General features: G+C 36.5%; 7 protein-coding genes and 2 long non-coding RNA genes across 16 annotated transcripts; 5 read left to right on the top strand and 4 right to left on the bottom strand.

Moving 5' to 3' along the window:
• Window positions 1–3,217: 3,217 nt before the first annotated feature.
• On the bottom strand, window positions 3,218–338,936 carry Dpr1 (defective proboscis extension response 1). Of its 4 annotated transcripts, none has more exons than XM_071726741.1 (6): window positions 337,945–338,936; window positions 272,616–272,782; window positions 169,101–169,311; window positions 68,477–68,696; window positions 62,442–62,539; window positions 3,218–5,606 (listed from the first exon to the last, which is right to left on the bottom strand). In XM_071726741.1, exons 1-6 carry the CDS (start codon window positions 338,018–338,020, stop codon window positions 5,503–5,505), a joined length of 876 nt encoding a protein of 291 aa, XP_071582842.1. In that variant the 5' UTR covers window positions 338,021–338,936; the 3' UTR covers window positions 3,218–5,502. The 4 variants fall into 4 exon arrangements, with proteins under 4 accessions (XP_071582842.1, XP_071582841.1, XP_071582840.1 ...); XM_071726737.1 differs by lacking the exon at window positions 3,218–5,606 and adding an exon at window positions 34,235–35,069; XM_071726740.1 differs by lacking the exons at window positions 3,218–5,606; window positions 272,616–272,782 and adding an exon at window positions 34,228–35,069.
• LOC139787557 (uncharacterized) lies at window positions 9,526–12,800 on the top strand. Its single transcript, XM_071726734.1, has 4 exons — window positions 9,526–9,615; window positions 9,872–10,014; window positions 11,061–11,134; window positions 11,590–12,800. Coding segments are annotated over exons 2-4 (1,164 nt in total). The 5' UTR covers window positions 9,526–9,615; window positions 9,872–10,012; the 3' UTR covers window positions 12,678–12,800.
• LOC139787491 (uncharacterized) lies at window positions 14,049–17,240 on the top strand. The gene is made up of 3 exons (XR_011722651.1): window positions 14,049–14,218; window positions 15,665–15,747; window positions 16,227–17,240. It is a non-coding gene; the product is annotated as an uncharacterized lncRNA (long non-coding RNA).
• On the top strand, window positions 17,721–22,160 carry LOC139787559 (uncharacterized). Its single transcript, XM_071726735.1, has 4 exons — window positions 17,721–17,855; window positions 18,112–18,260; window positions 18,966–19,059; window positions 19,523–22,160. Coding segments are annotated over exons 3-4 (1,089 nt in total). The 5' UTR covers window positions 17,721–17,855; window positions 18,112–18,260; window positions 18,966–19,058; the 3' UTR covers window positions 20,611–22,160.
• LOC139787560 (uncharacterized) lies at window positions 38,033–41,483 on the bottom strand. Its single transcript, XM_071726736.1, has 4 exons — window positions 41,382–41,483; window positions 40,978–41,125; window positions 40,171–40,244; window positions 38,033–39,708 (listed from the first exon to the last, which is right to left on the bottom strand). Coding segments are annotated over exons 3-4 (1,068 nt in total). The 5' UTR covers window positions 40,172–40,244; window positions 40,978–41,125; window positions 41,382–41,483; the 3' UTR covers window positions 38,033–38,641.
• LOC139787492 (uncharacterized) lies at window positions 50,730–53,993 on the bottom strand. Its single transcript, XM_071726588.1, has 4 exons — window positions 53,935–53,993; window positions 53,573–53,714; window positions 52,422–52,495; window positions 50,730–51,958 (listed from the first exon to the last, which is right to left on the bottom strand). Coding segments are annotated over exons 3-4 (1,104 nt in total). The 5' UTR covers window positions 52,423–52,495; window positions 53,573–53,714; window positions 53,935–53,993; the 3' UTR covers window positions 50,730–50,855.
• LOC139787563 (uncharacterized) lies at window positions 196,708–410,856 on the top strand. The gene is made up of 3 exons (XR_011722657.1): window positions 196,708–197,515; window positions 272,997–273,032; window positions 410,755–410,856. It is a non-coding gene; the product is annotated as an uncharacterized lncRNA (long non-coding RNA).
• On the top strand, window positions 211,795–222,197 carry LOC139787473 (E3 ubiquitin-protein ligase MARCHF3-like). Its single transcript, XM_071726575.1, has 5 exons — window positions 211,795–211,988; window positions 216,891–217,016; window positions 217,695–217,816; window positions 218,504–218,631; window positions 222,030–222,197. The coding sequence occupies exons 1-5, from the start codon at window positions 211,795–211,797 to the stop codon at window positions 222,195–222,197; spliced, it is 738 nt and encodes a 245-aa protein (XP_071582676.1).
• LOC139787562 (lachesin) lies at window positions 389,460–485,484 on the bottom strand. 5 transcript variants are annotated; one of them, XM_071726746.1, is made up of 11 exons: window positions 485,220–485,484; window positions 470,825–471,029; window positions 431,287–431,378; window positions 421,124–421,230; window positions 418,755–418,940; window positions 410,192–410,275; window positions 405,735–405,858; window positions 402,933–403,070; window positions 402,682–402,816; window positions 400,177–400,347; window positions 389,460–397,788 (listed from the first exon to the last, which is right to left on the bottom strand). In XM_071726746.1, the coding sequence occupies exons 3-11, from the start codon at window positions 431,354–431,356 to the stop codon at window positions 397,508–397,510; spliced, it is 1,296 nt and encodes a 431-aa protein (XP_071582847.1). In that variant the 5' UTR covers window positions 431,357–431,378; window positions 470,825–471,029; window positions 485,220–485,484; the 3' UTR covers window positions 389,460–397,507. The 5 variants fall into 5 exon arrangements, with proteins under 5 accessions (XP_071582847.1, XP_071582846.1, XP_071582844.1 ...); XM_071726745.1 differs by having other exon boundaries at window positions 470,825–471,106; XM_071726743.1 differs by lacking the exon at window positions 470,825–471,029 and having other exon boundaries at window positions 402,694–402,816.
• Between the last annotated feature and the right edge of the window lie 65,791 nt (window positions 485,485–551,275).

Consider the following 551,275-nt stretch of genomic DNA (forward strand, 5'->3'; position numbering starts at 1 on the left):
TGGAGTCGCGCTAGTGTGCCACGCAATTCTACTAACTTCTACTTATTTCAGTTTGTAATTCAAATTTATTTGCAATAAAATTATTCATATCTGCGAATGCACATCGAGTTGCTTTACGAGGAGGCTTTCTAAACTTTACAAATAAACATAAAGCGTGAACTAAAAATCGTGATGTATAATGACGCAGTTCGGTGATTTTTATCTTTATTTTTCCATTGTGCTTACGCTTGACCGCTTTTGATCCAGGAAAAAGATCCATGTAATATTTTATTATTTATGAGAAATATTGAAATACAAGAAAGGTAACGGAAAGCTAAGCATCTGCGATCGCGCTTTAAATTCGAGATTTCCGCGAAGTTTCAGGAACTAGGAACCATTAACGGTTGATTAACGCTGCAACTCCCGATCGACTGTACGATAATTCATGTTGACGTAAACCGCGCGCGTACACAGCGTGTTAGCGTAGGCCACGATACGCTACCGGGGGGGAGAATGAATTATTCTAAGGACGAACTTCCCCGTATTATGTGATAAATATAGAAATTATCTGTGCGAAACGCGCGCGCTCGACTGAGTGTCATCATCAGACCGCGCCGCATATCTAGGTTGAGAACGTTACTAGTTGCCGTTACAGCAGTTAGTTTAATCCCCTAATCTGCGCGCATTAATTACGATGCGTACACACGGCTGCGACATGTAAGAGCAATTTCGCATTCTAGCGTAGCGAATACGCGTTAATACTCTTGTTTCACGTACTTCACAGCTAAGCGCGTAACAGCTTTCCATGCACAACATAATCTGCGACCGGCTGAAGTTTTTTTGAAATCCTTCTTTGTCAAAGAGAGCATCACTGCACCTTTCTGTAAGATTAAACATATTGGGCGAAACATGCCTCATTATTAACGGACTTAATTTTGGTAATGGATTCTTTGTTATAATCTTGGAATTAATTCTTTCACTCTCTTTTTTTTTGCACTGTATAAAGTTGAGCAAGATTTTAAATTTATTATTTATTTCAAGTTACGCAGAAGTCTGATTGATTCTAAAAATGATTAAAATATGTTAATATTTTAATTTATTCGTAAAAAAATATACTACAAATAATAAATCAAGTAAGTAGCAGCATATTTTAAAAATATCTTTTTATCCAACTAATTTTTATTATTTTACTGCAGTTTTATTATTATATTATATTACATTAATTTAAGACATAAAAAAAATTATTGGTTTTTGAAGAAATATAAGCAATATAGTTTTTATCACTATTATTTCTCTACGTGACGCTTTCAAAATATTTAAAATTTATAAAGCGAATTGAATTTATGTAACATTTGCTTCGACAAAAATGTCGGATATTCTCGCCCATTTCGTATTTTCAGATTTGTTTGTACTGTTTCAAGTAGTCACGCTCATTCCGAATCAAAGTTTCGCACATAGTTATAGCAGTTGGGTCTTTAGTATGCGAGAGACCGGAAACATCAACTATGTAGTTTATATATTTACACGTGGTTATTTTGTTAGGGAAAAGTCAAACGTATGTGGCTGAGCGACTCTAATTAAGTCCGACGGCACAGCGCAAAACTCAATTTAATTAGGGTACAAAACAGCCAATTCACACTAAATCAGAAAAAGAAAAAAGGGGAAAAAAATAAAGAACGTTTCAAGAAGTCACGTGAGTAATTGCCAAGTGACCTATTAATTTGTCACTGCAAAAGCTGTCGCTCGTGTCGTTGAAATAATAATAATGCCGTAAAATTGTACGGGTTTTAAAAAAATACAGCTACATGCACATTCGTAACACATATAAAAAACAGCATTTACAAAGCACTCGGAGAGCGTTTTAAAATCGAGAAATACCGTTCACATTATAAATAATTGAAAGCTATCAGCAAGTAAAGAGCTAGTAAACTAATTCAATAGAATTACGATAATAATAGATGATAGAACCGAGCAAGAGAATCTCTCTCGGTAATTTTTTTCACGAAGAATGTTACGTCGATTCGTATTGGAGTTATAGCGGAGTTTGAATCGTACCAGTCGCGACGCACTCATTTTTCCTTCAACAGCGGAAGTACGCGCGCTTTTCATCCAAAAAGCGCCTCTAATTTTCCCTTCCCTTTGCGCCCCGTGTCATCTGTGTTCCATTTACGCTTTCGTGAATGCAACGGCGGTCGCAGGTCGCCCGGGATTCGGGCGGCTCGTAACGCGATGTCTCTTAAAAAATTCACCGCATATATCATCGGGCGGATTGTCGCGGCTTTGCAAGGTGCAGGGTGGATGCGCATAAATATTCATCGGATTCCTCCGGGTGCCTGATTGCCGCGTAACCCGCTGTCGATGACCATGCCGACTGCGTGCCGATTCTACGCGCGCGGGCACCCGATGATCTTACGGTGCCCGTTCATTCGAGGAACTTCGAACTTATGGGGTAAGTTCCGAGCCATTACACCGGGAAGTTTTGTTTTTAACGACGTTCGAAGTACTTTATTTTCGATATCTAGATGTGGATAAACCGGTAGATATCGTGGAAATAAATTTCAAATTTATGCAGCAATCCCCCGTTAAAATTGAAATGCAAGCCTCCGGCTTAGACAAAAAAGTTCCTGCTTTTTATTAATAATTAAAAGCGTTAATAAAGCTACCGGCTAATTCCGAATTATTTTCACTCGTGGAGTTATATAAAACAATATTCACTTACCTTATTTTCGGAATAAACGACTCGGCTAATGGGGTCAAATGGAGCCCGTCGCTCGACGTCGTTTCGGAGATATTGAGCAGCTAAAGGAAATTAATCGGGCGCCATCGTTATTTTGCCGAGAATGGTCTGCAAGTGAGAGACTTCATGAGCCGAAGCCGGGGATTCTTAAATATCCCCGACGGGAAAAGTTCGGGAAGCGCATCGGGGTCATGGCTATCGATCTTCAAAGAGGGGGGGCCATCTTCTCGCAGCCGTTGCTATTACCTCCGAATTACCAACCATCCGCAAGATAGACAAAGACTTACGTCGTTCATTTAATCTAAACTTTCGTACTATATCGGTTATACCCTACGATTCAGCTAATAATAGAATAATAAAGAAATAAAATCAGCCTTCTGTTTGCGTGGAAATAAAATGGTCTCTTCCTGCTTTCTCCATCATGGACGTTTCTCGCGATACATCTGATCGGCGACGTGATCGCTGATGCGGACAGGCGGCGCGAGAATAAATCGACGAGCGTTGTGTGGGTAATTTATTTACAAGAGTAAAACATTATGTACAAGAATTGCGTTTTCGCGCAAGAGAACCGTGTGAAAACAAGACAGTGAGAAAGGTGTGAGCGGGTGGGAAACACAGTTGTTTTTTTTTTCTTTCATCTCTCGGGCTAGTCGTGGGTGTAAATCATACGAGCCGTAAAGTCGCGTGGTTTACATACATTTCTCTACTATTATCTGTACGTGTGTGTATGTGTGTTTACGCGTGTCATCCGTGTCTTCCTTTAAGTTTTTTTTTTTTCATTTAACACTTATGCAATAAGTAGAAAGTACTTCGCCGCCGGTGGAGGTCGATCCACCCCACCCCCCGTTTTTTTTTATTACATCGCTCTCTTCGGTTAAACTTGCTCGTGACACATTTATTTTACACTTAACACTTTCCTCACTATGGTCGGGAAAGGGCGCGCGGGGCGTAGTCCTGTTTTATCTGCTTTCGCTATCCCTCTTCTTTCTAGCGACACTCGCGCTCAACTACGTCTCTCTGCGTCAACACTCACTGGCGCGTTATCATTAATTCCTTAACGTTTGCATCGCGCTTAGACATCACGGCGCAATTATTCTAAAAATTCCAGCGGCGACAATGCGACTCTCAATCCTTCTCCGTGCGAAGCGTTCTTAATTAAAAACCGTAAGATCTCGATCTCTCGCCGCCGCTGGAAATTCTTTAATAATATTGACGTCTTCGCGTCGTTCCTGGATATGATAAGAATTCTCTCGACCGCTCTGCCATGGTCATACGAATGTCGTTGCTCAACGCGTGCCGTATTATTTCAACAATAAACCGTACCCGATGCTAAGTCACGAAGCATAAACTAATTTCTGAGCTAAATCAAATGAATTTCTGGCTCAAGTATTTGCGAATAGGAAACTATTATCGTTATTTTACCTTTGCTTACCTATGGAGATATAGAGTGCAAAAGAAGCTTAGCATGCGAAAATAATTATGCTGGATTACGTCAACGGTTTTACCTATAAGATTATTAGGTTCGTTATAAATAAATCGGAATTAAATCTAGTAATACTCTGTTGCGATTGCGTATCATTCCCATTAATATGAGTGTTATAGATCGTGAACAAACAATTGAAAATATTAAAGTAAAAAATATCTAAAAAGATGATGTCGTTAAAATGCGATATTTGTCGAAACGCACATGTCGCGTCAATTAAAATAAAATAAACGAGACCTGCTTGTTATTTAAGAGAACGGTCATTAAACGATGTTACATCATTGTTAATTTTGGACGCAAGTTGATGGTGAAAATATCGTTTGTGCAACATGCCAATTTATTGGAGAACACGTTTTCGAGATAGAGATAGGTACCCCAATTATCGCCGATTATGCAGCTATTTGCCCGTTTTACACGTTACACAGCTCAAATGTAAATATTGTCGCTGCATTACAACAAATGTGTGTATGAAACGTCCATTCTTTCTGGATTCATGCTTTCGCGGCTGGGAAAAGTCGGCTCAGAAATTCGTCGTGAAATTCATACTTCTAAGACACCGTGTAATACGACTGCCTCACACTCCGCTTAACCCTTAGGCACAAAGCTTCCCTTTTATTACGTAAGAAGAGCTGTCTCTCGGCGATTATCTTGGTATTTCTCACCCCAGCGGCCAAACCCACAGTTAAGTTTAAGATAAACGGGATGAGGATTTTCGCGTTGGATTAAAAGACGTGAGATAACCGCTTCAACGAGAATATTTTAAGTGCGAGGCGCAATTAAAGTAACATAATGAACCTTATACTTTCTAATAAAAATTTTCGCCTCGAGATAAGTAATTGAAATGGAGCTGAAAAAAATTATGATTCACAATCGTTACATTTCTATCACTTCGTACGCGATTTCGACGATTTTGAAAAACCAATTCCAATAAAATAAAATTATAAACGCTGCGAAAAACAATAATACGTCAATGATTGCGAATGATATGATACCGCACTGATTATCTTGAAGTATTATTCTTCAAAATCAATTAATCCGAAAAATATAAAAATCGCGCAGTTGGAATTAATCAACAATTCTCATAAACGATTTCATTAACTTAAATTTCACTGCATCGCTATGACCATTATGTAATTCCGCAAATTATTTGTTTTTTTTTTCGGCCGCTACGATGAATTCAAACTGTGAGACCTAATCCAGGATGGTCTATGCGGAAGGGTTAACGTTTAAGTTGTGCGGGCGATCATGTTGGGATACGTCCATCGATTTTACGAGTCTCGAGCGACCTTCGTGTACACGCACATTATCTCAGCTGGCCCAGAAGGAAGGCGAGCATCACCAGGACTGTCTTGGAGTTGGGCGAGCCGGCTGCCGTGTTTCCGTGCTGCATCGCGGCCGGATGCTCACCTGAAACAGAAAAACAAGCGCGCTCGTAGAATACTTTTCCTTTATTTTTAGCGATCTGGCGATCTCAATGGAATAAAGCGGAATGTAGTGGAAATGCAGTGAGCTAGAAGGATGTACAGACGTAGGTCGAGAGGTAGGAATTTAATTTTTCGCTGTTGTAATAATAACTGCGAACAGTGCGATTCATATCCTAAAAATGAACCATTATCATGCAGGAATTTGCACCGGAAATTGTTGTAAATTGTGAAATTACATAACATATATATTTTATTCGACTTTTTTGAATATTTATTTTACGGTCTAATATATTGTATTGTATTGTATTATACCTGTTTCGACATTTATACATATATTTTAAAGAGTTTTAACATTTTGCAAGAATTTTTAGATTTTATTAAATTCTGTTAGACCACGATTCCATTTCATGGCAAATTAAAAAATGTTGACTTTTGGCTACTATAATATATTGAATATTGTAATTGTAAACTTTTACAGCACAATAAATTATACTATAAACAATTTTATTTTTCAGCTTCCTACATTTGCATACATGTACCTCCCTGTGCCTTTCAAAATACAAAATATATATTATTTCGAGGCTTCGTCCCGATATTAATTCACGATTCTATATATTCGTGACAAACCATAAATGTTTCTAGCTTTTATCTACGTGAAAGGCTGTATATAAAATCGTAAATTTCACATCGCGGCAGCAAATGGTGTCATAATGTGCTTCTAGGCCGTTTGTATGGCTAGATACGGGATCTCCGGGCATAAATTGTTAAAGAACTCTCGCCGTGAAGCGGGACGGGTATTTCGAGCTGAAACAGTCTCAAGTTTGACGTAATTCTACGTCGGCCTCAGAAGCCTCGGCGGATTTGTAGAATTGGGGTCAGTGTAATACCAGCAACACAGCACAAGGGGAAGTGGCAGCGTGTTTCTCGTGCGTCGGGGCATTCGCACCCTCGATTGATTTCTTGGCGAACGGTACTGGAATTGGAACGAGCGTCGCGAGGGCGGTTTGCGCCGCCTCTCCTCTTTTCTTGGATCGACGAACGGCGAACGTGAGTACTTTTTATTATCCCTCCAGTAATGCCACTTTTGGGACAAAAGACTCAATCTTGAGTCTGGCGTACTCTGGCAGTAATAAAATATATATAGGTTGCCGAAAAAATTGACTCCAAGTAGAGAAAATTGATTCCGCATTTTGTAAATATTTTCACCCATTGTCTAAGCGATTTCTTTATTGCATATAATTTTATATCTTTATTTCGCAGTTTCTTATCTTTTCAGCTCTTCGAAGCTGGACTTGGAATTAGCTTAATCTAAACCTAATTGTTTGACAAATCGCGTAAACAGTCACTTGCAACAGTTGCAAATCTGTATAAAAGTGCATAAGTGATGTATCATGCGCGGAAAAATCAAATCAAGCAGTATTATAGCCTTCCTCATTCGCGTCACCCGGCACCCCGCGCGATTACCGTCGATTAATATGCGTCGTGCGAATTCACGAGCTGTTACGTGCATTTTTTAAATAATCGTCCCGCAGTGTACGTTTCTATTAACCACGTTCATTTGTCTCTCGCCGCACGATCGGATTCGTTTTTTGGTTTTATGCGAACGTTTCAAATGGTGATCGTATTTGCATATATTCCATCCATAACGCGCATACTATACTGCCGAAGATGCTTTGACATTGATAATCGAATGATTGTCTCGAGATTTAGTTTGTCACAATTTTATCGATATAATTTTTAACGCTATTTTAGCTCCAGCTTGTTATTTGATACAAAAATTTACGATGAAACACACGGATCGCTTGTCATGTAAAACTAATTTATAAAAAGATTTGATTCTTCTCTTATAAAAATTGTAGGTGAAAACTTATTGATATAAAAAAATTAAATCGTTAGTTAATTACGTCACAAATGTAAAAACTTTTGAAGGGGATTTATTCTAAATGTACTTTTTTAAATGGAATAATCTTTCATAATGACATTCTAAAAAGCTGCATGTGAAACATTTTTAAAATGCGAAAAAAAGCTACAATGCGTTAAATCCTTAAAACGATTTCAGGCTTTGTTGGTAATAAAAATAAAGTGCGAAATTTTCAGCTTTGTCAAATAATTTTTGCATTTTACAGTCTCTTTGTGCGTCGGATCGAATGAGAGAATGCATCGTGCCGTCTCGCAACGAGAGTGAACTCGGAGGACTCGTCGGAAATGTTCCGCGAGCGACATGGGACTGTGTAATTAACTGTGTAATTAATCGGGAATTGAAATTCAACGGAATTCGTCAGCGATTTCACGCCGCGGCGGAACAATGGAGAGTTATTAATACATCCGCGTAACGCGCATGACACGGCAAAGGCACACATATCCGGCCCATCTCGTGGCGGCGGCAGAGAACGGAACAAAGTATAATTAGCCGAATATGCGAGCTAAATGAATTTTGCATCGCCGTTTAGCGTGCGCTCGAAAGCGGAGAAAGCGAGTGTCGTGATTACTACAGACAGACACAGGATATAGATGTAGATGGGTGTAGGTGAGATTGTCGAATCCGATGAATAATTCAGCATAAATTTCGACAAAAGGGCTCGGTCAAACCGAGGAAATTTTTGTTTAAGCCCTGCGCATCGCAAAGGATGCACGAAAGTGGAAATTTTCCCTTTTAACGGAGATGTAACGCTCACAAGGAGGAGAACATTTAATAAATAACTCTCGCGTATTAAATTTTCTGTCCGGTGTGCGTTATAGACTCGATCTTTGAAGAACAAACGGACGTTACGTTCTGTCTCTTAAAACGCACGCTCGTATAATTACATCCCCGCAAACGCGACCCCGGCGCATTTGGCACCGGAGGACGGACCGTGATACTTGGTGGAAATTAATGTTCTTCTAACGGGCGACGGGCGACGGGCGCTGAGTCCCAGACGAAAGAAATAAGTCGGCGGGTCGGACAAATCGCGTCCGCTGCGCGCACTCGCCTTGCCGTCTTCCTGTTATGCATATCTGAATATTTATCTTTCCGGAGTAGCCGGCGCGCGCGCATTCATCGAGCATGGAGGAGAGATGAATTCATGCACTTCGCCCGAGATAATTGCACTTCGGCCGAGGTTCGCAGCTCATTTGCACTGCCGGAAGGAATGCGCTCTTTTTTTTTTCGACGATGAAAGACGGCGCTTCATTCGTTATTTGTATCAGTTTCCGCTCACCCGTCCGCCGTTTCCGCCTACCGAAAGCCTCGGCAACAAGCTGTCCAGTCTCCTAAAACCATCGCGAATGGAAAAAGCGAGCAGGATAACACGAGATACGTAAGACGGCATTGAAAACTCCTATTAGGTAAGCTACCAAAAAATACTTAAATGGCGGATACTTCGGTGAATTTGAAATAAATGTTTCTTTATCAAGATTTTTCATGAAAAATTTAATCGCGGGGAGATATCTCTCTCGATATAATAAGTAAAATTACTCGGCGTGTTTAAATTATGATAGATTAATTCTAACTTTAAATTTTAAGATTCGTCTTTCTCTTGTAATTGGAAAGTGAAAATTATATATTTGTTATAATTGTTATCATTTTTCTCTTTCAAATTTTTACATCTGGAGAGGAGTAAAATTGCATAATTTCAATAAATCACAGGAACATAATATGAGTCCTTTCATTTTTCGCGGCGGTTTAATTCCATTTTCTTGATTTATTAAAATCACAAGGAAAACATTCTTGATTTATTAAAATTGCATAATTTGATTCCTTTCGAAACGTAAAAATTTTGCAGAAAGTAATGTAGAAGCTGAATATATGCGTGTATGTACGTGTGTGTGTGTGGGGGGGGGGGGGGGACCGATAAACGTGTATATCGCGAGCGGCGGTTGCAAGAGTGAAGAGAAGGTACGCCGGTCTTTTGTTCGATCGTGTTATGTTTATGTTTTTGAGAGAGCGAAGCGTCTGCCCGACCAGCCCGACTGCGAGACCACAGTCAGTCGATGACAGAGGATTGCCGGAAAAGGTATTATACCCCTTGACTAAAATAAATTAAGTATATTACAATTATTCCTGCGAGAGTGTATTTTTCTTTTACAGTAATAATAATAATAAATTAATGTACATAGATACTTTCACGATTAAAGCAAATTTTATTCTTTAAATTGTATTCATCAAATAAACATTTGATTTCAATGTGCGCAGATAGCCGAGTTATCGCAATCAATTTTTAGGAGTGTTCCACATTTATTTTACTGTATGTTGAACTGTATGTTTTGTAGCGAATCAAGAAATCGGTGCTACATCACACGGCCGCGGCCATTGCATATTTGTTTTTCCTGCGTACTGTTGCGCGCACTCGGTCGACGTCGACGCCCTATCACTCGCTCACTTGAGACTGTGACTCGAGCGGGCAGGTAGCTATGTGAGTATTATTTCTCGAAACGCAATCGCGACAAGTATCGTACGATTTCAAATGCTATTATTAACCTGTGCGATTAACTAATTTCCACGATTATCGAGATAACCTCATCGTGAGCACATCGAGGTTACGACTTTAAAGCTACTAAATAAACAGAGACAGAGTCGCAAAGCAACCATTCTGTCTTTTTCTTCTCGTGGCCCGGGCGCTAGCATGGGAGTTCACATTCCAGTATAGTATATAGTTCACTGATTATTTCACATATTTTTCAATTCGAAAACAGCGGACAGATGAATAAATTGAGTAAAATATATGCTTCAAGATGCAATGTTATGGCCCGTCTACAATGGCAGCAGGAGTATGCAGTAAGACATAAACAGTAAGCTATATTGACCAACCACAGTCGGCACAGTCGACACATTATTCTGAATTGTAAAAATCCCATTAGTTAATAACTTACTGCTTACGTCTTACTGCATACTCTTGCGGCTATTGTAGACGGGCCATAACATTGCATCTTGGAGCATATATTTTACTCAATTTATTAATCTGTCCGCTGTTTTCGAATTGAAAAATATGTGAAATAATCAGTGAACTATATATACTATAAGTATATATACTATAAGTATATATACTATACTGGATTGTGAACTCCCATGCTAGCGCCCGGGCCACGAGAAGAAAAAGACAGAATGGTTGCTTTGCGACTCTGTCTCTCTCTCTCTCTCTCTCTCTCTCTCTCTCTCTCTCTCTCTCTCTCTCTCTCTCTCTCTCTCTCTCTCTCTCTCTCTCTCTCTCTCTCTCTCTGTTTATTTAGTATATGTATAGTTCACTAGGAATAATACATCCGAATTGTCGATTTAAGTGGCTTAAATGACCGAAAGCGATGCGAGATATCAATATATCAATTCACTAATAATAAATAATCGCGTGCTGTTAATTGAAAGTACCGTTCAAAGTGCGATTGTTTTATATTTCAATGATTAATGCGCTTGCAATTGTAATTAAAAGAAAAATTTATTTTGCAAATACTGTTTGCTACAACAAAGGAGTCTGAGAAAAGGAGAAGGAGGAAATATTAGAAGAATCGGACGACGCAACCACAGGGACAATCAAGAAATAAGTAATTTATTTATTATTTTATTTATCACGTACGAATTAAATAATCGCTAATAATTATTTTATACACGCAATATTATTTATTGAAATATTCATTATGTTTAATTATGCACGTGTATTACAATTTGAATATGTTTATGTCAATGTAATTCATATTTGAACTTCGTATATGAGTCAAATTTTTTTATTTTAATTTAAAGAGTAATGGATCTGTGAAACTAATAAATAGATGTATTACTTTAAAATGTGAGCTAAAGGACACCAGTATTAATATATATTTAATCCTAGATTAAGCGTAATAGCTTATTGTGCACTCGCATTCTCATATGAAGCTAAAATGAAATTCATTATATTGACGCATTGTTTATTACGATCCCCGAAAGCAAATGATTAATCCTTATCAATAATAGTTTAATTAGGGAGGTCTCTATACTTTTCGTGTCTTTACATTCTTTTAAGTGTCCGATCATCTGGAATCTTCCAACATAGAGGGCATGAAGTATGAGGAAATTTATCGCGAGGTCCGCTTGCCCATAGCACGTGCAGCCGTAGCATACATCGAACCTCCGCACGCTATACTCTGTTCTGACAATGGTTTTGACCCTGAAAAGATAATAGTGACGGCCATTTGTTGGACACTAGGAAAACGGCCAACAAGCATACCCCAGTACCCATGCATGTTGTACAACAAATCTGTGCTATCCGAAGCAATAGAAATCAGGTATATGGTCCACTCTGATCAGATCCTAGTCTTTCTTGGCATGGCAGGACTGATGACTATCGCCAAAAAGCTCGGATCCGACATGGATGCAAATGGTGAATACCTCATCAATAGATGGCAAGATGTTTGTAGCGCAACCGAAATAGAAAACATCTTCGTATCGAGCGTTGTTTCGCGGGAACGATACATGACCTTTATTAGAACATTAGAGATTTGGCAGATTTGGATTGAATCGAGACTTGCACTCTGCAGAAGCCTCCTTGTTGCCGCCCTGGACTTGCCGGAAGGATCTCCTATGCTTGTGAAAACTGCGATGGCTAAAGTAAAAATAGAGATTCAATATTTCGGCATGGAGATGATACTAAAGATGGATGCCTTTGTGTCTTTACAAAATATAAATGTAAATAAAGCCATCTTTCTCCCGGATATCGCACAACAAGCTGCGGATCTCAAAAGAGCTATGGACGAGTTACGTACAAGATATGGAGATCGTTTCCCATATTTGGAAATTTACAGGCTCAAAGGAAGAGATCGCCTCAATTGTAGGAAATACCCAGACCTTTTCTATGCGGTTGTTGCGACCGAAGTTGCCAACAAAAAGACAATCCCTGATAGCGTAAGGCATATTTTAATGGATTTGCAGACTCGTACCGCTAGACATATCATAGATGCTGAAGTAAAGAAAACGCTGAAATTCGAGATCCTTGATGAGGTAACTACCGCCAATCTCCGTTTCCTTAATATTGAGCCGCGTTTCTTCTGTAAGCGTCAAGAAGAAAATGATGATGACAACGAGATACTATTGAAGGGCCGAAAGATTAAATAAATGCAGAAACTTATTAACGTCTTATTATACGATAAAATATCAACTAATTGCGAGATATATCAGTTGCTTGAAATTTATAGGATAATCTCATAAGTATGAATAATAAAAATAACAGAAAATGTATCAGCCAGACCGATTATTTATTTTTGCATAAGTTCGATGGAAAGTAATAAGTGATAAGATGATTTTCGCGAAAGAGATATTATGTCTCCAAATTTATAGTAAGAATATTATCTTTTACACTTTTTACCAAGCATGATCTTTTACATATAGATAAGATTTTCAGGAAATTTGAAATGCCATGAAGATATGATATATTAATAACATTATTTGGACAATTTTAGTATGAAATGCATTATAGTAGATTAAATTTTACTGTGCATTTTAATTAACGAGCCCGTTGCTTAGATAAATATTTAAAAAAGAAAAAATAAGTAAAATAGAACCATAACAAGTAAAGTAGTAATATTTTTAATACATGATACTTTTATCTAAACTTTTTCATGGCGTTTTTATTTCATGGACGATGAAAATCGGAATAAGATATTTATGCATTCTATATATGTTTATGTCAAATGAGAAAATAAATTAGTACCTATCGTTTTACATTAAACGCTTCATTAAGAAAAAATGATTAATATTTAAATATATTACTCTAGTTTTTTTTTATATTTTTTAAATATTATTTTGTAGGATTAGATATCTACATTTGGCCTCGTTTTATATCTTTCCGGATTAAAGATTTTATTTTCGAATAGGGAGCAATGTTGGAAGATTTAAATCAAAGTTTTAAATCAGTATCTGACAATAATTATGTGTATATGATATGAAACATGTGTATATCAGTAATAAATTTTTTTGTCCCGCATCCTTTTTCTAGCTGCTTTGCAAACACGAGCCAGACTTTGTTTATTAATAAATTGTATACTATGCAATAAGCTTTATAGACTATAAAGGTTTATATTTTTAAATTGATCCCAAAACTTGTTTTGCACACTTTTGCTGAAATTTAGCATTAGCTTTACTGGTGAAAAACATAACGTTGATCCCTTCGATCCAAATTGAAAATAATCGATTCAATGAGATGAATCGATATTTTGGGAATTGGTAAAGAATCAACTTTTTATTATAAAAAAGAATTGATTCTCGATGAATCGGTTAAGAATCAGGCATCACTAATGGGAAGAAACGCAAGACTGACAAATTTTGGATCAAAGTAACAAATTATCGAGATGTTAGTGGACAAAATCTTTTCGATTAATCGATTTACCCTTTAAAGTTCTGTCTTAAAAAAAAATAGAGATTTTTAGATTTTCTGGTGAATAATTGGAAATTTCTAGAGGTTTTTGAATTCTGATTTTGAGTTCAGAGATTTATTCTATAAGCGAGTTGGCAACACTGCACTAAAATGGTGCGATTTCGAGCCCGAGCACACCGGCTTAAGACTTGACTGCACTGGATATCATTCGTGCAACGTGACTCGAGCGAGTGGGTAGCCCTGTATTGTCATCGTATTATTTCTCAAAACACAATTGCAACAAGTAAGATTCCAAATGCTATCATTAATTTTGATTAATATTACATCATCCGAATTTTTATTATTAGTATATTCGCTTTTAGGGGATCCTATATATAGTGGCGGTAATTACGACATTTTTTTATTAGAAGAAATCTTTGAATTGGCTTTACAAAATTAAAGTACGCACAAAAATCTAGTGCCACACGAGTTTATATCAAAAATGGAAAAAAAATTAAAAATTTTACTTAATTTGGGCACATACAGCTATCACCTGATGACAATATTTGCTTAATACAAAATAGTGCAGTTTATATATACAAAATGAAATAGATCGGCATTAGGGACAACATGTAGGAATAATATCGTGCAAATGGAATTTAAGATTCAAAGCCTAGAAAAGTCTAGAAATGCTGGCAGCGCATCCCCTCCACATGCTGCCAATGCACGCCAAAGCGAATGCATATCCGTGTCACAGTATACTATGGCCACGTGCTGTCGAGCGTTCGAATGTTCTCGAGTCTAACCGAAGTTTGTCGAGTTGCAGCCGTTATTTCCCCTTGCCGCGCTATTACCTAGGACCTAGGCTTACGCCCCGTCTATCTCTTTCTAAGTCTATGTTTGCTATAGGATCCTCTTAACTAAGGAGAAATTTTCAAATAGTCAAAATTATTGACTTTTCATACAATATGACGTTAAGAATTTAATAGATATAGTATATTAATTAACAACTAACTTTCCTTTACATTACGTATATATGAAAAATTTAGTTATTAATTAATAATAAATTCTTATCCATCAAACTTATACTGTATAAAAAGTCAATAATTTTGACTATTCAAAAATTTATTTACATTTTAATGTTTCTTTGCTCACAAAATAATAAGAAACGACTTATTATTTTATAAAAAAATTTGAAAGAAAGACAATTGCGTGTGGAATTGAACCCGGACGCTGCGGAATTCGGTCTTACAACAATCATATGCACACGAGGCTGAAATCTTTTTTTGTTCGTAGCTCTTAAATGGCTGGCCAATAGTCAATAATATTTTAGTTTTAGGTATACACTCACGGAATTCCCCTCTACAAACTTAATGTATAGTTCATATCCGCGTTCCGCAGCCTCCAAGTTCTTTTTGTAAGAAGAAGAAGAATTAATTCGCGTGATTAATTAATTCCCATGATTACCGACTCGTGAGCATATCGAGACGGCGACTTTAACATTACATCTTGAGACTGGTCAATTTCACTCAATTTATTCATCAGTCTGTTGTTTTTTAATTGAAAAGATGTGGAATAATACATCCGAATTGTCGATTTAAGTGATTTAAATGACCGAAAGCGGTGCGAGATATCAATTTACTAATGATAAATAATTGCGTGTTGTTAACATCGAAAGTCGTTCAAGGTGCAATTGTCATATTCCGATGATTAATGCGTATGCAATCGTAATTAAAATTTTTTTTACAAGTATTGTTTGCTATAACGAAGGGGCCTGGAAGGAGGAGGAAATATTAGAATCATTGGGCGTAATTAGAGGCAATCAAGAAATGTGTGAGTAATTTGTTGATTATTTTATTTATTACGTATAAATTAAGTAATCGCTACTAATTATTTTATACACGTAATATTATTTATTGAAATATTAATTATGTTCAATTATGTACGCTTTATTACAATTTGAATATGTTTATGTATTATGTCAATGTAATGTATATTTGAACTCCGTATCGGTGATGCAAATTTTTTTATATTTTAATTTAATGGATCTTAGTTTAATTTAATGGATCTGCGAAACTTGTATTAAGTAGATGTATTACTTTAAAAAGTGCTAAAAAAGAGACCAGTATTAATATTTAATCCTGGATAGTATAATAATCTATTGCACTCGCATGCACATATGAAGCTAAAATGTAATTCATTATATTGACGCATTGTTTATTATGATCCCCGAAAGCAAATGATTAATCCTTATCAATAATAGTTTAATTAGGGAAGTCTCTATAGTTTTCGTGTCTTCACATTCTTTTAAGTGTCCGAGGATCTGGATCTTCCGTTGATATCTTCAGACATCACCCTACAGGACATAGGGTATGAGCCAATTCATCGCCAGGTCCGTTTGCCCGTAGCAGATACAGCCGCATACATCGAACCTCCGCACGCTATACTTTGTCCTGACAATCGTTTTGACCCTGAAGAGATAATAGTGACGGCCATTTGTTGGACACTAGGAAAACGACCAACAAGCATGCCCGTGTGCCAGGTGCACATGACACCTGAGCTAGCAAAAGCAGTAGCAAAGGAATTTAATACAATCTATTGTGACCAGATTTTGGTATTTCTTGGCATGGCAGGACTGATGACTATCATTAAAAAGCTCGGATCCGACACAGATGCAAATCGTGAATACCTCACCAACACATGGCAAACTGTTTGTAACATAGTCGGAATGGGAATGACAAACATCTTCACGTCGGGTTTTGTTTCACAAAAGCGATACACGTTCTTCGTTAAAATTTTGGAGATTTGGCAGGACTGGATTGAACCAAGAGATGCACTCCGCAAAAGCCTCCTTGATGCCGCCCTACTAGAACATCCGGAAGAATCTTCTTTGTTTGTGAGAGTTGCGATAAATCAAGTAAAAAAAGTTTCTAATACATTGCGGCCTGGATCATGTATTAGTTTTGGAAGCCCTCATCTCTTAAAATAAAACCATCTTTCGCCAGGCTATCGCAAAGAAGATTTCAGAAGAGCTATAGACGAGTTACGCACAAGATTTTGAAGATATGACATATTAACGATGATAGTAATTTTTGCGAAATAAATATTACGTCTCCAAATCTAGTAAAAATATTATTATCTTTTACATTTTTTGCCAAGTATGATCTTCTACACATAGATGAGGTTTTCAGGATTCAATTTGGAATACCATGAAGATACGATAGATTAATAACATTATTTAGACAATTTTAATATCAAGTGTATTACAGCGGATTAAATTTTACCATGCATTTTAGTGGATTAATATTTATCTAAGCAACGAGCCCGTTGATTAAGTAAATATTATTTAAAAAAGAGAAAAATAAGTAAAATAGAACCATAAAACAAGTAAAGTAGTAATATTTTTTAATACATGATACTTTTATCTAAACTTTTTTATGGCGTTTTTATTTCATGGATGATGAAAATCGGAATAAGATATTTATGTATTCTATATATGTTTATGTCAAATGACAAAATAAATTAGTATCTATAATTATGCATAAAATGTTTAATTAAGGAAAAACTATTAATCTTTAATATATTCTTTAATATATTGTGTAGATGTAGAAGCTGAATATATGCGTGTGTGTGTGTGTGTGTGTGTGTGTGCGCGTGTGTGTGTGTGTGTGTGTGTGTGTGTGTGTGTGTGTGCGCGCGCGCGCGCGTGTGTGCGTGTGGGTGGGGGGGGGGGGGGGGGAACCGATAAACATGTATATCGCGAGCGGCGGTTGCAAGAGTGAAGAGAAGGTACGCCGGTCTTTTGTTCGATCGTGTTATGTTTATGTTTTTGAGAGAGTGAAGCGTCTGCCGTCTGCCCGACCAGCCCGACTGCGAGTAGTGCGAGGCGAAGTGCGAGTCACAGACCACAGTCAGTCGATGACAGAGGATTGCCGGAAAAGGTATTATACCCCTTGACTAAAATAAATTAACTATATTACAATTATTCCTGCGAGAGTGTATTTTTCTTTTACAGTAATAATAATAATAAATTAATGTACATAGATACTTTCACGATTAAAGCAAATTTTATTCTTCAAATTGTATTCATCAAATAAACATTTGATTTCAATGTGCGCAGATAGCCGAGTTATCGCAATCAATTTTTAGGAGTGTTCCACATTTATTTTACTGTATGTTGAACTGTATGTTTTGTAGCGAATCAAGAAATCGGTGCTACATCACACGGCCGCGGCCGTTGCAAATTTGTTTTTCCTGCGTACTGTTGCGCGCACTAGGTCGACGTCGACGCCCTATCACTCTCTCACTGAGACTGTGACTCGAGCCTCGAGCGGGCAGGTAGCTCTGTGAGTATTATTTCTCGAAACGCAATACCGACAAATATCGTACGATTTCAAATGCTATTATTAACCTGCGCGATTAACTAATTTCCACGATTATCGAGATAACCTCATCGTGAGCACATCGAGGTTACGACTTTAGCGTCGTCTACAATGGCAGCAGGAGTATGCAGTAAGACATAAGCAGTAAGCTATATTGACCAACCACAGTCGGCACAGTCGACACATTATTCTTGAATTGTAAAAATCCTATTAGTTAATAACTTACTGCTTACGTCTTACTGCATACTCTTGCGGCTATTGTAGACGAGCCATACATTGCATCTTGAAACAGATATTTTACTCAATTTATTCATCTGTCCGCTGTTCTTGAATTGAAAAATATATAAATAAATAATCAGTGAACTATATACTATACTGGAATGTGAACTCCCATGCTAGCGCCCGGGCCACGAGAAGAAAAAGACAGAATGGTTTGCGACTCTGTCTCTGTTTATTTAGTATATGTATAGTTCACTAGGAATAATACATCCGAATTGTCGATTTAAGTGGTTTAAATGACCGAAAGCGGTGCGAGATATCAATATATCAATTCACTAATAATAAATAATCGCGTGCTGTTAATTGAAAGTATCGTTCAAAGTGCGATTGTTATATTCCAATGATTAATGCGCGTGCAATCGTAATTAAAAGAAAAATTTATTTTTCAAGTACTGTTTGCTACAACAAAGGAGCCTGGGAAAAGGAGAAGGAGGAAATATTAGAAGAATTGGACGACGCAACCACAGAGACAATCACGAAATAAGTAATTTATTTATTATTTTATTATCACGTACGAATTAAATAATCGCTAATAATTATTTTATACACGCAATATTATTTATTGAAATATTCATTATGTTTATATATGCACGCGTATTACAATTTGAACATGTTTATGTAATATGTCAATGTAATTCATATTTGAACTTTGTATATGAGTCAAATTTTTTTATTTTAATTTAAAGAGTAATGGATCTGTGAAACTAATAAATAGATGTATTACTTTAAAATGTGAGCTAAAGAGGACACCAGTATTAATATATATTTAATCCTAGATTAAGCGTAATAGCTTATTGTGCACTCGCATTCTCATATGAAGCTAAAATGAAATTCATTATATTGACGCATTGTTTATTACGATCCTCGAAAGCAAATAATTAATCCTTATCAATAATAGTTTAATTAGGGAGGTCTCTATACTTTTCGTGTCTTTACATTCTTTTAAGTGTCCGATTATCTGGAATCTTCCAACATCAGCATAGAGGGCATAAAGTATGTGCCAATTCATCGCCAGTTCCGCTTGCCTATACAACATACAGCCCAATACATCGAACCTCCGCACGCTGTACTCTGTCCTGACAATCGTTTTGACCCTGAAGAGATAATATTGACGGCCATTTATTGGACACTAGGAAAACGACCAACACGCATGCTCGTGCACCAGGTGTTTGAGACATCTGAGCTACACGCAGCAATGGACATGGCTAATACGATCCACTCTAATCAGATCCTAGTCTTTCTTGGCATGGCAGGACTGATGACTATCGGCAAAAAGCTCGGATCCGACATGGATGCAAATGGTGAATACCTCATCAATAGATGGCAAGATGTTTGTAACGCAACCGAAATAGAAAACATCTTTACATCGGATGTTGTCTCACAAAAACGATACCTAACCTTTATTAGAACATTAAAGACTTGGCAGCTTTGGATTGAAGTGAGACCTGCAGTCTGCAAAAGCCTCCTTGTTGCCGCCCTGGACTTTCCGGAAGGATCTCCTAATATGCTTGTGAACACTGCGATGGCTAAAGTAAAAATAGAGATTAAATATTTCGGCATGGAGATGATACTAAAGATGGATGCCTTTGTGTCTTTACAAAATATAAATGTAAATAAAGCCATCTTCCTTCCGGATATCGCACAACAAGCTGCGGATCTTAGAAGAGCTATGGACGAGTTACGCACAAGATATAAAGATCGTTTCCCATATTTGAAAATTTACTGGCTCGAAGGAACAGATCGCCTCACTTGTAGGAAATACCCAGACCTTTTCTATGCGGTTGTTGCGACCGAAGTTGCCAACAAAAAGACAATCCCTGATAGCGTAAGGCATATTTTAATGGATTTGCAGACTCGTACCGCCAGACATATCATAGATGCTGAAGTAAAGAAAACGCTGAAATCCGAGAGGCTTGATAAGGTAACTACCGCCAATCTCCGTTTCCTTAAAATTGAGCCGCGTTTCTTCGGTAAGCGTCAAGAAGAAAATGATGATAACAACGAGATACTATTGAAGGGCCGAAAGATTAAATAAATGCAGAAACTTATTAACGTCTTATTCTACGATAAAATATCAACTAATTGCGAGATATATCAGTTGCTTGAAATTTATAGGATAATCTCATAAGTATGAATAAGAAAAATAACAGAAAATGTATCAGCCAGAGCGATTATTTATTTTTGCATAAGTTCGATGGAAAGTAATAAGTGATGATAGGATTTTGGCGAAAGAGATGTTATGTCTCCAAATTTATAGTAAGAATATTATCTTTTACACTTTTTGCCAAGCATGATCTTTTACATATAGGTAAGATTTTCAGGAAATTTGAAATGCCATGAAGATATGATATATTAATAACATTATTTGGACAATTTTAGTATCAAATGCATTATAGTAGATTAAATTTTACTGTGCATTTTAATTAACGAGCCCGTTGCATAAATATTTAAAAAATAGAAAAATAAGTAAAATAGACCCATAACAAGTAAAGTAGTAATATTTTTAATACATGATACTTTTATCTAAACTTTTTCATGGCGTTTCTATTTCATGGACGATGAAAATCGGAATAAGATATGTATTCTATATATGTTTATGTCAAATGAGAAAATAAATTAGTATCTATAATTAATTATGCATAAAATGTTTAATTAAGGATAAACTATTAATCTTTAATATATTCTTTAATATATTAAATATATTCTATTTTTTCTTCTTTTAATTATTTTTCAAATATTTTTTTATAGGATTAAATATCTACATTTCGCCTCATTTCATCTCTTTCCAGGATAACAAATTTTATTTTCGAATAGGGAGCATAATGTTCGAATATATTTTCAACATACATTAAATAAACACAAAGAAATAAGATATATATTTTATAGACACATCATAACTAATATTTTTGAAAAAATGTACAACGGTTAACGTAATACAGTTAAAGTTAAATTTTCTCATTAGACACGCGCGACACGCAAGTATGAAATAAATAGTCTTTTCTAATATTTGATTAAATAGAATAAATATGTACTTTAATTTACATTCAATATTATTCAAATGTTTACGAAGTAACTTTGCACAAGTTTTACATCGCAAACGCAAAATATATTAAAATTTTATAGATAAATGCAAGCTAATATAGAGAGTTTAAAGTTTATTGCAACTTGAAATTAAAAGATTTTTAATAAATTGAAAAAAGTTGTGCAATCCTAGATTATATTGCGATTCAAGATTTCGTAAGAATATCTTTAAGACTCCTAGATAGGTTAGATAAATAAGTTTGCGTTCCTAGCACGAAGATACGGTCATAAAAATTAGATTTGACCACGATACCGCGAATATGCTTCTGAAGGCGATCTTATTCCCGATGAGATTGCTAGACGGATTCACGAGAAGGGATTTTCTTTTTGTCGCGTTTTCTAGTTTCCCACGGATTTCAAAAATTGGATCGCATAGTGCTTTCCTTTGTTCTTAATAGAATGAAAAAAAGTATTTCCACATTGTCGATCAAACAGAATAATAGAATTATATATATTGTATATTAATAATAATTTGTAATAAAATACACATAAAATCATTAAAAACTGTGTTTTCAAATATGTTGTAATAAATCTAATTAAACACGCTATTAGTTTACGCTAATAAAAAGTGCAATTATAATATCTCTATTGAAGTGATCGTATTATAGAGTATTATAAAGTAATGCAAACTGAAAGTATTTTATTTATACTTCAAATAATTTAATTGTAGAGCAAATATAATAAGTCTTTGAGTACGATTCTTTTTAATATACACGTTGCTGAATAAAGCATTTGGTCTACAACGGTATAGGAGCTACTTCAACTCGCGCTTAATGCCGTATTCTGATTGTCCAAAGACGGTACATTACGCTTTGCATTCCGGATGTTGCAACTTAATGATGACAGCTTCCGTAAGAATCTTAATAACGACAATATTTCTCCTTGAAGCTGCTTTAAAATACTGGTGGATATTATGTTATATTTCTCTCGTTAGTATTATGGGAAAATGTTATATAAAACTATGCACCCGTATCTATATTGGCAAAGTTCAACCCAATTTAAATTGCTTCGTTATTTTTACCAATAAGAATAGCATACTAACGCTTTGTACAATGAAAAGAATTGTCTGCGTTACTAAATGTAAAAGCAAATTTGTTAAAATATAATTAAACTGCAAGTAAATGCGCGCATATATAAGAAAAAGTTAATAAGTTTTATTTAAAAAATTCTTTAAGAAAGAGAACTATATATCATCTTTGCATTGTTGTGTGCATTTCTCATTGTAAGCTGTATGATCATTTGCAAAGATTAAGACCGAATTATAACAATAATTGACTCATTCTTTTAAATTGTAATCTTGTTTCATAAGCAGAAAATAGAAAAATTCTAATTGTATGAAGTTTTTGGGTTGCATTATTTGGAGTTTTAATTTATTAATAATCTTCTCTAATATTCTCTCGATGTCTCTTGCCGATTTTTGTTTAAAATATTCTCCGATTGCACGATTCCGAGCTAAAAAGTTACAATTTTAAATATTCTAGGAAATCTGTCATTTTAAAGATATCTCAGAAATTAGAATTACAATCTTTGGAATGTCTGCCACTTCTTGCCAATTACTACCTCACCGCTCGATCGCGATGTAATTGAATGAACGGCTTTCGCGGCCGGCCATCGAATCAGATGGAATCGACCCTCTGAAATCTCCGAAGCTGCCGATTTCTGATTCGTCGGGGGGTCGTTGCAAACGGCGAGATAACCGCGGAAGGGTAATGCGGTGTTGAAATTGGTTGCACCGAGGCGGTCGGCCGCGCTACGGAAAATTACGGTGGTAACGGCACCCGGGCGGTTGCTGCTGAAACAACCGGAAAGATCCCCGGCTGTCGAAACACCGCGAAATTTCCACCGTTCGGTCCCCGCCGCCGCTCGAAAACCTCTGTAATCTTTCGCGCACGGAGCGCCGCGTAATTAACGCGCGTGGCTCGATCGACCGAAAAATTTCCGGGGTTGTGTCAGGTACTGGCACGTTTGCGATTCAGAACGCGTAGGGAGCAACCCGCCATTGCGAGCACATCGACCGGGCCCCCCTTTTAGTTACATTATTCACACGTATGTTTTTTTGCCTCTTTTTCGCTTTAAAAAACGAGGGGGATTGATGATAAGACGTGTCGAGAAAATAAGATTTCTCCTAAAAGGATATATTTTCCCAGCTTTTATATGTATAATATAAATAGCTGGTGTCGCGCGTGCGCGCACGTATAATTCTTTAAAATGTATGGCTCTTCAACTTTTTATAATTTTTTATTTAAGATAATCCTATAAACAAGATCGTAAAATTTTTGTTGCTTTATATTAATGCGCTTTCATCGAAAATTTAAAAAAATATTTTCAAGGCTTATCTAATAGACAATAAGTGTGAAATTGCGTGTCGAAGTAAATTGTAAAATATGATGAGCTAAATCGGGCTTTAACGAAGCTCTGCAACACATTAAAGAAAACTCGTGAAATAAAATTCGAAAAAAACTTCTTCGCGATCTTATTTCTTTTATCTTCTTAACGGTGCAGTGCTCTTTCTTTTTACTTTTCTAACGGAATTAGATTTTTAATTCTGAGAAATACCGTAAAGGAAAACGGAATGCTTTGTCCGTGAGCAGGAACGGAAAACCGAGAGAAACTTTACGATTCCAGCAATTTCTTTCGTCCGCGCGCTCCGCGAGGAAACGTATAAGCCTCCCCCCCTCGCATTTTTTACACGCATTTCCGGAGGGAGAAACAGCCTAATTCTTCACGGCACGCGTTATTACTTCGCTCGAAAGGAGGATTCCGAGCGCCCTCGTAAAAGATGCACGATCGCGATTGTAAAAGCGAGAAGGAATAAGCGAGGAATAAGCGTGGCTTGCGGGTAACAAAGGGTTTAAAGGAATCCCGTCTCGAAGGAAATCATCCCGCGTTGTCGCGACTGTCGGGATCCGTATTTGAATGTACGCCTCTACATTTTTCATGATCCGCCGGACGAAGATACCTTTGCGTCGACGATGAATAGGACATGGCCTCGAGAATGTCGGGAATTACGCGCGGGGAATATAATAGAACGTATCAATCTATGCATCGGTAGAGGAATAGGAAAACTTTCGTATTTTCACCGAAGAGATGGTATATAATATAACAGAGATATCGACTAACGCGTAAGCAGCAAATGATAACAAAATTACATAGAAATATAACGTAGGCGTTGTTTATCTCGCGGCATGTTCTCGCAGAAATTTCATTCGAGAGAAAGAATCACTCGTAAGACGATCCACTTTCATGTAATCGCTAATGAATTCCGGTAAACTGGGACGACGTGGGATAAGTGAGATGACGATGTTTAAGTAGAACTCTGGAATATCCCACTGCGAAAGTTACGACCGCACGGCCAAAACGGCAACTAGACACTTAAGCAACTCGGCGTAGCGCGCCTGAAACTGGGTTACATGACTTACATCCGTCATAGGAGTTTGCGCTAACGTTACGAGTGCACGTTTGCAGTGGCAACGACTGACAGACAGTAGTGCGGTCCTTAAACGTATCAGTCCGCCGCGCCGGCACGTTGAGTCGCTCACCGGTGAACCCATTCCTTCGGCGACACCGTCTCTCTATACTCAAAACGTAAATCGGACAGCGTTCGCAACGGCGCGATCAAATATTGTGCGACGATGCGCGTTTAATCGCGGGCATCGCGCGCGACGCACTTCTCGCAAATATTGGCCGAACGTGCGCGCCTCATTCGCGCGGCCCTTCCGATGCCCGCGAGCAAATAATGCTCGCGCTTTATGAAAATCAATTAATTCGAAAAAATAAATAAACTCGATTGGAGAGGCGGAGGGGGCGAGCGGTTGCGCACGCCCGCACGCGCGAAACTTTTACAATTCCCGAGGGAATGATGACGGATATTTTGCCTGGCTCAACGGCTCGCGGCTCGTTCAGATTTTTTCTCGCCGTACCGTGGCATATTTTGTTGAAACTGCTAGCTCGCTGGAATTTGACGTTCCGGTCGAGGAGATATTTTTTCAGCGTAAAATATTCACAGTTCTATTTTGTCTAAATTTTATCAATTCGGTCGGAACACGACAGCAAGCGTCACCAGAGAACGACGACTTATTGAGACTTTATTAATGGAATAATATACTTTCTACAGTGTCTTTCGTATAATAATATCCATTGCCAAGTTTTTAAGTAATCAGCATAATAATAATTGCGTTGGAAACAACATTATTCGTCATAATCGACGTTCTCCGGGAGAACTGCTCTAACCGCAATATTTCGCGATGTCATGTAATAAATCATTTCGTCGATTATATTTTGTTTCGCCGAATGTAATACGGAGTGGAATTTTATTTCCAGTCGATGATAGATTTGCACGCCCGCGCCGCGCCGCTCCGCGCGATTTATCGCCGACAATAATTACACCGCGGAATTACGGCGCATTACGCCTGAGTGCGGCAAACAAAACGACACAACGCGACGCAGGCGTCGAAAACGCATTCGGATTCATCTGCAGAAAATTCGTGCGCTAGGTGCGTGATAAGAGAAACGTGAATTAAACGCGCGATACGACAATCGCGGCTTAAGCGGGGCTTGGCACAATTACTTTAGATAATTGTGTATCTCGGCGTTGCAACGAGTCGTTTAGATACCGGGTATCGTTGCTGGACGAAGGAAGAATGATAAATTCGTGATAATGTTCGTGCACACGCGAATAAAGGCTTGCGACGGTGTAAAGAACGAGTTACGCGAAGTTACGATATTGGGTACTTTATACTGTCGCCGAGAATACCCGCTTTTAAGCATTTTTAAGAATTACACTGAGATACTAAAAAATTAAAATTTAATTTTCGTAATGTAATGTATTTCAATTTCATTTTTAATTTCAATTTTAATTTCAATTTTTTATTTAATTTTATTTGGGCAAACTAAAATCTGACACAAAAAATTATAATAATACTTAATAAAGATAATTATACAAAAATTAGATAGAAACGTAAAATTAAAATTAATTTTGCTTCCATTCTGTATGTTCTATTTCACTCGAAAATCTGTTCATTATTGAGTTCGAAAATGACTGGCTAACACTGATTTTGAGCTTGATCGGAAACCAGCTCTGTTAATTCTGCTTTTAATTTTGGGGGAAACCGCGTGACTCCGCAACATGTTACATCAATGTTGTCGTTAATTTAATTTTATGTTACAGGTCGGCGTGTAAAGCGGTTTTAAACGATTGGATACACTGGTTGCAGTGTGTATGCTTCAGTTGAAACAATTCATCGCGCGGAATTGTTCTCGAAACATCACCAGCTCTTCAAACTGGACCCGTGTTCTTTTTTTTTTGGCGCTAAAAGCGAGATTCTTGCGAGAGAATCCCGACGCTTTGTACGAATCGACGGCTACATCGCGGCATCGGGTTCCTTTTACCGCTTACCACACGCGCGGGGGATCTTTATCTATGATTAATGGAAACTGCTGAAATAAATATCGGAAAAGCAATCAGGTACCCTCTCCCCATTCCCTCCTCTCCTTCATCTCGAAAATGGAATAAATAGAAGACGATTTTCCCTCGCCGAATCGCGTTCGAACGGGATATATCAGTTCCCGGTCGAATTATGGTTTTGGTACCGCGAGTACGTTCGAGAGCAATGCGGAGCCTACTTGAGAGAGCGAGAGAGCGAGACAGAGAGGGAGAGAGGGAGAGGAAGAACGGACGGTAATAGACTATGCTAATGACCAACTAGACGAGCGCTTCTCCGATTCATCTCCAGCCGCGAACGCGATCGCGGTTTGGCAGTTTGCCGCTCTGCAAGTGCACTTGACCCGATTCAAGTACCTCGATCGTCACGGCGCCGATACGAAAAAAAAGGAGGGTTTCCGACAGGAAATCGATCGGCGAAACCTTCTTCGTCTCATGAGCCGATAGCTCGGCTTTTTAATGGATTCACCCGAATGAAGAGAATATTGACAAGAATTAGCCTCTCCACCGCGCCGTCACGGTTGAATGCTTGATATTACGGAATTAACCAGCTAGCTCTCGAAGCCGTCGTTTTTCGGAGACGAGAGACCCGAGATTGAATCTTAGAGACTTCCGTCGTAGTGGAAAATAATAATTGAAGTTGTCGCAAAACAATAATGATTTAATTGAATTGCCGTTAATTGAAACACGAGATCTTACAAACACATTTTGAAGTTGCAGTCTTAATTTTGAATTCATAAAGTTCTAATTATGTTATTTCTTAACGTGATATTAATAAAATATATATACATATAAATCTTATTATTTTCTAAATTTAATCTAAATATAATATTTTATACTGTTATTCTAATCAATGTAATTAATCATTGTAATTTTGTTAATGCAATCCATCTTTTTAGTGTTACAATATCTAACGTGTTTAAAGTTAGGGAGAAGAATTTCTTTATATCAGCTAAAATCCTTGTAGGTTACATAAACTTTTTACTACACTAAATCATAAATCTTAATCTTGGGGCTTCTGGAGTTAATAGACTCTGAAATTTCATCTTACTGGAGAATTAATAGAAAATAGTGCCGCGCGGAATATTACATGAGAGAATTTAATTCTGCAGTATTGACAAGTCGGGGAGGAGTAAATATTTGCGATGCGAGTACCTCTGGATGAATTATTTTGATGTGAACTCAACCAAATGAATTAAATGTGACAAATTAGTTACGTCATGTACGCGCAGAGAGAATTGATGAAAAGAAAATATTGTATGCGCAAAATATAATATACACGTATTTGTGTTAATTTCACGAAAATTCAGAGAGAATTAATTATTCATAATACATATATTTGCATGAGTTATGAGTCTTATGTATATATAAATTGATAAACACTTTATCAATTTTGAAGGGAATTTTGTGCATTTGCACGACGTAATTTAACAGTTCGAACATTTATCACTTTGAATTTAGGTTTGCAGAGCTCGCGATTTTTGTATCGCTTTAATATTTAAAGGACAATTTTAAAGCAATAATCCTATCTTTCAGACTTCTAATCGCATTCGAAATCACCGCGTGAATTTTCGCTGTAATTCGTTACGACGAAGCTAAATCGTAGAAACGAAAGTACGAAACCGAGGGTATTACTTTAGATTTCTAGGGGAATATACATTCGCGGGGAAGTGAGATGAACGTTACACAATAACGCGCGTGCAGGCGTTGTAAGATCCCATTAAAGATCGTGACGTCTATTTTCCCCATTTATCCATTGTAACGATATCTCGTTTGTTTCATGACGGGCCGCATCCTCATGTCGCCTCTATATCGTGGTTAGCAACGGGTAAAATATAATTCGATCTATCGCAACGTCCCAGTTACGGCGCATATGGTATATCCAGCGTCTCGCTTTTCCGCAGCAATTTTCTCTTTGTTTCTGACTGATGATGTTCACAAAAGATAGAAATAGAAACGTCGATATCATTTGCCAGTCTCGTTGCAGATTTTTTTCACGATGCTCCAGCAAAAACTCTCGGTCCGAGTTATTCTCAATAAATGTAAAATAGATTGATTGCATTCATATTTCGATTTTTAATATTAATTCCCGATTATATAAAAGTAAGTTGAAAATTTATCTAATGTCACGTTATAAGTTTTATCAGTTATTTAAATTTTAATTTTCTAAAATCTTTTAATTGCTCTCTTCCCCTTAAAAATTATTTACGGTTAAATTTTAAAGCAATTTCCACGTTTCTCAGTTTGGATTTCGATCTTAATTAAAAAATATATGCGAAACCGCGCAGCGAGGATAATAAAATTCGAGTACGTTGCATTAACAAGTAATGTTATAATAAAGCAAATTTTCATTTATTTTTCATCTTCATGTATGATAAAATGGTGCGGTATGTCTGGTATTCGTGCATAAATTAAAAATACGCCAGCGCAAAACGCGATTACGTTGTGCATTTCATTAAAATTAAAAAACGCAATCTCTTGTTCTGTCACGTGCACCTTCGTATATTTCAATATGATTGTATATAAATCATTATCTTATTGACACGCGACACTGTATTGCGTATAGTGTATTGTGAAACAAAAAGTGTTATAAATTTTGGTATTAGAACGCCATGGAATGCAGCGTTTGCCACTAGAAAAAAAATAAAACGTTGAATTAAAAAATATCTATTTAAATCTGTGGTACAAAAATCGCAGAGTGCACGTTTTCCGCGTTTCTTAGCCTGCGTTCGCTTTGGGCGCTTTCGTGCTGAAAGCGTCAGTCTATCTTTATTGCTCATTACATGTTGAAAAAAGATGGAGTGATGCTTTCAGCATGAAAGCGTCCAAAGCAAACGCAGCCTTAAAGAAAGATATTTATATTATATTGTGCGTTTCGAGAATGGACGTATCCGCGGCAAAACAGTGGGTGTACGGTATTGATTATTTCGTCGGCCGACACTCACGTTCTCTCCACCACAATTTAGATCGGCTCAGCATTTTTACAAGTGCTATAAATGAAAAGTCCATAAATTGCCGACGACCGATCTCGCCGGCGCGGCGGCGGTTGCCCCGCGCCGCGATTTTATATAAACGTAACCCGTTCCGCCCGTATTTATGAGGCCACATTTATGCCGCCGCACTTGGTATTTCCGCGGGTTAATTCGGTCATAAATATACGTAGACGCTTCTACAGCGATAATCGGTATCCTTTACGTTCATATATGTGTTTGTTGGGTATGTTGCACATGTGCCGAGCACATGTGCACGGGATATTCCAATGCCGATGAACGTGAATAGCAAACTGAAATTGCGTTCTACCAATATAAAACCGGTATAGAATAAACGTAAAAATGTTTATTTTCTCAGAGTTAGGCTCTATATTTTTCTGTAATCTCTATAATTACGCTTTTATAGCGAATTTTTCAAGAAAAATAAAACAGAGCGGCAAAAATACATTTCAAAAAATATAATACGAGGACACACGGATTCTTTATTAAAATTTAAATAAAAGGAAGAGAGAAAAATAATCTCGATAAATTTAATTTGAATATTGTCGGAATTCCATCAAATATTATTCTCTAAAAAATTATCCAGAAGAAGGAAATAATAGATGGTTAAAGAGGCCCTGAAAATATTATAAAGAAAATAAATACTGCAATATTTCTAATGCCCTCTTTATGTATCCAAAGTTACTTAGATACACGATTAGAATTAAAAAGAATATATGTTAAATAATAAAATCGTAAGAATTGTCGAACCCTGCAAGCTACGCGTGTAATGCTCGTAATAGTGCGTTACCGAGCTTACACGGCAAACATAAATGGTAAGCGTGGGATTACGATATGCAGGTCTGTATTTACGCTGATATTAACACTAGCCCCCATTCATCCCAATAAGCGCCGTTAATGCACTTTGAGACTTGCGAAAATCTGTGCTGTATAATAGATGGATACGTCGACTCGCACGTTATAACGTTTGTACGTCAAATAACCCCGGTGATTTAATCGTGAATTTGCATTCGCCTGCTTAATAGATGTTTTGCAATTGTTGATTTATGATAATAGAAACAAGCGCCAGTAATATAATTCGCGTAAGTAATCTAATTCCTGAAGTAAGCGTCGAATTCGTTTAAGAACGGTATCCCATGAGATTTCGCCGGAGTGACTGGATGTCTTGAAATTATTATATATTTTATAAATAAATTATATACAAGAATTTTATTATATAAATGAAATTTTGATTACGATAAAATTCAAATAATTAATTAATTAAAAATTCTCGATATTAAAATTAACGAGTAAAACAAAGAAAAGTGAGCTTTGAGAGTCAAATGCGATTAATTGCATGAGTTAACGTGAGTTATGTAAAATTTAATTAGTAATTTAATATAAATTAGAAATCGTACGTTTCGACTCTGTTTTGAGCCATATCTTCGGTGCAACGCGGTGATAGATAAATTAAATAACCCCAAGCTCTCCGATACTCAAGCATTATTATACGATCTCAAGCTCCAAATTATCTTTTTTAAATTTTATTCAAATATAAATTGCGTATATATTTCTTTATCATATTCTAAGTCATTTTATATCATTTTGTGAAGATGTTTCTGAGCCGTTATATTCTTTCTTTCTCTCTCTCTAAAGCGCTTTTGATTATTATATTGAAAGTTGAAGCAACATGAGATCGATAATTGCACAGCTCTCTAATCCGGCACTAATTTCAACAGCGATAATCTTCGTGAGGAATCTCGCGGTATTGGCGGGAGGATTTTCGTTCCGCGGCAGTAAGATCGTGGAAATTAAGTCGCTCAGAGAGAATTATGCAAATTGCGGATCATCGGGAAGCTTGCCGATGTGATATTATCGTTTCACATTCGAACAGGCCGGCTAGCGTTGGCCGATCCGCGATATTTGAAATTGAAATAGAACGTTCCCCGCCTTTAATCGATGCGACTGGAACGGCCCAGCCTTTCTTGCTGCCGCTCGTCTGTTAATGTTGGATGATCGAAAACGAATCAATCCGCATTTGGGAGTTTATTGGCGTCTTTCAAATCTCTCCCTAAGTCATCCATAGTGATCGGACAATAAAGGTATTTAAGAAATGTGACGAACGGTCTAAAAGATACGAAAGTCTGTTTTCATTATTAACGAATAGCCTTTTTTTTCATTGGCATTCCTATTTATGATAATTTCTTATCTGTTATTTAAAGAATACGTACCCAAAGTATATTTGCATATTTCTCTTGAGATAAACACATGACGTTAGCTGTACGATACAAGGATTTAACGTGGTACCCTATACACTTTCGATCTGCATTATGTTGCAAACTAGTGAAATCAGGCTGAACTTTGTCTGTATTTGTTCTCGACTGCTGCCAGCGGTCGATGGTTAGCGACAAAACGGCGGAAGTATGCTCCTTACAGAGGTGCTCCCCAAGTAATTACTGAAACATTACGTGCCAGCCGCAGTTGTTATAATTGTTGGCTTTGTTCCGTGCATACAGACGCGTGCAGTTGCGGTTTTGCGCCCCCTGGATATTTTTGTAATATTCAAACTATTCGCGTGATTTTGAAACATTTTTCATACAGATTTTTATTTAACTATTGTACAATTATTAAACAAGCACGTGGGAAAGTATTTTGTTGGAAAATTGTGACACGATATTACATCCTGCCAAAATTTTGTAATATTTAAACTATTCGCACGGTTTTGCAATATAACGGGACCTTTTCAGTGGTCTCCGTTATTATTTTAGAACGCACAGATTTTTCATTTCATATCAGATACGAGAGAGATTAAAAACTTTTCGTTATACCGCACGGTACTATAAATTATTTAATAATCATTTATCTTCCATTCATGGGCATCTGCACAAAAATGAAATTCTAATCCTAATGTTCTTCTACGAGGCTTTAATCCTCGACATCATTCAACCTTCTTGCCGCACGTACAAATATGACTTTCGAATGCACCGTATTCGATCAACAGAGGAATAATAACATCGATTTTATTCGCGTTTCGCGGTGCTATTTTGTGAAATTTCACGACTGAGACGTGTTTTATTACTCGATAACCGACTTTGGGTTCGAGACGTGTGTAAACGTCGACGGTGTTACGCGCGGGGTACGTGCGGCCGCTGTTGAAACGTTCCATAAATCAAGACGATCTTGAGAGAGAGAGAGAGAGAGAGAGAGAGAGACTCGCTGCAAGTATTCCATAAATCAAAAGGATCTTGGCTTGGCCGCGAGTAACAGCGAGCACGGTGGCGGCACGTATTCTTGTTGCGTATCAGTGTTCGCGCTCTATTTTGTTTAGCGACCATGTCTCGCGCCAGTAAAACTCTATGGGAAATCGATAACCCGTCCGAATTTTCTTCGGCACCGAAGTAGTGTTAGACGATTTTCGAACGAATGCTCGATCGATGATTATAGATGTTGAGACGGATGGATGAACTATGAAAGATCAAAACGAGAAATCGGTACATTAAGAATAAACTCTAATGCAATCAGTAACCGTTGTACATTTTTTCAAAAAAATTAGTTATGATGTGTCTATAAAATATATATCTTATTTCTTTGTGTTTATTTAATGTATGCATGTTGAAAATATCTTCGAACATTATGCTCCCTATTCAAAAATAAAATTTTTTATCCTGGAAAGAGATGAAATGAGGCCAAATGTAGATATCTAATCCTATAAAGAAATATTTGAAAAATACTTAAAAGAAGAAAAAAATATAATATATTTAAAGATTAATCGTTTTTCTTTAATTAAGAATTTTATGCATAATTATAGATACTAATTTATTTTGTCATTTGACATAAACATATATAGAATACATAAATATCTTATTCCGATCTTCATCGTCCATGAAATAAAAACGTAATGAAGAAATTTAGATAAAAGTATCATGTATTAAAAATATTACTACTTTACTTGTTTTATGGTTCTATTTTACTTATTTTTCTCTTTTTTAAATATTTACTTAAGTAACGGGCTCGTTGCTTAGATAAATATTAATTCACTAAAATGCATGGTAAAATTTAATCCGCTGTAATACACTTGATATTAAAATTGTCTAAATAATGTTATTAATCTATCGTATCTTCATGGTATTCCAAATTAAATCCTGAAAATCTCATCTATGTGTAGTAGATCATACTTGGCAAAAAAAAAAAATGTAAAAGATAATAATATTTTTACTAGATTTGGAGACGTAATATTTATTTCGCAAAAATTACTATAATCGTTAATATGTCATATCTTCAAAATCTTGTGCGTAACTCGTCTATAGCTCTTCTGAAATCCGCTTGCGATAGCCGGGCGAAAGATGGCTTTATTTTAAGAGATGAGGGCATCCATCTTTAGTATCATCTCCATGCCGAAATATTGAATCTCTATTTTTACTTTAGCCATCGCAGTGTTCACAAGCATAGGAGAGCCTTCCGGAAAGTCCAGGGCGGCAACAAGGAGGCTTCTGCAGAGAGCAGGTCTCGATTCAATCCAAATCTGCCAACTCTCTAATGTTCTAATAAAGGTCATGTATCGTTCCCGCGAAACAACACTCGATACGAAGATGTTTTCTATTTCGATTGCGCTACAAACATCTTGCCATCTATTGATGAGGTATTCACCATTTGCATCCACGTCGGATCCGAGCTTTTTGCCGATAGTCATCAGTCCTGCCATGCCAAGAAAGACCAAAATCTGATCACAGTAGATTGTATTAAATTCCTTTTCTACTGCTTTTGCTAGCTCAGGTGTCATGTGCACCTGGCACACGGGCATGCTTGTTGGTCGTTTTCCTAGTGTCCAACAAATGGCCGTCACTATTATTTCTTCAGGCTCAAAACGATTGTCAGGACAGAGTATAGCGTGCGGAGGTTCGATGTATGCGGCTGTATCTGCTACGGGCAAGCGGACCTGGCGATGAATTGGCTCATACTCTATGCCCTCTATGGTGATGTTGGAAGATTCCAGATGATCGGACACTTAAAAGAATGTAAAGACACGAAAAGTATAGAGACCTCCCTAATTAAACTATTATTGATAAGGATTAATCATTTGCTTTCGGGGATCGTAATAAACAATGCGTCAATATAATGAATTACATTTTAGCTTCATATATGTGCATGCGAGTGCAATAGATTATTATACTATCCAGGATTAAATATTAATATTGGTCTCTTTTAGCCCTTTTTAAAGTAATACATCTACTTAATACAAGTTTCGCAGATCCATTAAATTAAACTAAGATCCATTAAATTAAAATATAAAAAAATATGCATCACCGATACGGAGTTCAAATATACATTACATTGACATAATACATAAACATATTCAAATTGTAATAAAGCGTACATAATTGAACATAATTAATATTTCAATAAATAATATTACGTGTATAAAATAATTAGTAACGATTACTTAATTTATACGTCATAAATAAAATAATAAACAAATTACTCATTTCTGGATTGCACCTAGTTGCACCCAATGATTCTAATATTTCCTCCTCCTTTCAGGCCCCTTCGTTATAGCAAACAATACTTGCAAAAAATTCTAATTACGATTGCACGCGCATTAATCATCGGAATATGACAATTGCACCTTGAACGACTTTCGATGTTAACAACTTTATTTATCATTATTTATCATTAGTAAATAGAGATATATTGATATTTCGTACCGCTTTCGGTCATTTAAATCACTTAAATCGACAATTCGGATGTATTATTCCACATCTTTTCAATTAAAAAACAACAGACTAATAAATAAATTGAGTGAAATTAACCAGCCTCAAAATGCAATGTTAAAGTCGCCGTCTCGATATGCTCACGAGTCGGTAATCATGGAAATTAATTAATCACGCGAATTAATTCTTCGTCTTCTTCTTACAAGGAGAACTTGGAGGTTGCGGAATGCGGATATGAACTATACATTAAGTTTGTAGAGGGGAATTCCGTGAGTGTATACCTAAAACTAAAATATTATTGACTATTGGCCAGCCATTTAAGAGCTACGAACAAAAAAAGATTTCAGCCTCGTGTGCATACGATTGTTGTAAGACCGAATTCCGCAGCGTCCGGGTTCAGTTCTACACGCAATTATCTTTTTTTCTTTCAAATTTTTTATAAAATAATAAGTCTTTTCTTATTTTGTGAGCAAAGAAGCATTAAAATGTAAATAAATTTTTAAATAGTCAAAATTATTGACTTTTTACACAATATAAGTTTGATAGATAAGAAGGTATATTAAATAATAAATTTTTCATATATACGTAATATAAGGGAAAGTTAGTTGTTAACTATATTTATCTATCAAATTCTTAACATCATATTGTATAAAAAGTCAATAATTTTGACTATTTAAAAATTTCTCCTTCTTAGTTAAGAGGATCCTAGAGCAAACATAGACTTAGAAAGAGATAGACGGGGCGTAAGCCTAGGTGATAGCACGGCAAGGGGAAATAACGGCTGCAACTCGACAAACTTCGGTTAGACTCGAGAACATTCGAACGCTCGACAGCACATGGCCATAGTATACCGTGACACGGATATGCATTCGCTTTGGTGTGCATTGGCAGCATGTGGAGGGGATGCGCTGCCAGCATTTCTAGACTTTTCTAGGCTTTGAATCTTAATTCCATTTGCACGATATTGTTCCTACATGTTGTCCCTAATGCCGATCTATTTCATTTTGTATATATAAACTGCAGTATTTTCTATTAAGCAATTATTGTCATCAGGTGATAGCTGTGTGTTCAAATTAAGTAAAATTTTTAATTTTTTTTCCATTTTTGATATGAACTCGTGTGGCACTAGATTTTTGTGCGTATACTTTAATTCTGTAAAGCCCCAATTCAAAGATTTCTTCTAATAAAAAAATGTCGTAATTATTGCCACTATAGGATCCCCTTAATAGTACTCATGCACTTCGATTTGACCAATGTTAAAAGCGAATGTACTAATAATAAAAATTCGGATGATGTAATACTAATCAAAATTAATGATAGCATTTGGAATCTTACTTGTTGCAATTGTGTTTTGAGAAATATACGATGACAATACAGAGCTACCCACTCGCTCGAGTCACGTTGCACGAATGATATCCAGTGCAGTCAAGTCAAAAGCCGGTGTGCTCGGGCTCGAAATCGCACCATTTTAGTGCAGTGTTGCCAACTCGCTTATAGAATAAATCTCTGAATTCAAAAACCTCGGGAAATTTCCAATTATTCACCAGAAAATCTAAAAATCTCTATTTTTTTCAAGACAGAACTTTATCGATTAATCGAAAAGATTTTGTCCACTAGCATCTCGATAATTTGTTACTTTGATCTAAAATTTGTCCGTGTCTTGCGTTTCTTTCCATTAGTGATGCTTGATTCTGAATCGATTCATCGAGAATAAATTCTTTTTTATAATAAAAAGTCGATTCTTTACCGATTCTTAAAATATCGATTCATCTCGTTGAATAGATTATTTTCAGTTTGGATCGAGGGGATCAACGTTCTTATGTTTTTCACCAGTAAAGCTAATGCTAAATTTCAGCAAAAGTGTGCACAAAGCAAATTTGGGATCAATTTAAAAATATAATAAACCTTTATAGCCTATAGAGCCTATATTGCATAATATAAAATTGATTAATAAACAAAGTCTGGCTCGTGTTCGCAAAGCAGTTAGAAAGGACGCGGGACAAAAAAATTTATTACTGATATAGACATGTTTCATATCATATACACATAATTATTGTCAGATACTGATTTAAAACTTTGATTTAAATCTTCGAACATTGCTCCCTATTCGAAAATAAAATCTTTAATCCGGAAAGATATAAAACGAGGCCAAATGTAGATATCTAATCCTATAAAATAATATTTAACAAATATTAAAAAAAAAAAACTAGAGTAATATATTTAAATATTAATCGTTTTTTCTTAATGAAGCGTTTAATGTAAAATGATAGGTACTAATTTATTTTCTCATTTGACATAAACATATATAGAATACATAAATATCTTATTCCGATTTTCATCGTCCATGAAATAAAAACGCCATGAAAAGTTTAGATAAAAGTATCATGTATTAAAAATATTACTACTTTACTTGTTATGGGTCTATTTTACTTATTTTTCTCTTTTTTAAATATTTATGCAACGGGCTCGTTAATTAAAATGCACAGTAAAATTTAATCTACTATAATGCATTTGATACTAAAATTGTCCAAATAATGTTATTAATATATCATATCTTCATGGCATTTCAAATTTCCTGAAAATCTTATCTATATGTAAAAGATCATGCTTGGTAAAAAGTGTAAAAGATAATATTCTTACTATAAATTTGGAGACATAACATCTCTTTCGCGAAAATCATCCTATCATCACTTATTACTTTCCATCAAACTTGTGCAAAAATATATAATCGCTCTGGCTGATACATTTTCTGTTATTTTTATTATTCATACTTATGAGATTGTCCTATAAATTTCAAGCAACTGATATATCTCGCAATTAGTTGATATTTTATCGTACAATAAGACGTTAATAAGTTTCTGCATTTATTTAATCTTTTGGCCCTACAATAGTAAGCATCTCGTTGTCATCATTTTCTTCTCGACGCTGACAGAAGAGACACGGCTCAATATTAAGGAAACGGAGATTGGCGGTAGTTACCTCATCAAGCATATCGGATTTCAGCGTTTTCTTTACTTCAGCATCTATGATATGTTTGGCGGTACGAGTCTGCAAATCCATTAAAATATCCCTTACGCTAGCAGGGATTGTCTTTTTGTTGGCAACTTCGGTCGCAACAACCGCATACAAAAGGTCTGGGTATTTCCTACAATTGAGGCGATCTGTTCCTTCGAGCCTGTAAATTTTCAAATATGGGAAACGATCTCCATATCTTGTACGTAACTCGTCCATAGCTCTTCTGAGATCCGCAGCTTGTTGTGCGATATCCGGGAGAAAGATGGCTTTATTTACATTTATATTTTGTAAAGACACAAAGGCATCCATCTTTAGTATCATCTCCATGCCGAAATATTGAATCTCTATTTTTACTTTAGCCATCGCAGTGCTCACAAGCATAGGAGATCCTTCCGGAAAGTCCAGGGCGGCAACAAGGAGACTTCTGCAGAGTGCAGGTCTCGATTCAATCCAAATCTGCCAAATCTCTAATGTTCTAATAAAGGCCATGTATTGTTCCCGCAAAACAACACTCGATATGATGTTTTCTATTTCGATTGCGCTACAAACATCTTGCCATCTATTGATGAGGTATTCACCATTTGCATCCATGTCGGATCCGAGTTTTTTACCGATAGTCATCAGTCCTGCCATTCCAAGAAAGACTAGGATCTGATCAGAGTGGATCATACTAGCCATTACTACTTGTAGCACAGATGTTGTGTGCACCACGGGAATGGTTGTTGGTCGTTTTCCTAGTGTCCAACAAATGGCCGTCACTATTATCTTTTCAGGATCAAAACCATTGTCAGGACAGAATATAGCGTGCGGAGGTTTGATGTATGCGGCTGTATGTGCTATGGGCAAGCGGACCTGGCGATGAATTGGCTCATACTCTATGCCCTCTATGGTGATGTTGGAAGATTCCAAATGATCGGACACTTAAAAGAATGTAAAGACACGAAAAGTATAGAGACCTCCCTAATTAAACTATCATTGATAAGGATTAATCATTTGCTTTCGGGGATCGTAATAAACAATGCGTCAATATAATGAATTTCATTTTAGCTTTATATGAGAATGCGAGTGCACAATAAGCTATTACGCTTAATCTAGGATTAAATATATATTAATACTGGTATGCTTTTGCTCACATTTTAAAGTAATACATCTATTTATTAGTTTCACAGATCCATTACTCTTTAAATTAAAATAAAAAAAATTGACTCATATACGGAGTTCAAATATAAATTACATTGACATATTACATAAACATATTTAAATTGTAATACGCGTGCATAATTAAACATAATTAATATTTCAATAAATAATGTTGCGTGTATAAAATAATTATTAGCGATTATTTATTTCGTACGTGATAAATAAAATAATAAATAAATTACTTATTTCTTGATTGTCTCTGTGGTTGCGTCGTCCGATTCTTCTAATATTTCCTTCTTCTCCTTTTCCCAGACTCCTTTGTTGTAGCAAACAGTAATTGCAAAATAAATTTTTCTTTTAATTACGATTGTACGCGCATTGATCATTGGAATATAACAATCGCACTTTGAACGGTACTTTAAATTAACAGCACGTGATTATTTATTATTAGTGAATTGATATATTGATATCTCGCACCGCTTTCGGTCATTTAAGCCACTTAAATCGACAATTCGGATGTATTATTCCTAGTGAACTATCCATATAGTAAATAAACAAAGAGAGAGAGAGACAGAGTCGCAAAGCAACCATTCTGTCTTTTTCTTCTCGTGGCCCGGGCGCTAGCATGGGTGTTCACATTCCAGTATAGTATATAGTTCACTGATTATTTCACATATTTTTCAATTCGAAAACAGCGGACAGATGAATAAATTGAGTAAAATATATGCTTCAAGATGCAATGTTATGGCCCGTCTACAATAGCCGCAAGAGTATGCATAAGACGTAAGCAGTAAGTTATTAACTAATGGGATTTTTACAATTCAGAATAATGTGTCGACTGTGCCGACTGTGGTTGGTCAATATAGCTTACTGTTTATGTCTTACTGCATACTCCTGCTGCCATTGTAGACGACGCTTTAAAGTCGTAACCTCGATGTGCTCACGATGTATCTCGATAATCGTGGAAATTAGTTAATCGCGCAGGTTAATAATAGCATTTGAAATCGTACGATATTTGTCGGTATTGCGTTTCGAGAAATAATACTCACAGAGCTACCTGCCCGCTCGAGTCACAGTCTCAGTCACAGTGAGCGAGTGATAGGGCTTTGACGTCGACCGAGTGTGCGCAACAGTACGCAGAAAAAACAAATATGCAACGGCCGCGGCCGTGTGATGTAGCACCGATTTCTTGATTCACTACAAAACATACAGTTCAACATACAGTAAAATAAATGTGGAACACTCCTAAAAATTGATTGCGATAACTCGGCTATCTGCGCACATTGAGATCAAATGTTTATTTAATGAATACAATTTGAAGAATAAAATTTGCTTTAATCGTGAAAGTATCTATGTACATTAATTTATTATTATTATTACTGTAAAAGAAAAATACACTCTCGCAGGAATAATTGTAATATACTTAATTTATTTTAGTCAAGGGGTATAATACCTTTTCCGGCAATCCTCTGTCATCGACTGACTGTGGCCTGTGACTCGCACTTCGCACTGACCTCGCACTACTCGCAGTCGGCTTCGCAGAACGAAACAACAACACAAAACGCGCTTCGCTCTCTCAAAAACATAACACGATCGAACGAAAGACCGGCGTATACATATATACCTTCTCTTCACTCTTGCAAACGCCGATTTACCGATTAACCGCCGCTCGCGATATACATGTTTATCGGTTTCCCACACACACACACACATACCACACACGTACATACACGCATACATTCAGCTCCTACATTACTTTCTGCAAAATTTTTGCGTTTCGAAAGGAATCAAATTATGCAATTTTAATAAATCAAGAATTTTTTCCTTGTGATTTTAATAAATCAAGAAAATGGAATTAAACCGCCGCGAAAAATGAAAGGACTCATTATGTTCCTGCGATTTATTAAAATTATGCAATTTTACTCCTCTCCAGATGTAAAAATTTGAAAGAGAAAAATGATAACAATTATAACAAATATATAATTTTCACTTTCCAATTACAAGAGAAAGACGAATCTTAAAATTTAAAGTTAGAATTAATCTGTCATAATTTAAACACGCCGAGTAATTTTACTTATTATATCAAGAGAGATATCTCCTCGCGATTAAATTTTTCATGAAAAATCTTGATAAAGAAACATTTATTTCAAATTCACCGAAGTATCCGCCATTAAAGTATTTTTTGGTAGCGACGAGTCTCCCTGTAATCAGCTTACCTAGGAGTTTTCAATGCCGTCTGCATAAGAGGGGATCTACGATTCGTTGGGAAAGTTTTCGATCCGTTCTTTTCACGCGCGGTGGTTTTTAGAGAGCGGATGCTCCTGGGAAATCGGGCAGGATATCGAATGCAAGACCGAGTAAACAAGCTACTATTGAATGACGGTCGGGAGAAATTAGCGAAGTTGCGCCAAGATTTAAATAAAGCATCCGCGAAGAAAATGAAGAGACACGAACTTTCTTCCCTGCTAACCCCGTCGATTTCTTTCCGCCGGAAAGATCCTCCTTTTTTTATTTTTTTAGCGAAGAAATAAATCTTGGAACTTTCTTAATGGAAAAGTGAAAAAAGATTAGAAGGGTCATGATAACGTTAAAAAGATCCAAGTACGCACAAGGCGTTCACTGCGGTCTGAGAAGCTTATCCTCTGCGTAGTTCGTAGAAACTTTTTTTAAACTTTAGGTAGGTGCGAAATATCGCTTGTTTCTATTTATTTTCTTCCTTGGAAGAAAAATGCATAAGTTCTGTAGAATATAAATAATTTTTACATTTTCTCCATGTCAGTCTAAATAATTAATCAATGCTTTGCTTTTTTAAAATAAAAACTATATATAGTTTTTATTTTAAAAAATATACGTTAAAAACTACACTTTTTAAAAACTACGTTTCTGTGTATATCTATAGATATACACAGAAACGTAGAAAAAGAGAATCTTTATCTATCTTTAATTAATGTTAAGAATATTACAATAACTGCGGTGTGATTTCATTAATCAAGGCTAAAGAAAAACAGATAAGTAGTTTATGGCTCTTTCTTTGTGAGTCTCTCAATTTCTCTTTAGCATTTTTATGAAACAAAAACGAAGCTAAGTGAAATAAAAATAATTACTTTAAATATAATCAATAAAATAAATAGATAGAAATAGATAAATAGATAAGTACAATTGTATCGAATCATTAATAGCCTAAGACACTTTAATGTCGGAGGTGTCACGATCGAAACAAATAGAAATATTAGATTATACATATATCGAAGAGGTCGGCGTAATTTCATTTCTAATCTACGGGACGGGACACAAAGGGTGCAGCGATTCCGCCGTCATTTCTTTTCCTTTCATAGGAAACGAACACCTGGAAGCGACTACGCGGGCGAATCCCCTGCGGGGATGAACAGCGGGATATCGAAATCAAATCAGCGCCGAGTAGACAAGACGCGAAGCGAGGTAAGCACGTAGAGACGTAGGGAGAGCGATGCCTCGAAGAGAGCACGGAGGAGATCCGCACACTGCAGCACTGGTCCTGTCGCACACATCCGCGGGGGTAACTTCGTGACGAGGGGAGGTCCGTGCCGTGCCATGCCGTCTCGAATCTCGAATCGTATTATGAAAACCCGCTCGTTCCCATCCGCCGTCGCCCGCTTGCCCTTCTAATGGCAGCTGCCCCGCGCGGAATTTCGCCCTTTATCCCTCCTACCCTCCACCTCGTCTCGTCTGCTCCGCATCTGGACCAATTACGCGGACGGCGGTGTACGTGGGGATTTCGATTCACCGCGATAGCTCGCGCGCGCTCCGATATGAGCGATTTTACCTGGGCAACCCGGGAATTGGAGAAATTAACGCGACCCGATCTCTCGCTGAATGCTAACTCTTCAAGCGGAAACTTTGGCTACCGTTCGTAATTGAAATCTCCGGTAGCAATTTCTTTCGTGTTTACGATCTCATACATCTAAATTTATGATTATATTAAATTTTCCGAGGGATGCTTACCGTTCCTACTTCTTCATTCTTTGGAATTGCAACGTCACGCGATATAATTTAACGCGCTTACCGCGCGATCTCGACCGACAATGCGTCTCCCGAGTCAGAAAATTTCGCATTCCCTTCGGTTCGATTAATGGAAGCTGCGAGATCGTCTTTTCGGTAGAAAAAGTTTCCGCGTCGGGTTCAGCTTCAGCAGGATCATCGGAGAAATTAGCGGAGATTGAAGTTTTCGAATTAAGTGGGGATCTTCTCCGCCGCGCCGCGCCCGTTCACCATAACCACCGTTCGCAATTTTTCGCTAAATTTGTCTCGACTATTTCGGCTAGTCACCGAATTCTTTCTCCCTATCCGCCGAAATTTCTAACACAAATCTCGAAATTACTTTCTTGGCACGAATCAACGCCTTTTGTTAGGCAAACGGTCTTTCTATTCGAGCTCGACTGAACGAGCGAGCTCACAAGTACAATGACAGTAATAAAATTATAACCCTCTGAGATGCGCTCTTGGGACTTCAGATAACCCTATATATATACTCCGCGTAACTTTCTTGTTGCTTAGAGAAAATGTCATACCGTACATCAGATTGTGCAAAGAACAAAGAGATTCACTTATTATTCTAAATTACATCACGTGCAATTTTTAGATAAAAAAAGCTTTATATAATTCTCTGAGATGTATTTTAGGACTTAAATTAACTCTATACAGTTCGCGTAATTTTTTTGCTGCTTAAAAGATATTATACGTCAGATTGTTGTATAAGTAACAGACAGATTTACTTATTATCTTAAATTACATCGTGTACTATTTTGAGATAAGAAAGCTTTTTAATTTAATTTTCAAATAGAGGGAAAATAGGACGCGTCGCGTCGGTGGAGCTAGATTTCTCGATATCGCAAAAATTAATGTCACAACGAGAGCGTCGAATTTTTGGAGCAATCCACTGTCCGCGTAAAGGGGCCAGTTTCGATCGGTAACTTTGTAAAGGTAATCTACTGGGTTTTAGTGCCGTGTAATAAAATCGTCGCGGATCGTTCCGTTTCTCGTGCGCAACGGCGCAATTTCGCGCGTCGAATGAATCCCTCGGAGGAGAGAGATACTGCGGCGGCGAGCTCTCCGGTTCGGTAATGCAGCTCGCGTTGCGTCGCAATCGAACGTAAAGCCCGTCCGAAGTACGGTCGTCCCGTACATAGCGATTGCGAAACTATCGAACGTCGAATATGTTTGCAAGCGATTACGTGCGAGCTTTTTTCCTTTTTTTTTTTTCGGATCGCATTCGGACGCAGCCGTATATAGCACGCGTGAGCGACACGGATGACAGAGTTAAAAAAAAAAAAATCTGTGAGATTGTCTTCAAACTGGACATTTATGGGTTTTATTCAACTGACGTTACAAATACGTATTTCGCGGCTAAACTGATGTACACCACATTCTTTGTCGCATCGCGGATCTGATTCAATTCAATTTGATCTTATTTGATTCGTAATAATATTCGATATCGTATTACAATATTACGTCATAGAAATATCAGAGAAGATATTTCTATGACATAATATTCTTTTCAATAATCGGATAATCCAGGAATAAGTTCATCACAAGTCGTTAATACTTCGCTCAATGTATTCTTAATTGAGATACTGGCAAGTATCTCTGATATAGATAAAAATGTATACATTCACCCAATATTCATACTTATTTTATAATAAATTGTTTGTACTTGTTTTATATTATTTTTGTAATAAAATATGTAAGTAAAAATGCATTGCGTAATGAGATTTTCCTCATTTGTTAACAGTACATGATCCAGTTTACAGCTAGAATAAATAAAAAGCAATTATGATAACGCAACATTTGCGAGTCCTCTCGAGACAAATGTCTCGTGTGCAGTGTGTGTATATATGTGTATATGTGCGTCTTTGAGAAGCGAGCGTCGAGAGACCCGGTGCGAAAGAGTCGTTACGGAATAGTTAGCGAGTCGTTAATAAGCCTTGTGCTGTGTAGGTACCGTGAATATATATAAATAAATAAGTTCGCACACAAGTTCGGTCAACTATTTTATTCCTTTGTCCGATTTTATTCCATCTTATTGTTAATTAACTAGTATTTAAATAGAGACACATACTGATTATAATCTGGCGCACAAATAATAATGTTATCGTAACTAAAAATTACTTTAATATAAAATTTAAATAAATAATAGTTAGTTATATTGCACTTTAAATATGCTCAAGAATAAGTATACTAAGAATGACGATTCAATTATAACAAACGTAATATCTGAGATAACGTGACATTGGTTCATCTCAATGTAAAATTAGCGCCGTACAAAGAATTAAATAGTATCAACGAATCTAGGTTAAATTCTTTTCTCGCGTAAAAAGGAAGCTGAACTGACGGAAGCTAAGTTGATACCAGAGAATATTCCATGCCGCAATCTAGTCGCATTACACGTTGGAAGTATAATTAATTTTGCGTGAGAATTATTTTACGAGATCTCTGAAAAATGTTATTATGCCAGCCTGGGCTGTGGTAGCTTCTTGGAGATCGCACGAAAACATCTCGCTCCAAGCGGAGTATGTAGAGCACGATGTGCCCGGTGGTGACGTTATACTTTATAACGCGGATAAGACTTTAATTAAACGAAAGGTAATTTGCTTAAGTGAGTGCTGTGCTTTTCAAGGCGCGGCACATACATCCCGGGACAAATACTGTCGCGCGGTTTTTCTTTGCATCCTTACGATAGCGCGAGCAAAACTCGACGCCCGGTAATAAAATGAAAATTTTATTCCATTTACACGCTCCTCTTCACCTCTCGCGCCGCGTTTTCCTTACTACTATTATTCCATTTCTGCGTAAGAATATTCATGAAGGTCTTCACTTCGCGGCTTCGCGTTCGATTTCCCGCGATTAAAGGATAATGTTTAACGCACTAGAACGCTTAACTGATTCATTCCAGTAAAGAAATATCTTCTAATTGTTATACATTACTTATACATTTTCCCCTACAAGTAAAACCCTACCAACTTTTAAAATATCGCCGATTTTACTGTGTTATACGTATATATATATATGTATATATGTATATATGTATATATATATATATACATATGTATATATATATATATATGTATATTAAGTTGGTTAAAATTAATTTAAATTGCATCTTTGGTTGTAAGAGCCGCCTGATAAAAAAAAATGCGAAAAAGTACGAGGTAATATCTTTATTGAATTTAAAAAATTCGGTCTTCCTCCATTATTACCGTAAATCTTTCCCGTTACCGCTGCTGAAATATCCGACTTTCCGCCAGCCCCGTCAGCAACGGCCCGGGAGAAAGTAAGCAATATTTTGCATGTAACGGCAGGGGGCGGAGGAAAGTAAGCAATATATCCCGCATGAATATATTTTGTTGACTGACCGCAACGATACGTCAGGCTGGAGTTTCAACCGATGCGAAAGCCTCGAGGCGCTTCTGATATCGGAAGTATTTCGAGTACTTGGAGGATATTGGATACCCAAAAGGTAGGATGTATACAACGCCTCGAATTACAAGTAGCTGCGGGATTTCGAGACGCATCCCGATGCTTTCCGTATGCATTACTTGCATTGAAATACCACGGAAAATGTGTGTCCATCGTATATGCGCGTTTCACCTTTAAATTCGCTCACCTTTATCGCGTAATTGATCCGCGTAAAATTACGCGATAATTAAGCAGTTCATTAACGGGTGGAATACGGTCATAAAATTGCACGCTAGATTTTACGCATCGGTGAAAAATATCAGACATCGTATTGAGATAAGTTGGCTATCACTTACATTTAGCGGAAAATTAAAAATGGATTGTTTATACATAATAGTTAATATACATGCTTGATATTCTTTCTCGCACAAGTTCTCTCCATTTTTAATACATAATTTTAATACTTCTCTGCTCCTGCGACAATCTTGTGAAAAAAACAGAGAAGTGAGAAATTCCCTCCCATATTTATCGTAAGTCAAACGAGGTGAGAATTGTTGAAAGAGATAACTCGAGCGTAACGCCCTTGCAATACTTAGAGGGTTAAACGTTGCTTGTGACAATCGAGACGCGCGGTGCATCGGCGAGATGCAATATGCGGAATCAGCAGGAAGGCCAGGAAGTGCTTGGCGAAGTGCCTCGTGGATATGAGTGAGGGAGACAGAGAGAGAGAGAGAGAGAGAGAATTAGAAATGTTGTCATGTCCGGGGGTGAAAGTCGATGTCGGTGACGATGACGACGGCTGTGGTGACAATTGAGATGCTGCGGTAGCAGCTACAATTCAATCCGTCGTCGGATTGTACATATATTTCACTGATCGGATATGTCGATTTAAAAATAAGAAGAAAAACGCTTCTTCTGTTCTGTCAAAAATCAATATTCGACTCTGCAACGAAGATACGCGTGACGGTTGGAAGAAAATACATTTGCAAGTTATATCCAGAGCAACTTTTCTTCAAAATCGAATGTGCAATGCATGCACGAGCGTTTCGACGTGTCATTGTCGTTGACCCGACCTTTCCGACGATTCAAAGAGAATGTCGTCGAGGTTGGACTCTTGCACACGGGGAAATGTTCGAACGACACTATCCGTTTTAGGCGCCATTGAAAAACTTTGTAGTCACGGCGGGTCCTTCTCCGCGACGCATAACGGCATAACGCGGAAGAGCGCGACGACACACGCGGGACAAAGGCAACGACAGTTGGATAAAATCGGAACACGGTAAACTGGATCGACGACTACGTCATTTGGCTGTCTCCATAGATACGCTTTGCGAGATACGTCCTTTAAAAGAAAGCGATGGAAAAAGAAGCGGAAGTTCGAATATAAAGGATACTACGCTCCGCGCTGTTCGACTTTTATATATCCATTTTCATTCCATTACGCGCGCGGACTGTCTCTTACTTACGATATTAGCAATTTCATCCGGAAATTCGTTAATGCTTCACTCGCCGTTTCGTTGCGGTCGATATACCTAACACACGCTGGCGTTATTCCGCGATTATCCTGCGCGATCTCGCGCACGCCTCCGCGGTTAATCCCTCCGCGGAGTAACGCGAGCAACGCCGCCGCGCTTTTTATATCCCGCAGTAAGCCGACTCGTCTACGCGGTATACGATTAATCTGCTTTAAAGTAGAAAGATAAATCAAGAAGGCGAGATAAATGGGTGTCGCTAGCCGAGGGAAGTAATAAAAATTACGCGCGCGGGAGAGGCGGCCCAGTGTGGAGGAAAGAAGATGCGGATTCGCGCGGCGATTCCGGCCAACTCTCGATTAAAACTTTTTCCGCCGGAGAACAACGCCGAATAAATACCGCTCCTGCCTCGTATATCTACCCCGGCGGGATAGTCGTGCGGCGGGATGTATGCGGTCGCTACAGTTTGAAATAATTAAAATAATTCGCTTTTCCGTAGAAGCTGATTTTTCTCTCCGTCTCAATTGTCTCGCTGCCGCTGCAAGCGCGACTTCCTGTCCCTCTCCTTTCCCGTTGTTCACTCATTAAACGCGTCATTATAATAATAGCTGCAATTTCCGTTCATAATGGCTGAAAATCTCGTGTCCCTTGGAAATAGAAATTTCATGGATTGGCATACGGGCTGTCAGAATGAAGCTATCGGACCTTGAATGAGTTCGCGTAGATTGAAAACGGGTAGGGGAAGGGTTATAATACTATTAAATGGAGTGGGAAATAATTACTGCGCTTAAGGCACTGCTATTACCTCGTTGCGTCGCATAATAACTGCACTTTCAATTTCGAAAATTAATTTCCTGGTTGGAACATATTCCCCTGTTTCGATTTTTAAACAGGGAAGGGGTTTCTGAAATGCTTTCTAAAGAGCTTCCTAAAATGGAAGGGTGAGAGAAGAATAATACACTGTGACAGACATAAAATGGGAAAATAATAATCATAATAATAATTATTAGACTCTTTGTCTAGACGCGTGGATGCACCAATACAGATTTCCGTAAATTAACTTTCGATTGATATATTTTTGTGTCACGTATGTCGAAAAATAAATATAAAATTATTAGAACATGGATATAACGAGAAAAGATGATAAACATCTCATATGTGTTATAATTGTGTTCGCTTTCGAGAGCCGCAGCCACGCTTACAGCAGCGCACGTTTATTACGCGATCTAATTATTGTAGCTTGTTTGCGATCTCGTTAACAAAGATGGGCAAATGTTAAACAGCCGGGGAAAGAAAAGTGGAAAAGTAATATTTGCCGGAAGATCACTATGAATCATCAAGCAACCGCTTTCTCACGTAACGCAAAATCCCATTAGCCGTGTGTGGTCTGATCCCCGTGCGTTCTGTGGTGTTAACTCTCGCATTTACATATGCGGTGCAGGAAGCGTGGCGAACGAAAGACGTCCAGCGAAACGGACGTGCAGTAAATTACGACGAAACCTAAAGCAAGGAGGTCGGGTGATAAATTAATTAGCCGAAAGAAATCAGCGAACGTACTCTCGTACCCGACTTGTTTGACGAATCGCTCATTTAACTGAGATTTTGAAAAAGTTATTAAGAAAATATCTTTTTTTTTAATATCCCGATCAAACGTGAGTGTCTATTCGCAGACGCGAGATTGCAGGGTATTGCTGTGAAATTTTTTATATCATATCTTCATGGCATTTCAAATTTCCTGAAAATCTTATTTATATGTAAAAGATCATGCTTGGAAACAGTGTAAAAGATAATATTTTTACTAGATTTGGAGACATAATATCTCTTTCGCGAAAATCATTCTATCATCACTTATTACTTTTCATCGAACTTATGCAAAAATAAATAATCGCTCTGGCTGATACATTTTCTGTTATTTTTATTATTCATACTTATGAGATTGTCTTATAAATTTCAAGCAACTGATATATCTCGCAATTAGTTGATATTTTATCGCACAATAAACGTTAATAAGTTTCTGCATTTATTTAATCTTTTGGCCCTACAATAGTAAGCATCTCGTTGTCATCATTTTCTTCTCGACGCTGACAGAAGAGACACGGCTCAATATTAAGGAAACGGAGATTGGCGGTAGTTACCTCATCAAGCATATCGGATTTCAGCGTTTTCTTTACTTCAGCATCTATGATATGTTTGGCGGTACGAGTCTGCAAATCCATTAAAATATCCCTTACGCTATCAGGGATTGTCTTTTTGTTGGCAACTTCGGTCGCAACAACCGCATAGAAAAGGTCTGGGTATTTCCTACAATTGAGGCGATCTGTTCCTTCGAGCCTGTAAATTTTCAAATATGGGAAACGATCTCCATATCTTGTACGTAACTCGTCCATAGCTCTTCTGAGATCCGCAGCTTGTTGTGCGATATCCGGGAGAAAGATGGCTTTATTTACATTTATATTTTGTAAAGACACGAAGGCATCCATCTTTAGTATCATCGCCATGCCGAAATATTGAAACTCTATTTTTACTTTAGCCATCGCAGTTTTCACAAGTATAGGAGATCCTTCCGGAAGGTCCAGGGCGGCAACAAGGAGGCTTCTGCAGAGTGCAGGTCTCGATTTAATCCAAACCTGCCAAATCTCTAACGTTTTAATAAAGGCCATGTATCGGTCCTGCAAAACAACACCCGATGTAAAGATGTTTTCTATTTCGGTTGTGTTACAAACATCTTGCCATCTATTGATGAGATATTCATGATTTGAATTGAAGTAGGATCGGACCATCCTTTTGATAGTCATCAGTCCTGCCATGCCAAGAAATACCAAAATCTGATCACAGTAGATTGTATTAAATTCCTTTGCTACTGCTTTTGCTAGCTCAGGTGTCATGTGCAGCTGGCGCACGGGCACCTTCGTTGGTCGTGTTCCTAGTGTCCAACAAATGGCCGTCATTATCATCTCTTCAGAGGTAATTTTAGGGAGAACAGAGTAGTTAACAGAACAGAGAACAGAACAGAATGTAACGTGCGGAGGTTCGATGTATGAGACTGTCTCTGTTGTGGGCAAGCGGATCTCGCGCTGAATCGGCGCATACTTCATAGTGATGTTGGAAGATTCCGGATGATCGGACACTTAAAAAAATGTAAAGACACGAAAAGTATAGAGATCTCCCCAATTAAACTATTAATCGATAAGGATTAATTGTTCGGTTTTGAGAATCGTAATAAACAATGCGTTAATATAATGAATTTCATTTTAGCTTCATATGAGAATGCGAGTGCACAATAAGCTATTACGCTTAATCTAGGATTAAATATTAATACTGGTCTCCTTTAGCTCACATTTTAAAGTAATATACATCTATTTATTAGTTTCACAGATCCATTACTCTTTAAATTAAAATAAAAAAATTTGACTCATATCCGGAGTTCAAATATAAATTACATTGACATATTACATAAACATATTCAAATTGTAATACGCGTGCATAATTAAACATAATGAATATTTCAATAAATAATATTGCGTGTATAAAATAATTATTAGCCATTATTTAATTCGCGTACGTGATAAATAAAATAATAAATAAATTACTTATTTCGTGATTGTCTCTGTGGTTGCGTCGTCCGATTCTTCTAATATTTCCTCCTTCTCCTTTTCCCAGGCTCCTTTGTTGTAGCAAACAGTATTTGCAAAATAAATTTTTCTTTTAATTACGATTGCACGCGCATTAATCATCGGAATATGACAATTGCACCTTGAACGACTTTCGATGTTAACAGCACGCGATTATTTATCATTAGTAAATAGAGATATATTGATATCTCGTACCGCTTTCGGTCATTTAAACCAATTAAATCGACAATTCGGATGTATTATTCCTAGTGAACTATACATATACTAAATAAACAGAGAGAGAGACAGAGTCGCAAAGCAACCATTCTGTCTTTTTCTTCTCGTGGCCCGGGTGCTAGCATGGGAGTTTACATTCCAGTATAGTATATAGTTCACTGATTATTTATTCATATATTTTTCAATTCAAAAACAGCGGACAAATGAATAAATTGAGTAAAATATCTGTTTCAAGATGCAATGTATGGCTCGTCTACAATAGCCATAAGAGTAAGCAGTAAGACGTAAGCAGTAAGTTATTAACTAATAGGATTTTTACAATTCAAGAATAATATGTCGACTGTGGTTGGTCAATATAGCTTACTGCTTATGTCTTACTGCATACTCCTACTGCTATTGGCCTAGTTTACACCGTGCGACCTGACCTATGCCCTGACCTAAAATAGGCTTCTAAACAAAACGTTTACACCATGTAGACCTATGATACTTTTGGTCGAATATAGATAAAAATCCAGTATCCAGTATTTATTGGTACACTCTCTGCACTTTAGGCGATCTTTAGGTCACCTGCGTTTACACGCGTTACGTCCTACTTTAGGTCTACGCCTAATTTATGTCAGGGCACGCGAAAAAGAGACCTGACCCAAGCGAGGTCGCAACTGTTTACATCGTCGCGACCTATCGTGTTTGGGTTGAATATAAGGTATAGGTCGCGGCCTAAACGCACGGTGTAAACTAGGCCATTGTAGACGACGCTTTAAAGTCGTAACCTCGATGTGTTCACGATGAGGTTATCTCGATAATCGCGGAAATTAGTTAATCGCGCAGGTTAATAATAGCATTTGAAATCGTACGATACTTGTCGCGATTGCGTTTCGAGAAATAATACTCACAGAGCTACCTGCCCGCTCGAGTCACAGTCTCAGTGAGCGAGTGATAGGGCGTCGACGTCGACCGAGTGCGCGCAACAGTACGCAGAAAAAACAAATATGCAACGGCCGCGGTCGTGTGATGTAGCACCGATTTCTTGATTCACTACAAAACATACAGTTCAACATACAGTAAAATAAATGTGGAACACTCCTAAAAATTGATTGCGATAACTCGGCTATCTGCACATTGAAATCAAATTTGCTTTAATCGTGAAAGTATCTATGTACATTAATTTATTATTATTATTACTGTAACAAAAAAATACACTTTCGCAGGAATAATTGTAATATACCTAATTTATTTTAGTCAAGGGGTATGATACCTTTTCCGGAAATCCTCTGTCATCAACTGACTGCGGTCTGTGACGTGACTCGCACTACTAGCGCGCAGTCCGCAGTCGGGCTTCGCAGAAATCGCAGACGCTTCGCTCTCTCGAAGACATAACACGATCGAACAAAAGACCGGCGTATCTTCTCTTCAAGCCCCGGACACACGAATCGACGGAAGACGTAAGGCTGGGGCTACACTATGCGCGTTTTCGCGAATCGGATTCGCGAATCGTGCATTTGTATTATACCATGTGTGCTTAGCACGAATGGCATACAAATGCACGATTCGCGAATCCGATTCGCGATAACGCGCATAGTGTAGCCCAAGCATAAGACGTATATCGTAAGGAAATCCACCAATCAGAGTCGACTATTCCCCTAGGGGAATCGACTCTGATTGGTGGATTTCCTTACGATTTACGTCTTACGTCTTCCGTCGATTCGTGTGTGAAGGCCTTCACTCTTGCAACCGCCGATTAACCGCCGCTCGCGATATACATGTCTATCGGTTTCCCACCCACACACATACCACACACGTACATGCACGCATACATTCAGCTCCTACATTACTTTCTGCAAAATTTTTGCGTTTCGAAAGGAATCAAATTATGCAATTTTAATAAATCAAGACCGTCGCGGTAGAAATAAGAACTCTCTCCCAATCATCTGTGCTCTCTCCAACCAATGGAGAATAAGCGAGAAATGTTGAGAATTGACACGTTGAGAATTCTTGCGTAGTATTTCCAAATAAAAAGATGTTTGCTTAAAATAACACTTATACAGATCACTTCAGCACACTTCGAAAATACTTCGAGTTCTTCAGATTAGCAAGGAATGTACTACGTTCAAGGAGTCTTTACCACTCTTTCCGAGTTGGCAGATCGCGTGTGTCCCCCCCCCCCATGTGTCCCCCCATGATTGGGATCGTACAGGCTTCGTATTACGTTCGTTTTACGGTTATTTAATAATTGTCAAGGGGAAGGGATACCAGCCGAAGTATTTTTGAAGTGTCCTGAAGTGATCTCAAGTGTTATTTTGTGCAAATATCTTTTTATTTGGAAGTACCACGCTAGAATTTTCAACGTGTCGTTTTCTCGCTTCTGACGTCACGATTCAACATGGCCGCGGCAGGTACCCAGGAGCCTTAAGAAATGTAATATCCTTTTAGTCGATTGTACGATAATTATCGATATTACAATCGACGGCAGTGCCATTAATTGTATTATTTTGCACGAAAAATAATTGCACGCGTCTTGAGACAATTTTTAAATTTATTAATTTAAAGATTTCAAAATGAATATCTTTTGAATAAAATTTTGTACAGAAAAAGTATTTTTGTCATATTTCATTATTATTGTCATTTCGATAATTTTACTAATCTCAATTATTTCGAAATTTTGCACGCAGAAATCACGAGAGGTCGTCGTGAGAATACGCTTATTGCATTAATATAGCCTAGTCGACCGCGTCATGTGCGAAGAGCTGGAAACGATTGTGCCAATGACTTCATACAATAGTATTAATACCGTATGAACACCGCGGTTTCACACATATCGCAACTATCTGGCGTCACCGCACAACTTTGACAATCGTTTGTGGCTTGGACTTCAGTTTATCGAGTATATAATGCACGACAGATTGTAGTACTGTCGCTCGAACATTACGGTAGATCCAAATGCGGATCCGCAACGCGTCAGCACTGATACGCAATAAAGCTGATTCGCTAAACCGCGCGTTAACAGGCATCGCGTACACGAAATTGTCGCAGTTAATCTCCTAAATGAAAACGCCTTAAGCAATTCTTCTTGTTAATAAAAATGTAAGAGGATATTATGCAATAGCTTTCTTCTATATATACTTTTTCATTACCAGTATACAATTATATTCAATTCTATGAAAAGGAATCACACAGCAGACACTAAAATTATAATATCATGATTTTAAATTGAGATTCTGCTTCCGGAGCTTAAAATTCGTGAGAGAAAAAAATATCAGTGATTCGAGTTATCTTGCATAGAACCCGTATTCTTTTCTGTGATCGTAATTGTTATGTGAAAAATTTCTCTTCGATTAGATTCAAATTTCATTTCCCTGCATTTCGAAGAAATTCGCGAACAGATCTGAATTGAACGATTGAATTTATCTGTTCGGTAATGTAAAAATTAAAGTTCCAATTACAAAAGGCATTACTATTCAAGATGCGGTTGTGCTCGATGGGATTGGCGATACGGGATCTGTAGTGGCATTTGTTATACGAACTACGAAGCGCAGGCGAATTGTGGAAAACCTATTATGGTTTCGACCCGATGTTGTACATACATACTTGGTGGTTGTGAATCAAGAGTTCTCAAACAGCAGGAGCAAGAGCAATAGTGCTTACAATTAGCGGAGTCATTTGCCTATTATGTGATTTTAATAGACTATAATGCTTCCTCATCCTCTCTCGCGCGCTACATAAATTATTCCAACTGGAATATCTGTAGAAAGAAATAAGGCGCTTTCTTCTTAGCTCAAGGTATACAAATTACGTAACGTTTTACGTTACACAACGTTACACGTTGTGATAAAAATATATCAATCTATTCTTATAAAAGTCTCGCATTTCTATCACAGCTCGTGCTCGCTTTATTTCCTTCCATAATTTGCTTTTAAATTTATCAGATATTCAATCTATTAAATAAATAAATTCTCCAATAACGTTATTCAATCGGTAACATTTCCGTCTTGTGAAATATTTTCAATTAATGCCAATTAGCCGGCTATTATTTCGCCGGGTTAAAAACAATCAATCGTACACGACACTCATAATGCAATCGCAATAAGTTCATCGACCGGAGAGCACAGCCGAGAGAGGTACCGAGAGCGCGCGAGTCCATATAATCCGGATTAATCCAAATTTACGGGAGTTAATGCGGGGGTTACGGTTTACCCGACGTCGCGCCCGAAATTCAGTTTAATTATATCATGTATTCTGTAAGAAATTACGCGTGTGTTATAATCGTTTTATTAAAGGCTCGAGATATTGCGCAATAGCATTATCCCGGTGAGCTCTTTCATTTATTCGCTGTTTATCACGAATAATGCCATGAATAAATACGTAAATGTGAATCACTTTGTTACCAATGAGCGCAGGAACTCGAGTTATTCATAAACGCATAAGTAATTTCTTTAGAGACATGCAGTACAATCAGATCGAGTTTTCGCTCTGGTTAACGACCTACCGTTATATATTTCTTGTAATATGATAATGACTTTTTTTAACGACCCAGCGTCGCGTCGCATTGTTTCTGCAAATTATTAGCAAGACTCAGCTACATCGACGAGAGCAAAAATCGGACCGATAATGCATCAATCCTTCATCCTGGCGCGAATCAAATTTATTTGCATTTCCTATCTACGCGCGTATCGTAAAAATTCTTTTTGGCGCAGCCGAGATGATCGATATTGAAATCATACGAAACGGAACGAGCGATGCATTAAATAGCCGTTCGACGGTTTGGCGTGCAACCGGTGCAACGTTCAAACGGACCTATCGATGGATCAATAGCGATCTTCGATCGACGATCGTGTTTGCAGGAAACTTTTTTGCGCGAACAGGTACAAGCGTAAATCTGTCGACTCGCTGATCTGTCGACATCGAGTAATGAAAGAATTTTGTAAAAACGTGATCCGTTTTAATCGGTTTTGCGTAAAGTAATTAACTTTCACGCGATGATAAAAATTATCAACTGCATCAAAAGTTGATCGAAACGTTGATGCAATTCCATTGGGGATGGATATCGTCGTTATTTATCATGTGCGTCAAAAAATTCAATTACGTGTGCATAAAACAAAGCAGTTTAATATAATGATCAACAACAAAACAATAATGATCGAATTGCAATTTAAAAAATTTATGTATCACATTTCCTTGAAACTATAGGAAATGAAAAATTTACGTGATAGAAAAGTGGATTCTCTATCGTTAGAGAAAAAAGTCTGTTGAATTCTAATTTATTTATATTTATATTTTTAACAATTACCTATTACCTCTAATGAATATGCACACTACATGCAGTGACAAAAAATAGAATTTAAACGCGACGGCAATGACTGCAACATCGTTTCTATCGAAAATCGATCATGTTCGATGGAGGAAAAATCGTCGCTGCGATAATAACAACCGCGCGCGATTTCCCTATCATCCTACACGTCTGCCGCATCTAATTACTTGACATGTGCGCGAACTGTCAGCGAACTGTTTGCATTCAGAGCGCACCTTATAACCGTTCGAACAAATTCGCGAATTATTCAGCGCGGCACAGGTTCTCTCTCCCTCCTCAATTTCCATGTAATTGACATTTCATGCTGATTCCCTTGAGCAGCAGTTGGGGGCTTTTACGCAAAAATCATTAAACGCGCATTACATGGGTTCGGCGCAAATCTGCGCGATGTAATGAATAACGGAGGGAGGAAAGCAATTTTCGATACCGATGCAAAATGATATAAAACTTACGTTTATGTTTTACCAAATTCCAATCGCAAACATTCTAAATAACGAATCGAATGGATATCTTATCTGTGATGGTTTTTAACTGCAAATTGAAGATTTTCACTAGCATTTGAAATAACGTTTGAATAAGTTAGATTTTGCGATAAGTGTGAAGTGAACTGAAACATAGATAACCATGTTACATGTTACAAAGACGAATACCATTTTTTTTGTACATCTATAGATTTTTAGATTTATTCGAAATCGGAGATGGATTGCGTGTAAGCCAATTTTTTTCAATATAACTTTGATCAAACTAATATACGCAAAGTAATGTAAAACGTATCAAAATGATAAAAGAATAAACATTATTTTAATTAATTGCAGTTATAAGCCCTTTTAAATGCATGTAAGTTCCACTTGCAGCTACGATAAAAAGAAGCGAATATAATTTTATTATGATTTTAGTACGAATCGATTGACGAGGTCGAACGCCATCATGATCGCATAAAACATTCGATGTGCGATATAAGTCGTGCAATAAAAATTTTCATGCGATTGACGACGTACCTAAATATGAGAGCATTAATACGAGTGCACATAATTTCCACCCAACTACAGACAAGTCAAACGTAAAAACGGACCAACTTCTTTTTATAAATAGTCGGATTCTGATCGAATGCGCACGTGCATCTAAGAACGCTGTGCAGAATTTCTGGAAAATTGCTTGTACGCTATATCATATACGGTATATATAAACCAGCGATTCAATCAGAAGCTCGTAAAAATATGCCAGTGTACACACAGAAAAATATCATTCTACGGCCAGGGAAAGCAATTACTTATTTTATTTTATTTTATTTTAAGTAATATAGTTTCCTTCAACAAAGAATATTTTCTTAATAATAGTTTTAAGATATACTTGGCACAAGTATATCTTAGAAAAGCTTATAATTTTGTGCTGAAAACAAGAATTTTTATTCTTCTTTCAAGAATATTATATATTTAAATATATGTTTTTCTTCCGTAGACTCTATTCTATATGTAGTAAGTAAACCGGAATTCTTGTATTAATTAAATATTCTTGTTTAAAGTACTAGACTTGCTAAGACATGTTTTAAGAATATATGTTTTAAGTAAATGTAACGCTTGTGATGACTTTATGGTAGATTTGCGGATATATAAACTTATCAAATATTTAGACCAAGTAATATTTACTTGCAGGTAGTATGTACTTTTCTGTGTGTATAGCGACACAAAAAATTCCACAAATGTGTCTGTTTTAATTAACCTAATCAAGCAACATAAATACCTTTTTTTTTTACGGAACGAATTTTAAGGTCTCTCTACATTGGCCTCTATAAAAAAATATTGCTTTTCGAGGCAAAACTGGTTGTGAACTGTTGAAGCAGAGAATGGTCATTGTAGTTGAATTACAAGTTGCAAACAGGTTTAACCAAATAGCAGCTACGCTTAGGCAGTAAAACGGTTTATTATTGTATCTCGGGCATCGCGTACAACAAAGACGTCGGCACATTAGTTACGCTTGCATTAATGTAAAACACGCGCATTGCATTGTTTTGGTCAATCCCGAGCGCGCCCGTTGAAATACGCTTGTTGAACGATTCGGTGATACCGTAAATTTCTAATTGCCATGCATAGCCGCGCGAATACATTCGAAACAGAACGTATCAAAAATTCCCGTATAATATCTCTACAATCTCGTTATGTAATTAAATTGCTCCAATTACGTAATCCGTAAAAAAATTCTTAAAAATGGGAAATGTATTCCGCAATGTCATATCTATCTCTCATATGGCCTATCGTTCAATCAGTATTTTAAAAATATATTTTTTAATTGCTCCAATTTCGTAATCAGTAAAAAATTCTTAAAAAGGGGAAATGCATTCCCAAAATGTAGTCCGCAATGTCATATCTATCTCTCATATATATAGCCTATCTCTCGTTTAATCGATATTTTAAAAATATATTTTAAAAATATATTCTACTATATTTCATTTATCTCTCTAATATTTAATCATTATTTGTGCTCTCGTTGTATATTATCATCAATCTCGATATGTTAATCGACAAGATTGCCTTGACGATTGTTATTTAATATCATCCACTTTAAACGCTGGCGAAGCAGTATTTTATGAAGCAGTATTTTAGCGTTCGAAATTTCGCCGGTAAAGGATTTCCGTTCGTCTTCCGATTTACAATAAGAGCCACGAAATAATCACGAGCAGGTAAGGCTTGTTACAGAAAAATATCCGTTACGCATACAGTACGTGCTCCGGGATGCAACTCGGGAACGGTATCCTTCGGGAATTCAGTTGGATGAAAAGGCCACCGCTGAAAAGGTGGGTGGACGCCGAATGGGTCGAACCTCGGCGAGGAATTGAATTACGTTTCGCTAGAGCCGGCATAACAAAAGGAAAATAATGGTCGGTGGTAAAATGGTACATCAAGCGTAGCTGATACCAACGATGCTTTGCCTGTAAATTACAGGCGTATCTTCCCGTTCGTCTATTACGCCTATTTCTATTTACAATACTTCACCTCGATCAGCTCGACAAGAGTTGCCTATTCTAAAAAAAAGTAATTATTTTTCATGAAATCTTTTTTTTACTACTTTTATTCTATATTTCTCTTTCCTCTATATAACAAAACTAGCAAAGCAAAAAACCTTGAAATTGCAGTAGTATGAAAAATATAACGTGCTGTTAAATAAAATACGAAAGTTTTCTTTATTTAATTTGACACTAAAACGCAATGTTTAGCAGCGACTAACCGCGATATTATTTTAAGCTGAAAAAAAAGTTTAATTATATAAATTTAATTATATAAATCCTGTGATAATTATGTTAAGATATACAAATGAATTAATTATAAAAATATGAAAAATCATTGAAAAATAGAGTAACACGATAAAAATATTTTTTTATTTGTAATTTAATTGATTATCACTTTTCCAGCCACGAAACAGTTAACGAGAATCGAGAATGGTTGAGGTTTTCTCACAATCGACTGTAATTCGAGTTCAATCGCCTATGAGGCCACCAGAAAACGCCTTTTAAACGTTCTGCCTTTCATCTTCGCGAGTCTTTCTCCCGCTGGATATTACGCTTTTTTGTAGACCCGGCCAGAAAACACGATGCTGTCGGCGATATCGGGCTATTTTTATACGTCGCCAGACGATCATAAGACGAACGGAAAAACGTTCGCGAAAAACAACAGTTATGTGGATAATAAGCCGATATGTGCTTCGTGTGTACGATTTATGCATAATTCATTAAATCGCCCATTTTTTCAGAGCAAAATGAAATTTTCGGTGATTTTGATAACTGCGCATATTTATAATTAAAAATATGCAATAAAATATACGATAAAATATTTGTTACAATAATTAAGATTCATGTTACATTGCAATCAAATTTGATAGAAAAGTAAACGTTCAATTTTATAAACAATATAAACTCTTTTTAGTCTTCTATTTCGATATTTTTTATTCATAATTTTTTTAGCTTCTATTCAGAACAAAAGTAAAAGTAGAACAGAAATAAAATAAAATAAAATAAAACATACCTTTGTATGTACATGTGTGTGTGTGTGTGTGTGTGTGTGTGTGTGTGTGTGTGTGTGTGTGTGTGTGTGTGTGTGTGTGTGTGTGTGTGTACGGGCGCGAGCCCGTAAAATAGAACACAATCGATTATTGGCATCAAAATTGTATTCGATGTGAGAGGACAACGGGCCACTTGAATTTAATTTACTTAAGAGATCGAGAATTGAGATTTATTTCGAGCTAGATCCGGCTAGAAGTATCGCTTTAATATTTTAATTTCCTGCACGCACGCGTGCGAGAAGATTAAATCGTCAGTAAAAGGATATACCATGCGTGAAAGGGTTAATGCACTGTGATAAACAAAGACGCGGGTGTATCGCAGCAACCCTGGGGATAAGTGATCGACGCATGTACAGGGATTATCTTGTCGCGTGGATCAGTTATGGCATTTCTGACGGACTTACCATTGATCACGTGCACGTTGACACTCGCTCTCTCCGCCACGGTAGGAACGCAACTGTAGTTTCCGGAGTCACTGGGCTTCGCATGCGTGATCCTCAATCTGCCGCACAAAAGGTAATATAGTTTATCGCTACGTCGTACGTGGAACGTGTACATTACAATAATGCATATCTGATTTATGTAACCGTCATTAAATTGGTCACGGTAAATGCAATATAAATGTTAATATTTGAAAATTTCTAGGTAACAATAAGGATCGCGTTGTTTCTACAATACAAGAATGCCGTTTTTTGAAGAAAACAACATTTAGTGTCATAAGAGAAATGCTACTTTTCACATTGTACATAAACAAATTTGCATTCTATTGTATTAGTAATGAATGTTGAGCCTTTAGGTAACTATAAGATAAAGGTTCATTTTTCATTTCGTTTCCTTTCTGCTAAACAGCCTATCTGTAGCGTATCTGTAGCTTAATTAAAAATGTGACTTAAATTAAAATCGGGGAGTATTAATCTTAATCAAAGGAGAAAGAATACAATGAAAGGAGGAGTGACGTGTACGAAGTCAGAAAATTACTACTCGGTCGTTAGGGATGCCATATATGGAAGTAGCTCTTTGAAGCTTACTCTGTGAAGGATTTTCCTTCGTCTCGCGTATATTATAAAAGAAGCCATTTTTCCGAGATATAAAGGTATGAAATTTTTTAGAAAATGACAAGTGTAAAGTAACAAATACAAAGTAATAACTAATTTGTTATTTTACACATGTAAAGTACAAAATATACAATTAACTGCAAATATAAATGTTTTCATATATAAATCCGAAAATGCATTAGTACGCTGTTTTTAATGGAACTGAATGTATTTCCGAAGAGATAATATGCATAATGCCCTAAAACTATCACGCTTTTCTCATATCATAATCTACCTATATCACGAAATAATTTAGTGTTATCATGGATTATTTAAAAGCCTTCATAAAATTTGCAACAGGATCGTTATCGCGCTGTGTATGCATTCTACGTAATCGTTTTGATGTCGCATACGTTAGCAGCGTACAGTTTCGTCAGAGTGGTATAATAAAGTACAGGATCATATAAAATGACTAAAGACACAACTAATAATAAAGTATCGTTAATTTAGTGATAATTATCCACGACATTATTAGCTGCAGCGGGTCCAATTACCCATTCTCCTCTCTGCATAGTATTGTACATATTTTTGCCGAAGATCTCTGATATGCATGACGCAAATTTTATCACGTTTCACTATCTCTAAATGCGTTCTAGAGATATTTCCGTATTATTAATTAAACCGTACAATATACATACAAATATAATGCAAGTATTATGCAATAAATGCATAAAAATTGCGTATTTCACAAGAACACACTCATTATACAAAATATAAGATACCAAACGATAACCGAATTATAGAATTAAGCAAAATAATATTTTAATAATATAATAAAATAATAATATATTATTGTCTTAAAAAGATCATGAAATTTGTAACTGCTTTGCTGAAATTTCTAACTTATAATAAGAAAAGATACTAACTATATATACTTGAAATTGATATAAACTGATAATTATTTGAAATATTTAATAAGCGCTGTAGAATCATTATAATTTCTATCATTTTATCATGTCGCAGGTGTCTGCATAGATATCAATTTTGAATAGCTACACATCGTACATCATAACAGTCGTTCTCTCACTCGGAATTTACATTGCATCCGACCAAGCTTTAATCAACTCATTCAGCGGTAATAATCGAGGAAGATGGAAAGAGCAAGTTTTGGTCTTCATTCTTATTTCCATTTTGTTTGTTAGACGCTCGTTACTGTTACGCAGTAAATAGAATTGATCGGACCGATAGAAATCGGAACGGGTTCGAATTTTCATAGCGTATCGTGTGTCGGAAGGCTTTTGCAAGTGCGATGAGAATTTATTCCTCAAATATGAATATTGAATGGGTCTGAGCGCGTGGAACGCAATACAGAGAGAAAATTGCAGCCGGACTCGATGCGGAGATGCATTAATAAACCTGCACGGTCGCGTTGCGCTAATCCCGAGAGGGATAAACACGTAATTACGCGCGCGAGAGATAAAGTCATGGACACGTAAAAGTTAATCGGCAATCGCCCAATTTAACGGCAAACTAGTTAGAAAAGCGAATATGCTTCCGAATGATTCCATCGCGCGTCAAGAAGAAATTCTCTCCCGCGACTGTTTGTTAATTGAATAGAAAGCTGCTCGACATTTTTATCGTTTCAAGTTCAATAATTATCTTTGTTAAACTTTCAATTTGAACCAAGGAAGAAAGAGTTGCGAAGATTTAATTTAACGCGTCTTTCTCAACGACCACGAGAGAAGATACAGACATAAAAGTTTTAGAAAAGTTTTAATTATGTCATCAATATAGATTATTATAGATTGCCGATTATATAAATATTAATAGTTATCGTCTTTCGTTATAATTATCCTCATTGGCGTACCTCTAATACTCGCGTGCCGTAAATTATCGTTTTTAGATAAGAAGCGATACATAGTTTTGTCGGATACGTATAGAATATACGTGGACACAACAGGGATATCCGTTACACGATATATAACGTTACATGAAGAAGGTTGCGCCGCTTCCAACAGATTATCGATTACTCATTTACTTCCCGCATTTCAGTAGTTAGCTTCATCGCGCAACGTCGTAATGCATCGCACTCGTGGGACCAATAACCGCCGCTTAAGGCCACCGCTACGGTAACGCTGTCCCCTGTATGCGGTTACCACAGTTCCGTGAACTGAATGCGCCCGCGAAATAATTATTGCGATGCCGGTGCGACGACGACGAGCCATAACAGCAGACTTGATGGAGTCCGAGGATAATGAAAACGTATAGCGACGCCGGACTAAGCTCCTCGACAGCGAACCACCACTTTCGAGCGGTTGGAAGGTAAGGTAAGGTAATCTCGATGCGACGAAATGAAACGATATCCGGTTACACGCTAATGTTATCGAGGAGCACGGAAGATTTATGCGCGCGGAAGTTCCAGGATTGAAAATCAGGTTCGTAGATTAGCTCCTCGCTTTAACGTGAAATTTGAATATCTCTTTATGAATGTGAATAATGTATGTACTATTCTGGAAATATGTGGGAATGCTATTGTCGGATAATATACAGTTCATACAAACTCTTCGTTTTATTCTATCTATAAATTTAAACTTGACTGATCTGAAAAAAGAACGTGAACTTTATTCATTTCGAAGAATTTAAAAGAAGGCAGACTTTTCTTTTTACGTTTAAATATATATAACATTAACAAATATATAGGCGCGCATAAAAATGTACCATCGACATGTATCACATTCCCGACACCATCGCTGGGAACGTCTCACTTATATGGTGACAGACTCTCAGACAGTTCCGAATTTGAAACTGAAAGCATGACGGAAGTCGCGGGCCGACAGCTGCGCGACAATTAATTCGCTTCTTGGGCCGCGGTCCCGTAAATTTGCCGACGCGGTGTGTAACGGCATATCGTCGTGACAATCGTCAATCACGTCCAAAAACGGACGCGCGACATCGCGCGGCGGACACAACGGCGACGGCGAACGCAATATTCGGACCGACACAAGCGACCTGGCTGAACAGCCAGGTCGTCCGAAATGCGGAGCATGTCCGATGCGTCTTCACGGTGCGCGGGCCACGTGACAAAGGACCCTGTTGTCTCGGATCTGCCCGAGACAATTAGAATAATCAGACGTCATGCGACGCGACGCCACGGCGTCTCGATGTCTACCATCTCGAATCCCTGCAGTCTCTATCGAACAATTCCAACCGGGTGAACCGGGTAACTTTTATCCCGAACTCTGAATAGAAAAATGGGACATAAACAATAACAGTAAACCACAGTGACTGCTTTTTTCGCACTTACATATATATATATATATATATATATTTAATATTTATATACTTGTCTCTCAAAGTGCATCTTTTTATATGTATAAGTTTAAAAATTTTAAATTGTTCTTTTCATGTTTTAAAAATAGAACGTACGCATACAGTAAGGAGATGATTTTTCGTGTGTTGCAATATGTGCGTTGTCTTATTTTAAATATTAAATTTCTTTAAACATCTTGCTATATAAATAATCATACGGCATTAATGTGACAAAAAATATAATGTGATAAAAAAATCTTAAAAATTATATAAAAATAGATTTATATTTAATCAGAACTTGAAGCATCTAAGTATTGAGAATGAATTAACATTCATATACTGAGCGTGAATTGTAAATTTTATGGGTAGAAAAAAAATAAATTTTTCATGTCACCATTGTCGCTAGCAAATGCTTTGGCGGTATGCATATCGCGCGTTTTTAAGGCGGTCCCATAGAGCCCGCGGTATCTCGAAATAAATTAATTTGAGCGTGGGATCAGTTTTTCAAAGAACCGCGACGACGTGTAGGACCGGCGGGACAACCACCCAACCCAGCACGCCATTATTTCTCATTATTTCCCCTGGGCGCGGGAGGGGATAAGCGGAGGACCATTTATTTATTTCGCCGGCAGCTCGAAAAAGATATGGTTACACCGTGTGCGATGAAATATTGTACACGCGACGGACGGTTCGATGAAAGAATCGTCGAGAAAAAAAAAGTATTTCGGTGAAAGACGACTGAAACCAATCGCGCTTGACGAATATTTACCACGCTTGATGAAGTCGCAAGAAAAAGAGTATCTGAACACGATTGATATTACATTTTAATTAAAGTAAAATAAGGACCCTCGAGATTAAAATAGGAAAAGACGGGGCTATCCAGGTCAGACGCAGATCCTCGTGCGTAAAATCAATAAACTGATTTATTCATCCTCTTGATACATTAATCCGATACGTTTCGGCTCAGTTTTGAGCCATCTTCAGCCGTTACAAAGTTAGTTAAAACGTTCTCAATTCCATATATGGTGAACTTCCCGATTCAACAATCAGAAGCGTGGACCAAAGGATCTATATCAAATGGTCCGAGAGCCGTGGAATAAAGAACAGTGTACAAAAATGAATAATAAGCGACGAGACTTAAACGCCTCATCGTCACGTCGCACAACAATGATGTGCGTGTAATGATGTGCGGTACCACATTTAACGATGTTGAATCGGGAAGTTCACCATATGGAATTGAGAACGTTTTAACTAACTTTGTAACGGCTGAAGATGGCTCAAAACTGAGCCGAAACGTATCGGATTAATGTATCAAGAGGATGAATAAATCAGTTTATTGATTTTTTTTACGCACGAAGATCTGCGTCTGACCTGGATAGCCCCGTCTTTTCCTATTTACATTTTAATACTTCATGACGTTTTTCAGCTATTGTAATTGTAGACTCGTCGGTCGAGCTGATTTCAGCGCGGCGTAAGCGTGTTACCGCGTCGCGAGCCCTTCGCCAAACAATTTTACAAAATTGCATTGGCGTGCATATCGTTCAGGGTGAATCCAGCTTTTAAAACGCGTCGCAGCGACGCCGTGACAAAAATTGAAATATTTAAACCGCGTTAAAATGTGACGGCCGCAAATATATGGCGCGCGTGATCCTTATTTTTTATTTATTCGACGTATTCGCCCGACTGGAGCCGGTGTAAAAAATTAAACAGCACTTCGTATAACAATATCACGCGGGTGCGCACGTTTATGAGAGTTTTCTCCCGTGCGGAAACGATGACTCTGAATGTGCGACAAGCATGACAAGCTTTTTTTCCATTTTGTCCATCGTGCGTAAACGAGTTTCACGTTAACCAAGTTTTTGATATTTAAAGTATAAATCGTAATACACGCTGCCGCGAGAGAGACGCGCTGTCGCGAGTGAACGAGATTTATTTAACGTTTACGAAAACGATTAATCACATCGGCAAGTCTTTGTCCGTTTTCTCTCACGTTATATATTAAAAAAGCAATTTTATTATAATCATTATTGAAAATATTTTTAATCCAAGCTTAATTACATTTAAAAAGTAGGTAAGGCTTAATTATTCATTCGTACCTCGACGTGAGGGCATCGCTCCATTCCGTCTCGACGGTTATGCGGGGCTCCGCTTCGATGTCATTTTCTGATCGCGGCGATGTCACCACCGCCTGACTTCCTCGGTACCAAGCTACCGTTCCCAGATCGTGAGGACCTTGCGACATGAGACACGTCAACGTCAGAAGACTTCCGGTCTTCACGTAGATATCCCCCGTGCCGATTATTCTAGCTCGCGCTTCTGCAACAGAAAAGCGATTTTGGGGTTAAAGAGCAGCATAGTAATTCTAAGAGCGTCCGTTAACTTAAATATTCGATTAAAGATTCTCTCAAGAGAAGACCCGCAAAGTTTAGAAACATCTTGCGCATGTCTCTGTTTACACGCCCGATTGAACATTATTGCACTTGCTTCTCTTCACGCGCGATTGTATATCGCGGGAGATTTTGCATCACAAAGTGCGAATGTAATTTTACAGGACACGGCGAAACGCAAACACATGAAACTGCGGCATACGGGAAAAATAAATCGGCAGAGAGACAGTTTTAATCATCGGGCGTTCGTTTACGCGAGTTTACACGTGTTGCGTCGAGCTGCTCGATAAAGCTATCGCGATGTAATAAAAGGTGCGTGATTAAGTTGAAAAAAATTGATGGCGAGCCACAGATACGGTGTGTTATTGCTGGTGCAGCGGTGCCAGATTAAAAGCATCGATAATTGATAAAACGCGATCAGTTACTTACGAGCGGTTTTATAATAGTTGCATCTGTGACGAGAGAACATTCTATATTCATTTAGGAATATTTATATAAATATACAATATACTTTATATTTATAGTCGCAAAATAAATTTCTTCTTCTTATGAGCAAGCTTTTAATATCTTAGCAATATCTTATGTTAGTAATGTCTTTGTATAATCTTTGTAGTATATCTCTTATGATATTTTAATATCGTAAAGTCGCACAGTATTTAATTCTCTTTCTTTTTACACATATTTATAATAAACTCTACTCTTTAACAGTGAATATCAGTGATCGATTTGCAAGGCGCATCGATGCATCATCTGTATAAAGAGACGCTCTAAAAAATGACGACAGTGCAGCACCCTGACGATGTTCGATCGATAAGTCACACAGCACGACTGCCCACCTTTCATCCGATGGATTGTCCTCGTCACGGTTGGCCGTTCGGATTTTATATCACATTGCGATGACCGGGCGCATTCTTGCCGAACTGTCATCCCGAGTCATAGAAGCGCGTCTCGATTCTATCGCAAGGAGGCAAAATGGATGTGTCGAATGTGAAGAAGACGCGTAACCCGACCTTGCGAAGCGATAAAGCGGGCATTCAAAGGCAAACCATCATCTCCACGAGAAACGACCAACTTTCGTACCAACGTCACAACATTACTAACTCTGAAATGTCGAACATCGAATAAACGATCGACACAAATAATTTTGTACTGTTCATAAATCATAAGTACAGCCACTATGGCACAATTAATATAATACATATAATCAATTTATCAACATTTCAATAAGGCTCGACTTGTCTATAATATAATATTTATTGGAATTATTTATCTGAAAGCAAATTTTTACTATACTAAACGAAATTTTACTATGTGCTATTTCATTAAATATTATTTTACTGAAATAAAAATTTCACTAAACTTTCATTAAAAATGATTTTGCTACTTAAAGAAAAAATTATGTAATCGCCAATTTGACACGAGCGAGAGAAAAATTTGCCAGCTATCAGAAATTTCTCTGAACGTTCACCGTCAAGGAAGTTCTTGCAGTATTGCCTTATTATTCCTGTTACTAGACATCATCGGCGCCATAACCAAGCAGGTGTCGTTGACGTTTCGAATACGCTGTCAAGACTAGGAGACGTAGAAAATTTTCACGACCTCCTTTTGGTCCGACACGATCAAAGAAGAAAACTGCGCCGCCTTCTTTTCTCTTTTTAATTATAAATCAATTTTATTTTCTTCAAAAAAAAAATAGGGCTATGCAAATGCAAATAAAGACAAATGTTTCATCGTATTATCTCTAATGTTTAATCTAGATTAATATATCAAGAAAATAGCTCGCACATTTTTTAAAATTAAGAAATACTTATTTGAAGAGCGCATTAAATAATGGTTAAATAAATTAAAAGTATTAGACAAATTTTTACGAATAAACCCTTCTGCCTTAACAAGAATCTAAATTTCATATTTTACGTAAGAGTCATACAAGTCGTACTTAAAATAACCTTTTTCACGTCGTCCACGTCTTACCGAAAATCCTTTATGAGGTTTCGATAAAATCTGATCAAGTTCTACTGAAAGATCGCCGTTTATGATGCAAAAGATGCGCTGACCGTATTCCGACAGGTCGTTTTTTTCCGTCTCGAAAGACCATCAGCTTTACATTACGCTGTATTGGAGATTAGTTTCTTTGTGACCCAGCGGCGCATCTATCTCTCGTTTCCTACTGTCTCCTACATGGTGTTTACGCTGTTCTAGATCGATACCTAGTCTACGACGGCATTCTGTACGGAGCAAGGAAGAAACGACTGGTGCTTCTTCGAAGTTTTTTGTACGCGATATGCAAACTTGAACTTACCGTTAATTCATCTTTGTATTTCGCGAGTAATATAAATCAATTTTCAATTTTCTGTTTTCTTTTTTTATAAGAAGAGATTACATATAATGGCATAAATTTTGTTAAATTATTTTTATATACGAATTAATTGCTAAATGGTTGACTTTTATATTGAATTTAAGTTCTTTGCGTTAAAATTTTCCAACGGTAATCTTAATACATTTCGCTTTCAAGATTCTAATTTTTAAATGTTTGAAATAAAATGCACGTATAGCAAACGCGGCAATATCCGCAACATCCAGAGAACAATCATTATTTTATTTTGTTCTCCGACACTTTTCATCCACTGCGTAGAAAGATAATTTTAACAGAAACCCAGAAAGTTCAGTTGCTTCAATGTATATCTAATTGCACCCGCGTTACAACTGTCAGATACATAAACACAGCCGGCTGGCGCTAATGGAAGTTCAACGTGGCAAATAATCGATTTCAGTTTGCGGAACATTACGATGATGTAGATTACACGAATAATTCTCAGTTCAGTTACGTATCAACGTCGGTCGGCGTACTTGCTAGGATAATTACTTCGACCAACTTATGCTCACGTTCACAATAATAACAGTGCTGAATTAACGCGTTTGTGCGAAAGACAGGTAATAATTATATATGCGGTCAGATATATATAATTTGCATTACATGTTATTTTATAGAAAAGTAGCGAAAGGAAAAATAAATATCTTAATTTCTTAACTAAGAAAGCCTTAATTTTGGTTTCGTTCTTATAACAATTCAAGAGTTGTGAATATCTGATACATTTGGATCTCAATCGGTATCTTTTCGAGTCTAATTAAAATCTTGAATGAGGATATTCGGTAATTAAAAAAATATAAAATGTATCATACAAAATTTGGCCGTATGAGTTTTATGTTATTCATATCTGAATAAAAAAAACTTGAGTATTTAATATATACGGTAATAATATTCTCAACGTTATGAAGTAATCAAATTCGTCTTGAAATCAATAAGAAAACGGTGATCGCATTTCACGAACTGTATTTCTAATAGGAGTTACTTTAAACATAACGCTACTTTTATGATTATGTAATTGTTGTCCAACTTCGTTAGCCGCATTTTCATTATAACTATAACATTATTATACAGAGATATGCAACACTGCGCTTCGCTCTGTTCAAGATTACGCGTTTCACGATCTCCGTTGTGTAGCTTTGTCTCCAGGTTGTTCATGCACGTGCTTACTATTCACTAGTAGGAGAAATTGTGTCGGGTCTGAGTGTCAGTACAGTAATAGAGAACAGATTCCAATTTCCAGCGCGTAGGAACAGGGATCCCTTAGATGTAGCTAATCCGATGTACGGAACGATGTACACGGATGCATGTATCAGACCGTTTAAGCTGCTTAACGTCAAAGTGACTCGAGGTGCCTTCAAGTAGTGGGTTCAAGTGGGTATAACTTTTATCATATGACACGTGTTAGTCAGAGACGGCTGCGAAAGATTCATTGAATATTCGCCGTTAGAAGTGCGCGATAATACCGATAAGACGTCGGCCGGCACGGCAATATCGCAATATCGCAAAACATTGCAGTACTTTCTAAAAGTTCTCAGTAAAAGTATTATTGTTTCAAGTTTGTTATAAGAAATTGACGAGCAAATTTCAAAAGTTTTCTACAGAATATTGATTCCAAGAAATTAACGCAATTTTAGAAACAACAATATTACGCACTCGATTTGATGACGATTTTCAAAACATGCTAAAATAATAATAGATAAATGCGATGGAATCGGTATCGTGACTTCTTCCTATGAGATATACGCGTGCTAAGAGATTCGCATATCAGAAGAGGTTGGCAAATGTTGATCCAGTGTGTCTAGAGACACACGCAATGTCTCCCGTCGGATTATATCTATTCGATCGACTTATCACTTCGCGATGGCAAATTCCTGGTACATTTATTTTATTCTCCACGAAATCCTCGTACGGTGAACCAATAAACCGGCAAAGTTTCGTTCAGACAAGCTGAATCGCGCGACGCATGGATTGAGTTCTCAGGTATATATCTGTCGTACTGCAGCTCGAATTCGTCTCGAACTCGGTTAAAGTCGCGCACAACCGATAGGCAAGTTTTCTCGGACATTGTTAAAGTTGAAAACGCAATAAATCTAGCCAATCTCCGATATAAAATGCTTTTTCAGTTGTCGGGAATACACGGTGGCCGAAATCGGGGATATTTTTGCCACTATCGACAAAGGCCAAGCAACAAAAATAATTCAACGATAAAAACAATTCTATTACATAATTGTACAGGTATTTGAACAATCTATTAATTATCATTAATATCGTTTACTATTGTTAATTAAAATCATATACTGGACATTGATAGTTTTAATAAAATGATTTGCCTTATAAATAGATGATTTTACTATAATATATTTACGATATAAATAAATTCAGTTGTTAGTTTTCTTTAATTGCTTCAACAAGATCTTTGATAATAATTGTTATTCGGTGCGTTTCAAATTTAGTTGTCTAACAATCTTATGTAAAATAAAATCATAATTACAAAATAAATTAAATCTTACGGTATATGTATGACCGATATGTAATAGCTTTTCTTTCCTTTCTTTTCTTAATTTTATTTCTCGCTATTGTTTAAAAGAAACTTACGTTACTTTATAAATATGAAAAATTAAGACATATATATATATAAGAAAGAATTAAAAAAAATCTCTAATAAACTATACCGGAATGTAATAAAATTTTAAAGAAAAATACAATATTTTTTGCCATAGTAAAAAAATATTTGCATTGTACGTTATAAAAAAAATATTGAAAACGGAACTATTTTCCTAAAATGATTTACATACATATGCAAAAACTATATTCTGTTTGCTTGTTTTAGTAGCTATCACCTGCACGTATCGCTTATGGAATATCAATACGAATCTACTATAGCTTTTACACATGCGTTTTATTTAATTTTTGTATCGGCGAATTCGAATTACAAGTCCGTTTGCCGTTCGGCATTTCGTCGCGCGGTGCGGCGGTTATTGTTGATAAAAATACACAAACGCCGAATACATTTTCGATGCGCTCGGCAAATGCGATTTGTCGCGGCAAATTGTAATCGCTTTACTTAACGTTCATAAACGACACGTTTGCGTCAGCGGAATTAGGAGTCCCGGCTGTTGAATTTTTAAAAGCGACGTTAATCTTGTTTTTATTTCATTTGCGTTATCACGTGATTTCGAGGGGCGCGCGTAGTATCGCACACTATCTCGCACGAAATTCTGCACGATTGCGGACGGAATCTTCTTATTTTCCTCGCGATGAAAGATGTAAGAGAATCACAGAAGTATTTTGACTTCGGTCAGCGGCTACGATTTATCGCCACCGATGCGGCAATAAATATCTATCGATTCGCGCCGCGATTGCTCCGTTATGGCGGTACACCGAGGGTCAGAGACCGGGAAGCTACACCGCGTTGTACCCCGCGCGCACATTTCCACGTCGTAAAATTTGGAATGCTGCCCGGATATCTGAGTTAAAGCTCAACTCCACTCTTTCAGTGGACTTCGTGGCGGAAGCGCGGAAAAGATACGCGGCATCATTTACTCGGCGACGAGATCGCATTCCGGATCCGGCACGGAGGATACTGCGCTTTAATCGATTTCGTTCCTTTCCGCCGAAGCGCGTCGCATACCTTCGGACAATAGAACGTACACACTCGACAGAAGCGAGAGAGGTATGACCTTCAGATTGCGTCAGGATGATCGAGGAGGAGACGAACCTTTGTTCGCTGCACCGTCGATATTCTTCTTCCTTTGAAGATATTTCACTGCTACATACAGAAACGATCTCATTTGATCTCATTTTGCATGCAGTTATTAATTTTTTTACTCAAGATAAAGTAAAAGAAGAGTGTTTCTAACTGGTTATACAGATAAATCGTTACTTATATTCAGCGAAATAGCTTTTCTCTTAGAATTTGTATCTTCGGCATTCGCGCGTAGTCTTCTTCTAATCCTGCTAAGGGCCAAAGCACATATGACAGTCGTAGTCGTGGACGTAAGTAATGCACAAGCTTTGGTGTATCCTGATCTGTCAGATCAGGGACTACGATCGTCGTATATCGCTACGCCATGTTATGTGCTTTGGCCCTAAGTCTTCGTTTTACGGAGAACGATGCGGCACGGGAGTCTGCGATTTCGCCGCGTCGATCGGCCGCGTCTATCGGCCGCGCGATAGACGCGCGTTTGTCTTCTCGAGATAATAAGCCGCGCGGCCGTGTTTCTAAGTTCGCGCGGCCGCGATTTAGCGGCGCGGGGTGAATTTATGCGGAAATCCGGGGATGGGCGTAGCGCCGGGAACCGCGGGAAGTGAATTATTCGACTTCGGGGAGAGCAGGCGGGCGGCCGGCAACTCCCGACGAAGGACTATACGAACAATTGTCGTTGATGAAAATCACCATCGGGCCGATTCGGCCCGGGTTCGACAATGGCGCGAGAGAACTCCCAGCGGGAGAATCCCGCGCGCAAAGAGGAGGGTGACGAAAAACTCGCGCCTGACGACGTTTCTCGTAGTTAAAGCTAACACCTTGGGGCAGTTTGCTAACCAGGGCGCAAAACGTCACAAATGCAACCAGGAAAAACTTTTGGGAATTTCCGCGACGATGATGGCGCGACCGGGACGCGCAGGGCAAAACAGCCCCAAGTGCGCTTTTAATGCTTTCACCGCCAAAGGCTACTTGCTACTCGAAGTTACTATAAATAGCTAGCTCATCCACGTCCGCTTGCAGGATAAGGGATCATTACGTTGAAAACGGAAAATCCTTCAAACGGGTTATATTGGTATGCGGTGGAGTGCTTTGCGGGAGAGATTCATAGCTTCGTAGATTCACCAGATACCGCCAGATCCGTAGATACGTAGATTTATAGTGTCAGAAGTTACCAAGTTATAAATGCATGAATTCATACAGACTATATTGACATTTCAGAGCCGCGGTTTTACCGACCGTTAGATTTGTAGACACACGTACACGCGCGCAACGCGCGCACACCCCGGTTTTTCTATCTTTCTTTTGTACATCAACTTTTGAGAAATGTACATTCTCACTGCGTGATAAAAATTTATCTACCGATTCTTCTTCCAGCATCAGAAAAACTTTACGTAATTTTGGCCGGTAAGCCAAGACTTTAGAACCACAAGTTATCTTTTATGGATTAATCGATATTACCAGTGTAAACTGCAGATTGAGAAAGAGAAACTTTTACTTCCTCTTAGAAAACCCGCAAACATACACGTACAGAGAAAGAAAGAGAGAGAGAGAGAGAAAGAGACAGAAAAAGAGAGAGTTCTAATCTTTTATTTACACAGAGAGCGGATAATAGTTCTTCTTAAACTTCACTTCTCAGCGATTCTTCTTCGCCGGCGTTAATTTATCCATGTTCGCGGACTCACGGACCGTGAGACCGCGCGATCGAACGTCCGGACGATTGGGGGAATCGTTCCTCACCCATGCAACGCGCGCGGGGAACAAAAGAGATGTCGACCGACCCTCGCGGACAATATACGGGGTGGCGAATAGCGGCCATTAGAAGCAACGAAACAGTAGGTAAATGCATTCTGGCGCGGGTACGCGTTGTCCAGTACAGAAAGGGCGATGACGTATACACTCATATACATACGCGCACGCACCGTCGCTTTCTTCCTCTCTCTCTCTCTCTCTCCCGGTATCACCCCTTCTATTTATCTCTCTCTCTCTTTCCCCTCATCAACGTTTCGTCCCGCTCTCCACCTCTCTCGCCTGAACAGTCGTCCGTGTATTAATTATCTCGTTATGTCGCGCGTTCCACGGCTGGTCCGTAATTTATGCGATCTATTCCGGCCGCGTTCACACTCTCCGCATTGCCACACGGCCATAATCTACCCCCGCCGTTTCGCGTTGCCGCGGATTTCTTCCGAGCTTTTTCAAATTTCCTGGCAATGATCGCATTAAATCATCAATTATCGCTAATTACAACGAAACTAATTATCTCTTCCAACTCTTCCAGCCATAAGGATAAAAGAAATATGTTAGATGTATCGTGAGACTTTATGTATCCGCTCTAATCTATCACAATGTTATAAAATAAATATAAAAAAGGTGATTATTATTTATATTGTGCATGCATCACTTATTACGTGCTGTTTTATATATTTTATGCATTCATTATTACTTTTCCTCTCCCAATTGTAAAAATCTTTTTATTTCAATGCCAATCTAATTGAACATAATGTACCTTCAGAAATGATTTATGTGTTAAAGTTTAAATCAAATAAATTGAAAAGAATAAGATCAAATTATTTGTACATTATTCAGTTTATTCAGTTTAACGATAAATGCTAAACAATTATTTCTGTTATTACTAGTCATTATTAGTTATTACTGCCTTTTTCTTTTAATCGTTATATGAAATTAATTTTATTACCTCCGCAAAATAATCTTTTTCTTACATCTGATTTTAAAAGTGAGCAACGAATCAATCAAATTAACTTAACACGATTATTTCAATTGATAGCCCGAGATCGCTTTAACTATTAAAACCTTCATATATCCTGTTCGATCTTAATTAGCAAATATTTTCGTCCCTGCTGCAAACTGTGTTTAAAAAGCTTCAAAAGCGATGTTAAATATTCTTTTCGTGTGCAGTTAAATCGGCAATTAAACCCGACGTTAAGCACGCACGCCTCGCTCGTTTCCAACTTTCGTAGGGCGGTCTCTCACTTTTTTTTCCCGCTCGCTATCAACTTCCGGCTTTCAACTCCGTTAAAAGTGTCGAGACGTGGGCTCACTTCTCGCGCAATCAAGGAGAGACAAGAACGATTCGTCGGATCGCGGCCGCTCTTGCTGGCAGTGATATACCATTTAACGTCCCAATTAGACGAGTTTACATTTTTAATTGATCGCTTAAGTTCACTCTCGTTACTCCCGTCGTCCGTCGCTGCTACCAAGGCAATCAGCTGCGCAAACAAACTCCGCTGAATAAAATTGTACGATGGCGCATGGATAAAATTCATCGTTTGGACTCCTTCTCTCATCCTTGTCACGTCCATCTTCATCGCCCGTTTCCTCTCGTGGCTACTTGCAAAAAGCGCCTTTTCAAAGGCGCCTTTACCTTTTCGCGCAATCAAGGAGAGAGTGTTTACTTTTTTCGCGCTGCGACTTTCGATTACAAAGTTTTATTTATCAACGAAACGCACTGATTACAACCGGTTAAATAAATTTCTGGTTAAAGAGTGTGTGAGTTACGACGTATTTTAGTTAAACGCTAAAAAGTTAGAATTAGAGTGTTCTATTAAAAATTTTGATAACTACTTAAATTAACGAACCTCCCTCCAATGACTTTAACCTTGACATATGTTGTCAAGAGTATCACCCTGAGTAACGTACAAAATGTTTTAGTCGTCGCTCGTTGTTTATTGAAAAGTTATTGACAAAGAAGTTTGAGAGGTATAACAGTTTGTGTCAGCGCTAAAGGAAGTAATTTGCTGATATGTGTACTGTCTATACACTGCACATATATATACATATATCAGCAAATTACTTCCCTTAGTATTGACACAAACTGTTATATTTCTTAGTTTTATTTGTTAATAACTTTTTAATAAACAACCTGCGACGGCTAAAACCTTTTGAAGGTTACTCAGGACAGTGATCTTGACAACATATATCAAGGTCAAGGTTGTTGGAGAGAGGTTCTTTAATGTAAATAATTATCAAAGTTTTAAATTAAAATTTAATTTACGTATGAATTCAATAGTTAAAGATATTTTATCGTAATTTTGGTAGCAAGCAGTGCGCTCGTAAAAGAAACCTTTTAAGAGGCATTTGTCTTTCCCTTTGGACAGATTTTCGTCAAAGTACTACTGCAAGTTCCTGCCATTAGCGGCGATTATACAATAGCTAAACTTATTACGTTGTCCATTAGTTCTAAGCTTTCGACTTTATACCCCGCGGAAAATCACGTTGGATATATGTGTGGTAAAGGGGAGAATGGAAGATGGCGGTGGGGAGTAGAAGAATGGGAAGCTCGATGAAATTACGCTTGGTCACGTTGCCCCACGGAATTACGTGCCGTTCACCGACAAGAATGATGAAAAATTGAGTAAAGCGATTGTTCGATACGCCCGGCAGTCAAAATTCCACTTCGATTTTTAACCCTACCGCTTGTCAGGCGGACCTTTCGAGCGAGATTAAGGTCAAGGGGTCGACGTGAACAAATAAAATGTTTCCAGATATCTATTTGTTCTGGCTTTTTTGTAAAAATTGGAAATACACCGATACTGCTTTCTGACAAATGGCGACGCTTCGTTAACAAAGAATATTACCTTTTTAAACGAGCTGTGTCGTCGTAAATGTCAGGACAAGAGGATAAATTCTACAGCGGCAGTCGTTATGGCGCGACGGTTATTTTATACGAAAAACAATTTTAACGATATCTAACGAAACAGAATTTTAGCATCGCGCCGGTGGAAGCATCGTTATATCAACGCCAAATGACTTTGCAGCAGTCGATTTACGATTATTTGTCTCTCGTTTAAATTGACAGTCCTTCGTCATCACAGAGTTATTTACTTACGTACTGGGCAACATGTTTCTCCTATATTCGGTACATGGCAGGTATCGGCGTCGAACAAATCGGTCTCGCTGTGTGTCAAGTTAAATAAAAAATAGAAAAAGGAAAGGAGAAAATGGAAAAAGAGAGAAAGGATGAAAGAGTGGAGTGCATTCACATCGGGTGCTCTTATTTGGAAAGTATTTGTTTACATGTAGCGTAATATTTCTCGCTCGCTTCCGTATTGAGCGCGACGTTACATGAATGTATCGATCGCGGTACAGTGTCACTTACACAACGGAAAAAAAAGATTCCCTTGCAGCGCAACAAAGATTCGATATCTTGGAGAAAAGATAATAAGGTCTCATAAAGAAGAAAGAGATAAGAGAGAGTATAATATTTGAATCATAGGGAGGAAAGAAAAAGAAGAGAAGACAAAGAGAAGATAAAAAGACAGGACAACACGGAGAAGAATAAGAAATAAAATATATAACAATATATATTAAAAATTAAAACTCACGCATATAACTTTATAATTAGTTTCCTCCAAAATAATTTAATGCATTTTAATATTGAATATTAGAAATGTAGAAACCGTCACTCGATAGCTTAAATATTTTTCAGTAAGAAAGAGACAGCAATATTCGGACATTAATTAATAAAAGACACGGAATACTGAGTTGGGTACATTCTATGCCGAGATGATATAGTGAGGAGAAACGCTACAAAGAACAAGAAGTCGGATGCGTAGTTTCGACGAAAATGCAAGCAATGCAAATGTTGGTTAGATGCCGGGGTACGAGGAGAAGAGAGACGAGAAAAGAGAGACGGGGGATGGCGAAAGGAGAGACGGCGGAGGCGAGCTAGAGCTTTTATGATTCGTCAGCTGCAGTCCCCGAAGTTGCGCGACGAAACAAGACTGACTTTCATGACGGCATTATGCCCGGGCGCAATATGTGCATCGGTAGTTTACGGGCGCGGTAACGCCGGCATATCTTAATGCGCGCTGTAAAATGAACTTTCAAACAATTTCCGGCGGATGCATCTAAGTTACGCCCGTTGCGCTTTTATTCGAACACTCGAGATATTGCGTTCTGGTGTTTATGGAGAACGCGCGCGTGCGGTAATAAAAGTGTTATACCGTGTAGCAGGCTCGAACGTATCGAGGCGGATTGAAATATAGATCCTGGCTAACTTGCTTTATCTTTTACGCTCCACGTGTCAATAAAGGATGCGTAAAATCGCGTGAACCGCGCAAGATAAACACTCCTCGATCTCCATAAAGCGTTGCAGGATTCCGCACGTATAATATGCACACGTTGCGTATAAATATATAACGATATCTATAGTAATAGATATTGTGGAGATTGTATTGGGGCTTCGTATATTTTATGATAAAATGTCATGCAATATTTTATTAAAAGAGAACGGGATTATTATTTGTTAAAAATGCAAGTTGCATGCGCGCGTTTGTCTTTGACGCGGCTCGTTTCTCGCGTGTGACGCGATATATTGGTTTTATGATTTCATTAATATTTATAACATGCAGCGTTGATTTGAAAAGTTACATTTGTCGACCTGTTGCGTACGCGTTGACACGCGGAGCGGAGGGAGCGTAGTAATGCGAGAATGGATGATTTGCGGATACCGGTGCGATATTTTTCTTGACGCGCAATTGCATAATCTACTTTACGATGGATGTAAAGCGGAAATCGGAGAAAGGAAATAAGGCAAATGGATTGAATTTCCCGGTTGTACGATAACTGCGACATCGAGTTACATTCCATCCATTATTACCATTGGCTCTGGCACATGTCTATTCAACTTGTACACTGTAATATTATATTTACATTAAATATGAATAAAATTATCATATTAATTTCAAATGAATACTTCACACTCAATTCATGCCCAGAACAATACAGGTAAGAAAGTGTATAATTAATTGTCTCGTTGCATAAGGACAAATGAAAAGAGAGAAGAAGTAAGTATTCGAAAATAAGAGATTGCGTTTAAATTTTAAACAGAGAAACGAAGAAAACTAAGAATTTCATTAAAAAAGAAGCGGTGAATAAGGTAGCGACCATACCTTCCACAGAGTAAAAACATAGTAAAAACATAAAAAAGGAATTATTATCAGCAATAATTATTAAATAAAGATAACAAACGTGCTCGCCAAAGAAGAGAATTTTAGCAGAGATCGAAACCCTCCGGTTTTGAAATTCATAATTACAAGCTTACCAATTATAAGTTTAATTATTTGTGCTATAAAATTTGATTAGTCACGCACAACCGCGCCCCAGATTCATACTGGCCATCGATTGTAATGTGTAATTAAATGCGTTTATATATCATACAAAAATGTTCTTGCATAAATACATCATACAGTATATAAAAGTATGCAATAAAACTCCGTATCTGATCGATTGGACAGAATTTCAGCTTTCTTATCTCGCCTAAAATTTAGTATTCGATATAATTCCCAGAAAATGCAACGTGTTGTTGCGATAAATGCGAACAGTTATAATAAAATACGACCGAGAAAATCTCAGTGGCCCGCGGCTCGCCGAGTAGTTATGGTCCACAGCTCGATCCTATACCTACGTAACGGCGCGGCGGACCAAGAACGGCGGGCCGTACTCACTGTCGACCGTATCTACTTTCTTGCGCGAGTTCACGGACGATAGTGGCCGATCCAGGTCGTCTACACCTACTGGTGCGTTTTTGCGACTCGACCCGGATATATGTACGCATTCAATGACTTTCAGATTCGTACGTTTTTGTCCGCATTTGCGCGCGCAATAGAGAGCATTATATGGGAGAAGCGCCGAGGAAAATCCCCACACACGTCGTCCGCTTATCTTTTTACATTTATCAGTCGAGAAACTTCTTGTTACGATCGTGCTATCAATGGGATTTTGCAAGAAAAATTCGTTTCTTATGTATTACTTATCCGTTACAAATTAATTCTGTCAAATAAGATGCTTCTATCAATTAAATTGTGACATCATCGACCTTGATATTTTAAGAATTTTAAGAAGTACTATTATTTTAAGAATATAATTTACTTTTTCACACTTCTGTTGATAATTTTCCATTTTAAACCCAGTAAGCAAGAAACGTCAAGAAACATTTCAACTACATTGCATTAATGTTAAAACGTTGCTGTAATGTAGTTAAAATGTTTCTTGATGTTTCTTGCTTACTGGGAATAAACGCTTTTACCGTAGCATTATATTTTTATCACTGTATTAACGTCCGTTTATACACACTTGTCTAAATGTGAATGTACGCAATATAATCTGTTTTCATTGTCATAAAGGTATGATAAATGCTACAATAAAAGCACGATAACCATAAATAAGTTAAACAGGAGAAATCACGTACTCGATGACACTAGCGCTCTATTTCGCTGTCATAAATCTCGCAAAATGTTCAAAACATCCTATCGAAAGGACCGTCAGAATCGCGCGTTACGCGAGAGATTAAAGAATGTCCCATCCTATATCTCCAAGAGCTATTGACGAATGAATTTTCGGAGTGAGAAGTGCGAAAGTTCGTTTTATGTTTTACCACGGTGCTGTTAAAACGACGCTGACTCGAGTAAGAAAGATCGAATGTTTTACTGATACGAAAATAGATGAGAAAGCCGAGGGTCTCGTTAAAAATGGGATTTGAAAAGTTTTTCGCCGCGACGGACTAGAGAGTTAAGGATCGATAAAATTTAATTAACAGTTGTGGTCTATTGTTAACGGAAAGCAATTATCGTTGAAAATAACGGAAATGTAATGAAAATAAGTGATATACTATCGCATTGCTATTCAGGAACGAGCTAAAATTATATTATACTGCGGATATAATCTATTGCTGCAAATTAATTCGTGTGTCATTAAATGCGTCATTGTCAATGAAACAATGCGACAAATCACTATACAATTTTTGAATAACAATACGCTCTTTCATAATAACGGGATACATTTAATTAGCGTTGCGAAGAAGATTGGATTGCATTTTAAATTAGTTTCTTAACAGTGCTCTGTATTCGGATTTTGGATAGTCTGATGGAAACTAAAAGATCCGTTGGTCGTTAGAGAACCGCTGACCCACATAATATATACATTCACCCGATGATTCATGCGGGACGATCAAATGAAGACCGCGTGAACTCGCTTTAACATATCCATCCATGAAAGCTTACGGGCACGGCGTGTAAGTTTGCGATGTTCTTCCGTGATTACCTCGTTCAGCCGGTGTCTTAAGGAACATATTCTTTCCGCGTCGTTGCGCGATACGATCAGTCAATGCAAGTCGTGTCCTGAACGTCTTGGCGGCTCGTTAATCTCCTCTCAGCGGCGAGTTAAGGAGCGCTGGTGGAAGTTGTAGGATTTCTTCTTCAAACACATTTCCTGGCAGGCAACGCCTGACCTCTTTCCTCGCGCTCTCGCGCCCGCGCGGAAGGAAATTTCCTCACGCAATATCTACAACGAGTTCGCGCGGGGATGCGATATAATTTTTACCGCGCCATAATGCGCAATAAAATATTCCTTACGCGGAGTTTCTTATCTAGAAAAGATACTCGCGGCGTCGAATTTAATAACGTCTCGCCGTCTCGTCCGTGAAATTTCGCGGAGAGACGTCGCATTTATGCGCTTGGTCTCACAAAGGAGTCTCGCAACTCTAAAACGAGATTCGATAGCGAGGACAGAACATAGATATCGAGGAGAAGAAGTTTAGAGACCTCCGCGCGGCATAGAATCCGCAGGGATACGAATGCGAAATGAGCACGTTTCAATAACGATGAAATTGCTATGGTAAACGTAAACGCATTAGCAAGTAAAGCTTGGATCAAAAGATTCGGTCAAATTTTATGTTTATGCTTGATAATTGAATCATGGACCTCGAAAATTTTTTTTAGAAAGATGTCATGTAATATCTCTGTTATCAAATTATCCTAATTTTTTCATTCTACAATGCATACCATTCTATTAAGAAATACCGAATCTAATTATAAATCTTACGTCATAAAAGCAGAGAAAGAAAGCAAGATGGCAATAGATATCGAGAAACGCTTTGCTTCGTAATATTTTCGACGAGGTGGAAGTGGGTTAATGGCTAGCTTTTGTGAAAATTATCATGGCGTTTCTAATTGCGGTTATATTGGCGCAGGTCCAGCGCCGCGATACGATCCTGCCAAAATGCTGATTGTGCATCGTGAGCGGTCATATGTTGAACAAACATATGTGAGTGCACATCAGATACATGTTGCAGAGATTACCCCGTCTGGTATTTGTATCATCCGTAGTATCTGTCACATCCACTTGTGAGATCCTGTGAAAATCTCGACAAAAATCTCGGCTATACATGTTTTCGTTTTATCGCGAGACCACATCACAAGCAAATTACATTCGGGCTTTTTATTTTTATGCCAAAATATAACTATACCGCTGCAGCGAGCCGATGTGCTTCGTTACTAATTGCTACCTCTCGAACAATACCTCTCGATGTATCATTCGGCTGTGGATGTATTTTGACGTTTGCAACTCACAATTGTAGATCTTGATTCCTTTTTAATCAATCTCATATTCCCGTTAGTTCGGCCACGCACTGGAGCTGCATCGCGTAATTTAGTTGGACGCGCAACGGACTTTAAAAACTAACTAGGTCAGGGTACGTGCAAACAACGCTGATTTAGAGGGAAAAAATGTTAGAGGATAAAATGCACAGAGAAAAAAATGATATTGTATCAACAGCATTAGTCTAATTGGAAACAATCTTGTTAATTCAATAACAGTATTAGTGAAACAAATACTTATTTTATTAAAACCAAAAATGACGTATTGAATTAACAAGATTATTTCTAATTAGACTAATGCTGTTGAAACAACATCATTTTTTTTCTTCGTGTGATGTGAACTATTGCGAATTTTCGTACATAAATAATAAATAATAGAAAATAAAGTGCGGGATAATGCAAAATACAATTTCACATTCCGAAAATATTTTACCACATAGCAAAAAAGCATATCAATATAAAAAAAACCATTAGCGTAAGCGATCAGTATAAAGAGTATATTATACAAACAATAACATAAAGCGTCGTTTAATCTTTAAGGAAATCGGGGGAATTGTTTCAATGAAGTACATTTTAGTTTCCGGAAGTTTGTGCGTAAAATAAAGCTTATATAAACGTCTATATTAAATTGCGATATGGGCAGAGAAAGGTTTCACTACTCCGAGCCAGCGCTTAAATGTGTTTACCTGCGGCAAGTTCTAGGCGCACGGGTGAACTCGTCCGAATTAAGAAGGGAGCTAAATTCGCACGTGCGCGGCGGCGCCGTTGCTCTTTGACGAGTGATCGTCAAAGGAAAGACGTACGAGAGGTTTGCAATTCATTCGCCGGGCCTTTGTAAGCCTTCATTGCGCTTCGTAAGCTAGCTCTAACTCTAGTTGATATCTGCCACCAGCGAAGCATTTCGCGCGTATCCCATTCGGAGAATTCGACGAAATTGCGAGGTCTCTTTTCTCCTTCGCTTGTGTATGTATCTGAATCGTATAAGCATGGGCAAATTTAAATTAATTATTATACGTTATGCTTCGTCAAGAAATACTAGCACGCGATAGAAGTGAGGTATTTAGGCATATTTTAAACAGAAAATATTTTCGAGGTATACACAAACTATAAGAGAATTTGTTCTAAAAGAAAACGACTCTGTCACAATTGTAGAACATAAGTATCGTCACAGATATTCTGCATTCTTTATATAATTCTCTTTGTGACATTTAAAATATTAATGTCATAATCAAGCAATCTTCCAAATCTCGATTAACCGTCAGATATGGATGACAAAGTTTATTCGATTCGTCTCGTTCGCGAATCTCAATTTTGCTTTTAATGTTCCAGACCGTAACGAGAACGCTGAGTTCATCTGCCGACTCTCGTGGGACGCATCCTGCGAAAGGGGGGAGGGATGGTTAGAAGGGAGGCTGGTTTTTGATAAAAAGTGTCATTTAACGGACCGTAGTGGCGCACCGTGCCCATAAACTCACTCCCGCGTCTTGCCAAGATTCGTGGCTGCACAATGACGCTCACGAACGCATTCATCGCGTTCTCTTCTCCCTGGAAGTTCCTCTCCCCGCCGGAAACTGCTACGTCGCGCAAAATGCTATGTCGCAACCACCTCACGGCAATAATTCGCAATATCGTCGGGTTGTCGCGCGGAAACAAATTACTGAGATATGATTTATCGTCGCGTAGAATGTTGCAATGATTATCGCGCGGATCTTGCGGCTTGTAATAATTAATTGCGACAATTATGCGCGCAAGTTGACCAGAGTGGTCGGGTAAGAAAGAATGCTGATTATTTTTCTCTGTAGGTACACCATTTAACGTCTAGATAAGTATTATCGTTGCAGCGTTGCATTTTTTCAGCATTTAGATCAGCGTTGCAAACGTGTGCTCGATATATTAGGGAAATGAAACGTACGACACGCATATACGTTTAATAGATCTGCGGATGCCAAATCGTAATGCAATAATCACAATGCTGGTGGAAAACCTAATACTGACATAATTGCGTCTAATTAATTTCGCACACAAATGAATCTCAGTGACGTGCGCAGCATTAACTATTAGTAAAGTAAATAAACCTGAATACGGAAGTTCCGCGCACATAATGACAAACGGCAACGGCTTATTACTAATCCTATGCGTGCACGTGGTTGGGCTAATTACGTAATCGTATTTATCTTTTCACGATTCTATTAAATGATGAAACAGAGAGAAATCGCCTTATCCGAATTCACTGCACCAGCTATTCGCATGGTAATACATGTGAAATCATACACGCGCTTAATTTTTTAAATAAAAGCATTAAACTAAGAAATTTTAATTACACGGACGTAAAATATATGAAAATTTGAAATACGGATAAACAAAGAAACAGCTTATAATAATTTGTAATAATTATGTATATTATTTTGAGCACATAATTACGCGTTGAATTTTCTATGGGACAACTCTCGTTGAATAAATTTATGTTAATTAACAATCGAAATAGAATCATTAATTATATAAAGTGCAATAGAGCATCCTTTGTACATATATATAAAAATTGTTTTCAATTTACGATATAGAGTAACACATTAATGCGCTTAATGGGAATGTACATAACGAGAAAGTAAACGGTCGTCATTGCCATTTTACGGGTTTCGCAATTTAGGATCATGACGCGATACATTTGCAAATAACAGCCCATTATTGCCGGATGTAAAACTACGCGTGGGTTAATAATTACTCGCATAATTTTCGGCAGCGTTACGCGAGGACCCCCTTGCCGATTTAATCTGCTGCGTATATTATTTATAGCGCGCCATTATATATATAGTTTCTGCCGTGAATTGCATCGCTGCGTGATTGCGTGCGACAAATCTCGCGGCACATTGACTCGAACATGAGTGATTTGGAGTGACGATCTCGCCGCGCCGGCACATTCGCGGTTTCAGCCGCGCGTTTTCCGCGTAAATCTCCACATAACGCGAATGCTTAAATCACGCTTGGTAATCATCGTTGCGACGGCCATTATGAGCACGACTGTTCGTATACAGTGGTCGGGGCTCGCTATCTAAAAACGGCTTGCGTGACCACTCCAATTTTTCGTCGGCACACAATAATTGACTATAGAGCCTCCAGGAGGAATAAAGAATACAGAAATAAAGTTCGCATTCCTCATTTTCTTCGATATTAAGTTAGGAATAGTTTTATTCTTGCATACACAGTAAAAAATCGTGCGTCCAAATGTTAAAATTTTCTTGTGTTACCAAGATTTGACTATTATTTCAATGTAAAATTAACATACAACAGCTATGTTATTATTTTCGTAACATTTTCATGTGTTATATTTATGTCAACGTGATAACTAACACTTTATGTATGTCATTTAGAAATTGAATATTATTTTGAGTTCTTTTAACATAATTATTTCAAAAAATCAACACGTCTTAAAGTTATTTTAACATAAACAAAAGTTAAAGTAAATCTTCAAATAATCGTAAACTTTGACATATAAAATAATCAAATTTACTAAAATATGTGTTAATATAACTCAAAATAAAATGTATAATATACATTTCGTAAGAGTTACATTAAATCAGACGGAGCAAAATGTTATATCGACATTTTGTACAAGTTATTTTTACATTATACTTAAAGTTAAAAGAACACATATAAATGTAAAATATAGTGTCAATAAATTAACATTTCTAATTTGTCAACAAGTAACACACGATGAATGAGTTATTTTAACATAAAATTTAGAGTGGACTTTCTGGGACATTTGAAAAATGTTACAATTAACATTTTATTTTTTACTGTGTATCCGCATTATTTCTCAAAATACACACAAATAAACAATGTTTCACAAGTAATTAATATTTTTAATTAAATTTTAAATAGAAAAATAGAAATATTTTACGAAAATTTTTATATATGAATTTATCGAAAGTTCACATTTTTTTCCAATTTATTACAAATCATAGAAAATGAAGAATTTAAAGGTATTTCGTATTTCTGTGCATTTTATTTATATAAACATTATAAACCATTTTAAAATAATTATATTTGGAACCAAAATAAAGTAGCAGAAACCGACTTTATTGTACGCATTCTTGGGTTTTTTCAGTTAAGACTTGTAGAGTGCTTGGTAAATCGCTGTAAATGAAAGTAATTAAACTTTTTACGAGAAGCAGAAACTTAACTTAAAATCCAACTGTGTTCTCACCGGTGCCGCGAGAATGTCGGCACCGTGAACAATTAAGAATAGCATTGGCTTGTCAGGAAAAAAGTTCTTAGTTTTAACATTATTTGATGAATTGTTTAATGCTTCGACCATGGTTTCTAAATCGCTTCGAAAAAGTAATTCAGTATTGTACAATTGTATTATAAACATAAAACATAAATATTTTAATAAACTAATAAATTTTTTAATTATTTCTTCAATTAATAGCTAAAAAATTAAAGCGCTAAATGATATAAATTCTTTGAGCGCATAATTATCTATATTATATTCTTTATTGAACTCTTTTTTTAAAGTTGATCCGTATATATTTTTGTCCACGACAACTTTGATTACGCGTTATAGAACGTCAATTCCAGTCGGAGTACGTTAGCGCAGGTTAATTAACACTCGAACCGAGCTCCTACGCAATTTTTCGGGAAAGCCGAGAGGGCACTCGATTTTTTGGAGGCATGACGCGGGGACGCGGGGGCGAAACGAGAATGGCGAACTTATACGCGGAAATTGCTGTGGGCACGTAACGAAATTTGTCAGGAGATGAGATTTTCAGCGGGGGCAGTTATGTTCACCGCGAGAATAAATGGCGGCTCTGTGGAAAACGAGTTCTCTGTGGCTGCTAACAATAAAGACAGAAAGAGAGAAAGATAAAAGAAAGGGGCCTGTCCGTTCCGCGATGGTGACGGAGATTCCTGAATAAGTTCTTAAATTTCCGCCAGTGGAGGACAGACAAGGCGTTCGTAAGCGTAGAATACGAGAGGAGCTCTCTCTACTCCGTTTCAGCTTCCCTTCAAGTTCTGATCGAATTTGTGGAATGGCCGGATGGCAATTGCTCCCGCGATTAACAACGGAACGATACTACGAGGATGCTAACGAAGAAGAAAGAATCGCGCCGTATACACGGCTCTGAAAAGAACTCTCGTTTGGTTGAGAAGATACGGAAACTAAGTTAAGATGTCGTATATATAGACGTAAGTATATACAAGGTATGTAAAAAATATTATATAATAAATAATAATAAAATAGATAAATATATTTTATAAACAATATACATATATGTATATACAGATTAAAAAATATTTATCCATTTTATTATTACTTATTATATAATATTTTTATAAGTAAAGGCTTTCATTAGTGGAAATCAATGTAGACATTTTTTTGTTGAGATAAGATGCATAAAAAATGCAACTTTCGATTGCCTTTTCGCGAAATTTTGATACAAAGATTCATTAAGATTCGGTCATCGAGCACGTTTTAATCGCGTGCCGGAATGACCGTTTGATAATAATTACCGTTATATGCGGTAGTATTAGGAGACTACTTTGTTACACCGATTAGAGAAGAGAGCCAACGAAGGAATTAAGGTGCTCCGCTTTATGTTTGTTTTACTTCATAACGGGAGATTTGATGCTTTGTTCGCGCGTTAATCCTTTATTCCAACATCTTTAATAAGCCTCTAAGAATTAACGGTAAGATGAACGGATCGTGCAAGCATGGCGCACAATATGTTATGCAAGAAGTTACATGTTATAAGGAACGACAACGAAGTTTTTACGGTATAATGTAGTCATTAATAATGTTCTTATAAAGAACATACCGTCATTATTAAATGTCAACGTTATTTTAATAACGTAAAATGCAAAATACACCCATTCTCTTTTCAGAGAAAATTCTACGTTAGTTGTTCCCGATTTTAGGAAGCATAAATAATTGATACATTTTAGAAAAAAAAAATCATTAAACAGATCTTCTTTATATCTGTAAATGATGTAATCAATCCTAAATTTTATATGTTAATAATTTAGTTTCCTTGGTATTACTATTAATTACACATACATGGATCTCTTTTTTCGAATTCGGTAATAATATCAACGCACATGTACCAGAGCACGATATTATAAATTTTATATATATATATATATATATATATATATATATATAAAGGATTAAAAGAGAATTCATCTTTTTTTTAAAGCAAGAGGATTCATCTTTCGTAATGGAGGTGTCGGAGGAAGTAAAATTTACTTCATATTTTCACATGAAGCGAATTTTATTCTTTGTTTAAGAACTCTCGCGGTGAAGCGTCGCCATCGTCAACAAAGACGTTGTATTGTTATGCAAAAGGTAGATACCGTGTATACTCAAAAAAGATTCGCGGCGCGCTTTAACGTCGTTATGGGAGCTCTTGGGTTATTAATCGAAGAGTTTTTTTCCGAAGAGGTCATTGCATAGACGCTAGAAAGAGTCCGGGTGAGATGATAATTATTACACTACCTTCAGCCTGTAACCTGGATTTTATTGCGCGGGCGCTTTATTAAATTGATTGGAGGAGGAAAGAAAAGATGCGGAAATTCTTGCATGAGCATATCGCGCCATTCAGAAACTCCATTCGCTTAAAACTGCGCTGTCTCGCGTAATTTGCCTCATGAATGTGCGAGCGGCGAAGTGTCTGACCCGCTTAAAATGGGAACTCGAATTTTTTTTCCTTGCAAAAGCGGCCAGGTATTCTGCTGAAGGACGACAGAATGTCGATAATAAAAAATCGAAGATAGAGGGGACCTTATCAATTTATCAGTGTCTTGCAAAATCTTGTACAATAGCAATAGTCCTGTAAAAATATGTATTAATTAATATTGTGCCGATTCTCTAAATAGTAGCAATGACGATAAATATTAAAGAGAAATATATTTTAAATCTCAAATAACTCGAGATTTTCAGATAAAGATTTCGTCTTGTTTTGTCGGTCGATACCCTTTAATTTTAATGATCAAATATTTAATTAACCGCGTGATCTTTTACAGTGCTATCTTGAAATCTATTACTATATATTACTATATACTATATAAATACTATTTTTGACGAGAAACACGACTGATATAGAATAGATTCCAAAACTTACGAACAAAATCTTGCGAGCGGAATTGAAATTTAACACGATTCTTTGTAGGGGCCAAAAAGATCGAGGTCAACACCGTGCGAAATTTCCGTATGAAAATGGATTTGTAAAAGGAAATGTTATACTTAGATATTAAACTGGAAGACTTAAAATTACGTAATCTCCGCTATTACAGGAAGATACTTTTATTATCGCGATACCTAGACGGCACATTATCTATCATAAAAAAAGCGAATGTCTTGAATTTGGAATCTGCCGAAGTTTAGAATCTGCACAATATTAAGTTAAATTTCTCTTATTAACAAAGAGTTGCATTTATGTGCAAGTATTATTATTGTATTATATTAGTAATATTTTATTAGTATTTTCTAAGTGACAGCCTCTCCGATTGGGAAACAGCTAGGAAACTGCATTGTTGAAACAATACCGTACTCGATTCGCTTACTTTATAGCTTTACTTATTGCTTTATTTATTTGCTTTACTTAGCATTATTTATTTCATAGAGTATACCTCCTTTTTCAGCCGTGGCAGAAAATTCCCAGTTGAAAGCGCGCCGCACATTTTCTGATTAAGAGAAAGAGCGAGGCTGGGCGATACGCTATCCGATATGATATTTTATTTCGGCGCCTTTTTTCAGACATCGATTTCAGATAGAAAGAACGGAGCTCTTTTTTTCTCGCATGCAACGAAATGCTTTTAACTCCGAAAGATACGTTTAGCGATGCGCCGATAGAAGACGATGTTCTCAATTTCGCTGAAAGTTAGAGATTACGATCTGATATTCTTACAAGAGAGAGAGGCACAATTATTATGAGGAAGAGAGAAATGCCTTTTCCTTTCCGCAGTACTTCGCGAGACTTTCTTATATTACTGCGTCGATTTCAACTTTGCGTTGCATTCTGCGTAGGAACTGCGAAGCAAAAAACGGAAATGCTTCGAGTATCTCGCGACCTATTTTCCATTAACTCTCTAAATGAAATTTTTCTTCAAACTTTTCTACGAAGGAGGTAAGATATAAAGACAGATAACGTCGAAAATTTCCGTTGAAAAGTACATTTCAAAAACATACTCGTATATACCGCCATTTGTTTCGAAGAAAAGGAAAAACCGTCTTAGATGCATCTCGCAGTCGCCAGGAAGTTCTTTCAGTTGCCATCGGTAAATAAGCACGAGTAAACGATAAGTAGTAACGATAAACGTACTAATATAAGTAGATACTTTAGTGCTACTGTTCCGAAATCGTTCGAAAGAAACAAATTAACCTTTTGACTGCCGGAAAAGTCACTTTTGTGGCTCTGAAACAAATTTCGAAATTCTGCGCAATGTTCTGCGTATGTTATTTATATAGATAAATTTTTGGGGAAAAAAGGACACTATATTTTAATGAAAAAATACCGGCAGTCTAAAGGTTGTAAAAATTAATAAGTACAGAGCAAAAGGAGTCGGTCGCCTAACACAAATATCCATTGCGTTGATATATTCTACGATACGGATCTTCGCGTTGACGTATTTGTGACGATATATTTCTCGCGTCTTCTTCCGGGCTTCGTTGTCAGGACAATTTCCGCCGGCTGAGATATTCATCCCCGTTCTATCGCTGATGCACGATGCGCGCTCGTCGATCGTTGATTACTCTTTGTACCATTTCCGACACCTGGCTGGAATGACGGTCGATCGGCAACGCAACGGCGTGCGGCGCGGCAGGCGCGCGAGCGAAGCCCATAGGCTCCGCGGGATTCGCATTCCTTTGTTGCAATTTTTATGCTAATCCGTCGATGGATGGGGCTCGTCGGCCGCTTTGCATGTTACGCGGAATTTCTTCTTGTCACCCTGTCCCGCCCTCCCGCCCCTAGCACTTCCGAACTGCGGGTGAGGCGCACTTGACTATGATGAGACCGGCTTTATGCTGCAGCCCCGGCATAAAGACGTCTGCGGAGCGTGACTTGACTCCACGATGTCTTCAACGACTCGACTTGTATCCGCGGCACCCGCGCGCGATGAACTCGACGGAGATTTAAACTTTTGTAGATGCCACCACGCACGCTGCACCGCGATACATCGAATTATTATATCTCGGCGTAGTCCGAGATGTAATCGACTCGTAGCCGACTTTTCTTCGTTGAGAGTTCGAAAGAACATATGATCGACTGTCGTCTCGTAGATTGAAGAGAATCGCAGAACGCGTAAGCGGTTACGTAACAAATGATAAATAAATATGTTTCCGTTAGTCGCTACCGTCTTGAAAAAGCACGTTTACGACAAAGAAACCGACTTTACGTCACGTTTATATCCCAAAGCCGCCTTCAGAGCGTGACTGGATTTTATGATGTTGAACGATTCGGGTCAACTTACACACCAGGCAATTTAAACTTCCGCGCTATGCAGCACGTTGTACCGCAAAATAATATCGTGTTTCGTAACAAATAAGCGAATACCTGTTAACTCAACTTTGTATTATTTCAATTTCGTAGATAAATTTGCCTCAAATTTTAAATTATAATTTTAGTTCGGTAAAAAATCTTGCAAGTTGCAATAAAATATTAAAAAGTATTGCCGTAGCGAGCATAAAATTGCACATAGAGGTAAAGAAAGAATATTCCCAAATAAATTAAAAAATAAGTATTTGTCAGTGGAAAATATTTTTGACAGATATGTTGACAAAATAATTTTTAGAAACATTATTAATAAATTGTTCTTAATGTATTTATATGTGTATTATCTAAAGCAGAGTTTGAGAGTCGTGAGAATGTGATAGTTGAGCGAGAATCGGAACAGTGACTATATATACTTCATGAAACGCGAATAAGAACATACTTATATTTTTCGAAGATCCGTTATCATTTGCAACGCCGAAAAAGGCGAGTTTACAGCCCGAAGATGAACTTTATGCGGTACTTACATCATAAAAGCGCCCTTCGGGGCGTGACTGGATTTTACGACGGCAAACGACGCGGGTTAAGTTACAACTTCGATGAAGTACGGAAATACGTTGCATGCTACGATCGAGTTACTATACAATAAATAAGTTGCCGCCGCAACATACTTCTTAAAAAGCTAGTTGCCTGGCATCAACATGTTTTTCTTGTCGCTTAATCTAATTATTGCTTTCGCGTGCAATCTTGCGCTGTTTTAACTATGTACCGCAACTTACTGTGTGGCGAAAAGACTTTTTCTTCTAAACAAAATATCGGTTAGCCGCTTTGTTAACTTGTTGACAACCAATGATGCACACATTCACACACAGAACAGTTTTCTTTTTATATTATATAACCCTATTGTGTACTTTACCATTACAGAAAATATAGAGCATATTTTGCTATTTATTCTAGCTGTTCTCTCCCATTTTCTCACAATGCGCGGAATGATTTATTCTTTAATATCTCGATGTCATGCGGAGTCTTCGATTTCAATAAATCCTTGTATACGCGAGCGGCTCCTAGCGCGATATCAAATTCTCGGGCTACTCGCGAAAATAAACGGGAATCGGCGGCGTGAGTAAACGTAATTTGACGATTCAATGCACCTTCAGCGCTTGCATATAAAGTATATGCACGTAGTATATCCGCGCAGCCGAGTGTACGGAATGCAGTCACCTGTTATCGACGTAGCGGAGTAGCTGTGCAGTCGGTTAGCGGAACTATCGTCAACCTTTCTCCCGTTCTTCTTGCGATTTCGGAGCAGAAGCATTCTGGAATATCAAAGTTTCAACCAGTCACGTTGGAACGTCGTTCAATTCACGCCATGAAGAAGAGATCGATTCAGCAGAGCGCACGATGACCTGAGAGTTCTTGCCTGCGACGCGATGTGCGATGACGGATCTATTTATCTCCGATCTCACGTTTAATACTCAGCGATTAAGAGATTCAGATATTCGGAAACGTTCATTGATTTTACGCTAATTTACGATATTACTATAAATTTCAGATTAAAATAATTCTAATGAAAAGCTAATATTCTTATATTTAATACTTGATGAGATCTTTCTTTAAAAAAAGACGAACTTTTGCGCTTCTTGCAAGAGAAGGTATCTAAGATATCAGATAAATGCTCAATACCTACGCAATAATTCAGACAATTTATCGCGGTAATTCACGCATTTTTATGCGATTATTATTACGGATAACATTAAGAATAACGTGAACAGCCAGAAAAATATATAAAACAAAGCGAAGCTCATTATTAACGAGCAATCTTCTTCTTACGATAGTGTGTTAATACATAAATTTAAAGAACACAGATATTTTCATCCTAACAAGATTATCAGATAAGTAACTTACGACTATGTACCACACAGTGTTAGAAACTCACGTCTTCATCGAGGTCAGAATCCCAGAGCAACGGCCCGCGAAATTTCCCGGTCGCCTTATAAATACTAATTCGTCCCGGCGGAGAATACACAGTGTGTACGCATGTACTACATGCAGGTCGCGCACGACAGGCGTATCTGCTTCGACACTAGTGCGGTGACGAGAGTCAGCCGGTCACGAAACTGCCACGAGAAGCTGCACTAATCCCTCCCGCGTTCCTCCTCGAGAGGTGGCATGTCACTCACCTCGACATCTCTCCTCTCATACGCTTTCCGAGACCGGAGTTTCGGCAACTCAGTTTGCAGCACCACCTTTGTGTGTTATGGAACGGGAACGACGGCACGGACATCTCCGTCTCACGTTGTCGCCTCGTACCTTCGCGCCCTTTCACGTCCACCGTCGCGAAACTGGATTTTAACGAGACCAAGTCGCCGAATATGGTGCCTGACCCACATACAATTCCTGTCGATATATGATGCGCTATATGCAGAGTCAGCAATACAGAGAGCGATTTTAGCTTACAGTATCACATTCTGATTGAAATGACAGAGCATTGCATTTCTCGAAGTTAAGAATTGAACGACAAGTTTTCGAGATAAAAAGCTTCATTAATAAAAACTATATTTGATTACAGCTTTCCCTTTATTGCGAAACTTACTATTAATCTATACATTACTCATGCACTCCAATAATTATGCACACAGAAAAAAAGAACATTCTTGATTTGAAAATATCAACGTGGAAATCTTGAAATTATATTGCGTTAAACGAAGAAAACTTGCTTGAATAAAGTCATTATATTATATAGATATCATAAGCAAAATCACTATAATCTTCTTATAAGAATTTCAACTTTTTATTTCAACACTTTTTTCTTGGTTGAACTATATAATAACTTCATTCAAGCAAGTTTTCTTCGTTTAACGTAATATAATCTCACTTCAAGATTTCCAGGTTGAAACCTCGGTTGAAACTAAAGATATTTTCAAATCAAGAATATTCTTTTTTTCTGTGCACTATATGACAGTTCTAGTTCAATCAACTATCTGTGCTTTTAGAGCAGTTCGAAAAATTTTCGGTAAACGTCCACGGATACAATCAGCTGATGGCCGCAGCCTTGTCAACACGCGTTTGACCAACGAGATCCATTGTGTACATGTTTTCAAGCCGATCAAATAAATTTGCTCTCGGCCCATTGTGGATATCCGAATTCTCTTATATCAACCCTGTTCCCTTTTTCCCCTCTATCACTCCCTTTTTTTTTAATTCGCGCAATAGACAGCGATTCATTGAATGTTCGGGTTACAGCGCACTGTTGACGATCGTACACGCGCGTACGAGACAGCTCGGCGGTATATTTAGCACTCCGGACCGCACTCGACGGAAACGAGTGCGGAGGAGCGGGCTCACACACAATTGCTGTTTGGGCGAGAATTAAACGAGAACCGCTAAACACATCCACCTTCGGCACGGGGTGTAGCACGAGCGGCGCGAATAAAAGCCGCGCAAACAAAACCCATTTCCGCGTCGCGAGCCGCGAGCCGCGGCGGGGATCCACCGCGGCGATCCCAATTTCTGCGCTCGAAAGCAAATATTGGAGCCCGACGCCACCCCCCCCTTCCTCCCCCCGGCACGTGCCGCGCGTGTCAAAACACGCGTGCGCATTCAATTAAAATCCACCACCGCAGGCGAAAGCGGGCGCGCCGGTTTTTTCTGTACGCGACCGCAATGTTTGAGCTTGAATGCCGCTTATACACGCTCGAGTTAGACCGTATGCACATCGGCGAACAGCAAGTGATACGATGAGCTATAAGACGCGCGTGAACGATGCGTGTGCATAAACAAAATTTAGGCAATTTTCAACAAGTTTTTAGCGATAAACGATAATCAACGCTTCTTCAGGACAATTTAAAGTATACAATAGATTGATGTTGAACTGCCCAGAGTATCTCCTATGAAAGTAATCACGCTATGCGCATTTTTCTCTTTTATCTCAAGCAATTGTCAAACTTTGAATAGAAACGAATCTCTAACGTTTCTTAAATAAGAATTTCGCATTGATGGTCAATTATGACAAATAGGTTTATTGGTATGAGATTTAATCAAGCGCAAAAAAAGATCAACTGTATGTATATCTAAACGCGTTTTATGATGAACAGTGGCATTTCCAGGTAACGTGAAGAGAAAACACGAATAGCTTACCTTCGTAAAGACGAAACGTTCGTGGCAAACGAACAGAAACAGACGCGGAATCCCACCAAATGCTCTCGGGAGTTAATAGAAGGCCGATTCGCGAGGAAGAAGCTACCTGAATTTCGTACGGTAGCGTTATACGGGCTTGATTGTAACCCCTTCCCTCCCAAAGAAGGAAATTGTAAGAACTCTCGGCTACGGGGCGGAACAAGCGGGCAAAGTCGACGAAACTTCTTGCTCGTCGATAACTCCATGAGGCCGCGGTAGGGTATTAACGGCCGGTAAGCCGATAAGATGGCTTATGAAGAGAAGAAAGAATTTTCGGATATTGTCCCTCTCTCTCTCTCTCTCTCTCTCTCTCTCTCTCTCTCTCTCTCTCTCTCTCTCTCTCTGGCCTTCTTATTCCACCCTCTCTATTGTCTTCCTAAACGAGTCTACAACTACGGCGATATGAATTGGACCTATATACACAACATGCACACGCAAACACGAATACACAAACGTGAGCCAATCGTTTTCCACACAAGCAATCCGCACATAGCGACCTGTTTACCGTCTTCGCGGAATTTCCCGAGCGGAAAACTTAAGCCCTGTTTATAATGTCGATCTAATGCGAGAGCATAGAAAGAGGAAATCTAATAATGGGAGAAAAAAATGTCAGATTAACCCTGAAGAGTTAACTAACTGTCGCTAGACAGCTTCATTATTTCGTGTATCATGTATATCCGCTTTGTCTTCCTTGTTTTTAACGATGATGAAGTAATCCTCATGCGTTGCGTGCGACACACACACACACACACACACACACACAGAAGGAATTTCCTCGATTGATAAACGCAAAGTGAAAACCTAAGAGCCCAGACAGCACCATGTCCAAAATGGGGACATAAGACGTCTTTTAGCCATCTTTTAGTAAGACGTCTAAAAGATGTCTAAAAGACGTCTTTTAGTCGTCTTATTTCTTATGTCCCGCTTTTGGACAAGTGTGCTGTATGGGAGAGATTGGTTGACTCTACTATAACAATTTCAACAATGTTTTGGACCATTTGTCACAAGACTGTTGAAATCCTGATATTTTGTAAGAAAAATCTGCTTTATTGTTGAGAACCCGATTCTATCTCCTTTAAAGTTATCGCATATTTTATTGCTTATTATTATTAATTAATTTATTATTATTTATTATTATTTATTTATAAACTTGTTTGTAAATTAAAAAAAAACATTATGTTAGTATCAATTAATTAGCTATTTTATTAGTCATAGCAGTGAGGCTATCGAAAGTTTTAAATTAAAATATCTCTCGAATCAAAACAGACTGCAGATCAATATCACTAAAATCTGGCGAAATGTTCTGTGAGAACTTTGTTGTTTTAACTAGATGACATGGATCCGAGAGTCTCGCGTACATTCGCTCTGAACGAGGCGTGAATTCCACGCTGATGCATACCGATTCAAAGTGATCGGTCGCGGATTCCGTTTACGAGTGTAGCGGCGCAAAGTCATTTGCCAAGATTCGACGCGCGCCATTGTCCGATTCGAAATTCCGGGCATTATCCCGCGGGCCACTGCCGGAATTTCACGGTATCGTCGTCGAATTTCCGACGTGCACGCCCAGTCTTCCACCGGCGTAACTAATTCGAGGAAGAATTCTATCGAGCTGTGCCAATGCTTTCTAAGGAGACCCCGGGAGTGTCGATTGTCTTGCGGCACAATGGCGTCCGGAAGTTTCACCGATTGTCCGTTGTCGGTTTGTTCCGTTTGGCCGGTACCTCGTCATTCGCGTGCTTCCGCGTGTGAAAGAATCGAAATAATTAAAGAAAAAGGCATCGAAACGGGACTATATAAAAAATCTATACTGACGTAGTCACACGTACTCATATCGAGACCGGATCACGGTGCCGTTTTCCCCATTCCAAGCGCGTGCTAGCAGCCGTGAGAAGAAGTATCCTCTACAGTCTACACCGTGCGGTCTAGCGGTGTAACGTACCAAATATATTTATTTATATAATTATTCTCACGACGCTCCGCGCTCGGCCGCTAGCACGCGCTTGGAGTGGGGAAAACGGCACCGCAATCCGGTCTCTACTCACATATCTATCTGATACAATATAGTATACAATATATAATATAGATATTGATAATTGAATATTTTATATTTTATTAACATAAATATTGATATGCGGTATTTTACTACTAATAAATACTTTCTCGCGCAAATACATTTCATGCGTTTTAATAAAAAATTGTTTTAGCCAGCTGTGGCTGTTATTTGCGCTCGCGTGCAATATACATGCGTTGTACACTGCGAATGCAGTACTTATTAACGTTAATAAGTAATACTGCGACAAATATTTAACGTAGCGACAGTCCGCGTGAAAATGAGCATAAATAACTATTAGAAGGTTATCTATGTTATACATGTGATTTTACGCACTCAACCGAAATTTCGAGATACATCCGCTATTGAAACGACAGCTACGCGTATCTTTTTTTCCCCTCGCATTCTATATTCAGCGATGCATTTTCCTCTTTCAGCTTTGTAAAATCCGCAATTTTTATTCCCACGAAAAGTACGCTTGGAAAATAGTCGTTCTCATAAAATAAAGAATCCAACGTGTTTTCTCGCGTCCCTCGCGAAAGAGAAACGTTATTTGGATAAAAATGAAAAAAAAAAATACAAATAGAGTGTACAGGGAAACGCGCGTGGGAGCAAAGCAATATACTGTTTTTGCTGACCGACCGCAAAACTTTCTTTCCCTATTTACATTACAACGATAACTTTTGACTCGGCGCGGCAGTGATTTCGCGTTATAGTTCTACACGGTGAATCAAGTACTCTTTTACATTGTAGTTTTATATTGTAGTTACGTAGGATAACAATCTCTAAAAGAAAATAATTCTTTATTATGCATGATGTTGGACTATATAATTTTTATAAATATATTTATATGTGTTAATTATAATTAAAATGCATGAGAATAAACTCAAAGTTTATAGCTACACCACACTAATGTCGCTTTTGCTTTAAATTTCGTAATCTACTAAATCCTCGATTAAATCTGAATAATTGAAGCTGTCGGTAGTTTTTATTGAATTAACGCAAATGTGGTAACAAAAATTGTACCCTTGTTTCGTTTTACGGCAGATAAAGCGCAGGATTCTCGTCGCCTTGTCGTATTTTCCTTACAATTGGCCAGTTTCGCATAGTCGATACGAGGCAGGGATCGGCGCGCGATTTGTCGCGGAAGCAACGGGCCGGGAAAAGTCCATTTCGCTCCAAAAGCGGCGTTTAAGAGCGAAATGTCGCACGAAATGGCGGTCGGGGTCGGAAATCGAAGCTTGATTGTCGTGGCCGGACAATATGCCCGGTAGAAGCATCCTCAAGAGAAATAGTGAAATGGCTGCTGTTCTCGTTTGCATGACGCGGTTTAGACATAACGCCTTCAGATCGCTGCTAGCTCTTAGCTAGTGCGACCGGCAATTTCGCGAAGTTTGCTAAAAGCTTTTTAATACAAATAATAAAACGTACGTCGTTAAATAATATAATAAATCAATCACCATAAAGTCATGGTAAATATTTTTTATTTATATAGATGCGTCTATATCAGGTTAACGTATAAACTTTTTAGTTATCTCGACATCTTTTTTAATTAATCATACATATATATATGTATATGTTTGTTTGTCAAAATGTTATTTAATTTAATAAATAACTAGAAGTTAGAAGTTTAAATGATCCCAGCATTTTTAATGCCTACATTCGTTTATGTCTTTTGTTAGAAAAATGTGATATTTGTTTAAATAATAATTTTATTAATGATAAGCTGATCAATACTTTTTTATTTTTGTCAGATTAATTTTTTATGTTAATAAAAACCTAACACAATAAATTACTTTATCAACTAATATGCTTATATTTGTGTGCCTACATTTGCCGTGTCTGACTAATACTGTGTTTTACTACTGACAATACGCACAATTATTGCGCGATTATCTCTTATAATCACGATTCTCGATTATAATCACGGCTCTTATAAAGAATATTCTCATTTTCTCGCTTAGCAAATTTGAATATTAATCAATGCTATCACGCAAAGCGTGTGCAACATCGTAAAATTAGTTATTAAAAATTCACCAGTCTCTCTCTTGGGAGATATCGCGAGCCTTTCGTCGCTTTCTTATTAAGACGGCAACTCAGTCGTTAATAATCCTTTCCTCGTGGTTATCGCCGAAGCGTGACAATGCAAGTCGTTTTGGAACTTGGGCTCGCTCAGCGAAACGAGTTTGAGAAAATAACAGCGAATTAACGTCCTTTGACGCGGTTTCGGGAGACGGTCTAGGAAAAGAGGAGGAGTTACAGGCGCGGCGTAGTCCGCAATCGGGAAAAAGTTCGCCGCGAAAGTTTTCGACGTGGGAAGTTATCTAGCTACAAGATATTACAGTCATGCAGTCGGTATTGCCCGAGCTTTGCGAAGGATATTTTTTCCTCCCCGAGCGTCGTGCATTTTTCACGCGGGAGCGTTGGAGAAATCGCGATCTTCAAAGTGCTTCAAAACTTGGTCACGGGTGACGGGTATAAAGTACGCTCATTAATAAGTGACATTGATCCTTCTGAGGTCGGAAAATGAATGAGCGGCAAGGTTCTATCACGTTCTTCAGTGTGATGGCAATGCAGCTACATAACACTGGAGCTATACGCTCTCGCTAATGCGCCCGTCACTGTAATTGTATTTTATAATTCTCGCGCGATATTAATGTTTCCGAAACATCATACTTTTTTAAATACCCATTGTATTAATAAAAAAAAAGATTTTAACTTTTATTAAATGTTTCATTAAATAGTTTAGAAAAATGGAAAATATAAGGATAGCATGCTGGAATTTCTAATAAATTATATTATCGACGAGATTGATTTATATTTAAAAGGTGGAATAATTAATTTTGTCAAGATTTAATTAAAAAATTCAACGTTAAAAAAAGGATTTATTAATTCATTACTTCTTTTTTTACCGTTGTTATTTGTTGCTCAGAATTTTCATCTCGATTATGTTGTTAAATTCTATTGAAACGCATTTCAGACGAATGCACATTAAAGGGACACAAAATCCTTTTGATTAGAGAGAAGACATTCGCGTTTCACGTTCACTATGGCGTATAGTTCACTTGAAATTCCCGCATATAAAGATATTATCTCGCAGCACGAGCGTTCTTGCCATCAGATATAGAAGTTCACCGAGTGGTGTTCCACTTTGCACGCGAGCGTTCTACTTTGCATATCAACTTCGGCGCGCAGGGATGAAGAGTTAAACCGACTCGTTCGCGGAGGAGTGAGCATTTCCGCATAAATGTCGAAAGGTCTCGCGAATTTATTCTCGCACGTTAGCCCCCCGGGGAAAACATCAACGCTTAATTCCATGGCGAAGCGAAAAAAAGAGGAGCTGCAACGCGAGAAATAATCCAGCGAAATTATTCTTTAACTTGCCATATCGGTCTGAGACGATTCATCAACTTTTATCTATTTGTCCTTTTATTTTTATTATCACTGAATATAGCCTGCAAATCTCGATGTCGTTGATTAATAGCATTACGAATGTTTTTGTGTCTTTCGTGCGAATATAAAAGAACAAATAAATGAATCGATGAATTGGAGATTACGATTCGCGACGATTACTTCGGCGTTTACGAATCTTTTTTACGAGAAAAGCGCGCGCAAGATTGTGATTAAGGTATTGATTGAGTTAAAGTATACTAAATATAGTCGCGAGGAAGCGCGTGAAGAGTAGAACGAGCGCGGAGCGGTCAGGAAAATGGGATTTGCGATACTTGTTGAGCGAGCCTCGCGTCGCGTTGGCTGATTTTAACCGTTTCACAAACCACCCGCATCGATGGATCATTATTCGACGTTGATTTCTTCTCGTGCCGCGTGTGCGGGTTTATTTGATTTCGCTGATTGCCATCCGGTGATTCCGCGCCGCGCCCGCGCCGGCCGTAACATCACTGCTCCCCATATCGACGAACAATCTATAATGATTCGCGCGCTATCTTGTTTTTCACGTGTATGCCGGTGTAACGAGCACGCCTACGTTAAAAAAGATTTGCTCCAGTTATGAATATATATGTGGAGCGCATAGATGCACTCAATATTATTAATGACGACGGTAATAATGTTACTACTGACCATATACATGAATATCAGTTATTCAGAAGCAAATTAACATATGTTATTAATCAGAGGCTTTCCAATTATCGTGTAAACGATTACAAATCAACGAGTATTTTTCGCGACAGAAATAATAAACTAAACGTTAATTAAGAGATAGCTTGTTATTTTCGCTATAAATCAAAACTCTTTAATTTAATTGAAATTCCTGCTATTTACCTTGGAATTGTCGGAAAAATATTATACGTTGTGGAAAGTGAGAAATAAACGCAAATGCCGAAAGAGTTTCGCTGTTTTCATCGAGAATGTCCAGCCCATGCATGGCAAATTCCCTCCCTCTTTCCACTTCTCTACCTTCAAACGAAATATAAATATTTGCAAACGAGACTTCGCCCGGCATCAAACATTCGCCACATCGGAAATTTTTACGTCAGCGTCGCGACATTTATTCGCATCTCCCTCCTCTTTTTCTCCCTCGTACAAAATCGGTTTCCATTTTTTTTTTCATGAAAAAGATCGCTTATTTTAATTTCGCTATATTTCTCCCCCGGAAAACCACGTGATAAATTTAAAGAGCAATTTAAAGTGCATTTAAAAATATGCGAAGCAATATTATATTTCGAGAATCGGTTATACGGTTCGGATATGTATCGATGCTATATGGACGATCGTAAGTAATAATTCTTGCGGTATATGTAATGTGTAAATGTGTGTGTGTGTGTGTGTGTGTGTGTGTGCAAGCAATATCTCGATCGGTGGAATTTTATGTGGGTCAAGAATCTAGCTAGCGCGTAAAATCCGCGGCGAATGGAAGCTATAAGTCGATCGCGACGTAATTTCATATATGATAGTGATACTACGACTGTGCGGCGGAGAAACAATGAGAAGGAAATGATTTAAGAGATCAGATACGACGATACGACAGAAGTACATTGAAATGGAAGCCCGTTGCTTGACCGAAATTGTTCCGCTTGATTTTCAGATTTTTCCTATTATAAAAACAATAATTGAGAATTTTTCATTATTACATCAAGTTTTTGAAGCATCATCGATGTACTTGCGCGTTGCCTTGTCAGAGGCTCAGTTTTCAAAGCGGTGCGACAATTTACTTTCAAGGAGAAAGATATTGCTTCTTAGACGCGAAGAGAGAGAGAGAGAGAGATGCTCAAGAGAAAAAATTAAATTTCAAATATAACATTGTAAAAGAGGTAAAAAGAATATATATATATATATATAAATTCCTTTTACTTTCTTCGCACGTTTAACTTTCTGTGAATAATTATTTTACAAAGTAACATGTAATTATTTTTCACACGTAAAGGAGGTATAAAATGAAACTTTTTTTGATGAAAAGGATACTGCAATAATACTCGCTATTTTTCTTTGTATGGATAGTAGAAATGATTGTTTATTCGTTTAACTGTGTTAAAGATCGCGACACATAAAATTTAATGCACTTTCCTACCTACTACGAAAAGGAAATCCAATGTCGTCTTCGCCATGCGACATTTTAGGGCGCATTCCAATTTACCTTTCGCCATCCCGTAACTTTCTCTGGGTGACTGTTATACCACATTTATCGACATGCCCTAGTATAGTTCATCCCTCGGTTGATTCCTAGCGCTTTCACATCGGCGACTTTCATCGGGAATGACAGTAACCCGGATGACCTGCGTCTCTGATACTGCGGTTAGAGGATATCTCCCTCTCTCTCCCTCTCTCTCTCTCTCTCTCTCTCTCGTCGTACGCCTTCTCTGTTAGTCCGATATTGTAGGAAACGCAAAGAAAACACCATCTATCCTGCCGGGATCCTCGCAGAATGCCGAGCAAGCGCGCTGGCGCGTAAAGTCGATCGGTTCGCCCGGCGAGAAAATAACTCGATATTTCGACGTTGCAGGCGCACCGCGATGCAGTTCAAAAACAGTGTCAGAAATGGACTCGTCCAACTTATTTAACTCAACTCGGTAATGGAGGATGATAGTTGAGGTGAATGGGAAATCGATACAATTTTACCGTGGATACAAATAATGATGAGTCAGGATTCTATCGACCAGTCTCGGATTTCTAGAGTGAATAATGCAGGCATACATTCATAAGGATGTTTAACAATAGACGCATTTGGTGATTAAGGCAATATTCCTGATTGAAAACAACGATTTTTCAAATAAACTAAAATTTAGCAATCTCGCAATTTCTAAAGTTCTGGAATAACTTAGTAATTTTATTGGAAAGTTTTATGCTTTAACTCGAAACTCTGTTCAAATATATACGAACTTCGAGTTAATTAAAAAATAAAATTTCATTATGCATTCGTATATCTTTTAAAGAGCGATTCATCAAAATCTTTCTTCTTTTCTTTAATCAATTACAATTCAAAGCTATTTATTATCTTTGATATTTTCTATTTAAAAAATGTCACTTCAGTTTTCAATAAAGAAAAAAATCGCCGTAATATTACATGCATAGTAAATCTTTATAGAAATAATGTAAAATTAAGTTATCTAATTTTAACTGAGGAATTGCATCGGTTAAAGCATTAACTGCAATGACGACATACTTACCGGAAAAATTGAAACGATAACATCATTATGTGACAAACAACGAGACGATATTATCGTCTCACATGCCGAGTGTGTAGCGTAAGAGTGAAAAATAGCTGTGGTTAGGAAAAGAGCAAAGAGATGCACGGCTACACCCGGTTCTCGTTACGCGCGAAGGATGGGGGGGTTATAAATTGCATTAATGAAGGGACTATTAATTAACGGCCGGGACAATTAATATTAAAGCGGAGACGCGCCGCTGACGAGGCCTCTTCGTTTCCGTCCCTTGACAGGGGAAACCGACGCGACGCGACGGCACGAAGCGCGCTGACACACTCCCTGTCATGCACGCATGCGTCACACAGCTGAAAGCACCATGCCAGACACGGAGAAGAGAGAGTTGTATCTTTTAATATAAAAATTTACAACGCTCACACAAGTGAATATACATGTACCGGGTCCTTCGACTTCTTCGTGCCCGCGCGAACTCTTTTTTTGACGCTCTCAGCTTTTATCACGCTCGGGTTTTCTAGCCAGGGATTCAATTACGGCTTTTGTGAAAGTTGCCCGAGCTCCTTTTTGGACACGTTGACACGAGCTACGAGCTATTTACATTTTCGGATTTCCATATGAAATACTTTTGGTCTTTATTCGATAACGTGATATACATATAACTCACATGCTAAAATATGATAAAATTTCAAAATAGTCTCTTTCCGTATATTTATAATATGGCTCGTCTATTTTATCGCAAATAAATCACTGTTTCGTGGCAAGAAGTCGGCACTATCTGATCATATTTTTTAGACAGCAAGCATATACGTCTAATTTAACGCAAATCTTTTTTTATATGCGCATAAATGAGCGTTAAATGTTTACAAGTAAAAATTCCATTTTGCGTGAAACAAATATGTATTATTATATCATAGTTTTAGACCTTGTTACGTGCTCGCTACGTCAAAATAAAACGCAAGAGGGAGTTTGCGAGTCGCGTCCACGTAGAGCGACGATTTCTATATTCGGCGCAGTTAATTTCTTTCGTCGATCAAACTCGAAGGTCGAGGCTAAGAGGTCGGTTGAATATATTAGATACGACGCGCATAATCCTGCAATTTTAATATCTTCAGCCGAAGCGAGCTTGATGAAAGTAGAGCGTAAATACGGGCGCCGTTATTTAATTTAGAGCGCACCCCTCGTCGTCGCCGGCACTCCCGCGGCCTGATTAATTATGTACGAAGAAATTACAGAACACCGGGAAATATGTCCTCTCCGCAACTTCGTGACGCTTTTCATAATTTACTGCCCGCATGATTTCTTCTTACACGCGCTTTGTTATCCCCACGGTGTACCCGTTGCAACTCTCTGGCGGACGATATCGCGCGAAGAACAATTTAATAGATTCAAATAGACTAATGACATCGTTAATGGACTGCACTTCCAATTTGTTGCCTAATTTTGATCATTTTTATTAACATTGTTGTATAGTTTTAAACTTTTTGTCAACGAAAGACAAGAGATATTTTGCTTTGTGTAACTTGTAACTAGTTGAATATTTCCTAATTCCTATAATATTTGTTAAGAATTATAATATAAAATATATTGTCACAAGGAAAAAAAAGATTAGCTGCTATAGCTAAAATAGTCGTAATATATGGATAACTAACATTTTTTATGCAACGAGAGTAACATTTTTTGCAGCGAGAACAAAAGGTTTTGCTACTATTGCTAAACTATAGCTCTTGCTGCAAAAAATATTAGTTATCCATATTTTATGACTAAATTTAGCTAAATTTTTTTCCGTCCATGAGAATATATCATTAACTGCAAAGTCGATACTATAAATATCTAAAAGTATACAGAGTATTTGCATATAAATACATTATTTCGTGATGTCTCAAATTTCCCAGTATATTCAAAATCATTAATGAATTGAGATTGTAGTTGCAAATATCGTGATATTTTCGCTTAAGCCCGTCGCGCGCGGGTATATACCGTTACGCATACTGCAAATTAGTTCATAACCCGAGATGAGAGAGGATAATAAATCAGTAGTGAAAATTGGCTGTAAATTTTTCGCGTCATGTCGAACGCGTGTCGAAAGTACATTATAATAAGTGATTTAGCGGAATTATAGCCATTATTACGCGCGGAACTGTTTTACGGTTATCAGCATCGAAATTAACGCCAGTGATGCCATACACCGCCACCCATTAATATTATTATACCCATTTGTTGCCAGAATAATCGCGAACAAATGAGATCAGGATGGTACGAGTAGAGAAGGAAGGAAGGAGGAAGGGAGGGAGGAAGCCCCAGATGTTGCCGAGCGCGGTTCTCCGATTGATGGCTGATACGTTAATGAACATTCGATCGCCCAGTAAAAAACTAGGGCCATTATTGTTTCCGTGCGATTAATGCCGATTTGAATCGTTCGTGTGTTTTGCTTTAGCACACCCGATAGCGCGCGATTCGATCGAGTTATGTTCTCTTTTCAACGTGGAAATTTCGTCAGCTTTTTACAAACGGCCATGGCGTATTCTATCCAATTTTTTCAATAATGTGCATTAATTTTCGTTGATTGTGGTTTCGCCCTAAATGTATTTATTGATTACTTTAATATTACGAAATTAAAATATTCTATTTATTATTTCTGAATTTATCAGAATCAGAATATAATATTTTCTTAATTAGGTCAATTGATATATATTTCAGGTAATCATAAAACGTTTTTCAACAACGTTTTTCACGATAAAATATAGATATATTGTAGATGAAAGATATACAATTATTTCACGCATTAAAAATAGTAAACAAATTATTTTTCATTTCAAATATTTATACTTTTATACGTATCAAATCAAATTCTTTAACGTTTGACACCACGTCATATTGTGTAGTAAAATTTTTTTAGTTTAATAAGATATTCAATGTTGACAATTAAAATATTTCTAATTAAATTTTATAAATATAAATAAGTAAAATAAAATAATGTCTTTGTTTAAGCTCTGTAAGCGGACTAAGTTATTCTAATTTAATAAAAAATTTTAATTTTTTACAATTTATTATTATTGACATCTTGGTACTCTGTTAATATCTTTCAAAGTCATAATTAAAAAAGTTTCTAAAAATAATTTGGTCAATTACGAATTTCTATTATCAAGAGACACGGCAGTGTCTCGCGTCAAGTATATGCGCCCGCGTGACATGGATATATTCTCCCCCTAAAAATACTTTGTTCTAAGCGGCGAAAATTTTCGAGAACATTTTCTAGAAAATTTCCACCGGCAAAAGAAATTACATTCGCACAACGGCGGCATTGCGCCTCTTCTCTACAATGTGCCACTCACAATTTTTCAGTTGCAATGACATACGCGTCGTGGTACAAAGTAATGCGAGCTCTTTATGCACTTTTTAATGAGTTCTTTCGTGTAACGAATGAAACGAAGGCGGTGAGCGAGCGGTTTATAAACGATACACCGTTGAATTTCAACATTGTCCTACTTTTTTTATTACGATTTGCCGTACTTGTTTCAGTCGAACTACACTCTCCGGAAAATATATATAGGTATAATGTATAAAATTATTCGCCAAGTTCCTCCAGTAACATGGTTAATGTCTTTCAGTGCCATTATGGCGATGAAAAACAAAAAGAAAGAAAAACAATATCTACCTCTCAGTTTAAAGATTTATTTTCTTTATCCTTGATATTTTTCGTTTTATATACAGTAGGTAATGCGTTAAGGGATTTGAGATGGAGATATGGCCGAGGAAGGAATTTGTTTTCCGCAACATCTCGCGAAATCAACAATACGTCTACACTGTCGTTGATAGTGACGGCGATAATATATCATTTTCTTCCTCTCTGTAGCTAAAACGGATAGAGAAGCTTCCGCAGCTTGCGGGCTTGATCGTGTGCTACGGGAAATTTGATCAGGAAGTTGCGGTGCGCAGTTCGCGCGGTTAAATCAGACGGTATTTGCATCACTCGGCCCGATGCGTTCTCCGCGCGCATCTCGGATGGGTATCGACAGGCGAGATATTGCGCGGGGGTGCCCCGCGGGGTCTTGCAGTCTTATTTCATTCGCAGGCGCGAAGAATTGCATCGATCAACTTTCGCTCGACCGCCGGATGCCGACTGTCAGGAGTAAATTCCTTCTGGGGCTGCATAGGAAATTCCGCGAGGAGTAGGAATCGCGCCGCTTCTCCTCGAACGTGTCGCACCGGTGCGCACGGCATAGATGCGTTCGAAGCGATTTGCAACGATTGTATTGATGCGAACTTTTGAGCAAATAAAATACGCGAGAGTTTGCGAAACACGCGTCGCTTTTAATTAAAACGGTAAGTGGAAAATCTTAGGTAAAATAACGACATTGCAGTGGAATAGCATCTTCTATCAAATTTTGAAAGAATTGAAGCGCGTTCTAGGGAATTGGAAATGCGATTAACAGTTGATAGTTACCGTTTGGACCATATGCAATTTTCGGCGGTTTGGTTTATGAAGAAGAGCACTGCGATTATACTGCGTCGTAATAATAATTGTAATCGTGTCACGAAAGAGGGGTTAACGGACTCGAGTTAAGCAGGTCACTCGTCAATACTGTACCGACAGTTTGTCTTATCAATCGCATGCAATTGTCGATTCACGACATAACTCTCCGTTCGACGCTATTATGCCATTGAGCACCTCGTACCGTTCCGAATGTTTGAGATTACACAGACGACGTATTGGATCTCGTCATGTGTATCCTCGCGATAGAGATGAGATATTCCGAGTTTTGTAACGATTGTGGTGCTCCACTTCGCAAAGCCCCGATCTCCTCCCCCGTTATACGATTATCAATACTCCCGTGTTGCGTTTATTATGCACGGGACGCTCACGTGAGGAAATGGCCGCGTGAAGAGAGCAGACTACAAATTTTCCTCAATCACTTAATCCCATCTGTTACGTTATATTTTGACACCGTGTTACATAATTTTCAACCGCATATTTTTCCTCGCCGTTTATTCATGCCTGTTGTGTTTTAATCGAGTTTCAAGATTATAGGGATTAACTATATCGATAGAGACTGCGAAAGTGCAAAAAAAATCTATGCTAAACTAGTTAACCTGGATACAAGATTCTCTCTCGCTTTAATGGCACTTGAAAAGCGCATTTATTGGAAGATATATATTTTGTAACTTCCATGCCGAAGCGTGGAGTAAAAATGAGGCTATAAAAGATGAATGTGAATAACAAGAGAGGTAAAAAAATGCCGGCATTGAAACGCATAGTTTTGAAGCTTCGAAAGATCGCGATGTATCGTTTTAGCGTACTGCTGCAATGTACTGACACAAATATATCGATTAAAAATCTGTAAACTTTACAAAATATTTTCAGTAGATTTCGTTAGAAATATTTTGGAAAATGTCAAACGAGATCAACGAGATAATTTAAAAATTAATTTAAACATTTATTTTCTGCTTCTGCTTCGCACAGAATAAAATAAAGAACGATAGTTTCGCTTCGCTACGATTTGCTATACGCTTTGCTACATTGATAATTTAATTCTCCTTAATTCTATGCTGACGTGCCACTCATTGGATCGTCATTTTCCTAAACGTTGTAACGGATCTCGGTTATTCCGCATTATGACATAGTCGCGGCTATAATGGAGGAAGTGTCGATCGGAGAACAGGAGGGATGCGAAGCAGGGACGGCGAGGGGGATGCAAGACAGGATGCAGTAGGGATAGAAGCTTTCTAATTACCGGTGCATCCTCGTCGAGACGCTAATTTCCATTCGCTCGCACTCTCTTGCAGCGAAGAGGCTAGGGAGACGAAGGAGAGTGGCGCAGAGGGTGAAACAGCACAAGTCGGCCATTGACACGACACGCTCTATACATGTATACACGTACACTCCTTTATTCGCTGCGATTACATTCAGGCGCTAAAAAAATTTCCACTATGCAATTTTTTATATCTTTTCGCGTCTCTAATTCTTCAGTTTTTATGTGTTGAAATTATCGCTGTGAGTAAAAAAACAGTGAGTCGATAACGCCGGAAATTTTGTTAAAGAAAGGAGAAAGTTTCTATATACTCAGGTGATACGTTAAGCTAGCACGCAGTGACACTTGGTATTGCTTAATGAGGGTATCGGGTAATGCGATGCGCAGTGACCTTTTGACCCAGTTGTAACGTGCCGTTCCGCTATCCTTCGAGTTTACATTAATCGCGTAAAACTTTTTTATAAGAAGTAGAGTAGAAGTAAGCTAATTATAACACCATTGTGTTTTTTTATAATAATGCATAGAAGGAAATAATACGTATTTTCTTGCTTCAATTCGTTATATATATATCTTTGCATTCTGTTTTCTTATCACACACACATTGTATAAATTTCGTCCCCCGATAAAATCATGTAACAAACAAAATACAAAAGAAAATAAACGAAATAACATACAGAAATTTCATATTATTTTTGTAAATGTAATTGCGAACTAGTAAGATACTATTTTAGTTTTATTTAATAAGTGTACATTTTGCGCTTGATATACGAAAAGTCTTATTGAACTCTCTGGTATAATTATCTCGCCCATGTTCTCTCTGAGTCTGCAATTCGCTACGTCTAAGTTCTAGTAAAGAACGTTTAATGATGCTTCTGTTGCGTGTATTCTCTTTCATCCAAGTCGTTACATGATCACAAACGCGAAGATGCGATGTCCTGGCGCAATGGTAATTAAAAAAACATTTACTATCGAAAAATGAAACCTGTGTATTATATTCTGTCTACTATGTGCTGTATGTATATGTTTTGATTTTCGTTTTGTTTATTTACCGAGATTAATGTTAGGTAAACAATGCGACGTTATTTGTCGTACGCGTAATCGTCGATTTATCGTGCGTATTTATTTCGTCTGTAAATTATGCAAATCGCGAAAAAACATATGAGTTACGATCACGCCTTTTCTGTTTCTTTGCATTCTTGTTTGTATTCCTGTGTATAATATGAAATAAAAATACTTCGATAAAGATTGTACGATCTGTATACGATAAAAATAAAATGACATTTTTCTCTGAAAACGTGACGAAATTTTTCATATTGTCTGATATACGTAATGTAATTGATCAATTGAAATTTTAGTTCAAAATAACGCGCTTTTTCACTCTGAAAATTGAGAAACGCTGACGTAGAGTACATATGAACCGAGTATCACTATAAATTAATGTACAATGGCGCGGTATCGAAAAACTTGTATGTGTACAACGTGGAAATGTAAACGTCGGCTGAAAATTAGGCTAGTTAACACGGCGAGAAAAAAGGCGCTTTATTCATCGATTGTATTTTCCAAACTTCGATGATGATCCGCTAATTTTTCTCCGGGTATCTGCTGTCCACTCTGACGGAAAAAGCTCGGTGCCTGGAAAAGCGGACGATGAAAGATCGTTATCGAGAGGTCTCGCTGCTGATCTTCCATGCTAACTATCGGCAGGCAGAAATTTTTCCGGAAGGGCTTTGATCAGAGTTTCCTACGCTGCACCGTGGATCCAATAAATACCGCAGGAGAGCCTTTCTTTCTCTCCGTCCGGAGAATACCCTATACGAGCACCGAGAGTGTCAACAGGGATTTCATCTCCTCCGAACTATGTCGGAGGCAAATTTTTTAACAAAGAAAAATCCGAGCTGCAACGGTAGAGTGAGTGAGTGAGTGAGTAAGTGAGTGAGAGAGAGAGTGAGAGAGAGAGAGAGAGAGAGAGAGAGAGAGAGAGAGAGAGAGGGAGAGAGGGAGAGAGGGAAAGAGAGAAAAAAAAGAATAGACATGGACGGTATAGAAACGAGAAGGCAGGTCGATAAATGTCACAAGGAAGTCTTTGCTCTTTCTTCTCGCTGTCTACCTCCGTCCCCACTCATTCTCTTTGTGGGGGCGTTTCAGCGCGTTTGCACATTCTTATTGTAAAGTAAACGAGAATGTGAAAGAACGAGGGGGATCGAACCGTTTTCTTCGATCTCGCATCAGGAAATGAGGAAAGACGATAGCTCGTTGCGGATGCGATCTGTTCCTTCGAATGGCACGTACGATTACGTCGATGATATCGTAAATAGATCTTAAGAAAAATGAAGAAGAGAGACAAATTCTTGGCAAAAACGCGACGAAAAAGAAAATAGTTGAAAGATCAATGGATCGCGCTTACCAAATCTCACGATTTCTTTTTATTAGCGTGAAATTATGCTTCGCTGTAAAATTGTTTGTTTTGTTCAATACATATTTGACGATAATGCACTTACGTGTTATCTCTTCTAAAAACTTTGATAATGCTGGATATACGAAAGATTAATATCGATTATGCGTGTAACTTTTAAACATCGAGAGAATGGTGCGCTTTAAGCCATTTGTATTTCGAACAGAGCGTGTTTTTTCGCCAGTGGCGCGGATATGAATAGAAATACTACGCGGAAAACTCGACTATGACGACCGTATGTACATTTTAAAAGCAGGAGTAGTATCATGTTATTGTTAATACAATATACTCGTCGGTGACTGTACTTTGCTGGTAATAGAATAAACAATAGGGTGGAGAGCGAAAAACGTTCCGGTGCGCATCGTAATAGTACGGAAAAGTTACTATTTATATAAATACGAATTCCGAGCAAAAAAGGATTTTGAGTCAGTTCATATTTCGCTTGTGTATTGTAAATTTATTCAAAATTTCGTAAATTATGTAAATATATTTTTAGTTTCTGCCATCTCCTTTCGTTATAATGATTCTTTTAGTGTTCAAATAATTTTTATGATAAAATGTTCATTTAACGTATTTGTGTGTGTGTGTGAACTCATTTTAATATCATTTCTTAAAAGATACATTTAGTAGATATATTGTGTATGTAGGAAAAAAAGACAAAATTCTACTAAATCTTGAAATTTTCTCTACGCCCTCTCGTTTCATCTTTCTATCGCTTGTTACGCCTGCCATCGTTCAAACGCGAGTAAACTGCAGGGCAACTTCCGTCGCAGGGTACATAATCAAGATTCTTCCACTTTGAAGCTCGAAAGCCAATAACACCGCGAATAGCGCTCACCCGCCCTAGCAGTGGCGAGTTTGTTTTTCAATATTCCAAACGGAAATGAGGGAGGGAATAAATATTTCGCCATCGACAACTCTCTCGGTTCGTATTTCCGCATGCCAACTGCAACTTTTTATCGATCCGCCACACGCGCGGCGATAAATTTTCTAATCACGATGGGAACTTGATTGTTTTTCCATTATTTACTTTCCTTTAAAAAAGCAGTAAGTAATACGAAATCGAAAAAAATCCTCTACAACAAGTTGTCTGAACATAAATTTTCTCTCATTTAAAATAAAGCTTCTTTTTTCTCTCTGCCTCCCTTTCTCTGTAAAAACCGCACTAAATTCGTATTTTTTCGCAAAATGGAATGTATAATATCCGCAGCTATTTTTGTTATATTACATATCAGATAAAAAGCAAAATAAAAATAGTAAGCATAAGTTTGCACAAACATCTGGCTTTACTTCCATTTTTGCTTACATGCGCTCTTAAAAGTAAAAGTGGACGCAAAGGAAGAGAAATAAAGTATCTCCAATTTCTTCTTTGCTTATTATTACGTTGTCGCGGGGAATCTGGGCTCTTGATAATCAAAGTCGATAATTTCGAGCAAGAACTTTCTCGGTGGATTATAATTGCGGTGCAGACTGTTTCTTTGCGCGGGTCGCGCAGTTCGGAGCTCTCTTCCCGCAAAGCAAATACATTATTCATATTTACGAGTCTTTCGTTCCCTCCTTCTCTCTGTGGCTTGCTTTCCAACTTCCTTTTTCTGAACCCTCGCGGTTCGTAAATAATCTGACAAGTGCTTTAGTCGACCGCGTATTAAATTAAATGAGACTTGTATTCAACTATCCGTTCTCGCGGTGAAAGTAACGCGGGATAAAATCAACGGCTGAGTTTCTTGCAGTTCACGAATCGTTGAGCCTCTGTTTTACTTAGATCTGCTATATATTGTATGTTTTTGTGGACGAGTGTTTGCTGCAAAGCGATGTTTTATATTATAGGATCAATAATGTTCATTTCACGGGTAGATGTCGATTCGAGCATCGCGGACACGTTTCCAACCAATTTCATTATAGCGACCTAGTTAAATTTCAATCAATATTTGCCGCAATAATCAGCTCACGTTTCATAATTAATGTTTTACGACTCGATCTCGCGCGACGAGGCGCTCTTTAATATCCCCTTGATTGATGACGACTCACGTGCTACTTGGTTCCCTTCTCTTTTTTCCCTCTTAATCGAGAACACGAAGGATTTCTGATAGTCTTTTTTCGTCGACTCTGTTAGCAGTTAGCGAATCGTTCTTCTCTCTTTTGTGCCGATAATTGATCGCGAATGGTCATCTAGATCCGCAATTAGGGTCGTGGCTGGAAGGACTGCACCAATATTTGCGCTCAGCTAAATAAATTGGATTGAATTGTCGTAGCGTATCGAAAGATTCGATATATATATATTTCTCGATTTTTCCCCGATTGTCGCACACATCAGTGATTTCGAAGACGATTTAATTAGACCGCTTGTCGAAACTTCTTGGGTTTTGCACAATATATATTTTATCTTATTCTAGACACGGCATGCTTTATTTGTCTCGCAAATGTAATTTACTCGAAAGATCGTTTGCTGGCGTCTTTAATGATGCGTAAGCTTTCAGATAAGTCACTATGCATGATTCATCAAAGTCGCGTTATTCGTGCGCCGTCACGTTCTGACAGAAACGCAGGTAATGATTGTATCGTCATTTATCACGTCTTCGGCCGTACGAAGATATCTTGTACGTGTTTCGAATATTGTGTTTAGTTATCTTTCCCGCGAGACAATTTATCACGTTCGATCCCTTTCCGACTGCCTTCTCACGGGGCATGAAATAAGCATTTTCCCTTTAGCATACACACCTAGTAGAAAGTATACAGAGCATATTTTCCGACATCTATTTTCGCCATTCAATAGTCTTTTTTGCACAAAATGATATTTATAAAATAATTTACATTATTTGCTCTCTCTTACCAAGACAAAGTGTGACCCATACATCGTATTAATACACGTGACATAAATAAATTTTACAATAAATTGAAATAAATTCGCAAGAATTTAATATATTTAATTTAAATAACTTACATTCTTTACATTTCTCCCCGTAGGAAACTAATTTTGTCCTGTATATTGATAAAATCCAGAAATTTTAGAAATGAGAGCATTAAAAAAAAATTTTTTTTCCCTTGTTACTTGTTACACTTTTACTTTGATGTTGATTTTTGTGTATTAATATTTATTTTACCTGTACCAATATATAACTCTTTCCAAACGATAAATGCATATGACTGATTCGACAACGTTCCTCGCTTTAAAATGTGGAATGAGAAACGATTAACATTTCAGTATAATTTTTAAATGGTAATATGTCGTTGAATTTGTTACAACTTTATCAAAATGTTTCAACGTAAAATATAAATTCCCAAAAAGACTTTATCTGGCACGTTATAATTAGTTATCAAGAAGTATTTAAATAAAATTCAACATTTTATATACATCACGTTTTTTAAACGTTTTGTCAAATAATTTTCTTATTTCCTCTCTTAAAATATATCAAAAAAATTGACAAAGTAATACATGTGCACACATAGTTATTTAAATGTTACAGCTATGTATCATGAAGCGGAGAGCAATTAAACAGTAAACATAATTTCGATGAAATTTCACATTTTTTATTTAGAATTTTAGATGTATTCCGGCCGTATGTAGTTTGCGATGAAAAATTTGCGCCGGCATTTTAATAGTTCACTAACTCGGTACGCGATCATGCGCAATCTGATTAATTACACGTAGATGTGTATGTCAAAGTTCATCGCCGCAGGAAATTATTCATAGAAGTGGCGTGCAGATAACAGGCATAATTAACCGATGTTTCATAGCTGTAGAACGATATAGTCGCAATGTTTGCTAAAGTTATTTCATACGCTTAGTCGTATAGTCACATTTGATAAAGCATAGGCTATTCGGAGGCGTATACGCATAAATCTGTTATTGCCACTGCAAGTTATCGTTGTTTTGATTAACGAACACTCGACTTTGATGAGATTGATGTCTAAAGCTGTACGCTTAATTTATCGCATTTAAAATGTATACATATAATGCATTCCTATATGTCTCTAATTCGATTGTATTCAAATTTTTATTTCAAATATTAATTATTTAATTTATACAAATATGTATATATTAAATAACAGAAATTCTTCTTGATATAAAACTTTTATATTACACTTTCACCAGAAAAAATCAACCACAAATTTCTTTAAAAGATAACTTACAATACATATGTATAATTTACTTTATATACGTAAAAATCATATTGACCTATCCGGTTCATAAGACGAGCTGCTCTATGTCTTCATGTGCATGTTCTGCATAGAGCACTCCCTGTGCGCTTTCCCGAGGGTAAATTTATATTCGTGCGGATTATACGAGGGGAAATGATGCATTAGTGTTAAATTTGGATCCCGAATATGGCGCTAGAGTCTAAATAGAGGACGGTCCGCTGGATCGTGTTTATGAATTATAATCGCTTTAAAGCGAAGCGTCAGGGAACGCCGCAGAACAACGCTCCCATAATCTATCTCATATCGAAAGCAATTATTAATAAATCTATGCATGTAAGATTAATTGAGGGAAAGAACATACTTGCACAAATTGTATTAAATTAGCTTCAAATCGAAAACTTAAAAGTTGCTGTAAATGATAATTGATTATCAAATTTTCGTTATAAAAGATTACAAAAATTTGTAATTAAAATTTGTCACAAAAATATATAAGACATTCCGTATATAAATTTATAGTATATAATTATCGTCAAGGGTTCCCTATCCGCGTATCCCAGGACATTCCACGTAATTTCCGAAACCATGTTCAACAAACGGTACTATCACCAACGGGCCGTGTTTCTCAAAGTTTCACGACGCGCATGCGACACTTTACACCGGCGACTGTGTCGTTTAGGCGGATACAGTAGCGCGCTTGCGAATCGTTTTTCTATAGGGACGTGACGAGACGAGGCGAGTTCGAGCGTGAAAAGTTTCGTTACTCGTAACATTGTCGCGTGGCGCTGAATATTTATTTTTTGCCGGGAAATTTCACGCCGAGTTAGGCAGTATATCCTGCCTGGACACCGTCCTGGAAGCCGCAGCCACTATGCAGTTTTGCCTCTTCGTACGAGATAAAAGTACCACCGAATAATTACGCGGATGGGACGCGAGATATCTGTTGAAGATGCCGCGAAAACTCATCCCGTGATTGCGCACCGCGTATGCCATCTCATCGTTACGACGTTCTTCGCTAACTACTGTCTCCATTATTACTGTTTCTTGCCATGTTATAACTGTCAGTTACTACTGGCACTAAAGTAGAAATGTCTGGCATAAAGCAGAAATAATAAAGTAGCTAAGAATAGTTGTACTACTATATGTGCGTACTTATTTAATAATCGAGCCTCTTAGGTCTCTGCGTCATATTTGCCGTGTTTTTTTTTTAATAATACACTTAACTTCTTCATTCCTAAAGAATATGATTTCACCGTTGACATAATTTCAGATTTACATTATATTCAATAAATTCTTCTCTTTGTGCAGACTTCTCAATTACAAAATTTCATAAGAGAATTTTCCGATACAATTGTTAATAATCACATTTTTTCATATCAATCGACTATTAAACAATTTAATACATAATAAAACCCGCAACAATGCAAATCGTCCAGTACAAAATCGTTGGCCGGGGGATCGATATTCTCGGGGACTCACAATTCTCTCTCTCTCTTTCTCTTTCTCCCCAGTTTACACTTAGGAATATATCGATATAGTGCGGAATTATATCGAGTATTAAAAAAGTATATTCTCGGTTTACGGGAAACGTAATCCCCGGTGGGCGCTCTATCCTTATTACGTCTTAACAGCTTCTCCATCGAAAGCTTCCGGCACCTATATGCCCCTTGCCTCTCTCGCGTGATGCCCCTACTAAAAGGAGCTCTCAACGAAACGTCATCCGGTCAACGATACGATCGAACTCTCCACGCCGCACCATAACAGTCGTCTTCGTCGTATATTGATCTCGAGTTTCCGGTTTCTCTCTAACGTAGCTTTCCCATTTATAGAGAAAAAAGCAAACAAATTATTTATATTATTTTATATGCGCACTTTTGCGAAGTTATTTGATTTTTTAACTTTGCGATTTTCCCTCGATATATAAATCGAGGTTGCGATTATGTATCGCAACTATATTTAAATGTTAATTTATAGAGTTAGATTTCAAATAAATTATAAAAATATTTCTCTCTCTCTATCCTCTCTCTCTCTTTTTATAATTTTCTTTTTATCGTTATACATGAACTAACTGTTTCAATATTTCTTCATTAAAATATAATATCTATTAAAATATCATATAGGTACGTAAACTGTTGCAATAATTCTCCATTAAAATATCATATGAGAAATTCAATGTTTGTAAAAGTCGAATGCTTGTAAAACCTTCTGTGGCCAAACTGCCTTCAATTAATCTTCAATTAATTCCTTTAATTAATCTTCTATCAATCTCTGGAAAAAGCGCGATAAATCTGAGGCATCTTGTATGCATAATAGAGTACCGCGTGTTTTTATAAAAATGTCGAATCTATTGTTTCATATAAACATATTAAATCAATGATATAAATAGATCGTAATCAAAAGTAACGTCCACAGAGATGAGGTCTCCATTAAAATACGCGTTATCGGAAACTTGCGAAAGTTTGAAGACAAACACGATCGTAGCCACGTCGACAAATACGCTTAACTGATTGCACTACTCGACGATGGTGCTCGATTTACTAGATAAACACGATCCTTCTGACCTATATCGCATCGGTCAGTCAAACGCACATTGGCTCGATACGTCCCGTCAGGTTCAACGAAGTTACCTACCTAGATTCAATCCGACGCCATTAAATTCCGTGGTAGTTTAAGTACTGATTATTCCGTTGGAAATTCCTTCCTCTGTAAAACGCTTGAGGGCGATTTGTGGGAAATGTGCAGCCCTGTTTGTTGCAGAATCCATAAGATCGCGCGTATCGCGGAATCTGATTGAAAGCGCAACAGAATAAACGAACGAGATTGAAGCTGAGATAGAGCAAATTGAATCAATCCAAACGGATTTAACTTGACATAAATAAAATGGGTAAATAGCATCTTAAAAAATTAAATTTCGAAAATAGTTGTGCAATTCTCCTTGATTACGTTAAAAACCGAACGAAGAGAGAGAGAGAGCCGCGGTCGGAATTTCTAACAAGAAGATCATCTTTCTTTTAGGAGACTTAAAGCAATTGCCGTACCATTACCCAGTTATTACCTTATCGTGTTAATTCGCGCGTCATCAGGCTCGACTGCACTTCACGACGATCTCCCAGACAGCACGGAAGTTAATGATCGATTTAATGCAACGTTGACGCGAAAGCTGATACGCGCTAAGCTACGGTACTTACAGCTTAATCTGAGCTTTTCCCGGCGACACGCTTGTCGATAGAAATACGTTTCGTCTCCAGGGTCGTTAATCTCAGTCGCATTTTGAGCGACAGCGTGGAACGATCAAACACAAAAATAAAATCTACCGTCGAGTCCCCCGAGAAACGTTCGAATTGCGAATAATGTCATTGTGGAATTCAACATATCGTCCTGCTTTTAGTACCAACATCGTGATAGAAATGTAAAATAAAATCGTACTCTAATATAACAAATAATTCCAATAGTTTATCATTAAAATTGTATTAGTAACATTTCTAATTTAGTAGAATTTTCGTATTTTATAATAGCCTTCAAAGTTTCTTCATAAAAAATTTTAAAATATTCAATATAATAAAGATTTCAGACATTCAGAGTTTTTGCGACACTTGATGTTATACAATATGCCATTTTATCCTATAAGTAAACTCACGGATTAACGTGTACCACAAAATCTTATGGCAAACATAAAGTTGCATGAACTAGCTAAAATACTAATGAGAAAACTTTGTTCCCTCTCTCTCTCTCTCTCTCTCTCTCCTCATGATTTAAACATCTTATTTTACGATAAAGGTTCAATTAGCAAGAAGAAGTTTTTTTAGTATATCAACTACGTATTACCTGTATGTTAACTGTTATTATTGTAAATAAAACGCAGTGTGTTAAATGGCTAAATTAATATGCAGTTTGAACGATCGGAGATTTATTGTAGTCTGCGCTCCGTGCTATAGTTGAAAGTTTCGATTGATCGCGCGAAGTGATGTTGATACAGCTGACGCTTCACGTCGCGCATTGTTTTTCGAGCATAAATTGAAATATCAGAGGAAAAGTGTGTATGAAATTTTCAGATTTGCGCGTTACAAAATAATATATAATCGTGAAAATGAAATTAAATCATTTAAAAGCGCAGTATAATTATATTTATGATAAATTAAGAGCATGCCAAAAGTCTACTTAAAGAGATGTATATTTTTTATTTTCTCTTAAGCAAAGGCATTCTTTTGTCGATAGAGACAATATTACCGTGCTCAATTTGGCCCAATCCGCGACCGCCGTCATCACTCCAAATCGCGTTTTTAAATTCGAGAATAAAAAGTTCCGCCAGCGGACCCGGCTGCAGTGACGCGCGACAGCTGCGCGAGTCGTGCTCGTAGAAAAGCAATTTTAACGTATCGCAATCGGATAGAGAGAGGACGTGTTTATAAAAGGTCGGTATGAACGAACGAATGAAAGTCTAGGAAGGCACATGAAAAATATATTCGTCATAATTACGACAGTGAAAAGACGTCACAAAGCAACGCGGCTACCGCCGTATTTGTTCGCGGGAAGTACTCCGTTACGAACGACGGAAAGAAACTAAATGCAAGGATGTGGGAAACAAGCAGCGGAAAGCAATCCGTGCAAACAGGAAAAAAACGGGTGAGAGGTTACATGCGCTTTACGCGAAGCGGAACTATATAGCATTTAAAACTGCTCTTCCAGCTATTGCTGGAAATAAATTCGATATGCAAGAATGTTTCTCGACAATTCAACTGTCATATCAGTATTGTCTAAAAAAAAAGTGTTATAATTATCAAATCAACGAAAGACATTTAAGTACAGAACGGAAAGACGTGGATGGCGGAATTATAAATAATTATATAGAGATCATACAGGTCTCCATTTTCTCTACAGGATTTCCATTACTTCAGTCAGTTCTTCTTGTCACGTGATGACAAGAAAAATCGAGGCGCGACAATGCATGTGTCTCGCGAAAAGCACTCTCAGTTTCCAGTCATGGAAACTGAGCCATGGAAAAAGCTCGAAAAGAAGGACGGAACAATTCTCTGAAAGAAGCCCATTGTTTGATCTCGGCATGTTACACAACCAGCTAAAATGTCAAAATGGAGAAAATGTCTGTACATGTATAGCTAGGTACACGATCGAATTCGTTACCGCGTATAAGGATATCATATTTCCGTATATTTAACTTTATACTAAACTAACGAAAATGAGAAGTTCTAAACATTGCGATGAGAAGCTCTCGATACTTCTTACTCTGTGAGTGCACTTGATTTCTTCACGGAGTAAGAGTAAAATTTACCCAGAGATCGCGTTACACAGCGGTAACTTCGTGCTGCACTTTTGAAGAAAAAAAAAATTACATGCTCACTCGGAAAAAATTTTAAATCACTATTTGGCAAAAAAGTTGCCTCTGATGACATTTTCTTAAAACTTGCTGCTTTTAGTTAATATAAACTTTCTTAATTTTCTTATGATAATTTGCGCGGCAATGAAATCTTCGTTAGACAGAGTTTGCGTTTATAAAAAAAAGACATCACTAATTATTTTCATTTTTAAGACTTAATTTATTAAAGTGTGTTAACTCCTGATTTTGAAACTAGCCTTTAAATTAATTCTTAAAAACATTAGCTAAAGCAGTAATGTCCACATTTATAAAAAGTGCTATTCAATTAGTAAATAATTACTATTACAAATTGTTATGTTATTTCGCGACCACATTAAATATTTAACAGGACAATTAACAATTTTGGAAATATCATTTACTTATACATTACAAGCTTCTAATTCAAAGATAAAAAATTGCATATATAATTTAATATATAAAGATCACTTCCCTTATTAAAATTTTCTTTTTCAAAAAATTAGCTTACTTTTCTGATATACTGATAATAATTTTTTTTGTTTAATTGCCGCTTTATCAGTATAATAAAATAATCCCTTCTATTGCGCTGCTAATAAGATTTGTACTGTAAAAGAATGTTTATAGAATAAAGATTACTCGTTACTATCATAATTGCGTATTTTCAAAATATAATTTCCAACGTTAAATAATAAACGTTTAATTTATTAATCAAAGATCAAGTAAAATTTAAAGAAAAATAAAAGACGATTATATATATAAATTACTCAAAGAACAAAAATCAATTGTTTTAGTTTTTCTCTTTCACGTCCCTTTCTTTAGCACTATCGTTTTACTTTCTTTCAGCTGAAATACAAGAAAATGCGTTTTACCTGTACTGATAATAACCATCGATGATTGTGCATACTTACTAATGTGGATATTCAAAGAAAAGATCTATTCTTTTAATTGAGCCTCGAGCCTAATTTTTAGCAAGGATAATACTATCGTCACTTCATCAACAAGTAAATAAATAACTTCCTCCTACTTTCATAAGACTTAATGTACAGAGAGCCATGCTTAAGATGCCAATATCAAGTATCCCTTTTCTAAACTTAAAAGAACAAAGGAACTCGAATCACTTAATGAAGAATGAAGCAAGAGCTTTTATTACTCCGCCGTTTACACTCCGTTCTTCTTTTTTTTTATCGCTAGAATTCACAACTTTTTCTGAACTCTTCTGATAATATCTACTAGATTTTGCGCACCGATTACTAAATAGCAATGCACCCGTTTGCAAATAGCATCCTTTTCTTCGTCGTTGATAATCCCGAGGGCAAAATACGGCAGAACGTGTATAGCGCGCGCCTTAAGATAACAGGAAGGCTCGAATGGGAGAACCGGGAACAGCCGCAGCCTGTACGGCAGCTTCCCCACAGGAAGCACTCGGTTACGAGAGTCGCGGAAGAGAGGCAAAGAAACGAGAAACGGCGGCGATGGGAGAGAAAGTGTTGTGGTGGTAGGTGGTATACATCCGCGAATAGGAAAGAAGAGCGGCAATACCGGGGACTTTGAAGGGGAATAAAGAGGCCAGCTACGGGAAAGGAGAATAGAACGGCATGGCGTCGACTGCCAATCGTCTATGCGGAATCAGAATCGCCCGGGATCTCTCGCATCCTGCCTTTGTGCCACATCGTGACGATTTCATTGCAAATCCCGGCTTTCTGCCATTTTCGATCTTTACAGGGAATTCATTACCGAAGGCATCGTTGCGTCTATTCGATTCACCTGCGATCGAAAATCTTATTCGTACCGAAATATGTGATTTTTGTTATTATTATTATTATTTTTCAACTTATGTCATACGCACATATACTTTTGATCGATATTATATAAGGCAGACTGATATAAAAATCTATATATAGTTCTGTATCACGCTACATTTTTATCAGATCGCATAATATAGTGCAGCAACTGTAATTAATGACGCGCGATAATATTGTTTCGTACTTTATAATACGAAAAAGAACAGAATTTACAGAATAAACAACAGAACAGTTTTAAATTTATGTAACAACAAATCGCAAAAGTCTCTGTTTTGCTTTTATCTAGTATTATTCGAAAACCAATCACGATTTACTGCATTAACAAAATGAGAAAAGATGATCTTGTATTTTTTATACATGCACTCATCTTATACAAACATAACTCTTTTTCATTTTGTTATAGATTAATGAAATTATTATTATAAGTCTAGAGTTTGATGGAGAGAACATCGAAGATACCTAATCGGTTAAATAATTAAATGTGACGTAACGCGCGGCATTATGTAACTGGATGATAGAATTGCTGCAGATGGCATGCAGCTTTTACATTCTATAAAAGTTTTTATTCCGCGCGCAATGCATGTGCACACATTGTCCTTTCTCCCCTTGTACAGCAATTACATTTTATAATTCTCGTTGCGTTAGATATTCCGGTGGCCGGCGTTTTAATTACTGCAATGTCGTTTTTAAATGCGATGTAGAACTCTTTTGCTGCTTTATACGTATAAGCCGTTTCTAACGTGAACTCCATCCTGCGTTTCTATTGCGTAACGTATAACTCAAGCTTTTTACGATACGCGATACAAAACGACCAATACGGATGTCATGGAAAATTTAGCGTGAAAAACTGACATGCATGTGACAAAATTTCCAAGTACAAGTACTATCTATCATATGTAAAAATATAAAATGTAAGTAAAATGTAATAAATCAAAAAGCATCTAGGTGTTAAATGAAACAAATTTTGTAATATGTGCAGTGTTACACGAAATGTGTTTTAAAAGAACCTGGAAAAGATTTTATATATTTCTGAAAATTTTACTCCAGAAGCAAGTTTTAATAATACTGTCTTTGCGTCGGTCACTTCATGAATGTAGTAATACACTTAATAGAGTAATACAAAATCTTTTTTTTAAATTGTTTTAAAAATTATATTATATATGTGTATAGCATTTAACTAGCTACTTTTCAATGTGTGAACGTGAAAGAATAAGCTACACGTAAAATAACTGCAACCCCCTTATAAATATATTATATTTTATGAGCGATAATGCAAGCAATTATTACAATAATACTACTACTCCTCTCTCTCTCTCTCTCTCTCTCTCTCTCTCTCTCTCTCTCTCTCTCTCTCACTATCAATTACGTAACGTCGCATATTAGAACACAGATTAATTTATATATAACTGAATTCGATTTGTGTCCTTGCATAATGCTTCATGCATAAAAATATTTCTCAATGCAAGCGATTCTGCGATAGAGGCATGCATAATTGTTGTAGTCTATTTAACCTATTAATAACAACGAAATTGGTATATAATTTGGTTAATAATAATCGCTCTTAGCACAATACTATGTATTGTATAAAATAGACTAATGCTTTTCACACGTAAAGCAAAATTATTCAATAATGGATAATTAATTATCACGTAATTAGGATCGTGTATACTTATAACATATTCAGGTGTAAGAGATACCCTTTTTTTTATTTCTATCTCAAGTGCCGCTTCAAGTATTCCGACATCGCAGCTGATCAGGACGTGCTCGTCGAACGTTATGCGCGCACAAGTCGATGTTCGATCGTGTCTACTTAATATTTTATTGCACCGCTCGACGCTGGAAATCGTGAACGGAAAGACCGTAATTTCGAGATCACGACGTCGTAAATTGCAAAACGGCGATCTACTTTTCGGCGGAGAGCGATACAGAATTTCGGGACGTTAAAGAGCATTCTCGTGGCAACTTAGCCCGGAGTCGATACTGGATAAATATTCAATGCAGCGGCGCCTTCAATAAATCTCATGAGCTCGCACCCGCGTTTTCATACGAACGAGCAATGAAGAAACCCCGTCGTACAATCGCCCTGCCAACTTTCCGATATATTTTATAATATAATAGGAACAAAGTTATGACACATTTTAAAGTTTTATTAAAATACATTTAAAAAAAGAGCTAAGAAGGAGAAATGAATATTAAATGCCAACTGAATAAAACGCGTTAAAAGATAATGTATGTGATGACTAACATATTTGTAAGAAATGAAATTTTAAAGTAACGGCTATTATTACTTCTTATCGAAGTAAAAAAGGCAAAAGAATATTAATTGTTATTTAATAGATAATTAATAATAGTTATAATCACAAATAGAAGCAATGTGTGAATCGAAATTTCGAAATAATGCTACCAATTAAGCAAATGTAAATTTCAAGATTAAAGTAATTCATAAATAATCGCACAGTATGCTGTGACAAAATACTAGCGCAAATGCAATAAGTATGACGTGGCTGGCAACGCTACCGTACGTGCGTTCTTACTTAGAGATTCCTCGAATTACACCGCATCATAAATTCTCGAGCTCGTCGGACTCTCGCATTCATCGGAAATTCTTACTGTGCAAAACGCAGCGGGTATGGTCGCAAACGGATGTATGTAAATGGCGCCTTAATAAAGTCAAAAACGGCAAGAGCGAAACGCTAAATGCATATACGACACGGTGGGGCTGCTGCAACGAAACGCGTACATCGCGCATCCTCTTTGATATTTTCAGCTGACGTCGCACAGAAACCGTTTTCTAGTAATTGCGTTCATGCTAAATTGTAATTAAATACGCCAACCGCAATCGATAACACGTGACTAGATAATATTGCAATAAATTGCATCGCAGGAACAATTAAAGCCGAATAATAAATATCAATATTAATAACAATGCGACAAACGACAAAAAATATACAGCAATAGAATCAGATTTTAATTTAAAAACTATTGTCCACTAATTCTCTTCCGCTCACTTTAACGTATTCTATATTATAACTCTCTTGGTCGCCAGAAGATAATTACTTTTATGCAGCACGGATTTTTTTGACTTTAATCTGATTCGTCCTTCAATCCCATTCACCCTCTATTTCCATAATAATAAAAATAATAATGATAATAACCGTAATAATAAAAGTTTATTGTTCTAAAACCACGCTTCTCCGCGGGAATTTTCATTAAAAAATAGATATCTCACTATTTCAAAAAATTCTTAAGTATTGCATTTACACACATGAAGAATATTTGTCACGCGAAATTCAAATATAATATAAAAAAAGGAATATAGGAAAGTTTTATAGCAAAACGTTTGTAGCATGATCGTTGAAAGAGAGAGACTCGAAAGTTTGACGACTTCACAATGCATGCATTGTGTATCTTTGCAACATTAGTAATCAAAAATATTGAGAGTGTCACGTGTCACAAAGCTCTCACTACACGAGTCAAAGGGTATTGAAACTTTTGAAGCTGATTTTTCGACCGTAATGTCAAGTGTGTCATCGATATCTCTCGTGAACGCGAGATTCTCTTTCTATCTATCTATCTATCTATCTATCTATCTCTTTCTATCTCTCTCCATCTCGGCCATGTATATATCGCATAGGATTAATTTTTCATTGTAAAATTTAACAAAACCACATCTCAATGGAATTTGATGCTTTTCGAACTATCGATAAGTTCGTCGTTCAACTCGTTTCCAAAAAAAAAAATCGGAAAATTGAAACAGTTTCCTATTCGATGGATATCCTCAGTAGCCAACAACGTGATAAAAGGAAAAGAGGAAATAGAGCGAACGTACGGCACGTAGTTTTTTAAAACAGGGTATCAGCGAATCGACGGATATATAGCGTTATTGCTTGTGAAATATGAGGGGTTTTTTCGTTAGCAGAGGTCAAAATTCTAATAGTTTTCAGCTATTGAGAATAAAAAGTTAAGCTAAATAGAGATGTTCAAGCAAATAATAGATTATTTGTCATATTATTTGCCAATTTGCAGCAAACCTTATTTTAACAGATATTTTATTTGCAAATTAATTAATAAGATATGCAATGTTAAAGTTCAAATAAAATGAAAAGTTGTAATAAAACAATAATTTTACTTGATTTTTTAAGAAAATTATTTCCAAATTTTGCAAGAGACAAACGCCCTAAATTTAGTTTCTGCCATTAAACTAGTGAAACAGCTGTATTTGCAATATACAGGAAGGAATAATTACCTACTGGCTAAGATTACACGTGTGTGCAGCTGCATTATAGTAAACAGTATCCTACTAATAACTGCTGCTATTAATAATTCGGATTCAAATCAGATATAATAGAGCAACGATTTTATCATCAACGTATTGTTTCTGTTTTACTTTTCAAAGCGAATCTAAAAACAAAAACATGTAATCAGGTTACAGAAGTAATCAAACCATTGCAATCCGAAACGATAATATAGAATTAAAAGCTAAAAATATTAATTGATTGACTTACAACCATTACGTTCAGACAGTAAATAAAGCGATAAATAAAGCGATAAATAAAGCGTTTTCATATAAACATGATGAATTAAGAATTATAGGATGCATTTACAAATGCGACAGGATCATTTCATCTCGTTCGTTTTAGCTTTTACATGAACTCTCCATGGCATCATCCGCGATGTTTTGCACGGTATATTATGGACGCGTCATTTGCAGAAACACGACGATACCGCCGGATTTCATTTCCGGAGGTCCGGAGCAAAATACGATCGAGCGGTAGCGAGGGGGCGATGTACGTTCGTACATCGTTGGTAATAATGCTAGAACGCGACGACGAGCTCGCGTGAATAGGCGCGGTTTAATCGCGCATTCGAATTTGCGACGAATCAGAGCCGTATCATCGCGACCCGGCACATGTTGCGCGCGTATTGTGTCACGACGTCGCCGTCGACACGATCGTAAATAGCTTACGAAATCGCGCTCGAATTGCGTCGCTAATAAATACTAATGCGGAACTGAGAACGCGATTATGGCTAGCTCTTCAGAGACAATTGCAAACAATTTCCGCACGATGGAATTATCGCAATGCGGTTGCTTGCTCTCGGTTATACAGTTTCATGTCCCGACGGTTTAATGGCCGTAAGGAAAAATATATTCGAATGACAAATTTCGAGCTTTCCTATCACTTTCTAAAACCAAATCCGTATTGCAGTATTGATGGCTACACAATATATCGTTGGCTGAAATCCGACTAACGGTAAGATTTCACGATATCTGCGAAAAGTTGGATCCGATTGTGCTCTCCGGTAAGAGCACAACGCGACGTTTGCAATGAGATTTCATCGGTATCGAAAAACGATGCGATGTTTTTAGTAAAATACGTTGCAATAACGCGAGTACATTCGGAAATTCTAAATGTACGATATTGACGTGATTTCAATGTCGCCCGCGGGACTTGGTTATATGATATTTTATTCGGATTTTACGCGCGATCTCATTACCGGAGGCATCTTCATTCCCCACCGTTTCCGAAGGATGTTTATAGAATATCGAGATAACACTCCTGCTGCATTCGGTTGAACGGCACGTTATGCCGCGAGAAAGATTTTACATAAATATTCCAAATATTCCTATTGAGGAACGATAATATTTGTAACATATAATATGAAATTCATCTTATCCTTTTCCGTATCCGATTATCCATCACTTTGTTGATAATAAAAAATTGTGAAAAGTTAAGACCGTCTGAGGTATATAAGTTATTATGACCCCGTCTGGGGTACATTAGTTTATGAAATGTCGTTTGGAAAAGATAAGTTTATTTATTTTTTAAAGCTATTTCTGATTAATTTTCAGGAATGTAATAAATATAAAATCGTTTTTCATTTAATTTTAAATAAATCTTAGAATTGTAATTTTCAAAATGTATTGTTTGTAAAGATATATGTGTAAAGTATTGTGTAGCGTTGACTATTAAGAAACAAAAGTTGCAATAGATATTAGATTTAATTATATTCATATTTTAACTTGCGTTAAAAAAGGGATCGATTCTGTTATCGGTTAAAAAATTGAAAAAAAGAGAAAATGTCTTGGGTCATTCTATTTATATGATCTCTACCAATTTTAAAAATAAACTTTCGGAGCACAATATTAGAGAGAAGGTTTGAAGTCGATTGTGAAAATATCGAACAATGCCGTTGGCAAGGAAGTTAATCAAATTTCGACGAGGATGTTTGAAATAATTCACACGTTCTTGACGTTTCTATCTTCAATTTGCAAGTTGAAGATAGAATCGGGTTAGAAACATTCTACGAGGTACCCTCAAGAAATGCTCATAGAGAAAATTATGATGTGGCTGTATGATTGACGTTTCGATTCCTATCGCGAACAGCTTTGTTGATCTAATAAGAAACCCGCATTGTGCCGTAATATTATTTTCTGTGATAGGCTTGTCGTATCTTTATACGAGAGTGGAAACCCCCTTGAGCTTCGGTTTTACGGTAACCATAAGTACGAGGGTCTCGTTGTGCTGATGGGAAAGTTACATAAGCCCCGTTGATCCCTTTTAAGCCCTAGCACGTGTTCAAGGAGGTATTCTTCTGACATTGATTTGCAGGTATTTAAGCCAGTTCGCATATAGAAGATTCCATCGCCTGTGAAACATCTTGAACGTAAACGTGGTTAAGTGAATAAGAAATTTACGTAAATAATGTTCTTTACATAAGCCTTAACAATTATTGCACTTCACGTACTAAACGTACTTAATGTATCTAAAATGCACATCTCTTTATTTGTATATTTTACATGGTTTATATAATTCATCAATAAAAGTACATGTAACTATAAATGTAATTATAAATGTTGAGTTTTAGTTTTTGAAAAAAAAATGAGAACAAAATATTATATTTATATTACATTAATATTTTTACAGAATATTAAAAAATATATATAATTCACGAATACTTATCAGATTTTTATAATGAGCGTCAATGCTTAATGCTAGGAAATGTATTTTAAGCATAAACGTTAAATGTTGGCAAAACGAAGAAATTGCGTTTAAGATTTCGTCAAAGATTTAATAAACGTACCTGTTTCTTAGCCAGCAAACTTTGAGGATTTTGCTGTACTCTAAATTACATGCTAAATTAAATGCTAAATGCTAAAGTCAAGGTAACTCTGGTTCGCATAAGAAATATATTTACCAAGCACAATCAAATATACTTACAGTATATACTTATGTATACGTTTCTTTATAAAATAGTCTGAAATTCCTGCGATGAGAGAACTCAAGAATGTTTACAACACAACAAGTTTGCGCGTAGAACACGAATGTTAAAAATCATACATCATCCTTAGATGGCTACCTTTGAGTAGCCCACATGCTTTTATCGCGGGCGCGTTAAGAAAGTCTATTAACCGATTTGAAATTTCTTTGTGCATGTGTCCACCGTTAATGGATCGGGTAAAAGGTTCGTGAAGTGGCGTGTGTAAGTGTCGGCGTCATGCAGGCTCAAAGGTATTCATTAAACGTAAAGAGCGGATTGAGAACGAAAATTGTCCCTGTGCTTTGAAACTGATAATACGGTTTGAGAGTTCACGTCTGATTTTTTCGCGCAAAAATAACAAATCAAGCTATATTGGTCAAATTATATTTTCTTACATCGTGGCGGCAACGTACTTAATCTTTAAATGATAACATTGGGCAAGAGTGTGAAGTAAACCTCATTAAAGTATCCAAAGGACACTCGTTTGCGAAGAATGTGCAATCGGAATCAAGAGCTCTGCGGTAACGACAAGGTTAGGTTCGATAAAGTCGAGTTGTGGAGTTTAGGAAGAAAACTAAGACGACTGCAAACGAGGGTCGTTTAACCAGTCATTCGTGCGAATGGAGAATCTCATTTCTCGTCGACTGCGAACAAAAGTAAAAAGGAGAAGAAAATAAAATTTTTCGCGTAAAAAAAATGTGGGTCTTAAAATGATTAACTTCAAAAAGTAATTTACACAGATTCACACATGGTAAAATATACTTTCTAGAGTTTCTCTCTAGTCAAGGCGAAACATATTTTCAACAGCGCACAGTCCGAATTTTTTTCATTTTATCATCATGTAGTGTCACTGAGCTATTTCAGTGCATGCTACCTATCGACATATATAGAATGGACCGCTGATGGCAGTGAAAGAGCGATAATGATATTTCGCGTGATTTCTTTCGAGTGATACAAGCAAGAAAATATATGACAGATAATATCAATTGTAATGTCTTTCGTAGTTTTCTGTGCTAACTACAAATTAACTAAATGTTATGTATATATCGGGGATCACTAATGCATTTAAGAATTAATGTGCGAAGTAAGAACTAGCTATAGCGAATGATTCCATTCGTGATAATGGCGAATTATGTGACCTGGGACCAACTACATCAAAGGTGTCGACGTTCAGTAACACTACTGTGTGTGTACTTATACTGTGATAAAAATTTGTCGAACGTCATACCATGCTTATCTATGATAATAACTGTACGGTTTTTTCCCATCAACTTTCGTGAGCGCGTTCTTTCTTTCTCTTCCCCAAAGACTAATATCTTATCACATCGGATCTCCGTGCGTTTGGCAATTTTCCAATTATCGGTTGGATCATTCCGATCATACATTTGCATCTCCAGTTTTATCCTTCAGAACTTGTTTCAATGCTAATATTCCGCGTCGCTCCCCTTCCTGCCTCTATACGTGAGCCGGATATATGTGGAGTGCCTCATTTTAATAGTCGCGGATATTTGCGCGAATAATAAGGAAACGAGAGATTGATCGGAATAAATAAAAGAGATTAAAACGGAATCTGATATTTTATGAACGAAACAAATTTTCTCTAGAAGAGAAATTTCTCTAAATAGAAAAATATTTTAACTTAACACATCTTTAAGTTTAATAAAGAAAACAATTTTAAAATGCTTATTAATAAATTAATACATAATCTGCAAATCTGTATCTAATAAATCTGCAATTAAACCTTATGTTGTATAAAATTGTAATCTAATTCCAAAATGTTATATAAAAATAATTTTGCCATTTTTTTTGGAACTGTTAAAATCATGTGAGTGCGAGAACCTAAGTATATACAGATTCTCCAATATGTTCAATGATTCCTTATATATGCTATCAAATCTATTTTTCTATTACTTTCTCACCAAATCGCTCTATTTGTCAGCCGTTTTGCCTTACGGGAGAGTTATCGGCCAATAAGCGTCTATCATATTGATTTCATAAGCGAAACTTCGACTGATGTTTCCTTATTCTACCGTAAAATCAACTTTTCCAACTTTCACCTGTTGGCGCTGGAATTTTCTGCACCCGTTTCGAACTAACCTGCCGCCACGTCGTCGTCTCTCGATTCCGCGCGCCATCATTTGCATCCAAATGCGAAGAAGTTCCTCGCGAGATTACGCGCGACGACGCGGTTTATTAATATTGAAATTATTAAGCGGCCCTGAGCGCTTATATTATTTCTCGCGTCGTTCTTGGTTTTACATTTAACGCGCTAACCGACATTCTTGGTCGTTCTCGCGAATGTCTTTTGAGTAATAAAAAATTAAGTAGAAATAATGATTCAATTATCGAGCTATTCGATATCAAGAATTGAAAGACTGATAAAAAAAATCTTAAAATGTAATTATATGTGCGATTTTTAGACATACTTAAGAACAAATAGCAATTATATCTTTTCAAAAATAGAAATAAGGCGCATAGCATAGATTTTTGTAATGAATTAAATGGGTCATAGGACTATATTTATGCTACTTTAACTTTGACATAGAGAAACGATCATTACTTTTGCTTCATTTTTAATTTAATTAATTTAATCAAATATTGACGATTTCTTTCTTTTTTCTAAAGAAGTACAGACTCTTTCAAACAAGCCAAATTAATTATATTAACTGAAAGAATCTAATAAAAGATTTATTAATCGACTTTATTAGTCGCTACGTCATCGTGTCACTTTCTCATTAGTTAGAAGAAAGATTTTGACAAAAGAATGCCGGGGTGAAACGAAGACAGTGTGCAGTTACTTGGCGTAAAACTTGCAAGCGTTACTTTGCAAAATTTATTACGCACGCTTGGAGTCATATCCCCGTAGTCACATCGTAAGAAAAACGCACATACGGCACGTACATTATATGCAAAGTGACGAATGGAGAATCACAATATCAATTTCGCCCGGAAATCGTTGTGAAAATTTCACGGAACCCGGCATAGACGTGCCTCGCAATAAAGGAAATTACGTGCCGCGCGAGCTTCTCGCGCGGAAAACCGGTCGTCGCAAGTTTCGCGATCCTTTCTGATATTCCACAACGGAATTTATTATGGCTATTCGCCGCTCGCGCACAAGCGTTTTCCCGTGCCGCAAGCGAAATTCGAAACACTTCGCCATCTCCGCCTCTCCCTCGCGAAAAAATATTCGCGAGAAGCAAGTTTCGCTTTTCGCTGCTGCGTAAGCACGGGAAATCCATATTTATGCGGCATCGAAAATCCGATATTACACTGCGTCGCAGAAATGTTTCGCGATCACGTTCAATTCAGTTTCTTCGAATATTATATTCTCGTCTGTTTACGATTCTTGTTTGGTCCAGTAGGCCGTTATTTTTACCAGGGAATTTTCGACAATTGTAGAACAGCGGTTAGCACAAACGGTTAAAAAGTTCTTTCATAAAATAGCCGACTCATCATTCGATCAAATGCAATATGTCACATTGCAAAGAAGGTAAAAATAAAATTGGTATAAATATGTAAAATAAATTTCCTTACTCTTGTTTTATTTATCTGTGAATACTAGATAAATATCTATTTTATAAAAGTATTCTAGACATTCAAATCTTTAAAAAATATGAGAGACGATGTTAGCTGTACTATAGCGGAATGTACGATATTCGAATATTTCCTTCAGTTCACCGTTATTTCGCTTTTTAGCATTCGTACTGTTTATCACGACAAATTTTTGTTCCTTATTGCACAAGGTTCCAATCATAGATGCCAATCAAATTCTCGGTAGCAGCGATAGAACTCGAAATATAGAAATAGAAATAGAAATAGAAAGAGAAAGAGAAAGAAAGAGAGAGCAAAAAATAAAGATCAAACTGCGAAAGCGAAACGCACGACGTAAACAAGTGAGGAAAATAAGCTTTCCTCCGAATGATGAAAAAGGTCGCAGCAAAAGAGTCAAAGGGTACTTTTCCCCATTTGCGGTTACCCACTGCATCGCTGGTCAAAGCTTGCGGGCGAAACGCAGGATGGTCGCTGGAGACACAATCTCGCCTAGCCTCGTTCTTTTCATGCCCTGTCGCCATTACACGATTGCGACGCCTCGTCCAGTGATCAAAGTTCCCCCTTGCGCCTTAAGCATTCTAAAGAAAGTACGATCTTCGTAACTCAATCCGACAACGGTAACTTGGCGCACCGCGTATACATCCCGGATGGCTTGCGAGAGCACGCGAGCGAATGGAGAACGCAGGCGATAATTCAGACGAAGTTGTAAAAAATTTATGAGCGCGTACCTTACCGTCCGTTAAAAGTTATTTGGTCCGGACGAATTCACGGCTGGCAGCTTTTAATTAAACGATAGGATCGCTCCTGAAGCTGACACCGACGTGCGTAAAGTATATCCTGCGAGCGCGAACGCTTCGTAAATGGTTTAATTTAGAACGTGGCGAAATGTATATGTATAGCTGTCAGGATTGCCGATGGCAATCAGAACTTTAAAGTTATGACATATCAACGTTTATGGCAAAATAAATTGATTACTTCGATATTTTTAGAAATATAAATGTTTCCTTAGGTAGTGATACGCTACTAATAATTCTCTATTATATTTTATAGATTGTATTTTCTTAATGTATAAACATTAATTCTTTTAATTGTAAATTAGATAGGGTAAACTCGGGTATCTTACCCATCTTGGCCATAGAGGAAAGATAGCCAATTTCTATGTTCTTTCAATCTAGCTCGTCGTGAAACATCGAATGAACATAAGTTGGCCATCTTTCCTGTATGGCCATCTTATCCGAGTTTACCCTATAATAATAACTTGCACGATTTTCAGCTATACAATATAAATTTTGTAAATTGTTGTAGATTGTTTATCATAATTGAGATTAGAGAGTAAACTTTATAACAAGAGACAATATAAGGAAAAAATAATCACTTAATTATAATATTTTATATAAGATTTCAGATTATATTAAAACAGATTGAGTATCTCGGCGCATTTATTCATCCAATTTCATGTCAGGTATGAAAATAGAAACTTAACTCGATAAAAGTTTACAAGACTGTGCTTTTATAGCTAAAATCAGCGGGTTACTGAAAAATTTCCATTGGCTGTTTAGTGGCAAACAACCAATGGCAAGCTCGTAAAACAGCACGTAAGCAATAGCAATTTCAGCATCTCCTCCTTCCGTCGTCTATAAAAATCCGATCTTAAACGGCGCTTTTCTTTCGCGCGTTGTTAAGGGAAAGTGTCGCGTATCCACCTCGATTACGATTTTCTATAAAAATGTGATTAAGTATCAACGATTACAAACGCCTGAAAAAATCAGGCCATTATCGTCTTATTACGAAATCGAAGAAACTAGCGAGTCAAATAGTCAATATGAAAAGTGCTCGACAATTTACTGATAAGTTTTATAGTAAGTTTTATATTACATGTTTCGACGTTATTGTACGAATTACATTTCAAACATAATTCATGAAATTATATAGCATGTGGAAATGTATTGTATAAATTTTATAGATTTCCCTATAATTCTGCATTTTCTCACAGAAAAGATTTAAAAGACAAAGTAGATTTAAAAAAGATATAAATAGCTTACAAATTTATGATGTTAAAAAACTGATATCAATTCAATATTGATGGAAGAGTAACTATGATAAATGCACAACAAATTTTTTACAACGTTGTTTAATGCCGAACAAAAAAAAGAGGAAGAACATGAGAAGTCTTTTTGAACATACGAAAAAGGAATGAACTTTAAGATAAGAAACTTTTTTGGATATTTGTCTTCAAAACTTTTAATTAAGTTAATCAGATATCTCTATCATAAATGTATTTTGTTTAAAATCGTGGCAATATTATACGTTTTAAAAGTGTGCTCTCATTATCGAAGGTTACTGAATACACGGGTGTCGTATTTAAATCAACTGATAAAATATATTAACCAAATTCAAAGTAAATTTGTTTGTACACCGAGAAATTTACGTAATTAGCATATATTATTATTAGCATAAATGCAATGCATAATTATTCGTACATAATGAAACATTGAGCGAAACTTCACAATGAGATTTGAATCGTAACAGGATTTATCTAATCTAATTTAACTAAAAAGTAAAGGCATCGTGCACTTCGTGCATTGTAGAGTCTCGAGCTCATTCATTATTGTAATTCAAAATTATTATGTGTGTATTAATAAAAGTGGAAACAGTTATAATATACATTGCAAAACTTGTCAAGTTAACAAGATCAATTTTGCAATAAAATGTATTATTCGTCGAAGTTTGAATGTCTTGTTACTTTCAACATAATATAACTTTGTTATGTGTGGCCTTAAAACTTTGGTAAGTTTTAGTAGTAAGTAGTAAGTTGATAAGTATAATAAACCGCTAATGTAACTAATATTTAGAGAGATACATAGTACAAGTATGAGAAAAAATATATTTTTGGATGTGCTTTTGTTGATAGCAAGGTAAAGATATAGGTATACAACTTCCCTTCATATATCTTCTCCAAGTAAATTTACCGAAAATGACATTCTATTTATCTAGTATCCACGTTTAATTAAGTGCCTCACAAAGAAAAATTTCTCCGCTTCATTCTCTTAATACCACCTTCGAGCTTGTATATCGGGTCGCGACCAGACCATTATTCTTCTACCGTCGATTACGGATCGACTTTAGCAGCTTAGGAAGATAATATTTCTCATCGCCCGTATGGAGTAACTTCACTGTTTATCCATTAAGCGCGAATCTGATCACCTCCTAACCCGCACAAACTATCCCGACTAGGACGCTATATCATATCGAGAAAAAAATTGGTATTTTATTACACATAGTTTAATGCTGTCGATGATACGCTAAACCAGTAGTTTTACAACAAAACTCTATTAATAATTTGCTCTCGTTAGAATTCCGAAATTTCTAAAACTTTTAAAATTGCTGTCAAAACAAGTACCGACAGCTCAATTTTATAAACTTATACTAAAATATATTTTATATTTCAGACTATTTATATTCAATTTTTTGTCCAGCATATTTTACTTACTTCTTGTTATTATCGAAGTAAATGCTTTAATTTAAAACATAAAAGAAAAAATACTTTAAATATAGGTATTTATATTTTTCGAAGCATTCCCTCTATGTCTATTTTATCAATATTATTTTATTAATACTATTTTGATTATACATTATTAAAAAATGCTAGATTTTAAACAATATTAATCAAAATAGTAAGGATCGAGTCAAGTTGCTAATGCGTTTACCATGTATCAAAGTATCTTAAAATCGTAGTGAATAATGATTTGCTATCGTTAAAACGTAGGTTAGTTCAATACACATTTTTTAATCCTAGAGTAAATACAGAACCAAAATATTTCTACGATATGTATGGTTTATGAGAATTAGCAAAAAAATCTTTTTATGGATACAATCTCGACATTTTGTATCCACTACTTTCCTCGGTTTCTATTCATAATTGAATTATAAATACCTCCTGATACGAAAGCGAATTACTGCTCCTTTTCGGACGCGCGGGCTACGAACTTCTGGCGTACGCGAATGTTGCGGGTGATCCATTACACTCTCTCGGTTAACTTTAGATCTACTTTAGGAGCTTAACGAGATTACATCCCGGAGGAGTGTAGACGGTATCTATTTATTAAAAAGGAGCTCTTCGTAAAGAAACAAACAATTTCAAGCCGTAATGCTGGCTGTGCATTTTGAATTATCAATTATCGCTGTCGGCAAGCTTATGTAATAAATAATAAAATAGAGTTCGGTGATTATAGAATTAGTTAAAGTCGAAAAAAAATTACGAAGGTTTCGCGATAACGGGGCATTAACGAGACTTTGTATCTTACTCTTTAATTTTTTCAATACTGCAATCTGCGTATAAAAGCTCATTTATACCAACGTTCGCTATATCCCATGAAAAATTCATGAATTCTTATTTAAAAAATTCCAATTTTCTCGATTACATTCAATAAAATATATTATGGATGTATCTCCATTAGACAAATATCATATTCGCATGCATATATAACAATCTACAACATAAATGTATATCGCCAAATGTTTAATACCGGAAGAGTTAAAGAGCTTGTTAATGCCTCGTTCGCTCTACATATCGCACATCCTCTCTCTCTCTCTCTCTCTCTCTCTCTCTCTCTCTCTCTCTCTCTCTCTCTCTCTCTCTCTCTCTCTCTCTCTCTCCTAAACTTCTAAACTTCTACATAAGTTCTAAGAGGAATCTTTGACGATCCACGGGGAATTGGAATTTCCGTCATCGAGCGCGGCTAGGTGCATCATGAAGGCGCCTTAGTAAGTCGATACCGCCGGTTTCGCTCGCGGCACTTCGCTCCATTCGCGTATTTGTATCGATGGGTCTCGGTTCACCGCATTGACTACGTAATGTCGTATAGATTACCGGGCCTTCAAACGCTACCCCGCAGCAACTCTCTGTGTACCCAGTTGCATACGCCGCCGAATTATACGCGTTATATACGTCCTATTGGATAAACAGGGCTCTTACGTGCCACATTTGGTAATGTATACCTAATGTCCGTCTGCTCTGAAGGATGGGTTTCAAAACAGGTATTACATACAGGTAAGTGCATTTCAAAATGCGATTCTTCCATTACTTTGGCAAAGGATTTCACACTCGAGAATTAGATTTTTTCTCAAGTGAAAGAAACTTTTATAAGAATTCAAATGTAGAATAAAATAAAAAAATCAAATAATTAAAAAGTTTAATTAATTACATTACTTAAAATATATCTATATATACATAGAAACGATATTTTAATAAAGAGAATGTAAATGTATTGTAGTCGAAACTACATATATGTCCTCGGTTTTAAGATAGCAATATGATTGATATAATTTAAGAAGAATATATGATTAGAATTTAATATACGTTTTCACGGACTTTTTAGTCCGTGAAAAAAAAAAAAAAATATATATATATATGTATATATATATTGTAATGTGGTAGTTAGCAAAGTAGTTATATTTAAAGTATATATACCTTCTGCTCAAAAGATATAAGCATGCTTATTATTTTGTCAAAGAAGATTCAAAGCGGATTATATTCTCTTTGCAATAAATTACAAACAGATTAACTTATGATATTCAAAATGAATTAAGAGCAGACCGCCACTATGCGTGCAACTGAAATCACGCGTAAGTAATTTAAAGGTGTTCTGATAATTTCTTATTTGTCCCATGAGCGAATGCACTTCATAGCTAGAATGCATAATCTATTTGGAACTAGATATATTCTTACTTCTGCACCTTTCACTTTTATAATTACATTTCGAAATGTGGACGCAATTTTTTGCAATTGCTCGATATAAGAGATGCTCGATATATTAGAAAGAAGAAATAAGCAATAAAAGTGTCTTCTCTAGTATCAGCAAGATGTACATGCGAAAAATAAAGCTTCAGATTTCTTATATCTATGAATATTTCTACGATATATGTCCTTTTAAATATATTAATCATACTGCAAAAGATTTTGCATAAAAAGTTTGCAAAGTACATCTTGCATCATTGGTGCGTAAAATCGTTGAACAATCGCATAAGTCGCCTGCAAATTCTGACGCGAATCGCATGTGCCAGCAGCAAACAAAGAAAATTACGCAATATGCAACGGCCTATGCAACGGACGCATCGAAAATCGATCGTTCGACAGGACGGAGGAGAGGGAGAGTTCATGGCGGAATATTATTGCGATTGTTTCCTCAAGTTGCGACCAGGTGTATTGCCTCCGGCCAATGCCGAATGAAATGCAACCTAATCACGTGCGAGGCGAAAAGTTCGCGATGCCACGTGCATTAAATATGCAATTTATCACGCACGAAGGGTTTCTTGTGCAACGCAATCAAAAGAACGTTTTTTCTCGAGCCACCGCATACGGTGTACCAAAGTTGGTTGATTACAAAGAAAAAGTAGCAGAAGGATCAATTGGATGCAGTTATGCAATAAGAAACCAAGCGCCATTTTCGTGATTTTTAGTTTTGTATTGCAAAGTGATTATGAAGGCCTATAATATATTATGCAAAAATGATCCAACTCTTATCTGTAACGTGCTGTCGCCTGGACACACACACACGCGCGCGCGCGCGCGCACACACACAGATCACAAGAACCAACTACCAGTCGCATAAACACATAAAAAAATCACACATAACACATAGAAAAAACATACATTTAAAAAAATGCATATAACACATGGAATTGTATTTGAGAAGGATATTATAGTTCGGTCATTATATTTGAGATAACATTAACGCAGAATTTTATTTCTAATGTTTCGCGAAATTTGTTCCAGCGGAAAATAAGGTTTTGGAGTTGGTTTCACATTGCAGAATTGCGTCCAATTGAAAGCCATCACCCAGTATAGAATTGAGACAACTTTGGTCGATCGTAAATGATTATATGATTTATTCGTATTGCGCTAAAGTTATAATAAATGATGAAACATTGTGTGATGTATTATTAATTGTGTCTAGAAGGCAGATATTAATTAACTTATTCATTACTACCTCCTATAACGAGCGTACTCCTATCCATTTTATCCATCATTTACTATAATTTCAATCAAAGGACCAAAATTTGTATCGTTATCCATTCTATCCCGGTTGTTAGTAATTACTATTGCATATTTATTATATCATTTATATGCTATATAAATTATATAATTATATAATACCTGTTAACAGTATTAATGTTCTAGCTTTTATTTCAAAAAAGAATATTCATATTCACTAAATATATAAGGGAAAGTATCTTTGATAGTTAGTCACAAATTAAATATTTTTAAATAATTCGTAGTCCCTTAAATTTACATTTGCCTAATTATTAAAATATCTGTCTGAATCGAAGAGAATTTCAAATCTGTTATTGCGAAATACATTCGATATTTCAGTTTAGTCATTGCAAAAGAATATATCGTATGATGTATTAGCACCTACCACGGCGTGACGTCAATTTCACTATAGTGTGACACCGAGAGTCTTCCTTCCGTGGCAAAATGCAATTTTATCGCGGCGAGGTTTGTTTGTTGTGAGATAGCGCCGCGCCGACTGCCGCTGTCGGTTGATTTCAGAATGGAGGATAAAGATAAAGGAGCTTCCCTAATGCAATATAGAGCGCATCCGCGCGCCATACTTTATCTCTCCATTCCTGTTGAATTATTCACGCGTGAACTCCGCGACGAGCATCCCCAAGAATCGCGTGCTGCAGACTTCAGAAGACGCGCTAACTTTGTAAGTCATGTCCGTTAGCTTATGAGAATTCCGTGTAAGCACGCGTTTCTGAGAGATAGAAATTTGACCTTAATTTCACGACAGCTCGACGGTATCAGAAGTGACGTCTCGAATCGCGCTAATCGTTAATCGCTAGTCTCGGCATTAGCCGAGACGAGCATTTACATAAATTTGCTGTTTTTGCAAGTTTACGTCAATAAGTGATTATTATTAAAATTTTGTATTTTGAATACTTTTACAGGACTTATTTACGCGACTGGGTGATTCTATTTATTTTAGCTTTTATATATCTAATAAATTTTGCAGCTATATATTATTTAAATATATAAATTTTATATATTTTTTTAATATATAAGAATATTGTGTCAATAATCCCATAATAAATATATATTTTTCATTCATTAATATATATATTTTTTAATGCACTTTGAAGTTTTAGAGCGTTATTATTGTTTTAAAAAATCATATACATATACATATACCTATATATATAAATATATATCTATTTATTGTAGTTTGGAGGGCTATGAATTTTTGGTATAAAAGCATATAATCCATTTAGAAATAAATAATACCGGGACATGACGATGAATTTAGCGCACGTTGAGCCCGTTTCAGTTGCACGTTTGATCAAAACGTTACGCTCAAACAAAAAAAGGGAGCCGATACCGGGATTTAACGACATCAATCGAGACCGCTGAAATGGCAACGTGGGACCGTTATATAATCTATGGAGTTAAAATTTATACATCGTTCTAATTCATATGAAAGCTCGCGTCTCTGACCATGCAACTTTTATGCGTTCGAACGTGATCTAATCATTTTGTAGGGATCGCCTTTCACGTGATGTAAATAACTAAATTACGTTTAACATGGCAGCGCTGTAGTAGCTTTTTTCGGAGCTTTTTACGAAAAACGCAGAGGCGAAAGCTGATAGGAAAAAAGTTTAGCTTGTCCTTCCTGTTCTTTTTTGCAGTGTCGAGTGCACGGTGGCATTTTTTGTAAGCTGATTATTTTGAAAGTACTGTAAGTCAAAATTTAAAACCTAATAAATTTAAACTAGATACAGATGCAAATTAATACAACGACTCTGTTTTAATAAAATTTTCAAATATAATCTTCATATTTCAATAACATTTGTCTTTCTTCCAAAAAAAGTTTGAAAAAATTCTTTTCTACAGAATTTAATCTCAATCCTTATTCTTATATAAAAGTAAAAATTCTATTTAAGTTATATATGTATATATATATATATGTACAAAATACAACACTTTCAAAAATAATTTTCAGTATAATTTGATATATCGGTCTAGTTTCGCAACGTACCTAATCACGTTATAGTTCCGACATAAAATAGTACCATCCGTTAGTTTTGTTCAGTGTGTGTGAATACACAATGTAAATTAATTGCAACGTTACAAAAAGTTATTTCTGTCAAAATAGTGATAAAGATTTAAGAATAAAAATTGGAAATAGAAAAAGTAATACCGCGACATTTTTTTTTCAATTGAGTTGATGCGATATCTCGGGGCACTCTGTGGACGGGTGGAAAATATTTGTAACACGTTGGTGAAACTTTTCTCGCGAGATTTTACCGTAGCCGTAAAGGAATGAGTGGGGTAGCGTGACACGGGACAGCAAAACCACAGAGCTGAGAAACGAAACTTCATTCGAAAGCGGGACGTACCTAATACGACGTTCTGTTCGACTTGTCGAAGCGACGAGACGTCAACGTCTGTTCGAGCTGGTGAACTAGCTACGTTTAAGCAACCGTGTTAGAAGTGGCACAAGCTCTATTAACTTTTCAAGGGGAACCTGCAAACGCGACGCTGATTTGTATTAGGCGTGTTCACGCGACGTTGCGTCGTGGTGTGCATACGAACGTTGCAAAATATATTTCCTCCTAGAAACTTAACCAAGTAAAGAAATTGATGTGATGTGCGCAGATGTTTCATAAATCGATGAAAGCGAGAGGCCGATATTAGAGAAAATCAGAAATATTCCATTATGATAAAAGCGACATTTCCATAATATAATCACACGTGTAGGAAATAGTTCTGGATTTGCATTTTCGTACAAAAATTCTTCTAATTCATCTTTCTGGTATAAGAAATGCGCTTCTGAATTTTATCGACTATTCCGTATAAAAATTGTAACGTTAATTAAAAATAATTATGTACATATCAGGAATGGCATGGTATGCTTTCTATTTACATATATAAATCCACATAATCCTTGGATTTAAAAACATTTGGTATTTAATCATATTCAAAGTATTACTCATCGGATTTTTCTCTTTCAGCATATAAACGCAGATTAAGCATCGTCGCTTTTGCAAGGCAACTAGGTTATAAAAAGCATTGACCTAAAAAGTAGAAGAAGCGATAAAGAAAAAGAGGGTGGAAAACGTAAACAGGTCGAGCGTTTAAAATAAAGTGTAAGCGAAGGAAAGTCTCGACGTCTCCATGAAATCAAGTTGCGGAACTTTTATTATTTATTTGTTAGACAAGACGGCGCAAATATCACATGGCTGACAGGTCATCTCAAGGTACGCCAGAACTGTCAACTGTCAGAGAGTTGAAGAGACAAAGCATAAGACAACCGACAACTTTTCCACTCGAATTAACTGTAACAATATACTTTCACTTCCGAAAGAAGATATATGAAAATGAGTAATTTCGTTCATAATAATTTCAAATTTATGCTTAATTTCATAGAAACTTTTTGAAGCTTAATAATTTTGCAATTTTTGGCTATCATGATTTTACGATACTTATACGGTTTTTATGCACATTTTAATTTTATTATGCTTTTAAACTTTTTCATAATTTAATATACATAACTATATGCGTTTTCAGCTTTGAGCTGATACTATTAGGATCTTGTAGAATATTCAAGTATTATATCAATTTATTTTGAAGATGCATGTCAGCAGAACTATTTTCTATTTAGAAGTGATTATGTTTATATTACAGAAATGTCGCTTATCGCAATAGAATTCTATTTTCCTCAATTTCTCAATTTTATTAATTTAACGAAACCTATACGTTCAACGATATGTCAATTATATAAATTAAGGAGACATTAAATTTTATATTACTAAATAGCATTATTATTAAATTGTTTTGTTTTATTTTAATATTTTCGTAAAGATATATCTAGATTCGAGATTGAGTTTATTTAATTTAGTAAAATCTATAAAGTAAAACGATGTCAATTTAATCCGATACGAACAGAATTCAATCAGAACTCTCGGTAAGCTGGAAGAACTAACCTCTCTTCTGACTTGATAAAAAAAAATTATTCGGTGTCCTTTGCTGCCTTTCGCGACTTTTCGTTTAAAAACATCGAGGCTGCAAGAGCTTCCTGATGATCAAGAGAAAAACCCTTTCCGACTTTTCCTCAACTTGCAAAAAGCGCGAGTCATGAGTTCGCAGGGAGCTTCGTATTCCTTGAGAAAAATGTGGCAGCGATTCGAATTGCCGATTTCTTCGAAATAGAATTGCCCTGTCTCGACTACGCAGCAATGCGATATTTCCGAGAGAGAGCTCGTAAGCATGATTTTCCGCCGAATGCGTCTAGCTTCGATTCGCGGCGACACCCTCTGAAGTGTCGTAAAAGATTCGCGATTCCTCGAGCGGGTAAATGAAGTTTGCGGTTGGCGGAACAACCGAATTGCGATAACGGCGAGAGCAAACGGACAACTACCATATGGCTCACAAGTAACAGAAATGAAGTTAAGATAAAACATATGTATCTTTAGATTTTGAGAGATGCTATAAAAATAATCGTAGAGTAAGTTTCTAGAATACACACACACACACACACACACACACACACACACACACACACACACACACACACACACACACACACACACACACACACACACACACACACATGATAAAAAGTAATTATAAAATTGAATAAAAATATTCCTCTTTCGCGTATCTACTGATGCATCACTGGCACTATATGTCAACGAGTATTCAAAATGTATAACTTTTCTTTTCGAGTAATAGACTGATTCTTGCTCTCAAGTAATGTATTAATTCTTTTTCGAGTTAGAAATTATTATAACTTTATTTATTATAACTACTTTACAACTAATTAAAATTATTATAAATAACGTTATATTAATACAGAGAGGGAGAGAAAGAGAGAGAGAAATTTGTTTATATTAATTGATATATATAATAAACTTATAAGAGAGATGCGTATATTGTTTACTATCTCCATAATGTTTCATGAAAGTGATATTTTAAGATATAGGTTGGCAATATAGAAACAGTAATCTGTTTGTTATTTATATTTAAATTTCTGTCTATTACGACGACACCAATTCATGTTTGCACGCCGCGCATTAAATGTTTAATTATTCAATTCGTATTACATTAATATGATCTGTACACAAATAAATTTGTAAATTAAATAATCACATATTTGATATTACATTCGTGACACAAATATGAACTAAACATATAAATTCTATTATTATTATAAATTATATTTTATGTTTAATATACTGAGATTTGTTTCAGCAAAACATATTTTGTTAATATAAAAAATTGTCGCAATTATTAATTTCCTAAATCAATAAATTGCACTTTAAATATCTGTCTGTCTCTTCCTATTTTTCTCATTCACATATTTTCTTTTTAATAAAATATTTGATGATGTTATCACGCTATCGATTTGTAATACTACAGTTGGTACATATTTTCACTGCAATGAGAAATTTTCAAACATTCCATAGTGCCATGTGTGCAATATAAAAGAAAATAAAAATATTTGACATACTTGTGTGTATAAATAATTCGTATTTTCTTTTCTTTTATAATTATATACATATATTTAGTTAAATATATTAATATAAAGTATAGCATATGTATGTATATTGTATTGCGTAAAAATCACGCATCCACGTAATTGCGTTTGGATATACCGATCTGTCATTTGTTATTTAATTTCGTAATGATTAAAAATAATTAGTTTCATAATAAATAAAATAATAAATGATAAATTGCTGACAATTGCTCTTGATTTTTCCGCCGTTGTCTAATATCCTCCCAGACCTCCTTCTCCTCCTCCCAGGTTCCTTTTTTGTACAACACTCACTCACTAAAATACGATTAATTACGATCGCGCGATACTTTATGCGGCACTTCCAATGCTAATAGCGTCTATTTATTATTAATAAATCGTCGATATATCATTTTCCCTTACATATATCATTCGTGCTCCGGCGTGTATTTATTCTGCATTTGATACGAAAAAATGACACACACACACACAGGCAAATTATATCTGAATTTATATCTGAATTATAGAAAGATCTTGTAAATATAATGTAAAATATATATGAATTCGTGTATTAAAACAACGATTATCGCCTTAAACATTACAACAGTATAATTATTTATAATTTCTGTCTCTTATCTTTTCTATCTCTATTTTGAATAAACCACCCAAAGATACTTGCTTTGATAAGTAATCACTACGACATGTTCACGAGTCGTTGATTACGGGAGTTGATAATAAAGTATCGACTGTTAATCGTTAATTGTTCATAAAACGATCGCGTCTCTTCTATTGCTTGTAATAATAATGTTTCGAAGAGTAATACGATGCGGAGTAGTTCGTCTCGTGCCGCGCTGCGCACAAACACAAAGCGATCTTGTGTATGGCGCGCCGTAAGCTGCGTAAAAACAAACGCCGAGTATCGCGTGTCAACCAAAACAAAATATTTAATACTTTACATTTTTACAAGATATATCTTGATACTGAATATACATTATTTCGTGCACTCTAAAATACTTATTAATAAACAATTGCTACATCACGCAGTTTTACGTTATTTGAATTATTTGTATCACTCGATTTAATAATTTATTTCATGTTCTTCATCGTTCTTCATCGAAAATGATAAATAATTATGTTTTAATCAGCGAACAAATCAAAGTACGATGCAAGATATATTCAAAATTAAGCAATTACATTTAATTAACAGTCAAAAAATAATTACTATATGTAATTCTCATTATGCAATTCTTCCGAAATATTTTGTCTTAATAACTCGATACTGTTCCAACACATTTATGAGTCATGCAGGCTAATAATCGTTATTTGTTACTTATAAGAAATGTTCATGTCTCGATCAATAAAACAAAAGACAAAACTTACGACACTTTTTATTGCGTTCGAGATTCATCGCATGAGTGGCAACACAGCGAACTTGTATGTAACGGCGCGCTATATGCGTAAGAAGAGCGTCGCGCGCCGTCGAAATATTTAAATAAATGTGCATGTAAATCGAATATTATGTTTCTTACATTGCAAATTAATGTCGATGAATGGACTATTACTGCATATTAACTCTAGCGTTTAGTTGAAGGATAAAATTTACATTACTTTGGTCAAAGAAATTTCTATTATTTCTCTCTTCCTTCCTCTGTCTATCAAATTTTTACGTTTTGCGAGAAGATCATTTTATTAAATATAATCTTTGTCTTGTAAATTTAATAAATCAATAAAATTAAATCTTTATCCTTATCTTTTTCTTTGTCCATGCATTAAAGTTATATAATTTTACTGCATATTTTTATCGAGATGATATTTTACGACATTTTACGAAATAGTTTCGCGACATATAATAATTATGAGTTTACGTTTAGTACTTATGGAATCATTTTTATCCTATCAGAGATTGGATACTTTCCGCGTATATTTTTGAAAATGTGATTGACTCAATCGACAGCGCTAACATTATTGCAGCAGAAATAATATTGATCCTGATGTTTCACAGTATAATCTACGCAGGAGTGCCTTTCCCCGCAGAAATCTACGCGATTTCTATATTCATATGATATTGCAGATATCCTGCGACCATTCACCCACTGTTCACGGTTATCCAGCAAAGTGGAATATTTTGTCTTTCCAGAATATATCCTTACTGTATTTTCTGTCTTGCCATTGTCCAGTTTTCGTGAAATAAAGAAAGATGTTACTGACAAGTTGTAACAACATAATAATAATAAGCAGCAATTTTGATCAAAGAATAAAAATTAGGAATAAAATACTTCAATAACATAGAACTTTTTAAATTAAAATTACTTAAAAATAAAAAAGAGATTAAAAATTAGTGTACTATCATATAGAGATAATTAAGTTTAAACTTTTGTTTGCAAATGTACGAATAAATTGTTGTTTGCAAATGTATACGAATATAATCGCTTAAATGCAAGATAATCAATATTAATTTGGATAAACGCTCGTTTAACCAGGGATTTGTAAATGATACTTGGTATAATGTCATAATTGATCGTTAGTTAAATAATGCGCCCGAATAAACTTGCTACTTTATAACTTATGCTATTTCCTACATTACGCACGAATAGTCTCGCCCGTAACTTTAACGCGATAATTACATCCAGAAGTATTTGCTCCTGAAGCGAATGTAATTTGACGTTTATTATAATGCAACCAGTCCGTATTCATTATGGCAGCGTTCATTCAACGATATATTTTGACACACATATGAATCCGTTTATCGTCGCGACCTGATGTGACCATATTTCACCAATAAATTACTAACCCATGGAGCAAAATCTCTCTCATCTCGACAAGAACATAATTCCATAATAATAACATAATTATCCTCGACGTTACTGTACAAAGAGCAATTTACATTTCCTTTCAAACATTCGAAATGGCCATTGTGATATAATTGCAACACGAAAACTCATTTTATTGTGTCCGTGTGAAAATAGAAATGCTATTACAATTTAACAATAATTTAATATTTTACTGGACTATTATCAAAACCTGTTATTGGCAACATTAAATTTTTAAAAGGACAAACAGATATACATATGGAGGGGTAAAAGTCATAGTGCTGCAAGTCAAATTTTTTTAAATTTTTTCTCGCGTGCATAGATGCAATCTGTACAATATATAAATTGCATCTATGGACACGAAAAAATATCTTTAAAAATTTGACTTACACCACTGTGGTTTTTACCCCTCCATATATACTCTTTACACGATCGTGATCTAAGGAAGGAAATAAACCTTGATCTGGCAGCAACATTTGTAACGCGAATGCTCATTCGAATTAATTAGTTATTCCTCGTCCGTCTTCCAGCATCGTGCGTGACTCGAGTCACATGTGGCGCGATGCACTTGCGTAAGCCTTCAAAATTAGCGAAGTTCGCGGGTTGCAGCTGGGACGCGCGGAGCGTCCTTCGTTAACGCTGGAGCGTGCAAACTCGAGCGACGTGGTTCATTACACACGTATTTGGGATTACCGGAAATAATCGGACAGCGACCGTTGCAATCGGATTAATTCGCATGCCGTTGGCGGCAGGCGCACGCTGACGGTTTGTTACCGTCGACCGTTCCCGTTTGTTTCGTTTCTTCTTCATCGCCGATCGCGTTTGACAGCTGTAATCTTTCCTTTTTAATGAACACGTATCATTGCGCGTCACCAACAAAATTTCATTCATTACCACTACTTCTGATGATCGAAACAGAAAAGATTATGTATTCAAATTGTCAATTTGATTACTATGCAATTTATACATATGTTCATTTATCTGACTTTTGGAAAATTAATAAATCATTTAGATTAGTTTAGATATATTTTGCAAATTTAAACATAATTTTCATTCAAATCTACTTTTGGAGTTGGTTGATTATTCTTGCTTAGAAACAAAAATGTAAATTTAAACTTTACTCGAGTCTCAATTTAGTTTTATTTATATGTGATTCATGTCCTATTTTAGTTCTAATCGATTATTATACCATTTAACATTTTAAAGTTTCACGATGGTTCAATTTAAGTTCGAGTTCAATCTATTAATGTTGCACTTTCTAAATCGTGTTTTAACAAATTCCGTAACATTTATGATAGAAGGAAAGAGAGGAAAAGGAAGAGCAAGGAACAGAGGGAGGAGGGAAAAGAGGGAGAGAGGGGGAGAGAGAGAGAGAGAGAGACCAACAAGTGCATATCATAATCTTAACTTAACTTAATCGTAACTTTCATCAAGTTACACAAAAAATTGATAATTTTACGATTACATGAAGATTTTACCTATTCGAGAATATTAGATAGATATTGCGACATACATGATGTCGCATACATGTTAAAAGTGTCGCTAAATCTACTAAAAGGTGCAAAACGCGATAAAAATCGTATAAAACGTGCAAACAAACGTGTCATGTATTTCATTACTATTAAATGTCACGCATTACAAGAGCCACGCACCGATGAAAGAGATTTCACTTCACCACGAATGCGTTAAAGCGTACGAATGATAAACGACTTTTGCGTGATATCAGCATTTGAAACATCCGTACATTAAAGTATTTGATTTTATCATTTTGGTGTCACTTTCTGTCGCGCATAATATGTAATTTTTCGATGGGACCAATTATTTGCAGTACGTACAACGTGACTCGAAAGTAAATTCAATAGCACTCACACGTATACACATAATGTAAAACTATTTACATAGATTATACATCGTAGCTGCATCTGATTGCGCGGTTAGATGCAAGTTTCGTCTGCGATTCAAAGCATTTGACTTTTGATGTATACGCGATGCATTAATTCTTTACATTGCACATAAATTCTCGTTCGGCTATTACATGTCCAGATGCACGTCTATGCAGACAAGCTATATAATTGCATTTTTCTAAAAAATTACAGGTTATAAAAATTTGCAAATAAATACAATTTACAATTCGTAGAAATATGTTAACCTTTCTACGAGTTATTGCTTGTTCTAAAGTAACGTGTTTCGCAATATATAATTAAGCTTTAATTAAATTTTTTAAAGATATAAGATCTTTCCATATTTAATCTATAAAAAATAATATTCCTAAAATTGTACTGAAATTGCTTAATATTTTTGTATTTAAGAAGTAGGAAAATGTAAATCTCCAAAATTTCATTTTTTCGGAAATATATTGCACAACTCCTGAATCATGAACGATTTTTCATGAAACATGGAACAAAATGAATTAAATATATATGCACGTACAAAAAAATCTTTTAAAAAATAATTAATTCTTAATTTACTCCAATGATGCCATTACTGAAAGAATTGCTGACATAAAAGTATATTGTGTAACGCATGTCTATTGCATTATTAATTTTTAAGTATACTTATAATAATAATTATTATTATTGCTAAAAGCTTCAAAATTTGGTCCATTCTGCAATTTATTGAATTTGTTCTTAATTACTGCAATATAAATATATTAAAACTGTATAATCAAATATTATTGAAAAACTATTGATATCTTGACAATCTTCTGTTCTTAACGTGGTTCTCATTATTTATCGTTTAGAGATAAAATTAGTGCCATTTAAAAAATATAAAAAGAACCGTAAAATAGGTTTTTCTTTTTACCGACCTAAAAGTGTCGTTTCTCTTTATTGCGTACTTAAAGAAAATAATTTGGTTGGGAAGCGCTTAAATAATAGTTACTTTACCTTCTCCTTTAAAAGGCGCTTGGCGTCTTTAGATTCTTCAAGCAACCTTTAGCCAGCGAATGGCCCACTAAACCTACTTCGTTTAAATTCGGAAAAGTGTAACACGAAAATTGTCTTGAGTTTCGTAGAAACGAATGCGGCAAGTAGAATTGGAATTTTTGGAGCAGTTTCAAGATAATATAACTAAACTGCCTACTTTGCGTACTTATAGCTTTTTGTAACTGTAGTTTATTCAAATGCTTCTTATGCTTTTTGATCGTAAATGTTGGATTCATTGAATCCAAGCTAAACTTTGATCGAGAGGATTATAAAAGTGCGGATCAATGCAAAGTCGATTTCGAATCGAAAGATGAATTCCGAATGTGCAATGATTCTTCCGGAAATTGAGACGTATTACAGGGAGAAGCTCGCGAAAGTGCTCTGCAATTCATGAACAGCACGATGACGTTTAATTACGACATTTGAAACAGTAAAGTTTAATACGCGGACTGCTTATTACAATCTAGCATATAAAACTTTATATATTTGTGTGCCTGCGTCTTCCTCAACTTTTGGATGATTTCCATCGTCGAAACTCATCAAATCGACGATATAAATTCTCAGAACGTTATGTCTGGCAGTAATGGCAATAAAAATGAAACATGACAGAAAAATATGATATAGTCATGATATTAATGTAAATCGGTCGTCGAAGAAATTCTTCCCAATTATTGGAAAACTGGAGAAAGCAGTGAACCGTTACAGGCAGAGAGAGAGGCGGATAGCACTTTATCAAATGGACAGCCTTTCTCTTTTTCTTTTTCTCGGAAGGGGAGGGGGAGGAAGAACACGTAAGATTACTACGTACCGCAAGCAGGTTTATTTGTAACGGTTATTCAACCGAGTGCTAATGAATCGATAATGGCTGCATCGATCGTACAAACTCGACGAGATCGCGCGGTTTATGTACGTGTAGAGCGATTTCATTCGGAATCGTCGTCAGTCGAGCAGGCTTCCTTTGTATTTTGCGCTCTATCGCTCGTATTGTTTCCCCATGTTCCGACAAGCGTGCTTAATCCGCTCGGATTACTCGGATGATGCTGGTAAAAGATGTGCCTCTATTTTTCTTCAACAGTTTCGGGCTGTGTACATCGCGATTTATACGCACGTTTGCAGATAACGGATAATTAAAAATGATGACGAGATTGAACATTATCATTAAATATAAATAGAAAACTTCTGTCTTTTTTAATTATTTGAATATTTCTGTAAGGAATAGTAACATTGAGTAAAGAAAATGCCGTAGACCGGAAAGATGGTGTTCCGTCTAAGGTAGCTAAATTTAAGCTACTTTGTGCTTCACCGCTTTCTTACTTTACATGGAGCTATTGTATATACGAGGTTATTGCAGCTTAATCCGATGTTCACCTTTATACCCTTGGAAAAGCCTATTGAGAAATTTACTGGCTTTCGATATAATCTCTCAAAATGAAATCTATTTGTCGCGTCAACTCCGTTGCTTTATCAATTCATTGTCTTCGTCAATAAATTTGCAAGTTCAGCAAGGCCACGGTTCATCACGACGAGAAATCGATTCGAGATATCTCTATCGTCCGTTTTATTTCGACTGCACGATTTAATATGTACTCAATGATCAGGCTGTCTCTTGAAATATACACCGCAATGTATACCTATACCCCACATTGAAGTCAAACGAAGTTTAACATGGACGCTCACAGCGACAAACGTTTATTCGAGTACGTAATTTTATAGCAAATTCGACGCCGGGATGGCTACGAGTTAAACCTAATCTACCCGATGCGATAATAATAGTCCATGGACCACGAATGGTGTACACGTGTGTTTACTGCATGCGATTAAACGTGCAAGTTATTCACAACATAAAAGAGCAGTTCAAATTCCTTACTCTTATTCCTTACTTACATCAAAATACTTGTGATTATATATTCCAAACAAATATTTATATCATTTTAAAAATAAACTTGTAAAAGTTTGGAAATAATTTGCAAAGATATAGAAGAAATTAAAGCGGTTTAGCACTAATTAATAATACAAATGGAAAAACAATTGATATGTTTCACAACAGAATAAGCCGATTTGGAAAAATGGTTTTCCGGAAAAGTCGCATTCTATATTTTATATTCTATATTTAGATGGTTTATAATTAGCAATAACGTAGACATTGAATAATGATCGATTGTATTTCTGCTCAACGATGTAAAATTGTAAAGCCACTATGGCAGATTTATTTATGTAAGACGAATTTTTAGTTTAAAGATGTATATCCATTAGTTGCGGTGAATACTTGTATACCTCTCTCATTATACATAGGTCGCGAAAAGACTCGTTAATTTCCACTAAACTCGAGCGCTTAATAAGATACCGATAGATCTGCATCTAATCAAGGCCGCTTTAATTACAAGTGTTTAAGAACAACGTTGGGCAGAAGCTCCCGTTTCCCACGATATCATCTGTCACAAGCCACCCGTGAAATAATTAGCCATTATCCAATCCTTGTGGTTCGTTGCCGGGTATTCTAGGGCGACCTCGCGAAAAGTTGGGTCATCCGAGGTAAACTTAAAGTAGAATACTATAATACGGCGCACACAAATATCGTCGCAACAGGCGCAACTTAAGAGACGGCGCGGCGTTTAATTTCGCTGCACTGGCACACAGGCGATCGGGATCGGCGAAGTGCAATTGCAACTCTCTTAATTGCAACGGCAGATAAATACGCCGGCGTAAATTAGGGAGTTTCTGGAAACTTAAAGCGTCGCGGCTGCCGACTAAATTGAGCGATTCAGAACTGGAAGGAAATCATCTCGGGGCATTGTGCGACTGCGACTGCGATCGTCAAAGATTCGTAATGACTCGCAAACTCGAACACGGCCGTTGATGACTTGCAAAATGCAGTTCGCGGAATCGTATGCTACTAATTCGAGTGGGAAAGATTTGCTATTATTCGCGATTAACGCTTCGACGCTGTATCTTTTCGCATAAGTATATAGCTACTTTGCATTTTCGCGCGCTATATTCTAACGTTTATGACGGTGAAAGGTTTAATTTCCAGAACAGTTACAAACACAAAAAGACATTGCAAAGTTAGCAATTACATAAGTTAAAAATTATTAGGAGTCATATAAATATTAGATACGTATGATTAAACAGCTTTCCAAAATTAATTAGCTCAAAAATAAATAAAACAAAATTTCATTCATGTAATAAGTTGATATATAAAATATTTCATTATAAGTTAGTATACCTATAAAAATTTTTGTAAGACAAGCTCTCTGGGGTAAGATACGTAATGCGGGAAATATCATATAAAAGGCACCTGGTGTTCTAAAAGGTTCGCTTCTAGATGATATGGTCCATTTAGCACAATGGTTGAGCCAGTCCTGGCTATGTTGGTTCACCCGAATCCCAGCGAGACGAATTTGCGAGGAAAGGGGACTGAAATGGGTCGCTTTGGATGCGGAGAGATATCGCCGCTTATAGATCTGCACATGTATCTTGTGGCTGGACGGAGATAATCTAACTATCATAACGAGATAAACGATCCTGGGAGGGAGACCATAATTGCCGTAAGAGTGACAAATACTCGCATCCTGTTCCCTGGAAACTGCATCGCGTCCTGATCGTACGTCGCATGATGACAGAAATTCAGGAGGTTCGAAACAAGAATGTCATGCGTCAACTATACAGAAACATCTAAAATATATAGATTTTTAACACTTGTAAAACCTACTTCAGACGACATATAATTCGTATCAGAATTCAGGATAAAATTTTATTTAATTTTATTGTAGTATAAAAATCATTTTGAAAAATTAGAATACACTCATATCATACAATATATTGTATCTAAAAATAGACACATATATAACTCAAGTAGAATTCTATAATCTGATATAATTATAAATCGTCTATACGATGAGTTATAATACTACAAAATTTGATAAAAAGTTAGGTACATGCGTAAATGCTTACAAAATTGATTCTATTTTTTCATGCGTATTGTAAGTCAAAATAATAATAAAACCCTATATGGGAAGCCACTAGCTTATGGCTGTGAATTCTATGATAAATTAAAGCGATATTTTCCTCGCAAAAAGTTACGGGCAGAGAATAAGTAAATTGAAACAACGAAGTAAATCTCTAGAATTTATCAAAGTGACAATTTGCCTGACTGATATTGTACCTTACAAGTAGAAGTGTTTGATTGATATTTGAAACATATTATATATGATACGCGATGATGCCAATTACTGCGCTTTAATTCAAATGTATCCTTAAAATATTCAGTAAATAATCAATTAGTAAAAACGCATGTTTTTAATTAAGCATTCAAAGTTAATGTTGCATTGTATCTCAACATTTTTGTAATTTATTAAATAAAATAATTGATAAAAAATTATGTTGCATTTTATTCCGTTTTTATTGGAAAAGTTTGATCGAATGATGAACGTCGGATTTAAATCGAACCTCCTGTCGAATGATGGTACTCGTACACAATTTTGGAGCTTGAAAGTTGTACGGGGGAAAAAAAAGAAAAAAAACCGTAAAAGAGTGATTCGATCTGACATAGATATCCATATCTACACCGATTTTGAAGGATCGTATTGCTTCGTATTGATGGCCACGAATTTCGCAATTGATTTGTGGATGCCTGGCTGCACCAAGGACGGGCTGCAGTACGAAGGAGGGAGAAACCAATTAAGCCGTCAGTGCGTTAACGCGTGTCATTCGCTCCCATATTGTAGCCAAGTGTGACCAATCGTGACAATGAGACTTAATTGCACGAATAATAACGGCCATTGTTCTGACGCCGCTTAATATTATTTTCTGTCTTCTGTCATTTCGCTCATCGTTTCATGTCGGACGCGGCATATATTATTACAAACGAAGAATGACCACAATTTTACCTGCGCGGCTTAACGTCAAATAAACAAATATTATTCCATTGCGATATCACCGCATTTCGATGTCTACATGTTTCAAAACGAATATGACGTTGCAATTTAATTAATTTTGGAAGCTATTTACATCCACGTCATCATAAAAGTAAGCTTAGTAAATCATGAAATTTCTGCAGTTGAAAATTATAAATAATTAGAAGATTACGCAATTAAATCGACATCCAAAGCATATCATTTAATTCACGAATATCAATATATGCATATAATACACACATGCGTAGGCAATTAAACTCTTGAGTCAACCATCGCGCATGCGTGCGTCTGTGTGTGTGTGTGTGTGTGTGTGTGTGTGTGTAATTTATCAAAACTTTTTGTTAGTGTAATAAATTATTATATTAATATAGCATTGACGATCATCCTAATATTATCTATAGTAGTTTACGTTGCAGAGAATATAATCATTGACTATTGAATAAAAAAATTCACGATATATGACTTTATTCTATACGTATTCTATTTCGAATTTTCGAAGCTTTCTGCAAAGTTTTCATCAAAGTTACCACTCCCAAAGTTTTGCACGAATTATTTCGTGGATTCCCGTGAACTCCTTTCACAACGCGGGACGCCCTTGCGTCTTGACATAAAGGCTCCCCCCCCCGTCTCGCGTAAGATGAAATATTTTGGCTTATGTAAACGCAAAAGCCTGCCTCCGAAACACGCGGTTATTACGCGCAAAGGAGCGAGTGCAGGGAAGTGAAGGATGCAATGGCGTGAGAATATTGCAACGATAATGAAAACATCACAGAGTAATTATTTCTCTCTCTGCACGTCTCTCTTCTGAATATTATAGAGACTATGTCTAATATTATAGAGACTATGTAATAATCTGCGTTTTTGAATATATGTATATATTCAAATAATTTGGCGATTCTTGAACTTACAGTCGTGTTTTTTTGGCAAATATATAACTTAAAATATCTTCATGAAATAATTTTACATCAAGTCCCGAAAGCTTTAAGCAGATTAAGTGTTACAGAAGCTAATAATATATAAACTAATAAAATATGATGCATAGCGAAATTTATGTTTAGTAAATTTTATAATTACCTTTAAAAATTTAATTTGTGATGTAAAAAACAAGATCAATTTCAAGCGTTCTTACAAAGATTGAATTATGCAGTAACTAAACAGTTCTGATAAATAAGCGTTCGATCAAATTTAATTAAGGAAAAATTAATTCTGAGTTTCGAAATTCGTTATTAAAATGTTTCACGATACTAATGAGACACCTTATATGGAGACCATATATGGAGTACTGCAAAAAAGATTCTGAAAACGTTAGCCTATGTTTGTATTCCATTTTCACTAACAAAAATTTAAATCGATGTTTAATTGCTGAGCTATTTAAGATCAAATCTTAAAAGACTTTGAAAAATAAAACTTCACTTAAATACATCATGTAAATAAACTAAATTATTCATGTTAAAATGTCATATTAGAAAAATATATTTTTAAGAAATGCAAGTCTATTTGAATCCTTGCTAAAAAAAAATTCGACTGTAATTCTTGAGAGAAATACTCGAATTTAGAACCTTTAAACATGGCGTTGTGTGTGTATAAGTCTCATAATAATCTCGATTATTCTATTTTCCAAACAGTTGAAAATTCAAGGGTGCTATTATGCAAATCTGTGTCAAGTCACGCATATCGACTTTTAACGAACAAAATAATAGTCTTGTAATCTCTTTCGTAGTTTTCTGTGCTAACTAAAAAATAACGAAATGTTACGTATATCGAGATCCAATAATGCATTTAACAATTAATATGCGAAGTAAGAATGAGTGATATTTCGAGTGATTCCTTTCGTGATACAAACAAGAAGACATAGATAGTGATTCTTTTTGTCTAGTACCGTCTAGTAAATCTTTTATCAACTAGATGGCTAGTCAGAATTCTCTGAAATCCTGGCTATTCTAGGATGACTATTTTCTCGAGAATGCTTTCATACCTGCTTTATACTATATATCCCAGTTTTTAAGAACCATTGAACAGTACATGTAGCAACACATTAGTAACAACACTAATGTGTATGAGCTACAAGTACACATGGGAGAAGCTTATTATTGTACATATATTGGAACGATGCCATAAAAAGGGACATGGATTAAAAATCGTTCCACATCTTTTTTATCAAAAGTTTATAAAACTGTTCTCTTCAGAATTGTATCAAATAAATCCTTTTTATATCAAATAAATCTAATTTCTCTTATATTTTTATAAATTATATGTGTATTACATATACAAAGAAAAGAGAGAGAGAGAGAGAGAGAGAGAGAGAGAGAGAGAGAGAGAGAGAGAGGGGGGGGGGAGTGTGATATACCTCAGAATATCTAAATTGTACTCAATATTTTTTAAAAACATATGAAATCAATTGTTTATTAACGAAAATATTGAAGTAATACTGGAACATAAAAAGTTTAATAATTTTTATAAACTAACTTTCAGGAAAAAAAAATGTTAGACAAAATCATATTCTTCAATTAATCTCAAGCAAATTTTACTTCGACAAAATTTTAGCTTAGTTATAAAGACACCAAGTTAACAATAAGAAAGTTGTGATAAAGAGATAATCATCTTCTTTATTTATTAAACAAAAACCAAAGAAAAAACTTTGCTATTAAAAGATAACGTAATAGATATAAGACCTTTTGTACACAAGCTTCTTTTTACGCAACATATCGAAATCTGATTGAAGTTCCTAATAATAACGAATTAGAAAAAAGTAAAAAATGTATTGTAATATCTCGCTTATACAAAAGTACATAAATATTGTAAGAAATTGCTGTATTGGAAATTGCTTTATTATTATAGAAATACTATAAAGCGTTTGATATTACGCGAGCATTCTTATTTAATTACATTAAATATAATATTATTGTGCATGGAATATGGAATAAAATCACGCACAAGGGGTATGTCAAGCATGTGTACATATGTTTTAAACAGAAATATGTTAAAGATTTGCCAACGTTTCTCTTCAAGAGAATTCCAAGCGCTCTTACAAAGATTGAATTACATTTCATTTTCCGCGAGTTTCGCGTAATTTAAAATCACTGTCCAGCGACGGCGGTGGCCATAACACTGACTGTCCACGGTCTTATTTATGATTGCGCCGTGTCTGGCATTCTCGTCTCGGCAAGAATGACTTATACCCCTCTTAATTAAAAGTTTGATTAAAGCAAATCTCCGCGGTAAAATCTACAAGGTCAAAATTGGGCCAACATTGCCTTTTACGTACTTCTCAATGCATCCCTCTTTTTTACCACGTATATAATAATACTCAATATAACGCGTACAGGTATAATAAAAATTTATTTCCTCTTGTGCTTTAAAGCTCGTGTTTTAACGAGTAATTGTTCTTTTCAAAAATAGAACTATTTTAAAATTTTAATTCAATGTTTTTTAAACTTATTTTAAACTATTAACATATAAATGACTTGCAAGATTTAAATATATAAATTTGCATTAAGAAGTAAAATAAACTGCCTTTAAAAATGTATTTTATTACAGAGAGAAATGTTCTTCTCCATTTTTTTTTTTTCAGAAAAATGACGATGTTTGAGCTGCGTCACTTTCGAAGCAAAGTACAAATATAAAAGTTTAAAACACCATATAACATGTATATAACCATATTGTTTGTACTTTTATATACCATTCCTTAGTAAAGATATATCTCCACATGAGATTGTACTATTTTATTCATATCTTTATGCCTTCCACCGTACTGATATGTGCCAGGGTGCCGTTGCTGACATGGCCATTTCGCTGAATGAAACATTACATCAACAAGGCTTCCAGAATCACTAATATGAGATCTTAACATATAATACATAATGCAATACAAAAATCACAATCGTTAAAACGTGAGGAAATAACATATAAAACGCATACGCTTTCATATATATTGATTGCATCAACTATCATATGTGATAGTAAATAAACAATATTGTCTTTATGAGATTATCTCTAAGAGAGATTTAAACAGACATCGATTTTTATTTATCGTCAATGGTAATAATGGAATACGGAATATATCGAGACCATCAACAATTGACTAGGTACATCAGTGTTTATCGTGCTCCGTTATATATGGCTTGGTCGTTGACACTGCTGTTGCCTGGCAAATCTTTGCCGGCCAATTATCATTTTCACTCTCTCGTCGGATTTGTGATTACGTTACTGATTACGTCGACCAAAGCGCATTCATTAACCTACCATCGCAGAATAACCAGCGTGGAATCTATTATACCATATCGTGAACTAGGACAAATTTAAACCACAATGTTGTTCCACATTTAGTATTAAATGATACATATTCATAGAACTAATACGTTTCATATAAATGATAACATATATATGTAGGATATATTACGTGATGCTTGTATCTCCTACGTAAATTATTATTATATTCTATGTATATGTACAAGTAGAATGCTTAAATTATAAGAGAATATTTGTAAAATACGCATTCGAGTATATCAGTATTATAGTAGTTAACTAAAATTGAATTCCATTTTAAGCAGCATCTAACTTTCTAACTAATAAGTTTGCTGATCCTGGCATGTTTTTATTTTGTAAGTCTTTTAAACTGCTATTTGCAACAAATTATAAGTGCTTAATAATGAAATGATGATCATGTTTATTAAATAATGATAAAATGACATTGTATACTCCCGAATTTTATTGTCGAGACAAATAGTGCAATTCGGGCTTTAAACCAACACAATCACGTGAGAGTTCATGAAAGGCCAACTAGTATCCGAAACTAGAATACGAGAAATGGGTTCGGATTTATTTGACAGGGGCAGGACGAGACGTTTAACAAATGCACAGTGGCAAAAAATGCATTAGTGGTTAATTCGAATGTATTTATATATTACGTCGCTCGGCTAGGTAAAAACACGGCAAAAAAATGCCGAGTCAAGAATATATATGCTAGAGTAGTGAGATTGGAGTTCCACCCGCTGGCAGAATTTTATTATCCTCGCGAATTTTGGTACGTGAATTATTCTCTGTAGGACACATTTCGACTCGAAAGGTAAAAACGGGAATTATGAAGAATTTTAAGTCAAATATCTTGTTATATTCAGCAATTTTATGTAAAAATCACGTACGCGAGATTTTGAACGAATTACTTCCAACGTCTTTCTCAGTTAATCATAAAAATAAAGCAAAAAGAAATGCGATTGCAACTAATATAATATACAAATATTATTAATAAAAATCATTAATAAAAATCATTAATATATTTTTTTATATTTTATATTTTTATATTTTAAGCAGTTTGTCACTATAAATAATTGTGTACAAACTCTCTTATCTGTTATAAAATAGCTTTTCCTGTTAAATATCATTTTATTAAAGTTATTATGTTACTTTTCAATCAATCTGCCCTACTTTTGTTGATCTTTCTATCGATTCTTAGCCCATAATCTTTATAGATCTATCAGAAAACAGCCTCTTCCCCTTCCATCAATCCCCAAAGTTACTTCATACCCCAATGGGAAATTTCGATCTGCAGTCAGCGCAGGGACTCTCGCGTTTCCAGCTTTTTGCGGAATGGATTTGTAAAATCGATCTCGCCGTCGACTTCATGTTTTACGATTTTACGAATGAGAGAACGTGCGAAAGAAAGACGATTTATTTCGTGCCAACCTTCCCTCCCCGTTTCCAGATATAAACGCTCCAGACGGAGTAGATGCACCTGCATCGATGCGTTCGTAGTGCATAAAAAGGGGAGAATAAGGGTGGGTGGAGGTAGAAAAGGACTTGGTTCGCGTCGACGTGTTTCCTCCAAGCCGCTTATCGAGCACGCCGGAGCTCTTACGTTTCTCCAGCGCTTCGTATTCTCCATTCCTTGCCCTTCACTTATTCTTCTCTTTAGCCTCGTGTGGAGAAATCAACGGTTGCATTTGTGGTCCTACATTCGCAAATGGAAGCGAATAATTCTATGCTGGTCTTTAACCTATTTACTCATCGCGCGAGGAAATGACAAATCTAAATAACGCGAAGCAAAAAAAGAAATTTGCCAATACCGCTCCACTTTCGTAATCTATAAATTATTATCGTTTTCCTTTACTATCTCATTTTATACTACTATCCCTTCAGTAAGTTTTAATTGCTTTTTTTCATCGGTGTTTTACATCTTCGGAAAGAAACTAGAAAGTTTCTTTTCATATTTTAAGACGACGATCTTATATAGATCTTGATAGTGAAATCTATATAGGAATTGAAAAATCTTGCAATAAAAAAATGTTAGGCATCAAGAACTTTGTAATCTAGCAGTAAGATTTTAAGACTCGAACAATTTCACGCCCTAAGAATTCTAAGAATTTCAATAGTTTAAAGATATGAGAGCTCAATAATCTTAGAATCCAGGAATTTCAGAAATTCAAGAAATTCGAAATACAAAATTAGACTTGTCTATTGGCATATTTCGCGTCGAATTCATATTATAATTTCGTTCTTTCGCGAATATTTATTTATTATATTTACGAGATACGTGAACGATGAAAGCCGCCATAGGTGGCAAACGCCACAATAAGCGTAATTAATTTCATGAAGGAAAGCGAGGTACGATAGCCGCGCCGATTTTCGATAAAGCTGCATGGCGGATGTTTATTATGGCTCAAGTTTACGAGAGGCGGATCGCGAACTGCAACGCGAAAATGTTGAGTTTTCAGCGCAGCAGTTATGCCAATATAAAATTCTTCCGGATTGCATGCACAAAGTTACGTTGTTTATAGTGTATCTTAGCTCCAACTTTCGATGGCAAAATAACTCGTTCTCTCTTGCCCACTCTCGTTGCTTTTTATTTGGTCGGCGACGCTCGCAAACGGAAGAAACGGAAGTCGTGCGTTATCGTTGTCGTTTTCCCTAATGTTCTCAGAAACTGCTGAAAGATTCACGAACGTAAAAAAAACGATCGCAGGGACTTCGCCTAACTAAATCTTACGGCGTGCTTGACTTTAACTTTAAAAAAGACACGAATACTGCTCTCACTGTATCTTGTTGCAGCCAGAAAAAATTGCATTTTTATTCGTTGTTTGCGAAGGCGGATCATATAAACATGACCGGCGAGTATATTTAATAATATTAATATTAATTAATTAATTAAAGTTAACACGTTGATCTTTTTTGTGTCACATGGCATTATAAAAGATTATTTGTTTTTCAGGAAATCACATCTCTCTCTGCTTCGTAACTGTGCATAAACTTCATATACAAGGAGATATGCAAAATAATATTTGATGACACACTTGTACCTGCATGAATATGTAATTGTACATGTCATCGCCGGCTGCATTGTGCAATCGGCATTCGTGATGGAATCGAGATCAATTTTCACACACGATACATTGCAGCTGCAGAGAAATTTCTGCAGCACCGTTAATAATGTATTATTTATCATCATTATCGTATTAATCACATCGCAGTACCTAATATTATTAAATGTTACAAATATGTCAAATGTTATAAACTGGCAAAATAATATTCTGTAGATAAATGCCAGCGCGTGGCATTATATAATACATATGAAATACAAAGCGCAAATCTAAGATATTAAGATAAATACTATAACATTTATAATATCGTTATTTAAGTTCGCATAAATATTAATCAATATTAATGCGCTTTATAATCTGTCTTTTTTTAAATTTCTAATGTCAAAGGCTATAAATTGGTCGAATTGGTCAAATAAGCTACATATACTTTACAGTGATAATTTCTGTTCTTTCATAATCGTTAGATGTCAATGTCGATGGCAAGTTGCAATTCGTTAATCCTCAAACGATGAGGATTTCAGAACGTGACGCGACATCGGAAGGATAATCCCACGACGGAGCACTTAAACGTTTAAACTTTAACCCGTTCGATCCCGCCGGCTCGTGTCGCGAACAATCTTTTCTCCGAGACAGCAGCCGATCGAGTCGTAACGGTCGTAACATTCGTCTCCCATCGAGAGGAGACTTCGAACAGAATCAACCCAAGGCCGCGATTTATGTAACCGGGCCAGGTGTGTGAATAATTCAGACGGCACTCACCAACCACGTTGAGGCTATAGTTGAGCGACATCTTCGGCTCGGTGCTGACCTGGCACTCGTATACGCCGGAATCGCGCTGTTGCGGCGACTTGATTTGCAGCGTCCAGTTCTCCGACTTGTCCGGATGGATCACCTGGAACCTCAGATCCGACGTGTACATGAGGATGCCCGCGCTCAGGATATGCATGTCCCGTTTACGCATCCAGGACACCTGCAACATAAACAATACAACCTGTACTCGCACCTTCTACGCAATACCTCCTACGTTTGCTGCAGTTTGCTACCGCAGACATTTCTACTTTTTCAGTCTTCGCCTAATCTCTAATTCATTTCTTGTAATTAAAAAAATCTAAAGCTAGCTAAACATCTCCTTCAGCTCTAACGAATAGAGTTCTGAAGATTATTGATATAATGTTTAGCAGTTTAGTATTGTACACTGAGAGAAATGTTGAAGAAAGTTTTGTTGAAACAACCAAAATTTTGTTACTGTAACAAAATTTTGGTTAATTTTGGTTGTTTCAACAAAACATTTTTGTTACTGTAACAAAATTTGGTAGTTTCAACAAAACATTTTTCTCAGTGTACATCGATAATTCTTTTAATAAAATAAAAGTATGTTAGTGCTTGCAATTTGTTTTATTGTCAGTTTTTATAATATTATTCATGTATTGAGAAATAAAGTATGATATGTTTCAATATGGTAGATAGAACAACTTTTCTTTTAGCATAACCATTCTATCTCTTAAATTCGAAATAGTGAAATGATTGATTAAGTGTCTAATTAACATAAACTTTGAATCGCGAAGATATTCAAATTTAGGAACATGTTATAAATGTTTAGCACCGGAAGTTCTCAAGCATCAACGCCTGCGCTGCTACAATACTGGCCCGGGGAGCCTGCAACGTCTTGGTCGTGTTAGAACAAAGACCACGGAAAGCATCCACAACACCGTAAATCCCCGGTTGGTCGACGTGTGTGTCGCAAACGATCTCTATAGTCTCTCATTGTTTTGCGCGCGAACATGTCTGCCGGCTATTTAAACGCCGTCAGAGTTCCGGGGCGTAAATTCCGAGGGCGCGTTGAAAACGGCAGCCAAATGCAATTATCAGATCTCTTCCCCCTTCTAAAGACTTTTCTATATGCAGTGCAATTTAAATTTCTTTAACACGAGAGCATTTTGAATTCTCTTCTCGTATAAATTAGTTCTCATGCAGACTCAAGCATGGCTTAAGTAAAGATTTGCGATTTCTTTTAAAAGAAATATTTCTTTTCAAAAGAAGAAATAACTTATTTAAGAATTCAATTTGAATTATTTTACTTTCCACGTATTCCTTAATCTGTCTAATAAAACACAATATAAAGTATATCTATATTATAATATTATAAATGTAAAAGGAGCGGGAGTCCTTCCTGTACCCCGCATGGGCACAGGAGAATAAACCACTTACTACTATTGGATTTCAGATATTTTTATGCCATGTAAAAGTTAATTCATAATATGGCATATATAAAATAAATAAATAAATAAGTAAACAGATTTCCATTTATATTACATGCTTCTCTGTCGCGATAAAAATTTACAATAATGTCAGATAATATAATCGTAACATACTCAAAAATTTTTCGAGTTTTCTCATTTTATTTCTTAAAAGCTTGTTCATTAGGTAGTCTATGCTGCTTTTAACACTGTATAGAAGTCAAAGAGACAAGTGATCTGGATAATGTTCAGTATATCCATTAAACGGGAATGAAAGGTATAGAAACCTCGATTTAGATAGGCGGCTTAGCCACGCATATCACGGCGGCGTACGATGCACTCGCATGATTGGATGATACCTTTGCGAACAAACGCCACGGACTAATTCGCGCAACGTGCTACTGAATTGGAGGTCAGCCACCAGCAATAGCGATCTAACCCCGCGGGGTAGTGCTGCATCAAGTGGATTGATTGTCTCCTATCTCGCGACGATCATCATCGGTCAACCATGAATTTCATTTTGCAAATTGAGTTCTCTGCCCAAGGTAGCCACTGGAAGAGAACTGAACGTTCAGTGCTAAAAGCATTAATGTACAACAGTCGTCGACGCTGTAAAAACAATTGATTTTTGATAAATCGTTGATGGAGATTGATTATCCCGCTATATCTCGATCGATACTACATTGACGTTAGTGTTTAAGGCCAAAAGCACTTCTGCGTTTTAACCGTGTGAAACTCCTATGTCAAGATACACGTTTTCAAAGTATTTTATTTTCTGATAAACAATCTAATCGATTTTGATTAAGTATTTATTATGACGAATAATATAAATTTATGTATATTGTTTATAAAAGTAATCATAAACAATATACATAATTTATAACATTTAATATAATTTATGCTTTATTATGTTAACATTTGTCTCTTTTAGAATACAACGGATTCACCTTTTAATTTTATGATCAGTATAAAATTTTTAATAAATAATTTTCAATTTTTTTTCTGACGAGATTACACATTTGATTATACTTTGTTTCGTAGGAGCGTTCAATGAAATAATATGCACACTGATAATTATGAAAGTCGAAATGTGCTTACAAAGATGTGGCATTCTATATATATAGTGATCCTACAACTGTCAGAAATGATATGTTTAATATGATCTAATTTGGATAATGTTTACATTATGGCGAATCATCATTACATAACAATGTCATCCGTTAGTTGTCATACGATATCGACTAATACGTTTGTTGTAGGATCGTTATTAGCGATGCCTATTAAGCATTGGTATATACAATATAATCCACACCGCATTTGCGCCAAGAGCGCATGTTTCGCGCGCTCTAATGCAAACGTATGGACGTAAATAAATTTGCTCGGTTGCTGAATTTACCTTCCGTGTAAATATACTGTACATATGCAAGCTGCATACTTAAAATTTGAAAACTTCACGTATTACTACACTTACATCATTAATTAATTATTTTATTCATATTCATTTATTATTATTTTATTATTTGCGTTTCTTTCTCTTCTTCTCCTTCCCTTTTCTCTTTCTCCTCTCTTTCTCTCTCTCCCTCTTTTCATAAATTTAGATTGTAGTGAAATAATGATTTCATACATTTTCTCTTGGACAATTCTTTTCTTCATTATACTAATGTAATAAATTACTAGCGCTGCATTATTGGCAAGTTAATGTAAAATATAACTCTATTAGAGAAATATTATTCATAAATGAGTATGTCTTATATTTGCACTATTTGCTCAAAAAATGTTATAAATATTCTATATATATATGTATATTACATTGGTAGCATATTTTTTGAGTTAGTAGTTAGTACACTTTTAAATATAACTTTTATATAGTTGTTCGATACGTAAAAAAAAGTAGCTTATAGATTTCTCGTGCAGGATGCAATACTCTATTTAAATCATATTTTTCGTCGTATTCACTAAATGCTACAATATGAAACTCCTGTATAGATTTAAATCTAGTGATCAATGATTCGAAAGTTAATCGGTATCGGTTATCGCGCGTAGTATTTCATATTTTTATACACTTCTAAATAAGTTACGCAAGATTATCGAGCGATATTTTAATCGACTATGAGAACGGAAGAATACGGGATATAGACGCCGACGTACATCGTTAGCCACACGTAAAACCGGCAAATTCGCCGCACAGTACACACGGTTTACCGCGACGGCGGCATCTGCATGCGCTTCATTATTTATGAGGTCGCTGAAATGGCCTGATCGCCGCTCATTGGGGATTGACGGGTATCGATTTCGCTTGTCGCAAGTCCGCGGCGACGATTACGCGTCGATCCGTATGATGGATGTTCGATTCGCTAGCGATGCGACGAGATGAAAAACGAGGTCCAGGAACCGCGAAGACAAAGCCTGCGAACTTTCGATATAAAATCACGGTGTTCCCAGTCAACATTACGACGTGCATTTGAATAGACATTCAATGGTGGCTGACATATCTTATGGCATGTATCCATACACAAGATTGCCACAGAAAATGAATTTTGAACTTTCCTGATTTTGGCATGTTTTGCAGACGATAATGGAGAATTTTCCCATGACCAATATGTAATCTTAAATTTTAATTTAGAAGCATATGAATTGCAGAAAAGATTGCTTATATTATTCGAAGTATAATACAAACTTGAAAATTTAATAACATAATATAATCTTAAGTGCAATTCAGGCTAACAAAAAATTAATGAGTATTGGAAAAAAGAATGTAGTTATGAAGGAAAAGGGCGATTGAATAAAATATAAATTTTAATTATTCTGTTGATTAACATCGCAAGAGAAGAAGGGAAGACTAAACAAGAAATGGACGCAAGAGTGCCTCAAAATCTCAAAAATCCCTCCTCGTGATAACACGTAAGATATATCCTGTAAAGTGCGCGAGTTTTGAACGCATTTGACTATAAATGTTAGATATAATATTGAAAAAATTATAAGTACTCTTTAGAATAAGAGCATTTATATTAGGAATTGTGAGCAAAGTTCAAAATTTCTGGCTCTTTTTTTTATATTTCTCTGATTTTTCCAGGTTTTCTCTGGCTAATTTAAATTTTCATAATTTTTCCCGGTTTTTTGATTTTCCAAGTCTGTGGCAACCCTGATATATTATGTCAGCTACTAAACTTTCATGTTAATTCTTTACTAGTAAAAAATGAATGCGAGAACGTTCAACTGAAAGAAGTCTTATTTAATCGATCGTTTAATTCCGATGTTGACATATTATAATTGGCCCTCATAGAGTTTAATAAGATGCATCATGCGATCGTGTAATTATTAAAAAATATTTTTTATGACTCTGCATTTCGAATCGGAAAGCTGACAATATCCATTTTTTATACAGTTATTATTCAATGTACCGTTATATGCCTCGGAATGGCTTTCACCATTCGAGCGCTGAGTCCGTTGCAAGGTAACTCTCGCGAATTACTTAGACAGTTGTCGGAATAATGGACGATATTTGGACATAGGAGCTTTCCGCAAATACCTAGCGCGTGAACAATAGTCACAATGCTCTACCGAAAGGAGTTTGTTCGCCGGAAACTAATGCTCCGGTTGCCAATCTCAAATTTCATACGTGTTTGACCTGCATCGGTGTACACCGAAAAACGCGTGAAAAACTATCATGATTCGTGATAATTTACTTTGTCCTAATACCTTGGATTATTTTATTTTATATTTCGTTCGCAAAATTAGAAAAATCGGCGGTGTCCTGATTTATTATTATCATATATTATATATTTATTTATTACAAATCCATAAAATATGAAAATTTTTCAAAAATATTGAAAAATATATATAAATATAATATATAAAAATCAGTTTGTTGTAAATATAATATATTATAATTATTATTAATATTATTATTATTATTAATATAATATAATTATAATATCGAAAGTATGTTACTTATTACAATGCCATGCTCTTTGACCGTGATAAAAATAACAAATTAACAAAACAGAATTTCAGTCATTAATGGAAAGTATTAAAATTAATAAATACGCGTACATTTAAATATATTTTATCAAATCTGGATGATAAAGATTTTTTCTTTCTTTCATAACTTGTCTCAGTCTATCCAGAATTTATGTCGCGGCATGAATGTGTGTTCAACAATAGAGACATAAATTTCGCAAAGGCTTTTTTCAGGCCATCCGACGGCCACATTTTCGCAGGTAATCTTTTTCGTTCACAGATGGAATCCACTCGATAGAAAAATGTCGAGAGCTTTCAGCCTTTTAAGATAAGTGCTTGTATTGTGCGTAAACTGTCAATTGTTCGTTACAAAGCAATAGTTAATATTTCGTCAGTTTTCTGCTCGAATTTCCAAATCGAAAAGTTTCAAAGCTTATATAATAGAATCCATATCTATATTGTAAAAAAACGTATAATTAGATGTGTGTACGTGTGTTGTATGTGTGTGTAGAAAGTTTCAAAGCTAGAATATTATAAAGAAACGTATGAAGATGTGTGTACGTGTGTTGCATGTGTGTGTAAACATTATAAATAGTAACACAACTAAATATCATGCGACTTTAAATTTTTAAGATCGTATTTTACTTTCACATAATACATTAATTATGATAACACTATTTATTAACAGATATAATGCAATATCTACACTTAACAAATGGGTACAAGTTAGAGTTTCAAAAAAGTCAGAATAATCAATTCTAGCGAAACTTTTCTTAAAAATTTAATCCATAGCATGGTTGACTATTAGAATGTGTGTGATTCTCCTTAAGAATATAAGACATCTCTTACGCACCATTTGTCCTATCGGTGGAAAGCTTACCGTCAATTTAGGCGATAACAAATGACTAATTACACTTTAAATATTTCACAATTGTGCCAAACAATACATATGGCGCACGATTAATAATGACACCTGAATTAAAATAGAAAATGCCGTGCGTGACGGGCGCCGTTGATGAATTTTAATTACGCTCGACACACGCGTTCCCGCACCACAGGAATAGAATTTATAACGTTCCGTTGTAGCGCATGGACGATTTAATTTAACAGACTAACAATTTAACGCCCGACATTTTTCCCCACCGCATTCGTGCGTTTATTAATCCATCCGGTTGCTCATAACGAAATAATTCTATTTCTCGCGCGATCGCTTTCACGATATTTCGCGCGTTAATTGTGGTCGCGTTATCATCGATAGCTTGACTATGCATGCGAGGATTTATGTGCGCGTAACCTCATGATAATCCTAAATATCCCACTTTCACATCTCGCACTTATAGTTAGTGCTAAATGTACCTAGCTATAATATTAAATCTTATTACACGAATTACACTAATCGTATCCAGTGTCATCGCGGGCTAAGAATTTTATGCATATTAAACTTTCATTTCATAAAGTCTTATATGAGACTCGCTTACAGGAATTGCCTTGAAAGTCCCGCAGATAATGAAAATTCGTAAGACAAGTTCGTAATAAAAACTCGTTTTCTTTTTTTAGAAATGTTATGTTTCTATCATAATAAATACATGCAATCGTTAAAAAAATAATAGCAATCCTGCCATTAGCTATAATAATATGTTTCAAATAATATGTAAATAATATTTAATCTCGAATAGCAATAACGTAACAATTAATATATTTCACAGACAGATTATACAATGCAGCTATATAAAATTTTTATTTGTGTTTAAAAATTAGTTTCTTTCATTCTATCAGAGATAAAAAATTAACCACTGTGCTCTCCCTTGTTCGTAGATTTTTTGGGATGGAAGAGAGGATGAAACACGGACGTCGCGTCCAAAAAATCGCAATATTTGTTTACGTTTTACGGGTTTATATCTGGAACAATGTGATTTATGATTCATAAATGTGTAACGCTCTGTGTGTAACAATTTCTATAGATATATGAGGCTAACGACATAGTTGCGCTGAAGGGACGTATATAAAGTGCCAGGGAAGTCACATACTTACTTTACTGCATTTCAATGCATTAGATGTTAAAGATATCAAAATAGAAAGAATGGCACAATTCTAATACATAAATATAAATTTAAAAAGTTTTTTTACGGTGATGAATTGGTTGGCACAATTTCAATATATACTTTTACACAGCACACGGTGTGTTACTTCATATGCAATGTTATACTACTGTCTATGTGGGGAAGTGATAGGAAATGGGAAATCTACATTATTGTTTCATTGTCAGTATAATATTTATGGGCAATAATTATTTCTTTGGAAATCAATATTTTACCTAAATTTATATAGATTTTATGTCCAATAATTTTATTATCAAAATAATTAGTGGAAATAATTTTAATTGTGTTGCAAATAATCATTGTATTTCACGCATTACTATTGAATATAGAATTTCTCGCGATAATTAAATTCAATATACTAGACAGAAGTGATTTTGACAAGAATACAGAATTGTCGAGTGCGTGTAATAATGTACAGCAATCATGTGTTATACAATGTCGAAACAGCAGTAATTGTACAGTTAACAAAATTGATTCTCGACAAAGAAATTAATGCACACTCTACATTACAATTACCTCCAATGTAGTGAAATTTGTATAGAGTAAAGACGTGACATATTTTGCTATCATATTATTGATGTCAGACTTTCATCAATTTTTTGTCATGTAATTATAGGGGCAAGTCTAAAGACACGTGACAATATATCGCCCTTCGGTTTTAATCGATACCGACATCTATTGCAAATTTGACAGAAAATGACAGATCATCCAATCAATCGGGAGGAAAATTAGCTTTATATTTCACGTAGTGAATTTCGTTAATTAATCGCACTGCCAAAGATTATTATGGATTGTATGACATGCTAATCAAATATCGCTGTTATTTGCATATAAATACTTATTTTCATTTCAGATGAATGAGATAAATAACATTTGCCATTACTGATAAAACATTAACAAAACTCTGTGCAATCTAATAAAATTGGAAAATTATTATTTAAATATATTCCATTTCAGCAATATTTCTAACTAGTAAATCTTCTTTTAAAAATAAATTATTAATTTTTTAAAGAAATTGACTTTCATTTTTTGTATGACGCAAATTAAAATGTCGTGGAATGTCAATTATTTTACAAATAAATATACGATTCCCAAAAGAGAAACAGACAAATCTTGGTGCATAATATTTTCTTAAGGTAAAGCGTGTAAAATAATTTGCAACTCGCAACGATACGTGACCACGCGGGGCCAATTTGCGGTAACGGCGCCGTGCACTCCGTAGCAGACGTGCCTGGGACGTCGCGCGGGTTTCGGAATCCATTCCTCCTCCCAGAGAAGCACGAAACGCGATAAACAAACGGAAATTACATTGCAGGCCCCGATAGAAAAATAGAGGCGCGTACCTGCCTTGCGGCAATTCTCAAAGCGCGGCAAAGCGCAGGCCACAGTCTGCTCGAAAACTTTCGTTTCTTATCTCGACAAAGAAAAAAGAAAGAGAAAGAGATGTGTATGTGTGTGTGTGTGAGAGAGAGAGAGAGAGAGAGAGAGAGAGAGAGAGAGAGAGAGAGAGAGAGAGAGAGAGAGAGAGAGAGAGAGAGAGAGAAAATAATCTATGTGCGTCATTTCGGGCATGCGACGCTTCCGAATTAGGACACCGCAATGCCTCAACCGCGGGGAAACGAAGTCGCTTTATGTACCGCTGAAATTTACATCGATGCAGCTGCGTCGCGCGCAATTTGCAAATGCACCAAGAGTACCTCCAATGTGAATCTTTCCTTAGTTGAGACACGAGTTTTGTGCTGTCGGAGACCGTATAGATAAGAAATGCGATTCATCAACCATATTGCGAATAGTTCTGCGAGCGCTTGAGAAAAGAGCAAAGTTCTTGCTTCGTTAATTAAGTATTTAGGAAATACATATTCTCAAAAGGAATTACTTCACAGACCAGTTCGTTTTTTAACATTATAACAAAGAATACCTTTTATTTATTCAATATTTTTACGTAAATTACTGGAAATTACATATCTAAAAATTTCCAATATAATTATTGATGCATCTAACTACAAATTTATATTATATCATGCGAGACTTCACATTCTAGTTCTCGTAAAAAAAGAGATTTACGTTGAAATATATTTTGCTAAGAACTAAAGATATCAATATTCATATGTTTTCCATCTTTCGTACATTTTTCGACTTTGTTAGTATTACATACAGTCAAATCCTTTCGAAACTCTATGTTACTAGCTGTAGCAAGTTGTTCGAAACTCGGTTGACAGATCCTTTCAGATCACGTCTGTATTTGCTTCTATACATCGCTAGACAAGCGAGACGAGCAGATACGTAGAGAATACGGATAACAGAATGAAGAAATTTTACGTTCACGGATGATTTTTCGCCGTGACATGTTCCGTGGATCTACCGTCGTAGTATGTATCGACGAAATGTATAAAAGTACGACTACGACCAGAGAAATTTCTCGGGAAACCTACTTCCTCGGATATAGTCGGTGGAGATCAAACTCGACACCGATCAGTACGCTATGTTCTGACTTTTCCGAAAATTGAAAAAATTCAGCAAAGTGCCAATTTCAGATGGTAAAAGTAACCCTTTTAAAAGAAATTACGTATATTTTCATTAAATTTTGAGAAGCAAACATATTTCTTATTCTATATTGAAAATTGTTATGTTGCATTATACTGAATTTGAAGAAAATGTGAAACAAAAATACCTATCTTTGCAGTGCTATCCGAAAATAAGATATTTGCTTCACTTTTAGCGAGCTATATGGAGAAAAAATTAAGCAATAAATACAAAATAATCAAAGAAATATATTATATAAAGAGATTCTACCAACGAAATTGGCTATCTCTTTTTTACAAATTTTGCAAAAACAAGAGATAATTAATACAAAAATTATAGGATAAAGTTGCAAGAAAAAAGAAAGTTGTGCGAAATTCCGTCTATTCAAATTCCAGGTGTACTTTTGTTAGTGCCAACAGCGATAACAGCAATAACAGCGATAATAGCGAATTAACTGCTTTTACTAATGCAAAAAATTTTCTGAGAAAAATTTTATTTTTTGCAAATCGATAATCTCTGACAGCCTGTTCCAATAGACGTACCACAGAAAATAGTGACGCACGTAACAATACCGCGAATGCTCACAATATCATCGTGTCGCAGAACAGAGCGAGAAAATCTTTTCGCCTTTTGCTCATTTCTATCGAAACAAGAGCTACTACCTGGTGATGCCATCGCAAATTTTCCGCTCATACGGCAATATGTACATTTTCTCGCTTTGCCATTTTATATTTCGCCATAGGTGGTCAAATAGATGCGTAGCCGTTCCCACGTTTCCTTCGTCCTTCCGTTTGCAGAAACGAAAATGCGGAAACTACAGAATACGTGTCTACAATCGAAATGTGCCAATAAAGTTTTGCAAATAGATGCAAAGGTCGAAGAATTGGATGAAAAAAAAGAGAAATCAATTTTTTAAATAACCAAGTTATTTACCATTTGTTCAATAAATGTGTTATCGATTCATTCGAGTATCGTCAACACTCAAATACGTTTGATATACCTACATAAAATGATGATACGTACTACAACAAAAATTGCAAAAATAGATTTAGCTTGTATTTTTTATATAAAAACTAATTAAATTAATTTTACTTTTACAATAATTAAAATGTTATGGACATAGCTTGAAAACAATATTTTCCTCGAGCGGGAGAGAGTTATTTATTTAATAAATTATATAAAATATTTAATACAATATTCTTAAATGTAGTGTGTGTATATTTTATTAGAGAGAGAGAGAAAGAGAGAGAGAGAGAGAATATTTTTTTATTAGAACTGAAAAAAATATTCAATTTTTTTTGCAACAAAACAAGCTTTATTATGTTTTAAAATTAATAGTTGTGTTTTATAAGATTTGAAATAGTTTGTCGAACTGTGAAATTTATTTCCCCTAATCCTAAGTTGAACACGCACATAGATACAAAAAATAACTTTATTAGTCCATTTTCCAAAATCTATATTCAGCGCTAGTCGGCAAGTGAAATCCCAGAATCAAGTAGTTTCCGGGCTAAGAAAAAAAGAGCGCGAAAATTCTGAACGCAATTCTCTTTATTCACCACAATTCGCATAGTCCTGGCTGGACTGCGTGCGAATTGACCGTACCACAGGAGAAAAACGTTCTCACCCTGCGAAATTCCTTTATCGATTCACTTTACTCGAAATGTCCCACCTTTCAGTTTGCAGCTACGCATAACCTTTTCATTATATCGAGATGAGAAAAAAAATTTGTACACGTGCATGCCGTCCGAGGAACTGTTTTCTTTTTTTTATGAAATTCTTTCAATATCAAGTATATACGAATTTTATTCGATTTGAAGCCTGTCTAAAGAATAAAAGGTGATCGTTTGTGTTAGCAATTTATCGCCCTCAGATATAAAACAGTATCTAGACTGTATCGTTATGTGACTCTGTATGTGCACACGAGGGAGAGATTATTTTATTGCAGTATAGATGAAACAACTTTTCTCTTCGCGTAATATAATCGATGAAAACTTTTCGAAAATAACTTTCTTAGTTATCAATTAGTGTATTCCACTTCAATTATACCTTCAATTAGCTTTACTTTCTAATTGTACATATTTTAATAATACACAACGTATAAAAAATTATAGCCATTGGACATTGGTTAAGAACCATGATTCGTGAGTACCATAAACCTTAGAAGCGATTCTGTTTACACTCATTGTCAGATCGACCTATTTCGCATCAATAGCATACATTGGCAGCAAGTTTCTATAGTAGCCGATACAGGAGGCAACACTTTTGGACCTGTATGAATCAAAATTTACAAAATTTACGGGCGATAGCAAGAGTGAATGCGAAGCAAGGCAAATGGTTAGATAATAAGAGAAATAAAAAAACACGGGATACATACAAACATACAAAGTAATCTTATTCTCTTTCTTTCTTCTCTCTCTGTTACTATTTACAAATAGAAAAGGTACATAGCACGAGACAGATAGATAGAATAAAGTGGTTTATTTGCGTTTTGGAGCCGTGATGTCTCCTTACAGTAAGAGGTGATTTGCACGGTAAAGTGCACAAATAAGCGTATCACTGGAAAAATGGGTTAGAGAAGCGTATCACAGTCACACAAATTTGTTTGCATTTACTTTGCATTAGCAATTTTGTGGACATAAACTTAACGCGAAATTCTAGAACGCAGTTCTATAATAGAAAAATAATAGATAAGTATTTCACCATATACCCCCCTATATACCTATATACCTATATACCTATATACATAACCAGTATAAATCTATATAAATTTAAATAAATAATATTTTAAAATACGTTAATTCACCAAAACGTCAAGCATATATGTAGAATTATTACTTACTCTTACAGAAAATATTAAAAAAGTATTTCATACATATGCTAATGCCGTGGTTAATAAATTATTCACACAATTATAGATTGAGTAATAAATCCCAGATATGCTCATGGCGCAACGACATATCTTCTAGTTATAGTCTCCAAGTTGCACCTTAAGATAAAAAATTCTGCTAATACGGATAGAACTTCTTACATTCATTGCTGTCCGTTCTGCTCTTGAGACTTTCAAGAGCAGAAGAACGCCTACGGTCAGAACTTTACTCTACCGTCCAATATCGATATTGACTTTCATGATGCCCTCTGATAAGTCGTCCTCGGAACAGTAGAGATAGGTAATAGAGTGAAAGAAAAGAATAACGGATTTGTTTTTAGCTTATACGATAGAATGATAATAAACAGAAAAATACATAAAACATACCACAAAAAAGAATATAAAATATAAATAAGGATTGAAAGAAGTCGAATTGTAAAAACTAAAATAACTTATTTTAAATTAGGTTAATAAAATATCCTTTTCCAAATTTCTTTCTTTATTTGTACTACAACCTGTATAGAGAAGTTTAAAGTAATGACCGATTAATTGTTTAATTATTCTTATAAAAGCATAGATGTTTTGCTATATTGTACTGTCATTTTTATTACTTCCCAAAATATTGCGGGCTGATATTTCATTCAACTGTGTTTTTATACGTCGACCTTTTTTAACGAGACAGTGACTAGTACCTTGCCCGAAGTAATCGATTCGAATGACACACGCGCGGATGGGCGACATGGCAGGAAATAAAAAGGAACATACACGCGACATAGGGACACGATGCAGTAGGACGATCGAGGCAGTGGGAAGTGAATTTTTGTCGGTCACATGGTACACGGGAAAACGGAACGTCGCTCGCAAACGAATATCGTCAATAAACTGCCAATCCAATTTAGCTACGCAGAAAATATCGCTACCCCGCTTTTACGATCTGCCACCAGCCTCTTCCTCCGTATACTTGGCGCGCCTGAATTTTTGTTCTGCGCCAAAGAAAAAGCTCGCCCCAGCTCATTGCTCGAGTCACTTTTTGAGCCCTCTGCAATCAAATTTGCCGCTGTTCTTTCGATAACGACGGAGTAAAATGCAAATATCATCGCGTCGGATTGTCACAGATTCGCTCCCCTCGGAGAGTTACGTAAAAGTCCCGATAAAACGCCCTTTGACGAAGAGGGAGAGTGGGCATTCTGTCACTTTGAACGAGAGCGCAAATATGTTGCCGTAAGTTCCCCCTTTACGAGGATTTGTCTCTTTAACGCAGGTATAAAAAGTGACGTTTGGCGCAGAAGAATTCAATGTAATATTGCTGCGATATCTCGACGTTTCAGTCAGCCAAACTGTCACAGGAGAAAATCCAGCACAGATTACTTGAGAAACTAGCAAAAAACAAAAGCGACAAATCAAGATGTAAAATATTTTCATCTATTTTGTTTGTTTGATGTAATTATAAATCCGCATAGCATATACATGTCCTAGGAATAATTTAGCAGAAAAATATGCGATAATATATTCTATTTTACAGATTTATTGAATTAAAACATGCAAGATTTCATTTCACAAATTTTTTTATATAGCTGTCATCTTTCTCCTGAAACAGTGATAAGTGATGCAGTTTTGGCGTTATCTCAAAATCGAGTAGGTATCTAAATATGTGCTAAGAAACTTAGCAACAATCTGTTTAATATTCCATAATTTTATGATAGACAATATTGATAGCGATACATCGTGTATGCATCACGCACTGTATATAAACCAGAAGATTTATAACTTTGCGTACAACGGTATAAAAATTTTATGTCAACAGCCGCGCGGAGATTCTGTATGAATCCCATCGATATTGTTTAACACCTACAATATTTTCCAATAGCCCCGTCCGACAAACCGAAAGCAGATCGATACACTCCGAAGCTGGCGCTATAATTTTCTCGCGCGTATGTATGTACATCTCGCGACGCTGGTAATAAAAAGCGAGCATAAAACATTAGCTTATCGTTTTTTTTTCTACTGACGAAGATTTGCGCTGAAATAAATGTCTCGTTTCGCGAGAGGATACTGTAATGTAGTTAAGTGAAATTCTGGTCGGGCAGAATGGCGTTGGGAGAGACTGTCGCTATTGTTTATTGCTTCAGATTTGCTACTGAAATACGGGATCAAAAACTAATAAAAATTTACTGTCAGCAATATATGATGTTCATATCTCTTTTCCTCAAGAATACAGGATGAGTTGCAATCATCTTTTTTTTAATCTCAAGAGAAAACTGTGTAAATAACGTGTTGGAAAATAGATTTTCGTACGTAAATAAAATCTTCACAACTAATAATCTTTTTAAGCAAACAGAGCGTATGTAACTTTCAAAAATTTATTCATGAGAAAAATAGTTTTAGCTAAATTTTTTGTTTTTTTCTGTAGCTAATTGTGATATATTTATTACGCATTATATTAAGTCATAACCTTTATTTGATTTTAATTAAAGCCTTAAACACAATACAGTATAAACCTACAGTATAAACAAATCGCTTACTGGTGTGAAAGTAAAGGGAAAATCGGCATATTAGAAATTCGAGCGTTATATGGAGTTACATTGTAATATAAATTTGTAAGGCGACGTCCGTTAACATGATTAAATGAAACATTTTCGGATAAACGAACTTCGCAACACGCGTTATATAGAAGGCTTATAGTAGAATTACGGGAGGATTAGTATATAGATTAAGCTTGCAGTCAGTGGATGTCTGTAGTTTCTATGCTAACCGCGGCCTAAATACATATCTCACTTCTGGCTTCTACGATATCCGCCTTGCCCTTATCTCTATCGTCCAACATAGAGATGATCGAACAAGAAAACACCACGGATACTTCGTGGCTATGGATAAATATTTTTCAAATCGTTTTTTCATAAATGATGGTTAGTACGTTTCAGAAAAAAGTAGATCAAACCAATTTCTTCATGAAATTTAACTGATTCATAAGTTTTGGAATTGCTTAAGAAAAGAACTAATACGAATTTAAAATAAGAAAAGTTCTCTAGATGTGCACACAAAACTTTATAAGTGCTACATGTAAATTTTTAATTAAAAATAATATAGATTTCTGCAATATCGAATTCGATAATATTTTTGAATTGAATAAGTTCACGGGAGATGTTGATAACAATTCAATTACGTTTTATTGTTATTGTGTCAATGGTTTATAACAGAAGCTTTTATTTCAAATGACTATAGAAGAGAAAATAATAAATGTTGTGTTGTACGTAACTTGTTAATTCCGTTACAAAACATTTTATATACGATAATTATTGCATGGAAAAATCTAGTGCAATCAGTCTTGAATCGCGAGTGTTTATAACAGATAAAGAATATTCTTTATATATTTCTTTCAACATTTTATGTCATAAATGTTGACAACTTGACAGTTTTTAAATAATTCGTATATTGTTACGTGTATCACTTCCCATAATAGTGTTATTTTTTGAATAAATAAGATGTAATATAAACAAATATAATCATGATAACGTAATAAATAAACGTATAATAGCTCTTCATGTTCGGTTCCAACATATCATAATTTTGAAGTTATAATCACAAAGAATAGTCAATATCACGGATATACATATATGTATATATGTAATATAGATAACGCGAAAGGACTTAATACAAAATATGTGTATTTCACGGTGAAATAATTTGATACATGGCATAAATATAAATTATACTCGATACATAATTGACGCGGTAGTGTAATACAATATATAAAATCGTATTGACAATGTGCGGGGATGGAATTAAACACATTCAATATTCCGAAAAACTAAATTAAAAATTTAATTAAAATTAAAAAAGTTATAATCTTTAATTTAATTTCCCTCAAAAAGATCCATTCACATTTAATAAAACATTTTTTTCTTAAATTCTTCTGTTTTTCATTCTTTAAATTTATCTTTTATTTATAATATTCTGTATATTAAATATGTATAAAATATAAAATATTTTTATACAAAAGTTTAACCATTTTTTTATTCCTTGTAGTTTAAAGAAACAGTTTAAAATTGATTGCAACTGAAGTTTCTTTGATTTTGATTGAGAGAGACAAAGGTGTTGCTTTGTAAAATAAAGAAATTATGATATTTTATGCTCACTGAACGCAATCAGAATTCTACAAGTGCTTGCATATCTAGAGATCCAATTGGCGATCAGCCGCTTAAATCTAATCTGTCCTCTTAAAATTGGGGAATAATTTTTACCAACAGTACGTCTTGCGCTTCGTGCGGAACAAAATGAAGGCAAACCTCTAATCCGGCCGGTTGGAAAATGAAGCGAAACAAATAGAAGCACCCGTATACGTGCGATGCACTTTTACGGCATCATCAGCGGTGAATGTTTGTAGGACTGCCGTATCAGTAGGAATAGTTTTCTGTGCCCGGAATTTTAAAACACCGTGAATTACATTCGTTTTCCATAGTCTGCCCCTCCCCCCCCCCCCGGTCCACAGATACAGGTATAATATAAAAGTGCAGTGTTTAGTGTTTATCTTAAAAACAGGGTGTATCTACTGTAACTGTATCATTCTTGAACGTGTAAGTACTATATAAGTTAACGATTATATCTTATCTATGTTCTCGTTGGAATGTGACTTACAGAAAGTATTAAATATAATATTATGTATGTAATTGTGCAATATAATAATATAGTAATAATTAATTGCAAATGACAATTACAGCGGATATATTGCGTTTTCAAAATTGCTCTTTTATATTAAATTAATTAAATAATGTGAAATGACGTATTGTGAGAATGTTTAATATGAATTAGTAAAATAACTTATAAAGTAGCTTATATGACCATGCAAATAATGGTGACAATGCTTTCTCAGATTATCTAATTGTGTAGGGACAATTACAACTTATTTCCATTTTTCTCTAAAACGTATCAATATTCCACAGTTAAATCTGCAGACAATTAATTAATTTGCGTTTGAGCGTCTCGGTTCAATGAAGAGAATTACTGAAATTCCTCAACAAATCTCCCTAGAAGTTGTACGAAACAACGAATTCGACCGGACGTTACAAGTTTTACGTGCACTTCGTGTAGTCGGCTAATTAAATTCTCCCATTGTCTCATGTAAGAAAGAGCTACATCTCGTAATTTCCCAATCGATCGCGCCACCGCCTAAAAAACGGGAACACAGACCATGACAATAAATTGTGTTATAGAATGACGATTGAGTATTAAAACAATTGTAATTTTTTAAAAATTGATAGTTTATGTTTCTAAAAATTAAAAGTTCAAGTTTAAAAATTAATTTCAGTTTTGAATTTTTTTCAAGTAAAATATACTTTTCATATATTTTCCAATTAAAATGTTACGCTTATATTTTGTTATTAAAATAAAACGTGTTTGACACATTATATAATTTTTGAAATAGTTCTTGCAATCTCGTATGTTAAAAGTGTCTCAAATACTTACTATCCGTTAACATTTGTTGCAGATGTAACACAATAATATACGTAAGCTCAGAAATATGAAAGAATGCCCCTTTAATAATAGATTGTTCAAAAAATATTTACAAAGAATAAAAATATATAAAGACGGCACCGTAATTAATACCTTTCTGTCATTTGTATTTTAATTCAAGAGACATATTTGTTAATTAACTGTTTCATGATGTCTTTCGTAAACTATTTACAAGAGAGACATTCAATTAACAAAGAGCTTATTTATTAATTACTCCGACTCTAGCTATTAATCTATTTGAGATAATATTTATTAAATCGCAAAGAAATGCAGCAAAGTATATTCGTGAAAGAACACAATCTCTGTTTCTTTTTTTCTGTTTTTCAAATATATACTTTTTTATCATGTAATTTATTTATTTATTGTGCAATCCTATTAATTAATATTTCTAATTTAAGTTCGGCAATGACACGAACGTGTCATTGGCACGATATTATATTATGATTATGAACAAGTTGATGTGGACGTTAAATGGCACAGAGCTTGTCGCTCACGACGGGTGTTTCGTTTGATCTTGGACGTTAATTACATTTCGTTCCCATGGGAAAATGTCCTGCCTTACGACGGGGAAATTCGCATCCGGCAAACGAATTGGATGATGTATTTATATCGAATTGATAAATCTCGATGGGCCTGTCGTCGAAAGAGACCATCTTTGACATATCTCGATTTTACGATCTCAAGCTCTCTCTAGCAACGGAACTGCATTGCAAAATAAAATTTTTATTTTTTGTAATTTTTAAATAAACGATTTAAATAAGCTGTTTATTTTTTGAAAGTAAAATTTCAATAAAATGTAATTAAAGCGGCAGAAGTTGAGGTAATATTTAAATGTCAGTAAAATTCTCTATTAAATTTTAGAATAAAAGAATATGCTCTCTTTCAAAAGGATATGTCAATTCAAAAGTCAAACTTAAAATTTTTCTTGTTTTTTTAAGTCTATGATATATGTTCAATTACACTTTTAGACTTACATGGTAAGAATAATTAAATTGTAACATAGAGAGGGAAAAAGTTAATATGTTAATATGATGGATATGTAAAAGTAGAGGTAGAATGAAGGAATAATGCACCCTTAAATTAATACGCAATGAACTTGTCGGAGAAGATTTACTCTATACTTTAATAGAACGTTAATTCTGTGCGATCTAACTTTTCAGCCCTGTAGCCAACGAAAGTAACGGTATTATAATGAAAATATTTGACTTTGACATTAAAAGGTCTGCGTAAACATAGTAAGGGAGCATAATACTTTAAGAAAAGAGTGGATCGCGAAAGAAGCGTACATATTTACATTAGACGATATCTCGGCGGGATTCCCATCGAAAGAGAATGCTTTTGTGGACGCGGCGATATATCCCGCCGTTGCACTGACAGTTATGAATGGTCCGGTATTGTAAAGGAGAAATTTCACTTGCTCCCGGTCCTGCGTTCTTTTTTCTACAATCCCGCGCGATGAAACCCGACGAATATTTCTCTTATCGAAAACGCGCGACTCTAATTCTGGCGTCCATCAGCACGTCTTATGATTTTCAATCCATGCCATACTTTATTTATTTATCTAGTATATTTATTGAATTAATAATAAAAAAGTTACTCAAAACTGAAAATCTCTTTGTTCATTTTATTTATCCAATATTTTGAAAATAAATACGAACAAAGAGTGTTATTTATTTATTCCGAAAAAATACAAACATTATTATAAAAATATAAAAAAAAGATAAAAAAAACCTTTTTAAGACAATTCTTCATCTAAGAAAGGCTATTAAACGAAATAATATGTTCTCTTCTTGTGATCGCGTTTCAGCGTCAAAATTGCATTTTATCTTGCAAAAACTTCTGCAGGATTCAATCTGGAAAGTGTACCATAAGAAACTAATATTTTGTTCAACGAGGCTAAGAAACACGAGATACCGCAAAACGTAATCGCAACGTCGTATCGTGTTGCGTGATTGGCAAAATCTTCCGAAATGCGCCAATATATACGTCGCATTCGTTGAAACAGGTACAAACAATTAATCTTGTTTAGAGTGTGAATATAGACCAACGCGCCTAATAACATCTCCGCGAGATAGCAAGAAGCGTGCCGTTACCGTTGCAGTCAGCCAACCCTTGTAATTATCCATTCACGTGCATAGAGACGCACATTTTCACTCGTACACGCTAAAATCTCGAGAATTCGCAAAGCCGGGGAACAGCAAAGACGTTCCAATTAACGCAAATCCAATTAGCGTAAAAAATTTCGCGCACCTTGATACCGACGATAATTTACTTAGACTCGGCGTGGTTGCTTTTGCACGTGAAAGTAAGATTACATTAATTCGCGAACGAAGCAGCTTGCGTTATTTCGCACATGTATGTTCTCTTTTTCTACTATTGGAAATATTCGCAATGACGACATAAATACGATTTTATTTCGAACTATTTTTTATGGAAATGTAATTTTTATTTGTGCCATTTCATGGAATATTAAAAATCATTAGCTTTTTGCACTCGTTTAAGCGATCAATTTCTAATCAATTATGATGAGAATATTTACAATTATTTATTTATTTCTTTCTCTTTCAGTATATTTCCAAAAGTAGATTATTTATTTAAAAACAAAATAACATATTACAAAACGTTTATAACTCGGTTCATAAAGATAAAATAAAATGGAATGTTTTACAATTTATTTAAATAGGCTATAAATAAATTCATACGCAAACAACATTTTAATTTTTTAGTTAATTAAATATCTCATTCAATTAGCTTTAATAGGATTAAATTAATCCTTTAGTTGTGTGATTAAAATTTTGATATCGCCGATTATTGAATTTGACCAACACGACTGTCAAATTTGGGAAAAAAATTCTTTTGAAGCTGCGGATTAAGTTTACATTTTAAATTTAATGATAATGAAAGGGAAGACAATAAGGTAAAATATCACAGGAAATACTGCTCTGCATCTGGTTTTCGCGAAAATTCAATTGTGCCATTTTTACAGAACAAATTTCATTGTACAAATATTACGGCGCAATGCAACTATTGAACGACAGATGGTTCGTCCCCTGTCCCAAAAATTTTATTTTCTTTGAAAGCAATTGTTAAAAATGTAAAGATCGCCAAACTTCATCGCACACGTGCACCTTTCCGCAAACTTCGCTGCGCCCGAAATCAAATCAACTGGTTAATTAATGAAATGAAATATCGAGAAGCTCTCCCTTCTGCGTTGAAACTAAATAACTCATACACACTACTCGTCGATAAATGTATTTGGCAGCACGTGAGATCTTTACTTTTTGGAACACGTTTGCTCGTTAACACGATCGCGTTTTTCAATTTTTCAGTTTGCCCCGGAGAGTCGAGTTACGAAAAAGAGAATCAAAATCGCTCTTCGTTTTCAAGAAATTCAAGAAATTCAATTTATTATTCGTGTTATACAACGCTCTCGATGTCCGAAATCGGAGAATATGTACCAAGGGCATTATTTTACATCCAATGCATGCTTTTATTAAATTTTAATACCCTCGTAGAACCTTCTTATTATATCTCTATATTATTTTCAAATTAAATTTGCATTTAAACATTTTATATATTTAGTAAATTATACAAAAGCACATAACAGGTGCTCTTTAATTAATGAAGAAATAATGTAATTTCTGTACAAATAATGTATTATAAGTGGAGCAAGTTTTTATTTCCATAAAAGCTACACTTTGAAGCCATGGCTCTTTGCGCGACTTCTATATTCCATTTTATTCTTCTTTTCCCAGCACAACGTAGAAAATTGTAATACTTGGTAGAAAAGATACAAATCTAAAGAAGCAGCTAGCAGAATAGCGTATTCTCGTTTAAAATAATCTTTTTCTGAAATTTCAAAAAAAAAAAAAACGGCAGACAATAGACAACGTGCGTAAGGAAATTATATCCAGTAATTGGAAGCTATAATTTGATTAAATAATTGTTGTTTTCGCTAGCGAATTGACTGTCTGACTTCCATATTCCATTTTATTCTTTTTTTCCCCGGTAACAAATCGTAATACTTGATAAAAAAGATACAAATCTAAAAGAAGCAGGGGGGAAGCAGAATACCATATCCTCGTTTAAAATAATCTTTTTCTGAAATTTCGAAAAAACGGCAGAAAATAGACAATGTGCGTAAGTGAATCTTATCGGCAGTAGTTTAAAGATATAATTTGATTAGATTTAATTGTCGGGTTTCAGTTTGTTTTCGCTAGCGAATTGACTGTCTCCCGAGCTCACGTAGCAAAGATTCCGATTCAATTAAAAAAAAGATTTCAAGCAACGTGTAACTCGCACACGCGCCTCACATCTGGTTGCTTAATCGAAGGATAAAAAGCGAGAGGCAGAAACGACAGTCACCGTCGCGCGTCGTGTCGAAATTGTAGTAGCAGTGGCAATTACGCGGATAAAGCAAACGGCAAACACTCGGCTCCTCCGTTATTAATTAGCGACGGTAAATCGTGGTCGGTGTGGAACGCGATTGCAAGTAAAATAAACAGATGTATACGCGAAATAAATTAAAAATTTTAATTTTGCTACAAATACATACACAAATATACATGTGTATATGCAATGAAATAAAGAATTTTAATTTATTTCGTTAAATTAACGTAAATTCTTTAAAAAATATCATGTACACGAAATATTCTGTAACGATAATGATCGTTATTAAATCTCTTTTACGACAATAAAATATTATATGCTTCGCACGCGATAAAATATATAAAATGAAGCACGAGGTTAATTCGATATATTCCCGTGTTTATAATTTATAATTTATATCGCTCTTACAACCACAATTATTCATTTCATTTTATTTGCAATGTATATAATCACGATGTATATAATTACAGATACAGTCGCTTACGCGAACGTGATGTATTAATTTACTCACAGATCGGGGAAATCGCTGAATCCTCGCCGTCGACATCTCGCTGACGACTCCATTGTTCCGGGTTTCAATTCTATTCACTCGCGGTGACGCAAGTCGTTCGAAAAATCGGCTAATTATGCTCGCGCGAGCCGATAAACGTCCACGTAACAACCGCCCGTTAATTCACACGGCACTCCCGACATTTCCGCGGCCGGCGCGGAATAACGGATCGCGACGCACTCGAACGCGTGAAAGATTTGAAGCTATCGCCGGCAAACTTCACGCCGTTACGCGGCATTTCGCCGGCTCGTAACATAATCGCCGACCCGTGTACGAGGAATAGTTATTATCGGCCCGTAAATTCACTCGACACTCGCTCTGCGCTCGACCGCGATACGTTTCGCAGCGAGCAGCGCCATACAGAACGACGCACGATGCGTCTGAATATCTCCGCGTATCGTTTTTCCGACGGGAAAAATAATGGCGCAAGGCGATCACGAACATTTTGGAGCGTTTTCGCCGCGACGCGACGCTCCGCGCTCGCTCGAACGCAGAGAAACGCCGTTAATCGTGATTGTACGTACTAATTGATGTCTTGAACAACAATCACTCACGAAATTCGTCTTTCAGACTCGCCTCCGATACGCCGGAATGCGCGACGAAGCGGAGCGATCGCGCCGAGGCTCCGATTCCTTCGTACTCTCGCGGAACACTGCGACTAGTGCGACTACTGTAAGCAAGCGGGTAGCGCGCGACCGCGCTAGTCAAAATAATAATAATAGTCGCGCGTTCGCCGAAATTCCCGGTACTTATTCTCCCGGCTAGCGTCGAGCGTCCCGTGCAACAACGACAACGTTATAATATCGCATATATTTCGTGTTTTTCTAATACGGAGATATATATAAATTATGAGGCATTAATCAGACTGCAGAGGTGTCAAAGTATTAATCATAAGGCTGCTATTTCATGTATCGTACGACAAAATTTTCAAGCGTATTGATTGGCTAACTTCTCGAGACTTGAGAACTTTTCTATCTTGTAACCAATCGGTAAGGGCCTGAGCAGAATAGCTGACTTATAATTTTAAGACAGTGTTTTATGCTTTAAATCTTTGTTTTTAGCAACGCACAATACTGTCTTGTGTCTCAAGTCTTAAACGAGTGTACAAAGTGTCAACATTGTAAGACTTGAGACACAAGACAGTATTGTGCGTTGCTAAAAACAAAGATTTAAAGCATAAAACACTGTCTTGAAATTATAAGTCAGCTATTCTGCTCAGACACTAACACGGTTGAAAAATTTGTCGTACGACAAATGAAATAGTGCCCATTCAAAGATATGTAAAAATAGAAGTGTCGAAAGCTAGAAAGCAAAGTTCATCGCATATTTCAACCTAATAATATGCATAATTTTCTCTAACTTTATATTAGAATCTTTATTTTATTTCCTCCTTCTCCTTCACTTTCTCTCTCTCTCTCTCTCTCTCTCTCTCTCTCTCTCTCTCTCTCTCTCTCTCTCTCTCTCTCTCTTTCTTTTTTCTGTCGTTCGTTAATAATGTCATATATATAACGAAGGTAACTAATTAAAAGCTCGAAACAAAAATAAAACCGAAAGTGTTTGAACAAATTTCGAGATAAAGAATATTTTTCTCGTATGCTCTCCATGAACTTCGCTTTCTAGTTTTCGACATTTTTATCTTTATCTTTGAGTTTTATGATTAATACCTTGATAACTCTGCAAACGATTAATGGTTTATATATCCGTATTATAGAAACATGAAACATGATTACAGAAATGCGGAAAATTTTATTAGAAATACGATATGTTTGGAATAAAGTGAAATAAATCCATTATACCTATACGCTTATTCCGATTACCGTTGAATATTTCGCGTCATCGTAAACTCTTTCATTATTTGTACACCGAATATTTATTGCACGAAGATATCTTTTTTATTTATATATTTAATATTATAAATCTTATCAACACGCGTACGAAACGATATTTTCATTCGCTTTTATTACTATTATATTAATGTTACTGTTCTATGTTCGAATTATTGTTTCAATCTGTTTTCGAAAAGCAATAGAGAGATTTGTGTTTTCAATTTTTAAACATGTATTTATTAAAAACAAACAAACGCGGAACATGTATTTCATTAAAACGATATTAAAGTCAAATTTACAAATATCCGAATAATTAATTTATCGAATTATTCAATTATTTTCATGATGATTTGGATCTTGATACACGAAAAATCGAATTTATCCGAATATGAGAATTTTTCAATTTGGATTCGTGCGCACGCGCGCGAACTATCCAAAAAGTACTATAAAATAACGGTTAAGTTAGCTAAAATTTATTTAGTATTTTTAATTCTAAAAGAATATTTTCCACGGCGAAAAGTATAGTTGCAGTTAAAACGATCTAAGCATGTAAATTGTAAACCAATTACTATTTCTTCATTAAAATCGAGAAACACAGGTATTTCTGTATTTCAAAAAGTTGAAGTACTATCGTAAGATATTCTTGAGTCCAAATCATCATTTATATAAATGTATAATAATATAAAAATTACACGTAATTTTAATGAATTTTGCATTTCGTGTTTTGCAGGTAGTTTTGTAGGTAATTTTTAATAGTTTAAACCTAAATTCGCGGATTCACCTTTTTGTATATTATATTTCGGATTATTAGATAATTGAAGCATTTGAATTTGAATAATCATCTATTAATTATTTCGGATATTATATTATTCAAATATATGCGACTGAATGAAACTAGGTAAACTGAAACACAGAATTCTATTTGAACTAGATATTAAGCGATATATGCGAAATCACGCGGGCAAAATAGTAGATTTAATTAAGTTACATGTATGTGCGATAAGTTTGTTCATTTTATTTGTCACACCTCCCGCGCATTCCCTCCTCTCTCTCTCTCTCTCTCTCGTCTCTAAAGCCTGAATATATACGTGTTTCATTCTGCGTGCGCGAAAAAGCAAGGAGACAGTTAAAAGAAGCAGATTTATTTTAAACAATTTTATTTGGATATTCGGCTCCTCGACAAGCCGGCTGCGTCGAAAAGTTGTTTGTTTTGAATCGCGTAGTCGAGCCTCGGGCCAGGGGCCTCGAGCTCGAGCCGATTCCGAGAAGACGCCTTCCCCCCCCTCCACCCCCACCCCACTTCGCGCTGCATTGCTGCGAGCTGCGTACGGCACGGGACGGGGCACGGTCATACTCTCCCCGGGCCCGGGCAAAGTAGCACGCAAACGAGCGCGGAGCGGCGGGCGTCGAAACCGCCGAAAGATATCGAGGACCGATGGAGATTATCGTAACATGTAATTTAGAAGCGTATACGATCGTTCTCGACCGTCGCGATGTACAGTGAAATAACTATACAGTATCTATATCACAATCTATCGAGACTGCGTAATTTAATGTCGTCAATTCCACTGGCACGCTTCGTTTCGTGTCGAAGCGGGATCGCGCGGTCCCGCATTGCACTTTCGCGTTTTTTTTGCTCCAGAGATTCTCAAAGATTTAATTGAAACAATTTTATTTTGATATTCGACTCGTCGCCAGCCGGCAGCGTCGAGAGCCTAATTGTTTGTTTTGAATCACGTAGCCTCGGGCCTCGAGCGACTCGAGCCGATTCCGAGAAGACGCCTCCTCCCTCCTCCCCCGCCACTCACACCCAACTTCGCGGCCTTCGCGATGCGTACGGAACGGACATACCTCACATACCCCCGCGGCCCCGGGCATAGCAGCACGCGAGCGAGCGCCGAAAGGTCAAGGTGAATCGGGAATCGGGAACTAATTCAGATCATCGTAGCACATAATTTAGAGGCGTGCGATCGTTCTCGACCGTAGCAATGGTCAATGAAAAGGTATACGGTGTCTGTATCACACAATTCATCGAGACTCTGTGTAATTCAATATCTGAATTCTGCCGGCACGCGTCGTTTCGTGTCGAAGCGGTCCCGTACCTTCGCGTTCTGTTCTTTGCTCCAAGATTCTCAAACGTGGAGTCCGCGTTTCTCGAACGCGTATCGGGAGCGTCGGCGTCGGGAGTAATGACGGGCAATCGTCGTAATGTACTCGGCTTACAATTAGCGCGCATGAGTCGCGAGTGATCGCGCCCCGTTGCGTCGAGCCGAGCCCGGAGCCGACGTTTCCCCCGTGCGATCGAAAGCGATCGGAAAAACTCCGTTTCATCAGAGTATTCGTCTCGCGCTAATTACGTAAAAAGCATCGTAAGCGCGACCGAGCGTCAACGATAGTGAGTGATGAACGTGGCGAGATATCGGTTTCGCATTTCGCATAACAGCCGCTCGCGGTATACGTGGATCAGTAGTTGCGCCGTGCCATCTTGCGCGAGATATCTTTTGAATTTTTCAGTTGCGAAATTACGTCACGAGCGTGCGACGAGCTTCGGGCTTCGGGGGAATCGGGAGTGCCGGGCGAATTGACAAGCGGAGTATCGCGTACCTCGCGTTATTTACACGCTCGAAGTGCATCGCCGAATAAAGTGCCGAGTGGCGGCTAATTAACGCGCGCGGTAATTAGTCATGTTTTTCGCGTCCGATAGTGTGAGTGATTATTCCCGTCGACGGCGAAGGAGCGGATCGACAGGATGACATCGGCTGGTGAGTTTTTATGTCTCGTCATTTATTTCTCGTCTAGCCGCGACTTTGCCACTTTTATTTATTAGCGATATAATTACAATTTATATTCGTCTTTATCGATTGCTTTTTAAAAGTATATCCTCTTTCCCTCCTGCACGTTTTATCGGTTCTCTTTCAATTATACATATAAATTTTAGAAAATGATAACGAGAGTCAGACTTGCGTACAAATCAGTCGTCAAAGAAGCACAGTTTTTTTTTAGTTTTGTGCCAATTAACGGGGATAAGCTTTTGAAGCGAGATGTAATCATTGCTACAATTTTTAATTAATTTCGAAGCTGCTGGAGTTCGCGCCGCGTAAATAGAGAGAATTTTTGAATATGTTTTTATGTTTTTTCTTACAGATGGATACGAGATCTTCGTTCTCGGATGTTGCAGCAGGCTTGCAGGTCTGATTTTTGCGCAACGTCTTGGTAAGTGGTATTTCATTGTTCTTTTTATCGTACGTTTTATTTTGTGCTGGCTTGCGTGCGATTCCCTCCGCCTCGAGCTTGGTCTCTCGGTATAAATAGTTGAGCATAATTTGACACGGATTTTTAATGAGAGGCATTTGTTTCTCTCGAAATTATATTATGTCGCATGTGAGAGATTCATGAACTTCAGTGGAGAAATTATATCTCTATTCTCTATTAATATAAACCGGACTTACAATGTCATAAAGAATATATTAATACGTAAATATGAATCCACGCGCAGGTGATCCATTCTCTTTAATTAAATTTTAACTCGATTTCCTTCACGGTATTTTATTTATTTAACATTACCTGAGCGTTACGCGCGCGTATGAATTATGAGACATACATTCCGTTACAAAATCCTCGCGATTCTCATATTTTACAAATAATTTTTCCATTTTTGTTTTAAGTTAAAAATTGCTCGCTAATGGCACTTCCTGATAATCTTGCGTGATAACAGCGGGCAGTTATGCAAAAGCATCTCGCGTATCATTCATTCCACGCTGCGATTTAACATTGTTATTGGAAACTCGAGGCCAGCAAACTGTCGATAATCGCCGTTTTTATTTTTATTTTTTTCCATCTTCTTTTCGCGATTGTCCGCAACTCGACGTTAACCTGGTTAACTCGGGATAAGAGCGGGGGGTGCAGTCGCGATCCGATGATCGGTGTATTACGGTTATCGCTAATTAGCTCGCGCAGTGCATTACGGTGCGCGGCAGCAACGGGGGAAATTTTATTTTGACAATGATTGCGCGCATCGCGCCGGGCGTTACCGGGCGTTACCGGGGTGATTCATGCGCCGGGGCGAAAATAATTTGCGGCGGCACCGGCGCAGCGATTGCGATTGTAATTGCTCGCGCGTATCCCCGGTATATGAAGTCATACGTTTCGAATGTCCCTATAAAGCAGTTATATTAAATTGAGAGGGATCGCATGACCGTCCGTGTGCGCCTGCACTCGTCCCGAAATTTACCCGGAATACGCTATACATATATTCACTGCCCGCCCCGGAGATTCCGTTTGCGCAATTTTTCGCGCGCTGCTCACACGCGGCCGCATTCTTTCAATTTGCCGTCGAAATTCTGCAAATTTGTCGCAAATTTGGATATACGCCAGAATTCGGATCTACCGGCATCAATGCGTTGGTAACGAACGTTACACGTTACTGGGTTGAGAAAAAGTTATAACGACGTGACCGGGGTTGTTTTTTTTTTTTTTTCATGAAAAGTTGTGATCGTTTCGCGCGAATCTGCAAATTTTTCCGGGAGTAATTAATGCAATTCTCTTTAATTGGTTGAGAGAATTAATTATTTTTATAACGCTTAAAATAATACGATAATGACGCTCGCGACTTTATGACAGAAACATTGACAATTTAGGAAAGAAAATTATCAAAAGTATGTCACATTGACAGATTAATTAGTCATTTCAAAACTAAAACTTATGCAATTACGAGTAGCGTTATTCATGAAATTATCAGAAAATGTCTTGGCGAGCAGTTCTTAATTCAAAACGAGAAAATCATTTACGACAGAATACTGAGACTAAAACGTGAAAATCGCGAGTTTTATGATAAAATGTCTCGTAATTTATATGTGAATGTAACACGCTTAGTAATATTAAAATGTCTGAAGGAAAACGATCTAAAAGTAACGTTAATAAATTCTGGTATAATTTTTCGTTTTTCTTTCCACATTAATTCATCTCGCGGTATATAATTTAATCGATACTGGCAATGAGTGCTATGTAAAGTTACTTTATACGCTTTTCTTACTCATGAATCTTACGCAAAATTAGATATTCCGCTCTTGTACTTTTTACATATCTTATTTTCTAATTTTATTCTCTCTTACAACTGCGTTACTCTATGTAATGGTCTTATCTTCTAATCTTATCTTTTAATCTTATCTTTTTAATCGTGAGTAAATATTTTTTGATTGCGCATAATGATTTGGAGACACCGTTAAGGCACCTTTGGCCGTATTAAAAATGCTCATCCGATCTTTTTTTCGTCTTCACGTTGACGTTCGGATGAAAGACACGTAGGTATACATGAATTTACCGCGAGAGCCATCGCGAGCGAAGGAGCGGTAAAGGTGGCGAGCATTATTCTCAACGCGTTTATCTCGCGGAACGCCGCAAAACCTCTATGAGATGCAGCCTCTTGGCATTCTCTTTCTCTCCTGCCCGCCGCCATGCCCGTGCCGCCGTAAATGCCTGAAACGCTGCTTTTGTTGATCCGTACGTTCGCGTTCGCGTTCGCTAGGAAACGAGCCTGCGGCGCGGCACGTTACGGATTAAAGCGCGGAAACGCTATTCTGACATCTTTCTTGACTCCGCTTTGTCCCGGAGCGGCAGAAGCTCTGCTTTTACGCGGGTCTTGCGAGTAGGAAAGAGAAAGAGAGAAAGAGAGCGCTGGAAATACACCTGGGACGCGCTGTTTAAAAGGACACAACGCGTTCACCCCGTAATGAGGAGTGCCGTACAAACTCCGACGAGAAATCGTTAGCGCTATTCTCGTTAGGACGGTTAAACTCGTAACGCAATTATCCCAGTTATGTACAAGATCTTGCTCGTTCGCAGTTCACATCGAGTATGTTAACTCGCGTGCTATCGTGTACGAAATCGAGCAACGTTCTTGTTGTCGTTACGTCGCATATTCGCGAACGGATGTCTTTAGGGACTCGCTTTCGCAAGTTCTTTGAAGGTAGGTAATCGCGACAATAAATCGCGACATGCGATATATTCACGTATTGAAGATATGATTACAAGAATGAAATACCGTGATATAGAATTATATCATATCAGTAGAGATGATTATGCAGCGTTATAGTAAAGAATGATTTTAATATAACTTAATACTCGATAAAATAATACATGCAGTTTTCTTCACTTTTATCGCGCTCTCTTTCCCAATTATTTCCATTATATTTAATATAGCACGACAGGGGAAGGTTCGTATTCTGCATTGTAAGAGAGTTCGCGATTCGCAATGAATTATCGTAAGTAATTGGGTAAAAGGATTGGATTAAAAGGATGAAAAACGTGTTCCTCGATAAGGATTACGCGGCGCTAATGAAAATTGGGGAGATTATGAGAACGCGCGGAGAGAACATCTTAAATATGTTCTCGTAAGCTGCCGCGACGGAAAATTTGTGTCGTGTTGCTCTCGCGGTGTCTTTGTAACAGCCGTACCAATACTAGCGCGCGATCGTATATATGTAGGCACATGCGTGTGCATGTGTGCAGTCGGTCGTCTTAAGGTACAAACCCCGAAATTTATCGCCACTAAACACGACACCCTGAAAACCCGCCTCGGTACCTGTTCCCGAAATTGCGCGAACTTCCCGTAATACGTATCTCCGCGATGTAGACGCTCTTTATTCGTACGTGTGCACGTTTCACCGTCAACGCGAGTGAGACAAGCAAACCGTTGTCGTCGTTACAGCACTGAATTGACACTATTGCCGTGAGAATGTCGTTTGAATTATTCGAGATGATATCAGCTAAAGAGCTAGTCAATTGATATTGACTTTTCTTCTTAAGGGCAGTTTAAAATATTAATTTATCAATGTGGAATTATAGATTGCAATGCGAAATCTTTATAAATTTTTAATTTAAGTTTTTTTTAATGTTTCATAATATAGTTTTAATACAATATAATATTTTCACTTTTTTGCAATATGTAATATTTAGAAATGGGAAACTAAGATAAAAAAAGAAATTTAAATGTATTAGGTGCTACACAGAATTATGCATTTGAAAATGAATATGAAATAGATCCGAAAAGAGCAGTAGAGTTAAGGATGTATATCATGCACGATATCATGCATATACATAATGAATTATGCTTTACATGAGTAAATGAGTAGAAACCTATCATCCGGCTGGTACACCGTGAATGTTGTCTTCGTAAATATTTAACTCGATACTTCATTAACGAGGCGTCTAATATTGAACATTGGGGTTGGCAAATAGGGTCGACAAAGGGTTAGCAAATAGGAGTCTCATGCTAAAGTTACCTACTGAAGTAAGTTAACTTCAGTTTTCTCTAATAGTAGGATGCTGCTCATGTACGTTTTGCTTCTCGTATAACTTGTCTACTATAAGTCTATCATACAACATGACTAATTGTACTAAGCTACCCTTCGAGATATAGATAATTTAACAAATTCAAACTTGATGAAATCAAAGCGCTCTTGTAAGAAGATCGACGAGGATTTGACAACAAAGCGTTTTAATTTTGAAAGATTAAGTTACAGATTTCCGGTTTAACTCAAATTTTCGCCAAGTCGCGAAATAAAAAGTGAAATTAATATGTGTGGCAAGTCAAGATTAAATAAAACTCTAGAACTATTCTATAACATATAGTAATACCTCTTAGCAATGAAATAATTACTGTTCCTCTTAGTTCGGTCCGTGGTACTTTGCGGTTGGTACACTCAAGACATCTTGCTGCACATATATGTATACTTGACAGCTTATGTATTATTTCCCGTTTGCCGCGAGGATTCGCTATTCGGTACGCGAACGTCAGACGAAATCGTACACATCCGTATAATAATGTTGATGAGTGTAAAGGCCGCGAAACGCGAACAATGAAATCGCTGTGGATTGCTCGAGCGAGCAGCTCCCGCGACGTAAGTCCGGTAATATTTAATGATAAAGCGATGGAGGTGAAATGAAGTGAACTATCTAAGGTATTCACAATACGTCCCGTGCACGTACAGCCGCAATGAATTATGATCTCGCGGCGTGTACATCAGTAGCTCTCAGCTCTCCCACGGGACTCTTCTTTACGCTCGTGCCGGCATTTTACGCGCGCGTTCGCCGCGCGAATTGCGTAATCGTACAATTTCTTTGGACTTTTTTTTTATCACGGCATTCAACTGCACCAGGGAGAACTCCGGATCACCCGCTGGCAAATTTTTGTTATCTGCGTTGTACTATGAAAATGAATGGGCAAAATGGTTATTTAAATGTAGTTTACTGCGAATGAATCTGTGTTTTAGTGCCGTATAAGATAACAAAGCAGTCGCGATGTTCCACTATTCACTTCACAGCTCTTACAGCTCTCTCATTTGTCTCTTACATAATCAGTTAGAAGCTTGCGGACAAATTGATTACGACGACAATTCACGTAAGGCTTATAGAATCGTCGATTTTGAGCTTTTAGATTCACAATAGATGAACACTCTTATTAGCTATCAAAGGATATATTTATATCTTTTATGAAATGGTAGTTAAAAAAGTAGACATTATTATATTGTATTATCAGTTTATTACTTCTCTTATATTTTAGATGCGATACAGTATTTTAATATAGTTTATATAATTAAATTAAACTCTTCGTGGATTTTGTTCGTTAATAAAAGTTAATGAAGCCACGAAGACGTTATCGCGATTTGAGTACCACGGATCTCTCCCCACGGCACTAATATAAATTCCTCTTATGCTTGCTTTCTAGCGCACGGTTCGATATCTGATTTAAAGCTGATATAGGTCGACCGTTAATTTTTCCCCGTTTTATCATTTGACGTTTCTCGAAATAAAAGAGGATACAGGAACCCAATTGCAATTTGCGAGTGCCAATAAATTTTCAACTCGACTCGGGATTATCATTATGTGCGTTATCTGGTCGCTTATTGAAAATAAAATATATGTATAAATTTTTTGATATCTTTTTTATCGAAAATGATGAAACTCGTGCACAAGTCGGAGAAAGAGATGGAGAAAAAGAGAGACCTTTAATTCATAAAAATTCCTTCCTGCGCGAGAGAATCTAGATAATTATTGATTGCATATTATTGGATTTTACCGGATTTTATTAATGTTTCACTTTTTGATTTATAAGTTAATCATAATTTACATTATTTCTACATTATGATAATATCCGGATAATACAATTTTCTGTCATTAGGGTAAATTTTATCTCAATTTATGAAAGGCATTTGTTCGTGGAATACGTGATATTTTTAATAAAACAGACGTTTAATGGTTATATTGAAAAATATTTATAAAACATTTATCGTGGGCGAACGCAAATACACGATAATGTACAAAACATTTATTTGATTTTTATCGTCATTACATTGGTAAAATTATTTATTGAATCTTGTTTTTATATATTGTTATATTGGACATTAAAAAAAGCTTATTTCTATATGAGCATGATGTATTGCTCATTGCATAGCATATTGATTTTTTTTATGACTTTAATAAATGTTATTTCTTACATATTGGTGCTATAAATGCATCATATATATGCACGTATACACGGTAATAAAAAAGATAGGCGTCATAAATTTAAGACGGATCCTCTACATTAAATAAAAAATCCGAACATAAATGTATCTCTGAATAAATTGCTCTTAAATCATATTAGTTTTTTATTTTTGCACAATGTGTTTATATCAAATTAATCTTTTTATTATTTAAATTATGACAAAACCGTTTAAAATGTTTTCCTTAAACAGTCTGGGAAGACTTTTCAATGTATTATTTCATATTATTCGAAAATCAAGCCTTTGTAGACACATGTTTACATTGCTTGTTTTTTCTTTCTCAATTTTTTGATAAACATTGGTTTTTCCCACTTTTCTATTACGATTACGTTTTATTTGGATCGCTTTATTTTTGCAAATTGCGACGAATCTAGTTAAACTGGTCTACACTTCACACTGACGCAAAAAAACAAGAGGGAAAAAACGCGAAAAATCTAGTTAACATATCCACTCGCGTGGCGCCCCATCGTTAAATTCGCCCGACGGGCCGCGACGAGACTGTTATCCGTTTGTTTGTTTTCTATTTACGGGCGTCGCTTCGCGAAATTAAGAGAAATCGTTTAGTTGAGAGCATGCGTATACAGAGTGTTTCGTAGTTTCCTGTAGTTGAGAAATGTCAGCTCCACTTTTCGTTTCCTAGCTTGTAACATATTTTTTCCGTGTGTGATAAATGTAATCTCTTCCGAAATTAAATTTTGGCATAAATAACTAATTAAAAGTTTTTAATGTTGTGTTTACATTATATGCATTACATTATATTATTATGAATCCTTTAACGTTTAAAGAAGAGATCCGATGGTTAATAAAATAAATAAAATTCCAGACGTATGAAATATTTGGCAATTTCGTAATTTTACTAATTCATTATTCGTTAATCATATGTATAACGCATTTAATTGATATTTTTAAATAATTTTAATTTTAAATAATTACAAGAGGAAGAGATACACATTTTGTGTCATAATCTGTCTTAATATCTTTTCTTCCGACTGATATGTATATTCTTTTTAAATATATAGTGCATATCTCTTGTATAAAACGTTAAGTTACGGAAACGATCGGACGAAAAATGTACTTGTTTTTCTGTCAATGTGTGTCGCTAGCAAGGGGTAAATTTGCGTCAGGGGAGAAAATTCACGGATGGCGTCTCGCGGACTGAAAACTTTCGTGGTTCCCCAGCGTGTCGTTTTGCACGGCCGGCGCCGAAAACAAAATCCAGATTGCGAGGGGGTTTAAAGTTCTCCGCGACGAAATCTTCGGTCGAACTGTTATATCTTGCGATGTCGGGTAAATGCAGTCGGGACGAAGGCATGTCGTTGAGTGCCGGCGAAGAAAAGGCGACAGAATCACAATGGGAGTAGCTACAAACGCGGGGGAATCTTCGTTTTCAGATCTTCGATCTTTATAGAGACGTACGAGTGTTCGCGTTCTTTCGATTCGCGGGAAGTGAAGATAAATGCCGACAATTCCTCAAGTAATAACAATGAAAGTAGCATAGCATCGTTATTCGTATCATGTTTTATGGACAGCCAATGGAGAAGTGCGTGACACATAAAATGGTTTATTAAGTCCTATACGTATTGATGACATGCTAATTATATAATTAATGATATAGCATTTGTAAAACAGTGTACATATAATATATATGCAAGAGATGTAAACATTTTCAATTAAAAGTAATTCTTTCCGCATTGCTATTTCTTCTCAAATTAACAGACATTCTTTATTAATATCGAAAATATTTGGGTTATTGAAGTACTTTATTTTTGCAACTAGCTTTTTCCTATTTTCTATTATGATGTATATCGTCTAGTATATATATATCCTAAGTCTTCTTAAAATAAACTATCGGATCGACTCTGTAATAACGTCAGAATTTTTTACTTCGAGTTTGCTGCAGTTTTTGCGCGATCTATGGATAAAATTAGAACAACTATGCTCTCAGTCGGATATAGATATGAATTTATAAATTAGATACTGGTATTATCTCGGTTGCAACATTTTGATATTCTGATTCTAAATTTATTTATTTCACGGTCTTTAAATAATCGTTAAATAGATGAAGCCTTAAATTCTTGAATGACTTATTTTTAACAAGAATAAACGATAGTACATCGCAAATTAGAAACATTGTTACATTAGTCTAAGAATCAATAATATATTACGAGGATTACATTTTTAGTCCATCTATTATTAACTTTTGATCAACAAAAGAGCACGCTTGATAGAAGTGTCTTTGCTTTAATACTGTCACATCCATCTTCTAGGATCGATGAAGAAACGGTCATTGCAGTTTAATGGATGTATCTCCATTACTTGAGCATTATATACTATTATGCAATATTACATCGAGATAAAAAAATGAATAAAAACATTTAAATGAAATGACAGACAAAATGTATATGGATTGAAATATCCGTGATTGAAGAGCGTACTTGATCACTCAAGCATTCGCTGAGTAATATATTGCAAATAATTTTCTCCCATGAAACTTGCAAAGTTTATCGTAATTGAGAGCGATTTTATACGTATCCTGTATTAAGTAATATATATACGAATTAATCACTATAACACTTCCTCTCATAAATTATTCCATTTATATTTCGTCGAAGCTTCATTCATTAAATCAAACTAGAGTATCGCATTAGTTTATAACGGATGTGAAAAGTAATTAATAGCCACATTATTACCATATCACGGTAATTAAACCGTGTAATGAAATTGAATGAATCGTAGCATTGCAATCCCAATTAATGCTGCTTTCACAGTTCTACTGTCGATAGAGCTTTTGCGTGATCTCTAATTAAAACTTTTGTGCGTTGATATAGTGACGTTAAAGCGTGCATCAGAATTTGTGCATTTTCTTCCTGTTCTGATAAAAAAATTAGATATTAAATAACAAGTATATTATTCTTGTAAGACTTAAAATAAGTGAAATCTACTGAAATTGAAGACAAATAAATAGTATTGCAATATTTAATATTAAATGTTTCATTTTACTTATTTTTTTGAAACGAGAGACACGAATTTCCAACGAAATTAAAAGGAAGAGAAGTCGAGATTGCCCTCGAAGGGCGCCTGTTGGAAAAGAAGTTAAGTACAAACGGCAGGTTCTTTTTCTCCGTGAATGATAGACCGTGAATCTTAATGCGATGCAAATCCAGGCGTTTCGCGGGAAAAAGTTTCGATGCAGTGGCGCCATAAATCAGGAACCCGCCCGAGATTCAATTTAGTGACGCGTTGGCGCACAGCATAGTTTCTGCAGTTAATTAATCTTCATAATCTTATGACGGGGCCGCGATCTCGGGACATTCTTCCCCAGATCTCAATTTGGAATGGGCAAAATATGCAATTCCTTCAAAGAGACTATCCTGAGGTCAATTTCGTTCGTCGAATAATTATGTGAATGGTCGGAAAGATTGAAAAAGTGGCAAAAAGTGGCAAATTTTTATTAACATATTGGTTTAAATGACAAAAGAAATTGCATATTGATGCAAAGTTCTTAATGGAGATGATAGAGAGATTTAAAAATTTTTAAGAACATATGTATTTTTCGATTTTGTAATAGATTCAAAATAATAAATTAGCGAGTAAATTAGTTGTTGCAATTAATTCCGTTTCAATAAACTTTTATATATTTTAATTTTTTGGTCATACATTATGACGTTTGAACATTGAGAAAAAGAAATGTCGTGTATTTTATGAAATATTAGCAGGTTATCATTTCCATGGGATTCATAGCCCTTCCAGTCTTGTAAAACTAATAAACTTTTATGGCTATGGAAGTCTGTCACAACCATTAATAAATCTCGTTTCATTCAGTTAATACATCTCTTTCTTAGAATATAAATAAGTGTCTCAAAAGATATTCAGTTAGTAATTTTTTCACGTCGGTAGCTCGTACATAAAGAACAAATTATATATAATTTTATTAAAAGTTATATAACTGCACGCGCTTTCAAATTGATTAACTACAGTGCTGCCGACGTCTACTCCAAAACTGTATTTTTTCTTTCAAAGGAATCTCATTTCGAGATCCAATAAAAAGCCGCTAGCAGACCGTACAGACCGAGTGTTTACGTACGAAAGGCGAAATTGAAGTGTACCAGCGCGCACGGAAATTTTTTATTTTGCGTTTGAAATGCATTTTCACTCGTTCGACAACAAGAATCCAGCTTTGATTTCAAACGGACCGGAGTTTGCTTTCAATTTTACAGTTAATGTTTCATTGTAGTGTTATTTTGTTTTCAGTTGGCACGCAGCCGTTTTCACGATATACAAAACGTATTTTGCATCTGTATGATCGATCGGTTCCCAGAGGTTAAGTGGATTAATTTCGAGATCCATAGAAAATGAAACCCGGTAGATTAATTCGCAAATCTTCTCAATCGTGCATTTTTGACCTCCGTATGAATTCGCCGGTAATATGTTCAGTTTAAATCAAATGTTTCGGGGATCAATAAGGATAATTTTTACATAATCAAAACGCAAATGAAATAAAAGATAATAGAATTATAAAAGAAAGAATCGTGGCACCCCTCGACGTTTAAAAAATAATATTGTCGTTTTCCAAGATAATGTATTATGCATTAAAATTTTGATAGGCAATGCAAATAAAATACAATTAGATATACAGCTAGACAAAAAAATTTCAACATACCGATTTATTAGTTTAGGATTTATAAGTTTTTTTGTATTACTTGCTACATGCACAACTATTTAACATGCTTAAAAAAAAATTTGTCTATACCTACTCGTATTAATTAACAGCTAATCAGCGGAAGCAAACATATCGATGTTCCTTAAGCAGAGTTTGCACACGCAATGATTAGATGCGCCAATCGACTAGCGCCAGTAAAAATGCAAGTGCAAACACTTGATACAGGCTGCGATCCACTTGACGCTACAAATGCTTCGAAGCATTCCTCTTCTCTTTTCTTTCAATGAAGAAAGAAGGAGAAGAAGAACGCTCCAAAGCATTTGTAGCGTCAAGTGGACCGCAGCCATAAACTGGCGCTAGTAATGTGGCGTTTATTGGCGGTTATTGGCCAAAGCATATAACCTCAAAATTTGAGGTTATATGCTTGCTGTCATTTACTGTGTGTTTAATTAATAATAGTTAAATATTTTCCATATTATACGCCAATAACATCACTGTGTAAACATTTGTGAGTTTACCAGTTTAATGACAACGGTTTCTGGCGCCAATGAATGCCAGTCAGTTGGCGCTACTAATCATTGCATGTGTAAACGCTGCTTTAGGAATCAAATTAGAATTAAACGGTCCAAGCTTTGACAGCCTTATATTAATTTCCGTATATATATATATATATATATAGAGGAAAGTCCCCTATTATGAGACAGGATCCTAATATGAGATATGTTAAGCTAAAAGGCCCTATATAGGCCCCATCTGTTGATCCCACCATGGAAAAACCTCGCCATCTCATATTAGGATCCTATCTCATAATAGGGGACTTTCCTCTATACACATATATTTTTCCAACTTATTTAACTGCGCGCCGATTTTTTATCGGATTTGAAACACAGTTATTGTTGGAAGTAAAACCCTTCCCTCCCCGGAATTAAATCGATTTAATTATCTAAAAACTGTAAAGAATTTATTGCGAAAAATATTATCTCAGTCAGGATTCGAACCTGGAACCTCCCTCATTCCGTGAAGGGTGTCGTACCAATTCGACTACCGATGAGGCATGTGGTAATATTTATCGTAATAACCGGTTAATCGCTGCTTTAGGAATATTCCAACATTTCTAACATAATTGTAAAGCATCGAAGTATGGCATATATTACATGCAGTAAGTAACAAGTGCAGTTACAGTGATTTTTAATATTTCAACTTTTAACAAGACGATATTTAATTTAACATAAACTTTGTTTCATCAAAATTTGATAAATGAATATAAATAAATAGCAAAATCTTTTTATCGTGACTTTTTTTTAAGAAAAATTGCAATACGATTTTCTGATCAAACTATAGATAGAAAGTTTATACATTTTTAACAGATAAAAAAATCACAGCTTTTCGATCTAGCACATTTTCATTTATCGCGGTTGCTTCGCTGAAAAAACAAAAAAATGACGATGAAAAACGAGCTAAATTACTATTGCAATGCGCGTTCGATGTGTCAGCATCCTCGGATAGGTTAAAAGTTACCTCCGCCGACCTTTCAGGTCGGCTCCATATTTGCATTCGGTGGTGTCGCGTTACATAAAAAATAAACTCCACTCCAATTACGGGATCGGAAGGACTTCGGAGGACTCAGCGCGGCGTGCGCGACTCCCTTTCACGGGAAATTGTTGGTTATGTATCGCGACGGAAACTTTCGCGATGTCGGAAACGCAAGTAGGTAGGTAGGTTTTGCCTGTCGCGACGTCGCTATGGCTTGCATTCTTCATCTGGAATATTGCCGCAGCCGGCGGGACTTCGTTTAAAGTTCGGTCCCATTGTCGCGGAAAAACTTGAGAGCATCTACTTCCTCGTATCAAAGAGCTCGAGAGATTGCGTCTCGTTAGAGACGAGAGCACCCGGGCATGATATAAATTTTCACTCACTCGACATTTCCGGGAGTCTTCGAATTCGCGAGAATTAAACGTATCTCGCGGACGAAGATCCAACCAAATCTTTAGTATGAATTGAAGATTCGGTTCGATTTTTGGATGGGATAATTGAAGACGAACATGTGGAAGTAATTGTTAACCCTTTAATTATAGGAAACAAAATATATAAAAGACAATATTGAATATAGTAATTTAAATATGAATGCAATAACTGGGTTAAGTCATTGTTATATAATTTACTTGTAAAGTCAATCCTTTTGATACGCTATGTAATTTTAATCTGCTAAAATCGAGCATAGTTAATAATATCATGGTGAACTTTAATTGGTTAATATTTGTGATGTTAAATGTGTGAAAATTATAGAACACGCGAAATAATTTTCAAGTGCACTCGACTTTTTGATATAATATGAAAATTAATGAAATTTAAAATAATTAATGAGGCCTGCTATACGTTTGGACATTTAACAAATCAATGAATTTGATAATAGAGAAAATATAAAGTTTCTATTAAATAAAATATCCAATTACCTTATTAATACAATGCATGAACTTTTGAAGTTAATGCATCGGCATGTTCGTTAAAGCTAATTTTACCATTTAATAAGCTGCCGAGAGATTTCACGTTAAAACTTCAAATAAATTCGATTTAGATCTGGATAGTGAATAAATGAATGCAGAAATTTCTCCCGTGATCGCTCATGCATATGCACCGTGTTATGTACAACTTTCTTTTCCAATCGATCGAGCAACGCGTACAAAATAGTATTAATTTTGTTTTAGACTTCAGGAAATATTAAAGAAATAAATATTAAAGAAAAATACAAAAGAAAGTACAAAAGGGGAAAAATTTTAAAAAATTTTAACAGATATAGTTGAAAAGAGTCGTTTTATAATCACCGTTTCGTTTAATACAGTATGATCCAACAAACCGGACGAGCTTCTCCGATAGTTTATCTTTCGTAAAAAAAATTTAAATTTTACAATCGGGCGCTTCTTTTATCTGCTTCTCTTCAGCATAAACATTTTTTCTCTTCAAAGTTTTCTTTATTAGCCTTTTTTATTAAACATATATGAGAATTCACAGTTGAGTACAATCGAGCTCTTGCCTCGCTAAATTCGGAAGTGTGGGAGATAATAATTGGATAGAAGCTTCACGAGAGCTTGCGGGTTGGCAACCACTGGCGCGAACTATTATCAGATTTCCGATCGGTTCGTATAGAAAATAGACGCTTAAAGCCGGCCGGCGCGGTGCGGTGAATGGGGTGTAAATAAGCGCGAGTACGTGGTGGATCATGCATATGCACCGCGTGGTGTGTGTCCTTCTCTCTGGCTGGTTCCACAGTTAACTTGGATCACGAGCGCAGCATGCCGATGCCGCCATCGGCCATGGCTCCCGAGGGCTCGGCCTGCAATTTAAATGGCCGCGACACGCAGCAAGTGTCTCCGGGGGTCGTTGGACAACAGCATCGGCTTACCCGCAGCCTGATCTCGGTCGGGTCCAGCGTTTGCCGAATATGTCACACAAACACGGCGAAGGAACCGCTTATTTCCCCTTGTAGGTAAATGCATACTCGCTCTATCACAGCTTGATTAGATGCAGTACTGCATAACGGACGAAACTTCAATTTCGGAAGGTTTATTTAAATGGTTGTTTTAATGAAATGATGGCATAAATGGTACAATAAAATCAAATACATAGTGATTAAGTAATGGACGAATAAAAAAGAAATAATAGTTTTGTCCGGCAGTACTGTTAAATATTTTACACAATGCGATAACTTATGAAACGAAAATTAATTACGACAGTGTTGAGAGCTTGGATGTAAGCGCCTTTTTCATAGTAATTGCTAAATATTGTAATTGCTAAATTACAATATACTATCAATTCTATAAAAAAGATTACTCTTAAAGGAGGGAAGAAAATTACAATTATTTCGTATTACACAAAATATTATTTCTAATTTTAAAATAGAAAGAGGTTTTCGGTTATTCTGTACTGAAATATTCGCATGTTAGTTTGTTAATACGTGCTCTAAATTACTACAGCAGTTAAAAAATATTTTGAAACATTTATACTTATTATTTAAAATGATATTGTTGTCATGTTAAAAAGTAATTTACAATGAAAACAACTGGATGCACGCGCAATTTTTTCTTGTAGTACTGAAATGTTTGTTCGTATGTAAATACGAGTAATTGTAATACTTCTTCAAATACATCATACACAAATTTTCGAATTTAAGAAAAAGATCGCTTGTCGCTTGTAATATCACGTGCAGAAAGAATGCAGTTGTGCATTTACGATTTCGAAAACTTTATCGCCATGGCAAAACGACATGTATCATCCACATAGTTATGGTCCGGGATTTAGGACAGAATTCCGCCATCTTACGAACACGTCCCATCTTTCATACTTAATAGGATTCGAGAAAAATGTGGTGCTCACTGGAACGGGAAGTGCTTACGTATTAATGGCGGAACATCGCGATATTTAAATCCTGTGGATTCAGCTTCGGATATTTCTGTTGATTTATTCAAACGATATATAGCCAAAAAAATTTGCTAAAGATTGACGTATGTGAAAAATACAGAATAGGCAATAATAGTTTTGTGCGCTATTTGATGCAATTTACGTTAAAATGTAAGATACAAATTTTAGTTTTATAATAGTGTACAGTTGACTTTTATTTCATTCAGTATTTTACAATAACCCTCAAAGATACTATAATAATTAAAACAGTTGCAACTGCACGCCGGAATTAGAGCGGTAATTTCGGTGTCGAAATATAACAGTGTTGAGAGTTTAGTAAATTTCACTAGTTTAGAATTTACTTGGCGAAGTAAAGTCTTAAAATAAGTATAAATCGAGTAAGTCTTCATTTTAAGCTAATTTTAATGGCTTTTATTTTAAGTGAACTTTAATGTGACAGGCTTTGTAATCAGTTATTACTATTTCAAGCTGGAAGTATTTCAAGCTGGAAGTTTAGTTAAGTTGGTGGGCATCGATTTGTGATAAATTTAGTTATTAAACAAAGATATATAGATCACTATAAGGCGGAGAAAAGCATTTAATTGCTTTGATTCCCAATAGCCTATTCTTCACCATCTATCACAATGTACGTCGCGCAAAACGACAAATGCTAATTTCGCGCAAGCATGAGACGGGAGACAGGCGCTAATTAATTAGCGCTAAAGCTCAATTAAGCGATGATCATTTTGCGTCATCCAATCACCACGTGAAATATCACGGGGGATTAGCCGTTAGTTATATACTTGGAAAGCTAAAGACATTCGGAATATCTTGAGTTGATTCATTACTTTGAAACTCTGTTACTGCCTGTCATACGTTCGAATTTACATGTCGCAGAGCTAGATAATTTTGCAAGGTTCAAAGAGTAAAAAAAAACTGACTCTAACGAACGGTAACTGATCATAATTCTATTTTCTCTTAGTCGCAAACGACGACTTTTACAGCTTCTTAAAAAAAGAAGAAGAAAAAGGAGATGATCCAATTAGATTATCTCCTGATTTTAAGGCATCCTCACGTTTACCTTCCAGCAGCCTTCGCGATTATTTTATTTAACGTTTCGGTAAGATCGTGCCCTTATCGTTTTTGCAGAGGGACGTCCGTACTGCTCCGTCAACTTAACGACCTAAGCCGCGCCCTCTTCGCTCGTAGGGGCTTAATTCACGAGGACCTCGTGAGAATTCCCGATTACGTGCTACGTTTTATATCTCGCGACCCATTTCTTTTCGTATTACCACGACAACATTAGACGCGCGATGGTAAATGCCGTGGCATCCAACGAGAAATCTGGTCGACTCGGCGCATGAATCATCGCGAATTTTGATGCGACCGATTATTTATGGTGAAAAGCGGAGTGGTTGCATCCCCTCGTAGTGGAAACATCTGTAGTTTCGTAGATCACGCCGCGCGCCGCCAAATGCAACGCGTTCGAGAATACGAATGCTCGATTTTACTTCTCCCTTTCTTCGAGTAAGCAAATCTGTTTTCTTACTCTGCTACCCTGCTCGTCTTTAGTTGAGGGAAATGGAGGTTGAAACATTTGTCAGGCCGATATTAATCTCATCCATCTTTGCTTTATCATATCTATTTACGCATCTTGTTTATGCTCTGTATTATGTGTGTAAAAACTTTTTCTACCCGTAATTATTAACTGAACGATGAAGCTATGTTGTAAACTTACAGTATTACGGTGTTTAAAAACGTCGGTAGGATCGCGACGGATAGGTGGTGGAGTGTTTAAAATGTTTCATTATCGGAGGTTGAGTTGAAATTTTTCCGAGCGATGCCAGGCAACTTTCCTAGCGGTCGCTCGCGAATTATTTCTCGTTTAATATTGTTCCTTATATCGCACTCGACGCTGACGGAGTATTCCAGATTCTGCTACATACCGTGCATTGTTCACCGAAACAATCGCAAAACTGATGTCATAACGCAGCAGCTATACTCCGCGGCGAAAGAAAAGCGGCGGCATAAATTTCATCGGACGATAACTGTTTTGCTGCTGGATACGCGGGCTAATCATCGTCCATGTACACCGTCATGCTGCCAAAGGGAAAAGTTTATGACGCCGGTGAGCCACGGGGCGAGCAAATCATATAAAAGAGAAATGTTTTATTCGCTGCATCGCGCGCCGCGTATCTTTTTTCTTTTGCATCGCATATTTTTGTCCGTTGAGAAATATTCTGTTATTTTAAACTCGTTTTAAACTTGTAGAAGGTGTCTTTAATATATTTGACAATTGGATCAATATAATACTTATCAACAAGGTTTATTGCAGACATTTAATATTTTTGTTCTGAAATTGTGAAACTAATGTAATGTTAGATTATGAAATATCATAGTAAAGTCCCTTAAAGTCCCTTATGAAGTCCATTTATTGAGAAAATAATATTCTAACATTTCATTCGCCCGCGCGATCTTTCCATGTTATAACGGATGAATAGTTGAAATAATTAGAGATTACCATATGTGTTAAATATTTTGCATTTAGTCGCGTGTAGTTATTTCCCTTGTTTAACAAGGAGATCTACGCACGAGTCTGATATCACATTAACGAGACTTTAACGCATAAACTTGTCTTCAGAATCACTATATTGTGCAACAGTAGTTATACAGTTCAGGTTTACTGACTTCCGTATCTCGTTCGAACTAATTTGCGCGCTGCTGCATACATCGCAGATGTAGGATGCGTAGGAAGCGAGGAGCATGTCGTGATAGTTGCCGGTGCTGTTTATAATAACGAGATTACCCAGCGAACAGCGGTCGTTTAACACGGCTGACAAAGCGAAACGTCGTGACTCTATCGTCGAATGAAGTATATTCCGACTCGGCACCGAAATCGACCTCACGTAGTCGCATAATTCTCGCGTTGGCTGTGAGATGGAGAATCGTGCTAAGAAGGGACGAGGGAACGAAACGTTATAAGAAGGAAACTTCTCTTTCGCTTCTCTTTTGCCCCTTCTCTTTCTCATTTACGGCCCGGCGCCACCGAGAGACGGTAGAAAGGCGTAAATGAGTGAATAGTTCGAGGAACGTGTTCCGGCGATTAAGGACACACAACTCGTGCTTGAAGAAGTACGTGAAAACGCAGCGGGAACGTGCGAAATGAGAGCGGCCCGCTGCAAATCTCCCATGCGTTTACCCTTCATAATTCTCCAACTTACGGAAATCCTTTCTAATCCGAATATTACTTTGAAGCCATAGGCATTCGGTCCGGAGCAGTAGAGAATAATGAGGAATCGCGGATATAACTTATTTTTCTTATGTTCTCCATTGCGGAATGCATTTCCCGATTATGCGTTTACGAGCGAACACGAATGAACAGGTTTTTATATTTTCTATACGACAGATCATATGGAATGCAATAATGTGCTTGTGTAATTTTATTTCTACAAATATACGTGCGAGAGAAATTTTACAATATGAATGCAATATGAGTACAATACGTTAATCAATTGCTAATTCAGCAGTCGCGTTTTTATTTGAAAATTATTAATTTTACATATTTAAATTATTTTATAAAGATTATATTAAAATTTAAATGCATATTTCGTAACGAGACTGATGGAGACTATTTTTTCCGAGTGCAGATTTTTTAAGTTGAGTCTAGTAACCGTCGGTATTGCTATATATTTTTGCTTGGAAACAGCTGAGCGAATTTGAGTGCGCAGCGAAAGAATCAACGAAGCCACTTAGTTTCTATCCCTTACACAATCCCATCTCGGATTCCTGTCTAGACTCAATTCATCGAGTTTCCGCGACTTTAAATAACACAAATAAAATTCTGTTTTCCACAAAGAAGTACGTAATCGGCATTACGTTATTTCTTTGCCGTTGTCCTTTTGCATTGATAAAATCACGCAGCATTCTTTCGTGTGTGCGTCACCGCAATACATTACAATATTGCGATATATACGCGGCGTGTCTCTTCCAGGTGCAAGGGCACGCTGGCTTACGTGCACTTGTCCTGCCTGGAACGATGGCTGAATCAGTCGTGCCGAACTTACTGCGAATTGTGCCGGTACTACTTCAATGCCGTGGAGACGCCTCGTTATCGATGGTGAGCATTACATTTATCGGGTTAGCGAGGGAGGGCGCACTTTCAAGCCAGATGTAATTCAAGCATCTGAAATGTATTTCGATCTCTCCGCACACCGGCGCGTTTCCTTATTTCGTTTTCCGCTATATCGTGTCCATTATTCTCGTTTCTGCGATGAATTGATCTCGGTCATATTTCTTTTTTTTTCTATTTTCTTCTGTGCAATTTGTTTCCTCACTGTGAGTCGATTAGGTTGCAATTTGGAGCAAACTTGAACATCAAAAATGATGTATCGAGTAAATTGCTCTAGGAACTTCGTATCGACGATAAACTGCAACGTTTTGCATTCTGATTTATGTGTTAAAATAACGTATGATGCATCACTTTAACTTTGCAATTTGGATATTAGAATAATAAATAAATTCGTTCTTTTCACAAGACGTTTATCATCAAATAATATTAATTTTATTTATTTATATAAGTTGAAGCAGTTAAAATAGTATTTTTATATTTTATATTTTATATAACTGTACAAACAAATTATGTTCCATAATTCTAATATCGCGTTGTATAGTTTACCGACAAGCATTTTGTTTCTTTGTGATAAGCGCATGATCCTCTAAGGATGAATTTTTTGAGCTTTTATCTTAATGGCCGTACCCGGCCGCGCATAGTTATCATTTTTATGAGTACCTGCAGGCCAGAATCTCTGAGGATATGGATCAGCCATCCGCGGAATCGTAGGAATATAGAATCAGACCTGCTCATCTTAACGTTACTCACTATCGTTACGGTGGGATTAACCGCGGTATGCCTTTTGGGTGAGTGGCTTTTTTACATATAATGGAAACGGTTGCTCCGTTTACGATGAAGCAAATAAACTGCCAAGTACCAAGGAATGTGCAGAAATATCAATGCAAATATTGGATATTACTTCACATATATTTCTTGAACTTGCTCGATGCATTCCGTAACGAATTTGATAGGTTGGAAGTCTAAAAAATATTTTGTAGAATATATAATTACCTCTTCGTAATTCATTAAATCCATTTTTTAAAAAACGCATTTAGAGAAAGATGCCATATATTTTATGTTATTATACATAACACTGTATATTTAAATCATTTAATACTAAAATTATTAAGCTTGAACTAATCTGATGCTTAAAATAATTTCGCGCTTTCGAATATTAAGTTGTAAAATTATTTAATTATTACTCGGAATTGTATAAAATGTAGTATCAACTTTCAACACTCATATATATATATATATAATATATACGTGTATATATTTGATAAATATTTCTTGCATTTCAAAATTCTGTTAGAAGTATAGAGAAAATAACATCTCGTTGTTACGGAATAACGTGATATAGGTACTACTGCGAAAGAGAATTTAAATCGTATGTTGACGAAGACAATCTCAGTTCCGTCCGATAAGCGTTCCACTTTTGTGAAACTATACACCAAACTGAGTATACGTACTTGTTATCCGCTGTAACTTTGCAGGTATGCGATACTTTATCATTGAAGGGAAAAAGATCGGGATTTCCAAGCTTTGGACGCGAGGAGCGATATGGTTTTTTCTGACCATCGTGATATTAGGCTATGGCACCACAGTTTACCTGCTCTGCAGGGTAATTATGCTCTCGATTTACTTGTCCTTAAGCTATCAGTCTAATATTGCCTAACGCTAAAAGATTGCATTTAATAAGAACAAATTAGAATAAACAATAGTTTATATAAGAGATAACAATATCGCGATAAAACAGGGCTTAATATTATTGATTTCTTTGAATTAAAATATAATCGGGACAGATGCTTTCATTTTATACGTAACTTCTATTGTTTGATATTCAATAGAAATACGCGATATATGCGAATTCAACTGAACGCATTAATTAGCTTAACGAAAGATGTCGCATTAAATAACTTATACAATACTGAAATCATTTCATTAAATATTTAGTTAATTAATTATGTAATATTACAAAGATATGAATATCTTGAATGGGATATGAATAATATCATGTCCCATATTTTTAACTGAATGCATTGGAAATGTTTCAATATAAATTTGCGCGAATATCTTATTAAATTTGCATGGATTAGTTCATGAAAAGCTAAAATTTATGGAATTATCGGTTTACCTTATATACTAACGATGGGCATACATGAAACAAATGGAACTAATATTATGATATGGTACGATATTGTATATTTGTGAGATTAATATTTGAAACAAAATGTATTTAACATGTCGTTTCTTCAAAGAACCGAATGTGGTTTTACAGTTAGATATCAGTAAATAAAATTTAATTTTGGGAAAAATAAACGCGAGATAGCTTTTCTTGTTCAAATGAACTTAAATTGTGTCATGTAATACGATACAAATTAAATGGATTTATTCTTTTAATATAATCAACTACAATATGTAATTTTTATAACATGATACGTGAACATGTTAAGATAAAATTTGTATTTATTCAAATAATATTCATATTTAATTTATCTGAAATAATTTTTATTTAATTTTTAAACAAATTTTTGTATATTGATGTAACAGATTTGGCTCGAAGCTGAAGTATTTTAAAGTAATAGTAGATTTTTTTTCATTGTATCGAGGGTATATTATTTTGTCAAAGGCTTTATTAACTCCTAAATGAACGCTTCTACCACTCTTTTAGAAATCACAAGTTAGACGTGTAAGTTTCCATATACTTTGGACGTGTAGTCAATATATATTGCAATACCCATAACTTAATACCTATTGACGCTTCGAGTTTGAAACAATGGCCATTTTTCTTAGTTTAGACTGCACTATCTTCGGCTGAAAGGTTGCACGGTAAGCCAGGAATGCCTTGTGCATAACGCGCGAGTTATTTACTGCATAATATCTTTCGAAGAATGTATCTGACCGAGATATATACGCATGTCGTAACGTAAGAATATAGAGTCGTAGTATTCGGACTTTCGACTAGTAACGTACTCGGGATAACTTGCATCAGTATGCATCCTGTGGGTCATCGACTTTATGTCGCATCCAGCACGACGAAGTCGTGCCGCGGTTTACGTTTATGCGGCGCGATCTCGCCAGGCCAGATAGCGACGCCCGCCCGGGGCGGACGCATTAAGGCGCGATGCAAAGGTGAAACAGGTGAACGACGTCCCGACGCTCGAATGCGCGGATATAACACGGGCGAGCGATTCGGAACAAATGTGTTAGAACGCACTCCGCGCCGGAAGAGTGCGAAAGATACACGACGCTCTCTGATATAAAAAGAATACATATGATGCAAGGTGTGGTGCGAGCGAATCGGAAACCTGGCTAATAAGGTCTTTTTTTGTTTGAAAAAATACCGCGCGCACCTCAGAAAAGATTACGTCACGCGTTTATATCTTTACGAAAATCGTTTTACAATTTACTTCTTTATGATACTTTAACAACGCGATTGGTACAATAGGAAAGCCATTTCATGTTAACGCTTTTTCTCGATGACTGGAAAATTGTGTTGTAATTCGCGAACTTTCATCTATAAGCATTTATTTTACTATAGGGTTTACTTAATGGTTAACTTTCATTTATGTATATTACCCTCCTTAGGGGAATGAAGATCATAATCTTTATGACGTCGGTGTGAATTAAACGAGAGTTTCCGTTCATGACTGTTATGGCGAATATTTACGGCGATTGTTTATATGTCCTAAAATGCTTGCTAATGCTCGTTAAAATCATATAGTTAATTACCGTGGAGCCTGTCAGCAAGTGCTGAGTTTGATTATCTTGCCCCAAAGCTGTTACTAAATTAATTGTTATTGGCATCATCTCAAACATGAATATGGATATCGTTAAATTTTCGCATGCAAATATGAAATTGAATAAGATTATCGTACCAACAATTTTCTCTGGTATATCTAATGAGAGTTCTAATTGATTCTTAACATAAAAATAAAACATTTTGACAATTGCATTAAAAAAACTTAAATGTTTAAATCAGGGGCTCTTACAGAAAAAAATTAAAAAACAAAAATTAGCAATATAAATAAGTTTGCTATTATTTTACTTATTAACTTACATAAGATATCATTTGTAGTTTATGGATGTTTCCACAGTTTAACCACTAATCAATTCTTTAAAAACTTTTTAGCTTGAATGAATTCATTCACTAATAATTTTCTACAGCATTACAAAAGAGTGACTAACTTTAATTAAAAATTCTATTGTGTTATCGTTTCCTAATTCATTATTTATGTCTCATTCATAGAAGCATAATTATCATATACACCAATATGTCTTGCGCCAGTATAACTCCAGAATATATGCGGTAATCTAGTCACGTAGTATACGTATATTCTTGGTACGGTACAGATCAATGTCGTCGATAAATCGAAAGATTTATCAGCCACTAGAATCTATAATACATTATTCCGCCTGGAACAAAGTGCGCCTTCGATCCCGGGGAAGAATTATTCATGCCGCTTAACGTCTCTGCTGTACTATTGAAAACCAGGGGCTGTACTAAATGAGGATGGGCGAGCGAAATGATTCGTCCGGTGCGCGATATTTCGCCGGGTTATCCGAAAGCAGTCTAACGAATCGCGCGTCACCGAATGCCCTCGTTAATCCTCGCAAAAGATCCTGCGACCACTTTGAAGCGCAGAGTGCACTCTGCGTACGGAGGATAGGATGGTGAAGTTTTAAATAAAACCGTCAGTCCCGTCGCGCTGTAAATCGCTGCAGTTGAATCGAAATCGTCGGACGTCGTGTTTAATTAAGAATAATCGCGAATACGCGCCACTTTCCGAATCCGCGTCTCTCTCTCTCGTTTCCGATTGTACCTTGCACTCTTTTGCCCTCTCTCTTTTTCACGTCGGAGGGCACTCGAGGCGCGTCACTCGAGCCTGATTTATCGAGTGGACTGCCCTTTGCCCCTGACAACTGAAACTGCCCGGATAATTTAAATCGGCGGGAAAAGGAACAGCCGTGACCCCGGCGGCTCTCTCCGCTCGCTCACATTTGTCTCTCCTTCTTCAGGACCAGGTGTCGCCGTGGTACAGGTGGTGGAAGAGCACCGTCAATGTCAGACTTGTCGTGGACCCTCAATTGCTTCATCGTCGTCCCTCGGACGAGTCCTCTCAGGACCACGAGAGTCACGACGGGTCGAGGGAGATGACGGCGACGTCCGCGGTCGATACGTCATAAAGCGAATGTATGTCGATAAAAAGTGAGAGCAAGCCCGGCTGACATATATAAAAATGTAACTGTGAAAGTTTCAGGACGTAAATCACGAATGAATGAAATAAACACGACTGTTACTTGTGCAACAAAACGTATCGTATAAGCTGACTCATATATATCACGCGCTATTATTCAATCTTTCAGTTATATTTGTCGTTCGTTATCTGTGTAATTATTCTGTACAGTCAGAACTTTAATCCCGATTCCTTGGATCGCGTTAACCCCGATTTTTATCACGCGAATTTACGTAGTAAGCGTATTTTCTCCGAAACCTTTCAACATTCGACGGAATTCGATCCTGTCCGTCTTCCTGGTGTGAAAAAAACTCGCGTGACTCGCGCGACGTGTCGACGCATGCAATCGCGGTAAATTGTTTTCCGTTTCTTTCGCCGCTGATTGCTCGTGCGCCTCGCGTACGTTGTCCTTCTTAAAAAAGAACTTTCCGCATTTCTCATGGCGTGCCGCGCGCGAGATTTAATCGCGCAAATGAGATCTGAACGTGCGCGCGCGCGCACCAGGTACATTAAACAGAAATACCTTGCGAATTTAAACGCGTGCTTTCTGCCAAGAAAAATTTAGCTAGCCGGCCAAGAGCTCGCGGTGAATAAGCGGAGGTACTGCTGATCTAGCAATTAACTCATCTGGCATGATGCCAACTATTTATATTACAGCGTTATCGTATATTCTATTCGTTGTTCCTTCGTCTGTTACTGCTAGCTAATGTTTCTTTCCTTATTTAAACCAAGACAGAAAGAGAGAGTTAAGGCTCATAATAGAGTAAAGAACTTTTAAAGTTAATTTGCAGAAAGTGTGTATTCGTTGGTATCGTTAAACTTTCGTATAAGCTATTTTAAAGGCGATGTAAGTTTAAATCTAATGTTATTGAGTTAATTACTTAACTCTATAATTGAAGATTAATTTCAGTCTAATAAAATTCTAATATAAAGATTCATATAATGTGAAATATATAATGTAAAAAATAAGCAGACACAAGAAAACGCGGAATTAAGTTTTTCTTTTTTAAGACTCTATATTTTTGCCAAAGAACTTCTCTACTTTATTGTCAGATTGAAAAAACGTCATTCTCGATTTTTGCGAGCCTCAAAAATAGATGTGTGTAAACCAATTGGAAGGAAATTTTTTAACGCTCTACCTTCTCCACGTCCGTGACATAAATCCAAGTAAATCGAAAGTCCGAAGCCACGCAATTAGCAGTAAACATCTCGCCTCGCCTCGCCTCGTAGCGGTAAGCCCCGCTTAAATGCTGGCGTTACTGGTGACTTTATCCGGTAGTTAGTTAAGCTGCGACAAACCAATTACAGTGCTCTGCTGGGGAGGAGAGAGGGGAGGCATTGACTATCGTCTGGTCAGTTCCGAATGAAACGGAGAGTGTTTGACGTTGAAGAGGTTTTGTAGTGCTGTTAATTCTGTTTCAATAATTTTATGAAATATTGAAGATTTTTTTAGGAAATTAATGCTTTTGAATAGACGTATGAAAAAAGCAATTACGTGATTCTCGGCAAAATTTTATTTAATATGTGAATGCTTGATCTATATATTTTGATCAAAGATCAAAATACCTAAAGCTTGTATGTCATATATTTGAGTTCATATTAACAGCATATTATTGCGTAGCGTTTTTAGAACGTGCCAATTTTTTTTAAATTAATATTAAAAGTAATATTAAAAGTTTTGATAGTTGTAAAGAGATTCCAAACTTGATATATATAAATAATAAATAAACAATAAAGAAAAATTGGACGTATTAATGTTAGTGTAATAGATTTCCTTTTGCACTATTTACAAAAAATTAGTAAATGATACGACCTAGTTTCATGTTTATGCGTGCATCTTAGTGTGCGTATTTTTTCGTATAGCATAGTAGGGAATATGTTATTTTCCTGAAAGCAACACCAGAGTATCAACTATCACGATTTTCATTGCACACACGTTAACGGCTACGAGATAAGGTTTATGTTTACTGGGGAAGTAATGCCTTCCAACGACGAGTGTTGAGAAAATACATTCTGAAAAATCAATTTTCCTTCGAAAAATATTCATTGTAAAATTAATTTCCGCGTACTTTCAAAGGGAGATTGATCGATAAAGCTGCATCTGTATCGATAAAGTTTTACGTTAAAGAATTATATTTGCAAGTTTTTTATTTTAACTATATGTCGCTCTTTATCTTATAATAATTCGGATAAATTATATATGTTATGGATGGTAAAGAGTACAATGAATCGCTCCATATAAAATAATAATTACTTCCAATATTTTTATTGATCTTATTTATGAATCGTTCTACTTATTATCTTGAAGGTGTGTAAAATATTTTTCGAAGAATCTTGTACCGGGAAAATCCACTTACAATTAGTCTTCTTTTAAATATTGTTCTCAAAATGTTAATGAGAATTACGTGTCAAGCTTGTTAAAATAACGTAATGCTATGATCCACTATGATCTTTCGTGAAATTTGTTAATTGTGAAGGAGGATCAAGGTACTTTATTTAACTAGAAGTTAATTTCGTGTGTCTACAAAGAGTAAGATAATTTCTGAAATCGAGGCCAGCATGCTAACGTGGCCATTTCGTGAAAACTTTTCTTTGCTCCAGTTAGCACCTTTTTCATATTCATTTCGGCTTGTTTAATTGCGGAGAATCGCGTCTGTCCCTGTTTGTCCGACACTGGGGAGATTCATGATATTAAGCGCCTCCCGACTGCACTGAAAAATGAAGAACCCGGTGTCCCGACCTACATTTAGTCTCATTTGTTACCAACGTCTAACGACCTTATCGGAAGCCGAACAATTCTCTAGAATTTCCAGATAATCGAAAGTTAGGAACAACTTATTTCTCAATTGAATGCACAGAAAAGTTGCAATTGATATTACAATTTTAGTTATCGCAACATATTCGAGAATTTTAACAGCTGCGAGCAGAGAGAACACGAGTTGATGACTTTTGTACTTCGTATTTATCATTATCCGTCATATTCTATCAATATTTTCCTGGTAAAATAACTTCTGAAGTTTGTGTTTCGGTATCGTAGTAGAAAACGGTATCAATTAAGTTTCTCTATGTAATGAAATTATTGGAAGTTTTTCCTTTAACTCAATAAAAATGTCACTAAAGGAAATATCGTCGTATTATACTATTGTAATAATTCGAAATCTAATTGATTCCAAGAAAAATCGATTTCAAGTTTGTCAAAATTTGTTGAAAAGAATACAAACAAGGGCTTTCTTCCATAAATTCTTCAACGTAAGACTGAAAATTCTAGTAAAATTTCTTTTATAGAGGTTATACAATTAAGCGGAGGACAGGTATTGAAAAATAAATCGTTGCAGTACGATGTAGTAATACGACCTAGTTTACAGCTAAAATAAAGATGATATCTGCGACGAGTCCTACGGGATATGACTTTTGCAATCTATCTGTTTAACTGGCCAGCTCGAGATGCCTAGTGACCGAGCACATATCCATAATTTAACTCGCTAATTTACAAACTTTAAATTATGTCGGCCAAAGTGCGGATCAGTTACACTGGTCGCTCGCGGCTATGCGAATAATGAGAATTTCAATATTCATATCTGACCTTAAGGGGGCCATGCACTGCAAATCCAAGTGTGTTATTTTAACTGAAGCTCTTCTTACACATTTCTTGTCGTTTTAATGCCATTTTTACACGTTTATGCGTGTAGAAATAACACTTGGATTTACAGTGTGATACCGAACTTTGACAAAAACAAAAATTTTGCTTAACAACATTAGCTGATAGTAGGTACCGTGTTAAATGACGTGATTGAAAATGGCAAGAAATGTGTAAGAAGAGCTTTAATTAAAATAACACACCTGGATGTGCAGTGAGGTTGTTTGGAAATTGTATCCTCTCTAATTAAAGCAGAAATTCTTCGTAATTACGTCGCAGTTGATCTTGAGATATCATTACGCTTACTCCATTTACGAGCGAGAAACTTGCAACGTTTAAAATATACACCTAAGATATGCGCACGATGTTTGTGATTTAATATTTAATTTCACATCGTTAACTCGAGCAAATAATTTTGTTTGTCTTTGTGATTTTAATTATAATTTGAAAGATTAATTTCTGCAGTGCTTTGTAAACGATTATGCCTGCGGTCGTTTGAGGGAGATAATATTTATTACTGGCAAAAAATTGGCTATAACTTTTGCTCATGCGGGGAATTAAAAGATAAAACACCATTGTAAGTTTGAAAGCATCTACTAGAATTTAGGACGTTCCATAAATTTAGGTTCTTTATGAAAATTAAACGCTTTTTCTCGGAAAAAGACGCGAGAAAAGACGCAAGTTCTTGAATATATATCCGTTGGATTTTTCACGGAGATTTAACACGATTGCTTGTCTCGCTCGGGTACGAGCCTCGCACACGCGACTTTCATATATCGTGTAAACGTGGTGGCACATGCATAAGTTCGGATAATTCAATTCTTTCTCTTTTGGCCGCTGAGAGTTGCTTTACGTTCGTACTGAGAGCGCGCGTGTTTCGGTCTCACTCGCTCGATATCGCGAGGAAGTACTATATTTCAGTCGGGAAGAAGCTCCAGATATCCTCATAAAGTCGATCATTTTAGATCGAGGAAGCTGCAACATAATTTTAAGTGCGCAATTTTATTGCGTAAGTTATAAGCTCGTGAAATTTGAGACGATAGTATCCGTATAAATGAAAAATGCACATTAAAGAATATTCGAAAGGAAACATTTCAATGTTCTTTATGTGATTCCTATGATCTCATATTACATAGTGATTATGTATGATCCGCATAATATTAAAAAATTACGATATTTTTCTCAGAATCATACGTAAGAAAAGATTAAATGAATATAAAAGCGGTTTATATTGTTGGAAAAAATCTTGGGTTTATATGTATTTTGGATAGGATTTAGTTTTAGTGTAACAATCATGAATTTTAAATTTCCCCAACGATAACATTTAAGAAGAAGATAATGTAACGTTTTTTATTAAACTCAGACTGCAAACGTTTTCAACTTAACATAGCTAAAACTTGAAGAAAAAACATTTTAAGATAATAAAAAATCGAATTTTAGTTTAAAAATCTACATACAAAGAATATAGTTAATATTACTAGTATATAGTTGTTTGCATAAAATGCTGCAAAATAAACTAATGCCCGAAAGTAAATAAGTTAGTTTTGATTGTACAGAAAATGTATGCGTACTCTTTCAACGAATTCGAGCGGGGACGTACAAATGTAGGCGATAGATCGGAAAAGACAAACAAGCTTGTCTTAAATATTTGCTATCTCTCGCAGAGGTAAAAATATATGGAATGCGAGTGTAGATATAGAACAAGCGCGCCTCAACTGCATTTGCGCGCATATATGCAACGTAAATATCCTTTCTGTTCTGTCAACTTTTGACGTGTGACGTGTGCTTTTGCAGAATAGCTTTTGTTACCATAGAAGAATAAAGTATTTTTGACAGTAGCTTTATTTCTGGTACGAATAGCGCAATTATTTTTTCAAATGCATATTAATGCATTATTCTACATTAATTTAAATATACCATCTTATAACTTTTTGGAAATATCTCTTGATAATTCATCTAATATTTATTATGTAATATTTATTTTACAAACATTTTGTCTAAAGTTAAAAAGAATGTGCCGGGAAATTATTTTGCGCAGGGATATATAGTTGTTTTTTTTCTATATATATGTATATGTATATGTATATGTATATATATATATATATACATATATTTTTTTATATTTATTATATTACAATATTAAAATTACATAAATTAATCATAGTTGTGCAGCTTGTAGTTATACGCTTTGCAATACTGTGGAAGGAAGCTAGAGATCTGGAAAGGCCAATTATCGATATTGCTGACTGCGAAATAGATGGAAAACGCGACTGGGTTAGAGCAGGCACGATATCGCGCGTTTGCGCTGACCAATGAAATTTTTGAAAGGACCTCGCATGCACGCGAAGAATTGGATTGTACGGACGAAGTCGAAATAGTCGATTACTTCGGGGTACGAGAAATACTCGGACTTGGTGAACTTGTTCAGATTGATCGCGAACGAATGGCAGCGCCTTACTTCCTCGCGATTTCCCTTATCTATCATCGGCTTGATGTCGACGAGAAATTTGAACGAAAAGAATTTGGGATTGCAGTCAATAAATCAAAGTTACGGGACCAGGGTTGAATTTTACGTAGCGTAGTGGATCCTTCTTTTATGCAAGAAAATTACTTTAATTGCCAAATAGAATAAAAATATTTCTATTAAGAATATAATATTAAGAATAATATATATATATATATATAATTAATTACTGTTGTAATATATCATTATGCAGATTAAAATTGCGCATTACGTTCGAAAAAATAGATCTATAATATCAGTAGAATATTTAGCAATTTTATCGAAATTCTGGATCGTGAAGATCAAATAAATTTTGAATCATTGATAAGAATCTTTTTATATTATAGATGTTCTAAAATTATTCATCTGGAATGACGATCATTCTATAACATTTTAAATCTCGTCAAAGATGCAACAAAACTTTAGGCATTGCTCCTTTCTCGCGCTTTACCCGGGGCAGGATTATTATATATAAAGTACCCTCTTTAAGGAGATCCTTCACATTTCGAGGAGCGAACTTTGTAAGTGAATGAAGTATGCTATCAATGTTACTTCTCGGTTGATCAATACAAAGATATCGGTAAGTGAAGACGAGATATTAGGCTGCTATAAAAACATCGAAAAAGGCGATTTATTTCGCCAGCAATAACCTACCTAGTATCTTAATATAAAAAAAAATTTTTTTTTACCGTATTAAATATACTCGTATATCAGAAATTAGCTGATAACGGAAGGATAATTTAAGCAATGAACAATTTTAAAATGCGTTACTGAAATACAGAAACTCTCTTTAATTTTAATATGCCTTACCGAAATACAAATACCTGTTCTAAAATAACGAGTAAGTTCTTTTAAATAGTCAATGGAATGGTATATATTTTCTTATCTCTCTTCTAATGCGCAAAAATCTAACTTTTAGGGAAATTTTTAAATGTATTGAGAAAAGAGAAATCTTGAATTATATAGAAATATTTTAGGATATAGTGTAAAATTAGGATGACTGAAGGTTTTAAAATATTGATATTCAAAAAGTCATTTTAGCTACAGGAATTTCCTATGAATTTTATTGTTTATTTTTATTATCCTTGTCTACATTTAATATTAAATGGTGGTGAAAAAAAATTATTTTTGCTACCTGTTTAAGCATTTTATGGCCGCATTTAGAGCTAAATGGGATGTAAATGCTGTGTAGAAAGTGTCTATCTCTCAAAAGATATCTAAGAAGATCCATTACGCTAACTATGTGCAGCACAGATACCATTAAAATCGGCTCATTTTCCGAATTGCGATATAACATGCGCGTGACAATCGTGAATACATTTCGTCGGTTGAATAGATTCAATTGTAATAGAATGATTTGTACCGACAGCTTGCGTTTTCTCACGTTAGGTCAGCGATTTGCTAGTTTCTAGATCATCTAGGTCATCTAGATCATGATGATTATTTCATCGTATTTTTGCATATCACGCTCCTGTTTATAATACAAATAAAGAAAGTTAATCTGTAACTATCAATGCGATTATTAGCACTAATTATTTTTCTCTTTTTATCCGTATTATGTGGATAGGACTATAATGCGCTAATATCTACGTATAGAAGAGTACAGAAAATTATATATTATAACATTCCTGATTTAATTTGTTAACAAGTATAACAAGGCTATAATTGTTTCAAATTTCACGCCTTCTTTATTTTGTCTCATCGATCTAGGCGTCGCAGGAACGTTTATTACTAACGTCAAATGTCACTTTGGTTTACGAGTGCGATATGCGACTGGTATAAAAATGTCACAGTGAAAAAGAGATTTTATCGTGCGGCATTATCGCACTGGCGACTGCACGCTTGAGTTTTACGCATAAAGTATGTGAACGTTCGTTCACAACTACGCGAGAAGCATCGGAGAAAGGCGGTATGCATTACGATAGTTCTTTAGAAAAATTACATGTGGACATGACGCGAATATTTTAGCAAGTCATTTTAATACAGCATTATAATTACTTACAATTAAATAGATGGAAACGAAATTTGGGAGAATCTGTTACTCTTTTAAAGAACATGAAGATTTTAAAGATTATAATTTTGATTAATGTAATTATTAGTTTTTATAATAAATTGAAACGCTTTGAAAATTCGCAATTTGTATGTGAGAGCTTAAGGGGACCACCTGGTTTGGAGCGCTAAAAAATAACGATTTTTATACATTTTTTTGGAAGAAAAATGTATAAAAATTGTTATTTTTTTACAAACATGATAATATTTAGCCATAATACTAACGATTATGACTGTCATAAAAACTGTGTACACAGCTGACAATTAAATTTTTTATTTTGAATGTAAAAAGCATACTATTTATGCGTGCAATTAAATTTTGTTCACTGAGATTTTCTTTCTTGTTGCAAAACACATTTTTTATCGAAATTATATCAGTAACAGAAATAATGATATTTTATCTTATCTTTTTGCCTATTTCTCTTTAAAATGAGTCACCATTGGTCTAATTTTACTTTAATAATCATATTAAAATGAAAAGATATGCAGCATCTTTGACGGTAGATTAAATATATGTCGGATTCTGTCCGGGATCTTCACAAATTTTCCAGAGTTCGTTATATTAATTTTTTAATCGCATAGGACGAGGTCGTAGGTCGTAATATATGTAGGTTGCACAATATAAATTTAATGAAGGCCCGTTCAGGCGCAGGAACACGTTGCATAATTTCTCTCGACTGACTTATCGCAGATTCGACTACTGGCCGACGAAATGGATTTCCTCACCTCCGGTCCGAGCGAGCCGGGAAATATGCTCGACGCTTATGGTGACGTATGGCGCGTATAAGAAGAGAAAAAAAAGAGTAAAGTCCTGACTGCTCCCGGCTCGATTTATCGCGGATTTTTTTGCCCACGGGCAAGCACGGAGGCGATTAATTAGCAGCTTGGCCGAAGCCATCAGCGCGGACTCGAAACCGAAGCTACGTTCGCGGATTAATTCGCTTGATATGACTTGAAACTGAGATTTATCTGAAACGAATTGGATTACATACAACACGCGCTTTCATCTGTACTCGTCACGTGCAATCACGGACTCGTCAGGAATTGGTTGATTGCTTGCTGCATCCGTCCGCAGTGTATTGGCTTACGAATCGTGTGTAAAAAGATACTGACTCGTTGTAAACAAGAAAAATTTATTATACGCGAACTAAATCTGACAATTTATTTAATAACAATTACTTCTATTTTAAGTATACATTTGTTATTTTTTTTATTATGAGATCAATAAATTGTTGCGCGATATATAAAAAAATCTAAAAACATTTTTTTTGACAATTTTCATATATAATGAAATGTTATAATTAAAAAAGAATGCAATTTTTTTTAATTCTATAATTTTTTGAAAATAACATAGCAAAATGTTAATAAAACTTTCGAGTTTTTTTCTGAAATTCGATTATACATTTTATAAAAATAGTACATTAGTATTAATAAATACAATTGCTTGATGATATGATTACAATGTTTCGATTGTATCATTATTATTTTTTAATATGAGGAACTCTTCGTGTAAAAGAAACTTTGAACTACAATTAAAGGACTATTTGAAAACTGTAATCTTTTCGCGTGACATGATTGCTAAAATATTAGAAGTACACGCGTGCGATGATGTTCATAAATGTTTTACGTAAAATATATAGACGCAATATTACTTCATATGACGCTCGACCGCATCTATCATTTTGAACGATGTCGTTTGTTCCCGTCGAGAGCAACGTCGTGGAAGTGGATTGGTCACATGTACTTGATCGCCGATTATCTCAGGCGACTTGCTTAGGGTAAAGGACGGAAACTTCTTTTTCTTGAGGCGAAAAGAAGCCTCCGCGGAACGCAGAAAAATATGTAGAGAGAGCATGGTTATCTTAGTTACTCTTTCTCTTTGCTTCACCGCTGAAATTAATGCACTCCCTCTGTAACTTATATGAAATGCGAAGTTAAGTACGCGAAATGAGAAGTTGGGTGCAAACCTTTGCATGTAATTCCACTCATTTTCATCTGATTTAACGTACCTCTTTCGCAGCTACGCACAAATGAATAGAAAAATACGGAGCTGAGTTTCTGCAGTCCGCAGAGAATTTCTCGGCAAGTGTGTCGTGATAATTTCTCTGACTTTTCCATTTTTAAAGATAACGTACATATATAATTCTGTGACTTTGCTACCTTGAAATTTACTTTTTTAAATCATTTTAAATTTTATATGTATAAATGATAAAGGAGAACTGGAGAAAGAGAGATTCCAATATACTGAATCTAATTATTATATGTAGATCCTAAAAAGCTTTGGAAAATATCGAAAATAAATTATGAGATATACCTACTATAAATTCATGCGAAAGGAATATAAGAAAATGTTGCTATTTTATATTTTACCTTCATAATATTTTAGTGATTTTGAATACACAAGAAAAATATTGACAATAATGCGGTATCTACATCTCGGTTTAGAAAATCGAATTTTTATGAGATATACAATGTTGCTCGTCGAATAGAGCATTTCCTCTTCAGCGTCACGACACACTCGTGATCCCATAACACCGCGTCGTTCTCGGTTCCTTCTATAAAGTATCGCGATGCGCGGCGCTTCACGATAGGAGGATGCCCTGCAAAATGGAACATCCTCGGAGTCCCGTTTCCGCTCGGCTTGACTAAAGTTGCGCCAACGCAAGGTTCGAAATTCCATCGTATACGCGAGAGATGCGGCAGCGTGCAAGAAGCGAGGGAATACCGAATTTCCAGTGAGGCTCGACAACTATTGCCGCGGTTCCGAAACCGAACACAGTTGCAAACTCTCGCGCGACTCCCTATTTCGGCTGCGAGACAAGAAAGACGCAGCTCGGCGCGGGTTGCGAACGTATCTTCGCGAATGCGAGCATGGTGCACGTGACTTCATCGTAGCACGTCTTACAATTTGCGGTTTGAAGTAGCATGAAAAGGCGATTGTTCGGCAAGACCGAGCAAACTTTACCGGACTTTTTATCGTTCTCGAATTCCATTATGGGAATTCGCAGCTTTCAAAATAATCTAACAAAAAAGCTGGAGTTTATGGCACATGGATCGTTTCACTTAAATAATGCGACTTATTTACCAGGTTCTGTGCTCTTTCGTGCATTATTTCGCCATTACCCATATCATAATGATCTCATGAAAAGGAATTATCATTCTTTGCTGCACATCCGGTTATATATCCATGTTAACAGAACACGTCAAACGTTAGTTTATTCGTTTTTCGGTGACAGTTTATTTACAGTACTTATTATTTTTATTTATTATAATATATTTTTGATATAGATTCTTTATTACAGACTCAGAGATACAGATTCTTTACTCGCCATAAAACTATTATTAGTTACGCATTGCAGTAAAATTGTTTTGCATAGCTTTTAGATAAATGACTTTTTGCTCGATGGATTATTTTGGTAAGAAAATGCGAGAGAATAATTTAGCCTAGAATAAGTTAGACGAATCGTTGGGAATATGACAGCGCGGTCTTCAAATACGCGGCGGTTAATGCACTTCCCATTATCTCTCTGAGAGCGCATAAAGGACCTCTCGTTGGAGTTCCTCGTAGCTCTAATCGCGAGTGTCAGGCTGAATCGGGCTGTACGACTGACTGTACTCAACGGCAATAAAAGTGAAATGTATGAAGGGAGACAATCCAATTACTCCCATCCACCGCGCCGGCACGAATGATGCTTATCGACTTCGCCGGAGGTAGAACGTATTATTTCCTCCTTTGTCGGAGTTTCTGCAGTACTCTTTTCCGTTTCGCGTTTCTCCTGTAACCAGATCGCAGCTCGTCATAAGTTTAGCATTCGAGGTCGGTCCGGTATAACGTAGAAAAGATTTTTATCCTTAATCGTTTCTTCGTCTGTGCGAGATATGCATTACGACTTTAAAGGATTCTCCAGAGTCCAGTGCCTCATCTCCGTTTTACCTCGCACTCTACGTGGAAATAATAATTCTCATTCCATCGCGCGCATGCGCGCGTGTTTCTATTCGGTATGTGTTCAGGAATAATAATTTAATGCTCTCTATCGCAAATTGCACGACTGTAGCGCGGTGGAATCGTTTCTACCGTTTATATAGACGACTTATTTCGAACAATTGGAAATTGAAGGCTGATCGCGTATGCGCGTGTGCTAGGTCCGTACGAACGGACTATAAGCTAGATCTCATTTCTCGCAAGATCTCGTTTCTCGGGAATCTCGATGTAGCGTGCGCGTGCGTCCGATATTGCCTTCGTGACCGATATTAAGTACTTACTGGGTAATTTGAGATTATTCGATATTCATGAGACTAAATGCACCTCGTTCTATGCATTTTCTCGGAGTTGGGATTAATTTGACGGCCTTTCTATTGGAAGCGAGAATATATATAAGCAATTTCTGAATTGCTATTGTAAGTAAAAGTTATACATAGATGAAGGAAAAGGTATGTTTTAAAATATGAGGGATTGATGAAATTCTGCAGAATAGTTTCCATTTTATTCAGATTTTAAATAGAATTTTACAATTTATAATCGATCTTAAAAATAAAAATGTAAAAATATAAAATTTTATGTGAATCTGAGTTTATTCTTATAAACTGGAAATGTAAATATCTCTTATATTATGGTTTAATTAGTCTTTTTATACGATAATGTATTTATACGATTTTTTAGTAACATGTATCACTTTTTAATAAATCTAGAATGTAAATAATTTTGTTAGATGCACAGAATGGTATCATAAAAGAAGATCTATAATAGGCGAAAAGAAGATGAAATAATCGTATTAATTAGGCCAGAGAAAGAATTGAAATTACCTCGTTGATAATATGCTATGCGCGACAATAACGGCAATTTGAAACAGGTCAGACAAAATCAATAATTGGGCGAGAATCTGGAATCATTTATTCGCACAGAAGAACGGAATAAACATTGTTCACTAATGTATACATTGCCACCGTGTTATTCTTTTTTTTTATTTCACGCCGGAATATGTTTGCTACTCAATTTACATAGAAATCGGTGCGCTTACGTGAGAGTTTAAATATTCATGCGTAATTCCAAATGTTTATAAAACAGCGTTTTCGTGCTTACTTCTTCAAAGGCGCGTGGTCTCGTGAAAAAGTCTATATTATTATAGATGCGCACGACCAGGCAATAAAAATTCTGGAAAATAAAGCGCGTTGACGGACAATCGCACGTCGAAGACGTTAGAGAAACGTCGATGTTCGTGCACCGCTGCTCCAACAATAAAGTAAAAGTCGAAACTTTTCTAATTAAGCGGGCTTGCGTGCGGAAAGAAATCGGTCCTTGCTTTAGTCACATTCCGATTAATCTCACTTTTACCCACCGCTTAAAACTACCATTAGGCAGTTTCTTTTTTTGATCGAAGGAACTTGCGTAGACAAGTTTACATTTGGAGGAAAGCGTACGTATGATAAGCCGAATCGAATTATCTTTTATTACAAATGACTATGAATAAATTGCACAAACAACGAAATATTACAATGCAGAAATATTCTTATTAGGCTATTAAGATCCAGCCCGACCGACATTGGCATCTCTAATTAATTGTATAATATTATTTTGACAAAATCTTGACTTTAGCACGATATTTAATATTAAAATTCCTCAAAGTTTCTTAGTTCCTTGATTTATTAAATTTTATAGTAAAAATTATTTGAGTTTTTTCGAGTAATATTGTCCCATTTATCACATTTATTACTGAAAGATCGATATATGTATATTATCGTTTTGTGTATCTCTTCCGAATCGCACTATAGCCATAATAAATAAAAGCTATCGTATTCGATTAGAAAAGTCAGCAAAAAAAAAAAAAAACAGTTCAGCGATTGCAGATACCACTGTCAAGCCATAACAAACAAACCGAAAACATGCTTCGTCAGTTTGTTCGAATACTATAGGTAAACGATATGTACAGTGCGTACGATTCAAAATCGATGGGGCCGGTGGTGTTTTTCTTCGCAAGACCCTCGATCGACGATTTACTGCGGGATCCTCAAACACTGATTCGCGGTATACGTATATAAACGCGTGTGTTACGTATTCGTCGTGGATGAAATAAATTAAATGTCCGTTCGTTCGATCGATATACGACTGATAGGGGGGAAAGAAGCAAAAGCGCACTAGAGAATTTCCACTGGAAACTTTCCAATCCAACGTTGCTTCGGCATTGCTCGGAGAGATCTTCGACGTTTGAAAATGTGCGTCACAGGAGATCGACATTTTTTTGTTAACGCCCCCGCGGAAATTTCGTATTATTCGAGACTGGAGATTGCTCGGGGAACTTCGGCTGTTCGAAGACTTCCGCGACTTCCGTGAAATTTCGACGAGAACTTGCGACATTACATTGATCGTTGCGCAATGTATGGAGATCCATTTTGCAAATGAAATTTTATGGATCGCGCAGTCCTCATTGTTATTCGCTGCTGTTAAATTATTTTTTAATATAAATTAAATAACAATATAAATTAAATTAAATAAACAACATTTCTCTTCTATTTTGACGTAATTGTACGTTACATTTAAAATATAATTAATAAGGGAAAAGTTTGTTTTATATGATTATAGAATTATTTTATAATTTTGCTTTCTGTATTAACCTCAGCTTTCTTACCACAATTACTCTTGTTTACCACAATAAAATTGACTATATTTGTGTACATATTGGATATTTTCCAGCGAATAAATATTTTTTATTGTTTCTATATTATATAAAAGCTTTATTCCATAAACATAAATCGTAATGTCGCAGCATTAGCAGAAACACGACAACGTTAAATCGCTCCTATTGATATCATATCATACTTTGCAGCGGTTTTCACAAATGTATCGGCTTCGTTATCACTATGATTTTAGTTCCGTTGGCACAGATTTTACACACAACGTATGTATGGTTAATGGTTTTTGCAATGTTGAAACGATTTTAGTTTTCGAGCGCTGGCAATCGCCATTAGATTCATCACAAATGCAGTTCCGTGCGCCATATCGCGCATCGATTGCCATAAATTAGTGCGACGCTCCGGTTTTCCAATTCCCAGAGCTTTTCATTATTTTTCGCGAGACGCGCGTGTACATAACTGCAGATATCTTTTAATGGCCCGGCCATGCGGCTTTCCGGGTTATAATTAAATGTAGCGACACGCGGCGTCATTGCGAAACGTTACGTCTGTGACATGTTTTATTTTTTGTCCATGAACAATCCTCTAATTAGAGCGTCGCGGGTTAGCATCTGGTCAAATCTGTCGTAATTGCCATATATCATTTGACACTAATGTTAGGCGCTTAAAACATAAGTGGCGTAAATATAATAGGTGCGAAATAAAAAAAGAATATGACTTGATATATATGTATAATCTATAATATTTACATTTTATACATTTATTGATTAAAATTTTTCATGTATGAGAGGGAATCGAAAAATATAGGTTTAAAGGTACAAATCGATATTATAACAGTATTAGTTTACACTGCTGCTGCTTGTGATCACGTGATTATATTTAAGATATAGACGCATTTTCATGCTATTGTTTGAAATTATCATTATTCATATTTGGACACAATTGTATTTGTGTATTATATTAACGAAAATTGGTCTTATTGCTCAAACAAATAATTTCTTTGTGCAATTAGAAATCAACATTTTAAATTTTCTAAAATATTTTGTAAAATTAAATAAAACTAGAATATTGATTTTTATTGATTATATTTTGATCCACATTACATAAGTTATCAAAAGACAAGTAATATAGTTTGTCGGGAGAGTAAAAGAGAAGCGTATAATTTAATATGATAATTAATTGACAGTTTTGTGAATACATGTCGGCGTTGTGTCTGGCACGCCAGGGCCCATTGCATTATGCTGTTACGTAACAAATGCGAAATTGTAGCTAGAATTCTGCGAAGTAATGTCGAGGAAAGTTTGTCTTATAGAAACTCCGGTAATTAAACTAAAGTAAAGTAGCGTTGGTGCACGACGCCGCGTTACACATTTATCCGTCTAATTTTGGTAAACTGTAATTTAACAACAGACGTGAGTGTTTCGTTCAACCGCATCTCTGGGAGTTCATCTCGTTTCTGTTCGATGAACTTTGAGACCGGAAAAGTGATACATTCACTGATGGTTACATTGGTTACATCAGTTACACGACAACATATACATAATGCGTTTGTAAAATTGTGTACAGTTTGGAGTTGGATTCTACTCGCCATAAGGTTTAAAATAATATATTGTCGACCAAACAAAGAATATCTGAACAAGATGGTAATTCATTCAATTTGTGATTGTTTGTTTACACCATTTATAATTCGCTACAGAGTTAATTAATCCAGTGATAATTATTCTCGAGAAAAAATCAATATTAGTCTTTTTGTATACAAATTTTGTATCGCAGATTGTTGAATGGCAGATGTGAAAACTAAACTATATTTGCTATTATTGATCAATATTATATGACATTGCATTTACCGTTAATTGAAACCATGCACATATTGTTTATGACTTATGATAAATTTTGACGTGCAGTGAATTGATAAATATTTTTTATCAGCAGAATATTTTTAACATTTTTTTACAGCATTAATAAATTTACACTTATGGTGATAATCCTATTGAATTAATTTTTAACGATATACTCGTATATACATATTCAACAGTTTTTAATCACATAAATTTAAATTCTGTCATACTCTCACTTGCGTTTTTACGTCAGGAAGTGTATCACCGACAAGCAATAAATGGGGAAAAAAGTCGAAAACATTTCGCGACCAAATTTTCGTGCATTGTCGTGCTCATCCGCGTTTCGTCATATGATCCATTGTTCTCGAATTTTTATTTTATTTTCAGCACGTATTGCAATTTTGCAGATAGAATTTTCAACTTATTTTGCGAAATTGAGTAAACCTGCAGATGTTTAATTTAATATGCAAGACAATACCTAGTTTGTTTTATAATTGAACAAACGTTATCTTTTCTGATTTTTAAAAGTTGCCAATGTATTTTACTATAAATGTAGATACATGCTCTCTGTATATTTTTTACATACTCTGTTGTTCTTTTCTTCCTCATTGAAATATGAATATCAAATATCATGAAACTTAGAAGACTTGCAAGACTAAGCAAGCAAGTGTTCTTGTTTGTAAAACGTTTGCACGTAATTCTTATTTACGTGAGACATATAACGCCATGCATTTCAAAGAATTATAAAGTCTTACATAAAAGAGAGCTTGAGCTTATGAAAAGATGAGAAAAGTGGCCAATAACTTTCAAGCTTACACAACGAGCCGAAGCTGGTATCGGAAGATTCAAGATTCTTTACTGACAAAAATTAAATTCAGTCCTGTGTTACACACAGTGATAATGCGACAGAAATAAATGCAAGTTATGTACGAAATAATTATTGCATTTGCATTTTGCTTTCACTATTATTTTAGTCTCGTAAAATGTTCGATGTACGAATTTTTTAAAATAATATGCTGTACGTATTAATACCACCGTGAAAAAAAGTTTGAGAGGATGTCGAGATTAGAACTTTGATCACTTTAAGAAACTCTGACAAACGACATCTCAAAAAGACAGTGGCCCATTCATCGACATTGATAGTTCTTGACGCCACTTAATTATTCCACAAGCAGCGTTCAAATATATGCGGTAGCAGCCATTGATTCGCGCACGACACGAGAGTGCTCGACTAATTACGGTCGAAAGTGGGGTAATGGGTGCATCATTCTTTTTTATCCGGTGCATTCCACTCGCGCGATTCCGCGTTAAAAGCGAGAGAGGGATAAAAGCCGCGAAAGATAAGAGCTCACGGTCGCAAAGTCGAATGTCTTAAGTTACCGAGCTAGATGAGATTCCGCATTATCTAGTGTAGAGACTCTGATAAAACGCCTGCGAGGCACGCAGACAATAAGCACGAGCTTCACGAGCGGCTTTCCTCGTCGTGAACAAGCTATTTACGCCGTTAAACACGTCTCGTCGCGTTTTGTTAATCCTTTGTTACTAGAATAATCTTTTAGCGGTTTCGAGCACAAACGAGAAATATAAATGCCCATGCGATAGCGATGTAGTTTTTCGGACTAGTACGTTGAAAATGCTTTCGTTAACAAAGAATAATGTTGCAGTAACATTTCTTCAAATTAACATAAAAGCTGTAATGTATTGTAGCATGCATGTAATGTAAACTTTAAAAATCTCCTAATTCTTTTTAAAAAATTATACACATTATTATACTACGTTATCGAAAATAAAAAAATAGAATACAGGTTTAATTCAATAGGAATCGTCGTCAAGCTATTTACATTAAGGTGTCTTGTAATTGCCATTGTGCAATACTTTAACAATGTATTTTAGAGATTAGAGATAACAATTTTTATATAAAGATGTTGAGGTCGCAATGATTTTCGAGTTATAAGTGATTAAAGCGAGGATCAAAGTTAGCCAATACGTCGTTAATTGCGTAAAATTTAGGCCCGTGCTATATATCAATGTAATTTAAAAATAAAACAAAATGATATCAAGGAGCTGCATATTAGAATTAATTAAAATTATATGGTTTATTAAAACGGAAATACCACTTGGTAGAATCTTAATTATTAGGACTGACCCCTTGAGTGATCCATAATATTCGTGCCCTAGTTTGCTATTAACCATATCAATATTACTTGATTAGGATTTTCATATTTCTCCACAGTGCTAGCAGGTGCAATAATTATGACAAAGACATGTAACAGTGTCATAATTAGATTATACGACTGTCATACGCCTTTGAGTTTGAGTTCAAACTCCTTCTGATCAAATAATCCGTTCACCATGCAACCTTTGTTACCTCAGGCCTGACAATCTGCGGGCACCTTTGAGAATGAAACAGTCGGTGGACAAATACTAGTTGTCGATGCGCAAAACTTCCTACTGAACAGACTACCGTGGGTGTTTAGATTGTATTGATATTTATATTGTCGATTTTGATTAGCTGATTTATGACTGAATGAAAGCAAATTTAATGAAAAGGAAAATAATGCATGCGTAAATATTAGCGGAGCGTGCAATTACTATCGAACATAGAATATGTTACATAATACTGGATCAAGATCTGAAGATCATCGATTTAAATAGCCGATTGTACAATAATTATAGCATTGTGAACTGATCTGGGCAGATCGATACTGGGTAAGTCTACTCGGAGGATGAGGGAAGTACAGTGCGAAATTTAGGGAAAGGGAGTGGTCAATAAACCGGTGAGTAGATCCGCAGTAGGCGATAGCGAATAGGAATAAAGTGGAGTCAGAGGTGAAGATGAGAACAGGTGGATGGCCGACGAGGAGAGAGAAAGAGAGTGCGAAAGAAGATCCTGGATATCAATTCTGGGGAGCATTGGGAGAAGAGACCACCATGTTTTCACGGGGGATATGCGAACGGAGTGCGGTCGAACAAGATCCCAGGGATGTCTGGCCAGTCGCCAGAAAACATGGCGCTATGGTGCTCGCTTATTCCACTCGCCCCGACGACGAGGGGTTCGCAAGGGCATAGTGCTCGAGAATGTTCCGCACTTTCGAGCCAGGGGTGAGTCACTGGCGACCGAGCTCGGTCAGTCGGTAGCCGATCCCTGTTACTGACCGCTGGTAGCGGCGACGTTAAAGTCGAGCGATTGCATCTCGTGGGAGTAGTTCGTTTTCTCCTACTTCTTGATCTTCTTCTCGCGGTCCCGAGAGCGACTGACCTGGAAACGCCACGGAGCTATCTCATGTTTGCCCCGTTAACACTTTAAGCCCGCTTGCATTAGTATTGCCATGGTATTTAAACTAGTCGTCGAACAGGTAATAGTAATTTCACCATCGCGTGTGTTATAAATTTTGCGATTTCATCGCGGAGAAATTAATTGTATTGTCGATCTCTGTTTTGGCTGACGAATGTTCGGGGAAATTTCATTTAGGATTAATTTTGATAGATATATTTGCCATGTTCGTGATAAAAATTTTTTTGACAATCTAAAAATTGAGATTATATCAGCAGTAATTTACATTTTATATTTGATAAATAGGGGTTGTGAAATTATGAGAACAATAATAATAATAAATTTATCACATAATACTTCAATGAAGATAGATGGTATACTATATATTACATGTTCAATATTTTATATTGAAATCGGATAAGCGGACGTAATCGTTTTAATTTAATGTTTTTTAATCTTCTAATCATAATACGATTTTATTTTAACACAATATTTATAATCAATAAATGTGGGAAATAAATCTTATTGAACGGGCGATGCTTTGTAAAGTGAAATTGTAATAAACACTTGGTCAGTTACAAAATATTGGATATTGGAACATGCCTCGAGCAATGTTCGCATAGTTTTCGTCGAGCTTTCGAGGGAACGCGATTGTCTGCCGAATCATAGCGCAAATTCCAACCTGTGTTGAGGTAACTCGTCAGTCGATCGACTAGATGGCAATTGATTCCATCTCACCGATTACATCGGTGTTCTGAGATAACTGATTAGGTCTGACAAACAGGAGTCATGCGCCGATATTAGGAAGCATACGGTCGTAATCTTGGACTCCGTAGAAACAGTATAATTCCTAGAGCTAACTCGAACCTCTTAAATTACTATATTTAAAGGAAGAGAAATGTAAATAACGCTTTTAATTCAAGGAAAATAATATAACTAAAATGTAATAAATATCATCTTAATTATGATTAAAAAAGAATTTATTTAAAATGTTTACGAATGTTGTAATTATGTATATATAAAATATCGATTTCCGATGCTTATCTTCATTATATTACGATAAAAACAGCTTTTAATATTTAACGATAGCGATTTATACTGAGCATCCAAATACCTAATCGAACTTTCTGAATACACACTTTCACGGCGGGCATGGGACGCGCGCGCCTCTTATCGCTCCGTTTACCGCATTCCGGATCAAGGATCGCTTAAGCCAGTTCGATAGTCCATTCCCGTCGACTCGCGATTACGTCGAGGTCGAGCGGTCGCAATCCCGGCAGAGATTTCTACCGATCCTTTCCTCGCCTTGGAAAGGCGACTTGGAAGTGCCGTCCGCACTTCCTTCCGTACGCCTGAGGACCTCTTAACCGCGTCTACCCGTTAATTGCGTGAGCTTTATCCGATGATGAGCGGCGGGGCTTAAGGGGGAAATTGTGGCTCCAGGGATTAAGCCGCCGCGATATCGGTCCTCATCTTGTCTCCCGCTCGCTCTTCTCATTACTCACGACTACGATATATGCGCCGGGAGCGCACGGTCCACTCGAAAACCTGGGCGAAGTCGAATCGGTAATCTAATTCCGCGTTAATTGCGTTTATTTACACGGCCGGAAGATCCGTGTTGGGAAACCCGTGCTCATCCCGTACCCATGAGCGTACCCATTTACACAATCGTAGGGAGGACCCAGACGAGGGGGCAAGAACCGCACAAAGTCCACTTTCACGATAAATGAGTTATTTACCGTTTAACGTTCGGCAAATAGCTTGTCCATCGTCCGATGCACAAACTAGGCATGTATCACTGCGCACGGTGAAAGGAGCAAATTGGATTTGCCAGTAACAATCGTAACAATTCTAGATATTCATTTCTACAGCGATTTAAATATATTGCGGACGTAAACAAAAATAAGAAATTTGTTTTATCTTTTATTTGTTTATTAAAATGGAAAAAATTATTTCAATAAAATGTGAAGTTTCTTTGTTATTTTGTAATATTTTGAAAAGCCATCTTGCAATTAAATTATAAGTTATATTGGCAAAAAATAAATTTATCTATATTGTTTTATGATTTGATAATTTATTGCTTATGTAAGTATTTTAACTGCTTAAGTAAGTAAATAAGTATTCAAAGTTTATAATTGAAATATCCGCACACATCTATCTTCAAATAATTCTTCAATTGAACACGTCAATTGTCCATCCTATTTTATTGATTGAAAACCGAACAGATAAATCGCGCATGTTCGTTGCGAATCTCGAGAAGTCCACTTCTTCGTCGTTTCGAAGTCGTTCGGCCAGTCGGCCAAACTTGGAAATGAATTTCGTAGAAACTTTCGGAACGGAAAATCAATTTAAACTACGGAAGTAATCAGTGAAGCGCTGCAAAAAGTATCTGTCGCCTATAGAAAATGCGAGAACTATTGTCAGCATTGAACACGTGAAAGGAGCTCGGTGGCTGATCGTGACGATATCCGAAGAGCTACGGTTTTACGAAAGCAGTACATTTCCATTGCGCACTGATTTCTCCGCCAGGATAACGACCTGTATTCTCGTGGCGTATGGCGTATCTCGAATATGTTCGGTCGCGAATCACATCCACGCTTTGCACGTACCATGTATATATTACACGAGTAAAACTCAGACCTAGCTGATCGCGTTTAGCGTCAAGCGTGGCGCGATGAAAATAAGAGCCAATCTGCACTCTTGTCAAGTGAACCACCGCATGTAGAAAAGTGGGTCAATTGCGCGGTTTGTAGTCGGTGCATCTGCGATACGTTTAACCAACAATATGCGCCAAAGTGTCGTTCACACCGAGCATGTTATTAATCTAGCGAGTGCGAAAAAAAAAAGATGGAATTGAGCATGTCGGCAGACAGCGGTTAGGGTCATAAAAGCGTCCGTCACAGAGGGATAAACCTGCGTGTCGTTTGGTATTATTACGCGATTTACATGGGCATAAAGTTCGCCCGCGATGAGCGTGTGTGCGAATAAAAACGAATGCGAGAATGGAAAGAAGGCGGAAATGTGCATGATACACCTGTATGCCCGCGACTCGATATTACGAATTTTTCAGAATTTTCAGAATTTTACGATTGGCTCATGCTCACTTTGGGACGAGAGAATATTCAATAGTCCGGTTAACGGATTCGCCATTGGTTGAAATTACACTCGATAAATTCACACCTTGAACGAAACAAGTTGTCTTTTATCGGTGTAATTTTGACAGGGTCGACCAAGCCTCGAATATGAAATCGCAGATGACGAATTGGATATAATTTCAATCAATCGATCCGTAAATTATATCGCGTCAGTAACTCCTCTTCATCCGTGCGATACAGTAATTAATTTATCTCTTATTTCGGTGTTTCATACGCATGAATGTGTCTTACATTAATGGGGTTGTATAGTAATAAACATGCCTCGGGTTTGTAATTTGCACTATACGCATGCTTGCAGTACCGCATCGTAGGAATTTACATATCCCAGGCATCAATTAATATCTATATGGTATATATATGCGCATTTATATACATATATACTACTATTCCACCGCGCTAATACCTTAAATGTTACATTACCAGCAACCTGTAATTCAAATCCGATATCTGCGTCTTGCTGTAATCGTATATTCTGCAAATATCTATCTCTCTGATTTATGAACCCGTAAAGAAATTACAAAATTTGTATTAAAAGTCCAGTGAAGCTAGGATTTTTTAAAATGTTACTATTCCGTGCAAACTTAAATATAACTAGGTGCACATTTTTTTATATTAAATGCATTGTGTCAATCTTTGTTTTCACATTTATTATAATTTTTCTTTATTAGATACTTTATTTACTATAAATACTTTATGCATACAATGCAATTTATGTATTTTGAAAAGAGACAATACATATACTTCTACTTCATAATGATTTTATCTAAATGTGCAGAAATCTTAACAATATTTGAGCGATAAATTTTGGAACACTCTGTATATCTTGAAGGTTTTGCGGCTTGCCGCAACAGTTCTACTGTCTGTTTGTTTAATTACGCGTATCAAAACGACATAAACATTCATAAGGCGAGTGTTAGTGCAGTACGGTTCATTTTCTCGTACTCGTTGCGCGACATTAGCCAAGTGCTTTTCAGTGCCGGCTTCGCGAAATTTGCAGTCACGCCAGGATGAAATATTAACCTCTTAAGCGAATACGCGATGATACTGTCCGCAATACCACTGAGTAATGTGCAATGGGTATCAACAGCGACGTGCATCTCGTATCACTCTTACGCTTCTTACGGAATATGAATGCACTCGTTTTACCGGCTCCTCGCGCAGTTAGTGCGATCTGTTTTCTATGCATTTTATTACATTTAAATATTCAACAAACGTTACGAATGAAATGTGTACTTAACACATTACACAGAGATAGACTTGAAATAGATGTTGCATATTATATAGCTATTTTAACATCGAGAAAATATATTTTCGTCTTAAATTTTTAAAGTATTTTGTAATTTTCTTTTCTTTTAGTACTGTTATATATTTATACCTTATATTATATCATTCTTTCATTATCCTGTCTTTTCGTTGTTAGTTTTGTCATGATTATTATGCATTTTATTTTTAAATTATCTATTTTATTTTCGGATTCTATTATATTCGAGTCTATTAGAGTTTCTTCACAAAAATAATAACTAAATCATGATTGTTTTTAAACATTTTAACAAAAAAAAAAACAATTAAACGTTTTTGGACGCTACAACAGTTAAGATTTAAAGATAGAGTATAATCAAAGTAAAAGGCGAAAGGTGATGTTTCTAATGTAAGCTAAAGTGCTATTCTGAATTTTTGTCTACTGCAATTTCAGTAATTGAAGCTTACTCCACTTGTCCTCTCATTTGTGATTCGCATCTCGCACTTTGGCAGATGATTCTCTATCATCATGCCACTTGCATAGCAACCAATGACGTTGATATCAGGGTTGTTCCAAATTCCTAATCCGGCAGATCGATAAAAAAAACTCTTATGCAACCAGGTCAAGTCTGCTCTGCTTCCCGAATCCATATCGATTGGCCTCGCTTTGTCCTCCTCATCGACTTCGACGTTTGACGGCGAACACTCGATTCAATCCAAACGATCGATTAAATAAATCGTTACTCATTCTCGCATCTTCGATACTTGAATTACCTTGGCTCGCATCCAACTGCCGATATCGGCGACGTCGATCTCTGATACATCCGGATTATCGCCGGCTAACAATAAAAAGACAGGCGAACCGTTACGTAGCCGGCGATTTACTACGGATTCCTTGAATGTGTAATGCGAAAAAAGTCAAGCAATTAAAATCGGAGGGCACGACAATAAACTACATGTAACGGTCACAAAACGTTTTTCGTGATCTGACTTCCGATTGCAAGTTCTTTCTTTCAAGTAGCTTTCTTGGCGAAAGCGATGAGGATTATTCGCTGGTAAACGTATTCCGACAACGAATTCTTTACGAAAATCGAATTGTCAATTGGCTATTCTATCGACCCAACAATCGTTGTTTTTATTTGATTACCGTCGTTGAAAATTCAGGTCGTCCCTTTTACGGACAAAATTTTACATCTTGTCTTTTTCTCTTCCTTTCGGTATCATTTCCGTCTCGCATGATTATGATTATTGGCATGTACCACGCTTGTAATCTTATAATTCGTTAAGTCATTATATTTGCATTTCTATGTAAATTGATTTCTTTGTCGGTGTATTCTTTCCTTATCGCTTTTGTTCTTATCTTTTCTACAGAGCTAGCTCATTATAATAATGAACTAACTTTCTCTTTTGCTCTGACTCATATTTTATTCATCAATTTCTTTCTCAGTTTTAATATTTGTCTTTAATTTATTTTACGATTCGTTGTGATTGTCTTGCTTTCATTGTTACGTAAGAATAATATTGTATTTATCGTATTATATTAAATCTTTGCATCATGACAATTGCATATAAACTGTTCGAGAATCGTTATACTTTGAATCAATTATTGATTTGAAGATTGTTTGATTAAGTGACTATTTAATGTTAATTCTTTTTCAATGGAACCTTGTTTGACTACCATATTTTTCGACAACTTAATTTTCAAGATTAGATATTTTTCTAAAACTGGAACAAGATTTTCCTTTACGTATATCTTTATCGTGGAGGTGATCGCATCACATAATAATAAATTAATTTTCAATCTTTACTCTCGTAGTTCTTTTTTTCCAATTTTCACGTTATATTTTTTGATGTATGTTGTTCGGCAGAAAGCGATAAAAATAATGGCATAACGGATATTTTGTGTGAAATGAGACGCAAGATGAGGTAGTACGCTGCCGTTGCGATGCTTGACGCTGCGCCATATGACCGATAATGGTCAGTGATAGTTCGTAATGCGAGATTCATAGGTGGCGAATGTGGTAAAGGGTCTTGCAGTCCCGGTTCGAGTAATTGCGATGGTCAGAAAAGCGAGAGGGTGGAATTTCTTCACGCACACTTTGATGACAATGAAAATTTAGCACGTTACATTTCGCGTTGACGATATTTTAAGGAAGATAAAATATGATCAATGAAGGGCCTGATTTTTATATCTTACCTTTTTATGCTGCAATTAATTTATTTTAGTTATAGCGACAAATAATTTTAATTATTAATGCTGACACCCTTATTTCCACTTGAAATGCAGAATATTCAACGTAAATCTGTAACGCGACAAAACGTTCATTTTCATCGCGCGCTACAAACTCGTATTACGCTGCTCATGACAGTTTAATAGTTTCACGAAGTATTTTTGGCCACTCGATCGTCCGTAGTTATAAACTACAAATTGCATTTCGTTTATCGGGGGAAGGTATGCGAAACTTGAACTGCGCATGCTGGACGATAAAGAGACGCGAGCACGGGGGTAGAAAGAGAGATAGGGTGAGAAAGGGAGCAGACAAAGGGGGCCCCAGAGAGATCTGTAAAGCGGATTTCCGAATAGAACACACTTTGCTCGAGGTATCCCGCGGCTGTTGGATAGTCCGAGCCAGTACGACTAACGCGAAGCGAAAATACTTTTTCCTCTTTGTACACCATTCCATTGCACTTTTAAATTGGCTCGTTCGTAAGCACTTGCATACGAGAGACTTGAACCTCATTTCATCCTCTTCACGGTGCCTTTATATATGGCCGTGCACGCGTGCGCGCGTACTCTTGCGTCCTTTTCTAAAGTAATGAGGACCGACATAGCGTTAAACTAATGAGAATATTATTGATATATAAGGACTCTCGGCTGTTTGAAGTTCCAAACTTCAATAAATGTTTGAAAAAATGCTATTAATGTCAAATTAAGCATCCAGTGCATATTGAATGACTATTAGATTGCGGAAGTTTTGTTGCTGCTCCAAGGTATTTAATATTAAAAAACTTGAGAAACTTCAGCAATTTCTTTTGCAAGAGGGGAACAATCGTATTTAAAGTTGTTTGTTAAAATTAATATTATTCAATAACATGCTACAAGACGTCATCCTTCAATCTCATATATTAATTAATTAGAATTACCTAATCGTAAATATCCAGAACATGGAACAAATCCGATATAATAGTAATTGTTAGAAGATGAGTTAATAAATCTTGAAGGTCTAGATCACGGAGTCACTTGAGGCGGCAATACAACATTCAACAGTCTTTATACAGGTTGACTTGAATATTTAACTGTAAAACCGCGGACGAGTTCCTACCATTCGTTTTAGTTTTACAATTTGATGCCGTTGGAAAAACTCCCCCATTTTGCAACCGGTTAAATGTCATCTATTCTGGGTTCAATCTCAATGTAGAGCGCTTAACTTCGACGATAACGATTATCGTCGACTCATCGCGTCATAATGGTGGATTTGTGCGCGGCGGTGACGATAACCTTCCCTGCCATCGCTTCATGAATACGAGAGAGGATTCTACAGCACCACCGGAATAATTATGATGATCAGAAAAGCAGAAATATGAAATTTCTGTCAGCTAGGCTTCAGTAGCAGAATGCATTTCGACAAGCGGTATTGTCCGTCAACATTATATGTTTCTTTTCGGCAAGCACGTAAAAATGCAGACACAATTTAAATTAATACTGCAATAAATTTACGTTCATTGCGCTAATTAAAATTGAATATAAAAATTAAATTTTATATTTATATTGGTTTAAATTCTCATATTACTTTATAAATACAAGCAAATTATAATTATGGTTTTATGATATTTTCTGATCAAAATTTTAAATAACTCTTTGCTAGTATTTTAAATATGACAAAATATTTTTACTATTTGAATAAATTAAAATTAAATTGTAACACGATAATACATCTTTTTTGTCAATCAGAATAATAAAACAGAAATAGAAGTTTCTTTCAAGATTGATAATCTTTTAAACATATATTGTATTAGAATAGCAATTAATATTTTACACCGTAATGCAAATATAATTAATCTTCTACTTTCAGTTTTACTATAATCACGTAATGTTTTATCAGATATCTAATTCGTAAATGATATATACTTTAGATAAGTCCAATTTGATTAATGGAAACACGTATACAGAACGTAAACTAAATTCCGTGAGTAGTATGGTACTATCCAATTATTAGAATCGAGATTACAGTGATATGATGTTTGACCATCAAGATCTCATGCATACCAACTCGTCGCGCGAATAACATGCATTAAATGCAGAATTCATAGAAGCTGCTCGGTTCGCTGTAACGTAACATAAGCCTATAGCTTTAATTCAAACGTAAAGTTCTATTTAACGACAGAGCAAAGTAGGTCGTACCAAAATGAATTTCAGCATGGCATACCAGCCATGCAAAAAGGCTTACGCTGCTGTTTTAATGCTGGAATTCTAGAATAAGCGCCTAAATGGCAGTCGTATGGAATGAAACTACTCTCTAAATCTGAATCAGTGAATAGTCACTGATATCAGTTATAAGTATACCACTTTCATGAATCAGTGGTATACTTATAACTGATATCAGTGACTATTCACTGATTCACAGTACTATTCACTGATTCAGATTTAGAGAGTACAGTCTTTCGAAAGTTGAGTTATGGATTACGACCTTCTCTCTTTAGAATTGTGTGGTCAAACGTATCAGCTGCGCAGATGAGGCTGAAATTTTCGAAGTTATCGAGTAATGACGGCAAGGGGACGGACTAAGGGGATGAACCTGCATTTAACCGCCGGAAGTAGCACTGCACGGACGCGATAAGCGGAGTGCACGGTTGGAAAGGGAAGCCTCGTGGCCAACGAGGTGCAATTTGCCTCGTCACAGTGAACTGCTCTACATTTGCCGTTCAATCCTCGAGATTGCATTTTTGCCTTATACCAAACGAAGATTTTGCACATCTTCGTTTCACCTGGAGGCAGTGCGGTTTCTGGTGAACAAAAGTACCAATTAAACTCTAGATAACAAGTTAAATTAAGTGTCAAGTTTCAGTTAGCGCGCGATAATCGTGCTTTTAGATAATTTTACTACTTCTTCACTAGTCAGCCTTACTTATTAATGACGAGTTTCTCGTGGATAAATGCGGGTAGATGAGCTATCAGAACTGAAGGATACTATAAATCTATTGTGTCCCATTCTGTTTCCTATACTACGAATCAGTAGTTGATACAATAGGGCACGTGAATAGTTTTAGAAACGTCACACTATGTATCTTGTATTGTATTTTTTAACTGACTGATAGTTTTGCTTGATTGCGCTGCCGCAAGAATCTCAAAAAAGAAAAAAAATAATATTCGCATGATAAAATTGATAAAAATGGTTATTTTTTTTTGTAACTGTGGAACAAACTGTTTTCCGAAGAAGAAAATGCCTGGCGGTGATAATCAAGAAACTAAGTTGCAAATTCACACTCCAAAATATCACATTTATGAACGTCATACTATTTATTAAAACGAGACGTTATTTAGGGATACGAATGTGCTGTCAGAAGCTCAAGACCTTTCCACCTTCCTAGATTTATCTCAAGAAGTTACACAAGTTTGACCCAGAAATGCGTCTAATCGATCAGTAATATTCGCAAGGAAAACGTCATGAAGTTTCTCGACAAAGATGAGAGGATATCTGGTGATTATGACTAAAAACACCATGCCAAGCGCGAAGTTGCGAACCTGCCTCTCTGTAATTAACGAGCATCTAACGAGGAACGTTCATACGTGAGACGAAGTTATAATTATTACTTTCACGCGCGTACGCCTCGGAGTCGTTGGCGTCCATCGAACGTCGAAAGTTGTCGACGTATGTACAAATTCAGGAGGATTATCGCTTGCCAGTAATGAGAGGACTTTGAGGGTAATATCGTACTCGCGATAGAAGTTAGTCATCGGCGCCGGAATACCTTATTGTGATTGCTGCAAGTTTTAACAACGCCGACAGCGTAGAAGCGGCGCGCGGCGCGATATCTAGCTTCGCTACCGTAATGAGTTTAATGCACAAGTCGCGGAGACACCATTCGTTCACGATTTCCAACGATGAACTTTCTTTGAATTCTCTCCGTGTGACCTCTATTCGCATGGCGGCCACTTTGTGAAACAAACTCCCCGTTTCCGCGATCCACATCGAGAGTTGCGGGGCTGATAAGAATTATGAGAGACGAACAAGTTTGAGATAACTGCTCGTCTAACGAAGACAAGTTACCCTACGAGTGACCGTATCGGCGTCATGCAAAATACACGAGTCAGTAACGATAAGGTGTAAATTCGCTGTTACATAATCTACGCGTTGGAATCTACATAATATATAAATGTAAGATGCGGAAATTCAAGGATCGGAGGATCATGAAATCTCAGGAATTAAGAATCGCATAGAAACTTCGATACTCGATATCATCAAGAATAATTGGAAAATTTTAAAATATTGATTTTAATATAATATTTAATTTTGACGCAATAATTTTAATTATAATAGAGGAGGTATTTCTACTATTGATTTTCATTGGTGATTAGCCGGTTCAAATTCAATCCATCACGCTCGTTGATAAAATAAATGACAGAATGTTGCCACCTATAACTTCGCCTCTCTATTTTATATTGAAGAAGGATTGCTCGGAATATGTGCAAACTTATATTAAGCCTAATCTAGTTCACTCGTTCGGTGTGCGCATATATGTACCTAGGGACGAGCAACGAAGCGTATGGAAGGCTTTGTACAATACCTCGCATTCGGATGGATCGTAACTATACTTGCAGAGTGTACCATTCGGATCCACTGGCCATCTCGACTGTCCAACTTGCCTTCACTTATAGTGGAAATACGGTCTGTATAAGATACACCTCGCAGCTGTGAGACAAGCGCACTCGAGATGTTTCGAATCCAAAATAGGAAACTTGGACCGCTTCGAAAGGATCCTTCAGCAGTAGAATGATAGGGCAGCTATACGTTTCCTATACATTATATTTAAAGGAATCTCCAGTGGCAGAATAAAGCGCAATGTTATAATATATATCTATGTAGTGTAGCTATATTATATAGCATTATAATGTATATAAGCTTTTTTTTGGAAGCTGTTTTAGTTATGCACGTATACAAATCAGTTAAGACTTTAATAACGATTTTTTTATACAAAATATTAATTTTAATTTGGGTTAAGATAAATTCAGTTTAATATTAAATAGAGAACGAAATCTTATTATTTATTTATATCAATTTGTTAAATATATTTAATATTTAATGTGTCATAATTCCGTAATTAGCTCTCTCGTTTTTTAATATGGACTTTAAAAGTATCGAAGAATTTATGGGTAAATAGAAAAATGATGATTCTGCGACATCTTGTAATTATAAATAATTTTACGAATACAATTTAATTTGTAATTTTAGTTTTTTCTTTTTTTATTTTATTATTTATTTACATTTATTATAACTATTGTTTTGTGTCAGCGTATATGTTGTTCACATGTGTACTCTGTCTTTTCGTATAAAGTTTATTTATTATGCACTTCAATACAGAAAGTTCGACTTAACGTCACGGTAGCTCGCGAATTAGTCTATAATATGTACTGCCGAAGCAAGTACTCGCTTTATTTACGTTCTACGCGTAAGACCGGGATAACGTCTCAGAACTGTTGTCCTGTAACGTCTCAGAACTGTTGTCCTGGATCCCGGTCTGGCGACAACGCCTGGGGGCTGTTGCCCTGAGCCGCCTGATGGACACACGACAACGCCTAAGAGTCTCTCGCTCTTGGTCGCGTTTGCTCGGACGCACAATTTGTTCGGACTCGACTACCGCGTGTACACTCAACTGTGGCTACGGGCAGAATGCCTGATTTTTCCATCGCGATCTCCCCCCTTATCCCCGTTCCGTCGAAACGATCCCTCATTGGTCCCCTCGATTGGTGAGACACCGATGAGGTGATCACGGTGGCGACGGTGTCCTGCGATTATCGGCGCCGCGGTTCCCTTTGGCTCGCGCCGTCAGACGGAAAGTGTGGCAACGTGATCGTCGTTGTATTCGCGGATATTTACCTATCCGTCGCATGTGTGTGTGCATGTGCGCGTGTGTGCGATTGTGCGTCCGAGTGGTCCGTCTCTTTGGTGCAGCACATGTATATGTGCATATTTTCCTAGATGTTTATGCGCATGTCGTGCACGACTTATCGGATGATACGTAACAACTATGATAAATTATTTTAACAATTTAAAAAATATATATTTTACATTACTACGCTACTACTTACTTACTGCTATTTTGTAAATTTTGATAACATAGCGCTGTTCAAAAACATTTATTTTGCAAAATATAATTCTTCCGAGTTGCAATATAATTCCAACAGCTGAAACATATCTCTCTCCATCACACAACTTACTTAAACATAACAAACTACTTCCAGAGAATCTACATATTACGTATTACGTATACATTAACATACATCTACATATATTATTATACTATATAATATGTATTCCTTTTAATTATTTTAGATGTTTTTTTTAAATTTGTAAAAATGCAATTACGAAGTATCCTCGTTAAGTCGAAGATTTATCGTTGCTACATAAATAGAGGGAATAAAATTTCCGTCTGTCACATCGAAATTTCACGTTGAAGATCCATTTACATTCATGCGAGTGCGGCCGTCATCGCCGCGCGCTCGCTTCGGGATTAATTATTATTAGGCACGGACGAAACTGTGCCGCGATAAGTTATTTACGAACGCAATGGAATTACGGTTAATTACAGCTTTGAATTAATCCGCGCCGAAACACCAACGGGCGATCACGTGTTGGAAATTACTTGACACAAATTTCTTCGCCTTTTTGAGCGAGAGTGGGAATCGACGACGTGTCGATGGTTTGCACTTTTGCTTTAAAAGTGCTATTTTGAAAATTGCGTTGAAAAGCCCGTCGCTGTATGAATTGCGTGTCACTGGTGCGTGCAAATGGTACAGTTCGAAGTAAAATCCGCCATGATAAAGTAAAAGCTTTATAATTGTATCTAACCTGATACAATTATACATCCTCTCTTTTCTGATTTTTCTGTCTTACGATGTTGTCTTAATTAATAGCAGTTTCTGCTATATTAACACTATATAATAATATATTATTAAATGTAACTTGCCAATTTATCCTTAATTAATATCTGCTGTCTGTCATGCGATTCTAATTTTTTATTGATCTATGTGCTTTAGTAAAAGTAAGTAGATAAAAAGTGAGGAACTAGTGGTCACGCGTACAGATATCATTATCGTCGCAGGAATAAGATGATAATCAGGATGAAATCTCGGTCGGAGCTCATGTTTCATGCCTCGGGCATCGAATCTGTTAGCAATGAGTTTTCCTATCGAGATTACCGGCAGTCACGTGGAAACGTGCTCGCCGGCGGTTTACAAAGATTAATGACTTGCGTGAGTGTATCGTGTCATAAATTATATGTTTTTCGAGCATTGATCGAGCTCTTTCTTTCTCTTTCAATCTCTCTCACGTCTCGCATCTTTTTTCTTCCCTGTCGTCTCGGAGAATTTTCTTCTGTTGTTGAAAAATGGGATCAAATCGATATCTCTTAGGGTTCGATATTTTCCCGCGACCTTTGATATTAATCTTCATGGCGTTACGTCTGCGACAAATGTTCACGGGATTCGTGCATGTATGAGCATACGAATCAGATTCTCTTTACGCTTTAATAATATTTTGTGAATGCGCTTCTCAAATTAACACCTGTAACATCTCATAAATGATTCTAAATAAATATATAAATTATAATATAATATTATAAATTACTAACAAGATATTAGTAGAGACAAATACTGAAATTACATTAGGATATGTCTATTACATAGAAAGAATATATATATCTTTTCTACTCATAGATATTTTACTCTCTAAATCTGAATCAGTGACTATTCACTGATTCAGCAGTACTATTCACTGATTCAGATTTAGAGAGTAATTTAAATTCACTTAAGCATTCGCTAATTTAAATAATGACATAATGTCTACAACAAAATTTTTTCTTCTAAAAAAATGCTCTGCAATATAGCTACATATTTTGGATATATTTTATACGCGACAATGAAGAAAGTTAACTATTAAGTACGTCATACTCTACACATAAAAGAATAATGATCTGTCCTCACCCACTACACATACATCCGCGCGAAGGCCGTAAGATGGAATGGTTGTCATGTAACGTGTCAGAGGCCATACTGGTTTGAAAAGTATTAACGACCATCATGGTATCTGCCACGATCACATTGTAGCTCGCACAGCTCGCAGGACAGCGGAATGCGGATAGCGTTTCGTATAGCAGCCGCAAAGTGACGACGACGAGAACGGGGGAGGGAAAGAGAGGAGGGATTATATTCATGTCGGTCACGTATCATAGTGCCTCTCAACCGTGGTGTATCGTGTACCAAGGCGCTCCGATGGAATAAAGATAAAAAAGAAGGAGAACAAATGATCGCCCCCCCCCTCCCCCCTCCCCCGCACATTCTTGTCCGTGGCACTTGACCACCCCGCCGTTACACTCTCGCAGAATGTACAATGCGTCCAGCCAGCGTGTGCTCGCGGTCAACGAATTCGAATGCAATTTACAAGCATCCATCGATAATGCTATGTGTCGCGAACGAATGGATATTGCACCGCTGGATAAATAGCTCGTACTTATTGTTTCCCGAGCCGTTTTGTACGCGTATAAAATATCGCCGTGGTCCAAGCTGGCGTTAACTCTCCATATTTCGCTGCGGTTTCGAAGTAACTTACCCGGGGGCTTGCACGCTGTGATACTCATCTTTCTTTTCTTTTTTTATATAGCTTCATAACAGCTTGTTATGGAACTTACCACGTAGTATATTTTTGTAAGTATGTGATAAGTCTACTTAGAAACCTTTTATATGAAACTAAAAAGATTTAAGATACAGATATTTTATCTCCTCTTAATTGCTGCATTGCAAAAAAGATTGTTCTTTTTAATTAAAGAAAGGCTTAAAAAATTGAATAACTGGGAAATGGGGAGTTAACTTTTAAAGGGGACAGTAAACTGAGAATTTGTAGATGTAAAATGTTTCTTCGCTATTATTAGCTCCATTCGTTTCGCGAGATCAAAAAAGTGTACTAGGGAGATTTAATCTTTGGCTAGGACAAACCGGGGATTAATAGCTGGCTCGGCGACAAATAATCCGGTTGTCATGCATGCGACAGGCAAACAGCGAGTATGTGAAACTTGAAAATATTCTCTCGGGAACTCTTCCAAAATATAATATACGTCAGATGAATTTATCGATCACGCGGGCGGGATCTGTCCGGATGCGTTCGGCTGCTACAACAAAATATTATCCTTCGCTGCGGCGATTAAATTAAAGCCCGGACAAACTTGCGGATTAATGGTGGCAGATCGACTATTAATCTGGTCGTTGCGAGCGAGCAAAATAAACGCAGCTCATGGAACGCTGGAAAATATTTTGCATGCGGCTCTACTAAGAATACACTGTCAAGAACCGAATTTATGGCGCATTTTGTCGATTTATTTCGCGGTGTACGGTCGCTATGAAAGAATGATACTTTTTGCGTGCGCGGGGAAAATAGCACAAATTTAAAAGGAAACCTATATCTGTTTGATCATAAATAACTTTCATGCGATAGCTAACGTCTTGTGTTTTTCGCGACGAATCCATTATCTCTTCGTCAAAGACAGTTTCCGTGATACATTACGCGTTGTCAGTCTTTCTCGTCCTTCCCGTGTGACGATATATAAAAATTCTCTTTTATCAGTTTCGTACGTGACTTGCTCATCGATAAATCAGTGATTATCGACGAACAATCGGACGTCGGACTGCATCGACTTCCGACATCGAGGAGCACATCGGTAGATCAGGTGGTAGCTTTTGGCATGGTCAAGCCAGTCCGGAACGGGCGATTGGACGAGCGGATTTAGCGTGTTTGCGTGGCACGCGCGGCATCAAAGCCTGGTTACAATGTTGACCTCTATCCGCTCATCCTTGGATCATCCCGTCGAAACCGCATATACCGACGTGAGGCCTGCCAATTGTATCGCGTCCTCTGTAACTGCCACCATTGTTACGTCGTTCAAATTTCGCCTTTGCCTTTCTCCGCTGTGATTTGCACGCGACCCCGATAACGTCACGCCAGCGGCCGCATGACGATTTAATCACTGCGAAGACCACCGTTTGGTTATCGGCAGTTCTCAGATAAATCATCGACAGGCTGTGTGACGCGCGTAACCGTCCATTTACGTGCGATTATCGAATGGATCACATCGAAACCGCGGATTGTTTAGAACGATTACGCTAGATTATGGCTGATATAACAATCAATTAACGATTTGTGAATTGTTATAATTTATATATCTATCCAGAATTATATATGAGCGGTTTTAGGCATTAATTTTAATATAATACGCTCACAGATTCGATATGGCTTTCATAATTAGTGACACAATTAGTTGAGTATTTCATAAATTTGGAAAGTATATTATGATACTTTTATGCATAGAGAAATTCATTATCTAACATTTTTTTGTTCATTCTACATTTCGAGCATAATTCTCATTTTATGAGGTAATAAAAATTCATTAATTAGCGTAATGTAAAGAGTTACATAAATGTTGAATAGAAAAATCCACATATTTTTGAGAACGAAGAATTACGAAGAGTGCATTGCCGACGGCGCGGCGCAAAATAGAAGTAGAAGAAAACTGAGAACGTACGACGCGAATCTTCACAAATCGTAAATTAAAGTCATGTTACGAAAGGTAAGAGGCGGATGGAGACGCATCGTAATTCATTCAATTTCTTCCTCGGCATTGCGACACTTTATTTATCGTCGTAAACGATGCCGAGTGTCGACTTTTATCCCACACTGACAAGTAGAGAATGTGCAACACGCCTTTTAAGGACAAATTTATACAATGTGCTTTCGACAATTACTTCGAATAAATTACCAAGCGTGAGAAAGAAGTAAGCCTTGTAAACAGTGTTCTCACAAAATTGCCTGTTCACGTGAAAAAAGAAATTGTGACGTACTCCAAGAGAATCGTTTTGGATCGTTATCGTTAAATTGTTATCCATCTGTTATTCTTTATTTACCGATTCTTTGGTAAAAATAAAAAAGTAACGTTAAACAAATAAAGGAATCCATCCAGGTGGAATTCGATCTGAACGTGTAAGATATATTAGGTAGTTTGGTCCTGGCTGAATTTCGACGAATACATTCGAACGAAAATTCGTTTACCCGACGTAATCATTTTGGATTGTAATAAAGTGCGAATCGTGTAAATTCACCTTAACCTTTCGCAATGTACGATGGCATTTCTGGCGCGGCCTTTATCCCACGCTTTGTTCAGTCACGCTTCGCCTCCGATTCCCTCTATCAATTTCGCGGAGCCTTTCATTGGCACCGCTATTCAGACATTTCCTCTTTATCCCGCTTGCCAGAGTCACCTTTCTCGTCGACGGTCGTCCTTCAAATGCGCGCACGTCGTCTACACGTCCAACGTATTCGTCAATGACATCCCGAAGATCCGAAAGTAAGGGCAAATACCAAGCGCGCTGATTTAACCCTTTCGTGCCTAGTGAGTTACACATAAAGCAGGTTAAACGTAATATATTTCATGTCCGGTTCTCACTTTCGTGTTTGATAATACTGAAAAATTTGGTGCATTGACATTTTTTATTTTAACAAATCACAATTACATATGCAGAATACATGTCTGCACATAGGATATTAAGAATAAGGTTATTATATATGTATGAAGTAAGTTTTCTTATTTGAACATATAGAAAATAATGATGGATAATTAAAAGACGAAGTCAATATTCCTTTCTTTATTTAAAAGAGCGGGATAGGTCTGACCAGATAACGACTATTACTTCTGTAAAGAGGGATTCCGCTGGATCAATTGAACTGGCAATTCCACTTTAACATAGATTCGCGTACGTCGCTCGAAGCGACAAGTGTCCTACTTTAGTATGCATATTGAAAAAGCAAAGATCAAAGAGGGTTAATTTTAATTACTATGCAATAACATTATAAGTTCACAAGTATTCCCATCGCATAACTTATAGTCTTGTACTTATAGATGTAATCTTTCGATCAATATAACAGAGAATCACATCCAATCACCATCACCATCTTTGATCATCGAGAGTGCGAGTTAATGTTGCTCTTTCAGCACGCACACTAAATCAAGACATACGTTTGTCGCTTTGAGCGACGTGTGCGAATTTATGTCAGAGCGGAATTGCTAGTTCGATCGACCTGGCAGCGTCCCTCTTCGCAGTAGTAGTAACCGCTATCTGGTCAGCCCAATTCTCAACATTTCAAATAAAGAGAAAAGTATTAGCTTTTTTTTTAATCGTTTAGTCATCTTTTTTATATGTCTAAATCAAAATACTTATATATGCATAATGATATTCCTTACATACATATATAACAGAATTATTTTTTATTAAATATATATTGTGTATTCTGCATATATTAAACTTTGTTAAAATTGTATATAAGCATATTATAGAATGTTGTCTGAGAAGTAAAGAGAATAGGGAGAAGTTTCACTGCTCCGTTAAGAATTAATTATTAACGTAAATAACGCGTAATGGTATTTAACACGTTCACATTTCATCGGAACAATCGACATAATCCGATCGAAGGGAAAGATCACTTCGCGAAAGCGTTAATACTCGCCTTACGGCGAAGAGAATGGTACAAGTGCCCCGCGATCGAGTGGCACAAAATATCGCCGACATTACGTATCGGACCAAGCGGAGCATTATCGTCGGTTAAACCGCGGCCGCAATCTGCACCGTACTGGTCTATATAAAATGTGCGCTGCCGATAACAAGGGACCACCTCTTGCCATGGACTAATGGTCTCTACAAGAAGTCCGGTCTGTAAACATACGTCAGCTGGAGTTACTCCGAGGGCGACGATTTTATTAGTTTCTGCCGTACATAAAAACGCATTGCCTCACGGTATCTGTTTTGCGGATTACCTGTGATTATTGGAGATATTATTGCGGTTTGTTTCTCTCTCTCTCTCTCTCTCTCTCTCTCATTTTTTTCGACTAATTTTACTCTGTATTAATTTTAAATTACCTTGCAAAAATGAAAATAGAGAAAGAAATCATCAATTGCATTGTAAAAGAGATGAACGATAGAATAACAATCAATATTTATGATGATTACTCGATATACATATATTCAATTTATTTAAAGGGATATATCAGAACGTATTGTACCTATTAGCAGAATATCACTTAAGATAATCAAATTTTATTCACCTTATTAGATATAGAGAGATTCGTTAACATTAATGCGATCGTGATTATTGAAAGTTCCTTTTTCTCGCAATTTGCATATATGTATATACAATTGGGAAACATATAATTTTCTTCTTGCTCGAGCATGTAGTTTCATCTCGTGTATCTAGAAATTTCTAAAGATTTCCGCGAAATTGTCGCGTGTAATGTTATGCACGATATCGGTCGCGACGACGGCTTCGATTACCACTTGCTCTTTTCATTAGGGAGCAAAAAGAGCCTCGTGCTGGAAACGATAAGAGCGAAATGCTTTGCAGCAAAATATTTGTTCTATTTTTTTATGTATATGTATATGTACGTGTATATGAAGAAGGCCACGAGTATGCGTGATTTCTTTGGACTCTCGTGCTCTTGCACGATCGTGCTTTCTGTATAATGACAGTACTTCTTTTTCTAGTAAAAGAGAGACTAGTGTGCCGATTTTAACATCATTAAAAAAGTTTTTTTATGACAAGAAACATTTATTTTTTCCGTCTAACAATAAGTTTAATAAAAGAATGAATATTACGAAGTTATTTAATACTGCACAAATTGAATTATTTATAGCTGAGTTGAGTTTCTGAGTAAAGATTTAAATGGATAACAAAGTCATGTCGATTTTATTGTATGCCACATGAGATATCTTACTTTCTCTACATACAATTTCCACAAATATATCTATTTATTCTGTCAATCATAATACCAGAAATTACATTTTTTTATTTATTGCAAATAGCTGTACGAATGAAATATTTGTTGTCATGCTCTACGTCGCACAACCTTAACTTATATCTTCCAATGTGAGAACGAAAAGGATTAAACTTCGCGAAATTCTGGTAAAACATTTTATATCGATTGGACAGAGAGGTTGATAAGTTGCTTTGTTGGTTGAGTAACTCGTAAGCCGTACTTTAGTCAGTATAGACATCTCCGATGTCCTGCGGGAAAAAAAACGGCATATCCTTTTTCCAAGAATCGCTATCGACGTGGCTGACTGACGAGCGCGTGTCTCTCGATAGCCCATTCAGTGGTGAATTGATCTCTTGTTTGTTCCATATGATATATACAAATTGCGGTATGTACGCCCGAGGCAAGTGGAAGGATTGGCGTGTTAGTTGAGAGACGCTCTACGGATTGCCCTATACCGACAGGAATCCATGATGCGATAAACAAATCCGCGTTGTTCCATATCTCGTAAATTCGTCGAGGCGGAACCGAGGTTTACCAGCTTCAGGAAGGTAGAAGGTCGGAGCAACGTCAGATAAATTTGGCAAACAGTCCCTCGGTTCGTCGTAACTCTCGACGTCATCTCGGTGTACTCTCGCGCCTCATCTATCCCTGTGTCTCTATCTCGGGCAGATAATACATGCGGTTGATTAATTTTGAAATCTAATTCGGTGAGTGAATAGCTCGTCGTGCTATTCGCAACATACTTTTTCTTGCGGTAAATGTCAGTAATTTTCTTCTCGGTCATTCATCACTTTTATGTGAAAATGTCACGTACTTCACAACAATTGAATTTAAAATTGTATTTCTTAACTAGCACTTGGAAAAACTATGTCTTATGCAATAGCAAAATATTAAAAATTAAAACATAATAAGGTATCATAAAATTCTCTCAAATACATCAAAGTAATCTGATTCATATATTCAAGAAAGTATTGATAATACTTAAATAAGTATTATTTAAATTTATTATTAATTATTACATATTTTCCATCACAGAAAAAAAGATTAGCTATTATAGCAAATCTAGTCGTAAAATGGATAATAATTAACATTTTTTGCAGCAAGAGCTATAATTTTGCAATAATAGCAAAACCTTTTGTTAAAGTTTTGCTGAACCTTTTGCTACTTAGTAATAATTGCAAAAAGATTTTGCTGCTATTGCTAAATTATAACTCTCATTGCAAAAAAATGTTAGTTACCCATATAGGTATTTTACGACTAGATTTGCTACAATAACTAATCCTTTTTTTCCGTGATATAATTAATTTTAATTACGTTATTTACTCCTATCTTAACTAATATGACACAACATTTAAATAAATAAATATAGCTCCTTTCTCATCCATTCTTTCGCTAATCAATAAATATATATTTCAGTTATGAAATCACAAGTGAAATTACTTGATTTTCATGCTTGGATTTTTTAAGAGTTAGTTACATGTTCAAAGGCACTTTTAGAATGCAAAATTAAAATACAACTTTACTTTTTAGTTATACGGTCTTTATAATAGTGATGGTTTCCATTTGAGAGATTATTCAAAGCGTAATTTACAAAGGGCTTTCTGCACGACGACGTAATTAGCACTTGCGCGAAGTAAGATTTAAAAGACATCTCTTATTTTCATCGTGTAACGTTAATAATCTCTTCCTCTCCCTTCCTCTCTCTCTCTCTCTCTCTCTCTCTCTCTCTCTCTCTCTCTCTCTCTCTCTCTGCCTTCCTTTCTTTCTCTTTCTCTTTCTTCCCCTTGGTTCTTCATGTGCGCACTATGCATATTGTTAATTTGACCCACATATTACCTGCACCCGGATGCGCATACAGAAAGTAGCGGTATAGAGAGACGTGTATCAGTGGTGCGAACCCGCGCGCGCCATGTTACCTCAAGATGAATTATTCCTGCACAAGGCGACAGAATCGTAAGGCTTGCAACGAACATTTTCGCCGCGGGCGGGTGCCCTTATACAGACTGCATAAGGTTTACGCATCAAACTTTAGCAAGATACTCTCTAATAAATACATATATGTTACTATTCACCTTCTCTCGCTATTTATAAGTTTGCATCATGAATTTTGTATATAAAAACATATTTCGAATTGAAATTTAGAAGTAAAGCTTTCGTAGAATAAATTAAAAAATGAGAAATAAGAAATAATAAGAAATAATTTACTTCGTTATTAATCTATTTAAAGTTTAAATTCTGGAAGTAATTTGAATTTTGATGTTAAATAACTATGTAATAACACTCTAAATTTTTACAAATAAATATGAATTATTTATTGAATAGTCTATAGTCTATAAAATATTTCTGTGGAGATATTAATAGCTTAAAAATCCAATAACTTGCTATTTTTATTTAAAATTTAATATTAACATGTTACAATATAAAATTTTTCATATAAAATTCTGTATAAAATTATAATTTCTTTATATTTATGTTATAATTTTTCAATAATATACTGAAGTTTTATGTAAGCTTTACGAAAAGAATGCTCTGTATTTATGCAATTTCTTAAATCAAGCAGGCGTGTAAAATATCGCGCGATTGACAAAAGCGATACAATGACAAATTTCCGCGATTTATATATAAATATAATATAATATAATATATATATGTATATATATATATATATATCCCTGCCTGTCATATTTAAATATAATTCGCCGTTATCTCGTTCCACCCAATACTCCTTATGTTTGGACGAGTGCATGCATCTTCGCAATGCTTATTGTAGTTGAAAAACGAGGCGATTTGTAACGTCCAATTCCCCTCAAGTAACAAGATTTATATGTACTACTAGAGAAGAGGTTTCCGAAGACATCTTGCAGAAATAAAGAATCATGACGGAGGATGTCAGAACGAAACAGATAAATATGATTCCGATTTCATCCTTGATATTGATCGTTTTTTCTGGAACGTGCCTTATTATGCATACATATGTATATAATTGATAAAATAAATCTGGATATCAGAATTATTTCCTCTTTGAATGATCGCAGCTATCCATTTATATCATTTTTAATACTAATATTTACAATAATATTCTGTTTTTCAGCGCAATTTATCATTTAATAATTCGGACACATAGCATGCCATTATTATTTGAATAATTGATGATATAATATTATTATTGTTATGTTATAATTATTGTTATAGCAGAAACAGGAATACGGCAAAACACCTGAAAACGTAAAATAAGAATCCTTAAATCACAGTCAAACTATATAGGCAATTAAAGTACTGCTGGGGTCTGGTGCAATCTTTTTACGCATATAGCTTTGCTGCGGAACGTGAAATCTGCGTAATCGCCCAAAGTTGTTTTGCAATTTTATCGGATCGCCGTGTTCCACCAATCGTTATGCCATAAAAGGGATGGAAATAAATAAATAAAAGAGAGAGAGAGAGAGAGAGAGAGAGAGAGAGAGAGAGAGAGAGAGAGAGAGAGAGAGAGAGAGAGAGAGAGAGAGAGAGAGAGATAAATGATATAGGAGAGGCGTTACCGCATCGGCAACGCGAAAAGGGTACGAAGTCGGGATACGAACGGCAGTATGCGAAATGTTTGATATCGGAAAAGCAATTGTTCGGATTAAACGCAGCAGTTTTCGCGTGGTCCCTTTTTCATATCGAGATTTAATTTATTCTCTAACCATAACCCGCACGTGATCGAATCGCGATTATCGCCGTCTGATCGGGAATTTCGAATTAATTTCATCGATCTACCCCTAAGGGATCAATTTCAAATTGCAGGCTATTAGTACCGTCAATGCCTTAAGGAGGGCATGTCATAGCCGTATTGGCTAGACAGGGGAAGTTTCGCGTGAAATTATCATTAGATAACTAAATCAAAGGACGCGGGTATAGCTTTTATTCTATATATAATTCTATATAAATTTTTCTGTTAACTATCAATTTATCAACGTAAATATAGCCGCAAGAAGCTCTTATAATTGGCAGGAATGCACTGTTTAATATAACGTGTTTTTTAATTTTTAGAATGCTCTTGCGCACTGATAAATTTTAGATTTATTATAGAGATTATTAATTTTTTACAGATTTAATTTATTAAAATATTTAAACAACTTTTGTAATTTAAAATATTATATGTTATTTTGTTAACTGTTTTCTCATCGTTTCAGTTTATTTGCTCGATAAAAGATAAAGAATGAAATATCGATAGATCAAAATAATCATGGTGATATCATTAATTTCATTGCGCACTTTCTCTCATCGCGATGCATATGACAATGCACATTTGCTTCTTGCATGTTTGCGCGACGATACATGTAACAATCGCATTGCGCTCGTTATACTCTACAAAATTAGTTTGTTCAGTAACAGCCCAGCAGGGAGGTTTAAATGGATCCGCCGAGTATACCAGCGCTATTAAATAGAAACACAATAAGATTATTGCGATTTTAATGTGCTTAAACGTACGTGACAGAATTCGAAATAAAACTGATCGATACTCGCGTGTCGTTAATATTGTAATCTTTTATATTTAAAATGCGATAGCTTTTATAAATCGGATCTTTTGCCTTTTAGCAGAGCAAATATTTTATTTTGAGGCAACATGGATTTTAGGAGCAACAATGTTGAACATATTTCTGTTAAAAAATTTTCTTTATTTTTCTAACGTATTTTTTAACGTATTTTGTAACGTATTTTTTTAACAATATCTCTTTTCTTCGATTTCACTATTTTAAACTTGTTTGTTTTTTTAAAACACTAGGATACAAATATTTTTAATTTGTTATCTATTTAAAAAAATGTAAAAATGTGAATATTTTGGTGAAATTGCCTAACGATGAAGAATACAAAAGATTGATTAGTGTTCATATTTCATTGCATATAGTTCAATCGTTTATGCACTATACTACTTAGTGATCCTCGATATAGTTTTGATACATTTTAGAAGACTAGCGTTATCATTTTATTACCGACAAAAATAGTATGGGCCACTTTCGATACTCCACGTATCGAGCTTACTAACGAAGCCGCGAAATGACCAGGATCATCGTGTGTTCCAAAGTAACGAAATTTCCGAGCGGGGAAAATTTAGCGCCCTTACCTAATGGACTATCAAAAACGTATTAGATCCTCGTTTGCAAGAACGTAAGAGGAGATAAGGCTATCGGTATCGTGTTCGCTTTCGGAAATTTCCTGATTTCGACAGAGATCCATTGGATGCGGCAGTGTCGCTTTGCTATTCAAACAAAGCCGCGTAACAGCGCTGATCGCTCACATCGGAATCCAGTCTTTCCTTCTTGTTCGCAAGATCGCGCGTAAATCTTCGGCAGGATTGGGGCTAGAAAACAGGGATAAACGACACTTCCGCTCCTTGGCGCGATACTTATTCAAGCTGGGAGAAGAGCCTCAGACTTATCTTCGATCGAATTACCGAGCCGCGCTTTTTTCCGCCGTTCCAGATATAGTGATGTCTTGCTGAAATAACTTCATCGTACGGAATTCCGAAGCAGAATCCGACAGATTCATTCGAATTCATCTTCCCTCGAATAAATCGATTCGGGTAAAAGGGTCTTTTACACGATTGGATTATATAATATAAATTCCGAAGACTTTTAGAGACTTTCTCTCTCTTGAGAAGAAATAAAGAGATTAACATGAAAGTTCTCCAACTGAAACAATTCTCGAGTAAATACTTGATTCACATGAACAGGATATCACTATCGGAAAATATTTTTACAGCAGATTATAAAGTGAACAAGATTGAGAGGAATTTGTTGAAGATTGTTTTGAGCTCAAGCCAACAAAAGTTCTTGGTAAATAAATATTTGTTTCATAAGTTTTGATTGGAGATTAGCGAAATTCAGTTTTAAAATAGATATTTATCTTAGTGTAACTTTCTTGTAACTAAAAGTATATATCTACAGATACGATTAAAAACGCTATATACGATGAAGAACATGTTGACTTTTCCTTTTGGAACATTGTTCCGAGTCAACAGACACGTTATGTAATGCCACGCACGGGATTAGCAATGCAAATGTTGCGTTCCCATTTTACGGTTGGGCACCTCGTATAAACCGTATATGGCGGTATCAAGTTGCTCTTGGTGCGTGTGCAAACATAGTTAATATCTCGATTTCGAGTTGTATTGAAACACAGACGTAATGTGTCAACCTAAATACCACTCGCAAACTTTCGAAATGCACCGGAAACGTCAGTAGAGCCGGGTGAGAACGATTACAACTTCGATCATAACACCGGAGACATTGTGGTGCTCTTACTCCATGTATTATCTCGCCATACATCAATACAACTAAATTACAATCACATCCGTTTACAATTTAAAAAAATGTGAATGACATTTACAAAAGTGAAAATAATAAACGAGATATAATTAGGTTCAAAGTAATTTTTATATGCTGCAGATTTTATAATCTTTGTGCGGATCAGCTATAATGATTAAAACAGAAGATTAAAAGCAGAGGAGAATCATGCGCGTGTAATGAATATTTTTTCTTCTTTGCGTTTTAACGTAACTTCTTCAACTTTAGCTGTTTAAAATTTTCCTTGACCGTTTAATTTTGATATCATAATAAAAAAAAATCCTTAAACATTTAATCTTAATGTAATGATATTTCTGTTTAAATAACGTTAAACATTTTTAACGTGTTGATTTTCTAATAAACAGTCGGTTCTTCTGTGTCCTTTTTGTAAGATATCTGATAGCGTGTTTAATAAATATTCTAAGTATGTGTGTGTCAAGTGTGTATTATATAAACAACACATTAATGTTGAAAAAGGAAAACTGCGAGTTTATAGCCTAGCCCTAGGATATGTTCTAAACAAATGTTTTGCTAAGTCGGGGAAAAGACCGACGCAAATGTCTCGGTTAGCTTCGTCAACTCTAAACATTTGCCTCGCGATAACTCCATACACGCTGCCAACTTTCTGCAAGTCAAACCGTTGACTTTCTCAAGCTCAATGCGCGAACCGCGGCGCTGTTTTCATTTTATTCCTCAACCTCCTTTACGGAGAAGTCTTGCGTCGTACAAATTATACATTCGTAAGATCTATTTTGGACTAGTAGGAAAATGGAAAGCAGAATTTACATTTATGCATTATTTTTAGGAGATATTGTATATTAAACACATCTCTATTATATATAATAAAAATTTTCTTCTTTTGTGATATATTTCATTACATGGCGAAAAACTTTAATCTTTATTTTTTATTTTATTTTCAATCATTGATTCTTATATCATAAAAAAAATGATTATTGCAAGTTTCCTGATAGTTCACATTTAAATACGACATTAAAGTAATTATCCGTTGGCGCATTTGTACGCACCAAGATGACATGATAAGAGATCCAGTCGCAAAAAGCAAATTGCAATTTTCGCGTATAATTTATTATAATCCAACCGCCATTACGAGAAGAGCATTTGAATGTCTTTTTGCGTTGCGTGGAGAGAACAAAACCCTTCCTTGTTTGCCTTTCCTTTCAAATCGGTTCGAATCAACATCAAGGAACCGCGCGAATTTTCATAGTTGATTTCCGTTAGATCCGTAATCCGTACACAATTGTTCCTCTCTAGTAAGAGAGGAACGCCGTGTGTCTGGTAATAAAACGAAAAGCCCGCGCGAGCAGCAAGTTATTTGTCTGATGCTTTGCGCTCGTAGAGTAGCAGTCTCTCTCTCGAAAAAGCAGCAGCTGTGATTCCGACGCATAATACTTCTCGGTGCACCAGTGCAGCGAAATGTAATAATGCCATTCCCGTATCTCTCATAATGGTTCATAGTGCTTTTGTTTAGAAAAATAGTACTTCTTCGGCTGAAGCATCGTTAGATCGAGAAGAATTCTTAATTAATATATTTTTGCAGCGATTTATATTGAACAGCGACATAAATGAAAATGTACGTATTACATTTTAACAACCTCGGTGCAATTCTGTGCGTGACTCGCGCGAAGCTCATCGCTGCTCGATTGCAGTTAGCTAGTAATTATCGAAATGAAAATACGGTCATGGCGTTTGCAAGTTATCGGTGATGCGTGATCGAACATCCCTCGTCTCCGCCTTTCTTTCCGGAAATAACTGGAACTCACGTTATTGACCGGGAAATAATTGCATCGTTAACGAGTAATCAGACCAGCTGCTCCTTCCCATGATTAAGTAAGATATTTTGCAACAGTTCAGCAATAAAAGAGAAAAAGTATCCTCGAATCAAAGCGAAGTTCTAGGAGAGATACAAGAATTACATGATTGCGATCGTTATGATGAGTCATGATCAGTTGATTAGTGTTTTTTCCGGACATTTTTTTTTATTTTAAGCTCGTGATATTTAATGCAATAAATGCAATACTCCTCGAAACTTTAGGAAACTTTGCGCGCATAGCCATTATTGGTATTTATCGAATTATGCAATATCGAGTCTTGTTATGCAGGTAATGTCGATATATTCCCAGACGTGTATACCTATATATGCTCAGCGAACTAGACATTGGCTGAAACTTCACGAAATATCAAATCTTCGCATGTTGCGGCAACTCCTGCTCTCGGTAACTAGAAGATTGAGCGATTTGATTAAATATTAAATCTTGATAAGGTGCATAGGAGAATTAGAGTAGGCAGGGGCCTTTTGAGTTATGGTCTTTAATTATATTCTGCATTGATTTATTAATTTTTATTATTAAAGCCGATTCTCTCTCAATGTTTCTACCTGTTTCAATCGCTCTCCTCCTCCAGCAAAAGCCCCTTCCTAGCTTCCGAGATTTTTAGATGTCTTGATTTTTTTCTTTAAGTGACTTAAACAGCTTCTTTTATCCTATGCTAAAATTCATACGATCGATATATACCGCACAATGTACTCTATTAGTTTGCTATTTTAGAATAAACCGTACCGTATATTTCTTTTACTAAAAGTTTATAAATTTAACCGTTGTTGTATACACGCGAGTAATTCAACGGTATAATAGACTCGCTTAATAGACCACGAGCGCAAGCACAAAGATAATATTCGATAAAGCGCACGACAAATTTTTCAATTTTAATTAAGTGTCAATCAAATCCGCAGTCTCAGTCAAAAATCCGAAAAGATAATAATCGCCCTTTATCCGCCTTTGAGCCGGTTTAACTCTTCAAACAGGCGTCATGCATATTCTATCAACGACCTAACCAGAAACCGCAGGCCAGCCTTGCGGTAATGTTAACCCAGCAGGTAGCTCTACTCGGATCTATATAGCCTTGACATGGAGGTATGCCCGAGATTGAGGATTTTGAAAAACGATGAAGCAACCGTAACCGCAACAGCAACCTCCGCTCTACCTTTGATGCGACGAGAATATTGCAAAGTTCTTTTTTTCCCCTAATATCTATGCTCCATTTAAGAAACGCGATCTAGAAAGTAAACTCTCGAGATCAAATAAGTTTTTTAATTTTGCACATTTCCACATATCTCAGATATTCCACATCTCAATAAATATGTGTACCCCTAGTGAACTCAATAAGCGTAGCAATTTAACTCTCAAAATAGAGTAATATCTTTTTTACATGAGAATTATAATGAAAAATCTTAATCTATCCAATAAAATGATTAATACTGGGTTTGACATTTACTGCTCTGACACGGAATAGTTAATAATGTCGCTTGGTTCCTTTCACGTCACAACAATGAATTTGTAGCAATTTGTAGCATTCACCACAAATCATGTTGAGTTATACGAGCGTTTTGAAATTAAATATATATTAATTTACCTGAAAAATCTGTAAGCAAATTCTAGCAAGTGGAGCTGATATTTTTTTATATGAACGTTTATGGTCTTCGGTTTATATTATATTTGAGTTATAAGTTGAAGATTATATGCGCGAACAAAGCTTTCGTCATAATGCTGTCGGACGCGGATTTGTTAGCGTAATTAGCGAGTTGTCTCAAGAAGGGGAGGGGGTCGCAAAATGCTGGAATTATGTTGTCACTCACCTCCTTGTCGCCCAGCTGATGAACTCTGCAGTGAAGAAAGGCGGTCTGACCGACTGCGGTAGTGACATTCCGTGGCACATTTGTTTCGAAAGCCGGCACGCCGCTGACGTTGCGACTCCCCTGAACAAGACTACTGCTCAAAACTCTCTGATCGCGAGTGAACGTACCTGCGTGACACATAACACAGAAATGTCAGCGTCAAAAATTAGCATGTCCACAACTGAATCGTGAAACTCGTTAAGCGGTTTTAAGCTGAATAAAGCTTTAAACATTTTGCTAGGAATTGTGATTAAACGGGAAATAATTGCTTTTGTCGTATATTCATATTCATATTTCTAATGTTTCGGACACTGAAATAATAAGAATCATTTTTGCTTTCAGATCAGAAGCCATTTGCGGCAAAAGAGATGCAGCTTGGTGAGTTACGATAATTTATAAAATTAAAGATACATATTCTCGCTACGCAATTTAATTATAAATGTGGTGACCCCCAATAACTTGCTCTTACGTAGAATATATATAACATTTTGTTTCTGTAAATTAAAGCACTAGATAGCTACAGTTTTTAGCTAAATGCATTCTGAGACTACGACCATATTGTAGTACTTATCTTATACGTTGCGTTATTGTGACATATAAAGTAAATTTATAAATTTCACAATTCAGAGTATATTTAATCAAACGCGAATTATATCACTCTTATACAAATCTCCATCGAAATCATTAAATCTGCGAGCCATATCGTATAATGTAGCGGAAATAACGTACTTTCATAGTACACCTTGTGTGTAATCGTGTATTATTGAGCAGAACATAAGTTAAACAATGTTTTTAAGTATTTGCGGCAGTGTTAATATATATATTTAGGAACCACTTCTAAATGTCACTTCTTTTGTCATGCCAATTCTTTTTACATACAAAATGCCACTTTTTACATTCAAAATGCCAATTCTTTTTACATACAAAATCGTAACTGTTCTCATAGGTACATTACCATGAAACTTGTCTTTGTTATTATTGAAACGACTTTATAAGAGGACTTTATCTTATTGTCAGAATCGCGGCAGATGCATATCAGGCAATGCATCATAACATATGCATGCATCGTAACGCATGCATTGTAACGTTAGTGTTGACGTTATCGAGGCAAATGGTATAGGTTTCGACGGATGCCGCCAGCGTCTACTTAGTTATCGATTGTTAGCGGCGGAACTAGTTAAGCTCGCAAGTTTGTATTTGATCTGCAGCTAAGACATAGATCATAGATTAATCTGCAGCATGCGGATAGAAGAGGGCTGGAATGGGCGAGCTTGCATGATCTAGCCCTTTATCCGTTAGGTTGTTTTGCGCATGGATCCGTTCAGACAGAGTATGTTTTGCGAACGTAACGTTACGTCGTGTTTGCGCACACCGACGACGGTCATTTCGCCGATATTAGCGTTAGATTGCACGCTAATTACCGTCGATATTCACAGTGGCCATAATGGCGATGTCGGAAGTTCCGCGAAGGTATCCATTTAACCCTTAAGTGCGCAGCTTTGCATATATGCAAAGCGACTTTTCGATACTTCATGTAATCTTCTTTATGAAGTTCGAACTGAAAACCCGCGACTTTGCACATCTGAAGGGTCTTCTTTGGCCCTTTTTTCCCTTCTGAATAGGAAGGCCCAGAAGGTCATTATTTACTTAACAAATACTCAAAATGCTACGAAAAATTGTGCATTTAAGAGTTTAGTAATTACCTTTTTGTTGCTCTTATAATACTCGTTACATCATAATCACGCGAGAACGTGCTTTATTATATTAATATTTTTAAATAAATTTTGTGAAAGATAAATTTTCTTTGATTTTGATTTTTTTATATCGTAATAAAGTTTTAAATTTATATTGCAATTCAAATATATGTATATATAGAACATGACAGCAAACATATGTATTTTTGAAACTGATAACCCACTTTTATTTGCTTTTAAAAAACTGTTTTAGATGAAATATTTAATAAAAAATTAAGCTGCAGCAATGCTACCGCATTGCTACGTTAACACGGACATAACATAATGAAAATATGAAGATTCTGAAGTTTGAAATATCTCTGGGAATATTAAAAGTTATTTTATACTTTTTATGTGCTTTTGGCTGTATAAATGGGTATATGCAGAAGCCAAAAAATATATTCAGAAATTGCATAATATTTCGTTTCTCTTTACGGGACTATGTGAACTTCAGCAGTTAACCTGAAGTCAATGCTAGCTGAACATTTGAATAAGATTTGAATTTTGTGCGTAAAGTTGTTGAAACAAGTCGATTTTCCTGCCGATTTGAATTCTTATATTATTCCTTAGAATAATTTTAATAATGCTTAAAATAAAGTTCTAAATTATAGCACTTCAATGTAGTAGAGAAAAGTAGTCACAATTGTAATAGAGAAATCATATAAACTAATTTTTTTTCTTATGAACATAATGTAAATCAATCTCTCGTTTAAGTAAGAAAACAATTTATTTATATTACACGTTTTATTCCTCATATTAAAATTTAGAGGACGTCTTTATATTAGGATGCAGTTTGAAAAATATGGATATTTTCTTTTAAAGAAGGTTAATATCGAATTAGTAAGCGTACAAACGGGAAACACATTAATCTTATTACGAGGATTTATGTAAAAGAGGAAAAATAAGAATTGCATCAAACGCTATATGTATATTTGCAAGCTACATTCGTATAATGCAAGTTGTAGTTTATTTATGAAGAACTGTCCAGGCCGGGATATAAATGCTGAGGCTTTTGACCTCGTTGGATATTAGTACTCTTTGCATAAGTGGTTCCAGACAACATTTGTATTCCAAGAATTCATACGTAGCAGCGGAGAAAAGCTTCTTCTCAGTTAAACAGTTAGGACAATGTAAAGAGGACTTAGATTTACCTATATTTTGTATCCGTAGACGATTAATTGTAATGCAGTCATAATTATTCGGAATTCCCTCTATTTTAATATTTGAGGATATAAATTATACTTCTAAAATTATTATATTTAGTGCATTATCTGAAAATGACATAATGAGACAAGTAAATAATTGCTATCGAGTTCATGATAAAACAATAAGTCACGATATTTTTTATTGTTACCTTTTATAATTAGTACTCAAAATTTTCTTAATTTTAAAATGTAAATTTTTTCAGAGGATCTATAGTGCATTTTATCTACAGTACATTTTTTAAATCATTTATTCGGGACATAATAAGAAATTTTGATCAATTTTTAATATTCAATCACAGATACCATTTAGATAGTATGTTCTCATACATACATTTATATTTTATATAATGGAAAAAAAATCAGAAGCGTCGATATCAGTTGTGACACATTATTATTTTTTTTCCTTTCCTCCTATGTTATTAACGACAAATGAATCAATTTGCTTCGACGTCCCGATCCATTTAATAACAGAGAGAGCATAGGCAATCGATAGGTACGAGTAACGGTCCAGCGCTCGCGAAGATGCGCATGCAAGCGTCAGCGTGATTTCTCTTTAGGTGTGCCAGCGTAATTCGTATCAAGTTAACACGAATTGTATTTCATCAAAAACCGATTGACTATCGTTTGCGCTTTCGCAGTGCGATAACAAAAGCATCGTACTTTGAGACCCACGTATCGGAACGGTTCGCGAACGAAACATCGATACGGGCGTGTTACTATTCAGTCGTAATCGAATGCGAAAGGTCACGAGCAGGAAGCAGTTCCGGAAGTAGATCGACAGGAAACGAGAATTTTCCATAACGGGGAAAATTCTCATTCCCCATTCCCGTTTGTGTAAACGTTGCAAGACTTCAGATTATTATTGAAAGCCAAGTGATATTGCTCATGTTACTGACAAAAAGACAATGATATTATCCAAGATGTCAAATAACGGAATGCGCTCCGATAATGGACAATATTCAAAATATCGATATTACATTATCGGATATCGATCTTTACAATTGCATCGGCTAAATGCATCATATATATATATATTCGATATGTCACGAACTTTATAAAACTTTGTTCATTTCGTTTCAACTACAAATAAATTTCTGAGGATTCCGTCATTATTACTTGTAAATGATAATGTAACGATAGAATAACTCTTATTAATATTATAGAAAATTTTTACAAATTCTGCGATTCTGTCGCTCGTTGTATATCTTGATTAAGCCGGTGCAGTTGACGGTAAAGCGCAACGTTTTGCACCGAAATAATTTGTCATCGTCGCGACGAGCGTTTCCATATTCCGCGACCGAGTTTTACAAGGGTGCCACGGTGATTCGCGTTGATCAATAACGGGGGAATAATAAATAACGGACGGGCCTGTCGATAAAACATCGGGACCAAAAATCGTCGCGCACGGATACGGGCACTATGCGAATGTTGTAGTACGCGATGCGATGCCTCACTCGCAAAGTTATGACCTACGACCCGTGAAGCGGATGCACGGTAGTACTGCCCGCGTACGTGTAGGTGCACCTGGCGTGTCCTGCGGTTACAACGTTGTAACTCCCGCTCGTTGTGCGAGAACAACGTGCCGGAACAAAGAAGCGAGGGTTTTTGTCTCGTTTCGTATAGTGCCGTTCAAAGAGGATTAGATGAAGAAGCTGGTGCACGTATAGCGATTCTGCAGCTTACGACGTGACAATGTATAGCAGCTGCCATCGGAGCAGTAAATGGCGATACACATCCATGTAAAGTGATTCATGACAACAATTAAAAATCGTTCAAGTGTACTCTTCTCTTCCTTTATGTAGTCTTGTAATTTTAACATCATCACGTTTTATTTGAAGAACTAATTGCGAATGGAATTATATCAATCAGCCAGATGACACTTTATATACATAGTTATAAAGCCTAGTTGAAGCCACTATATGTGTATTAATTTAGGTGTACCATTTATTGGAAAAGTAGCTTATGCTAGTTGCACTTTACTGACGCAGAGTGCAATATTGGCTGTGGTAATAAACTATATATATTGCAATATATTTGAGGGATTAATTATGTGATGTTATTATATTTCGTATTGCGTGATCTAAATTGCAGTATCTAAATTACAACCAGACCTACCGAGTTTGGCCAACAATATCTAGGTTTTTTTCGGTCGGGTTGAATTCAACGTGCTACGAATAGTGAAAATATGTAGTTTTTGTTCCCGAAAAGAGTAATTTGGGCCACTGTAAGGGTTACATTCCACTGGGCGAGGCGGTGTGTTGTTTGACCGGACTTTTGTCGCAAAAATTGACTCGTTCGGACGAGCTATATACTCCGGGGATTACGCTTCGAAAGCGCCGAAGCGAGGCGTTCGATGTACGTGACATATGGCGGGTTGAAAGGATCGCGGCTACAGTTACCAGCAACGGCTTGCTAAAATCTCGGTGAATCGATGATTTGATGGATGCGCGATCGCGAACGTTTCAGACATTTTGTTTGCCAGTTGCTATAATTTAGTGATTACGCTGCTATTTGGCACTTATTGTTAGATATATTTATTAGGATATATCAGGATATTTTTTGATTATGGGGGATTCACCTGCAAAAACCAATGCGTAATTTTATACATATAATATACCTGTATTTTATTCGATCACCCTTCAATCTTCAGCTTTTCTTTTTTATAGAAATAATTATACAGTAACTTGTATGTATTTTTCTGAACAAGAAGTTTACACTTAATACAAATTTAACTCGATATTTAATTATCGAAATATCTAATGTTAAAAATTAAGAATTTGTCATAAATAATCACGTTCCGTTAAATTGTCATAACAAGAAAATCGACTACAAGTTTTTTAAAGAATATCAAAATTCTGAAAGACGAGAACATCCAATATTTGTGACTTGGAAACAGAAAATGAGAAACGTTGTGGATTTAAGGTATTCGTTCGCGTCGCGAAAGAATACTGATTATTCTCTCTAACCTGGAACATTCTGCATAATCGACCCTAGTTACATAACTGTAGGATCAACTTTCAGAAACTTCCTTTTAATTCAACAATTAGTTTCAATCTGAATTAACGCTCGGCGCTTCGTATGGTCACGGGAAAGTTTTAATCCGGAACTGACCTGGCTCGGAAAACGTCGGCAGAATGTATTTTCGTTGAAATCATAAATTTTCAGCGCACGTTTGAAATCGGCCGCCTACCTCCGTAAAGCATGACGAGTCCGAAACTGCCAATTCGATCTTTAACCGCGATGACGTTGGCCGAAACGACCCGCCGACGTATGTTCGGGCGTGGACGAGGCCAACCCGGTTTCGTTGGAATACGTGGCCGCAGCAGGAAATTCGAAGGTTGCCGGGAAATTTGTGAGACACGTGGGAAGACGCATAAATCAGGCTCCGCTGATTTCAGAGCAGGGTTGCGAGGGATTTCTCCGAGTGATCGAGCGCAGTTCAATCTCGGAAGTCGAGAACGACTTTAACGCTTAAGTGCAGCGGTCTTTGTGAGAAAAAATTTAAAAATTTACTTTTTTTAATTCCACGATTCTCTACATCGTGATTTTTTTTTTAAATAAAATTTCCGCCATTATACGATATTTGCTTTCGAATTATTTTCTCTTTATTATGATATCACATAAGTTCATATGCTCTACATATTTCGCATTTCGTTATTTTATGCTTCTTGCATTTAACATACACACGTACAACCTTCTATGTTTTTTTTAGATTATTCTTGCAATTTATCTTGCAATGTAGTAATTAACCCGTTTCTGTTATACGCATATTTTTATAATATGACGTTACCGATTAACTACGATTTATTTCATTAGCTCACATCATTATGTCACTGGTATCAAAATGATATCGTATAAAATTACAGCACGAAATTTTGTGGCGAAATTTCGGAAGTAAATGGGTATATAAATATCGCGGATTCGAAGAATACACCTCATCGTATCGCAGATAGTAAAACGAGAATCGGTTATAATTGCATCGAGAGGAATAATTGTGTGAGAGTTAATCGGATTTCCATTACGCTACGCGCAATTCGAGAATCGTCGACGGGCCAATACGAGCGAGAAGAGAGGCGGACAAATCAAGCTTCGATTTGTCCGGATTTTCACCGGCAATATCACTGGCACGAAAGTGTTTATTAGAGCTTTGGGGGATGTTGTCACGTCGATATTTGTAAATTTGATTGAAGTACCTGGTAAAATAGCAAAACGGTTCTTGCGCGGAAAGTGCAGTTACGTGTACCAAACTCCGAATGTGATCGATACGAAAGTAGCATGTATCTTCGTGTTGGAATACCTTTATCGAACATTTTCTTTCTGTACGTTTTTCCTGATACTCTTTGTTTCAAGCACAACAGATTAAATGTATCAGATATTGTCAATATTTGAATTCTCTTTCCATAATTATATCTTTATTTTCCTAAATTAATTTTCACATAAATTAAATAAATCCATTTTTCTTAGAATGTTGCATTTTAATAGATACCATTATAAAAAAATATTATATGTATTTTCTTTACATTATAATGTAATATAATAAAAATTTATTCATAACAATTTAACAAAAACTACACAATATCTATTTAAAAAATCTGTTTGGAAAAGAGATTATGGAATTTTCTGACACGTGAAAATTTTTGAATCTTCGCGTTATATCGATCTTGAATCCTCGTTCACGATTAAACTTGCGAGATAAAATGACCGATACGATGAAGTACATCCAACGTCATATCGAAGGAATTCGAAGGAATCGGATCGCGATACCACAAGAATAATCCGCCATAAAATATCTAACGTGATGCGGCGAGATCGGCTTTAAGTGGAAGGGCGGCTCGATTTTGACCACGTTGACCTAAATTGCAAGATTTGTCTCTGACAGCTTGGGTAACGAGACTAAAGGTTGCGCCGCAATTTCACGGCTGAATTTAACAACGACACGCGCAGGAAATCCCCGGAATCCACACCGTTCCGCGAATTCACGGCGCAGAGCACGGAGGGACGTACGAAGGGCGAATCTATACAAACGTTATCACCGCCAGGACTGACACGTAATCGGGCCGGAAAACTAAACAGCTCATTTGCAGCGCGCGATTAGCTCGGCCGTTCGCGTTGGCTGGCTGGGATGATCATGCGAACACGCGGTTTCTCCCACGTTCTACACCGATTTCCTTCACGCGAACTAACGCTATCTCGCCGATTTGCTATCACGCTGACTAATACCGCTATTGTTAATTTACGGTAAAAATTATTGTTGATATGTTTACAATTATAACGTTACACGTTTATGATTTCGACAACGTGTGAAAGAAATATGCTTTCCTGTTTTTTAATTTATTTATGATCATAGTTTTCCAGTAAATTCTTATTATTAGTATCGCATTTTTAAACATTGAAAAGAAGCATGGGATAAATATATTACAGAAGATTCATTATTACTCGCTAAATCTCAACTACATTTCGTTATGATACCATTTGGAGCTTAGCTACTAAAATATTTATAGCTGAAAATTAAAAATAACTTTGCGGTGCAAGATATCCAATAAAATCTTTCGTGAGCAAAGGTTGATATTTATTAAGGGATACGCTCCCAAAGTTCTATAGAATGTAAGCGTTCTATATCTTGAACAAAGCGACATAATCGATATTGAAACAATCGATTGAGCTAGCATACAGCATGATTTCATTAAATTTGGTCTTCGTTGCATTTCATTTATGGGACAACGGTGCTGCATCGACCAGCGCGTAATTAATTCATGTGTTCCCTTCGGTCGCAATTTTAGCACGGATGTAATTTTTAAAAATGTAGTGGGGAAGGAGCTATATATATCACGTCGAAGCATTCAGCGTGCTCGTGCGGAATCGAAATGTCGTATTGGAGCGGCGAAATAAAGTCAGACCAGAAAGCTGTCAGAAATGATGGATGATGATGATGGCATATAATCTCGGCGAATTATTTTCCCTGCGATAAATCCAACTAGGCAAAAAAATTCACCCGTCGAAATTAAATGGAGCGTTTAAGGGCAGAAGGCGTTCCCCGTATAAAAGAGCGCCAATTATATCGCGATATTATTGAAGCACCGATCGCTACATTATTATTTCTCACTTAACATTTTAAAAATATCAGCAACTTTGCCACTGAAGAAATATCGCAAATATTTTTCATACTGATTTATATACAAGACCTATATTTTAACAAGGTATATTGATATTTTTAACTGATCGGTGTACATTATAGACATGTTGTTTGAAACTTTCCTTAAACTATCGATTTGATATTCTCGACAGTCTTTTTGAATGCTTATGATACGAAAATATTTTGTCGCGATATAAGTTTTACTTGTTCCTCGATAGTCCGACTGGGTTGGCCGGCCAGCGTTTCATACATATTGATATACGCTTTCAGAGAAGAAGATTACGCGGAAGTTAATAAATCCTATTTTCCCACGTCACGTGCAGAAGCTCGTCGCTTGTTTTTCCATTGTATAATGGAATATGTACGCGGATAAGTCCCTGGTTTTGACGTGAACCGTTCCGGGTGCGGGCTCGGAAGCTGCGCACAGATGGAGCGTGTGTAAGGACCGGTGACACGTGATTCTCCCTATTACGCGATGGAAAACGGGAAAGAGGACCAACGGTATCGATACACCGTGGGGCTGGGAATTGGAGGAAAGGGGTAACGATGACTACGACGACGGCGCGACGTGATTGTTTCCGAGCAGGAAATAGAACCTCTGGGAATGAGGCCGGTGATTTGATGTTAACACGTGTGAACATTGTCGTTGTCTGTTCCCAATAAATGGGTTCGGATATGTCGGGGATGTATTGCGCATCGATTTTCTATAATGTCGCTTGCGGCTAATAACAGAAAACTTTATTACGACAAAAATCATATGCCGCGCGGTTTCCTTGTCTCAAAATACAACGTAGGTGATAACACGAACTGTCCATATTCGTTCAACCCAAAGTATGTGCCACAGGTCATATTGCAGATTATCATACGCGATCCGTCGTGTAAAATTTCGCATTATGCAGATAACGAGTTTGCGACTTTATATTCTTTATTTAGTGCAACGAGATTTAAATCCCTGGAATTATAAATAATCGTTGAATAATCGATGAGATTTTGGCAGCGCCGGATTTACACGTTCGACTCGTCCGATCTACACTCGTCGTAATTAAAGAAATTAGCGCGCCCGCGACTCTCTAATATGCCGCCTATAAATAAAGATTACCGGTAATCTCGCTGGCTAACCGTCCGACCCTTTTTGTCCGGTACTATACAAACTGCTCCCCGGCGCGCGGCGTAACAACGATGGCGAGGAAAAGCGCTATAGCCGCGAACCAAATTAATTTTAGGCGCTTTAGTATACGCGACGAAAAACCGAGGAAATCTGCCCGTGCAGAGAGATAAATCATCACCGTGCTATATTATGGGGAACTATATGCTTGATATAGCGTGACTTCCGGATGCGATATTCTGTTCATGTTTTCTTCTCGTAGTTGAGAACATATTATGGCTATACAATTAATTAGAGAAAGAAGTAATATTTTGAATATGTATTTCCTTTTTTATCTCTCTACGGATTGTTTAAATTTCGAGATACCGAGATTTTGTCATTTTTATCAGTTAAAGTATTTCTATTTAATTATCTAAATTTTACGTTAATTTAAAATAGAGACATTGCATAATACAAGAAGACGTAAATAACGTACGTTTGAAAACATATTAAACTTTCAACAAAAGCTTAATAAATAATTAATCTACAGTATAACATTAGGTATATATATATTTAATCGCGTTTCGCGAGTTCCAATAACAATTTCGAGGCTGATAAACACGACTGTCTACAAGTCGGAAGCACACAGAACCACACAGAATACGACGACGAAAATCTGCAAAATGTTACGTTGCTCGTAACAAAGCGCGCTCGTTTCTTTCTACCATTCTTCTCTTGGGGAAACCCGAAGCGGAACCCGAAACGACGTCCACCGTTACGGACGACATCGCGAACCCCGTCGTACGTCGTTTCTTTCCCTCGCCTCGCCGAGAGAGAGCGAAACGATCCGGGTCTGACAAATCGCGGGGCCGGCACCTCGGCGAGTCGCCGAGCTTTGTCCGCGTCGTCGGTCGAACGAACGCGTCCGGGGAGAAAACGCGGCCGCGGATATATCGGTGGGATTAATCGGATACCCATACGGCGGTACTTGTCACCTGACCGCTTCGGAAAATCTCAAGAGGTATTCGCGGGACTATTCATCTCTGGTGACTCCGGGAACCGAGCTACGACACCTTTTGGAGAAGCACGTTGCTCGCTTCGTGCACCAGAGGAGGAAAACTCTCTCCCGTTCGATTCGTGGGCTTAGCGGAGAGAGGGTAGATCGAAAAGCAAACACGGTGTTCGCAGACTCGCCATCGATCTGTCAATCCTGCGACCTGGATCTTCCTCTCCCAGCTTAGCTGCCTCTTCTCCGCCGAAGTTTGAGAGAAGCCCTCTAGAAATCGACTTTGTAATCGGAGCACTTAGCCTGATTTTATTCACCGTAATGCTTCGCGTCCTTCCCGGTTAGCGAGAATCCAAAAATTCCTATGCACATCGTAAAAATGTTATTTGTCACACACACACACACACACATTACGAATTTAAATAGATAAATTCTTGCAAATCATCATATCTTATGGAAAATCTATTATTTTTCTTATTCCAAATCAATTTGATTACTAATTTGAAACTAATTTATTAAAGAAAAGTTGAGAATCAACAATGTAATCGTAGGTAATTTGTATATTTCCTTAAGAATATGAGTAGCAAACAGAAGAATTCGAATGATTTCACGAAGAATACGCTGATGGGCGAACCATATAACAGGGGAGCGGGTTCATAAATCTAGAAAGTCATCTCCAACTTCGTAATGAGTGTGCGAAAAACATCTTTTGTTCCCTCAAAGATGCGCGCAACGGTGCAACGGCCGTAAAACGGCGCCTTTGTGATACCCGAATTGCACGATGTTAATAATAAAACTTTAGTAATCTTTATTGAACGAAAGTTCCGGAGTTACCCTTCGAAAGATGGCTTAACCCATTCATCTCTATGCGATTCGCGAAGACTTTCAGGTCGTTTTTCATGCGCCGTGAAAAAGATAGCGAAAGATACCAGCAACAAAAAAATGGTTAAGGACTGGATACAGGATACCGTTGAAATAAAAGATAATGCTGCCTTTCTAGAAGGTTTATTCTTCACGTTCGCCTTCATGGAACGTTGATGATTTAGGTGATTCGACCGTCCAAACTTTCTCTTGTTTCGACGCGCGGCAAGTTTTTTAATTACTCGCGCGAGTACCGGCTTTGTATTCCACGTTTGGAGATCTTAACGTGCTGCAGGGAAAAGTTTCGTACCACCACTTCATCTACCTATACGTCAGCGGCAAAAAAATAATCGGCGAGAAAAAAGCATACGATTGATGTTACTACAAGGAATTTATTCGAACTTAAAATAAGATTGACATACGAAATATTATTCTTAAATGATTATGTAACAAACGTTATATCTTGCAGAAAAAACAGAAAAATACTTTTTTCATGTTTTTTCAACTACAATTTATTCCAATAATTCAAAGTCTGTCTTTCTCTCATATTTATGTATCAATATCTTTTTGATAGAATAATCGCGCTATCTTTTTGGATGATAATTAGAAATAAAAAACGTTTACATTAGATATTTATTTGTAAATTTATACCAATTCTGTTATACATATCATAATCCGGGTAGTCTTAATTGCCACGAGAAAATGACACGAGTATAGTCTTTGTATAGTCATAGTAGCTTTCGTGGAAAGCACTCATCGCAGATACGTGTCGAGCACGATACCAGGTCGACCGAGGCGCGGAAAGCTCGGGGGCTGCATCGCGGATGACACGAAATCGGGATGCACGCCGCGATCCGGATGAGAGCAGCACTTTGTTACAAGGCCGGTTTGCGAAGCAGTTCTTACCCCGTTCTTACCCCGCTCCGTTCTACTAGGCGGATCGAGTGACCCATTAAGAACAAGAAGAGCACAAGATGCGGACGCAGCCTTTTAACGAAATGAGCGTTTCGCTCCGTATCTCTTTTTCCTGTAATTTTGCGCGGCTACGGAGCGGAGCGTCGGTCGTGATAACGCATTGCACAAGGATCGAAACGAGTATAAATACAAAGTCGTCCTGGGGAAATCTAATAGAGATCGTTACGAGAGCAAAGAGAAATCTTTTAATGCGTCGCTTTGAGATTATGGTTGTGTTGGACGTAAAAATGGACGATCATACAGCATTAGCATTACATACTTTTCTGTTACGAATGTCGCATTTTTCTATATACATGTATGTATATACATATATACATTTATGGATCTAAAAAACGATTCTTTTGCACCAGTATCTCGTATTTTATAGCGCTATATGTGACAACAACCGCATTATGAAAATTTTGCTAAAATATGCGATATCATATTTTAAAATTATAAATTAATGTGGTATATTCCTACTCGTTCACATATGTACGATATAAAAACTTGTAATACATATATATATTATATATATGTATATATATATATATATTTATATTATATATATAAAGTATAATGTAAAAACATTAACGTCAAGGAATTTGAGAAATTACGGGAAAAACAGTCCTTGTGCATGAAATTGCGCATGCATTAATTAATTTACAGATGATTAATAATGATAGATGTTATTTTTCGATCAAATTAAAAACTTGCTTGCCGGAGTATTATACGTCACGTTCGTTCAATTTGAATAATTAAGAATCCGCTGCAAGCATTTTGTTATAAAATATGTAAAATCCCTTTCAAAATCTGCCACTTTTTCGCTTTATAAACCATCCGGTGATTATCGAAATATTAATGAGATACGAACAGGTAAATACAGCTGTTAAAATATACGTTTACACGACGCAATTACCTCGCCAAAAGTAAAAATTTATCAGAGCGTGCATTGAAATAATTATTGAATTATTGAATGAAGTAATTATGCATCGAAATATTCTCTGCAAATGGAAAAGATTTTAGCAAATTATAAAGATCTCTCTTGAAATAATTGAGACAACTGAACATGGAAATAACGTACTTAGAAATAACGTAAAAATCAAAATATAAGAAACAATTATACAGTGGATTATATTCTTCGTCAAATTTTTAACAGTAAATTTTGATATAAATTCGGTTCGATCGATAGTGCGGATTATTCTCTGCTTCAAATAATGCGTTACGCTTAAGAGCATTAAATAATTTACTCCAATTTCGCTCGTAATATTGTTCTCTCTTTCTTTTTTTAAATATCTTTTGCTAAAGATAAAAAACTGCCCTAAGTTCAATACTTTTCGTGATCGAAGGGATGTTCGAAAGCCAAAGTAAAATTTGCGAAACACAGAACGCGCAGGAGCAATGTAAAATTGTACAGCGTTTCCGCATGCAGCAAATATGTCACGTGCTTGTAGTTGTAGCAGCCTCGGGCGGGTCAAATTCGGTCTTTTCCCGGATATTTTAATTGTGGAATATGTGTGTTTTTGACTGCAATTACACGTATGGCTTTGTTTTATAAATTCAAAAAATAATTTGTTATGTTGAAAGGTGATTAGAAATCAAGGTTAAACTTTAATTAGGAGAGTAAAAATTTTATCTGTCTATTTGTAATAGGGACATACAAAATATAATGCAGTTAGTTAAATAGGTTAAATTTGTTCTGTTATAAAATATCTTTGTGTTCTTTACATGCAATAATTATAATAATAATATAAAATACTGTCAATACTGTATACAATAATGTGTAATAATACAAAATTATATTTAAGAATGAAAATTTATTTCATTTTATTTTGTATTACTTTGTATCATATTTACGTTAGAATTTAATGCAAATATTGCGTATATTACATTATCAGCAGATATTTTATAATGGTCAAAATTTTCATTTTTGAGATATGGTTTTAAATATTGATTTATTCTTTTAGACCTTAAAATTTTGTGGCAAAAATGGAAAATGTCGTATATGAGAACTGTTGTACGTGATGTGTGTGATCTTATACTATAAAAGTAAGAACGCGCGCGCGAAGAATCCTTTCGTAGGATTTCGATCCCCTAACCGTAAGTAATGTTGCAAGGAAATTCGACCACCATCTTGGGACTGTATACCTATATCTGTAATACGACGCCTGAATGCTGAAAAATGCAGGGATGATACGACGCTTGAGTGCTGAAAGATGCAAATGTTCTTTTCGATCTACACACATATGCGTCGGCTTTTCAATTTTTATTACAAAGCGTCTTGATAACAGAGGAGGGGGGGGGGGGCTATACAGAATAAATTTATATTTGGACAGATTCCACTTTGAATTAACTGAGTAATAATGATATTAATAATTACGATTTTATTAATTAAGAGGCTGATTTATATCACAAAGGTTTGAATTTGTCTAATGGAGTGTTAATTTTTCATTTAAATATTATGCGATTTTGTCGTATAATCGTATTATATCTACGTTATCCATTATTTAATGTATCCTGATTTGTACTTGCAAACCAAGCAATTAACGAAATAGATATTAATTCAACAATTTATGTTTAAAACAATGTTTTATTTGCTAAATTCTACGAGTGTCTACACTTTTAATTATTTTCAAAAAGTATAATACGTTTGGCATATGTTTTTGCGCGGTGTACGGCACGTAGGCGTCGTGTTTATACGACGTCGCTTCGTTATTATTCCACGCGAAACTCGAGCCAGTAAGCAGCGGGCATGAGTTTTCTGTTACGACGCATTACTCTTCGGAAGGAACATCGTCGCGACAAGTAGGCAGGCGAAAACGTGATTATTCTTTAGGAACAATTGACGAATGATTATAATTATCAATCTATCCTCCCGTGTAACTCCCGTGAGTTACGGTTAAGAATTTCTAAACGTGTCATGATTATCGAAGCAAATATTTCACGTGACACTTATTCATTGGAAAGAGTCGAAACGATAAATTTAGAATTGTGTAATAATAATAATAATGTATCTCACGTCGTGTTTTAAATTCTTCGAAAATTTTAATATAATTTGCCCTCCATTCTTTTCGGATCAAGTAATTCCGAGTAATTACACAGATTGCCGGACCGCCAGATATAAACTATAATACATCGGTAATTTTAATAATAAATGGACACATATGATTAGCATCGGGAGCATCGTGCGATTATAATTAACCGTATTTTCGTGAGTAAATTGTGCAACAAAGGAATCTGAGAGGAGGCATCGGGTAACGACAGCTGGCAGTCATGAATAAACAATTTATTTATTGTTTATTACAGAATTAATCGTTTATTATTTCATGTGTGTACAATACGTACAGTTATTTTCTCGAATATATTTTGAATTTACCATAAGTTATATATATTTATACAAGTTATTTATGATAAATAAAATTTTATTTTTGAGGTATAATGGATTTGTGAAAAAATTGTATCAAATATATTTATATGTATATGTATATATAATTTATGCCTTAAAAGAACTTGGAGAAATTAAGTACAAATATAATAAGTTATAATAATTCAATTAGTATTTTAATAATGTTTTACGGAACGTGTATTCATGCGTTATCGTGTTACTGACTAATGTCGATCATCAAGTTTATACATTTCTATGCGTGGGAATGATTTCGTTCCTGCAAGTGTAAATTTGAAATTCTCTCGCGCAATAATAACATATCCGTTGAGCCGCATAAATCATGAGACAAGTGCAATTGCATCGCCATTAATACGCAAATATATTTTCATTATAAATTTAAACTTTGATGGACTCTATTTCAGGATACATTTCAATCGCTTAATCTTTTCTACGATTGCTTTTATCATCCTGAATTTGCTTGCAAGTTTCATTTTTTTGAAAAGTTAATTTTATGTGTAACTTATATGTTTCTAAATAATGCGTCAAGATTATACGACAGAATGAAAATATGTATATAAAAATATAATATTAATTTATTATATAAATAATCTTGAATTCCAACATTAGACAAAAATTGGATAGCTATTTCATATTCTCATTTATTCTTATTTAGTTTTAAATAATTATCGTATTATGGAATATGATACACGATTCCAAAATTGCTTGTATCTCAGTGATCATAAAGGGAGTTTTTAAATTGAAATGTCAAGAGATTTAACATTGCTCTAGACGGTCACAAATTACATTTTAAAGGTAAAAAGCACAATGATACAGTAATTATTACATTAATATACTCATGTCAGATAATATTTTACGAAATTACTGCGAAAAGCTTTGCCTGAAAACGCATCTACTTCATGAGAAAATCGTTTATAATGGTAACGTAATATAATACGGATGCTCCATACAACAATGAGAGGATTTTAAAATTGAGGCCTAGGCTACTAAATTCTCTGTCATAGCAAATTTTATTTGAGAAACGCCAGCGAGAAGCGGCGGCGGTTAATTATAAGATTCGCCGGTTTCACGTTGTTACAAAGTTAAACGATCGTTTTGACTCGCCGTTTACTAATTAGTTTCTGAAAGTCCTCCGTGCGGACAGTTCAAAGAAATGTGCAGAAACAGCATTACGGGGTGGGTTGTCCGCGATTGAATTACTTTCAAGTCCCAATGGATACTGTCATTTCCGTGCTCTAACTACCCGTTGAATTAGAAGTTTCACATTTGCTGGGATAATGGTATTTTTGTAAAAGTACCTACGTGTTTTGCTTTGATGTCTAAGACTGAACGCGTATAAAGACGTGTTGATAGGAGAAGCTGTTATTCCACGAAATTAATTTAATTACAAAAATCGATTTAATGAAATCCTTTAGGAAATTCAGATAGGAGACTTGACCATATCAAGTCTGTCTTAAAATTGTCTTTAGAAATCTTAGAGACATCTCAGAAAATGCGATTCTTACTCTACTATGTAAATAAAAAATTTATAGATAATAAATATGTATAGTAAATAGAAATATATAGGATTATTTTATATTATAAATCACGTTTCTATATACTTGGTAGACTATTTTCATGGTTCATTTTTTTGGGGGGAGTTATGTGTACTCTTTCCGTTACAATTGAAAGATTTTAATTGATTTTATGCGCTCCACGCATACGAATGCATATATCGAACTGCAAATAGCTAATGCAATCTTTATTCTCGTCGTCCGTTTTTATTCGGCTCTCTGTTGTAATGGTGAATGTCGGTGTAACGTGAAAAACGTCGATCACGCAACTCGCGAGTATATTTAATAACTGAAACGTCATGGACGAGTGATATGACAGAACGGGGCGGCTTTCGCATCTGTTTGAACAAGGAAAATTGTTACATCCGGCAAAACAAGTCACCGGCTGCACGTGTATCGCGCGACATGAGGTAAACAAGATTTCTGCAGCGAGTGAAAGCAAATATCAATGGACTTTTTTCCATAGTCGCTGAAAGAATGTTCTTCTCTGTTTCTAGAGCGACTCCTTGTCGCACGATCGTAAAACCCAGCTCGAAGTGACAGGTGAATTGAACTTTTTACGAGTACAGCGATGCACTCTGCAACTTGCAGAACACGTAAGTGTTGCATATGAGAATCTGCATGATGTGACATATGTGATCTGCATAATAAAAGCAAGAGAATGTTTTTCCTTTACTGCTAATAATTAAACTTTAAAGTACAAATAAATTTTAATATGCATAATTTTTTTACTTGCAAGTAATATACGCGAATGTTTAAGCACGAGTTTGTTGTCTCGAATTTATGAAAATAAAAAATATATATAGTTTAAATTAATTTACGGATTATAATGAACAGAAATACGTAATGTTGTAAAAAACCGCAATATGAACTTCATTCATATATACTGTATTCTACTTATGCAGGATACAATGCAACATCGTCCCTGACGAGTTTCATATTCGACGAAACACTCCGTGTAACAACGTCGCGCAGGAAACGTGTATCCGCATTATAATTTCTCTTCCAATTCGCCCAGTCTTTCTGTCTCGTTCCTTTCTCGAGTAATCAGCGGGCAGCAGAGATGCCGCGCGCGAATGTTCAACATAAATCGCGCGTGTTCGTTTCCCGCGGTCACTATAATTTTCCGGAACACGGTTCTTCTCTCTCTCTCTCTCTCTCTCTCTCTCTCTCTCTCTCTCTCTCTCTCTCTCTCTCTCTCTCTCTCTCTCTCTCTCTCTCTCTCTCTCTCTCTCTCTCTTCTCTTCTCTCTTCTCTCTCGCCGTCTTTCGCAGCCGCAAATCTTCGTGGCATTGTGCGAAACAAGATTTCCCGTCGTGTTTAAAGGGGCACCGCCCCCGACGAAAGTACTAACCCTCGTCACCCATCCCGCTGACCCTCACTGCTCCATAAAATCCTCCGACGGTGCGACCGCACTTTCAAGACGAACAGAAGTTAGTACGTCGCACTTTTATTGCTGGGAGATATCCCTGGTGAGGTCCACGAGACCACGGAAATTGGGAAGAAAGAGAAGGGGAAAGGGAGCGGACGTGGGAAGATGTCCTTAGAGACACCAGTGCATCACGAGGGAGTCACTTGTTACTACTTCGATATATCGACTTTTGAATTTCGTGGGGACCACCGTGACTATAGCTTGAAAAAGCAATGTAGGAGCATGCAGGTATAGTGACAGGATCAACTCTCGATCAATATTTCATATATATGTATGCATATATACATATATATTATATATGCCATACATAACTTAGTGTATGTTAGTTAGCAACAAAATATTCTTTTAAATATAAAAGATTTATTTAAACCGTAATTGATATTTGGTGAAATTTATCTTATTTATATAGTTCATATTTTTTATATAGATTAATGATATAGCTGCATATATAATTTCTACAAGTAATGCTATTCTATGCAAATTACAAATTACCATTCTTCCATCAAAATTCCGTCGAATTCCCCGTATATTCGCATATCTCGCAAAAGAATTAGTTTTGAAGTTGAAAGAGTCGTATGTTATTGCGCTAGACTACGCATCTTGACAACATAATGAGTTGTCTAGCTAGTAAAAAAAGAGACAAGGGACGGAGTCAAATAACTGTCTGCACAAAAAGCAGGAAATATTAAAGGAGACGATGCGCTCCCGAACCCGGCAACGGCGACCCGACCCTAGCTTCGTACCTCGGCCAATGAAATTACCACGAAATGTCCCAGAATGTCGTCACGTACGTGAGAAAACTCAGGTCCCGGGCACTGTGCCCGTAGGGCTGTCGCGCGTTTCGGGATTCGAGATGACGTTTGGGAGATCTTCGATCGTGCCCGCAGTCCTGGCACAATGGGCAGTCGGATGACGGCGTTCTCCGGAAAAATGGTGTCGAAGCGGATCTTATTTTACGATCGGATTGATGGGAAGGTAACGAGGACGTCGTAGTTTTTGAAAGGATAACGCTGTCGTTCTATACTATGACACACAGCGTTCCCTCGCGCGGTTGAAAATTTATCTCTAAAGAAGTGGACTGCCTTTTCCACGGGAATCCTAGGCAGCAGTATACATAATACGGGGAATGTGTACCTATAACGTTAATGGCAATCGTGCACATGGTTTACAACACGATTTCGTTATAAACACAAAATATAATGCGACATAAAAAATTATTACTAAAGCTGAACATTTTGCGCTTTTTTATTAGTAGAATTTAATATATTATAGCTCTTCTTTATTTTAACAATTTATTTTTTATGCCATTGTATTAGAAAATAATAATATTTGCGCCTTCGTTACTGATACGTTCTCTAATAGCTCGTATTTCTTTAAGTCCAAAGTTTAATAACACTCAATCAACTCCGCGACGCGACTGTAGCCACATGTAGGCGCAATAGATTTAGCCATTACTCACCATGAAGGCTATACGACGTCTATACTGCCATTAGGCAGAGTTTCGGCCTCCTGACAGACTTCACCGCAAAGTTAGACTCAATTATGTACCGTGCTCGAACTCGACAAACTAATTCACTACTTGATCCAATATCGTCAATTGCTCCTTCACGCCTGAACCTATTGACTCCACTTGGCCTGTTCTTGGTAAATGTTTCTGAAAAGCTGGCGCAGAATCGGTGTGCACCGTAATCAGTATATGTATACATTCAGCATTTCGATAGACCCGTAAAAGTGTAACGCGTACTAGAAGCGCGAAACAAAAAACATAATAGAAGCATACAAAACCGTGCGGAATGAAGAAAAATGCAGTGACAAATTCGGGTAGCCGGGAACATATATACACGATAAAATCGGAGTACGGAGGACGAAGTCGGAAAAATTTGGACTTTCATAGTTCACATGAAGTTGGCATGTGCGCGAAATCTCCGCGGCATAACAAGAGTGACACGAATTTCCATGAAATCTGGATTTTTTCGAAAAACAAGCGACGATTTGAAGCAGCGGCAGAGTGCTGTCATCGAGAATCGAGATACCGAGCAAAGTAAAAATGGAAGTTAATCCGATCACTTCCGTGCACTCTTTTACAACAATAGAGAAGTGCGCACTACCGCTTTTCAATTATAAATGATCACGGGCGATTGCTTCGAGGTATCGTTACGGAAAAATCCATCGAAACTCAAGCAAAGCGAATGAGGATAAATAAAATTGCGCCGGTATGCATCGCCCGTTGATTGACGTATGTCCGATTAAATCAAGTTTTTTAGACTGGATAGTTAAAGAAATAACTAAAATGATAAATTAAGGAAAACTTGTAATTAATTATTTTACTTATCTCACTAACAGACTACCATAAAATGCCACGTAAAATTCTTTAAGCTAATAATTCTTTAAGATCCTGTAACTTGATAACGTTTCTTATTGAAAGTTTAGACGACACGACGACACTTCGTGAAATGCATTCATGAATAATATCCTTAATTAATATCTATTGAAATTGGGCTTAAAGTTTTCCAATCGTAGCAATGAAAAGATTTTAGTTTTCAGTTGTTACAAGCTTAAAAGTTCCTTCACATAGTTTTCATCGTATTGAGATCTTTTCTATATTGGATAGCGAGAGAGATTCTATTGTGTAACTGAGAAATTTTGATTCTGTCGATAAATACATCTCATTTTACAAATAGCTTGCTTCGTCCAAATAAATTTCAATTGATTCTATCACAAAACACTTTTTTTTTATTAATAACGATTAAGTTTATTATAATATCAAGTGTCCTTTCAACGTCTTCATTATCGTAGTTCATTATCTTTGACTGCTCTGTCTGTGAAGTTGCCATTGCGAGATGTTAGTATCTTCCAAAATGAGATGCCGGATTCAAAGTTGAACGGGTGCACACTAATTCCCAACGCAGCGGGAGCGCAGTTCTCATGAGTGGCGAAATCTGCTTTCGACTGACAGCCCCAATCACATAGGACGATTAAAGAAGAAGTTTAATTACAAGTTTAACTCGTCGACAGTTACCGCTAATTGTACTTGGCGAAGAAGCAGCGATTTCCACCGCTCGATCATAGTGAGTCGAGAGTGGATTGCAATTTTGACGATCGGTCTTTCATTGTCAGTCGGTCCAGCTGACGCCAAAAGAGCTCGGATCAGTAGCCTCAAGAAAATGAATCCGTTCGTAGTTGTTCACTTTGTAATTATAAAAAAAATAAGGAACTTTTTATCTTCAATTACTATCATGAACTTCTTAATACAGATATTTTACACAATGTGTCGAAGTAAATAGAAATTCTTTTTAATTTACGGTATTTTTATAATATTTTCTTAATTTTGTAATTAATTTCTGAAACAAAAAACGATAATTTTATATAATAGCGCAAAGAAAACATATATTGAGAAAAACAGTCGATACAGAACAAAAATTTCGCCACTCTGAAGAACTGTCAATAAAGTGAATCTGACTTCTGAACAGATCACAAGTAATTCAGTGCGTTTCAGCTGATTGACAGTCGAAGTCATACAAGTGTTTCTGCCGGTAAAAATAGGCGTCGAGTAAATAAATATTCCAACTTTTTCTCTCCGTCAAAGAAAGAAAAAGTTGCCTTCGACGACGTTATGGTATTTAATTAATAACGAAGGAACGTTAAAGAATCAAACACGGCATGTACGGGAATCGCTTATTTATTTTTTGATGAAAGTTCTTTTCTGAGTTTCGTTTTGCGAATCTTTTAATAATTTCTGAAACCATCTATTATTAAAGAAGTTTTTCACAAAAACTTCACTAATACGGTAAGCACTTAGCTTTTTTATTTATGGAGAATAAAATATCTTAAGAACGAAGTATTAATTAAGTTATTAGCTCTCATTACTATAACTTACCTTCAATCTTTTCCTAATTTGTTACTAGTAATTATGAACATCACAGATATTAAGATTCTAGATGCATGGTAATTAACCGACTTTATATGCTAATATGAAAACGTTAAGTTGATTGGATATTATTATTAACGAAATGTGCGTGCCGCTTCTTTTCTACATTCTTATTTTTAACCTTTTACAATTAATACTCTTTGTTACAATATGCATATATCTCCTTTTTTTCGCTTCTTTGTTTACTATTACTCTTCGTCTTAAGTGCAATGAAAGTAACAATAAGCTTAATGACTTAACAAATTATTACGTAATGACTGCGTTATTTTCGATACAATCTTGGCAAATTATTATTATAACTTAGTTTCGAATTTATACTTTTAACAAGCTATTAAATTTTGTGACCCTCGAAACTTTCAAGAATAAATGAAGTTTGCCGTAGCCAACATAAAATTTTACGCAATTAACTTGGGGTAAAAGTTTAATTCGGGAAAAGGAAAATGGAAATTAGAATAGAAACATCGCTACTTTTGTGCGACTTCCATTTTTGGACAACCAAGCTCGCGGTATGATCGTCTGCGCTTAGGCGTCTGCTAAATCTCGAGTTCTACTACTGCGTCTGTCCCACCCGATTACGAGCTCGATAATCTCTCTGGCATTAGCGTTCAACTGTAACGGGTACTTTCATTCGCGTTCTCTTGCAAACTTTACGCGAACTCGGCTCGTCCAATCAACATCTACTGAGCTTGGCGAGATTTTTGCTCGGAAGACACGACGACGTGGCTACATTGTTTGTACGAGCTGCTTTAAGACGTCCACTCGGCTTGATAATAGGTTGCTCAACTCGGCGCGTTGTGGGACTCATCCGTTAAACTGCGAAACTTCTGAATATGCTAATTTCACGGCTAATTCTAATGTTTCCGGGAAAGTGGGTCGCAATGCGCGAAAGAGGAAAGGGTCGAAGAAAGGGTAAGATAGGTGAAAGATAGAAGAGGGAAGGAATGGGGAAGTTGAATGCGCGTTAGTCAGTATGGTCAGGTAATTATTGCAGCGTCGAAGTACTTAATGAAGTATTTCAAAGGCGTAAGTAAATGACAAGGAAGGAAGCTTGAGAAAATGGCTGACGGAGTGTCTGCGGCGCGATCGTGGCTTTCAACGCTTAACCCGGCGAACTTATTTTGCGTCGCGTGCACGACGTAAATAACATAAATAAGTAACAAACAAACCAGTGTTCTAACGACAAATATCCATCGCGCGAAACCAGTTTTAATCGCCGCGTAAATTCGCCGTAATAAAAATATAGTAAAGACTGCGTGATATCTTACGATTTATAGTCGTTATCTGGAATACGACTTGCCTTTATTTAAAATATTACGGCAAAACCGTTAAAGTGATTTTTATCTTTCGTTAGATGGAAACTTTTATAAGCACGATATTTCGAGATGTCTCGAAGCTCTTACAATCGCCTCGATTTTATCTTTCGAATTTCCTGCTGGTGACGCGACGAAGAAGAAGCCGTTTTAGAAATGTCCGCTGGTCAGCGAGATTCCGCAAAGCGGTCTCGCGGTTCTTGCGATTGTCCGTGATATCGACGGACGTAAAAATCTTTGGCTTACAGCTGCATTCACTGTTGAAGAGAGATGACGAAAGCCGCGGTTAGTGCGGGAGCAGTAGCTAAGAGCAAGATAGTCTCGATCATAAAATGGTACGCGAACAGGGATAGATGGCAATTTCTATCATATAATATACGAAGCGTATATAGACGTCACGAAGAAAAGTGAGGGATATGATAACCTCGAGCGTGGAGTTCTTTCTGCGAAAACGTCGCCGACGGCATCTTCCGGTTTGATACAGATACAGATATATCGATATATCAACCGTTACAATACAGCCCAATTTTTATGTGTTCCGTAAGAAGTGCGTCATGTGAACGACGGAAGATTTTTTCCTCTCGTCATAAATCTTTAGTATCAATAACCAATAAATTCGTCAGTCATTATTATGAAATATTCGATACAATTAAATGCATATTTATATATTTACTGATATTTATATGCAGTATTAATATTTTAGATTGTCTAAAATAGTAATATATATTTATATTTACATATTAATTTAGAAATACATTTTGATTATGTATAGTTAACGTTTGCTCCTTATTGAAAAGAAAAAATAAGAGAGATAAAACATATAGCCTGTCTGATTATATGTGTTAGAAATATGAATTATATTAAAATAATCGGTTTCATTAATTATCTTGCGTTATGAACGCGAAGACTTATGCTCCGATCATCTCTTGGCACATATTCATCAAACGTCCTAAGAGTTCACGTTGTTGCATAACTGGGAAATCGAGACTTGACCCAGTTACGCCGCATCTATTTTGAGAGAGCACATCATTTTACTTTAATGACAAGGCACGTCTCATCTGTGTGCGATCGATACTGTCAGTAACGGCGATACCGTCAATATTTCTACTAACAGCATCGATCGCGCGACGAGAGCCGTAATTATTATAGCTATATAGGCCGGACGAGGGATCTGCCTTGAGATCCGCTTGCGATTAGATTACGCTTCCTTGGCGATTATCTCAACTTGGATATGCGCCACATGTGTCGTTGTCCAGACGCGTCCTTAGAATGTCGCTATACATCACGCGGTATTCGGCTGATCGAGCGCATCACGATGATGAGATGATACTATGACGATTGCATTGCCCGCAAAATTATTGAGCCGTTTGTTGGATTTCGGAGCCACGTCGAGGCGCGTCCTACCTCTGCGCGCCAAGAGAGAGAGAGAGAGAGAGAGAGAGAGAGGAGAGAGGAGAGAGAGAGAGAGAGAGAGAGAGAGAGAGAGAGAGAGAGAGAGAGAGAGAGAGAGAGAGAGAGAGAGAGAGAGATCGTTAGACGTGGCGGAATCGTTACATCGATTCCCCGCAGTCGGAATCGATGTGCGGACTTGGTCACGTATCGCCGTGTGCGGCAACACGTACGATCGACGCCGTATTTTATGGCACGCGCGACAGACCTGGTCTCAGCAGCCTGCTACTACTGCTGCTACCGCTGCTGCCGCTGCTGCTGTGGATGCACACCCCCACTGGGATACGTGATATACAGACCCGTAAAAGGATCTGTCAAGATTTCCGTGGCTGCGACAAGGATGCGGGTTTCCGCCATGTCGTGTATTTGCTCGTTAAGCCGGTCGGAGAACGGTCGTGATGACTCCTTATAGCGATGTTTGCGCTGTCGACGCAAATCTAACTATAAAATCACGCGCAATCCCACTGCGTAACGGAACACGGCGATAACGAATAATTAAAAGAGACATTTATTATACGTCGTTCTAAGACATTACGCATAAAACGCATAATGGCTTACTAATGCACACAAATGTCTAACATGATTATGTTTCTGATCGTTTGCAATTATAAATCTGTACTTGTTTTCCCGTGATAAATGATTTTTCTGTTTGGCTCGGATTCGTGCTTCTAATGACTTCAATAATCGGCAATCTAGCGGGAAGAAGTAACTATCAAACTTCGTCTAATAGCATTCTGTGGTAATGCAGTTTGGATAAGTTTCCTACGTCTATTATTCATGATAACGTTTATCGAACGAAAGTTTCCAGCTGCGGATGATTCTAGATTTATATACGTTCCGCTTGTCGATGCTTTAACGTGCGTGGCGTTTGTTAGATAATATCCGACGTTATACTGATTGATGTTATATAAGAATGTGCCAGGATCTAATAAATTTGTATGTCTCGTTTTTTCGATAAAATGCATTACATAAATCTCTTCAAAAAATTGCAAGTACAAAACTACATGTTCATCTAATTCTTTTCTTTCTTATTACGTAAAATCCTCATGATATGCGGTTCTATTAATAATAATGTGACGTAATAAGACCTGATTATAATGCTTCTATATTTTAAATGCAGATAATTGAAATAAACAATAGGAAAAGATTACGAAGTTTTCGTCGTACTCGAATGTCACATATTGCTTTTAAAACTGGCCGAGACGAAGCCTGCTTTGCGAATAGACATCATCGCGTGCACGCTTTGAGCTTACTTGCTACAAAACCGACTTTGAAATGCATTAAATTGGAGTACGACGCATACAGGATGATTCAAAATCCGAAATATTTCGGAAAGAGGAAATGCCAGTTATTGCGCGCGCGCACGTGAGAAATATAATTCATATTAATGGGTATCTTAATTCTGTATGCAGAGAGCTACGGGAATAAAATTATATCTATTTATCACAGTATCAATTATTGTATTGATCAAAAGATACATTATTGATTATTATTTCGAATAATTATATAAATGTTTTAGCAAAACGGAACTTTGAATTGCATAAAATATTACATTTCTTAGTTTATAATGGAAATGAGAAATGTCAATGTTAACACACTTTGCAATTCGTACGTGAAGACATAGTGTAAGTTTACCTTAACGTTCCTTTATGCGGGTGTCAATATTCAAAATGCGAGCGAGCATCTTGTTTCGCATATCTTTTACTTTCGTATAACTGAAAAGATGAAAGAGAAGACAAAAAAAGAAAAAGAAAAATTAAAATTCAAAATGTTTGTGATATTAATAGTTTATTTTCCTAAGTTTAATATAATTAATGAAGTTCGATCTTCTTTTCTCAAAAAGTTCCGACAATTAAATATAAAATATAAAAATCTAAAGATATAGGATGACAATTTTACGTTCTTGTTACGAAAAATAAAAATTTCTTTTTGTTTCGGTAAGGATCAGTTTCAAACTCGCAATGATCGATAATATCACTTTATGAAAAACATTGACGTTTCCTTTTGAATCATTCTGTATTTCAAACGGGAGGTAGCGTAAGCCGATTACGTCACAGGTGACCACGTAAAGGGATGCGGAAAAAGACCACACGAGAGTTACTCCCGTGTGGCGTCAGCCCGTCTTAAGTGGCTATTTCGGGGTAAATGCGTGACGCGATGCAACCATCACCGCGGAGAGCGGACGCGCATGTAACGTCGCACGTGTGGAAATTGTTTCCCGATCAAGTCATTCGTATCGAATCTTTCCTCGAGGTTACTGCGCCGTTGCCAGCAAAGCAGATTACGATCTCACTGCTTCCGCCTTTCCTACGTGAATTTCTCTCAACGTCTATCATCGTCGTTAAAATGGCTTGTTAAAACCACTTTGATGTACGTGTTTCTAGACATGTTTGATGCTAATAGTTGCGAATTATATTTAAGCTCTGACAGCTCTAACAGAGCTACTAAAATATAGGAACGCGATATGAGTACATTTCCTTATGTAGGATTAAATATGAATAGAATGATTATCATAGAGTGGAATTAATGTGTGCGAGTTTGATAAATACATGGCATTTTTAATTGATTTAGCAGATTAGATAATAATAATAGTATCTTTTAACGTTTAGCCTCATAAATAAAAATAACGGATATATAATTATAAAAAACGGTAGAAAAAGAACAATAAGAGGATTCGAGTTGTGAATTTTTTAAAATTCTTTATTATATGGACTTGAATTAAAATTACCTTCGCTATAACAATCGAGAAGTGAATGCTGCGTTGTGTGAAAATCTAGTGAATATATTTTAATATTTCCAACGATAAGGAAAAAGAGAAAGTTATAATACAGAATAAACTAAAAAAATTAAAAACGACAAAAATAATAAATGAAAAAAAAGCAAAACTAAAAGTATATACATATATAATATATAATAATTTATTATTTTCGCCACGCCATATTAAGTTAATTGCAATTTGCAATTCTCATTATGCGATTCTTTTTCGGGTGGTGCTTCTCACAATTGTGCCTCATGAACATGAATTGACTATTAATAGAACCTTCATGCTGCATTGCGATATACACCAAGGTGCCGAATTAACGTTGCCCTATATATCGTAGCCGTGTAATTACTCTGATTTCGATACATGCTGCGTCAGATTGTCTATTGATCACCGTTGCGCGCCGCTAGAATAGCTCACTAACTTCGAATAGTCGTCGGTGTATAAATGTCGTTTGAACACTCGGCAATACCCGGGTCCCGGAGTCTATAGAGATCGAAGGATTGCGTGCAATCGGGGAGGGATAATATGACTTTCAAAGGACCGAGTGGAAAGAGGAAAGAAGTAGCCCAGAGGCAACCATGGCACTCGCTCGGAATCAACACGAATTCGTGATCGCGCCACGATTCAAAGTGTACGAATGCAAAGATACGTTATCGTCGGTATTGTATCGCGATGTTTTTCGTGCGGGATACAATCACGCACGTCACTTGTGCGAATTTAATGGCGCAATATTATGAATGCATATATCATGGAATTCGCATTTAAAGAACAAAAGTTTCTTTTTTAAATCTTTCACTTTATGTATAAATATTATTATATTTTCATTATTTTTTTCATATATAGTGTAATTAAGAATTTATTTCCTCAATAAATTCTTAGCATTATCGTGATTGAGCTTAAAGGCTAAGGCTATTTTTGCTTAGCTATTTTAATATATTTATTTATAATATAACTGACGAATTTAGTTCATTGTAAGGTCATATCATTAGAAATACCTACTAAAATTTTTAAATATTCGTACATGATTTCATCACAAGTACGTCATGAGAATTTCTGTTTCCGAGGGATATACTTACGCGTCATGAAAGCGCTTGAACCTTTTAGTCTCGTTATTTCGACAAAGGACAGCCTTGCGAAACTCTTTTTCAGTGGGATCACGAAACTAGATTTTGGAAAGAAAATTTATCCATCGCAGAAACGCTCGAGAGGTGTAAAAATTTCCGGCTCTTTCTATATACGCGCGCGAGATCAAATCATTTGTTTCAGGATTGATGACGGTCCGGAAAGGGTTGGGGGAAAGGACCAAAAATCGATGCGGCGCGGGCGCCGAGAATGCGCGCAGCCGGGTCGAGCCACCCGCTTTATCTCGACTGCGTCCCCGTTATTATCGGCGCGGCGCCAGTTTTTCAAGCCGCGGCATACCGCCGTCGTTCGACATTTTCGTTTGACAGCCGTATCGCGCGCGTCCGGCGAAAAAAGGCCGGGGCTGTGCGCGTCGACGCGGCCATGCTTTACCACCGCAAATCGCGACGCGCGTATTTTCGGCGGGGCTCGCGGCTCAAAAAATTCGCCGTCGCGTCGCGGTTGAGTCAATTTCTAAAAAATCGCATTCTCGTCACCGCGACGCGCTGTGGGTAAAACGCGCTGGGAGAAAACGCGAACGGAGAGAGCGGCGGCGACGGCGACGATCGTATTTTCAGAGTTTGACGTGTAAAAGCGTTTGTGCATAGTCGCCTTTTGTGTTCGACCGACACATTCTGTCTCTCGAACGGAAATTCGAGAGTGCGCGCGATAGAAGATTCGACGGATTTGGGAATACGAGAACTGCAGAATGTGGGTAGAAGTGCGCAGAAGTGCGATAACGATACTACATTGTCAGTCACATCTCGTATGCTGTTGATCTTTGACAGGAATTTGCTTTTTTTTTCGCACGGGTGATTCTTCCAAATCTCTTCCGCGTAAAGTTCCTCACCCATCGCTTAATTACAGTCATATCTCGCGCCAATCATAGTTTAATACATCTTACTTTGCTCCGCGAATTCTTTTTTAATCTATCTAATGGCAACTGTCAGAGGCAAAAGTACTACAAAACAGTTTAAGCGTTTGCTAAAAATGAATTAAGAGCAATTTTATAGAACGCTCATATCAAGCAGATATTCGCGCAGTATATTCAGCGTATGTACTATCCATTTTCTCCGGCGGACGACGTTGGTACATAGACTGCATTCTATATAGACACAGCTTCACCCAAGCATCTAGGAAATGCTAATATTAACACTCGTTCAGTGGATAGAACATGCAATTTAATAACAGCCAATTGCAACTTTTTATAGCGAATCGCTTACACTTGGTGCGAATGCATTTTAAATTATTCGGTATTTATCTTCTCTAGTATTTTCATATAGAAATTCAATATTACCTTTAGTTTTAAGTGAATTACTCGTCTACCAAGCATTTCTGAGTAAACGATATTATTGAGGAAAAATCAGGATTTATAAATCATTCTTTGTCGTAGACGCAGAAAGCTGTATTTTATTAAACGCTAATATGAGAACATAATGGATAAAAATCCGCACTTATTCCTAAACTAATAAAAATTGTCCGTCAAAACATTATTTTATATTATGTAAGTTTTCTTTAAACTTTTCCTTAAATTTTTTTGTTAATATATTAATTCGTGTCTTATTGCGGCTTTGAAATACTTTGAATAGACTTCCGTACAGTACATTATTTTACATTGTTCTTTTTACACTTTCCACATCTACAGTTTGCTTACTTTATAACTTTACATTTTGCTTTTATGACTGCTATTATAATTACACACCTTTACTTTGCGTTATATTTTAACTTTTTAAATATTTACTATTTATCGTATATTTGTATATGGTAAACTTTTTATTATACTTATCGAATTTCAAGATAAGTATGAAAACTCAAAACTGAGAATTCAAAATTTAGACCTAAACTTTCAATTTTGTAATTACACCATTTATTAATTTTCTAGCTTCTGCAGTTTTCTCTTCCCTTCTTTTTACTATATATTCATCCCTTTTTGTCTCAATTTCTTCGTCTTTTGCTTTTTTCTGCTTCCCTAAATCATTTTTTTTGTCTTTATTCTTCTTTTCCCTTTCGAATATTATGAGGCTTCTTCTGTTATTAATTTCTTGTAGTAATTATTATTTCTTGATGCCTCCATTTTCTCTTTTTTCTTTCTTCCTTCTCTTTTTCCATATTTCTCCTACTGTGTCTTTTTTGTATCATCTTCTACTTCTTCCTCTCTGCTTTCTTCCAATTCTTCTTTCGTTAAATTTATTTTTACCACAACTCTCTTCTTTCTCCCTTGTCTTCTATTTTCTTTCTAGAGCTTTTATATATTCTTTTATTGTCTTTTTATCTAATCAATTTTTTTTAGTTACAATATAAAGTAACTAAAGAACCGTATACATTCACGATCTGAGGGATTTAAAGAAACAGTTTCATCATTAATAATTGTAAGATACTCGTTTGACATTTTCTCTCGTCGCCTGCAGCATTCCTTTGTCATATATCGCAGTCGGTGATTCGAGATGCAGAGATTAACCGGAGTCCCATGTGGCGCGAAACTTTTCTCTGCGTATGACTCGTGATTACGATGGCGACATGTCGTTCGCGTGCAACGACGACCTGTCGCGTGACGTTTCGCGGAGACGTGGTGAGTGTATGGCGCCGCGCTTTTCCTTCGCCGAGCAAAGTGTCAAAAGCAGGGGAACGACCCTAATTGAATCGTCTAGCGAGCACGTAACCCCGCGGGGACAAAAGTTCACGGTGCAGCGGTGTGCGTAACACATCGCAGTTAAGTGCCGCGACAAGTTCGTAAAGACAACGACAAGCGTCGCGACCGAGGTCTGACGCGAGTGCAACGATCACATACATTGCGCATTTTACACAACATAGACCCCGCACCGCAGGAAAGTACGAAAAATAAATGAAGATCACAAATCGCGCGAAGATAAGAAGCTGCAGTAAAAATCTAACACGCCTGTTATCTCTGAAAAGGATTATCTCTAAAAATCTGGGCGAAAAAATTTATCAGCGAACTGTATGTACTGATGTGGTATACTCTACATGTTAACAGACGTATATATATTACGTCGCGGCAAAAGCATACATACCAGAGAATTTTTGCAGATAAGAAATATATATAAATCAACATTTTTTTGGTAAAATATACGCGATATATTTTATCGATTTAATTCAAATATTATACTACTATAGTGCGTGCATGCAGTCGAATTTATTATACGATTTGTTTCGAGATGACAAACTAATAATTTTCTTCAATTTGGAAAATCGTGTACCGTAATATTATAAAATATGAATAACGACTTCTTTTAAATACAATGAACTGTACCACTTTTTTTAAATAGAAAGCTTTTGTTCCTGTTCTTCGTGATATTCCGCACGTTCGCGATCGCGGCAACGTGTCGGTATTCTTGGCCTAATTGAACTGCCTCGCGATTTCGGCACATGATTGTTTCCCTCGGGAGAATATTCCTGTTCCGCGTTTATGCGAAAACGCGTACGTGTGTAAGGGATCGAGCCGCGGCAACAAGTTCATAAAGTGTGCGTGTATACGTGCATGCGAAACTATCGTAAGAATTGCTAGTACGGGAAGCGGAAAATCAACAAAACGCGAAGCGAGTCTCGACGAAGCGATACTACGAATATCGAGCAGAACTCTGCGGAAAATGACGAAGAAAATGAATGCAGAATGACGTATGGTAGAATAGCTTGGAAATAAAGAATTTCGCCTGAAAAATTGCCAACGAATTCGGGAAAAATAATCATTCTCGAAAATAATATTTTTAAAAGCTTTTTGTTAAGAATTTGGTTTTTCAGTCTCATAAAAATTTCATAGAAGTTGCACAAAAATGTCAGGTAAAATGTATATTTCAATGTGCAAATTAAAAAGATATTTAATTTAGATATTTAAGTAAACATTTTCATATAGGTACAAGGATAGTCATATGAAACTCTTTGGATCAGGAATATACATGAATATTATTAACAATCATGGCAAAAAAACTCAATTTTATTGTAAGATTAGTAATTTTACCTAATTACCTGGTCACAATAATTTGTAAAATTAGCTCGCGGCATTTTAGCGGATAATTATCTCAATTTCTTTTGTATCTTATGTAAAGAGATCAGTTTTATTAGAGACGAATACTGCTGAATACGCTGTTTTCTTTCCGCCGTGGTTTTACTCCACCGTTTTCCAATATAAGACAACGATTAAACGAGCCACTTTGGTGCTTTGGCTGATATTTGAAATTGTCGAGCCAGCAGAATATGTCGGACGCAAACAGACCCGTAAGACTATTTTACTATGGACAGCTTACGACAAACAAGTACTTATATATGTCCAAATTTTATTCCAATAATCAGGACAATTTTACTTGAAATTACACGGAATTACGCGAAAATCATAAGTAGCATTTCATAAGATTAGTATAAAATCACAGATTTGTCTATCGGTAATTACGGAGTTATTTAATACAGAAAATTAATTTGTCGAACGAAAGAATTTTTAGTGACATTGTTAAAGCCCTGCTGAACAGAATGTTTGAAAAAATTCTGCTTACGTAACTAAGGTACATTACGAAGGACTCGCTTGGTACATCCTATGATGCATCGAATCCTAGCGCAAGTATTGACTACGTGACTGGGCACATTATGAGCGTGTTTTGATGCAAGAGCACGACGATAGTAGCTCCTATTACACTGTGTATCAATGATAAATATGTCGGAGTAATGTTCTTAGTAATAAGAAGGCCATTTATCAAAGGAACGTCAATCAAACAAATATCAATCAATAATTGTTATAAATGGCATTATTAATTTTTAAGTTCATTTAAATGTATAAATAATTTTTGATTGGAATATTTATCAGCAAAATTTAGCAAAATTTAGCGAAATTGAGGTATTTATTATTGTTGCAATAATACGTAAGTTACTTGTAAATTATAATTTAAAGGAGCGTTAATTTTTTTTAATATAATATAAAAAATGTTTATGAAAATTTTAATAGAATATGTTTACTGCTTTGATTAATATCCGTAATATTTTAATGAAATTTATCATGCGTCAAAACCTGAACCTAGATAGAATTAAGTTTAGTAGAAATTTAAGCACAGCAATAAAAGTAGAACAAAATACCAGATATATATCGATAGCGAGAGGTTGTGATTAGCTGTTCACTCGTTAATTTCGTCGGTGAAAAAGGATGAGAAAACGAACGAGAAGGGAAGCGGGGGCACGCTTTTAACTCGAGTCACAGCGAATGGAGCGAATCTGGTTGGTTGGTGGTTACATTCGACCACGAGGAATCGGAACCGATTCGACTTAATGAAAGGCTGAAGGAGGATAGAGACGCTGACGAGGCACGCGCCAAGCTTTTCCGGGTATAGTTATCGCTTGCACATGGCTTCGCCAGTTTAGGGAATGCCTCTGTTCCTTATTTTAGAAGAAGAATTTTTACGTGAGAAATCTGAGAGTAAATAGAAAGAGAATTAATGATATTTATAACAATGTTACGAACTATTTCAAGACTACTTTTTTGCGAAAAATTTACTCGTGTATTTATTCTCGTATTTGTAACTCATTCTATGTTAAAAAAAATTGAGAAAGGAATTGTCAGCTAATTCTTCGTTCGTTTTACACGTTTAGGAAAATGTAGGAATATAACGCGACGCGAAATAATCTTTCGGAAAAAGTTGAAGCTCTGCTTCTTCGCTGAATCATGCTCAATCATCGCGAGCTTGCAGACAGTACCGTGCATCGCTTTACAAAAAACTCCTCTGTTCTCGGGAGAATATAATAAAGTGACGTGTTACGTTGCGCTTATCGTAATTAATAGTCGGTAGAATCATGCGGACGCAGCGTCACGAGGACAAGGCAGCGTGATTAATATCGGCCACTCATAGCTCAACGTTGATCTCGCGACAACGGCTTCGCGAAGCGTGTCTAGTGAGAAACTTCGGCTGGCCACGGATCTTTCGTCGTTTGACGAATCTCTTCCTCTATACATACATACATACATACATATATATATATATATATATATATATATATATATATATATATATATAGAGGGGAAGACTCGTCTATATATACATATATATATAAAGTTATATATATATTTCTCTGCCCGTAAAGTGGAATTCTCCAATGGAGAACGGGCAGACATCCGCACTGATGTTTGACAATGCGGAATATCTCGCGTCCCGAAGATAATTACATCCCTCTCTGTCGTATTATTGTTCACGCTGGTCTATTGTTACCTGACCCACCAGTGGTACAATAGTTCTCGGCATAGTATCAGGCCGGTTCTATTGTTTCGTAATTTACGCCGCGATTTTACGACTTTTTCACACAGCGGAACCGTCTCCGCGGAATCGGACTGTAAACAGCGCCGTCTCGATTACGCACCGGAGAGAATCGTAAATCACGCCGATCTTAGTTTCCTCAAGGCGAGCATAAAACGAGTTTTCTCGCAGTCTGTCCTCGAGTTCGGCGGGAAAATCGGATCGGTAGGTATGTTTACCGAGCACTTCACAACCTAGAATTATGAGGGAAGAGATTCTCTTTCTCCATTCTTGATTATTTATCCCGACTAACACACGTGCATGAGTGACGGAAAAGTAAATCACGTAAATGATACTTTTATAGAAGAATAGAGTTTATATCAGATCGATAGTGTTTACACGGAGCAACGGAATAACAATGAAATATTTCTGCGAGACGGAAGATTTTTACTTCGCACTCTATCGACTTTGCGTTCTTTTTCGTGAGGTAGCTGGGACAATATTAATATACGAGATCGCGATGTCGTCGTGGAACAGTTTCTCTGCGAATCGATGACACGGAAAGAATACCGAGCACGGAGGAAGAGAAAAAGAACGAGAACCGTATTTCACCCCATATTTGCTGTCGATATGAAAACATACCGGCGACGTGTGTAACGTCGTGCGCACAAAGGGCATCGAAAAATCTCCCTACGTGCGTTTGCGCTGCTGAAATTTCGAAGAGTAGCGCTTTGCAAGATTTATCTACATCTGGTAGAAGCCCGCCAACGCGGACATTTCATTCGGTATGGAGCACGTTGCAGCAACACGTAACTTACGCTACGTGACTGCAAAAGGGTGCGCACTGTGCTTTAAACTTGTCTTTTTGATCAAATCACTGAATTTTTGACGCGGGAAATTAAACCCTCGTATAAGTGTAAAACCGAGAAGCCGCAGACCTCGAAAATATTTAAATGTATTTAAATGCGTTTGCTTTCGCTTATTTCCGTGATATGATTTTTCATCCAGTTGTTGTGCAATTGTTTCCGCGAAATAATCTCTTTATCTTTTAAAAATAACTGATACTTGGAAACAGGAAGAAAATCTCTGGGGAAACGATATTTCAATTATTGTTGAAAACTTTTATCACTTCTCTCTTATACACTGCCACAAAATACAGAGATATTATGATACATATCTCTTTCCTATAAATTTAAGAAAAATTCACTTTTATGAAAGTTTTTTCATGCTTCTTTAAACATCTTTCGAGCAATTTTAACTGTATTTTGGTATACATTTGTATTCGGTGCGTTTTTGTTTCATTCTATACTATAACATTTTATGTATATTTGAAACCTATACTGCATATGCAGTTTCTCTTAAAATTAATATTTTGTAAGAAGACGATATGCTTTTTTTTTAATTCTAAAGCTCTTTTACATTCTGAACTATTAGTGTGAACATTCTGAACTTTATTTCGTTGAGTCTTTTATTCGTTATACTTTGAAATAATGTTTCGAGATTTCATGCTATGCAAGTACCTAAAGCCACAGGATTATACTATTGTCTTCGATATTCCATTTACAATGACATTATGAAAATAAGAATATATTTTTCCGATACGCAAGTTTTTTTGCTTGCCTCTCTGTACGATGCGCAACAAAGGATAAGCGGAAGTCAAAGAGTGGACCATCATGGACAGTATGAAAGAATTTAATCCTCTCTTTTCCGCTATCCTCCTTATCGAGCGTCTGTTAATATGATACAGACAAAGCATCATACCTTGAACCACGTAAAAATTCGAAGCAATAATGCAATAATACTCTTGTATTGTGATGTAACAGATTTCATAAAGTTATTTATCACAAATATTTGCGTTAAATCAAATCTTGTTAATCTAAAAAGTGCATGAAGATATCTTTCCAGATAAAATGTCGAGGGCAACTATAAAATATATAATATAAAATAATTTCTAGATAGAATAGTTAATAATTTTACAGAAAAATTGAAAAATTATAGAGAAATAGTTGCAATTTCTTCACTGAAAATTTTACATAGATTTATGCGATTAATTAAAAAAATGCAAACAATGTGCAGTTTATATTTTACATGTTCAGTAAAACAAACATCGAATACAGCGCGAGAAAATGGAGTTTTCGCGAGACAACAAGAGAAAGCTGTACGGGGCGCAGCCAGCGGTTGTTCCAATTCGAGTTAAAATCTATGCGATATACCACGCGCGCGCGCGATTAACTCTCGAAGCGAGCGAAAGGGAGGGACGTGCCGTTTCACGAGCCCATTATCTCGAGTCATCCGTGCCCGACGACAAAGGGTCGCCTCGATGCCGGAAATTAAAGAGCCTGTCGTCGAGCGACCAAGAGACAGAGATGGAAAGAGAGAGAACGAGAGAGGGTGGGAGGGAGGGAGGGAGGGAGGGAATGAGTGAGTGAGTGAGAAAGAATGTAAGAGAGGAGCGGCAGAACTGAGCTCGTGATTCCGCTAATAAGGCTTCGCCGGCAAAGTACACATCGACCCCGGATCTTATCAGAACTTGCAAGGGTTCCTGGATGATCGAGCTGTCTCGGATTACGCCCCTCTGACATCGATCTAAGTCGGCCCGTAAATAATCGTTGTTGTTGTTGGTGTTGTTGTTGCCGCGGCTTGCAACCAACGATGACCCGCGTCGATCACGCCTTTGTTTTTCCGGCAGAGTATGATGATGTTCTCGGTCGGTTGCTTGCCATTAACGATTGTGAAACCCGTGCGGATGCGGGGCAGCCCGGGGGCAGGATCTTTTTAATATAACTCTCTCGCGTGTCTTTACACCTAACAAGAATTCTAGACGCTTCTCTTCACAAAATGAGAGGGAGAAGCGTGCTTATCTGACTATTCGGCTTCCCTTTAGAAGCCAGCCTTTTGTTTGGGATAAAATGACGTTTAAATGAATAGGTTCCTTAAAATTGGTGTTTAAAAAATGTTTTTAGACCGATGATAAATAACGATGTTTAGAGTAACCTAGGTCTTTTGGTAGGATCCATAGAAAACGTGGGAAAGTTTAACGAAAAAATAAAATTGTGCTTACAGAATATTAATTCAAACTGTACGTATATGCGTATATGCGTATGGGAGATAGCAGAAAATATAGCCTGTAACAATAATAAACATTTCTTTTGTTAGAATTAAATGAGGGGATATCGAATTCCGATAATATACTATTTTTTTATTTCGTATTATATAAATCGTTGACGTTGTTCTCTTTAATGCATCTCATGGATGACTTATCGACTGCCATATCTAAACATTAAATCTTGATGTAAATTTATTAAAATTGTCTGAACACACACACGAACAAGAACAAATTGCATGAATTTTTGCGAACGGGCAAAGATAATCATTTCGTTCGTAAAATATTTTTCTGTATATGGTTGCGAGATAAAACTTTTTATTATATGATTTATCAATATCTATGAATGAAAAAATATTTTTGTATACATATATATGTATACACGTACACTGAGAAAAAAAATTTGTTAATCCAAAAAAATATTTAGTCCGATACAAGCAACTAAACATGTTAGTTAGTTAATTAAACATCGGATAAAAAATTATAATCTTATATACTAACTGATTCAAAATAGCTCCTCCTTACCCTATAAAACAAATTCTGACAATGCCCCACGTGTACGATGAGAACTATCGAAATTTTCATATTAGGTACCGAGCATCGTCGATTTAAGCAAATTTTTCATGAGAACGGGCCGCCAACCTTAACGAATACATTTCGCCCATTATAACCCGCGGCACGAACTGTAAGAATGGCACTTTCAGATCGGATACAATGGTCTATCGTAGGGCGTGCCGTGTCTGTGAAACGAGTTTTCAACTCGCTCCCGAACTCGTTTTCATAGCATATTACATTATAGTATAACTTATATTCATGCATATCTAGCGTTCGCTTTCATTTTATTATTATCACTTACACTACTTCATCCAAGTTAAAATTAACCCTATTTTTTATCCTTTTCCTCGTACTTTACTGTTTTAGTTTTTGCCTACATTGTCTGAAGTTAGATATTTTTCTACTAAAATCCTCAATTACGTGTGATGTGAATACCTTACAATTTACATGATATTTATTATGAATTTTTATACTATCAAGAGGAAGTGAAAACGCCAAGACTAATTATTTCCAAATCTCAAAAACATGGATGATAGAGTTATTTTCCTGGGAGATTTACTTCTACGACGACATTTAACTTTCATAGTGATCCCACGCGGATGTCAATAAACGCCAACATTACGTCAAAGGAGAGTCTGCAATGATGGCAGAACTCTATAGAGAATACGATGGAGTATCATTTGCCTAACGAGCGCGATCGCGTATGCGAAGGAAACTTCCTTGAAGCGTTCTTCGTTACCATTGAAGAGTTCTCAATGTTGATGCCTCGAAGTTCGATGTTACCTATAATCTTGCATTAAAAGTTCACCGACGTGTTAGATAACTCTGTATATATAACCTACATTTTAGAATACATTAATCGATAACGTTAGATGGAAATAGCAGCTGCATGCGTGGCAACTTTAGCTCCTTCAACATATCGAAATACATTAAAAGTTGGGGTGTAAAAAGGAAGTGCAAATCTCGCTGCGTTGATGTAGTAGTCTCTTCTCATACGAGGTATCGTAGTTAGTAACAATAAAGAAACCGATGTATGGCGTATTATTTAACTCCTAATTAAAAAATCAGAGTAGCTTTACGAATTTAATCTTCTATCTATAACTTAAAACGATTTTGAGAATAAAAAATATATATTTATATGTGTATAATTTTATTTTAAAATTAAATACATATATTATTGCATGAGAATTATACATATTATCGCACAAGTACGAAAAACCAAAAGTTTGTTATTGGAAAAGGAATTTATTTTCATGAGCGATGAGTAAACACTGCTTACTCAGTGATCGACTTTTAATTATCTATAATTAACCATGTATACATATATAACTTAAATTATCAAATATACAAATAAATATTCATGTAAAAGTTTTGATGAAATATTCATGATCAGTTTAAATAAAAATCATTTTTAAATAAAAATATAATTCTACATATATATTTTTAAAAAATCTGTGTAAGCAGTATGCAGATATAGTTTCGGTATTGAGGACTAAAGTTGTCATTGATCATCTAGTACGTAGGAAGACGGGGATTAAATATCTAAGTCCGGAAGATTTCAAGATGTGAGCACGTATAATAGTTATGAATCTTAGTTATGTACTAAAAGAATCTTTAGATTTAAGAACCGTAACGGATCTCATAAGAAGGGAATAAAGGTTGTCCAATTTTAAATATTTGACGAAGAAATAATCAATTCAACGTTCGTTAAATGCAATTCCGCAAATTCACTTACAGAGATTATTCTCTCCGCTTTTATGTAACAATTTAAATGAGGCATGAAAACGATTAACTTTAACGTTATGAATATAACGCGACGATTGGGTATGACAACGTGACGCGGTACAACTCGCCTCTTTTGGCCGTAGATTATTCCGATGTTCGATTATGCTCGACAGGACTCGCGAAACGTATTGAAAGTCCAACGAACCATTGTGCGATCCTGATGACATTGCCGACCGATTACAATGTTCTGTCAGCGATTTTCGGGCCGCCATTAACCTGCCGGAAAGTCCGCGCTGCTGTTAACACGGTCGGATGAATCGGGCGGCGCGTCAAACGCAGATCGTACAAGTATGGCAAACACGTTCGCGCGTGTGCGCGCTCGCCTCCGTAATTGAATTATCGGACAAGCCACTGTAGTCCATATGTCGAATGATGATCCCGACGATCGTCGAATGCGCTAACGTGGTCGCGCCACATTCTCGGGACCCGGAACGTTATGTTTTAATTATGGTGAATTAATTATAGTCTCTTTGTGTTCGTTAAATCATTTTAGATTACCAAATTCATGTTACATTTAACTTTTACACGAAGCCATATTGATCTGAGATCCATATTTTTATATAATCGTTGTTTAAGTTTTGTCTCATAAGTATTGTCACTTAGCTATAAATGTTTCACATTCCGTACATTGGATCTGACATTATAAATGTGTTTCAGAAATTATAATGAATTGTAGTAATGTAAAAAATTGTGTTAAGGTAACATTCCTTGAATATTTTAACCGATATACAATATTGAATTTTTTTATATAATGTACAAATAAATACCAGGAATATATTCATTATATAAATATTGCTTCATCATCGAGCATCACAATTATGACTAAAGTAAAATATGAGAAAATGTTCTTATTGGTTATTTTGGTAATTTGATACAAATGTTAAAAGCTTCCAACATTCTCTATATCGGTTTATTATTACGCGATAAAATATAAAAGAAAATTCAATGAATTCAAGATAAAATAAAATTCACGCGAAATGATTCGCGATAATATATTATAAATGGAGTAGTATGATTTACATTCGATGCAAATGAACTGGTAGTATCATGTATTATGTATTTACTTCGAAGGGCGCGGTACAGCCGAAATGCAGATATATGAAAAAGACGTGACGTTGTACATTTCATAAAGTCATACACGGATTTCTCACTTATTTCGAATGTCGCTAGCAGCATAAAGCGCTTTACGATAAATTCTCGCGGTTTCGGACCATCGCGTACACAAGTATAAACGATAGTGCGGACGTGCATATGCAAAGACGCGCCCGTAGAATGTGCTGAAGATGTTGATTTGTGCTCTTTCTGCCACGAGTGGAATACGAAATTCGTTCGTTCAAAATAAAGCAATTTTGAACGAATCTTTGTCTCAGTGTAAACCGTTAGGTTTCGATTTTTACTCGTATTTCATATGTTTAGGATTTTATCTTGCACACATATACGGACAATTCTGTAAAAAAATATATAATTTACAAATATTTTAATTTGTATTGCAGCTTATAATTTTTCAATTACTAGTCTTTTATACGCAAACGCTATACGTATACATTTATCTATGATTAAAAACTCTAATTTCCTTCTTGTTTCGTACCGTACATACGACAGTTCATTGTCACGAAAACAAATCGTGCGACATGTAATTGTTCTAAAGGTGATAAGGTTTACCGAACCACGCGCTAATTTCGAGCCGGCAGTTCCATAATCGGCCGACCGTGGTGGGCCAAGTTTACACAATCCGTACATGCGGCTTCCTCTCAAGAAACTTTCCAATTTCGCAACATTGCGAGGATGGGCCGTAGCCCGTAGCCCGGAGCGCGTGCTACAGAACTCTACAGATACGTCCTGCCGAGCTTAATCCTACTTTTCTCTGCACCCCGTCGCGCTTTCTAGAATAGGTAGGTTCTCCGATGCACCCCGTCGCGTCCGAGGGCGTCGTTGCAGTATCCACGCGTCCTGTAATATTGGCTGTATATCACGATTATACCCGGAAGGCCGTCCGATACGTCGCGTTTGCCATGATACTACATATCCCCTTCGACGGTTTTATGCACGCCGTTAGCGAAGCGACGGTCCATTTTCCCTTGCACGCTTCTTTTTCCACTAGAACCGGAGAATGGCATTTCTTATCGCAACGATGCACCGCGTGCCCTACAATCGTGATCTCTGTCTAATTTCGAGTATACTTTTTTGCTGCGAATCGTGTGATTTGCCCGAAAAATAGTGATAACTGAAGCGGAAAAATTTTAGAACTGAGTGAACTACTGCAGAAAAAGCAGTTATTTTAATTTTTATTTATGTGATTCTTTCTAATTTATGCAAATCTGAAAATTCATTAATGATCTGCTGTTCCTAATCAGTTCAATAACAATTTAATTCTCTTTTTCTCTCCATGCTTATAAATATTTTTTAAGCATTATATTTTACTAGTAAATGGTTTTGTCATTTTATTATGTTTAATTATATTGGACATAATAATTGGACAATAACTTACAATTTTGAATTATAATAATTTTAATCGAGATTTTAATATACATACACAAATGTTCTAAAATCCACGAATATCCATAAATTTCGTAGCCAAAAATAAAATTATTGTAGGAGACGGAAAGAATTAACGGAGTCGACCGGGAGACTCGAACTCGGGATCCTTCATTCACACGCCTAGCACTTAAACTGCTACCCCACGACTGCTCCACTACTACGCTAATTTCTCCGATCTCCCATCAATACCGGCCCTACGGCCCTAAATCTCCTACATTATTAATGTCCAATTATTATGACCAATATAATTAAACATAATAAAATGACAAAACCATTTACTAGTAAAATATAATGTTTAAGAAATTAATATCCATAAGCATGGGGAGAAAAGGAGAATTAAATTGTAAAACTAAAACAATAATTCTTCCTAATTCTGATTAAAATAAATAATTACTAAACGGCGCTTAAAGTAATAATTTAAAACAATAATATAAAAATGTATGATGCATTAGAAATCATAATTTCTTAAAAACACGTGATCGATTTTTTGAAACTGCTTATATGCTGCATTATACAGATTTATTCAGACCTGAACAACGTTATTGAGGTGACGACTTATACTCCGCGCTGATATTCCCTGGCACATCCGGAAGGAAAAGACCGAAACGCATCGAGCGGCATATTCAATCCCGCGATAGCGGAACGCGGATAATGCGCTGGAAAATCGGGCCTGCACCAGCACAAACCGATCGGAAAAACGTACTTCCGACGACGAAATATGAGGGTTGTTTGGGGGTATCCGATATCGTTGGTTGAGAAACAATGCAGCGTGGACGCAATAAAATAATTTTCACACGGCGCACTATGTCAAAAACGCAACTGCGTCTGCGGGGCTTATCGGATCGCAATGAAAAACGTAAATGATGCGCGAGCTGCGAACGGATTTTGGATGAGTCATGAGAAAAAAGTTTCGGAACTTTTTTAAAGAGATAATATGGCTCGGCAATGTGGGTCACGGTGCAGTATTATTGCCCTGGATTATCTTTTTATACACACCACGGGAGATACAGCCATTAAATTTAATATATCGCCCGCTCATGTTTCCTCTTTTTCTCTTTTTTTTCCCGCGCCAACTTATCGACTGTCGCGTCGAACTTGAGGCATGATGCTGCGAGAAAGACAAACGGGAAAAAGAAACGTTTATTAATATTTTATAATTCAATGGTTTTAAAAAATATACGATAATTTTAATCATATAAACAGTGTTGGAATATTAATACATAGATAGTTACAAATAGAAACGCGAACGTTTATAATACAGTATCTCAAAAATTTATACCATTTTTAATTTAATTTTAATTTAATTGGAAATAAAACTGTTTAAAATAAAGTTTTTTTTGGTGTATAAGATGATATCTTATATCGCATCAAGGCCATCAAGCAAGCGCAAGTGCGAACAAAAATACGAACAAACAACTTGCTTCAATGAGTACGGACATTAGGAACGGCATGGCACTCCCAACACGGTAGTAGTTCGTTCACATTCGTTCGCGCTCGCTTGCTTGGTCAATACTGTTATTCTGCAATCTCCATTATATTTTTGTGGCGTGTAATCTGCTTGGATTGCATTATCGCGGATCTATAATATCAACAAATATCGCGCTGTTTTGGCCATCGTTATACGTTCAATATATGCCGTTCTCACCCACAAATCCCGTGGAAATAGGAGCGGATGCATGCATGCAGCATGAATGTGCAACGATGCGGCAGCTGTGAAGGATGAAGTAATGCAACGGCGATATAGCGCGGCGTGCAGCAGGATATGTGGCGGCCACGATGTGCCGTGCATACAGGTTTTCATGCGATAAGAAACCTACATTTTAGTCGTGATTGAATGCAACCGCTGCCTCGAGTTAAAGGAAACATGGTAGCTACCACGTTACGCGTGTATACATACAAGTGTGCGTGTGTGCTGGGTAAGGTGGGTGGATGCATCTCTCGCAGGTACACGGACGCAACTGCAGGTCTATTTGCATCTTCTCGAAAATTGGATACGCTTTACAGAGCGCGCGCGAGCTTAAAGCGTGGCCTCGGAAGCTTTCCTAGCACGCCGGCGATAAAGTATCATGAGAAACGCGTCTCACGGAGCACAAATCGAATCTTGTGGTCGGTTATGAAATAGGGCGCATCGGAAACGCGGAATAACATACTAGGACGATGCTTAACGTTTCGCACCCCTGACGGATAGCAGCCCCATCCGCCGCGGTTAGAGTATAAGACCCACTCGAATTTCATAACTCGTTGTGTATTTGACTTCCACCGTTCCACGATTAACTACAATAAGCACAAAGATTTCATCCTAATAATTATATAATGTAATAATTATAATGTACCTCTTAATATACACATGAATAGTTAAGCGATTATTACATTTCTAGTACTTTGTACTGTTAGTTGACCAGATCGTGTTGTTTTTGTCGTCTTTTCAATTTTATAATTTTTTAACGGGAACGGTTCTCGCGTTTTTTTCACACATGAGAGCAAAGCCAACGAAAGTTCGCGTAGTCTGCATAACGGCACGGTGGCAATGCGGTGCGTAAGATAAATAAAGAGGAAAAGGCAGGAGAAGGTAGTAGTTCTCAACGGTTGGTACATTGTACAGAAATGGAGAGGGAATTCTTTGGCGTATCCCTCTCTGTGCCGGAGAAGCGGCAACGGATGAATCGGCCTCACGTACACACAGCACTGCACAGCTCTCGCTGAGCATTTCGACGCCGACTATGAAGGGAAATTCCGCCGGTTTCTTTTGACTGGAACAAGCGGTCCGTAATAGAGTTGTTGTTCTATACAGCGCCAGCGTATACGCATTGTTTTGAGAGACGCTCTCGACGCGTACGATAAGTTCGCGGTGAAACTCTCGGTTAGGTTGACAGGCGCAAGTAAAAAAAAAACGCGAAAAATCCTTAATAATGTCATTTCTCATTTTTGTGCGCGGTTGCTGACAAGTGCTTTTTAAAAGGCACTATATGCGAGAAATAGATGCGAGAAATAGAATTTCCGAACTTAATTTTATATTTTACTGGAAAAGGCTAACCCCTCCATCTATGCGGTAACAATAGATCCTATTTCTGTCCTATATTTGTTTCTATCGTCATTATTGGACTTTGCATATTTTAAAATATGATTAAAGATTTGGAGTATTGTTTCGTCATTATAATTTATTAAAGATTCTTTTCTTTTATACTATCAAAAACGAGAAAGAGAAAGAGAGAGGCAAAGAGAAAATTATTTATTTTATTATTTGTTGTTATTATTTTCAATATAATGAAATCGGTGGCTGTTCTTATAAATATTTGCTACAAATGTAATGTGTATAAATAATGAATTTGTAATATAATTTCATCAAATGATATTTCGCTGAAACAGCAGATGTAATTATTCCTAGGGAAATGATAAATATACGCTAAAATACAGTTGACCTCCGTATAACACGGGAGATACGTTTTGTGTTACATGAATCCGTGTTTATACGTCATATAGATTATACATATATGGATTATGTACGCATATGAAAATACATTTACAAAATACGTTTACAAAAGATGTAAAAGTTTATTATAAAAAATGTAAAATAAATATTAAAGATGTAACAGTAAAATATTTTTTATTTCATTTTAAAACAAACAAATGTTAACATTTATCCGTCGTGTTATACGAATCCGTGTTATATTGTATACATCCTTTTTTAAAACAACCTTATAATTATTTTTATTTATTCCAGAATGCAACACAAGATAGGACAATTTTTATTATCACAATTAAAAAAATTGAAAACGGATATGAATTGCCACGCTCAATTTTTCATCGATAAATTTGCATAAATTTATTCAGCGATCGTTACTTTGCTGTAGTAAGCTCTCGATCGACTCGGTCCTTAAATCAAAGGTTTACATAAAGCTTAGGCGAGTACGGGCGCCGTACTCTGCTCAGTGTTCATACCAGTCTACAGGGGCGTATAATCATTTTACATCCGCACGGCTCCATTTTGCTAATGCTGTGCTAGTTTATGACGTAATGTATGGTAAGCTGCGCAATTATTGGCCCTCGGATCAGTCGCCGTTCTTCTTCTCGCTACCCTCTGCAGCGGAGTGCAGATGTTTTCCAGGCTAATTCGATGCAGTTACCCAATTTTCTCGGTCAATTCTCGCATCGCATTTGTTTTACATTCCTTCCTTTTTGTGAGTAAGTATTTTTTAAATACTCTAAGGTGCATGACATTGCATCTTAACGATTCAGCACGATTATGCGATATACTAGTTTAGAATTTCATAAAATAATGAATTACCATTAACAAATTTAATGAACTGTATATAATTTTTCGTAATTCACGTAATTGTGAAAAGCGTGATAGAATATTAATTGAGAGTAATGAAAAATTATTGAATATAAATCAGTGTTTAATAAAAGAAAGGTTTATATGCGAGTAGAAATTGATACTATATTTATTTCACTTATGTACATTGTACAATTTACACATGAAGTAGAAAACTGTGTTTTTTATGACTACGTATAAACTGCATTCTTTCAACACACACATTCTATATAATAATTATATATTCTAATATAATATTAATATTAATGTAATAATTGGATAAAATTAGATCGCTTCGAAATTTATTTAAAAAACAGGAAGCTAAAAGTACAGTTAACGGAATATCGCATATGTTGCAAAAGATATTGTTTGTTTGCTTGGTTTGTACGCGTTCGTGTTTGACGTTCGCCAGTTAATCATCAACTCGCAAGTCAATTAATGCGATTAATTCCTGCGCCAGCTAAACGCCTCTTCCTGCATGACACTTCGTCATCAGCACTCGCACTCGGAGCTTCGCGTCCTACCGGAACGCGTCGTCATTCATGCGCCCGATAGAATGGGCGCAGGAAATATGGAATTTCAGATGTCGATTTTACACGCGGCAGATTCAGTCGCGGTGTCAAAACCTATTCATGCTTACGCGTAAGCGAGCGGCACCGACTGGGGTGGTGCCGGAAGGGGTAGTGCGATTCTTCAAAAGGATTTCGCCCTGGGAAATCAAACGGAGTCTCTGAAATAAATTCACGTCCCTCGCCTGGTAGAGACCGAATTTTTTCTTTTTTCCTTTTCTTGCTTTTTTCCTCTTTGGCGTCCAGCGAGCATGAAGCCAGTCGACAGACGTCTGATTGCACTTCGCGTTAACTTGCGAAAGAGACGTTGATTACGAAAGCCTTTAGTTTATCTGCATTTATCGCGCTAATATATTTTTTACACAGTGATAATATAACGAATAATTACACGATGACTCTTTGTACCGATGTATTATTTTCTATTTCATTTATTAGTTAATATCGTGTAAAAAAAAAACATATTAATTAATGCGCAATATAAATACAAAGAATGATAAATATAAAGAAAAATTAATGGAAATAAGTGTGCGTGTGAAAATTTTCGCTAATGTAATTTAATATTAACTAAAAATGTCTGCTATTATAAGAGATTACCCGGAAGCTCATAACGAACTGTACAAATTCAGTCGGACCGAACATAAAATTTAAGAGGGAAAGCATCCTCTCTTCAATCGAATTAAGCTCTCGACAATCACGAATTTTACATTCATGAATGTTTTCGAGAACATAATCCATGCCAATGTGGAGGATTCATTGAAATGGTCTTCTACGCGTTTTATGACTCTCTGTCGGACTCGCTAGAATGCTTTTCTCAGAGTGGATTTAATAAATCTATGCCGCTAGTTTACACATTCGAGCTTAAGCTAAAAATTTATAATTGGCAATACTTAATATGTTATATGCATATTAACCCTTAAAGCGCACATGGGGTATAAAATACCCCACTCCGAACTTTGTGCTTTGATAAGTCCCATTAAAATGTAGAAAATTGAACTTGCAGCGACATTTGGTATTAGTTTGGAGTATTAACTTTATGTTCGAGCAGCAGAACCGTTCGTCCAAGCATCAGTGTGCTTGTGGTAGCCATTCGAATAAGACGTGTCGAGACCGTGGGGTATGTCATACCCCGTGTGCGTTCTACGTCAATATAGTGAAAAGTGGAGTTCTTTTTCTGACGATTTTTTTTTTTATTATTTCACATCCGTCAAACGTGAGTATACACTAAAATGTGAAATGAATTTTTTTACAATGTTTTTTTTATATTAATTAATGTTTTTTATATGTAGATGGCATACAATTTACGCAGTTGCAGTATTCGGGAACAGTTACTCGCATTAACAGAGGTGACGAGAGACCTGTTAATGCAGTATACTGCCTTGAAACTGTCATTCGACATCTTGTTACTCCACACTTACAAGAGAGATATAAAATTCCATCACTTCGTCTCGATGTCAAATATGCGATAAGAGCCATTATAAATCAAGACGTTCGAAAAGAGTCTAATGGAGGCATGATTTTGCTGGACTCCTATGCTCGATGTGGTCTCTGCAAACGCAAGCAGGATAAAAAAACCAAGTTTATGTGCCCATCGTGCAACAGACCCATGTGCCAGAAGCACCAAACAGGTCTGTGCGTAGACTGCGCAGCACAAGATTAATTGGAGAATCATACCTTTATATATACTACTTTAATTATAAACATTAAAAATGTCATTTTTTTATTTTTTGTACTTGTAAAAATAAGATTAAACCCATAAAAACATGCAAAATCCAATATTTCATTTCTTACAAAATCATTACTTTCAATTCCCCAATTAATACCTTTTTTGAAACGCGCACTATTGTAATAATTTTTTCTCGTAAGTACCATGTCTCAAGAGTATCCAGCTAAATTTTTACTTTAAAATATTGAAAATTGCCAAAGTTATTCAATTTTAAGTGAAAAGTGACATTTTTTCCGTCCTTTTTTTTCAATAATTTTTTAAACAATGTTAATTTTAAGAAATCGCTATAACTTTTGTTTATCCTTAAAATACATGACTATAACTTCATTCAGAAATTTTTATGCAATAAAATAGTCAATAGCGTCGTTACAGTACATACTTAAAGACACTGGGGTATCTCATACCCCCAGTGCACTTTACGTAATTTTTCGGAGGTGTGCGCTTTAAGGGTTAACTTGAGAAAAAAGTTTTAGTTTTCTTCAGTGTTCGCTATAAATAATATTGTATATGTACCGAATTATAATAAAATTGGATGGAATAGTTCATATCATTGACTAAAAATAATATAATAATTTTCTTATATTTATTATAAATTTAAGAGAACAGTTTTTTATTTTACTGATCTTAAAATTGTTATAAAATACTGATTATTAATTTTGTCCATAGATTTTCATTGCATTGCCATTTTTGTAAAGATTTCAGTGACCCATGTTATAATAAAGAAAAGAAGTAAAGGAGAGAAATATTTGTAAAGTTTATACTTTTTTAAAGATCTACAACTGTATAGGAAAATATGTGCATGCTTCTGCGCGATCAATTAATTCTTGAAACCTTAGAACAACATGTTTCTTACTTTGAAACTACTTTACTAACGATACATCACTTGAATCATCGATCACTTGTGTTAAGAAACACTTCTGTTAAAGATTCTTTTTGCTTAAAAGTCAATATACCGCAGAATATATCGAGTTATAAATAAACTGAACAAGGTGAAGTATACAAAGTAACCCCCAAAAATTAAATATAGATATGGTGATATCGATCGAAGTTTGCATTTACGTAAAAATCCGTCTGACATTTTGGCTTTTAAACTCCTTTTTACTTTTTTAATACTTTTTTCTAGTTCTAGTCTAAAGATTGCGTTATGCGGTGTATATATCTTAGTTTAACAGATTATAATTAACTAATTATAGTTACACGTGCTTTATATATCTGACAACTTTTTCTACCGAAATTGTTTAAGTAGAAAAAAACGTATGAGATCAGACGGGAAGACGTTCTGGATATATATTTATATGAATCTTGGTCATCGCGCTAATCAGAGGAATAGATGTTTAACGAGGTTCCGGAATAATCTGTAAAAATAAAAATCACTTGTTTGTTAGAATGTGCAGGATGCTGAAATTTGAGGACCACTGCTGTATCACTGCGTTGACACGTTCTTAACTCACCGAGAAGTCGCCGTTGCGACGCGCGCGCACCACCGATACTTTCGAACTTCGGGGCTCTTAACGACGAGTATTTTTATACTGTCATAACCTCGGATAACAAGTTCCCAGTTTCGCCGAGAGCCGTAGCTATAATTCAATGTTGGAGGCTGGCGGGGGCCGTCTCTCGAGGCTCTATATCAACTTCCTGGACAGCCTAACTCCTACCCCGCCTACCCGTCTGTACCCCCCTCGCGCCGTCCGCACGCGGCGCATGTTCGGGAGAGGGCACGGTTTACCCCTTCATACATACGTAAGACACGGCCGACCACTGAGATTACGACGTTCTTTTATTTATAACGTCTCACGGTGGTGCATGTTATGGACGACACGACTGGGGATTCGAGTTCGAGAACGCGCCGCATTGTCTTTCGCCAGTCGATACGACGAACGCGAATAAAAATATGATCAATCGTTAACGCTGTCTCGTTAACTATCCACGGAGTCGAAGCAATTGCGTATCTCAGAATTACGTTGTTGTTCTATGGCTAGAGGTTATTTTATAACTTGGAGACTTTTGCATACACTTTTTTTTCGTTCTACTTAAATTTTCATATATATTCTATCTAAATTTACTTTTAGATCTGTGATCAATATGTAAATCTATCTTGAATATTCAAAGATACTTCTAATCGCATAAAAATAAAAGTATTAGGCGAAAGGATAATACATGCATTAAGGGATATGTATATCTTATATGCATACATCAAGATAATTACTGTCAATGCAGGATAAATTATCACATATAAGATTCTTAATCGAAGCCCATGGTTAAATCTTGTCTCTAGCTAGATTGGAACATTACACAATTGAGGAGGTAGCCAGGTGATTGGGTAATTGGATCTGTCACGTTCTACCTTGTTACACAATCCGTTAGCCATTAAACAATGACAGGCTTGTATTTCTTCCGGACACCATTAAGATCGAGAAAGCGACAGTTTTCTCTTTGTGAGATTCGCCCACGTTTGACCTTTTTTTTTCTCGCAAAGCAATTATCGCGCTCGTTCCAAAGGAAGCCGTACGTTATCGTCGCCTGTGAGCATAAGTGAGACCGTGGTTAAAAGACGAAGCCCGCGTGAAGACACGCCCTATACATTCGATCCGCGCTTATAAACCATTTATTTGTCGGTGAAGATATTGCGGTACGTCAAAAAGAGATACGTGAGAGCAGTCAATTTCTCAGACTCCACGCGGCCACACCGTTACGTTGAAATGTGATCGGGCTTATCTTCATGATGTACGAGATGCAAACACTCATTACATCCGCCGGTACGGGGAAAAGGTCCACCCAGGGGGAAAAAATATACGGCATCGCTCAGAGATTCAACGTAAAAGGAAACCTCTCATTTGCAAATTGCATAAGTTTTCTGATGAAAGGTCTTCCCGTCAGATCTTTTAAGGTCGCGTTTTACAAATGGTTACATTATGTAATTGTTTGAATAAAGAGGAAAAATTTGTCAGTATTTATGTCCATATTTTTAGCGCGCATGTGGCGCTTAATACAGTTTTCTGAATCGTTTCTTATTAACATTAATATTTTGTTGGTCGTGTGGGCACAGCGAAACGGCGAACGCTTTGGAAAAACGTAATTTATTTGTCAATACCTCTAATACGTCTTTTAAAAATAAAAAGACAATGTTATCAGTCACGTGTTAACTGCACGACTTCAATATATCATACTAAATTTCAGAATAATAAATAAACGTCAGGATTAGTCAGTTACATTTTAGCGTTAAATATGATAAGAGCCAGAATATCATACTTTCTAGCAACAAGAGCTTCACTGAAACCGCTAATGTTGTTGTTGACTTACAACAACAATGTTCACAAATTTTACCCTAAACTTATCTCCAAAGTTGCAGCATAATTTATACAGCGCGACGTATCTTGACACAAAATTAGGTGTAACATGCAGCGCTATGAAATTACGGGATTTAGCGAAAACCGCATGTTGTAACGTGTATACAGTATAAAATACGTTTATTACAAAAAATATATTACAAAAAATATATTACTGTATTAGTCGTCAGTTGAATAAGAGCAGGAAAAAATATCAGCGCGTTTTTCAATTTTCAGATATCTTCATCGCTTTGTACGAATTGCATGAATTTAAAAAGCCAAAAGTACCTCGTGTAATTACTTTATCAATAAGTCTGATTGTTTCGCATGAAGTAGTAACGAAGTACACGCGATTAAAATCATACGATTCGTGTAACGTGGCATCGGGATCGCTTTACTTATTTATCGGGCTCCAGTGGAGCGGCCGGCGCGGTCCGCAGACGTCGGCGAATGGCTCGAAATTCGAAGGCTTTCGAGAAAATTGCGAGCACGAGCGCCGCGAGGGAAAAAGCTCGTCTCTATGCGACCGGGTCGCGACACGAAGTATATAGACGCGGCGGTGAAAAATTTGTCAGGCTCAAAGGCAACAGCGGGCAAAAGTTCCATGTACTTCGGCAATTTCCTCGACACTCGGACGGATACACGCATGGCATAGGCATCATCTATGCTCGAGATGAAACTTGAAGAAGTTTGAGGCCGCGACCAAGATTGTTGGTGCGGCGTGTGTTAAAGCGGATGGATACTTTCCCTCTTGTAAATCACGAAGCGAGTGTAAAATAACAGAACGCTCGATGGCTTTAACTCTAAACACTCTAAAAAAGACAAATGTTTGCCAAACACACGATAAATATAAACTTGTGATATTGTGTAGAACTTCACTGTACTTTGCTTGTTACAAATTGCGATCTCTCTTTTTCTCTGCAGGCATAAGTTATATTACGCAATTTAAAATTAATATAGGCAAAAATGCGTGAACGTATATTTTTCGCAATTTAGTTGTTTTTGACAAATCCTTCAAAATTATCTTCAATTTTGTAACGGATTCGAATAACGCCGTGGAAAAAAAGTCTACTCGCGTGGTATCTTTTTAAGCATCTCTCGATTTATTTACTCGCAACCTCTGCAATTGCAGACCTGCCCATTAACCACGTACGAGGGCCAGAGTAACGACTGTAATAATACAAATTCTGGACATTCTGGCCGGGTGAAACGAATTTAAGCGGATTATACGGGACGGTAACAGCGGCTGTACCGGAGTTTAAATACGGACCGAATCCTTTTTGCATCGTCGACCGACCTCGTAATATGAACATTTTACGCCACGCTTCGATTAATAATCTTTTTCGATAACGTTTTGCTGGAACGATTATATCGTTGCATTACGTGCGAATTGATTGCGTAAGTTTTTCGTTGATATACGCTTTAATACACAAATTCGTAACGCGGATTTGTTGCTTGTTCGGCAACACGTGATATTCGTCCGCACCGAACGCATGGACAACAAAGGTTGTTTGTTGTAGCGATTAAAAAAAATAGTTGCTCGGTTGCATGTACATACAAAAATATTTTCTTTAGCATTTGTTATATAGACAGCTTAGAAATATAAACAGAGTCAAAATTATTTGCCAAATTCTTCGATTGCAAAAATAAAAAAAATAAAAATGTTTATTTATAATATTCAAACTAAAATTGAAGTTATTCTGAAAAAACTGTGAATGGTTGTCTTTCTGATAAATTTTGAGAAAAACTGAAATATTAAATCTAAAACGATAGAAATTTAAATCTGATTTTAAATAATTTTTGTATGTCTTGTATTGATATTACTAATATAATGTTAAAATATTAATTATCTTACTATGTGTACTGATCTCGTTTAATGCTAGTTTACTTTAAATGCGATTTAATTTATCATTCGCTTAATTCACGTCGTCGCAACCAAAAATTTCGCACGTGACATCGTTATGCTTTCCCAGCGAGATTTCAAACCGCCACAGACATGGTAACTATAATCAACTATATACAATGTCATTATATAGTTACGTTATAAGGTAACATCGATTCTCTTGCGAGAGAATCCTCCGCAGGTAGCCTTTAGCCAGCTTTGTGTTGCGAGCAAGTGTAACGTCTCCTCGTTAACTACTAATTACGGTAGGCAATTTAGTAGTACGTCCGATCCTTATTACGCGAATTCATAAGCTCGGCAGCAGAAATTAATTAAGCAGCTTGAAATTCGTTACTATCGGTAATGATAGCAGATGAGTACGTGCTGGGTGACGTTGCCGTAGACATGCTGAATTTTCAAGACAAGAGACACCGTTGCAGTTTTATTACACGCGAATTTTATTTGTATTATTATAACAAAAACATCGTTTAATTTATTTAGGTATTCGAGTAACTTTTTTTAATGTTTTCAATTTAGCCTGGAATTTGTCACGTTTATTTGTTGTCTTTAACGGGAGACGTCAGGTAATGATAAAATACCCATGCATGACAATGTGTTTTTTTTTTCGCCGCTTTAATGGACGGCACAAAGAGCTGTCTTCCTCGCTCTAACGTACTTTCCAATCCGGATAATCCTTCGCAATACGTATATACGCAATACGATGACTCTTGTATTTTTCCTTTCGCTTCTAAATTACCGATGATTACATCCGTCGCCGTGATGGTGAGCTGAATGCTTCGTTATTACGTTTCAATTAGCAGGTTCTTGCGGTATTCGCGATTGGAATCAGTTATATTATTATGTGTCGAGATGTGTGTCGAGTCATACGTTCCTCCATCATGTGTTATATGTTTATATTTTCCCATTCGTCTGCGTAACGAATCTCATAAAGACTGTAATGGATTTTTAGATTCCACAAAAGTGTCATCTTGTCGATAATATCGGAAATAAAATCGAATGTTACACGCAACCATGTTACGGAATGAACAATATAACATCAAAAATAATTTCCCTGGCAGTGACAGCAATTTCGTACCAAAACTCTGCTGATAATTTGCTGAATAAATGCACGTGACATTATATTGAGATTAAGTAGTGAAGATAGAGTGAATAGTGAAGTATAGTGAAGGTAAAACAATTTTTTATATCTAATAATACTTAAAAGATAATATTTATTATTTTCTTCAGTTAAATATTACGTTTGAAATAATTCTTTCTACTTTTCTTTATAATGCTATTTTGGCTTCAAAGTTATTTTACACTTTAAGGAGGGTTCATATTTTAGTCAAAATTATAATTAATTATAATAATTCGTTTTGATCATCGTATTAAAAAAAATTGTTATACTTATACAGTCATCTTTGAATCGAATTTCGAGATGAACCTATAGACGCAAATAATGTATCTTTAAAGCAGAGCTTAGATATAAAAAATAAAGGCGTAATTATCACATATCTAAGTATTCGCATTTTACAGACTCAAAAGCGTTCGTTTACTGTTCTAGACAGACTATAGACGAGATTTTTATCTAAAATTAAGATGCGTGCATAGTAAAATTGGTAATATGAAAGTGCCGGTCGTGAATTCGATGCTGAAGTAAAACCCTCTATATTTTTTGCGGCTTTTGCGATGAAGTGAATTACGAAATACACGAAACACTCGTATCGTGTAGAATATTTTTTCGTTTTGAAGGAGAGTGCGCCCGCGGTAATGTATCGAAACGCCCGCGCGGAAACCTATTAGCAGCTGCACTTCGCGGGAAAGAAGAAGGGAAAAAAGAACGCATAGGGATAGGGGGCTGTAAATGACGATTTACGATCACACGCGAGCGTCGTAAATGCATGCGCGGGACAGTACGTGGTCTTTTCCGTAACGAAACGCGGCGCGAGTACGTCCATCCTTTGGTATCTCGGCTGATAATAAAAATGCAAGACGAGGGGCGTATTCTAGCGGGAAATGTATGTATGCTACGCGCTAAGCTGCTCGTAAATAATAGTCCGGGGATTTCGCGGGTGCCGCAGATAAGCGAGAGCGAAGCGATCCCTCGCGCTAATTTAATCTCGCTTTATCCCTAGTGTTTTAATACTGTGTTTAAATTTAATGGACCCGGGTCATTTAATTTTTCCGGGACGAGCGCTTCCGCCTGACGATAACGCTAATACGTATTTATTAGTACGCTTTTGCCCGTAAGGCAATCTATAAGGAGTGTAATTAAAGGATCTTGCATGAGAATCAGACAAATCTCTGTTATACATAATTAGCTTGTAATCGAATTATATCTACCTTCATAATAGTACAATTCGCATAATAGCATTCTAGTGATATATGAAGAGAATCCTTTACTAATATGACATAACGTTGTACACTAAGAATGTGGTGTAACGCTAACATATGCTTAGATGTTCGGAAGTTTCCTCTAGATGCTTGAAGTGATGCAGAATAGTCATGTGTAATTTAATGTGTATGAATACTATTATATATATATAACTATGCCAACTTGAGCATGTTAGATATATGTTTCAGATAATGAGCGTAAATTATTCTTGTTAAAATTATCTATTAATTGCATCCAAGTGACAGACTAATGAGGCAATTTATAATTAATACTCTTTGATTGTGCTGCAAGGAATGCAATTAAACACGTTATTTTTCTTTCTCTCCAGCAATAATATAATTTTTTATCTTTCTACTAATTGTTCTAATTTTATTGCTATATGTATTGATAATTATAAACATAACAAGCAATTTTGATTTAAAGATTTCATACATTATATCTGTGTGGTAGAATTCCATTATAAACAATTACAATTCAATATATTAAAATAATTATAGGTAAGCAAGTCAAATTTTTGTAACCGTGCAATTTGTATCATAATTTAAGGGATTGAAGAGAAAAATTTAAATCAAGCATGGCAACATGTGAGTTTCTGCATTTATTAATATTTGAAATTTTGTTGAGTATTAAGAAATATTTTTTTATTGGATTCAAATATAAAAATTAATACAATTATCAGTTTAGAAATATATGTATGCGCAGCATACAATTCTATTTTTCTATTTCTGCAACTGCTAAAAAGCGTCATTTATAGAAATACGAAAAATGTCATTTGTGAGTTTTCTCTTGAACACGAATAGTACTCTTCTACGTTAGCGTTTACAAGACAGGAAAGAAGACAGGCTGTATCCTCGGGTGGCTTTCTCGCGCGGGTGGGTCGCAGCGCGCACGTAAGCAGCGGCAGAACGTGTCATCGACTTACAGCCGTTGGCCGGGTCCAGCTTATGTAATATATAAAGCAGGACACGAGTTCGCGATATGAAGCCAGAAATCGTGCGCGTCAAGGCGTCTCGCCGTAGAATCCGCGCCCGTACCTGAAGTGATTTATGACGGTGAACGTGCAAGATTATGGAGATTTTCTCATCGGGACGTGCGTGTATTTATCTACCGAATAGTTGGCCGCATTACGAGAATATTGATTCTTTCAGCGATTTTTATAAACGGCATCGTATTCTTATTAAGCTCCGAGCGCCTGACAATTTATGGCACGGTTATTTGCCCTTTAATTAAATGCGATCAATATCTCTGACTAAACATCAGTAACAGTTTGTGTTTGTGCGTAAGGGAAAATACAGCTGTATAATAGTCGGTTAAAGATTTTTTATTTCCGTACTTAATAATAATGACAGAATGAAAAAGATCTTCCTCGAAATAATAAGTACTAGCTTATCATTTCAGTCTAATAGAAATATTTGGATGATTAGATGGGATTCATTTTAATTCTACTTTCTGCGATATTTTTTGCCGTTGAGTTGTTGTTAGTTTTCAGTACCTACAGTTAGATTTAGCAGACTGAATTGTAATTAAACTCCTACAATATAATTGAATTAATTAGGATCGCAGGGAATAAAGACCGTGAGATGTTAGTTTGTAATTTCTAGGCAACTGTACGCCTGGCAATTTCGTTATGGTTAATTAAACTTCGTTGAAACAGACGTTGATGCATGTGCGCAAAATAGAATACATAATTCGCGTACGTTGTGCATCAAATTGAACAACAATGATCATGTGATGTGTTATTATTTTTAGACAAGTCCAGGTTATTTTTTAGGTAAATTTAAATAGTGCAAACTATGTTGATACATAGTAAGTAAAGCATAAAATAGATTTACTTCTTATTGTTTGCTACGTAGTTATTATATTTTCTATGAAAAACTATATATATTATGTATAAGATGGTTCCGAGAAGTGGCGACAAACTTAAAAAGCTGAGAGATCTCGTAAAATTCAATAACTTTTGTTAAGTAATGCATGTTCGGCGATATCCCTTTAAGGCGCTAAGCGTCGATTTCTATAACATTGTTAACGGTTATGTAATGATAATGAGGCTGTAGGGCACCATTTTGGGGATATTTCTTGCAATAAAAAATTAAAATTAAAATTGAAATACCAGATTTTTCATTCTAATCTAATCTTATATAAATTAAGCATTCAACAAAAGGTTAAAAACTAACGCCTAAGGCCTCAAGGAGACGTCGCCAGATATGAATTACTTAACCAAAGTTGTTCAGTTTGACTAAATTTATCATTAAAAGTATCCCGCCAGACTTTTCGGAAATATCCTTTTCCGGAACCGCATTTTTAATTATCCGATTATTATATTTTTATATTTAGTCTATGCCGAAACTACTCATGTAGCTCACGGGATTTTCTTTCAAAAAATTGCTGTCTTCACGCGACACGCGGAGTTACGCAAGAAAATGGAAATGGAAATCGTACGTACTGTGTAAACGCGTCTACGCGGCGTCTGTATATATATTGCGGATTCGCAACACCGAATCTTGTGTAACCGTGTCGGCAGCGAAAATTACGTGTAACGGCTGTTTGAACTGCTACTGCTGAATTTGACCGCTTGTCAGCTACTTTCAATTACACGCTCTCCACACCGTGTTGCGAAACCTGTTTTGGCGTGAATTCAAGTGCAAAGCTATCGATTTACGGCTCGGTAAAGGGATTGGCACTTGAAGAAACGGGGAAGAGAAAATGAGCACTTTTCATGCCTTTCGATGCCAATATTTTCTCTCGGTTTTTATTTTAGATATGAAGAAAAATCTTTTAACATGTTTTAAACCGCTCATTCTTACCTTTTAATTTACATCGCGATTTTTGCATGTCGTTTATGAAGATATTGATCAAAATGTTAGCATAACATGCTATAAATCGCATCTATGAATCGATTGATTTTGGACCCGATACCTTTTCACGAAGGGAATATGAAAATATTAAAATATATTGAACATGAATTTTTCATGAATTTTTTCATATTTCGTGTGTTTTTCATGAATCATACAATATTTATAACGCAATCTCTTTGTCCGCAACTTAATTTCAGCTTTATTTTGCAGAATTACATATACAGAAAAGAAGAATATTGTTGATTTGAAAATATCTTTTATTTCAACGTGGAAGTCTTGAAATTATATTATATTATATTGCGTTATACTTGAGTGAAGTCATGTTATATAGTTCAATCAAGAAAAAAAGTTGAAATAAAAAGTTGAAATTCTTATAAGAAGATTATAGATTGTTGCATATATATATAAGTTTTGATTTGACACTTTCTTTTTTCTGTGTAAAATCCGGATTGTCTGAGTTTAGGTGTCAAGATATTTGCACGGTAAAAATATGCCAAAAAAGATACGGCAATCGAATTTTCATTAAAGACGAACCAATTACGAATCGATCAAAGATTCCGTTGATGAAGCTTCCTAGGACGCATTTTCGAGCAACTTGTATAAAATTGCGCATTGGATCGAATCGAAACGAGCTCCCCCGGCCCAGACTGTCTCTCTATAATTACAGAGACTAACGACGCGATTTTGTGCGTGTCGGTGAAAAGCGATGTTCCCGCTCGTGCAACTTCGCAAGATTGATTTTCTGCAATTAGAGGACGGTCTTAACGAGTTTCCGTTGAAATGGAGTACTTTTTACCGACCATATCGCGTATGACGTTTCGCATGTCTTAATGGATTCCCCGAGTTTTAATATTTTAAAAAGATCGCGATCCTCTTGCTTATGTCTGGTTAATCAACGATACCTGTCGAAGAGCTGCTTGACATGTATTAGAGAAGAGAGCGGTTTAAGAAGGGAGGAAACTTTTTGAAGTCCGTCCTCTTTATTAAAAGCCTGATATTTCCTTCCGGTCATTTGATCCAGAGGCAGGGAATGTGTAACGTTCTCCTCTCAAAAGCGAGCTCATAAACGACGACAAAAAATGACGAACGACCTGAATAACAAACCGTTCAAAGGGGATATATTTAATAAGTAAAGCGGATCACCATCTTTCTCTCTCGCAGTTTAAGACGCGATTTTCAGGCTAATTAAAAGCTCTCATGACTATATCGTGATCCCGGTTAATTGCACGATTGCAATTACGCGCTGCGTCCGGAAGCGGATTATATTAAAAATGCGTCAAAGAGCAGCGCGTCATGTGTTAATTAATTCGCGTTTGAGCCGTTATCGTGAATTAGATTCATTCAAGCCACTCGATCGAGTTCTTTACACTGACAATAATGAGTTACAATAGCATGCGATCTACTATTATTTCTAATCGAATTGCCACTGCCTTTTCGACGCTAATATAATACACGTCGATTTCATTGCTTGCTTGTTTCACAAAATTTGCAACGGATTTATATTTTGCCGAATAAAAAGTAGCGTGGCGTTTATGTCACAGGATAGAAAGTTTCATTGATACATAGCGCGTCAAATATTGAATATCTCGCGTGAGAGTATCAGTCCCAACGTTAATCGAAAGCGCTCGTTAAATTTCGCGCTGTAATTGCTGCAAATAGCTTCTAACGCTTCTCCGAATCGTCGTTTGTGTCGATTATGCGCTCTTACGAGAAAGCCACATGCTCGCGACTCATTCGCATATAATGTCAATCAAGTCGGCGTTGAACTCACATTAGCGTTAAATGCATACGCGTCACGCGAATACGCGGCTGTATCTGTGCATCATCACCGATCATGCAAGTATTTCCGCGCCCGTTAACAATTAATTAAAAATGAGAGCAATAAAATCTGCGTACAAATCGGATCGATATGCGAATGGCAAGTTAATGAAATGAATCTGACCAAGTGAATGAAAGAAATAATCCTTATAATCCGTCGTGAACAAGAAGCTTTTTACACAAGTCCAGTTTATTTCTAATTATTCTGATTTAACACATTGTAATTACTAATAACCGGGATATATTTATAATATACAGTCTTCGGTATATTAATAAATCAGCACAATTAATATTCAAACCACTTTTTTCTATTATCTTCTTATCTCTTAAGTGCTTAGGTGACTTGGATGTTTTATTACGTTTTATTTTTCGATGTCGTTATTAATTCATTTTTCCTGAGACTCCGTTCACTGTTTTCTTTTTCTCCAATTTTTTTTGTCCGGCGTGCTGCGAAAAAGATAGGCAACGCGCGTTTATATCTGTCGCGGAATACCGCGTCCGGGCTACCAGGCTAGTTGCAAAGTGGTGAAATCATGTCTCCCTTGACAAACGGCGAAACAATCGCCGCGAGTGTTTGCACGTCGCACTCAATTACGTTCTCGAGCCAATATGCGCGGACGATGCGAAGCGAGACGAGTGCTTTTGTTCCGTCTGCGCGTCTCTGTGTACGTGCGCATCTCTGATACGTGCCACATTCTGCCGCGCTCTGATTGTAAGGATTTGCACCGTGTCCGTAATTATGGGGCCACCAGGTGACGATTGTACGCTAGTTTTCGATTCTGCTCGGTCGATACTATAGGGTGCCGTCCGGCGAATACGAAGCAAACGAGTCGGCTTTTTTTTTAATTATTCAAGCTGGCGTCATGAAATGCCGCCGATGGTGGCCACGCAATCTCATAGTCCTCGCGCCGTCGTCGTCGTTGTTGTTGTTGTTGTCATGTTCATTGTCGTAGTCGTAGTCGTAGTCGTCGTCGTCGTCGTCGTAGCACGATTAAAGCGCGTACGGGGTAAATCCTCGCACGTGTTTCCGCGCATTAGCACGTATGCCATCTCCTGGTACGTGGTCCCGAGAGCGGTGCATTCGCACCCGAGCAGCCACCACCCGCGCAATTATCCTGGATCACTGACTATGAACCGACAATTAGCGGCGCGAGACTGAACGCGACCGCGATGTTTCCAAACTCGGCATCCGCGAGCTCGCCGCACAGGTATTTCCGCAAGTTGGAAGTAGTGGGACCCTGGTGCGGTTCGGTCGAACTGACATAATCTTTGCCCGCGTAATTACTTTGGATCGCTATGAGGGACAACCAGAGCTGCGCGAGTGAGCAAACGTTACGTAACTTCGTACAATTTAACGCCAGCGCGAAAATTCCGATGCTACCGGCAGGAGACTCTGGGGAGAATATATCTCCGCTATGATTTATCCTTTTATTACTAAAGTGTGCATCCGATTTTACACATAATATTATTTGACTTTGTATCGTTTAATTTAATAGGTCAGAAAATAGATGTGGAAGTAATATGGATATCTCATATTCCTGCCTTATCTCTTTCTACACACTATTGAAATTTTCATAGTGTAATTATTAGAACTGCATACATCGCGCATGCATTCTCCTGCAGCCGGGAAAGGATGTTAGATCGTTTTTGAGATAAACGTTACGCGAACCTAAATTCAAGTTTTAAATACGTATTGGTTCCAATTAGCGTTCGAGAGTTTTCCACGAGTATGTGTTTCTCATTAATTCGCGATTAGTAATGCAAGAGTGCGCGCGTTGATTAGAGGTAGACGACTGCGAAAAAGTTCAACTTGCCGCGCGAAGGTTCTTAAAGCTCCAGTACAACGTAATGGAACGGAGATTTCTTGCAACGCTAACACGTTTGATTTTACGGAACACCTATTTCGCCAGCGATTACGTTTTTCTACGGCCCTACGCGAACGTTAATGATACCATAGGTGTATATTCGCGCTAACTACGAGAAGGCAAGGGGGTACTTGAGTGGTGCTTGATTGCAAAGATTACATGCTCCGCGGTACTGCATTAATTTTAGCGACGTGACAAGTTTTCCGCGCATGAGCGCGAAAATTAAGGGACTGTATCAGTTTTCATCGCTGACATTCAATTACGTAAATTAGTCTCGCAGGAGCACGTTATCTCGAGCATTCCCGCAAGAACGCGGTAAGTTTCCTCGAAGGCGAAGTCGGGCTCTCACTGGACAAGTTAGTCGTTTCCTAACGTTTCGAGGATTTCGAATGAGATTGCAACGTACCTTGGCTGATCGCGATCGCCTCGATAACCAGGAGAATACCAGCGAGTACCAGCACGGCGAGCCAGCGACACAGCATTTTTAACACCTCGATCGCTCGCTGCACTACCGATCCTTGCTCGTTAACTGTTACCAGTTACTCGCTATCGCGAAGCACGATGTGCGGTCATCGATCTTTTACGTCTATTGCCGTGTCCGCGCACTGTGCAACGTCTTCACTGTGTCGTATCTTCCACAATGAAAACGGAGTTAGATTTTTTTTGTCAAATCGAGAGTAGTGCCTTCTCGAAACAGCATAGACAAGACACTTAAGCTTTCACCGCAAAAACCATACACATGTTCCGTACTTCACTATAAGCAATTTTTAACTCTTGCATGAACATTTGTGTTCCGATAAAGAAATTACATCACGATTAACACCTGGAGGGGAGATTAATCATCCACTGCAACGGCACGATTTTTGTTAGAACTATCAACTCTCAATTCGTGAAAACTTCTCAAGCGTAGGACGCGAATGCCATGATATATCAGTGGTATTGTCAGAGATTATGCGCGTATCGATCGTAAATCCTCGACGGTAATCCACGGTAACAAGGTTTAAATGCTCACAAACGATGTTCTCCCGCGGCCGCTCTCACGCGGCCGAGGTGCACTTGCACGCGTCCCCGATGACAGCCGCGCTCACGTGGAGCTTCCGCCTGGACGAGCGTCGCGACGCGCGATCCGCGAGTGCCCTGTCTCAGGCGCAGCATCCTCCGGCCGGGACGCGCGCGTCGGCCGCATTCGGTCGGCAATCAGGATTCGATCCAAGTCGCGAGACTTTTTCCCCCGACTTAACTCGCGAGACTCTGCCGGACGATCGTCATCGTACGCCTCTGATCGTCGTCAGGCCGCGCTGTCGCCCTTCGTCGTCGCCGTCGTCGTCGTCGTCCTCCCGCGCGACGACGTTGAACCCGCATGGACCAGCCGCCGGCGCGGATGAGGCCTGCCGCTCGGCGTCGCGGCGCGAAATGATCCTGTGGGGGACACTTCGCCGCGGCGCGCTTGCGCGATGACTTTGCTGCGTTCGCCGCGGATAAAGCGCGAACCGGTTACGCGCAGACCGCTTCTCCTCTCTTCTCTCTGCTACCCTTACTATCTCTCTTCGTCTATCTCGTCGCGCGACGCCGCGGCCACTGGGGGATGACCGCTGCAAGATCGGGGGTGCACACATATATATACACACACATATATATATACACACACACACATACACATACGCCCGACGTTCGTCGAGGGGTTCGTCTTGTTGTCGACCCCGCGGTTGTCTCCGACGTCTTCGCGAGAATTATGATGTTGTCACTGCTGACAGATCGGCGAACTTTGTCCATATTAGACGTCAGTTATTAGCGGCTGTCGTAATTCTTCTTCACCTTCGTCCTAAGGTCTGATTATATGTATAGTGCATGTCGCAAAAATTGGCATTTTTTCAGGAGACAAAAACAGTGGACGCTATATCTGAACGCTGAAGTAACATGTAGATAATATAAAAATTGCGAATGTATGTTCCACCAAAAGCATTTAATTCCTATTGAATAAGTTATTCTAAATAATCCTCGTCGCTCTTGATGAATCCAATAAATATACGTATATATTAATAGTGCACTAAAATTAGATAGAATGTCATTCGTTTTAGGCACATATGCACAGACACACGTTCTCCTCCCTTCTTCCCCTTCTCCTTCTCTTTTTCTTTCAAAGTTGGTAATTTCGCATGCTTGCACTACGGACCATTGAACTCCAGCAAGACTCAGCAAGTATTGCCAAACTGCAGCACATTGGTAGCGACGCGTAACGTGTTCCTGTTTACAGAAAGTTATCGACGTGAATACCGTTGCCAAGTATGTACCGCAGGCTCGGCCCTATCGACAATAAGTGCTGTTAATGTTAGTGCGCGGAGGAAACTCTCGATTGTGAACGCTATATCGGAGCAAGGCTTATAGAAGCTGAGATCTATGAATGCTTCGCTCAAAAGCTTGGCGATCCACGTATCTGCAGGATCACAGACTAATAGTTTATCGGTTGAAAGTGTTTTCGAATTACATACTTTGCTAACAACAATTTGTCTCATGGTACATGAGCATTAGCGATCTATTACGAGCAAATCCCTTATCGCAAGACTAATTTAGATTGCCTTGATGAAAATATCTCTATTTCCTTTCTGCATATATCAATAGTGAATTAGCAGTTAATCCTCAATTTCTCTTGAATTCACAGATTAATCCGTTGCAATGTTAATACTACCAGCCTTTGATTATATTATCGAGCGAGAATTAATTATGTCATATATTGGACGGATTTGCTTTCAAATCTTCGAGATAATCATTTATTGATCGTGCGAGTATTTTTCGATGGATTTGAGAGTTTGCCGGTTTGCCGAAATTTCGCAACGGCGCGGCGCGGCGCGGCGCGGTTTGATGTTGACGAAACTATTTCAATGTCGGATCCGCTCAAACGGGGTTTTGACTTTCTTTTAGGCGGATCGCCACTCTGTTTAGATCATATAACGGGCTTTGCCGGACGGCTCCATCGAAACGAGTAGGCGGGCTTTAGCGATTCTAAAAGGATACGTGCCAGCGCGTGCTTTCAGATGGGACGGGATTGATCGAACCGATCTAGAGCAAAATGTTCCGCCTGTTACACGTCTATACGAGATCGTGCGGCGCGGCATGCCCACGGTGTGTAGCCTTCGTTGTCGAGTGGTATTTGTTCAAGCCTGCAGTTGGTACAACGAACGCTCCACGTTAACGAGAATTCTGCGTAGTTGATCTTACGAGCGGAATAATATATCAGGGATCTATTGAGTTATGGTCCTGATGTGAATCGGACATTGCTACATTAATCAGTCGCTACATCAATACGTTCTGCGGTATGCAGCGGCATACATCGTGGTCGAGAGTGTCGAGACAGATTCCGACGTGTACTGTTCCATTTTCTTCGTGTGTTGCCTATGTGTTCTAATGATTAACGTGGTAATCAAGAGAAACAAAGAAAGATTTCGATTATTATTAATATCACGAATAATAATAAAATAAATTCTTATATAAATTGTCCATTACACTCATATCATAATCTACTACATAATCACGTTTAATCGGTTTTTAAGAAACCTGACTTTACAAAAGATTATTATTTTTCTCTAATCATTCTTTGAACTAAAGATTCATTGTTTTTATCGACAATAAATTTCTACGGGTTTTACAATGTACGAAATGTTCATAGGAGTTCTATTTGTACTTTTCATTACATTTAATTTGAAGTACTAAATTGGAAAAAGTAAATAATGTATTTATTTAATATATAAAGGAAAGCTAGATAAATTACAGAAAGAATCTATTGTATTTTAATTAAAGATAATTGTTATTTATTTTTAAAACAAAATCAAACATAAGGTATAGCGAGTATTATAAAATTAAAATTATTGTAATGTACGTATCTATGTATTAAAGTTATGTATATTATTGCGCTACATGCAAGGTTTCCTCGCTTATTTTGTTTGTCTATGTTAATAATTATTGTATAAGATACTCTGCGAAGTTATGTGCAACCGTGAGGTCGAAATTTCGAGCTGGTGACATTTCGCGTATACTATAACTTTGTCAACATTTCAACTAAATATTTAGTCAACATGCATCCACTTGCAAATAATACTCAAAGATCCATCCCGAAACCGCAAGAGTTGAATTCCCAACGTGCGCGGAACGTCGAATATAAGCTGCCTCGGTCTAATCCCTCGCTGGCGCATGGCGTCGTGCACGTAAGCAATCGGTTATATATCGACAGCATTCAAAGCCGTACATCAAGTTTAGCGTTAATCGCGCGGGGTGAATATCGGAGGTCCAGCATGTTTTCGTGCAATTTCAGATCATTAGCCCCGATTTTCTGGAATTTCCACCGCAGCGCAAATTAAAACGGATCTGTCTTCGCGATGACTCTAATGATATGTCCACTTTCACAACGTTTACATTTTCACAATGACGATTCGGAATAATGCTAATAGAGTATTGTATGTTTCAGTGGAATGTTTGTCGTGATCAAATAGCTCCCATAATCTACTCAATTGCTGTTGTACAGAAATACAGTTATTGATTCTATAATTATTAATAATTCAATGTCATAAAATATCATAAAAAGGGAGTAAGTATTATAAATCTGTTAAAATACGGTGTGCAATTCTGTATGAAATAATTAGATAGTTTGTATTTTGTAATGAATTATTACGAAGCTTGATATCTATTCCTTGAAACGTGCTGTATAGATTTCTTATCCAAAGGTATTTATCACACTAAAATTTTTTAAAATATGAATTGTTCTCCAAAATGTAATCGATGATTGTAAGCCTGAGGGAAATATTAAATTTTTGTGTATCTAAATTGCTCTCCATTCTTGTATATCAAGCTGCCAATTTAAAATACGAGTTGTTTTTCATTTGCGGTGTTTTGATTTTTATCCAAACAATATTACAACACCGTTATAATGCCCTGAGATTATTATCAACATGAATAGGCAATAACAGCAATAACTCGCCGAGCATATTTACGCAATTTCAGGCCGAGAATGGATCGTGTTGGTAATACTCGCTCGAATCGCCATGTTGTTCCATGGGTATAAATTCGGCTTTTATTTCGATAATCGTCGGGGAATTAAACGCTCGCAGAGTTTTATCATGAGAGAAGGCGCGGAATTAAGTCCGATTTTAGCATACATTATTTAAATGGAACCGCCGCGCGCCACTTGGCGAACAAACAGTTGCGATATTACTTTGTGCCGGCCGCGGCCGGTCTAAACGCGCGTTAATGACTAATTATATCTTTTATATACGTACTGGCGAAAAATACAGTCGCGAATCGCGCACGCACAATACAGTAACGCGTTTTCGATATTTTATGCAGTGAATTTTACAAGGAGGTTAACCCAACGTAAAAACTGGCAATTTGCTAATATCTCTCGCATAGGCAGATGTGTACGCACGCACGCACGCACGCACGCACGCATTTTCGTGTCATATCGTGCCGATTATATCGATTTTAGTACGGCGTGAAACATCGCGGTTGAAGATTAGCGTCGTTTGATCGCATTTACTCGCGGGAAATTCGCGTTGACCTAATATCAATAGCGTGACGTAATATTCTATTATATATTTCGCCTTTATAACGGTATTATTCTGTTATGATGCGAATTTTATTTTGATGTTTAACATTTATAATAAATTATAAGAGATAACTTTTATTAAGGGACGTGTGAGATATACGTCATTTGCTATAATTACATCACTATCATTAGTTCCTTACACTTTGTAAATTACCTTGGGCATTATACTTATCGTTATTCCGACACTCATTGCGTTGATGCTATTTTTACATTGTCGCTTTGCTTTTGGCGCACTTAAAAATGCAACGATCTACGGGTTCACGGCTGGAGGGTATTCTTCTCATTGCCCCATCTCATTTCGCTCTTATCAGAATTTTTCAAGGCAGTTGATTTAGTGCCGTAACGAGCTGCCCTTTGTGAGACGCCTTCTCATGCTAAACACCGCCATTTCACTACCAGCTAAGAAATCGCGGTTTAAGGACCAGCCCGCGGGTTCCCACCCGCATTCCACGGCTTCAATGCTGTGAGTGATATCGATTTTCTTGACGGGCCGTTTCCGCGGTATAAACGGGCCATTACCTTTAGTATGTCTTCCTTAACCTGTGCTGCTTCCCATTGCGTAATGGTGGTTGATAGGGTTTTTGGGTTGTGTAGTTTTCTTTAACAATTGTGCATATATATATAGTGTCTATTCTTCTTTTATTAAAGGAACGAGACTCTGACCCAATTATGTCTGCAGGATACCATAGTTCTGGCGACGAAAAATTAACATCGTTCGTTTAATGGAGGAATTATTTCTCTTCAGATGTCCGTTTTTCGTATAGAGTCATCCGATTGTGCGATACTTTGCTACGATAATAGAGCCTATCTCTAATGATAAGCATTCGCAAGAATAAGGTGTCAAAGTGCTGTGAGTTTATGGAGCAACTTTCAACCAATCGACAGTCGTGAAGTGATTTATCGAGGCGCATTGGAACCGCGATCGGCGCTATGACTTACGACCGACTTTATCAATATTGAAATAAGATTAATTCGCCGGGACTTGGAAAGCAAAAATCCAGGACGAAGTGAATGCGCACAATTTAAGTTTTCAATGCGGAAGCACGAAGTATTTGAGGTGGGGAGAACGGTAGAACGAAGTGCCCCCGGATGCAGCACATTTAAGCTTAATGGTATATTAAATCGGGAAGGACTTCTCCGCCCCCTCTCGTGTAAGTGTATTGAAAAGTTTGATCGATCACCCTTAAAAACTGATGTACGACCGCGACTCGAGAGGGGAGGGAGCTCGTTTATACTTTCGGCAATGATGTAAAGTAGTTCGATAAATTCTGCGGTGACTGCTCTCGCGCTCAAACGTAGATGTCATTTTCGCGATAATGGATTGGAGATCAGAAATCAATGGTGCGCGCAAACTTGTATATTATATTTAACTCGGGAATCTGTGTCGCAATATTGCTAAAGCGAAATCAGACTCGTCCCTTCACGTTCTTCGATGCGGTTGTTTGGATTTACGTTTCGAATAAAACTAATATACATATATTGGCATCGAAATCAGAGAGCTGCTTTTAATGGATTATTTGCTGCTTGGGAACATAATCGAACTGATAAACACATTTTCCAATTATAATACTTACTTAGTAAAACATTTTAATTCAGAAAGAGTTTTGTAAATATTATATATTTACAAAAGTGGCGTGATTAAGTGTACATTTACATTAAACGAAGTAATATCGGCGTAGCGTATATTTTAGCAGAAGGTACATGCAGCTGCTGCATAATTATGGGTCCAAAGCTCGTCGTTGCGTTGTTGACTTACACGTTCAGCCGCTTTGATGTCGTTCGCGTCATGGCCGAACGGGCTGAGAGCGTAAAAGCTGCCTGCGACAATGTATGTAAAAGCCGAACGCACAATAACTAAAGACGCATGAGCTTGAAGCAAGATCGCTTTGAAGTTCTTTCCTGCCAATTACATCGTGCAGCCAAACATTCAGTATTCGATAACAGAGTATATACTGCAGAAATTAAGCCACCAAATATCGCATTATCTATTTAATTGAGAATTCTATTATTTAAAGTATATTTCTATCATTAAAAATAATAATTTGTTTTTTGAAATAATAATTCTCATTTTTTATATGAAAGTCTATAAATACTCGTATACTAATGATTTATGGAATCATCTTCTATTAGTTTCTCAAAGTTCGCGGAACGTTATTGATTCAGTTAGATTTAATTTTCCGAAATGATTAATTTAAGTAAAATATGAAATCAAAAGTAAAGCAACACACGTGATGCTTTCTCGGGAAAGTTTTAATAAAAATCAGACTCAGCGAATAGCAATTAAAACATAATTTATGCGCAGCAAAATTTCATTATTTTTCTTTGCTTTGGTATCTCGAGCCGGCAAAGGGCAATCAAAGCCTTTACTTTAATATGCAAGACACATCTAATTTTTTCGTGATTTTATGTTTTGATCATTAACGTAAGAAATTTTAACTATATTACGCCATGACTTGGAAATATGTAATTACGATGGAAATATATGATGCTAATAATGTGTCAAAGAGGCACAATGTTAAAGCTGTTAAATTGAAAGCTGAGAGCTACTAATTAGTCGTTGCAATTAAAGTTATTGAGTTCATTAAAGTTGTTCGGAAATAGCAATTCTAATAAATAACTGAATACATTCTTAATAGAGGAGGATATATCTGCAGTTTTAATTTCAAAATTTTATATTTGTAGACCAGCAATGATAATCTGTGAATTGTTCCGAAATATAAGTAATTTTTTTCTTTTTCTACCACTCTGAGCGTGTTCCATCTCGATAACAGATACGTCCGAAGAAGTTCGACGGTCTCACGGTTAAATATCGTTGAAAATACGGGAGTGACAGGCGGAATCGCATCCGACGTACGGAACAAGCGGGGCGTAATGAATCTGCAGTAGTTGCGCCCGTTTTAAATCAGACACGTAATATTCCTCGTTCTCGGCGCGCGCCACGTTTCGGCCTGAACTTGCAATACAATCGTGCGGCGATGGTGGAAGCCGGTGAGTTACGGCCTCGCCGTTCCAGGCCAACCGTGTCGCTAATTCCGGTCGAAACTTCGCGCGGGTGAGCGGCCCGAAAAGTTGCCGGTGCCTCGCAAAAACGAGAGAGAATCTGTCCCTATCTTACCACCACAAGAGGCTTTCGTAAGCGCTTTTGCGGCGAGATGAATGTATTTTGGACAATGAGCCGAGCCTCGGAGCCGTAAATGTCGTAGAAGTTTGCATTTCTTCCGCAAAGATGAGGCAACGTGGCCACAAACGTTTAATGCTTCGCGATTAATCGGCCGTAACGCGTCTCACTAGTTTGCTTCAAGTAACGCGATTATTTTATTTCTTTTGGTTTTATACACTCTCGTTTTTGTACTTTGAGAAAGAGTAAAATATTTGTACATTTTATTAACCAATGCATAATACTATTACACGGTATTATTATCTTGAAAATGAAATAGCAAGCAATATCTCCTTTTCCCTGCATGGAAAATGATATATAATGGAAATATCCTCTACGGAGAAAGTAATTCTACCGCATACTGTATACGTAACTTTCTTCTTTTTTTTTCTCTCGAAACGGAAATAAATCTCCCCGTGGAAACTGAGGGTCGTTTTCGGATCGAACAAAAGGCCGGCGCGATAAAAATCGCTTCATTCAAAACCTCGCGCGCAACCGGACGAATTCCGAAAATGTTTGTCAGCGCGGCGTGTATGAATAGAATCTGCGGGTTCAATTCTTCACGTGCCGTGCAGAGATAAGCCGAGCGCAATTTAGAGACAGCGTCCGATATCGTCATGCAGCACAGATTGAAGTTCCATCGAATTAAACTTTCCGCTGGCTATAAGTCCTCGCACGACGACGACGACGACGACGACGACGACGACGACAGCGAGTCACTTATGGCAATCGCGTGAACGGGAAATCTGCATGTATATCACCTCATCGCACCCTTATTCAAATTACGTACGTGTGGTTTAACTTTCTCCGTGGCTCTCATCGTGACACGCGCGAGCAGCAATATGGGATTCTGAGGTCGCGAACTTCGCGAACATTGATCAACGAGGCAGGACCCCCTACCTGGGTCTCCCCGGGGAGACCAGTGAGAAGTGTATCCTTAGCCACTCCGTTTCAAATCAAATCTGAGAAACTCGCGCCGCCGTAAAATCCGATATATAACCGTGAGCGGCGGGTTCCGCTTTAAGACGGCTGCCGCTTTTCCCGTGGTTCGAAGAAATTGTGGGATCAACGTCTTAATGTTGGATATCCCGCGGCTCTGCTGCGGAGCGAAATGACGAGGATTTTCGGAACAATGCTGGCGTAATCGTTGGCTCGCGCCAGTTTGTGGTCTCAAATGCTGCGGTATAATATGTGAATGGCACTTGCTATTCACATGATAATATGTTTGGCGACGGTTAAGTGTAGGAATTAATTGCACGCGTCGGATGCAATCAAGAAATGTATATAAGCTTCGAGATGGTCTGCGAAAAATGTATTGTTAAATGTCGAATGTAAATCACTTAGGAATAATTTAATTAAAGATAATACTTATTTCTCTGTTCTCTATTGATACTCCTCTATTTTCTATTGAATATTTTCTCTTGGTTCTTGCTTCCTTCAAATATATTTACATATTTTAATAGATACTCTCCAATATAATATTTTACATTAACTTGATTGATTTTATGTTTTTACATTTATTTGAATAAAGTTAATTACTGTATAAATATTTAGAAAGATGAACTGTTGGAAAAACAGAACTTCGAGTGCTTATCATCACTTAATATTTCGTTGTATTTACCAGCTTTAGTTAACTTATTGGCCTTAGTTAACTTATTGTTAACATCAGCCACTAATGAATTTTACGATCCATTTCCGCCACATTTCTTCGTGCGAGAAATTCGGCCCTTGTCGGTATCCACTTGCTCATTGCTTCCCTTCAACACATACGGATGGCGCTAGGGATTTAAACTGTATCTCACAATTTCTCCAAACGGCACTTAAAAATCCTACAACATTTTTTATTTTGAGAGAGGAAGAGAGAGGAAGAGAGAAAACACGAAAGAGAAAGATTGAGGTGTATTTAATTGTTATTTATTTCTAAATAAACGTGTTTGTATTGTTTTGAAATGTAAACCGTTGCAATATCAGAAATCTGTAGGTTTGTTATATAACATCTTATTCATGAACAGCAACGATATAACATAATTTTTTAAATCGAAGAGATAAATATTATTGCGTATCTTGAATCAATTTCATCTAGCAATGTAAAAATATTATTATTCTTACATTATAAGCATAGGAGATATTATTTCTTGAAGTTTAAAATTTATCTTAAACTGATTAAAAGTTTCTTTTAATTGAGATATATTATATCGGGTGTCGGTATATTCCCTGCGTTCGATATTATATCTTTTATTAAAACATGGAAACAAAATTTCAGGAGATAACGGAAAACTATTATTTCTACTTTGGATAACGTAGTTATAGTGGATAAGTATCATTTCTTTATAAAGTTTAAAGATAAAATTATACTTTCTTCATAACACCTCTTATATATAATGAGCGATAAAACCTTTTATATGTATAAGTTTAAAAAGAAAAAATAATTAAAAATAGAAAATTATAATCCGTAAAGTTACTAAATTGTTAAAGAAGTTAAAATTAAAGCTTAATGAGAAACTATTATAATAAATTAAATTATTCTGTCATATAAAATTGTATTTATTTGGGAGGTATTACGTATAATTTTGAGACGTTGACTTTATAGTTTTTAATTTTTAATTTTAATATTGTTACATTTACATGTTACCATATTATTTATGAGCATCTTGTTTTCTTTTAATGATCATATTTGAGAGTTTATAAGCTTTATTAATATTTCGTAAAAAATTTCATTTAACCTTGGTGAATATATAGGTTTCGAACTCCGCAAGAATCTCAACCATACAAACTTTACCACCATATTTTATATTATCGCTTCAGGGTAAATCAATCTAAATGCTTGTTTGCGAGAGCTTAATTCCATTTTCCGGCTATTCCTATTAATAAAACCTCCAATATCGGCTGAACCAGTTTTTGAAAAAGTTTTTGTGATAAAGTTAGATAATCTGCAAGATTTAATATTTGCTATTGTAACATAATCTCTATATATAATAATTTGTTTATATCCATTATTAAATAAATAAAAACACACAAGTGTACTATTTATGTTTACTATTTTAATAATTTTTGATATATGTACAAATGTACATCTAATTATTTATCTGCAATTTTATTTTCTGATAAACTCATTACTTATATGCAATTTGACATATGTCTATTCTTACTTTGAATTATTTTTTAAAAACATTATTTAAATAAAGATGATATATTATATTGCTCTGACATTAAAATTGACGGGTAGCATCATGTTGGTCGATATAAATCGATTGGCGTATCGAAATAGCGGTTTAACCATTTTGGGAAACTGCAGGTTTTGGTTTGTACGATAATTTGTGTAAAACTTTTCGGTATAATCCACGTGATATAAATGGATCACTCGTACTCGATTACGCGGCGAATACGTTACACTGTTTCGATACACACTTTCGGAATTTCATCGATCGCAGCCGAGAATCGATATTGTCGCGATGCCGGCGTGGTTATCACCTTTGATTAAATCTATCCCCCAAGCTAACGCTAATAGTGGATAGATCGCAGGTGGCGGTACAATAATACGCCGTATTTACAGAGCGCCCTGGGAATTAATTTGTCGCGTTGCATCGGCCGAACGCATTTTAACCGGCGATTAATTCCAGCAGACACTTGCTTGAGTCGCGTTATACTCTGATGCTGAATTGCGCCCGGCATAATTTCGACAGCGACGTTAATTGAAATTAAATGTCTAGCGCGATTGCTCGCTCTCGCCGAAAGCTGATGGAATTTCATCTTGACGTGATAAAAGTCTTCAGTTCCCGTATGTGGCAGATTCTTTGCGAAAAATTGAAGCTCGCATGTATTTGCTTCAGTTTTTTTATTTTTCTGTGTCTTTTTTTCGAAAATAGATCTTTCCTAAATAAATATTCAGGCACGAATAGTTTTTTTGTGATGATAGAAAATTTGAGGATTTTCAAGATTGAGGCTTATGTTCATTCTACTTTATTTCCTTATTTTTTTAATTTTTTAGAAATTTAAGGAATTATGATTGTATAATTATTATTATATCAGAAATACGATCGCACGCATTTTCCGTTGTATTTCTTAAGATAGTATGCTGATTAATTATCTATGTAAGAGAGACGATAGAATTGATTTTTTAATACTTATTTTAAAAAAAAACTTTACAAAAATAAAACGAACATTCTGACATACCTATATAAAATAAATCTTGGAGCATTTTAACACTTTCAAAACTCAAATCATATAGATGACTAATACGCGCCATCCGTGCATAGATCTCTTAGTTTTGAAGCGCTCTTCTGTAAAATCACGTTTTTTTAGCTTACAAATATCTTCAGAATTAATCAACTTTGCGACGCAATTTTTTGTTTTTCCTTTTTTATATGGAAAAAGTACTTCTTTAATTTGACCGCTCTAATTTGATGAAAACCAATTTTAATTAATGTAAGAGATTCGCAACTTGTTCGAAAGGTTTGTTGTATTCGAAATTTAAATGAAACAAGTCACGAAAATAGAATTATAAAAGACAAAAATGATCAACAACAGAATACCTACACAATTGGGAAAGGAAAAATAAAGTCAACAAGTGAAATGAGAGAGCAAGAAAGTGTACCTAGAGCCAATGAGTTTATTTCTATGATTTCGGAGCTTACTGAGTCGTTGTAAGATATTAAAAGCTCTTGAAGATTTCATATTCGCATATTGTTCGCGCGAAAGAAAAAGGAGGGAAAGGATCTTACCGGCTTGTAGCGCATTAATGGCCTTTAACGAGCCTCTCAATTAGGGGCTGACCAATTAAGATCAGACGACGTTTAAATTCACTCGGGCGCGTCCGCCGCGGAGCGGCGATGGCGGCACCATCAAGAGACAGTCCATAAGTTAACGCTCCATCTGTTCGGTCGCTTTTCGGCTTTCACAGAGGAAATGAATAGGGCAAGTCTGGCAGCCAGCCAGACAGCAAGTAACTTATTATATCTGGCATTAAATTATTATAGAGCCACGGCCGACAATGGGCACGGCGAAGTGCATGGGAAACGATTAAACCGAATCTGGAATCGCCCGCCCCGCTGTCGCTAATGCGTCCCGATTTCATGCGTGCGAACGCGCACGCGTGAGAAGTGCCCACTAAATGCGACACGACGCATTTTCTCGCGCGATTGTGTCCTAAATATGATCCGGAAGTCTCTCTCGATGGCGAGGCTAAACGATTCAATAGCGGGAGCGTGATGGAATGCTCGGAAATTTAATCGTGATTTGCGATAAAGCCGCTCTATCGCGGCACTGCGAATATTAATTAATGGGTTGAAAACCGATTTACCACACATAGTTTCGTCTATAGTTAAGTAATTAGATGCTAACAACGAGAATTTGCGAAAGCGTTAAAGCGTTGCTTATTACTGATAATTAAATAAGAATGTCGTATATTAGTGAGAGATATTTGCTAATATAGGATCTTGATATATAATTCATTGTTGTATAATTTAAAGGAATAATTAAAAAATTTTTTTAATTTTCTCTAATCTTTATTTAATTTTTATTACTATTTATAATTTGCATTTAGACTTTTCCATTTTAGTGAATGACTAAATAAAGAATAAATTTAAAAGGAATGAATATACGAATAAATTTCGTCAATGTCGTAATTGGCTCGTGTAATCATCCTTCTCTCTTTTTCTCTCTCCACAAAGATGCAACTCTTCGAGTTTTATTAAATAAATTCTAAAAACTCGGAAACATAATAATAAATTCCATATGCCGTCTACCGTAATGCATGCGCATGCAACGCATGTAGCGTGGCGGGCGTCCGACATTAATGCGAAGACCGGGATCATTCGAAATCTGGAAATTCGTCGGCGTCCGTAAGACGTTTTAATTACGGCAATTTAAATTCAATAATTTTGGTATTTTGCTCGGGCTGGCGGAGCCGCACAGCTGTTCCGCGAATTAGCATACTAAACTTTATCACCAACAGCTCGACAAAGACGTGCCAAGACGGCTGAACTAATTTCGAAGATAGAATAAAGTTGGAAACGCGGCCGCGCGCGCGCTTCATTCCGACTTCGAAAGCGATAACTCCCTGGAATCGATACCGTCATTACTATTTAGTTTTGTCATCCTCGATCGGACGCGATACGATTTCCCTCAAAGACGATTGATCGCGCACTTGATGGCAATTTAGTCAATTACCTCGAGCGAAATACCCCAGACTGTAAATGGAAATGACAATTTGCTCATTTTGCCTTACGTGCACTGATTTGAAATGTGCAGTCTTACATGCATCTTAACATGCTAGATGATGATTTAAAGATCTAATTAAAATAAAAGATCTATATGAAAAAGATTAATTTTTGACAAGAAGGATGTAGATAATATCTAAAATTTAATTCTTGCTAATATAAAAAATTGTAATATAAGGTACAATATAATATTTGCGAATAATTAAAACGGATATATTATTCTCGCATTCACAATAAAGTGGCTGCACATAATAACTTTTTATAAAAGCGTAATATTGCATTTTTTCACAAATTAATTAATGATTATTATTTCAAAAAATATTAAAGGTGTAACTCTAATCTGTGTGAGTTGTAGGGAGCTTATTTTATCTTCTTCTGCTTGTCATTAGAATATGTATCCATATCTAAAATATATAAAAATGTAGAAAGGACAAAATTGTTTAACTTCATTATTGAATTTTACGGCATTATATTGTATTTTTTATATCTCGCAATAAAATTATGAATTGAAAGCGTTAATATTATTAGAAAATTGTACTGTCCTTTTAAGCCCGAATTCACGTTAACTTGGTCACGAAAATCTCTCTGATTAATACATTCTTTTCTTGTATTTTACCATCGTATTATGCCTTTATCTCACTGTTTTTTCTCTATTCTTTCACTATCAGAAAGCGATGAGGATCAATATTCAAAATACCAAGTTTTATACTTCTTAAGAAAATTATTAAGTACTTTTAGTTCTCCCTAATTACACTTTTTAATATTTTTAAATATAGATTAGCTCTCTGATTGCGAATATCTGTGAAGATCTTCTGATGTTAAATCTCTGAGGATGTTTAAAAAACTGAAGCTTTACAAATGAAAACTGAAGAGAAATTTTCGATTAAAATATTAATTTTCAAATAGATACGAGGGACACAATATCTACAGGTACCATGATACAGTCTCTCCAATATCAAGTATATCATCGATAGTTTTTGTTGACTCCGATGTCGATATCAGGTATCGGTACTTCGTCTCGATACAGCAACCCTGGTGGTCCGCTTGAAATGGGACTCATGCTACCGCACTCGTTTTTATCGTCATTACGGCGAACATAATTTTTCGTATATCCACGACATAGGCAGTAAGGCGCCTCCGTATTTCTGGTGTCGAGCGTGGCGGCGGCTAAGGATGGAGAAAGAAAGAAAGGGGGAGATATAGAGAAAGAGAACGAGCCAGAAATTTGTATTCAATTTCAGCGGGACTGTTTTGTTTTACTCGGTTTCCCCGCATACATTACGCGGGACGTGCGCGGCTTCTCAAGCGATCTTTTATATTATCAATGTGGCTTCACCGGCCGCGAGAGGAACGAGTACACGGTTTTCCGGTGCACGCGTGGCATTCTTACTCGTCCACGCGTAATAAGGGGCGCGTAAAGAAAACTTCGTTGTCCTCCTCTCGATGGGACACACAGGGTCTGCGGTCCCTGCGAGAGAAAATGCCAGGAGAGACGCCGCCGAGAAAGGCAGAGCTGGCATAATTAAAATATATGTACGGACCGAGAAGCGCGCAACAGGACGAGAGAGATTCTTGGGGTGGACCTTAATGCACTTCAGAGTCTTATTATTCTAATGTGTCGTTAGAGCGGCCGAGTTCAGTCCTAGTCCGTGGGAAAGAAGATGCAAAAATTGTAAAATTTATTTAGGGAATGGAGAAAAGTCGCGCTGCACAACTCAAAAGCTGTAATTTGCCCCTGCGAAATCGGATTAGCTGAAGAAGTACCGGATAGGATATATAAAGATAATTAGAAAACGCCGGATAGTCGAAATTATTCTATATGCATCTAAGAGAAATATTTTGCCATATTCTGAAATGAAAACAAAGTAGATTTAACTGTCGCTGTAATCTTTTTTTCCTTTGAGTTTCAGTCCTTGCAAATATTTTACACGGCATATACAGATGCGTCATCAATAATTAACGCCACGCGTGTAGCGGTATCTGCCGTGTGACACGATAATCTACACGGAACTATCAAAGTCATATTACGAATAAATAAAAAAGTAAAACGCACATCCGGATTGTATACAGTCCTCTGGGGAACATTGTGATATACACACGTGTCAATATATAGTACGCAACTTTTCGCCCGGCACAGTTTATCGCGCGATGCAATTAATTTTGTCGATATAACACAACAGAGTGTTACTTTTGTCACATATGACGACGATATCTGCTATCTCTTGACCTGTATTGCTTTTTACATTATAGTACTAGTGTTGCATTCATGAGGTTTCAACAGTTTTCCTTTCAAGAGCGTTTTTTGCATAAGAGATAAGATGCTGTTAGATCTTCTTTTATCCGATAGTCGACTGTTCAATTTTTAATTTCTAGGAGTGACATTACTGATGAATTAATTTAACTTTTATGATCATTTATTTATTAAATGACAGAGTTAATTCTTAACTTCAGCACACAAAATAACTGAAAGTCATTTTCATTAAAAAGTAAAATTAGATAGGTAATATTATCAAATTATTAATATATAAATCCGTTTGTGCGCACCATATATATAAAAGAGTTAAAAAAAACAAAGTTATATTTTAACGCAAGAATACATAATTACTATTTACAAAATAACAAACAGAGGGGTATATTATGAGATATATTTTTAAACACAATCTTATTAGTTAGTTGGTGCAACTAAATTGAACAGAATTAGAAGCGAATATTAGAGGTTTAAACACAATTACTCGTCAAACGCTGGATTAGTATTATCGCAAACTACATCATCATTATTTAGAACTTACCGCGCGCAATTAAGCACGCTCGGTGAGCTTTAGTATGTTCATCTTAATTTTGAATATTATAACTGGTTCATAACTATAAATAACTTGTAAATTCAAAATTTTAAATAGCTTAGGATATTTTGTTTTTAATAAATAAACAGTTTAGAGAGGGAATATTTTATTTTGACATTATTTTGCCACGACTCCAGTGTCCTCGTACAACATCATAATATACTTCTAAAGTACACGGGACAGCGAAAGAAATCATATTACTTAAATTAAGTTCTGTGACGTAGAAATCTGTGGAAAAGGTAAAATCTTAGTGACAGTTACTGTCACTTATTGCCTGTCGATTTATTGTCTCGAGTCCACTTTGGATGCATTTTTATGCCGCAGAATATAGAATGTTATAATAAAATAAGTTAAACTTGAGAATTTATAGTAAGCAGGAATTGAATTATTATTGGGATGGAATTTTATATATTTTTTTAATAAGGCGTATCAAGCTTTTTGTTGAAATCTATAATAATTTTCTCTATAAAAATATTGAAATGTCAATAATGACGTTACGAGCTAGCATTTAAAAGATAGAAGTTTGAAGCTTTAGCCATGCAAAAAGAGTATTAGAACTTCATGCTTCAGTTAATCTCAAGTGAAATTCTTTGTCAAAATTTTATCTTGAAGATCAGTCACGAAAACGGTGTATAACTTTAAAAAGTAAGCTCTTGAAAGCTCACATTCCCTTTAAAGTAGGAAGTCAGCCAGCTGTTTCGCTGGACGCGAATGTAACGGAATTCGCATTCGCTCTCGGGTGTATATGAAGGCGCCGGCGTAGATTTGGTGGCAATTGTGCATGGGCTTCGGTATATAATTGGGATGAATATTGAGAAGTTGGCGGTGAAGTTGCGAGTAAACTTGGATGCCTCGAGGCGACCTCGCTGCTTGAGAGCAGAGACGTGTTGCGGACAGCTCTCCTCGCCGTTTCTCTCTTCGCCTAACCCACCTTATTCCACCTATCGCTGCCACCTCGCTGCAAAACTGTACGAATATTCTCGATTATCCAGCGTCGTGACAATGTCTCCGTTCCCAACGTCGCAGTCGCGGGCTTCCGCTTCCGCACGTGAAGAGGAAACCTGCTTCTTGAAGGAGAAACAACAACGGCATGGCGTGTGGATATTAAATGCAAAAAAGAAATAGCGGCGGAACGCTTGACACGAACTCGCAAAGCGTTTTGAAGAGAGAATACATCGTTAATCTCTTATATTTTCGCGATCGATATTCAGAGGTGTGTTCCTTAAATAAATTTGTCAGTCCTCGTTCATTACATATAATTTTTGGATCGATTTTTAAGAAATCGATTCTTTTAGTCCGATTTTATTTGGTGAATCGATTCTAGTCATTCCGATTCAAGATCGATTCAAAAATAGTTTTTTTTTTCAAAAAATCGCCCATCACTATTTGTCACTAATTTTTCTTTTGTGAACACAGGAACCATATAATTATATGTGTGCTTATCTAAAAACTTATCTAACGTTGGTACGACTTTGCGAATAAAAATATATATTGTTTGTGCTTATCTCTTTGCTTTATTATATATATTTTTAAAAGTAATATAAAAGAACGACCTTTTTTCTTCGTAGATATATCACCGCTATCAATCTTGCTTGATTCGCATCGGGTGAAATCATTATGTGTTACGCGCGATCATTACCCGTGTACCCCCGAAAAGTTCAGAAACGGTCTTGCTGCTTGAAAGCAGAGACATGTTGCGGATAGCTACCACTCCGTTCTCCTCTCCTTAACCACGTTATTCGGCTATCGGAGTTCCCGTGCAAAACTATGCGAATATTCCCGATCATCCCACCGTCCTGATGGAATTCGTGCGCTTGGTGCGCGCTGGCGAAATATATCCGGTCGGATATCACGCCGAGGAGGAATCGGCGATCGAGCAGGCACGCCGCGCCACGCCGCCACGTCCGTCGGGCCGGATTAGAAAAAAAAAGAAACCGTTCAAATCCAATTTTTTTTCTATATATCAAAAATTAGCGTATAAATTATCGTGTATAAACTTTGTATACATAGAGTTATATCTAATGAGAAAGATAGTAATGTTATATATGTGATTATTAATGATTTGCATTTTCTTCCACATTACGTATTTTTTTCTCTCTTTTCCTCTCTTTTTTTATCTTCCTTCGTATTTTTACAGCTTTCGACAAAGCTGACTTTGACGTCGAAATATATCGCGCCCCATTCAACCATGACGGTATGCATGTAACGCCCGCCAACGCCGCTCCGGCGCGAGCAAAATTTCGAAAAAATCTGGAAATCTTTCAAAATTTCTTGCTAACTAAATCTCACGCTAATATTCTATCCTATAATAATGTCTTTTTAACATTAAATAAATTTTTGTTTTCATTTACGTTACGATAGAACGAGGAATTATTTGTAACAGAGCAAATAAATCTTTCAAATCGTTAAATTATAAAATGATCTTTCTTTGTAAGAAGATATATTGTGACTGAAACTTTTTCCTTAATAATAGGCTAATAAATGCTAAATTAATATGCTGAAAATAATATGCTAAATTATATGCTATATTAATATGTTTAATAAATTGCTAATACGCTATTAAGTATATTAAGTCTATATTTTTTAACATCCCGTGTAATGCGCATATGAGGTTAATTAAATTATATGAAGGAATGATTCTACGCGCAAGACAGGGGAGCGTGTAGTCGACAGCGATTGTTGCATTATTAACTTTACGCGCGGTTGTTTCTTCGCTGAGCGGCTACGTAGTTTCTACCGAGTTCCGCCGGCGCATCTTTCTGCCTCCTCCGTTTACGCGAATATAAAGCTCAAGTCCTGCGTGTGATCGTTATATGAAAATCCGGCGGTGGAGTCCCGTAATTCGATGCAAAAGGAAGCCAAGGATTTACTTCACGCGCTCCAATTTCATACTCTTGAAAAACATGAACATCGAACTCTTTGCGCGGATAATATTATTTTTTACAGCCACCACTTGTTAAAGTTCCTATACACTTCTCTCTGCACATATTCACTTTTGCAGGAATTGCAGCAAATTTTCAGCAAATTTATAAGGGATGCTCTGTTTCTTTATTTATCAAATCTCATTGAGGATATATCCTCAATGATTTCACATTTTTTTTGCAGTCTATCTATAGTTTTACCTATGAAAATTATACAAATCTATTCTAAATAAGACACCTTAAAACAATATCTTAAAGATTTTATAAATAAAAACATAAAATATGTTAAAGACGTACAGACATTTCTCTAATAGTTCTACAAGATGTTTTTGAAATTTTAAAACCTCTCTTAAGCCAGCGGCACACGGAGCATGTTTTCCTGCTGGATTGCTTGCGATCTAGTAAATTACAATAATTGCACCACTCAACACTCAGGATTTCTAGTAATTTACTAGATCGCAAGCAATCCAGCAGAAAAACATGCTCCGTGTGCCGCTGGCTTTAGACAACCTTAGGACGTTGTAATATGTTCTGCAGCCGAATTTTTGCTAACGTTTCAAAAATTTCGTATGTAATAGAGGAAAATCTTGGTACGAAACATTATTATTTGAGCTACTGGTTTTGTACAGAAGCTAACAACTACATTAGGTTAATATGTTACGTCTCGTAACAGCTTTTCATGTCCTTGCCGTCACGAACACATTCCGCGCATTTCGCAATATAGATGTAATTCGCTGAATAAATATATGTAAATTGTATAATCGAATACGATGTCTCTTTCATATGGAAGATGTCAAACATATTTCAATTCTCCGCGCCGCTTAACATCGTTATGATAATTGTGATGAAAACATTTAATTATGTTACAACGTAGCATGTAAACGTAATGAGTTCCACACATACATTAACACGATTATGATAAAACCTAGTTTTATAAAATTTCGCATATAAAGGATATTTCATGTTTACAGCTACTTAACTATATAAGCAATATATTTTGGAGTTAGATACTTAAAATTTCACGCGCGCGGCAAAATAAATAATATATTGAGTTATGTTTAAAGACATCTTGCTTAAGTTTGTTATTTCCCATTTTATTTCTATCGCTTTTGAAATAAAAGAGATTGCTTTACGTAAATCAAATTTTATATGCTTACGTACTATACGGTATACATCGTCGTGATATTTCTGTGTTTATAAAAAAAACATTTTGTAAATAAGAATAAAAAGTTTGTAAGCAAAAATTTTATGGGTAATGCCCTTACGTTGGACTGTTATAAAGGAATTTTTCGATAGATTAGTTCCGTCGTTCGCGCGCGTTATGGGACGTTACGTCGATCCTTTACATGCCGTTCCATGAGCGTAGCCGACCGAGGCAGAAGGAGCTCGTTTAATAAATAATTCTCAGCGTCTGTGTTCTCCTCGACTCTGGTCCGTTCATTCTTACAACGGCGGTTCCAGTATCGATTTCTCGCGCAACTGTAAGAAAAATAGACCGCGTTCTGGTAAATTTTTAATCCGCGCCGCCGTCGATGTCTAAATAAAGAAACTTTCTCCCCTTTTATGCAAAACTGGCGTCTAAGAAAGTTTTCGGACGTAAAGAACTGTACAAGACCCCGGTGGGGCCGGGTGGTGAGGGATACGCTCGCTCAATATTTATGCCCTGGAAGTCCGTGCTCGCTCGCCTTTCCTTTTATAACAGTGCCCCGTTGAACTTGTTGCTGAGTTTCAGTAGCAATTGTTACATATTATTTAGCGAACAACTTTTGAGCAGTTGAAAGGAAAAGTAAGTTGAAAATCGATACGTTCAAAATCTGGAAATATGAAACTGGTATAAAATGAGACGAAATCTTTGATTGACAAACTGTTTGTCGTAAATCTAAAATCACATATGTAGATTATATCGGGCAACCATGTCAACATTTGTTATATCCCAAGATCTTTATCCACTGGGTAAGTACATACGATAAATCATATCACGCGGACACCGACGGCCACCGGAGATTAAATCTCTTGATAATTCGAAACGCATCTCTTAATGCGACACACTTCGGAGAAATCGCTTTAGTTTAGCCGTCTAGATTCGTATCGCCGGCTGCTGACACCATTCAACAATATCAAGCACTTACGGTTATAGAGTTAGCCTGTCGGCTGAGCGCATAATTACCAACCGGAGCGGAGAATCTCGCGTATAATTTTCGGGCGGTGAAAATTTCATGGCGGAATACGTACCCGTGCCGTTTCGCGCAAGGCGTTTTAACGAAGCGCGAGCTGTCGTCGTCCCTCACGAGCTCGCTGTGAATTTGCAGTACGACGATCCGCTCTGCCTTCGTTGCGTCGAACTTTACTGCGAGCGAGAAGAGAAACGCGAAGGTGGTCGGTGTACAGATAAACCGGAGGCGTATATGCTCGCCTTGCGAACGAAGCCAGAGCGAGTGATGTGCCAGCCCGGGCGGCAGACAGCAAAATCATTTGCCAACGTCTGGTTTGTAAATTATTACAGCTACCCGGGAGAGACTAAGTCGCCCATTATTCTGTTAAACGCTTCGTAGAACGAGATTCATCCCCGAGTCGAAGGGACGTACGTAAAAGTCCCTAAGCGAAGTTAGAAATTTTTTTTAGGAGAATTTCTCCTACCTTTGAAAGGCTGTAAAAAAGTACGTATAGCACAATGGAATGAAATAGATTAATGAAGTACGAAGACATGTGCACTTTTCATTAATGAATAGAAACTAATGAATCATTATTGAACGTGTAGATATTTCTACCATTGAGAATTTAGTTGCTATAGATAGGGAAAGATTTATGAATTGTAAATGTTTCTTTTGTCTATACTGTGCAATTATTAAAATATGAATTTAGAAGAGAAAAGAATTAGAATGGGCTTTTATAGAAATACAGGGAATTGTTGCGTATATGAGACAAATGTACTATCTGTGAAATATTTCCTTTATTCGGGACGCTGCTAATTACATGGCCGCTTTGTGAGGCGAATTCTTTATTACCTCGCAGCGATGAATTATGTGTATAATCGTGCGTGCGGTCGTTTTACCGTATTGCCGCGAATAAATATCCCCATATGCACGCGTGTGAAAATGCCCGACGTGTCCACGAAAAGCTGGCAATTTTCCCAACATTTAAATAGGACCCGATTGTGAACGGCAATAAGCAAATTTAGTTCACACCAGATTAATTAATCTTTTTTGCGCATATCGATATCTATATCTATCTATATATAAAACCAAATATATAAAAACAAATGTTTTGACTGACTAACTGACTGACTGACTGACTGACTCATCAACGCCCAGCTCAAACCCCTAAACCTAGAAACATGAAATTCGGGGGGTATATTCCTTCCATGGCATAAGCACCCACTAAGAAGGGATTTAGAAATTCGACTCCTAAGCTTGTGAAAAGGGGTAAAATGTGTTTTCACGGATTCCTCAATATCTTAGGCTCGATGAGATATCGACTTGGTTTAAAGTAGTTACATACCGTAGCGAAGCACGGGTATCAAGCTGGTATATTATATATAAATAAAAGAGATAGTATATAATGTATTATCTTTTAATTTAATTAGATTCTATCTTTTTTAATTTAAAATCGACAGACAAATACATAAAATTGTAAAGATCATTGATTAAGAAATAAATTATTCTTAATTTATTTCTCTAAATAAGAATTTTAAAAGTGGTTTTTTTTATAAAGATATACAGCGCTATTGGAATTACATATGTATAATGAATAATTTACTGTCTTTTGGTATTAATTTGCATGGATTTGCTTATTAATTATTTAAATTTCCTTCTATTGAAGATATTTTATGTTTTATGTGTCTCTTGTTTCTCAGGGAAAAATTAAAAGCCAATAAATCAGTTTTGAGATCGATTTTGATGCCGTGATCCGCACGGTCTTTCTATTCGACGAACAATTTTTTGGCAGGATAGGGTATAGGGGCCTTCTCCTCGGCGAGGAACGTGCTGGGAGTTCTTGCGATTTCTTTGTTCGATTGATGTTCAATGCGAGAAATGTGACGGCCGATACTTCAACCTGGCCGCGATATTCCCAGGATAAATGTCGACGAAGATCGCAGACGAGTATTCGGGAGACAGATAGTCGGACGGCGATGCCCGTATTCTCGGAGGATTGTGGATTCCGTGAAATTTTGCGGCCATCTCCGTGGTTGTCTCTTTAATCAATTTGCACGGCGTTTTGATTAACGTTTTACGCACTGCATATTTTTCATTACGCACTCAAATATTTTTTTCTCTCGTATTTGTACAATTTTTTCCTTTTTTTTAATTGGTTGATAAATTTGCTGAGGCTATATTTGCATCCGTGGCTGATAAATCAAATGTCGGCAGTTTTAAGCTATCTAATTATCCCGATATTTATAGCGTGCGAGATTTAATAAATCTCACTTTACGTATCACGCGTGTCCCGAGAGTGAAAAGAGGGGCTCAGTTACTCGGGGTGGCATTGCATCAGAGGCACGGCGCGTCGGAAGATTTTCGTTGGCTGGTTGGTTGGGGAAACTTTGCCGAGAGAGTCCCGCGGCGAACTTTTAACGCTATACCGTATACGCAGCCCGGAAAAGTTTCAACTCACCTACTTGCCATTCGTTCGCGGGACGAATCTTTCCTTCTTTCCCGCTGCCGAATCCCTTTTTACGCGGGAGTGTCTTCTACCTGGGAAGTCGTTATAAACAAGGATTAAGGCTCCCGGACGTGCCGTATTTTTCCGCGCGTTTCTTCGCAGGATGCGTTTTTCGCATTCTCGTCGGGTGGCGCGATGACAGATATTTCGCGGTTTCGAAAGGCCGAGAGCGTGCACGCGCGTAAATGACAGAAAGTGAAACGCGATAAGAAAGATAGCGTTTCGCGTTTTGGATAATAAATGTCTCTCGTACTTCCGCATTTTGCGAATATATCGCCGAATTAAATGGATTAAACAATTATCGATTATTTTTGCTCACTAAAAAGAAACTTCATATTGCGCATAATATGTCCACCCAACTATAAGTTCAATCAAATTGATAAATTCCATGCATGTTCGCAGCGTTACATTCTACAAATACTTTAGAATTATGTTCGATCGCTACGTTAATCGTCTGTGATTTAAATCTTTGGCATTATAATCTACCTAATTAAAATAAATTCATTCAATATCATACATTTATTTCTACTATTATAATTTGATGAAAGTATTAAGTAATAAAAATATTATATTGAAATGCGCGATTAAAAAGTGTTTAGAGATAAATCAGATTTAATTATAACGCAGATTATAATTTTAACGTAAAAGACACAAGTTCGACGATTACAACGAGGCAATTAAATGAGCGTGTATTACACGCAACGCGGTAACGAAGATGCACTTAAATGCTTCCTTACACCCCTAATTTTGCACGCGAGATAAACGTCTACTCGCACCAGTTTTGGGAGCCCGACTGAATTAAACTCGCTTCGCACATTTCTTCAATTTGATTTTGCGTGACTGCGTCGTAATTACGCCTTCGAGTAAAACCGAAGACGGAGAAATATACCTACACAGAAAGAGAGAGAAATACAGAGAGGAGAAGAAAGAAAACAGTGAGAAAATGACGCAGAGAAAGCGGAACGCTTAATATTCTTCTGAATAAAATCTTTAAAGCGAACACGAAACGTGAGTTAGTAGTACTATTTGCATGCGATTAATGAGAATGAAGAATATATCGTTAAAGAAGTTGAAAATCAGAATTTGGATGAATAAATTATTATTTGGTCTGAACACAAGCATAACAATTCGAATATTTTATCTTAGAAAATAGCAATAATGTACTTGCTTTAATATCAGTATTCAGTATTTTCACTTTATTGATAATTATAACAAAAATATATTTTAAATGCTACATTTTTTAAATCCTTTTTTAAATTTTTTCCGGATTTTCCTTAAATATATACATATATATATATATATATATATATATATATACATAATACTAATGTAATATTAATTAATTTTTATATAAAAAATATACATATATAATTATATAATACTATATATAATATTAATTAATTAATTAATTTCTAAATATACATATATTGAATGACATTTATTGATTAACATCGATATGTTCACCATGTTCGTTATTTTTTATTTAAGCATGTCAAAGTTAATTTGAATCGATTGACTAAATGATGTACGAGTGAACATTCTATGGAATCAATGAAACCAACAGAGAGAGACAGATGTAGGCGGGAGAACAACAGACATAATATAGAGAATCACATAATTACGCGCAACCTGTAATGATTAGCGTCATTACGAGGAAGAATTAGGCGTGCGTTTCTGCAGGGCGAGTCTACGTATATATACATATATGTATACGTATGACCTAATAGAGGGCTCACATATAAACGGCGGATAATAAGTCACTTACACGATTCCTGGACCAGAGGATTGGCCGTACGCCAGTTCTCTCCCTCGCTTTCTCTTTCTCTCTCCGTCTCTCTATTCGTGCTTCGGTTGTTCCGATCTATTCTATATCGTGCACGTCACACGCATGACGCTCTTAACTAAATTATGGACAAAGTAGTGCGATTCCCTGGCTTAAGGGGACATTCACAAAGTTCCGGCGCAGCCCCACGAATTTCGCGTATTCTCTTGTAGGACGTAATACCTGGTGGTGCCTATCATTTTGCAAAAAAATATGATGTACATATATTAATCTTATCCTCTTTTATGTACCCTTGCAAGGGAAGTGGAAGGCTGGCGTTCCTTGAACTTCCTACAACTTGAAATTATATTGCGTTTGTCATAAACGGGAAAAATAATTTTAAAATAGATGAAATGATATTGTACTTTTCTGTTACTAATTTTAAAGTCGGCGAAATATATGTGTAACGTGTGTTACTTTATAGTTATTATTACAACAATTACATAGTTCTCCTTTGTTGCTTCGAAATATTATTGACAATTAAGTGTTCCAATATTTTATTCTATTATATTTAAATTATTATTTTGTAAATTATTTGCTTAGAAGCTTGTCTTGCATATCGATGAGTAATGGCTTTCTTTATCTGCGGCGAAGAAATTACCGTATTCGTTAACTATGCGCGGTCAGACACGATGGCAGTAAAGTAAATCGTGCAAAACATCCTTCGCCACGTATCGCATCTCATGTCAGCAACGAGTGACGGACGTTACACGCTGTGTTGTAAATTGCGAGCGTCCTCCACGGTGCAGTTAGCATGGTACACAGCTCTCGATATGAAACCATGTGGAGTTACGTTTGGCATTAGTTGACCATTTCTATTGACCCGTTGCTTCAATTTATTTATTGTTTATTGGCCATTGGTAGGCACGCCATTGCTCGCAGAATTTGAAAAATCGTTATGATTTCCTGTAAACGTAAACGTTTCATATTGATTAATTTAAGTAAAATATGGTAATCATGTATAACAATCTTGCTCTCAAAAATAAAAGTCGATCGTGAGTACAGCAACTTTAAAATAATGATTTGGTTAATACCGAAAGCATTAGACTCTAATTAGGAAAAGTACTGCAATTGTTATAAATTTTATTGTAATGTTTAATTATTTATTTCTTACATGTTTGTTTGATTATCGCAGTAAGCCGTTTATAAATTACTATGAGACAATTACTGATTATTCAAAAACATAAATATAGCTTTTTAAATATTTAAAAAAATGTAATCTACTTTTATCTCTAAATAGCTTTAATATTTATCCATCGATCTCTATCTATCTATCTATCTATCTATCTATCTATCTATCTATGCATACATTAATTATCACTGATTTTTATTGACTAATCTCCATATTACTAACTAAATGAAGAATTCAGAGCGTATGTGGGTCAAGTGCTTAATTTATAAAGCTCATGTCAGATACGGTTCTATATTTAAAATATACAGGTTGTGCCATTTTAAACGCCCCAGGCAAATATCTCGAAAAATATGGAAGATACAGAAAAACGTTTTAGACAAAAGTTGTAGGATATCAAGAAGGATAAATAATAGTAAAACCAATTTTCGAAAAAAAATCTACATGTCTTTTTTGAAAAGCAACAATGTGTTTTTTTTACACCAACTGATTTATCTTATTATTCTGTATATAAAAGTGTTAAGGTGCAGTTACCGAAAAAAACAAAATGAATAGTTTACGAGATATTTTATATTTTATGTCAAAATGTGACATAATAAAATATGAAATATCTCGTAAACTATAAATTTGATAACTCTACCTTAATACTCTTACATGTAGAATAATTAGAAGAATCATATTATCAAAAAAATCATAAAATTCCATTTTAAAAAATGGCGATAACTTTTATGTGACCGTAAAAAACCTATTTTTTCGAAAATTGGTTTTATCATTATTTGTCCCCCTTGATATCCTACAACTTTTGTCTAAAACGTTTTTTCATATCTTCCATATTTTTTGACATAGTTGCCTAGGGCATTTAAAATAGCACACCCTGTATATGTAAAGTAGAATTTAAAAATTATAATATAGACTTGTAATTTTTACTTTTGCTCTTAATCCGTCAAATTCTATTCAATCTTATCGTATTCCGTGAAGTATTTTGTCCTCAGGCCGTCAATCATATTTGCGAAGATAAAATTACGTGTGGATACGTTAAATCGAATTTAGGCAGCGATTGGACGTCACATCCCGAAGTATCAGGGCGAATTAAATGTTAAATCGTTGCACAAAGGATGACTGAAAGGATGGTCGGCGCGTTTTCGTCCTTTCGGCCAGAAAGTTTTTTTCACGTTTTGCTGGCCGGCACATTTGAATTTTTATAGCGGCGCTGATAGATTGACAGACGAATTAACTGACAGTGTCGACGTCGACACTGCTCCGAAAGAGAGTCGCGCATGGGCGAATGGTTAAAGGCGAAAGGCCCACAGGTTTTGTTTTAAACGTACTATCGTAACTACCGAATGCAATAAAATGAATCACTGCGTATCACGAACATGCAATACCTACTTCCTCGACAATTGTCCGAGGTAAAAAATTTATGCGCGATTACTTACGAGATCAATTTATATAATAACTTAACTATGTTTTTTGCATGTAATCAGAAAGTTTCGGTCTATTCGCCCACGCGAGGCAAAATATGCTGTACTTTTGTTGAAAGCGTTTTCCCTGAGAAATCCATTAACATGCATCATCTTGCTTTCATAATTCATCCGAAATAAAAACATCGACTCGGCTTAATTTGGGTCAACGTTCTCGAAAAGAAAGTACGCGAAAGTTGTACAAGCACGGAAATATACAGAGACCTTGGCTGTACTCAATTTAATTTCTCCAAGATTATCCGTTGGGGCGCTAAGGCGCTAAACGACACGTCCAATCGACAAATTCAAAAGCTGGAACTTTTTGACGTTATTCGCACGTCAACTAGGAAGAGAAATTTGAACGATACGCTCTATTATATACCGGACGAAAATTCGGAAATGTAATCGGATAATTGAGACAGACACGAGGGGGACGCGCTGACATAATTACTGTCAGTGCCCGATTTACCGGGATAATTTCGTGATACGTGTCCCGGCAGGGGTAATTCCATAATGCTCGGGCTCTCCGGGCACCGTAAATCTGAAAAATTCGCGTTACCGGCCGGTGATTAAAGAACGAGGCGATAATGGAAGGTAACGTGGAAATTTTTGTCCGCACGTTGGACGCGCGTCGCGGCCCAATTATTTAACAAATATGTCACCGGTTGACTTTCAGTCACGTCACCTAAGCCGTGATGTCGCATTTTTCTTCACGTATCGCGCTATAACATGTATCCTTTAATTAGTGGAAGCGTAAAAATTATGGTGGAAACCATATATAAAAGCTACGAGTTTCTAAAGTCAAATTTTTGCGAGATGATAGAAAGAACGTATTTTGCGGTACATTATATGCTTTTATATTCATTTCGTAGCTTTTGTAAAGAAATAAAGGCAGATTAAAATGTCGGAAAATTTTACTTCGATTATTTCTTATCACATTTTTATATTCGAAAAGTTTCGAAAAATCGCCTCGCGCGACGTTTTCGAGTAACATCGAAGGGAATTTTTCAATCTCCTCAATCCGGATATGTAATGCACTTTCCCGACACCCAGAATGTCGACCGGCCGCGCCATAGAACTCGATGCAATATAAGAATCTCCAGAATTTGTACAATTTTTTAATGCCCATACCGTACGGAGCAGGTTTTCTCCTTCGGCAAAATTTGAATGGCATGACTCCATATATGTAGGCGAGGACACGCTACTTTTTAAAGGATATTAAAAAGCTTTATTTTCTTAAAAAGTATATTTTCAATTTACGTCGTATGCATTTATTTTGTACTATGAGCATAATACAAATAGATTATGGATGTAGAGCAAATCATGAATATCTAAGTTAGATGCATTAAAGCTGTTTTGTGCACTAATTGCCTTTGATAAATGTATTTTTAGATTTACGATACAATTGCGCGAATTGAAAACTGGTAATTATTTTCCGCTCCCTGCCGCATTACCAATGCAAATTCCGAGTATCGATATCGTACGAGGGCGCGCAGATTTTTCGTGAGAGCGTATTAACTATTTTTGCGCTCCATGAGCGTGTACCGGTTAAATCTGGGTTATTATTTCGGCGTCAAAAAGGGCCATTTAGCCGTGAAATTCGATTTACTATGGCGCACAAGCAAATTCGATAGAAAATGAACACTGAAAGGTTATTATTCTATATACGCGCACACCGTATATCAAATTCCTTCCTTCGACACTTCCAGTCACAAAACAAAACAATGTAATGGTTTGTAAAGAGGAGTGGGGACAAATCAGATGCGCGGACAGTAATAAATAATTTATGTAGCGCACCACACAACAGATACTGTGTACTGTTTTTTAGACTGTACGATTATAACTTGAAATATCTTTTATTTCTGTTTTTATAATGAATTGTTTTACACGGGTGTTTTTATTATCTGAGATATATTAGCTATTTTGATCTAAAATACTTTCGAATTTTTACTACTGACAATGATTATCGGGACAGTTCAGACCAATTAGAAAATTTTATTTTGTTATTATGTAACGAAGAAAGACGTAAAGGCACAAGATTAAATATGTTATATTACCCAAGAGGAAAACGGCGAAATTCCCTCTTTCACCCTTTCTCTTATGGATGACAGGATGATGTTGTGGCTGGCCAAGAAGAGAATTTGTGGTCGTCTGCTATGCAGGATATGAGCAGATACCAAAACATCCTGTTTTTCAGTTTTAACCTTCATAATCCCGAACGGAGATCCATATGGATTCTGCACTATTAATGGAAATAAATGGTGCAGCTATATATTCTCTCTACAATAATCCATATTTGACTGTTACACATTTTTACCATCGTGATTTTTATTACATTTGTTTCCGTCCTTCGTACAGATTAAAAATTTTCAACCTAACGAGATTTACGGTGCCTATATTTTAACAAATTTTACATACATTTTTATTAAATAAATCGAATTTTCTCCCCAGTAAAAACATTAAAAATGAAATTAGATATATTGAACGATACGAGCGCGTCATTGTGTATCTTATCATTTTTTCATAAGGGTGAATACCGCACCTGTAGCGTATAATAAAACGCAGCCCTATAATTTTCCAGAATCGATTACGGTTTCAATTATTACTCGCTGAAATTACGGATAGTGATTTTCTCGGTGAACGATTGCGACAACATAGGTTCGCAGCCGTATGCGATATCGCGGGGCCGTTTAGCCACGAAATTCGATTTAGCACGGGTGAGCGAGAGAGGAAGCTGCCGGGAAAAGCGAGCGCCGGCACCGACTATACTGCGAATAGTATCCAGTGTCCTTGCTTCTTCGGTACTTTGGGGGATGCTCAGGATGCTGCGGCTCGCCGCGAGTGGCGACAGAATTTCGCGACCGTACAGCGAGGCGTGGCGAGCGGTGCGGGGGGTGGGCTACGCGCCCTCTTTCAGTCAGCTCTGTCCGTGCTCGCCCCCTGTAATTATCTGCTGCCCGTAATTTTCTTTAATCACAGGAGCCCGCGGCGCTCCGCGTTCACTTTGACGGACTCGTGTCGAAAGGATTCAGCGCGGGCCACGTCGCGCCGGCCAAACACGTTGCTGGCGATATTCACCGGGTGATGTCGAGGATAAAGAGGGATTGGTAGGGTGAGAGAGATGGAGGTGCGGATACTGGGTAAGCGAAGCGACGCCAAGTCCCGACGTAACATGGAAACGGGCGGACGGTGGATCGCCGCGGAAAGGTAAAGGAAGCGAAGGGAATGGACGCGTCGGGACAAAACGGCGAAAGGGTGAAACGGAAGTGGGACCAAGAATACGGGCGGATCGAGTTTTCGCACGCTCACGTATTCTGTACTGAGCGGGAAGAAAACGGGAACACGTACCATGCAGTGAGTTGATGCTGTTAATATATGTACTATAGTCACGTCTAGATATTTACGAATGTCTGTTGTAAGTACGATTATTCGTAAATTATAGATAAACATCGCGATAAATCTATCATCTAGAATAAATATCGTAAAACGATATATTAAAAATGTGTTGATGTGTATCGATTTTGGAATAAAAAATTCTTCACGACATCAGACAGTTTTCATACATGTTCGTGTTGCGTCGGACGATCTAGTTAAACGACCAGTTACAGAAGTAACAGAGAATTCTGCACCGTACCGTACTTTGGTAAATAATAATTTGTTGAATTAACGGTGATGATGAGGACGAAAAACACGAGGAAGAAAAGCAGAGAAAACGGACCGAGTGTAGAGTGCCGAGGATCGTTGAGGACTAGAGCACGGATGAAGAAGACCCCTAGTGGGACAAAGAAAATAGAACCGGCGCGGCCGGCGGCGAGAGCAAGAGGAACGCCGCGTCGAGAGTTGGCGAAATTATAACGTACGGACAAAACTTTCCGGCAGTATTCGACACGCGTATATATACCGGCATATACCGCGTATAACGATGCGAGCGCAGCGCAGCTGGAGGAACTGTTTAACGAGAAGAATTTCCATTCGGCGCGCCACCGCGTTGATAACGTTTTCTAATTTGCCCTAAGTCTGCGCCGGGCTTTAGAAGTCCAGGCATTTCTCGAGGATCCGGCAACGCGGAGATTCGAAAAGTCTACTTTTCGCAGCGCGCATTAAACCGGATTTACGCGAGATACTTTTCCTTGGTCAATCGACGCCCGATTGCTATCGGTTTGCGTCTATAATTGTGTGTTTCTGAGAGATAAGAAAGATTTGTTGCAATCGACGTTGAGGTATAATTATGCGTCTGCCTTCTTTTTGACTTATTCGTTGCTTCGTACTTCTTATCAAGGTAGCTTGTCACATATACTTCTCGACATAACATATAATGTTCATCAACAGAAGCTTAAAAAAATCCGATTTTAATTGACTTACATTAAAAGTTATAATGTCTAGATTCCAATTGTATTTTTTAACGTGCATTGAACAGAGAGATTTTATTTTTCGCATTATTATTGCATAATAAATATAAATTAATTTACCGACATATTGTAATACAAGTAAAGTTCCTACTTGTAAGCAAAAAGTTTTATAGAGGGATTATTTTAATTATATTGCAAAATTTGAAGATTTAAGACAGTTTAGAGTCGGAGTTCCGCATTCTCGAGGTATAATAATTGGTAAATACAAATAGTAATATCGGATGCAGAGCCGTCGTTGCGACGTTAATCCCATTTGCTCGGAACACGAAGTGCATCGATGACATTTGCGTGCTACTGTTACAGTCGGGTTGCTGCAGCAGCAACAGTTTCTGCAGCCGGAACAGCGCGATTATCCGGGACACCTAACGTCAACCGCTTTCTGGAGCAGTTCCTGCAATAGAATGACGCATGCGGAGCTTTCCGCGTTTGGATCCTTGTGATATCGAGCCGCGCGCTGCGAGCGACGTTTGCGAACAAAAAAGCGGTTTCCTCATGTAAATGCATTTCGAGATGCATACGCGGTTAAGATCTTTCTTGCGACGTATCGCGTTTCAATGCATTGATGGAAATATTATTGTCGTCGCGCGTTCTTCACCTTAATGGTGTTGCTCTTAAACTTTATGCTTTGTCTCTTTATCGTACACGTTGCGTGTGTTATCACATATTTATCTTTTTTACAGCTTCACGGACGCCATTAAACGCCAAAACGCTATTATAAAATCAAATATGTAGATAGGAGTAAAATTCTACAATAAAATTTGCGCGTATCAGTTTGCCAATTTATACCGGCAAGTTGCATGGAACATCGACGTCCATGCGAATCGTTTTGACCATAACTCAGGCAACGTTACGGACGGACGGCGCAGATATACACCGTTATTTACGCACTTCCGATAACCGCGCGCAATGAATACCGTAAAGTTTCGTAAAGACCGCAAACATAAAAGCTGCGATAAACGGAGAATTGTAGAGGGTTCATTGTGAGCTGCTACAAGTTTCGCTGCCTCGCCGCCTCACCGCGACGATAGTTGCACAATTCTCGTTTCCCTGTGTCGCTCGTCGCTCGTAATTTTCAACGGCCGCGGCATGGTGGCAGCTCCGTGTTCCGCGGCAAGCCAATTCTGGAAACACATACCATACGGATGGCATTTTCGTATGCCGATTTTGGTCTCTCCTACAGTCCTCGCGCGATAGAATTAAGCGAATCCTCGGCAAAAATAACAACACCCCTCCACAGAGAGCGTGGAGGGGCAGAAACTAACTGGCTCGTCTCGTTGCCCCCCTTTCCTCCTTTTTGCCGGGCGCACGTGGTCGCTCGCAAATTTTATGATATATACTGGGCCGCCTTCTCTGGGCGAAACTAATTAGCATCACTCCGGGGTCTCAGCGCCGACCGCACAGAAGGCTTAATCAGACCTCAAAGTATTACACGTGCCGACTTTGCGCGAAGTTCTGGCGCAATGACATTTCCGTTGCCGAAAGCACTGTGTGCTAGTGGCACGTTGTAGCTAAAAAAAAAGGTGGTTAAAAAGGCGCCGGAAATGAGAGATAGAAGATTACATAAGAATGGGGATTGTGGGAACAGACATACGCACACACAATGACTGCACTTGGACTTTGAAGAACCCAGGAGAAAAGGCTAACATTAACGACTGCTTTTATTTCAGTTGAAAATAGGTTGCTGAAAATTGCGAGAACAAGTCGAATATTTCTGTGCTGATCAATGTTAAATCGATATTAATATGCCGTGCAGTAAAGTAATGTACATTCAATTCTAATTCCGATGAGAAATGTGCGAATGTACAGGCGGGGGGAAGTAGGGGGAATTTCGCGATTCATCTCGCGGCGAATAACGCAGTTTCGCACTCCGGAAGACGACGCCATCGATACCAATCCGAAGTTCTCTCCGATCTCAGCTCCAGCACCAGCTGCGGTCCGTGTTATAGGCGAGTACACGTACACACATATGTGCAAACGCACTCACCCGCGTGTGAAGAAAGCCGAGAACTGGGTGCGTGCGCGATTCTCCACGGGAGCCTCAATCTCCCGCAGAAGAAGCCGTGTTAATTAACAGTCGCGGCCGATCGCGATACCGCCGTCGAACTATAAAGATAACGGCGTGCGTCGGGTGTTCTCCGGTAAATGGCTGCCGGGTGGGCGTCGCAACCCCGTCCTCGTCGCCGTCGCCGTCGTCGTCGTCGTCGTCGCGCAGTGTCGCGGCGCCGTATCCGACAAAGTCCCGCGACACCGGCTGACTGTCGTGGTTGTCGGTCGGTGTTGTTGTTGTTGTTATCTCGAGCTGTTTCCTGGTAATTGTCTTCCCTCTTAGGCGGCTCGGGGCGGGCTCGTTATCTGGTGAATAATTCAATAAACTGCCGCGGAGAGTTTGTAAAGCGAAAATTTCACGGTTTAGGGCAAAAAGCGACGCGGGAGATTGTTCCGTTTGATGCGTCCGATTTCGTTATACTCTGCCTTCCGATTTGTGGGTTTTCAACAGGGAAAACCGCGATCTCCTCGATCGGATAAAATTGTTGAGTTACTTGCGTGTTCTAAATCTAAACTATCTGGATATATTTCTAGTTTAAAATTATTTCAATCGGTAAAACTATTTTAAACAAATAATAATTAATACGAGAACGACAGAGAGGAAATAATTTTATTGGCGGTTATTTTAATATAAGATAAATTAATATCGATTGATCTCTGTCTCTATTGTAAACTTCCTCCTTTTATTGCAATCATGGGATTTAGCTCGTTGTTGCGGACGAGGTCTCTGAAACTGAAACTAATTTTAAACTCGACTAAATAGCTCTGCCAATAGATAAATACATAGCATCATTGTAGGTTGAAACAAATGTGTTTTGCGCGGTATATAGTAACCGAGACTATTACACACACATTTGGGACACCCGATACGATGCAGCAGGACAGCAGCAGCAGGGCTGCTCTTGATGCACTTTGCCGCGCACACTTGAAAAGCAGGTGTGCCTATCGGCAGATATTTCAAAATATATAATACACTCGATAAGTGACACGCGCGGACGGCGCGGCGATCACTCGAACAAAAATACAATTTGCGCGCGTCGCGCTCGCGATTCAGCGCTCAAAGCGCGTCGCGCGCGAGTAAATCGTGCGTTTATCCGCCGTTAATTACACCTCCGATGCGCGCGGGCGTATATAGACATTTTCCGGCCAATATTTCCCGATAAATATTTCGCGGCCGCCGCGGCGCGCAATCGCGCGGGAGAATTGCATCGCCGACAAACATTATTTATTTTTCCCTACAAACGGACCTTCGAAAAATACATATTTCGAGTGGCGGCGACGGCGCGGCGGCGGCGGCCGAGCGGCCGCGGCCGCGCCCGCGCCATCGGCACACGGCCGGTGTAACCACTGAATAACGGATCTGTTTCTGGCAACTGTTGAATATTCAATGAAATAATTTGTTTCGTTCTATCCTCGGTCTTTTTCCATCTCGCGGCCGCGCGCCGCGAAACCAATCATAAATTGTACCGCGGCTGTTAGCGGGACGAGCCGTGCGCGTCGACGACCAGTCAAGACACTTCCGTCGTGCCAACAAAATAATTAGATCGCTATGAATAAAGTTGCGGTTCCGGTCCGGTACGCGCGGGATTGCAAATGAATAGCTTCTGCAAATTTCATCTATAATAGTAGATTCTTCGATCAATTCGGACCTGACGTTTCTTTAATAAGATCGTCGATATTGCGCGACAGCTTTGAAATTATGTACGATTTAAGCTTTCATGAAATAATTTCCTATGACATGAATAGATACAGTCGAATTTAGTAGCAGATTTTGTTATTTTTACGACGATGTGCATACTTAAAAAGTTATTTAAATTTTTAAAAGAGATCGGGTTAAATTAAGAAGTCAAAGAATTTATTTATAATATATATTTGCTAAACTTATTCACTTTATACTCTATGCATAAGCCTGCGAATGTTCGCCGATGGTTTCCGCGAGTGTACTTGCACTTTATAAATTTCGTAACTATCTCAATGTTCATTTAATTCCAACGGAGCCACCGTGCCCGTCAGATGTATGACGTATATCTAATGAATATTTCATCGTGTATATATCATGCCCACAAGATATATTCCGTTTCTTTCACGTAAAAAACTCGTATAATTAAAGCGTTGAGTAGGTGAAGAAAGTTATCATCTTTAATAATATCGTCAACTGATGGCGTTAATTTCGTGTCTCGCAACGTATTTGTATTCAACCAGATATAAAAAGCAAATCTGCCTTCTAGTAACTCAGCTGATATTTCTATTTTATTTCTTATTTTTTATCCAAATCGGTCCAATAATACAATACATCTATACTATATGTCGTATTTAATTGCAAACGTTTTTTATTTGTGTAAAGAGCGAGTGCTAAGTATTTTAGATATTTTGTATATCATATTTAACTTTCAGATATTATTAATTTGTACAGCCTTCTTTCAACTCAGCTTGAAATATATTCTGAATGAAATATGAGCTCGTGAAAATTGACTCTAACTGAGATTCAGATCGTATCGAAAGCGCTGCTTATTTTATTGTATATTTGTCCGAAAAATATAGGTAACGTATGATCAATCGTCTTTGTCGACGACTATGCATCGCGTTTGCGAATATCATGCACCGTTATAAATATAGCAAGAGGTAACTGACACTTCGTTAACGGGGCGGTAACGGATAAAGGAGAAACTTTAAAGGAGAGGGCTTGGTGTCTTTTAAATGTTAAAGCAATTTTTAACAACGTCGCTGCGCTGCGTAAAGCGTTTCTTTTACGATTTCTGCTCCGTACGAGAATTGTGACATTTCGTTTTTTTTTTCTCCAAACAGCTGCGATCGTAGAGCGTGTTTCTATTGCTTCCGTTCGAGAGCGATTGATGCGTAGTAAAATAAAACTTACGACTGACATCTCGCGTTATTTCAGTAACAAGTAAACAATTGATATAACAGAAAGAAACGAGACTGCTATCTGGAGAGGTACAATATTTATTTTTGCGGAACGCTCCATGTTTTTGCTTTTTACTCGAATTGAGCTAGAAAGTTACAATCATTGCTAATCGCCGCTCAATTCTTTACTATAAACAGACAGAATCTGAGAAAGGTTCCGTCCGCTGAAACTGAATGCAAATGTCACTCAGGAATCCCCGTATGTTCTAGATCGCGGATGTGAAATCGAAGAAGAAAATGCCAAACTGCACATTAATCAAAATTCGTGCGGAAGATCCGGTACACGTCTCGAGATCCGACGGAACGCAAGTTGCGTTTAGGAAATCTCGCGGCCGGGGGATTAGGACGCAAAACGATTTATTATAACGAGTATTGCTTGTCGCGGCTGGAGTCACGGATCCCTCGTATAATACTTTGTAAAGTAAGGAGACGCAGATTGGAGATTAGCGCGACAAAATTAATAGGCCGCGGCCTGACAGGGAGAATACCGCAATCCACCTGGGACCGCGTCCGGACAAGTCTCCCCGGAGAGTGTACACGACTTAAATAAGAGCGCGACACCGAGTGAGGAGGTGATTTTTAAATAATTTCGCGCGCCGCTCGCTCGCGAAACGAGCAGTGAATCATTACTATAAGCCGACATCGACGTCGCGAAACGATCGACCATTCTGCGCCGCCGATGTAAATCAACTATATCGCGATATAATTAATGATACAACTTGGAAAATTTTCCTAGGCTCGGGACAAAAGTGGGCTACCTCGCGGCTTTTATTTTTTAATACTTTCGCCATGAAATCATCAATCTTTTTCCGTTTCTGGCCTTCAGTCGCTCGCAGTTCTGTCGATCAATTTTGAAACGCGTTTATGCCCTGGTAATCGTTTATGCTCTCGCATCGATCCTATGTCTCGAAAAATCCATGTATAGGTATAAAAGTGCGAGCTGGAATATTGATTGTGGCAAGGTGACTGCTCGTGAAAATCTGTGGGTAATGAAAAAGCTGCGACAAATAGCTTTCACAGAACACTTTTAGTAAAAAATATCTTAACTTCCAAAAAGTATTAGTTGACACAGTTATTGCATACCGAGATAGAGTATTCCGCGCGATTCCTATTTTTTACATAATTTATGTTTTTTAATATAAAATTAAACTGTTCCTAGTTAACTCTCGTCTCTCGCCCAATCTGTTCTAAGATTTCATATAACTCATCTGGGATCGTTTTTGATCCCACTTTATAATTACTTATTTTATATTAAAAAAGGGAGTTTTCGACATATAAATAAAGAATTTTGAATGTATAAACATTTTTATTAAAATCAGAAATAACGAAAAGTGTAAATATTGTAATGAAAATAACTACTCGTTATCATTATTTTCGGTAAAATAGAAAATATTGCTATATCTTTAAGTGCGTTCATTCCAACAATTATTCCAGGTGAGTTAAAAGATTTTTTTTCATAGCTTCTTGTGAAGAGTTTTAGTGTGGTAAAAAAGAAGAACTTGACAGTTCTTAGCACAAGTTTGTGCTATCATTGCAAAATTGATTGGAGATATCAATATCAAAATACATGTTACTTCATGGTAACTATGACAATTAAACGTGTTGATGGATAATACACGTAAGAGAATGCGATTCTCTCTTGGTTGTCTCTCGCGAAATCGGTACGCGATACTGATTAACGAGGCTCGTCGAAGAAAGTGAACCCCGTCCATTGTGCTGTGGCATCAATGAGCTCTCTTCGATCATTTTCTCTCAGTTCTCGAGTGAGTCCTCTTCTTTGGCTTTGCGCTTGTCATTCTCATTTTGTTCACCGGACTCTCAATTTCAACTGTACATTCGTCTCCCGGATATTCCGATTCCGTCGTGTCAGTCGATAGTGTCCGATTATTCCCTAATATGGAAAGAAAAGAAGGAAACTATATTTTATGTCACATGTGCATGGAAAGTGACACATTCCGCACGCGACGCGTGCGGGATTTACCACTTTCCACGCACTTGCAACATAAAATAGGGTGTGCAACACGTGCGTGAAGTTGAAAATTCCCGTGTGCGGTGACCGCACTCGCCTTCGGCTCGTGCGTCAACTCCGCACCCGTGAATTTTCATCTTCCAGCACTTGTTGCACAATGTACTATTCTTTCATTATTTCATCACTTGTTTGCAAATGATTCAATTAATAGCAACAAACTTGTTTTGTTCAATTTAACTCAAATATTTTGCAACTTAAGTATTCCACAAATCGTACTCAGCATAGCCAAATTTTGTGAAATGTTTAAACATATTGCTAAGAAAATGAGATGAATATATGCTACGCAAGAGATATCTAACAAAGGGTATGGATTGTACGATTATTTTTTACGAAGTTTTCTTTTCAAAATGGAACAAATTTTTTTACGATTTATTTTTACTGCACCATTCAATTTAGTTTTTAAAATAATAAAAATACATATTTTTTAAAATTTTATCTGAAAAAATACTGGTAGTTGATTTTCGCGTAAACGTTCTCTCTTAATATAACTAATTATATTGCTAATATATGTGTATATTGTTATTAATAATATTCATTGCGATGTAAATAATAGATTTCTTATAGTAGAATTTCTAATAGAATTAATGCAGAAAAATCAGACAATAACTTGAACTTAACTTAAAAATGCAAAATTTATACAGGAAAAACTATATAGATATTAATATATAGATAAGGCTCCAAAATGTAATCATTAGTTGTTTTAATCCTGTTTTCTCAAACAGTTGCATAATCTATTTTATAATAATATTAATGTTTAAAATATGATATGTCTACTATTTGTTTATAAAAGTATTCTTTTTTTTTTTTAATTTCTTGCCGCTTCAAGCATAATTGACGCTATAATTTGTAATAATGCTCATGAGCTGAGCAATATTGACAATATTTCGAGCATACATCAGCTAAAATTTAAAATTTAACAAGCACAAGCACGCTTGTGTCGATAATCTTCAACGCGATAAAAGTACACGACACATGGAAATTGCTGAGCATGAAGTGACTCTTGTCCCCGCCGTGAGTTCAGTAATTGTTCGTTCTCTTCGCATGATTGCTACGAAATAAAAAAAAACACTAGCAACTCGATGCATCACAAGATAACGAGTAGGCAAGAGAAATAAAATCGCCTACACGAGTTTCATCTGCCTACATCCACATTGTAGGAACAATGTAAAATAGGTGCTTTCTTTCTCTATATATAAATGGTATTAAGATTGTTGTCGAAGCGGAACATTGTTTAAATAATTGTACATCTAACATGTATTTACTTTCTATTTATATTCGATCAGGAGGGAATATATTATTTTCGTAACATGAAAACTTGATATCCCTTTGCTTTATTTGTGCATTTACTGTATAACAAGGGAACCTCGCGAGCCCGAAAATTCTAATTTTGATGAAACTTTGCACACATGTAAGGGGCAGAGGGGATAAATGGACGGATTTAGAAATTTTCAGTTGTAGCCCAAAAACGATTCTAAGGGATTAAATTTAAAAGTATCAAAAAGTATCCTAAAATGTTTTATACAAAAGTTTTATTGTAAGAACATCTCTGTTTAACCTCATTAATAATATTAAAAAACAATAATTAAAAAGAATTTTTTAGTTTCTTAATGCACCTAATATTGTTTTTTATATTACTAACTAAAATCAGAATTTTCGGGCTTGCGAGGTTCTTTTGTGAGTTTTTCTTACTGTAAATATGACGTGGTATAAAACATAATATGTAACATTATTGCTTAAAGCTATAATAGCACAGCCAACAATTTCTAGCCAAAAATATTTAAGCAATATTTAGTATTGTATTTCTAGCAGCGCAAGTGTTAAAATAATTCCAATGTAAATGCAATCCTATAATATATTAATGGAGACTGACGGATTGTTAATTAAGTTCATAGTCTGGCAGATTGTTTTACCATTAAATAACTTTCAATTAAAAAAGAAAATTTCTGCCTGTTTTTAGAAATATTGTATACGATTTGAATACGTATAAATATAGAGTTCTGATCGCAAGTGAAGCATCGTATTGAGACTAGTTTATATTAAAATTCAAGTTCTGCTATATTTATATTATTATATTTTACTTCAATACCGTTTGGTTTCTACGATGATATTCGGCAGCGTAATTAAAACCGATTCTTTTTCGATCGGAAGCTCTTTGTCGCGGCGCGTACCTTTGTATTATAATAAACGTCATGCAAATACATATAAGATGATATTAAAACTGGCGCGAATTTTGGGTGGGCGTCTCGTCTTCACCGTCGATGCAATCCTGAGCCAGCACGTCGACGAAAAGTCTAAACAAATATTTGCCACGTACTGGCCAACCTGCTCTATTTGCATGTGCGGAGGGGCGTGCGCACAGGCGAGGATATATTGGTTTACCTACTGAAATATTCGACCGTCTGTCAGCCAGTGTAAATCTCATTCATAATAATGATGGCGCTGCGTATCTTCTTCCTTTCCTATATTCCTTTTTTCATTTTCTTCCTGAGTGCTGTTTCTTCTTTGTCGTCGTTATTGTCGATGATTCTCTCGACGCGCAGCCATCAGGAATTTTATTTATCTTTAAAACGAACAAGTTTCTTCTGAAGTTGACAGTATCTCAAAGTATTAACACAGACGGATCCAGATATTTTTTTATTAAAAAAAAAAAAAAACACAAGTCTTCGTGTGTTTATTATTGCAATCTATCGTAAGAGCTTTGTGTATATAGAGATGTAACGTCATATAAAAATTATTGCTATTTTATATTTGAGAAAAATCACGAGATAAAAGCAACTGTTTCTAGTAAGATGATTTCTGCATCCATAAATTTTAGCCACCTCGTTTTAAAAGTATATGTCACCGTGCTTTACTTCTAAATCTACCTCTATCTATGATATCTCTCTAGCGTTCTTTGCATCATGAATGCATAGCTTAAATTGTGAAGTTTGCTTTTCCTAGATTCTAGAACTTCCTGAGAATTTAACCTGCAGCAAATAACAATTTGAATCATCGTAACGTACAGTTAAATAAATGTTCAATTTAAACTATAAATTGTGGTAGGAATATATAAAGAGAGAATTATTTCAAAATAATTTTGGGATTTGATAATGATATGATAATGATGACATTAATGATATAAAAGATATCATTTAATAGTTACAAGTCTTTTTAATTTACTATTTTAATGATTTTAAGATTATTATATTCTCTTTCTCTCTCCCTCTTTCTTTGTCATAAAAAATAATAATTTTTTACACTAAAAGTTTTATTCACTGGTTATAAAGTGGTTTCCATAATCGCTGTATTATTTTTCACTAACTGTATCGAAATAGGTCGTCCTCGAGAAGTATTCCGAGGATGGCAAGGTATCGCATAACTCAGGATTACTTTCCTCTGCGCACAAACGAAATCGTCTTATCACCAAGCGCTGGTTCACTTTTACTAGCAAGAAAAACGTTGAACTCGCACACATACACGGTCGAATTTATGTCACTTTGTCTGTCACGAACGGGATCTTAAAATAGTATCTCCAAATATTTACAGATTATAAAAATTTTACACAGTATATTAATTTAATAAGTACATATAGATGTTTTTATAAATCATCTATAAGCGTTTATATTCTTGATTTCTTTTCTTGGACTCTATTCTTTTTCAGCAAATGTTAGACATCGCTATCGACAGCTAGATTATTCATTACGATCGATTTTATTAATTAAAATGCTATGTGCAGATATGAGAAGTCACATCCAATGGAGAAGTGGACATATCACAAGCGGTCAGCATACCAATCGAAAAGAAAAGAAGGTCGAGATGCAATTTATCGTGTCAATCGTGACAGCTAATCGACAGTCGATTTATTATCGCGTCAACGCACAGAAATGGATTGTATTTCGCCACGCATTCTTGTCCTTCTTCTAATTCTTAAGCCTCTATTTAGAGTCGCGCGTTTCTACCAAGAAATTCAAACTGAAATCAATCTTGAGATGTGATATGATTTAATAGATTGATCTTAAGAATAAATTTGGTATTTCTAATATTATATTTGATTTGATATCGCGATTTGATATAATATATTAATACTAATTTGATTATATAAAAATAAAAGAACAGATATCGGAGAAAGATGAAAAAAATGTAAAGAATGTATGTATATATATTCGTCGTGAGAGAGGATGAGATTAGATGAGATATTGGTGGATGAGATATTCTTTTGGCAATAATTGTTCGTGTCACAACGTGCTCGTCGGAATTAATCAAGCTCCAAAAGTAAAAAGAGAATTTGCGATCGCGAAAAATTGTCAAAATGCGATTCAGGATTGTTAAAACAACGTTGAATTTCATAATCTCGCGGTCCTTATACAATAAAACAATTTATACAATAATTTTATTCAAATTGACAAATCAATTCATAATAAAAAATGAAAATAAAACGAGTCATCGTTTATCGAGTAGGTATCATTATGCGATACTAAATACAGATTTTAAAAATTTAATGTTTGTTGAAAGGTTTTCTCTCGCAAACACCAATCTTCTTTCTTTAAAGTAGAGAAGAATAGATATGCTTATTAATGTATAGCGATGCACAGCTTCTTTTCTTAATTTTAGAAGAACTTTTACAGTTTATGGCTTTTCGAGAAAAATGAGGCATATATAAAAGTACGAAATATTAAATATTTTGCACTATTTTCCACTTTTGATAACTCCGATAACTTCGAATTGAAATTCTAATAGGCTAAAATCTATACGACTTAAGCAGAAAATAAACTTTTGTTATTTATTTACGCATTAGAATGAGAGCAAGCCGGGGAGGAAACATTTGCTCTCGAATTGAGAGATACTCTCTCGGTAATTACCAACCAGATTGACTTGTGTTTTTGTATCCCAGGTGGGCGAAACGAGATCGAGAGAAGAGGAAGAGATTCGTCGCACGCATTGATCCGATAACAAAAAGCGATATAAAGCAAGCAGAACAATGAGAGATCAAAAAACACAAACTAATGTAATATTGACATTTTGTTTTTATAGAAGCGCTACAGATTGTTTAATGCCATCTAATAATTGGGAAAAGGGATGATTCCTTTCCAGCCAAGTTTACTGCTTAATAATTATTGTTCTATTCTTCTACGTTTCCTCGTCGGATTGCGAAAACTAGGACAAGAAAAAGAAGATCGCGTTACATATTGATCCGTCGATAAAAGAAATATAATGGTTACAGTTATATATACGGGAAATAAAATAGTAATGGCTACGGTAAATAAATCGAATCATAGAAGCAACGGGATACAAATAAAACACATTTAAATCGGCTATGTGTCTATTGTACGATAGAATGAATTAGTATTGATTTCGAAACGTCGTTTTAAATTCAAATTTTTTTTACCGATAATTGTGATCTATTTTAATTATTGGGATTTGTTTTTTAAAATAATATTTGTACGTGAATTATGGAATAATATTGGAAGCGAGATATATTTATTTCGCATGAAACTGTCTCAATAATTATGAATGACGTATAAGAAAAATTGTTAATCACTCGATATAACTCAATCATTTCTATCTTGTGATTATGAAAATAAAATAAGTTTTTATTGAACCAGATAATAATGGCCAATTTTCTTTCAATTATACTACTTTATAAATCGAATATCTCTCTTTAGTTATTTTTATGAGGTTACTTTTTACTGTGAAGTCATAAAATAATTGATGCAATTTGTCAATAAACTGTATTTCATTGAATTTTTAACATTTCAAGAAGTTGTTTGATAAATTAAAACTTATAAAAACACTGATATTAAATTTAACGTGATATGCAATTAGCAATTATCGAAAGGTATTTATTTTACGTTTAATTTGCGAAATGTTTTTTGAAACGTTGTATATATGTATATATATTATCCTAACAAATGTTATTCGGTGTTTTTCGTTACACTTGCGGGTTTACGTCATTTGTTCGAGTTAATCAAATCGGGGAAAATGAGACGACGATTCACGTACGTGTCGCTTGAGGGCCACCGAAGCCATCGCATGCGTAATACTGAAAAAAGGAAAAGGGTCTGGATGCAATTTGCTGCCGTCGACCATGACGACCGTGCCGAACGACGATAGTCGGACGCGCGAGGAGTGTACTCCCATAAAGGGAGACGTATAAATAAAATGAAAAAAAAAAAGGAGAAAGAGAAACGTGGAAAACCGCTTGAGGAGGGTTGACCGGAGGTTGAAACGGAGAGAAGGAGAACGAATGAGAGAGAGGTGGTGAAAAATAGAGAGGCAGAGATACGGAACGGCTTACGTGCACTTTTACGGAGAAGGATCTAAACAAAGTCCGGCGCGCATTACTTTACGAGCGTGGAAGGACGTGATCCATCTCGTCGTTAATGCGACGCGAAGCGTCCCCATAAAAGGCTCGTGATCTCTCCTTTCGCCACCTGAGCAAGGGCGTCTGGTTAATCCGAGGTGAAGGAGGTTCGACGACGTCGCAAAGCCGCGATATCGCAAATAAACGCTGTACGAATTTACAAGCTGAATTAGGTACGTGTCTCGTCCACTTGTCGACATGTCGATGCTTTCGTTGCCAGATAATAAATAATAGAAAATAATTTTAACCAAAGTCAGACCTAAATTCAATAAAATTCTCAAGAAGCAATTCCTTGAAATCTTATAGAAATAATAAAAAATTATTTTTACATTTTTATTTATACGTTTATTTTTTATATGTTTATGCGTATACAGATAATTGTGATTTATATATATTATATGATGTATAATAAAATATCAGAATTTTTGAAGCATGTGTGTAATATTTGGAACGAAATTTGATTTTACGAGTTAGTGATCTATTGCAATGGAAATTCTTGCAATATGTATTGGTTTATTCACAAATCTTAATTAAACATTCCGGGTGTCAGTCGATTCGATCGAGATTATTAGTTCCCGTTGTTGCTAGCACGCCAATTGTTAGCATTTTCGGTCGATGCCTCGAAGGGAAATTCCACGGAGTGTACGGTATAAGGGAAACTATGTGCGTAGAATTTCGCGAATTTCCAGGTTTACGGGATAATCATCTTATGAGTTGGCTCGAAGAATCGATGCACATGAAACAACATTATTATTCGATGCTACTTATATTGGGAGTAAGTTTTCGAAATTTCTCTTATATATAAACCTTAATATAGCTTGCTTTCCTTCGTGAAAGCATTGCGCGTGTATATGATGTAACATTATATTAAAAGTTAAAAATGAAGATACACACAGGGTCTTAAAAATTGTATATTAGAAAACACATTGCCTTAAAAATAAATTGGGTATCGAAATTATAGGTTCACACAATGGGGGGTAAGAATGAGCCGAAGGAGTTTGAATTGACGCAATTAATGTTGCAAGATGAACTTTACTGCTATGACTGCGTAATCGAAATCCGATATGGAAACTGAATCCCATTTCCTAATTGATGTAACATAAACGCGTTAAAATTGATATAGTTTACTCTCAGAATTGCTTTATCTTACAAATTGTGTGCGTATTCCAAATGTTTATTAAACATATGAAGAAATTAAAATTGTTGTAAGTAATAAAAAATTTATTGAATGACTGACTATAATATGATTCCGTGGTAAAAATTCAGTTTCTAAATAATGATATTAGTTGTACCAAAATAATGTATCAAAATGATTATTTTTAGCATTTTGAGCACTCTGTAAGATATATCTCCTTCTTTTTACAAAAATCTCTCTCTATAAGTCACATTTTTTATTATAATTTTTATTTTCTGTTATATATTCTTTTGTCTACTTCATTTGCTTTCATTTTTTTATATCATCTTTATAGTCACATTTTTTATAGAAGCTTTTTATCTTCCATGTTACGAAAGTTTACGTCGATTCCTGGAGGTAATATCACAAATAACTTTATATCTTTTAAACTTAAAGGAGTTAGCTTTTTAGGGTTTTATCGAATTTAGAAAGAGAGAGAGAGAGGTTTGACTTTTGTGGAAATTGTTCTCAATAATGTCATCCGACAGCAAAATCGTCAATGTATTGGCAAGTGGACAAGGAATGTAATTCAAACTGTAAATTTGCGCAACGCAGCGAATTTATTTGCGACGTCGCGGCTTTGCTGCTGACTAAATGGCAAATTAAAGTCGTCCGAACATAACTTCGATATTCAATTACGTCCGTTTTATCTGTCTGATAGAAAAATCGTTCGCAGAACTGGATTCCATCTCGATCTCGCGTGCGATAGTTGTAACGTAAGCACGGCGAGAGGTGCGTCAAATGGCGCTGGCGAGGCAGCATATCTTATTAGAAACAAATATTCATGTCACATACCCGGCGCCGGCTGGTGCCAAGTGTTTGACTGTTACCCTACGCCGCACGTGCGTGAGAGACCGGGCGAGTCTGGCATATCTACCCCGTGTTTCAAAGAAGTTTGAAATAATATCGAGCGAATTTTTCCATTCGACCCGTAACCGCTTCCCGTTTCTCGTTCCCTCTGCCACCCTCCGTTCGCGTCGAAATCCAAATAACCAACCGCAATGCATGTGTGCCTTCGTCCACTCGCTAGACATATTTTTAAAGTGCATTCGAGAAGATCTGTATTTGATGCGAATATTTGACAGTAACGTCGTGTTTTTCTTTTTTTTAGATGTGAAGTGTAAACGACGCTTTGAAACGCGCGGTTGTTTGGTATATTATTGGCCATTATAATTACGTCCAGCGATCGCATTATACTTGGATTGTTGAGACATTTTTTTCTTGTGATTTTTTTTATAGATAAATACCAAGTCTTTTTTATTAAAAATTCTTCTGTCGCTTCGGAATTGATCTTTTACGATGAAAATATCAAGATAGTGTTTTCGAATAATAATAATTTAAAATTTAATTATAATTATGATTTGAAATTAACAATTTAAAATATTTATATCCAATTTGGCCAAAAAAATTGTGATTAAAAAAATTACACGACGGTTTTTGGACTTTCTGCGTAAATAATGTTCACTTTATGAAGGTAATTCGCGACGAAACATCTGTGATCTGAATAAATATATATCGTACATGGAAAATATTGTATATATAGTATGTAAATTTTTTACAGAATTTGACCTTTTAAAATATTGAGATATACAGTACTTAATAAAAAATATAATTTTGATATTCATATCGGTTCGATAATGCTAAAAAACAAAGTAATTGACGTCATACAATTATTTGTAATAGACATTTGTATTATAAGGAAAATAATTCCTTCCGTCGAACTACAAAGCTATGGTCTATTAAAATTAAAAGCTCAATTTATTAATAAATGGCGAATAAATAATGTATAAATACACGTGAAAACAATTTGCTTAAAAAACAGTTTTTCATTCGTATATTCATCATATTTTGCATATTTTAAAGTCAATATTTAATTTGAACCATGCAGTGCAAAAGTCATCATTATACCGTATATCGATATTTACGGATAGAATACATTTTTAGACATAATATTCAATATCCTTCCTCTATTACACAATAAATGATCAAGATAGGATATCGAATATTACATTTAGAAATGTATGTTATAAAAATGATATATCAACCATAATTTACATTTAAATACGAACTAATTTAATAATTTTTCTTAATCTTTTTAAATGAGAAAAGCATTGATACTAAATCGTTTATTTGATATTCTTTGAACGAAACTCCATTATCTTTAGAATAGTATCGCAATATTGTTGTTATTGTGTTATTTATCTTGATAAAATAGTTTTCCTAGATGAGTGAATAAAAATACAAAAAGTCTTATCATATCTTCCACGATTTGAAAAGAATTTATATTCAGAGCTCTTTATCGATTTGCAAAAATCTTAAGTTTTTTTGCGCTTGACTTTACGCGAAGAGGTACATGTACTCAATATTAAATTTTTAAAGTACATTGGACTATCAACGCATGCGTTCCCGAGTTAGAATGCAGTGCAACATCGAGATATCTCATTAAAAATAATCTTTTCTCACTTTGGCTATACATTTATGATTTGTATTAAACATCAACGAAAATAATATCAATTTTAGTTATTTAATCTATCATTGTTAAGGAAAATCGAGGTCATTAATTTTAATTTTTTTTTATGACAGTTTTACTCTGGGAAAATTTTTTACCGATTTGGACCCACAGTTAAGCACTTTAGCATTTTGGTTAGTGTCCCTTAAGTGAAAATTATCTTTGCGTAACCGAATATCGACAGAACTAATTGAGAGAATTAACTGGTATAATTTAAAAATCTTTGAAATAGATAGAATAGCTATAAATTACGATTTTTAGTTACGCGGTGCTATTTCTAGTCCAAATTCGTAAAATTAGGGTTACGATATCCAAATAATTTGATTACTATAATCGTGAGCCCCAAATTTTTCCCAGAGTAAACTTGATTTAAAATATTAACAAAATTTTATAGAAAAATATTAAAATTTCGATATGTCTTGCTAAACATTTTATGTGGAACTTACCTTGATCAGACTTGAACTTGCTCCGATATGCAGAATTGTCATAAGAGCTAAAAATAAGCAATTTATCATTTTATATATAGAACATCAATAAAATAATGTATTAATAGAACGTAAGTTTTCTTGTAATAATTAATTATGAGAATACAACTGTACGATTTCGTAATATGAGGAAACTCTGGGCATAACAATGTATTATCACTTAACAAAAACAGTAATGGATTCATGCAATAACATATACAAGATGAGATCTTATCGATAAGCTTCATATGCAACACGAAGCTCCGTCTTTATTCCGCCGTGATACTTGGTTACAGTATTTTTTTTTGTTCACAATTATTTACAGAATTATTCTCCGCTACCTTCTTACACGACTATATTTATATACAATCCGCTTGTCGCTCGTCGTCTCGTTTTTAATTAATCTTCGCTTACCAAGGTGATCGATTGCTCGTACGTACAATTATACAAAATTACGGGAACACTATGCATCACGCGCTGGGGGGAAAGACGCCGTCGAGGAAATCGATATCGAACGCTACTACGACTTCGCGATTATTATTTATACAGGAAGATATAGCGTTTAGGTTTGGTATACATTGTCGACGGTCGAACTTACCTTTACACGAGCAGTATTTCATTCGATCATCTTGAGATAATACTCGCAACAACGCCGAGATTCGTTCAGATACGGAACGCGATTGTCCCATTTAACAACGTAGGGGGTTGCAACTTCTTCTCTTAATGTACAAGTCGAATCGATTGCGCTCGTGAACGAAGACAATGCAATTCATTTAATTAGCTTCTTGAACACTCATTGAGAAGCGCGTGAGCACGTTTCGTGTCCCAAAGGATTCTTAAAGCACATTTCCATCTCGCGAGGTATCCCCCGTCAGGACCAAGATGATCTCGGGATACATCTCGACTTACTGGGACTTTACATAAATCTAACCAAGGAACCACCTTTCAACCGTGTTCGCCTTTTATTATCTTGCAAAAAGTATACAATATATCATATCGATTAAAACGCAATAGGAAAGTTACTTCGTGGTTAACATCAGAAGAATCGAGTCACCTATATCTGTAACCATATTGAAAAAGACACTCCTTGTTTAATACAACGTTTTCTTTTTTTTCGTTACATTTTAATTTCTAAAGTGACACTCCTTTTTGAAACTTTTTATTAAAGAAGAAGGGAAGTATAATTAAAGGAAAGTTTTTATTAAAAAGGGGAAAAATATAAATCTTCTAAATGTGTGTGTGTGTGTGTGTGTGTGTGTATGTGTGTGTGTGTGGATTTAAAAAGACTAAACCGGATTAAAGTTTGCAGATAAATAAAAATATTGATAGAATACATGGAAGATTGCCGGGTAAAGGCCTCTTTGATGGTTTAAGTTTTTAAGTTAACTGCTTATCTTAAGGTAAAATTTTTTTATTTTTGGTCTTAATATGATCAACGATATGTTCGTACTTTGAAGATATGTAATAGATCGATAGTCAAAGATAATTTATTGAATCTAATAAGAAATGATATTATTTTATCTCGACTCTTCTGATGTTAATAAAATGTAACGGCTTTATGATATCAATCCTAAAGCTTATAGTGGCGCTGGAAGAGAAGTGGGAGGGTTTAGATATTCCTTAAAGGGTTGAGAAATTATTCTTCGCATCATGCACACCGCTAACAGTTTTCCACGTATTCGAAGTTTCGTTTTCTCGTATTGTCTGATATTACAGTCTGGAGGAGTATTTGGAAGCGCGAAAGGAGGAATGAGCCGCCGCAGGACTTCGCCGAGTGGCAATGACATACAGTTGCCTAGATAATCGCCAGTGATAATCTCCACGGCGGACGACTTAGGGATTTCGAGGGTGGTTCGCGGCCCTGTATCCCGTTACGCAGAAAATTCATCGGCAGCTCTCGCGCGAGAACGTTTTTTTTTCCCCGCGCTACATCCATAATACATTTTACTTCTCGAGACCTGTATCCCAATATTGTCCGTCGCCCGAACTCAAAGTTGGGAAATAAGCGCCGAGAATCCGATTATCCGTGCGATCGGGGATTGAAAGAGGAGATGTATCACTTAAGACGTTCATCGCGTTTCGAATACAGTTGCTTTAATCGATCTTTGTTTTCTTAAGAATCTGTATTCGCCGATTTATGCACAAGATAAAATTTCGCATGTTTCTAAGAGTAATATCTCTGTCACAAGGATATGATTCTTGCTTTTTTTCTCTCTTTTGTGGCACATTATGTCAATGAACTGAAAATATTTTTAACTTACTTATTTCTTGTGTGTGTGCAGGTGAGTATGTGTCTGTGTCTGTGTGTGTGTGTGTGTGTGTTTGTGCAAGTTAACACAGCTTCGAAACTCGATTGTGAAAACTACTGCACGAAGAGCGAAAAATTCTAGAACAGGTATTTGGATAGGTTTTTTTTGCAACGGTGTTTTCGTTCGATAAGGAAGATATGTTATTTACGACTCAATAAGCGCAAAGAAAAACTAACGACTGCAACAAGCCACGTTGCGAAAACTAAAGTAAATAAAAGAGGAGCCATGAAAAAGATAAGCATGGGTATACTGGGGCAAAAAAGACGAAGGAAGTTCAGGAATCGTATAGTATATCGACATTCTATACGAGAAGAGATCGATAAAAACGACAGTATCACATAATTGAAATAAAGAAAAATAATTGAAATTTGCATTACGCGAGGTATATTGTTTGTACAATATCGTAAAACCATTGGAAGATAAAAACATAGCATTATTTCACACAATGTCAACGTGAATGCCAAAAGGGACGATCCGCGGAGGCGATAATTCACGCAGATAAAAGGAAGTTGGCTAATTCTCCTTCTCCAAAACTCTTAAAACTTTATACCAGTTCAATCGACCCACTTAAGACTCATAAAACAAACTTCTCGAAGCTGTTCGATCGTGTCGTAGAAAAATCCCAAATCGTCTGGCAGTTAAAGTGCCAAAATATATCAATGTTGAAGCGCCTCGAGCGAAGAACTGACGTTTAAAAAACGTTATCGAAATTTCAATTAACACGTAAAAAGAGACACGAAAGTTGACGGATATCGATTCGTAAATCATTCATTCATCCATCCTGGATCGAGAATAATCAATGTGTCCGCGTTGTAATTTTGTGATGAAGGTAAATTATTTATGCACATCTTTATCACGGTTATCTACGATTCCGAATAATATTTGATGAATCAGAGACAAAACTGAGGAAACGTTACACGTATGGGACATTTGTCCCCTTGCAATCGAGTCGCGAAATTACATTGATCGTTCTCGTTGCGACGTGTTGAAGTGCGCACTTCTGAAACTGTGCCCTTCGTCTGGCATGTCGAAACGGCGAAAAGCACGGACTGCGAGCGCGCGATAAACCAACGTCGTGCAACCGGCGCGCATACGTAACTATCTGCGTCCCCCGTGTATATCGTCTCGACGGGCTTACACGTCGTACCTCTCGGGACTTTAATAAGCGTAACCGACGGAGATTAAGCGAGTGGCCGAGAGGGGGGCCAGAAATCTACGAGCAGCCATAGCCGCCGGAGAGACGGCTTGGGGGCCTGCAGCGTGAGAAGGGTTTACAACTGTAACTGCAGCTGCAGTTGTAACTTTATGGAGACGACCGCGCGACGTAGTCCACACGGAACGGTAAGCTCGTTTGGAAGTCATACGAAGGAGCCATCGACATCTTCGGGCACCGCGACGACGTCGACGATGAAAATGAAGATGGTGAGAATGAGAACGTACGACAGGGAGAAGGTAGGGGACCTTCGGCGAACCACGAAATCTTGACTTTGGCCCTCGCTCGATTCGATGGACCGTATGTCACGCGGTCGTTTCGTGCCGCCCCGACTCGTGGCGCGGATAATAATACCGCACAATTACTCCGTGGATGCTGCGAGTTCGCGAAAGAAGGGAAATAAAATCAGCATAAAAGCGAGAGCCGCCAAATGGCGGCCTCGGCACGCCGGGCCTTCTAATGAAAACGTGAGACTGGGGCGAGAGGGGGGGAGGCGGCGGTGGCCCTTAAATTAATTCACGATGAATTACGTCCGCGCCAGCTGCGCGGGCAGTTGTGTTTATTTATGGAGGAACTAAGATCTTCCTCCTCTAGTCCTTAAAGGCGGATTCGCCCTTATAATTTCTCACGGTGACCGAGAGAGGCGGCTTACCTCTCCGCTGTTTTCCCGCGTCGCCCGGAGAGAGAGGAAGAGTGAGAGAGAGAGAGAGAGGTACGATAATCGCTCCGAAACGAGGATTCCCTCCGACGAAATAAGAGGGAACAACGCTCGTTCGCGGCCTCGCAGGCTACGACGGCGTGTCGCAAACGAGCGCGATTTGGCCCGTCGGGGGAAAAAGCGTCGCGATTTTTTTTTCCTCGAGGGTTTTTTTTTCGGTCACCGAGAGAGCGACCATTCATTGGCTCTCGTGAGGACGCTTGAGGACGCTTCGCGAACCGGGTTTTTTTTTTGCGGCCGGCCATTTCGATGTAGATTGCAGTGACGAATGTGGCACGTCGCATATTATATCGAACGCAAAATGGGCCATTGGTTAATTGAAGGGTTCCCCAGAAAAACGTTGCAAACGACAAATTTATCAGATGCGACGTTTCAGCGGAACAAGCGTGAATCTAAAATGTATGTACAATATCGAGAATATGAAATAACGATTCTCTCCTAAATTGTCATTTAATGTATCTCCATTTTGTCGTGCATTTTAGAACAATGCAAGCAAATACCTTGTAACCATTTTGCCATTAAAACTTCTCTCTTTTTTTAAATTTCAATATTACTTTGAAACTATAAACTATTTGCAATATAGAAACTTCATTACAGCTTTTATTTTGAAATTAAGTAAAATAGCGAAAGGACTAATTTCATGTTTCACGTAAAAAAAGTTTGGTTGATGTTTAAGAGCAATTAGGTGTGGGTGAACCGATCATGAAGGACAAATCGATTGAGACACACACGAAAATGGATTTTAATAGAAATTGGGCACGTATGATGACGCTCCTGCGAGAGAGCTGACAGCGAGTACCGAAAACGAACCGCGAAGCGTAACGAGACGCAATTTCAGTTGCCATAAAACTTCAAAACCAAGCACCCACGGGGACGCCCGATTTATTTAGCAAGTGAATACAAAACTGTCGTAGCACTCGTAGCGAGTGATGCGTGGGGAATCGATGCGATCGATTTTGTTATCTTTCCACTGGTTGTGTTAGATCCACTTTGTGGATTTTCGTCCGAAAAAAGGATAGAGATCCGAAAGCGGAATCGTAACAGCCAATCTGGACACGCCATTACGTCACGACGTTCGCTGTTGCTACGTCAAGTATAATTAGAGAAATTACTGCGAGAACCGAATGTCAACGATAGCAACGATTGGAATGGCTGGACAAGGCTTTGACAGTAATTAAAAATCTATCGATACGGAACGTAATCACGCTATGTGGAAATATAAAAATATAATTAGTACCGTTCTCTCTCTCTCTCTCTCTCACACACACACACACACACACACACACACTGTTTTTTCTTTCTCTCACACATGAATTCTACTCACTTGAAGCAACTCGCGCCAGAAAACGATCGTTACTGATCTATCGAACACTTATTAGTTGTTTGGCTCACACTGGAAACAAGTAATCATATATCACTTCCTGATCGTAGGACGCGCGATCGGTGAAATTTTTTATTGACTTATCACATTTTGATTGAATTGCTCCTATAAGTCTCATTATAGCTTGTAATTTATACACAACGTAGATTTTTGAGAAGCATCTTTATTATCTTAAATATCTCTTTTACATATTTTAATTTTCATTAAAAAATGTTAATTTTATATGTTAGTTTGTAATTTTCTTATATATTTATTGATAATTTTATTTTACGTTGGTTGTAAGTAAAATTAGAGTTTAATATTATAGATTTCTTTCAAAATTATAAACTTACAAAGAATCAGCCGTGGTCATAAAAATGTCAAATGCATTATATGTAATATTATACTTATTATATTTAACGGACATAAAATATTGAGTTTGTTGTTTTGTCGTTAAGTCGATCAATGAGGACAAGAACTATACTGACTTATGCTGATTTCATTTACTTACAATATCCAAAAGTGCATTATTTATTTCCGTTCAATTCTTCCTTTTATAAAAAAAATTTGTTCTTCAGAATTTTTTTACTTTTTTAGTTTCCGCCTTTAGAAACTCTCGAGAATGGAGTTTTATTCAGCATCGTTTTTAGATTTATCTATGTTAAATCTGTTAATGTTAAATTCACGATCGACAGTTGCTATTAATATTTTCAAGTAAATACCTGACGAATATCATCCAATTTTATTTTAACCGAAAAGAAGTTTTAATATCTAGAGCTCGTTCTCGAAACCCTTGAGTGAACAATCATTGAAAACGATTCTCCACTCCGCCGCTATTGGGGAACATTTTGGTACGAAGAATCGTATTCAAAAAATAGAGCACTAAATGTTTCGCCGAAGACATACTTAATTCCGTGTTGACTGAAGAGTTTTGTGCTGTCGAGAGGGCCGCTAACCGAGAGAGCTGTAAAAACTCCCCCGAGCGACCGGTAACCTTGCGGAGAAGAAAAGAAAGTTTGCGGGAGAGAGAACACAGGTTACGATCGCACGTCCGTGATCGAGGCGTGTGTGGCGAACAACTTGGGGGCCGCTTGTGTCCACGATCGATTCGTTCGAGATCGAGGGGCGTCCGCCAAGACGCGAGAGTCACGGCGCGTCTTGCTACTTCTGGCTCGAACTCCTTTAAAGCTTTCAATACTCGTTTAAACTCGCGATACATATCCTATTACACCGGCGTAATCGTAAGGGCTATCTACGGAACGCCACGCCACTCGCACGCGACTGGAGAGCGCAGCGGGGGAGAGCTGGGGGAAAAGTGGCACGAATGTGTTAGTTTTACCCTGACGTACGCACACATATACACGTGCGAGCGTGCCTGTATATGATACACGTAAATATGTACATATCACGCAGATTTATTGCCGCCGAAACTGAGGAGTTACGCACCTGACTCTTCGATCCGCGCGAATATTATTCAGGATTATCATTTCGAGATATGTTCTTCTCCTTGTCGTTGACCTCATCTGTCCGTTCAATTTCAGCCTCTATCGCTTCATTGTCTTCCTCCTTACATTTTGCGTCTAACGTTTCTTTCTTTCGTAACGTTTCGATTCGATATATCGAGAATCCGCAATTTGATTTGATAATACGCATGCTTTCGCATAAGAAAATAGAGAAGAAGTTGATATTTCACGATAATAACCTTTTCTTCGCCAGTAAATAATTAAAAATAAAATAAAAAATTAAGCGACCCGACTGGCCAATTCTCATTTATTAAAACTCACGGAGTGTGAGTTTTAATAAATGAGAATTAGCCAGTCGGGTCGCTTAATTTTTTATTTTATTTATATTTTACATAAAAATCATTATTTAGCTCGATTGATGCTAGTATTAATCTCATTCTCATAAATCACCGTTGAAATCAAATAAAATGGTGATATCTTGTGTGTATCGTAAAATGGGATTACGTCATACAAGTTTAATTTTATACATAGGAGTAAAAATCTAGGGCATTATTTTAATATACTATAATGTATAAAATAGAATCAAATTAAATTATACTGAATTCGATCCCTGATTTTAATTAACTTAGCACTCACCGATCGATTCTCCGATTCAAGTATCACGATCAATATATGCTCCGCAATGCACGTCCCCCGCCTTCAGTCCCATCTGGTTCATCCCTTCCGCGAGCTTCCGATGCATTGATTAGGTCTACGAATTACGAATAAGCCACTCAAGGAAGACGATACGTCGTCGTCGGCGGCGGCGACTTAAGCCCATTCGAAGTTGTTTTTGCCGCGTAGAGCCGTGCAAGCTGCTGAATAGCCAATGAAGATTAAAGCTTGCGGGCTTTTACTGCACGCGGACTTAGCTACGGGCCGTAGCGGCTTCTTCGCGCTCATCAGTTAAAATTAAAATATAGTACGTTTGGAGAATAGCACCGAATTTTCTCAAATACCTATTCTATCTATTTTTTCTTTCTCGCGGCAGCTCGCTATACAAACAACTTCGATTTTATGGTCATTGAGTGTCGATCGTATATAACAATTCTTCTTCCGAATTATGTCGTTGCGAGAGATCGCGTTACGAGAATCGTAACGTGCGAGCATAGACAATGGGTGCCATGACCAAGTCCTTCAGAGTTCCTCGGCTCATTTCCCGTTTCTCATCACCATCACCATCTTCGGCAAACAATAAGAAGCCACAGCGGCGACACCAGGACGAAGAGCCGTCGTGGATAAGGATCAGCGCCCGAACTCGCGTTGATCGGTCGTTTCTTGCCGACGCGGATCGTGGAGGACGGCGTGGCGAGGGACGGATAACCCACGTGTCCGTGGACCGTGTTATCCACCGCTAGTGGCTTGTCCATCTTGTCCATCTCCGCCGAACCGTACACCACCTCGTCCTCCTCGTCATAGAACGGTGGTGTCTGCGTTTTCGCCGGTCCCGAAATCTCTGAAACAGGAGGAAGATACGCGGTTTCGATGGACCCAACGAAAAAGAAAGCAATTTATAATTACACTGTTAAATTCGTTGTGTCAAATTAAATTACTAAATTTGAGTCATTTTTAACCATCCCTATAGGTCGCCACTGCTCCTACTCAATATGTCGTTAATTTAATTAAAACAATGTTAATTTAACTAAACCAATGGAGTTAAAATAATCCCTGTTTTGTGTTAAAGATATAGATTTCGACACACATGGTAATTAAAAATAACAAAATGTTATTTAATTTAATTAAGATATTGGTTTAAGTTTTATTTTTTAATATTTAACAGTGTACAGGAATATTCTAAAATATAATTAATTGTGATACGTTTGGGAGACATAAATGTAATAATCGACATGCATATTTATAATAAATGACTTATAAGTGAGCCACTTGTGATGATTCCGTGACGCCATGTAAATCGAGAACCCTCTTCATTGTATTGTTTCAAAAAGTAGTAATGTCGCGAATTTATCGGCGCTTAGAGTTTTGACGCTACAAACTTTCTCCATCGAGACTCTCTTGAATAAAAGAACAAAGGTCAGGCTAGATTGCTTGTAGACAAGACAGCTCCGACCACATGCCGTTCTCATGTACAGAGTTTAGTATCAGACGGAAGAGTGGGCACACATGTGTGTATTCATATATATATATATATATATATATATATATATATATATAACATGTTTTCTGAAGTTTCTATTGGACTTTAGGGAAATATTCTGTGATGAGTCTCTCGAGAAGATTGCCCTGATAAAATCGATTGCATTATCTTTTTCAGCGAATTTAAAATTTCCGATCTTACGGAGATCCCGTTAACATTAGCAAGTAAGAAATGCAGGCTGAGACCGTCTCTTGTATCGTCATCTTTAAATTTACGTACGCAAATATGTCATCCTTACGTCCACCGCACCGGATGAAGATCCCTCGTTCTCGAAATCGATGGGTCGATAACACGCGACGATTTACGTACGCGAGTAGGGTGTACCGCACTCGCCAGCCTTATCTTCTCACCCTTCCGCCTCATATACCCTGAGGGGAGAGCTGTAAGCTAGCCGAGAAATCCGAGCGCGCGCGCACGAAAAGATGAGGATTGACCGAGGGGCATCTGCCGCTGATATAGAGGCAACTCTCCTCGGAGATTTCCGTCCGCAAAGTGACGATGCTTGTAAACGCGAGGTGTGTTTGCCGTAAGGAGGAAACCCTCTTATTCCTATCATCCTGCGATCAATCACGGCGGCGAGGTAGGCGCGGGACGCGCCCGATTTGCTGGCAGCGGCGGGAATGAGACCCCCGAACAACAATTTCCACGCTGAGGACTCGTTAACCTCGCGACCCGCCACATTAATGTAGAAATAACAGGTCATGCGCGAGAGTAAATTCCACTCCTCGCTTCACTCCCGCAACAGCTCGCGAGGATAGGTACCGGTGTAACCGACTTGCAACGCGCGCGGCAAAAAGCCATTTTCGCGTTGTAATTCGTTTGTTGTGGAGTAGTCGAGAGTCTTGTTACCCGAACGCGTTCAAGATTGTTTCGCTTACAAGCCACGCATAGACGTATGGAACGATTTGCACGGTGTAATATCTCAAAAGCGTATTTCTTGATCATGGCGTCAGAGATTTCTTTTGTTCAATAAAGCCAGTCATGATCAACGGAAGCTATTTAACAATGAGGATTGAAGTATCTGGTAAACTTTGAAGAATAGAAAAAAAACAGAATCTTATCTTTTTCTTATTTAATGCTGTACAGATTTTATTTTTCGTATCTTGATTTGCGGCTTATTGTCAATTATCAAGTTAATTACTAACAGTTGATTAAATTTGATAAAAATCTTGCATAATTCTTTCGTGCTATCTGTTATTAAATATGATTTTCTATAGCATATAAATTTAAAGTTTAGATAGCGTTCACTTGATATTAATATGTTACGAAGCAGTTATCAAGGAAATAGAGGTTATCAGCTGTAACAAGCAGAAAATTAATCCCGGCACGGTGTTTATTAAGTATAATAACTCATTCGCAGTTTACAGAGCAAACTTTTCACCGTTGACCTCTCCCGTGCGCAATTATCTGCTGATCTATTTGCAGGTTTTATTTTACGGTACGAAATCTTAATCCCTAGCGTTACGACTATCTAAAAGAATAAAACAGAGGGGAAAAAAAGGGAGAGAGAAGTAGAAAGAATCGCGATTATCCGCAAATGTACACGTGCATTGAAACGAAATGCGGCGCGGATAACGCAATTCTCCCCTCGTTTTGACTGCGTTCCGTCGAGTAATCGAATTAGGTATTCTTTATGGGCTCCGCGGGAAACTTCGTTTGATAACGGTCGAAAACGCGCTGTGTACTCACCGTATAATCGAATACTACTCTCAACCTCGCCGAGGGAATTTTTGGCCGCACACCGGTACGTTCCCACGTCGTTTTTCTGCAAATTCCGGATCATGAGGCTCATCCGGACCTCGAACGGTGATTTCGTCGTCATCTGGACGTTGTGCCTGACGCTGGATATTATCATCGCACCTGGAGAACAAAGTAGAGAGCATACTCGATTATTCCAATCCCGCCGGCTAGAAAACCACATATTGTTTTTCCTCATGTTTGCGTATTCAGCATTTTTATCGATTGGTATGCGGCAGTAATAAAAAAATCATTCATTATGAAATTACAGAGAGAAATACAGAGTATTTTACAAGAAAGAAAGAGATTGAAATTAAAAATAGATATACAAATTTATAATATAATGACCGCAATTTCGCGGTTTAAATACAAATCGTAATTATATATTTCTTGATATTATTAGAACCATATCAAGAATTTTTATATTTGAACACATATATTTTTCGGTTTCAATATTACTCCGATTTTTCAGTCTCTTTAATAATTGAGCAAAATTTGAAACGCTACACTTTAAAATATTATTGAATTAATTACATTCATTTATTTAAATGTTATTTCAATTAAACTATGAGATATACTTATGCGCTGCACTAAGAAGCCACGTCTTTTACGATAAATAAGATATCTCGCCCGTTTCATGCTATGCTTTCTTATTACACGTTGAAACAGTTGCGGATAATGGGAAACAAGTGAAAGGTATCTTCCACGCGAGACGAAATTGCATACGAATGCATTGGAGCGAGGAACTCCGGATAGCTGAGCGTGTGTTAAACTGGGAGAACGTCTGGCTCTTGCGAGGTGAAATCCACTGCGGGGATATTTCCGCGAGTCTGGATAAGTAGTATTCTCTCTTATATCTATCTAAAGTTTTCTTGAGGGATTCTGAGCCAAGTTATTACACGTTGTTGCGATATGTTGCTGGTGCTCGTTGACATTTCGTATGGATTTATAGTACCGAAACAATTGGCTTCTTACCGCGCGATATATTTATTTAAAAAAAGCCAAAATTTAGAAGAACTGTTGACTATTGATATGCATCGAGAGAAGTTTTACTTTTTATCTTTATTATTATATTTTGCATAAAATAGAAAGAAAGTTGAATTATTTCGCGCTCTCTTTTTTTTTATTGTTGCTTAGTTTCATAAGCTTGTAGAACGAGTTTCCAATAATGCGAATAATAAGTTTCTTGAAACTGACAGTACAACGATATCGCATCGCCTAAACTAAAGTACGGTCTATAATCGGATTTGTCTTGTGAGAGTAATTAACGTTTGAGCATTTCTCCGCTAGTTGGAGTCGGTAATTAGTTAACAAACCAATCGTTATAACGGACTACGCTACTTGTGGTAAACAATACGCGAGGGAAACTACAACTATTTCACGCAGATGTTGATATTGCATTCGATACATACACATGAATGGAAAGATATTTTGTAAATTATTCCAATCGCGTTAAATCATGATTTCATTTCACGTGGAAGTGAAAACTTTATTGTTAATAATTGACTCTTATTATTAAAATTAATATATTTCATTGATAGAAAACAAGAGGAAATTGAATTGTTAATAATTTGAAATGTATATTGGCATATACGAGTAAATGCATAGAGTGTTACAAAAAAATTTATAGTTAAATATCGCCTAATGATATAACATACTCATTTTTTCACTTATATTTCTTTAAACATTTAACCCAAATTTAATCTATAAATTATTTAACTAATAATTATAATTGTTAATTAATCTGTATCTTTTTTCTGTCCAAAAAGCGACCATAAGAATTATTCAATATATTGAATGGCAATGTATGAAATTAATAATAACCAAAATACATATAATTTATAAGATAATAATAGATCAAGGTTTGAATAATTTAAAAACTAAGTAGATAAAAGAGGCTAACGAACCAAGCCGGGTGTACGTTTTAAGAATGTGTTACAAATTTAAATAAATAATGTGACATACGTTAATATAAATAAATAATGTGACACGTTTTGCGAATTATAATTTGACTATTATAGATCGACTTTGTAAGTGACGGTTTATATTATAGCCCATCACTGAAGATGACTTTATTGCAGGTTGATATTACATTATTTATTTAAATTTGTAACACATTCTTAGCACGTACATCCGGCTTGGTTCGTTAGCTCCTTTTATATCTCTTTTATTTATAATTTACCAGATCTGAAATCAATCTATACGAGCAATTATTGACAAGCTGATAAACGGAACAAATTAACAAAATTTCCAAACAATAAATAATAAAGAATACAGCCAACGAGTAATATTGCCAATGATAAAATTAGCAAGCATTATGGATTGAAAAAACACACGATGATTAAATAAAATATTACGCTGAAATATCATAGTATTAAAGCGCAATCCACAACGGAACAACGATCCATTATGGAATACAGAGTAAGGGCTCTATTTTTAACGAGAAAGTCATCTCACGTGTCATCTCACCCTTGGGGTCCTTGACCCAATAGTTAATCGACATCGGGGACGCCTCGACGAAACATTCCAAGATCACGTCGGTCCCCAAGGGCGCGCCGACCAGCTGATTGGGTACGTGAATCACTGGCGGAACTGTAAATCGAAGTCGGAAGATATTGTTGCATAGCCTCGGCACGGCGGGATTCGACTTCTACAAGGTACACCGTACGTCCGATCCAACGGCTCGGATCGTAATCACTATTACTCACAATGAACGTTGATAGAAATACGTTTGCTGACCGCGGGCGGAACCCCGTTGCTGGCGATGCACAGATAAACCCCCATCTCGTTCCTCGAGATCTTCGTCAGTTTTAGCTCCTCGCCCGAAAATTCGGACACGATTCGGACTGAGAACAGTAGGCATTAAAATCGAATAAGACTGATAATCCTTGATACATAGATCGCTGGCGCGCTCCAAAATTCGCGTCCATAATGTAAGATTTTTTTATTCTAAATGATAATTCCAATACTTTATTCTAATAAAGTTGATTTTTTCTTGAAATATCGAAATTTGGTTCGATTTACTAATTTATTTTTTACTAGGTATATCTATTTACTTCAATAATACATGAATATAAGATACGTTACTTATTTTCCACAAATCAGATATGAATTCAGTATATAATAGGTCTCAATAATATTTTACTTTTAAGCGAGTAATTATTACGCTAATAAGGTTTAATCAAGCACATCTGATATACAGAGCAAAACAACTATTTATTAATTAATGGAGATAAATATTTGATCAGAATTATTCCATTTTATTGAACGAACACAATAATTAACACAGATTAATAATAATAAATTCACTTTCTTATCTTATCAAAGCTAATTTTTTTCTAGAGATTACGTCAATTTAATTATATATTCGTATATAATTAATTAGTAGAAACATTAGCTGACGATCAATTGTCTCTGGGTATTATTATTTAACGAAGAGCAATGACTATATATAGATGAACGGAAAAAGAACGTGAAGTGAACGACCTATTACAAAAGCGACGGTCGATAATCAATAAAACAATAAACACGTTTAATGTTATTATATGCGCGCTAATTATGTTTTTCCAATATTTTATTATGGAACATGCAACGCACGCGTTTACATATTTTTGCGTATTACATTTTCTTAGTGTTGCGAATTTATTCATTTTACATTTCAGTACGATTTTAAAAAGTTCCAACGGTAGTGTAAAAACATCCAATAGTTTCTCGCTTAAGCGCGCATGTTCCGACATCTGTGTGTAAATTAATCAAAAGAAACCTTTTTGTTAAGCGACACCCTCTACATATTGTTCATTCTGAATAAGTTCGCGAGTGTATTCAGATGCAAACAACGAAGTGGCGCACGTAGATAAGACGAGCGCAATTTGTTGCGCCTGCACCTGTTCCTTTAACCGCGAAATATCGTAAGCAAACGCACGGGACCCTCCTCACCTGCGGCCTCGTTACGCTACATCGCAGTTCAGCTCGCAAAAACATCGATTTTCTCAAAGGTCCTGAGACACACCCGTGTGTTTTCCACCCCCGCGAGTTAATTACGCGGAAACGGCATAAACGTCCGCGTTTTACTCGCGTCCTACCGCCGCGCACCGAACTTACTTTAATCGAAGTATACCCATGAAGTCCCGACGAACTACGCGACTCCGCGTTACCTATTCAAATCTTAAAAGTAATGGTTTATTCTTTATTCGCGCTCGAAAATTAGTTCTCTGAGAATAATATTTTGACGCGGAAAACAAGAATAAGAAATCGTGAACGATCTCGCCAGAATCGAGGGAATTAAACGGATGAAACATATGTATCTCGGGATTGGAGAACGTTCCGTTTGAGAGACAGTCGTGTCTGAATACTTAAATTACTGGAAGATTTAAAATTTTTTATTTACAAACATAATTTACATTGTCTCGCGCTTCCTTTTCCGCCCGCTTATTTTTCTCATTTGCGCAAAATGTCCACGCAATGTTAATTAAATTTGCGGTGATCGCGAGACTAAGGCGAAACTCTTCCGGCATGGGTCCGATAATCACTGCGATTGTAGTGTCGACAATAAGCCGTCGGAGCCGGGTCATCCGGAGGTGCAGGTTCGCGCTCAGCATATGTTACACCGGTTGCCGCGGCGTGCATCCTTGCCGTGGACCACAGTACGGCGAAATTTGCCTGCTATTAGTATCACCACGCTGAAGTGAATACTAAATACGTCGTTTAGCCGAGACCGATGCAACGCGACGGCCGAGGGCGAGGTGAGACGCTTCGCTCGGTTCGCCGGTAGTGCTTCCGCAACCAACAACGTCCATTTTACGATCATCCTCTCGAGCGCTTTCGTCAAGAAATATGCAACAATTTCACATGTGTCGGCCGTTTGCGTCCGTTTTCCTCGGCAGACACATATAATCTAGGATTTCTTTGACCCGCTGATAACCGTGTTTTAAAAGTGGTTGCAAGTAGAAAATTAATATCAAGTTTTGCTTTATTGAAGAAACGAAATTTGATTGTTAATTATTACAACCTTTCACTTCAGTAATTTCGGAAGGAAAATTCGGGCGTATATAAGATTCTTCAAACTGTGCGGCTAAGAGCAATTCTCGACAAACTGCTATTTCCTACTTGAAATGATTCTCCTGTTTTAATACGAGCATAAATCACGAGAGAAGACCTAAAGAAGACAAACGCGTGTGTTCCGTAACTGGCTCAATATTAAACGCGCGGCTAAATTCGACATTACGTTTAATGATCCGCGGAACGACGGCGCGGCCGGCCGTTCGGCAGAATAAGTCGCGGGCGGAGGCCGTCATCTCGTAACATCAGCGGGGGGAGGGGGGGGGGAATCGGTTTCCGGACGAAATTCATCTTAAAGTCCGGAATCGCAATTCGTAATGAGGGAATTTGAATACTAACGGGATCGCGCGCGGTGCGCGGCATGCGCGCCTAAGGAAAACATAATTGTATATTCCGCGCTATATCGGCGGAACGGCGCGCGGCGCGGGCGTACCATCTATATTAAATCTTACCGTGAGACTTCTGGTTCGGGGCGCTTCCTGCAAATGGCTCCCGAATTATAATGTTCTTGCCGTCTTCCCGGCGCCAGGATACGCGCGGCTCGGGAACGCCTCTCGCCCGGCACGTTAACTTCACCTGTACGTGTTATGAAACCGGAATTATAAAGAGAAGCGAGTTCGTTATTGCACTCCACTAATGCCGTGCTTCATCCAAATATATTTGGAGGAATAAGGGAGAGAGAGAGAGAGAGAGAGAGGGGGGGGGGAAGGGAGCAAGAAACGCACGCGGGACCCCCGTCTCTATGTAAAACACGTACGCGCGCGAGGACGCTTGTCCGGAACAATGGTGGCTTGCGCGCGCGGATACTCGAGCGGAAAACGAATCTACGATCGCGAGGGGCATGAAATATCCAGCATCGACCGGGACGTCGCGTCGCGTCGGGCGATTTTTAACGGTTACCTGCTTCGTTGCGCTCGCGCGGTCAATTTTATCGAACCTCCTCCAATTCTCGTTAACGGGAGGTTTAATTTAGCGATATTTTCGCTTCTGGGTGGGCTTTAATAATCTAAACGATCCGCGAGGCTATTTTTGGTTCCGAACGGGGTCAGACACGATCAAATCAAGTCGATTTTCATAATTTCTCGCTCTAGCGTGTCTCTGCATTCGCAGCCATCAATTATGAATATCGGCTTGATTTTCATCGGTTACAATGTTATGGATACTCGAAACGCACGGGGCAGCGAATGGGGCTACGCGAATTGCGAAACGTAACGCGAAATGAATATCTGTGTGTTCTACAATGGAAAATATAAACGGCATGTTGACAATTAACGACACGACACGTGTCGCAGCATACTGCGCTGTTTGTTTGCTTGTGTTCCACTGACACGTCACCTGCTAGCTTGCAATATCTGTGACATTTTTGGATGAACATCGTGTTAGCACGATCCCGAGGTGCAACGTAAGTTATTGCATGTCATGTATTTTGCGTAACTACCTTCAAAAAAGTATAAAATAAGACGCGACTCTTTTAACTTTTCGAAACTGCTTTTTCAGCGCTTAAAATTTATCGACGCTTAATGTGTATATAATAACTAAAAATACTGACGTATGTATACATTTCTGATCATGTCCTACAACAATATTATTTATCGAAAAATACTTCCAGAAAAGTGAAAAAATAACAGACGAATGAAATAAGCACAAATTCATTAACATGTTATTAACTCATTTATTTAATATTGTATTATTAATAATAGAGTACCTGACCTGGTAAAGTTTCAAATGTTACTAATGTCATCGAGACGTGGATGTAAATTAATACGATATGTCGATTTCAACCAGATTTTTGAAATTAAATATGCATATATCATATTTTCGAGAAATAAACAAATGTATTGATTGGAAATATATCGAAAGCATATATTTATAATTCGAGAGAAGCGTGCAATCTCAGCAAAACATTAAACATTCTTTGGGAAGTATTACCCCCGGGAGAGTTTGGAGAAGCTTATGCGAAGAGAGAACTTCACGTTTTGCCAGGAGTCCTATCAATTTTAAATCAAGACCGCAACTAGGCCGAGGATAGATGTTCTAAATGCGATATATATCTCTTATTGCTAGAAGAAAATGAGTTTAAAAATTAAAATCCTTTATATTGACATTTGTCCAAGTACAACGTGAAAACGTTATGGAACGAAATTCGAACACCGAAAATCTCTGCGAGGGTCGATCTTTTTGGATTTTTTTAAATATTTTACGACAATTTGGCGAACACACGAGAGACGCGTCGTTAATAATAACAGTTATATGGTCTGAACAAAATTATTTATTTATCTCGCTAGCGGCTAGAGAGAGATTCGACTTCCACCACCAGAAAACGGGTGGACACAAACCAAAATCTCGATTGGAGTTTAAATTTTTTATCAACTTTGTTTAACGCGTCAGGCAATGGAAGCTTTAGTTTTTTTTTTTTTTACAATTGTCCCCTGACGACTAATAGCCGTGCTTTGGATCTGCTGCTGTCAGACATCGTATTTATTAGTCACATTAAAGTTGTCACATTAAAGGGTTACATACGCTTGGCAGGCCTAAAACTAGGTCTAAATCAACGAATTTTTATTGTGGTAAAATTATTTTACCTCAATTTTTGATATTTTTTATTGAATTTTTTGAGAGATATTCTCAAAAGATTACTCTACACGACATGTATTTTCATTTTTTAATATAACATAATTTTACCTACAATAAAAATTCGTTAATTTCGACCTAGTTTTAAGGCCTGTCAAACGTATGTAACCCCTTAAGGGCGAATGTGTGATTTGAGGCAGAAATTGTTCAATTGATTAGGTAAATGAAATTGCTTTACACGCTGAGATATTTCTTTCAATATGTTTACTAATACTTTTTCACCATATATACAAGATATTTTAAAACAATTAGTTCTAAATAACAAAATTTTGTGGTCAATTTCTCCCTAGCAAAAAACTTGAGGAAGGTTTCCGCTTATATTGCAACTTTCCAATCTTTTGAATCATTTATTTTTATGTGGCTACGTCTCGAATTAAAATTCTCTTAAAGTAAACTCTATTCAAAGTTAACTGAAGAACGTAATTTTGTTGTTTACTTGACTTAAAGTTTAGTACGTAAAAAAAAGTCTTTTTTTTTCACTCTCTTATATAATTTGGATGCCTCGACATTTTCGTTAAGGAAAAACTGATCTTAAGTTGGTTAAAAGAATCTGTCATTAATAGTACGTTTGGAGATTTTGAGACACATTAAATAAAAACATTTCAGTCAGTACAAGTTAATATAATTTACGTCCTTAAAAGACATTTTACAGAAATGAGCAAAGACTGAAGTTTCATCGTATTAGAGAAGTCAAAACTTGTGATTATAATAATTTCTCAAGTACATAAATTATATCCATCAAATACGTACAATTTCGTTGTTAACAAAAATAGTACGATACAATACTTAGACATGTGTCCCGACAAACTCGTCAAAAGAGATGGAAAGTAACTTATCAAACTGACAGTCGTACAATTTTCAGTATACCAACTGCGGTAGCTTTATAATAGGGGGAAACTCGCTATGCGCCGGTATAATTTCAAAGTTTAAAATGGTCCACGATGGTGGAGCTCCGTGGAGCTGTCGCATCTTCGTAAAAGCGTCCTGTCAGACGTTCCGAGGGAAGCGCAATATTCTTTACCCGAGCGACACCGGCGCGGGCGCGGCGGCCATGCGCGCGGAAAAACGCGAGGATGAGATGAGGTATTCGCACAAATTGCGCGACTGCCACGGAATATGAATTGTGAGCAACAGGTCACTTATTTTCACTGATAGCTTACTTACAGCATCCGGGCGTGAATCAAGACCGGCCGTAAAACACGCGTGTGCCAGATTACATTCTCACAAATTAATTGCGCGAAAGATTGTCGGATTAAATGAATTACTTACGAGTGATTAGGCTCAAAATCTATTACCCAGTTTTATATATGCACGGTTATACTTTTTTTCCTCGAAGAGCAGGTTTTCATCGTTCAAACAGTGTGTGTGCCTTTTTCAGCTCTAATTGTAAGATACGTGAGATTATAAAGCTAAAATTAAAGTTATTAATAACAGAAAGACATTTGATAATAATTACGGGTTGGTTTTATGACAGCGTGATGTTCAAATAGCACTTGCAACAGGTGTTGCAAGTTGCAGTTACGAAATCGCTATGACATTATGAAGCGTGCTGCAACATTGTAACCATTTTTTATATTAATTGGAGTTCCAGTTGACACGTTTCTAAATATGACAACTAGTTTATATACGTCAGTGTACAGATGAGAGGCAAATACATTCAAACCCAAAATTAATAGTATTTTTAATTTGATATTCCTATCTGATCATAAACTTCTTGGGGGATTTAAGCAATTTACTAGTAATTTCCTAATTAAAGCGTTATTAATGATGACGAAGTTTACAAGGTTATTTGTAGATTCAGACGCGAGCCGTTGCACACTCGTGGCGCACTGCCGTTTTCCGATATAGATTTCCCCGACATGAATCACGCGGAATATAACGTTGGCCCGATAATTTACTACACACGTAAATCAGCACATTTGTAAGCAATAAACCGTCGTTTATTCATGACGGCTTCTGTGTAGAGTAAATTATTTAACGACCCCCGGTCTAGTCGTTCCATAGAGCATCTTTCCTCTCTAGCATATTTATTCATAAATTTATCTCCGTATGCAGATGGAATCTTGATTGAGACGAAAATTAATTTCGATCAAAAAGAACATTTAATCGTCGTATTCCAAAGAACGGTAATGTAAATTGTAAAAGAAGGCTTGTTTCTTATTGCTAGAAAAATTATCCTTAAGCCCTTAAGCCTTTAAGATGTTATTAATTAAAAGCTTTCTCTTGATAACTGTGAACCAAAATTATGGAACGACGTAAAATAAAGGGAGATATTTACCTGGCCGCCCTCGCCTACCATCATGTCGCTCGATGTAGCTTCGGGATCGAAATCAGGTGGCACAACAATAGACAGCATACCTGTCTGGAGAAAATAGATCAGCGTTAATAAATAAATATCGTGATTTAAGTTCAGCGAGTATAATAGTTAATTGAAGCTTGTTTTTGCAATACCGTCTTTCAGATATGGTGAACGTATTTGAATTATAGATACGTTCACCGTCTAAATTCACATTGTCGGTCGAAAGGCGAAACGTCGCATGCACATCGTTCATCGTAACGCTATTTAGATAACGTTCGACGTTATTTTTGAGAGAATAAGGTTTATGATTACCGTAACAAAATCCCTAATGTGACGGTGAGCGTATCTATATAATTCAGATACATTTACCGTATCTAAAAGACGGTATTGCAAAAACTCTCTTATAGTTCTATTTCATTTAATTAAAGCCATAATTGTAATTCTATTTCTCTTCCATTATTTCATTTGTTCAATTATTACATCTAAAAACTCGGATTTAGATTATATTTAATATGAATATATAACAATTTTTTTCATTATAGGTATACCACAATCCTGAAAGTACAAGTGGGACTATTATTCAAGTCTGAATATTGCGACTCATCTACGGTAAGTTTTTTTATGCAACTAACTGCGCTCATTTTAATTAACACATATGCGAAATTCACGATGATGAGACGAGAGGAAACACGACACGGTCAAGGCTGTAATTTCTACATAAATTATTTCCTGCAAAACCGTAATACGCGCTTCATCTCGAGGTAGATATTTTTTCCACCATATATCGCATCACGAATGTGATTCATCTGATATGCAGCGTTGATAACAACAAGCGAATCAAATGCAATGACATAGAGCTCGCTTTATTTCCCTTGTCGCGGCCTACAGTGCTCCTATGGTGATAATATTTGGGATAACTAGTTTTTATTCGCGGCAGATAGACGCGAAATAAAATTGCGAAATTAATGAGAACAAACGGATCTCTGTCGGTCGGACTTTTTGAGATTAATTGAATAATTGCACGTGGGAAAAACATCCTGAAGCCACCAACTTTTTAGATGCGGTTCTGGATGTAACAAGCAATTTACCGAGGCAGTTTATTTATATATCGTCGGCTTTTTCCTCCTTTTCGTAAATTAAAGTAGACTACAAAGTACAGAGCCATAAGGCCGAGTCGAATAACACGAACGTCCCTAAATCTCACAAGCATCTTGCTCTATATACTTTAGCTCGACGCCGGTAACATATTATGGCCGTACAACCTGCTGCTGTTGCCAGTACGGATGTCGGTGTATGTCGCCGGTTATTCGTTAATTAACGGCGCACGGTAGCACCAAATATCATAACTAACAGTCGGCGCGATCATTATTGCCCGCCGCGAAGCCTAACAATCACGCACATGAGTTATCGTTACACGTGAGTCACGTGTTCAAAAATCGCGTCTGTTTAATCTACTCGTTTAACTAAATAAAAAGAAAATCGTTTTCACATATCGAATATCATATGTCGATTAATGTGCTTCCACGTATTCATTTGTTTTTAATATAAAAATATATTTTTGATGTAATAATAAAAGAATTAAATATACACTCTTATTCTTTTTTGTAATTGTGAAGCTACAAATAATATAATTCCTTATCGAAGAGAATTTATTAATAATTTCGATGAGTTCGAAAGATGACTCTTGATTTTAAGTTGCTGAAAAGTCTAAGTTTTAATTACGCCGTGTGCAACAATCTTCACAAGTCATTGTTCAGAGGTAACCAGGTTAACACCTGGTGGCGTCAAAATGCTGGATGTACGGCGCATTTTCTCATATTAGGGTGTAAAATAATCCTCCGCGACAAAGCGCTTCGCAGTAACTACGCATTTGACGCTTATCAGCACGCGGAGGCGCTATCGCGTTATAATTCCCAAGCGAGGAGTGAAGACAGCGGAGCGCACGACAGAATCGAGGATGTGGATCAACCTCGAATGTCTGGCGTTGGGAACTTTTGTCGGTAGTCGTACGTCAAGCCGCGAGGCGTCAGTACGAGTGCAAAGACCTCCTTCCCCGTCTCTCCTCCGCTCCCTCATATCCTCCGTCGTACTTCCCCTCAATTCTCCTTTCACTCCCTCGATTTAAAGGAAGTCCCTCTCACACGCGCGACGCCGCTTTCCTCCCCCCCCCCTTCCCGTCCTCACGTAAGACGCGAAGGCGCGAGGTGTGCGCGCAATTACGAGGATGTAATCCACGCCACGACGAAACTTCAATCGTTATAACCGAGTTGTCTGGCAAGCCGCCGTCGCTGCACCGTGCCGCTCGAGAAACAGTCCCCGACGAATGCAAACTGCGTACCTTACCCACCTAACGCGACGACGACGACGATGACGAGCGCGGCGAGACACGTGCCCGAGCGCGTAAACTCGTACGTGTCGCCACTGAATTATGAAACTCCCTTCCTCCACATCCGCGCGCGCCGTAAATTAATTATTATGCGCCTGCGAATGACTGTATCAGTCCGCGTCGCAATTCGGTGAATAAACCCGCGTCCCGTTGATCGGTCAATCTCTGGTTCCCAGAACCAATGATAGCTGCATCTATCTAGATATAGCGTTATCTGTTAAGTCTGTTTTCCGCGATTTTCTCTTCCTGGACAAATTGTGTTATTGTAATACACAGAAGCGTAATTTATATTATATAAAATAAACATAAATAATTTTCATGCTTGTAACGATCGTAACTGATACATCAAAAACAGTAGCGTTATTAATACAATATTGAAAATAAAAGCACAGGAATAAAATGAGAAATATGGAGAATTATATTTTAATAATAATATAAAAATTATGGACAGTGTGCAGAATTATCTCGATTCATAGAATGTATCATAGGGCAAACAGATCTGCAAAGAACACGTTCGTGGAAACTCATTATCGCTCGTTAGCCAGCTTCGAACCGCAGGATCATTATTAACCCATATGTATGCGCACAGTTCCATTCAACATAATCAGGCATGTAGTATAATTGAGAAACCACACATTGTTTAGTAATAGTTAGTAGTATAAGCTCGAATAAAACGAGCATTTACGTTCGTCTTAGTGTCTAAAAAATACTATGTTGGAAAATATAATGCGTTAAGAAAAATATCTTCACCTTTCCCGGATATAATAATAATAGTAAAAACCCGTAATAAAAATCGTAATAAAAATCGATGATGAAAATTAAAAATTATGAACGATTTTAATTAAGCACTCGTAGTGTAATGATATGATAAGATATAATAAACGAGATAGTGTTAATTTAAGTTAATTTTGTCGTGATTAATTTTAAATAAAGAGGAATAAATATCAAATGAACAAAATTCACGAATTTGTCCTAAAATGTTCCAAGGGCAATGAAACATTTATGAGACACACACACACACACACACACACACACACACACACACACACACACACACACACACACACACACACACACACAAAATATTTTCGTGAGATTCGATTCAATTACCCGACTAAATCAGTGCGTTTCCGTCGCGTTGGAATTATGTAGACGGCTTTGAAGAAGTGACGCGAAATTTCAAGAAAGACGACGCACATGCCGACGCGCAAGCCGACGCCTTGCCATACGTACACGTAAATTTTATCAGACACGCAGTCGGAATTATAAGCGACGCGCGAAGGGTACTACCGTATTCGGCAACGAGGAAATATAGTTACGAGAGGCGAGACGGCATCCTTTGCGGAGGGCGACGCTCGTGTTTTAACTATTGATGTACATGCGCGCCAGAATGAGAAAAAAAGAAACGGCAATCTGAAATAGAGGAAAAGATTTTATGGAGGAAACATTTGTCTACGTATAAGGTAATTTATCTCGTCATCGGCTAAGTTTTAGTGATCCTGATGATACATCAGGAAAAATTTTGACGTTTATTTTCAAAGCGTTTATCTTTTTTCTAAACTGTGTATAGGTCAAATTTTTGTATTATAAAATAATGATAAAATTTTCATATTATAAAGTAATAATAGAAATATCTATGAGTATATAACAAATATAATAAAATATGACATAACACAACAATTATATAAGGGTGATTCTAGTAACTGAGTTATAACTTTTTTCTATTAAAATGGAAAAAATTCAAGATAGAAAAAAATGAATAGAAGAAAATTTTTCATTGCTTTACACGATCTATCATTCAAAGATTATAGTTTTATCTATAATTTATTTTCATGATGTGTTAAGATTACGTATTATATAATATAATTACTATAACATATTCTACATCGTTATTTTTCGCGTATTTCACTTATTGTTAGTTAGAAAATCTGTATGTCGACTTTGTTTCCTGTCGGATTTGTCGAAGAATGCCCCGACAAAATCACTATAGCCTTACCGCTCGCGGCGAATCATGTCTGTCTCGGAAGGCAAGGAGAGAGTAACGTGAAACAGACAAAAACACGACGCAAGATGAGAAACGAGGCAAAAGAAATGAGATATCACCAATAGACAATAAGATAATAATAATCACAGAATTCAATCAACTAGAAGGTAGATTCGATTGTGGAACAAGATATGCAGCATCTCAATACAAAATGATTTCACGTTGCTCCAAAAACCTATTTCCAAGAGATACATTTTTCATCCTTTGCATATCTTACGCCTCCTGTCTTACAGCTTATTTTGATCTTACAGCTTATTCATTCTTTCCTCGAACAATTGGCCGAAAGATCGTCGAACGATTGGCCGGGGCATTCAACGGTGTTGCTCACAGAGCATCCGTTATTTAGCTTAGTGCCTCGTAAAGTAAGAACGACACGAGAGATCGGAGAGTAGGCACCTGCTGCCGTCTCACCAGCATGCAGCCATCGCTATGTTACGCTCCGCGCACTATTTAAGATTACAGCCTTCTTCCTCCGCGAAAAGAGGGAAACTCCGGCTGGCACGGGGCGGGGCTCGAGCGAATTCAATCCGAAATGTCGGAAAATTAGATCTCGACTTCCAGTGGCGTCTCGTACCCGTATCACTTTGCCGGCAAGAGAGGCGGATGAGGTGTTACTTTAAAGCAACCAGACAACCGCGGTCGACTCCGGTCTCCCGGTAAGACAACGCAAATGTTATCCGAGGGAACGAGCGAGGAGTGGCGCGCGTTAACTAAAGTGGCTCGTTAAGCGTCTTTTGCACCGCGAGAAAAATCTCTGCGGCTTTACGCTCGTAAAGCTTGTAATTTTTACGCGACTAATTACCGTCTAACTGTGCGCAGTATCGCGTGCATTTAAAAGAGAAGCGTGCGAATTTTGAAGACTCGGTTGTTGTCACGTTGTTGTTTGTTACACTCTAATGAATTTGTGCGCCATTAGAAAAAATATAAATGGAGACCTCGGTCCGGTAATTAATCTTTTGGCGATTTTTCAACAATCGCGTCACATAAAAGTCGACACGGAGCGGAGCAAGAGGAGGCGATCTTTGCATTCTTATCGGCGATTACTATGCCGGTCGCGTATATAATAGTCGTTAAACGCGACTTAATATTCCAATCCTTTTCTGATAAGACTATATACGCAGCCGTAACTCGAAATAGGTCGGCAGGTAGGGATGGAGGAGGATTTAAGCGCTACTTGAGGCGATGTTCATAAACGGGTACCCGAACTGACGAGGACGGCTCGTTAAGTTCCCGGGCTCGTTAAGTATGCCGCGGGTCTTGCGCCAGCCGTGCGCACGCGGAGGGCGAAATGCCTTCGATACTTGTACAGATTGTTATGTCGGCAGCAGCTAATACCCGACGGCAGCTCGACGGTAGACGGTTAATATCCCTGCGGTTTGCTATCGCGCGTCACCGACGACGATTACAGGCGGCGGAAAGTATCGAGATGTGTAAACGAGGCTGTGCAGCGATTGTCGCTATTTCCCGTGTTTGAGCGCTTTAGAGATCTCTCTTCTCTTCTCTGCTCCGTTTACATCTCTCTCGCTCGATCTCTCACTTTCTCGCTTTCACGTCGCTCGAATGTTTCACCGGAAACATGAGTACGATCATGATGCAATGCGCGATGTTTATCGTGGATAAACCGATAAACCAGTAAACTTGATTAAATTTTATTAAACCAAGATTACATTCATCGGCTAGCTATTGTGTTACGTTTGTGGTAGATTATGTGGTTTCGAAATACATCTAGTTGATTAATATTTCTCTGTCGACGATTAAAATTTTGAATTGGTCTTTCTGGGAAGTATCTGGTATCGTGATTTGAAAGGCAATAAATTTATAGTGAAAGAGAGATTTTCTTCGCTTTATTAACGAGGCAATGTAGTCCTCGAAAGATATTCCTGATTTCCTATGTTCTAATGTGAATACGATCGCGCGTATTACACCAATGGATTATGTTAATGATAGTTAGCAAACTGAGGCCGGGATGATTAATTGCGTGAGCCAAGTGGGACGCGGTCCGATTGTAACTGAGCAACTATCGATTAACTCGGGCGCATCTTGGCACTTTATCGATGCGGGCATCACCGGCAGCGGGGTCGCTCGATTAATTGTTTCACTCGCAGTTCGCAACTTATCGCAACCGATTTTCGCGGCGTTCACCGCGAATGCAAAAAAGATCAGCGATATTGGCGTTACGTCGACAGATATAAATTCTGTCTCATTTATTTTACAAAAATTTTCAAGATTCAGCGTTGAAAGATTGTGAAAATATCGTGTTTATCGAACTTCTATTAAGAGACAAACCGATTTCAGGAAATCGAAGCATCTATAAATAAATGTAGGCAAATATTCTATGTATTTTTAGGCAGAATTCTTATAAAGATCTTAACTTATTTCTTGTGATTGATTGAGAGGTCGTTTATGACACACAGAACAATTTTTCTTTCAGATTATTCTGAAAATAGCAAGCGCTAAAGATACGATTCACATTCGCTGGTTATTTTATGAACTAAATCTCTATTGGAAAACGGTTATCCTTCGCGAAGTTAAGTTCAGGCAAGAACACGAGAAGTCGCGTTCTCGTAAAATCGATTGTCGTGGAACAGCGTAGAATATTTATTTACGCACATTACTATCATTTTATTGGATATATTTTATTGGTGATGTATATACGCGTCGCAGAGAGAGTAATATTACGATATGTTACTTCATCGAATTACTTCAGCGAATATTTTATGGGTTTTTATTAAATAAAAGTTGTGTATCAAACTTATCATATTTTTGTCGAATCGTGCGCATTTTTCATATTAAAATTAAAATAAATCTAGTACGATTTATAACTGAAACTTAATGCAATAGTAAATATATAATATAATTTGGTCCATCTATGACATAGATTATGCCCAAACGCACTAAATGAAATCTTCGTAACATGTTTATGTAACATATGCATATAACATTAGCAGATAAAATATGTAATAAAATATACATAATGTGAGAGACGAATTTACCTCGTCGAAACCGTGTGACCTTTCGTCCGTTGACAAACCGGGGTCTCCATGTTTTATCGACCTGAATACAGTCGATAGGGTCGTCCCAATTAGTTATTTCACCGAGTTTGTTGGTTTACCACAGCTAATTTCAAACAAGGATTATATGTATCCAGGCTTACAACACCGAGGCGAAGTATCGTGATCAGTATAAATAGAAAACGTATTAAGTGTAATGTGAAAAAGGGCAAATAACTTTTTACTAAATTAAGCTTTTAATTTAATTAAGTTATTACCATTAGCTGTAGAATACTTAATATCTGAAGAATTTTTTTCCCAATAAATTTCATTTATCATAATTTAAATCTTTTGCAATCACTGACAAGTGTTTAGCGAATTTAGTCGTTTCTTTCGGAGAATTCTAAAGAAGCCGCTTTAGCCGTTTCAGTTAGACGAGGAGCGAAGGAGGAGCGTAACTACCGAAAATGCTCGAAGCGGCGAATAGACCGCCGTTTCCGCGCCTAAGTAAATTCCGCGCGTTCCTTCCGTGGCTTCGCGCATTTCTAAAACGGCGCCGAACTGCTATTAGAAGCGTTCTCCTGAGAACTTCCTAACGATACTTCCACCGCACCGTTGCCGCCGCGATGTCGTCGCTCTCTCGCATGCCCCGCGAAACTTGTGCCTCGTTAGATTTACCCCGCTGCTGGTCGGTATTAACACCGCCGACGAGCGTTAAGGCGCGGCTAGGAACGCGCTAGAAATGGACGTCCCGATTTCGAACGAATGGCGGAAAGTTCGTAATTGAAGCACACATATGGCATTGGAAAAACTTTCGACGGAACCGGTTGTTAATTCACGGGAGCAATATGTCGGTAGTCACTCACGAGTAAATCGATAGCGTCCGTTATATCGTCGGACAATCTCAAAAAGAAGCTCTTCCAATCATGTTTACAAAATACAATAAATAAACGACTCAATGGAAGGCATTGTTCGGGGATGAAGGAAGCAGGAGAGGAGGAGCGATTCATTGAATTGGTCGGATTTCCATGGAAATATGTGGGCAGTATTGATGAGATCACTCTCCATATACATATAGAGCTCTGTATTACCTAATTTAAAGGACTTTAGTGCGATATATACCTGACTCTTCATAGGATCCGTATTGATTTGACACATATAAAGGCCGCCGTCCTCTTTCTGCACGCCCTTGATGTGCAGGTTCCATATAGAGTGGTCGCTATGGGACACGGACACCCTCTGGTTGTGCGTGATCACGTGATCGTGTATCGCCTGGATCGCCTTCGTGTCCGCCTTTACCCAACCGACCTGGAACATCAATCGCCGGATCGGGGCCTTAATAGGCGATGGAGACGACGGTGAGAACGAACGGGGGGGAGACGCGCGCGGAGTCGGTGCCGGAAATCGCGGTGACGGCGTCGCGGATTTCGCCGAAGACGCCGCAATTTCCTCACAGGCATCCGACTGCGGAATACAAACAGATGTGGGGGATGTCTGTCCCGTGGTGTGCATGCATACACATTGCACATACGTACGCGCGCACACACGGATTGACACGCGTGATTCCCCTTGGCCAAACTTCCAGGCGGTATTTGCATTTTCCTTAGAATATTCCGAATCGTGGAGCGAGGAGCTCTCGCGATTTCACGCGGAACGAGCACACGCGAGCGCACGCACCATACACCCACATCTGCAATTACGCTACGTACGCGCGCCCATTTCAATCAAATAGAAAAAGGCAAGATGCAAAGGCAGCCGCCCGATCGCGGCTTTGTCATTATTCTCGGTGTGTGTATTCGCGCGATATTCCGCGATTGCGAGGATATCGTTGCACGTTCGTCATCCACGAGAAGGATATTCGTGATCGTCGATGAGAACCTCACGTTTTTCTTTCATGAGAGATTCATCGATTTTAATTACAATTATCAAAGATTGTTCAGCAGATATCACAGTTGCTTGATTTAGAATCGTTTAAAGAAGCATCGATAAAACGGGGACGCTTGCGAGTCAGTCACTCCTCGGATTTGACTTTTAGATTCCTTTGGGAAGTGAATTATATAAATGGAGAGACTCCCCCTTCCCGTCTTCGGGGCTACGTCCGGTAACGACAGATTTCCAGCGCGATTGTGTCGCGATTGCGCTTCACATAAATTTAATTATTATAATTCTCCGTTTAGAAGCCTCGTTTTAATTTGACCGATACGAGGCCGTTGACGTTTATTTGCACGTAATCGACGGTCCTCATTGTTCCGCGCGATTAAATTAACGGTAATAATAATTGCGCAATGAAGATCGGAAAACGGAAACACAGTCGAATGAATTCGAGAATAGAATATATATTACGCGTTCAGATATGTTGATATTTCGCTTCTACTTCGCCGAACTGCCGGTGGAGATTCGGATCGATGTGAAACGTAATCGCGTATTCCATTCTACAGTTTACAATTTCGTCGGACGTCAGATATGGATAGCGGAGCCCCAGTCTACACATCTGAGCGTATCTGACCGACTGCGAGCAAATAGTACGTCGGCTGGTGAAGCAACTGGTTATACCGTAATGTAGTTGCGGGTTATACTGGTTCTCGCTCTGCGGCGTAATGCAATTTGCAAGAGCGCAAAGATAAACGATAATGCGTGAAAAAGATAATCCCACTATACGGTGGTCGTGCATATAAAGTTATTATTAAATTCCACCGAAGGGAAAACGTGAATTTGCAACAAAATTTAAAAGCGTTATGTTAGTCCGCTATAAATCGTGCTCGCGATCGATAACGAGGTTCCGTGATACAAAATCAGCTTCGCGAAAAATTTGTTAATCCGTTGAAAAGAAACCGTCGAGTCGCTCGTATCATCTTACGGACACGTGTATCGGTAAAACTTCTCTCTGTAGTCAGACTGAAAGAGGAAAAGTCGAGTCAAAGTGTGCGGAAAAATTCCTCTCTTCTTCTTTTCGCTTTTAAGTGAGAATTTTTGCAGATATAACAGGATCGACTTCTGCATCCGTCCGTGAAAATCGTATAGATAGATTATTTAAAGCGCTGTCTTTTCCGTGTACTTGCCGAGGATTTTTTTTCTCATTGCGGATCTGCTTTCATTTTGCAGAAAGTAAAAACTAATTTCCGGACTAGATATATCAATTCTTCTTTACATCACGAATATCGAGATGGATATAAATGTATAAATGTAAATGTGTCTAGTAATATGCAACGATTCGAACCATATGTGATTACTGATTATGTTGCCTTTTATCTCGCTTGTTTGCTTTTGTCAGATTTTTGTAGTGGTTATCGGACCGTGTCAACATTATAACGCTAACACACCTCGAATAAATGCAAAATGTTCGCGATGTGTTCGCCGCGCAGAAGTTTAACCTGGTGGGAGAGATATGACTTTTTAAAGGCGCGCCTCCTTTCAGAAGTTAAGTGAGACCCCGAGAAGTTAAGCGAGCGTTACGACATCACAGACACGCTGTCGCTTTTCATGCAACGTACCCTGTAACCGCCTAGATGTTTCACCAGACACGTGAAAGTGGCGTCCCTCCCGAGTGCCACAGTTTGATTGGTGATAGGGCCGGAGAATTCGGGTTGAAAAGCGCCGCCTGAAACGATAAAATACGTACGACGTTTCGTGAAAAATACATACGCCATTTGCATACCGCGCACCGCCGGCAATTTTTCGACAGCAACGTCAATTCGCCGTCGTACACAGAATGCACTTTATGCGAAAGCGAATAAACGTCAGAAGGTTGAATGCTACGCGACTAGGCGAGACGCGCGTCGGAGATGCGTCTCGCGACTGCAAATTAAACGCGTAGACGTGACGTCGAATTAGCGGAGAATCGCTGTCGTACATGCACCACTTATATTAGGCAAACTTCCATATTCACGAGCAACATTGATCGATGCTAGATGATCTTCATGTTTATCTGCTCTCCGATAATTATTTATAAATTCACAAAAATGTTTTGGAAAGGAACAACTGTCGCGCACAATTATCTTTTCATGCTAATGCACGTTTTTATTGACAATAGAAATGCAATTGATCGGATTTGTACGACTGTAATGCATTATTGAAATAAAAGTAATTTTTACAAATTTTGTTTTGTCTACGCTAGGTTGATGAAAATAATATAAATATAAATATATAAAATAAAATAATATCGATAAATGTATAAAATTATATTAAAAGTAGTATAAATGAAATTATATTGTTTTCGCCAATTTTACTTATAGACAGAACAAAATTTGTTAAAATTACTTTTATTTAGTATAATTTAATGTAATTTTCAAAGTAAACATATTAAAAATTAAAACTTAAAGAGAACGATTCTAACACAGAATCATTTTAAATCAACTTATTTCGTGACAACGTAATTTGTGCGGTGCATATCGCAAACGTACACACCGTTTCATTATCCATTATCTTCCTAATGTGAAATTATGCGTGCAACGCACGCAGCTGCCATAAATATCGCATCATGCACGATTATAGCTAACGCGCCATTCTATATGTACAGAATACATATCTCCTTTTACTTTCTCATATTTTTCACATATTCCCGGATTATTTCGCAGCTGCACTATGAATAATAGCGCTACACAGACGATAGCGTTCGATTTGACATGACGGCCGCGTAAAATAAGGCGAAACACGATGCGTAACGTATAAATTGCTTCCCCGGCGCGAGATATAGAGATCGAGGATACAGAATGCGCGAAGAATGAGTGGAAGATGTACTCGGTTCAATATGTTCTGTAAAAGTTTGCTCAAATTCCGCGTTTTCTTCCCTCTCGGCGCTGCGCCGTTTATCTGACGATAATTTATGCGCGCGAGTTATATACGCGAAACCCAAATATAGTTCGCCTAAATGGAAATTTGAGCGTAACGTCGAATGATTTTTATATCCCGTCCATAAACTAAATGCCGCTCGACAACTCGCGCCGAGTGAATTGAATTAATCTTGTAATCGGCAGCTGAGTATCGCGTCGAGCTGGTTATCCCGTAGTTTACAGAATGATGACGTAAATGTTGATTGAATCGATCACAGAGAGAGAGAGAGAGGCGAGCCGACGAGGGGGGGGGGAGGGGGGAGGAGTGATTCTCTCTCGAATGCATTTTCTCACGCAAATAGATTCTACGCGAGAGCAAATAAGGAGAACTGACTTTTTACTATTGTTTTTATATTTCACGATCCTCGCATAAACAGACTGTTTTGGTACTGGAATTCTGTGTGTCTAGAAACGTATATATAGAAAAATGTACCGTATCAAATGGGCTTCCAACGAGATGCGCGCGCGCGCGCCCGCGCGATAACATTTTCGTATGAATTTTTGCTAAAAGTATACCGGCAGCAGCATACAACGGGGGGTAAACAGGACAATGATACTTCTGCAAAAATTTCTGTCCCAGCTGCTGCATAAGCTACTCGATTTAGAGTTTTTTAATATTCTGCAATATCGCGAGGTTTGTCCGAATAGCTCGACGTCATGGAAATGCAATATTGACTTGTTAATTGATTAAATTAAAAGAAATACTCAATATACTCGCCGCAATATAACAGGTACGTTTATTGCGTCTATTACTGCCTTTATTTTTAAAACTAATTTTTTTCCGATTTTAATTGTCTTTATTTTAAGTAGGTATGCAAATCACGATTTTCCTTTTTTCATAATAAGTATCAATAAAATCGCATCTTCGGCGCTGATGGGAAGAAACGTGGCGTAATATTATTGGATAGTTTAACAGCAAGGAAATTTGCGATATTGAGTTACGGTAATCAGCTTAATCGTCACCTTTTATTACGATTTCCTTCGTTTTAAGCGGACGAAATCGCGTATAATCATTCGACGGATTTAAATAGAGGGGAATTTTCAAAATTAGATCTCTCTAAAATTGGGCATTTTTGAAATTGTTTCCCCACAAGTTGCCGTATCTATGTGGACAGCGAGTTATATGTGAAATTAATTAGAATGCGACAAATGTATGAACTGAAACAATTTCGTTGTAATTCGAGTTATTAATTTTCGATTATCCGATTTCTCATTACCCCGCGCATATAACGATATGTTTGGATGAAACTTGTAACTGTAATAAAAGATCTTTAATTACATTGACATTCGAAACCCATTAAAAAGTGACGTATCGAAAATGACTACGTAAAATAAACGGAAATACAATTTCACATGTTAATAATTTTGATTAATAATCATCTTCTGAAGTAAATTATGACTTTTCGTAATGCTTTCGGATCTAAATGCGACAATTTCTATAGCCAATGCAATTCAAACGGTAAATGTGATTACAAGCGAATAGAAACGGAGTAATTGCGGAAAATTAAACAGACAAGAGAAAACTCTAGGAATAGGAAAATTCTACGAACAGAATCTGACGACAGGTAATAACAAAAGAAGCTAATAGAGAGTTTTTAAAAAAATGAGTCAAGTGCGATCTATTTATCTTGCAATAGGAATAATTGGATCAACAAATATTAATAAGAAAGGTCGCGACAATTACGGTGATAACATTTTGTTGCCAACGGCTTATGCGAGTTGATACGGACAGCACACTATGTTAAAAGTTAAAATATAACTCCAGGATATATAAACCGGGTCGCAGTCATTTGTTTTGCGAAAGTAATGTTTGCAATTAAAGCGCCACATAGTGCAATGCACATTTTAATTATTTTCAAGGAAAGAAATTTTCTTGAAAAACATTATAATGGAGAATAGGTATTGCATTTAAATTTCATTACGAATTTAATTTTTACGCCAAGCGCAGCGCATGATTGGACAATTATAGAGGGGTAAGAAAATTATAAAAATCTAAACCACGCAAATCATAGATAGTCGTCAAGCAAAATTCGAAAGTATTAAGAATTCAGATACATATTGTATCTTTATTTCACGAGCGTTGATGCGTTATTTGGGATTTTTAATCGAGCGTAGATCGTAAGTTGTTTTAAAGTACTACCTTAAAGAAAAGCCAAGAAATTGTCAATAACCTATCCGCATTTTATTAATATTAAAAAGTTGCACCGGCATAAATTACTTATCGCGCGTCGTACTCGTCAACATTGCGGCGGAAAGTACACGAGAAATAACCACGGTTTTTCATCCGGAAACTTTGTTGGAAATTGCGAGTAGCTTATTATCGAACTTCCGTCGGGAAAATAAGTTGTTATGGATATTAAATATCGTAACGTTCTTCGACGCGCAGAAATGTATATAGCCCGTAGCCGAATTAGTAGCTTTCGCTTTTCGACATACGATCCCTTTGCAACCCGTAACAAGCAAGCCTTATTAATTCCAGCGCCGTGAACTCTCTGTCGCTATTTCGAGATAATTCGGGTAATTTTCGCGCTGGGGTTTCCCATTCTTCGAGGGCCGTTTTTCGTGTTAATACCGTTACACAGTGATAGCTCACTCCGTAAAATGGCGATGCTTTCATTCATTTTTTACTCCCTCTCTCGGAAATTAAATTTCTATTTTTTATATTAAATAGGAAGATACGTAATTAAATTATTTTAATTTGTTGAAACATTATTATATCAATAATATCAGGAAAAAGCTGAAATATATTCTTTTTATCAATGTATTAATAAATATTTGTTAGTTAAATAAAATAACTGCAAACGTTTTTAGCGTGTGTAACATGTTTTTTGTGAAATGCATACGCGAGTATAGAAATGCAGATTGAAGGGTTGGAAAATAAACTGATGGCGAGAGAAGGAAAAATAAACTATCGATTACTGCTGATGATTTGAGCAATTTATCTCATAAATAGCATCGCACCGCGCAATTATTTACTCTCTATTGGTCAAGCGTTATTTGACAATAATTTTGCGCATCATTTCGTGCACGCTCACAGCGAGCGATGCAAAAGCGTATTTGATGAAATTCACGCAATACTAATAATCACCTGGAAGAATATTCATTTAGCAATGATTATTAGTTAATTCTTATCAAGCATAATATTTGGATAAATTGTTTCTAATTTCTACATATGTAGAATTTACTGTTTTTTTTATTTATTTTTGTTACATTTATTTCGTAAATTTTATCAAATGCAATGATTAATTATAAGATTTGTTAATTCTCTCAATTTTTATTACAAAATATTGGGTACATTTACGCCTAACATATAATATTTAATTTTCCATAAATTAAGGCATATAAAATATTAATTAACGATACGATTTTCGAACCGAATAAAATGTTTAATCAGGTTATCCGTTTAATTAATAAAACAGTAATTTTTTTAAATTTTATACTACATTTATATAATTAATTATCTTAATCTTTTATAGAATTATGTTACGAATATATATGATAGAATAATTCCATATTTTTCCGAGAATTTCCATTTTTTTCCGAGATTTTTCACGCGCTAGAAATTTGTGGCGAATGAACTTCGTATTGCTCGATCCACGCATATCGCGCGTGTAATCGTGCATCCGAAGTGTCGACTAAACTACTGCTGCAATGTATCAATTGAGGTAATATTAACTACACATTTAACTCGTCGCGCTAGAATGCACACGCTCTCACTCATTGTCAGTACGTTGATAACGACAGCCTCATTTACATATGCGTCATATCGCGTATATAATGACAGTCAAAAATTAAAATGCTAAATAAAAACATTGATATAAATTTCTTGCATTTTTCTGTTTGCTAAAAAGATCTCTATAGCCAACTGCTTAGCTTACTTTATTTATAATGGTATTGTTACAAAGAATAAAACCAAATCTCTTAAAATGCAAATAAAAACACGCGCATAAAGATAATGTAAAGACATCTCTAAATATTCGATAGAGTGAATAAATCAACGTATGCCTGCACTTGTGTGTATATATATATATATATATATACATATATTTTACGAACAACACGTTTAATACCTTGCATTGGGGAAAAAGATCGTATCCCCTTGGTCCTGGCAAGCTCCGCTTGCGCGCCTGTAAACGCACTTTCCTTCTTCACGAGTGGCCAAAGTAAACGGCCAAACAAGCAAACAGACACTCTACAAATCTCGTCACCCAAACACCCACCACCCGCACGTAACTCTGCCCGGCTAAAGAAATATTCGCAAAGGCGACTCTCGACGGAAAAGTCGTTCCCGAGTTTCAGCGTTTCATTTTTCTCGTTTTGTATCCCTAGGCTCCTTTTTTCTCTCTCTCTCTATCTCTTTTTGACTCCGTTTTATCCAATCCTTTTCCTTCTTTTTTTCGCTATTCATGTTCTACTGCAGTGTAGCAAGCGCATTCATATTTAATTATACCTTTTCTCTTATATATAAATCGCTCTTGTTATATTATCTTTGAAGTAGCAGTAGTTTTTAATACCTTAGAAAATTTATCTTTAACAAAAATATTGATTGCTCTTAGTATAATAGATGTAATAAATGTATAATAGATAGTAGAAATAGAATATAATAGTATAATAGATGATGTCTAGCTTTTAAATTAGATATTTTGGAATTAAATTGAGAGATCTCCCTCCCCTTCTCTCTATAAATATAATTAAATTTTATTTATCAATATTCAGCATATTGAAACTCATTCAATATTGAAGAATAAAATAATATCTCTTGTAAGTGAATTTTCATTGTTAAAAAATGCCGAGACTTCTCGAGAAAAATTTCTTAGAACGTGACCTTTGAATTTTAAAGTAATGTTTATAAATTATTTACAGTTATTTAATTATCTCCTTACTATATACTTTAAGCATTTTTACTCTAATTTTATACATTTGTTATAGGTTACAATTTATTTTTAAGACTATTATTTTTCTAGCATTATTGTTGAATTTCCTTCTTTCCGTTCATTTTTCTTTTTTTGTGTCTCCTTTTTACTTCTCTCTTTTTCCATCGTTTTCCCCAGTCTCATTTTTCCGATTGTCTCGCAAAAGCGGCTTTGCCTATCGTAACGAGACGTTTGAGGCGAGTTTTGTCGCGATTCGATGGCGGCACCGGTAATGCAAAACATAAGCGGAAGAACTCGGCTATGTACCAACAGACGCGGCGCTAAATTCATCGGGACGCACAAATGCGAGAGTTGAGGATGGGATGTATTGTAGGGTTCTTCCATCTGTCGCTTCCCGAAATCGTTGCGGCGGGAGTCATTTCTAGACGAATATCGACTTGTAAAACATTCCGACAAAAAATATCGCGCACTTATATCCGTGGTTTTCGAGTTAATTACTATTCATATAAATAAATAAAGATATATATTGTATATATAATTTTGTTAAAATTTATAAAATTAATTACATTTATTCAATATGATCTTCTCGAGCGAATTCTCTTTCAAAGGAAAGGAGAGAGATTTAGAAAGTTGATGGAAGATACGCTGCATTTACGGCGAAAGCAGTACGTCTCAGATTAAATGAAAAATTTCTAAATAAGATCGAGAATTTGCATTGCGGTATCGCTTCATCGACGACGCGACGTCGTCGTTCGTTCTTGAGAAAAGCCGCGGAAAGAAGGGTCTCGTTTAATTTAACTCAATTTATTCTTTCGTTTGCCCGCCTCTGAATGGGCCGTCCCTTTCCATTCACCCTTCGTTAAGCGGTCGATAAGTGAAAATTCCCGATTGGCCAGAAACTGTCTTTCTATAGTCCGCACGTTCCGCTCCCTTATTTATTATCCCTTTCAGCGTCACGCATTGCCGCTCGATATTAGATGCACAATAGAGCATCTCGGGCATCTTCCCGATGGGCCCTTCGCGTCGCGTTCATAATTATCGCTTTGCGGATGCTCCTCCACGAACCTACTTCAACTATCCGCAATCTGGAAGCTGGCAGCGTCTACAAAGTTCCGCCAGATCTGTTTTGGACTGTTTTGGGGATTTGTTTTAGAACTATTCGATGCATTTGTGCCGCGAAAACGTATTGTGTATGTCATATGGAGAATATGTATTTCATGGATGTATAATATATACTCGTACCTACATATTTAAAGAATTAAACGAACAAAATGACACATACACATTATAGATAATAATGTAGGTACGTATTTTTAAAAAGGAACAAAAGTGGAGAATGTTCTCTAAATCACAAATATATATTAAGGTAACCTAACCTTTCTCTCAGTGTATCAAGAATTATTTAGGTATAACGTGTTTGAGACGCGTATTTAGGTATAACCTCTGTGAACATATAGGGGAGTATATACTGTCTTTTTTAATTAGTATTCTAAAAGGTACGTTTTAAAACTCGTTGCTAAGAAAAGATTGATTCTAATAGATCCAAAAGAAACCGCGATAGCTCTGGACTATTTATGACTATTGAAATGTTGGATATTTTTAGTTGTTCTAGAATTACTTTTTTATTCGTACTGATACGTCAGCAGCCTTTATAAATCATGATTTATATATCGGTTTTTTATAGTTAGTATCGAATCTATTTGTAATATCTACTTTTATCTTCTAATAAATACAGAATAAATGAGAACAATAAACGTCTAATAAATTTTAGAAACTTTTTGTATTATTTATTATCTATTAAAAATGAAATTAATAGAATAAATTATTATTTTCTGTCCAATGGTGAGTTATTAATTCTATAATAATAAGTGAAATTGGACCGATATAATTATGTTATCACGTCATTATAATTATATTATTAATTCTATCTTATAAAAATATGAAAAAGTTTCTTAAGCGGTTTCCATTTGATCATCTAAAATTCACAAAATCGATCGCATTAGTTATTGAAAATGGAATGAAAAATAACACAATTTTCACACATATTTTATTTTAAGCGTTAAGACCAATAAAGATTTATACATATAGCATAAATTTTTAGACGGGAGAGAACTTGAAATGAGTTAAACGAAATCTGATGGATTAATTCTGAAGTAAATTCCCGCGACAATTCGTCGAGATCACGATGCAAATTGGGCAATTTACGATAGAACGGAAGAATGCCAGTCGTTAAGGGAATGCGTATTGGGTGCAGGTGTCACGGCGCTTGCCTGTTTGCGAGAAATGGATCCGCAAAGAATATCCCGGCGCGCGCTAGTTTTCCTCTAGGAAATCTTATTTACTTGCTGAGTACGCGGGGCGAGGTCGGCTGAAATTGAGTGACGTCAGTAATCAAATGCCATTCACCCGTTATGAAGACGTTTCTCCTCGGTGGAAATTATCATGCGAATGCGCGACTGGAGGAAGCGATAAAACCTTGATAGTTTGCGAAATTTTCTTGTCTACGTCAAACTATAATATCTACCTATCTTTCTTCACGGTCCGCCCAAGCTCCCGCCTTTCTTTTCTCTTTCCGTCGTCGCTCGTCTCTCACGGTATCTGCAGTCTTTATTAAAATCGTAATCTTTTATTTCCTCTCGCGGACATTCGCTTCTACGTTTGAACAGTAGTCTATTTAGCTTTTTACTAGAGTTATTCGAGACAAAAGATAAATTATATTCGACTTTATGCATCGACAAGGGCTGCTAAATATTCATGTTCACTTTTGTACAATTTTATTTTCCTCATTGATCTTTTTATCTTATTCCTACTTGTTGAAATTTTTTTCCTTTACAGTCATTTGTGATTCAATGCTTATTAATGTTTGTGAGTAGACTTTTTTCCTTTACAGTCATTTGTGATTCAAAGCTTATTAATGTATGTGTGGTGTGTGTGTGTGTTTATACAATAAATAATTAATATGTGTAATAATGAAGAAATTAATAGATGATTAATACGATATCCGAAATAATCTCGATTTATCGGTTTGTTAATTAGCTACTATTATCGCTATTTAAACATATAAGCATTAAAACCTGTCTGCATTTCCATTAAAATCATTTTATTTCCGTTTTTGAAATAAATTCCACTTGAAATGAACTGAAAACCTATTTACATCGTTAAGCTTAATCTGCGAAACCTTTTAACTTCTAGTATTAAATATTGCCGTAATTAGAGCTCTTTCAAAATCCGCGCTATGAACAGATTGATCCATTTCATACGTGAAATTTTTTCATCTGGATATATTACAATTACGTATATAGATATATATTTTTTGCTTTGAATATTGTATGATAGATGTACGATATTTTATTTATACGCGCGGACGGTAAAGTGGAATGAGCGATAATATGCGTGTTTTAACGGAACTGCGAATGGGTCGCTTTAGCCGGAGCACGCGCGTTGGCATTCAGAAAAAGTAATATCTCACCGGAGAGTGGAAGGTCGTAAGGCCAATATCGCCGTATGTCGTGCCGTGCAAGTGTGCGTTTCAAAAGCGGATTAGTTCCGGGTATTGTATTTACAGGTGGTCGCGCACCAGTCGGGCGGCTTAGTTGCAAAATTGCCCGTACATAGCGCGATATATATCTCATGGTTCTCGTATTCATCGGGTTCGGCGGCCCCTCTCGAAATCTGCAAACGCGCCGCGCGCACGTTCGCGTGACACGATAGGTATCTATTCTTATTGGGATTCTAATATCGCCGGGATCAACCGGGGATCCGTTGAGGGATTTCGCTAAATTAATCTTGTTTTTTTTTTCCGAAATCACTTCACACAATCCGCGGTCTCCATCTATAATATTACTATCTTAAGGAGGCACCTTATTATAATTGATACGGATTAATCGAAATCTCTCTGGCTACATTTGCATTTACGTGTAATCTGCGGAACGATGAAGATTTGGTACTTACCAAAAATATCATTTGGATAGATCAGGAGCGCCAATAACACCATTAGAAGTGCCTTTTGCCAATCCACCATTTTGCCACAATCATGGATCCAGCTGGAACATAAAATGTTATATAATATGTGTCCCGAAACAAATCATTTTTTTAATATTGTGGGGAAGTTTGAAAGGTAGTATTCTTCGATTCGAAATGAAATGTGTCACGATGTGATTCATGGTTCTCTTAAGTATATATGTATTAACAACAATAATAATCGAGTACATAAATTACGATAAAGCGAAATGCGAGTCTTTCTTGTCGACCGGTGAGACAATCTTCTTCTTATTTTATATTGGCTCCTGCCGCTTTTTAGCGGACAATACGGCCAGATTTGCCACTGTTTGTTTAACAAAGTCTGAATCACTGATTGCGTAGCGAAGTCTGAGTGAAAATTACTGAAAGTCTGAGTGGAAATTGTGATTGCATCAGCAATCTTCAAAAATTATTCAGGACAAAACACGTCCGAACACGTCCACGACTCAAGCGCGACTTTACCGGTGAGACAATGACTGTCTATCTTCAAATTCGCGCTCTCTACAGTCCACCTGTCTCGGGGGAAGGGGGCTAACCCTCTGTCTTCGGTTCGTTCAACTCGTCAAAACATATGTTCGTTCGATTATTATTCTCTTTTTCTATTTATAGTTGCTTCTCGGTAATTTTCTATCTATGTATAGCTTATAATTTCGTCTACAATATAATATTCAACTTCAATTTCACACACATTTTTGTATTCTTTAATTTATGTACTATGTTTTCTCTTTTTAAATAATAGTTTTTTTTACGATCATTCTTTACGTCGTAATTTATAGAAGGATTGCCATCTTTGAATGAAGATTTACAGTTTTCTTGCATTATTATTAATTAATAAAATATTGAATACATTGCATGGACAAAAATGATATTTAACGAGAATCACGAGCAATTAAACACGTCATGTCAGTTAATTACAGGTACAATTTATCCGCGTATCCTTTTGATGATTTATGTAGAAATTATTGATGAATGCAATTAAATAAATCTATCGTGTTTTTGTATTCAATGATTGGAAATAAAGCACAACTACAAAGGAAGACCAAAAGTTATAGAATAACAAATACGATCTGCACACAATTGCATTTACGGAAATACCTATATAACTGTCATTTATCATCGATCAATTTTATCACAAATCACGTACTAAGAAATGCAGGCTAAAACAATTTGATCGTCGATACAAATAATCAACAGATTCTGAGCATTAATCCCCTCGAATCGCGTACCAACGGTCCCCTGCTTTATTGGCTTGGACGTTCCGCGCACGGCTGGGACGAAAATAAAAATAATAAAGTAGACGTGAGGCATGGGAGAATATATTACTGGTGGAAACATTAAAGTCGTGTCAGCGTCTGTGATGGTAAGATATTCCACGGGGATATTCCTTATCTTTTCATCTAGACTTTGCGTATACAGATCAAAACCCGCACCCGTTTTTCCTCTGGTTATATTGGGGATAACGGTAGCCCGTTTATTTACGTGTATATATTACATCAAAGATCAAGAAAGATATATTGCACAAACCACAAAAATATGAGATCTTTCGGTATATGTCGCAAACACGTGCAAGAAGTGAGTCAATCTTATTATAATTTATCGTTTTCTTTTTAAACGGGCGTGATAGAAAAATTTAACGATATACAAAAAAATTCTTTTCGATATAAAAATCGTTGTGAGAGATAAATATTACAATTTTTTCAATAACCTTAAAGCTCTTTTTAATATAAATTTTATTTGATATTATTATAGGAAGTAAGCGAATTTTCACGAATAATTTCAGTAACGTGTAAGTTGCGTAGAGTTGATGGCGAAATTAATTGCCACACCTCGCAGTGAAGCAAAGACTGAAAATTAAGATATGAGCTTGTAAAAAAAATTTATCACGGCAATAACATCGCCTTTGGCGACCTGGTTAGCGCGTTGCAGGCGTTAAACGCCAATCAGGCAAGTTTCCCTTGTGCAGCAGCACACGAATAACTCCATTACGAGGCGCAACGCAGCTACCTGACTTGTTAGACACTTCGAATCATAATATTAAATTGATGTGTCACTCATATCGATCTTCTTGCAGTTATATATAATAACGACGATAACGTTCATCCACCTCCTTTCATTTTCAGGACGAAATTAGTAACGTTACTGTATTAAATATGAACCAGGCTGTAGAAACGCATATGTAAAACATACGGCGTAGATGCGCGGTGTTATTTATAAGCAGTTCTTATATAATTTTCTATATAAAATTACGACGCAATTTTTATATTGCGCAATATACTTATTGCGTTACTACATTATTTCCAAATAAATTTGATAATTAATAATAATAATAATTAAATATATTGTATTGATTTCGTTCTGTAACTTAAACAATTTTTGTGCTTCTGATTATAACGGTATAAAGCAATACGTTAAAATCTCTGCAAGATTTCACTCAGCCTCTTCTACTTGCAAATGCAAAGATTAAATAAAGCATTATACGGAAATGCTTGATTGTCTCTCCGGGAGGCAAAGATCCTAATGCGAAGTCCGAATATCCGTGCTGTTGCGCTCGAAAGAGCAGTCATCGTCGCGCGAAAGTTTGCCCACACCTTTAGACAACTCCGCGACGGAAAACGGTGGAAGTTAGGTACATTTATCGTTCCCCCCGGCCGGATGCGCGCAATAAGAGCGAAGTGTATCCATCATGTGGACGCGTGCCCGCGCGCGACAAGAAGCGGAATCAAGTTCAAGACTCGGCGAGCTTTTCCACTCGAGTGCAATGAGCAATAGCAGCGCGCGGCCTTACCCAACAAGTTTCAAATGTGATGAGTGAAAAGGCGAGGCGATAAAACTTGACATCGGTGTTGTACAAAGTTGGCGAAATAGCACTTTCTCACTTTCTCTCTCTCTCTCTCTCTCTCTCTCTCTTTCTCTCGCGAAATTTGCAACTCTCACAGGCATATTGTGAACACACGCAGTGCTCAGTACTCTTGCAGCGCAAGTGATGATAATTCCCAGCGCGTGTTCCAGTAAAATGTCGTAAAACGCAAAATTTGTATAATGCGTAAAGCGCTCTCGGGAAAAGATTGTAAATCGTAATATATAAGCGCTAAAGTAATAACCGCAGAACTTTTACAGAATAATAATTTATATTGAAATATCGTTGTCGGTGTCGGTATACTTACGATACGGACGATAGAAACAACCGTGGCTTACCCTATTTTATACCGCGCGGTTACAGTACGCTCGTCCGTGAAGCGAGAGGAAGCTGCGCCATATACCACGGGCGACGTGACTTTATTCAAAGCGGATTCCGTCGTTTACTCGATACACAGGCCGGAGTAATATCGAGTTTGGATTTCGACTAACAAGAGAGACCGGGCACGAAAAGGCGGCCGCGGCGAACGACGAGCTCCGCGTAAACAATACCATCGAGTAATTAGACGTACACGAGACAATTCTTCTTCGACGAATGGAGAGTCGCGCGTCATGGTAGACGAGCCGTATTGTTTTACACGGGTTTAGGGACGACAATTCGAAACCGAGAACGAAGACGCGCCCCTTTGTCTTACGTTGCGCCTTTGTGCATTTTGTGCAAATTTTCAGTTGAAACACTTTTGTCGACCCCGCGCCCATCCCATTTTCGTTCAGCTCCGTCGGTTTCATGCAATAGCGAAATACTTGCGTTATTATTTACATCCATTTAAATTCTAAACATGAGAAACGACCCGAATAAAAGTTGCCGTATTACCATATTACGGTCAAAAATGATATTTTCAATATCTTCGAACGCTTCTTACGTCATTCTTTATATGAACCTATCAGAATCCAGAATAAACTTCATGAAATAAAAAAGTAGAGAAAATTTATGAAATTGTAAACCAATCACTCTAATATTAAAATCAAGAAATTTATAAAAAATAGAATTGATTAGTTTGGTTTTTGAGAGACTCGTTTATTGTATCATACATAAATAACGAGAATTTCACGAGAATGCATTGAGAGTAACAGATCGCGCAACGAAGGGACAATACGTTCGACCAATCGCAAATTATTGGGGATCTCTGAAGTATTAGAGTAACCTCGCAGTGGTTACAGTCCGTGATTAGTCAGACGCGCGGAGCTAAGCCCAAGTCGTGTACACCTGAGTTCGGGTAATTTATAGCCAGGCCATTGTAACATTTCGGTGATACTTTCCAACGAGCTACGTGATTATTACCACATTCGTAATTGAAGGTGGGAGCGGTCGAAAAATACGTCCATGCCGCACAATTTAAAAAATTATTACATACTCTGATCGTATGTTGCGTACACTCGTTAGCACGTGGAACGGATTTAACGCAGCGTTTTAATACCATAGCAATTGGAATATATTTTTAATAACTTTGCATATTTATACTTATATCCTTATACTTCGAATACTTATATTTATTTAAATTATGTTTGCGACTGGTTTTAGAAACAAATGGAAGCCACTGAAAATTGCATAAGATTATTATATATACTATGAATATTTTATGATATAACTACTCCAAATTTAATCTAAAATTCTCCGGTTTCCACAAAGTTTCCTTTCTAATGAGTTCATTTAAACGCATAAAATTCAAATCTTCCTAATGGTGGAACTTTTAGATGCACATAGCTGGAAATTAAACCATGCCGCAGTCACGTGATAAATGTGTCCATAATCCGAATGCATCTCCGTTGCAATTCGAGGTAAAAGAACATCTTGTCACGGTGAATTCAGGTTCCGTTTGATTATCTTTTCAGCGAGTTGCGCGGCGTCTCGTAAGACCAGTTGATAGTTGACGCTAACAAACGCAAAATGGTGCTGCGCGCGCGAAAATCTTGTTACACAGAAATTTAATTATTCCCGGACAAGTGCCGGGCTACAAGAATCGCGATAGAAAAAAAATTACTGGCGCGTATCGCGCCGCCTTAATGCGATCTATGTAGGTAAAGCACCGTCATATACAGTAGGGCATAAGCGCGTGCGAATACGAGCAAATGGTTTTTACTACGCGGGGGCATTATATGGCGGTTGTAATTCTTGCGGTTTCTCCGTCGGCGCGCGGCGCGGCGGAGCGGCACGGCGACGCACTTGCACAAGAAACTAATCTGCATTCGAAATTTCATTCTTGTCGAATGTGGAATGAAATTTCCAGCGCGCGCTGACGTTGTCGCGCAACGCATATATCGGGCGTACATTAATTTAAGGAAGCCGGCTCCGCCGCTACTGAAGGTCGTCACGTCGGTGCGTTTAGGTTTCAGTATCTTTGTTTCACGTGAAATGTCCATTTACTCGTAAATACGATTGGCTCTAAAGGAGCCGAGATAAGATACGAGATCACTCTGAATCAGATTCGAGCGGTTTAACTTCTCGTCGTTGACCCTGTTTCAGGATGTTCCCTTCCCTTATGGAGGGTTGGAGCAACGCGTTTTTCCTTTTTCACTCTCAACTTTTTGCGGCCGGTGCGGTTGCTGATGGTAACTACCGGAAAATGTCAATTCGAGTGAGGCGTTTAGTGTTAGTAACCACCAAGTGACCACTGAAACGTACTAGGGCGCGTTTGTACATGTTGGAGCTTACTCGCCGTGGCCTTTTGGCACTTTCGGTGTTCCATAATTTCACGCGTATCCAATTAAATTGAGAAACGGAAGAAAAAAAAGCATACCACCCAATATGTGACGTATTAAATTATCGTGAAAATAAAGGCGGTTGAAAATTTTAATTTAAATTGAAACCATAAAACGGACCAATTTACATAAAATTCATTTTCTTCTTGAAACAAGTTAAAATGTTCCGCTTTTATTTCGATGATTATTTAAATTGATTTAATTATAGATCGTGGAAAATATATTAATATTTGCAAAATTATAGCAGAAGATATAATGGGAAAGAGTTCGAATATGTATGTACCTAATGTATGACACATGTAATTTGAAGGATAAACACAAAATATTCTAATTTGCCATGCGGCAAAGGATTAATCCGAGAGTTTTGTAAGCTCTGGCCGCACTTCGTTAGGCGATTAAGTAATCCAAATAATGGCTAATTTGATCGTCATTTCGCCAGCGTGTCGCGCTGACGAGAAAGCTCTGTGATCGCAATTTGTCCGTAAGTGCTTTCATCGCCGTCGTAAAGAAATCGTTCCTGTTGCCGCTCGCCCGACGGAAAGTTTCTTTTTCTAATGAAAAAAGAAGCTCGCCGACCGACTGCATCCGTTTTAACGAAGTCCGCTCGGGAGGAACTCTCATTTTCTGCGCATCTTCTTCCCCCTACCCCCCGATTCAATACGCAACGCGGAGAATTGCAATGGAGCAAGAGTATTTTTTTAATTTGATTTTTTTTTGCGGAAAAAAGGGAAGGAAGGGGGAGCACGGCCATGCGAACCCTTATTCAACTTGACAGGCCGCGAATAAACAGCGATCAAACTCAGCTTCGTCAAAAGTAATTAATTAACTTGTTTGTGCGCTGGGAATCAATCTGGAAGAGCTTACTACTTTTGTTTTATTTAGAATCGCTATTAATCTCCTTTTGTGCGGGATTGCTCCAATTTGAAAGTTGCCTTCTTGATAAAGAAGTTTTTTTCCTTAGAAAGAACATAAAAAATTTGATATTTATATATGTATATCACATTAACATAATTTGTACCATAATAGAATTCTGCTGAGAATAATTGAAGAAAATAAAATAATTTTAAAAAATTTATCTGTTTATCATCCCGAAGTTTGTTTCGCATTTATTTCAAATTAGCTGAAGCATTTGTTATATTAAAAGGGTATCTACTAGCATTGATAAATTAATAATTCACGGAAAAAAAAGGTTTTGCTGCAACAGCAAATCTATTTGTTAAATATGGGACAACTAACATTTTTTGCTACGAGAGCTAATTAATTTTGCAATAATAGCAAAACATTTTGTTGCAATAGCAAACAGTTTTGCTGAACTTTGCTATTGCAGCAAAAGGTTTTGCTATTATTGCAAAATTAATTAGCTCTCGCAGCAAAAAATGTTAGTTGTCCGTATAGTAGCAAATCTTTTTTTTCCGTGTTTATATACTACATTTTTTGTCAATATTTCGAAAAATTTTTTTATTATATCTATACGTGGTATAATAGGTTCTATTCAATGGACATTATCCCCCTATCTTGGTAGGGGTATTAAATGTTATCTTTCGCATCCCATCGGGTCACGAAGTCGTCACCGCGTGCCTCTCCTTCTGAGTCGAGGCGGCGGAGAAAGATGAATGAAGATTCGGGTAACGAATACAACGCGGTAGAGACCCCTCCCTCTTTCCGTTCCTATTATCAGTTACTGCTTTCAAGAAGAAGTGGGGCGAGCGGGCTCGTTTCGACCCCGCCGCCGCGATAAAAAGAGCAACGACTATCGCCCGCGATATTGCGAAAGGGCTAGTATCGTAGCAACAGACGCTCTTGGCGCTGATAAAAGATGGGAGGAGTATAATCCCCTCGTGTCTTCAGGTTCGCCGGCCGACGATGAGTCTCAATGTTTTCTGCCTATCCTCTGCCTCTGCCTCTCCTCGCGCCCACGGTATATCCGCTGGAAAACCAGTTTCGAGCACTTGGCGGTACGCACGAAATGCTGAGATTCCGCGCGATCCCAAAGACCTCGTTTTTATCTTTCCCCGCGTTCCCCTTCAACGGCAACGACCGGCAGCGCGGCTGCGATAACTCGTCGCGGATAATCGCGCTCGCTCGTAACTGAAGATTAGCTCTTCGAGCCAAGTCCGGACAGATATAACTATAGATATAAATGGACCGAGCAACCTACCATGCCAACAATCGCTTTGGTGAGAAAACTAAGATGAACAAAGGGAGGATTCAGCGGCTCTCTTATTTATGCCTGCACAGTGACATTCGATGCATGATGAGATGCCTAACCCGAGAAAAAAAATGGATATAATATATGCAATGGTCAGTTGTAAAAATATATTGTTAGATGTGAAAAGATCTACATAACATGTAATTTTATATGATTATATATATATCTGATTATGTATAATCATATAAAATTACATGTTATTTAAATCTTTTCATATCTAATAATGTATTTTTACGTCTAACTATATTATACCCATTTTTTCTCGGGTAGTGATTACTTGACCTCTCTTTTTTGTCAGAAAGAGATACTACAACTATCAATTCTTTCTTCTATACCTTTTCCAGTTCTCGCATTTTAAACTCTATTTATATCTCAATTTATAATTAATTTCATTTGAATGCATTATACGCAATTAAGAGAGGCGGTTACTTCCTATAAATCGTTCAAGAAATCGTCTCTTTATTATTCGCCATTTGATTTCTTCCGGATGAAAATTGAAAAATCATTCATGATTTTCGACTTGCTACGCGCAAATTTTTTAAAAGAAGGAATTTAGAGAACGTATATATTTCTGTAATAGAGTCTCGATATACACGAATACACACGGATAAAGCTAAGAAGACGGATAAATATTCTCTCGGTCGGAACAGTAGAATTCCTGTATGTGTTCTTGGATCAGCTGCACCGCGCTGTGATTTTAGCGTGATAAAGCGCGGTCATCCCTCTTAATGGCATCGTCGGGGTTAGTGCGTCGCGAAAGTGCAAAAAGTCATAAAGCGCGGAAGCGGAAGAAGAAAACGTCAGGAAAATACGACTCGCGAGGTTCCGTCTAAATCCATACGATATCGCTTATCCTGATATTGGCAATCTTCGATATCCTGATAGCAACAGATATTACTTTGTACGACGTCTGTACGTGACCTCTTATGTTTGCCGGAACTTCCATTCTCGAATTCGCATTTATTGAAACTACGGACGATACGGAAATACGTAAAATTTCGCGTACGGAAAGAAACCGGTATATTTTGCAACGCGATCTGCGCATCGAGAATGTATAATTATGTGCGGTTGAATAATATGTGCAAAGTCGCTCTTCGATATGAAGGAAATTTAATTTAATTTTAAATGTTTATGTGTAGTTCATTGCGCGCGTGTTTTATCAGAATTCATTACTTTGCATTTAGACCCCTGGATTACAATCGCGCACTTGCACCCGGGGTAAGAAAAAGGATCTTATCGATTGTACTATGCAAATGCGAATGTGCTCGACAGCGCCCTGCCATAAGGTCCTTCTCTCATTAACATGACGAATTCATGTAAGACTCCAAAGGATTCATAACCATCCTATAATAACCATTCTCGAATTATCTCTAATTGAATTATCTCTAATTCAAAAAACGACGAAGAGATATTAATAAGCAATTATAAATATTTATACTTTTAATTACCTACAGCTCGGAAATTATTCGCACTTCGACATTTTGGTCACGGAAAAGACGACTTCAGAAAAGTAATTATCAAAGTGATTATCAAGCAGTTCAAGCATTGCAATTTAAGTATACGGATTTTGGCAAACACTCTTAGTGTAATAATAAATAAATATGTATAAAAAGCTATAGTATACATATAATATACATATTTAATTTATCAATATAAAACCTTCCATATTTCCAATGTAATTTCTGTTTATCCTCTTGTAATATATCCGCCGGCCGAATTTTGCCGTAAAAACACACGTGGCTGGAAAACGCGGCTTTAATGCCCGCGAAATAATAACTCCCGCCGCTAAAAATAAATCGTACAAAGGGCCGTATACCGCGTCCTATTCACGGAACCGTCGCCTTGTCTTTGACGTTTCTGACTAATGATTCCCGGCCCCCCTTCTCAGCCCCTTTCTCTCCTTCCTCGAGAACGCTGAATATTATTATATTCTGAGGTATAATGATTGATTGATTAATGCGGCACAAAATTACAGAAACCGGTCAGACTTCCCCGTTTAAGCGCCCGCATGAGAAAAACTTGTAATGGGGTTCTCGTTTTGGATAGATTGAATGGGAGCCTAACGCGGCACATAAACTGGCTAAGAAACGGGGCGCGCCGCGTCTCACGATTACAGATTTCCTGATAAATTCCGTGGCGACTTTTTTCTCGAGGCGAAATTTTGGGGTCGGAAGTGCGAGGGAGGGAAAACGGAACTCAAGACGGATATATCGCAAAAACAAACGGGAGAGGGGGGGGGAAGGTAGCTCGTAGCCCCATAATGGAGCAAGGCTTCGCTTCTCGAAGAAGTCGTGTTCGATCTCGGAAAGTTTTCAAGACTTTCCGCCTTCTTCTTTCACACACGCGCCTGTGTTCGCTCGTGGTAGACTCGCCACCTTCTTTGGCGCCGCGCTTTCGCCACCGTGCCCTTATAATTCAAGAAATATATCGTTGCCATCGGTACTTGCATCCTATTGCGCTCTCACCTTTCCTTTTTTGCCTTTTTCGTTTTTTGAACAATACATATGTGCCAAAACTTTCGAGCGATATTGCTCAGATTTGAAAATAAATGGTACCAAATATATAGGGATGTACCATAAATACATTGAAATATAAGTGAAAGAAAATTGTTTTTCATAAAAAACTAATTAAAATTATGGACTAAAATCTCTTTATAAATTCATGTTTTGAGAAAAATAATCCTAAGCGTTACTTAAATCCTCCTGTGCTAATACAATGTTTTTAAAATAAAGTATTTATATTTAAGAAATATTATATATCAGTATAATAAATGCTAAACTCAACTGCATTGTAAATATTGGCAGGTAAAACACGAAGTAACTAAAAATTCGACTTGCGTTGGCTCGGCAGTGTCGTTGAAATATTTCGCTGAGCAGAAAATTAGCACGAATTAAGCTTCATGTTTAAAACGGACCGTGTTCAACCTCGAGCATCATTGATTCTCGTTGAGACGCGAACGACAGGGAGCTTGACAAGCCGTAAGTCGTTACCGCCGATTGGCCGCCTTCAAATCGTCCTATTTTTAAATTTAAACTCGCGTTATATTTTAATGACCGACGATTCTGATCTGGTTTCTCTTTCGTAACTCTTAAACGTCATGACAAAGCTCGTAAGAAATTAAAATTGTTTCGCTGAGCACGAATGGCCCAGGTAATAATTTTTTTTCTTTTTCGACGCGCCAACGTTGGAGAGGAAACGCCGGCGCCGTCGCTGAAACCTAATTAAATCTCGATGTTGTTTAACGAAAACCCTACACCATGTATTAAAACTCATGCGCGACGTCGCGCGACGGACAATAAAAACTCGCTAAGTGGACCACAATTACAGACGAGACAATCACAAGCGAAAGCGTTTCACTAAAGCGCCATGTTATTAAATTTCAGCTTTTATATTATGAATTTTTTTGCGCAGATTTACGACTTGTATTATGCGCGATCCTTTTGTAAAAAATCTAGAGACGATCATTTTCATTACTTTGGAGAAGAATGCATTCATTAATAGGTTATTCACATAGAATAAATTAATATATTGTACATTTTTATGAAAAAATAGTAACTTATTTCTTTACACACAAAAAAAGAAGCAGTTTTTTTTTGGTACAGCCATCGATGTGTTCGTTTATTTTTTATATACAAAAGTCATGGTAACGCAACAAGCAAAATTAATTATCATATTGTATAATTAAACTGATCGTTATAATATCATGTGATTAAACTGAACACTCAACAAAAGCTACTTAAAGACATTTGTTTCAAAACGCAAAATACAAGTGGAAGTTCCAGTCAAATTTCCGCCGTGCTCTCCAATGCAATCATTCCTATTTTGCAGATAATTTGCACGCAACAGATGAGAAAAAGTACGCCACTAAAAATATTCACATTGCAATGTTTTAATTGCTTCTCCCGGCTTTGCGTTTCCTGCGGAAGAACGATAACAGAGAAATGGCGGCAACAGGAGGTTGTCGCCTATGACTGAAATAAAAGCTTCACGCTCGCGCGGAAGCTCGAGAACGAGCAGCGTTCGTCGTTTCGGAAAAATAAAGTTGTAATACTTTGAACCCTTACGCGGCGTTATGGCGAATTCAGAGATATCGGGCAAAAAGAACGGTAACATCCACGTATGTAAGATGAAAATTTCTATATGTGTGTATACTCACACTCTCTCAGGACGTTAAACTGCACCTTCCTTCGAAAATACGTGATTTTTTTTTTAAATTCTATATTGTAATAAAATAACTGATGGTTTCAGTTTTAATTAACTTTTGAATTTAAAATGGCTTTCAATTTAATACTTCCTCTGGCACTATATTTGAGCTAAAAATGTGAAGATAATCACATCTCGTTAAAATTTGTAATATTCTAGAACTGAATTTATATAGTTTTTAAAAATAATTAATTATAATTTTAAGTAGCAAATGCAGTTATTTGTATTTGAAATGATATTTGTTCATATTAAAACGCGTGTTTTCCCAAAGAGAAATCTAAATCAGTTATAAGTTTCAAAAAATGGAAGCAATGTTATGCTGTATTTCTTTAAGTCTTTAAAAAATATAAATTATTGACAAATTGCATTGAAAGTTGACCAATATTACAATGAATATTGGCCTTTTTAAAATAGATATAAAAAGAATTACTTCGGTTAGTCTTTCTCAAACAAAATAAGAAATTAGAGAAATTTTTTATAAATTAAACGAAAAATATGGTAAATATTTACAATTAGGGCCCCAACAAGAATTGAAAAGAGGTAAATTCTATGTATTTTTGCCCCCCAAATCCAAAACTGTTGATAAAATTTGGGGGTCGCTTGTATTTACTAAGATATTGAATATAATGATCCATCTTTTAGAATTTAATCTATTTTATAAATCTCGTAAAAAATATATTTTTATTTATTTTTTAAGATAAGATTCTAAGTAAAGAAGCAATGAATATTGACAGTTTAATGTTATAAGCAGAAGCTGTAAATATGGCCTGATTTCGTCACAAGTACGCATTTAATTGAAGCTCTTTTAACATCAAAAATTAATAAAAAGTGACTCGGGTTTCTTTCTGAGAAAGACGACGCGGGACGATGACCGGATGGTGGTCGCGGAACTGGGGCGAGCAGACGAGCCTGAAGACTCTCTTAAATTTTCGAAATCCCGTACACGCGGTGTACACACGACACGCGGCACTCTGCTGACTTTTCGAAATTGTAGGCGGGCGCTGCCGCTCTCGCCGGCGTAAAATAAATCAGAGTACAGGGTGAGAGATCTAGCCGACGATATATTCCGGCACGTCGGGTATATTCCCTTCCTTAAGTTCTCGTTGCCCCCGTACCGACGCCGACGCCGACGCGCCTCTATAGATTTGGCCCACGTCGAAGTCAGAGCGTAAAGAAGGAAGAAGAAGGAAATAGAAAGAAAATGAGAGAGAAAGAGAAGGAGGCTACCGCGTCTCTCTCCATAAATCTCCGAGGAATTCCTTACCTATGGCAACGATACGCACGATTCGACGTTCCCGTTTCGTTCGCGGAGCAAACGCAAAAGTTAAGCGTCTTCCAATTATGTCGACCATAAGCCTGATAATTAAAAGAATTTCGGAAAAAAGCCATTTCAAGAGTTTTCGCGGAAATTCTGTTTAAGCTAAAATAAATTTTATATTGTTAAAATAAAATGGCATATACGTGTGTAACGTTGTATAGAAAATAGTGGCATAAATCATGTTTATTTGAGTTTTCGTATTTTGGCATTTTTAATCCTCTGATATTCTATCTAAATATTCTAAATTAATATTTTTATTCAAATTGTTATATAAATTATAACACTTTGACCTCTTACATAGCTTTTTAATTGGAATTGGAGTAAATTTGTTATATAATTATTCTTTTGAATAAAATTTGTCATATTCTACGTTTATTACATTTTATTGTGTTTATGCATATAACAATTTTGTACTACATATTTGAACATAAATGGAGCAATTGATAAATTACCTTGAAATTTTTCTGTACATAATTTTTCCGCGCAAACTGAGCCGTTAAATTTCACTTATCATCTTTGAGCGACAGGTAGTAAGTGCGCGTTTTCAGAAACTTGTAAAAACAAGTCTCGTCGAAACTGCAATCGTGTCCGTGGGACTATCCCCGGAGAAAAATATATTACGACCATTTCTCACCATAAAATGGCGTGAATTGTGGTCCCAACAATCGTTTTGCGGTTATAGAGATTATGCAAATACAGTCTCGCCGACTATAAACTATGTGGAATTTAACAATTTTTCACCATGCGACGCACTCGATCTTGCCTGCGCCTCCATGGCTATGCATCGTATAACAATGACGACATAAAAGGATAACAGGACCCTTTACTTTCCATTCTTGGTATATCGCCGATAAGAAATCTTAAATCTTGAATAAGGAAAATGTAGAAAGTTTTTAAATAAACGAAAAATATATATAGAATTATCCGTTGCGCGGTTAATTTTTCAAGCTAATAGCTTTCCGATACTTTCTGTTGCATAATACTCATTGCAAATTTATTTGTTATTGATTACAGAAAAACTGAGACCTTTAATATAATCGTTTTTCCGAACTAAAATAAAGTTCTAAATTAAAATTTGCGATCTTCAATATTTAATTAATATCGGGAAAGAGTCTCGGATACCTATAGGGTCATAATTAAAAATATATAAATTTGCACTTTTCCAAAGTGGCGTTATCATAAGTGATATCTTATGCACGCGGCGTGCTTCAGTTATAAATACATACACTGCAAATTCAAATGTTATTTTAGCTGAAGCTCTCGTTACACATTTCTTGCCGTTTTACATCACGTCATTTAACACAATTGAACGTATTGTCTTTTAATTTAATACGATTAAACGTGTTAAATGACACAATTTAACACATAAAGAAACATGTGTTACTTTTAGCGTATGTGTTTATGCGTATAAAAATAACACACTTTTGCAGTGTATGCACAATAAAAACGCCATCGAGGAAAACTAAAGCCATATTTATTCTTCCAAATGATGATAAAAATATGTTAGTCATGGTTGCTTTGCTAATACTTAACACTACTTCTCGCTAACATGTGATTGGATCTTTTATGTCTGTTTTTTCAATATCTTGCCGTTAATTTTTATGTGCGAATTATACTTGCGCGCATTGTTCATATAAACTGTACGTAAGCATTACACAGTATTGCAAGTGGTGAAAAATTTTTCAAAGATTTATGGTGAACGCTTTATAAAGGCTGGAAGTTATATTTTACCGACTTCGACGTAAACTGAAAATGCACGCCTTGTGCTACGTGGAGATTCTCTGAAATTACTTGCAGAGATAAATAGGGATCGTAACGTCCGACGGTAATATCTCCTTCTACCGCTACTTTTATAATACTCATCATCGTTCATCATTACGCCACGTAAAGATGAGAATCGAAAGGTTTCCGCGAAACTCGATTATCGGCCGTAAACTTTACGATTGCGTTTTATTTCATTTTGTATTTTCAAAGTACGTGTACATTTTAGTAGAAACTACTAATTATACTAATTACTATCGTATATATTTCTGAACTCAATAACCCATTCTATATATTGCGCGAGGCTTATGAGTGGACATAACGAAATTTTTACGGCTTTACTTGTCGACTCACGATTCTTTTATTTGCCTTCCACACGTATTGGCAAACAAAAATCGCTTATCAAAAATTGTGCAACGAGAGATTAAGATTCTACTTTTGTCGTCAGCTTGCACGTTAACGAAAAAAAAGTATTCTTACATCTCGGTATGCAAGATTTCCTCAAGACATTTATAGCGATCTATTACACACAGAAGCGAAATGATTTCGCTGCAGCGTCGCCTTCTCCAGCGAAAGTTTATAAGTTGCGATAAAAACGAGGGAAAGTTTAGGAAAAAGCTTGATATTTCTTAACGTCCGATAAGAGCCTTAAGGCCTCGCAACTTTTTCTCGCAAAGTTCACAAGCGGTTTAGAAGCGATACTGTTTATTATATTATTATATTTTATATTTCGCTCTTGGAGTATTACGGTCATTAAGCTAGTAACAACGGCTTAGATATACGCAATTTGGAGAAGAACTATATAAAGTCAAAAGTATCCATAACAGGCGCAAAAGTTTCTATTCTTTTTTAATTACTACACCATATTTTTTTAATAAATATGTTAGATACATTTTTAGATAAAAATCGTTTCTGCAATGTTTATTTTAAACGGCAGCGACTTGTCTATTTCATGGTAGTTTACGATCGAGCAACGTTGAAATAACATTAAGCAAAATTGACTTTTATGCCCGACTTTTCGACGACTTTATAATCGCCGTGGACCTGCGGAAAAACCCTCGCCGGTGCATCCCAAGAGTTATAGTGGCCCAAATAACACTCGACGATACAAGAGTATCCGACCGATAGCTCCTCGAGTAGAGTTTCGTGTTTATGGCGCTATAATTTTTACCATTTATCCTATCTGTTTAGTTATAAGGGTCAGATTCTTATTTATCTAACAAAATAATGAACGAGAATTAAGCGTGATTTTCATCATACACAATTCTGCGCATTAGAATATAATAACGGACGATCGAATAACTAGATTAAAGTTAAAATTAAGTATAAGCTAAGAATAGATGGAGTACCTGTCGATATAATTACAAGAGGTTCCACACTATTACTAGATTTTTACCTAATAGAATTATACGGTTGATTAAACATGAATGCTGAAATGCTGAATGCTTTATGGGATTATAATATCCTGGAAATACGAAGGAACTAGAGCTGAAACGGTTGCAATTTTATTTTTATTTTTCACTTGTAAAAAATGCATGTAAAAAGCGATTACTTATTGAGAGATTAATTATTATTTGGATACACACGTATCGTATATAAAATGATAACATTATCCCTTGGGAAATAAGCGTCTCTCTCTCTCTCTCTCTCTCTCTCTCTCTCTCTCTCTCTCTCTCTCTCTCTATCTCTCTCTCTCTCTCTCTCTCTCTCTCATCTCTCTCTCTCTCTCTCTCTCTCTCTCTCTCCTCTCTCTCTCTCTCTCTCTCTCTCTCTCTTTAATAAAGCAGATGTTTTAAAAATGGCGTCGGGAGAGACATATATCACTTAACCAAACGTTAAAATGTAAGCATATCTTTGGAAATTAAAGACCGAGTGGGATGGAGAACATTGAACATTCAATTCGCGAATCCACAGTATTTTATTCCCGCCATATGTTTCAGGAGCACCTGAGCGAGAGGCTGTTTAATTCTGCTCGTGTCTTTCATCAATCTGACTTTAAAAGGATCAGGCTAATTCAACGCTCCGTTATTTAATTCCGGATTAGACAGACAATCGCGCAAAAAACCAGATCTTGGGTTAGTTCTATTGCTCTCGCGGTGCTTTCTCGTGGATTTCGGTAACCGACAATTGATCGATTTGTCATTAGAAATAATGTATTTCAGCTCTAGTTCCTTCGTATTTCCAGGATATTATAATCCCATAAAGCATTCAGCATTTCAGCATTCGTGTTTAATCAACCGTATAATTCTATTAGGTAAAAATCTAGTAATAGTGTGGAACCTCTTGTAATTATATTGACAGGTACTGCATCTGTTCTTATAGCTTATACTTAATTTTAACTTTAACCTAATTATTCGATCGTCCGATATCACGTATAAAAATAAAGGGGAAAATAAAATTGATTATGGACAATTTAATTATGAAGATAAAACTTTAAAGCAAAATTAGCCAACTGAGCCAACGAAAACAATACCATTATAATATTATTTGGACAATAATTTTGTCAATTAATAGACAATATTCAGCAATTAAATAATATTATGAAATAAAATTGTCCATTATATCAGACATTATATGTTCGTAACATTTTTATTCACATGAATATCAAATATCAAATAATTCTGACATGACATTATTAGAACAGCATATATTTAACAAAAATTATTTATGTTTTGTCGATTAAGAGATTCCTTGATTTCTCGTCAATAATTTATTAAACTCAACTCAAAATTCATACTCTACGGTAAGATGTAATAATTTCGATATAATTATGATATAATGGTAGATTATCATAAATGAAAATAATTTCGAAATAATTAAATTAGCATCTCAATTAACATATCAATCATTACTGTCCATTTACATGAGGACGAATTTTCCTCAATTGATACAGTTTCTATTTTGAAAGATTGCCAATCGGATATTTCGGATGCGTAATCGAGATTCTTTAAAAAGAAGTACAGTTATTGATTATATATAGAAAGTATGGAATATCTAGCAAGTGTTAGATGACGTTTAATCTGATTATTAAGTCGCGAGTCTGTAAGTTAAAATGTTCTATCTGGAAATATTTATAGATATATTTTACACTTATTATAAATGAATAGTTTCAGAGAGGGAGTTATATATTTATCATCGGTGAAATATTGATAAAGATAATTGAATTTCTTCGACATTGTAAAACCGCTACGTCGTTGATTCGTCTATTATCAGTCAATTATAATTCTCGATTAATCACATGTGGGACCAGTTATTTAATATATGTATATTTTAATACGTATAATTTTAAACTGAATTTAATTTATTCCTGACTGTAATTGTTATATATTGATGTCATTAGTAGATTTTATATATAATATGTAATACAATGACACAATTTTCGAACTATATTCTCGACATAGCATTTAGCAATAAAGAATACTTCAGTATTTCTTATTCAAGAAAGGATTACAAGTTTCTTTGTAAAGCAAACATTTTATTAACGATATCTTTACTTCTCTCCTCTCATCATCATTTCAAAATTTTAAGTCATTAAGTTCATTGAGTATAGTCAAAGATTACTAAGAATTATTACGGCCGAATATCGATTAAATTATCTAAACGGATCGCCGTTTCCCCGTGACTTGGAACATCGGTCACGACATCGGGTTGGAAATATACGGAAGGAGGATTAAAATCACGGAGATCGGACTTTGGAAAACGCGCATGAATCATCTCGCGGGACAGTCGGAGAGTCTGAGATAAGAATGGAAACGATGATCTCGCTAGTCGGGCTGTAATTTACGTTTTTACGGAAGTCGGAACGCGAGGAGGAGGGGGGAGGGGGGTGGACGGCGGTATGAGCGGGTGAGAGCGAGGTTGAGTTAGCACAAGACAGCCTAAGCGGCGGGCGCAAGAAAATTAGCAACGTTTGCTCCTGTAAGAGTTATGAGGGCTTTGTAGCCAAACTACTCATGCGCATTAAGGGTCATTACAATGCCCATAAATTGTGGCCACTGTCCGCCACGATATTTATGTTATCAATTCTCCCGAAGCTAGGGGCGAAGATGGCAACGAGGCTCTTAGACGCAGCAGCGACCGTGTGCTCGTCACGCCGCGCACGTTGCACCTTTTAATTTTCATCTCACCCGGTACAAATGCACTCCGCGAACGTATATTTTTGCAAGTTATTGTCGTCAGTGGTGAAATTTTCTTAACGCACGTATTTATATTCTCTACGATACTTATATAACAAAATTGTATTAATTAAGTGACAAAATAATTTTTGTGTGATAATATTCGGATGTATTTTTGTGATAATCCAAATAATTATTCTCCACATATAAATAATATATTTATTAATTCTTATTATTTCAAAGTCACAATCAGTACACACTCTTTGTACATTGGAAAATTTCTTGCACAAAATTAAAAGGAGATACTAATTTTTAAGAATGGATTTAATAAATGATAGTTTGGAGCTCATGCCTGAATTCAGGTTCTCCTCCTGAAATAAAAACTTTCTTTTGTACGATCTTTTTAAATTGCGTTTTACGCGGTCGAGAAATCTGATACTTGCGTTTCTTGCATTTGCATTTCCGATATATAGCATACTAGAGGCTTACGGGACTACAGTAGCGAGGAACAAATATCTATATTACAAAAGCGACTGCGGAAAATCTTTGTTCTGAGATATGCGTTTCATTTACGTGCAACTTGCTGCAGTTGAAGCTGCGGATATCTATCCCCGCCGTCTCAAAGAAATATTTAACATATTCGGCGACGAACGAGAATATTTCGCTCTTTGAAACAATACTTATATTATAATGCAACGCGAGATCTTCCACGGGAAGATCTCTCGGTCTGCCACTAACAATAGAGACGAAAACCTATCCGTAATTAAACTCGATCGCAATGAATTATACAAAACTCCCGGTTTGTTGCTGTCGCTCTTATGACTATTGTTGGCAAAATTCACACACATATTCAAACTCAAGGGCTTATCTCCTTCAGTATAGCTGGTTATGATTATGTTCACACTATAAGCAGACAATAATAATGATAATAAAGGTTGCAAATAGACTTTGCAATTTTTCTCGATATACAAAACACTTATTCCTAGCATATTCCTAGCATACGCAGATATGCGAAAATGAAATTTACTAACGTAATATCATGGTTATTATCGAGAAAAATGCAAGTTAAAAGATTTTATAACGAAAATGTATAATAAAAAAAAGAAAGGAATGAAGATTACTTTTTTCCAAATGTATAACGGAATGAGAAACATCGGTTGACTCTCATGCAGGACGCATTCCTATCTTTTAATGTAGTAGAAAAATGTTTCTACGGTCGGAAGTGCTTGAGCGAGGCAAGGCGCGTTCGTATCTCACGGAAACGAATGTGACGCGAGTATGATGGCAACAACGCAGGTGTAATGAATAAATCCTGAAGTTTTTCGGGCCGCGGAAGTTGCCGCGCAGTCCTATATATCCGCCACCCCGGCGTTGAAAAACGAAATAACATCTTTCGGCATGTTCGCAACAGTGACTGCACTGAGAAAAAAAGTCTTGTGATACTTAATAAACGCATTTGGTTGTGCGTTTTAGCACAATATTTGGTAAGTAGTAACAAATATGGTAATTGTTACCAACCGGTTGATAATAATTACAAAGTAGTTAGCAAAACCTATTTTTTATACAGTTGAAACAATTAAATGGCTTAATAAGTAATGCTAAATACATTGGTAATTATTACCAAATAATTTGATAATTATTTGCATTAGCATTTGGTAACTATAACTAAAAGTAATATTTGGTAATACTTGTTACATAATGTGGTAAATACTACTAAACAATATGGTTTTATGTAATAAATTGTTTTTTTTGGTGATATGTACCACATAAATTGATAATAATCACAGCCTTGTAAACAAATATCAAGTCTTGCTATGATTATTTATTAACACTTATCAAATTATTTTATTATATTCACCTAAACATTGAAACTATTTCACTAAAACTTAGTAACTGTGATCCAGGCTAGATGATTATTATCGAATCTTTTTTTCAGTGTACAAAAACTCGAAATTGTTGCGAATTTACGAAATATTATCGACGTATCAGATTTGTTTGCATTGTTATTCCAAAATAATATTTTTCGATATTTATTTATCAAAATAAAAAAAATAAGTTTCTATTTGTTTATGTGTTTGTTTGTTACCGTGAAACCACGCCGTAAAAATGCCTACAAATTTTTAAAAAATTTGAAGAATAAATGTACTAAATACAGCCTACGTGACGTATATTTTAGACAAGTTATTTTTTTACTCGGATTTTTCTTTTTTCTTTTACTGAGCCAACAGAAATCAACATATATAATGTTATCTACAGTATAATTTCGAGCATATTAGGTATTTTATAAGATTGTAAAATTCATAGCGCATTTGTATTCAATCAGTCTTTATCAAATATTATAATTAAGTATTAAATCTTCATATTGTATTAATACTTCACATTGTATTATTTCATATCCGAATTTCATATCCAAAGTATTGATGATTCTGATTATTAAACTGTTCACTGTTCAATTTTAAGATATTATAGCATTGGGGATCTAAATTATTATTATTATTTTTTTAATTAGAATTATTTCCTTTTAGAATCAGAATTTACAATTTTCACGACTAAACGAACAGCGTTAATGTTTCGATTAATCATTATTATCGAATTGTTTCCGAATACTAGTTTTAACGACAATAAAGTACAATTAGTCTTACTTATATACGATATGGAAACATTAAGAAAAGATTTTGCGAACGGTGATGCTAAGCAACATCGCAGACTGAGCGAAGTAAGTACACCATCGAACGGCTTTATCGGCGCGTTATTACGTGAGAAGATGCATCTGTGTGCCACATGGAGACGATCTGTTCCAACGCTATCGACGTATCGGTAACGAGATACATTATTCAGCGGACGAATGTGCGCTTCCGGTGCCTTTGGTCATTCCTCCAGCTCGTCACGTATTATCCGAAGGAACGCTGACAAAAATACGCGAATTTAATTCTTTTTTAAAAGCGAACTTACTATTGAATCTGTAACTAGTTTTACTTAAGTGCGTGTACGTGATGACTCGACATTTTCATCATAAATTTATGTGTATATGAATATATATACATATATATATATATATATTATAGATATTTATATGTAAATCATATATCGTTTACAATAGAAAAGGTTTTACCACCCTGCTTCTTGTCCGACTGCATCCTATTTTTGCCTATATGCATTATCGATGCTTGTTCCCGAGCGAGAAAACTGGAAACCGCAATGCAATCTAACTTGGTTGCAGGCGACAAGGTCGCGCAAAAACGAATAAATTAACTACTTATTTGCCAGATCGAAAACGAATGATAAAAAAAACCGGTGAATACACGTGTGCAAGCAATCGATATTTCTTTTCGCCGAATCTTTATTACTTCCTTGAACACTATACATTTCCTCAATTTGTTTGAATGTGATAGATGTAACATAACGCAATCAGTTTATTTTTATTATCCGGTCGATCATAAATGCATTCTTTTCAAACTAATGTTATATATAAAAAATAAATTAAATATCTATTGACCACTTTCAATCGTGTATTGTACACACAGCAGTACAGATATTGCATTTTATTGCATTTGCAATTTGCAGCTGCGGGTGTGATTTCGATTATTTTACATTTTCAGAGAGATATCGAAAAATGTAATTTACGTATTAAGAAAATGACCATTGATAATAAATTACATTTAACTTACGAATTAATATAAAAGTAATTTGACTATGAGCGTTCAACATAATGAGGAAAGTTTGGCCATTTTACTATTAAAGTGTCAACAAGTAATAATCTTAATAATTACGTCGTACAGTGTGCTTATTAAGTATTATTAATCAACTTCCGCCTTCCTCCGACAAAGTAATGCTCTCGTCAAGAACGAAGGACACAATTTTAAATCATGACAAATTAACAACCATCTCGGCCGGGTGAGCCAATTAAGCGACACCGCGAGTTCTCTTAATTACGCGATTCCCACATTTCGCGCGTCTGCGATAAATATGAACACGTCGAACGTTAGCGTCGCGGACACAAACGTTCAACGGGATAAATGGTCTATACGAATATAAAAATTTATCGCTATGTTGTCGCGCACATCTCGCAGCGAGAATCGATACGAAAATGGCCCGCATGGGATACCTATATGTATACATTCGCGATTGTTATTTCGCTGTAAATATAGAATTTTGCAAAATTAGGCAAATTGTGATTTTTTTTTATTTCTCGCTTCTAATTGCGGACGATCTTGCTGAAATAAAGATAAGATTCTATAAATCTCGAAATGTTTATTTAAAAATTTCATATCAAGTTGTCTTAGCGTATTTATAAGAATCTGTTTGCGTTATGATGAGATAAGTTTGGGATAATGTAAGATTTAACTGATTGCTACAAAGGGGGCAGCATTTTTACAAAATTGAGTTAGCATCAGAGCCTCCTTTGCTCTTCAATACTCATGAAAAAGATATCAGTCGTATTATTCGTTACAGAAATCTAATTTCTTTTCTTTTACAAAAAGCTGCTATAAAAAGAGTATGAAATATGAGTCACAAAAATTAGAAATGATTTGTATAAGCACTTTTCGAAAAATATCTATTTATACTTTTATATTTGCCAAACGGGAAAAAAGGTATGTGTTGAAATAATGATATGAATAGTAAAATTAAGATGCAAGGGAAACAACTTTTTATGATTTCTAAAAAAAAATTCGTTTTCGTAGTGATTCAATGTGTGTGTGACTTATGTATGCAACGGTAAAGATTAAATATAGAATTTGCTGTTACCGCGACGCCCCGTCTTTCTTCGTGAAATCAGGATTTCCGTTTCGTAATTACTAATTCAATTTATGCATGCTTGTATAAAGAATGAAGATTAAGTATGTAATTCGTTGTCATCGCGATGTCTATTCTTTCCCGCATAATTAAAGTTTCCGTTTCGGGACAGATTTTTCGATGATCTCGAAATCGAATGAAATCATGGATTTGGTTATTGGCCTAGTAACATTATTAACGGTTTAATGTGCATCCTCAGCGCTCTTTAGGCGTCTCCAAAAACCGGGTCGCATCCCGAAAAAGTGGATCGCGTTTGATATATCTGGGATGCTGTAAAAAAAAAGAAACAACCAGGATGACGGATTGCGTCTTGAATCTGTGAAAACGAACGTTGAAGCGGAGGAAAGACACGCGGTCCGTCGTCGTCGCCCGGAGAAACAATTTCCACGATGAGTGGCGGCGCGCGAGAAAGAATTTCCAAATGAAACGTATCTTGCGCGAGACGATGTCCACGACGAGGCGAGGACGGCTCTCTCTCTCTCTCTCTCTTTCTCTCAGCTCTCTCGAAGCTCTCTCGGGGAAAAATAAGGCTAATTTCAACGAGGCGCTTATGCATAGAAACGTAGCGGTACGATGAACCGGAAATGCTCGACGAGAGTAATCAATTCTCGTCCTGTGAGTTTCCTCGTCTTTTAATGTGCGCGCGTAGTTATTAGCAAAACTTCGTAATACAGGCCTGAATACATGAGCGCTAATGATTACTTTAAGCAATCTTTCAGCCGCTCGCATCATTCATTGAAACGTGCATCTTTTTATATAGTTTTTATGGCGAATCGCGCACTCTATTACCGCGACTCAGGCCGTCCGCGGAGGGGGTTGCCGCAACGTCGCGGAAGTGTGTTACTCTCTGACGGTTTCGTCGTGCGAAAGAAACAGGGTCTTTCCCAGAAACAATTTCTTGCAACTCCGCACGGGGTTTGTCGGCGGAAAATATGAAGAAAACGACCGCGTGCGCGGAGCATTTTCGTCCAGCGGTTTTAGATATGATTAAAAATGAAGTTGCGCGGGGTAAGAAAATAAATACTATCCATTACCGTAATCTTGGAAATGGTGGAGTGTTGTTCTCGCAGATTGTATAACCGGAAAGTGTCCTAGCGCGCTATTCGCGGCGCGGCGGCCACTTTCATTTACGGAATCAATTAAGCCGTTGGACCGCGCGGTAATATCTTTTTCATTTTGGGAAGCGGAAGAGGAGAATCGCGCAAATATTTATAGCACTTAGAATTAGCAGTTGCACAAATCTAAGCGCAGCAGAATCCCGGGAGTTGATTGACCTGGTTAACTTGACCGTAGATTTTTCCGACAAAGTTCGTAGTCAGCTGATAACAATGTATACTGAAGAAACACCATTATGCGCGTTACATGAAGTAGCCGGGTGGAATAGGTGTAGAAGAACTTAGGTTCTGCCTATCCAAATATTTGCGCATTTCAGTTCCCGGCGATCATCCCGACGTGATAAAGAATATCCGTTAAAACACACCGTGTGCCGGCGCGTCGCATTTTACGACAATTACAACAACGATCTCGCAAATGTGATACAACCGCAAGGTACGTACTTTTCACGCCTCGCCGCTTTCGCGCCAGTTTTCTCGTAAATAAACTGCATATACGTGATAAATCGTTCCGTCAAATTCTCAACGTCGAGCGGAAGGTAACGGTGAAATTGACCGTAAATCGTGGCGTTTTCCATGCGCGCCCGATAATTTGCAGTTGATAAAATCGCGTGCTCCAAATATGTCCCGCGCCAATAATCTACATCTATTTAATGCGCGATAAAGCATTAAGCTGCAAGCGTGCTAAGCCGTAAGAAAAAGGACGGAATTACGACGGGATAAATCGGAGATTATTCGTGCGGCGCGTAATTCGCGTTCGTTGGTTTTATCGTCGATTTGCCATTTTTCGCGTGTATGTGTGTGCGCGCGCGCGCGCGCGCGGTCGTGCGCGTGTGTGAGTTGCACGCGTGTGAAAAGCCATCTCGCCGCGATCGACGTTCATCGCTAATGTACGCACTTCCGGTGACGAGTTAATCTCTGGTGGATCGATCCACGAATATGCAGCCCATTAAATGTCAAGCGACACGAGCGCAAGCGACTCGAAAATTGATTTCTCGCCGTCAGAGAAAGTGCACTCGGTGCGCAAGAATACGCGAATTGTTTGAGAATCAATCAAATATTGGTTAGGTGACGTCGCGATAAATTATTTTTCGAAAATACAATCGCGAGCGACGATGGTGCAATATCTTTCCGATCCAGTTTCATCTCTCAGATTCTTCTCTTTATCTCATAAAGGGAGCGTAAATAATTTCGCTTTCTGCATTCGTCATTACTTTTTGGCTGTGATTTCTACGACTTATCGGTTGTCGACCCTTCGATAACCGCGGAGCTATTCGAAATCGATTGTGGAACGCGCTCGGAACACTTGTGGAATATTCATTCGAGAATATCGCTTCGCTGCTCGCATGTCGGTACAAAGATCGTCGGTAATTGCCCCGGTTTGCTTTCCCGAGCGACATCGGCGATTAAATGTCGCTAATACGGGGAAGCCATCGCAACGAACTTAACCGTTCCCTCCACGACATACACTTCACCCTTTGTAGCCGTGGCAATTTATGCAAATCGGATACGATTGTCGGTTCGACAACACGAGAAACGAGAAGACGGATCGGCTGCAATTTGTTATTAACTAAATCAGCGATGCACTCGACAGAGGTCAGAATAAATTGTTCTTTTTTTCTCCTCTTTCGCTACTACGAGCGCGCGCGCATGGTCGAGTGCGCTGTGGAATTGCCTTTTGCATTTAAAAAAAAAATATGTAGGACGAATCACCGCGGTGCACGTACCGTCGATGTCTCAATTAAAAAGGGTAACAATAAACGTCTTGTTCAAGCGACAATCCAATTATTCTCGCATTTTATCATCCATTTTGGTGACTGAGAGGAAGCGCACGTGACTCTCTCCGCGGGTCGATTTTGGAAAAAATTGCGACGCAATTCGAACGTTACAACCGTACGACGGCAGTAATAGACGAGAATTCTACATTTTATAATCGATATTGCTTTCATCGTGGAAGATTGTACGGAATCTAAGGAATCGCATGTTTGAGAGCGGCCACTGAGAGCGAAATGAATAACAGGGAAAAATACGTATGTACAAAGTCGTCGCGTTTCGACCCCGCGGAGAAACTTTTCGATGACGCTCAGCTGCCCGAAAATCGAAGCTTTCATTAAAAAGTTACTGGGAACTAGCCCGGGTATACCGCGCTCGCGCGGACGAAATTAATTTGTTTCTTGCCGCAATGCGAGCGATATTATGGGAACACTGCCGCGAACCGAAGTCATTCCGCAGTTGCGAGACCCCGATTAATAAAAAGCGCTTGCAGATCCCTCATATCGACGAATCGATAACCGCGTTTGATTTGCATTAATCATGGCGAGGTAATATACGATTCTGGCCGTAAATTAAGTACATCGGGTTAGATGAACGGGTTACCAACTAGAGTGAACGTCTTTTTGCCGAATATACGAGAACGTAAGTCAAAAGTTATAATTCTGGAATAATTCTCCCTCTTCGCTTAAGAACAAACGTTGCTACAATTGACGTAATTTAAAATTATGGAAACTTATTACATTTATCTTCGAGCAAACCTTCAAGACTGAGGATGCAAACCTTTCATTTGTAAAAAAAAAAAGGGTGGATTCTTCTTTGACAATAAGAACAAACAGCATTTCGAGTAATGTCAACTATGTTCATAAATCAGAAATGGACATATCTTAAAAGACTTTCGCAGATCTATATTCTACATAGATTCTACTCGCATAAAACAAAGTTTTAAACAGGATTCGTCAGTGTTACTAATCTCAAATAAAATTTCTGAATTCGTTATAACCATCCTCTCGAAGAATTTTAACACGAATATGCAAATGCCTCAACATGTGTTCACTTCAAAAGTAACTTCTTCTTGTTGCAAGGGCAAACCTCCGGTGTAACTGACCGGAATTAAAACTCGCTAACCTGCAACGCGCTGATCCCCAAAGGGCTGCACCGCGAAGCGGAATTCTTTACGCCCCTCGCATGAAAAGTGCCTTTCTCACGGGATAAGATCAAACATCACTGTAGGTCGATTTGAATGAAAATTCGCGGAGAGCCAAGACGTTAATCTTTTAAAACTTTCTGTACGTTTCATGGACCGTTTAAAAATGCGAAAATCTTCATGCAAAAGTGAATGTAATTTTCTTGAAAGGAAGTAAATGTTATCACAATTACAACCGGATTAAAATTCACTAATCGCGTAGCGCAAATAATTGAGGAACTGCCTACAATAATGTAAACCTTTTTTACACATGCATCAAGATATTATAACAAGAGATTTAAAATTTCCGTATTTGCAACAGTAATTCTGACACTGAATTATTCGACATCAGAAAATGTGAAATTTAGATTACTGACAATTAAAATTGTAATAAAGTAAAAGATAAAGAGCGGTACGTTAAATTTACCAGTTTATGCAATAATAAAAAAAATGTTTCTTGTAATAAGATGTGTTATATATTTTAAAAGATAAAAATATAAAATGTATTTATAATCATAAAAAGCAGGTTGATGAAGAAGTCTTACAAAATAACCAAATTCACAAAAAGTCTCAAAATATCCGTATTTAAAAAAATCATTCATATACTTATAAATTTTCTTTATTTTTCACATCATAATTAAAAGATTCGTAAAGCTGTTGCGTTAATTTAAAAAAAACCCGTCCGTCCCGAAATTAACATTTTCTCACGATACCGAGTTTTCGTCGCGATCGATCTGAATGAAAAGATTCGCAAACCTGCAACGACAATCCTGGAGTTTCACACATCTCGAGGGCGATTCGATGATGATGATGCTGTAGCGACGCGTCCGAGAAACATTAATGCCGACATCGTCTGTCCCTTTATTCTCTCTCTCTCTCTCTCTCACCCTTCGTCGAGGACGCACGTGATTCAGCGGATCGAACACGAGTACCGAACACGACCGCACGGACTGAGGGACGCCGGTAAACTGATCGGGTATCCTGATGGTCCTCCTCTGCGGAGGAGACCTCCGGGTACAGGACGAGGCGCGCAAGCTCGCCGCGAGCGCGAGCGCGAGCGGGAGATCGCGGGAAAGCAAGTTTGGAGAAAGCGAGAGGGAAGAAGTCAGAGGAGGGCGGGCCTGATTTAATCGCAAAGGCAGCAGGACACTCCGGCGCGGGGGTGCGTCGCTTCAAAGGATAAAAAGCTCTGGTAATTTGCACTGGGCCGCGAGCCCAGGATGAACGAAGAAAGCATTCCGCACGTTTCTACAAGACAGCCTAGAAACACACAAATGCCAATGCGCCATGTTGAGAGACAGTCGATGAAGCGTAACGTTAATGTCAATATAATATTTAATAATATTAGATTTTTAAATATATACTCTATAAATACTAAGATGCACATACATACAATCTATGGATAACTTAAAAGTTAATTTACTACAAAATTAAATTTTGAACCAAATTTTTAAACCAATTTAAAAAGTAGATCTATATTCAGATTTAATAATTACAAAATTAATTTTGAGTGAAAAGTGTCAAAGCTTACATCAACATCGTATGACATTTAGCTTACTAACTGAGAATCCGAGATTGATTTAAGAGGCAAATCGTTATATGTCAGAAACATTTAACCATGCATTAATATTTCGTATCAATCAATTCGAATCGATATTAATATTTGGATCGAAATATTACAATCCTATATTTTGTATCGAAAAAGGGTATGAATAGCTCTATATTATTATGGTGTCGTTAGCATTTTAAACCGTAGCTTTTGGATCCGAACGCATTATCGACTTTGTATTTCGCCCTTGGCCGTTCGTGCCACGTCGCTGTTATCGAGATCTTTTGAGGTTCCGAAAAAGTTTGTACGTCGTTTTGTTGATCGATGAGCGCGCGGCGGCTTTTATATTCGGAGGCAAAAGACGCGGCCGTTGATATTAACTTCACGAGGAACTTTTTAATTTTTGTTCGATTGATATCGCTGTGCGCTCTCGTACAGTTTGTTGAAAGGTGAATAAAAGATAAAATGAGTAATGATGCCACGGTGAATGCAACAGTGAAAATATTCTGACAACAAAGGCCTAAAATAAAAATCCTAACAAAATCTAAAATACTAAACAGCAAATTATAATCGTCGTGTATCTAAAAATGTAATAGATATTTAAAAGATTTGACAAGTTAGGGTATTTTTTACAGGTCTTGTGTTATTCGAAAGAGCGTATTATAAAAGCGTGTGTTCACTTTTACAATAATTCACTTCAAAATTTCACTAATTTAGGGATTCGTTGTTTAAAGATTAGGAAATGAGAAAGAACTTTTTCAGTTAAGGAGTCAGCAATGATGAGAAGTTTCGGAAGCTCTTCGGCCTGTGACAATTGAGGAATTACTTTAGTGTGCTATTATGCTGCTCGATGTCTTCGCGAGAAATGATTTAACTTTATCCTGTAGCATGAGTTTGTCTATGCAATAGCTTATTTATAGCTTGCAGATATATATATATATATATATATATATATATATATATATTTATAATCCTTTCCTTGTAATAGTTAAAAACGATATTTTTATTTAGAACAATGTCTGGTCATTATTTTAATAATTCCATCATGAACAATTAAAAGAATATCAAGTTGATTTATGTCTGGCCAAAAATCGATTGAGACTTGATATAACCAAAGTTGGTTATATCAACCAACTTGAATTTTAAATTGTCCGTTTTAAGGTAAAATCTATTCGATAAATTTAGCAGACAAGATTTTATGGTAAATGTCAAAATTAATTGCGATCTCATCGATTTCAATGACCTTATGACATATATTGTCAAGGACATGGCTCTGACTAACTTGCAAAAAGCTTTAGCCGTCGCTCGTTGTTTATTAAAATCAATTGTTATGAACAAAAAAGTTTAAGAAATATAATAGTTTGTGTCAGTGCTAAGGGAAGTAATTTGCTATGTGTGTATAGACAGTACACATTAGGCTATACACATATCAGTGAATTACTTCCGTTAACATTGACACAAACTGTTATATTTCTCAGTTACATTTGTTAATAACTTTGTAATAAACAACGAGAGACGCCAACAGACTAGATGTCGCCCTTAATCTTGACATTTACCCATACATACACACACATACGCACACACAATTTTTTAGATTAATCCTTTACAGAAATTTAATGAGACATTGAAGGATCGATTTCGAAGAATCTAGATTTATTACACCGTTCAATACAAAATGCACAAGAACGAGAATAATCATTTCTCGTAATTTTTTGGATGCTGCGAATACGATCCTGTTTATGAAAATCGATCACTTTTTAACTCTAATCGACACAAGAAATTCTTTTTAAAGGCTAAAGGTCTTAATAACATACTTAGTTTTGATTGTAATAAAACTTTTCCAATACGTCACATATCGTATAATTATAATACCAAAATATATTATTGTAGTTATAACGCCAAAATACACTAAAATAGCTCTTTTTACAACTTTAATTGCAAATTTCTCAAACTTGTGACCTGATAAAGTAATTTGATAAACGGGACTATATTCAGAGTCTAATAAACTACGAAAAACGATTATTCTCGATCTAAAAAAAAGTATTTTTTCCTTGAACACCGTTATTAATACAATCACAACAAGAATAGCAGAATATCTTGTATAAAAAGCGTCACTGCAAGGTTGCAGTGTCAAAGTGTTATTTAAAAAATATTTCATACCAGTATTTTCTTGACACGAAACGTCATTCGCGTTCTCGCACGTTCTCGATTTACCCATTGATTTTGCGATTCAAATAATTTCAACATCTATAATCAATAACGGTGCCGCGTGATCGCACGCATTCTCCGTTTATTTGATCGAGACAATAGCCCATGACCAATCTAAGAAATAAACTGGATCGCGAGGAACAAAAGTAGATACAGGGAACGAAGGTCGAAGTACGATAATTGAATCGACCTTTATCGCTATGATGCTGAGAGCATTGTTCTCCGGTATCTTCTATTGGATAGTGAGATTTGGTGCGTTTCCATGATTACCGTCACGGTAGAGCAAAGGTATCAAAGGCATCCTCGTTCGAGGGGATGCGACGACAACGGCGTTTTACATTTCCTCCTGAGCATTGCACGTACATTTGTGATGCTCGTTGAATTTATGACTACTTTACGACAAGCCTTCGTAGAATACGTCGGCTCCGATGGGAAATCGCTATTCACTGATTTCATTTCAGTCATAGCTGATGAACAAAATAGCGTATCTTGGTACTTAGAAATACGTCAAGACATACAGATGAATATTATTGCGAGGGACATTATTCACGAAAACGTCAAGTACATGTGCGTTACATTAAAGAAAAGATCTCAGTGATGACTTATATTGATCTGCATATGGATGTGAGAAAATCGCAAATGTTAAGAAATAAAACTAAGAATCTTATAATTTCGATAGAAAGATCCATATACTTACCGCCCGTTCTACCATCCCCCTTTTTGCCGAGATCGAAATTAACTCCACTATTATTTAAAGGCGTTCGACAGGATAACGTACGTGATCTATAAAAAAAAGCGTGAACTCGCGTTTGCTGGGGAAAATCGCCTCGCCTTGGCTCGTGGGATCGAGTATAGATCGGACGACGGGTTAAGTGAAAAATGAGTTCATGGCAGGAGGATAAGAAGAGAAGGAGAGAGACTAAATGAAAAATGAAACAAAGCCAAATTGGCTCGTCCCGAAAATCTACGGGCGGTGCAAAGAAACAAGAAGAGGACTCATCTCAAAGAGCCGTGCGCTACCTTGACGGTATCCCATCCGGTTCAGGCGAAGTCCGGAACAAGTTTTGGACATGGTATCTTCATGTTCCTTCGAGAAACTCTGATTATCCAAAAAGTCGTAATCGCGTTAGCGCGTCAGCTAAGGACCGTGTCGTGTTGCTTTTTGAGAATTAATAGATAGTCGCGCTTTCAAAGATATATCTCTTTCGAAAGTGAGAAGAGTATAGGAGAGGCGAATCTACTCCTTAAGGATACATCTTATAAAGAAGCAGCTACGTTCCTGAAAAAGCTCCATAATTATCGCACGATCTTACGAAAACCGGGAAAAATCGCTACTGGAACAACTTGATTTTCCCTAATGATTATCCTTAAAACGCGATAAGATTTTTATTCTAAGAAAATGTGCAAGCGTTGGTCTGCTTTTATCACGCTAATAATGCAGTGAATTCGATATTGCTGAGAACAATGCACGGAAAGAACAGTTTTGCTGAAGTATCTAAAAATTTAGCTAGATACAGATCTGAATATGCTATTGTTGGACGATCAAAATAATTATGTAGAACACTCAAACTGATTGCTAAAATGTCGAAATTTTTTACAGCATCATCATCATCATACTTCATCAGTGACTTACTATAAATATTTTGATGGTGCAACAAAATTATTTTCAGATCTGTATCTAGTTAAATTTTTAGATACTTCAAAACCATTCTTTCCACGTTTTCGTTTCATTTTGTATAATCAATTCTTGTGTATTCCAAAATTCGCCTTTGGTGGAATATGATTTTTTACTTTTACTTTTACGCCCTTGTTTACTTGTATGTTAAATCACTTTCAATCTCAGGGGAATACATAAATATATTTGCCATTGGAAAGGATTAAATGGCTTTCAATTTTACTTGGTAATATTTCGCCGGAGACTTCGGAAAATTATAACTTTGCGGTGATAATTACGGCAAATAACGGCAAATTATGATTGTGTCGCAGTCATAAATTGCTAATAAACCATACGAATTTGGTATTAATAATCTCTCTCGAGTACGATGATGAGTGAATCGGTTGATTATTTTGGTATTTTGCAATTAATAAATAATAGCTGTTTATAGTCGCACATTTCATCTATTATAGGAAACGACGTCTCTGCAAATCGCTATTGGTATATGCATATACTATTATTACAAAATATGCTTTCGCGTATTATCGTATCTATGCGAACGATTTAAGTTATTACGTGCAATGCCTGACATTTTCTGATGCACTGGAATTCTTTATTATATACACAGCTAACACAGCAACAGGCTACAAGAAGATAGACAAAATAAAATATATTAAGTTTTAAATATATGGGACGCGTAAAAAATGAAATAAATTAAAACTATTAAAAATTATTGTTTTAGTATTATAATAGTTTCAATAATAGGACACTATTTAAAGAAGAAAAATATAATTATTCTCTAATTTGTTATTTATTTGCTGCAGCTATAAAGTGCATATTATATTATTGTATTATTACACTATCATTAAGTGCATATCATTATTGTATAACGAAATGTGATCATATGTATTATATAATAACTGGATACACTACTATAATGTCAACTAAAATCTTTTACGCGCTTTAACCATGTATCACTTAGCATTATTCTTGGATATTGAATTTCCAAAGCTATAAAAGGTTTTAAAAGAAAAAAAAGATAGAAGTTAATTAATTCAAATTTTTTGTCGTTTATTGTACGTTTAATTCATCAATTTATCATCAGAGTTGATCCATTACTAAATCAAGTTATACAAAATGCTGCAAGAATAGCATTTCATTATATAGGAAGACATTCGTATAGAAAATATTTAAATAAATGATTTTGATGATTAAATCAGAATTTATATAATATATTTTTATGTAGAGTTTTATTAAAATTTTATTTAGATAAAAAGAGAGATAAACAAGATAATTGCAGAAATATCTTTTTTCAACTCAAAGTTATTTTTTTTTTACAAAAATTTGATTTTTTTCCATTTTTTGAATTTTTTATGGTTTTTTAATTTTTTATTTCGAATATCTTTGCAAGGAAAAGAGACAGAGAGAAAGAGAGAGTCGTAAATTGAGATTCTCTTGAAGTTTGCATAAAATTAAATGCGGGATAAAATTTTGTTGAAGTTTAATTCGCGGAAATCCTTTATCCAAAAGTTTATCCAAGCATTTAAAACACTACACTGTTAAAATATACTTGGATACTTATTTAAGACGTCCCGGTGTTGTTCTTTTCTATGATTTTATACATTATAAAAAGTAAAAGAGAATTAAAGAAAGTATTAAATTACAAGATACAATATATACAAATATTGTATCGTCATTGTCCAGTTAAGGAGAGCAACTTTCTTTGAGAATACTTGACGAAAATCATGATGCGATAAGAGAAATCCTTGTCAATGGATCTTGCAAAGCAGCAGCGAGAATTACTTTTTGGTGGATCACGAGAATAATGGGTTTGCATGTCATTAGACGAGTTAGATACTAGCGGCAACCTAATTAACTTGTCTCGATACTGTGGCATGTTTCGTTCGCCGCTATTGTTTCGTGTGTGTAATTATCCGAATGCGCAGTGTGCTTGTTCTGTGTATCGCTGGATCGCGAATTAATTCCGGAATATCGTTAAAGGGTGAGTTTTGCAATAATAAAATAACAAAATATATGATCCAACGATCGCATTGATATTTTCCAATTTATTTCCCTATCTGTTGATTTATGCAAATATCTCTTGATTCGTATTTATGTATAATTAAGGTATCATATTTTGTTCTACTTTTTCTTCTTTTTTGATGGACTGTTAGGAAAAAATATTATATTACTTCACAGTAGTATAAGAGGCATAACTTATACAATCTCGCAGTAACGTGTAAGAAATATTTAAATATTTACACAATAATATGTTTCCATCAGTACAGATTGAAATAAATAAGAAAAGAGCAGAGAGAGAAAGAGAGCGCACGAAGAAGTGTTAAAATTTGTAGAATACAACTTCTTATTTTTTCTCTTGCAGCTTTTTTTTAAGTATATTTTTATGCAACTGACTACGTGATTTTTTTAAATTAAAGACTATAACGCAAATAATGGTAATCAATATATAAATGCGTCTAACAAATCCACAAATGTAAACGTCGCTTTTCATATGACGTTGATATTTTGTCTTTCGATTCCGGATGACGCACAGGTATGAAACAGAGAGAATTGGCAGTAAATTAAATTATCATCCTCCTGATACTGGGTCGCTGGTAGATAGTAATAGCCGCGGATAAATTACGAAGCTACGATCGCGGCACTGGATTATGTGATTATGCAAAACGTACCGCGCGATATCGGAAAATACGCGACGAAATTCTCCATATGCTTCTTCTTCGCGTCAGAAATATTTTACTAGCAATTTACATTTTGTTCGAACGTATATTATTTATTGCTACATTTACATACTCTTAAATCTACATAAATTATATGATCATCATTTACTGTGAACTTTACTGTATCGGCACTAGAATTCAAAGTTTGGTTACCAAGATATATAATCTTCAAACTTGGCGTTTAATCGAATTTGCACAATCGAGAGATTAATAAAAAATATAACCGCGTATGTATAGAATTATTCGCAGGATAATATTTTCGATGCAATTGAAAAATATATTCCGATAATACGCCGTATTGTAACAAATATTTGTTAAAATAAAATCTGAAGATTTGTCACGGCACAGTAACAAAGAACAATTATTTACAGAAGCGCGAGAAGAAAAAAATCGATTGTAGAAGAATAGTATCACTTGAAAATAGTTGGAGATCGTGTCTCTGTGGATAGATTCGTTAATATTTTCCGTTCTTCCTCTCGCCGTGGCATTGTTCGACGCGGAATGCACCGCGATGAATTAATCGTCGGTAAACGGCGCGAAAAAAAAAAGGCGATGGAACGGAACCCGTAGAAACCGCGCGCGCGGCGCGGTCGATTTGACACGCCTCGAGACGAAACTCCATTTGTTCCCATTTCGAGTTCGCGCGTATAGCGATACGTATGTAGTACAATGCTTCAAAACTGCGGACTATAGCAATTACTGGCAGCGAGAGCGCGTCTATGCAGCCTCGTCGCAACGAGTTAAGCGACACCGACCTCGCTGTAAAGTTTCTTTGATGTTACCCCGAATAACTTCCGTGTACATGTACATGCATCATGTTCTGTTCTGTGTACGCGTGTGGATTCGGATCTGCCGGGATGGAAGGGTGAAAAGGGGGTGGATATACGCTGTCCGCGCGCCCACGGAAATTCGCAAAGCACGACCGCGAGAGGCAAATGGGAAAGCCCTAAGAAAAATGCACTCGACGAGATCGGAAACGAAGAGACTTGTCTCGCTTGTTCTACAATGCATTTGGTCTCGGTGTTCTTGATGCGAATTCAATACCTGTGGAACAAGAACAACCATTGCCGTGAGTTCCGAGTGAAGTTCGGAGTAGCCACAGGAAAAAAAACATTGTAGTAAAGACAGATAAGTGAGATTGAAGGGTAAATCGGATTAAAGCCACGAACTCGTGCGATTCAAGAGAAGTGGCGATTAGACGTTGAAATAATTCTTTGCAACTAAAAGAATATATTACTCCGAGATAAAATTCGCAATTGAGGGATGAATCAAGTTTCATACAAAAAATTTGCTGAGATTCGAGTAAATTTTCGGTATAAAACTTGATTCAACCTTCATGAGCTTATATCATGTAAGAAATTCTTCCTTTTATCTTATAGTTGTAGGATATTGGTTGTTCTCGCGTTCCAGAGTATCGAATTAATCTTTTGGCCTTTGAATTTATTCTTGCATAATATTACGAAATTACGTCTCGCGCGTTTGACTTTTATATAATTTTGCTACAAAAGCGTAGCTACAAACTGAGAAAATTAATACCACTACTTCGCGCATGCTCCTTCCTTAACGTGACAAGATTTTAATTAGTTTATATAACAATGGGATATTAAATTGTCGCGAGTAAATGTGGATTCTCGAGACAGATAATTAAGCTGTTTTTTTTATTTATGCACAAAGGAGTAACACACTTCCTAAAAACGCAATTGTGGAATTTAGCGTTGATATACATACTTTTAATTAACAATGTTTTAAAATATTATATAAAAGTTTGTTTTTCTGGAAGGATTTTTTTCTGTAGTATTATTTCTCCGTTAAAAATTTCGGTTTCGGAAGACATGTGGTTTCGAGATTTGAAATAAAATGTTCTGCGTAATAAATATAATGCATTATAATATACTATAATGTACGCGTGTGAATTAAATTACATTATTTTAATAAGCGAATAGCGTCTACGGAAATAAAGTGACAAAAATGTAGATATTAAATTATGGGACGAAAATATGTGTAGTATGCGTCTCATTATTCTCGTCGTCGAACACGGTATTAAAACGAGGGAGGTTGCCGAATACGCGCGTAAAAAAAAAAGTTTCCCTTCGCCAAGAAACGAAAATCACTGTCGCCATCAATATTCGTGAATTTTTCTTTCACCGATGGAATTAAATCTTGATCAGACTGATTAGCGGAATGTCACGATGCGGAATTACGAGTTTTGTACTGCCGAACACATGCGTTTCGTGGACGCCGGCGATTTCATGGGTCGCGCAGCTGACACGTGGGTCCACGTGCCGACGCTCGCCGGTATTTACGGAGGGACGTTTTTTTCAATGTATTTTACGACACTTTCGGACGGGCAAACGGGCGGACATGGCAAATGACGAAAAATGACGATAATTCGGCGCGGCACGGGCGCGGGCGTGCGAAAACCGTTGTCAACGCTTCCTCTCGGAGATAGCGGCGAAAAAAGTGAGCGGAAAAAAAATCGCGAGATAGACACGCGCGAAATCGAAGGAAAAGTGTTACCACTCGCGGACGATTTCGCGTGATGGACGTGTCCGAGAGCTTTGTTTCGTTGCTAGCCGCGAAATCGAGTTTCGGTGCATTCGAGCGCTCGTTCGATTCCTACGTTCTTCCTGCATATAATGACGAAACAGATTAAATCACGGGCGATCGTGATAAAACCCAGCGAGATAAAAAAAGATAATAATAACACAATAAATAAGTAACGTTACTTTTCCTCTTATTTATGATATCATAAATATGAATATTAATAATTCTTCTATTATAATATTTCATCCATATAACACGATTGTTGATTTTTAAATCAAACTTATTTGATTTTTCGTGAAAAACTGTCCTCAAGGAGAAATTACAATTCTGTTAAGAGAGATAATAGTAGAGATTCACCGACGTCAATCTTGCTTAGGCAGCTATTAGTCAGACAAGCTTCATTAGCAGGAATAATTAATGATTCCGTCATCTCGGTGCAAGGATAATAAAGCGTCTTTCTTTGATGTGCATGTATAATCCAAGGAGAAAAAAAAAACAGCTTTAATGCTCCAGCGCTGTGCCTTATCCGCGACACTCCTGTCATTGATTATAGACTTCGACAGAAATGGAGAAAATTTACTCAATCACGGTTATCGATTAATCGTCGTCAATGGAGCCGCCAATTCGAACATGAAACTCATCTAACTGTGCTCATGGATTAAAGAGTCTTCCCTTTCGGAAAAGAGACTTACTATTACGGCAGTCCCACTCGTTCTTTTCCTCCAACATCAATGAAGTTTGTATCTGGCGCACGTGGCGCGTGTGTATCCAGGTTGAGTTAGTGACGGGCGGGCTGTCGCCAGTATGTGCCAGCTGTTTCACTACTAGCCGTCCTCCCTGCGTCCCTCCTTCGCGACGCCGTCATCCTCGGTTCTCGGTCACCACCGCCGACGCCGCCTACCTCCGGCCGATCTGAGCTTTAACAATCTTGTACGAACGCCGAGGGACCGGGAACCTTTGCTCGTGCGCCGCAGCTGTGACGCCGTTCGGCATATCATCGAAATATTATCTTGGCAAATTTTAAGTCTAACCCCAAAGCCCTCTCCCCTTTTCACGCTACATTTTTGGCATTCCGTTCTTCGACTTGCTGTCTGCTTTCTGTCTGGCCGCGTGTCTGATGCATGGAGACCCTCGTGACTCATTTTCAATTATAAAATTATGATGTGATATATTTTATGAAAATATGATTTGAAGAAAATATAATCCTTCTACACAATAAAATTTCGATTCTTTTTGAACGCATGTAAAGAGACAAAGGGAGAGACAAAAGGAGAGATTAAAATAATTTTCCGTTCCATTTTAGTTATATTTGTTTGATTTCCTTTTAATTATTTGTGTTTCCGTTACATAGAAAATGATGCAGAGTCGCATCAATACTTTGTTGCGACAAGCGATATTTTCAATTGTGAAATACTCAGGATAAAGTAGTCAAAAAGTTCAGTAGTTCATACGCTCCGTTTTATACACAATTTAAATTGAACTTCAAATGTCGATTCTGTCTGCTTTGAATATCACAATTAAAAAATGCGAATAAATGCCTCTCGAAGAGCAAAATATCACTACACATAAGTAGTTAAAACAGATTTTATCTTAAATAAACTTTTCTTATTTACTTTTATTTACTTTAATAGTAATTTAATCTAAAATTTAATTTAAGACTTATATTTTATATATTATTTATATCATAAAAATTGAAAATTAACAAAAATTATGAAGAAAAATTATATTTGTGAACAATCTTTTGTTGAGTAAAATTTAATTAAACTTAATACAAGGTCTGAGGCATTCGATATATATTTTCATAATTTCCATACGAATTTTTATAAAACGCATTATGCCTTCGTATAACGGCAGGTATTCTCTGATGAAAAGTTTGGCTTTTTCCATTTTCTTACATTATAAAACTTTAAAAATAAACGTCGAAAACTTTTTAATCGAAAAATCGTGACATTTTGCTCGTGTTAACGCACGAATCAAATATATGTATATTCGAGTTGTCAAAACTGACTTTATTATTGATATGTCAAAACAAGGCAAAAATATCGATTGTCTCGATAGCTATAGTCGAAGTTTGTTGAAACACACGGCGCTCACGAAGTATCGCGTCTTATTTTTCTCGTTAAGTATAGAACAGATGCAACAAGGCCCGAGGAAATAATACCTAATGATAGTAATTAAACGGCTCCTTTGGAAGCGGCAACGCGTAATTATAACGGCCGATATTACACAATCAGGACGATATAAAAACTTCACCTCCTTTATCTGCAATGTACCCTGCCTCTCCCTCACCGGCAACTTTCCCCTTTAAACTTTATCTTTATTACACGGCGGATGCGACCGATTGTGCAATAAAGTCCCCTTTTCTGCTCTCATAATTTACTTGCAATATAACGTTTCTGCAAGCAAACAGTGTTAAAAATTTTGGAAATTTTATTTGTTGGCTAACACATGATTTTTCGCTTTGCTTACTGTTTCATCAATCGATATAGAAAATTGAAAGTTGTGTTAAATAACTGATTGAAAATGTAATTTATTTTCGTATTAAACATCTTTCCCTTATATAGAATATTTAAGAAAATGCAAATAAACTTTCTTAAAAAACTTTCGCAATAAAATACGTAGGAAAGGAACCAATATAAATATATATCATTTAATATAATTTTTCTGCTTTTTACCTTTTCATTTATCGTTCATATTGAAATGCCATTATTACCCATAATACACGGATTATAATGTACTGAAAATCTTTTTTTAATAACTGTCTGCTCTCCAGACATCCCTTTTTCTCTCTTCTTACTCTCTCGCGTTCTATGTCCGTTCGCTCTCGCCTATTACTTATACTGCCGTGAGGAATTCGCCGGGATCCAGGACTGGCTCTTTGTCGTCTCGCGCGCTTAATTTCGGGGATTCGTTTTATTACGAACGCGGCGCGCCGTTGTATACGGGCGCGCGCCGAGTCGTCGTACTCGGCGTAGCGACACCATCGTTTCGGGGTTTACGACAATTTTCGGTACACCCCTTTAAACGGGGAGGCAAATGGCCGTAATAAGCTCGCGGAGTAGCTCGGACACTGCGGTTTGCATAAGAGCCACCGGCAGCGTCGGGGTGAGTTAAGGGACATCCCCGGGACTCCGAGGATTTGAGCCGATGTGTAAGAAAGGGCTGCTTCGCCTAATTAACAAACTGCCGGTGCACGCGACACTAGATGCGTTAGGTACTAATGCACCACGACTGTAAACGCGGAGAACGATATGAATTGCGTATTACGTAGTCTGTTGCCGTTACGAGCTGCGAGGCAAGGTGCAGGTAGGTGCGGGGATTGATTGCAAGACGACGCGATAATTCTACCTTTTATCATATATTGCAAGAAGAGACAAAATTAAACCCACCGCGAGGTAAAGCCCTTCTGCAAAATATTGGAATTTCAAAATGGTTTTGTAATGCGCGGAATAAGTTTGATGAACATCGTTGTAATGAAGGGAAATGTCACTTCGACTCACCGTGTTCTTAAAGCTAGAACTACATCTATCCTAATGTTCACCGTAAGCGATCGTAACGCTCGTCGTAATTCGTAATAGCTATCGTAAGCTCGTCGTATGAGTTGATTCAGCTTGAACTCTTAACGATTACGACGCTTGTCTGGCGTTACAACATAACTTAACCCGTCAGCTTTCTCGACGTGCGAAGAAAATTGTGTTTATAGTTATATTAGCATAGATATACGGTTCACGACGGCTTCATTGCTTACGACCACGATCAAAGCATTCGGCAATTATAGCCTCCTTTTCGAGCGTACGGTATTCAATTATTAAGCGAGATTTACATTCGGACGTGAGCACTGCTTAAGGAGGTTTATTCACGGATTAACGGCAGAACGAAAATATCGGGTTACGACAAATGTTTACATGCAGCACGCTCCACCGGTGGGTATGTAAATCCCGTGTTACCGACTACAGCTCTCGGCGCCAGCAATATTACGATCTCAATCTCAACGAGATCTTCCGGTTTTATGGCCCGCTACTCCCCGTATCCATACACGCGGACGGGATATCGATTGTAATAGCACACGCGAAGGATACACGGAATCCTGAGTGCAATTACGCTATTTATCGTTTCATCGCGATTATTGCCTCATAATCCGACTCCCAATCGTTTTCCCCAGTGATCTCGATAGTTTCCAATTTATCCAGCTTTTGGAGAGAACAAACTTTCGCGAATTTGGATTTTTTGAACAGAAATACTGTTTTCCGCATGCTGACCCGTTTGCTAGAAATTAGATAGAAATTAATTAGGATCTGCGCGAAGTGGAAGATAAATTGGGGTGTCTCAGGATAGGACAACGGAGGACGAGATGGCAGTCATCGCAGAAAATCAAAGATATCTTTTGGGACAATCGCCGCGCTTTTTATAAAATCTTTAATGAGTGGCTAACAATGAATGTGGCCATCGTACCGAAGCAAACCTAAACTGTCCATTTATGTATATATATATCTCACGGATTGCTGCCGTTTCACGTTTCGTTAACCATCGATATCCGATGCTTTTAATTGGAGTATCGCGTGTCAATCAATTAATGGCGTCGTAATTCTCCATTCTCACTAATGATTTATTCACCACCGATTCCCTATGGCTCGTTTTTTTTATCCGTCGCCCATAAAATTACCATCAAGTTTTTAATACGCGATCCAAGATATGTGTGTACTTAAATAAAGTGTTCTCCGATAAAATGTCGGTTTTTTGTTCAAATGTCCTAATTAGAAAATATAATCCGAGTGCCATATAGTTAATGTGAAGTTAAAAATAAATTATTTCTTTATTGTATTATATAAAAAAATGTTATGTATAAATATAAATGCATTATTATCATTAATTTTTAACCAGAACAATGCTTTTCAAAACATCGCATTTAAAATTTAGTTTCTGTAACATTTTTTTAGAGATTTTTTTAAAATTGTCTTGTATTTATTATTATTGCAAAAGATTAATTATATATTAATTTTGGCTGGTGGAAATATGTATGTATCCTAGATATGGAAAGGTTGTGTTTTTATACAGAAAAAATAGAAATCAAAGAGAGCAACGATAGAATTTACTGACAGATCATTTTCTTGACAGTTTCTCTTTGAATATTATTTTAATGACGGTTTCCTTTTACTAGCAGATAATATCGCTCCCACGCGAGAAACTGTTTTATGCGCAAGATTGTTCGTGATACTTATATTGTTAGCGAAATTTCTATGTATGTATAACATCGACTATGAGAACGAAATAAATGTATAGAAATATCAAAATACGTAAAACACTATGAAAATGTAATTAACAGTGTCACTAGTAAACTGACTGTGTACCTTAAATAATGATGAAAATTTCTCACTTTTAACTTTGAATATAATTACATAAATACAAGTTCTTCAAATAATAGCATAGAAAGTTCGTGATTCATGGAAGAATATAATTATAGCAGTAAGTATTTTATTGATTTTATTATTTCTAGATATTTTGAGCATACCAGTTAATATATGTATAGAGGTTCTATAACATTCTCTTTAACTTCAATTAAATTATTAGGACAAAATGTATAGAAAATCTAATTTAGAATAATATCCTGAAAAAGAGAGATATCCTGAATCGCTTAAGGAAGATTTTTGCTGTTCGAAAAACATGTGGAGATTTTTGATCTTGTCTCATATAATAGAAACGGGATAGCTAGATCCTAACTTTTTATTCGTCGCCCATCACAAACCATGTCGAGGGGCTCCTCGTCGCGTATTGCGGTCATCGCGATCACTGCGAAAAAATCTAAACAATAGCCGCGTCGCTCTCTAAAGCGAAGAGGGTGGAAACAATGGCTATATATAATATATATCTAATATATATACATATATATGTATACGGTCATGGAACACTTCGCTATTGCGCCCCGCGGCGATAAGCCGTCATAATCGCCCGTGTCCGTTCGCACTATACAGTGTAACATACACGCGTTTTTTGCACCCGTGTGCATGAGCGCATACATGTACAAAAACGCTGCGTTTTATATAAAATATAAATAGCGCACACGCAGTCTGTGCCAGTCGCGCGGTACAGCCAGCGGTGCGCGTCGAAATAATACTTCGCGACGCTGTAAATGTTTACCGTTGAGATACGACCAAGTGTCGCAGCGCCGACGACGCGGCACACTTTTCAAACTGTTCGCCTTTTTTTTTAACAACGGGGAAAAAGAATGAACGGGAGAAAGCTGTTCTCTCGTTCAGTTTTACGTCCAGATCACTTCAATGCCTCGAAAAAGTTGGGAGCAATAGGGGAAGAAGAGAATCCCAAGGAGAAGGAGTTGCATTCCTTCTCCGTTGGGATAAACAAGAAATGTTGAAAATGTGATAGAAGACTATCAATGAGCGAGTTCCGCTTTTCCGCGAAATAATGCAGTATCCTTGCTACACTGTAGCAAGGATACTGTAACTGGCAGAAGCTAAGAATTATACTTCGCCTAAGAATCACTACGGTCAAGTAGTCGCCAAATATTTTACGTTCGTCCCCGGTCTTTGGAAAATAGTTGCTTCGCACAATGACGTTCAATTACCCTTGCGTAGGCAGAAATCTTCTACGTTCCGTGTTCGCGTTGCGCAACGATCGACTTCTATAGCGCGGAATTTTCGTTGGACTGAATATACCGGGTTCCATTAGAACGGATACTTTTAATACCGCTATTGAGATCTGTTTGCCGATGACAATGCGGACCGCGGTCTGGGAGCCGACTGTGAAGAGGCAGCGGGATGTGTCGGTGAGGGATGGAACGGGACCGGCGGTCGCGGGAGGGAGGTTATAGAGGAAAGAGGGACGAGGTAGGCGAAGAGGGTAGAGGGTGGGCGAAATGGAGGATGAGGAAGCAAGAGCAGAAGAAGGCGGAGGAGGAGGAGGAGGAGGAGGAGGAGAAGGAGGAGGAGGGCTGGCTGCCGAGAGACGCGCCACGGCACAATGGGGAAAATTAATCGCTGAAATCTGGGTACAATGTAAAAGAGTCGCGAGGTTGGGGTTGACTGGGGGTTTATGAAAAAAGGTATGACTCCCCGGCGCAGCCATAAGTCAGCGATTTCCTCTGGTACATTGAGCCGGCGCCCGCGGCCGAGCGAGCGCGGCCAACTATCTTACGAGTTCTTATATACCGGGGAGGCGGCTGCCGCCAGCGCCGGTGTAAGCCGCAGGACGTGTCGCGTATGTCATTTCGACCGACCGACCGCGGCGTTATCTCCAGACCGTTCTTCGGTTGCGTTCAAAAAATTAGGGGAAACATTACCGGTTATCGGGGCCGGGTTCGGCTCCGCTCGGGAGGAAGAACTGATTCCGGCTCTCGCCGTTATTTCTCGCTCGAGCACGACTCCCACATCCGCCTGTTTCCGCCCCGCGATGTCTCTCTTACGCGATTGCGGATAAATTCCGCGTTGCCTTCCTGAGCTCACGTTACATCCAGCCGATTTTAAGCACGTAGTCAGCAATATGTACGTGGAATCAGATTACATCACGTAATGGTTGCGTTAATATTGACATTATTATCGTCATTAAAAATATATATTAATCGGAAAATAAAACTAGCGTGTGAGAAAATTAGAAAAATCTTGAAAATTCGCATCTATCGCTATTTGCATTAATTTTAAAGTTGATTCGTTACGTATAATTATTTCCACATGCAATATTTCTGACAGATTGTATATATAAAAGATCCATCAGGGATTATATATCATACGGAATTACTCGTGGAAAATATATTTTATAGATATGACATAATTCAATGCATTAAAAAATGCATCAGGTAAATGTAACGGCAGCAAATCGGAATCTTTTCGTTGCAACTTACGCGCTATGCACTTTGAAAAGCTTTTTCCCCGGGAAGTTGTTAAATATTCACTTGACTGTGATAAACCTTAAGCTACCTTAAGAAGTCCTCCGGGGCCCATTACTTCTGCTTTACCACGCCTCACAGAAACGAAAGTTCCTTGTTATTGGAAGCATGTAAGCTATCCGATACACTCGACCCCGCGGCTTCGCTGTGCAGTAACTTCATTACAGTAATAGTTAAAAATTTTCAAGACCTGCCTCGTTACGGAACTTTTCGTTTTACTTGGGAGAATTTAAGTAATCGCCGCCACCCGCGGCTCGTAACGCTTTAAATATATTCTATTTTTCATGGAGGCTACGCGATAATGCGGTAATAAACAGATCAGTGATTCCCTAAAGTACATGAATATGACGTAACTCGAAATTTATGGAGAGGATATTTTGTACGTTCTAGAATATTTCATCCTCCTCTAACAGCCTCCTAAAACATCTCTCCGTTCTTCACTAACTAATCACAGCCGCAAGAAATTATTATCGGAAATCCGTCGATCTTCATCCAACAGGAGAGATATGTTTTCTAAATCACGATATATAAATTTTGTTGCTTGTTCCGTCCTCGATGCGAAACAAATCCTGTCGGAACACTGCGAGCATCGTATCAAACGTTAACCCGATTCCTCGGTGTCGTAAAACCGTGAACGACACGCGCCGTTCCAAAACGGAAACTGCTTTCGTTTTAGGATATGAGGGCTACATATTTTTGTGATATCAAGAATAATCGTTCTCTCTTTCTCTCTCTCCCCTCCTCCTCTTTTCTTTTTTATTCTAAATAAAAGATCACAATATATATCTTTAATTCCTACAGTCAAACCTTAGAATTATATTTATGCATAACATTATGCAAAAATATAATGCAAAAATAATAAATGATTTAAATATCAGCCAATATAAATATAAAATAATATAAAATAATTAACGAAAGAATGTAAGGTAAATGTACCAATGCCGGGACAATTAAGCCCTATGTCTGGACACCTTTATCATTTTAGTTTTTAAATAAATATAACGCAAATTTTAAAATTAAAGATAAAAATATAATACAAGAAAAATATTAACTTTGATTCTTTGATTTTAATTCGTGTTATAACTTATTTAAGGACTAAAATGATAAAAATGTCCAGACATATAGGAACGTGTCCAGGCATTGGTACGTTTACCTTAATTGTCTCTTTTGATATTTTTAGAAATACATGTATATAGAACGTAAAATTTCAAAAATGGTTTTCCGAAGGATACGAATCTTACAAAATATGTCATATATATCTCCTATATATCTCGATACATAGGTATATACGTAAATTCAATAATTAAGAAACTGCCATCTTCGGATCGGCCGTATTATCCGGCTTATTCCTTTCTTCTACCGTCTCAGGTCGACCTTGTTATCCGTGATTAACTCTCTTTGCTTCGACGCTGTTCGCTATATATTTAATTAATCACATCCTAATATTAATTAAACGAAGAATCTCGCGGGCTATAATCATCCGAAATTGAAATATATCGCTGATTAAATTTATATAGTATAAAAGTTCACATATATAGATTGTAATATAAACTGAATAGATATGAGAGCGAATTTAAGAAGAAGACGTGGAAGCGTATGCTGTTATCTGTCTCTTTTGAAAAAAAAAAATGAAAAGAAACAAAAAGAAATTGATATCAGAATTTGCACTCTCTTTCTAAAAAAATGATTTGAATCCACCTATTGGTCGAGTCAGCTATAATTTTTATTTGATACAATAATATCAATTTTTTAACATAATAATCTCTTTTTTTAAATAGGAATAAATTGCAAAAAGGAAATGTAGCAGGACAAAAAATTAAAAAAAACTTTTAAGAGTAACTCATTTATGATTGCTAAACACAATTAATTTTTCTAAAATATATATTTGCAAGTCATGCATTTTGTCATTTTATCTGACAAACGGAGATAATGGCATTCAGTATCCGATACACCATACACGTGACAATTATTAAAACAGAGTCAGCGTCACTTAACACGATCGTCATTTATCGTAGTTTAACGGAATTATAATGATCATCCCCATACACATGCGTGACACCGACGTGTTGCATTCATCAATATCAGAACAGAATTACGGCGAAAATTGCAGATATAGACAAAATTGCCGGAAGGATGTTCGATGTGATTTTACAAAGTCTGTATATTATTAAAATGTAAAAACAGAAATAAGAAAAAATTAAATCTTCTTGACAGTAAAAATATAGAAATAAATTAATAACAATATATGTCTATATCTTTGATTGCTTTCGGCGTAATGCTATATGCAATTCTATTTTCTTATCTTTTGTGTATTTATGATTATATGAGATATATTTATCTAACGTATTTATCTAATTTTTGTCAAATAGAATAACATTATCATTATTTATCAAGAAAGAAAAATCTGATTTTATCTTGTTAGGATTAATATCGTATTTTTCGTCCTGTCCGCGGATCAAGAAACCCACATTCAAGAAACGCAATTCACTATGTTACACCGTGTTACATACACTTAGGTACCTGTCCGCATTAGTGCGTCGATGCATGCGTATTTGTAATGAGCGGCACCTCGGTTTTAGTTGCTGACATCACTTCATAAATCAACGTGCAGCAAAAACACCAGGAGCTGGTCAAGAAAAGCCGCAAAACAATATTCATGTCGCAACGTAACTCGCGTCGCATCGACGTAACCGAGTAAATAATTCCAACGGAGAGATGTGGCCGACATCAGTGATAATAACATAAATACTCATCAATCGTCTTTTAATTGCTTCTGACGTAATGTTATATGCTATTCTATTTCCTATTTCTCCCCATCCTTTGTGCGCTCATGATTATTTAGTGGCTGTGCATTATATATTACTGTTGACTGATTGTGATCATTCTCTGAATATCACACGTATGAGAATATCAAACGCCACATTGAAAATCAATCACATTGTTCTGTTCAAATTATTAAGATAGATAGGATACATATAAGATAACACAGATATTTTAGAGCACTAATAATAAGAATAATGGCTATAATACCTATATATGGATAATCTCGGACGGCCTATTTTTCCAACTTATTCCAACTTATGAGAGATTCTTATTGAGAAGTAATTTTATTTTTCAACTTAAAGCATTTACATAAATATTTAGGACGCATTTAATGCACATTGATATTTTTACGCTAAACAAAAACAAAATGAGATTTATTACGATATTTTCAGCAAAGCAGATTAATTACTGCGATCGCTTCATTTGAAGATTTAAAAGGAAAACAAAAAATAGAGTTTATACCAATATTTAATCGACATTTTAAGTATACTTTAAATATACAATCGCAATATATATATATTGATATTCTTCTTATTTTTCACGATTTTAATATATAATTACGTCGATATTTTAAATGTTTATTTTGAATTAGTTACACACAAATTAACGCGTTTGTACATTTTTAATTGTTATTAATATCATAGGTTTTTATTTTCAGTTATTATTTAAATTTTGTTTTAAAAGTATATTAACTAACTAACGAATATGTTAACTAACATATTCAGAACAAAATTTTATCTTGAAACACGGATGATTCAGTAGTTATTATTTGAGAGATCAATTGACATTCTGTTCAGATAAAAGATACGAGAACGATTATTCATGTAAAATCTACGTTGTTATATAAAAGATTCTAGATATCCACGCGAAAAGATAAGCGAAGCTTCGCGATGTAAACCAACAATAAAAAAAAATACACAAATTATTATTTATGCGATGAATAAATCAATGGGCAACATTCGCAATACGCGAGATTTCTGTAATACATTCGATGCAACGCGAGTCATTCATATAGTTATTATTGTTTTACACGATAATATATACAGTTTGAAAAACATTGAGCATTTTACGTGATTTTGATGATATCTGAAACAAACCGAACTATCGATCGCAATAATCGATCGATCATATAAAGTCTAACGTTCGTTTTAGTTCCTAAGGCTGTACCTTTTAAGACATTATGTTTATTCTAAACCTTAAAATAATCCCGAAAAACGACGATTGTCACGTTCGGTGAAGGATAACTGGTCTAACAATTTGGTCAAATCAAGATCCCTCCACCGGATGGCACGTCCATAAGTTACCAACTTATAAGAAGAATGATCTTCAAAATGGAGAGCAAGTGGAAATATCCTTCTATTAAACCCTATAAGACTAATTTGTAAAAGAAAGTTAAGCAATCTATCGAACACCAACGGCCCCCATTGCAGGAAGGAACGAATTTCCCAGATTTTCCGGATTGATCCTGATAGGGGGGCATTTCACCAGCTAGAATCGACGATAGTCATCGTTTCTCGTATAATTATAATGCAAATTTATAATTCATATCATTGCATATTGCAATTTGCCTGTATATTTTCAATATTTAACTATTCTTCCATTACTAAAATACATCGTTTTTAAATAAATGATTAATTAACTAAAGATAAAGATCAAGATTGTCGATATTAAAATTAACGAGTAACAAGAAAAAGTGGAATTAGAAAGTTGAACGCGGTTGTGCGTGAGTAAGTTTTATAATATTTAATTAATGGTACATCGTTTTTATTAAAAAAGAAATAAAAACATGGATAATATAATTCGTAGTAAAAAATGGCTACAAACGAGTATATTTAATAAAACGATTTAATAATTAATCATGTTCTGAACTGGCAAGATTCGCTCGGAAATAGCTTTGGAAGAAAAATAAAAAATTAAAGACTGAAATATATTTGATTGTCATCATTTATTAATCTAAATTTTTATCTTTTTTTTATCTTTTATTTCTTTTCTTTTTTATCTTTTTATATTATATATTTTTTTATTTAATAAATAGTCATATCCATGTCCATTTCACTGCTCCATTTCACTGCTATCATTTATCAGTAAAATACAATCAATACTAATATACTAGTATTAATAAGAGAATATTTATTGAGGAGAATAAAATTTTCTCTTAATATACTAATCATTTTCGTGATTCAATTTAAAAATTGTATTATTCATGTCTGCTTTTTGCCGAAACAACGATATTTCCAGAAATCCCGGGATTCAAGAAGACTCGAATTTAATTCCGGCAACTATAGAATCTGCAATTTTCAACGGGGCACCAAACCGACGAGAAACAATCCTCCACATTGAAGATCGTTATGACTATTTACTAGTACGGATGCTTTCGTTAACGTCCACCTGACACGAGGGACAGAGATAAGGCCCATTTGTTGAGTCAGCGATTGTGCCTAAGAACGTGGAAACAACGCGATATTCTTTTGCAATGGACTTTAAACATTTATCGCGAAAAGTAGATTAGGAAATAGTTCGGCGGACATCAGACACGGCGCAAAATTTAGAAGTACGTTTAATCAAAAGCAATATATAGTATTTCATAATTTTTGATTTCCATAACCGATAATACAAAATTTACAATTTTGCAATTATTTTGTCGAATGTATAATTCGCGATGTTAAAAATATCTACGTCAAATTTTACAAGCGAGAAGCTAATATTCGATCATCGGTTTAGTATCGAGTTTTTATACTGTTATTTAAAACATTTCTATATTAAAAACTATAAAGATGATGATAATTTTAAAATTCGAGATCGGATCTCTAGATAATATACACTAACCTACAGTCGCGATCATGCGAGATTAGAGAAATGTATTTGGGATTTTTTCATTTATGACCAATTGAGATTCAATTCGAAACGGTATCTTTCCGTTTCTGATTACATGCGATCGCACATGTGTGCAATGATATTGTAAGTTTACTTCGGTAAGGTACCACATTACCGTCCATCTGTTTATCTTCATTTTTTATTTATCCAGCCAAATTAAATTTATCTTTTGTTACTCTTGATCAATATCCTTCATTCCAGCTATATAGTCAGAGATTGACACGAAGGAGAAATACTCCTGCTGACTAATTATCGCCGACAATTCAGCGTAAAACTTTTACGCTTCTGTATAATTCGCAAAACAGAATTGCGCCGCGAAGGGACCATTATGTTAATTAACTTAATTAATTAAAAAATTTGCAGTAATGTATATTTAGAATATGAATTAATTTCACGTTTATTCTTGATATGCGTGCTCAATATACTTTTAACAATATTGAAAAAATACATCCAATCAGATATAGGTATATTCAAATTTGAAAAAGAACTTGATATTAAACGCATTCTATTTCGAAGATGCAATTATGTTTCACGGATATTAAGAATTTTATATTAAATTTAACAATATATTAAAAACAATATAAACGTATGTGAAATTTTAATATAGAAATAAATGAATGAAAATTATAGAATTCGAGACTCATATATATGTGTACTTTCATCGATTTGAATGATCATTACTGTCTTACAATTTTATTATTATTATAATATTCGTTGTTGAATCTCAAAAACATACCAAGTGAGAAATTCAAAATAAATGATATAAGATTAGGGAGGGATAATTTCCCGTACAATTAGTCTCAATAAAAATATTTCTTTGTATTTTATTTGTAAATTATTAAAATTATCTTTTATATAACTCTCGAAACTAACGTACTATACGCCGATGAACCGACTGCGTCGCTGGGGTTTTACTGGACCCTTCCATCTCGCCGAAGTCGTACTCAAGAGAAGGAAGTTATCATTGGTGAAAAGCTATGTAATTATAGGTACCTACATTAAAAATGTTTATTAGATTTTACTGAAGAAATGATTGCAATTTCGTTATCAATGGTGTAGATTTACTGGATGCTGGCCAATTGAAACTCGCAATGTCTCTTAACATGCACTTCTCCCATTCTATTTTAGACGCAGTAAAGCTAGTTCATCATATTAGTAGTTGTTCAATTGAATGAGTAGGGTATTACGTAGGATATTAAGGTTATCACGTAGGCGAGCAAGAGAGCCGTATATTCAATTCAACGATTTTGACAGAGGTCGTATTATTGGCATGAGAGATTGTAAGTGTACTTCTTCAAAAGCGTAACTCGACTCTCTCTTGGTATTATGTCTTTTTATAAACAGTAGTGTATTTTAGTTTATACATTTCCAGGCAACGAATTTATATGATATTACATTTATATTATTGTTAATATACTACAGATATACGATATCTACATGCATCATATACAACTGTTATCTAAATATAAAATAAAGATTATTTTGTGACTCACCGATCAGGATATGTAACAACAGAATTGTTAACTTTCATCTTTTTCTCTTCTTAATTCCTTTTCTTTTTTCTTTTAATAAGGGATCGTTGCACTCACATATACATTTGCGGAAACAGCGGGTAATCACACGATCACGCGCGAATATTAAAATATAACTTATATTACATTTTACACATCACTTCCAAAATCAATCCCGTTTTTGGAGAAATAATGCGAAGCTATACGGAGCAGTTTGTAGTGGTACCGCATTGGTTGAGTGGCGGCATACAAATGGTAGCGCGATCTTGTGTACGCATCAGCACGCTGTGCGCCGCACAAATACGAGTAAACGCCAAGGCCGCACACGTCAATCGAATAGTCATTTTCATGAAATATTTAACACATTATAACGGAATAAACGAATATTTTCTTCTCCTTTTCGAAATAATTTTGATAAATGGACATGTAGTACTGGGTTCATGAATTTGATTTTGTGATTTACTGTATTCAGAAATAATCATTGTGAAATAATAATGTTTGACAAAAAGTGTGTAATAATATTTTAACCAAATCTGAAGATAATTTCCCTTTCAATAAATCTATATATATGAAACATTATGTACTTATACATTTATAATATTCACAGATTAATTGTATCAAATTAAAATAAAAGTTAATTTGACATCGAGATACGATATGCAAGTGCGGAATTTTAAATCTTATAATCGTTTGCCATACGAAAATATAAGATCCAACAGACTTAAAAATTATTTATTAAATTGTATTGCACTTCAAGACCTGTTTTAACTGAATTCTTCAACAGAAATGCGATTATTAGGACGACATGAACGTCATGAACTATAACTTAATGTATTGTCGAATTACAATGCATACTGGCAGACAGCGATCCGGCAAAGTTTATCGATGGTGAGTGAAACCAAAATCGTAAGACACACCGAAGAACGGAAGGTCCGCCATCGCATTGTCACTTGTCGCGTATAAAATTTTTCTCCCACGGCGAGAATGGTAAAAGTAAAGTCGGCGGGAAAAGGGATTTTCCCCTTGGCTGGGTTATAATGAGAAAAGTAATTCCAATTTAAATAATATTCCGAACTGCCGGGGAAAATAATATCCGCGATTACGTTGAAACTCGCGGAAGAGGAAACTAATTCCGAAAGATAGCTCAGCTTAGCGATCTTCTCGGGAACGTCAAAGAACAATCAATTGAACTTAACGGCAACCGTTATAACTCTTTAGTATTATTACGAAAAACACCTGTCACCTGTCACTCGCGCCGCCAAAACTTTATTATTTAGTTGCGGTCAAAGAATTTCTGATAACCACGATCTTCCTGAGAAATTCAATTGATTTTTTTAGTTTTCCCGTAAAAATATTAAAGATAGTTTTTATCCGTTCTTAATATTTTCTATATCATTCAGTGAAAATAAACCATAACATAAAGTATTAGAGATATTAACGTTATCTGTAACAAATCCTTTCTTTTTTTCTTTTCCGAATATGTCATCTACAATTTTGACATCTATTGTGCTACATATTACACTAGCAACACAATCAAAATATCTTATTTAATTACAGAAGATATTTTTCTCTCAGCTTTTACCAAATTTTTCCGGCTTTGTTTGCAGCTAAGAATAGCTTCGCAAATCCATGGACCGTGGAGTTGAAGCTATCTTATTGAAGCAACGGGACGTTTCTCGGGGCCGTCGTAATGCACGTCGGCCCACCGTTATAACAAGCCAATGGCGTATTATCAAGTCGCAAACTCCGAGGGTAAACACGCCTGTGCAGCTCGCATCCGGCAGCACTTTCATACCTGCTGGAAAATTTACCCTTGGAATTCCGCACTCTCCGACTCGTGATTAACTTATCACAATAGTGACTTGGACATCGTATTACATTCCGCCCCAGTATCATTCCCGGCTGTAAAGTAAATCACGCTTTCCCGCGTGCTTCTTGCGCCAATACTTCACCTAATACGCTACCATACGAAACGTTTGTCCAAATTATACTGATCAACAAAAAAGTATGATAAATATATTTCAAAATACCGATTTTTAATTTATATTCAATCTTTCTCTAGTATTTAATTTAAAAAATGAGAGACAATTGTGTAATTTTATTTGTTTGTAAGATTGATATTAAATTTCTTACTTTTATTTAAAGAGAGTAAATAAATCTCAATTTTCTTTCATTTTCACAAATGAAGTATCTGTGTGATGTATGTGTAAAAAAAATTATTTTCTTGACTAATGCTGATAAATGTGATATCACATTTGTACGAATTATTCGGTGAACATAACGTACCAATTATTAAATTCTGTCTCGAAACTTGATTTATCTTGATTTACTATTTTATTTTGAAATGCTAATTTTTGACGCCACTTCGACATGCAGAATCTTTTTTCTTTTACATAGAGAAAAGATTATATATAACGTTTTATCAATTTTAATCGAAAAAAGCGCTATTTTTTCGAGACAGTCTGTATTTTTAATATGCTGAACAGAGAAGGTGAAACGCTTGATTCCTCCTTTTGACAACTCGGCTGTATTAACCTGCTACAGCGATACAAAAACAGATAAATGAAAAATAGAGGTGGTAATAAAGATGCAAATATTTGAGACGGTGTTTTTTTTTAGTGCATTGATAGAGGTGCTAATAAATAAATAAGTATTACACGCGAAAATCAGACGCCTAGCTCAAAACTTTACATCGGCAAGAACTTAATAAAATATGACTAGCGAATCTATGCATGTTTCAAACAAATTACGTTGAACGTGTATGGAAGATCTGGATTTTTATCCAAGTAAAGAACGAATATTCAAGAGAGAGAAGAACCGCTCGTCGACTTTCTCGCAAAAATTGAATGTTTCGCCAGAGCCAATAGCGCCTGATCTGCATCTTTGCAAAATGAATATCGGAAACTATATACGTGTGCACATCGATGAGCGCGCATATGCTCGCGGAATATCAACCAACCGATTAAATCGATTCCACCATACGTTTTCATAAGCAAATATCGGAAAAGCTGTTAGTCTTTATTAACTACAGCAAACTCAATCATCTCTACAGAAAGCAAACATTGAATAATTACTCTGTGACAAAATCCTTTTTGAAGAAAAGCCGATATTTATTTCGAATAAATGGAAGGTATTACCGCGGCGTGTCGTATCCGGTCATAACATCGTCGAGCAGTTAAAACAGTCGTGCAACTTGCAAATTTTCGACAAGATACAAGATACCCAGGATGTTCCAATTCTCTCCGCGAGGTCACGAGGAAGACGGCGGTGGAACAGAAGCGAAAATACTCATCGACCCTCTTCTGGGAGGTTGAATAAACCCCCCGAGATGGGGCAGCTTGTCTCAGGCTCGAGAAAAGGAAATTAAATAGATAACATTTGCCATCGCGAGAAGGCGGGAACCTAATCGGCCCACGACCGCGCAAGACAATTTCATCCGTCGCTAACAGCCGGCGATACGTTTGAAGTTTACTCGTTGACTCCTATCCGACGAGGGTGGGAAAAGCGCGACGTATATCCTGCTTGATATCTTGTCCCCCCCCCCCTCGCATGTTTGTATAAGCTCTCAGGGACGCGAGTTTAACGCGGTCGCCGCCGACGTGGAAGATAAACGCGGTCTTTCACGTTTCGTAACGATGGTCCGACGAAAAAGCGGAGAAACAGAGAAAGAGAAAGAAATTTATATCGTGTCGTGGGAAAAATTCTCTTATAGGTATAAAAAACATATTGCAACGTTACAGTAAATGAACGAAGGATTTAAATTAACAATTTAACGAAATGTAAATAAGATGTACAGGATGTCTCGTATTTCTCATTTTTCTTTTTATCTATAGTTAATTAGCTACACAAATCGAGATTTTCTTAGAGGAAATAAATATGATTTGCTTTCATTTAAATATGATATGTCCGATTTGACAATGGTACACTTTTAAATATATAATTTTTTAACTAGCTACGAATTAAAATTTTCTTAATAGAACTCGAACGTGATTTACAGTACAACTTTCATTTAAGTATGACATGTCTGATTTAATAACGGCACATTCTTAAATAGATTTGACTCAGAGATTCCTATTCGAAAGTATATATGCTTTCTCGAAACAAACTCGGTTAGGTGTAGTAACCTTTTGGGACGCGACGAGTTTTCCCCATTTTCCCGCAAAACACGGGCAAAGTTAAGACGCAAGTGACGGCATCGACCGAAAACAGACGTTAGAAATCGGACGTTAAAGTCCAATTCACGCTAAAACAGCATGTCGCCGTTAACGCCCGACAATGTTTCGCGGAACGACAAGAAGAATTTCACAACGACATAACGTGCGAATGAGAAATCTGCGAGAAGCGCATTTTCTCCATGTATGCACTACGAGACGTGGTTCTTACTATGTTTGCATATTCGTTGTTTAGCCAAATTAACATAATTCATGTAATCAGTGAGCTCTTATTCATTATATATATAACTTCATATGGAATCATACATGAGAAAGTCTTCATATTTCTTATTTTCTTATAGTTTTCTTTATATGCTCAACAAACAATTGAAGATAATCTGTTAATATATCGTTGTCAGTCATTCTCTTTTAGGGTTATAAACTTATATAAACTTATATTTAGGGCAAATTAAATTTTTCACATTTAATTATTCGATATTGTATCCATGATTTGATCGATTAAAATTCTTAAACAAAATGAAAGTTGTATACCGATTTTTATGTATATATGACAACAATGCGGCAATTTTGTTCTCAACTATAATAAAACTCGTGTCGACTAAAGGAAAGAAAGCGCAAACGCATTTCCAAGAAACGCGTACGAATCGTAACAGTTATACGAGAATCGTGAAACTGCGTATATGGTAACTACGTTACATCCGGTTGTTGCCTTGAAAATCTACGGAAAGGCTGGAAGGTGCATCGGTCGCTCTCGTATGCTCGATACTTCGACCGGGACGATGCCGCGGAGAAATAAAAGCGGATGGTTTGATGGTCGGAAGACGCTTCCGACTTTCGTTGTGGTTTGAAGAAAACGTAAGTAGATGAATTAAAAAGTAAAATGACTTCGAAGCTTAGTCAAATGTAAATGCCAACACGTTTGATTAGAAAATGAACTCGATTGAGGAACTTGATGAATCGAAATAGCGACGGAAGACTATTATAATTTTAATAGACTTGAAAAAATTGCTTGGAAACCAGTAAAAATATTAATCCATCAATATAATACGCCGAAAATATTATATTGTGATTAAAAAGTGTAGGCGCTGCGAGAGAAACTTTCAATCATTTCTATATTGTGTTGCTGCATCTAATGTTCAATATTATACATGTATATGTACACACACATAGTTGTGCTAGCAATTAAAATTTTATATATATTCGTAAAGAAATTTACATTTTACATACATATTTTCAAAGAAAACTTTTTTTCTTATTTTATATAATTTTTTCTCAATTTTAATTTAATTATATATAACGAGAAGTTAATGACCTAATAAGTGCACTATTTGTAAAATAACATCGTCTGTTGCTTAAAACATCGGATATTTCACGTACAATAGAATTGTTTAGGTTGGAATTACAAGGATGTATCTCGAGGAAGTAATCGATAAGGAAGTTCAAATAGTGTCTCCACTTTTAGTTTTACAAATTTAAAATATTTCAAGTATCCTCGATATATCGAAAATGTTACAGTCTTGAATTATCATCGTAAAACTTTCGTAAACTAGGCTCGAAACTGACGTGAGCAGCGAATCTTTTAAGAAGCTTGACAAATAAAATTATTCATGAAATGTACTACACGGCGTCAGCTCTGATACCCAAAACTCTGACGAAATCTAACTTTGACATATTACCGCGTCAAGATGCATTCTTGCTTGTAATAATCATTAATTTAAGCAGCAATATGAAAATTCTAGTTTATTAAATTTTAACACGAGTTAAATTATTAATTAATTCTTCGTTCAAAGGATAACCTCGTGTACAAAAGATATATTCATTGCGATTATAAATCAGTCGTTTTCCGATATTTTTTCATACCTTTTTATGTGTTTTCTAAATATATTCATAAATTAATTAAGTTCGTTCTTTGTAATTGAACTTCTTGTAGTTTATCTTTTCTCTTTGTCCATTTAATTTCTAATTATATACTCAGTTCATTTTAAATGTTCGACATATAGTACAACTACAAAGAACAAATCTATGAATTATCACAAGCGATCTTCATACGAAATAAAATCAAATTAAAAATTAAAACCCAGTCATATTTGATGCTAGATATGAATTCGGAGCTTACAGCGTCTAAAGAGATGATGTCGACATAATCTCACCACATTTTATAAAACATACAACTGTCTCAAAGTCAAAGATTGCGAAGGAGATGTAAGATACGCGATGGAAGAAGATAAGCGAGTGTCAGGGGAGAAGTCAATAAGCAGATTTATTTATATAAAGACAACCTTCGATATCCCGACGGATATACATATGTCGCCAATGTGATAGCATGTCTAGCTGTCTATTTCCGTCTTTGCGTTATGTAAAGGTCTCTAAGAAGGATCTCTTATAAAAGATAGCCAAAAAGAGCCACTGGAGTAATTTGAAGAAAATGAACACGAGAAAGGGAAAAGGAAAGGGAGAGAAGTGTCTATTTGAAGTTACACATATGTATGTATGAAATATACAGGGTGATTCAAAAGGTTACTGCCAAACTTAAGGAGCGTACAGAGGGGCCAAAATAGAATTTTCGATTAAGAACCTATATGTTATATACCCGAAGTAATCCTGAGTCAGTGCAGGTCTTTGAATGTATGAAACTCGACTAATACCGAATACCGCAATGAAATAATCGTAATTTGCTACTCTTCCACTAGCTTTATTATGTTTTGAGTCACTCTGTATATTCTGACCAATATAGTCAAATAAACATCAAATGTATAGGACCCTTTTTTTATTATTCCACCGAAATAGGGATTGTATCCCGAAGCGCTTCGGCGTCCGCGTCACTTGGGATTTAAAATATTAAATATAGAAAGATCCGTGCGCGTGAGACGGGTTTGCACGGATTCCCGCAGAAATAAAAATAACTCAAACTAAAGTATATACGCGCATTTGAAGGCGGACAGTATGTATTCTGTATGAAATATATATAGTTTTGTTTATCGTCCCTCTTTTCCGAGATAGAAATTCACTTCTCTCTTAAATAAATAAGTAAACAAGAGAATCTGATACGCAATAAATTCCAATTTCGAGAAAAAATAAATAAGAATTAAACTCAGTGGGGTTTCTACGAGTATAATGCACCATGTGAGCGTACAGATGTCTCTTTTCTGCTATTCGTTCGTCTTTCACGGTATAGAAGTTCTTCCGATTTGTCACATTTAGTCATTTGGTCAAGAAGTCTTAAGTAAATAAATATCCGCGCGTGATAAAAATCGACATAAAAAGAAGCAACGTACTTTTATATGTTTGGAACAATATGATAAATCACAGTGAAAGAATTATGATGTTTCTTATATTAACAGATATATTTTATGAGATTAGCGCGATCAACTGGGTTATTTTCAAAATCTAAGAGCATCTGCATTTTTTTTTATTGAAAATGAACCTGTCTTTCTGTTAAATCATTCTGTTTAAGCGTAATAAATGTGAATTGTTATAGACAGGTGATTCAAACCGTTGAGTTCAAATAACGTTGCGAAATGTTGTTCAAACGATTTCATCAAAAATAGGAGAAGAACGGCGAAGGGTTCTTTACTCTTTACACTATGCATGAATATCATATCGACATCACGCGGCAACATACCTACGTCCCTGAACGCTCTGAGATGATACGTGCTGTGTTGTATTTGTATCTTGGATCGCTACAGTCATCGGTTTAGAACGTACAGTGCATTCTGCATTCTCCGAATCACACGGGAGTGCTACAGTCATTGCCGTAGTACACAGTTTATAGTGAATTCCGAACCGCATGGGAATTATGATGTGCATATTATGCAATATATGTAGACTCGATTTAAATCTTAATGTAAATTCTAAATATTTTACAGATCAAAGGTATTATATTTAGTAGACAATCGCCGTTATCAGGAAATAGCATATCTCTTTCACAAGAAGCTAATGCACTAAAAAATTGAGCGAATCACCTTTATTAATGTTATAAATAATATTTTGTTATTCTTTTTAACTACCATGTATGTCGAGATTTTTTATTCTAATGCAAAACAGTATTATGTATTTTAACTTCATTGGCTTAGTTAAATTAACATTGTTTTAGTTAAATTAATGACCTATATTGAGTAGGAGCAGTACCGACCTATAGGAATGGTTAAAAATGACTCAAATTCAATATAATTTGACACTACGAATTTAACAGTATAATTATTTAGTAAATTAATTATATAGTATGTATCGCTAAAAGGACACGCGCAAACTGACCATTGATTCGAGACAGTATTGGCATGCTAAGAATACATCTTGCACTTTTTCAGAAAATTCCAACGGAATATATACCGAGAGACTTGACGAGGACTTGTGTCCCTCTCGTGCGTGCACGTATTCTTAGGTACATGTTATCCGCGCATAAGCGTCTGTGTATGAGTGTAAGGATATATGTTTGTGTATGTCTGCCTCTGCCATCATGTTCGACGTAGGTACCAGGGCGGTGGCTTATCTCTACGAGTTTCTCCTAGAGTAGACCGAAGTGGAGTGAGCCATATTCTCCATCCACCTCCATTCTTACGACGTAGCGATGACGTTTCCACTGTCTCTATCTTGGCGACCCGATCCACCGTGGTTACCCGCGACGAATTATCGTGATTCGGCGTGGCTCCGCCAGCCGCAGGGTGATTCAATGCTGGTCGATAACGGCCACCGAGTCTCACTCTGATCAAACGATTTCGCCGATTAGAAAGATGACCGAACAAAAGGTGCGTTCTTCTTTATATCTCCATAACGAAAGACCGTGTTTCGTATTATCGTCCTAATTTATTTATATCACGTTATCCGGTAACGGTCTAAAAGACGAATCTAATCTTCGGGCTAATTATTGTGAGAAATCTCTCTACTATTATCAAAATATGAAATCTCGCTATTGATGATCTATCGATACTGATCGATGCTTACAAGCTTCTTTTCGCTTCCGACATCAACACGAGACGTTGTTCGCAATCGAGTCAAATAAATTTGCCTATCGAATTAAAAATACGCGACGGTTCGATCTACCGGTCTCCCAGGAGACTGTGGTCCAATTATAAAAAGTCAGAGGTCTGTACCTTGTTTGCGTCACTTGTGGGACCGTGAACTGTGTAAGATTTACACGCAAAATACGCGGACTGTTCACGACTTCGATTTATCCAAGATTATCCAACAAATCATGATATGCTAAATGAAATAGGATAATAGACGAGATCTTCATTGCTATTGATAGTCACCATATTGATTGCAATATTTTTCTCTTCACCGCTTTTAGATTTTTTACGAGACAAATTTGAAACATATCTTCATTCAGTGTAGAAATTAACTGGATTATAAATTTATCACCACGTTATTCATTTTCTTGTAATGCGAGCAGATTTTCAAACTTTTTTAAGAATACACATTTAATTATTTCGCTGATAAAAATTAGATAATTCAATATATACCTGTACATCACGAAACATACAATGATATAAATTTTTATCCGCTTTTTATACACTACCGTGAAATATTTAAGTAAAAAATTACGTGAAAATTGCACACATACGTATATTTAGAAATAAAAAATTATGGGTTTAATCAGATTGTCTCTGGAGTATCTGATAGACGAATAAGAATAGACTCGCGCGGTGTATAGTGTATTAATATTCAGTCCCCGGATCAAACTCAGTTTCTAACTTTCGTTCTGAAAGTGCAGCCATGGCTCTCCTATCTGGAGTGTTTTCCCTTTGGGTCTTCCCACCTCTCTACTTTTCTGTTTATTATCCCAATACACTGAACTCGAGAATCGCATGCACCGATCGTACCATAAATCACGGAGATACTCTTAACACGGGGAATGTCCTCATTCAGGATCTTGCTTTTAGAAATGTTGAAACGATAAACGGATCACTTTGACACCGCATTTCGTCCGGAGTCCACACATCGAAAATTCATTGTCGTCTCGTGTGCGCGGCTTCCGTTAAAATTTTCATGCAACAGCGATATGTCGACTGCATAAAGTCGAACCGAATCGTTCCTGAATCCTGCTCGAATATACATGCGTTTGTATCGGGCACGGTTTTCCGCTTAAACTGGCCACTCACGCGCTCGGGATTTCGGGAAAATTCGTCAGCTACTTTTCAAAACTTGTCGACGAATCCTCGAAACCGGATTTCGAATTTCGTTCAATATCGAAGTAAAAAAAATTAAATAGCCTCGAGATTGACAATAAAACGGCGGCAAACATTTTCGAGAGATAAAATTTGTTATGCTTATTTGCATAAAATGAATGAATCATTTAATGTAGGAGATAAAATAATAGTGTTAACTATTAATCTGAAGATCTGAAGAAACTGCTGCATATAATAATATAATTTTATCACTTATTTAATTTCCTTCAAGTAAAGTGATTGTAAAAAAAGATTATTTACACAAATTTCTTTAACGGTTCTTTACACATGCTTGTCTTGACACCTACATTTATCAACTCATTCCATTACCGTGAGTGTAAAGGCACATATCTCCGTGGAGTAAGGGAGCGGTGAAATTGTATGACATAAACATACTTGAAACTAATTTTGCCGATCGTAATTCACGAACATAATAGAAAGAGACGTTATTGCAAATAATAGAAGTGCAGCGGAATGGAAATGCCGCATATCTTGAGATAATCGACTCGCGCGGCTGCAGGGAAATAAGACGTTTCGAACAAGAGATGGAACTTGGTGCATTGAGATGCGCGGCGAGAACGCTGCCACCAAAACAGGATAAAAATGGCGCGCGGATGAAACTACGCTTCGGAAAAAAACGCTCGGGCGTTTCCACCTGGAATCATCCGCACGTAACGTCGCGCCTCGGAATATGTTATCCATTACCCAATGGGGCAACACGGAACGTGAAGGAGGTGGAAATATCGTCGCGACGCGGATAGCACGAGGACATAAATACCATTTCGACTTGCCGGGCTGCGAGAGGATGGCCCGCGCGAGTCGACCGTGGCGCAAGCTTTGAATATTAAGCCGCAATATTAAAGCGAAGCAATCGCGTTGTGATGGGGGCAACGTGGATTCAGTAATGAAACAATAGCGAGCAATATGTGACTCTGTCGTCGCCAACGAAGATGAAAGTCCGGCAAATTCGGCGGCAGTCTCTTTTCGTTCGCCTTCATGTTCGCGATTTTGCAAAATTTTTGCGAAACGCGTATCGATCTCGTCTTTAATATCCGAAATAGCGAAAACTCAGAGAAATCTTCAATAATAAAAAGCATTTTATTACTGTATTCAAAACTTTGTGCAATTCAATTGATCTCTAATGAGAACATGTGCATGGGTACTAATTTAAGGCACTTATAGTAAAATAGAAGATAGTAAAAATCTGAAGAGAGTTACAAATTTTTGAACTTCTATTCGTAAAGTATTTTAAGTATCAGAGACATTTATGTCTATATTTTCTTCATCCCTGATGATGTCACTGGATGTTAAATGTAAATGACTGGGATGCACACAATGAGATGTTGTTGGAGACTGTTTGTCTAGACACTTATCTAGAATACACCTATAGAAGTTGACGCAATTTATCAGAGACACTCAATGTACACGGGTGCACCGCATACATATAGGCTACCTATCAACAGGTCTCGCGTGATCGATCCCATGCTTTTAATAATTCCGATTTTTCTCGCGTAACGTAAAACCGCAAAAACTTGACAGATACGTGTGAAATGTGAAATGCTCGTCGATGCACAGTGCCCCAGTGACATAATTGACTTTGTTGTAAATTCAAGAAAGCAACATCGGACAGATTTCGCGAATTCTTATATATATTCTCAAACTCTATTCGAATCTTTATAATATCGTTCATGATATTTACAATGCAACTTTGAGTACCTTGCGAATTCCAAATCCGACAGAGTCGAAATCCTGAAAGACGTCAACGTTCGGAATATTTCAGGGGATTTTCAGACGTACGGCAATACAATAACTGCACCGTATTTGTTTGACTTACATTTACCGTTTTACTATATGTATCCTTACGAAACGATCCTCGCATATACTTACTCAAATATATGTCTTTAATCTACTTTTCTCTAACTATACAATAATACGTTGAAGTATATTACAAATATATTCCGTTAAGTATTTTACACGTATTTCCATAGTAATATTTTCTAAATCGATAAAAAAATATTAATTAAAATTAAAAGATTTTAAATCGCTTTTACCATAGAACTAACTTCTATAGTCCGAATTTAACATAAATTAATTAATTTTTAGAATAATAGCATCTTATTAAAAATACTGTTCACGTTACAGTTTTGTAAATTAAAACTTGCAAAGTAATTTAATTACTGATCTCAACGCGGCAAGTCGTTCGATCGTAATTATGAAATTCCAATGCATTCAGAAATGCGTCGAATGCGAGGCTATAGCTTTAATTCCGTCGTTCGTTCGTCACGTCCGAAAATTATATGTGGATGCTTATCATTCGCCTCGCGATAACTAAATAATTTCTTTTTAGCAAGATAAATAATGGGCGATTCTATAGGCGTGGCCCGACCTTTCGAAACGGGACGTTAGTTATCGGGCGTTATCGGCCCGCGGTGGTGATTGATAGCGAGTAGGCTTTTATAATAATTGCTCGATCGCCGGTCGTATTAGGCCGTAATTGTTTACCGTAATTTGGCGGCTAAATATAAAGTGCGTCGCGCTGCTCAGGTTTCGGGGCGGAGGGCCGATGTCGATTAATATGATTGGAGCGTCTCTCGTCAAGAGACCTGTTCTGGATTAATTAGGAGCGCACGTGTACTTTTGACGCGGCGGCGCCTAATGCGGAAGTTAAGCTCACGTCACACCGTGCTTTTTCGTTAGCACCTTATAGTGTTGTAACAAGAAGCTTCAGAACGGCGATAAACTGTCCTTTCGAGTACGTCGTATATATAGTCGCTTTCTCTTCAGATTAAGTGTTCTTACACTTTTTTTTCGCTTTTTCTTAACCCCTATTAGCTCTCGTGTTCTTTTGTCAAGTGATATTTTAGCGCAGTGAAAAGTATTAGATACTATTTTCAATTAATGCGCTCGTGTAAACCTTTTACGCTTACACGATCGTTATAACTACGGCATGGTGCTCTACAGCGTGATGCTGCGGATACCATTTGTGCTTTGCCGAGATCGTTACGTGGTAATTGTCCGTCATTAAGACACTAAATAAAGCGCCGTGTTAATGCAACTTGACATGCACCGTGTAACGAAGATGCAGCATTTGGAAAACGAACTATTTGAAATTATTCATGTGTCACTTTATCTTAATGCGCTTTATACGATTGCATCTTGCATTAATTAATATACATATAGGTACCGTATGTACTTCAGTCTACTAGGTACCTCTCCTCTAATTTTTGTTTGTTGAAAAATAAATTATCGGTTTTATAGTAATATAAGGTATTCCTCCTATCAGCGACGCCCTATTTCGGTGGGAATTACTTAGAAGCAAATTAAATTCAATTTAATTAAATTAAGTGATAGTGACTGTGCGCGTATATTTGCAGTGGATATGAAACTGTGCATTGCAACTTTGATATTATATCTATTCACATAAATGAAAGTTTTGAAGTAAAAAATTATCTATTGCTCACTCTTTAAATCATTTAATTTGTATCAGAATAATATAATCTTATTTATAATTTTACATGCTGTGTATTTTGATGTGTGTGGATATTTTGTATATTATGTATGTATACGGGTATTCTGGTTTTTTAAATATTTTTGTATTATATAGCACGTGAAATTATACATAGAATTCTGTTCTGAATTCGACGAGAATTATAGATTGTCTAAAGCTTAAAATATAGACATTATCTATGTCTTTTTATATATTGTATTATCTATGTAATGCTTGAAACTCTAATGCTTGAAACTTAATTAATTAACATATTATGCCAAAGGAAAAATGACTTTAAATCAGTTGATTGCATGTCAGCGAAAGAAAATAGTCATCTTCTAATAAAGGAGTCATTTCTGACAGATAACTAATGCTCGTTATTACAGTCCTTTGCGCTACTGCGACGTTTGTCCATTTCGTCGTTTCCACAGATCACGCATCCAGTTGCACACAGCATCCAGTGGTGTAACTATCGAGCAATCGATATTGCACGATATAATCCTATTTACCTCGTTAGGCACAGGCGAAACGTTAATTCCTCGGTCTCCCGTTCCGATCCCGGGGTTCTCCACTCCTGCACAATTTCAACCCCCTTTCGCTCATCTGTCGGCCACGTAACATCGTGACTGCCACATATATACCTATCGCGCTACATAATGACATTCGCCACGATTTCCGCACGGTAAATTAGACTCGAAATGAACGCGTGACTTTCTTGCAGCGTCCCGTGACGGGGTCTCTCTGTACGTGCCCCGCCGTTTCCCTCGGGGGTCGGGGGTAACGATGGACGCGGGGCGTGGGTGGCGCGCGTTCGAACGACCGGGGAATTCCCGGGCATCTCGCGCTTTAATGAGGTGAGACGCGCCGAGTGGCCAGAGCACGAGGTATTATTCGGGCAGGAGATTTAAAGTTTAGCCGATTCTGTTCTCGGATCCCTCGCCCCTGTGACTGAGGGATGTCGCGCGTAAATAATATGCTAATCCGTACTGTCCTTCCGTTCCCCGCCGCGCCGCACCGCGCCGCGCCGCGCCGCGCCGCGCCGTTCCGCTCGTCCCGCCTCTTCTTTCGGATTCTTTTTCTGCCCCCGCCGCTGGTATCCGTCTCTTCTTCTTCCACTTCTTCTTCCGTCCTTTACCGGCCCTTCCCTTCTTCCACCGTCCGCTCTCTCGAACTCCTCTCTCTAATCTCGCGAAAGGCTAATGCATGTTATTCAGGCTGGGAAGACGGGAGAAACTCGATATCGACTTTGAATTTGTTCTTGTAGCTCCGTCTTCTTTCGTTTCTGCATTGTAGCTCAAATGGTAGGAGCGTAGCAACGATAATTTCTTGATTCTGAAGGCTCATTTTTATGCGACACTAAGAAATGCAACTCTTTTTCTATCGGAGTTTCGATCGACGCGAATAACATGTAAGACATTCCTTATTTCGGTATGTTACGTTTGACATTAAAAGCATTTAATGTATAAAATTTAAATTATGAGTATACTGCACTGTAACGTATCGTGCCTATATTATTGGAGACACAACTATTTTTAAATGAAAATGATTCCATTTCCGTCGATGCAATTTGACATCGAAACAGCAGTAGAAAGGTTGCATTGCTCATAATGTTTATTCAACAGTGAATCAATATTGATGGGATATGGGTGCCTAATGTCGCAAATGAACACAGGTTTGAATATATGTTAGGCTACGTCTAACCAATATTATCGTAACGTTAGAACACGGTATTGATAATGACATACGCGAACAAATTGGCGACATTGGATGGTCAAAGCCAGTGACTGATTGACAATATTGATGAAACATAATTAACCATAAAACGATATGCGCCGCGTGTACTACAGTTTAAAGAGATATATCGCGTATCTTATTCCACAAATCATACAATTTAGTGGTACATATTAACATTAAAATAATAGAATTGTTAAGAGTAAGATAATGTATATTATTATTAATAAATTTTAAATTAATTTCATCAAACGGTACTTTACATTATTTTAGTATTTTCATATTCTGTCTAATCAAAATCTGTCGAAAGTAAATTTAATTAAATAAAGTTACAATGAAACAATATGAATAAAAATTCTTTAAGAGCAGTTTGTTCAAACGGTAATTTAATAACGTGGCAATTTACCGATGAGAATAAAATCCGAATGGAGGAGATGATGTCCACTATATATATTTCACGTTGAATGTTTCAACGCTTGTGCAGCCAATATTTTCATGCGAAAAAGTGCAAGAGTGCGAATTCGCGGCGGTCTTTTTGCGTCTGCCCGCGACGACTCGCTAACTTTTTCCACGGAAAAATTCTTAAATCACTGAACGTGCGTACGTTCACGCATACGCGTGTGCGTTCGTGTGTTTATACAGAGTGCACCAAGTTCTCATTGCCATTTCCTTTCATCTACAAATTCTTTGATCAATTCGATATTAACTTTTTCTTGAGGCTGCAGTAATTTTTGAGTCGCAAAGAATATAAAGTAAAAAATGTCTTACGGATTAAATCTCTGTTCTTCAATTTATTTTTATTTATTTTAGCGAAATCTTAATTATCGGTTTTGGCACAGTTATTTTTTCAATGTATTATTGCGTACTATAATATAATCAAGAAAACGTTCAATGGAATTTTCATTAGAAAAGTGTCTCTCTTTCGAATTATTCAATCGATCTACAATTATGAAAAGAGGTGCAGCAAACTTGGGGCACTCCGTATACTAGAGAAAAATTACCAGGCCAAAAGAGAAGACTTATTGAGCATATAGCCGCGGGCCGTAAGAAAAGTTTCGATCTGAGCGGCACGTTAACACGAAACTTTGCGGAAGTATAATTTTTACCTACTCAGAACTGAAGAAAGTATACGTCTGCGAATATCGAACAGCCATATCGTACTGGATATCTTGCGGAGACATTTATCCCTTTTTAATGCAGGAAAAATTGAACATAAAAATAACAAAAAATGAAAAAAATTTATTTAAGAGTTTTTATATAATTTTATAATTTGATGCAAAATTAATATGTTATATATTCTGAAGAATAAAGAGATAGAAAAGAAAATATCATATGTGTAGATAAATAAATTATGAAAACAACAATAGAAACGTAAAAATTTTTTTAAAGCGATTTGTTGATTAATCCCTTACAATTACTTACTTCATATTAATTCTTTACTTTCCTACACAGCTTTATTATATATTGCTTTACAGATAAATTATCGTATTGAGATTTTTATATTTTATCCTATATCTTATCGAATTATTCTCTATCAGACTGTATACTTTATGAAGCAATAAGAGAAAGTTTACTCATCTATTATTTCGAGTAAATTATACAACACCGAATTTCCAAGAGAAAATTGAGTAATGTATACGAGTGGGTTAAAATCACTGACATCTTTATTCCGCAGGAGGGTGTCATTTACGTTTACTTCTATTTGCAAGAAGACAAGACTGCGAAGGCACGTGAGAGAGGGATCGAACAGTCAAGGGGAGAAAGTCTCGTCGCGGATTGAAGGCACAACTCGGGCCACAGTATATTCTTATGTAGGCCTACCGAGTGGAGTTTACCGTAGTTCCCCGAGAAAATTTACGAGCACCAAGTTGATGGGGTTTCCGTGCTTGCGAATCTCGCCACCTAATATCTTTACAAGGACTCCTCGGAACTCAGTCGCTTCCCCACTATCACACGAAGCGTCTCTGTCGGGTACATCGCGAGCATGTTCGCATAATGGCATGATCTCTCTCGTAATCTTACTGTATCATTATCCTGCCGTAACGTATGGTTTAATACGATTGCCATTTTCAAATCAGGGAATGGAGAGTAATATGTGTATCTAGTTTTTATGCCCATGTTTTAACAGAAGAAGCACGCGATTTCTACATCGCTTAGGATAAGAAACGACTTGATAACGGGATTAAATCAAACCAATTTTTCGTTGATTGATGTACTTAAAAAAATAGCCACACGGAAGTTGAAAAAAGGAAGGAAGCTTTTAATTAAAATTTAATTTTAATGTCTAGATGTATGCTACTTTGTTTTGTATGTATCTTAAATTATCTATAGATATGTAATATATTTCTTTTTTTTTTTGCTACTTTTAATATTAAATTATTTTTGGACTATTTGACATATACAGACTTTCAGCTAAAAATTGGCCGACGTCATCATTAACTTTAATTAAATTAACCTTTCTCCCTCTTTATTATGGCTAAAATGAGTATTACGCGCCATCCATGGCTAGTTAACCATGGCTGACGGGATGTACCCAAGGCGTACTAATTAATCCTTTCAGTTCTGTACATCATAGCGCAATATGTTGTTTCGCTCCATTACACATTTAACTATTACGTGAAAACATATTTGCATTAGTAACGGACGAACATACAATAATAATCGTGATAAGATCAATTCAGCTTGTATAAAATATATGGCAAAGTATACGATTAAAAAATGCCATCAACACTATTATCTTGAGGATAAAAGTCTTTTCTTATACTTTATAGGGTTTTTTTTTGTCGCTTAACATTGTCCGTTCTTTGCGTCTAGACTCTAGACCTAAACAACTCTTCTGTGCGCCTTATTCGCCTTCCTCCGCTTCTACTTTCGCAAACTTCACTCCAGCCTTATCATCTTCCTCTCGATCCCTATGCGCGTAATTTTACCGATTTCCCTTCTACTTTCCGTCGTTGTTGCTCCTACGGTATCCCATAGCCCGTGCCTTCGTCGCGCCGCCTTCTCTCTCATTACGTCCCGGCTCTTTTGTTATCTTTTGTAGAGACACCTGCGTGCATATGCAGGCATACGTTTATTCGCGCCACTCATTTTTCTCGTTTTATATCCCTTTATCGCCTCTCGCCATCCTCCTGTGAATATAATATTTCTTAATTCCTATACCCACTCGCGCCTTAGCTTTGTTATATACCACTATTTCTCTTATTCCGTCGAGTTTCATTCCGGCCTCTCATCTCGCACTTGTGTTGCCTCTCTTATTCTCTCTACAATCGCATTCATCCCCTCTCTCTCTCTCTCTCTCTCTCTCTCTCTCTCTCTCTCTCTCTCTCTCTCTCTCTCTCTCTCTCTCTCTCTCTCTCTCTCTCTCTCTCTCTCTCTCTCTTTCTCTCTCTCTCTCTCTTCCTCTCTTCTATGTCAATCTAGTTCTCATTCTTTCGTTTTTATTTTCTGCTCCTCTCTTTGGAGAGCAGGTGTTTTTTCCCTTTTTTGTTTTACCGCTTTATTGCACCTCGTCTCCGTGCCCCATTCTCCATTATTATTTTCTCGCTAGCTTTTTCCACTTTGTATCTTCTCGCACGGTCTTCATTGTACCTTCTCAACTCCCTCAATCTCCTCGATACACACACCGCAACTCGCGCGCCAAGATGGATTTTTCATATTCTCTGCGTGTCATACTTGCATACGACGGGCTTAGGACTTAAATGGCTTAAGACAAGTGTATCGTATCCCGAAAGATTTAAACATATGTAATTGAACAAATTATTTGAATAACTCGCAAAGATATCTAGGATATTTTGTTTCTCCTTTTTCATTTGATTTTTTTTACACATAGCGTATAATTTAATTCCGAAAGAAATCCTCTCAAATCGTCAATGATTAAACCGAATCATTCGCAATATAATGATACAACGCGTGGTTTATTAGCAGATAACCATCGCCATGACTACTTTTTACCTCTTTTTCGCCCTAATTCCTCGCGAACGTCGCGGAAATGGCCATTGTCCGGGAAAAAAGACTCCCCCGCGCACGTTTAATTCATTTCGCCGATTTCGTATTGTTCCGCGGCTCATTTTTCATCCGGTGCGCGAGTCCATTCGCGGTTCCCTTTTCGCTTTCAGTAACCGAACTGCCGCAAACTCGTGCCCATCCCGAATTCCAAAAAGTCGTCCGCACACTTCACCCATGAAACTGTCCCATTCGCTAAGATAACCATATTTTTTGGAATAAGTAATCGATGCACTTAGAAAGATTATAATTTGAAATACAGAACAGTATGTAAATTGCTGAAGAGAGGTGGAGGTAAAATAATAATTAATTTATCTTCTATATCCGTGAGGAAAATTGTCTTAAGATGAATAAATGAACAATTCATTTTAATGTTTAATAAGCATTTTAAAAAAGTAAAGTGAACGATATATGTATATGTATGACAAGTGTGCAATAAAATTGTACTTTGAGATGTCATTTAATATGAATTGGAGTTGAGATTTTTATAAGTATCCAAAATAAGTATCTTTATTTAAAAGAATTATCATGATTGAGTTAATAATTCAAGAGACACTAATTTATTTTCAAAAGTGATAGAGCATCACATTACTGGTTAACTGTAATGTTAAATTTCATGTAAATACGTTATTAAATTATAAGAAATAATCAAGCAAATGGTCGCTTTAGGCGCAAATATGGATGCTCATTTTTCGCATGATATTAAATGATCGGGCCCGATAATGATTTTGAGATATTAACCTTTATCGTGTTTCAGAGCACCCCTGGTGACCGGCCAGTCATCTGGGGAAGACACTAGTTCAACTTTCTTTCAATTGGAATCCGCGATTCTGTTCCGAGATAAAAAGGATAAATTACTTCCCCCGTGAGAGAAAAAAATTCAATTAAAAATGGGGGAAACTGCGGACGACAGATGGATTCAAAGGAGGAATAAGCACATACCCGTCCGGAGATAGGAGCAGGAAAATCGTTGATTCGAAAATATTTGTGAGGAATTACGAGGACACTAATAGAAGCTTTAATGTCGTCCCTTGTGACAGTCCGTGGAAAGACAAAACGTACTTAGGAGACAACGTTTTTGCATTTTTACGTCAAAAACGTATTTGCTGCAGAGGACGTTCACCCTTTTGTTTGTGTGTGAACGCAGCTCTTAATTATTTCTATTATATCTGTCGTCATTTGACGTGCAAAAGGTAAACCGCATAATTTACATTGCTGTTAATGTGAATAGTGACACAAAAAATATTGCAAATTATTCTCAAAATCTTAGCCACCTCCCTTCTTCTTGTACGACGTCGACGAGTCACCTTCGTCTCTATGATTCATTATCATGATCCTTATGAAGGGTCATTAATATTATTCTATGGACATGCTAACACGTTTCGGCACTAACTAACGTCGTAAAAAATTAGTACAATGACGACGATATAACTAAATAACAACATGCGGCCCTTTTTTAACATACCCGACCTTCCAATAATAACGTTGTGAAACTTGTCACCTGTTGTTAGAATTATTTTACACTAGAGAGTGAAATAATTAAAAAATAGAATGCTATATTTTTACATCTTGTATTATGTGACTTATTTAAGTAAAACATTTTTTTCTTTCATTTACGATATAAATTGTATCAAATATCATGAAAAAATGAAAAGAAGCGAGAAATATTTACTTCATCTTTTTTATACCGCGTTTTTTTTAACTACATCACGTGATAAAAACTATTTTAACATTTGTCAGCTGATTTGTCAGCCTGCGTTAATAATGTTACAAAGCCTGTTACAAAGTGCAAGCCACTGACAAAGAATTATTAAATTTTTTTGTCGCGGTTTTATTTGCGAGACAGCGCGTCACATTCGTTTTATACGCTACAATAAAATGTACCATTTGATAATATACAATCTCTAATAGGTCTAATAAAGCGGATCTCGTGAAAGAGGTTTTAAAATGCAGTTGCAATTATAATTACCGCGCGCGATCTTTGGAGATACACTAAATGCCACCCGTAATGCAACGTGCATTATGATCGTGAGAGACCTGCATAAAATGTAATCAACGCGGCCGGCGTGTGAGAGGAAGCGCGATGCAAAATATACGGGGACGCAGTGCTGGTGTAATTTTAGGATAATTTGAACTCTTGTGTACGTGCAGAAATATTCGCGTCTCTCCGACCCGTCGCGCTAGAAAATTCTATTTTGCATATTTCGGAGCAGTTCTCGTGAGTCCCATTTCATATATTTCTATATCATATGAATTCGACATTTTCCAAGTGGCGTGCAAGCGGTGAGAAACAAATCCCCCGCGGTTAAAAGTTAAAAAAAATGTGGCTTTAAATTCATCACTAATTGGCTCACGATCTAATGCAATTATGTATGTCATAATTTTTTTCTTTCTTATTTTATCATAAAAATATTGGAAAAAACATTGAGATCCGCAATAATCTGTTAAAATCAAAATCAAATAACTGTAAAAAATAAAATAATAATCTTTCTTAGTTTCTGTGAAAATCGAACGGATTTAGATTATTGACATAAAAATTTCTAATTCTATTTATCAACTTCAAACGATGCGATTTTATTAATATAAATAAGTGTAAAAAAAGGATGAATATATAGATATAAAATTTTATTTATAAATTAAATGTGGCGACAATTTTAAATGCCTTCAGCGTAATAGCGTTGTTTTCAGATGTGCAGTTCCTGTTCTTGAATTATACGGCGTCTACGTACAACTCTGCGAAAATCTTAGCGAGAATATTAATACCAAAACATCAACGCACGCGAGAAACCTACGATCTTACCAAAGGGTTAAACTTATTAATGTCGAATCGCGGATTTCCAGGTGTTGCGATTACGTCTCCGACGTTTTAAGTGCGCGACGCGCGCGTTCAAGTGGTGGCGGGCCATGATGTTCGACGTGCTTCTGATAAAAATTTTACGAGAATAATATTGTGGGTGTAGCAGGTGGGAGCTGTCGAGCCGTAGTACTCGCTCCTCGAGATTGCGACGAAAGTTTCGACAAGATTCTACGAGTCTATGCATCCGTGAGAATAGAAATGAATGTCGCCGTATTTTTAATATTTACTTCTCAGCGAAGTTGTACGAGGCATTGACTGGAAGTCAACGGTGTCACCGAGCAAAGAATTTAAAAAATGAAAAATAATATATAAGAAGAAAAGTCATTGTACTTAGATATAGATTATTAAAGAAAGCATCATTTTTAATAGCAATTCCTTTGTTATAGTTATCACATTACTATACCTAATATTACTATAATTTGTGTTAATAATGAATAATTTAAATTTCTGTCTAATTACTTTATAATTCCCGTTGTGACTTTCATTGTAATATAATGAAATTTCATAGTTTGGGAATATTTATCGATCCATAATTTAAAATGTGTGTTCTACATATATGACATTATTTATTACATCGATGAAATGATGAAAATCCCGATGACAGATCCAATACTTTCTCCAACTTGTTTCGCGAGCACTCTCTTAGGCCACGAACTTCGAATCCGAATGGGATCAAAGGATTGCAGGATCTCGATCAGATGGATGGGACCAGTGTGCGGATACGTCTGCCGTGGTATTTACTGCTTTCAAGCATCCATATCCTTTACATCCGCGACTCGGCGAAAAACAAATCCCCGACGGATTCAGTCATTCTCGATACTTATGAGCCGCGCAGACTGGAATGATACTTGTATATGCATGTAGGTTTGTGAGAGAAAAAAAAGAGACAACGGGGGAGAACGGAGAAAATACATGAAAATAATGCATGAGATACCGCGGCTAGAGTTGATTTGATAGGGAAAGATGTGCAAGTCGTGCAGCTAAGCGGAATTTTAGAGCGTATATTTCGGAATGTCATAAAGATTTTGTTTCATTATTTTTAATCAAGATCAATTTAATAAATCAATAAGTTCGAATTGCAGAGCTTCCTTCGGTTTGAAAACGTTCTCATCAATTTCGAAATAAATACGTAACGGACATGTCGCTCAATCATTTGATCAAGCTATAATTATATACAGTTGGTCATTTTAGATTTGCCATTTGAAAGTTTTATACCTTAGTAGCAAATCTCTCTAACAATATCTTAGCTAAAGAATTCAGAGTTACTGCAACGAACGTTTTTCGCTCTTCGAGATAAAAACTGTCGAATTGATATTCTTTTTAAATGCTGCGGTATATTCGTCATTTTTCTGTAAATACAGCAGGATAATAGATATCTTGTGAATAATAAAAAAAATGTTATATCAGCGATATTATATCAGTAAGAAAAAGTAAATCAATGTTAAGTTAATGTAGTGCGATTGATTTAGTAGTGTAAGAACCCAGTAAGCAAGAAACATCAAGAAACATTTTAACTACATTACAACAACGTTTTAACATTAATGCAATGTAGTTGAAATGTTTCTTGACGTTTCTTGCTTACTGGGAATATGGTAGTAACTTTATAAAGAGATATCTTTTCGATTTGACAATGAGCAGCCCCGAGAAGCTGATAGAGTTATGGAATTTATAGAGGGAACATTGTTAAGAAAATATTGAAAGGGCAGAGAGCACTGCGCTGTATAGGCGTAAATAACGTATGACGTGTAAACGGCCACGGAAACGGGATGTGAGATTTATGACGCGGCGTATTAAAGATTCACTCGTTTTTGACACAATATTGCGCAGTATGGAATACTGAAATAATACATAGGTTTGCATATAGCATGCATATCTCGCGAGAGAGATGGCTCTCTCCCGGAGTAACATTGAAACCGTAAGGATATAAGAATAATATCCGTCGTGAGGCAAAAGACGACTTTCCGGATGACGAGATAGAAATCTCACGACTGAGATAGTACGGCGCGTGTAATAATAAGTGTAACATAATTAATAAACAATTCCCAACATTTAAATTCACTGTGTTGGAAATTGTGGACGCCATATTCTAACAATAACGTTATCGTATAAATTCACTATTCTACGAATTTATTGTTTCAAACACGCATTATCTGATTTTGCAGACAATTGAATTTATATAGATTCTCTTCTGTTTTGCTCGATTTACGTCGAATTATCGGTCTTCGGACTCGCAAATTGTTCGCAAAGAAATATCGATTACCGAAAGTAGTTGGCCGAATAAGTATTCGTCGCTATAAATGTTCTATATAATAAATATTTCAACAATCGCCTGAGTAATCTGTCTCTACTTTGCTTCTACGAAAGCAGAGAGACAGAGAGGGAGGGAGGAGGGAGGAGAAAGATACCTATGTACGATAAAACGTGATCACTGAAATCGTGAACGATGTTGGAAGTCGCGGTTCACTAAACAACGAAGTTCGATTAGAACGCGGATTAATTAATTAATGTGGGAAGCTTGCTGTTCCCGGAATCCAAGACGAATCCTATACCGTAGATTAACGCCGATGTAAGGGATTGTGTCGAACATCTTACGAATTGCGCTACATTCGTTCTGAATATATTCCGATACACACCATTCCGTTTTTTTAACCCCTTTTTTAAAGCTCAGGCAACATTCGTTGCGGAATAGTACGTTGTGAGAATTGTTACATTATACTAATTAATTAACAAACCGGGACATTTGCTGCGAAAACGTTGCGACATAATTTGCTTCCCTCGGTAAGCAATGAAATTAGCAAATAACTGTATTTTCCGATGCATAAAAACGAAGGATAACAATCATTTAATTAGCAACTCTAAGAAAATGGAAGGAAATAGCGATTCGCTTTTGATGAATAAATATCATCGAGGCACAGAGAACACGCCGCGCCGTTTCTCTAAAGACAGTTGCGCGTTTGAAATGCTGAGAAATTGATGCAATTTTCTTAATTACTCCCATCGAAAGGACGGACTGTTATCACTTGTCTACTTCACTCTCGCGATTAAAATAACATCATCGTGCAGCCTTCATTAAGCGATGCTAATTACGACGACGGGCGCGAATCTTACAAATAACGTTGTATCCACCTATTTTACATTTACGAAGAAAATTCATTCAATTCTCTCGAACACGCGACAAACGTATCTTTATTAAATCGTAATAATCTTACGGGGGAGTGAGAATAATTTGAATAACTTTCCCTACGTTTTACGTAAGATCGGAGAGTCGAGGAGTTATTTCATTCTCGAAATATTTAACACGCGAGTAAATTAAAATCCTCCTTCAACAATTAATTAAAGTGAGCGTGCTTGCAGTGAATACGGAATTCTCGGTATGCCGGTGCATTAAAAATCCACGGTATAACGTCGTAATTTTTGCGAATACTGGAGATTGCACCTTAATCCAGAAAAGATAATAGCTGCGGTTGCAATATTTAACACGTAAAAGATATCTTGTATTTTTTTTTTACAATTGTTTCGTATTATATTTTCTTAAGTTCTTTCCGATTAGTTTGCTATGTTCAATTTTTATATATTATCAAATATATTGGAAAATTTCAATTCTCTAAATAGTATAAAAAACAATCGACAAGTGCTCTCTGATTGTTTGAACGGTGGATTATACAGATGGCATCACGTGTTTGAAAACTCGGTGGAATATGTTTATTCATAATTTCGTAAATTTATTATCACAGTCGAATTAATTCGTGCATGAAATCCATCGATGCCTCTCAATAACGGGTAAAATTGAGAGGAACTAAAGTTGAGAGGAATCAGCTTTATTCACGAAACAGTCGTCGGCAAAGTGAGTTAAGACTCTTTTAACGATCAATTAAAGATCGCCGTGCTCGGGGAAGAAAGCAGAGATCCTGGGATATCAGCGTGTTAGAGAATGCGGCAGTCTAAACGAGGGAAAGAGACATTAAGGCGCGAATCGTCGACAGGGAGGGACTCGCGCAGATCCGAATATTATTCACACTCAATTTAACTTATTGAGAGCCGCGAGAGACCGCTTGATGGCTCAAGCTGTAATGGCGTAACAATTAATCGCTGAATAGAATTTCCCCCGGTTCTCTTCGACTTCCTGTCATTCATCAAAACGCTCCCCGATGTCCCTACAAGGCGCAAGTCACGCATTGTTCTGCACCGCTTTCGGATTTCGGTGATGTCGGCGAAAAAAAAATTTGAGGGCCTAAAAAGGATGAATATTTCGTCGATTAACCCATATCTTCACGATTTTGGTTCAATAGAGGGATTTTTAGTCGTCTCAGCCCTCTGTGTAAAGTTACTTTAAATCGCTTTAAATCGATGAAAAATAGAAGAGGACTTGAAAGGGATAGAGATGACTTTAAATAAAACTTTATGAAGCACAAGAATTGATCTTCGATAGCTTCTTTGTCACTTGTCTATAACACTGAATATTGTAGGACGGATAAACGCCTTAATTGTATTACTTCTTTTTCTTGATTCAGAAATTATATTAGTATCTCACTTTAAACAATTACTTATATAAGTTATGATCAATACGAAGGTAATATCGATTGATAACATTTAGAGCATAAGTTTCTTTCTTTTTTTAGAGGAGAGAAAATAAATTTTTTTTAAATAACACGTTTGTAGTCATAAAATCTTAAATAGTTAGTGAATTAGTTAGTGAATTAAAAATAATTTGAACTGATAACTTATTATCCGATGTATTTAGTTAATTAGTAACTTAATTTATTTACTCTCTATTTTATTCTCGTTGATAAATTTTGCACACGCTCATATACAAACAAAAGAGTTTATTCTTTATATTTTTAAATATCCAATAAGTTTCTTAATTTGGATAAGATTAAGGGTTTCTAAATAAATTAGAGATTTTGATCATTTTTTTCTTTAAGTTTTTACGGTGTTTTTTTACCTTGTTAAAATTTTTCTTATTTATTTTCTATATGTACAAAGCAGAAATAGAGAATATAAAAAAAGATTGTAAAATTTTATAAATAAGAACATGAAAACGACATATAAAACACTTTTTTTCTGTAGAGACCAATAATTTACTACATGTTTCTTACGAGTAGGTGTTAGCAAGTGGATTAATAAATTGTTTACCAATTCTTTTAGAATGTGTTATAATAGTAGACTTTAAAATTTATTCTTTTTTTTTTATTAATTTATCTTCTGGTTTAAATTTTCTTGAATAATTCACTGCACTATATTATTTATAAAAGCGCATACAAGTGTACAGATGCGATGTATAAACTTGAGTGTTTGCAGTTCAATGAGCTCGAATCCACGGATCTGCTAAGCCTAAATGACTATGCGGATCAATCATCCCTACGGATAACATTTCCATCAATCGATAAAATTGATTAGGTACCGATAACAGAATTGATATCGAGAAGCAAATTTTAATATGTTGATACCTTTACCCCTTTCTCTCTCTCTTTGCTAGCAACCGGTAAAATATATACTTTAGTATATCAATGTGCCAGTGAGCCACTGTTAAGATCAGTTGCTAATAAACTTTGGCATTTAAATGTAATAATTTCTTATTTATATATATACAATGCATGTGCATACAATAAGTAAAACGTTCTTATTCACCAAGTAACGATAACGAATACTTTTTTATGAGAAACGCGAGTTCCATAATGAGTAATTGAGAAATCGATATGAGTGTGATTGTCATTGTTGAGTAAAATCAGGGTTTATAGCATCTCGTCGCAATAATTGAATATTGTGATTAAATAACGATGAATATCTAAAATACAATTGCTGAAAATTTTAATTCCGTGAAATTTTCCAACGGAAGGTAATACAAGACACAAGAGCTAAAGCCCTACGATATCAGCCAACGGTTTGTAGGATTCGTTTCATTCAGATTTTGTCAGCATTCGATAAGTTTTATATAAACATGATACAAATTTTTATTTAATTGTTTATAGTCTGAATTAACGTAATACTCTGAGCATTTTATTTATTATATTCATATTAAAATATGAATTCTTTACGTAAAACTATTTATGTTTCTGCCCCGGTTTCTGCTTAACAACGAATGATAAGATATTTCGCTGCGGAACTTGGAAGATATCGTTGAATATATTTGAAGATATAATAGATACAATATATAATTAATAAAGTGATAAAATAACAAATTCTAAAAAAATTGGTAAACAATTCAACATTAAAATATAACAGGATTATTAGCTAATTATTTTGTTTGTTGAAACCTACTCGTAAGAGACGTAAGAAATAAAGTAACCCCTATTGATCTCTATATGAAAAATTGTATTTTATATTCTTTTCATATTTTTGGAATTTTGTGTAGATCATCTTTTTTTAGATTAGCTTCGAATTTCTGTATTATAGAAAGTAAATAGAGATGCGGGTATTATCTGTCGCTCTCAAAAAACCAGCGAGGCTTTCGCGACCCTATCGCTTTTAGAAAAAATTGGCACGAATCGGCAGTAAGACGTGCGGAGTCAATGTACCATATAAATCCTCGGCGGGGAAGTTACGTGGCCCGAGAGAGCGAGCGCGTTTACTTCCGGTTCTTCATCTCGTCCGTCTTTTCGCCACCGTCGTCGATTCTCTCTACCGCGGCTCCTCTTCTTTCTCGAACATACCTATCTGTTTCACGTCGGCTGCGAAAGATAGCCCGGGCCCCCAGCAACCGAATAATTCATTTTCGTCGGAAGCTCCACGTCTCCGTTCCACACTGCGCAACATCGCCCAGCGGCGTGTTCTCCGGCACGGCCGTCCGTTTCCGGCCGCGCCGGAAACGCAACCGTAAATCGCGGCTGCTGCAAATGTATGCGCACCCCGAGTAATCAAGTGCGTGGTCGCCATCATCCAGCGGTCTCGCTCGTAATGAATTTCTAGCTAGTAGAAATATTGTAGGTGTAGATATAGGTGTATGTATGAGAATAAAAAATTAGAATTAATCGGTACATTTCGAGCGTGTCGCGACTGAAACGATTTTGCAAGTGGTATCGATATCTTCCAACAGAAACTTTTGACAATTTTATATTAAAAAAGATCTAAGAGATTAATTTAAAAATTCTGTACTTCACATCCGATGCGGAAATTGATTTTTTTTTATTGCACAGAACTGGCTTTCTTATTTATACACTGAACTCTATAAATATACACGAACGTATACACAAGATATACATTTTTCCTATATATTACAAGTCTTTAAATTCCTTGACTGGCTTATGACAGAATTTTCTCTAGCGCAAACTTTATTGCTGTAGCCTTTTTAGTAAATTGATATACCAAGGAAAATATTTTTGTGTATGGCAGTAAGGATTTTATCAAAGAAATCTTTCTCCAAAACAAAACAAAATTATTATTAGCTTGAACTCTTTGAACTGTGTATTATCAATCTATATAGCTACCGTGTTCCTTTACAACAGAAGATACTTTGAAACTGTTTTAGACTTTCACTTTACTTTAGAATCTTCTTGAAAAGAAAGAAAAAAATTATGCAATTATTTTAAAAATTATACCTACAAAATTATTGTTTTAATACTTTCAAGATTGCATTAATAAATGTTAAATGTTGAATTTGATATTAATTGTCTCTATAATAAAAATGGTCAACAGAATTCGCGAATAATTAAATGGTGCAATTACATATCGCATTTAATTACAAATGTAAGCAAATAAAATTTAAAAGATTACTGCTGTTGACAAGAATGACAAGCGGATGTAATATGTAATTACGCCAATTGTAATCAAGAAAACTAAATTAAATTGCATAACATACATAATTTTGTGGTATTTTACGGAACGCAACAATTTGAACTTTATAATGACATATATGAATCATACAAAAGTTCTCATCATATCTCTCTTCAATAAAATAATATTAAATAAAAAATATTTTACAATTCTTACCGTAACATAATCTTTATCTGATTATTATTTTTCATATATTTAATTAAAACTAAATTACGTACCTTAAACTGTATAATTAAATAGTATTCTAATTAGTATTTATTTTAATTGCATGTCAGATAATATAATATATGTTATTACATTAATGCTATTAATATACTCGTTTGTATAGTACATTTATTATAGATAAACAATCTTTTTTCCTATATGTAAAATAATAGATTTCATTATAGATATACGGGTCTTCCAGAGTGCAGTATCAAGTACACACATTTCTGACAATCTTTACTGTTAAGTAGAGACACCCATTGTTAGCATGATCCGGATTTATGTGTCCTTGCATATCCGGAAATCCAGAGAGATCGAAATACACGAAACGGACTCTGAGACGGTCCTAAGCCACTGAGAAATGGTGCAGCGTACACTCAGGAGTTGTACAGTATGAAAGCATAAGATTTCCTACCGCCTTAAGCGGTTAATGTTTAATCCTAACGCAAATTGAAGTTCCGTTTACACGGCAGTTATGTCAACCGTTGCCACGTCTGCATCCAAAGCTCGGATTTACTCTACGCGCTTTGGCGCTCGCTAGTTTACTAAAGAGTAATCCCTGATTCTAGAAACCTTCGCCATTACAAACTTCCAAACGCGTTTTTATTTTTTTAACATTTTTCTCCTAAAATCTCCAAGTATTACACATGGCTACTCTATATTTAACAATATTATTGTAATAATAATGGTTTTTCTAACTCGAGAAAATTAATATTAATTGTGATTTAATAAACGATTTCCATTAAAGCTGATCTCTGAACAATTTAACGTTTTGATAAGTTTTTATATAAATTCTTCTGAGTGGAAATTTTAAATAAATAAATAAATTTATTTATTTCTGATAAGATATAAATTATAACAGGACAATTTGTAAAAAAAGATGTTGATAAACTCAAATAAATTATTCTTCCCAAGTTTAGATACATTATTTTAAATTTGTTCACATTATTCTTTACGTTTTTTTACTCGTTATTATTTCAAATTATACATTAATTGTTTTTTATGTAGAAGACGGGGGTCAGAATACGATGCTGATGATAGTTCAGTTACTGCTTGCATTAACGAGAAGTTGAAGGTTTTCTTGAATAACTTCTTCATTATGGTAATTGCTCATTTAGGAATTCTGATTTACTTAGTTCTTCCGTACTTCTTCCGTAAGTTTGAATAGGTTTAATTTCGCGATGCCGTTACCTCGAGGGTTTCTGAAAAGTTTCGTGTGACTACTGTGGTCACTGTGTATCTCAAAAGTGATTTTAATTTCTATCATTTATTCTGTCATTTAAGGCAAGCGCTTGTAAAGACAAAAAAAGAAAATGTGCAAATTAGTATTTTTAAAGTGCATTCTTTTATGATTACGCAGATTGATTATGAATATAATAATAAATGTTTTAATCACTAATTGATAACTTTCTCATTAATAGTTTAAATAATTTAAAATTAAAATTAGACCGAAAAATTTAAATTCATTAATTCATAAATCGTAAAATATTATTTTTGAACAAAATTTATGCAGTATTATTTACATTGCATATATGTACATATGCAATGATAATTATAATTACGGTGAGACAAACATTAATGTAAATATAATTTAAAAATGTAATAAAAATAAATTTAAATTGATAATGTTATATAAATAAATTTCATTTAAAATGTAATTTAAATCATTTAAATTGCTATAACTTCTATGTCACAAGTACAATTGTACTACATAACCCCTATGCGGTGTTAAAGAATCTCTTTAAAAAAAATGTGTATTCGTTATTAGCCGGTTATGATTTTTGAAGATTTTAAAAAAGAGCATTATATTTACGAATAAATTTCACAATTTACGTACGTTCACATAATTGTAACAGAATAATATCAGAGCTATGACGATGCCAATCATTGTCAGACAGCTCCAACCTTGCCACGCGTAAAATGACGCACCGACGGCGCCGACGGCGCCTCTCTTGCACACACCCATTTCGCGAGATTAACGATTTAATTGTCACCACATCGGGCCGGCCGATATTTTAATTTTGTCGAGATAAATAGAAATTTTGTTTGCGTCGCACCGCGCCGATGAAACACAATAGTGCTCTGTGCTCGCGATCGTTGTTCGATAAGCAGAAAATTCATTACGTACGCTGGTACGTAAGCACGGAAATGAGCCGCGTTGCAATGTAAATTTTATCGAAAATACGCCGAACGAAAAGCACTCGGCTGGGCACTACCGACAAATGAGCATTGAATAAATCAAGATCTGTCGTAGGGGCATAAACGAGTTTTACAATTTCGTCGTCTTTATATTTCTTTGACCTCCTCGATCCGATAGGAGATTTAATGTACTGAATTTATCGAATTCATAAATAATGAAAAATCGAATAATGAAAAATTTAATGATATATATTTATATCTCATAATTGATCGCTTATCGTACATTTTTACATGTCATTGTAGCTACAAATAATGGCAGGATATTTTTTTATAAGTTTTATACCGGACATCATGGTTTTTTTCTTGCATACAGGTTTGATTTAGCAAACCGAAAATGCCGGGGACCTTGCTTTTACGTTCGGCTTTGATCTCGTCAAATGCCCATGGCATCGAAAGCAATGCACGCGCTCCACAACTAATCTTTGTAGTCAGTTGGTTACATACATTGTGCCTTTGTCGCGCTCACGACGGATAACAAAATGTGCAAAAAAAAAGGGAACAGGTTTTGCGGCCCATATATTCACTGAGGCTGCATATCTCTGGTCACACGGAATGTGCGACATAGCGAGAGTATAATATCTAGGGGTTGATACAAGACCTGAGCTTTCGTAATTTGATTAAGGAAATCATCGCAATCAGACGTAATAAATATTTCAGAAACTTCGATCTCGATATTTAATATTGAGAAAGTCGAGTTATTTTATTAAATGTTAAAAATACCATTTTGAAAAAAAAAATTATCTAGTTTAATATATTCTTTATCGTAAAATTTTAAAACAGACATATTAGAGATAAATAAAAGCATTAAAAAATTTTTTATGCTGTTGTAAAGGCATATCGTTCTTCAAGCGATTTGATTTTAAGTTGCAGAAGATTAAATATACAGGTTGTTCAATCAATCAAACTTTCCTACTCTTAATTTGTTTAAATTTTCAAATTCAGAGCGATTAACCGTTGCTATATTAACGAAGTACGTATTAAAAGTGGAGCATTATTTGCAAATACATTTAAGCTTTCAAATTCTATTGATTAAACAATTACCTATTCATATTGTTAATTGATTTGTGTTCGTGGGTATATAATAGTATATGGATACAGTATAGCGCGTGGATGTAATATATAAATGCGTTGTGAAATAATATCGTATGAATAAATATTAAAATACTGCTTTAGTTTTGCGGGAATGGCATAAGTATTCGTAATAAATAACAAGTCTAATCATTCTCTTCACACGCAAACTTTCCGTGAAAATATCGGAGCCTCATGGTATCGATGATGAACGAGTGTTTGAATTTCAGGCTTAAATGTGATAAATGCTCATGACTATCTTCTTGCTTTCTGCCAACATCATTTATCATTTCGCAAGAAAATAATCACTTTCTTGATCAGACGTTCGATCAGACAGATCTCGCGCTTAACGAATTATTAACACCATTTATATTGACACAGCATAATTACTTATCTAATCCTTCGAGATTTCTTGCATCCTTCTGTGAAGAGAGAAATCTTGTCCTTTACTATATGAAAACGGAGTTCATTTATTTCATCTTAGAAGCAGCGGCGAGATAGCGAGGCACGGATTTAGTCATTAATAATTTTCAGTATATACATTAAATCAGATATGTTAATTCTCAGATTGATTAACACATTTTATATATTAAATATTAGACTTTTAATTCGCAAAATCCTGAAATGTTCTGGTGTAATTAACTACATTCCATATTTTATAGCACTTTCACGATTTGTTTGCGTCGCGCGTCGCATTGTAAGATAATAAAATAGATACGGGGAAGTGATGAATTCGAGTTTTGCGTGTAACAGTTGCTGAATGAATTTTCAATGGGGATAATATTTACTCGTCGAGCTCAATGGTTCGAGTTGATGCTAAAGTCGCACGCATGCAAACGCATCCGTTTTACAGCGCGGGGTTCATCGGTATAGACGGCAGTCCTATTTACGCATCGGAAATTGATTTTGCGCATTCCGGAAACGAGGTACCGACTGTTGTGATGTATGCGTACGGTGCAGTGGGACTCCGCATAAAACGATCTGATTTTGCGATCCGTCGGTTGCCGCGCGATATCTTCGCCGCTGAATTGCTTCGTACTCGAAGATTTATGAGCAAACGGTGGCGAGTGCTTTTTCAGAGAGCGGTCCTGCGATTGAACGGTAACGTCGATGAGACCGTCTATATCCGCAGAGAATATCTGGTCCGACGAGTCCAACAAAAAAAGCGTAAACGAACGGAAGTTACGGAACGATCAAGTCGTTTGAAAGGCCCTTCGATTGAACTGCTCGCCATAGTTCTTGTTTATACTTCTTGCAAATGTGTTTACAGCTTTTTGGAAGGTAATTAATTAACTAGTATACAGTTGATCGGAAGAACAGAGCATTTTTAAAAAATTATTCAACTAACAAAAATCAGTGCCATAAATCAATCATGTTCATTAATTCGAAGACGCTTGTTCGAAATATTTCATTAGCATCTCAGTATTTCGCAATGTTTTAAATCGCAATTTAGTTTACGATACAACCAAATGGTGCGAAAGCGCGATAAAATCAAGTTTAAGCGCAATAGTCGTTTGTCTGCATCTCGTTGGAATTAAAACTCAATTTATAAACGTACATAACAGAGCCGCACGTGCATTACACACATTTACAGCTGTCGCCGGGAACATCTTCCACAATTCATCGAGGCCAACGATCTCTCTCTCTCCGCAGTTTGCAGTAGGTACGACGATAAGAACCGTGCAACCGTACACGCGATTAGAGTTGTCGTGCGAGGAAAAGGGCTCTATCGCTCGCGCGCGCGGAGCTTATTTATCGCGGTATAAATTCGCATCGCGCGACTACTACTGCACGCCGCGCGCGAGGGAACGTTATTCTATAAAGCTCGGGGATTTTTGCTTGCGGTGAATGATATACGGGCGCGGAGTCGACCCGGAGAAAATATCGGATTTGTCGCGATCCGCAAATCCGCGGACCCGCGCCGCGGAAAGCTGCGTCGCGACGATATCCGCACGAGGATTTCGTGATCGTGGGCACACCGGAACGTCCTCTCGAATCGCGACAGCAGCATCCAATTCAGGCGAAGAAACATGTACAGATGTTGAAAGATTGGTTATGAGAATAAAATAAAGAATAAAAAATAATATTTATATAAAGCATACGACTTTTGATGGCTCCTTTTAATACGCTTCTTTAATAGGATCCTTTTAATATGCTTTAAAAAATCATCTTTTAATGTGTCTTTTAATGACTCCTTTGAATATAGGAAATTATAATATTTTAAATTTTTTCATGGCAAGAATTATATGATATCGACTCACTTTATGGCGCAAAGTGAATGAAAATAAATGCTCGTTTTAACGAAGTAATTTTTAAAGAAATATCTATATTTTCCTGCTAATAATATCTCGCTACATGATATAAGCTTTAGAAGTTCTCTACTGATAAAGAATTAATGATATGCGATAGAGATTCGGAAAGTGTTCTTTGGTAACATTCTCGCGGAGCCACAGATGTTCATTTCTTTGACGGCGATATACGGGAGGCCATGTTAAATCGCAATGAGGATTCTGCGGAAAAGCAGGCTGATGCGTTTACCGTTATACGGATAACTGAATCGGTATACCATTGGACCACGAAGAAGCGTACTCGGTCAGCCGGAGACAATCCCAAATGCGATACTGCACGCTTTTACACCCGGCGCGGTTTAAACGCGTTTCCGCCGTTAATGCCGTACGGATTTCCCGTGAAATTTCGCGCCAAGTATAAACCGCCGGCATCGCGCAAGATGCATAACTCCATATCGTTATTCATGCGTTCTCCGGAGGTGTGCTTTCCTCTTAGCCCTCGAGGTATGGGAAGCTCGCGCGAAAACCGCCCGGATGTTTCTAATTATATGCTGCACAAAGCAAACGTCGTGTTCAATAGAATATTAATGTATAAAATTTGCATAAATCTAAAATTATATGAATCTAGAATACCTGTGTGTTAATTAATTAAATTATAGATAATTTTAAACAAATATGCGAAAATTCTTTTGTTAATATTTCCTTTCAGTGCCGGCGTTGGCCAGGAGTTCCGCCATTGAGTGTATTTAGTATAATTCAAGTATAATTTCGCGAGGCGTAACAATAATACTCCCGGCTTAATCCGCGCGAAATCCGGCACCCGCTCGCCGTCCGTAAATTGAATTTCAATTTAATGGATGTCTCAAGCAACCCCCCTGCATCGCGCGGAGACAAATGAATAAGTCGGGGGAGGGGGGGAGGGCGGGGGCAATCTGACCTCTCATCACAATCTTCCCACCAGGAGGTTAATATGCAGCTGCATCCAATCTCACCGACTCGGTTTTCAGCATCCCGCTCTCTTTTATCTCCGGCGGATTCATCCCCCTCGGCTTCGCCTTTCCGTCGTCATTCTTCCGCATCCTCTCGCACCCTCTTTCTAGACGGTGACGCCTCTTTCGACGATCCCTGTTATGCACCGATACCAAGGAGCTTTTCTGGATGTAACCTCGGTTTGATCTTTCGACATGTGCTTCGCGAGAAATCAAAAGCGATGTTATATATGACAGATGCGTGCGCGAAAATTCCCCTTGCGCCAAAGATAACTTTCGTTATACATATATAAAAATCATAAAAGTAGAAACTATATGCCTAGTGAGGTTGATAATTAAAACTGAAGAACTCATACCTTTATTGTATTTCATATTTAAAAAACTATTGTTGATTTTACTTATGACTAAAAGATCATCGATGATCATTACATTAACAATTATATTTAATATAATCATGATTACTATAGATGCATTATTTATCTTTAATTGTTCCATTTCGTCTATTATATTATATCAAGCATCTTTATGGAAAACATTGGGAATATATAGACTATAAATTTTATATGTTGTTATTCAACGTAATTTCCTCGTAATGTAGTCAGTAACGAGACGTAAACGTTCTCTAATAATTGAACTATTTTTTTTTATTCGATTGTCAAATAGCACAAGCCTGCTCATTGAGGCCAATTTATTTTGAACACGCGCAAAATTGGCATTCGCGAATAATACACATTGTATGTTGGCAAACACGCAGTTTTAGCAGTCAGCGGACACGCATGAACGTAATTAGCGCACAGAGAGCGTAATCAACGCATGTTACTTACGAGCGCGACACAAACGTTAATCGAGGGTTGGAAGCCTGTTTCATCGAGTACGCTTCTTTTCACGATATATTTCGCTTTTACATCGTTAGCACGATGATTACGCCGCTTGTACAAATGCGCGATTCGATTTTCGGCTGAAATACCTACATGGAATTCTATCATTTATTTGAATATGGATGGAAGAATTGGTGTCGAGAGTATTTCTCATCAATACACCCAATGAGTTATTTTCACGCGCAATATCGAAGGGGTTTGCCAACATAAAATAAAATCGATATTTCACCGTAATAATGTATAATATTGACGTGACTGTGTAGCGCTGCTGCAAAATTTATTGTAGCATACATTTTTTTATTATTTTTTATAACAATATAATAAATTATTTCTTCTTTAAAAGTTTGTGTTATACACAGAATTTTGGCCAGTTGGGTCGATCAGCATACCTTGATTAATTTTTAATTATTCACTGGCGACTCAAGTTCTCAAGTTCTGTTTTTATACACAGAAGTTATCCGCAATTTTTGCAAGAAAAATAGACTGAAAAATGTTATTCGGCAGTGAAGGCTTCTGGCTTATGTTCGTAAATGACGTTCGCGTAAATAAAAGTGGAACATTTAGCACGCACGATTCCTGCTTGATTAAAATTCTCTCTACGACGGACCTATCGCGTCTATATAACTGGCATGAGCCTGCTCGAGTTTGGGAATGGATTTCCCAAGAAATTCCGGCCGCGCGCAGTCTGCCCCGGCGATGGTTCAGACCAATTATCCGCTCTTTCGAGCACGAAGTTTCTTTCGCGAAACAATCGTGGGTGAACGTGACGGTGAAATTGCATTCCTTTAAGCACGAGGGCGCGATTGTTTTTGCGCGACTTTGAGGGCGGCTACGATTGTCTACCTAATCCGGTAAAGAAATATCTCGATTTAACATGCTTTGATTTAATTTGCATTCAAAAATACTTCATAATACGATTAAAATAAAGGAGCTGTGAGCAAAAGATTCATTGATAAATATAGTACTCATTGCGAAAACATCACGATATAACATTTATACTTTAATATTTTATTTAACGTAGTAGCAATTAGGCTAATAGCAAATTAGAAAGATATTTGTTTAAAGCTTTATATATAAATGAATTTGAAAGTAAATTATAAAATTAACAATCAAATATGCATAATAGTCCAATTTTTAGCGTAATAGTTATAAATAATTAATATAATTATTATATTAGCTGTAAATTAAATTTAAATAGCATGAATACCATAAAAAATATATTTTATATATTTTTTATATATTTTATATATTTGTATGGTATTCACGCTATTTAAATTTAATTTACAGTAGAATTCTCGCTGCAAAAGAAACGCGAATATACTGACGTAAGTGTCGCGGTTCGATGATTTTTTAGAATTGTCGCATAAACATTCCATATCGACTGTGGAATGGAAAAATCACCGTGAATCGTCTTCACATGTTTCGTATGAGGTCGTTAAAAGCGAGTACGTAGATAAATCTACGTACCGAGTTGTTTCAGTCCCCTCGATTTATTGGCGCGGACGTTTATGATGGAGCGCGAGCGCGATTTCGAAAAACTGACAATTCTTCTCGCGATGATGTATAGGGAAGGTCCGTTATGCACCGATTACTCTTGCAGCTGCGGTAACGTTGCGCAATGTGCAACATGAAACACGCAGCGAAAAGAATAAAAACAACAAATCCGCAAAAATTTTTTCGCGCAACATAACAAAGTGGAAGAGGCGATTACGATGTCTCTTATCAATTGTCAATTCGATTACGAGCTCGCATTACGGAAATGTATATCATTTTGCATATGGAAGCGTGCGAATTTTGGTATTATAAATCCACGTGACAAATCGATGCATTTCTGTTTCGATTACACGATGAGAATTGAATTTAATGCGCCCTTTTCTGGCTATTTGATCGTAATATGACTATTTACACGTGTGAGTCTACAAATTGAAGCAATTGAAATATATCCGCTTTATATTACATTATACAATTTCGATAGTTTATTTATCGTTATTTTCCAATAAAAAGTAAAATAAAATTTCGTGAATTATTTATATATATTACTAAATCGTTTATTCTCTTTATTAATTTATTTTTTAAAAAATTTTAATGTATTTTTAGACCTATTTGCATATTACTTGCAAATGCTCAAAACAGGGTAAATTTTAGGCTTATTTACAGACTATTTGCGCGTATTATTAAAAAATATTAAATTGCCCGACCTATTAAATATTGCATTAAAAATTAGATAATGTTATATTAGTATTAAATATTATTATATATAGAATATACAATTGCGGATTTAGCATTGTAAACAAGTTACAAATTTATTATTGGAAATGAATAAAACAGTTCAAAATTAAATACACAATGAGGATGCGTTGCAGGTGGATACTTATGTGAGTGAATAGAATATTTAGAATATTTTTGTTACGTATTTTTTTTTCTACATTGTATTGAGGTGCTTCGCATTGTGAGATATCAGGTCTCAACAGTCTCTTTTTTGTTGCAAAGACAGTTGCAACGTATGACAATTTGTAATTGATCAAAGGCGCTGCTGGTGCAGTGTCAGTTCCAACAGTTGCGCCATATTTGAGCGGAATATCGAGATAAATCTCTCTCTGCCGAGAGAGTTCCCTTTTACAGAAAATAATATTTCAGGAAAATAATATAATGATTTATGATAAAGAAATTTTAGTTAATATCCGTCTAGTATTCGCTACAGCCTATTAATTACAATTAAAAGTAGAGAAACATTTCAGTGACTATATTATGAAAGGAAGCGATCTATTAATCGTGCAATAACGAGGACAGCGAAGAGTGGGGCCTGTAGTTTTAATTACTGTTTAGCCCGGATTAGCTCAGTTAATTAAATGCCTTGTCTGGCAGCGACAAGTCGTAGCCATATGCCATTCCGAACGATATAGCCTCACATAGCATGGTAATTCGAAATAGCGTCCTCGCAAATGCCATATGTCAACGACGTGGAATTAATTATCGGCTACGAACTCTCTTCTCTACTTCTCCATTTCTACATTTCGATTTTGACTAGATGATAATTCGTATCTGCCGGGGATGTAATGACCAAGACCGTGAATTTATAGTACGTGTCATTAAACATGCGTATGTCGAGGCGCCATTAATTCTATAATCGAATTTAATTTCAAGATTTTTTATCACTCAGTTTGTTCTATGATTTTATATATATAGATTTTCTTTATACTTTTAAATATAATTTACGTTAAAGATCTAATTATTCAAATTGGCTGTGGCAGTAATCGATATTATCTGATTATTTTTAACGATTGAAACTAAAACTATTTACTTTATCAATATTTAGCAACGCAGATAACTTATAAAATGCAATATATAGATAATTAATATTATTATATTATAATACGTTATTCTATTAGAAAACAATGAGAGATAAACCATCGAAACGATATAGCATAATATAAAAATGCGGACGCATTTTGATAGCTTTAATTCGTGGACTTGCATATAAATAGCTATGTAGATTATGATCAAATGGAATTTTATGGAAAATTTTCTTCTACAATTATATATTTTTCGCTTAAAGCTTATTAAACTGAATCAATTTTGCTTAACAACAATTAGATGATTAGATATATTTGAATGGTGCGTTATGCCAGTTAGGTACGTATTTTCATATATTTTTGCCCCTATGCGAAATTGTTATATTTGCCGCTATATATTACAACTTTCAGAAGATGCAATCACGATCAGTTATCTACAGTATAACGCTCGGTAACGGTTGACCATATATCACAGGTGTGTTTAATTTTCATTAACGATGTGTATATGTAAGTAACATTAATTCAACTTCGTTGCATCGAGTATCACAGTATAGTCCCTGGAGAAGGACGCGGGAGCTACTACGGAGGAAATTTCAAGGCTTGTAAACGAGAAATAAGTAGTGACGTTATGTAGGTAGACCGGAGAGTAATATAAAGCATGATTGGTTGCCGAACATTTGCTGGAAATTGTAACTAGCGAGCATGGAGTTAGTCTATAAACGTTGTTGTAAAGTTATTTGCGACCGGAACCATGTATATGGGATATAACGCGGGTCTTACTTCAATCCGGATATCCTGCCACCCGTAGCTTCATCGAAATGTTTGCTAAATGTAAGTTAAGTTCATAAATTGAACTACATTATACGAATATATTTGTACACATTTCAATAGTAACTGGCGACTGCACGGTTATTACATTAACAATATTTTTTTCCGTTGCTTGAACATAAGTCAGATTTGTTCTAATTCTCGCGACGAACTGATGTCAAAAGAATTAACGTCCTTTCATTCACCACATCGCTTATTGTGGTTCTCGTTAATGGGACATCCTCCCCGCAACGTGATTATTCATCGACAAAGATCAGTTCTAGTCATGCTGCACTCAACCCTTATTTATTACCGAGCGTAGAACCCTAAATTTAAACGCGAGGGTCAGTTTGGCACGTGGCACAATGTGTAAGGGATACATCGGGCATTAATAGAGGAAGTTTGCAGCAGTATGCGCGAACGAAACGCGATTTATCGTTTATATTCGCGGTACTCTTAATGGATTCGATACTGCGTGTCGCAGGAGGCGTTCGTATGGAGTAATAATTGCAATAATCAGTTTATACCATCGCACGGCCTTTGGATCCATAGTGCCATTTGTTACTGGCAACGTACTTCGCAGTATTCCGTAGAGGGTCGCGTCCCTCCTGCGAGAGAGGTACGCGACATTGCAATGGACCCCGAAAATAATATAGACTGGTTTCTGTAAATCAAATTGGTAATATACCAATGTAATTGTGCATTTTCGCAATCTTTGAGCCGATCACTGTTCTATATGGCGATCTTTGCCATAGAAAAGTATATCACATCAGTGATATGAGAAGTACTTGTAATTAAAAGAAAAAATATTTTTACGTTTAATGCGTTTACTTATACAAAATAATTCCTAATTCTTCTTCTAATTAATCTTTAAACATTAAGAATTTTACCAAAGAATTTATATTGTATGTATGTATCAAAGAAATTCACCATTTTAAATTAAATTTAGCACTAGAATTATCGATAATTAATTTCTATTGTTTAAGTATATTATATATAGATTTGAAAAAGAGAATAAAAAAGAAACATAATCAATTTAATTATTTACATATTGCAACAAAAATTTCAAGAAATACATCATTATAAATTTGAGTAATTAAAAAAAATTACGAAAAAGTCATTTCGATTGCTTTGTTAATTCTAGTATTATTTAATACTTCGTATTATATTCATCAAAGAAAATCTATGGACAGAAGAAAAAACTGTCCAATTTCTCAGATATACATCGCATTGTTATTTTCTTTTTTCGCAAGATTAAGCGAAAACGTATATAGTTTTTCAAGCAAAAGATATAGTTTTTATAAATGATAACTATATAATTATAGAATGCACGTTCCTTTCGGTACTACGTTTTGCGTACACAGGGATTTGTAGAGCGCGATGTTATAATCATCGATATTAGCGGTTGCAATTATACACATGACAAAGCAACGTAGAATGGCATGCAGCGTCATTATTCAAGTCGAATTACAAAGCCTTTTGACGCGGCACTGTTACAGTGAATGCGGGGCGTATATTCTGTCTGCCATTATCGGGCCAGATAATTATCTTGGTTTCATCAGGTTAGGCTCGATAGAGTCTCGATTCATTGCCTCGCCGTATCCCGCCAATTAATGGAACGCCTTCATCCTCATTGGTCTCTGTGAACCAATTAATAACGCTGACTCTAATAATGGTATTTTCCGTTGCTGTTTCCATGGCAAATTGTCCAAACGTTATTTAATTAATTGCAATATGATTTGAATGAAAATAAATTATAAATAATAAATGTCCGTTATTGCGGAAGAGCATTTACATTTATCAGCGATAATTTATCAGTTTACTTTAACCATTTTAGGAACGCCATTACGTTGACATTTTAATTTAAAAAATATGAATATGTTGAATATTGTGCTATATATTCAGCAATTAATAATAAAATAATATTCTGCATTTTGATTATCGCGAGTGCGGTAAATTTCGGCAAATTAAATAAAACTAAATAGCATATTTTCTTTTCAATCAATTTTGAATCAATCAAGTTTTAATTTGACAGAATTTTAATTTTGCAGATTGCTGCTAAGGTATGTAACGCGAATAAAACGCTGCAAATAAAGTTTCGTTTGGTTGAGAAATTTTATAATTTTTTTCGTTTAATATTCCAAAAAAGAAAGAGGTAACACGTTTAAGTAATTGGATATACTTTTTCTTATTTTATGACGCAAATGTAAAGAAGTGTTCGGTGAGTCGCTAAGGGTACGAGGATGCGAGTCGCTATAAGGGCACGAGACGATTGTACACTTGCGTTGAAACCTCGAGGGCGTGTTTTTGTACTCTGTATCTCTTATCGCGTAGATATGCGCAAAAGAGTACGCGCGTGTAGGTTTATATGCGCATAGAAATATTGTGTGTTGTCTCGTTCTATATATGCATGTTGCATAAATGCCGCGCATTTATACGCGAGAATTGTATATGTGCTTATATATGTATGCAAATGCGGCCAGTGTCATTAGACTCTCTCTGACCTACATCATAGCTTTAATTACCAGAGCGAGATAAGGACCGAGCCCCATGTCGATTCTGTCGTAGAGCTATTGAGAGGTAATCCTCTTCCATACAAGAGGCCAACTATCTGTGAATATCGTCTCAGGAAGAGAATTATCTTGAAATAATTCTCTAACCGAATATCACACGTATAATTAATTGCCGGCGTTTTTATGCAATTAGCAAAGTTGATCGAAACAGTCAAATATACAGAGGGTCCAGCAATTTTATAGAAATTTTATAATAAAGTACTTTTTGAAGGTTTTAGTCGAAAATCCTAACAAAATGAGATCACAATAATTTCCTAGTTATAAGTGATCAAGGTCGACCGATGGTATGGCATAGAGTTCACACGCTCAATTCCACAACTATGCGTGCACGCATTTCTCACTTCGAATGCTATCTGCTATCCAGTTTTACGTGGTATTTTCGTGATATTGATTTTTAACTTCAACTAATATAAAATTGAATTATCAACAAATAAATAGGTAGGCTAGAAAAATTAGGAAAAAGTTGGTGCGTTAAAACTATAAATACAATACAGTAAATATATTAATATTTTTAGAATCATTAACGGGTTTTTAATGATATAATTTAGCTAAAATATTTAGCTAAAATACGCTGTGTGTAACGAATATTACGTTTTACACCAGTATGTACAATATTTAATTTTATAGAAATCCAATCGCAAATTATATTTTAAAAATATTTGTAAAGAGAAAAGAAGAAAACATAACAATACAGCTAAACATGAACAATTTTTCCCTATACTATGTTTTATAAATATCATTTTTTGTTTTATATAAAACATACAAAAATGTAGCATTTCATATTCATTAATGATATACGAACATCATAAAGAAAAGGAATTAAGTGAAAGGTTTATTACATTGTTTTATAAATATATCGGTAATTTATTTTTTTAATTTATTTTGCTTCTTCCTTTTTTTCCTTTATTTTTCTTCATTTACTTAATTATAATATGTATAATAATTAAAACTTAAAAATTTTTAAATAATTAGATAGAATTTTTAACATATCACATTTCTTTATGATGTTTGTAATTGTTTTCTAATTCTTGCGTGTACTTTGTATATAATTTGTACATAGAGTGCTTAGCAAAAATTATAAAGATTAATAATATCTTCACAATATTTACATTAATATCTCTCTCTCTCTCTTTACAAAATTTTTTATAATTTATTTTCTCTAGTAAAAATAATTACATTATTTATTATTATCTTTTACTAAGCTTACTTTAAGAGAATATTTCTTGTCTTCTTTCTATTTTGGTGTTTACAAGTTTAAATTTTCTGTAGATTTTATATGATTCGCAAATTATGTAATTAATATTTTATCATATAATATAATATCAAAACACGTATACCAATAAATCATCATCGGTTATAATACTTATAATGCTGTATCACTAACAATAAGCTGTATTTAACGAACTTTATGTATGTAATCCTTGTGTACGCAATGAACTGTCAGGCGGTTATACACGTTCCAGAATTAAACAATATAATATAATCTATCCTAGTCTATTTATATTTTGAAATAATGGATCTATAATATATTCTTTTAATCTTTTAATTCCTTTTTGATGTTTCATGCATATAGTATACGTATACATTATGATATAGTTAATATAATTTTTATAAATCCATTTGTCAAAATAAAAATAAAATAAAACATAATTTACTCACCAATACGATGCGCATCAGCGGAGTCATATTACACAGCTATAATATGATCTGTAACACACATAATATCCAATAATTATATCTATTTTTAAAGCAATGCTCAAACTAGTATTTGCAAAAATAATTGTGGCATTTTTACAATTTTCATTCTTTAGATATTTTATAAAATAATCACATAATTCTCGAGGAAGAGAGAAACATTTTTTAAATATGAATTTTTATAAAATTTGAATTAATAAAAATGTAATCTTTATATAAATAATGTGAACATTTAATAAATCCGAAATATATGTTAACATGTTATACAGCAAGATACACGAATAGTATTTGCTAGACAGTGTACCATTCTACATCATTATGTAATGCTTTACTAAACATCTGATCGAATTTTATTAAATATTATATTTTATTACACGTCTTAAGTATCTCAAAATAAATTAAAGTATCTTATATGCATTATGTTGCATTATATTGATATAAAATATGGTACATTGAGAAAGTAAACAAGCAATTCATAAATATCAAATATTAAGTTAAGTTATAAATTACTCACCTCAGGGTTACTCCGCTGTCGCTCGATGCTCCCATAACCTCCTCCTCCTCTCAGATTCTAGTTGCTTCTCTTCTTTATGGCACTCATTCACTCGCGAAAACACAATTAATTACGATCACGTGTTAATCATTATATATAGAATCGCGAAGATCGCGCGCGATATTGCACGATATTGCCGACATACTTTACTACGTTACTACGGGAGGATAAAAGAGTACGAAGTAAAATTAATACCGCCGATATTCGCGATGTCCACTTAGATTGACGGAGCGTTAAGACCGTTAAGCCTGTGGTGGTGCGTGGTAGGCGCGAGGGGAGAACGCGAACGTATGTATTCGGCTATTTCCGTGGGTTCGGATATGTTCGGCGTTTAGGCCAAAGCCGTAGCCGTAGCCGCAGCCGTAGGCAATCGAGGGCGATCGCTTAATAATAACGATTCTGCTTTTTCCGACATTCGGTGCGCCTAGAAAGACTTTTATAGAGACTTCGGGGCTTCGGGACGTATCGACGTAGGACTCTCGTTGTAGAGAGAATGGTGAAGGAATTCGAAAATGCGACCATTTCACGCGGCATTCGCTGCGGCGATACCGTACCTGTTGCTTCTAACACTTTCGCGCACTTTGAATAATTAATTATATTATCTTGCACCTCAACGTAATCGCTATCTTATATTATACATTATATATAATTATAAACTAATAAATACGCTACTTGAAATTAAGGACAAATGTATACCCGCGAAATAAACTGTGCAATATCGAATTTTTATGGGATAAGTTCAATATGCGTTGCATGATACATGCGAATCCAAGTATTAAATAAATAAATAATAAATGTATCGCGCTGAAACGTTTATTCAGCATATTCGTCTCTTCTATCTTTTTAATCCGTATTACGAATAAAGACAAATCCCGCGAAATACTCGCTTCGATCGACACAGCCGTCTCGAAACATTTGCGAGTCATTAATTGTAAGAATTAATCACGCGAATGTATAATTACTACTTATTCGCAGGCAATGATCGCGTTTGGCGTCGTCTACTACTTGCCACGACGATGTTCCGAAGAGTTATGTGTTGTACGGAGCGTTTTGCGTCGCTGGCTACCCGCCCGAGTCTCGCCCGCGCGAATAACAACAATGCGATCTTGTGTAAGCACCCCGCGCCGTGTACGCCGCGCGCCGCGCCGCCGTGTGTTTACATAAAAACGACTGCCCGGCGTCGTATACCAGCCAATTTATTCCAGTACAAAATATTTAATACGTTATGAAATAAAGGCACATTCAAATATATTAGATCCTTTGTTGTATTAATTTCGACAAATGAGTTATTATCGCTATGTTTTGCGAACTCTATAGTATTGCTTCTATATATGTGCATATAATTATTTATAGCAAATTTCAATTGTTACTCGTAAATTATTTAATCTTTCTTTTAAATAAAATGAACTTTTAATTTGGATAATTCATTGATTACCAAATTTAAAAATAATGATTACATCTATTGTTAATTTAAGTGGACATGGAAAATCCCGAAAAAATGTGCCGAAATTTAAAAACTCGTATATTGTCCCGAATAGTCAAAATCCCAAAATTTAAGAAACGTGACAATCTGCCGAAGGGGCATAATCTCGAAATCTTAGAAACGTGACAGTGTGCCGAAATGTCATTTTCCTAAAATCTTAGAAATGAGACAATGTCCCGAAAAGTTATACCGTTCAATCGTATAATATGCATACTTTGACGACTGCCAATTAACCGTAATGATAAAAAGCATATAATTACACGATCGACACTATATAAATTGACAATATTAAGTGGTACATTGGCGATTTTGACGACAGTGAACAAATAATATAAATTTACCTTATATCTCAACGAGAACATATTGATTCCATATAATTTTAGCCAAAAATGACTCGAATTTTGATCTAGTTCCGGAGTCGGCGCGTAACAAAAATACTTAACAAAAATCCATGAAATCAGCTTAAAAAAAAACATCATACACGAGAAAAAAGGCTAAAACCATTTTGTAGTGTTTTTCTATCATTTTTCTATATATCATTTATGATTCCCGAAATATATACGATAAATGTTTAATGAAAATAAAAAGTCGCTCGGCGCACGTTTCATTAAGATTTTGCGCGCTTTCTCGTCTTAGTAATCGAAACTGAAAAATTGCCAGTATTAATAATGACTAATTCCAATATGGCAGATTTCAAACTAATGAGTGCTTGTTGAATCGTCTTTCTATCGTTTGCGGTTGCCGCGAGATATAAGCGTTTAAAGAAAATAAAAAATCGCTTGGCCCCCGAATCTTTAAGATTTTGCGCGCTTTTTCGTCTTAATAAACGGAAATAAATAATTGCCAATAATAAAAATGAGCAATTCTAATAGAGTAGAGCACGATCTAAAAAGTGCTTCTTGAATCATCTTTCTGTCTTTTACGATTGCCGAGATATAAGCGTTTAATGAAAATGATGAATGCGGCGAGGCGCGCGATTCTTCTGTCCAGCTCGCGCTTTATTGCTTTAATAAACAAAAGTACATAATTGCGAATAATACAATTGAGTAATACCAATAGGGCAAAGTACAAAGTACAAAGTCTTTTTTTAATCATCTTTCTATCATTTACGGTTGCCGAGATATAAGCGTTTTATGAAAGTCAGAAATAATTTCGCGTCCGATCTTTACGGCACGCGCGCGCTTTATCATGTTAAATAAACGGAAGGACGTAATTGTTAGTAACAAAATCGAGATATTCCAATAGCGCAGGGTATAAACTAAACAGTCCTTTTTGAATCATCTCTATATCTTCGGTGGTTGCCCAGATATTTGCGATAAACGATAGGGAAGACTTTCTCGCGCCAAGCCAGCGACATATGGCCTTGACCTACTTGAGCGGCGAGCGGCGCGGGCGGGACACCTTGTACATTGACCTACTTTCTAAATTGACCTTGACCTAGATCGATCGCCGAGTCCGGGAATGCCGGCGCGCGCGCGCGGCGTGCACGGCAACGTCTATCGTAAATATTTTGGTGTTTTTGCTGATTTTTAAAGGTTTATTTTAAGTAGCGAGTGGCCTGCTTCCAAAGCAGCGTCGTTTACGCTGTCACAGCTTCCTCCCTAATGTGAGATGTATTATTAATGATATTGCAATCACATTAGCGCTAATTACAATATTTTATGTCGTTTTTGAATGACGTTTATATCTGCGGTGGTTGCTGAGATATATAAGAATTTATTAATCGTTGGCTATATATATATGCATTATGCAAAAGCATTTTATAACTTTTTATCATTCAATCTTGTTCGAAAGAGCATGCCTCACATTAAAGGACACATAACAATGATAAGATGAACGTATTTCTCGAGATTAGTCCCGTGTCGTTCGTCGCATTTCGGACCGTCTGCCTGCCTGCGCCTGCCAAGCACGAGCGATGGCATTCGTAGTTTTCTTTTTTTCGTTGGCTAGCATTATTATGCAACTGCATTCTAAAACTCATTATCGTCTAATCTTGTTCGAGAGAGCATGCTTCGCATTAAAGGATACATAACAATGATAAGATGAATGTATTTCTCAAGATTTGTTTAATGTCGTTTGTCACATTTCAATTTTCTCCGCCGAGTGAACAGCAACGGCATTCGTAGCTCCTTTTTCTCATTGGCTAGCATTATGCAACAGCATTCTATAAGACCCGATCTACAATGGTCGTTTAATCTTGTTCGAGAGATCATGTCCTATGTTAAAGGGCACATAACAATGTTAACATAACGTCATTTTTTAAGAATTAGTTAAAATTAATATTAATAGTACACATTGTTTATGCCTTTATGCCAATAAACAATATGCGATTCAAAGATTTTAAAATAAAATGTTTTAAAACGTTAGTGAATAAGAAAAAACCACAATAGAAACGTTTCCTAAATCAACATACGAATTTTAAAGAATTCTTAAAAAATGACGTTATGTTAACATTGTTATGTGCCCTTTAACATAGGGCATGATCTCTCGAACAAGATTAAACGATAATGAGTTTTAGAATGCAGTTGCATAATAATGCTAGCCAACGAAAAAAAGGAAACTACGAATGCCATCGCTCGTGCTTGGCAGGCGCAGGTAGGCAGACGGTCCGAAATGCGACGAACGACACGGGACTAATCTCGAGAAATACGTTTATCTTATCATTGTTATGTGTCCTTTAATGTGAGGCATGCTCTTTCGAACAAGATTGAATGATAAAAAGTTATAAAATGCTTTTGCATAATGCATATATATATAGCCAACGATTAATAAATTCTTATATATCTCAGCAACCACCGCAGATATAAACGTCATTCAAAAACGACATAAAATATTGTAATTAGCGCTAATGTAATTGCAATATCACTAATAATACATCTCACATTAGGGAGGAAGCTGTGACAGCGTAAACGACGCTGCTTTGGAAGCAGGCCACTCGCTACTTAAAATAAACCTTTAAAAATCAGCAAAAACACCAAAATATTTACGATAGACGTTGCCGTGCACACCGCGCGCGCGCGCCGGCATTCCCGGACTCGGCGATCGATCTAGGTCAAGGTCAATTTAGAAAGTAGGTCAATGTACAAGGTGTCCCGCCCGCGCCGCTCGCCGCTCAAGTAGGTCAAGGCCATATGTCGCTGGCTTGGCGCGAGAAAGTCTTCCCTATCGTTTATCGCAAATATCTGGGCAACCACCGAAGATATAGAGATGATTCAAAAAGGACTGTTTAGTTTATACCCTGCGCTATTGGAATATCTCGATTTTGTTACTAACAATTACGTCCTTCCGTTTATTTAACATGATAAAGCGCGCGCGTGCCGTAAAGATCGGACGCGAAATTATTTCTGACTTTCATAAAACGCTTATATCTCGGCAACCGTAAATGATAGAAAGATGATTTAAAAAAGACTTTGTACTTTGTACTTTGTCCTATTGGTATTACTCAATTGTATTATTCGCAATTATGTACTTTTGTTTATTAAAGCAATAAAGCGCGAGCTGGCCAGAAGAATCGCGCGCCTCGCCGCATTCATCATTTTCATTAAACGTTTATATCTCGGCAATCGTAAAAGACAGAAAGATGATTAGATCGTGCTCTACTCTATTAGAATTGTTCACTTTTTTTATTGGCAATTATTTATTTTTGTTTATTAAGACGAGAATGTGCGCAAAATCTTAAAGATTCGGGCGCCAAGCGATTTTTTATTTTCTTTAAACGCTTATATCTCGGCAACCGCAAACGATAGAAAGACGATTCAACATGCACTCGTTAGTTTGAAATCTGCCATATTGGAACTAGTCATTATTAATATTGACAATTTTTCAGTTTCGATTACTAAGACGAGAAAGTGCGCAAGATCTTAACGAAACGTGCGCCGAGCGACTTTTTATTTTCATTAAACATTTATCGTATATATTTCGGCAATCATAAATGATATATAGAAAGTCGTCGAAGTATATATACGATTGAACGGTATAACTTTTCGGGACATTGTCTCATTTCTAAGATTTCGGGAAAATGACATTTCGGCACGTCACGTTTCTAAGATTTCGAGATTATGCCCTTTCGGCACATTGTCTTAGTTTTCAATTTTTGTGATTTTGATTTTTCGGGACATTGCATGCCCACCTTAATTTAAAGTATAAAATTTATTTTTGCTTCTATCGAAAAAGTATTTGTGTAAATTAATTAATTAGATATAACTAATATTTTACAAATTTTCACAATCTGAAGAAGCATGAATAAAATTCTATAACTCTTTATTTTTATTTAAATTATATTTAAGTGCCTTAAAGAGATTTTTTATTTATATTATTTATTAGAATAGTATTCAAGTTTATAAAAGTCGGACAGAGGAATAACGAGGAAATATCCATAAAAAGATAACTATTAATTAATGATGCAATATATGGCAATATAGTTTGTCTCGTGCATTTTTGTGTCGTATCTAATGAGTGGAAGTCTCAAGAAAGCACAATAACGTGAAATCTAAAACAGGTTTTCACAGAATGCTTCGTACAAATTAAATTCCAGACCACTCTTATACGTGATTCTTTCCGATCTCCGTGCAACCGACTAACAAGAGTCTCACGCTTCAATGAAATTCTTAACTGTAGCCACCATATTGCCGCAATCTGCTAGAAGGAAAAGAGGGTAAAAGGTAAAGGGCTTTGTAAGCGTTCGTCGAAGCCACAGCAGAAGCTAGAAAGAGAACGTATTACTTAAATAATATGTATAAAAAACGCATTATAATGACATTATGTAAATTTTCACGCGGGATGAAATTATACATGATTATGTAAAAAAAATAAATTATTTAAATTACCAATAAAGTTATTTACATGAAAATTGCATAGCTCATTATAGAACATCATTATATCTCAACCAATCAATGATTTTTGGCGTGACGTTGTTTACCAACGAGCGATAGGACAGCTCAATTTTCCATTTAATTAAATTAATTAAATTAATTCGCAGTTCAGAGGGAATTCTGGATTTTTTGGAACTACTATTCCTTTATGTATTTTTTATGTTAAAGCAGAAAATCGTTTATTATTGATTGAAGACTACATTTTTATGTGATGGAGTGAACTTCAAATGTTATTTGCATGTTTGCTCTAAAGTTTCTTATCGATATTATTGATAGTCTCAAAATTTTTATTTTTACAAAAAAAAATTTTTTTTAAATTAAACTTTCAAACTATAAAAACTTCCGGTAGCAAAATAGCTAATTGTAAGTGCATTTTAAATAAAATATCTAGAGATACATTAAAGATATTTAGAGATATAAGCATGAGTTGGTGCTGAACAGCTAACGACTTGGTCTAATCGACTCTAAGTTCATGACTCCAGGTCATGACTGAAGTTTCAAGGAAGCGAATTGGGACGCTAGCACCTACCTTCTCTGAAATTCGGAAACCTACAATTACGAACTTCTCTGGAATCCTGCGTTGAATTTCAGCAACGTCCTTAGAACTTAATGAAGTTATAGAATGTTCATTCATATGACATTAGCACATATTGCTGCTCTCCTTCGCCCATCACTTGAACAATGACACCTTAACTTCTCTTGCTCGACCCAATCACACTTTAATGTCCAATAATACATAAATATTTATGAATATAAGTGAATAAATGGATGGCTAATCTTTTAATTTATTAATAATCTAATAGAAAACAATTTGGACAGAAACTAAAGAAATTTGGATTTTTAAGCTTAACTTTTTTTCTGAATATGATTTTATATCTTTTTTATTACATACCTACATTTTTTTCAGCATTTTACTTATTTAATTGGCAATTTACTTTGTGCGGTTTGTATCGAGTTTTATTTGAAGCTTTTGGGGTTTATCCTTTAATCTGCTTTTTAAAAATTCTTTTATCTAGACGAAACAGGCAGCTTAGCTTATGTGAAACCAGTGAAACTAAAAAAAAGTTGGTATCGTTCATAGAAATATGGAGATAAAGACGGCGAGATTAAAGCAGTTTTGTCGGTCATGTGATATTCCGTGGCATTTTGCAGTCGCTAATACTGACCTTTCTGCGCTCTCGTTTGTGGTAATTCCAACAAGCGAATCATTCGCTCGCGGAATTTTCATATGATGATGGCGGTTGCGAATTTCACACGTTTATTCATTTATTCTATTTCAAAGTCACTATTTGGTGAACTACCTCTGCTTTTAGAGTAGTTGTTTGTAATTTAAAATTGCTAAAAAAAAGTATAAAGCAAATATAATGAAATTAATAAGTACTGTAGAACATTTCAAATTATATAATGTTTCTAATATTTAAAATAATATTTATAATTTTATTTGTTGTAATAATTTCGTTGATTTACGCTATTTATAAAACAAGGAACAAAAAGAAATTATACTAACATTCAAATTCCGATACAAACTATACTTTAAGTTAAACTAAAAAATTTATTTTTTTATTATTTCCATTAGTTTCATACTTCATTCTCTTTTATTAAAAAAAGATTACAATCTATTTATTTATATTAAATTAATGAATATTTCTATATTGTATAAAGTAGATAAGAAGAATACTTACATATAAATTATAAGAAATATCTAATTACAATAAGTGTCTATGTAATTTACGTTAGTTGTAAGAATTTGCAAATAAAAATAAAACATTGCTTACGGCATAAAGCCCAATTTATTTCCAATAGCAATTTGCGTAAATAATTGTCGAGATTTGTGGTGGACTGTAGCTTTTTGCTAAAGAGGATATTTTTACATTTTACTGTTTCACGTATGCATTACCGAATATACTGCATGATTCTGCGGTCAGAATTTTTATAAAATTTCACTGGATTTTTATTTAATATGCGCTGTGTATAATCAAAGCAAACATTGCCACAATAATATTGTATTACTTACGCCTGCATATCGTTATTCTACAAAGTTTCAATGTTATAGCGACAGCGAAAATAGATATTTTCAAAGCGTGTGCGGCGTTCTGTATATGATGCAATAATTGCAAAACTTGTCGTGCAATTACATTTGAACAGAGAGGATTCAGTGTCACTTTTATTAGTAATATATGAGAATTGCGGAATTTAAACAAACATCAGTATCAAATTTCGGTTTTTAATTTTTAAATTGTAAAAAGAAATATTATTTCCGAGAACGAGAACATATTGCGAGAATGTGTAATGCGTACTGAGTACACTAACAATAAGACATCTAGTTCTAAAAAATCAATGTAAATAAACTGCGTTTTTAGAACTTTCGTCGGAAATGTTTCTGAAGATGTTGCGTATTAAGATATTAATTATCACGTACTAATGAATCGCATCAGAGTTATCGGAATCTTGCTCAATTCAGTTGCAGTGGAAGAAGATTCGCAGTATGGACCGTCCGGCATTACAAATTTACCGTACTGTTTCCGGTCCGAGCGCCGAAGTTACACGTAGTTCTGGAATCGTCGCTCAGGTTGAAATTATTGATCCGCTATAATTGCGATGTTCGATAGTTCCCTATACCAGAATCACAAACTGGTTATACCAGGCAGAAGTAACAACTTCATTAACGCATCGACGCGTTGTACTCGCGTTTGCTATTGGCAAGCCATTGCGATTTCCCGGGTTTGTTGTACGTTGGGATTGTTGTTGTTGTTTCATCGACACAATGTAATATCGCATGAATAATTAATGGGGTCGCTTAAATTACCCCATTAACGAATTTTGCGTTTGTGCAGGATGTTTTGAAACTACCGGTATATGCATATTATATGATGTAAAATTTTGTCAAACTTAATTACGTAATTAAATGTGTATTTTATTGAACCTTTATATTCTATAGCTTAAGGAGCTTGTGCGTGTGTTTTCTGATAATAACAGCATAAATATTAAAAAGTTGCTTCTTCCCTTTGTTCTTCACAGATACTAGGTCTTATTACCCATTCCATATTTAAATTAAAAAATTTATATTCTTTACAAAGAAGTGAAGAAATCCAATTTCAAGGATTAATTATGAAACCTAATGTAAGATAAGTCAGGGAAAGATGTCAATAGGTGTTGTCGAAGATGTCACTTTGTTAATATTTCGTTCATTATCCGATAGATGATAATTTTTAGTCGTTAACGTGTGACTTTTTACGCAAACGATGTTCTCTCGGTTTACAAATAATGATATACAGTTATACACATATTAACTCGCCGTTTTCACATCGTGTGAACCTGACAGTACCTAACTCACTTCAAAGGCGGTTTACTGACTAATACGTAGGTGTCTGCCTACCTAAATGTATACATCTAGTTACTACCAGACGTGTTAGCTCCGCAGCCGCTCTGATTTATGCCGGTAGATGGATACACGCGGTTGTGTCAAGCCGTTAACCACGCGGATACCTAGCGGCATATCTGCTGAAAGGATCCGTCCGATATCAATTTGCCGTTTCAAATGAACTACATTAAAGGGTAGAAAATCTTTGGACAAAATTGACCGTAAACTAAAATATTTATTTAAAATTAGTTAAAACCGGGAAAACACCAATATCATCTAAGCTGCAAAAATCAATGATAGACGATCAATCTACTTTATTTACGCGATATCTTTGATCGCTTCTAACTCGAAAACTATTGCGATACCGTTTTAACATCAGAATTTTTAATGCTAATTAATACTGTTCTGAGATACGGTAAAATATTGTACGGTAATGTGACATCCTGATACTTTTCCGCGGTGTAATATGCCATGATATTTTCGTTGAGATGATTAAATGATAATAAATTTAATTTTATAATTTAATTTTATATGACGAATTGCGAATGTCGCATATAGCATATTTATAACTACGTTACATTCTGTATGTTTCTCCAATAACGTCAGTCATACTCATACATTTTAATATATTTTCGAATATTTTATTATAACATCCTAAGGTCTATCCTACCGCTGCAATTTTCGCTTTTTCCCTTTTTTTTCGTAGACGGTAATTTCCGCGAGACTCGGCCGACCGTCTTATTCATTTGGAATATCTCCTCTTATGCCAACGCTTTGAGCTGCGCGATAATGTTTGTGCGGCGCTGATTGTCTTTCGAAGGATTTCTCGACTCGGCGAATTGAAAGGTTTGCGCGGACTTTTTCACTCGCGGCCGACCTAAGTTCCTCTCGGATGTAAATCGCTCGCCGGAAATCAATCGGCCAATCTCCGGTGAGCTTCAAATAAATCGCCAGAGCTTTTCAAACTTTATCTCGCTATAATAAAAGATAGAGTTACTTCCTATGCGTTAAAATACGCTAATTCCTTTTATACACATTATTCTCTATTTGACATATATAAATCTATATAAAATTTTGCGCAATAAATATCTTTTTATATCTATTAAGATATATTTTTAGTAAAGTCTCTATTTTTTATAATTAGTTTTTTATTGATTATTATTTATATGACTATTACAGTAATGATATCAACATCGAAACATGTAATTTATTCAGAAAGTTAGTGAATCATCTGTTTCATGTTATAGAAAGAAAGAGATATGGATTTCTGTTTGGTATGGATTCTGTTTATATCATATATTTGAATTATCACTTGCTTTCTATTTCTTATCAATGTATTATTGATAAAATGCTTCAGGAAAGAATTGGTAGAGTTCGCGATCCCGAATTGAATATAAGCGGCAATAAATCATGATGTGATTGTAAAGGGGCGGATCGCTTCCGAATGAATGCGAAGTTGCACATACGAAGTTTGTGGGTATACTTATATCTCCATGAAAGATTAGATAAATCTCTAAGATATATATGCATAGAATATGTATTTGCAAGAAAATATAATAAAAAAAAACCGAGCGCCCCTTCGCGGCGATGAAGGATTAAATGGTTCGTAACGCCGCTTCGTTATCTTCACGATAAATGCAAATATCGGTTCAGCGGACGGACGAACCCCCGATGTGTCTCGTACTGATTCGATGAAGTATTGGCGGTACTTAGTTATTGAGAGAAAATATTTTTCTCAAACGAACGAAATAATATTGCCGGAACGGTGGGATTTAATGGAGTTTGAAAGCGGGGCCACTGCGTGCGAATGAAAGTAATAAAGTAACCAGACACCAAGATCAGGCATAAATAAGAATTTTCAAGATCTTTTGTGCATACGCAAATCACACACACACACATACGCAGACAAAGGCACGCGCTGTTAATAAAGCGCGCTTTCTGACTTCAATTCCCAAGTAATCGTAATTTAAATCCTTACTGCATTTCTTCACGGCGATCGCTTTTATTGCACGCAGCTGCTCGAACATACTTTCATCCCGGCCTTTTCACGATATCGTATAATATGAATTTCACAAAATGACGCGTGTATTGATATTTTATGGATCTGTCGGATATTTTCATGACGTTTCATCTGTCAAGCTGAATATATCTTCAATCATGTTCCTTTGATATATGTTTCTAATATAAACTCAGTATCGAAAACGTATCTAAAGGATTCATCGAAAGATCCTTCAGATTAAGATTATTCGAAATGAATTATAAAAATATATTCTGTCTATCTACATTCGCTTTATTTACTAAATTTAAAAAATTTTAAACAATATAGATAACATGATAATTTTCTATTTAATTTATATTAACTGGATAATTCCGTCATATGACCTTTAGTAAGTTTGCTTATAGCTTCATATTAAACGTCCTTTAGAGGAGATATAACGAACGTATAATTTTGCAACCACGGTCAACTTTATATTACATGAAGTGTACCGTAATAATCAGCACCTTCGGGGTTAAAAGCAGCACACTGAGGACACTGACTTTACTTTGACAAACTTATTGTTAGTTTGCTCGGTGATTATGATAACCAGTTATTGCCACTGAGATAATTATTAACTGATAGTACACGCGAATAACATAGCGTACATTATGAAAATTTTGGTAATTTGTTTCACTAATGACAAAGATAATAATTTAAAGAGAATGTTCGAAAAGCGATTAAATATAGTTTAAATGCAAAGGCTGGAATTACCTCAAGGAAATTGAACATCAAATAATGGCTTACATATACGATTATATCTGTAAGAATAATCCGCGTTTGTCTTTGTGTCGCAGTATTCCGATTGAAAATATAATTTTATCTGTGAATATACATAATGTGTTCGGAAATAATACAACCGCATACATCGATGCACACGTAACCGCGTATCCTTGGAAAATTATCAATTCTTGAATATTATCACGAACAATTCCAGTCACGCGTCCCTCGCGGATTTTGTTTAGGAATTCTTGCGGAAGAAATGCCGGATAACTTCGTAGAACACTCGTAAACGTAACGAGCCGTGAGGAGAGATATTGGCTTATCGCGACTTCGTTTTATGCTTTATATTCCATTCAACTAAATTTCATAGCCGCAGATAACATTTATTCGAGGCGGTGCGGTTAGTGGAAGGGACAATTTGATCTTATCAAGGATTCAAAACGCGAACGTGTGAGAGACAGTAGGTAAAGTTGAGGCACGCGATATACGTACATCGAAACACTTTGTCGACACATGCAGCATGAATTCTCTCAATTAAGTGAGACCATCTGCCTTTCAAATAAATACTAGATATTTTAAGTGTTTATGAAATATATTTATTTTGTGGCGCAGATTAGTAAATAGAATCAATATAATCAATTATTTATTTATAAATTATAAACTTAATGCTTTTACAATTTAAAGTGAATCTTTATTATACATTCGCTGAAAATTTATGCAGCAGTTTAATAATTTATTCAGTAAGTATTAATTTATTTGAGAGATATGCTATTAATCAAGACATTTCGTACCTTTTTTCAAGACTGTAAATTAAACGACAAGATATCTTTTATATTTTATAAAATTATCTATTCTGATACAGATATCTCTCGAATTGCAGAAAAGAAGAAAATCACTTTGCGCCTTGGGAAATCCGCGCCATAAATAAAGCGTCGTCAGATATATCAGGCCAACTAACGACTTCGATTTTGTGAGCGAAGTTTCAGACCGCGTTCGCCATTACCGAAATTGCTGGTTGGCGGACTCGTTCGCCGCTCAAGGGTCGTTTTAAAAAAGCTTCGGAATTATTAATATGTCCGCGACGCGCGCTCCGTCGACAGCCTAAATTCATTAATGCGTACGATACGCCGACAGCGGCTACGCGCGCGCGAGCCATATTTCACGTCCGAGCAAGTACAGAACGGTAACTAACCCGTTACGTTAACTAACGAGCCGGGAAATTATCAAATGGCTCGTGCGACGACAGCCGAGTCCGTGCGAATTGCCAGAGAACTCGCGAACGATGTTCCCGCGAATATATGAGCCAGGGACGTTCTTTATCTTTGTTACACATTACGCTCGAAATATCGCGGACGCGATCAAGTCGTACATAATGCTTAAACTTTTGTTAACTGAAGCTGTCCGCGCGCTGTTTGTAGCACTCCACCATTCGCTATTGTTCGCCGAGAAATCCATTATGAAATCGTATAAATCATGTTGACGTGCGAAATGCGCGACGCACGCTCGTTAATACCTATCGCTGTAAATTGCAATAATACTTTTATTGCAATAATCTCCGAGCGGCAATGATGTTCTTTTAATTCTCTCTGACCATGTAAGAAATCGCGACACAAAAGCAGGCGAGTCGATAAAAGGTACGACAGCGTGAAGAAGTATTTTTCTTTAACGAAAGTATCTTGCACAATACTGCGCACGGTCAGCGACTCGACTATGAGGAAAGTTGAAGCATTTAATCGCGTCTGCAATGAGAAAAGCCGAGGAAAAGAACGGCGAGGGAGAAGTACTTTACGCCGTTTACCTTCCACCTGCGATCTTCAAAGCCGTCGCGGCGTCGACCCGAGAAATATCGGCGCAATTACAGACAACTCGGATATGTCGTCGTCTGTCGTTTACGTGTTATCAAACGTAGCAAAAGTTACCGGTTGGCGTAGTTCAGATTAATTTCGCCGCGGGTGTTCCATCCGGGATGGCTGTATAAAAGTTTATAATCACCATTACCAACCACAAAACATTTTCAAACCGACTATCCGACTAAGGTGAGCTATTTTCTTTTTTGTAACATTAATAACTAAAACTCATCGTTGTATTCTTTTGTTTGTTTTTTTTTTTACTGAAAGATACTAAGTTTTACTTTTATATAAAGCAACATAATAAATTTAGAATTTTTACTTTGACAAGATCTGTAAATGAAACCCTCATCTCTCTCTTTCCCTCCTTCCTCTCTCCTTCTCTTTTCAAAGATTCATTTAACATCAAAGACAAGAGAAATTAAAGCAATTTGCGGAAACTGTGCTATTAATGTAAAAGAAATTACACCTTGTAATCTCGTAAGTGTCGTAGAGTAAAATGAGAAATGAAAATGAGAATGAGTAAAAAGTAAAGGAAAAAGGAGACGATCCCAAAATCTTTCTCAGGCTCCTCGCATTTTCCGTACTACGAAGAAAAGCAGATTATTTGACGGTTATTTCTGATAATAATCATATACGAGCGAATAACGAGCGAATTTTGTGGGGGGCGATCTCTTATATTCTTACTCGCCATTGTGCACGATCGAGATTTCGGCTTATAAGAAAGAGCTGGATTTCCGCATTGGCCCGCCGTTTTCCCGTTATTCTCTCGACAAAGTCTTCAAGCTTCTAAAAGAAACGGTCATTGAGCGAGGGAGAGATTCTGCCGTCGACGAAAATACGACGCCGGCATTCGGCCCTGGAATGTTCCGTCTTCGCGAAAGTTGAATCAAGAAGGACCGGAAGGGGAACGAGATGCAGTCAAAAAGGTCCTTCCGAGCTAACCGACCTCGCATAAATATAAGTAAGAGACTTCTCAACCCTTGAACCGCGACCGCGCTGTCGCTGACATTAATGTTCCGTACCTGTGCTTTGCAATGTTACTCACGAGTCTCGAAGAATTTCAAGAGAAATGTAAATCTAGATGTACCCAATATCTGTTAAGAAAGTCTTTGCCACGAAGCAAGGAAACAAGGAATGTTGCGAGCTGTTGTTCCTGTACACTGAGCGATTGTTGCGGCGGCACAAATTCCCCCATTCCTCATTGGGGTTGCAGTCGAGAGTTAAACGGTTAGTGAAGGAGGGAGGGAATTTCGCTCTCGAAACGCGAGAACTTGAATGATTGATTAATGTTTCCAAAGCAATTTGTATTGATCGCTACCTTGTATTGATACCGATAGCTTTCGTCTTTTGTCAAGATTACTATAATGAATTAACCATACATTCATCGTATATGTTCTATACATATATATATACATATATATATATATATATATATATATATATGACAGATAAAATGTATTACTGAGTTATTTTAAAACGTTTATATCGATTTTATCAATTCAAGAACATTACTATATTATTATTATCAATTATGGCATATTGATTTTTACTCTATACTCTCTATTGTAACAGCTTTCTTAATTTAATTTTTATTAATTATACTTTTATCTTCTTTTTACAAACTAAAATATAAATATATAGATATGTACATCTTGAAAAATATTTTATTTTTCAAAAAATTATTTATATTTATAGTTAAGAAATTTCTCTTATTTTTGCACTCCTAAAAATCTTCAATTATTTTATTGAAAAATTTATATTATAGAATTCTCCGTAATGGAATAAATCACACAAATCCAATAACATTCAAGAGTTTTGTAATTCAGATGTCTGGGTATTTTTTCGAGTTTTTCTTTCTTTTTTTCGTTACGAGGGAGAATTTTCGTACAAACGAGAAATATGAGCTCCATTTTTCCCTCGGCAACGTAATGACGGGGATCACTCGGACTTTCGTCAAGTACATACGTATACGTACGTATATACGCATGAAACTCGCAAACTACGTTCCATGGGGTCACAATGGCATATAGCGAACGTGCCCACGGGATCGAGATGAAACGATACGAGTCCCGCGGGAACTGTCCCGAAATGGGCTAGGTCCTATTGAATAACTCAGCGTTACCATTCGTCGATCCCCAGTCCACTCCGACATTCCCTATGGTTCTCACCCTCCGCTGTTTCGAGAATATCGGGGAAAATGTGGCAGATCGATGGAAAACTTCCACCATGGCCATGGCACACCGACGACAAAGAATGAAGTATTAGTTCTCCACTCAGCTTTTACTGCAATATCGCTTCTACATATATTGCGTATGTACACGCGTACCTATAATATTTATTATCATAATATTTGTTAAGTCTCTTTAGAAAAGCTGCTTTATGAAATATAACCGGTAAACAATAATGTTATTTATTTATATAATATTTTACATGATAAATATTATAACTGTAAATCAAGTCTAGTTTTATGAATTTAGATATTTGTATTATTTGCTTCTTTACTCAATTTTTATCTTTATTTATTAACTTTTTTCTGCCTATAATTTCCTCGTGTAATTATATGTTTTGTTACCAAAATGATGTAAAAATTTTGATTGCACGATATCAATATGACTGTAAACTTATTAATACTAAAACATCTCGTGTGTCAGTGTAGAAGATAGTGTAGAAGAAATATATTATTGAGTGCGCCCTTTTCCTTCGATTCGCGAAATTGAGCGATTATTTGGTCTCGTTCGATGCGCAACGAATACCTCAAATGCAAATATCCGAAGTTTATTTTACGTGCTCGTGAGACATCCGTTGTTCCATTAACGTTTGTTGAAACTCGACTTCTACTGGTCACTGGTGATATCTGAATTCCTCTCAACTAACTTCCGCCGAACTACCGACTTCGCTTTATGATGTACATAGCACATCCGCAGAGAATTAAACTTAAAGAGATACGCGCGTCGTATTTGCCTATCATATCGAGATTAACTATGTTCGAAAATTTATCCGTGGATGAGAGATCTTTTGGTTATTGCAGAAGAGGTTATTATACTTTATGTTATTTTATATGATGCAGACAATAAAGGGATACGCACGAATAAAAAGAGTTATCGATCCGAATAAAATAAAGATACATAAAATATAAATTTTATAGAAGAAAGAAATAGTGTTGTTTTTCTTATTGTTAAATTGTCTCGGGCACAGATTCAGCTTTAGAAATGTTTAAGATACAGAAATAGTTGCTTATTCAAGAATCTATGATCAGTTACGCTGTTTGTGTTACTTAATTCTTCTCACTTTTCCAAATTGAAGAATTGATTTCAATTCGAGTTTCAAATATCTGTAAAAGTGTAAAACTTTGGATTTGATAAACTTCGCGTTTAATGCCGCGCTATGGACGTGCTCTTTGATCTCATGCCTGATATTAAATTGCTCTTTCGTGCAACAGAATGTTGAACGAGCAGAGTTTGCTCGCTGCTTACGAGCTCGCCGAGTAAATATCACAAAAGCATCCCATTACCTTTGGCGATGGACACAAATTTATTATTTTCGTCTGACTGCGTCATCTGCGAATTCATAATCGTGAATCAATACAGCGCAAGAAGATATACGCTTACATGATATAATCTTTTTATACGAGGTGATGAAAATTTATACGAATAATTGACTCTAAATTCTAAATTCTAAATTTTACTAGAGTTTCTTTTAAGGGAAATGTTACGTTCTTATAAAAATTTGATCGAACTTCTTGCGTTTTTGAACATTTCTCTGATACTCTGATAGAAAAATTTACGACGTAGCGCGGACTGATGCCGTCGTTTGGCATTATAAATAAATAACCGGTTGCGAGTTGCGCTCGTGCCAAGTTGTCTCATGTGAGATCCTTGCAATACGGAATAATCAATGGTATATCGAAAAAGGGAAGAATGATGTATGTTGAACGCGATACAATATGTATTAGAAGTTTCTTCAAAACTGCACATGCAATAAGTATTTAAATCGATAAACCACTCCACCAATCCTCCGCCGGCCGGCGTCCACTCCACCGATCCTCCGTCGATTCTCTGCCAACCTTCCGCTGGCCTGCGTCCACTTCACCGATCCTCCACCGATTCTTCGCCGATTCTCCGCCGACCCTCCGCCGGCCGGCGTCTTCATTTATTTCTTATTATTAAAATTAAATTTAGAAAAAAAGCTAATTTATTAGACCGCAGACGATGTTTTTTCCCCGAATAGTAATATTTACCCCCAAAAAAATTTTTTGGGAAAAACGGGATCTTTTTTAGACAATTTTGTATGGGGACCCCTTGTCCCCGGGCTCAGACCCCTTCCCAAAACCTTCTACAGTCTAAGAGTATCATGAGATAGTATACCAAATTTGGTTGTTTTAATTTGAAAACTGTACAAACATACATACATACATACATACATTCTCATTTATATATATATAGAGATTACTTTAAATTATACTCAACGTACATTAATTTATTATTTACTTTAAGTTGTAACAAATATAATCAGCTAACAATATTAAACAGGATATTAAAGTCCACTATTTGATATGTTGAAAACATTATGGACACAGAATATTTTATGTTCATTATATAGATATTTATAGCTAAAAATCAAATGTTTAAAATCAAAACGGCAAATTATAATCACAATAATTTATTTTGATATAGGGCAATGCGTTACGCTGAGCGACATATGTATAATCGTATAAGTAAATTGATGGAATTGAGCGAGACCGTAAAATAATTTGGTTACGATGCATGTACAAATAGATATACATTAACTGACGGTAACAGAAAATGTACAATCAAACACCAACAAATTATAAATTAATGTAATTATTCTTTAATTAATTTTCACGTGTAATTAGAACGTTTTTAGAATGTGTTAGAACGTTTTTCGTTTCCTTTTACACGTTGGAGTATCATTACAATCCAATTGACAGGTTTTATAAACGTAAATCGAGACAAGTAATGAAA

This window comes from Temnothorax nylanderi, unplaced genomic scaffold (genome assembly GCF_030848795.1).
Source record: "Temnothorax nylanderi isolate EJ_2023f unplaced genomic scaffold, tnyl_v1.0 TNYL_tig0010_pilon, whole genome shotgun sequence".
NCBI lineage: Eukaryota > Metazoa > Arthropoda > Insecta > Hymenoptera > Formicidae > Temnothorax > Temnothorax nylanderi.

Excerpts from the sequence above, each read along its gene's own strand:
- LOC139787557 (XM_071726734.1), top strand. Across the intron at positions 11,135-11,589 it reads CAGGGACAATCAAGAAATAA|TGTCCGATCATCTGGAATCT; the intron begins GTAATTTATTTA and ends CATTCTTTTAAG.
- LOC139787562 (XM_071726742.1), bottom strand. The coding sequence starts at position 485,257 with ATGAAAGTTAACAATTCTGTTGTTACATATCCTGATCG. Across the intron at positions 400,348-402,681 it reads CCCCAAGGGTGAGATGACAC|GTGCGATGATAATATCCAGC; the intron begins GTGAGATGACTT and ends TTTGTTCTCCAG. Across the intron at positions 397,789-400,176 it reads GAGTAGTATTCGATTATACG|AGATTTCGGGACCGGCGAAA; the intron begins GTGAGTACACAG and ends CTCCTGTTTCAG.
- Dpr1 (XM_071726737.1), bottom strand. The coding sequence starts at position 338,020 with ATGCTGTGTCGCTGGCTCGCCGTGCTGGTACTCGCTGGTATTCTCCTG. Across the intron at positions 169,312-272,615 it reads ATCAGCTGGGCGACAAGGAG|GTGTCCTGGATGCGTAAACG; the intron begins GTGAGTGACAAC and ends TTTATGTTGCAG. Across the intron at positions 68,697-169,100 it reads CTATAGCCTCAACGTGGTTG|AAGCGCGAGCTAGAATAATC; the intron begins GTGAGTGCCGTC and ends TTTCTGTTGCAG.
- LOC139787473 (XM_071726575.1), top strand. The coding sequence starts at position 211,795 with ATGCCGATGCCGCCATCGGCCATGGCTCCCGAGGGCTCGGCCTGCAAT. Across the intron at positions 211,989-216,890 it reads CCGCTTATTTCCCCTTGTAG|GTGCAAGGGCACGCTGGCTT; the intron begins GTAAATGCATAC and ends TGTCTCTTCCAG. Across the intron at positions 218,632-222,029 it reads CAGTTTACCTGCTCTGCAGG|GACCAGGTGTCGCCGTGGTA; the intron begins GTAATTATGCTC and ends CTCCTTCTTCAG.